General features: G+C 41.1%; 3 protein-coding genes and 1 pseudogene across 14 annotated transcripts; 2 read left to right on the forward strand and 2 right to left on the reverse strand.

Moving 5' to 3' along the window:
- Positions 6,740 to 8,939, forward strand: DDIT4 (DNA-damage-inducible transcript 4). Its single transcript, NM_001243452.1, has 3 exons — positions 6,740 to 6,889; positions 7,016 to 7,278; positions 7,562 to 8,939. Exons 2-3 carry the CDS (start codon positions 7,077 to 7,079, stop codon positions 8,053 to 8,055), a joined length of 696 nt encoding a protein of 231 aa, NP_001230381.1. The 5' UTR covers positions 6,740 to 6,889; positions 7,016 to 7,076; the 3' UTR covers positions 8,056 to 8,939.
- Positions 58,108 to 79,141, reverse strand: DNAJB12 (DnaJ heat shock protein family (Hsp40) member B12). 4 transcript variants are annotated; one of them, XM_005671091.2, is made up of 10 exons: positions 79,126 to 79,141; positions 78,570 to 78,995; positions 69,241 to 69,421; positions 67,666 to 67,811; positions 65,486 to 65,671; positions 65,291 to 65,370; positions 63,544 to 63,653; positions 61,771 to 61,943; positions 61,121 to 61,218; positions 58,108 to 59,963 (listed from the first exon to the last, which is right to left on the reverse strand). In XM_005671091.2, exons 2-10 carry the CDS (start codon positions 78,700 to 78,702, stop codon positions 59,934 to 59,936), a joined length of 1,137 nt encoding a protein of 378 aa, XP_005671148.1. In that variant the 5' UTR covers positions 78,703 to 78,995; positions 79,126 to 79,141; the 3' UTR covers positions 58,108 to 59,933. The 4 variants fall into 4 exon arrangements, with proteins under 4 accessions (XP_005671148.1, XP_005671149.1, XP_001924354.1 ...); XM_005671092.1 differs by having other exon boundaries at positions 61,073 to 61,218; XM_001924319.4 differs by having other exon boundaries at positions 61,067 to 61,218.
- On the reverse strand, positions 92,763 to 334,660 carry MICU1 (mitochondrial calcium uptake 1). Of its 9 annotated transcripts, XM_021071958.1 has the most exons (15): positions 334,509 to 334,660; positions 291,478 to 291,642; positions 279,403 to 279,577; positions 268,243 to 268,405; positions 238,054 to 238,097; positions 227,375 to 227,386; positions 217,728 to 217,733; positions 216,474 to 216,588; positions 184,402 to 184,484; positions 178,009 to 178,206; positions 136,454 to 136,591; positions 122,278 to 122,386; positions 121,070 to 121,147; positions 99,821 to 99,910; positions 92,763 to 93,750 (listed from the first exon to the last, which is right to left on the reverse strand). In XM_021071958.1, exons 2-15 carry the CDS (start codon positions 291,639 to 291,641, stop codon positions 93,590 to 93,592), a joined length of 1,536 nt encoding a protein of 511 aa, XP_020927617.1. In that variant the 5' UTR covers position 291,642; positions 334,509 to 334,660; the 3' UTR covers positions 92,763 to 93,589. The 9 variants fall into 9 exon arrangements, with proteins under 9 accessions (XP_020927617.1, XP_005671124.1, XP_020927618.1 ...); XM_005671067.3 differs by lacking the exon at positions 227,375 to 227,386; XM_021071959.1 differs by lacking the exon at positions 217,728 to 217,733.
- Positions 178,809 to 181,528, forward strand: LOC110256744 (annotated as a pseudogene).

Genomic DNA, 405,273 nt, shown 5'->3' on the forward strand with positions numbered 1-405,273 from the left:
AAAGCAAAAAAAAAAAAAAAAAAAAATGGGATTTTAAGGTTCATTCCACAGAAGAATCCTAACAGTGAGACGGCTGACTTCTCTCTCTGCTGAGCATTCATCCAGCCCCACTCACCCCAGCCCCTTGAGGGACCCAGAGGCTGGCCAGCCCTCCCCGTCTCTCTTCTCTGGGAGATGGGGGTGGTGGGAAGGGAGGGAGCTCATTTTGCTGTCAAGGCAGTTGGCAAGCCTGGATCCAGGCTGTCCCCACTGTCGCAGCTCGGGATCATCCTTCTCATCCCCCACTCCCACTCCACCCCCAGCTCAGTGAACAAAGCCCATCCTGACCCCGCCTCCTCGCTTTGATATACATACAGCAATTGGAAACCCTCAAAGAGCAAGAACGCTGAAAGGGCCAGACGTCTGTTTCCACCTTCTCAGGCGGGCCTCTTCCAGATGGTTCACCACCCTACCGGCCAAGCCTGGGAGTTTTAGAAAAGGAGCTCTAGAGAACTTAAATCATTTTTTCCTCCCTAATGATCCTTGTGAAGGTTTAATAGGCCTTTGAGATTCTCTAGCTCTGGGTTTTCAAAACTGGGCTATGAAAATCCCAAAAGTATATGAAGCCACAGTATAAACACAGTGTATCTTTTTATTTAAAAGGGTTTTTTTTTGGGGGGGGAGGGAGGATTAAGTGATTTAACTATTATTTTAAAGTTTGCTACTAAAATTAACACAGATGAAATATAAAGTAGAATGCAAAACGGCATTATTTGTAAAATAATGAAATAATTTGTAATTAAAATACTGAACTTCAAAGACATGTTATGCTTCCTAAGGGCTGGCCACAGCCCAGAACCCTATTCCTCTTTTGCAGCCAAACGGCCAAATAGCCTGAATTGAATTCAGCTGACTCCTGTCCCCTCGCAGGGCCTAGGCTGGCCTCAGAAAGCCACTGCTCCTAGGCTTTGGGTATAAATGGAGAGGGGTGTTGCCTCACCCTCCCTCCACTTCACTGTTTTCTTTCCTCACAAGAGTTCAGAAGAGAGGGTTCCTGGGAAGCTGGCCAAGAGCTGCCCCCACAGATGGGATTCCTTCCTGAGAGGCAGTCCAATGTGTTAGCGAGAAAAAAGACAGTGCCCTGGAGTCCAGGTCCCTAGGACAACTCTGGCTGCGTGACAAATGAGGGAGGGGAGCAACGGTGGCCTGGTAAGTTGCCAGGACTTTCACCACTGGAGGGGGGTCCTGAGTTCTGGCAGGATCCTAAGGCTACCCTTTGTCATGGTGGTTTATCAAGCCAGCCCTTTGTGGGGTTCCCTCTGCCCTTGCTCTGTCCCCGGAGGAAACGGCTTCTTGTGGAACCTAGGAGCCCAGCAGAACTGGCTGTGAGCTCACCATTACCATGTGTGGGCCTAGTCTCCATAGCTGTGTGCCGTCTCACCAGCCCCTAACCACCCCCCATCCCACAGAGAGGCTGGGGAGCCAATCCAGCATTCCTGCCAGGACCTATCTTTCTTCCTGAGATGTCAATACATAGACGTCCCAAATAAGATGAGCTGGAGAGTCGCCTGGGGAGCTTTTGTACAAAAGGGACCTGTCCAGACCTACCAAGTCCGAATGGGGGTTGGGGAGATGGGAATCTATGGTTTATAAGCTCCACAGAAGAGTCTAATTATCAATCGAGCCTGAAAGCCACTAGCTGTTGGAAAGGTTACGGGACACGCACGCTGGACCTCCATTTGCTCATCTGTAGGATGGTATTACATTCCTTCCTCTGGGCCTGGGTGCAGTTAGATAATACCTTTCAAAATCATCTTTGAAAGACTGCATAATACAATGTATTGTTAGAATTTCCATTTCAAAACATAGCTTCATTTGCAAAAAGCTTCCCTGCTGAATCTTAGATTCTCCTCCTGAAGCCCTCCACTGCTGCTGTCAACAGCTTTTCACAGCCTCTAGTAAACCAGGTGCATTTACAATCTTACTATTTTGACAAAGTTGTTTGTTGTTTTTCAAGTTAAAAAAAAAGCCACAGAAGTCCTGGGAACACTTCTGCTGGCTTCATTGTCCCCACCTCCCACCACCACTCCACCCTCTCCCCAATGCCACTGGTTCCTCCTGCCGCCTCCACTGCCCTCAATGACATGTTTCCAAAGGGCTGTGGAGGCGCCCCAAGCAGAGCTGGGCAGGCATGCTGGCTGGCCTTCAGGGGTTCCCACCTGAATTCTGGGGTTTCCAGAATCACACCCCCACCCCAAGATCTGGTTTAACTCCCCAAACCCGACTGGGGTGACTTGCCAGACTGAGGCCCTGGGAATCAGTGCACAGGATGGAAACCACCAGAACAGGGAGAGGCGGGTGGCCAGGAGTTCATTGACTTTAAATTGCAGGCTGCTGTGGGTCCTACGGGGATAGAGCAGATCCTGGGAAGAGGCGAAGTGTCTGCATGGTCAGGGCTCTGGCCACAGAGACTGGAACATGGGGCCCGGTTACCAACTCCAGAGGCCTGAGTCACTGGGGACGTGACACTAGCCCACTCCTGCTGGGTGTTCAGCCACCTCCCCATTAGGGTTGTCTGGATGCAGATTCCATGCTGCACACTGTGTCTATGTTACAAGTGCTCCCTGGAACATATTTCCCCAGAGGACACATGTAAATGCATAGATTCGGATGGGAATGGCATTGGAATGGTGCCCTCGGAGTTGTGCAAAGGGCATCCTCACACTCATCAACAAGGGAATATAAACTTCAAAAGTATTTTGAGGGAGTTCCCCTGTTGGCCCAGGGGGTTAAGAATCTCATGTTGTCGGGAGTTCCCATTGTGGCGCAGCAGAAACAAATCTGACTAGGAACCATGAGGTTGTGTGTTTGATCCCTGGCCTTGCTCAGTGGCTTAAGGGTCCGGCATTGCTGTGAGCTGTGGTGTAGGTCACAGATGCAGCTTGGACCTGGCATTGCTATGGCTGTGACTGTGGTGTAGTCTGGCAGCTATAGCTCCAATTAGACCCCTAGCCTCAGAACGTCCATATGCAGCGGGTGCAGCCCTAAAAAGCAAAAAAAAAAAAAAAGAATCTCGTGTTGTCACTGCTGTGGCTGTGGATTTGATCCCTGGCCCCAGAAATTCCACATGTCGATGGTGCTGCCAAAAAAAAAAAAAAAAGTATTTCCGAAGAGAGTGACAGTTTGTTGGGTTCAGGATCTCCTCTGGGATGATAAAGATGTTTTGGATTTAGATAGAGGTGGTGGTCGCACAATGTGAATGCACTAAATGCCACCGACCTGTTCACTTAAAAAAAAGGCTAATTTTACTTTATTTTTTAGCCCCACCTGAGATATGTGGATGTTTCCAAGTAGCATCATCAAGATCTTCTGAAGGCCCACCCTAAAAGGGTCTTCAGATCCTGGAAATCCAGATGTAGTTCTGCAATTCTGGGAAAATCCACCTTCTTGCTTTATGCAGTCATCTATTTGCTCATTCATTCATTTATTCATCCAGGAAGTAGTCACTGAGCCTCTACCATGTGCTGGCCACTGAAGTTAAGAAGAGTAGAACTTCACCCTCAAAAAGCTCATAGTCCAGTGAGAAGATTAAAGTAGAAACAGTTTGTTGTTACTATTATCATTTTGGGGTCATTTTAAGGCTGTACCCACAGCATAAGGAGGTTCCCAGGCTAGGGATCAAATCGAAGCTACATCTGCCGGCCCACGCCACAGCCACAATCTCACCAGATCCGAGCTGTGTCTGTGGTGTACCACAGTTTGTGGCAACGCCGGATCCTCGCTCAGCTAAGGAACCCACTGAGCTAGGGCAGGGAGTGAACCCATATCCTCACTGATACAAGTCGGGTTCTTATCCCGCTGAGCCACAGTGGGAATTCCAAAGTGAAAACAGTCATTAACAGAGATATATGTGGGGTGTGAGGATGACCTGAGGAGGGGCACCAAGGATGGTGAGTTGGGCTGGGAGCTTGAAGACTTCCTGGAGGAAGAGATACCAGAGCTGGGTCTCCAAAGGTGCTGGTGGGAACATGTCCAGGCAAGCCTGACCTGCAGCCAGCCTAGGCCTGAGGGGGACAGAAGCACACCAAATGAAGAGTTCATGGGATATTTGAAGGCTCTGAAGAAGCCTAGTTCAGAGGTTAGGAGATGGAGCTGCCTCCTCCCCTTGAGTACCACCTTTCGGAGTCCCCTGTATCCCATCTGCTTCAATGCAGGGACAGGTGTGTGAGACGGTAACGAGTCTTTCCAGGCCCAGCCACTGGAAGGGGTGCTGCCCTTCACCTCACAGGATGAACCAAGCCCCTCACCCTGCTTCTCAGAGGGGCTAACAGTTAAGAAACTACCCTTCTATATCCAAAGTCTCTCCTGGCAGACAGTGGTATGGGGCTTTGCCCCCTCCTTCATAGGGGTGAAGAGTATCAGTGGAAAAGCCATTTAGCCCCCACCTACCAGGCCTCCTAGCAGGTGGTTGTTTACCCTGTAGCCCACTTCCTCTGCTATGGGAAAAACCTCCTAGGGTTAAGACCACCTGTCCTTTTTTCATCACTTTTTGAAAACAGTGAGATAACATTAATGGATTTCTTTTGAAAAGAAACAAAATTATCCAGTTCCCCATTAACAAAGCCCTTCCCAATTATAAAAAGCTATTTAATTAACCAAATGAGGCAATGAATGGGAAAAGGTGCTTAGCACACTGCTTCTGTGATGACTATTTATTAAATGAATGAAGGATTCCTAGTAAACTGACCTTTCCAAAATGGCTCTGGACTTTTTTGCTTATGAAACCTCTATTAGAAAACCTCTATTTTTCTTAGATCGGTGTTCCACACTTACCTGAAATTTTTTTCATGGGGTGGTGGGGAGAGAGAGAGAAGAAAGACACCCTAAGTCTGTCTCCTACTGTCTCAGATGTCCTCAACCCAGTCAGCCTGGAAGGAGTATTTAAAATGGTCCCGATGGATTAATTCCCTGATTTTCAATCCTGAGTGACAGAAAGACACATCCATATAGATCACCCCAACTCTTTTCTTCCCATCTCAGTAAAGGGTGATTTCAAGAGGATATCATGTACTCTCAGCCCTGGAAGCACATCACCTAATTGCCATGATGTGCTGTATTTAAGACTCCCAACAAGTGACTGGAACTTGGAGGATAAAAAGGACGGGCTGGTCTTCAGGCCTTGAAAGCCCAGGTGGCTAAGCGACTATTTTGCAGCAGTCTTTATCTCCTAATCTGAGCCCTCTAATTTATTTTTTTTTAATCCATAAATTCGTCTCCAGAGATGGTTTTCCCATCTGGAAAGTGGGAGTGGGATGCAAGGTTTGAATTCTGGTGCTTTACAGTCTTAAGTCTTGGTTTGCCCAAAAGGCCCACCGGTCAGCCTTTTTTTTTTTTTTTTTTTAATTTTAATGGGGGGGGGGAGTGGCAGTGGCCCGACTACTCCTGTAAGTGTCTTCGGTCACGCGCAAGTCTGCCCCTAGGCGAGGCCTGCCAGTCTGATCTGGTTAGGCTCTGGCCCGCCCCGGGACGGGAGGGAGCATCTGATGTAAGCTGGGTTCTCTCTTCCATCAGAATCCTGTGTCCCAGATTGATGAACCTTTAAATAAATAAAGGTCGAATCCGTCCGAACCTCTTCCCACCGTCAGCAACCTCTGTCACTCTTTGAGCACCGCCGTCGGGCCTGATTTCTTGGGGCCCAGTGTGCATGACGAAATAGGGGATGGCGATTGCACTCCGGGGCTTTTCTGGAGACCTAGCTCCTCGGTCCTGACGCAACTCTCCAGGTCTTTTACACAAAGCGTTTGGTAGAGAGGGGCGCTAGGACCCGGCGGATGCCTGAGGCCTCTAAGCTGCAGCTGGCTGGGGAGGCACTGCTGCACCGCAGTCGGTCGGTAGGGCCGGCGGGTGGGTCAGTGTGTCCGTCTGATGTAGGTCCCAGTTCGCAGCTCCCGGACCAAGCGCCAGGAACTGGGGCCTATCAATATTCCTTCAACCACATTCCCCAAACCCTGTCTTTGAAGGCAGCTGGAGGGTGGGCGCTGACGCGGTTAGGAAACTAGGCTCACATCGGGGGCATGGACACCGCCCCCCCTCATTAATCCATCCTCTGGGTCTGTAGAGTAACGGGCAAGTAGGCAAGTGCGGCCGCCCAGAAAGGGAGCAGAGTGCTCTGAGCTGCTGTTTTGGGGCCCCACCCCCATATCCTGACCCCTGGTAAGGAAGGTTAGTGTGGGGTACTTGCGCGAGAGTGGGCTGGGTTAACGTCTGCTCCCCCGGGCATCCAGCCCTGCTCCTAGTTGTACCCATAGCTCGCAGGCTCCCACAAGCTGAGGGCAACCGTTTTCCTTGCCTGTTGCCCTCTCAAGTTCCCCTGCCTCTTCCCCCGCGCGGCCGCGGCCTAACCCCTCCCCCAGCAATACGACCCTATAATAAACAAGTCTTTCCTTGATCCTCCCCTGCCGCGAGCGCCCTCGGGGACCTTGGCAGCTGCAGCCGCCGCCGCCGCCGCCGCCGCCGCCGCCGCGGATCCCTTCCAGAAAGGGGGCGTGGCCGTGGCTCGGGGGTTCCGCCGAGAGCTTTCTGGGGCTCAACGGAGGCGGGGCCAGGCGGCTGTCACCGGGCAGGAGAGAACGTTGCGAACGTGCGCCCGGAGTCCATTGGCCGAGATGGGCCACACTCCCGGGTCTGGATTGGGCCGTGGCGCGGAAGGGGTGTGGCCTCCCCGCGCTAGTCCTTATAGGTCCCTCGGCGCTGGTGCTAGGGACCGAGGCAGGCCGAGGGGGAGGTGAGGCTGAGGAGAAGGGACAGGTCTGGGCAGAGCTCGGGGGTTGGCACCAGTTCGCGCACCCATTCAAGCGGTCAAGCGGCTGTACGCACTCGTCAGAGCAGTTCTCGCTAACTGCTCTAGCTGGTGAGTGTCCCTTCTGTGTGTGCGCGGATCGATGAGCAGGGAGGCCTCAGCCGCGGGGGTCGTAGCGCTCTGAGTCTGGTCCACCCCTCAGACTGACGCCGGGCCCGTGTCGCTCTTGTCTTACAGCGTCTTCTGCGCTCCAGCACCGGTGAGCTCATCTGCAAACGTCCTGGCGTCCGTCCTCACCATGCCTAACCTTTGGGATCGCTTCTCGTCGTCCTCCTCCTCTTCGTCTTCGTCCTTGTCCCGAACTCCCACCCCAAATCAGCCTCCGCGTTCAGCCTGGGGGTCAGCGGCCCGGGAAGAAGGGCTCGGTCGCTGCGCGAGCCTGGAGAGCTCGGACTGCGAGTCCTTGGACAGCAGCAACAGTGGCTTTGGGCCGGAGGAAGGTAAGCCGCCGCGGGCGAGGGCCGGACGCGACTCGAGGGGCGGGGAAGGTGAGAAAGGACCTCGCTGAAAAGAGTCAAAGCCACCTTGGCTTCGTAGGCCACCAGAATCCAGATCGCAGAGCGGGGACAGGCCAGAGGAGGGGGTTGAAGCATAGGGTATGATGAGTGTGCGGCAGAAACTGAGGCACGGAGGGGCAAGAGGAGTGCTGCTTTCTTAGCGAAACAGCACCTCCTCCTTTTGGAACTGCTCTTACCTTCCTTCCCTATGTGCTTTCCCTTCCAGACTCTGCATACCTGGATGGGGTGTCCCTGCCTGACTTCGAGCTGCTCAGCGACCCTGAGGATGAGCACCTGTGTGCCAGCCTGATGCAGCTGCTGCAGGAGAGCCTGGCCCAGGCGCGGCTGGGCTCGCGGCGCCCCGCGCGCCTGCTGATGCCCGGCCAGCTGGTGAGCCAGGTGGGCAAAGAACTGCTGCGCCTGGCCTATAGTGAGCCGTGCGGCCTGCGGGGGGCGCTGCTGGACGTCTGCGTAGAGCAGGGCAAGAGCTGCCACAGCGTGGGCCAGCTGGCCCTCGACCCCAGCCTTGTGCCCACCTTCCAGCTGACCCTCGTGCTGCGCCTGGACTCACGCCTCTGGCCTAAGATCCAGGGGCTGTTTAGCTCCGCCAACTCTCCCTTCGTCCCCGGCTTCAGCCAGTCCCTGACGCTGAGCACTGGCTTCCGAGTCATCAAGAAGAAGCTGTACAGCTCCGAGCAGCTGCTCATTGAAGAATGTTGAACTTGGGCCTGGGGGCCGACACTGCCCCCATGGCAGAGACAGTTGAACTTTTGGGGTGGACGTTGGCAGGCAGGAGCTGAGGGCCTGTTGCCTGTCGTTAGAAAACTGACAACAGCCACCTGAGGGGAGGAAGGCTGAGCTGGGGGGAACCTACTGTTTCCCTAGAAAGCTCAATGGGGCATGTATGGGTGGCTCCCAGTTGGGGGCACACCCCGCCCCTCTGTACTGTAGCATGAAACAAAGGCTTAGGGGCCAACCAGGCTTCTGGCTGGATGTGTTATGTAGCATGTACCTTATTATTTTTATTGTTACTGACAGTAAGACAGTTAAGTCAACAGTGGTGTGACAGAGCCAGGAGAGCAGCTGGGCTGCACTGGCCTCTGCAAGGGGGGATGTGTGCTCGCTGCAGCCAGCCCTGGTGGGAGGGGGGAGGTCATGGAGGTGGTTTGTGTATCTTATGGTCCGAAGGGGCCAAATGTCTGTTCTTTGTTTTTTGTATCTTTTGTTTGTTTGTTTGTTTGTTTTGATCAGAGCTTCACTACTGACCTGTTCCAGGCAGCTATCTTACAGACGCATGAATGTAAGAGTAGGAAGGGGTGGGTGTTAGGATCACTTGGGGATCTTTGACACTTGAAGAAAAAAATACACCTGGAAGCTGCGTTTGGCCCATCCCCAGATGTGGACTGAAGGGTCACCCTGTAAGGGGATGGGGCTGATTGGGCTGGGGGCTGGAACCCCTCCCCCAGAGGAGTACCATCTGGGTCTTCCATCTAGAACTGTTTACATGAAGATACTCGCTGTTCATGAATACACTTGATGTTCAAGTATTAAGACCTATGCAATATTTTGTACTTTTCTAATAAAAAAGAAAATGTTTGTTAAAAGAGTTGTCTGCTCTCAGTGCCAAGAAATAAAAGGGAGGGTCAAGGGTGCTGGCACAGGTGGGTTTCTTCAGACGCTGATCCACCTGTGTGTTTCTCTGTACCTTTCGGGGGCTGCCTGCCAGCCTGGTAATGGAGATGTGTAGACTGAGTGCCATCTGTGTCAAGAACCCTGGCTCCCTTGGTTCTGCTGGCTGAGGCGGCCCAGGGAAAGAGCCGGAAAGCCCTGGAAGGTGACGAGTGAGTCAGACCTCCCACTGAGCCAGAATCTCAGGGTAGGGGGAGCTCACCTGGCTGCTCTGGGTTAGAAGGCCCAGGTACAAAGGACCGCTGAGTCCAAGGTCCTTCTAGGTACTTGAAAGACTGCAAGAGACTTTTTTTTCTTTGTGAAAAAAGGCACAGTCCTATTTGTTCTACACTCATGAAATGTACAAATTGTATCTCTGGATGTGAAAAGACTAGGGAGCAGGAGCACTAGGTAATGGAGTTTGACAAAGACTCAGTTCAAGCCTCTGACTTGACAAAGAACCCAAGGCTCAGAGAGGGGGCATGACCTGCCTCTGCGAGGAGGTGTGGCCTCTCAAGCTGGAGCAGAACACAAACATGGGCTTAGAGAGCCAGGGGACTGCGGGCCTGTCTCATGAATGTTCTCTGGGACCTGGACTCACTGCGCTCTCTGGGCCCCAATTTCCTTATCAGTGAAATTGGGGTTGGGCCAGATGAAGGCCAAGGCCCTTCCCACGCCTCCCTGCCTGGGTCTGTTGGCTAGTCCTCCCACATCGGCCTCTGGAGAGGTGTTATCGCCCTTGTTTCTCTTCCTGGTCCCAGACGGGCCTTGTTTGTCCAGCTGTAAAACAGTACTTCTTCCCCGTGAGCGTGCAGTCAAATGTCTCCGAGCCCCGGTTAAACGCAGATGCCCCCCTGCCCTGGTGGAGATTCTGACTACCTGCATCGGGGGCAGGGCCCCAGGAATCTGCATTTTCATTTAGGATCCTGAGGCAGGGTCCCAAACTTTGGGATGGTTTAGAAGACACTGTGCTTTGGTGAAACCGAATGACTTGTTCCCCCCAGTGAATGAACCTGGATTAGGACTAGATTGGAAAATAATGGTAACAAGTAAGAAGGTGCCCAGAACAATTCTGAGAGCCCTCACTTCTCCGTGCACCGTCCTAATAGCCACCCTGTGAGGGGTGGTGGGGCAGGGGTTTGTAAGGTTTTATAGATTAGTAAACAGAGGCCCAACCCTTGAATGACCATCTTCTGACCGTGGCTGATGGTGTCTACCCTCGGGCTCTCAGGGTGAGGCTGGGAGTGGAGTAGCCTCAGCCCTTGGGTTGAGTCTGGGGGCACTTTGTGGGGCATTGAGATCAGGGCCAGTGTCCATGGCTGTGCTTCCTTGGCCTCCAAAGAGGAATACAACCATGGCTAGCTCCAGACTGGAGAGTCTCCTTGGTATCTGGAGTTAAGGGCTGGATGGGGCAGTAAGCACTATGCCCTCTCCTAGACCAGTAGGCAGCCAGCCCCCTTGGCTCCTCTTAGATGGTCAGACTAAGGCCAGAGGAAAGCTTGGGATCCCAAGAAAGCTCAGGGAATCTGCCTTTTTCTGAGGCCAGCCTGGCTTTCCTCACCCTCAGAGGGTTTGGAAATCCTCCCAAACAGGACAGAAAGGTAGGGGCTCTTAGGCCTCCTAAGATGTGGCAGTGAGCTTTGTCCCAGGTATTGGGCTCTTGAAGAGAAGATGGAGCAGATTCCTTGGTTGCTAAGACTGAACGCAAATAAAGCTTATGAGACCTACCCATACAATCCAACTCTGGAAAATGCTTTCAGAAATTATTCTATTTGGCCTAAAACATGTGTATCAATTCTCTCCTTTATTTCTGTTCCCCGTTCCAATGGGAGACGCCTGGAGAACCTGCAATCGCTTGCTACTGTCAGATGCCACCGCCTGCCTTTGAAGACCTTTGATATCAGGCCCTGTTCACCCTATCCAGGCTGACAGCCCACCACTCTCCACCACCCCCTGGCCTGCCCCCTCCTCTGGCCCCAGACTCTGCTCATTCCAGTGCCTTCCAGCAGGGCTGTGATCTGTCTTGCCTGAAAACCCTGCCCTTCCTTTAAGGCCCAGAGCAAGTTCCAGCCCTTTTATGAATCCCCTCTGCCTCCTCCACCCACTGCTTCATCCGATCTCATCCTTTACATGTGCTGTTGTTGCTGTTTTCTTTTTATGGCTGCACCTGCAGCGTATGGAAGTTGCAGGGCTAGGGGTTGAATCAGAGCTGCAGCCAGAGCAACACTGGCTCCAAGCCCCATCTTCGACCTACACTGCAGCTTGTGACAACGCCAGATCCTTAACCCACTGAGCGAGGCCAGGAATCAAACTCATATCCTCACAGAGACTACATCAGGTCCTTAACCTGTTGAGCCACAATGGGAATTCCTGTACACACTTGTTTTGTATCCTGCGCCTGGGTTCCCCTCAGGCCTGGCCATGTCCCTGCCTGGTCATCTCCTTCTCCCTTGGCTCAGACAATGCAAGAGTACCCCCGCCCCAGACTCAGACTCTCAGGCTAAGGAGAGAGGTGGGCAGGGTAGAAACACTTCACTGTTTTACTATTCCAGCCAGCGAGTTTACAGGAATAGTAAAGGCTGAGGTCTTAGAAGGAAGGTAGTGTTTTAGTGGATAAGGCCACCATGAAACAGAGTTAGTGAAATCGGGATTCAAATCCTGGCTTAGACATTTCTTAGCTGATGACCTTGAGCAAGTCAATTTCAGTTTCCTCCTCTGTAAAACGGGGTGCTGGTGAGGAAATGATGCATATAAATGCATAACTGGAGTCCATCATTGGCAGAGGTAGCCAGGGGCTGGGCAAGAGATGAGGGCCTGAGCCTCGGCGGAGCAGGCATCCTGGGATAAGAACCACCTTCGACTGCCTTCCCCTCCCATCCTGCTTTCCTCTAATGTTCACCATCTTAACAACATCAATATATAACCCTAATCAATTCTGGTAAAAACATCATTTTGGGGCAACGTGCTCAGATATCTTCACTACTTCTTTTTTCGGTCTTTTTAGGGCCAAATATGGCAGTTCCCAGGCTAGGGGTCAAATTGGAGCTATAGCGACTGACCTACACCACAGCCACAGCAATGCAGCATCTGAGACACATCTGTGACCTACACCACAGCTCATGGCAATGCTGGATCCTTAACCCACTGATGGAGGCCAGTGATCAAATCTGTGTCCTCATGGACACTGGTCAGGTTCGTCACCACTGAGCCATGAAGGGAACTCCAAAAGCTTCACTTCTAAGCTGTATTTTTCTTTCTTTCTTTTTTTTTTTTTTTTTTTTTGTCTTCTTTTTCCCATTTCTTGGGCCGCTCCCTTGGCATATGGAGGTTCCCAGGCTAGGGGTCGAATAGGACCTGCAGCCGCTGGCCTATGCCAGAGCCACAGTAACATGGGATCTGAGCCACTTCTGTGACCTACACCACAGCTCACGGCAACACGTCGGATCCTTAACCCACTGAGCAAGGCCGGGGATCGAACCCTCAACCTCATGGTTCCTAGTCGGATTCGTTAACCACTGCACCACAACAGGAATTCCTGTAAGCTATATTTTTCTAAGTCCAGTGCATATGAAGCACCGCAGCTAAGGTTTCTTTAATTCTGCCTCAGGTTTCAGAAGGAAAGTCAAAGGCCCAGAATGGCTCGGGGAGCAGGAGATGGAGAGTGTATTCTCCTACCTTCCAGGCCTTCCACTCCGTCCGCTGAGCCCTCCTGCTTCCCAAGCTCAGGTGGCCTCAGTCAGCCCCATCCTGCTCTCCCTGCTGGCAGTGGCGGTCAAGTACTTCTGGAAGGCTGAGGAAATAGGAGGCACAGAAACCAGACCCAATTAATAGATTATTACAGGACTCTGTAATTATCCCAAAAGGGGGGCTCTTTATGCAGGAATCACAAATTAGAAAACAGCCCATTAAACTCAGACGCGTCCTTGCAGGGGCCCCGCTGGGGAGTCTATCTCACTCCCAACCATGGGCAGCTGCCTGGAAACATCCATGTCCATGTGGGACCGATGGTCCAAAGACAGATACTGATACTGATTACTGCAGACACTCATTCAACCCACAGAGAGTACAATGGGTCCATGGAGCTGAAAGAGAAAGCCAAAATAAGTGGGAACCCTTAAGAAGCTGATATCAACATCCAAATTCTCTTCCTCTCTTTCACACACACTCCCATATCACACACATACATTGACAAGCAAAATTGTGGAGCATTAAAAAAAGAGAGAAAATGGACACATACTTGTGTTTTCTTATCCCTAACTTCCCAGAAAAAAATTATCTAATGATATAAAAAGGTTAAGATTATATAAAACTAATTAAATTGTATACTTAAAATAGTGAATTTCATTGAATGTAATTTATACCTTAATACTTGATTTTTTTTTTTTTTTTAAGGGCTGCACCTTTGGCATATGGAGGTTCCCAGGCTAGGGGTCAAATTGGAGCTGCAGCTGCCAGCCTATGCCAGAGCCACAGCAACACGACATCTGAGAAACATCTGTGACTTACACCACAGCTCATGGCAATGCTGGATACTTAACCCACTGAGTGAGGCCGGGGATTGAACCCGCGTCCTCATGGATATTAGTCAGATTCATTTCTGCTGAACCACAACAGAATTTTTTTTTTATTAGACATTTTTTTTCTTGGCTGTACCCACAGTATATGGAAGTTTCTGGGCCAGGAATCAACCATGCTGCAGTTGCAACTTGGGCCACAGCTGTGGCAACCCTGGATCCTTAACCTGCTGCACCGTAAGGGAATTTCTGAGCCCTGTTTAAATTGATCTTGTCGAAACAGCAGTGAGTGATGGTGAAATCTTAATTCTCTGCTCAGCAACCGAACCTGGGCAACCTGCATAAAAACCAGGATCCTAGCCACTAGACCAGCTACAGACTCAATATCTGAATTTTTTTTTTTTTTTTTTTTTTTTGCTTTTTAGGGTCACATCCACGGCATGTGGAGGTTCCCAGGCTAGGGGCCAAATCAGAGCTACAGCTGCCGGCCTACACCACAGCCACAGCAACGCCAGATTGAGCCTCGTCTTCGACCTACACCACAGCTCTCGGCAACACAGATCCTTAACCCACTGAGCGAGGCCAGGGATCAAACCTGCAACCTCATGGTTCCTAGGTGGATTCATTTCCCCTGTGCCACAACGGGAACTTGTCCATATCTGAATTTTTTTTTTTTTGTCTTTTGTTGTTGTTGTTGTTGTTGTTGCTATTTCTTGGGCCGCTCCCGCGGCACATGGAGGTTCCCAGGCTAGGGGTCGAATCAGAGCTGTAGCCGCCAGCCTACGCCAGAGCCACAGCAACGTGGGATCCGAGCCGCGTCTGCAACCTACACCACAGCTCACGGCAACGCTGGATCGTTAACCCACTGAGCAAGGGCAGGGACCAAACCCGCAACCTCATGGTTCCTAGTCGGATTCGTTAACCACTGCGCCACGACGGGAATTCCCATATCTGAATTTTTAAAAGAGGTATATATACAGAAAAACCAACTCAAAGTGGATCACAGACCTAAATGGAAGACCTAAACTTCCATAAAATTCCTAGAAGAAAGCATAGGGGTAAATCTTCGTGATCTTGAATTAGGCAATGATTTCTCAGATATGACACCAAAAATATGAGTGTTAAAGGAAAAGATCAACAGGAGTTCCCTGGTGGTTCAGTGGGTTAAGGACCTGGCATTGTCACTACTGTAGCTCTGATTACTGTGTGGTGTGGGTTCGTTCCCTGGCTTGGGAACTTCTACATGCTATGGGCTCAGCCAAAAAAAGAAAAAAGAGAGAGAGGGAGAAGATCAGCAAGTTGGACTTCATAAAATTTAAAAACTTTATGCTTGGAAAGACACAATCAAGGGGGTGGGGGGATGTGCTTGGGTTGTGGGATGGAAATCGTATGAAATTGGATTGTGATGATCATTGTACAACTACAAATGTAATAAGTTCGTTGAGTAAAAAAAAAAAAGACACAAGAAAGTAAAAAGACAACACACAGACTGGGGTTGTATGTTTTGCAAAATTGTATATATGATAAGTGATTTGCATCTAAAATATAAAAAGAAATCTTACAACTCAAAAAAAGAGCAAAAGATGTGAACAGACATTTCTTTGAAGAAGATATACAAATGCCCTAGAGGCATTCATGAAAAGATGTTTAACATAATTGGTTAGTAGGGAAATGTAATTCAGCGCTATAATGGGATACCATTTCATACCACCAAATGGCTACAGTCAAAGAGGCAGACAATAACATGTATTGGCAAGACTATGGAACTCACATGTTGCTAGAGAGATTGTAAAATGGTACAGCAATTTTGGAAAAACAGTCTGGCAGTTTCTCATAGTGTTAAACATATAGTTACTACATGACCTAGCAATTCCTCCTCTAAGTATATAACCAAGAGAAATGAAAAACACATATCCACACTGGGAGTTCCCTGGGAGTCTAGTGGTTAGGATTCTGCACTTGCACTGCTGCTGCCCAGGTTCATTCCCTGGTCTGGAAACAGAGACCCACATAGAGCCTCGGTATGCTGTGGTCAAAACAAAACCATACACCTACCCAAAAACTTATATATGTATTTTCATAGCAGCAATATTTACTATATCAAAGTGGAAAAAAACCAAAATGTCCATCAACAAATGAATGGATAAACAAAATATAGTATAGCCATAAAATGGAATATTATTTATCAGTAAAAAGAAATGAAGTACCCATCCATGCTACTCTATTTGATGGGCCTCGAAACCATTATGCTAAGTGAAAAAGCAAGTCAGTAAAGACTACATATTGTATGATTCCATTTATATTAAATGTACAGAATAAGCAAATCATAAAAATAGAAAATAGATTAGTTTCTAAGCCTGAGGAACTAGAGGGAGATGGAGGTGACTGACTGCTAATGGGTTACACAGTTTCTTTTTGGGGTAATGAGAATATTCTAAATTTGATTGTGGTGATTATTGCAGAACTCTGAATATGCTAAAACCCATCGAATTGTACACTTTTAACAGGTGGAATTTATGGTATATAAATTATATCAATAAACTGTTTTTTTAAGTACACATTTTTCAAAATATATAAAATTGAGTATCTAATAAAAAGGTGCATTTTAGGAGTTCCCGTCATGGCGCAGCAGAAACGAATCCAACTAGGAACAATGATGGCCGCAGCTCAGTGGGTTAAGGATCTGGCATTGCTGTGGCTGTGGAGTAGGCCAGCAGCTGTAGCTTCTAGTGGAACCCTAGCCTGGGAATCTCCATATGCCACGAGTGCAGCCCTACAAAGCCAAAAAAAAAAAAAAAGTGCATTTGACTGCATGCAAATCGTATCTGCTTAGGAGTTCCCATCGTGGCGCAGTGGTTAACGAATCTGACTAGGAACCATGAGGTTGCGGGTTCGGTCCCTGCCCTTGCTCAGTGGGTTAAGGATCCAGCGCTGCCGTGAGCTGTGGTGTAGGTCACAGACGCGGCTCAGATCCCGCGTTGCTGTGGCTCTGGCGTAGGCCAGTGGCTGCAGCTCCGATTCGACCCCTAGCCTGGGAACCTCCATATACCGCAGGAACGGCCCAAAGAAATAGCAAAAAGACCAAAAAAAAAAAAAAAAGAAAAAAGAAAATCATACCTGCTTAAAAATTTTTTCTTTTATTTTCTTTTTAGGGCTGCACCTAAAGCATATGGAGGTCCCTAGACTAGGGGTCGAATGGGAGCTAGCTGTAGCTGCTGGCCTACACCATAGCCACAGCCACGTGAGCGTCTTTATTCATGGCAATGCCGGATCTTTAACCCACTGAGTGAGGCCAGAGATCGAACCTGAGTCCTCATGGATACTAGTTAGATTTTTTTCCACTGAGCCCTGATGGGAATTCCTGTTTTTCTTTTTCTTTTTTTTTTTAAACAAACCCCTGTGTCGAGGGCTGACTTTCAATAGATTGCGGGGAGGGAGATGCTCTGCTACGAAAAAAATTTTACACACACACAAAAGTATGTAATATGAGCTCTAGAAGGTTTAAAACATAGATTATAGCTCTGTAATTATGGTTCCATTTAGTGTAAATATGGTACATTTTTCACTAAGAAAGAAAAGCATTAAGAAGCCACAAGCATTCTGGTTCAAAGTTTATTTATTGTCCGTCTTTGCCAACAGAATGTCAGCCTACATTTTTTGTGTGCCTAGAATAGTCCCTGGCTCACAGAAGATGCTCAATGCATTTGTGTGGAAGAAAAGAAGGATGGAAAGGATCATGAGAGCTCAAACTACCATCTCCTGGAGAGACCCATTGGAGCTACTTTCAAACACTTTTCTTAAATTGTGGTAAAATACACACAACATAAAAGTTACCATCTTAACTATGTTTAAGTATACAGCCTAGGAGTTCCTATCTCGGCGCAGCGGAAATGAATTTGACTAGGAACCATGAGGTTGTGAGTTTGATCCCTGGCCTCTCTCAGTGGGTTAAGGATCTGGTGTTGCCATGAGTTGTGGTGTATATTGAAGATGTGGCTCGGATCTGGCGTTGCTATGGCTGTGGTGTAGGTTGGCAGCTACAGCTCCCATTAGACCCCTAGCCTGGGAACCTCTATATGCCGCAGGTGTGGCTCTAAAAAGACAAAAGACCAAAAAAAAAAAAAAAAAGTACACAGTCTAGTACTGTTAAATGTATTCACATTGTTGTGCAACCCATCTCCAAAACTTTTCATCTTGCAAAATGAAACTTTACACCCACTAAATCACAATGCCCCATTTCCCCTCTCCCAGCCTCTGGCAATCACCATTCCACTCTGTGTCTCTATAAATTTGCCTTCTCGAGACACCTCACATAAGTGGAATCATACAGTATTTGTCTTATTATGCCTGGCTCACTACACTCAGCACAATGTCTTCAAGGTTCAATTAAACTGTAGCAAATGTTGGGGCTCCCATCATGGCATGTGGTTAGCAAATCCGACTAGGAACCATGAGGTTGCAGGTTTGATCCTGGCCTCTCTCAGTGGGTTAAGGATCTGGCATTTCCATGAGCTGTGGTGTGGGTCGCAGACGTGGCTCAGATTCTGCGTTACGGTGGCTATGGCATAGGCTGGCTGCTACGTGTCCGATTAGACCCCTAGCCAGAGACCCTCCATATGCCACAAGGGCGGCCCTAGAAAAGACAAAAGAAAAAAAAGAAAAAAAAATTGTAGCAAATGTCAGAATTTCCTTCCCTTTTAAGGCTGAATAACATTCCATCCTATGGATATACCACATTTTGCTTGTCCTTTCCCCATCAATGGATATTTGGGTTGCTTCCATGTTTTGGCTGTTGTGAATAATGCTGCAATGAACACGGGTATACAAGTATCTCTTTGAGAGCCCATTTTCACTTTTTTGGATATATACCCAGAAGTGGAATTGCTGGATCATATGATAATTCTACTTTTAACTTTTTGAGGAAACACCAGACTGTTTTCCATACCACTTGCCCCATTTAAAATTCCCATCCACAGGAGTTCCCGTCATGGCACAGCAGAAATGAATCTGACTAGGAATGGAAAGGCTGTGGGTTCGATCCCTGGCCTCACTCAGTGGGTCAAGGATCCAGCGTGGCTGTGGCTGTGGCTGTGGCTGTGGCTGGCAGCTGTAGCTCTGATTCGACCCCTAGCCTGAGACCTCCATGTGCCGTGAGTGCAGCCCAAAAAACAAAAAACAAAAAACAAAAAACAAAAAAAAAACATAATAAAATAAAATTCCCATCAACAGTGCAGGAAACTTCCAAACACTTTTATGCCTCTCCACATCTCTGTCCAGGCTCAAATTCCCCCAATAACCAAGCCCCACCGCACCTATGCCTACGAGGTGGTAAGTAGTGAAAGGCCAGAATCTGCAGTATCTTAACGTTCTAGGAATTCGGAGACAGAGTAAGGACAGATTCCCAGAGGATGAAGGATGACAGTTTGGCCTTGAAGATGTGAAGGCAGCTTCTCTCATTCTCTCACCTGGGCCTCCCCCCACCACATTCTCATTCCCTTGGAGTCGTCTGAGGCCCGGGGACACAGTGGTAAAGCTGATTTAGGCTGGCACATCTCAAAGGACAGTGGAGGAGCCCGGGCCCCCAAGAAAGGAGGGCTGAGGATTGAAGAACCTGCCCCAGTGGTCCCCAACCCATTCTGAGCCTCCAGAAATTTTGCCTGTTGGTATCACTGATTGAGCGACTATGTGACACACCTGTGACTTTAGTAACACTAAATGAATTCCTATTCCATTCACCAAAATAGCATCTACGGACATCTAAGCAGCAGCAGGACAAATACGGGCCAGACATGCTATAGACACGGGGCAGTCCTCCCCGGAACGGCCAGCCCCTGGCAATAACTTCAAACCCTCTTTTAAGCACCCCTAAAAGTCAACAGCTGGCAGAATGGGAACAGCACATCTCACCTTGGGGCCAGAGGAAGAGCAGGCCTAGGGCTCATATTTATAGAATGCTTTACATCTTTAACTCACTTAGCATATCACCAGTCCTACGAGGTAGGTATTATTATTATTCCTATTCCCATTTTAGGGGATGAGGAAACCAAGGGACCCAGGGCAATAGAAGCGGTTTATTAACAGGGAGAGGGAAGACATGCCATCTAATGTGATTTTGCCATTGACTTTGTTTAATCTTTGAACTGAGGGGGTGGGACTGCATGACATCAAGAGCGATCCTCTGAGGCAGAGCTCAGCTGCCAGCTGCTGCCTCTGGTGCTGTTCCCCACCCCCGCCTCCATCGCTGCTCCCTGAGTTCAAGCCCGGGCTGTGGTGGGGGTGGGGGCGGCAGGAAGAACAGAGCCTCCTTGCAGGTCACTGGGCAAATGCTTGACTGCTTTCTGGGACAAGTCCAAGTCTGCAAGGAGAACGTTAAGAAATTTCCACGGCCCTTCCCCCAGCCAGGGATTTTCCACTGTGCCTGGGCAGACCTGCCTTTCGGTTTCCCCTGAGTGGGGATCCGGCCATCCATGGTGACAGGGAATGTCTGGGCAGAGTCCTAAGAAGAGTTCAAGACCTCGTTCTGGTCCCTGCCCTTGGTGGGAAGGCACCACTGTCCCGGAAAGATGAAGAGGCGGGGTGGGAACCAGGATGGTGTAGAACAAAGCGTTCGGTCTCAAGAGAATCCCAGAAGAGGCCAGCGGGGACAGGAATCCTCAGGGGAGACTCCCCAGAAGAGGGGACCTGAGCTGGTGGGCCAGAAGAGGGAGGAGGTTTGCATGGGCAGACAGGAGAGAGCAGAACAGATGAGAGGGGCCATAATGTGGACCAGCTTTCCAAAGGTTGCCAGTGCAGCGGTCAGGAGAGAGCTGGGTGCGAAAAGTGGAAAATTTGGTGAAGCAGATCTTTCAATACCAAAGCCAGACAGATGTCGCAGGGGCTTGGCTGTGGCCTTTGCACTAGCTCTTGCCTCTGCCAGAAACACCCTTCCCTAGAGCGTCACCTGGTTGGCTCCAGGTCAGTCAGGTTTAGCTCAAATGCTTCACTGGGAAGCCTTCCCTGGCCGCTCCTGCTACAGCAGCCACTAGCACCGTGTCTGTGGCTCATTTTCTCCCCAGCACCTATCACCATCGGCACCTATCCTGTTACTGTTAGTGGCCGCCTCCCTCCTGGAGGATGAGAGCTCCATGAGAGCACAGGCAATGAGCAGGCTTGTTGAGTTTAATTGAATTGCACTTGGGGTGTTAGGATAAAAAGAAGCCTATTATAACATTGTTAATTTTTTTCCCCTGAGCACTATTATATGCCAGGCACTGTGCTAAGGGCTTTAAAAACATTTTCTCATTTATTTCTCTGAACACCTCTATGAGGGAGGGGCTACTATTATCTCTGTCTTAAAGGTGAGGAGACAGGTCCAGAGAGATTGGTTAAATTGCTCAAGGACGCCCAGAGCCAGAATTTGGGGGTTTTTTTGTTGTTGTTTTCTTGTTTTGTTTTGTTTTTGTTTTTTGGTCTTTTTAGAACCTTGGCCTATGAGATTCCCAGGCTAGGGGTTGAATTGGAGCTGCAGCTGCCAGCTTATGTTACAGCCACAGCAACGCAGGATCCAAGCTGCATCTGCGACCTATACCACCGCTCACTGCAACGCTGGAACCTCAACCCACTGAGTGAGGCCAGGTGTTGAATCCCCGTCCTCATGAATACTAGTCAGATTCATTAACTACTGAGCCACAACGGGAACTCCAGAGCCAGAATCTGAACCTACACATTTATCCTCTAGACCAGCAATGTCTGATAGAAATATATTATGAGCCACATAAGTAATTGGAAATTTTTCTAATAGCTACATTTTAAAAAAGGTAAAAGTAATTTAAATAATAGTTTCACTAGTTGATTTAAATAGTTAATGATATTTAAAAGTTTAAACTGATATATTTAAAATATCATTTCGACACATAAAAATATTTGTGAGATATTTTTACATTTTATTTTACTGAGTCTTCAAGATCTGGCACCTAGTCTACATGCAAAACACTTACTAAATTTTTTTAAATTAATGTTTTAACACTTAGTAAATTTTTACTAGAAAATGATCCATACTTAGATTTCATAACATTTGCTGTTGAAAAAGTCGATTCACATAGTCAAGCTCTTCCAAACATACTTTAAGGCTTTCTGATAACTTCATTGCCCATTTTTAAGCTTAAATGTAAACTGATTAAAATTAAATAATGTTATAACTCAGCTGCACTTGTCACATTTCAAGGGTTCCACAGCCGCACATGGCTGGTGGCCACTGTCCTGGATGGCACAGTTCTGGGCTGTGCAGCCTCACCGCTTGTGAAGGCAGGTTGGGTGGGAGAGGCCCAGGGAAGGCACCAGGGGCAGCTGTGGGAGGGAAAGGGATGGGGCAGCCTGGGCCCAACCAAAAATGAGGTGAGATGACCAGCCACCACTCCCAACCAAGCAGCACAGGTTGGCCCACTTATGAGGGGGGCGCCTCCTATGGGCTCTCTTAGGAAATGATGTCCCTCAGACCTTGGGCTGAGCAAACAGTGGTTCCTCTGAGTCTTATCCCCTCCAGCAGTCACGAAGGGATCCTGGGGCTGGAACCCAGCAGACACAAGCTGGGGCTAGAAATGATCTCCCTCTGCTCTGCCCCAGCTGCGGGCAGCTGGAGGGGTTGGCCGGGGTGGGGCCCTGGCTAAACTCTGGAGTCAAGTACCCCTGGATTCCAGTCCCAGCTCGGCCAATTCTCTGCGGTGTGACCTCTGAACCAATCAAGTTTCCCGTCTGAACTTTGGCTTCCTCATCTAAAACATGAGGACCAGTAATGAAACACTGTAAGATCCTGGTGATGCCTTCAGAGTGCCCAGCTCACGGGAAATGATCAATTAACAATAGCTAGTCTTCCTCGATAAAGTCCTTTTTCTTGTTGAAGAACAGAGCAGACTGGAGAATGTTCCTGATCCCTAGAAAGGAGATGTCCAAAGTGAGCAGAGAGGGAGTGAGTTAATCTGGGTGGATAAGGGTTCCCTCCTCAGGGCTCCCTCACTTCCCCGTGTGACACAGACCCCGTGAACCATCGGGATGGGGAGGGGGAGATGCCACTCCCACTGGCCCTGGGTGCCTAAGCAGGAGCTAAGAATGGCCAAGAGCCACCTTCCAGAAATGGGGAAGGTGAGTCAAACTGAATCAGGAGCAGGTGAGGTCACCCTGGGTCCCTGGAGTTACTCAGAGTGACACTGGTACATGCCTGGCAGGAGTGATGGGTGACCTGGGCTCCAGGAAAGTAGGTGGGGTTGGAAACCACCCAAGACAAGAAAACTGATAGGGGTGGAAACTCTTGGCAGGCAGAGCACAGCCTGAGAGGTGGCAGACAGAGGCCAAAAGTGGGCTTAGTCTGGACTTTTTTCTTTTCTTTCTTTTTTAGGGCCACACTGGCCATATGGAAGTTCTCAGAGCTAGGAGTCAAATCAGAGTTGCAGCTGCCAGCCTATGCCACAGCCACAGCCACGCCAGATCTGAGCCACATCTGCAACCTATCCTACAGCTTGTGGCATCCTTGTGGATACTAGTTGAGTTCTTTTTTTGTCTTTTGAGGCCACGTCCGAGGCATATGGAGGTTCCCAGGCTAGGGGTTGAAGCAGAGCTGTAGCCGCCGGCCTACACCACAGCCACAGCAGTGAGGGATCCAAGCCTCATCTGTGACCACAGCTCACAGCGATGCCAGATCTTTCAACCCACTGAATGAGGCCAGGGATCAAACCTGTGCCACCGCAGTGACAACGTTGGATCCTTAACGGCTAGGCCACCAGTAAATGCCTCTCATCGCATTTCTAACCCTCACTTCATGGCTGTGGGTCAACCTCTCTGAGCCTTGTTTCCACATAAGTGGGAAACATAATCCCTATAAAGAGCCTGGAAGAATCACATCAGAAAGTGGGCAAGGAATTCCCATTGAGGCTCAGTAGGTTAAGAACCCAACATAGCGTCCCTGAGGATGCAGGTTTGATATTTGGCCTCGCTCAGAGGATGAAGGATCCAGCGTTGTTGCAACATATGGCTCAGATCTGGCGTGGCTGTGGCTGCAATTCTGATGAGGCCCCTAGCCTGGAAACTTCCTTATGCTGTGAGTGTGGCCCTAAAAAAAAGAAGAAAAAAAGAAAAAAGTGGACAGGATGATGCACACAGCTGGTTCTACGAAGTTTGTGATGGACCAGACTTCAGACACAGCTTGTGAGCAGGTCAATGTACAGAAGAGTAAATGGAGGCCCAAGAAACCCGTGCTGAAAAAAAAACAAACAAAAAAACAAAAAAAGCCATGCTGAAAAAAAATAAAGCAAGCAAGCCGTGCTGAAAGGCTGTTCAGGGAAAACAGTTGAGCTCTCCCTTCCCCCCACCTTCCCCCTCAGCCCCAGGCCCTGGTTTCTCCTTCCAGGACCTCTGGATAGACCACTCTCATTCCATTTCCAGGAGAGTTTCATCCAGAGGTCCTGAAGGGTGCCCACCTGTCCCAGCCTTGGGAGATGATGTCCAGCCTTGGGAGATGGCCTTCCTTTCCCCACTCAGCTTCCTGTATGGGGTGGGCCTGGCTCCTGGTGGTAGGGAGGGTGCTGGAGACAGCAGACACAGCTGCCTCTGGAGCTGGGGTCACAGAGCCAGGACTGTGTGTGTGTGTGTGTGTGTGTGTGTGTGTGTGTGTGTCTCCAAAATCCAAAAATATTCACTGGATCCTCACTACACCTCAAGAGGGAGGAGGCAGTCCAGCCTAGTGGCGAGATGCTGGGACCCTGGAATCAACCTGGACTCAGAGGACCTGAGATAATACACTTAACCTTTCCTAAACCTCTGTCTCCTACCTGAAAAAGAAGACTCGGAGCATGACACACGTTGGGCGCTCAGCACAGGGCCCGGCAAGATGAAAGAGCAAGTGTGCTTGTTTGTTTTTGAGACTGTCAGCCCTGTGAGGTCACAAGGGATCCTCGTTGGGTCATTGCGTACCCACAGCCCTCATGCTTAATAGGTGCTCAGGTGAATGAACGAAGGAGTGGAAGGGAGGAGGGAAGGAAGAGACGGAGGGAGGAGGAGAGGAAGAAGAGAGGAAGGAGCAGCTCCATTCTGGGCGCTCTGGCTTCCATGCCCACTGCGTTCTGCCTCTCCCCCTGGGAACTGCCTCAAGGAGAGCGAGCTGATCTGAGATGGGAAGGCTGGGTCTAAATCCTGGATTTGCGGCTCACCAGGTGACTGAACTTAGCCCCCTCAACGTTGTCCTCTATAAAATGAGGATGGGGGGGTTTCCCGTCATGGCTCAGTAGTTAACAAATCCAACTAGGAACCATGAGGTTGCAGGTTAGATCCCTGGCCTTGCTCAGTGGGTTAAGGATCTGGCGTTGTCGTGAGCTATGGTGCAGGTCGCAGATGTGGCTTGGATCTCGAGGTGCTGTGGCTGTGGTGTAGGCTGGCAGCTGAAGTTCTAATTCAACCCCTAGCCTGGGAACCTCCAGAGGCCGTGGGCGCAGCCCTAAAAAGACAAAATAAATAAATAAAATGAGGATGAGGGGACCAACGACCACACGGTATTGTAGGGAGGACCAAAGATGTCTAGGAATATGTTGAATACATTTGTAAACCCAAGAGTGTTAGAGGTTATCTTGGTGCAATGATAGTGCAGGCTCTGGAACCAGACTTGCTACATTCAAATCCCTGCTCCACTGCTTGCAAACCTTGGGCAAGATCCTTAACCTCTCTGGGCCTCAGTTTCCTTATCTGTAAAACAAGAATAGTTACAGTACTGACATCATTGAGGTGTGAAGATTTTAATAAGATTGTGGAGAGCGCCTGGCAGGCACCCAGTAAATGGTGGCCTTGACAAGCCTGCCCTTAGGAAGGGTTCTGTGAACTACTTCTCACTAAAGTGTGAAAGAGTAATATGACCTACCATGGCCCCTCTTCCAGGGGGATTTGAATCTTAACAGGAGTTAAGGTAGTGAAATGCCATCTAATGATGGAATTTTATTTACTTATTTATTTTTGTCTTTTTGTCTCTTTAGGGCCGCACCTGCAGCACATGGAGGTTCCCAGGCCAGGGGTCCAATCAGGGCTGTAGCCGCCGGCCTACACCAGAGCCACAGCAACGCGGGATCCGAGCCATGTCTGCAAGCTACACCCAGCTCACAGCAACGCCAGATCGTTAACCCACTGAGCAAGGCCAGGGATCGAACCCGCAATCTCATGGGCCCTAGTCAGATTTGTTAACAACTGCGCCACGACGGGAACTCCCTAATGATGAAATTTTTAAAAGTCAAGTCGGTATACAGGAGGTAAAGCAGGGCCTGCCTAGGGCCTCTGAAATCACAGGTGCTGTCTGCGACACAAATCCTGCTGCGTCCCAGAGAAGGACCACACAGAGGGGAAGGGAGGACACAGTCCCAGTCCCTGAGGAACCTCTCCTCTACTTGGAGAAACAGGAAACAACTAGACCCTAGGACGGTGTCTAACTCAGGCTGTGCTCAGTGGGTACCTCTCGCTGTGGAGTGCCTTCCGAGGCATGGTGGGCAACAGCCCAGGCCCAGCTATCAGAAAAGCTCTAGGAGTTCCTGTTGCGGTTCTGTGATAACGAACCCGAATAGTATGCATGAGGACATGGGTTCGATCCCTGGCCTTGCTCAGTGGGTTAAGGATCTGGCATCGCTGTGGCTCTGATGTAGGCCGGCAGCAGCAGCTCTGATTTGACCCCTAGCCTGGGAACTTCCATGTGCCATGGGTGCGGCCCTAAAAAAAGCCAAAGGAAAAAGGAAAGCTCCAGAGGCCCTCTAGGGAAAAACAAGAGCCAGACCAGAGGTGGGGCTGAGCACCAGATATGATGAGGGCTGATCTGGGACTAGTGAGGACAGGGTGGGTGGGGTGGGCTCTGTCCCAGGATGTGGGCCACATCTGTTTTCTCTACTAGGACCTGAGCACTAGGCTGGCACCCGTAGTAGAGGAGTTCTGGACACGGGTTCTGGATTCAGACTGCCAGGGCTCAATCCAGGCTCTCCTTTTTTCACCTCTGTGACCTTGTGACCCCAGCAAGGAGGACACAGGTAAAGTTAGCTACTGGCACCCTTTCCCCATCTCTTCTGGTCCTTCTTTGCAGGCAGGACCTCCCTCCTTCCTCTTCAGTCCATTGGAACAGGTGAGGCTGCAGGCACAGGGCCAGTGACCAGACTCGCCAGTCAGCACCGAAATCTTCCTGGGCAGTGCCTTTTATCAGTGTTGTCAGATGACACCCCACCCCCTACTCCACAACTGTCTAATGAGTGTAAATCCTGTGACTTGTGTCACAATTACCAAGAAGAGATTCCTTTTCTACTGAACTAGAATGTGGGATGATAGGAATCCAGAGCTGCAGAAGACCCCTCGTGGCAGAGTGGAAAGATTCAGCTTTTATGATATTTTTGAGCCCCCAGATCAAGCCATTCCTGGATTTTCAGTTTCCAGAGCCAGTGTATTCTCTTCTTGGTTATAAGCCAGTTTGAGTCAGGTTTTCTGTCATTTGCATCAGAAAGAATCTGAAATGCACATGGTAAACTTTCTTAACCTCTCTTTTCCTCATCTATAAAAAGGGGATGCCAGTAATAGCATTTTTTTTTTTTTTTTTTTTTTCAGGAGAAAGGAAGAGTTGTTCTGGGATGATTAAAAGGGTTGATCAGGGTCTGACACTTAACATAAAGCCTGACTTATGTTAGGCATTCAAAAAGCATCAACTTTTAGGTGTTCCATAGGTGTTTGTTAATCTGGCCCCAGGAAGTGATTTGCAAAGGCATCTGGGAAAAAGCTTCTTCCTGTAAGTTTGAGGGGTCCCAGGAAAACTGGGGGGAAGAGATGGCGGGGACACTCTGCAGGGAGGATTGCCTTATCCATCCAGGTCACAAGTGGTGCCCAGAAAGGCTCTAGCGGGTGTCATGATTATTTTTCCTAGTCCTCACGATCTAATCAAGCCCATTTTACAGATGAAGAACATTAGGTCCAATCTAACGCTAACTCCAGCGCCCCCTCTGCTGGCTCAGTGCCCACTCAGCCCCTCCCCTGGAGGACAGCAGTGCTGTCCCCTGTGGTGGGGCTGCTTCCTGCCAGATCTCAACCCCAACTAGGCTAAATTAAATCAAGGGCTTCTATTAGTAATCCTAGGCGGGTTTGAAAAGGCAAAAAGGAGTTCTAAACATTCCCTCCTCCCCTGGGGGCGGCTCTATCTGCAACCTGCTGTCTCCTGCACAGAGAGCTTCCCGGAGAAGTGTCGGTTTCCCCTTTCTCATCTCACGTAGTGAAGGCACAGTCACCAGTCAACTGTGGTTTCCCCCAGAAAGAGCCTGACGCAGTTTTGCTTAAGGAAACCACGCAAGCCTCCTTCCGGACCGGCCAGGATGCCTGGGGGTGGGGGTGGGACCGGCACCTCCCACTTCCCTCCAGATAACCGCCAGCCGGGCCAGATCATTTTCTCTGTCTGGGAATTGAGCTCACCTTAGGCTTTCCCCACGTAGCCTCCTGAACCTCAGTCTTCTCATCTGTCAAATGGCACCCACCTGTTTCAGGGGCGCTCTGAGGGCATGACATGGGAAAAACTTCTAGGGTCCTTAACCCAAGATGGGCACAAAGTCATGAGGGTTCAGTCCCTCTCCTCAAGCAGAGAGAAAGGCACGGGCGTGCCTGCAAGGGCAGAGAGAGGATTTGAACTTGGGTCTTTTGTGACTCTAAGCCCAGACCTCTACCTCCAGGAACTTCTGCCTCTTTGCTAGGGAACCCCTCCCCACCCGCTTTCCTAAAACTTTTCCTTCCGCCGCAGCCTCCTCCCCTGCACAGCCTCTGCCTGGCAGCCCTCGGGGACCTCCCAGCCGCAGCCCGATGGAGCCAGACCTCACTGGCCTGAATTGCTGGAAAGAAAAATTGTTTCCTTCCCCGTCCATTCACCCAGCTCGGCGTCTATCCAGCTCTGCCCAAGGAAACATCCAGCAAGGTGCCCCCCGACTCCCACTCCTACCCACCACCGACTCTTGGACACAACTCCACTGTAGCCAGGATGGCCATGAGAAGTGGGACCTTGTGCCCATGGGTCTCCCTGCTGGATGGGAAGCGAGACAAGTTATTCTCTCCACTCCCCTAGCAGGGTCTCACTCAGTTTGCCTCTGGATGGTGCCTTCTGTGGCCGAGGCGGGATGTTGATCTTAGTGGCCAAGGAAGAGGCTCATGGGGGTGCTTTTAGTTGTCATGGCAACGGGGAGCTGTGTCTTGCTTCCCCCATTGCAGGGAGCCCGCTCTTCCAAGGACCAGCCGGGTCCTGCTCTGTGGCCCCAGTACTACCTCAGGATGGAGTTGGGGGGGGGTGTCAAAGTTGAGGGACAATTAGGACCCAAAGCTTTGACAGATGCTACCAGTGTAGATGAACGCCATGTGCACAGCATTGATGAGGGAAGGCTGCCTGGAGGTGGGGTACCATGCAAAGGGTTCTGCTAGAAGGGACCACAGATACCCAATGGAGTGGCTGTAGCACTGCGGGCACAGAGCACGGGGCTGGGCAAGTGCAGGTAGGGATGAGTAGGCTAGGTACTTAGCAGGTTAGGGCTTCCAAGCCCAGGCTCACCCAGGGCACCAAGATGAGCTGAATTGTGGGTGTCAATCCTAGCTAGGCAGGAAGAGAGAAGGGTCACCAAGGCCATTCCCTTGCCTCCAGGCAGCCTGCACTCTGTCTTCAGTATAGTTATGTCCGGTCTTGGGCATTCATTAACCTCATACTCTTCCCAGGAAAGAGGAAGGTAACCAGGTTCATCGTCCCCATTTCATAGATGAGAAAACTGATGCCTGCCTGGTAAACTATCTCACCTCTGGGCCCTGAGGCCTGGCGTGGCACCCAAGCAGGACTCTCCAGGCCTTTAATTCCCTGTCATGGTGGTTGTTCAAGGAAGCCCCAAGCCATAGTTCTGATGCTGTCCACCCTTGCTGATGATGTAGAGATGCTAGGGCCACCTGAACCCCATATTTAACGAAGTAGGTGAGCCAGGACAGGGGACCCTGCTGCCTCTGATGGCTCTGGACAGGGGTGCAGGAAGACGCCCTCCGTGGTCTCTCTAAGAGGGAGTCCAGGATCGAGCCACACTCTTGGTCTCAAGAAGCCCACGGTCTAGAATATACATTTGAGCAGCCACTAAGGAAAATACTATAGAGGTTCCTCAAAAGATGAAAAATAGGGAGTTCCCATTGTGGCTCAGTGGAAACAAACCTGACTAGCATCCATGAGGATGAGGGTTCGATCCCTGGCCTCACTCAGTGGGTTAAGGATCTGGCGCTGCTGTGAGCTGTGGTGTAGGTCACAGACATGACTTGGATCCCGAGTTGCTGTGGCTGTAGTGCAGGATGGCAGCTGTAGCTCCGATTTGACCCCTAGCCTGGGAACCTCCACATGTTGTTGCTAAAAAGCAAAAAACAAAAACAAAAACCCTAAAAATAGAGTTGCCATATCATTGATCGAGCAACCCCATTCCTGGGCATAAGATCCAAGAAAACTCTAATTCAAAAAGATACATGCACCCCAATGTTCATATCAGCGCTATTTACAGTAGCCAAGACATGGAAGCAACCTGAATGTCCATCAACAGAAGACTGGATAAAGAAGATGTGGTACATATATGTATATACAATGGAATACTGCTCAGACATTAAGAAAAAGAATGAAATAGTGTCATTTGCAGCAACATGGATGGACCTAAAGTTTATCATACTAAGTGAAGTAAATCAGAAAGAGAAAGACAAATATCTTATGATATCACTTATATGTGGAATCTAAAAAAATGATACAAGTAAACATGTTTTTTTTTTTGTCATTCCTTGGACTGCTCCCATGGCATATGGAAGTTCCCACTCTAGGGGTCGAATTGGAGCTGTAGCCGCCGGCCTATGCCAGAGCCACAGCAACGCAGGATCCAAGCTGCATCTGCAACCTACACCACAGCTCATGGCAACACTGGATCCTTAACCCACTGAGCAAGGCCAGGGATTGAACCTGCAACCTCATGGTTCCTGGTTGGATTCGTTAACCACTGCGCCATGACGGGAACTCCACAAGTAAACTTATTTACAAAACAAAAACAGAGTCACAATCAAAAGTACACTTACAGTTACCAAAGGGGAAAGGGGCATGGAGGGACAAACTGGGAGTTTGGGATTTGCAGATACAAATTACCATATATAAAACAGATAAACATGAGCCTACTGCATAGCACAGGGAGCTATATTCAATATCATAATGAACCATAATGGAAAAGACTATGAAAAAGAATATGTACGTATATGTAGAACTGAATCCCTTTACTGTACACCAGCACCTAATATAACAGCGTAAATCAACTATACTTTTTTTTTTTTAATGCTTTTTAGGGCCACACCTGCAGCATACGGAAATTCCCAGGCTAGGGGTCAAATCAGAGCTACAGCTGCCGGCCTACACCACAGCCACAGCAACACTAGATCCAAGCCGAGTCTAGTCTGTGACCTACATCACAGCTCATGGCAACACCAGATCCTTAACCCACTGAGCGAGGCCAGGAATTGAACCCACATCCTCATGGATCTTATTGTGTTCATTAACCACTGAGTCATGAAGGGAACTCTGAAATCAACTATACTTTACAAAAAACAAACAAAAGACCCCAAAATCTAATGCAGAGACAGACCAGCAATGACCACACAGTGTGATAAATGCTGCAGGGACAACACGCTCAAAGCACAGAAGCCTCACAAAAGAGGGGGTGCCCGAGGCTGCCCTGGGGAAGCCGGGGAAACCTCACAGAGGAGGCAGCTTTTCAGAGATCACAAGACACGTAGGCCTTTGCCAGGCAGACAAGCAAGGGAAGGGCGTCCCAAGCAGAGGAAACAGCATCTGCAAAGACCTAGAATCTGGGGTGAGCCTGGTGCACTGAGGAAACCACACGTCAGGAGTGGGACCATGGCAGGAATGCCCAGGACAGGACTGTGTGCCCCATAGCTGGGTGCTTTCAGCCCCCTTCTCAACCAGCAAATACCCACATTTGCTTTTCTCCAAATGATAGATTCTTAGACAGCCTCACCGCCCCCCTTAAGATCCCACTTTGAGAAACGCTGGGTTAGAAGGTAACCACTGTCAACTACAGCTACACACCAATAGCATGAATGAAATGCATTGGTGTTGGGTGAAGAGAAAGAAGCCAGGAACCAAAGAGTCACTGTATATGACCCACTTATATCAAGTTCGGAGAAGTCAGGATAGTGGTTACCTCTGGGGAGTGTGGAAGGTCTTACAGAGGGTGTTCAGGGGACAGTAATAATATTGTGTTTCTTGATCTGAGGGTTGGTTTCATAGACGTGGTCTTTTTGTGAAAATTCATCCAGCTCTATACTTAAGCTTTGTGTATTTTTCTGCATGTATCTTCTACTAAAAAAAAAAAAAATTAACTGCCTTCCATAAACATCAGTGCAAATGTAGTCACTAAAATTTTGTGATCACATAATAGGCAAGAATCCAGATGATATACAATATGTTTAAAATGATTTTAAAAGATTATTCCCAGAGTTCCCACATGGCTCAGCAGGTTATGAACCTGACTAGCATCCAAGAGGATGACGGTTTGATCCCTGGCCTCACTCAGTGGGTTAAGGATCTGGCATTGTTGTGGCTGTGGCACAGGCCAGCAGCTGCAGCTCCAATTCGATCCCTAGCCTGGGAACTTCCCTATGCCACAGGTGTGGCCCTGGAAAACAATATATATATGTATACACACACACATTATTCCAAAATGAAAACACAAACTTTTTTTGGCCGCAGTCATGGCATGTGGAAGTTCCTGGGCCAAGGATCAAACCCATGCTTCAGCAGCAACCTGAGCCACTGTAGTGACAAGAGCCTTAACTTGCTGACCCACATGGGAACTCCAAAACATATTTTGAAGTCTCATAGAGCAATTCAGGAGTTCCCTGATGGCTCAGCAGCTTAAGGATCTGGCATTGTCATTGCTGTGACGCAGGTTTGATTCTTGGCTGGGGAAGTTCTGCATGCTGTGGACACAGCAAAAAAAAAAAAAAAACAAACAAACAAAAAAAGAGGAAGCATTACAATGCTCAGTCCTGGGTCTGGGGGATAGAAGAAGGTAAATGAAGGGCTTAGAGCCTCTTCCCAGGGCACAGGGCAGTGGTGTCCTCTTCTGAAAGAATGTCTGGTCCTGGGAGGCTGGGGACAGGACGCCCCAGGCAGAGGGGACTGTTTTTGGCAAAGCCTCTGAGTCTTAGACCTGGCTCCAATCACAGCTGGAATGGCTGAGAAAGGCAGATCTCCTTGCCTTGGCTGTGAACTTGCCCCTGGAGGGCAGGGGCCTCTTTCTTTTTTTATTTCTATTTTTATTTTTGTCTTTTGTCCTTTTTTTTTTTTTTTTTTTTTTTTTTTTTTTTTTTTTTAGGGCTGCACTCACAGCATATGGAGGTTCCCAGGCTAGGTGTCTAATTGGAGCTATAGCCACCGGCCTACACCATAGCCACAGCAACGCCGGATCCTTAACCCACTGAGCAAGGCCAGGGATCGGACCCGCAACTTCATGGTTCCTAGTTGGATTTGTGGAGGGCAGGGGCCTCTTTCAGTCCCTCTATGTCTCCGCTGCCCAAAGAGGAAGCTGGCACACAGAGGGTCTCAGAGGAGCTTTTCCGTAGTGCCTCTTTGCCCAGTCCCACATTGAGAGTGGAGGGGGGGGTCTGTTTGGGAAGCTGTAGGTTCCCAGTCGCTGCCTGAATTCCATGGCACAGGCTCACACGCCAGGAATGGGTGGCGTTGCAGCGGAGATTCAAGGTTGTCCAATTCCTCTTGGAGGGGAGAGCCGGACGCACGGGGGCTCTGAGCCTTGGGGACCATGAATACGGGCAGGAAATCCCATCCCTGCCTGCCCACCCGACTTGCTGGAGTTGGCAGCAGCCCAACTCTGAGGGAGAGAGACTTGCAGAACACAGAGAGGGCTGCATCTGTGGGCAGGACGCGCAACAGCCTCTCAACAGGTGTCTCCTCTCATCCTCTGGGACATCCCTCCTCAGCACTCCCCGGACTCAAGCCACTCTTAAAAACCAGCCTCTTGGAGTTCCCACTGTGGTGCAGTAGATTAAGCATTCGGCCTTGCCACAGACGTGGCTCAGATTCGATCCTTGGCCCGGGAACCTTCACATGCCACTGGTATGGCCAAAAAAGAAAAACAAACAAACAAAAAACCAGCCTCCTTCTCCCTTTGCCATCACCACTCTGCCAGCATTTCTCAAACCACCTTCATGATTTCTGCCCTCACTGGGTGCTCCTTGGAGTATTATTTTCTTAGCAATTTTTCTTTAAAACAACGTTAAGTTCTTGTTTTAACTTGCACTTGTTCTAAGCAATATTTGTGAAATCCTGGATTTGATGTGCCAGTTTTATTTTTTTCTAACACACATAAAATTAAAAAAACCCCAAAAAAAACAAAAACAGCTTTTTGGGCCATGCCCATAGCATGCAGAAGTTCCCAGGCCAGGGACTGAACCTAAGCCACAGCAGCAACCTGAGCCACAGCAGATCCTTAACCTGCTGAGCCACCAGAGAACTCCTAACTCCAAATACTTGTTCTTGTATCACCTACAATTATGTGTATACCACCACAGTGGAAATGGTTTTGTACAATGGTGCAACCAGGATGGGTGGTTGTTCTTTTTTTTTTTTTTTTTTTTTTTTAATGCTACAGCCTGGGCATATGGAAGTTCCTGCACCAAGGACTGAATCCGTGCTGTGGCTGTGACCTGCACTGCAGCTACAGTAACACCAGATCCTTTAACCAACTGCACAGGGCCAGGGATCAAACTCGTGCCTCAACAGCAACCCGAGCTGCTGCAGTTGGATTCTTAACCCCTGCGCCTCAGTGGGAACTCTAGTTGTCCTTTTTTTTTTTTCTTCTTTTTATAGCCACAACAGTGGCATATGGAAATTCCTGGGCTAGGGGTTGAATTGGAGCTGCAGCCTCATGCTTATACCACAGCCACGGCAACACCAGATCCAAGCCACATCTATGACCTATGCCACAGCTTGTGGCAACACCGGATTCTTAACCTACCGAGTGAGGCCAGGGATGGAACCCCCATCCTCACAGAGACAATGTCAGGTCCTTAACCCACTAAGCCACAGTTATTAATAACAATTACAGCCTCGTGTAAGCAGCATGTTGTATGCCTCTTCCACACATTTGCATATTCACAGTCTCCTTCAGTCCTCTCAGCTCCTGTACTACGGACATCACTAGACCCATTTTACAGATGAGGAAACTGAAGCTCGAACAGCAGTTGTGACTTGCTAGGGTCACACAGCTAGTTAGGACTTTGGTCCTGATTCAAGGTTCCTTTGGCTCCTGACCTAGGAGAAGGCAGGAAAGCAAGAGGCATTTTCCTGCGTCCAACCAGGCCCACACGAGCCACAGGATGGCAAACATGACATAGAGCTTTTGGACTAGACACGAGGAAGAACTTCCTGGCTAAAAATATTTAGGCACAAGAATGACTGACTGAGGAAGGATGTGGGATGCCCAGCTTCCCAAGTTCTCAAAACAAGATAAAGGCTCGCCCAGCTGGGATCATGCCAGGGCTACCTGGAGGCAGGAGCATGGACTAAATGACCTCTCCAGGCCTCAACAAGGCGCAAAGACTGGGTGTACCCTGCCATCAAGGTGGCATCCTCGCTGTTTCCCCAGAGCATCTATTAAACAAGGAAAGGCATGTAGAGGCTCTAACTTAAAGGAACTGGCAACACCTTGTGTGGGCCCCACCCCTGGGAGGGAGTGTCGGGAGCAGCAGTTCTGGGTGGCCATGCACTTGCTCCCCACTTCCCTTCCCACTGCTCTGGCAGCTCCCAGGGCTCAGCTTGTCGCCAAGGCTAGGAGCTGCCCTCAGAATCACTGAGGCTGCTTGGCCGCCTAAGCCAAGGAAATCCTTTCCGGGGCATCCTTTTTTGTTTTGTTTTGCTTTTTAGGGCCACACTCACAGCATATGGAAGTTCCTAGGCTAGGGGTCAAATCAGAACTGCAGCTGCCGGCCTACACCACAGCCACAGCAATGCCAGATGCCAGCCACGTCTGCAAACCACACCACAGCTCATTGCAACGCCAGATCCTTAACCCACCAAGCAAGGTGGGGGATCGAACCTGCAACTTCATGGATCCTAGTCGGGTTCGTTAACCACTGAGCCATGACAGGAACTCCTCCGAGGGATCCTTTTTAAAACTCCCTGATCTGAAAAGTTAGGCACAAACTGACCTAGGGTGTTGCCTCTCCAGGGGATGAATTGTATATATATATATATTTTTTTGAAAGTCAAAATGTTTATTTCTCAAAACAAAAAGGGTATTAACTTCCTTTCTTTTTTTATTTTTGTCTTTTTAGAGCCGCACCCTCAACATATGGAGGTTCCCAGGCTAGGGGTCCAATCAGAGCTATAGCAGCTGGCCTACACCACAACCACAGCAATGTGGGATCTGGGCCATGTCTGCAACCTACACCACAGCTCATGGCAACACCAGATCCTTAACCCACTGAGCAAGGCCAGGGATTGAACCCATATCCTCATGGATGCTAGTCGGGTTCGTTAACCACTGGGCCACAACAGGAACACCAGCTTCCTTTCTAATTATACAAATAATATACGCCCAGTTGTTTTAAAAAATCAAATAATATCAAAAGATAAAAAAACGAAAGTAAAATTACCCAAATTTCTACCATCTAGAAGACAGTACTGTTGACATTTTGGAGGACATCCTTCCAAAATACATTTTTTTTCCTGTTATAGTACACATAACATAAAATGTATCACTTCTACGTGCACCTGAATCATAATTTTATATGGTCTCCGGAAGGTAGAGCTAATAGTGCACTTCAGAAACCTCCACAGGACAGTGGGGAAGGTGTTTAGGGTAAGGGCCCTTCTGACTCTGTTTAAATGGAAGGAAGCACAGGGAGCTCCCTTCGTAGCTCAGTGGTTAACAAACCCAACTAGGATCCCTGAGGATGCAGGTTTGATCCCTGGCCCTGCTCAGTGGGTTAAGGATCTGACATTGTGGTGAGCTGTGGTGTAGGTCACAGACCTGGCTCAGATCCCCTGTTGCTATGGCTGTGGTGTAGGCCGGCAGCTGTACCTCTGATTCGACCCCTAGCCTGGGAACCTCCATATGTCGAGGGTAAAGCTCTAAAAAGAAAAAAAAGAAAAAAAAAAAAAAAAGAAGGAAGGGAACACGGAGGCAGCCAGCCACTGTGTGCAGTGGTAAGGTTAGTCCTGTTAAAAAATTAAAGGCAAGGAGTTCCCTGGTGGCTTAGTAGATTAAGGACATGGCATTGTCACTGCTGTGGCACAGGTTTGATCCCTGACCCTGGTGATTTCCACATGCCACAGGTGTGGCCAAAAAAAAAAAAAAATAGTTAAAGCCAAGAATAACTTCATCTGTATGTAGGAAGGAAAGCAGGTCTGTCTCTTCACAGGGCTGCAAGAGGAGAATGCAGGGGCATGGTTTTGCTGAACTTCTGCAAGAGATCAGTCTGAGACAAGGAGAGCAATGTGTCTGTGATTAACCAGCAGGAGCCTCAGCCTAAGGTGTTTCTCTCCTGCCCTGGTCTTTGAGGTGACTGGGTGCTGCGAGCTCTGGGGTACAGGAAGCACACGTTAAACAACCCTGGGGAATAACAAGCCCTTGACGGGAGGGCGGCCAGCAGAACAGGGAAGAGTATCGCCAGCCTCCTCCACCAGCTCGGCCAGGCCAAGACTTCCTTCCTCCAACCCCACAGAGGGCGGGGCGGGGGGGCACCTCTAGCTCCCAAACAAGGATTTCAGAGGGTGGTTTGGAGGCTTTCAATCAAGAAACTACAGACACTGATTTAGCAGATTCTGTGTGTTGGCTTCAGAAGATCCCTGAACTCAAGGAGCTAAAACTAATTTGGCAGGGCCACCACTCCCGCCATGCGCCATCCCCCCCCCAATCCCCCAGCTTCCAGATCAGAAGCACTGGCTCTGGTGACCTCACTTGGCTTTATCACACTTGGCTTTATTCATGCTGTTCCCCTCTGTGTGCCCCAGCGGAGCCACAAGATCCTTGAGGGCAGTTACAAAGTCTTCAAGGGTCTTCACCCACACCTGCCCCCCTCCATTTCTGCCTCATTCAGTGCCCGCACTGAGCAGATGATCAGGCGACATGCACATGGTGTGGCCTGCGTGAAGGGCCCTGGCAATGAGAGCAGCTGAGGGAGGCCGTTTTAAGGTAGTGGGGTGGGGAGTGTGGAAGGCATCCAGGAGGCGGTGAATCTAAGGTCCTGAGGCAACATGGCAGCCCAGGAATGGAGAGGGAGCCTTGGGAGGGGGCATTCTGATGGGAGCAGTGGGCTGGGGGCCCGACCCCGGGGTATCTCTCATGTGACAACTCCCAGGTTGGGGTGCCCTTGCTTGCAGGCTCACACCTATGCCTGCCAAGAGGCGAGGGTGAGATGCAGGGGCTCCTGTTACAGTCGTGACCTGGGATGGTCTCGGGGGTGCCACCTCTTCCAAGAAGCTGACTTTTGAAGACTCTGCCCGGCCACGGACATCACGATGCGTTTGCACTGGCCTCAGCTGTTGATTAAACCTCCGTCCGTGCAACTAGCACTCCAGGAAGAACACTCTCTTCCTCACAGCGTGTCCCTGCTCCTGTTTTTCACGTTTATGGGCATCAGGTGATTTGAAGAGGGATCCACACCCAGAGGAGCGCACCCAGTGAGGTCAGCTGAGAAAACAACTGCCTCCGCTCTGTTTTCCCTCGTTATTCTGGGAGCTGCAGGCTTGGGCCTCCGGTCACCCCTGGGCTTGTCCCCGCCCCCCAGTGCTTCTCTTCTGTCCCCGCTCCAGCCTCAAGCCTGCCCAAACTGTTGTTTATCAACACAGACCAGAACATTCCGCTGCCAGCAGAAACACACATGGCGATGGCACTGCCATCCCACACCCTGTCGTCAACACACTCCCACGCACTGTTTGCCGCTGTCAAAGCTGTGCTCACACACACATTCTGCGCCCCTCCCCCCCCCGCCAACACAGCTGTTCCCCACTGCTTGGAACCCAGCCCTCCACCTTGCACACATTCTCTGTGGGTTTTTCTCACGCGTGCTCACGGCGGAGGCTTACACTTGTGGTTCAGGCCAGCACACACTCTGCCCTGTGATCGGATCTGTCTGTTTCACCACCTGTGACTGTGTGACCTTAGGCAATGGACTTAACCTCTCTGGACATCAGAGGCCTCATCTGTAGAATAGGGATCACAGTTACTGTATGCGGCTTTTCCCGTGGGCTCAGGGGGCGGATGAGAGAGCAGGCATGCAGTAAGAGCTCAGTCAATGGGAGCTCTGATGGTGGGATGACGAATGTTGTGGATCCTTTCTGGAATCTGGCTGTTGGTTTTCCTTTCCCATGCCCAGCAGTTGGCCTCACCTCATGTTCACACCTTCCGGGCTGTGTGACCTGTCGGCTTCTCAGGTCCTCACTGGTGAAATGGCTTTAACAGCTGCCCGGCCAGGCCCAGAGGCCGGCTGTGAGGGGCACAGGGAGAGGTTACCATTGTGCTTGGGAAGCTCTTCAATTGGCCACAGCTGCAGGGCGTTGTAGAAGGAAAGGATTTGAATGGGGCAACAGCCAAACTAAGGCATTTTCAGCTGCTTTCCATCTTCCCTCAGCTCCTCCGTTGATCCTGAAACTGGACTCAGAGTTTCCATTTCAGCTCTGCTGGGGGCTGAAGGCTTTGCAGAGGCCACGTGGCCCCAAAGCTGTACCTGGGGCTTCGGGCCGCCCGCACCCCCACCCTCCCCCATCACCTTCCATCAGGCACAGCTGCTCGTCCCAGCAGGACCTGCCGTGCTGAACCCTCCCTCCGGCTCACGGATCTTATGTTCTCTCACTTCCCCCCAGAGGCTAAGGGTCCCTGGCCCTCTCCTCATGCTCCCTTCCATCCCTCATGCTCCCTTCCACCCTGTCATCTTCTCTAGGACACATTTTTTTTTTTTTTTTTTTTTTGTCTTTTTGCCTTTAGTAAGGGCTGCTTCTGCGGCATATGGAGGTTCCCAGGCCAGGGATCGAATCGGAGCTGTAGCCGCCAAGCCTATGCCACAGTCACAGCAACGCCAGATCAGAGCTGCGTCTTCGACTTACATCACGGCTCACAGCAACGCTGGATCCTTAACCCACTGAGCAAGGCCAGGGATCAAACCGGCAACCTCATGGTTCTTAGATTCGTTAACCACTGAGCCATGATGGGAACTCCCCCACTTTCTTTCTATTTTCTATCTCCAGGACCCTTTTTCTCTTCAAGCATCTTTCCTTCTCCTTGGACCTTTCTATTCTGGGAAACAGAGAGATGCATGCAGAGGGATAGAAGACAAATGTGACTTGAGAATGGAGGCAATTCTGGGATGAGCAGGTGGGGGTGTGTCACAGAGAAGCAGGCTCCCAGGTGAGTGGAGTCTTAAGTCAGGCCCTGAGGGTGAGCTGGACTTGTCCCCACACTGTAGCAGTACCTTTCTGCCCCTTGAAAGAAAAAGGTGGAATTGCTGGAGGGCAGATCCTGGCCTGGTCTATGCTCAGAAACTGTGGTTTCTCCCTTCCCCTCTGGAGGCTTTCAAGCTCAGGACACCACCGAGAGGCCAATGGCAACCTGCTGGCTCAGGGAAACCAAGGTAACCAGGCCGCCTCTACCTTTCGGGGCACCAGGTGAGAGCACACGTGGAAACTCACAAACCACATGTCTGGATAGTCAATATTTATAAATGAAGCTAATAAGTTGTCAAATAAAATGTTTTATTTCCCTGCCTCCAGAATGACCTGGAAAGTCAACTTTTTTTTTTTGCTTTTTAGAGCTGCATCTGCGGCATATGAAGTTTCCCAGGCTAGGGGTCAAATTGGACATATAGCTGCTGGCCTACACCACAGCCACAGCAATGCCAGATCCGAGCCGCATCTGCAACCTACACCACAGCTCACGGCAACACCAGATCCTTAACCCACTGAGCAAGGCCAGGGATCAAACCTGCGTCCTCAGGATGCTAGTCAGATTCATTAACCACTGAGCCATGACAGGAACTCCAGAAAGTCAACTTTGAATTTAGAATTTTGGATTCATCAGAGTCCCTCCCCAGAACACAGGGACGAGAGAGAGGTGGGTTGGTGGGTGACGACACGTGCAATAGGGACTCTCAGGCAGTTGGTCATTTGGCACAAACACAAACTAGGCTTCTTTTAATCTTCTTCTAGGCCGGCATGACCAAAAGACCTAGAAGGCAGTATGCAGAGTGGTTAAGACCTTCATTCAAATCCCAGAGCTGCCCAAATGGAGCACTTACTCTTTTTGAGGCTCAATTTCCCCATCAGTAAAATGGGACTGATGATACCTCCCTGATAAAGTCGTTGTGGTTATTCAAAGAGATAATCCTCATCAAGCCTTTAGCATGGTCCTAGAACATAAAAATTGCTCAAGAAGTCATGAGCTATTATTGCTATTACAATTTCTCCACACATGGGCAATGATAGCATCAGAGCAGGAAGTCACTGTGCTGTGGCTTCACTGCACACGTGATGAAACGGGTCACTCAGCTAAGGAGAAGCAGATATGGAACTAGGTCTCCCAACTTTCCCACAGTCTTGGGTTTTTCCCAGCTAAAAATAAAAAAATGTTAACTGCTGGCCCAATAAAGTGAGTGCCTTTCATGTCACTGAACTGTACACTTTTCAGTTGGTTAATATAGCAAGTTTTATGCTATGTTCGTTTTACCACTATGCCAGTTGGCTAGAGTTGCCAGAGCACATTACTGCAAACTGCATGGCCTAAACAACAGAAATCGGTGGTCTCGCAGTCCTGGAGGATAGAAGTCTTACATAAAAGCGTCAGTAGGGGAGTTCCCGTCATGGCGCAGTGGTTAACGAATCCGACTAGGAACCATGAGGTTGCGGGTTCGATCCCTGGCCTTGCTCAGTGGGTTAACGATCCGGCGTTGCCGTGAGCTGTGGTGTGGGTTGCAGACATGGCTCGGATCCCGCGTTGCTGTGGCTCTGGCGTGGGCCCGTGGCTACAGCTCCCATTCAACCCCTAGCCTGGGAACCTCCATATGCCACGGGAGCGGCCCAAGAAATAGCAACAACAACAAAAGACAAAAGACAAAAAAAAAAAAAAAAAAAAAAAAAAAAAGTGTCAGTAGGGTTGATTCCTTCCGAAGACTGTGAGGAAGAATCTATTCCATGCCCTGCTCCTAATTTCTGGTGGTTTGCTGGCAATCGTTGGCATTTCTTGGCTTGTAGAAGCAGCACTCCAATCTCTGCCTTCATCTGCACGTGGTGTTCCCCTTCTGTGTATGTGGCTCTCTCTGGGTGCCCAATCTTCCCCTTTTTATAAGGACACCAGTCAGATTGGATAGAGCCCATCCTATTTTTTTTTTTTTTAGGCCTTCTTCTGTGGCATATGGAGGTTCCCAGGCTAGGGGTCCAATCAGAGCTGTAGCTGCTAGCCTACACCACAGTCACAGCAAATGCAGGATCCGAACCTGTATCCTCATGGATGCTAGTCAGGTTCATTAACTGCTGAGGCACAGCGGGAACTCCTATTGATCTCATCTTAACTGAAGTCACCTGCAATGACCCTATTCCTGACTAAGGTCACATTCTGGGTATTGAGAATTAGGACTTCAACATGTGAGTTTTGTGGGGGAAACAATTCAGCTCATGACAACTACAATAAAATACTGTGGCCACCTGGTACTTAATATCGGGATATAGGCAGGGAAAAAACATCTTTGGTGACATCTCAGGCTATGTGCATAGTAAGTCTTTAAAATGTGTTTCTTGACTTGTGTTAAATCTGGTGCCAATAAGTTAAAATGGCTGGAGTCTCCCAGTTTCCAAGATGAGTCCTCTCCTGGCCATGAACTAAAGGGATTTTTAACGACCGGTACTGTTTCCAGACAAGCACTTAACAAAACCTTTAAAATAATTGGTTCTCTTTGGTAGGCTCAACTCTACACTCTTGGATACCATCTTGTTTCTTTCTACTCTTTCTATCCTCAGAGAAGAAGTGAAATTCATTTAGAGCAAGCTGAATTCCCTGTTGTCTTATTTTGCAGGTGAATAGCTTAGTGTATTTAAATGTTTCCCTTTAATGTTTTATCAAGAAAGTCTTCAAATGCATAGAAAAATTGCAAGAAAGGCACAATAAACACCTACAATACTCTCTACCTAGATTCAGTGATTTATCCCTTTTGCCCCATTTGCTTTATCTGGATCAAGTTTTTTTGGTGAACTACTTGAAAAGAAGTTGCTGGTGTGATGTTCAGCTCCAAACATCTCAGCAGGAATCTCTTAGGAATAGGCTGTTCTCCTATATAACCGCACTGCACTTCTCACAAATGAGAAAACCAACAATCATTCCATAACGTCATCTCAGATCCAGTCCATTTGCAACACTGATCAAGCTGATTTTTCAAAAATTTTGAATCTAATGAATTCCAAATCTGTGAGGCTTAGGGTCTGGATAGTATGACCTGTGTAATGGAAAATTTTAGAGCTTTTTTTTTTTTTTTTGTCTTTTCTAGGGCTGCAACCCGAAGCATATGGAGGTTCCCAGGCTAGGGGTCTAATTAGAGCTGTAGCTGCCAGCCTACACCACAGCCACAGTAACACCAGATCTGAGCCACATCTGAGACCTACACCTCAGCTCATGGCAATACTGGATCCTTAACTCACTGAGCGAGGCCAGGGATCGAACCTGCAACCTCATGGTTCCTAGTCGGATGCGTTAATCACTGAGCCACGACAGGCGCTCCATGGAGCTTTTAAGAATTTAATCTAACATCTAGAACTCCCCTGGCCACACAGACTGATGTTTTCTTTCCTGGTTTCCTTTCACTAGCAAGCTAGCTCTTTGAAAGCTCAAATGCATGCTTGGGGTAGGGTGCTCCTGGAATTCCTCTCATTCTAGGACAATGGCCTTTTGAGGAGTACCTGTTTGGCCTGAGACCTGCTACCCTTGCCTGGGACCTCAGGAGGGAGCTGGGTGGGGAGGGAGGCTTGACCTTGACCAGGGTGGAGACTCCCAGACTGAGCAACGCCCCCTCCGAAGCTGGCCTGCTGCCAGCCTGGCTTGGCTGCCAGGGCTGCCGTTGTTGCAGGCTCTTTCTGGAGAGTTCCAGATGGCGGCCCAAAGGATCATCCTGGCCTCCAAAAAGGCTGCCATAAATCAACACTGAAGGGAGAAAAAGAGGAAAGTGCAGAGGTTCCTGAGGTTCAGGGGAAACTTTCTCTCCCTTCTCTGCGAATCCAGGGCTCAGGATTAAGCTTTTGGTTTTAAAAACGGCTTCATAACTAGCAATAGCATGAGTTGGTAGAACTGTGCAAATAAAAGGGAGGAGGGCCAGCAAGGATGGAGGGTGTGGGGGAATATCTGGCCTGTGATTCAGGGCTGCCTTCTTCCTCCAGCCCCCAGGCTTGCTGGAGCTTGGCTGCAAGTTCCAGCCAATGTATTTCTGATTGGGACGGGAGCCAGGGGTCAGATAAAGTTCCAACATATTTTGCAGCAGGCCTGACACTTTGCCCAGCGCCCTGGGCCTGTGACAGCTGCCAGGATAGTGTGTTGAGAAAGCTGGGCCAGATGGAGCCGGTTAAAATGGGTTTGAAGGAGCAGGCTGTTGACGAACCAGGCAGCTCAGCAACACCCAGCACAGCCACGCCATTGAACCAACGTGGCTGCCTGGGCCACTGAAGGCTTTGCACGCTATTCCCAGGAAGCCACCAGCAGCCGTCATATTAATCCACTAGCATCTCAGAAACCAAGATTTGTACTTCCATCTCATTATCCTTTGTAAACCAAGTAAACGTGTAACACACCATGCATGTGACCCACAATATCCAGCCTAATCCTCACAATAGCTTGCCGAAGTAGTAGGTACTGTGATGACCCCAGCCACACAGATAATAGCTAACACATATAAACAACAGATACACCAATGAGTATGAGGCCCACTTCTAAACACTTGGCACGATTGCCTAATTGACTAGGGAAACCGAGGCACAGAGGGGTAAAGCCCGTTGTTCAGGGTCACATGACTGGTAGGCGTGGACCTGAAACCTCTGGAAGAAGGTGACTTCGGATGGTGCGTCCACCCCCGCACCACCCCCTGATGCTCCAGATGGGGAACCTGTTCCGAGACAGGCAGGGGAAGAGAGACTGGGTTGAGATGTGGAACAAAGTGAAGGCGAAGGTCTGCAGCTTTTCCGCTTCCTGACAAGCATAATGAGAGGCACCCGTGGGAATCGAAGCTCAGACATCTGACCCTGAGCCCTTTGCCGCTCTTCCTTCCTCTCCCCTGGCCCAGTTGGTCTGAACTGAGTTGTTCCAGGCCTCATGGGAGCTGTTATGGGACAGCCAGGGACAAGCGGGCAGGCCGGCAGAAGGCCTTTTGTTCCCACCAAGTTGCATCTGACCCTTGTCCACTCCCGGGCACCGAAGGGCAGCCAGAAGCTACCCTGTATGCCTCCCTTAGCCAAGGCCAATGGTGCCGAATCTGGAACAGAGCCCGCTGGGCCCAGCCTTGCACCAAGGCCAGGCTTCCGGTCACATTTTGGCTCTGCTGATAGCCCAAGGCCACCTGCAGCCATGGCACCTGGCAGGTAGACATAGGTTCCTGGCATCAGTCCTGCTTTGGTCTCTATCCTCACCCGCTCTGTCCCCCATGCCAGCTGCCCCCACACACTCAGGGCCTCGGGACGGGACCCCGAGGGAGGAGCAGCAGGCCTTGCTTTGGAGCACCTGGCTGCACGCTCAGAGGCAGCTCCTCCAACACAAGGACAGGACCAGACAGGACTTCCAGAGGAGATAAGGTCTAAGCGAAGTTCTCAATTGATAATAAACTGTGACTATATCTGCATCCTGCTTCTCGGGCGTATTTAGGTTGACTATGCTGTCTTGATATTTTCTTATGTTTACAGACATATTTATGCCTTTATCTATATACATGTTCCTGACCCCTGATATTTCTAATTAGCACTTTATGGCTCAGTGCTTCATGAACCGGACTAGGATCCATGAGGATGCGGGTTTGATCCCTGGCCTCGCTCGATGGGTTAAAGATCCGGCGTTGCTGTGAGCTATGGTGTAGGTTGCAGACACGGCTTGGATCCTGCGTGCCTGTGGCTGTGGTGTAGGCTGGTGGCTACAGCTCTGATTCAATCCCTAGCCTGGAAACCTCCATATGCCACGGATACAGCTCTAAAAAAAAGGAGAAAAAAAAAAAAAGAAAAGAAAGGGATTGCCTTCCTATCCTCACTTCTCAAGTCATCTTCCATCTGGGTATATATGGATCTAACAGCTGCAGAGTATCCCACTGGATGGCTGTTGTATCATTTACAATAGCAGTCCTCTGCTGGTGGACACTTAGGCTGTGCTCAATGTTTTTGCTAATCAATCACATCCTTTTTTTTTTTTTGACCCCCTGTGTGCAATGGCCTGATGTGGGAACTCAGTTCCCAGATGACCAGGGATTGAACCTGGGCCACAGCAATGAAAGCACCAAATCCCAACTATTAGACCATAAGGGACCTCCCTTTTCTTCCCTTCCATGAATATTTACTAAACTCTTACTATGTGCCAGGCACTTTGGTTAAGTGATGGGGTGGAGACAAAAAAAAAAAAAAAAAAAAAAAAAGGACATGGTATCTCCCTCACAGCCCTTTCAGTCCAGTGGAGAGCCAGACTTCTAATCCCAAAATGCAAAAGGGCTAAGGAGGGAGGGAAGAAGAAGCTCTGAGAGAATAACAGAGCCCCTGCTTTACTGGATATTTGGGAAAGACCTCTCTGCTGGGATGGTGACATTTCAAGGGAGATCTGTATGAGAGGGAACCAACCATATGCAGAGTGTAGGGAAGAGCATTCTGGGCAGAGGGATCAGCATATGCAAGGGCAGAGATGTATCAACACTGTGTGTAGTATATTTGGGGAAGTGTGAGATTCCTCCTAAGGCTACAGTGTGGGGGTGTAGATGGGGTGAGGCTAAACAGGTTGGTTGGAAGCCATGTGAGGAAGCCTTGAACACCAAACCAAGGAATTTGAACTTGACTCTATAAGTAACAGCAAGCTACTTCTGTCACTGAGTCTAGACACAGAATACTGCAGACCCTGGCCTGGATAGATCCAGCAGAATATTAACAGTCCAGAGGAAATCTCTGCTTCAAATGGAAGTTTCCTTTTCCTGCTTGCTAGGAGTTCAAAGTCTGTCCTGAGCTTTAGGGCCAGGGGGATTACCTTATTACTGAGTTGTCCCAGAAATGGGGCCTAGAGAAATCAAGGGATTTGCCCAAGTGAAACAGCAAACCCATACGAAAGGCCCCCTAAAGCCCCAGATGCTAGCCTTCAGCTCCAGCCCCAAGCAGTGGCCCCTTGACCCTGGCACTCTTCTTGGCAGCCACTCAAAACCAAGAGGAGGGTGAGGAAATGATATTTTTTTGGTCATTTTAGGGCTCCACCTGTGGACATGGAGGTTCCCAGACTAGAGGTCTAATTGGAGATATGGCTGTCAGCCTATGCCACAGCCACACCATCATAGGACCCAAGCCTCCTCTGGGACCTACACCACAGCTCATGGCAACACTGTATCCTTAACCCCCTGAGGGAGGCCAGGGATAGAACCTGTGTCCTCCTGGATGCTAGTCGGATTCCTTTCTGCTGGGCCACGATGGGAACTCCAGGAAATGCATTTTAAAGAGAATCTGTGAAGCACCCATGAGTGTCAGGCACTGTGCCTGGCTTTGGCAGGTAGAGACCAGTAAGGCCAGCCTGGAGGGTGCCCACAGCCCCAGAGGACTGCATGAGTCCCCAGTCATCTTCCCTCTTTTCACTCCAGAAATCCTCCCTGCCCCCCAGAAAAGCTGCTGAAAAATCGTGCGTAGCAAAGCAGCCAGGGGTTTCCTGCCTTGCTGAGCCGGTTTACTCAATTTCCCTCATTTGTCCGCTGAGAACAGACAGAGCAAAGGGCAGCCATCAAAGGTGTCTGGGACGAGGCTCCGACAGCTGCCGGGTGAACGTGCCGCTAGGGACTCAGTCTGGCGCGGTCTGGGCTGGCGGGGGACAAGTCCGGGGACAGTCCCGGAGAGCCCCTCCCGCCGGGCGCGGGAGGTGTGCCGTCTGCGCCACGTGCAGGAGGGCACAAGCGGCTGAGTCCGGATGGAGCAATCGCCGGCCGGCAACGTGCTGCTGGGCCCGTCCGGGCGGGGGTGGGGTGAGGGGAGGGTGCTGGCGGGACCCGCCCGCAGTCCTTACCCACCTCCGGCTTTCCCGCTCTCCCCGGGCCCCTGTGCTGGGCTGGAGGGAGGGCCCTGCGTTGGAGGCTCGCTGCGCGTGCACTGGCTCGGTCCAGGACTGAGCGCACACAGGTGGGCGTGCGCAGGCGCACGGCCCGGACAAGCTTGCTCAAATCCCCCCTGCCTCCCCGGATGCTCTGGCTCTTTAGCCCCAGGCGATTGGCCTTGCGTTGGTCGCTCCACCCCGGCTCAGTGCTGACAGACATACAGGTTTCCTGGTGCCAGTCCTTGGGCACACCTGGGCAGCTCCACGTGGGCGCCACACGCGCCGGGCCCATCTGACCCAATGGATTTGGATGCTCTTCTAAGTCAGTCCCTGGAATTGTTGGGTCATGCCTGTTGGAACAAATGCCAGTGTCCTTGGGGAAGTTGTTTGACCTCTCTGAGCCTGAGATAAGTCATCTGTCCAATGGGGATGATGGTAGTGCATACCAACCTCATTGGGTTGTCGCGGGAATTAAATAAGGCAGTGGCTGGCTATAAAGTGTTAAGCCCCAGTGGTCATTAGGACTCACTCAATAATAGATAACCATGATGTGTTTTTTCGCTGTTGTTTTTTGTTTGTTTGTTTGTTTGTTTTTTTGGCCACACCTGAGGCATGTGGAAATTCCCTGGCCAGGGAGTGAACCCGTGCTACAGCAGTGATAACTCTGTATCCTTAACCTGCTGAGCCACCAGGAAACTCCTTGATGATTTTTATAGAGGGGAAAACTGAGCTATAATCCCCAGCTGGGCTCAGGGAGTCTGACAGGGGCAAGACTGGGCTTCTGGGTTTTGTTTCCTAATCACAGTCATCTTTTCTGCAGTATCACCCCTCATCTCTTCACCCAGGGCCTGCAACATTCATCCATTCATTTAACACAAATCTCTTGATATTTGTGCATACTGTAAAGCATTAAAAACTCTTTAACGGAGTGTGTGACACCCCAGACCCTGTCAGCTACACCTGTGACCTCCCAGCCTGGACTGCTGCCAGCTCTGGCCCCTGACTCATTGGAGTAAGTCACTTCCTGCCTCAGTCTCTCCATCTGTAGTGTTGGGATAAGAGGCCACCTCCCTCCAGTCTCTTGGGACCGGCAGAGGATGACTCAGATAACGGTGGGGAAAGCCCACAGAAGCAGAAAGAGCCTTTTACTGGAGCCAGCGCCTGCTGACTGATGCAAGGTTTGGGTTTTACGTGCAATTCAGCAAGTGGGAACGGGGATGGTTCGTTTAAAGTGTGAGGAGCAGAGGAAGTCCTACCCCTCCCCTCACGGCAGACAGCTGGGGATGTGGGGACAGAGTCTCAGCCTAAGAGTCCAAGGGGCCTGGTGCTAGGTCCAGGCTCTGCTTCCCCCAGCAAATGTGGCTGCCAAAGGTTCATGATGCCTTTGATCCATCTGCCTTTTCTGTCAAGTGAGAGTCGTGGCATTTCCCTCACTGGGCTGTTAGAAGGAGTAAAGACGGTAACCCTGAGAGGGGGCCTAGCACCTTCTGTTTCTACATGGGGACTCAGCATGAGGGAGGGGAGATGGGAAGAAGGCGACCCCCCGCCAAAGGCGTGGCATATTCTAGTCACCCCAGGCTAGTGTCCAAGGACCCTCTCCCTGGAGAGTCAGAGATCAGTGTATTTTCAACCAACTCTAGATAAAACAGACCCCCCTGCTTACACCCCAGGAGGCACAATGACTTTGAACTCAAGAGTGTGTCCAAACCTGGTGTCTACCACATGCTGCCTGGGATGCTGGGCAAGCAGCTTACTGCCTTTTGGCTTCCATTTTCCCACATGTAAAACGGGGAAAGGAAAGCCCGCTTTATGAGCTGTTGTGAGGTGAAGAGAAAATGAGGTAAATATGAGGGCTCATAATCGGGGCCATTGCCATTGTCGTAAAATGCAGTTCGTTTACCGCCCCCACCCCCCGCACATCACCTTTACCTGTCACAAGTGGAGCCAAGCGGAATACTGCCATCTTGAGTCTTTAAGAAATGTGTTACTGCATGAGGGTTAGAAATGTGTCCTGAGGAGTTCCCGTTGTGGCTCAGTGGTTAATGAATCCAGATTAGGGACCATGAGGTTGCGGGTTCGATCCCTGGCCTTGCTCAGTGGGTTAGGGATCCGGCGTTGCTGTGAGCTGTGGTGTAGGTCGCAGACGCGGCTAGGATCCCGAGTTGCTGTGGCTCTGGCGTAGGCCGGCGGCTACAGCTCCGATTCGACCCCTAGCCTGGGAACCTCCATATGCCATGGAGCAGCCCTAGAAAAGGCAAAAAGACAAAACAAAAAAAACCCAAAAAACAAAAAAAGAAAAAAGAAATGTGTCCTGAAATCTGCAGTGTCTGTTTTTGTTTCAGTTGGTTGCCTCATACCATGAGCTTTAACGGAAAGAGCTCTGTTTGCTTGGCGACTTTATGGACATTATTATATTTGATGTGTAATGAAGGCCTTCTATGACATCCATTATACAGATGAGGAAACTGAGGCAGCAAGAGGTCAAATAACTTGTTTCAGGTCACAGGGCTAGAAAGTGGCAAGGCCAGGACTGAAACCTAGGCCTGCCTGACTCCAGACTGTCTCCCTGCACTGGGCCCTCCCTACCTTTTGTGTTTCTGCTCTGGGTGTTGTCCTGCCCTTTCCTGAATGGGCCTCTTAAGGTGTCCCCGGGGCCAAGGACCATCATAATCATCGCTTCCTTGTCTCCCAGGGTGTGGCTCGAGCACACAGTGGGTCCTCAGTCTATGCTGCTGCCCAGGGAAGTTAAGGCCCACTTAGCAGGGAGATGAGTCCCATTAGGAGGGAAGTGACTCACACGGGCCAGCTGAGCGTGCGGGCTGTGTCTGTGTGTCCCTGTGTGTGTCTCTGTGTGTGGGCAGAGGCAGGGAGAGAACGTGGTTCTGTGGAGATGATGTGCAGGGGAGTCCAGGCTGGTGACCCAGCCCCCACGGTCTCTGTCTGTCCCCAGCCGGGGCCAAGCCTTCCGAGTCACAGATCCTCCCACCCCTTCCCAGGCCGTCAGCTGGAGGTCTCACTTTTCTTCAGGCGCCTACCCCACCCCAACACTAACCCTCATGTCTCAGCCTTCATGAAGCCTCCTTCACACCTCAGCACCCTATAGCCTGGGAAGGGGTTGGGGACAGGGGGGGTTTAGAGCCAATGCAGACATCTGGCTGGGGTCACAGCTGCTGTCAGCTCAGATGAGAAACTGGCTCCTCCCTTGCCCGAGGAGCAGCTCTTTGGGTATCTCCAAGGATGGGCGCTGCTATTTTTAGATGCCTTCCCCTCCCTCCTCCTCCCAGCCTCAAACCAAATGAGGGAGGAAATGACTCACCTCAAGCTCAGACAGGTAGAGACCGCCTCAGCGAGCCCTGCCTGGCTCCAGCTCTGGGGTTGCCCCACCTGGGGTCACCCCAGAGTGGCCTGCCCTCCATCCTGAGGATAAAGCTGGGTGGGGATCAAGGCTTTTCATGGGCTCCCTCTGGTATTTATCTCAGGGCCTAGGGCAGGACGGCCTCCAACAGGTCGTGGAGGCTCTGTTCACATCAGCTCACTCCAGACCTTTAACTCTGCTCTGGGGCTGTGGCAGGTCCCAGCCAGTCTGAGGCGGCCAGACAGCTCCCGTGGACTGACCATGGTCTCACCCATTATTAGCCCAGTAGAGACTAGGTGTATAGAGAGAAGAAAGACCCTGTCCAGTGGGGGAAGGGGAAGGCATGAAGACCCTGGGTGTGTGTGTGTGTGTGCGTGTGTGCGCGCGTGCGCGCGTGCTGAGTAGGGTGACCAGTTGTCCCAGCTTGTCCAGATATGAGGAATTTCCTGGGACCTGGGACTTTCAGTGCCAACCAGGAGGATCCTGGGTGAGCCGCGATAGTCGGTTATCCTGGTGCTGAGTTGTAGGCTGTATCTTAGGGAAAGGGCAGGTGTTGGGAGCCTGGTCTAGGCCCACCCAGCCAGGGCGAAAGGCCCAAGGGCCTGGTTGGAGCCCTCTCTGTGGTCAGGGGATGGTGAACAGAACCTCATCTCCACAGGGGCTGAGGGGGTAGAAATTACTCTGGGCTGTGCGAAAGGCCGGGAGCTCTGTACTCGCTGAGAGGCCGGGGAAGCACCTGGCTTGGGGCAGCTCTCCTTGCTAAAGCCAAAGAAGGGAAGGTTGGGCCAGTCAGCACACGGTTGGGTGCAAGGGTGAGCAGAGATGATGCTGCAGGGAGGAGAGGGTGCTGGGGAAAGACACTGGAAAGAGCAGGACATAATGACAAGAGGGAGGCTCGGTTCCAGGCCCACTTACTGCCAGGTACCTCCGTGTTCCCAGCTGTGAAATGGGAAGAGGGGCACCTGTCTGCCTCCCTCAGCCACCTGCAGTGAGGAATGTGAGAGAAGGTCTGGCTGGAAAGCTGGGGCTGGGGTAGTTGGTTAGTTGGAGAGGCCTTGCTGGGGCTGTCAACCCACCAAGCTCTCAGCTGGCCAGGGGAGTGGGCAGGCTTTGCCCTCCTCTCCATCCCAGATCAACACCTGGTCAACATGGCGCCTGACCCTGAGGCCTCACGTCGGGGGGGTCACGTCAGGGGAGCTGTGGCCGAGGCTCAGGCCTTGATGGGATGCCCCACTTTGCCACAGTCCTTGTCCTCCTCATCCTCAGGGTATTGACTCTTTGGCAGTGGTTCTGACACAACTGAGATGGCAGACTTAGGGAAACTGCTTCTCTTTTCTGGGGCTTTCACTTTTCCTCGGTGGTGAAATTGTGCATGTAGATGAAGTCTCTGGTTTTTCAGTATTTATTTTTGTAGTGGAACCTCTTCTCCAATCAGAGATCCAACTGCACTGAAACACAGGCAAGGCTGGAGTACCATGCCCCCTCCCCCCCCGCGCCCCGGGGCCCAAGAGCTCAAGGGGACACAGTTATGAGACCCCTCTTTGCGGTGCCTGCCATCTCTAACACTCTATTATTTGTACCTTGAGGGCAAAGGTGTCCTTGTTTCCCTCCCCAAGCAGCCCAGAATTTGACCCCAAGCCCAGTCCTTGGCACCTGCTACCAAATTCCCTAACCTGGCTCCTGATGACATGAGGTCTGTCTCAGTTCTTGTTACAGAGTTCAGTGGGGCCACAGGCGCCTTGTCCCTTCTCAGGGGAGTTGCAGGACCAAAACCTCTGCCGCAGCTAACCCTGTGGGGCATTTCTGGGCTTGCGAAGTACTTCCACGTACCTCATCTAATGTGCCCCCGACAGCCTGCAGGCCAGGCCTGAGGTTCCCATGTGACAGGGATCTTGGGAGATGGGCTCAAAACCCAGCCCCACCCCCCCACCCCCCCACCTGCAGGTACAGAGCTAGGCACCTAGCCAAAGTCCTTGTCCTTTCCTGGAGCCACAGTCTGGGGCACCTGGCCGAGGCCCAGACTTTCCCTCGCTTCTTCCCAGGGTGCTGGCACCTGCAGGCACCAATAACAGAAAGAGGAGGTAGCGATCTATGAGGAAAGCATAACAGAGGAAAACTCTCTTCCCCATCCTGGGGGTCTAGGGCAGTCATTCTTCCCAGTTAACCAAACAGGCGGGGTTACCATCCCCCACTCCCACCACTTTCCCTGCTTCAGTCAGAGAGGGGTGGGGGCCAGGCAGGGAGGCCAGGACCTCAGAAGGCTGGAGCTGCAGAACAAGTACAGGAAGATGCCAGAGGCCAGGCAGCTGACCCTGGGTTGCCCAAGGGCCCTCAGGAGGCCCCCCACCTGCATTGACATCAGCAGTGCCGTGGACATGTGGTCCTCTCGCTGTCTTCTCTGGCGCTCACAGCAGCAGGCCTGGGGAGGGGCCAGAGCCGAGTCAACAGTTCCTTGAATTGTGTTACAGCCACAGCCTGCCAGCTCCAGAGCTAATAATAAGAACAGATATGGGTCACACAGCTCCATCCCTTGGCCTGAATCCTGCCTCTGGGCTCAAGTCTTGGGGTCCTGGGGTGAGGCTGGGTCTGGGAGGGACCCCAGCCCCCCCGGGTTGGCCTGTTTGAAGGAAGCCCACCCGGGTCAGGCTAGCAGTCCATAGGCTCCAGTTGTTAGAGGCTGACATTAAGGACTCAACCGGTGAGGCCTGTGGAATGATGTGATCATTGTACACAAAATTTTAAATGCTACAAATGAAAAGTGCTTCTTTATGCATAATTTTACAGTTATAACAAAAAAGTTTAAATGATACAGATGAAATATTATACGTGTCCATTATAGCTGAGGCTTGAAACATGATCTCTGGACTTTGTGTTCAGTGCTTCAGGGCTAAGAAGGGACCAGAGGGAGACTGAGGCCCCAAGCAACACCTTTCCTCCCCATGTTGTGTGAGCCTGGGGCTCATAGCTTGAACACCATGGAAACAGCTGCTGTGTGGCACTGTGGGAAGCTGTCTGACACACGGGGTCCAGGATGCCATTCTCAGCATCCAGGGCCCTGGGCTGGTGGCCAGCAGGTAGCAAAGCCTGCCAGCGGTGACCCTGAGACCTGTGGCCAGGGCAGCACTCGGGCAGCCTAGGGACAGAACTGGGTCTGCGTCCAGGAATGGGTGGTGCCACCTGGCACAGGCCTGAGCACTGAGAACACATCCTCTTCTATCCTTCCAGGGTGGGCACTGCTTCTGACAGCAGTCAGAGGTCCCCTGCAGGAGGATGAGCACTGGTGATGATCCTCCTACCAGCCCCCCGTTCAGCCATCCCCCCCTCAGGGAGAAGAGCCGAGCTGGGCCTTTTCAGCAGGACCCTGCTTCCCCCAGGAGGTGGGGAACAGGGAAAAGCCTTCACTTGGTGCTTGTTCCCACAGGAGACTGGTTCCCTCCCCCACTGTCCAGCTGGATGCTGGTCCTCACTGGAGCCCTGTCGGTTCTGAAAGAACTACTCTGGTCCTGCATGTGGGTTTATGGTTACCCGTGAGGTGACCCCGGGCAGAGTTGGTGAGGTGGAGAAAGCTGCAGAGGGACAGCCATGAGTGGCCATCAAAAGGTGTCTGGGTGCTGGGGGCCCCTTTCTTCCTCAGCAGTGTTCATGGAGGCCCTGCTGGGTCCAGGGGGATACACTGAAGAAGGGGACAGGCCCCAGACAGGCCCTTGCCTTTCCAGGGTGTGACGTCTTCTTCCAGGAACTGCACAAGCACTTCCAGTTGCAGCGTGAGGGCAAGGCAGGCAGGCCCAGGCCGTGGGAACACAGGTGGGCTTCCTGGAGGAGGAGGGCAGAGGAGCCGCAGGGAGGCTGCGGGCAGAAGGAGCTGGGAGGCATGTCAGGGATGGGTGGGTGGAGGAGGCTCCAGTGGGCAGCAGGGTCAGGGTGTGAGGGACCTACAGGTCACATGGGGCCAGGAGAAGGACCTCACTCCATCCTTCCAGCTTCCACTTCCCTCATCTGTAAAGAGGCTGCCAGCATCCTCCTGTGCTATGTGGGTGCCTGTCTCCTGGGCCCCTTCACTGGGTCCGTAGGAAAAATGGCAATAACAATCCATCCAGTTAAGGCAGTGGGACTCATGAGCGGAGTCTCTGAGGGCCTGAGCCCGACCTCTTGGCCTTCCTTACCAGCGCCAGCTCCACTGGGACTATACCCTGCCCTCCCCAAGGAAAACCCCAGCCAGAGTCAGAGCTACTCAAGGCAGCCTGCCCTCCCTTGGACTTTGTTTAGACTAAATTAATGAAGGGGTAGGGGGACCCGGTAAATAAGGTGCTGTGGTCAGACTCCCCACTCTTCTCCCAGGCAAAGCCCCAGCTCCTGGGCTCTGGGAGGGCTGCTTGGCCGTGGGGTGGGGGTGGGGGGTCCTAGAGCTGCCCCTTGAACCCTTTGTCCTGTGTGGGCGCTGGACCTTTATTTCCTGCCTAAACAGCTGTGGGGCTTTGGAAGTGATCAGAAGCCTGGGCTCTGATCCTGGTGAAACATCCCTCCATGAGGGTCGGGGCGGACGAGGTAACAGTGTGAACACCACAACCTAGGCCTCCAGCTTTGCCAGCCTCTGCCCCCCACTGCCCTCCCTGCTCCTGCATGGCCACCCATACAGGCTACAGGGCAGAGCCCAGCACGAGGAAGGGTTCAGAGGCTCTTGCCAAATGCCTAACAGAGGGGACAGGGGACTGCCAGGATTCAGGAGACACAGGCTCTCTCACTCATTCATTCTTAGTAAGGTTCTTTCTCCGCCCAAGGCCACTGGTTGTGACTGGCAAGATGACAACTATAGATTGGGGCCCTGGCGTGTGAACTGTTCCCTGAATGCGGTCACTCTGGACTTTCCCAGCTCCAGGACTTTGTCCACACTGTCCCCTGCAGCAGAGTGTCCACCCCACCTGGAGCCCTGTCCCAACTCCCTCCTCCTTCACAGGTGACCGTTTCTTTACCTCCAGCCAGAGCTGCTGGCACCTGCCATGCTCCAGGGTTTGTTTTTCTCACAGTCCTCTGCCCACCGGGGTCTGCTGATCACCGGCTCCTTCACACCCGTAGTTCCTATCGGGCAGGCCGAGTCTCAGTCGTAGTTGTGGTTTCGGTGGGGACTTCACACCCAGTCTGTGCTCAGTCAATCTTCCTTGACTGAGGATGAATAACAATACTTAAAACAGAGCTTTCTATGTACCAGGCTGGTTTTTTAAAGTGTGTATATGTGATCACTTTTACTTCTCACAGTGACCCAATGAGGTAGGTGGTTTTATTACTCACATGAAGATGAGGCCATAGAGGGAGAGGGAGGTTGAGTGACACACACAAGGCTACCCAGTCAGTACATGGATCAACCCAGGCAAGCCAGGCTGTGGGGTCTACACCCACACCCAACGGATCCACTGTGCTGCCTTTCAGAGGTGACACCAGCCCTGGGAATGTGCCCCACAAGCCAGGTGGACACCTTTGTCACCACCAGGAGGCAGGGGGTATGGCTCACAAGGGCAGCCCACACACACCCAGCTCCTCAGATTAAATCCTGTTTTCCTTAGGGCCTTTCCCACCATTCTGAACTCAGGGTTCCTGCCACTCCTCTTGGTACGAGTGGATTTGATCCCCTCAAGGACAGTGAATTCGGGTTCAGCAAATGTTTTCAAAATGATGGTTCTGCTCCACAGACCCCAAAGACATGCACAGTTTTATGGAGAGCCTTGGGCATCACGTTCCCTACCCTAGGGCTTAGTTTCCTACTCTGGCAAATGGGCTGACTCACTCAAATCACATGGTGTGACATTTGGTAAGGATTCTGAGTTCCTCAAGAGCCAACACTGTTGTCAACCGCCTATTTAGCTGAGTCTGTCTGTGTGCCTTCCCTCAAAGGCCAGGAGACTCTGCCCCAGGAGACTCTGCCCGGTGGGGAGGGCTGGGGTGTGTGCTCCTTGTCCTTGGGAGACCTGGCGGCAGCCTGGGACCAAAAGATAAGCTGACTGATCCCAGGAGCTTGGATGGACGAGAGCCTTGTTTGCCACCTGACAGTGGGTGGGGACACTTGTCAAAGGCTCTTTTTTACAGCAAACAGTTGGAAGGAGTCTCTCCCACCCCTCTGGCTCTCAGAGCCACACACGAGGGCAGGGAGTTGGGGTGGGTAAACAGGGGCGGCTGGCAACGCCCCTGCTAACTGCAGCCAACAAGTGGCAGCTCGCAGAGCGGGCCGGGCAGGCTGCGGTGACCCTGGTGGGGGCAGCCAATGAGCTCCCGGGCTGCAGTGGCACCACCGGGCAGCCTGCCTGTCTTTGGCTGGAGCAGCCGCAGGAGGGGCCTCGGGCCACCAGTCAGGGCTGCCGGGCTCTGTCTCTGGGAGGCCCGGGCAGATCTGCTGCTCCATTCACAGAAAGCCTTACCGGGGCTGCCACATTTTTAACTTTTCCAATCTTCTGGGGGAGGAGGGCGGGCTGTGGAGCCAGTGTGGGAAGGATGGCTGGGAAGGTAGTGCAACCACAGATGGAAACTTGGGAGAACTTTTCCCTCGATCTGGATCCAGGGTGGGGGAAGGGAGGTTCTGAATGTTTGCCTCACAGCAGGCCCAAGGGAATGAAGGGAGGGAGCTGGACGAGGGGGAGGCAGAGGCTGTGATCATGGCCCAGGTTGCCCACCCTGGACCGGTATCAGGAACCTCAGGGTCCTGGCCCAATTGAGCCTCTTACCCTTACCTGGAGGGGTACACTTGTGACTGAAGTGGCTGTCACCTGGGGCCGGGCCAGCGGTGGGGAGTCGGGGGGGGGGGACGGGACCCTTAGGCTTGCCACCAAAAACTCCCTGTGGTCTGGGCTGTACCGTGTCAGCAGCAACAGGTGCTTGTGCCCGCCCCCAGCTCATCCCCCTTGCCCAACACAGACCCACCAAGGCCAGCCAATCACGTAATAAACATATATTTATAGATATACAATTTCAGAATTCTAATTCAAGAAATACAGCTTCTCAGGGGATCCATTAGGATCTACGTTCTTATTGCACATGGCTCAGCCCATCTAGGGACATCTACTGAGACCAGGTGGTCGGGGTGGTGGGCGCAGAGCACCGGGGCCACTGTGGGCAGGGCGCTCTCACCCACATCCAGTTCTGAGCATCTCTCTGGACTGGGGTGGCTGCTTCGTCACAGGGCAAGACCTTGTAAAAACCATGTTTGACATTTCTTAACCAAGCTTCCTTTCCCAGCAAGAATCCTATGTTGGGGACTTTTAAAAAAAGAGCTGAGAGAAGCTCTGGGAGGGTGGTTATCCCCTCCTGGCTGGCAGCTTGGGGTAGTAAGGCTTCGGAGGATGGCAGGCTCAGTGACACACTCACCGCCAGAGGAAAATTTGGGGAAAAAAAGGTAATTCCAAAAGGCCCAGTATAAACTGTGGGAATAAATAAAACCTCCCTCCCTTCCCCCTGGCAGCAACTGCTGTTTTGAGAAAAATCCTCATTTGACGGTGAAAGTAAGAAAATGGTTCAGGTGCATCCTTTGTCCAATGTGCAAGAGAAGGCCGGGTGGCGTCATGTCCATGGAGGGTAGAGACAGAGATGTCCATGGTCATGGACTTTTTTCAGGAGTTGGCTGCTGCCCCAGCGTCCTGGGCACCACCTGATTGAATCTTGGAGAAAAAGCCATCTAAAGTCCTTGCTCCACGACTTAGGAAAAATCAGTAGCAACAATGGGGCTGTGCCCTGGGGCACCTATAAGGCCAAACTGATTTAGGAACTAAAGGGGGCTGGTGGTCAGGCAGAACCTGGTCCCCCGCCAACCCTGCTGTTCTCTGTGGCTAGGGGTCAGAGGGCTCCTGGGCACCAGGCAAAGCGCCCACCTGAGCTGGCCAGAGCTTGGCGGGGTGGGGTGTAGGGGGGTGGTCTCATCCCTACAGGCCGTTTGGGGCCTCCACTGTGACTCCATACTAACCTGGCGCCTGGCCTTAGGAGGAATTTCTCCCCCTGCAGCCTGCTCCACACCCTGCCCCCGCCCCCAGCTTAACCATAAACCTGGCAACCTTCCAAGTTTTCCACAGATTTATACTGTCATGATTGCTGCTGCCATCAAAACCAGGCTGGGGTTGAGGGGACTGTTAAAAGCTAGGACCCGACTTTCCTTATGCTGTCAGCTATGGCTAATGTCTAGCCTTTGAAGGACCAGGCTACCTTCCCCAAGCTGTTTTCTAAAACAGGGAAGAAATTAACTGAACAACTTAACCAAATCCCTGCATAGTTTAAAAAGTAGGCTATATATATATATATCTCTTTATATATGCTATTTACATATAAATAGATATATACATATACACGCATCTATAAATTACATTCTATGGAGAGTTCGCTTTCATCTTCCTCTTTCTCCTTGGCCAACACCTCTGATTGCTTCCACTGAGGTGACTGGTGGTGGCTTCAGGGAGGGGGAAGAAAGGCAGCTGGGTGCCCCTTCCCCCAGCCCTTCCCATAGACATTTGCTGCAAGTTTTACATTCTACTTTCGTTGCCATGGTTTCTGTATCCTAGGAGAGAGCCGATGTGGAGCCTGAGCCTTTGCCATCCTTGGGAGGAAGGGAAGCAGCCCCGTGGCAGGTTTTCCTGTCTGTTCTAAGAGCTTTCTGCATTTACTGGGTGAGAGAGAGGGCAGTTGTGTGGCATTCGGCCTCCAATTCCATTTTAATTTTTTTTCTTGTTATGTCTTTCCTTAAACATACAGTCCATCACCTTGGCTCAGTGCACGTCACCAAAAATTCTCCAGGGATTTCATAGTCTGGGGAGGAGAGTGGTAACAGTTAGCTTGGCAGCATGTGCCCCGGAGTCTCTAACTCAGCCCACACTAACAGCCAGCTCCTTGGCCCTGTCCTGCCCATCTCAGCCCCGCCCCCACCGCCCCCTGCAGTCTCTTTTCCTCCCAGAGGCACTAGCCAGAAAGGCCTCAAAGTAGAGTCTGTAGCTGGACCGCCCCTGAGGGAACACAGACAGAGGAGGGGGTGGGCAGGGAACCAACACAAAAAAGAACCTTCACCGGCTCTGCCCACACTCTTCTGGGCTTAGTCCAAGCTGTCCCCTTTGGCAAATGCTGGGAACAGAGCCTGCTACCCACACACAAGCGTAAAGAAGCAGGAAGCCTGCTACCAGCACCTTTCATTTTTTCCCCACCCCTTCTGTGCTGAGGGCTCTCTGCTCAGCTCTGAACTCATGACCTTCTGTTTCCTTCCTCAGACCTCAGGTGAGACACCTGGGTGGGCCGGATGCCTGTGGCTTCCAGGCTTCCAGGTGCAGTGGCATTCAAAAGCACCTCTGATCCCACTAGACAAGGAGCAGCCTGGGGGTGTGCCCCCCCCCCTCGGCCTGCTGCCTGGCTGCCCCCCCTCTGGTTCCATTTCTTCTTGCCTAGAAGGACAGCGAAGAGGAAGGGCTCTTGATCCACTAGTTCCCCCATGGTTCAGGGGACGTGTGGGGCCTACTGCGGACCCAGCAATACTTGGTGGCCTTAATCCCAGGGCTCAGATTGATAGTCTGCTGTACTTGGGAACAGGCCATGGTGACTCGATGGCTGTAGACCAAGGAGGCATGAGTGGCCCTTAGCAGCAGCTTTGGGCTCCCCTTCCTCTCTGGCTCTTGGGCACCCCACAGCTCCAGAGTATGGAGTGCAGTGGGGTGGAAGAGTGCTAGAGGGTTGAGACAGACTATAGTTTCCCAGTGCATGCCAGAGCTGTCCCATCTTTGCACAGTGGAGGTCAAGCTGGGGACAGGGAAACTGTGCCATGATCACCAGGCTCCCTCCCTCCCTCCTCCTTCCACTCTCCTCTGCCTCATGACCAGGGCCGGAGCTGCCAGGAGTTGCAGGGCAGAGGCGGCCCTGGCTCATACTTGGACCTCGGTGGCACGGCTGGCCCAGGACTATCCATGCAGGGAGGCCTGCACCTCTGACAGTCGGTTACAGCTTGGGGTGCCCATCTTCTGTGCTTTGTGGTACATATCTGTGTCGCCAAAGTAGCGGGCCCGATACAGCAAGCCTTCCTCTGCAAAGCAATGGAGCAGGGTTAGGCTCACCCCTAAGGTGCTACAACACCTGCCTGGCCTGTGGGGGGACGGGGAAGGCAGTTCTAGGCCCAGGAGCTGGGGCAGAGCTGGCTTCCCTTTAGGGTAGACCCTGGACAAGGAAATATGGTCCCCCTTGGGAGCGGACTAGAGGCTCCTTTCTATGTAGTATAGTTGAGGCCAGCCAAGGAGAGAAAATGTCATCCTGGTCAGACCTCCCCGCTCCGGGTGCCAAAGATGGATCCAGATGCCCCATCAGTGGGTGGCCAAACGTGCTCCAATCTCCCTCTATACACTCACCCACGGCAAGCAAACAACGGGCTGACTGAAGTGATCTACGGCAAGTTGGAGGCAATCTCCAGGTGGCCCCTGGCTCCCATCCCCAGGGAAACATGGGGGTGGAGTCCAGCTCTTGGCTGGGACATGGCTGGCGCAGGGCAGCGCCAGGTGCTGGGCCCACACATCACTGGGTGAGCAGGGCTTTCTCCTTCCTTGCTCCAAGCTTTGCACCCCAAATACAGACACACACTCACTTTGCTGCTTTTCCTTCCAACAGTTGTTTCGGAGATTGGCAATATAGTCGTCTTCCACATTCCGTTCAACCATTTTGAGGCTGGAGCCTGTGTACTCTTCAGAGAATGTGTCTGCTACGTAGTAGACGACGTTCAGGTGGTCAGTGACCCGCTTGTGGACGTGGCCCACCGACCTGGACAGACATACACCAGGCACGAAGTGGGCTTGGGTCCCCAGGCCCTCAGGTCCTGACTGGGGTCTGCCAGAGGAGGTGCCATAGAGGCCACAGGAGTAGCTGCTTCCTTCCCAAACTAGAGCAGGAACTCCGCACTACCCCAGGGAGGGCCTGGAGAAAAGGCAGGGTATCCCTCCAGTACAAATGGCCCAGCCTACAGCAAGGCCCTGCTCAGGCTCACTGCTTACCACATGCTAACTGTGGCCTTTCTTGGGGGGAGGGGGTGCTGCTGAGGGAAGTCTGGATCCTGGAGTGAGTCCAGGCTTCACCTCTGACGAGCTATGTGACTTGAGATCCCTGTGCCTTCTTTTCCTCACTCATTCCTAGGCCAGTCGCATTGCTGAGGGCCTGCCTGGCTCCCCAAGAGCTCCCAGTCTAGAGTTACGAGGCTTAGGAACACAACGACAGGAGGAATTCCAAAGAATTGTACCCTTCCAGCTCTTGGATTCTTATCTTTCAGCTCCACCTGCAGGCTCTGGGAAAAACTTTAGCATGCAGACAGGAGTCAGTGCTTCAGTGAGCACAGCCCCTGCCTGCCTGCTGCTGCCTCTCAGCTCCCCAGCTGCAGAGAAAAAAGCTGGCATCAGGCCACAGAGCTGCTGCCCTGGCTGATGTGGGTCCAGTGGACCGACTCTGCCCCCTGCTGGTTGAGGGGGATCCTGCCAGGCTCCGAGGCAGAGCCTGGCCACTAGGTGGGGGCAGGGGCGCGGGGAGGGAGCTGATGCCTTAAAAGGTCAGATAACTTGCCCAAGTTCACCACTGGTGGTTAAGACCATATATTCATTCAACGAATGGTGTCAAGCATTTCTGATGAGCCTGGCACTTTATGTGTATACTCATTTAGTTTTCACAAGCAGGTAGATGCTATTTCCATTTTATAGATGAGGAAACCAAGGCTCAGAGAAGTTATGTAATTAGTCCAGGGTTCACAGCTGCTTAATTAGTAGAGGAGCCACTCTTACTCTTACTCTAAAGCCTCTGTTCTTGCCAGGGTCTCAAGGGCCCCCAATCAGATTGCAAGAGCAGAAGCTCTTAAGGCCAGTAGATAAAATGGGGAGAGTGTCACAAAGCCAATGAAATCATGCAAAATTGTGTGTGCCTGCAGTGTTCCAGGGAAAAGATCTGCAGGTTTCACTGTGTTTTCTTAAGAGACTGTGATCCTAAAAAGACCAAGAATCTGGAGTTCCCATTGTGGCTCAGTGGAAATGAGTCTGACTAGTATCCATGAGGACACAGGTTTGATCCCTGGCCTTGCTCAGCGGGTTAAGGATCTGGCGTTGCCATGAGCTGCGGTGTAGGTCACAAATGTAGACTGGATCTGGCGTTGTTGTGGCTGTGGCTCTGATTTCAATTCCTAGCCTGGGAACTTCCATATGCCACGAGTGCAGCCCTAAAAAGCCAAAAAAGTAAAAAAAAAAAAAAAGGAATTCCAACAGAGAAAGTCTATTTTCTTGATTCTGAGCAGCTTTCTATGCTGGATTTCAATGGGATGGATTTCATGGGGCCTGAGACCCCATGTCTACCCACCACCCGTCTCGCCCCAGCTACAGATACTCACGGCCTCAGGCTCAGACTATAGGGTGGACTGGAGACCATAAGCTGGCTGAGAGCTGACACGAGGATCAGGATGAGGATGGGCATCAGCTGGACAAACACCCCCAGCCCACCCTGGAGGGAAAAGCCAATGGTCACCCAAGCTGGACCTGGGAGAAAGTGCAACGCTAGCTGCAATTGCCACCAGCTCCCCCAGCACAACCGAGCTCAGGTGGCAGGAGCCAGCTGCCATGCAGACAGGTCACAGTGCCACTCTCTCCCCCTCCCTCCCACAGGTCCCCCAAATACATAAGCTCCTCTACCTGCCAGCTTCCTGAGATAAAACAAAGCAGCAACTGGGGTTAAAAATGGGTGGGAGGCTGGCATATGTGTTTATTTGTGAGAGAATATTCCCCCAAATGAGCACAAGTGTCTGCCTCCAAAAGAATGGGTGGCAGGGCTGGAGGGAGACTTCCATTACATGTACTTTTTTTGATTTTTGAACCATATGACTATATTATCAATTTAAAGATTGCCAGTTAAGGAGTTCCCGTCGTGGCTCAGTGGTAACTAATCTGACTAGAATCCACAAGGACACAAGTTTGATCCCTGGCCTCACTCAGTGGGTTAAAGATCCTGGCATTGCTATGAGCAGACATGGCTCAGATCTGGTGTTGCTATGGCTGTGGTGTAGGCCGGTGGCTGTAGCACAGATTCAACCCCTAGCTTGGGAACCTCTATATGCCACAGGTGCGGCCCTAAAAAGTCAAAAAAAGTCAAAAAAAAAAAAATTTCCAGTTAAGAAATTATAAATAAAAATTAATAAATTTGTTCATTGTGTGATAATTTGTGACTTATAAACTCTTTTGGGAGATCCCATTGCGCGACAGAAATGAATCTGACTTGGAACCATGAAGTTGCGAGTCTGATCCCTGGCCTTGCTCAGTGGGTTAAGGATCCGGCATTGCCGTGAGCTGTGGTGTAGGTCACAGACATGGCTCGGATCCAGCGTTGCTGTGACTGTGGTGTAGGCCAACAGCTGTAGCTCTGCTTGGACCCCAGCTTGGGAACCTCCACATGCCGTGGGTGCAGACCCCCCAAAAAACAAAAAAAAACCACACAAAACTCTCTTTTATGCTAAATACACACAAAATAAGTTTAAAAAGTGAATAAATAAAAACAGGAGGCCACAATGACAGAGCTAAACGGAACCCCTCAGCCTGCCATAACTTTAAATGCTTTGCCATTGTCCACAGTATTTTAATCTTAACTGTTTTCATTTTGGTCAGCCAGCTATTCTTATGTGTAGCATTCAAAACAGGTTTGAGGCATTGTCTTCTTGTACATTTTTTGTACACATTTTTCAAGGGTGGTGAAAAGAAGCAAGAAGACCCAGCTCTATGTTGTCATCCTTTACAATTCTCTCATTGACTTTCCATTGCTTGGAAAATGTCACTTTGGCCTTAAGAACAAATGGACCTCACAAAGGCATTCACACTGGAACCTGTCTGCAGGGAGAGGAGTTTCTGCATGACATCTGATTACAGAGGCCTCAAACCCCTACTCCCTTTGGGGGTGATGTGGAGTGTGGCTCCCTCTGGGGTTGCTCAGAAGAATGCCAGGGGCACCAAGGGGGCTTCCAAGTGAGAACTGTGAGGGCAGTGCTGCTTCGGAACACTCAGCCAGGGATGTCACTACCCAGCCCAGGCCTCACCCACTTGGGTGGGACCAGGCACCCTCCCTGTCCTCCCCCCAGCACCCTCCTCACTCACGTCACCCTGGTTCTCCCTGCGGTCCTGCCTTTGATGGTATGCGTAGCGCATGCGGCCGTTGCTGTAGACATGGACGTTACCTGGGGGTCAGAGGCGCTGAGTCAGGAGTGGGGTTGCTGGGAAAGGGAGAGGCTGGCATCCAGTCTCCCAACATCACTACCAGGGAGACCTGGCTGTGGGAGTTGGGGGACTTACTAGATGGGAAGCCACCTCCAAAAAACATGTTGAAGAGGTCTTCAGGGGAGATGTCGGCCTCAAAGCCACGATGGAAGTCCCCATGCCCATGGCCCTGTCGGGCTGCCTGGCTCTTGTCATCACCGAACTGGTCATACTGCTTCCTTTTCTCTGGGTTGCTGAGTACTGCATACGCTGTGCCGATGGCTAGAAAGGAGGGAGAAAGGTCAGGTCTGAGGATGCTGGGGCTGCTAGTGGAGGCGCCTGTGGTGGTTGAGGGCTCGCTTCCTTCAGTACTCAAATAACGCTCTCGGGAGAAGTCCTTGGGGCCACTGGTAAACCTGGTCATTGGGCAAGGGTGAGTGAGTGAGAGTGTGTGTGTGTGTGTGTGTGTGTGTGCTGGGGGAGAGGGGGGTCTTGGGGGGAGGGCGAGGGGCGGGCATGCAGGAGTACCCCTAAGTGAATCTGGGTAGCCTGGGCTGGGTAGAGGATTAGTACACAGGCTCCTTACTCTCTACCCTATGACGACTCTCCAATTCTCCCTATGCCACAGGCCCTTTACAGGCATTATCCTCTTTACTCCTAACAGCGCATCTCCATTTTACCAATGAGAAAGCCGAGGCTCGGAGAGCTTAAGTGCAAGTTCACACAGGTCTCATGCTGTAGAGCCAGGAATCAAACCCAGGTGTGTCTTCAAGCCTGCTCACTGACTTTATGAAAAAAACCACCAAAACGCCCCCTTCTCATTCCTCTCTCTTAAGGTGTCCAGTGGGATGGGGCAACCCTTTCTGGAATCTTGAAGTCATAGCAAGACACGGAGGCCAAACAAACACGGCATGTGTGTTGTAAACTGGAGAGCAGGAACTGCTGGGACGCCAAGTCCCCAGGTTCTCGTCAACACTCCACTGCTGGTAGTGTGGCCTGGGAAAGCCCTCTCTTCCCTAGGGTCCAGGTTCCAGCTGCTGTTCCTTGGCCCCAGTCTGCCCTCCACCCCCCATTAGAGCTCCCCAGGTGAGAAGCCTGTGCCCTGAAGGCCCTCTCTGGGGTCTTGCTCCTTCTGCAGTGGCCCACTATCTCAGAGGAGGAGATCAAAGCTGCATCTGCTTCAGAACCTGCAACCCCTGAGAAGAAAGAGAATGGCCCTCCTCCTCCTGTTCCAACAGGGCCCCAAGGCCAAGTGCAGCCTCTTAGCGCCGGTCCGGGCAGGCTGCAGGCAGAGGTCAGGGCTGGGGAAACATTAACCACCAGCTACCTTGCCTCCCCACTGCCATTCTCTTTCTCCCTCTGGGGCTGGTGGACAGGCAGTGGGGGAAGGGGGGGAATACCTGCAGACTGCCCCCCTGGAGACCAGCCCCACGCAGCCTGGAATGGAGCACCTGAGGTGGCCCAGGCAAGGCCCACCAGGATGGGGTCTGCTCTGCTACAGGCTTCCCACCTGGCTATGGTCACATTGCACAGCTCCCAGCTTGGGCTAGGTGGGGCTGGTCACCATGCTATTGCCCAGAGGGAAGTGAGCCTAAGATCCTAAAGGTCCCAGTGAGGACAAGGTGGGCATGAGAGAAGAGGCACCTGGGGGAGATAAGGAACATTACGTGGGCACAGAGTTGCCATGTGTGCCTGATATGTTCAAAGAAAAGATAAACTACTAAAGAGCAGCCTATGGTGTCAGCCAGAACTGAAGCACCCACCCTGGACCCAAGAGACCCTGAGGCCAGAGACTGCCACGTCCCCCACACAGGCCTAGGGTGTGTATGGTGCAAGGGGGAGACAGTGGGTGTAAACAGGCCAGGATGAGTTGGCTACAGCTGCTACTGCTAAGGAGCCCATCAAGCTCTAACCAGAGGCTGCCCAGCACAGGAAAAATCCCAGGACTTGCAAGTGCACAGGGTGAGCTGGGAGGCCTGCTTCTTTCTGCCCCTCAATCACCATGTGACCTTGGAAAAGCCATGAGTCTTATCTCGCCTCAGCTCCCCTCCTGTAACCCCGGAGGAATGAGGAGGAAGGGGAGGCAGGAGTGGTGCCACCTGTACTCTGACAGACTCTGCGAGGCTGGCAGTGGCTACTAGGACCTTCTGCCCAGGAAGCAGCTCCTGAGCTGGTAGGACTTGGGTCCAAAGCCACGTCTTGGCAAAGCCCCTTATTCCTTCCCTCCCAAGGACAGCTAAGAACACCCAAACACCAGGAAACCAGGGCCAGCTTACCTTTGAAAGCTTCGGTGGCGCCAGGCGCATGGTTCTTGTCTGGGTGGAACTTGAGGGCCAGTTTGCGGTAGGCCTTCTTCAGGTCCTCATCAGAAGCCCCTCTGCTCACCCCCAGGATCTCGTAGTAATCTTTACATTGCTTGACCCTGGGGGAGGGAGCAGAGCGTGGCAGGGAGCTCTATGCGGGCCCAGGCTGGGAGGTGAGGCAGGTGAAGAAAGAGCAGCGTGGGCACTCAGCTCTGGGCAGGCCCGGGGACCAGCAGTGGTGACAGCAAGAATACATTAGGGTCTAAGAGGGGGCAGTCGCTGTCTCTGCCAGGACAGGAACCATTTCCCTGTGCTAACAGCACCCTCACTGGAGGCAACCTCAGAAGGATCGCCCATGTCCACCAACCAGGGGCCTCTGCCCAAGGGTAGGTGTGTCCCTAGCTCTGCACTCCTGGATATGTGTGTCTCAAAGGGTAACAGATTCGGCAGCTGTTTGTTCACCCCATCACGGGGCCGTGAAGAGACACTGTTTCTCTTCCACTAATTCTTACTTCTGGGGCCTTGGAGACCCCCTGATTCCTGGCTTTTTCCAGGCTTTACCACCTCTCCACAATCAGTTTCTACTGCCTACAATGCCTGGCCTTGTCTGGTCAGAAAGATGTAGCTGTTGGGTTTTTTTGTTTTGCTTTTTAGAGCCGCACCCACGGCATATGGAAGTTCCCAGTCTAATCGAACTGTAGCTGCCGGCCTACACCACAACCACAGCAACGCTGGATCCAAGCCACGCCTGCGACCTGCACCACAGCTTACAGCAATGCCAGATCCTTAACCCACTGAGCAAGGCTAGGGGATCGAACCCACATCCTCATGGATTCTAGTCAGATTCTTTCCACTGCACCACAATGGGAGCTCCCTGGTCAGAAAAATGTAAATTTGGCATATGCTTTTATGGCAAACTATAGTCATGCTAGGTCACACACCAACTGAACCCCAGGCCTGAAGCTTGCTAATGTCTTCACTAGCAGCCAGGACCGTGTGGGAATGACCTCAGTGGCTAGTTGGTGGAGAGGCCCAGGGAGAAATGGGAACAAGAGGATCTACATCTCAGAAGCCTTGGCTGGACCGTCTCAGCCTGGTAGTGAGTTGCTCTGTGCAGGGCCTGCCCCAGCCTTGGAAGGAGAACCATCTGTCTCCACTCCAGCCTGTACAGGCTCTGGTTTGAAAAGGTCTTTGTTGGGGGCAGGGCCGTGGGTTGAGGGAATATCTGGAGGGGGAGACCAGGCCTCATTTGCGACAAACAGAGCTGTGTAAAGAGGCCCAGGGCCTGCTGGCAGCAGCAGAGGAAGCCAGCAGTGTCAGCGTTTGCAGCCTCTGCTGTGGGCTGTCTTGGCGGGAAGGGACAGTGGAGCCCTGATGCCCACACTATATTCCGGGGCCTGGGGAGCCTGACCACTTGGACCTCCTCCAGCCTCATGACCCTCCCTGGGTGAGGTGGATGAGTGGCTGCAGAATGCCTTCCTAGATCTGAACACGTCCCAGCACCACCAGGCTCCAGCCCCTGCCCACCCGGCCGGCCCAGCCCTCCACCTTTTCACGGCTGCTACTTGTTCTGCAGTGTAGCCTTTGGTGCTCTCTCCTCCTCCGGCTTCACCGTTGGCCGAGGGAGAGCTGGCCCCGCCTGCTTTCCTATGGGTCGCATGGGTTGCTTCTGTGGATTGGGGTTGGTCACCGGCAGATTGTGGTTTCTGGTTGAGAGACTCGATCAGGGCTGTGCAAAACAAGGAAACCATTCAGGGCTCCTGTTCCAGCAAGGCCATGTGCAACAGCTGAGGAACTGCCTGGCCCTGGGAGATCCCAGGACCCCTGCATCCCACCTACTGTTTTTCCTGACAAAGCCATGAGTTCCTTCCCTGAAGGCCTGTGGGGGGGCTGGTGGGACAGTCACCTGCTCTCTTAGCATCCACAGTTCTTAACATGTAGGTAATTTTTTTTTTTCTTTTTTGGCCACACCCATGGTGGCGGCATATGGATGTTCCCCAGGTCAGGGATCAAATCCATCTGAGTGGCCTCAGAGATAATGCTAGATCCTTAACCCACTGTGCCACAGCGGGAACTCCTCATTGGTCATTTAAACTCAGCATAAAAATAAACTATTAACCCTTTAGGCTTTTTAAATTCCAAAGTAGTGTGTTTATCAGCCATCCTCTGTTAAGTGCCAAGATGTGCGAGTGCTCTGTAAGGGGGGGGTCCCACACAGCAGGACCATGAGTCAGTTAGCATTGGTCGGAAGGCCTTTGTTTAGCTGTGGAGAGACGTAGGGTAGGGATTCTGCCCCAGAGGCACTGGGGTGGTGGGAGACTCAGAATAAATGTCTGCTGTGCTCTCTGTTTATTGTTGTTCACCTTTCTCAAAGGGCTGGCCCTGCCAAATGTCCTATTTCAATGTTCAGTCTATACAGGGTCACAGTCATTCAAATCCAAGCCCCTGGTGCCTGTTGACTCAATGGGGAAAGGCCCATTTCTCTGGCAGGATTCCCCTGTGCCCACTTATTACAGGCACAATACCAGTTCCAAGACTCCCAGTCCTGCCAGGGCTCCCGCACCCTGGCAAACCACACATCTGGACCACTATAGGGACCAAAGACACCTCTGTGCCGAGGAAGGACAGCAGTACAGCCTGGATGGTCCCCAGCTTCCTTCAAATGTGCCAGGTGGTTGCTGGGCTCCAGGGCACTGTGCTGGGTGTACGTGTTGGTCTCATCAATAAGGTCTGGAGCTCGGCTCACCGGGAGCAGGGCACTGGGGCTCAAGTGGACCACTGTGTCCAGAGCCACCGCTGCCCTAGTTTGCAGTAAATCTGGCAGCAGGAGCCCCTTCCATCACAGTTGTTCCAAGAATAGAAGAGAAGTTCATTCACAAAGACCGAAGTTTCAAATCTCCGCTTGGCCACTTCCTAACACTTTCATCCTGGATGGTCTGTGAAATTCCTCTGAATCTCGGTTTCCTCACAGTGGGGGATGAGGATGAAATGAGATGTGTTTAAGCCCCTGGCACAGAGGCTGATAGAAAGTAAAAGTCTGAAATGAGGAGCTGCTAATACTGTGACCTGGGCTGATGAACCAGCTGGCCAGGGAGGTGTGGGGACCCAAGGTGGAGGGCTCCAAGTCTTAGGAAGGCAAAATCTCAGCACCTAGCAGGCTCTGGACATAGTTGTAGCCATGAGATTTCAGACTGTCTCCGACCTCAGTTCTGTGCCAGGCACCAAGGAAATGGCAAAGGAAAAACTAACAGATGAAGTGATGCTAATCAAGATGGGACTGAGGGAGGAGCTGCTTGCTGCTTTCCTAGAAAGGGGCTTTAAAGAAGTTCTTATTTGGCATTCTCCCAACCAGGAGATGGAATGGTCTCTCTCTAGTACCTTTCAGGGCAGGTTCTGGAAGCTTTTTGGACAGTTACATGGAATCAGCCCTTTTAATTTCCCTATACTACAGAGAGTCAGAAGGGGAACGGATGTGCTCTGGGTCACATAGAAGGTTTTTCTGTTTGAGCTGGCAATTCAAGATTTCTTTCTTTCTTCCTTTTTTTTTTTTTTTTTTTTTTTTTTTGCTTTTTAGGGCCACACCTGTGGCACATGGAGGTTCCCAGGCCAGGGCCTAATTGGAGCTACAGCTGCACACCACAGCCCCAGCAACACAGGATCTGAGCCTCATCTGTGACCTATACCACAGCTCACAGCAATGCCAGATCTTTAACCCACTGAGCGACACCAGGGATCAAACCAACCCACAACCTCATGGTTCCTAGTCGGATTTGTTTCCACTGTGCCATGACAGGAACTCCCAAGATTTCTTTTTTTAATTTTTTTTTTCTCCACACCTGTGGCATGCAGAAGTTCCCAGGCCAAGGATCAAACCCACACCACAGTACAACCTGAGCCCCTACAGTGACAACACTGGATCCTTAACCTGCTGAGCCACCAGGGAACTCTGGCAATTAGATTTCTGGCTGCTGACAATTAAGTCTCTTTTGTGTCCAGGACACCCTCTCTGCCAGGCCCATGGGATGTGACTGCTTCATTGTGACTCACTGTTACATCCCTCATGGCGCAGTGGCAGATATGAAGGCTGGAGGGTCAGACTGCCCAGGTTCAAGTGTGGCTCTGCCACTTGCTAGCAGCCATATCAGACAACTTACTTTCTCCATATAAAACTGTATCTCCTTCAAGAGAGTTGAAAGAGTAAATGAGTAAATGCCTACAAAGGACTGAGTAAATATTGTCTTCTGTTACTGTTACTTTACCTCCAGGCTCCCGAGGTAACTGCAGTGCTTAAAGTCAGTCCAGGAAAGGGAGGGAGGAGTAGGGAAGAAGCCTGAGAGTGGGGCCAGACAATCTGGTTCCTTTGTTTGCTAGCCATGTGGTCTTGTCGGGTTACCTAATTCCTCAATGAAGACATGATCCCTGCCCTCACACAGTGGTTCTGGGGGTAAATAAGATTCAGCAAATTAAGATAAATGGAAGGCCTGAGCACACAGTGGGGCTCGGAAAGGTTGACTAATTTGAAAGGGTAGTGCCAGTATGGGAATACCTCTCACCTCCTAGATTCTTTTTTGGTTTTTTTTTTCTTTTTTTGGTCTTTTTAGGGCTGCACTCGCAGCATATGGAAGTTCCCAGGCTAGCTGTCAAATCGGAGCTACAGCTGCCGGCCTACGCCACAGCCACAGCAACACAGGATTCAAGCCAAGTCTGCAACCCACAGCACAACTCGCAGCAATGCTGGATCCTTAACCCACTGAGCAGGGCCAGGGACCCTCATGGATACTAACCGGGTTTGTTACCACTGAGCCACAACGGGAACTCCCACAGATTCTGAATGCCAAACTCTCTTGGTTAGCAACCTTCCCTTCTCCTGTGTGCTGCCTTTTCCGACTTAGCCTGGACCTCAGAGCCACCCACTTCACAGAACTTTGGGCAGCCTTTGGCAGGAACCTGAAGTTTGAAACAGCCTGAAATGTCACTCACAGATGCTCCTCAGTCCAAAGCCTGCTGAGTGCTGAGACTTTACTTTTTGAAGCCCTGGAGCTCCTCAGCCCCCCACCTTGGTCCCCTCACCTCCCTGGCCAGCCTGTTCCCATGGATAGCCAGTTCATCAGCCCAGATCATGTATCAACAGCTACTCACTCTGAACTCTGTGTCTCTCTCTTGCCAGATGCTTCCACAGAACCTGAGGCAGCCAAGCTGACCTGTTTTTTATGTTGTTGTTCCTGGGCCAGGGATCGAACCCAAGCCACAGCAGTGACAACACCAAATGCTTAACCACTAGGCCACCAACCCCCTCTTTGTACGCTGGAGAAACCAAAGCCTGCAGATCCTTTCATCACCCCCCTCCCCCGGAAAATTCAGCCCCACCCACCACTGTCACCAGGCTTGAAGGGAAGCCAATGGCTAGGCTGCAGGAGCTAGCTAGGAACCCTCAGAAGGGACTGACTGGCTCCATTAACCCTGCCGTGTGACTTCCCAGCTCAGGGCCCCGCTCCTGCTCCAGCCCTGGTGCCTCCCCAACCTACCTTTTGTAGCAGAGTTTCAGGTCCCCTCACATCCTCTCACTGTGAGGTCCCTCGGCCCTTCAAGGCTTCTCAGCGCCCCCTCTTACCCCTAACTCTCCTGTGTCCTTCTACTTCTCTAAGACCAATCCTCCACCCGTGCTCCATCCTTCCCCCTTCACTCTGCAACTTGTCCTTTTCCCGTGGCCTCCACAGCAACTGACAGAGCTGTTCACCACCTCCCTGACCCACAGCTCCATGGCCACCTGTCTGCTGCCCTCTCCTAGCACTGCTTCTTCCTGCTGCTGCTTCCTCTGTCTCTGCCCACTGGCTACGGGCAGAGGCAGCCTATGGTTATGCCTGTAGCAACCTCTGCTACACGTTTCACACTTTGCCACAGTGACCTTCAGCCAGGTCATAACTCCAGTGAGCTCCATCCAACTGGTGAAGCAGACTTTAGGCTGGAACCTGGAGCGCTGTCCTAAGCTCCATGCTACAGATTCCTTAGAACATTCCCCTATACCGTGCATACTGCCCACCACTTCCTACCCATGTTTTTAAAAATTTTTAAATGATTTTTATTTTTGGAGTTTCCATCCTGGCTTAGCAGTTAACAAACCTGACTAGCATCCAGGAGGCTGTAGGTTCAATCTCTGGCCTTGCTCAGTGGGTTAAGGATCTGGCGTTGCCGTGAGCTGTGGTGTAGGTCACAGATGTGGCTTGGATCCTGCATTGCTGTGGCTGTTTCTGTGGCGTAGGCCAGTGGCTACTGCTCCGATTTGACACCTGGGAATCTCCATATGTCGCAGGTAAGGTCCTGAAAAGACCAAAAAAAAAAAATTTTTTTTTAAAAATTCTTTCCATTATAGCTGGTTTAGTGTTCTGTCAATTTTCTACTGTACAACAAAGTGACCCAGTCACATATACATATATACACTCTTTTTCTCACATTATCCTCTACCATGCTCCATCATAAGTAACCAGATACAGTTCCCAGTGCTATAAAGTAGGATCTCATTGCTTCTCCATTCCAAAGGCAATAGTTTGCATCTATCAACCCCAGACTCCCGGTCCATTCCACCCCCTCCCCCTCCCCCTCGGCAACCACGAGTCTGTGCTCCAAGTCCCCGAGTCTCTTTTCTGTGGAAAGATTTATTTGTGCCGTATATCAGATTCCAGATATAAGTGATTTCATATTTCCACTGATGTTCTTTAGCCTTGGTTTCTTCCTGGTCACACAGGCTTGGATTCTGAATCCCCATTTCTCCTCAGCATCCTTCTCTCACAGAAGGCTTGGTACCTCCCTTCCAAGGACTTTACCCTGATCCATGTTGCCTTATTTCAGGCCTTTATAACTCCTAACCTACTCAATGCAATTGTCTCTCAACTGGTTTCTGCCTTGAGTCTCTCTTCCCACTCATTAACCCTTTATGGTGTTCTTTTAAGAAGTACCCTTGGAGTTCCCATCATGGCACAGCGGAAACGAATCTGACTAGGAACCATGAGGTTGCGGATTCGATCCCTGGCCTCGCTCAGTGGGTTAAGGCTCTGGTGTTGCCATGAGCTGTGGTGTACGTTGCAAATGCAGCTCGGATCCCTCGTTGCTGTGCCTCTGGCGTAGGCTGGTGGCTATAGCTCCGATTGACCCATAGCCTGGAAACATCCATGTGCCTCGGGTGCAGCCCTACAAAAATAAAAGCACCCTTATCTTCCTCCTACTATAAAATATTTCAATAGCTGTTTTTTTGTTGTTGTTTTTTTGTTTTGCTTTTCAGGGCTGCACCCAAGGCATATGGAGGTTCCCAGGCTAGGGGTCGATTTGGAGCTGCAACCCCTGGTCTACGCCACAGCCATAGCAATGCCAGATCCAAACCAAGTTTGCAACTTGCATCACAACTCACAGCAACACCACTGACAAAGGCCAAAGATCAAACCCACAACCTCATGATTACTAGTCAGATTCGTTTCCACTGAGCCAGAATGGGAACTCCTCAATAGTGTTTGTTTTTTCTTTCTTGTTTTTTTTTTTTTAAACTAACTACAGAATAACGTGGAAGTAAATATCCTGGCCTGGCAGGAAAGGATTTCCAAAATCTTTTCCCATTCTATTTTCCAACCAAAATACTCGCTATACTCACCTCCACAGTCTCCAAATATTCCTACACCCGATCCCTTCCCCTACACCTCTTAGAACCTCCAGCCCTCAAGTCTTTGTCCTCGAGGCCTGTTTCAAGTGTCCTACCTTCCTCCAAAGTGTAGTTCAAATGCAGCCTCCTGTCCTATTCCCTGAAGCCTCTCCTCACCGTGATCTACCACTATTATTATTATTTTCTCCTTTGGACACCCCACAGCATGTGGAGTTCCCAGGCCAGGGATAAGGTTTGAGCCACAGTTGTGATCTATGCCACAGTTGTAGCAACCCTGGATCCTTAACCTGCTGTGCTGGGCCGGGGATTGAACCTGTGTCCCAGCACTCCAGAGATGCTGACAATCCATTGAGCCATAGCAGGAACTCAAGCTCTACCATTATTTTAATGTCATGTTACTGTTTATAATTTATCCTCCATGCCTCCTACCCCTAGTACTCAACTCCACCTCACCAGACTGACTTCATGGAGGGCGGGGACTGGATTTTTTTTTATGTCCATCTTCAAGTCCTCAGCATCTAACACTGTGCTTCATTTTTATTTAATCCTAGTTCTTGTTTTATGGTTTGCAATATTATTTTTTCTTAACTCTGTCTTCTTCACTAACTCATAAGCTCCTTAAGGTGAACGATCACGTCTTACCAATCCTGCTACATACAACCACTTAGCACTGAGCGGAGACTTTGCAAACAAAGCAAAACAATTGAGTCTGATACATTAAATGACATCTGGAATGATCTCAAACTTCAAACATCAAGTGTAGACAACTACCTGGTATTTTTTAACCTACGTTTCCTCATCTCAAGCTCAAATTACACCCCCATGTTCTTGCCAGCTCAGAGCAGGGCTATAGACGGCATATGGTAAAGTTCACAGAGAAGCATGAGGCATACGGTCTTTCCAGAATAACACAACTATGACAAACGTGCAGCAGGTCACTCTTCTGCCTGAACAAATTCAAGTGCTTATGCCCCAGGAAGGACACTCATCCAAGCACCTGAATCGGGCCAGGAGGCCTACTGACAGAAAAGCTCCACAGACCATGTCATTACCATCCTTTTTTGGCTGCCTTGTTTCTGAACCCCCAGAGGTATCAGAGTCAGACAGAACTCTGAGAACTGGACCCCCAAACTTAAATGGAGGGCTCCCTGCTTACATTGTGTGATTTCGTAGAAAAGCTCCTCGAGCAGGTTACCTCAGGAGTCCCAGAAAATATACTGAAACTTTCTCTAAGACAAATAGGTCAAAGATCATCCTGCAGAGTCAGGAGAGAGGAAAATTCAGGCATTTCAGGCTGCCTCTCTTCTGCCAGCATTCCCTTTTCTCAATTTCATAATGTAGGCAGAGAAGGTGAGAAGGCTGACTTCTGCTTTTCAGTTTCATTTCATTCCTTTATTAAACATGTATAGAGTCAGGGAACTTTCCAGCTTCTAACTGTGTAAACTTGGGCAAGTCCCTGGCCTCTGAGGTGTTTCCTCACCTCTAAAACAAAGATAATGATCTTTGCTCTGCCTCCCTGATAGGACAGGCTGAAGAGAGAAAATGAATTCAGAAGAGCTCTCTAATCTGAAAAACCCTATGGTTAAGATTGTTATTCACATTATCTGAGCCAATCCTCTAATATTCCGGATGAGGAAACCCAAGCTCAGAAAGATCACATGGTGGCAGTCAGAACAAGAACCCAGGTCTTCTGACTCTGAGTACCTGCTATAGGCCAGTTTACTAAGTGGTAACTGCAGGCCCAAACCCTGTATCTTTAATGGACTCTTTTTTCTCTCCAGCATGTATGAAGAAAAACTCCAATTAAGACTTAGGTTAAAGAAAAACGGGGAGGGGGGGTTTCTGGGTAAAGTGAGAAGATGAGTAGTACAGACAACCTCACTATTCCCTCTCTAGTTTGGAAACCTCAGTCCAGGGCCACTTAACAGCCCAGAAACCTCAGTGGGCACATGACTGGCCACTGATGGACTCTTGGGGACAAGGGTGGGAGAGGGTGGCTGAGGACAGTGCTCCAAATCTTGCAGGTGGGAGAAGAGGCTCTAGGAGGGAGTGAGGGGCCCAGTGTTGAAACCATGTACCAGACCCTAAATCTTTGTGTTCTGAAGTAAAAGCCCTTTCCTTTAGCCTCACCTCAGTCTCCAAAGGCTGATTCAATGCGTAATGATTAGGAAATATTGTTACAGCCAAAAACTAGTTAAAACAGTCCATTACGTGATGTTCTGCTGTGGCCCACTAACGTATTACTAATATTTACTTTCTAGTTAGAGTTATATTGCATCTAGTGTTTTCTTTTGTAATTGAAACACTCCCTAACACCCCTTCCCAGTAAGCAATCTTCATTCCATAGGGAAGGGCAAGGAACGATAACTCTGAGGACAACTAGAAATCATCACCGGACCCACTGACACCAGCCTTGACAACTCTGAAATGACCTATGGATGAAGACTAATATGGACACCTTAATCAATAACCCTGACTTCTGGGCTAAAGCCATAAAATCCCTTGCCATCCCCTCTCAGGTCAGGAGATAGTTCTGAGGCATTAGGCTGCTGTGTCCTCCTTTGCCTGGCAAAGCAATAAAGCTGTTCTTTCTCTTCCTCAAAACTCTGTCTCCTGTCTCCAAGACTTAACTGGTGCAGGTGTACAGAGGCCGCATTTTCAGCCACAGTCACAGGGCAGACTGTGTGGAATGGGAAGAAGGTAGGCTCTCGTTTGGGGAGGGTGATCCCTGGCCCTCCCCGGGTGAGAAAATATGGAGACGCTTTTTCAGGCCGATCGAAGGTCGGAAGTCCTCTTTCCCTCTCTAGAACCTATTCTCTCCGTCAGAGGAGTTGTTTATTTTCCTAAACTATAATATTTCCCAAACCGGCAACTGGCTCCCAGCCACCGAATGGCCCCTTGGGAAAAGTAGTTCAATTTCGCTTCCAGGTAAGTTCCTTTCGTCCCACCTGCCAGCGCCTCTCATTCTTGGGAACTCCAAATCTCAGAGGGGTCCGCAAGCCCCAGGAAAGCTGACGTCGCTGTGGCCCCTCTCATTAGGTGTCCAGCATCCCAGAGAAGTGGGAGAGCCGAACACTACACCTCCCAGCGGCCACCGCGCGTCTCAGTACGCAGGCGTAGCCGCGCCTCGCCACCCCTCCCCCTCCTCCAACTGATCCCGTCGGTCCGTTCCCATATTCCCCCCATCAGTTCTAATGTCCCCTCTGTGTCTCCGGCACCTCACACTCACCGCGAACTCGCGGGGTCGGGTACAGCCGCTGCGCCTTCTCCAGGAAGCGGAGCGCCCTGTCATGCTGGTTGCTCTGGATGGCCTTGAGGGCGATGCTAATACAGCGCTCGGCTTCATCCTTGTTAGATTCCATGGCGGAACCAGAGCGCGGAACCAGGGAGGGGGAGGCCGGGGAGCGAAAGGCTGAGCCAGCTGCTGGCGCGTCTCGGGGCAGGCTGTCGCAGGATGGTGACGTAACCCTCTGCCCCCTCCTTTTCCGAGATTAGTGCGAGATTTTGAGCGAAGGAGGAAGTGCTACCGTATGTCTTCTAAGAGGGGGACGTGTAGCAGAAGCGCTAAGTGTGCACAACCACATTCCTGGAGCCCAAAGGAGTCGTATTCAGAGGTCTTCAAGTATTGTATTTTTGCATGTTCTTGGTAGTAACTCTGTGTATTTGAGATGAAGGTGGCTTATTTATTTATTCATTCAGCGGATATTTATTGAATACCCGCTATTTGCCATGCTAAGTACAAGGCAGCGGTGAAAAAACAAAGCCCTTGCCCTCAGGGAGCTTACCTTCCAGTGTGTGTAGCCGGGTGGGGAGACATCCAATAAAGAGATAGAGTCCAAGCGTGATAAATGCTATGAAGAAAAAAAAAGACAATATAAAGAAATAAAGAGATTGAGAGTGGAAGGTGCAAAATAGCCTGATCAGATAAATCTTCTCCCAGAAGCGGTTATTTTAATAGAAATCTGAATTCAAGAAAGAGAGAATAGGTATTCCAGGTGTTAAGTCACCTGGAAGAAAGGTGGTCCAGGCAGAAGGAAAAGCAAATGCACCACAGCTCACGGCAACGCTGGATCCTTAACCCACTGAGCGAGGCCAGGGATTGATGGAACCCGAATTCTCATGGATAGTAGTTGGGATTATTACCACTGAGCCACAATGGGAACTCCTAAGAATCCATTTTGGCTTAAGCCAATTTGTGATCTAAGCCTGGCTGCAATGCTGGCCCTTGAACAGGTCTCAGTCATTAAAGATCTTAAGGGAGGGAATGAAGAAACTGGGGAGGATTAGTCAAGGAAAAAATGGTGCAGCCTTGGGGTAGGGTCCTGGTTTTGAAACCCTGTATAAGATCTTGAGTCCTTGGAGTTCCCGTTGTGGCTCAGTGGTTAACGAATCCAACTAGGAACCATGAGGTTGCGGGTTTGATCCCTGGCCTTGCTCCGTGGGTTAAGGATCTGGCGTTGCCTTGAGCTGTGATGTGTGTCGCAGACGCAGCTTGGATCCTGCATTGCTGTGGCTGTGGTGTAGGCCAGCAGCTACAGCTCCGATTCGACCCCTAGCCTGGGAACCTCCATATGCCATGGGAGTGGCCCAAGAAATGGCAAAAAGAAAAAAAAAAAAAAAAAATCTTAAGTCCTTGTGTTTTGAAGGAAAAGACTTTTCCTTTAGCCTTGGTCTTAAAAGGCTAACACAAGAGTTAATGATTAAGGGAGTTCCCATCATGGCTCAGTGGTTAAAGAACCCAGCTAGTATCCATGAGGACATGGGTTCAACCCCTGACCCCGTTCAGTGGGTTAAAAATCTGGCGTTGCTGTGAGCTGTGGTCGCAGACATGGCTCGGATCGCACGTTGTTGTGGCTGTGGTGTAGGCCTACAGCACCTATTCGATCCCTAGCCTGGGAACCTCCACATGCTGTGGGTATGGCCCTAAAATGACAAAAGAGAAAAAAAAGAGTCAATGATTAGGAAATATTATTATAGATAAAAACTAGTTAAAATAGTCTTCATGATGTCATGCCCTGCCTTGGCCCACACACTTACTCTTAACTAGCTTTTCACAAAGGATCTAGTCCTTGCTTAATTGCTTTCTTTTACTAACGGTTACTTTTTAGTTAGAGTTATATTGCATTTAGTGTTCTTTTTTGTAATTGGAACACCCCCCACCACCCCTTCCCTGTAAGCAATCTTCATTCCAGAGGGAAGGGCAAGGAACCATCATAACCCCAAAGACAGCAAGAAAGCCACCACCAGACTGACACCCGCCTTGACCACTCTAAAATGATCCATAGAGGGAGAAGACTGGGGAGTTCCTGTCGTGGCGCAGTGGTTAACGAATCCGACTAGGAACCATGAGGTTGCGGGTTCGGTCCCTGCCCTTGCTCAGTGGGTTAAGGATCCGGCGTTGCCGTGAGCTGTGGTGTAGGTTGCAGACAAGGCTCAGATCCCGCGTTGCTGTGGCTCTGGCGCAGGCCGGCGGCTACAGCTCCGATTAGACCCCTAGCCTGGGAACCTCCATATGCTGCGGGAGTGGCCCAAAGAAATAGCAAAAAGACAAAAAAAAAAAAAAAAAAAAAGAGGGAGAAGACTGTAGATACCTTAATCTTTCGGGCTAAACCTATAAGATCCTTTCTATCCCCTCTCAAGGGAGGACACAGTTTTGAGGTGTTAGCCTGCTGTGGCCTCCTTTGCCTGGCAGAACAATAAAGCTGTTCATTCTGCTTCACCCAAAACTCTGTCTCTGAGACTTAATTGATGCTGGTGTACAGAGGCCACCTTTCTGCTAGTTCCTCAAGAAGGAAGGATTTATTACTTGTTAAGGAGAAAACCGGGGACCTTTTCCAAAGCAATGTCTCCCCAAAACACAAAATTGGGGAAGTTTTAAGCTAAGGGTACATGTATATTCATGACAAGGCTTGAGCAGAGAATTCAGCATAAAATTGGGGCAAAGGTCAACTGAATCCAAGCTTTAGTTCACTGAACTCAGGAGAGTCAATACCATCATTCCATCCTCCATCTGGGTGGGGGCCTTAATTCCTAAAGAACTCAAAGATATATTAATTTATATATCCCTTAAGGAACTGTAGCTGAATCCTTAACCCACTGAGTGAGGCCAGGGATCAAACCCTCATGCTCACAGGCACTATGTCAGCTGCTTAACCCACTGAGCCACAGTGGGAATTCCAAACCCATTGTCTTTTAATTAAAATCACACACCTGGTCTTAGGACTTACTGAAATTCTTGTTTTATGTCTCAGCACAGAAGGAGTTCAGCGAGAGTCAAAGTGAGAGGTAAGAAGTAGATTTAAAAAAAAAATTATTATAGTTGATTCACAGTGTTTGGTCAACTTCTGCTGTACAGCAAAGTGACCCAGGTATGGATATATTCTTTTTCTCATCATCTTCTATCATGTTCCATCATAAGTGATTAGATATAGTTTCCCTGTGCTATACAGCAGGAAGTCATTGCTTATCCACTCCAAATACAATAGTTTGCATCTGCTAACCCCAAACTCCCAGTCCATCCCTCTCCCTCCCCCTCCCCTCAGCAACCACAAGTGTGTTCTCTATGTCCATGAGTTTGTTTCTTTTCTACAGATAGATCCATTTGTGCCATATATTAGATTCCACATGTAAGTGATATCATATTGTATTTGTCTTTCTCTTTCTTATAGTATAAGAAGTAGACTTATTGAGAGAGATAGTGTGGGCCATCTCAGAAGGTGAGAGATGCCGAAATATGGGAATTGGTGTTTTTAGGCTGGGTAACTTCATAGGCTAATGAGTGGGAGGATTATTTCAACAATTTTGGGGAAGGGGCAGAACTCCCAGGAATTGGGTCATTGTGCACTCTGGGGCTTTTATGGTCAGCCTCAGAACCGTCATGGCACCTGTGAATGTGTCATTTAGCTAATGTATTACAATGAGCATATAATGAGGCTCAAGGTCCACCAGAAGTAGAACTTCCTGCCATCTTGGACCTAGTTGGTTATAACCACTTTTCACTTATCCGCAATGGCTGTGTCACTCTTTGAGGGTTGCGCTCTGCTCTCTTCCCTCCTGTTTCATTGTGACTCCAAGCTGGCCTGTGGAGAATATCCTGGAGGTGAAGAGTCAGCCCCTCCCTAGTAAGACAGCCCTATGCTTAGAGAAAATTGAGGTCTCCACAAATTGATGGGTCCTTCGTCTCTGTTATAGGATTCACATTGGGATACATTTCGCATAGCCTCTCTGAGGTTTGTTGATCTGGGGCTACTAGATAGTCCCCTCTCCTGCTAAGTGTCGCTTCCATTTCCTGAGTGTCACAAGGCCCCTCTTCTCCAGCTGACCTCAGGTGCTTCACTTTGTAAGGAGGGTGCTCAAGTGTAAAAGAAGGCCTGTAATTTGTTGTGTTACAGAACTGGACTGTGACTGCTCAGCTACTGGCTGGTAAGCCCATCTCTTCTTTCCCACAATGCAAATAAATGACAAAATCTTATTTACTTTTTGGGTCTGTTCTTAGTAGTTTGGTTTAGATGGGCGGGTCTGGAGTGGTAAGGATCAGAAGGGGTGGGTGGGAGAGTGTGTGGTAGTGAAACCAAAATGCCTATGACTCAGCCAAAACCCAGATTGGGAATTGAACCCTTTTTTACAAATTAGGATCGCTTGCCTGGCGTCTGGACTTCCTGAGACTCAGGTTCTTTGTGTTTCAGAAAATAAGGAATTCAGCGAGAAACAAAGTGATAGACAAGAAATAGATGTATGAATATAGGACACTTGCGAGAGATACAAGCAGGCAGGCAAGGAGGCTCTGCCCCAGGATTAGGCGGGCTTCATTTTTACAATCCAAGGAAAGTGGGGAGCGGGAAAAGACCACCTTCTTCCTCACGCTTCAAGTAGACATCAGGTTTATATCATTAGCTCCTCCTTCGTATTGGGTAAGAGTATTTCACCCTCTGAGGTGAAAGTAGGACTGTCACGGTGCTTACTCAAATCAGCAGAAGGGTGGTAAACATATGCTAAAATATGTGTTTTTTTTTCCCTCCCTTTTCTAGGGCCGCTCCCTCGGCATATGGAGGTTCCCAGGTTAGGGGTTGAATCGGAGCTGCAGCCGCCAGCCTACACCACAGCCACAGCCACAGCAATGCAGTATCCGAGCCAAGTCTGCGACCCACACCATAGCTCACGGCAACACTGGATCCTTAACCCACTGAGCAAGGCCAGGGATCAAACCTGCAACCTCATGGTTCCTAGTCAGATTCATTAACCACTGTGCCACAACGGGGACTCCCTAAAATGTGTTGAATCATTCAGGTTTCTGTATAATGAGGGTCTCCTACTTTGGAGTGTCATCTTTCTCTTTAATTTCTGTCCTTAATCCTAAGGATCATTTTGCTGAACCTGAATGGAGGCTTCATTTTATCTTTCACTTAATGACCCGAGGCACATCTCATGCTTTTACTTCTGGTTTTACAGTTAAGCAGGTCTGCTTCATTCCATGATGTTCTGATGGCTTGCTTGAGCAATTATTAATATACAGTGGTCTCCCAGAATTCCCTAGGTTTCTCCTCTATCTATGGTCCCCTACTGGGACTTCTGCAACTACCTGTGTGACTATCCTACTCCATCCCTATAGGTAGGACCTCTTCAAGCCTCATATCATGATCTCCTTCCCTCTCTTCTGCTGCTGAGATCTGTCCCAGAATGGTTCCAATTCAGACAGGCTTTGTTGTTTCAGAAGGGATTATAAACTGAGCCCAAGGCTGGTCTAACCAGCTTCCATGATATCACTTCCGGGCTTTCCCAAAGATCTCAAACTGGGTGTATTTTGTCCTGAGGCAATTTAACTTTCTATGGGTCCTTCTCAGTCCAAATGAATGGAAGAGAGCCATATTCCTGCTCAGTTTATGTTAAACATTATACCGCTTGGTCTATAGGTGTTTAAAAATAGAACTGGTATGCCAGGGGTGACCTGAAGTGATAGTTTCTCCTTGATAGCTCTTGAACTCAAGATGTCATGATGTTGATCTAAGGGAAAAAATTAGAGATTTCTACCCTGATTAGCTGGAATCCTGGGATCTGTGAGAGGATGAGGCCTAAAATGAGAGATAAATCCTTTATTGCCTCTACAGTTATCAGAGAGAAATCCCTGGGAAAATGAATCTCCCAGTGACTCTCAGCATCCCCTCATTTTGCTCCAAGAGCTGAAATAACCCTTGTGTTAGGTGACCACCAGCTTCCAGATTCCTCTCCTTGGGGGAATACCAAGAATTCAGTCTGACCTTAACATGCTTTAATCTTCTGGGGAGTTCCCGTTGTGGCTCAATGGTTAGGAATCCAACTGGGAACCATGGGGTTGTGGGTTCGATCCCTGGCCTTGCTCAGTGGGTTAAGGATCCGGTGTTGTCATGAGCTGTGGTGTAGGTCGCAGATGCGGCTTGGATCCCGCGTTACTGTGGCTCTGGTGTAGGCTGGCAGCTATAGCTCCGATTTGACCCCAGCCTGGGAACCTCCATATGCCATTGGAGTGGCCCAAGAAATGGCAAAAAGACCCAAAAAAAAAAAAAAAAAGCTTTAATCTTCTGTGGTTCCATCTCCATCTCTACTAAGAGACATTTCACCCTGCCCCCATCTCCTTAATTATCTTTTCCACCTGTCCAAATCTAACCAGTTCTTCAGAACTCAGCTTAAACTCTGTCTCCTCTGGAGAGAGATGGAATTAATTTAATAGTCAGATATCTATAGCGAAAACCAGGCAACTATGCAGAGTTTTAGGGATTCAGAGATGGACCACAAGTAAAGAACAGAATCTGACATCAGGGAGCTTGTAGTCTAGTAAGGGAGATATTAAAGGAATTAGAGGACAGTGTGCTAAGTACAGCAGTGGGATTGTGTATAAGCTCAAAGAGGCTCAGAAGAGGGAGCTGTGTGTGTTTTACACACACAATTCTACATGTGTGTGTAGAATTGGAAAGGCTTGCTGGGGGAGAGGTCACCTGAGCCTAGGTTTGAGGCTGAGCAAGGGTCAACTCCTCCAAAAGTGCGCCCTGCTTTGTTGGTTTTTTTTTGTCTTTTTGCCTTTTCTAGGGCTGCACCCACGGCACATGGAGGTTCCCGGGCTAGGGATCTAATCAGAGCTGTAGCCGCCAGCCTACACCACAGCCACAGCAACACGGATCCGAGCTACATCTGCGACCTACATATACCACAGCTTACGGCAACGCCGGATCCTTAACCCACTGACCAAAGCCAGGGATCGAATCCACAATCTCATGGTTCCCAGTCAGATTCGTTAACCACCGAGCCACGACGGGAACTCTCCCTGCTTTGAATTCCCATGGCACTTAAGCTTGGCTCCTCCAGGGGCACCCACCTTCACTGCCCTGCACAGTTGGTGCCCTTTGCCTGTGAGTCTGTGTACATCCTGTCTCCAGCTAAACTGGGATGGAAGTCTTGCCCTCACACTCCCCATGGTCTGAGCACAAGCCTGATACCTTATAGGGACTCAATACATATTTAAGTGAAGAGAAAAAATGAATCCAGAGAGGTTTTTCTCACCTCAAACACTTGATCCAGTGTCTCCCTGAGCTAGCAGGGAGCATAAATTCCTTCCTCAGGCTTCAGGAAGAATCTCCAAGTCAGTGAAATGTCCTCCACTTCCTGTCCTTTGCTCCTTTTCTCTTTGACTTCCTAGTGTCCCCCGCTGCCTCCAAATGTGACCCACCAAGTCCTTCCTTTCAGAACTCCAGGCTCTAAAAATCTCTCTCCAGAGAAACGACCCTTATTGATTAAACTGTGGTATACAATGGAATGCAGCCGTGGGAATGGTTGGGAATGAGGCTTTCCAAGATATTCTTCTTTAATGCTGGATTTTGGAAACATGTGAATGTTCACCTATTTAAAAAGACGGGGGGGCGGTGGAGAGGCAGAGGGGGAGGGAGGGAAAAACCTAAATTTCACATTGAAGATTATAAAAATTCACCTAGGAGTGTGCATGACTGATAGATAACTGAATTTTCAATTTGAGTTCAATAAATTGTTGAACAAACACATGAAGATGTCCCCAGAGCATCTCTGGATCTTCGCTTCAGTCCCTTGCTCTCTCTGTCTCCCTGGAGGAGGAGCCGTTCACACCTAGGGAGGGCCAGAGGCTGGAGAATAAGGGCACAGGGCACCTGACGCCCTTTCTACCAAAACTGAGTTGCAGGGATATCCTGCAAAGTACAGGTTCTCTCTCCACCCCAACCTCCCACCTATAGATGCCACAGCAGGAACTCCCAAATACAGGTTCTTTGATTCAAACTCCTTTCCCTTAGATGGTCTCTACTCCCAGCTTCTCTTGGGAAAGAGATGGAGCTGGTATTAAGACACTGATTCAGACTTCATGTGTTCATGGTTAGATGGTCTCGAAATTGGGAGAACCCAGCTTTTTAGGAGATTCCCTGGATCCCTTCCCTGGGTCCAGACGTACATGTACCCACCACCTAGGTATTTCTCTTGGGAGATGTCTCAGGCACCTCCCCCCAAAATTGCCTCGTTACTCTCCACCCGAACCTGGTTTTCTCAGCCTCCCAAACCCCCTGAAGGGCACTACCACACGCCCAGTTACCCAAACAAATCTGGGTTCCATGCTGAATTATTCACTCTCCTTTACCAGTTTATATGCTCCCCATCCTTACCCCTCAGGCTGATTCTAAACATCTTCCAAATCTCCAAATCTGTTACATCTCCAACTCTGCAGCCATTCCCTTAATCCAGGCTTCCAGCATCTGTTAACTGGATTATTATAGCAGTCTCCAACCTGGATCCCACTCCAACCCATCTGTAGCGTTGCAGGCAAAGTCATCATTCCAAAATGCAAAGCTTATTATGTCAATTTCCTGCTTCAAACCCTTCAGTGGCCCCTAAGTATCATTAAGACAAAAGTCCAGACACGTTATTGGGGTTTATAGGGTTGTATAGAAACTGGTTCTTCCCCCGCCCCATATAAACCCATCTGGGTTTGCTACTTTTTGTTAGTATATTTTTAACTGTTGATTGAATTTACTCTAGTTATAGTCTACTCAGATTTTTTCTCTTGTGTCTAGTAAATAATAATTTCTAGGCAGCTATCCATTTCATATTAATTGGCATAAAGCTGTTCTGTGTATTATTATTTTTATTTTTTTGTCTTTTTGTCTTTTCTAGGGCCGCACCCATGGCATATGGAGGTTTCCAGGCTAGGGGTTGAATCGGAGCTGTAGTCTCCAGCCTACACCACAGCCACAGCCACAGCCACAGCCACATGGGATCCGAGCCGTGTCTGTGACCTACACCACAGTAGTGCCAGATCCTTAACCCACTGAGCGAGGCCAGGGATCAAACTCACAACCTCATGGTTCCTAGTTGGATTTGTTAACCACTGAGCCATGACGGGAACTCCTGTTCTGTGTATTGCTATTTTTTAAACTGTAGTATCTACTTATATGCATTTGAAAATTCCTAATATTATTTTTCTCTTTAATATTTTTGTTTGAGTTATAATCTTCATTCTTTTTCAAGTTTCTTGAATTAGATGCTTAGCTTATTGTCAGCCCAACTTCTGTAAATATGTAAACTGTTAAGATGTTTCTAAGCTTTCTGTTAGCTGTGTCCCACAAGTTTGTTTGTTTGTTTGTCTTTTTAGGGCCAAACATGTGGCATATGGAGGTTCCCAGACTAGGGGTCAAATCGGAGCTGTAGCCACTGGCCTATGCCACAGCCACAGCAATGCCAGATCTGAGCCGTGACCTAAACCACAGCTCAGGGCGATGCTGGATCCTTAACCCACTGAGTGAGGCCAGGGATTGAACCCGAGTCCTCATGGTCACTAGTTGGATTCATTTCTATTGAGCCACAATGGGAACTCCAACAAGTTTTAATAGCTAGTATTTTCATGGTCCTATTCAGTTCTAAGCAGTTTTAAATTTCCATCATGATTTTTTCCGTCACCTAATAGTTAACGAGGTGTGTTTCAAAATGCCCAACTGCATTTCTTATTATCTTTTTGTGAATGACTGCCTTCTTTGTTTTGTTTGTTTCTGGCCACGCCTGCAGCATGTAGAAGTTCCCTGGGCCAGGGATGGGAGCTGGGCCCCAGGGGTGACAACCTGGATCCTTAACTTGCTGAGCCACCAGGGAACTCTGAATGACCACCAACTTAATTAATCCTTGCGTCGCAAAATCGTCCCTAAACTGTACTTAGTAGATACACCCTACAACTTCCATGCCCAGAAACATGAATTATGGTCTTTGAACATTTGCATGGTCCTTACCCTCTGCCAGGACACTCCTCCTTCCCCCTTTGTTAACTCCTACTCAATCCTCAGGTCTCAGTATTTTTTTAATTAAAGAAAAAAATTTCTCTGCAAGCCTGCCTTGAACTTCCAGATCTGGATTAGAAAGCCCTTCTGCTTTTCTAAGTGCTTTCACACGCCCTGCACTTATTAACCTCATTGCTTCTTTTCTCTGTTTTCCTCACTAAAATGCAAGCTCCTTGAAGACCTTGCTCAGGGCTTGGCCTATAGTAGGTGATCAGTAAAGAAATTTAAAATGAATAGAGTGAATCTTACCCTCTCACTTGCTGGTAAAAATTCCCATTCTGGAGCCACAGAGAACACCACATGAGCACAGCTGTTTCTCTCCCCTCAGGTATTGTCATATCCACTGCCTCTCTCTTCGTGGTTATGGTTCATCTCTGATGGTTCATCCTGCCTCACCCCAGGCCACCCAGGTCCCTGGGAACCCTATTTTCAGGATCAGGACTGGGGCTAGGCTGAACTCCAGCAGCTTCCCTTGCCTGCTCCAGGCCAGTCACTCTCTGCACCGAGCCTTCTTGCCAGCAGGTGGTGCTTAAAGTCCGGAAGCTGAACTACTCTGCGCCCACATTCTTTTTCAGCTGCTTGTCTGACACAGGGCTGTGCTTGGGCTTGGGGAGGCTGCTCTGGCCTGGGGACCTGGCTCTTGGCTCCCATGCTGCTGTCCTTTCCTTGTTGTCTAACAATGGTTGTTGCCTGGACTGCCCCTTTGTCTTAGGGTCCAACTCAGTTCCAGGGCATACACTTCAACCAGAACCAAAACCAGGTAGGGCACTAAAAGCTATTAAAACAATGGTTTTCGAATATCATGTACATTCTTTTTTTCGGTCTTTTTGCCATTTCTTGGGCTGCTCCCTCGGCATATGGAGGTTCCCAGGCTAGGGGTCAAATCGGAGCTGGAGTCACCAGCCTATGCCAGAGCCACAGCAACTCGGGATCCGAGCCGCGTCTGCAACCTACACCACAGCTCACGGCAATATGGATCCTTAACCCACTGAGCAAGGGCAGGGATCGAACCTGCAACCTCATGGTTCCTAGTCGGATTCGTTAACCACTGCGCCACGATGGGAACTCCTCATGTACATTCTTAAGCCTTTTTCCTTAGTAACTTTCTCTCCACATTCTCCCTGCTTGTCCCTGCTGAGCCCATCAAGAAAGCCCAGAAGCCTGTCCCTTCTTAGTCTTTTTCTCCCCAAAGCCTTAGGGCTGGAACTGGAAAAGGAGTTATTTTTTGTTTTTTAAAGAAGTAGAGAACAACAGCAAAAGTAGAGAATGGCTATGAGGGTGTGGGAGTGTTAACCAACCTGGGTCCATGGATTCTTTAATCAATACAAATTGATAAGAGGCCAAAGAAGGAATTCAAGATAAAGTTGCCACACGAGGGAGTGAAAATGAGTAACAAGCACCCTTGCTCTACTCTTCAGCTCTTCCTGGAGGGCAGGCTGGTTCTTTAAATGGCATGAGGATGGGGGCAGATTGATGGGTGGGGCTGGAGGAGTGGCTTAGGGCACTGTGCCCACCTTCTCGGTGGTGCTGTGTGCAGGGATCATGTGCAGTACCTTGCTTTTGGTCCTGGCACTGAAGAAGTGGCAGTTGGTTTGTGGCCTTTCATCTTATTGTTCATAATTGCCCTGATTGCAGCATGCATGCAGATGTTTTTAGTCCTTTGTAGTTTCTTTGTATTCTCTTGCTCGGGGAGAACCTTGTCCACCTGAGAGTGCTAGCACTCCTGTAAAGAGTCCCAGGTCCCAACCTATCCCAGGAGGACTTTATTAAGGCACTGTTGGCATCACTTTTACATTGGCCAAGAAATATTTTAAAAGTAGCTTTTGGTGGTGGACTGCTGGTTTAATCATGTCACTGCTTTGAGTCTGAACTTTGTGGGTGACAGTCTCACAAAAATTACATCCAAGGAGTTCCTGTCGTGGCTCAGTGGTTAACGAATCCGACTAGGAACCATGAGGTTGTGGGTTCGATCCCTGGCCTTGCTCAGTGGGTTGAGTATCTGGCGTTGCCATGAGCTGTGGTGTAGGTTGCGGTCGCGGCTCAGATCCCGCGTTGCTGTGGCTCTGGCATAGGCTGGTGACTCCAGCTCCGATTTGACCCCTAGCTTGGGAACCTCCATATGCCGAGGGAGCGGCCCAAGAAATGGCAAAAAGACAAAAAAAAAAAAAAATTACATCCAATTACAGCAGTATTGTTATGGATGGACAGTGATCCTTGGGAGGTAAAGGAGGGGCTACTAATCTTGTCTGGAAGAGGATCAAGGAAGGGAGTTTGATCTGAATCTTGAAGTTGGAGGGGAAGGTTATCCTAAGTATAAAAGAAAATAGGAATAAAAAGAGAAGAACCCCTTGTGGTTCTGTAGGTTGAGAACCATGAGGATGAGGGTCCGATCCCTGGCCTCGCTCAGTGTGTTAAGAATCTGGTGTTTGGAGTTCCCATCATGGCACAGCGGAAACGAATCCGACTAGGAACTATGAGGTTTCGAGTTCCATCCCTGGCCTGGCTCAGTGGGTTAAGGATCTGGCATTGCCATGAGCTGTGGTGTAGGTCACAGATGCAGCTCAGATTCTGTGTTGCCATGGTTGTGGTGCAGGCCAGCGGCTGCAGGTCCAATTTGAGTCCTAGCCTGGGAACCTCCACATGCCATAGGCACAGCCCTAAAAAAAAAAAAAAGAGAGAGAGAGAGAGAGAAGCACATTATCAGCCTTTTGTATTCCCAAATGCTTCAGCTTACCCCGAACTCTGCCTATCAGAATCCTCTCAGCCTCATGTGCTTCCTTGGTCAAGGACTTCTCTGGGGCATCCTGGCCTCTTCTGGGTGACTTAGCTTGTATGTCTCACTTAGCACATTTGCCCTGTTGTGCCAGAGTGTGGCCATCCTGTCTTCCTGAGCACCTGGACCTTCCATGCTTCCTCAGGTACTTCTAGGAGCTACTGGAGTTCAGCTGGAATTCCATGTGCCTGTGACAGGTGCCCTTGACCCTGGCTTTCAAGGTGTTGCAGGTGAGATCCTTACCCTTTCTCACTTTGCTCTGGTTTTCAGTTTCAGTGAACCCAGGCCAGTTGCCTGGTCTCTTCTATAAGTGAATGAATGCCCCACAGAGGTTGTGAATGGGTACTTTTCTTTCAGGCTGGAGAAACAAGGGTTGGGGAAAAGAGTGATCTGGGGGTTATGGGACAAGTTTAAGAAAAAGCTCACACTTTGCTAATGCCTCGGCCCTGGGGCAATGAGCAAGGCGAAGGCCACATTTGGGTACTTGGAATACACACCCCAAGAATGGAAAGAGTGGAAGATAGATGAGGTGCCTGATAGAAAGAGGAGATGACAGATGATCTCTCAAACTCCTTTGAGAGATCACCTAATCTGCTCCCAGAAAGGATGTTAGAAGTGAGGTTGTTAAATTGCCCTGGAGAAAATGCTGGGGTTGGTGCTGTCCTTGTGAAGCCACAGGTGCAGACCCAGGCCTTGCCCTTCACTGGCTAAGACACATTCCCTCCCGACTTCTACGCCTCTCGGGAAGCACTGGATTTTTGGTGTGGTGGTTCTATCACATTGGATGCATGCCCCTATCATGCACCAGGGAGCATCACCTGGAGGTTCTGGAGGTGGTAGGAAATCTGCAGAAGAGCTGAGGGAGAGGTTTCTGGACCTGGAGGAAATGTCCAACCCCATTAAACTCAACCATATCTGTCATTTTATAGTTAAGAAAACAGGGGGTGAGGGGAATTACTTGCTTGTTCAAGGTCGCACTGAGTCAGTGGCAGAGTTGAGTTCATATACAACCCGGGTTGCCACGGTTCTTGACACTTAGGTCCACTGTACCAGATGGTGCTCTTATACCTCATCTTAGTTCCTTATCGTGGGGCGTGAGTAATCAAGGACTATGTACTTTGGTCCAGGATGAAACACTATCCAGACGGTGCTGGAAAGCGCCACCGCCAACCTCCAAATGCCCTCACTTTTTGTTTATGCCTAAAGTGGGCTCTCTGCAGGAAGAACCAGACTCTGGTGGAAAGAAAATAGGTCTTCTGCTAGCAGGATCTCAAACCCAGTGGAGAAGTGACATGAAAAGGGCCCCAGAGGATCCTAAAAAAAGGAGACAAAAGCCTTTGGCGGGGAGGGGTTATTGCAAACTGCTATAATTAAAGTGATATTTTACAAGTGTTTAAGACAAGGGCAGAAAGGCTGTGAGCCAGGCTCCAGCTCCAGAGACACACGCCTGGAGGGAATGTGGCACTTGCAGGGAACAGGAGCTCAACCTCTGCTGCTCTTTACTAAGCTCAGTTGTGGGGGAGTTTCCTTAGGGAGCCTGAGAGGGAAAGCCAGGAGTGGAGAAAGCCATGAAGCAGCTGCTTTACATTCCAAATCTTGCTCCATTCCCACCGTGCACATCGCCTTCCGGGCCAGGCCTCAGAGCTACCCTGGGGACTGACACGAATCCTTCATCTGGCCCAGGCCTCCCAACAGCTCCCGTGCTCAGGTCATCTTTGTTGTCGTTCAGCCGTGATTTCCTTTTGCCTGCCAGAAGTTCTCCCAACTTGTAGCTTAAAAAACACCAGCAAGAGGAGAAGCAAGGAATGTTCTTGTTAACATAAATCCACAGCACAATGACTCCAGCCCTGGGTGTCTCCCAGGCCTGGCAGTTAGTGGAGAGTTCCCTGCATGCCTTATCCGTAGGGTGGGTGCTTGAATGGGTGGAGCTGTTGAACGTGCCGAAGGCCTGCGCTTTCAGGACTTGCTCATGTTTCTGAACACTTACAGGGAGAATCACTGGTTCGGAATGAGAGCCTAGCAGAACACTGGGACCGGGGCAACCCGAGGAATCCTGAGATCATCCCCCGGAGGGAGGAGCACTACTTCCAGAAGGAGCGGCAGGGAAGGCTGTGCCAAGGCTCGGCTTGGGGGTGGAGAGGTGGCCCCCTGGGCAGTGTGGGGTTACTGTTTGGGCAAAGTGAAGTCCCAGGCCGTTTCCTGTGCGCATTTCCACATGGCCTGCATGAGGCGGGTGAAGCCCATGTCTTTGGGCTTCTCCAGGCCTCTCATCAGCCGTTGCTTCATGATGGAGACAAATTCCTTATTGCTCAGCTCTCCATTGCCTAGAAGAAGAGGCGAACACAACAGGGATAAGTGAAGGCCTTGGAACAAAGACAATGAGAAAATGCCACTGCTCACATCATGTAGGTTCCAAAGCCCCGCACTCTCTCACAGCCAAATTTAATTTTCTTGGCTGAAAATGAACTGGTTTGCACCTTTCTTGATGGTTCCAATTGCAGCTCAGTGATAGTTCAGTGTAGTGTGACAAAAGTTGAATGAGAATATATTACATGTCAGGTCCTTGTTCTAGGTGTTGAGAATAAAGAGATAAAAATGACCGTGTCCCTTGAAACACCATCAGGTTGTGGGAGAGACAAATACATCATTTCAATGCAGTGACGTAAATGGCATCATGGGGCAGGCAGAGGATGCTCTGGGGGCAAAGGGGAAGAAAATCTAACTTGGGGTGGGGAGGATGCATGCACAGATCAGTAAAGGCTTCCTAGATGTGACTCCTAAACTGAATCCCAAAGGACGAGCAGGAATTGGCCAAGTGAAGGGGAGTGAGGTGGGGAGGGCATTCCAGTAGTGGAAGCAGCAGAAGCTAAGGCCTAGGCAGGAAGCAGCACAGCTGCTGGAGACGACAAGGAGTCAGGTATTGTGGGGCAACAGCGGTGGGGATGTGGCAAATGAACCAGACGCAGGCAGGTCCCCAAGGATCTTGTATTCTCATTAAAGGGTTTGCACTTGCTTTTCGAGGCAGAAAAGGACTAGAAGAGGGGAGTGAGGTGCAGTTAGATTTCCACTCTGGATACATTTCTCTGGCTGGATGTGTGCTGATGGCCACTCCAGAGTGGTGTGGCCAGAGTATGGGAGCCGGTTAGGAGGCTGCTGCAGTAGTCCAGATGAGGGCTTTTCATGGTGAAAACCGAAATCAAAATCTGGCTTTGGAGTCACCCCACTTTCTTCCTCATGGCTTCTCATTTCACTCTCTTTAGTGGCACACTCTCAGTTCTGGAGGAGAGCTTGGAGAGCATCTGGTCTGACCAAAGGTCACCTCTCAAGCCACAGGGAACAGCAACCACTGCAACAGGAGAGGGCCATTGGCGAGATGCCCAAGAGTAAATGTCTGATGATTAAAGAATGGCAGCCACTGCTGGTGGTGATAAAATAATAGGAAAGCAGGAAACAGACCCCTACTAAAGATCAGTCTGGGAAGAAAGTGGAAAGAAAGAATAAATGGTTTGCTTCTGGAGAGAGTATCTGAAAACCTAAACAGGCTGGTGTTTTCTATCTGAAGAGAGCGGAGCCAGTCTCAGGAGATACTTCACAGCAAGATTAAAACAAACGAACACACAAAAACCACATAAAACTACTCCATGGTACTAGTTAGGGAAGTGGCCATCCTTGGGGGCATAAGTGACAGGGAGGCAGCACCAGGGAACTCTGTGGTCCTGGTAATGTGATGCGTCTGGATAATGCTGGTCACGCAGATGTGCTCAGTTTTAAAATACTTATAAAGCACCACGCCTCCCCCCCCTTTTTTTCTTTTTAGGGCTGCACTTGTGGCATATGGAAGTCCTCAGGCTAGGGGTCGAATGTGAGCCCTACGCCACAGCCACAGCAACACTGGATCCAAGCCACATCTGTGATATACATGGCAGCTAGCAGCAACGCCAGATCCTTAACCCACTGAGGGAGGCCAGGGATCGAACCTGCATCCTCATGGATACTAGTTGGGTTCTTACCTGCTGAGGGAACAACGGGAACTCCATGCTCCATACTTTGTACTTTTCTGTATGTATATTATACTTCAATATAAAAAGTTAAGGAGTTCCCTTTGTGGCACAGTGGAAGTGAATCTGACTACTATCCATGAGGATTCGGGTTCAATCCCTGGCCTCGCTCAGTTGGGTTGGGGATCCAGCATTGCTGTGAGCTGTGGTGTAGGTCACAGATGCAGCTTAGATGAACTTCCATGTGCCATGGGTATAGCCCTAAAAACTGAAACAAACAAACAAACAACAAAAAGTGGCCTGGCTGGGCTGAAAGGTAATTGTAATATGGTTTATTGAGAATGCGATTAAAAGAACAAAAAAGTCTAAACAGGATTCTTAATATTTTGTAGAAAAAGAAGATTAAGATGAAAAAACCTGAGGTTACTTCATTTAAACTACCGTGGGTTTCTGTTTCCCAAGGCCAGGGCTGACCAGTCTGAATGGCTTTTGTCACCTATAAATCAGATATATGACTGAATGTCATCTGTGTGCATCTATGATCTGTGAGTGCAACTCAATTTTGTGACAAGTCTGTTGGAAGATCGGAATTCTCTGTCCTCTGGCATTTTGAACTTGCAGTGGCAGAAATGGCAATGGCTTCTAAATTTAATATCTACTTCCCTTTTCTATAGATTGAAAAAAAAATCCCATTTGACACCCAGAGCAAAAGCGTGAAAAGCAAAAATAAACAAGTGGGACTATATCAAACGATATCAAGTTTCTGCACAGCAAAGGAAACCATCAACAAAATGAAAAGGCAATCTGTGGGAATGGGAGAAAATATCTGCAAATCATGTATCTGATATAGAGTTAATATTCAAACTATATAGAGAACTCTACAACTCAATAGCAAAAAAACCAAACAACCTGATTTAAAAATGGGCAGAGGACCTGAATAGGTGCTTTCCAAAGACAAAGCACCAAACACAAAGAGATGGCCAAAAGACACACGAAAAGATGCTCAACATCACTAACCATTAGGAAAATGCAAGTGAAAACCACAATGAGACATCATCTCACACCTAACAGAATAAAGGTTACAGTCAAAACAACAATAAATAACAAGTGCTGGTGAGGATGTTGAGAAAAGGGAACCCTCGTGCACTGTTGGTGGGAATGTAAATTGGTGCAGCCACTATGAAAACAGTATGGAGGTTTCTCAAAAAACTAAAAATAGAACTATCATATGATCCAAATTGCACTTCTGCGTATTTTATCTGAAAGAAACAAAAACACTAACTTGAAAAGATATATGCACCCCCATGTTCACTGCAGCATTATTTACAAGACATGGAAATAGCATAAATTGTTGGAGATATATGATGGAATATTATTCAGTCATAAAAAAGAAGGAAATTTTGCCATTTGTGACAACATGGATGGACCTTGAGGGCATTATGCTAACTAACAAAAGAAGACAAATATGGTGTGATTTCACTTACATGTGGAATCCCAAACAAAAACAGCCAAGCTCTTAGATATAGAGAACAGACTGGTACCAGAGGTGGGGGTGGGGTGGGTGAAGAGGGTCAAAAGAAATTGGTATAATATAAATAAGTCATGGGGACACAATTTAGAGTATAAAGATTATATCTGAAAATAGTGTATTGCATATTTCAAAGTTGCTATGAGAATAAATCTTAAAAGTACTCATAAGACGGTAACTAGACTTACTGAGGTGATCATTTTGTAATATATACAAATATTGAATGGTCATGTTGTATACTTGAAACTAAATGATATTTTAAAGATAATTCAAGAGGATATTGACAGATCTTCCTTTTAAAAGGCTGGAAAATCAAACATTTCCAAGGACTTCCTGGAAGAAGAGGAGAACTGTGAGGCTGGTTGTCGTTACCTCCATATTCCCTTCACAAACCAGATCGACAATACTGGATTCAAAAATTATAAAAATAAATTTTTTGAAAAAAACTCAAACCACCTAAAAGTGACTGCAGTTAAAACAAAATCTGGGAAAAGTTAGTCTCTCACTCAAGCACTGATGTCCATTAGAACTCATAGCTATGAGGGAAACATCTTTTTTTTTTTTTTTTGGTCTTTTTATCTTTTCTAGGGCCGCTTCCTGGGGCATATGGAGGTTCCCAGGCTGGGGGTCTAATCGGAGCTGTAGACACCGGCCTACGCCACAGACACAGCAACGCGGGATCCAAGCTGCATCTGCGACCTACACCACAGCTCCTGGCAACACCAGATCCTTAACCCACTGAGCAAGGCCAGGGATCGAATCCACAACCTCATGGTTACTAGTCGGATTCGTTAACCACTGCGCCACTACGAGAACTCCTTTTTTTTTTTTTGTCTTTGGGAAACATTTTTGTTTGTGCTATTCAAAATAGGAGCCACTAGGAGTTCCTGTCATGGCTCAGTGGTTAACGAACCTGATTAGCACCTATGAGGACTCGGGTTCAATTCCTGGCCTCACTCATTGGGTTAAGGATCTGGTGTTGCCATGAGCTATGGTGTAGGTCACAGATACAGCTCAGATCCTGAGTTGCTGTGGCAGTGGTGTAGGTTGGTGGTTACAGTTCTGATTTGACCCCTAACCTGGGAACCTCCATATGCCATGGGTGTGGCCCTAAAAAAAAAAAAAATAGGAGCCACTAGCTACATGTGATTACTGAGCACCAGAAATGTCGCTAAAGAGATGGAGGAAGTGAGTTGTAAATTGTATTTAGTTTAGGGAGTTCCCTGGTGGCACAGTGGTTAAGGACCTGACATTGTCACTGCTGTGGCTCAGGTTCAATCCCTGGCCTGGGAACTTCTGCATGCTGTGGGCATGGCCAATAAATAAATAAATAAATAGTACTCAGTTTTAATTAATTTAAATTTAAATAGCCACAAGTAACTAGTGGTATCATAGGGGGCAGGGCAGCTCTAGAGAATAACCACCCTTCCCTGTGGAGGAGGACTCTTTGTCCTCACCCTGAGGCTTCCTTTCACTCTGACCTTGGTTGTGGGTATAGGGGGGAGATTTAAATAACTCAAGTTCAACTTAATAAGTTAATGAACACCTATAATGTGCAAAGTACCATCTGAGGTCCTATTGGGGTGGGGGGTCCAAAGGTGAACAGGACTTGTAAACTATCCTTAAAAAGCTCACAATTAGGTAGGGAAAGAAAGTCTCATACACAGAGATAAGAGTGTCACATGCAGTAACATGGAAAACTGAACCAAATTAAGGAATGAAAAAACCAGAGTGATTCACTGTGCTGGGATCCGAAGGGAAGGTTTCACATGGGTGGGAGTTTTTGATCTGGTTCTCGAATTCTAAGAGCCCAGCTTCCTAAGAGAAGATGAGCAATGAATCCTGGCTGTGAGACAAGCAATGGAAGCAACATGATCTAGAGGGAGGCAGCGCAGCTTTGGTTCAAATCCTGGTTTTGCCATCAACTACTACCTTTGTAATCCTGGGAAAACTACTTAACCTCTCTGAGTTGCAGTTTCCTTATCTGCAGAGCGTGGTTAATGACAATTCCTGCATCGGAGGATTAAATGAGCAGCTTCTCAGTGTACCTGGGTCATCACAAGCAATGAAAACCTGTGAGCTTCCATTGTTCATATTATCATTATTGTAACTGCCAACACAGCTGAGAAATAATCCTAGAGCAGAGCCAGGATCTCTTAAATGGGCTAAACTACAGAGTGCTCACAGACACAAAAGGCCACGGTGTGGAGCTGAGCGCTATGATGGCATGTAAATGACTGAAATGTGCCCTGGGAGGTGGAGAGGTCAGAAGTGACGTTAGGATACTCGAGTGCTCCTATCTACTAAACAGCAAGCTGGGTCTAATATTTTGTTTCTTTTCTTTCTTTTTTTTGTCTTTTCTAGGGTCGCACCCACAGCTTATGGAGGTTCCCAGGCTAGGGGTCTAATCAGAGCTGTAGCTACTGGCCTAGGCCACAGCCACAGCAACGTGGGATCCGAGCCCCATCTGTGACCTACAGCACACCTCACGGCAACGCCAGATCCTTAACCCCCTGAGCGAAGCCAGGGATCGAACCTGCAACTTCGTGGTTCCTAGTCGGATTCGTTAACCCCTGAGTCATGATGGGAACTCCTTGTTTCCATTTTTAAAATCCTTATGGTCAACATGAATTTAGGCCTACAGGCAACCTGGAATTATAGGGAGAAATGGAGAACACTAACGAGGACCAGGGCTTATATTTCTCTGTGTCGTGGTGCTGAGGGCCCAGCTATTGATGTGGAAAGGGGTAAGCAGAAGAGGCGTAGGCTGGTACGCTGGGGCTGTCTGCAAGGCTCCATCAGAAACAGTGTCTGCTTCAAGGGCAGTAGGCTCGGTTTTCCCGCCTGTCTCCAGAGGACCCCACTCACCATCACAGTCAAAGAGTGCAAATACCACATCGCACACGTGGTCTGAGAGTTCCACTTTAGCCACGGTCCTGGCCACCTGCTGCATGGTCACTGAAAGAAGAAAGGTGTTGACTTAGCACAGCAAAGGGAATGGAAGGAGACATCGATTCAGTCCTAATAAAAAGTTTTCAACTATAGTTAAGTCACATGTAAGAAAACAATTCAATTTTTAATCCACAACCTCCCTTTCTTTCCATTTCAGGTTCCCCCACATTTTAGGAGGTATATATAATGAAGTAAGAATGCCTGATATTAAATTCATAGAGAAAGTAGATTGAAGTTACCAGGGGATGGAGAGTTAGTGGTTAGTGGGTACAAATGTTCTGTTTGGGGTAATGGAAACATTTTAGAAATAGTGGTGATGGTTGTACAACACTGTGAATGTAATTAATGCCACTGAATTATATATACTTAAACGGTTTAAATGGCAACTTATATATATTTTACCGTGATACAAATTTTAAAAAGTGAAAATCCACACCATATTTAAGGATGGACTTTTAAGTCTAGAGCATGCAGTGGTGGCTCTTCTAACAAATTTGATCCGTGCCTTGAAAAAAAAAATAACGCCTGATATTACTATAATCTCCTTCTTGGCATTTCTCTCCCACTGGAAAGAACAGAATAACAAAAAGTCAAGGAAATAATGAGGCAGCGAAAGAAAGGACAGGGAGGTGGGGGACCAGGAGGCTTGTCTGAGTGCAGTGAGGCCTCGCTCGCCAGTCACTGATTGACAGCGGGGAACCTGCTTGGCTGAGCAGCTGAGCTGCCACTCCTCCCAACAGGTTTTTCATCGCTATTTTGTCTTTTCCAACTCCGCCCGTTGGGAGAAGCAGTGGCCCCCATCCCACTAGATCAGTATACAGCCTTTTTTTTTTTTTTTCTCCTAAACCTGAGCAGAAAATCTCTTCTCCTGCCATTTTCTCTTTCTCTGACATTTACTGTTAAACACTAGCAATTATGTGAGAATTAGGTTTTCACAAAAAAACAAACCAGGAAGGACGAGGCAATTTCCTCTGCCTTCTCTGCCATTTATCCTCAAGCCTGACCCAACTACATCTATACATTATGTTACGGCTTAGAGGCACACACTCTCTCTCTCTTTTTTTTTTTTGCTTTTTAGGGCCACACTTGAGGCATATGGAAATTCCCAGGCTAGAGGTCAAATCAGAGCTACAGCTGCCAGTCTATACCACAGCTAGAGCAACGTGGAATCAGAGGCCCATCTGCGACCTACACTAACGGCTCATGGCAACACCAGATCCCTGATCCACTGAGCAGGGCCAGGGATCGAACCTTCATCCTCATGAATACTAGTCGGATTCCTTTCCGCTACACCACAATGGGAACTCCCAGACACACTCTTAAGTCAGGTAAACCACAGAGGAAAGAAAAGGATGAATTTCTATTTTTTTTTTTTTTTGGTCTGTTCTAGGGCCACACCTTCGGCATATGGAGGTTCCCAGGCTAGGGGTCCAATTGGAGCTGCAGCTGCCAGCCTAGGCCACAGCCACAGCAACTCGGGATCCTTGACCCACTGAGCAAGGCCAGGGATCAAACCCGAAACCTCATGGTTCCTAGTTGGATCCGTTAACCACTGAGCCATGAAGGGAACTCCGAATTTCTATTTATGAATCAACTAGCAACAAAGTGTTCTCTATAAACCTCAGGTCAGAGTCTTCCAGAAGCAACGTGAACTTAAAGTCAGTGTGCCTTCTTTGCTTATTTCATTCCTATAATTTCAGTTCTTCCTTGTTATTTTTTTCTGCATTTGATCTTTCACTTTCTCTATTGCCTCCATGTATTCACCACCATGTCCCCAAGGTCAGCTGATACAAATGCCAGAGCAATGCAGAGCATGGTGACACAGCAGGCAAACTGTGCTCACTGTCACAAGACTTGAGCTCTAGTTCTGCCTCCACCAACTTGCTGTGTGACCCTGATGGAGGAGGTGCCTGCTCTCTTTAGATTTAATTTTCTCATCTACAAATGAGGAGATGACGCAAGATAACTGCTGAGGTGGCTTAGTAGAGCAAAGAATTGTTTATGCGATTCTTCTAGAATCTGAGGGTGAGGAATGGGGTGGAGGTATGCAGAAACAGCTGAGGTCTTTTGCAGTGAAGGGTAGAGGAAAGATAAAGAGGTCACAAGCTGGGCTGTGTCTTAGTGTTCACAGCCTTGGCTGGAGGGAAACTCGGCTGCTCAGAAAGGTAGGAAGAGCTGGATTCCCCATCCTGTAGCTTCAGGTTACTGTTCATATCAACCTTCCTCCTGGGATGTGAGTTACCGTGAAAGGGGAATCAAGATCCTTTGGAACCAAAAGACTTAAGCAGAATATATTATTGTGTGGATGTGCACAAGATGTGGTTAAGTGCTGACAGGGGAGATGGGGCCTCTACAAAGACTGAGGAAGTTCTAGGTTTTAGAAAAAGCCTCGCAGCGCTAGATACTTGATTCAGCTGGCTCATGAAGAACTGATTCCTGCTAATAACCAAACTGCCCGGGGAAGGAAGAGAAACCAGAAGGCCAATTTACAAGGAAAATAGTAACTGCTACGAGAACTAACATGATGACAGCTGGTCATTATACTTCTCAGTAGGAAAATCTACTAAGGAAACTCAGTTCATCTCAGAAGATTGCTCAGTGAAAAGGGAATCACATCAGAAGATACCGGATGCACTCAAACTGTGATCATCTAATGAATTACCCTCGGGGCCACAGAACAATGTCCTGAGAAGTGGCTCAAAACCTGTTTTGTGTTAGATAAACACAGATGCTTTATGGTAACTATTCTTTTTTCTGCATTTCACAGCAATCTCACACTTTTATTACAACTGATAACTACCCCTCTTTTTCTCTTTCCCAGTGCCATTCTCTCAGGGCACAGAGCTTATTGCCAACACCTCTGGATATTGCAAGTGCCCATCCTTTTCCCCATGAAGATAGACCCTTCCCTCTAACTAAACCATTAACTAAATAGTATCCAAGAGTATCAGGGAGAGCTCTTGGAATTTTTTAGTGAAAAGCTCATTAAAGTGGTATTAAGTAATTGCAGAGTGGGGACTTCTGGAAGCCACTGGCAGGAATGCCTCATTACAAATGCCATCTCTTGACAGAACAGTTACAGATTATGTTCCATCTCACACACAGGGGGGCTCTGACACCATCTGTACTATAGGAGGAAAAACCAGGGCTGCTCAGTTATTGTAACTCAAACCACTGGGGTGTTACCAGCCAACAAAGAGCCTAGCTGGGGTGCCCTTTCACAGTTCAAGATCTTCAGATAGGCCCCCAGGGTGTGAATCAAAGCAGTGGAGGAAATAAACTAAACCAGCTGGTGAGCTGTCCAGCTGGGGACACTTGGGACAAGTAGGATGACAGCAGATTACAAGCCAAGAGCTTGACAGCTGGTCCTGAGAGTTGGCTCACTCAGATTTGCTTCCACGTCTCTGAATCACAAAGTCATAATTAAATCACAGCAAGCAGAACAATCCCCTACCACCCCCGCTCCCGCCCCAGATCTCCACTTCCTCACGCAGACCAGTTGTTGGTACTGGAATTTGGGCCTCCCCTGTTTGACGATGCTGATTGATGGTTGGGATTCTAGTTTCTAATCTGAAAGATTGTCTCTATGGAGTATGAGGTTTCCAAGGCCTATCTATCCCTTTGGTACAAGGCTGGTCCAGCTGCCTGAACAATACATGGACATGAGGCTGGGTGATTTCTACTAGATTGGGATAGAGAAGAATTTGTAGGAACAGGCTCAGTTGGCACTCAAAAACGTGTTAACCATCTGGCTTTTTGAAAAGTCCAGGCAGAATCTGAGTTGTGTCAGGTGCCCAATTTACTCTCTGGCATAGTGCATGCCTAGACAATTCAACCGCATAAAGAAGCCCATACTGAGTTTTGTGTGACTACAATGTCAGAAGCTACATTACATAAAACTTCACAACAGTAGTCAAACAGAAGAAAGGAGAGTTCTAGAGGGATAAGAGCTCAGATATCCACTTGGAATCAGAGAATCTTAGAACTAGAAGAACCCTTGGGGAAAAGTAAGAAGCGGAGAAATTGAATAAATTGCCCAGGGTCACAAAGCTAGCAGGCAGCAGAGTTGGATCTAGAATCTAGGTCTCCTGACTTGCAGTCAGTGCTCTTCTCCCTGTACACACTGGGACCACTTGAATCCTTATAAGGACAATGGATCCTCCCATGAACCTGTCACCCTCCCATGAAGCTCAGATGAAAGAGTAGCTAAATTGAGGATTACTCCCTGCCAGTGGGCAGGGATGAATAACTGAATAGTTGGGGGTTGTGAGAAGCCAACATTAGAGTCTGATCACAGATCTGACTGTCCTATACAGTGGAAGGCATTAGCATTCCCTTGGAGCTTACACTGACAATTTAACAAACAACCTAAAAGGTTTATTACAATGCAACCCAATGATAAGCATATGTAACAAAGGTGGCCCTGGAAGTTTTCCTGCCTCTGATGCAGAGAGAGAGCTATAGACAAATGTGACCCAGTTAGGAGCTGCCTTTCTCTTCCTAATGCAAAGGTGTTTGGAAAGGTGACACGCCAAGTAGCATTGATAGTCTCTAGCTGTGTGGCCATGTGATTATTCCTGTCTTCCTGGACTGCAATGGAGAAAATAAAAAGCTGGCCTGTGACTGCCAAGGTTAAGTGAGGGGAGACATTTCTGCTTCAGCTTTGGAAAGGCTTATGATCCAGATGTCTTAGTTTCTTAAGTCCATCCCTAGATGGCTTCGGAGAAGGTGGGGGCAGGGGGAAGGGTTTTCCTTTAAAGACCACTTGTCCTTTCTTCTACATCTTTTCTCAAGATACTCTGGCTAATACAACACAACACACTTCAAATTGATTGCGGGAATGAATGCGGGTGGGGAGCAAAGGACAACATTTAGAATAACAAGCAGTTTAAGGAGCCAAGAGCAACGAGGTATACCAATAATGACATACATACATACGTACATTTAATTAATTATTAATTTTTTTGCTCTTTAGGGCAGGACTTGTGGCATATGGAAGTTCCTGGGCTAGGGGTTGAATTGGAGCTACAGCTGCTGGCCTACACCACAGCCACAGGAATGCCAGATCCGAGCCGAATCTGTGACCTACGTACGCCATAGCTCACAGCAATGCCAGATCCCCACCCACTGAGCAAGGCCAGAGATCAAACCTGCATCCTCATGGATACTAGTCAGATTCCTGTCCATTGCACCACAATGGGAACTCCTAAATGACCTTTATAACAATTCCTTGTTCTACACGGAGCTTCTGAGCCGCAGGCAGGTTGATCCCCTCTGTGTGATCAGGCTGCCCACCTATCAGAGGTGATGCTAGTGATCCTGGCTCCTAAATACTGGTATATATATGCCACAGAGAAAACCTGTGGTCAGGTTTTCTGAACCTCAGAGCATCATCCCAGATAACTGCTTCAACGGGCTTCCATGCTTTAATCCAGGACATGATTTACAGTAAGGTTTACTGCCATTGTCTAGCATTGTATCTGGCTTCATTAAAAATGCTCATCATATTTTGCCCACAAGCATTTCTACCAGCACTATTAGGTAGTCAGTGATGTCAGGTGACACACCCAGAGGGCAACCACAGTTCAGTGGGGGAAACAATATTTACCATGAAGATTGAGGAATACATAGGAGAATTATCAGATATATTAATAGACACATATGTGTTACAGTAGAATAGTCTGTATTTGGTAGGAGGTACAGTTTGGATCCTAACTCTAAAGGACTAAAGAGACAGACTGCTTGGAATTCCTGCTGTGGTGAAGGATCTGGCATTGTCCCTTCGGTGGTGCAAGTTTGATCCCTGGCCCCCCCCAAGTGTGTTGAGGATTTGGTGTTGCTGCAGCTGTGGTGTAGGTTGCAGCTGCAGCTCATCCATCCCTGGCCTGGGAACTTCCACATGCCATGAGTGTGGCCAAAAAAAAAAAAAAAAAAAAAGACAGACTGCTCCAGATTTGGCATGTATGGTGGTAGTGGTGAGGGGGGTTGGGGTAGAGGAATCAGTTTGAGTAACATACTAAAAGCAGGAAAGGATGCTAATACCTGACCAGAGAGCTAGAACAGAAAGGGCAGGTGGGGATAAGAGCATCAGGATAAATTCTGCAGGAGGCCGTCAAGTCTCCTTGCAGGGAAATCTTTATAACACAGCCAGGTCTAATCTGGAGGCTGATTTACAATATTAACTTGCTTTTTTCCCTTTTCAACTCTTTCCATTTTCATTCTTTTTTATTTTAAAAAGTTATTTTTCATTAGATAATACCTTCCCTGTTTTAAGTTCAAATAGTACAAAAGGGCTAAAGTCTCCCTCTCAAACTTTTGCCCCAGCCCCCTAGTTGTCAAGAGACAACCAACAGCTCCAGTTTCCACATAAATATTTTATGGATATAAAATCAAATATTTATTCTTCACTTCTTCCTACAAAATAATACCATATTAAATATATAGTTTGCGTTACCAATCTAACAACATATCTAAGAAATAATTCAATTCTAGAGTTCCCGTCGTGGCGCAGTGGAAACGAATCTGACTAGGAACCATGAGGTTGTGAGTTTTTTTTTTGGCCACACTCAGTGGGTTAAGGATCTGGTATTGCCATGAGCTGTGGTGTAGGTCACAGACATGGCTTGAATCCCGAATTGCTGTGGCTGTGGCATAGGCTGGCAGTTACAGCTCCCATTCAACCCCTAGCCTGGGAACCTCCACATGCCGTGGGTGCGGCCCTAAAAAAAAAAAAGAAATAATTCAATTCCAATACATAAGCAGTGACTTTTTAACAGCTGCATAGTATTCCACCAACAGGATATATCATTATCTAGATAATCACTTCCTTATATTACTCTAACTTCAGTCTCGAGGAGGAAGGGCCTTTTATCCCATTTACAAAATCACTTCCTTGGGAAGTTCCTTTTATCCCATTTACAAAATCACTTCCTTAGGCTATAGTTGTCAGCTTCAACAGAGTCTGAATCTCTGATGGTTAAAGATGAAAGCAACTGAGATGTTTAAATTCATTTTGCTGAAATTATACAAAAAGTTAAATACTCTTCACCTTTACAAGTGAAGGTGAAACTTGTCAAAACTTTACAGAGGCTTCTAAGGGAAATAACCCTTGAAGCCCCCCCCCCCCCAAAGCATGCTTGTATTAAATATTAATCTCTGTATTTCTCCAGTTGGTATAATTCCTTACTGATCCTTTTCACAGCAGGTTGTAATGTTGGCTGATGTTGTTCTTATTTATTTAAGTGGATGTCTTAGCACCTTCCTCTCTCCCCCAATGGTAGCCATGAATCTCTACAGCAGCTCTCTTCCTCCTTGGGGCACTTACATAATTTTACTAAATCACAACATATTCAAAGCAACATAGTTAAGCCAAAATCAATCTTTAGTATTGCTAAGTGACTTTAAATTTGGGAAAAAAAACCAGGTCTCTGCAGAGGAATTGCCTCATAAAACAAACCTTTCTTTCAGAATTTTACCTCCCTTGAATAATTTTTACAAATTGATGACTTTGTCTTTAACGAATGGAATCCTCGCCAACACTCCTTTTTATACATAAACATTTTTACAAAATGCAATCATGAACAGGCACAGAGGCACAGAGGCCTGCCTCCCACAAACTTTAAAAGAATTTATAAAATAGGATTTTTTTTTTTTTTTTTTTACCATAACCTTTTCCTTATGTCTTTATGACATTCCTACTTCCTGCCTTAATGCTATGGCTCTCTGGGGATACTCTCCCATATACTCGTACTGTCAACTTCTCCCACAGAAGCACTCAGCCTCCTGTAGAGATTCTCTAGGCTTCAAGCAGCAGTGGGTGCCGTGTGCTAAAGAGAACAGTAGCATGGAAGGCAGAGAACCTCAACCTGTGGGCTCCATTTTGTGTCACCCTAGTTGTGACTGGAGCAAGTCATTTTCTTTCATGTGTAAACAAAGAGGTTAAAAACTATAAAGTGAGGGTTTAAGTAAAATGATTTCTAAGCTCCCTCTAGCCCTAAATTTTACGACTACCACATTAACATTTTTTTTAGGTAACATGGCTTAGATCAGTTAAAATAGCCATATCTTCAGAAGTCCTCAATGAATAAATCTAAAGGTGTAATTTTTGGCATTACGGCTGATATGGTGGGTAGAATTCTGAGATGGTCCTCAACATTCCCACACCAGTAGAATCTCACTTTTTTTTTGCCCTTTTTTATGGCTGCACCTGCAGCATATGGAAGTTCCCAGGCTAGGGGTTGAATTGGAGCTGTTGCTGGGGCCAATACACGAATAGGCCTACAGACCCGAGCCACCTCTGTGACCTATGCCGAAGCTTGTGGCAATGCCAGATCCTTAACCCACTGAGAAAGGGCAGGGATCTAACCTGCATTCTCATGGACACTATATCAGGTCTTAACCTGCTAAGCTACAAGGGGAACTTTTTTTTTTTTTTGCCAAGGCTCGATATGGGATCTCAGTTCCCAGGTCTGGTATTGAACCCAGGCAGCAGCATTGAAAGCACTGAGTCCTAACCACTAGACCACCAGGGAACTCCCTAAAATCTCCTCTCCTTGAGGAATGTAGACAGGACCTGTGAATATAATGCAATACCACTCTTTTTAATTTTTTTTTTTTTTAGGGCCACTCCGGCAGCATATGGAGATTCCCAGGCTAGGGGTCTAATTGGAGCTACAGCTGCCGGCCTACACCACAACTTATGGCAATGTCAGATCCTTAACCCACTGGGCGAGGCCAGGGATCGAACCCACAACCTCATGGTTCCTAGTCATATGCGTTTCTGAGCCATGTACCACTGAGCTGCACCATGACAGGAACTCCCTAATTTTTAAATTATAGTTGATATACAATGTTCTATCAATTTCTACTGTACAGCAAAGCGACCCAGCTTTATATATATATATATATATATATATATATATATTATACACACACATATTCTTTTTCTCATATTATCTTCTATCATGTCGTGTCACAAGTGACTGAATATAGTTCCCTGTGCTATACAGCAGGATCTCATTGCTTATCCAGTCTAAATGTAATAGGTTGGATCTAACCCCAAACTCTCAGGCCATCCTACTCCCTTCCCCTCCTCCTTGGCAACCACAATTCTGTTCTCTATGCCCATGAGTTTGTTTCTGTTCTATAGATAGGTTCATTTGCGCCATATTTTAGATTCCACATATAAATGATATCATATGGTATTTGTGTTTTTCTTTCTGACTTACTTCACTTAGTATGAGAATCTCTAGTGATGTGAGACCACTTTTATGATTAGGTTACTTTATACGGAAAACCTAATAGGATAGTCACACTCATGATTAAAGTTATGGAAGAATCCATCTGGGCACACTGGGGAAAGAGATGCTCCTGCTGGCTCTGAAGAAGTGAGCTGCCATATTGTGACAGGGGTACATGGCAAGGAACTGCAGCGGCCTGCTGACGGAGACCCCTGGCTGATGGCTGCAAGAAAAAGGGACCTTGGTCCTTTTACAACTGAAAGGAACTGAATTTTAACAAGGACCTAAATGAGCTTAAAGAGGACTGTGACCTCCAGATGAGAATGCAGTCCTGCTGACACCTTGATTTCTGCCTTGTTAAGACTAGCATAGAACCCAGTTATGCTGTGCCCAGACCCAACTTACAGAAACAAAGATGATAAATAGGTGGAGTTCCCGTCATGGCTCAGTGGTAACAAACCTGACTTGGATCCATGAGGATGCGGGTTCCATCCCTGACCTCGTTCAGTGGGTTAAGGGTCTGGCATTGCTGCAGCTATGGTGTAGGCCAGCAACTACAGCTCCGATTTGACCCCTAGCCTGGGAACTTCCATATGCCATTGGTGCAGCCCTAAAAAAAGAAAAAAAAAAAAAAAAAAAAAAAAAAGATAAATAGGTAGCGTTTTTTTCTTTTCTTTTCTTTTCTTTTTTTTGGTCTTTTTAGGGCCACACTTGTGGCATATGGAGTTTCCCAGGCTAGGGATCTAATCGGATCTATAGCTGCTGGCCTATACCACAGCCACAGCAACTCAGGATCTGAGCTGAGTCTGCAACCTACACCACAGCGCACGGCAATGCCAGATCCTTAACTCACTGAGTGAGGCCAGGGATCAAACCCGAAACCTCATGGTTCCTAGTTGGATTCATTTCCACTGCGCCACGACGGGAACTCCAATAGGTAGTGTTTTAAGCTGTTAAATTTGTAGTAATTTTTTATGAGCAAGAAAAGTAAGTAGGGGAGGCATTTACGGTTCCGACTGTCCTTTTGAAGTTCCTCAAATGATAATTTATATATAGCTACACTCATTCTAGGTACATTTTACAAAACTGTCACTTTTTTGCAACTACTAAACCAAGCTCCCAAAATTAGATCTTATAGGGAGGTACCAGACAAAGTCTAATTAAGTTTTAAATTTCTTAACAAGGAGTTCCCGTTGTGGCTCAGTGGTTAATGAATCTGACTAGGAACCATGAGGTTGCGGGTTCGGTCCCTGCCCTTGCTCAGTGGGTTAACGATCCGGCGTTGCCGTGAGCTGTGGTGTAGGTCGCAGATGCGGCTCGGATCCCGCATTGCTGTGGCTCTGGCGTAGGCTGGCAGCTACAGCTCCAATTAGACCCCTAGCCTGGGAACCTCCATATGCCGTGGGAGCGGCCCAAGAAATGGCAAAAAGACCAAAAAAAAAAAAAAAATTTCTTAACAAGAAAATAAATTAAAACTGCCACCTTCTTTTGCAAATTCAATGGCATTGCTCTGATTTCAAATGTATCTGATAATTATAAGTTCATTTCCACACAGATCTGGATAAAACTTTAGGCTATAATATGTTCTTTAAATATTACTACATTCAGTAAAAAACTGATTTAGTTATGGCACTGGAATTTCAAATCTGGATGAACCTTTAGAGATATTTAATATGACTCAACTTGAGGTCAGAGAAGTTGGAACTTGCCCACATGTCAAGGAAATTAATGACATGGGAAGGTTTTATACTCTCTTATCCTCCCTCTCATCCTAAACTTTTATTAGAGCATTTCACTGTCCTTTTTGGGATCTGACCATGTTTAGAATTAATTCACTCATTTATTCAACATTAACTGAACATCTACTGTATAAAAAGATTGTTCTAGGCTCAGAGTAGCACACAAAAATATGTAAAACATGGTTCTTGCCCTCAAGAGTTTATGGTCTAGTAGAAAATTTCCCCTTGAATGCTAAGGACACTAAAGATATTAACAGGGTTTACATATTCCTAGGAATAGAGAAGTTAAATAATGATAATGCCTTCTCAAGGCGATGATCCCAAGAATTTTTGGATCAGTGATGAAACCTAGGAGAAATGAAAAGCTCCAATCTTCCTCATTAGTAAGTACAAGTAATTTATACGGATCTCAAAAAGTGGCTGAAAAAAGCAGTAGATACTACTTTATAAGAGGACAAAAGTAAGACTCGTCAGGTCCTAGGATGATTAAAAAAAAAAACAAACTTCTTGCTAAGTTGCATATTGAGACAGATTGTTTCCAGTCTTTTAGCTCCTTAATAAGACAAGCAGGCAGAGGAAAGTAGTACCTAGAGGCTGAAAATCAGAGAAGGCAGCTGGATATAATTTCAATCTAGTATATTAATACAGGATTATCTCATTCAATTTTCACAAGAGTCCTGAGGCAAGTATTCTATTATCACTGCTCTGCACATCAGGAAACTGAGACTTTGAGAGCTTCAGTGATTTTTCAAAGTCACAAAGCTAGTAAGTGGAAGGGATTCAAAATCAGGTTTGAGTTTAAAACCAAAACTTATGCTTACAAATGTCTTGCATATAGTGGACTCTCAATAAATTCTAGATGTTGGGACTGTCTCTATAACAAAGCATTGCTATGCCAATGAGCAGAAGTGATGAAAAACAGTTGGGTCATTAGAAGTCGAGAGGTTCACAGCTGTATATCCTATAATTTGACACTTTAGTTGAGAAACTGACACTTTAGTATATACATATGTCTTTTCTGTTCTGTGGTATCCTTTAAAGGGATATCGACTTTCCTTGTTACATGGCCTCATTTAAGTGATTTTAGGCTTTTGTTATTGGTTTCGTCACCAAAGAGTAACATCAGAAAAGTGAAGAAAAAAAAAAAAAAACCCAAAAAACTGGAGTTCCTGTCGTGGCACAGTGGTTAACGAATCCGACTAGGAACCATGAGGTTGCGGGTTCAATCCCTGCCCTTGCTCAGTGGGTCAAGGTTCCGGCGTTGCCGTGAGCTATGGTGTAGGTCGCAGACGCAGCTCAGCTCGGATCCTGCGTTGCTGTGGCTCTGGCGTAGGTTGGCAGCTACAGTTCCAATTCGACCCCTAGCCCGGGAACCTCCATATGCCGCAGGAGCGGCCCAAGAAATGGCAAAAAGACAAAAAAAAAAAAAAAAAAAAAAAAAAAAAAGTGAAGAAGACAGATGTGTCTACTAAGATGTTCCTGTGTAGGGTAAGAAGCTAGATTAGACAACTCCAAGAGTCTGTAGGATATGCATTACATGCCAGAGTGTGTCTGAGCTGTAAAGCCTGGTCCTGAACAGAGGAGACAACTGTAGGGGGAAAATGTTATATTTCATCTTCAAGAGAAGGGCACTACCTCCAAAATGTCATAGTTTACCAAAAGGACTTTATTCTTACCCAAGAATGGTCAACTCCTAGGCAAAGGGAACTGGGAGGAAATAGCCTAGAGCCTGTCTTCCTTTCCTAAGCTACTGAGAAGCATAGCTCAAAATGGGGAACCTGCATTGCCTTCTCCAGGATTACCTTTCAGCAAAGATTTTCAAGTTCCAGCAGCAATTTGGGATATACTGAGAGACAACATGACAGTGTGGAAAAAATACAGACTCTGGGATCAGAGAGCTCTGAGCTTGAATTGTGGCTCTACTTAGCAAGGAAACCAAGAGTAAGTGGCTTCATTTTACATTTCCTCAGCCACAAAGTGGGGGATAGGACCATCTACCTTTCAGAAGAAATACCGGGGGTTGCAGAGGGCACCCTGTAGGAGTTATGTCACAGGTCTTAACTATTTATTTTCTTGGCTTGTCAGCTAGTAAGGTAAACTGTACACACAGGATGACTATAAAGAATGAAGGACAACCATGTTATAAATTATGGTTTTCAATTTAAGTAGGCTTGTACTGGGGCATGAGTATAAAGGCCATGGATTATATTTGTGTGATTATTTGCTGTACTACAGTTCCAGGTACATGGGGGTCACAACTGGACCTATGAGTTTACTAAGTCTCTACCATCCTACGGTGCTTTATGATGGGTCTTTACTGTTCCCCAAAATCTTTTATTCTCTTGGCAGAAATAAAAAGATTCTAAGTCATACGTGCAATAGCTCATTCTAGAGCTCCAACTCTAATTTCTCACTTTTCCATCACCGGATGCCATGGGGAAAGAGTCGTGTTCAATTTTCCATTACCTTCTTCAGCAGATGAGGTAAATCATTCAGACAGCCCTTCAGAGGTTATACATCTAATTTTATGCCCAGTACGCCTATGAATAAGCAATAGAACCAATTCCTCTTAAGTGCTAACAAAAGAGATGACCTATAGTAGAAACACACTATAGTTCATGGAGGAAGGTTCTTTCTCCAAATGGTCAAAATTCACCAAGGACATCACATTCTTGCCTGAGAGTTGCCATTTTCACATGGGTCAGGCAGAATGAAAGAAAGAGCCTTGTCCAAAAAAAAAAAAAAAAAAATCTGGCATTTTTGTTCTGGAGGGATTAGATCATGCTGTAATGTAAATCTGCAGCCACCACCTGCCTGGGTTCTCCAACTGTTTGGAGGAACATTAGCTCTCTAAGATGTTAAAAGACATTTTGGGGCAAGTCAAGTTTAGGAACTAAAGCACTCTCTTGGAGATTAATAATGTACATGAGCATATTAAAAAGCTGGCAGGAGTCGTGCTGCAGGAAGAAATTCTGTAAAACCTAGCATTTTCCAAACTTATTTGAACCATGGACCACTTCTTTTTTGGTTTTGTTGTAAACCCACAGAACCATTAACATATTGCAGTAGATAATGTTCTTCACAATGCTGTTTGGGAAATTCTGTGCTAAATTATGTCTAAAGACAGGTTTGCAAGCTCTAAAATAGCCAAGGAAGAGACAGTGCCAGGGCCTCTAATAGGTGCCAATTTCTGAAGGTCCTAACCTTTTGGGGGAAAAAAAACGAAGACAGCTGAGACTGAGAGCAGCAGGCAGACAAAAGTACTCCTGTCTCTCCCTCCGCCTCTTTCCCCTCCCCTCATATGGGTCAGAGGCTCCACTCTGAATCTTGTCTTATTAGCACTTCTCACACCAACTTGCACAGCTTGTATATTCCTTTTTCTCTCCTAGCTTCTTGAGGGCAGAAACCTGTGCCCTGCAATAGTGCCCATGTTGCGGGCTGAAGAAATGGATGAACCACACCAAATCTGGTTACCTCATCAACCTCATGATGGAAGCAGCTGGCATTTATTAAACATTAACTGCATGACAGGCACGAGGTGAAGTGCTTTATGTAGATTTATTCTCAGAACAATCTTATGAGGTGGTAATATTATCCTGAGTTTAAAAACATAGAAACTTTAGTTCAGTAATTACTGGAATCTCCTCAGCTAGTCAATGATGGAGCCAAGATTCGAATCCAGACTTGTGTTCTTAACCATGACACTTTTCTTCCTCTTGCTTCCTAAGACTCATCTCAGCAGTGAATTTCCATGATTCTGTGGAGGGAGAATTGGTACAGGACTCAAACTGCTGGAAAAATCAGTAGTATGACTATTAGGATCAAAAAGGTTTAAAAGCAACGGGAAGACGGCAAGGAGAGCCTGCAAAAGATAGGTTCATCTGGCAGAGGGAAGGACCCTGGAATGGTAGCTGAGCACATGCTAGTCTTTCCATGGGCACTGCAGTACATCGGTTAACGTTACTTACATCATCACCTCCTTAAGCAAGGAAGAAGGTGAAATATATGTCAAGTCTAAAAGATAGGGATTACACTAAAAAAGCAAAAATAAATAAATACAAATAAAAGATACAGGTTATAGGAGTTTCCATTGTGGCTCAGGGGAAATGAATCTGACTAGCATCCATGAGGACATCCAGGTTTGATCTCTGGCCTTGCTCAGTGGGTTAAGGATCCAGTGTTGCTGTGAGCTGTGGTGTAGGTTGCAGATGTGGCCTGGATCCGGCATTGCTGTGGTGTGGCCTAGGCCGGTGGCTACAGCTCTGATTTGACCCCTAGCCTGGGAACCTCCATATGCTGTGGGTGCATAAAGAGACAATGACAATAACAAAAATAATAAAATCAAATCAAATATTTTTTTAAAAAGATAGGGGTTACAGAATACAATGGATTCATGACATCGGTTTGTTTTTTGGGTCTACCACCAAAGGTGAGGGGTTGGTTATTGGCCTGAGATCCTATGTGTTGTTCACATCTATCAAGGTGTTCAATCTCGCATTCATTTGCTGATCAAATATTTGTAGAGTGTCTACTATATACCATATATTGTCCTAGACAGGGAATATATCCACGAACAAGAGAGATAAGCATTCTAGGAAACACAGACAAATAACAAACATACACATAGGTACATGAGAAAATACCAGATAATGATAAAAATTATGATACAGGCTGATGAAGCTACCGAGGAAGTGATTTATATGAGTTACAGGAGCCAAACACACAGAGATCCTGGGATAAAGCACCTGAGGTGAAGGAACGGCCAGAACAAAGGCTTTCAGGTGGGAATGAACTTGCTATCTCTAACATATGAAAGAGGAATAAGTGGAGTAGAGTGAACTGGTAAGAAAGGGATATTAGATGTACTCAAAGAGTATACAAGGGCCATGCCATATGGAGTCTTGTAATCCAAGTTAAAAGAGACTACCCACCCAGGGAAGGCTGGATGGGAAAAATCGAGTCAAGATTCAGGATATTTTGGAAGCAGAGGCACGGATATACCAAAGAAATAAATACAGGGGTGAAAGAGTATGGAATCAGGGCTAATGCTCACTTTGAGCTCCTGGACAGATGAGGAATAATTCAGTTAATAAGTATTTATTGAGGGCCTACTATCTATGTACAAAATATCATAGTAGTCTCTGCTGTACTTGATTAGCCATATTTGTGAAAGCAGAAGATTTCAGGTTAATGTCTTTTCTTTTAAAATTATGAAAGCTATAGACAACACGGTTATTATTTTTTTTAAATAATTCATATTGAGTAATTAGGGAAGGCCTCTTTGAAGAAATAGTAATTACCCAGGTAAAGAGTATATTTAGGGTTCTAAAAAAATCTGAGCTTTTAAACAGATAATACAAATATTCTCATGGTAAATTAAATTCATATTTTTTGTTTGTATTTTTGCCTTACTTTGTGGACTACATAGGAATGATATTTAGTTCTTAGCTGCTATAGTGGGTTGAATGGTGGGCTCCCCAAAGATATGTCTACATCTTAGCCCCTGGAACTTGAAAAGACAGACACACGGGAAGAAGGAGGGGGAAGGCCATGGGAAGACAGAAGCAGTGATTGGAGTTCTACAGCCACAACCTGAGGAATGACTAAGCTATCAGAGGCTGGATGAGGCAAGCCTCAAGTCTGCAGAAGGAGCATGGCCCTGCCAATATCCTGATTTCAGATTCGTGCCCTTCAGAACTGTGAAGTAAATTTCTGTTGTCTCAGATCACTGTGTTTGTGGTAATTTGTCACGGCAGCCCAGGAAATGAATATACTTGGCTTCTCCCTCTTATTTTGCATGAATCTAGGCCAGTTTCCTCTAAATATCTATCTTTTACACTCAGGGAATCCAAAGTTACACAGATAAAACAAACTAAGAAGTCAAAACAAATGCCAAATATCATATATCTCAAAGCCAAGCATATTTCTGTATATCAGATATGACTATATCTGCCTCTATTAGCAAGGATAATGAGGCATGAACTCTATGGAGAGACTAAACATCCCAGGAAATGACTTGAAGTCATTTGAAAGAAACACTTTATCTTTTTTTTTTTAACTACTAGGTTGCACTTCCCTTTGCTATCATTACCCTGAATCATTCTACTTTGTACATCCTATAATTTAATGCAGATAGTGATTCATCCTATATAACTGTTCTTTAAAGCAATTCTATTGTCTTTAGTTGGACTTTTCAAAAAAAGGTAGGCAAATATAAAAAGGAGCTTATTAATTTTATTTTTACAATAAGTGGTGACTTCAAATCTTCTCTTTGGATTTACAGATGCTATTAAGTTTGTTTTGTTTTGTTTGACCCTGTGGTATTATACACACATACCAAACCTCCAAGATTTAATTAATTTGCTTTCAAAGGATTCCATAAAGGTCAGAAAAGATATTATCATTTTTAATTTTTTCCTTTTTGGCCACACCCAAGGCATGTGGAAGTTCCCGGGCCAGGGATTGAACCTGCTCCAAAGCAGCAACCTGAGCCACAACAGTGACAATATCAGTTCCTTTACCCACTGAGCCACAAGGGAACTCCTGAAGAAGTACTTTAAGTAAATGAAAAAAACAAGCAAGGAGACAAATGCTATTTAAAAAAGTTATGTGGGAGTTCTCGTTGTGGTGCATTGGAAACTAGGAACCATGAGGTTTCGGATTCGATTCCTGGCCTTGCTTAGTGGGTTAAGGATCTGGCGTTGCCATGAGCTGTGGTGTGGGTCACAGACACAGCTTAGATCTGGTGTTGTTGTGGCTCTGGTGTAGGCTGGCAGCTAAAGCTCCGATTGTACCCCTAGCCTGGGAGCCGCCATATGCCTCGGGTTCGGCCCTAAAAAGACAAAAGACAAAAAAAAAATTATGTGTTGGAGTTCACATTGTGGCTCAGTGGAAACAAATCTGACTAGCATCGATGAGAACACAGGTTGGATCCCTGGCCTTGCTCAGTGGGTTAAGGATATGGCGTTGCTGTGAGCTGTGGTGTGGACCAGTGGCTACACCTCTGATTTGATACCTAGTCTATGAATCTCCACATGCCTCAGGTGCAGTCCTAAAAAGACAAAAAATAAAAAATAAAAAAATAATGCTCAGGTGCAGTCCTAAAAAGACAAAAAAAAAAAAAAAAAAAGCTCAATATCACTATTAAGAGAAATGCAAATCAAAACTACTATGAGATACCACCTCATACCAGTCAGAATGGCCATCATTAATAAGTCTACAAATAACAAATGCTGAAGAGGGTGTGGAAAAAAGGGAACCCTTCTACACTCTTGGTGGGACTGTAAATTGGTACAACCACTATGGAAAACAGTATGGAGGTACCTCAGAAAACTAAATATAGAGCTACCATATGACCCAGCAATCCCACTCTTGGGCATATATCTGGACAAAACTTTCCTTGAAAAAGACACACACACCCGGCATATTCACTGCAGCACTATTCGCAATAGCCAAAACATGGAAACAACCTAAATGTCCACTGATGGATGAATGAATTAAGAAGATGTGCTACACACACACACACACACACACACACACACACACACAGGAATACTACTCGGCCATAAAAAGGACAAATTAATGCCACTTGTAGCAACATGGATGGAACTAGAGACTCTCACACTAAGTGAAGTCGGAAAGAGAAAGACAAATACCATATGATATCACTTATATCTGGAATCTATGGATTTGGAGAACAGACTTGTGGTTGCCAAGGGGGAGGGAGAGGGAGTGGTAGGACTGGGAATCTTGGGTTAATAGATGCAAACTATTGCATTTGGGATGGATAAGCAATGAGATCCTGCTAGATAGCACTGGGAATTATATCTAGTCATTTGCGATGGAGCATGATGGATGAAAATTTGAGAAAAAGAAATGTACATATGTATGTGTGACTGGGTCACTTTGCTGTACAGTAGAAAACTGACAGAACACTGTAAACCAACCATCATGGAAAAAAAAATCATTAAAAAAAAAAAGACAATAAATAGGAGTTCCTGCTGTGGTGCAGCAGAAAAGAATCCGACTAGGAACCATGAGGTTGCAGATTCGATCCCTGGCCTCGCTCAGTGGGTTAAGGATTTGGCATTGCTGTGAGCTGTGGTGTAGGTCGCAGACTCGGCTTGGCTCCTGCGTTGCTGTGGTTGTGGCGTAGGTTGGCAGCTGTAGCTCCAATTTCACCCCTAGCATGGGAACCTCTGTGTGTCATGGGTGTGGCCCTAAAAAGCAAAAATAAATAAATAAATAAATAAGTAAAGTTATGTGGATCAAGAAAATGAAATAAAGGGAGTTCCTATTGTGACACAGTGGAAATGAATCTGACTAGTATCCATGAGGATGCAGGTTCGATCCCTGGCTTCGCTCAGTGGGTCTGGGATCCAGCGTTGCTGTGAACTGTGGTATGGGTCACAGATGCAGCCTGGACCCCATGTTGCTGTGGCTGAGGTGTAGGCTGGCAGCTGTAGCTCTGACTGACTCCTAGCCTGGGAACTTCCATATGCCACAGGTGCGGCCCTGAAAAGCAAAAAAAACAAAAACAAAAAAACAAACAAAAAAAAAGACATCTGTGTTTGCAGATGTCATGATCTTATATTAGAATATCTTAAGAAATCCACCAAAAAATATTGAATAAACAAGACTGTGTGTATGAAACCAGAGTCAATGCTTTGGAGAGAGTTATAAATCACACACTGCAGTATCCAATGGTAAAATTAAGACATTTAGTTGGTTTCAGATAACCCAAAAACTAATTCATTGCTAGCAGATCTGTGCTATAATATAAAAAATGACAAAGGAAGTTTTTCACTGATGGGAAGGGAGACCAGATACAATTTAGATATTCAAAAATAAATGAAAAACACTCAAAATGGTAAATATGTTAGTAAATGATAAATGTCGGTAAGTATAAAAATCATTTTTTTGGAGTTCCCATCGTGGCGCAGTGGTTAACGAATCCGACTAGGAACCATGAGGTTGCGGGTTCAGTCCCTGCCCTTGCTTAGTGGGTTAACGGTCCGGCGTTGCCGTGAGCTGTGGTGTAGGTTGCAGACGTGGCTCGGATCCCGCGTTGCTGTGGCTCTGGCGTAGGCTGGCGGCTACAGCTCCGATTCGACCCCTAGCCTGGGAACCTCCATATGCCACGGGAGCGGCCCAAGAAATAGCAAAAAGACAAAAAAACAAACAAAAAAAAATTTCTAAAAAAATAAATAAATAAAAAAAAATCATTTTTTTGTTAATGGCCAAAAAAAAAAAAAAAAAAAAAAACCATAACCGTTGAAACCAAAAATCCTAATATATGATAGGGATGATAACATATACAGATGAAACATAAACAACGATTATAGCATAAAGGATGGGGTGATGGTAAATGGAACTGTATGATTCCAAGGTTCTTACATTTCACTTGAAATGGTACAATACTAACTTTAAACTATGAAAAGTTTAATTTCTAAAGAAGCCACTAAATTATAAAATGCCAAGAGGCATAGCTAAAAGGTCACTAGAGGGAGTTCCTGTTGTGGTGCAGTGGAAAAGAATCTGACTAGTATCCATGAGGATTGCAGGTTTGATCTCTGGCCTCATTCAGTGGGTCAGGGATCTGGCATGGCCGTGAAGGTTGAAGACGTGGCTCAGTTACCACATTGCTGTGGCTGTGGCGTAGGCTGGCAGCTGTAGCTCCGATTTGACCCCTAGCTTGGGAACTTCCATATGCTGTGTGTGCAGCCCTTAAAAAAAAAAAAAAAAAAGTCACTAGAGTTCAATGTCTGGAAGTGATGCACCTTAAAGACAAAGATAGGCTGAACATAAAACAACAGCATGCAAACAGTAACTATCTAAAAAGCTGTAGTAATTGTATCAACACCAGATAAAACAGACTTCAAGTCATAATGATGAAAGGGTCAGTTCATCAGGAAAACAGAGTAATCATAATGATTAAATATTCATGCCCTTAGACTGACATCATTTAAAGGGAAATATATATAAATTCACATACCATACTTGGAGATTTTAACATTCTACTCTAACTGATAGAGCAATTAAGACAAAAAAGTCAGTAAGGACATAGAAAATCTGAACACTATCTATCAACCACCTTGACCTAACTGACATTTCTGTAACACTAAATTCAAAAGTGCACAATGCACATTCTTTTCAAATGTATATGAAACTTTCATTAAAACACTGACCATAGGCATTTCTGCTGTGACGCAACAGGATCGGTGGCATCTTAACGGCACCAGGATGAAGACATGTCCTCAAAAAGACTAAGACAAGTATGTTCATAGTGGCTTAAGTCAAGATAGTTCATAACTGGAAACAGCCAATGTGTCCAACAGAAGAATAGATTAACAAATTGTGGAATATTCATATGATGGATTACAATTCATAAAAAAAGAATAAACTATTGTAAATGCAACAACATGTGTGGATCTCAAAAACACACTGAAAAACTTTAGAAAGAGTGTACGCTACATAATTCCATTTGTATGATATTCAAGAACAAACAAAATTAATCTATGGTGGAAACATACACAGAAGCAAATTTGTCTCTTGATAACTGGTAGCAGAAACTGACTGTGAAAGGGCACAGTAAATAACTACTGAACTTCAGTTAATATTGATGCTGAAGCATTTAGGAGTGAGGTAGACTTATGTCTTTAACTCTGAATGCATCAAAAAATAAAAGAGATTGACAATTAGACGAATATATGTATAGATAACCTATCAGTGAAATACAGCAAAATGTTAACTGAGCTGGACATATGGATGTTCTCTAAATAATTACTTCAACTTTATGTTTGAAGTGTTTCATAATAAAATGTTGGACAAAAACTGTATTTTTAATTCCTCTGCTCTCTTATATTGCCTGTACAAACTGGAACCGACTTTGTATGAAGTAAACCAATAGGGTGCTATTCTCGGAGTCATGATTTTATCTTAAAATTTTTTTAATACAAAAATATAAAAAAAACCCAAACCATTCCTTCTCAACAAAGAATGAATTTGGATAGCGATTTTAGCTTCACATTATATGTCATAACTTTGGCTCTGACCAGAGAACTTCTGAATTTCAAGCACTGTGCCTCAGCATAAATGCCTACTTCCAAAACCAAAAACCAAAAACCAAAAATCAAAAAAAAAAAAAAAAAGCCTATTTCCAAGACTAATCATTTAAATATGGGAATATACCTTGACTATAGCCTTTAACAGAAGAAAATATATTTGCTGAACTTGGCCTCTGAGGGTGAAATACAAGGCTCATACAATGTCAATAAAATAGACAAAAATCAATGTCAAGAAAAACTTACATATTTCTATTAAGGAGGGGTAGTCACATAACAAATTACAGATTCAATGTTCATAGCTTCCAGGAAAAACTTTTGAGTTTCATTACCTTTATCTAGAGATGCCCCAGCCATATGGTAAAAGCTCAATGCAGTGTCTACATCATTAATATTCTTTAGGAAGGTAAAGAAGTTCTCCACTTCCTGAAACGTCAGACCCTGAAAGAAGAAAGACAGTAAAGTAAGGCAGGAACCCCCACAAAAAGCAGCATAAAATGCAGAAAACTAGGCAGTTATTTATGTCTATAAATCAGAAATTTATGCTATGTCTAAAAGAGAGACTGAACAAATTAGTCAAGATATGTCAAGTCTGTATACAAAAGGGGAACAAAATTCTGGAGTTTTACCCTGAGAAAGGCATTCTGGCTAACTGCTTTCCCCTCATATGTAAAATCTGACATGAAGCTGTTTAGTAATGGCTGGATGTCTTTAATAAAAATATTCCTAACCATGCCATCCAATTAGTCACAGTATCTGCTGTGACATTTCCTAAACAAGCTGTAGTCACTTGGTCTGTTACACATCTTAAAAAGCAGGACCTGTCAAGACTTTCATTTTAATAATCTACTTACAGGCCAGCTAAGCTTTTTGAGGCTTAATCTAATTAAAGAACCACAAAGTCAGTGATATACATGGGAAGAATTCCAGAATTTAGCAGAACCCAAGCAACTGGGAAAGCTGTTCATTATCTCAATTTAAAAGCTACTAAGGAAGCAAATTGCCATGTAACTTTAATCTGATGAAATTCTGTGAACAAATTCTCTTCAAATGCTGGTCAAAGATTTGCTGATCTTTAATTCACTTTCCATGGTGGCTGAAGAGAGTAGCTGGATAAATAGGGATTACAGGGAGGAAGATCTCCTATTGGCCCATTTCCCATTTCTCACACATCATGCTGTGATGGAAATGAAGACAATTTCTAAGAAGTGAGTAACACTAGGGAGACACTGAGGTTAATGCCTTCTAATGAAGCATCAGGTCCTTAATGGATTGCAGATGTGGACTGGCTTCTACTTAGTACTGCTCCTCTTCTGATTTCCATTTCTCCAAACTACAGAGCCTAAGAATCCACTCAGTAAAAGGGAAAGAAATCTTAATGCAGACAATCTGTAGTACTTTCCTGGTACTCTCCAAACTGGCCAATGGTACCTTTCTCATTTTACAAATCAAACTAAGAGTTAAAACACTGTGTGATTATGCCCCATGATCTTTTTAGTTTTTCCCCCCAGAATTACAGAACTTAAAAAAACCTTTTGTGGAATATTATGAGCATGTAGAAAGGTGCATCAAACATAAATGCACAGCTTAACAAACTGTTGTAAAGTGAACACCCATAAAAACTCCATTCAGACATGTATAACTGAATCACTCTGTTGAAGAATAGAAATTATAACATTTTAAATCAGCTATACTTCAATTAAAGTTTAAAAAATGGAAAAAAAAACCAAAAACCCTCAAGTCAAGAAACAGATCCCAGAAGCCTCCCTCCCTTTCCCAACATGGCCCCTCCCAGTCATGAACCTCTTCTCCCAATGAAAACTAGTCTGACTTTTAGGGGATTTGTTTCCTTGCTTTTTATAAAAATAGCTTTATCCTCTATTTATGCATCTTTGAACATATATTTAAGGAGTCTAAATATGTCTGCTTTTGGATTTTATAAATGCCATGCAGTATGTATTACCTATGGCTTCTGTCTTTACGATTTTTCCCTGTTTTTGTATATATTTGTGTTCAGTCACTTTAATTGCTATAAGTATTTCACTATGTGAATATCTGTTCTACTTGGGCTAGTTCCAGTTTTTGGCAATTATGAACAGTGGTGCATCTGTATTTAAGCATTCATTAAGACATTTATGAAATACCCACTCTCTATTAAGCTCCACGACTTCTGGCAGTGAACTGGAAGGCCTATATTAAATAATTTTCTCCCAACCTGAGGTCATGAGAATCATGATCTTGACACAGAGCACCCAGAGGTAGCGTTCACTCCTTGTACAAACGCCACAGTATGCTATCTAATGTAAGCACTAAGCTAGAAACATTGTAAGAGCAGAATTCCACTGGATCAGAAGCATGGGTTCTATAATGTCCCCAGCTTGTGGATGGATACCATACCATCCACAATACCATCTTCTCTTCCTCTCTAACAAAAGACATGCAGAGGTGGAAATAACCTAAGCGTCCATCAGTGGATGACTGGATAAATAGAATGTGATATATACATATAATGGAATAGTGTTCAGCCTTTAAAAGGAAAGAAGTTCTGATACACGTTACAATACAAGTGAGCCTTCAAGACATTACACCAAGTGAAATAAGCCAGTCATAAAAGGAAAAATACTGCATGATTTCACTTACACGAGGTACCTAGAGTAGTTACATTCATAGAAAAGTAAAGTGGTGGCTGCCAGGGGCTTGGGGGAACGGGATAATGGGGAATTACTGTTTAATGGATATGGAGTTTCATTTTGGGTGGTGTTGGTTGTACAGCACTGTGAATGTACTTAGTGCCACTGAACATTTAAAAGTGGCCAGGAGTTCCCGTCGTGGCTCAGTGGTTAACGAATCCGACTGGGAACCATGAAGTTGCGGGTTCGATCTCTGGCCTTGCTCAGTGGGTTAAGGATCCGGCGTTGCCGTGAGCTGTGGTGTAGGTTGCAGACTCGGCTCAGACCCCACGTTGCTGTGGCTGTGGTGTAGGCCGGCGGCTACAGCTCCGATTAGACCCCTAGCCTGGGAACCTCCATATGCCATGGGAGCGGTCCAAGAAATGGCAAACAACAAAAAAAAAGTGGTTAAAATGATAAATTTTCTTATGTATATTTTACCACAATTAAAAAAAGACATGCTCGGAGTTCCCGTCGTGGCGCAGTGGTTAACGAATCCGACTGGGAACCATGAGGTTGCGGGTTCGATCTCTGGCCTTGCTCAGTGGGTTAAGGATCCGGCGTTGCCGTGAGCTGTGGTGTAGGTTGCAGACACGGCTCGGATCCAGCATTGCTGTGGCTCTGGTGTAGGCCGGTGGCTGCAGCTCCGATTCAACCCCTAGCCTGGGAACCTCCATACGCCACAGGAGCGGCCCAAGAAATAGCAAAAAGACAAAAAAAAAAAAAAAAAAAAAAAAAGACATGCTAAAGCTTTTCTATTCTGCAGTTAAGATGTGGATTTCTACCAGTGAGGAGCAGATAGGGGTCTGAGTTTATGAAAGGGTTTTAAGGCTAAAAAGTTGACATAAAATTCCTAAAATAGAAAGAGCATGGTGGAAGTGCTTCCCACTCTGATAAACAGCGTCTAATGTGTGTTAGTTATCATGAAACATCAAACAGTATAGCTCAAGACCACAATGCTTACACTGAGAATTATTTGAGAACATAAAGAACAATCTGAACTGAGTGGTTATTCATTTGATGACTTAGAAAAATAGTGGAATACAAATCACATTATGCCATTACTAAATAAAAGTATGTAACATTTTGCCTTTTATTACATAGATATAATAAAAGGTATCTATTTCACACTTACTAACCACTCAGCACTATGCAAGGAGTAGTGGGGAAAATAAAACTGCATTGGCTATGGGCCTTGGTCTTATACAGCTGACAATTTTGATAAGCCTTCTTAAAGAAAAGATGATGCCATTCACAAAATTTTTATTTCTTGGTAACTACCTTGGTAAAAAATTCAGAGGTTTACTAGAATGAAGCTTGAATAAGACCATAACATAAGGTTTGTGGATGGAAAGTGACAGGATAGGCTTTTTGCAAGTTGAGCTGTTCAGGCTACTGTTTACAGCTACAGTTTACAGCTTAAGCACAATCTATTGTCAGGTGACTTGAACTGGAGACATCGTAGTCAAAAGAAAATATCCTTCTCTTAGGTTTGGCATCAAAGGAATTTTTTTTTTTTTTTTTACATAGTATGGGGAAGTAGAAGAAGGAGGAATTATTTTATTCTGTGACCAACTATTCAACAAACCAATCTACCTAACTTTGGAAATAAGAACTTATATAAGACTAGGCTCTAAATGACGAAAAAAGATTAATACTTTGACAATAGAAATACTTTATGTTGTTTAAAATGAATTTGACATTAGAGAAGCTGTTAAACAAGCAAATAGAATTGTCTTTCAAAACTAAAAGCAATTAAAAAAAACTAAAAGCGATTGATAAAAATATTTAGAAGAAGCGAGTTCTCTTGTGACGCAGTGAGTTCTCTTGTGACACAGTGGGTTAAGGAGTGTTGTGATTGCAGCAGCCTGGGTAGCTGCTGGCATGGGTTTGATCTCTGGTCCTGCCCAGGAATTTTTAATATGCCATGGACACAGCCAAAACCAAGTCAAACCAAAACCAAAATCAAAAAACAGTATAAAAAATTTTTAGAAGAAAGAAGAAAATCTTTATGACAACATCTGACAAAATCTTTTTTTTTTTTGGCCTTTTTAGGGCCACATCTGTGGTATATGGAGGTTCCAGGCTAGGGGTCGAATCGGAGCTGTAGCTACTGGCCTACATCACAGCCACATCAATGCGAGATCTGAGGTGCAACTGGCACCTACACCACAGTTCACGGCATCCTTAACCCACTGAGCAGGGCCAGTGATTGAATCTGCATCCTCACGGATACCATTCAGATTCGTTTCTGCTGAGCCACGATGGGAACCCCCAAGACTTGACAAAATCTTCATGACGAGAAATTCTTTACATGACAAATCTTCTCTTTGGAAAAGGCAAAGAGATAGATATGACACCAAAAGCACAATCCATAAAACAAAAAGACCTGATAAATTAGACTTCATCAACATTAAAAACTTTTATGCTTCAAAATACTGAGAAAATAAGACAAATCACAGACCAAGAGAGAATATTTTAAAACCATATATCTGATAAAGGATTTTTTTTTTTTTTTTTTGTCTTTTTGCCTTTTCTAGGGCTGCTCCCATGGCATGTGGAGGTTCCCAGGCTAGTGGTCGAATCGGAGCTGTAGCTGCCAACCTGCACCAGAGCTACAGCAACACAGGATCCAAGCCGCATCTGTGACCTACACCTCAGCTCACGGCAATGCTGGATCCTTAACCCACTGAGCGAGGCCAGGGATCGAAGCCGCAACCTCATGGTTCCTAGTCGGATTCATTAACCACTTGCCACGACGGGAACTCCTGATAAAGGATTTGTATCCAGAATTACATGAAGAACTCTTACAACTCAATAATGAGATAATAACTCAATTAAAAAAAAGAAAGATTTGAATAGACATCTTCAAAACAAGATATATCAATGGCTAATAAGTGCATGAAACAGTGTTCAGGATCATCACTTATTAGGGAAATGCATATTAAAATCACAATGAAATACCACTACAGATCTAAAAGAAGGTCTATAATCAAAAAGATAGGCAATAACAACTTTTGGTGAGGGTGTGGAGAAACTGGAATTCTCATACATTGCTGTGGAAATGTAACATGGTATAGCCACTTTGGCAAACAATTTGACAATTTCTAAAAAAGAATGTTACACCTAATTTTACTAGATGAGCCAGTCATCCACTCCTAGGAATCTCTGTATGAGAAATGAAAGCCTAGGTCCTCATGAAGATTTGAACATAAATGTTCATAGCAGACTTATTTATAATAGTCCCAATCTGGAAGCAATTCAAATGCTCATCAACTGGAGAATGGAGAAACAAAACATAATATACCTATACAATGGAATACCATACACTATTCAGTGATGAAAAGTTAAAAATTAGTATAAGCAGTAACATGGGTAAACCTAAAAAAGATTATGAAAGAAGCCAGTCATAAATGTCTACAATATTACATGAATGCACTTTATATGAAAATTCCAGAAAAAGCAAATCTATAGGGACAAAAGAAAGATTTACAGTCGTGTGGGGCTAGAGCGGAAATGGGGATTGACAACAAACTAGCATGAGGGATCTTTCCAGGGTGATGGAAATCTTCTAAAACTAAATTGCAGTGATGACTGCCTAACTCTGTAAATTTAAGAATCACTGATGGGTGAACTTTACACTTAATTTATACATATTTTTGATAAATAAACTATACCTCAATAAAACTGTTAAAAAGTAAAAAGCAGTTGTAGTAGAATGAGAAGAGAAGTAAGGGAAATTTAGCTTCCTCCAGAGTCAGCTATAAATACCTAGCGCTGACAGGCCATGGGGGGTATACATGTTGTATAACAATGATTTCCCTTGCCTTGTCCTTTAATCGGTCACGGCAAATTCATCTGCAAGGAATCTGTTCAATTGCTCTAGTTTCCTCTGTGGCCCACTAAAAAAATAAAACAATCTCCTTCCTTCTTCCTCATATGCTATGCTGTTCACCAATCTTATCTATCATATGCTCAATTTTCTGCTTAGTTTTTAAAAAACATTTATATTATTTTTATACCAGGTCATACATGGCTATAGTACAAAACGTTATACAATACAAAGCAATTCTTCCTTTACACCTGTCATCCAGTCTCCCTACATGAGATTACTGTCACCAATTTTTTGGTTACCCTTTCAGAGGTGTCACTATGTTTGTCTTGTTCCAAAAAAACATCTTCCCATTTCAAAGTCCAGACATTTCTTCAACTGGTTGGTGCCTGGCAGCAGGGGGAAATTATACCATTTCCACTACTTACATTTCTACAAGAATCTAATTATCCTGAAACATCACTTTCTTATGTTCATTTCTCTTGCGGACAAAAAATCAGTGATTTCCCACTGTCAACTGGAAAAACCCCAAATTTCTTAGCCTAGTTTTCAAGGTCCTCTATAATCTGCTTCCATAATTTACCTTTCTCGCTATCTCACTAAGAACCTGGAAGCTAGAGTCTAGCAACACTGTTTTTCTTGTTTCCCCCAAACCCTCCTGCTTATTCAAATCATGGAGAATAAAGAGTGGCAATAAACAGGCCCATAAGTAGGAAGATTATATAAGCTCTGGAGTGAGACAGTCCAGGGTTTGAATCCTGGTACCATCTCCTAAGATACTCTATGATCTGAGACAAATCATTTTGAATCCTGGTACCACCTCCTAAGATACTCTATGATCTAAGACAAATAACTATGGCTCAGAAAGTATTTTTCATCTAAAAAATGTGGATTTTGTCCAGCAAGCAGGATGTGATAATCAGGGGGAAAATAAATGAAATGCCTAGTACATAAAAAGTATTCAGCAAATGCTAGGTCAAAGTCCCTGGTAAACTGGCAGGCTCATTACCACAAAGCCTGCGGCAATGAATTTATTCAGTTATGCTCTGACATACACTCTCTTCTCTGGTAAGTGTAGGACCTTGAGGGATAGGAAATAGGGAAAAAGTGAGGTATATGAAACTAACTGTGAGGGGAAAACCAAAAATAAAAGGAGAAAAATCCATAAAATCTTAATAGTAATTCACAGTTTAGTATTCCTTTGGGTGAAGGACAGGTTTCAAAGCTAATCAGTAATCAAAGCAAATCAGTAAAGTAGAATTCTAATCTTTTTAGTTTAATGGCCACATTGCAGGTGCTATATTACACAGTGGCTTTGGTGGGCACCCAAAAATTGGAGTTCGAGTTTTTCAAGGGCTCTGCTAGCAATGTTGCTAGAATCTAATATTCTAGTATATATGCTGCTGAAGCGAGCACAAGGTAGAATCTAATATTTTATGAAGACCACAACGTGGTTCAACTTTCAAATATCTGTGAGAATAAGTGAAAAGGAGCACCCACATGAATATCATACATGGAAAACATGCAAGGTTAATAAACAGTTTTATTATAAGTGTTTGATAAATACTAACCCTACTTAAAGGTTAGTAGCAGTATTAACAAGCAAAATAATAAGAGAAGACTATTGGGGATAGGGCTATAAGAGGAAACACATAGCAAAAGCAAATACCTTTTTCTTTTTGTCTTTTTAGAGCCACACCTTGTGGCATACAGAGGTTCCCAGGCTAGGGGTTGAATCAGAGCTATAGCCGCCGGCCTGCACCACAGCCACAGCAACACCAGATCCGAGCTGTGTCTGTGACCTACACCACAGTTCACGGCAACACCGGATCCTTAACCCACTAAGCAAGGCCAGAGATCGAACCAGCGTCCTCATGGATACTAGTCGGGTTCGTTAAATGCTGAGCCACAACGGGAACTCCCAAAAGCAAATACTTTTATAACCTCTGCCTGTCAAAGTCCTACACTGTCTTTCATGCCAAGTTCAAACTGTACTTCCTCCAAGGTACAAGAATTCTCAGTCTCTTCAGCTGGTTCTAATCTTTCTCACTATTGCTCCCAAAAGATCTCATATCTTTAATGGGTACTTACCATACATTCATGAATGCATCTGACAAAAAACATTTTCCTACGAGACACCATATAGAGGATGGCAAAGATGAGTAATACAGTGCTCTCAGGAGCCTCAAAGTTGAGTGAATTGTCTTGTATTATAATTATTTATTATCTTCTCCCTCTACTATGAGGACAGAGACTAGGTTTTGCTCATTCCCATATTACCAATATTTAGAAGAGTGCCTGGCACATGGTGGGTGCTCAATAAACACTGCATATGAAATTATATGGTTCTTTGCATTTTTTTTTTTACTGGACTATTACAGACTATACATCTCTTGAGAATAGGTGGTGGTTTTGTTGATTTTTATCTTTCTCACAGCACCTAGGTTAGTGTCTTGAACATAGCAACATCTGCTATTGAACCGAACTGTAATTTTCAATTCATCTTTAAGTGGACTTGCTAAATTATTAAAGTTTGCAGCTTCTGCACTCTTAACCACAGAGAACCACCACTGCAAACTACACTTATGAAGTCTCAGAAAACTCTGCCTTTCTTTTAATGAAGAGAAGAAGAGAATTCAGGGGATGGAAAGTTAAAAAACAAAAACAAAAACTAAAGCTGAGACAGATTTGGTCTAGAAGAAAAATTCACAGAAAAAAAATAATATTGAGAGGAATGCAGAAAATCTGGTAGAGGACAGGGACTAATCTTTAAAACAAAGTCAAAACAAAACATGTTTCCCATAAAAAAAAGAGAGAAGAAAAATTTGTCTGTGTTATATAAGAAACAGGGTGGTTATTCAGAGCATGAATACAGTAATTTTTCCAGGCATAGCAGGTTCCCCAATTCTTTGAACTATTACTTAGGGACAAAATAGCTAGAGACACTAATGGAGCAGGTCCTTCTACAGCAGTGGCTCACAAGTTAGAATCAGCTTGGGGAGTCTTTTAAGAAATATTGATGCCTGGACTCTCCCACTGAGTTTTTGATTTAACTGGTTGGAAGAGGGCCCCAACAACCACATTTCTGAAAAATTCCCCAAGCGATCCTACTGAGAGACCTGGTCTAAAGTGCTGCTTTAGAGGAAGAGCATGGTTAGGAGAAACAATTTTGTTAGAAGGGCTAAGGTTTGCAATAGGAAGGCTTGGATTTTAGTTCAGTCTCTGGATTGATCATTAATTTCTCTTTTTCTCTGTCTCTATATTCTCCAAGTAGATATGAGATCTAACAAAGCTGTTATATTAAAAAAGAAAAATGAAGTGAAGTACTGCATGGTCATTAAGTAATACACAAATATTTATTTAGTACCACCACTGGGACCTCCAATCTTCTAGGTCTGGTTTGATATTTTGCACTGAACCCCAAATGGAAAATGATTAACATGAGCCCCCCAAAAACGTACATTGTCATGTTAACAAATCCAAAGTGCAATAAAAGAAGCAATCAGAAAGCAGATGGTGATTCCCCTTTAATGGGAAGTGGTCCTTACGACATGAACTGGTAAACTTAGGAGCAAAAGCTCTTCATTAATTCTCACTTTAGTTAATTGCTATGTTCACAAACTATTCCATCAACATGAGAGTACAATCAATCTCAATCTTACTGCTAAAGCAGGCTAGAAATTCTGGACCTGAAGCAATTAAGCAGCCCAGGTTTTCATCATCTGACAGAATTTGTCCTTTCACTTCAGAGCTCTTTTGCAAGGTCTTCAGGTCCTAAATTAACTCCTGCCAGATGTAAAGTACTCTATTCCTTCAAGGGAGCTATCTCCATCTCTCAATTTATTGCTTTTGTTTTATTTTATTTTTTATTTTTAGGGCCATACCTGCTGCATACGGACGTTCCCAGTCTAGGGATCCAATCAGAGCTACAACTGCTGGCCTATGCCGCAGCCACAGCAATGCCGGGTCGGAGCTGCAACTGTGACCTACAGGCAGCTTGTGCCAAACGCTGGATCCCTAACCCACTGAGCAACGCCAGGATCAAACCCAAATCTTCATGGATACTAGCTGGATTCTTAACCCGCTGAGCCACAACAGGAAATTCCCATTTATTGCTTTCAAATATAAATTCATAACAAAACATGAATTAGACAATTATTTTAAGGTCAAGTCAATGCCTGAACCAAAATTTATTTTTATTTTTTCCATTTTAGTTGGTTTACAGTGTTCTGCCAATTTTATACTGTACAGCAAAGTGACCCAGTCTGACTCACACTCACACACACACTCTTTTTTTCACATTATCCTCCATCACGTTCCATCACGGCAGGATCTCATTGCTTATCCACTCCAAATGCAACAGTTTGCATCTATTAACCCCAGACTCCCAGTCCATCTAACTCTCTCCTCCTGGACCAAACTTTAAAAATAAGTCTGGGGAGTTCCTGCTGTGGCTCAGTGGAAATGAATCTGACTAGTATCCATGAGGACACAGGTTCAATCCCTGGCCTCGCTCAGTGGGTTAAGGATTCAGTGTTGTTGTGAGCTGTGGTGTAGGTTGCAAACATGGCTTGGATCTGGTGTTGCTATGGCTGTGGCATGGGCCAGGGGCTGCAGCTCCAATTCCACCCTTATCCTGGGAACCTCCATATGCTTCGGGTTCGGCCCTAAAAAGACTAAATAAATAAATTAATTAAAGTCTGGTCAAAAGAAAGGAGGTGAGAAAAAAAAAAACTTTACAAAAAAAAAAAAAAAAGAAAGGAGGGTTTCTTGCAATACCCCTAGATATTTGTGATCAATTTTCTGAAATCACAATTTCCAACAGATATGAGGTGGGTACCAGGTACTGTAGGAGTTCTCTGGGAGACAAGTATTGTTCCCTGTCACTTTCTGTTAATGAGTGAAAGCCAAAGGAACACCTTAGGACAGGGTAGACTGAACTCCAAGAAGCTGACACTTTCTCTCAGCATCCAGTCTGCTCTTAGTTGCCATCCACAGCCCGCTCAGAAGTCCTTTAAGAAAGCTTTTTAACATCTAAGACAAGGAGGAAAAAGACTAGATGATAAGAAGTGCTTTCCACCAACTTGGATGCTATTCATGCAAGATTTCTTGCACAAAGACCAGTAACTAAGAAAACTTAAGACATGTACTAGCAATCCTATTTCTTATTTTCAGTTACTGAGTCTTTAAAGCTTAGAGGCTGGATCTAGGACAAAGTTCTTAATTCATGAGGCTAGTAACATTAAGTGATTTGTCTAAAGTCCTCTGAAGCAGGACCTGAACTCAAGTCTTCTAGCTCCATGTTTACCACACCACACCACCTTAGCAATCCCTCATGGAACATGTTTAGTGCCAGGTCAGTTTCCTGGTCATGGCCAAATGGTGACTGTTGTCAGGTAGAAAGGGTACTGGGCTGAGAATGAGAAGATATGGGTTCTAGCCCTTGCACTGCTGTAAGTGTGTGTGTGTGTGTGTGTGTGTGTGTGTGTGTGTGTGTGAGAGAGAGAGAGAGAGAGAGAGAGAGAGAGAGAGAGAGAGAGCACGCGCGCGCGCATGCACTATCTTTAAGAGGTCTGGCCTCTTTAATAGTTTCTGCTTCAGTTTGCCTATCTCACCCCCTGGCAAAACCCCAGATGCTGACTCAGTTCTACCATCTGCCTCTTCCTGTACCAAGTACAGCTCTGCAACATATCACAGAGCAGTGCTGACCAGTGACAATACAAATTTGTGGTCTCCAGTCTTACTGCTGCTCAAAAAATGCCCAGTCATCTCTTCTTGAAATCTCTAATAATCCTAGTCTCAGTCTTTTTGCTTCTATGTGTGTTCCTTTCCAAATGACTCTTCAGCAACCAGGATTGTCTCTTTAAACATACATAAACCGTGCCATTTCATTAATGACAACCCTTTAAGAGCATCCCACTGCACTGTGAATAAAATCCCAACTTGTGGGAGTTCTCTGATGGCCTAGCGGGTTGAGGCTCCTGTGTTCTCACCGCTGTGGCTCTGGCTGCTGCTGTGTGGCGTAGGTTCAATCCCTGGCCCAGGAATTCCCACATACTGCCTGTGTGGCAAAAAAGAAAAAAAAAAAAAAATCCCAACTTGTTCCGTACCTACAAGGTCCTGCATATTCTGGCCTCCATCTCCTTCTCAGACCTCATCTCAGGCCAGTCTCTTCTTTGCCAGAATGCTCCAACTCCAAGAGACCCCTTGCAGTTCCTCACACATGGCAGATTTGTCTTTCCCGCTTGTTATAGACTGAATATTTGTGTGTCCCCCACACTTATACATTGGAGCCCTAACCTAACCCTCACGGGGTCTCTAAGAAAATAATTAAGATTAAATGAGGTCATAATGGTGGGGACCTGATTCAATAAGATTGGTGTCCTTATAAGAAGACACCTTAGGGAGTTCCTGTTGTGGCACGGTGGAGACAAATCCAACTAGTGTCCATGATGATGCAGGTTCAATCCCTGGCCTCACTCAGTGGGTTAAGGATCTGGCGTTGCTGTGAGCTATGGTATACGTTGCAGATGTGGCTCAGATTCCATGTTGCTGTGGCTGAGGGGTAAGCGGGCATCTATAGCTTCGATTTGATCCTTAGCTTGGGAACTTCCATATGCCACAGGTACAGCCCTAAATAAAAGCAAAAAAAAAAAAAAAAAAAAAGACAGCTTAGAGAGCACACTATCAGTGTGTCAGTGCACAAACACCAAGGAAAGGGAATGTGAGGCCACAGCAAGAAGGTGGTTGTCTATAGGACAGGAAGAGAGCCCTCATTAGAAACCCGATTTTCTGGCACCTTAATCATGGACTCTTGCCTCCAGAAATGTGAGAAAATAAATTTCTGTTGTTTAAGCCATCCAGTCTGTAGTATTGTGTTATAGCAGCCCAAGTAGAGTAATATACTGCCTCGGAGTTTTAAACACATGTTATTTCCTTCTTTCTGCATAGAATATGCTATTTCTTTCCTTCTTTAAAACAGATGCTGGAGTTCCTGTCGTGGCGCAGTGGTTAACAAATCCGACTAGGAACCATGGGGTTGTGGGTTTGATCCCTGGCCTTGCTCAGTGGGTTAAGGATCCGGTGTTGCCATGAGCTGTGGTATGGGTTGCAGACAAGGCTTGGATCCCATGTTGCTGTGGCTGTGGTGTAGGCCAGCGGCTACAGCTCTGATTCGACCCCTAGCCTGGGAACCTCCATACGCCGTGGGAGCGGCTCAAGAAAAGGCAAAAAGACAAAAAACAAAACAAAAAACAAAAAAACAGTTGCTATTTCTCTCCATTCTTCCTTCCTTTCTTCTTGTTCTAACATGCCCTGCAATTGGAGCACTGTAATAAAGCAGCTCTCCCAATGGTCACCGTTTTATCAAAACCAGTTGGTCCTTATCATCTTATTTTACTGGACCCTCACTGTCCCATGTGACACAGTAGACACCTTAGTTCCTGAACCCTCTACTTTCTTGGCTCTGATTTGGCTACTTTCTCTAGGTATTTCTCTAATCACTTCCTTAAGATATCATTCTGGAGCTGCTTAAGAGTTAGTACTCCACTTGATTTTGTTCTTGGCTCATAGTTCTTTTCTGTATAATACTCTCCTGGGGCCATCTCATCCATTCTCAAGGTTTTAATTCTAATACTGTGTTGACAGTTCCCAAATTTACTTCAGTCCTCTAAAGTAGATCTGAATATCCAACTTCCTTGCTAACCATTTCTACTTGGATAGCCCACAGGCATCTTAAACTCAAGACAGTAATTAAGTGAATGCTTTATCTTCCCTATAAACCAGCCTCTCTAAACTCAGTCTCAACTCACGGTGCCAGTGGTCTGAACAAAAAACCTAGCGTCATTTGGGGCTCTCCCCTCTTCCTCACCCACTGCTCTTTTTTTTTCTACCAGAGATAAATTAGTCATGGTCTTTGGTTCATGACACACTCTTATTATGTTGGTGCCTTTGCAGTAACAATATGCTCCCATGGTTCCTTTTATTCCTCTAAGCAAAGATACTGACCTTTCCCTCTTTGAAGTGCTTCTTGAGCTGCTTCTGCATGGCAGTCAGCTTCTTGGACTGCACCCCACTGTAGGCCAGCAGCATGCCACCAAACTGCCTCTCAGTGATTCTCCCATCCACCGGGTCGTGGCGTTCAAACTGGGAAGGGAACAGAAAGAGCGTTTATGGGATCAAACGGAAAGTATTTTGAAATGGAATGTGGAATGATCAACTGTGTTGGATGGCAGAGAATAGCTGATGGCCAGGACCATATTTTTGAACTATAATTCTCACCAAGATTTAAAAAAAATTAGTCAGAAGATTTGAGTTCTTATTCCAGTTTTGCCACTAAGTTGTCCAGCTTTTCCGGGCCTCAGTTTTCTCATAGATAAAAACAGAGCTGCTATGACATCTCATATACCTTCTAGAGCAGGAGCATCCCGTGGGAATAAAAACAATGTTAAAATTCCAGTAAAATTCATGAGTAATATTATTAGTAATAAGTGCTCTGTGGATCATCCATGTCCCTGCTACTTAGAGAAAACTTAAAAGCTAATTATTATACATTTGATCCATTATATATATATGTAAAAGTCATATCAGTTTCTCAGTCTGTACTTATTATTATTATTATTACTATTTGTCTTTTGTCTTTTGAGGGCTGCATCCGAGGCACATGGAGGTTCCCAGGCTAGGGGTCAAATTGGAGCTGTAGCCGCCAGCCCACACCACAGCCACAGCAACAGCAACGCAGGATCCTTAACCCACTAAGCAAGGCCAGGGATCGAACCCCCAACCTCATGGTTACTAGTCAGGTTCATTAACCACTGAGCCACGACGGGAACGCCCTGTACTTATTATTGTTATACACTCAGACCTCTAAGGATTTCAACAAAGAGTAATGTGTTTTCAAGTTTTCCCAAAAATGGTAATCAAATGCTAGGACATCCATAGAGCTCGGAAAAAAAATGTATGCAGTGTAGGATGCCTCAGTTAGACATGCTTACTTACCACAAGGCTACTGAAAAATCATTAAGTATATTTAAATCTGCAGATGGAAAGGTTAAGTATAAAGAACCTCTAGCTAATCTATGTAATATCAGAAAACTAAGATTTTCATTTAAAAATGGAGAGAAGAAAGTTATCTTAGTGCCAGCTGCAGTGTTAATGATACTTATAAATGCATAAATAATTAAATAGCTAAAGATGGGCCCAGAAACCAATTAGAAAGCAAAATGATTACAAGATGGTACAATTTCCCCGTGGTTTTATTGGAAAATAACTGTTACCAGGAAACTTTCAGATTCCAACACGGCAGGGCATAATCCTCTTCTCCTAAGAGGGCTATTTATAGACAGAAGACATTACTAAGTAAGGTCATGCCAACAAACATTTCCAGAATGTCTACTAGTTGTTGAGCAGTGTGTTAGTCATTGTAGGGCAGAGGAAAGGAGGAAAAGATTCAGTTTCTGTCCTTAAGGACTTCACCATCTAGTAAGGAGATAAGACTTATATATAAGACATAAAATAAAGAAGTATGTAGTTAGAGTGAAATTTTCTCTCAATTTTTATTTCCTTGGTTAACTTGATAAGTTGATATGCACTTTAATTTGTTTCCTCACTGATCAGACTATGTCAGTGAGCAAGACATGAGGATTACATTTTAATAACAGCAATTGTTTACCAATCATGTACTATGAGCTATTATCAGCTCCATTTTACAGATGAGAAAATTGAGGTAACATGAGGTTACACATGGCAGAGCTAGGATTCAAATGGTGCTTTGCCTGGATCCACAGACTATATCTTGGTATCACAGTATTTCCTCTTTCTAAGCAGAAAGTAGTACATAATCACCTTACAGGACACCATTATGCTGTTTTGAATAAACTTATAAAGCAATGAGGCTTAGTCATACTTGAGAGGGAAGTAAAACTATTTCCAAAGAAATCAACATCAATATTATGCAAAAGCCTCTTTTTTAACTCAATCACTCAATATTTCATGTCTGTCACACCATCACTTCTACAACCTGATTAAATTTTTGACAATACCAAAAGTTTTCAGGATTAAATTTAACTTTGATTTATGATTCTATCTATCATCCTGAAACAAAATGGAGGACTGACAAAATTTTTGCAAATGAGCACATTTTCTGTCATGCTTAAATCAGATTTTCAGTGAAATGTGATACCTGGGCCAAAGTTGGTTTTCTTCAAAGCTGTGGCCCTTGCTTTTCCAGGCTAGGCTTCAACAATTCAGGATGCTCATTTACTCTTATCTGGGAGATGTTACAGCTGTGGAGAAACTCCATATATCTGAATTAGACAAGTTAAGCTTTATCCCACAAGATAGATTCAAGGTTGAAATTCTTTTCATAGTGCTGGCAGTGGCAGCGGCGTGCTCAAGGCTGATGAAAGCCTGCATTCATCTGCTCTCCACAGGGGCATAGAATCTCATCTCTGCTATGTTTCAAAGGGAGTAAAGACAATTTCCAGTGGAGACCCCCAAGTAAGAATTCCACTGCTTAAATTAGTATTTTTATTACTAATGTTCTTTGAAAACACAGACTTGTCTTTTTCGCTCATTATTATTATTCTTACTATTTAAACCTGAAAAGGAGTAAAAACTATAAATTTCAATTCCATGCAGAACAGCCCACTTCAAAATTTACTACCTCCTTTGCAATTTGATGTGGAGCAGGCCTGAAAACCTGCTATGCTAAGGCTAGGAAGCTTTGAAGGTAGTTTCACAAGGGCCTGTATTAGGGCTAAATTTTCGAGTGCAAAAGCTTGACAGCATGTAGCACGATATGAACATAATGCCCAAGGTCATGAGAGGGTCTTTGGCCAAAGACATAGGTTATTAAGAACTTATCACAGTGCAGAAAGCTTCTAATTATACATCTGGAAGCAATTCAAATGATTGGCTTGTATTTTATTTACTAAATGTTGCTAAAAGCCTCTTATATTCCACTTCAATGACAACGAAAAAATTCATCCTATTTGATCCTAGGGCACAGGACGTGTGTTTTAGCACATCATCCACCATTTGCACTGCTTCTTTTTTTTTTTTTTGCTTTTTAGGTCTGCACCCATGGCATTATGAAAGTTCCCAGGCTAGGGGTCAAATTGGAGCTACAGCTGCCAGCCTACACCACAGCCCCAGCAACACAGGATCTGAGCTGAGTCTGAGACCTACACCACAGCTCACGGAATGCCAGATTCTTAACCCACTGAGCAAAGCCAGGGATGGAACCCTCAACCTCATGGTTCTAGTCGGATTCGTTTCCGTTGTGCCATGATGGAAACTCCTGCACTGCTTCTTCAGACTATACAAGGCTACAATAATCAAAACAGCATAGTGTTGGCATGAAAACAGACATAAGGATCAATGGAAGAGAATACAGAGCCAGAAATAAACCTGCACACCTATAGTTAATTAATCCACAACAAAGGAGGCAAGAATATAGTGGAGAAAAGGCAGTCTCTTTTGTGGTACATATACACAATGGAATACTACTCAGCCATTAAAAGGAACGAAATAACCGCATTTGGAGCAACATGGATGGACTTAGAAATTATCATGCTAAGTGAAGTCAGTCAGACAATGAGATGCCAACATCAAATGCTATCACTTACATGTGGAATCTAAAATAAGGACACAATGAACTTCTTTGCAGAGCAGATACCAACTCACAGACTTTGAAAAACTTGTGGTTTCCAAATAAGACAGGTTGGGGGGTGGGGGGACGCACTGAGAGTTTGGGATGGAAATGTTATAAAATTTGGTTGCGATGATTGTTGTACAACTATAACTATGATAAAATTTACTGAGTAATTAAAAAAAAAGGCAGTCTCTTCAATAAGTGGTGCTGGGAAAATTGGACAGCTATGTGTAAAACATGTAGATAATGTAAAACAATGAGATTAGAATAGTTTCTAACACCATATATAGAAATACATTCAAAATGGTTTAAACACCTAAGTGCAAGACCTGAAATCATAAAACTCCTAGAAGAAAACACTCTTTGACATAAATCAGAGCAATATTTTCTTGGATCAGTCTCCTACAGCAAAAGAAGTAAAAGCAAAAATAAACAAATGGGATGTAATTAAACTTAAAAGCTTCTGCACAGCAAAGGAAACTACTAACAAAACAAAAAGAAAACCTACAGGATGGGAGAAAATGTTTGCAAATGCTGTAACCAACCAGGGCTTACTTTCCAAAATATACAAATAGCTCATACAGGTCAATATCAAAAAACAACAAATCAAAACAAACAAACCCACACACAAACAACCCAATCAAAGACCTGAGTGGACATATTTCCAAAGACAAAGAGATGGCTAAACCAGCACATGAAAAGATGCTCAACATCACTAATTATTAGAGAAATGCAAATCAAAATCACAATAAGATATCACCTCACACTTGTCAGAATGGCTATCATCAAAGTCTACAAATAAATGGTAGAGAGAGTGTGGAGAAAAGGGAACCCTTGTACAATACTGGTTGAACTGTAAATTGGTATAGCCACTGTGGGAAACAATATAGAGGTTCCTAAAATACTAAACATAGAACTACCATATGACCCAGCAATTCCACTCCTGGGTATATATCTGGAAAAAATGAAAACACGAATTCAAAAAATACATGCACCTCAACATTCACAGCAGCACTATTTACAATAACCAGGACATGGAAACAATCCAAATGCCCATCAGTAGATGACTGGATTAAGAAGATGCCATACAGTACCACACTGTTTTGATGACTGTGGCTTTATAGTATTTCTTGAAGTCTGGGAGAGTTATGCCTCCTGCTTGGTTTTTGTTTCTCAGGATTGCTTTGGCGATTCTGGGTCTTTTGTGGTTCCATATAAATGTTTGGATTGTTTGTTCTAGTTCTGTGAAAAATGTCATGGGTAATTGGATAGGGATTGCATTGAATCTGTAGATTGTATGGCCATTTTTACAATATTGATTTTCCCAATCCAGGAACATGAAGTATCTTTCCTTTTCTTTACATCTTCTTTGATTTCTTTGACTAAAGTTTTATAGTTCTCAGCATATAGGTCCTTTACCTCCTTGGTCAGGTGTATTCCGAGGTATTTGATTTTGTGAGGTGCAATTTTAAAAGGTATCGTATTTTTGTATTCCTTTTCTAATATTTCATTGCTGGTATACAGAAATGCAACTGACTTCTGAATGTTAATCTTATATCCTGCTACTTTGCTGAATTGATTAATCAGTTCAAGGAGTTTTGGGGTTGAGTCCTTAGGGTTTTCTAGGTATAGTATCATGTCATCTGCATACAGTGACAGTTTGATCTCTTCTCTTCCTATATGGATGCCTTTTATTTCTTTTGTTTGTCTAATTGCTGTGGCTAGGACTTCCAAAACTATGTTGAAGAGCAGTGGTGAGAGTGGGCATCCCTGTCTTGTTCCAGATTGGAGTGAGAAGGCTTTCAGTTTTTCCCCATTGAGGATTATATTTGCTGTGGGTTTATCATAAATGGCTTTGATTACATTCAGGAATGTTCCCTCTATACCCACTTTGGCGAGGGTCTTGATCATGAATGGATGTTGGACTTTGTCAAATGCTTTTTCTGCATCTATTGAGATGATCATATGATTTTTGCCTTTTTTTTTTGTTAATGTGGTGTATGATGCTGATTGATTTGCGTATGTTGAACCATCCTTGTGAACCTGGGATGAACCCAACCTGGTCATGGTGTATAATTTTTTTGGTATGTTGTTGGATTCGGTTGGCTAAGATTTTGTTGAGAATTTTTGCATCTATATTCATCAATGATATTGGCCGATAGTTTTCTTTTTTGGTGGTATCTCTGTCTGGTTTTGGAATGAGGGTGATGGTGGCCTCATAGAATGTCTTTGGAAGTATTCCTTCTTCTTCAACCTTTGGAAAGAGTTTAAGGAGGATGGGCACCAATTCCTCTTTATATGTTTGATAAAATTCACCTGTGAAGCCATCTGGTCCTGGACTTTTATTTGTAGGGAGTGATTTTATGACCTCTTCAATTTCATTTCTAGTGATCGGTCTGTTCAGTTGGTCTGTTTCTACTTGACTCAGTTTTGGCAGGCTGTGAGATTCTAGAAAAGTGTCCATTTCTTCCAGATTGTCAAACTTGTTGCCATATAGTTGTTCATAATATTCTCTTATGGTTTTTTGTATTTCTGCTGTATCCGTTGTGATTTCTCCTTTTTCATTTCTAATTTTGGTGATTTGGGTTCTTTCTCTCCTCTTTTTAGTGAGTCTGGCCAGGGGTTTGTCAATTTTGTTCACCTTTTCAAAGAACCAGCTCTTGGTTTTATTAATTTTCTCTATTGTTTTTTGAGTCTCTATTTTATTGATTTCTTCTTTGATCTTTATAATTTCCTTCCTTCTGCTGACTTTAGGACTTTTTTGTTCTTCTTTTTCTAATTCGTTTAGGTGGAGGGTTAAGTTGTCAATTTGGGATCTTTCTTCTTTTTTGAGAAAGGCCTGCATTGCTATAAATTTCCCTCTGAGCACTGCTTTCGCCACATCCCATAGGTTTTGAGAGGTTGTGTCTTCATTATCATTTGTTTCAAGGTAGTTTTTAATTTCCTTCTTGATTTCCTCATTGACCCATTGGTTTTTTTAGTAGCATGTTGTTTAGTCTCCATGGAGTAGGTTTTTTCTCTTTCCTTTTCCCATGGTTGATTTCTAATTTCATGGCATTGTGGTCAGAGAAGATACTTGAGATAATTTCTATGCTCCTAAATTTATTGAGATTCGCTTTGTGTCCCAACATGTGGTCGATTCTTGAGAATGTTCCATGAGCATTTGAGAAGAATGTGTATTCTGCTTTTTTTGGATGTAGTGTCCTGAAGATATCAATTCAGTCTAACTTTTCTATTGTTTCCTTTAGGATCTCTGTTGCTTTATTGGTTTTCTGTCTAGAGGATCTGTCCATTGATGTGAGGGGGGTATTAAGGTCTCCTACTATGATTGTATTCTCATCAATATCTCCCTTTATGTCTGTTAATATTTGTTGTATGTATCTGGGTGCTCCTGTATTTGGGGCATATATGTTGACGATAGTAACATCCTCTCCTTGGATGGATCCCTTAATCATTAAGTAGTGTCCTTCTTTGTCTTTCTTTATGTCTTTTGTTTTAAAGTCTATTTTGTCTGATATGAGCGTTGCGGCTCCTGCTTTTCTGTCATGTCTATTGGCATGAAATATTTTTCCCCACCCTTTCACTTCCAATCTATATGTATCTTTTGTCCTAAGGTGAGTTTCTTGTAGGCAGCATATTGAAGGTTTTTGCCTTTTTATCCACTCAGCCACCCTGTGTCTTTTGATTGGGGCATTCAGTCCATTGACATTTAAGGTGATAATTGATAGATGATTATTTATTGCCATTTGAACCTCGTGTTCCAGTTGATTCTATGGTTCTCCATTCTTCCTTTCTTTTTTTTTTTTTGGTTGGATGGTCTCCTGTTATTATCTGCTTGAGTGTTGTTTTTTTTTTTTTCATTTTTTGCGAATGTAATCTTTGGTTTTGGCTTGCGGTTGCCCTGTTTTTTAAGTATGCTAACCCCTTCCCATAATTGTGTGTTTTAGCCTGATGGTCCTGTAAGTTCAAACACTTCATTACTATATTAAAATTAAGAAGAGAAACATACAAACAAACAAACAAAAAGGGTTATTTACTTCCTAACATCCCTTGCCCACATTTTATGGTTTTGATGACTCTTTTTATTTTTTTCTTTTTAATTTTATTTTGTTTGAAGCATGTTCATGATTAAATCTGTATGCTGGCTTATTTGAGTGACTGCTCTCTGATTGCGGTTTCCTCAGTCCTAGTTCTTCCTCTTCTTCTTCTTTTTTTTTTTTTTCTTTTCTTTTTTCTTCCCTTTCCTTCCTTTCTTTTTGGTTTAGAGAAGCCCTTTCAATATTTCCTTTAACCTGGGTTTTGTGTTGCTGTATTCTTTAAGTTTTTGTTTGTTGGAAAAAATTTTTATTTCCCCTTCTATTTTAAATGATATTCTTGCTGGATAACACAGACCAATGGAACAGAATAGAGAATCCGGAAATAAACCCTGACACCTATGGTCAATTAATCTTTGACAAGGGAGGCAAGAACATCAAATGGGAAAAAGAAAGTCTATTCAGCAAGCATTGCTGGGAAACCTGGACAGCTGCATGCAAAGCAATGAAACTAGAACACACCCTCACACCATGCACAAAAATAAACTCCAAATGGCTGAAAGACTTAAATATACGACAGGACACCATCAAACTCCTAGAAGAAAACATAGCAAAACACTCTCGGACATCAACATCATGAATATTTTCTCAGGTCAGTCTCCCAAAGCAATAGAAATTAGAGCAAAAATAAACCCATGGGACCTCATCAAACTGAAAAGCTTTTGCACAGCAAAGGAAACCCAAAAGAAAACAAAAAGACAACTTACAGAATGGGAGAAAACAGTTTCAAATGATGCCATGGACAAGGGCTTCATCTCTAGAATATATAAACAACTTATACAACCCAACAGCAAAAAAACCAATCAATCAATGGAAAAATGGGCAAAAGACCTGAAGAGACATTTCTCCAAAGAAGATATACAGATGGCCAACAAACACATGAAAAAATGCTCAACATCGCTGATTATAAGAGAAATGCAAATCAAAACTACCATGAGATATCACCTCACACCAGTCAGAATGGCCATCATTAATAAATCCACAAACAACAAGTGCTGGAGGGGCTGTGGAGAAAAGGGAACCCCGCTGCACTGTTGGTGGGAATGTCAACTGGTACAGCCACTATGGAGAACAGTTTGGAGATACCTTAGAAATCTATACATAGAACTTCCATATGACCCCGCAATCCCACTCTTGGGCACCTATCTGGACAAAACTCTACTTAAAAGAGGCACGTGCACCCGCATGTTCATTGCAGCACTATTCACGATAGCCAGGACATGGAAACAACCCACATGTCCATCGACAGATGACTGGATTCGGAAGATGTGGTATATATACACAATGGAATACTACTCAGCCATAAAAAGGAATGATGACATAATGCCATTTGCAGCAACATGGATGGAACTAGAGAATCTCATCCTGAGTGAAATGAGCCATAAAGACAAAGACAAATACCATATGATATCACTTATAACTGGAATCTAATATCCAGCACAAATGAACATCTCCTCAGAAAAGAAAATCATGGACTTGGAGAAGAGACTTGTGGCTGCCTGATGGGAGGAGGAGGGAGTGGGAGGGATCGGGAGCTTGGGCTTATCAGACACAACTTAGAAAAGATTTACAAGGAGATCCTGCTGAATAGCATTGAGAACTTTGTCTAGATACTCATGTTGCAACAGAAGAAAGGGTGGGGGAAAAATGTAATTGTAATGTATACATGTAAGGATAACCTGACCCCCTTGCTGTACAGTGGGAAAATAAAAAAAATTATTAAAAAAATAAATAAATTAAAAAAAAAAGATGCCATACATATACAATGGAATACTACTCAGCCATAGAAAGAATGAAATACAGTCATTTTCAGCAATGTGGATAGACCTAGAGAATTTTATTCTTAGTGAAATAAGTCAGGCAGAGAAAGACAAATACTGTATGCTATCATTTATATGTAGAATCTAAAAATAATACAAATGAATACATATACAAAACAGACACGAAGATACAGAAAACAAACTTGCGGCTAACAAATGGGAAAGGAAAGGGGTGCAAATTAGGGGTATGGGACTAACAGATACCAACCACTATGTATAAAATAGATAAGCAACAAGGATATACTGTATAGCACAGGGAACTATATCCATTATTTTGTAGTCATCTATAATGGGGTATAACCTGCAAAAATAATGAATCCCTGTGCTGTATACCTGAAGCTAACACAATACCGTAAATTGACTCTACTTCAATAAAATTTAAAAAAGAAATTTCATTCTGTGGATTCTGTGGCATAAAACATGTGTGTTCCAGCACATCACCCACCATTTGCACTGCTTCTTTGTTTCTAAGAAGGGAGCCGAACAAGCCTAGCATTTTCTTTTTGTGCCACTGCCCCTTTCTCAAATGGATACAAGCTGTTGGCTCCCTGTTGTTCCCCAGGGGGCTGCAGGGCAGGCAAAGAGAGGGCAGAGAAGTGCCAAAAAACCATCCACAAGATTTTTCCTGGCTTTCTATCCACACTGTGCCTCTCATACCCACCCTTGCCCCTTGTTGAGAGAAAGAACAGCTTTTTGGAAGGACAGATGGTCTCTATATATCTAGAGATGAAATGATTTAAGGAAGATAGGAATCCAGGAAGAGAAGAAAACATGTATTATGAATAAAAGCCAAAATAAGAGTAGAAAAATAGTAAAAGGAAAAAGAAATCAGTATTTGCAAGTGGGTCTTGATTTATTAGAGACTTCTGAGGTTAATATAGGTCAACAAATGTAAACTTCAACCTTATTCTCTTTCACAAAATTATGTTTCAGGAGACTCTGTCTCTTCCTTAGAGTAAATCCTGCCCTTATGCAAGTATTTCAGAATGACAATTTTCTTCACAGGCTTTTTCTAGCTTCTGAATTGTACAATTCAAGTAATGACAATAATCTCAAGTCACTCAGCTGAATATATCTGTGTTTTTCAATCAGATAGTATTTGGCTTTTGAGATCTCATCCATGTCACTGCTGCTACTACCAGGAGTCTCAGAAAAACTGTCTAGCCAACATCAAGAGGTAACATGATTACAGGCAAAGTTCTCTACTGCAAACCACCCAGTGAGCATGACATACATTTCACAGTTTGAATGTGAAGTCTATGTTTCTACAACTGGCAAGAAACATCTGAGGGACCCAAGTCAAACTGTCTGGAGCCTGAATTTTCTTATCTTTAAATATAAGATGTATCTTCACTGTCAAGACTAATGTGAATGTCTTTTGGTTAACAAAAAGAGACCTACAATTTGGAATGAAGGCAACATGGTTCAGTGCCTTTAGGAAGGGCCAAAACAATCCATTAGCATCTGGGACCATGAAGTTACAGATTACCAAACTAAGTTGCTAGACTTTTCTACTTCAAATACAAGGATTCTTTCCATTTAAAAAGGATTTTTAAGAAAGTTCATGCTGGTGAGCAAGTCAAGTGATTAAAAGACACAAGTACCAATCACACAGACCAGAAAAAGATTAACTTTCCAGTCTGAGAGTTAAAATTAGGAAGATAACAAGACTGCTACATGAACTTAATACAGGATTATAAAAATCTGGGCAGAGTTCTCTTGTGGTGCAGCCGGTTAAGGATCTGCCATTGTCACGTTAGCATTAGGTTTGCTGCTGTGGTATGAGTTCCACCCCTGGCCTGGGAAGTTTCACTTGCAGTTGGTGCAGCCAAAAAAAATATCTGGGTATAACTGACTGAGGGTGTTGAAGAAAACTATTCTAGATCTAGAATAAAGGGATTCAAGGTTTTGGTTAGTTTTGGTTTCATCCCATCCAAGAAATAATCTTCACACCACAAAATGGAGCTAATATTTACAACCTCAAAGTGTTGTAAGGAATAAATGGGATAATACATACAAAGAAATTAATACAGAGTTTGGTGCATAGTTAGAATTCTAATAAATGTAACAATTAATCCTTTTATGACCATGGTATCACTCCTCAAGAAAGTACCTCAAATGATTGTTCTGTTCTTAGTAGCTATTAACTAAGTTTAGTTTACTAGATCTCACTCTTCTTTTTGTAATTGCTTTGGCCCAGTCTCTGTTTACAGAATACAACTTTCATACTTAAAGAGCAGAAAAAGTAAATGCAGCACATTTTATTTGTCATGCAACACAACAAGACAACGTCAAGATTAAAATACTCAGAGTTGGCTGAAGCAGAGTATCAACTTAATAAATCCTGTATCCTGGCCATATGTTACCAGACAGAAAATTGGCATAAAGGAGGTTCTCAATAAGTATGTAGGAAGTGAACAGAGACAGGATACCGGAAAATTAATTCATAACATTCTGTCCTATTGTTAATAGGATTTCCTATCTGAGGCAAGGCTTACCTCTCCATTTCTCCCTTAATACTTACTTTCATGACATTGATTTCTTAAGAATACTCTTGAGAATGTCATTAAATATGGCTAATCCATAACATATTTGAGTGCTTACTAAATTTCCAGGTGCTATTCTAGGAACTTACCTTATGTTATCCTCATAATGTTCTATAACAGGTATTATTATTATTTTATCTTATAGACCAGGACACATAAGCAGAGAGAAGTGAAATAACTTGCTCACACAGTTAATCAGGAAGAAAATTTTCTCTGGTCTCTATCAAAAAAGGTGGTTTGTTTTCTCATCTTAAAGGTACCAAGAATCATGTTTCTTTTTTTTATCCTGGTTACTAAAAGCTTAGAGTTATGTTTGTGGTCTACTTCTAATAAAAACAGGAATTTATTACTTAGATTTAACAAAAATTTTTAAACTTTATTATTTTACTTTTTTTTTTTTTTTTTTTTAAGGGCTGAACCTGTGACACATGGAGGTTCCCAGGCTAGGGGTCCGATCCAAGCTATATCACAGCTACAGCAATGCTGGATCCGAGCCGCATCTGCGACCTACACCATAGCTCACGGCAACGCCAGATTCTTAACCCAATGAGCGAGGCCAGGGATCAAACCCACAACCTCGTTCTTCCTAGTCAGACTTGTTACCACTGTGCCACGACAGGAACTCCAATTACTCAGATTTTTTATAATAAACTTACTCTTGGCTTTTTCTTAACCTTCTTTCATTTTTTAACTCTCATTTCTCAGCAACTTTTATTTTACTTTTGTCTCACTGAATATATTCTTAAAAACTTTTTTGAACAAAGCAGGATATAAAAAAGTGGTGTTGGACATCTAGGTTATTTCACTTTTTGCTTATAATAAACATCACCACTGGGATAAACTTTTTCTGATTTTATTTTTCATCATTATTTTTGGGTTGATCTTAGAATTACGAAATAAAAATCTATAGGCTAAAGAAAAAAAAAAAGAGTTCCCACTGTGGATTTAAGAATCTATCATTGTGTCTGTGGGAATGTGGGTTCGATCACTGGCTTTGCTCAGTGGGTTAAGGATTCCGATATTGCTGCAAGCTGTGGCACAGGCGGCAGATGCGGCTCAGATCCCATGTGGCTGTGGATGTGGTGTAGGCTGACAGCTGAAGCTCTGATTTGAGCCCTAGCCCAGGAACTTCCATATGCCATAGGTGCAGCCCTAAAAAGAAAAAAAAAAATCTATAGGCTTTTACAGTTTTTATTATGAAATATTTGATATATACAAAATAATAGCAAGCAAGTCATGAAACATTAAAAAACAAAAAAACAAAAAACACCCATGAACCTACTCCTTAATCTGAGAGAGGAAGCTTTAGCACAAACAGTTGAAACTCATCCCTCTGCCTCATCTAAGAGGTATTCACCACTGGACTTCTTTTTCTATAGTCTTGTTATCATTTTTTAGTTTAAAACATATCTGTGTCCCTAAACAATGCTATTTATTTCTTCTTGCTTTTGAACGTTATAAAATGGTATCATCATCTTCAGCGATTTGCTTTTTTCAACCAACATTATATTTCTAAGATTCACCCATGTTTTTTTATTTTATTTATTTATTTATTTATTTATTTTGTCTTTTTGCCTTTTCTAGGGCTGCTCCCACTGCATATGGAGTTTCCCAGGCTAGGGATCTAATCAGAGTTGTAGCCGCCGGCCTACATCAGAGCCACAGCAACGCCAGATCTGAGCCACATCTGCAACCTACACCCCAGCTCACGGCAACGCTGGATCCTTAACCCACTGGGCAAGGCCAGGGACCGAACCTGTAACCTAATGGTTCCTAGTCGGATTCGTTAACCACTGTGCCACAATGGGAACTCCAAGATTCACCTATGTTGATACACATAAGCACGCTTCTTTCATTTTTACTCTATCATAGATTTCTGTTGTTTGAAAATTTCACTATTTATCAGCTTTCCTATAAATAGACACCTGAATTATTGTCAGCCTTTTGCTGTTATGAACAATGCTGTTGTGAACATTCTTATACCAATGTCCTGGTGAAACAGCAACAAGAGTTTCATGTCTAGGGTATACATACATATAGAAGTGGAACTTATTAAGACAACATCCAATTATCTCCCAGAAGAATGACAGCAATACTTTTATCGGCTATGTATTAGAGCTCTCATTACTTCATATCTCCAACAGCACTTGGGTAATATTACACTTTTTAGTCTTTGTCAACTGAGTGTATAAAAATGGTAGGTATGAACTCTTTAATGCTTTTGATATATATCACCAAGTTAATTTCCAGAAAGATGTATCTATCTATAATCCTAACAGTATATGAGAATATCTTGATATCAAGTATAATAAAAAAAAATCCTTGCTAGAGGAAAAATGGTAACCAACTTTAATTAGTATTTCTTTGATTAGTAGTGAGGCTGATGATTTTTCAAACATGTGTGCAGGTCATTTCTATTTCTTCTGAATTTTTAAATTTTCTTTCCCTACTTATTTATTTACTTATTTTTATTTATTTAACTTTTTTTGTCTTTTCTAGGGCTGCTCCCGTGGCATATGAAGGTTCCCAGGCTCGGGGTCTAATCAGGGCTGTAGCCACCAGCCTACACCACATTCACAGCAATGCAGGATCCAAGATGCGTCTGCAATCTACACCACAGGTCATGGCAACGCCGGATCCTTAACCCACTGAGCGAGGCCAGGGTTCAAACCCAAAACCTCACGGTTCCCAGTCAGATTCGTTAACCATTTAGCCAGGACGGGAACTCCACTCTACTTATTTACAGTGCTGGTATTTGCCTCATTAATTTATATGATTAAATATTTGCCTTTTGTAATACAGCATAATTCTTTTTTACCCAGTTTGCCCATCTTTTAAGTCTGTTTTCTATATAGAAGTATAAATCTTTATTGTAGTGAAACATATGGAACTTTCTCTTTCTGACTTGTTTCACTTTATATCTAGCAACTCATTCCTTTTTAGGTAAGAGGTTAATTAAGTATTGACTTATAGTTTCTTCATTAAAAAAAGGAAACAGAACTTAAAATATTAAAATGCATTCCCCAATATCAATCAGTGAAAGTCATTAAATCCTCGGAATAAAATCTAAGTTTGTTTTTAAAAGTTCTACCAATCTGCTCACTTTTACTCTGAATGTTTGGGAATTTAGACTAAAACGGGGTCATTTTTTTTTTTTAATGGGGTCATTTAAAGCTAACTTAACCAGATCCCCTTTATTAAGAGAATTATCTCAAGTAAATTCCATCAACTTCCTTTTTTTTTGTTTAAAGGTAGATAATCAGCTATGGAGCGATGGAGAAAGCAAGAAAAAAAGTTTGGTTCCAAAGAAAAGAGGGCCTAAAAGGGCTATTCTACTTACACAGCAAAAATTCCTTATGTTGCTAAAGAATAATCCATTCTCTATCATTCACAATAGCAAGTACAATAGCAAATACTTATTAGCACGTGTTATGTGTCCGATCTAAAAGATTTCCATACGCTAACTCATAATTTTAAATGACACAAAATTTGTGTGGTTATTTTTTCCTAAGATATGACCTTGATTAATATGAATGAGTCAAATTCTGCCAAAATTAACAGCTATTTAACATTCTAATCAATCTATGAAGTTAATATTTTCACATGGATTCACTGTATCCTGTTAGTCTCAAGCTATTTTTTTCCGTCTAAGATAACTTTCTGCAAGCAGTAGATCTTATCATATCCGATTTCTGCTTTCAACAACTATTTCATTCTAAATCACAGCAATATGAAAAAACCGTAGTCTTGGCACTATATATTCCTTTGAGGTTTGAGGCCCAACATTATTCAGAGTTCAAGGACATTCTTCTTTTCATGAGATCACAAGAGTTTTGGAAAGAGAAAGACTATCTATTGGAAAAAAATATGAAAGCTCCAATTTCAGGAGATAAGAACCAAGGACTAATCGTGGTAGGAAAGCAAAGTGCTATTTTTTTCTCATCTGAGTGTCAGTTTGTTTTCCTCTGGCTTCCTTATTTCTTTAGCTAGCTCTCTGGGATTTATTGTCTAGGTGAAAATACAACTTATTTCCATTTTGCTTTTGTCCTAGCACTGCTGACAGGATGTCAGCCCTCATAAGAGTTGGAGATTTAGCTTGTTCATTACTTGACATCTAATGACCACTAAAAAAAGCCTTGATGTGCTGATTTTACTTAAAGGCACAGCAAACTGTGGTAGGCAGCAGCCAGTGTGAAAAGCTATTAAAAAATAATAATGATAATTAAGACATACAATTTACTTTGGACTTGGTGTATCCATAGTTGATCCCTTCCTCATCACAGTAAATGACTGAACAAGGAAAAATAAAAGCCTCCACAAAATATTAGCAAATGCAATCCAGTAACATACAAAAAGGGGAAATACTGTGACCAAGTGGAATCATCCCATAAATGGAAGAATAGCTCAACAACTGAAAATCAATTAATGTAAGATGCCCTATCAGAATAAAGGTAAGAAAATTTACAAGAGAAAAAAAAGGGAGGGGGGAGAGAAGCAAAAATTTCTTCTTGTTACCATTTTAATATGAGAATATGGGTAACTTCTGCCACTTCTATAATGGGAGGAAACTCTCTAAATCAGTAGACAGCAATTACTGGCAAATGTTCAGAATATCAAAACTTGCCTAATAGAGGCAAGAAGGATATACATTTTTAGTGGGCCCCAGCATGAGGCAAATTAGCCATCAACTTAAAAAATATGCGGTGCAAATTCTCCCAAGCTGTGTTGATCATGTACCTAATGCTTTTTCATAACAATAAAATATAAACATAAAGCCTATCTACAGCAAGAAGAATTCAATCAATTTTAGACATTCTGTAATTCCAATGGAGACTTTCACCAGCTGTGAAAGGACTTGGAAAAACTCGTGGCTCTAGGGAAAGGGCTTTGCTTTATGCTAAGCATATGGGTTTTTCTTTCTCTTATTTTTCCTGTCTGGGATGTTGTCCCCCTTTTTAATCCATTATCTGCATAAACCTGGTCCTTTCTTGAACTTAACCTCTCTTCACGGCCCTAATGATTATTCCAAAACACACTTGATTTTTCAGAATGTTCTGAGATCTTATGGTAGGTAAGGTCTAGGCTTCATAGAAGAGTATGCTTTGCATTATATTTTCTTTTGTCTTTTGAAAGTGCCTTTATCTCTCTTATAACATTATACACTTTTTGAAGGAAGAGTCCATGCCTTGTATTTTTTACTGTGTCATACCCAGAGCTGGGTCACACAGCATGTGCTCAATAAATAATTTCAGTTGATTGATTAAGTCTCTGCCTCATTTATAAGACGCACCTACCAATTCTTTATTTTAGCGTCTAGTAGGACCATAAGACACATTTTCCAGCTTACACTTTTAAATACCTAAGGGCAGACTGGGCCACTTCTCTAGAATTGGTAATTATTTCCAGGGTAAAAAAGCCCTAACATTGCCCCTAGAGTTTCAAGGACATGATTCATTGTGGGCTCTGCTATGAAGCTCCATTTGGTCCTCTACCTGAGTCTAGTTACATATGAAATTTCTTGATAATATTCAGTTTGCCTCTAACAAACTAAAAGAAACAATAAAAATTGGTAGGTGTATCAATAAGTGCACAGGAGGATAAAGGCAAGATAGGCAATGCCAGACTCTACAGGCCAAAATAATCTGTACTCAGAGTCTGAAACTATGTTGGAATGATAAATTAGGTGAGAATGGCAGGTACATTTTCTCAATCAAGTGAAAACCATAAAAACCTACCAGTAAAGTTTCCCTTCTTCTATCACTTGGTATTAGAAAACTACCATATCATCAATTTTCATAAAATTCAAGCCAGGGTAGATGGTGAAAAATCATTATACCCACACTTCAGTCCATTAGGAAAAAAGAGAATATTTTGATCAAAACACAGAGACCCACTCATCTAAATTAGGAGTCTGAGCTGTAGGATCTATACTCAGCTGCAGATACCTGCAGGAGTCTTTTCATTTAATCTTTACATGTTGAAATTCTAGCTTGGCAGCCTCTGGGAAATACTTTATACGGCTCTATATACTCTCTGTTCTGGCTACCAGAATTAGGATATTCTTCCTGCAAGAATTAGGATATTCTTCCTGTATCCATATCAGAGATCTTGATTACTTGGGGTATATAAATAAATCCAATACATTGCAGTGGCAAGAATACAAGATTTGCTGTCAGGCTTGGGTTTGGTTTTTCTTGGTCACTTACCAACTGTAAACTCCTAAGCAATCTATTTAAACTTTCCAAGCCTTGGTTCTCTCACTTGTAGTATAATAAGAGTACTTTTATTTAGAGGGTTAAGTTAGATAATACGCATGAAACAACCACCCTATTTAATATTTTATAGGATGTATTTACTTAATTATACCTATTTTTTACATTTTAGTATCTCTGAAATCAGTATGCTTCCTACAATTGCTGTTGGCCAGGCAGTAATTATGATATTGTTGTCACTGCCTGTACAAGCATGTCAAGGCTTACAAAATGAGTGTCAGTGGCTTGGAAGAAAATCCCAGGTAACAATGGAATATTCCTTTTAGAAATGCTGCATTGCCAATGCTCTTGATGGCTCAAAGAACAGTTTTGTGTGGAAAAACACAGACATTTATGATTCTGAGTCAAAAAGAAATTCAGAAGAATATGAAGTAGTTTCAGACGATTTATTTTGCTTATAATGTCCTTTTATGAATGCACAGGATGACATATAATGAAAATCTAAGCCTAAAGGAGTATTTTAGTAGGCATTAATTCAATATTTTTAGTGCAAAGAAAGCATTTTTGTCATGATTTACTTGATAGCATTTTTTTCTTTGTTAGTAGTACATAAAATAACGGTATATCTCACCAATGTTTGAGTTTTGGATTCAATGAAATATGGTAGTACATTGCTTAGCACATACTAAGAGTTCAGTAAAGGTTAGCTGCTATTAATAATAATAAATGTTAGCTACAAATAATGATAACAATAAACAACGATAATAATAATTTCGCTTCTGTTAACGTCTGTTTAAAGAAAAACTTTATGTCCTACAAAGACCATACGGAAAAAAAAATGAGAAAGAAAAACTACAACTAAGTAATTCTCTTAACTCTCTCTTTTCTACTCATCACATGAGCATTTTTCATGTTTTTGAGAAGTAAAGGAAAAGAGGTGGGCAAGAGAAGAACTATGCTCAGGGCATGGAAAGTTGAATTACAAATTCTCCTTCCCTATAAAAACTAGCCTTCTGCAAAAATATATGGCTATAGGAGCTATCAGAATAAACTATGAGCCCTGCAGTTACTACATATGGGACACAAACAAATGGTCTGAAGACTAATAATGTACAAAATGCTTCCTACTCTTTTGAATTTCATAATTACCTTTGAAATAGGTATAATGGTGACTGTCTCCATTCATATAAGAGGAATTTGAGATGGGAAGAGTAAATGGGACAAAGCCAAGACCACAACACAGTCTGGTGGGTTTTTAAACTACCCTACATGAATGTATATTACTGGTATGATGACAGGCATGATAAAACTGTGCAACATTGCTTTTTTTTTTTTTTTTGTCTTTTTGCCATTTCTTGGGCCGCTCCCGTGGCATATGGAGGTTCCCGGGCTAGGGGTTCAATCGGAGCTTGTAGCTGCCGGCCTACACCACAGCAACATGGGATCTGAGCCGCGTCTGCGACCTACAGCACAGCTCACGGCAACGCCAGATCCTTAACCCACTGAGCAAGGCCAGGGATCAAACCTGCACACTCATGGTTCCTAGTCGGATTCGTTAACCACTGAGCCACAACAGGAACTCCCATAACATTGCTTTTTACGAGTGGAGGATTTAAAAAGCCCATGACTAGAGGCTGATTTCAGATCATGTAAGTACACATATGCTGAACAAATATAAAAAAAGAAAACCTAGTTAGGCAATTATAAGTTAAACTGCTAATTTAAATCCAGGAGAAGACAGTATCACTAAAAATAGTTATTGCTTGATGTTTTCTGTAAGAACATGTCACAGATGCAAGAAATGAAAAAAATCAGTTGTGGCTCAATTTGAAAAACAGCTGTTTAAGAAACCTATCACGACAACTCTATGCTTCACAAAAGCTAGACAGTTTAGCTGAAAGAGAAGTTTACTACACTACAATAAGAACGTTTAATGAAGGTAAGAGAGGTTTAATACAATCAAACACTTAAGGTTAATATCTGCTTTTACCTATATGAGCTAGCTGAATGTTAAGTTGCATATTCTCAAATTTCTACCTTCTTGGAAAACACTAAAAAACTTAGTTTGAAGACACGATCAAATTAGGAACACATTCCATTCTTTGGTTTCCAGATCTCAAATCTAAATTTATCTCACTTCTTAAAATGTCTGACTCCTTTTCAAATGGTTTCATCTTATTTTAATTCTGACCATTCAGAAAGCTACTGCATAGGCAGTGAGCTCATGCTCATTAGGTACTCTAGAACTGGTTAATATTTTTTAATATACTAAAAATAAGGTTGGAAACCGCCCATTTTTTAGAACAGAAAATGGAGAGCTAGAGAGTGAAATAATATACAGAAATTAGACTTCAGGTTAAACTGACTGACAAGCATAAAGACAAATGCAAGAAAAACTATGAGACTGAGGCTTTGAAATATATAGCTCACTGAAGGTTTTGGGAAGAAATGAGGAGTCCAAACACAGGCAGGTGAAAGGCAAAGTATCTTAATGGGCAAGAATATTTTAGTGGTCATTCTCTTTCATATAAAAAAGAGAAAGAAAATACATGTTTTTCCCCTGACATAGGAAAATCAAAGAAAGTCATTAAATTCTTTTAGGATGACACTGGTAAAAGATACACAGAGAACTTGCCTTCTATTTCTATTGTATTCAAGTTTAGTTGTCCCTGGCTGGGCAATTATGTGTTTCAGAGACCAAAGAGGTTATGTGTTAAATAAATAAATCCCTCAGCACTAAAGGGTTTGTTGTTGTTGTTTTTGTTTTTTCTTCCAAAGACACTGAGCTAATTAAGACTGCTTTTCTTAAAAGTAATTTTTCAGTTTTTTAAAAAGCAAATTGAGACATCGATACTTTTTTTTTTTTTTTTTTTTTTGTCTTTTTGCTTTTTCTAGGGCCGCTCCCGCGGCATATGGACGTTCCCAGGCTAGGGGTCTAATAGGAGCTGTAGCCACCAGCCTACGCCACAGCCACAGCAATGTGGGATCCGAGCCATGTCTGCGACCTACACCACAGCACCACAGCTCACGGCAACTCGGGATCCTTAACCCACTGAGCAAGGCCAGGGACCGAACCCTCAACCTCATGGTTCCTAGTCGGAATCGTTAACCACTGCGCCATGATGGGAACTCCTTTTTTTTTTTTTTAATCTTTTTAGGGCCACACCTGCAGCACATGGAGGTTCCCAGGCTAGGGGTTGAAATGGAGCTGTAGCTGCCGGCCCACCCCAGAGTCACAGCAACGCCAGATCCAAGCCACATCCGCAACCTACAGCACAGCTCATGGCAATGCTGGATCCTTAACCCACTGAGCAAGTCCAAGGATGGAACCTTTGTCCTCATGGATGCTAGTCAGATTCATTTCTGCTGTGCTGTGATGGGAACTCCAGGGACAGATACTTTTCAATCATGTGGTAGCCTTTCACTTTTTTTTTTTTTTTTGCTTTTTAAGGTCACAACTGCAGCATACAGAAGTTCCCAAGCTAGGGGTCAAATCATACCTGAAGCTGCAGGCCCATGCCACAGTCAGACTGATGCAGGATCCAAGCCGTAAATGCAACCTACACCACAGCTCATGGCAGCACCAGATCCTTAACCCACTGGGTGAGGCCAGGGATCGAACCCACATCCTCATGGATACTAGTCAGATTCGTTTTCGTAGAGCCACAATGGGAATTCCACCTTTCAGTTTTTAAAAAGAGCTAATTAGGAACGCTGCATGCTTAAGCACGCGGATTCTTCAACATGGCAGTTGGTTAGAATAATCTAAACTGTGATGCCCTGTAAGGCACCTGAATCTGAAGTTTGTTCATTTTCTTTATAGGTTCAGATACTACTTGAGTCTTATGCTATAAAGTCTGGGTATGTTTTGAGGTCATTATTTTAAATTTTTCTAGTTGTATTAAGGCTTCTTTTTGGTTGCACATAATGGAAACCAACTCAAATTAGCTTCAGCAAAAAAAGAAATTTAGGAACTCCAGGAGACAAACGCAAGCTCACAGAAGGGAAAAGACTGAAAGTTAGCACTATAATGTTGGCAGGGCTCTCATTTCTGTTCAGGGGCTTCATCCCTTGTTTTCTGTTAGCTTTCCTCTTCTGTACTTCATGGGTCTACATAGTGGGCAGAAGATAGTTACCCTGAGGGTCTGGACTTTGCATGTTATAGTTCAACTACCAGAAAAGACCAACTATCCATAGTACTAATTTCAAATTTCCTATGGGGAAACTGATTGTTCCAACCTGGGTTGGGCATCCACTGCTGGTCTAGTTAGCTGAGGTGGGGGAAGGGATGGCAGGGGTAGGAGAAGCAGCAGGAGGCACAAGGTACAAACATGGCTTCCAGGAGCCCACACCTGTGTTTTGGAGGTAGAATGGGACAAATTCTGGAGAAGAGAGAACTGTTGGAAGCTAAGCAAATATCTCAAAAGATACCTAATTAGATAACCCATAAGGATGCCACTGATAAAGATCAAGAGGGTGTGTTCTTGTGTGTGCATGTTTATCAGGCTTTTGGCCGTATCTTATGGACTGCTCGTTATTATTTCCTGAGCATCTGATTTGTGTCAGATAATGTGCCAGCCACTAAGGGAATAATAATGAGTTTAACACTCTCTCAGAAGTTCTCAAGGAGTGTCTGGATATGTGAATTTAAGAAATAATCAGGAGTTCCTGTTGTGGCTCAGTGGTTAACGAATCTGACTAGTATCCATAGGGATGTGGGTTCGATTCCTGGCCTGGTTCAGGGGGCTAAGGATCCCTTTTTGCCGTGAGCTGTGGAGTAGGTCACAGAGGAGGCTCAGATCCCGAGTTGCTATGGCTGTGGCGTAGGCCAGCAGTTACAGCTCCGATTCAACCCCTAGCCTGAGAACTTCCATGTGCCTCGTGTGCGGCCCTAAAAAGACAAAGGACAAATTAAAAAAAAAAAAAGAAAAGAAAAAATCAGATGACTAAACAATTAAGTAATCTGAAGAAAAGTATAGGGTAATTTGGAAATATGTAACATAAAAATGAGGTCTAACTGAGCTCTTAGGGTTAAGAAGGAGGTAACTAGGGGAAGGGGAAGGAGCAAGAGAGTGTTCCAGGCAAATCAGGAGAAGGACAAAGGCCCTCAGGTAGAAGAGTGATTGGTATGAGATGAATTTGGAGGAGGGGGAGGCAGAGGTCAAATTCTACAGAGTCCAGGAGTATAGGTTTAAGGTTTTGTTCTAAGAACAATAAGGAGGGCAAGAGTGGCTACAGCTAAGACTAGTTAAGGCAACTGAAGTAATTCAGCCAAAAGATAACTGTAGTTTAGACTAGAATGGTGTTGCATGTGGACACAAGTGATAAGATGAGATGATGTTACTAATGATTGTGAGAACGGGTGTGATAAAGCTACCTATGCCTCATAACGTGTTTTTCTGCTTCACGCATATTTCTTTGGATGACTCTAGCTACTTGCAAAGCCTATGGTTTGCTTGGCTTTCTCACTGCTAACCCGAAGTCTTCATTTAAAGTCAGGTAACTCCTCATTTCTGCCTGGCAGGTCTTTCCTTGCTGTTGCTAGCACAATGTTTTTATGTATGAAACTATACTGCCTTAAATCTTTAAATTGTTTTTAATATCTTCCTTCTTGGGGTCCTTTTAGACTTGCAACACCCGATACATTCATATGAATGGCCAATACGACGTGATAGGGGCAGTGGCAACTATTAAGGAAGCTGCTCCCGTAATCTCCTGCGGTTCTCCAAAGTAGCAGTGATCACTGACTTTCAAGGGTAATTGCTCTGAAGAGCCAGATATAACACTGAATACAAAGATATTAATACTGGTTGGTCATTCAGTTTCATCCTTTTATTACAATTCAAATACCCACTTCCTCTCCACTGGCTGTTATGCAGCTGGGAGGCAAAAATAAGCCTCAAATTATCTAGTGGGGAGCAAGCTGTCCATTGCTTTGCAGTACTAGAGAAGACTGCCACACAAACATGAGGTCAAAATTATTGCACCATTTTCAGTACAGAGGCAGAGAGGAAGTTAATCAGTATTTCAGATCAGAGCCAACCAATTAAATACATTAAAATGATGCTGCCATGGTAGCATAATGAGGAAAATTGCATATTCTTCTCTCACATATTTACCAGCAAATATTGGCAGAGAGAGGCAGGTATTTCAAATATTTGAAGCAATCTAGTAACTATGGTTTGCCATAAACTAATTATAGCCTAACAGGATTCACTTAACTAAAAATCATGTCATTTTTACTCTGCTCTGAGGACCTGCCCTGTTGAGCCCTCTGGCAGATAGACATGATGATTACTGAAAAACCTGACTGGGAAGGTCTTTTCAGATGACCTCTGTAAAGCTGGTTTAGAAGGGCGTGGAAAGCTATGCGCCATTATGCGACTTAGAAATTAATTATGTTTCACCAGGCTCCTGGCATGGTTGACAAAGTATGTATAAAATCTGATTAGCTTTGGTGAGTTAATAATTGCACGTTCAAATAAATGGACTTCTTAGTACACTCACCAGATCAACAAACTCCACAATTTATTATTTTTCCTTGGCAGAAACTGAATGCAAAGCCACATTAACATCACATTTGAGGTTATATATACTCACAGATGGGGAAAATGAAAGAGATTGTTCCCCCAGCTATCATAACCCTGTCAGAGCAGAAAGATATATATTAAAAGTGGACTAAAAAATGTCATTCAAATCCACAGTTGGGAAAAGAATACACCGCAATATTCTTTAAGATAAGCTGTGGAGATGTTATACTAAGAGAGTTTTAATTAACATTCCCTCATGGAGAAAAACAAAAACAACCCTAGTGGGCTCTTTAAAGGTCAAAATAAGACAAAATCTGTAAACCAACCAGCACAATTTCCTGAACATTAGAAAAATCCCAGCGTTACTTTAGATGAAAATTTAAAAACCAGTCTCAGTCAAAGTCAACCTGATACTCATTTACTTAGGAAATGCTAGAACTTTGCTGAAAAATTTAGTTCAATTTAGCTGACAGGGGAATTCTTGATGGACAGCAGAGTTGGCTTCTATTTCTTTAGTTAACATCACTGAGTAAAGTGAATTTATACCTAAGTGAATTACAGGAAATTACATAAGGGGATAACCAAACACAGCTACCTTCTGCCTAAAAGTTCAAAGTCCAATAGACCAAAGAAACCAAAATTTTCAGACATCCAGAAGGCTACCACTAAGGTGCTTTAATATGTATCATGAGAGCAAAATTTCTTAAATCCTGAGTAAAAAAAAAAAAAAAAAATCTGTTAGTTAAAAAATTTTTTTTTATTGTAGTTGATTTACAATGTTTTGTCAATTTCTGCTGTACAACGAAGTGCAATCTGTTAAACACCCCTATCATTTTGTGTCACAGTGGGAATTTCCCAAGTTGATCATAAAATATTTCAGGAAAAAATCTATAAAGTACTCTCATAATGGATAGTGAATTTTAAAGTGATCTTAGACATTTTCCTTAAATTACAAGCATGGAAACAAAAACATAATATACGGGTTTGGCTGTACATTTGTTTAAAATATCCAATACTTTTGCCACTAAGGGAAGCAATATACCATGGTGCATAGCATACAAGGGATTAAACTCCATCCCTTGGGGAAATAAAATTGAATCCTAGAGATTTAGAGGAGTCTTCCTCATCAATTCAAAAGCTGGGTAGTAGAGCACATTTCTCTGGAGATTAAAGGGATTGGAACAGGAATAGATAGCATTTGCAAATAGCATTTGCAGAGTCTGGATCACACAAATGTGTGGCTGGGTGTCTGGTGAAGCAGACAGAAACTATGACATACAGTGCTTGAATACAACTGAGAAGCAAGTGTCTCCTGGAAAGGAAGGGAATGAGGCTGCAACCCTCTGTTCACCAGAAGCATAGCTAAGGGAACATGTGAGGGAGGAGCAGTGCAGGTGGTACAGAAAGGCAATGAGGTGTCTGCAATAAATCACCCCAGGGCAGAAAGACAAACAGGTGGGATGGCCTCTGCAGTGAATCAATTGCTGGTAAAGGGAGAAATGGTGACAGGTTCATGAGATGACACTATTGGAGCTAGCCTGTCACTAGAACAGTTCTTGACACAGCCCTCCAAAGGCCACTCTTGTACCCTGTGGAAGGTGGCGAGTGGCCACATACAGAGTGTCTATATGCAGGCAGTCCCCAGTGTCCTCCACCTCCTGATACTCACACTCGTGTGCACCTCCCCCCACAATGGACCACGTCATGAGGAGCCTTGTGAAGAGGTCCACAGAGGGAGGAACTGAAATCTTCTTGCTCGTGACCATGAGAACGAGCTTGGAAGAGGACCCTTAGCTTACTCAGGCTTTTAGAGGACTGAAGTTCTGGCAGATATTGTGACTGCAACCTCATGAGGGAGAACCAGAACCACCTGGCTAAGCTGCTCCTGGACGCCTGTCCCTTAGAAACTGTATGATATACTAAATCTTTGTGGATTTTTTTTTTTTTTTTTTGCTTTTTAGGGCCATCCCTGTAGCATATGGAGGTTCCCAGTCTAGGGGTCAAATGGGAGCTGTAGCTGCTGGCCTACACCACAGCTCATGGCAATGCCAGATCCTTAAGCCACTGAGCAAGGCAAGGGGTCAAATCTGCATCCTCATGGATGCTAGTCAGATTTGTTAACCGCTGATCCACGACAGGAATGTTAAATCTTTGTTGTTTTAAACTGCTAAATTTTGAGATAATTTCTTATGCTATAATAGCTAGCTAATACAAAATTGTAATGATCCAGTTTTGAAGGGAATGGATTAGAAACCATCTTCATACTTTGAAGAACCACTAGAATGTAAGCAGAGTCTATACCAGCAGTGGTAGCAACACCAATATTAGTGCCGGTGTTGCAGCCTTCAGACGCATTACCTTGGACAAAAACAACTGTTAAATCAACCCTAATATTGAACTCATTCCATATGTCAGAGAGAGAGAGAGAGAGAGAAATTACCACCACAACAAAAATAACCAAAGGTACCTACACTACAGCAAATGAAATGTTACCAGAATTTCTTGACTTTGCACTTTGCCAATCTTTTAATAGCAAAGAAAATCCATGAAAACTACCTCTACATAGGAAGACAAATAATGTCTATTAATATTCTTAGCAATGATGACAGCAGTAACTTTGCATTAATGGCTGTGTATACAATGGCCATTAAGAAGAAAGGGACAAATGCTATATTCAAGGGAACTACTTTGGTTCCTTAATGTCTGGCATCATGTACCACAAGGTATCCATCTGGAAATCAGAAAAATATTATCAAGCATCTCACTTCATCTTCGAGCACAAAAGATTCAATACATCTCACTTATTTTTCTGGTTGGATACATTGGAGATCACTGATTTGGGATAAAAATTGAATCAACACGACTGTGAAGTTGGCAATTTTGTGGAATCTTACCAAAGGTTAAAGGTGACAAAGCCGCAAAGAACTCAAGATGGGCCATGGGACAGAGATGTCAGGAAGCATACATCGCTGATTCTCCCTTCACTTCCTTTTCTGATAATGCAAGAGGTGCAGGAGACACTAGCGGTCTCTGGGAAGGGGCTCTGGTGAGCAGTCCAACACCAGGCACTAAAACCACAAAAGGCATCCATGGACGAATGAATCAACAAACTCTCTTGGGAGTTCCTGTCGTGGCACAGTGGAAACAAATCCGACTAGGAACCATGAGGTTGTGGGTTTGCTCCCTGGCCTCACTCAGTGGGTTAAGGATCCTGCGTTGCTGTGGCTGTGGCATAAGCCGGCAGCTGTAGCTTTGATTTGACCCCTAGTCTGGGAACCTCCATATGACACGGGTGCAGCCCTAAAAAAAAAACCCACACAACAAACAAACAAACAAAAACCAAACTCTCTTGAAGTGCATGATGGTGCTAGGCATGCTGCTGGGGGCTTCCTTATCTCAGGCAATCCTCTGTACAATTCTGTGAGCTGGATATTACCCTAGTTGTACAAATGATGAAATACAGGTTCCCAAGGTCCAAGAGGAATATTCAAATTCACATGGACCTTCTAAAAATCCAAATGAGATAACTATGTATAGATTATTCTCCCACAAATAGTTATTGTGCACCTCTTCTGTGCATCCCTTCATCATTGTACTTTTCCTTCTGTACTGTAATAACTGTCTAATTATAACTCCTTAAATTCAGAAACCAGGGTCTACTTGCTTTTCTGTATCCAGCATCTAACAATGCCTGGCACATACCTAAACACTCATTAACTTTAATTTTTGTTATCAGTTAAAAAAAATGCCTAAGTGTTAGATTTTTAGCTTTTCTCTTTCCTGCTAGGTAAATAGGAGAGACTGGTAACGAAAAGGGGCATCCCACAAAAGACTTTTTTTGGCATTACTTTATTTGAAGAGGTCTTTTTTAAAAGCTAAAAATGACTGAAGTAGTTTTATATTTCATTAGGCCAAGTAGTTTTAGTAAGAAAAATCATTCATGCTAATGTTGTGGTAGATTGATACAAAATAAATAAGGAGAATGTGGGTGGGGAGGAGAAAAGACATTCTATTATAATAAGAAATGTAAGAGGCTTGACATAAAATTATTTCTGTGCTACTAACTGAATTCAGAGGGTAATAATCTGATGTAATATAGATGACCCTCTAAAGTGGTATTTGCTCAGAGTCTGAATACAACAGGCTGTAATGCATTATTTATTCACAACTTACTGTGGAGCTGGCTCTGGTTTCTAAGACACTGTCTAGACTCCCTAGTTTCCTCTAAGGTATAGGGCAGGCTAGAGGATAAAGTTATTATTATTTTTAAAATCTCCTTTCCCTCTAAGAAAGAAAGAAAGAAAAAAATCTCCCGGAGTTATTTAAGGCCCAATTAGTTAAAAGAAGGGAAAAAATTAAAAGGACAAAAAAGCTTCTTTCCACTCATTAGTACAGTTGTCATTCTAAAAAGTTCTAACTCTTTATTTTTAAAATGTCCATAAATTCTGAAGACCATAATTGTGAAAGACATCTGCCGCTAAAGATGGCTAGAGGAGGGATAAAAATGAAAAGACCTACTCACATTCCCTAGATCTCATTTAGTTCCACCTTCTTCCTTCTAAATCTGATTTAGAGGTCAATTTTTTTTTTTTTTTTTGTCTTTTGTCTTTTGTTGTTGTTGTTGTTGTTGCTATTTCTTGGGCCGCTCCCCACAGCATATGGAGGTTCCCAGGCTAGGGGTTGAATCAGAGCTGTAGCCACCGGCCTACACCAGGGCCACAGCAACGCGGGATCCGAGCCGCATCTGCAACCTACACCACAGCTCACGGCAACTGCCGGACCGTTAACCCACTGAGCAAGGGCAGGGACCGAACCCGCAACCTCATGGTTCCTAGTCGGATTCGTTAACCACTGCGCCACGACGGGAACTCCTAGAGGTCAAATTTGATCTCCTATAGGTCCAGCTAGTTCCAGAAATCTGGCGAAACTTTTTCTCTTCTCTCATCCAGCCCCCTGCAAAACAGCCCCTCTATTTCTTAATGATCTCTCCAGACTCAGACTTGAGGGCACAGGGACTCTTTACCAACATGAGAACACCTACAAGACACATTAATTTAAGCCTGGTTTGGGACAAACTTGATAAGAAAGGTCATTTTCTCTGTCACCCTCTCCTGGCTCCAGTCCCAGTGTTACTCAGTGTTCCCTTGCCTCTTCTCATCTATCCTATAACCAGAACGAAGAGCAAATGAAAATCTTTTCTTCAGACAGAATGAATTTCAGAGTTAAACGGACTCAAATATTGCCACTTCTAGGAGAATTTCTTAAGCAGTTCCTTGCCCTCTTATTTCACAGACTGATTTACTATTTTATTTTATTTTTTTGCTTTTTAGGGCTTCACCTGAGGCATTTGGAAGTTCCTCAGGGTCAGACTGGCGCTACAGCTGCCAGCCTAAGCCACAGCCACAGCAACACAGAATCCGAGCCACATGTGTGACCTACACCACAGCTCATGGAAACACTGGATCCAACCCACTGAGTGAGGACAGGGATCAAATTTTCATCCTCACGGATACTAGCCAGATTCACTTCTACTGAGCCACAATGGCAACTCCTACATGTGCCCTTTTATACTCTAACTGCATCATATAAATATTACTGTACTTGTAACACTGCCTAAGAACTTCTGGTTCATTCAGCTCACTTTCATAAGCTTCTTGGGAGAAGGGACAATGTTGTGTTCATCCTTGAATCTTGAGCATTCAGCAGAGCTCCTGGAAAGCTATCGTAAGTTAGAGGTTAAGGGCAGACTCTAGAGGCAGACTGCCTGGAATCAAATATCAGCTCCTCCTTTATTATGTGAGAGACCTTAGGCAAGTTACTTAACTTCATGTGCCTCAGTTTCCTCATTTATTTATTTTATTTTTTTGTCTTTTTGTCTTTTTTTAGAGCTGCAGCTGTGGCACACAGAGGTTCCCAGGCTAGGGGTCGAATCAGGGCTGTAGCCACGGGCCTTTGCCACAGCTCACGGCAACGCTGGATCCTTAACCCAATGAGTGATGCCAGGGATTGACTGCAACCTCATGGTTCCTAGTTGGATTCATTTCCACTGCACCATGACAGGAACTCCTGAGTTTCCTCATTTATTATATTTGGATAATTATAATACCAACATCAGAGTGTTGTGAAGATTAAATGAAATAATGAACATAGAGCCTGGCTCAGGGAGAACTCTGAAGAGATGCTGGCTAGTATTTTTATTATGTAGTATACACTCAAACTTTTGTTAAATTGCTTAGTACTGCAAGAGGTTAACATCCATAGACTGTTACAGCTAAAAGAGGAGGTACATATTAAGCACTGAACTATAAATTCGCAATCATTTTCTTTCATACTTTTCATTTTACTGTATTGCATTCAACTAATTGTGAGTTAAATATTCTGTTGTGTGAGAGACTAAAACATTACCACTGTGTTTTTAATTCCAAAGAGTTGATCTATGAGCTTTTGATATACTGGTACACAACTCATTCCTAAGTTGAAAAGCATCTGTGTTCCACTAAAAAAGGGTTGATAAGACTATTTGAACAATAGATTGAGGAAAACTTTCCACCAGAGAAAGTTCAAATTTTCATGTTTTATTTATGATCCTCTTTCTTATTGTGCTAGCTTAAAACTAATTTAGAATGTAAATTAAACATATTTGATGATAGGAAAATCTTAGAGACTGCCAAGTATTACAAAAGGTATCACTAACATAATGACTTTGGAATCACAATGCTATAAGCAAATTGAAAACAAGTATTAATCTCTTAAATTTTCTGCACTTTAATGATCAGTCTGAAAGGTCAGATTCAGAAGTACTAAATAACGCCTTTTAAAAACCATTCCTATAACTCTCCCAGACTTCAGACAATACTACAAAGCTAGAGTAATCAAAACAGTATGGTATTGGCATAAAAAACCAAACATATGGATCAACGGAACAGACTAGAGAGCCCAGAAATAAACCTATACACCTATGGTCAATTAATCTTTGACAAAGGAGTCAGGAATATACAATTGGAAAAAGACAGTCTCTCCAGCAAGTGGTGTTGGGAAATTTGGACAGTCACGCATAAAGCAGTGAAGTTAGAATACACCCTCATTCCATATACACATAGAAAATAAACTCAAAATGGCTCAAAGATTTAAACATAGATATGACTCCAAAGAACTCCAAGCAGAGATCATAGGCAAAACATTCTCTGACATAAGTTACACCAATGTTTTCTCAGGTCAGTCTCCCAAGGCAATAGAAATAAAAACAGAAATAAATAAATGGGACCTAATCAAACTTACAAGCTTTTGCACAGCAAAGGAAACCATAAACAAACTGAAAAGACAATCTATAGAATGGGAGAAAGTATGTGCAAACAATGCCAGGGACAAGGGCTTAATTTCCAAAATGTACAAACAGCTCACACAATTCAATAACAAAAACAAACAATACAACTGAAAAATGGGCAAAAGACCTAAATAGACAAGTTTCCAAAGAAGATAAACAGATTAAGGCACAGGCACATGAAAAGATGTTCAACATCGCTAATTATTAGAGAAATGTAATTCAAAACTACAATGAAATACCACCTCACACCAGTCAGAATGACCATCATCAAAAAAATCCACAAATAACAAATGCTGGATAGGGTGTGGAGAAAAGGGAACCCTCCTACACTGTTGGGAGTGTAAATTGGTACCGGATAGAATTACCATATGATCCAGCAATCCTACTCCTGGGCATATATCCAGACAAAAGTCTAATTCAAAAAGATACACGCACCCCTATGTTCATAGCAGCACTATTCACACAAGCCAGGACATGGAAACAACTAAATGTCCATCAGCAGGTGAATGGACAAAGAAGATGTGGTACATGTATAAAATGGAATACTACTAAGCTCTAAAAAGAACAATACAATGCCATTTGTAGCAACATGGAATCAACTAGAGATTATCACACTAATATGGAATCATATCATAACATGGAATTATCATAACATAACCTGACATAACATAACATGGATTATCATAACATGGAATCAACTGGAGATTACTGAAGCAAGCCAGACAAAGAAAGACAAATAGCATCTAATATCACTTAAATGTGGAATCTAAAATATGATGCAAATGAACCTATCTATGAGAAAGAAACAGATTCACAGATATAGAGAACAGACTTGTGGCTGTCAAGGAGGAGGAGGTTAGGGAAGGGATGGACTAGGAGTTTGGGTTTAACAGATACGAGCTATCATATATAGAATGAATAAACAAGATCCTACTATATAGCACAGGAAACTATATTCAATATCTTATGATAAACCATAATGGAAAAGAATGTTTTTTAAAAAAGAATATAGATATATAAACTGAATCATTTTATTGTGGAACAGAAAGTAACACTGTAAATCAACCACGCTTCAATAAAAATTAAAGACAAATAAAAATCATGCCTAGATCATATATTTTAAGCAAAAAAGAATCACTCCTTTCATTCTCCAAAAGATATGAAATAAAAAAGCACTGTTTTGTATAATTTTTACAGAATAATCATCAAGGTTGCATTTACAATGTCAAAGGAGCTTTATATTACCATGGACATTCTACCATGCATGGTATTTCCAGTTGATTTTATAGCCAGAGACACTTGCAAGCCACAAATGGTAACAAACTTGAGCTACAGGGTACAAAGGGAATTGCAAGAAATTAAATCAGAATTTGGCTTTGATTTTTACATATCTTATTACATAATGATAATAATATAATTGATTAAGTAAGAATCATTTTTATTATAAATGACACATTTTCTAAAACATCTCTTGGTGTCCCAGGCGAAGAAAGATTATTTTGCATGGATTGTGTTACTGACCCAATTTGTTTATTTTAATAGGATAAACAGGGGTCTAGATTTAAGAAATAAGTAAGGGGATCAAAATAAAAAACTTGAAAGAAGCAAGAAATAAAACTATTTTGTTTGTTGAAAGTAACAGATTCCCTCTTTTTTTTTTTTTTTTACGTTTGGGAAAATAATGTTTGCTGTGGCCTTTCCTCAACAGTTTTATAAGGATAAAGCAATTCACGTTGGCTAAGTATTTCAAATTTTACAGAAAAAAACAAAACAGTAGAATATTTTTATTATTGTAATCAAATAGTTACAAATTTTCTATAGTGGGGAATGTCTTCTTAATAACAAGGTTAAAGGTTTTTTTTTTTAAAAAAATCTTTAAATATATATACTTGGCTCCTTAAAGTTATAAATAACTATAAGAGACAAGTACTCTTTAATAACCCTTTTAATGATTTTTTTTGGGGAAAATTCAAACTGAAAACATCTAAGAATGACATAAGAAACTAAGATTACTATCACATCCTACTTTGTAGAGGCAAAAGTGGAAGGATACAACTAAAAGAAACCCAATGAACACATCTCATTTGTTTCTTAGATTTAATTAAATCAAAGTCAACTCTCATCTTTAAGTTCACATAGTAAGAGTCAGTGTCCTGGGGGGGAAAAAACCCCAAACATTGAGATAAAAAGAAATCTCTTCTGCTGAGAGTGTTCTAATTCCTGAAAGTGTTTGATTGAAAGCCTTCTGGTCTCCTTTCCCACAGCCTTTGGCCAGGAAAAGAACTGAGCTTTGTGTTTTGCTATGGTCCTCCGTCTTGGGGCAAGAGAGATTTAACTCTATTTCAATACTTTAAAGAGATGAGTACAAAGATGTCAGCTTGATGATGGAAAGGGTAGGTGATTCTGGAATTTTTTAATATTAAGTTCCTTAATATTTAAAATTAAATTACCCCTCATTTTTTTTTTTGCTCTATTCTTAATGGCAGATGAGAATAATTAGCATAGCTCTGTATGTCTCCCTTTTATCCTTCTTTCTGACTGAACAAATCTAGTTAACCTCAATATTTTTTTTTTTTTCATGAAGACTGGGAATATAAGACAGACAATTACCCTCTGAACTACACTCTGCCTTCATGCCTTCTTAAAATATGATAATCTGATTGGTTATGCAGTAAGCATATAAACCCCAAATCTCATAAAAAAGATCATGCTACAGACTGTAATTCTCTTAGATGACACTCTTTCAGTTTCCTTGTTGTATATTCTGGAGTTGGTTTCTTCCTTTTTGTATAAATTAATTTTTGCTTTTCTTTGACATAATTACAGCTCCTTCTCCCCCCAAATCAAAATTAATCATAATCTTTCAAAGAGTTCTCTATTACCTTTTATATTTGACTGACATCTTACTTGCTGCAGTCCTCAAGAAATCAATGAATATATTAACTGAAATTAGACTTGGCACCTGTCTCCAAGGAACTCAGCTCAATAGTTCTTGGTAGCCTTAGATGGAATTTTTAATAACTTAAAATATATCAGGAGTTCTCTTGTAGCACAGCAGGTTTTAAGGATCTGGCACTGTCACTGCAGTGGCTTGGGTTACTGCTATGGCATAGATTGTATTCCTGGCCTGGGAACTTTCACATGCTGCAGTACAGCTAAAAGAGAGAGAGAGAGAGAAAAGATTAATTAAAAAACCTGTGTATTATTATTATTATTTTTATGGTTGCACCTGCTGCTTATGGAAGTTCCCCGGCCAAGACTTGAATCTGAGTCAAAGCTGTCACCTGTGCAATGCTGGGTCCTTTAATCCATTGCACAAAGCTGGGGATTGAATCTGCACCACAGCAGCAACCCAAGGTGCTACAGTCAGATTCTTAACCCACTGTGCCACAGCAGGAACTCCTCTGTGTATTCTTTATTTTTTCTTTGCTTCGCTTTTTAGGGCTACACCTACAGCATATGGAAGTTGCCAGGCTAGGGGCTGAATCAGAGCTACAGCTGCCAGCCACAGCCACAGCCACGGCAGTGCAGGATCTGAGGTGTGTCTGCAACCTACACCACAGCTCACAGCAGCTCCAGATCCCCAGCCCACTGAGCGAGGCCAGGGATTGAACCTGCATCCTCATGGATACTAGTAGGATTCGTTTCTGCTGCACCACAATGGGAACTCCCTTCTCTGTGTATTCTCAAGTCATTTTTTTCAAACCCATATTTTCTGAGTTCCCAAATAAAGATATTAAAGGTAGAATAAAACAAATCTGGGAGTTCCCATCATGGCTGAGCGGTTAGCAAACCCAGCTAGCATCCATGAGGATGCGGGTTCAATCCCTGGCCTTGCCCAAAAGGTTAAGTATCCGGTGTTGCCGTGAGCTGTGGTATAGGCCAGCAGCTATAGCTCCGATTGGATCCCTAGCCTGGGATCCTCCATATGCTGTGGGTTCAGCTCTAAAAAGACAAAAAGAGGGAGTTCCCGTCGTGGCGCAGTGGTTAACGAATCCGACTAGGAACCATGAGGTTGCGGGTTCGGTCCCTGCCCTTGCTCAGTGGGTTAACGATCCAGCGTTGCCGTGAGCTGTGGTGTAGGTTGCAGACGAGGCTTGGATCCCGCGTTGCTGTGGCTCTGGTGTAGGCTGGCGGCTACAGCTCCGATTCGACCCCTAGCCTGGGAACCTCCATATGCCGTGGGAGCGGCCCAAGAAATAGCAAAAAGACAAAAAAAAAAAAAAAATAAAAAAAATAAATAAAATAAAATAAAAATAAAAAGACAAAAAGACCAAAAAAACATAAATAAATAAAAATAAATAAGACAAATCTGACTAGAATTAAGAGTATTAAAACATTTTTAAAAACCTAACAAGCTAATGATTGTTATGAAAAGAAACTAAACAGCTAGTTTTGGCAATATCTTATAAACACACACAAAAAATAGTGTATTTCTGCTCAGTCATAAAGTTCAACCTGAGGAACAAAAGAACTGGGAAAACACGGTGCTAAAGAAAGGAGACTGTAGATATTTAAGAAAAATTTTTTTTCCTGTTTCTAAAATTCAGAATGTTCTGTTTTTCTTTAGAGCTCCAAATAAATCAGGAACAGAAACTTCATCTCAGACCAAAAGTATTAACAATCAGATGAAGAAGAGAAAAGAATTAGTCTGAAAGACTGAGCTGGAATCCTGGTTGTATTGTTTAACACCTCTGTAACTTTTATCTTTTTGAGTTTCAGTTTCTACGTCTGTAATAGGAGTATAATACCACCAAATCCCATAACACTGGTAATATCTGTAAAATACCTGGCTCATAGTAGGCATTCAATAAATGTTCATGGACTTTTCCCCCTTCCCTGACCCCTCTGGCAATCAAAATTGACAGATAGTGTTCTCTTCACTCTTGAAGCTACCGTGGTGAGAAAAATGATAGAAATAACTAAATGAAGCTATAAATCTTGATCTGAAACTTTAAAGTAGATAAGTAAGCAATGAAACAAAACTGCTAAGAGATAAGCAGAAAGAATGATGGAACTATAAAACCCATATGAAAGTTAAGATACTGTTAATCATTTCCATTTTCCTCTTGGGGAGAAATTACGCAAACTTCAAAAAAGAGAAATTAAAAGTGTTTCAAAAAACAAAAACTGCTTAGAGTTCCCATTGTGGCACAGCAGAAATGAATCAGACTAGGAACCACCAGCTTGCGGGTTCAATCCCTGGCCTCACTCAGTGGGTAAAGGATCGCGCCTCGCTGCCGTGAGCCACAAGGATCTGTGGCTGTGGTGTAGGCCAGAAGCTGTAGCTCTGATATGATCCTTAGCCTGGGAACCTCCATATGCTGCGGGTGTGGCCCTAAAAAGCAAACAAACAAAAAAAACTGCTTCCATGTTCCGGATGTTTTATCAGAAAACTATTTCAAAATCAAAGTAAGGCTTTTCAGTCACTCATCTGAGATGACCTATTTAGGTGACTACTATATGCCAACTGCCATACTAAAGGGCAGAGAGTACACAAAAGAAGGTGAAAGAATACCTATTAAAGGCATACTACATGCCAAGTGTTGTTAGGCATGTACCACTGTATTACTTTACTAGGGCTGCTATAACGAAATACTACTATCTGGGTGACAAACAGCAGACATTTATTTTTTCATAGTTCTGGAGGCTGGAAGTCCGAGATCAAGGTATAGGCAGAGTTGGTTTCCTCTGAGGCTTCTCTCCTTGGCTCGTAGTTGGCTGCCCTTTTGCTATCTCTTCACATGCTATCTCTTCACATATCCTTCTATGCAAGTACCCCCCTGGTGTCTCTGTCTCTCTGGGTGTGCAAATTTCCTCTGCTTATAAGGATACCAGTTAAGACTAGATTAGGGCCCACCCTAACGGCATTGTTTTTAATTTAATCACATCTTCAAAGGCCCCATCTCCAAACTGGGGCCTGGGGACTCGGCCTGGGGATTTTGAAATTTGTTCTACAGGGGGACAAAATTCAGCCCATAAGAAACATCATCGTACTTAACATTACTGTGTTTTACAACTTAGGGTCTCAGCTCCTAGAAACAAATAACTCACCAAATGTCACATAGCCAGTAAATGGTAGAAACAGGATTTTAACCAAGGTCTCATTAGCAGTTCACCAAACCCTTTGCTCTTTCTGCTATTCACACCTCCTCAAAGAATCACACGTCTATTTGGGAAGACACAGTACTGACTCAAGAAACTTTAAATTGGAGTTCTTGTCATGGCTCAGTGGTTAACGAATTTGACCAGAAACCATGAGGTTGCAGGTTTGGGCCCTGGCCTTGCTCAGTGGGTTAAGGATCTGGCATTGTCGTGAGCTGTGGCGTAGGTTGCAGATGAGGCTCGCATCTGGTGTTGCTGTGGTTCTGGTGTAGGCTGGTGGATACAGCTCCAATTGGACCCCTAGCCTGGGAACCTTCACATGCTGCGGGTGAGGCCCTAGAAAAGACAAAAGACAAAAACAAAAACAAAAAAAACCCCAACTTTAAATATGGAGGCACTTAGTCACTGAACTTGTGTCATTACATGGAAAGAAAAGACTCAGGATTAATAGACATGGTTATGTAATAAATAGAATATTTATTACATGATAGGCTGAGTTCTTCAACAAAACGGTCCACTGGTTCCCTTACATGAGGAATTGCTGACTGTAAAACAGAAACAGTCTTGGTATGAGTTGGCCCAAAGCCTACAGATGATCCTAAGGCAGTGTCAAATGCAAGAGGGTTTTCTAGAATAAATATCTTAGATATAAGTGTCTTTTAGATCTCTCTTCTTCTGTATGTGGGTGTAGGCTAGTGTAGGTACAAATGTATGAGATCCCTAATCTGCTTTCTAACATTCTATTTCATTGGCTATCTATACAATATATAAATGAGTTTTAAGCTCTATAGCATTTCAGGATAAAAAGACAAAAGTCCCAGGTTCTGTCTCTTGAGACTCTATTGTGTGCTCAGGACTGAGTGTTCAGGCTAGATTGTGGTGAGGCTCGCATCCGTTCCATGCTCTGATGACTATGTATGGTTGTTTAGTTTTTTTTTTTGGCTTTTGTCTTTTTAGGGCCACACCCACAGCATATGGAGGTTCCCAGGCTAGGGGTCCAAAGCCTACAGATGATCCTAAGGCAGTTCCTGTCATGGCTGGTTGCTGCCAGCCTACACAACAGCCACAGCAAAGCTGGATCCAAGCCTCGTCTGCAAACTATGCCACAGCTCACAGCAACACCGGATCCTTAACCCACTGAGTAAGGCCAGGGATTGAACCTGCAACCTCATGGTTCCTAGTTGGATTCGTTTCCACTGTGCCACGATGGGAACTCCAAAAGTACCATTCTAGTTTGTGCTTTATTCTCTAACTACATTTTCTAGATATATACTTCATGTTAAATTGTAATTATACAATTAATAAGTTAAATAATTTACATTCCAAGAATATGCTATAATATTTCCAAAGAAGACCATTCCAGGTATGAATACTAGGGGCATATTTCTAGAATCCTAGTACATACCAAATCTTTCACCAAAACTGTCAGACTCCTGAAAGCAGGACATAAAACTCCCCTGTAAAAAATGTCCTCCCCTGTACCAGCAGGAAGAAAACAAAGAGAGGCAACTGTGGGCATTAATTAATTAAAATATATGGGGGACTAAAGGAAGTTAAGAATTATTTTAATAATTAGTATCTGTTAGTATAGATTACCCTTGACTTTTTTTTTTCTGGTCTTTTTGGGGCCGCACCTGAGGCATATGGAGGTTCCCAGGCTAGGGGTCTAATCGGAGCTGTTGCCACTGGCCTACACCACAGCTCACAGCAACACCGGATCCTTAACCCACTGAGCGAGGCCAGGGATCGAACCCGCAACCTCATGGTTCCCCGTTGGACTTGTTTCCGAAGCGCCATAACGGGAACTCCACTCTCGACTTTGACTTCCCTTTTCTGGTGATAAAAATGCAAACTTCATAAAGCTAAGTTGCTTTCCTTGATCAACTTAGTATATAAACACAGCCTTGCCACTTCTTTGAGTCTTCATTTTCCTATGGGGATTCCCATGTATGTGTAAAAATCTGTCTGCTTTTCTCCTGTTAATCTGTCTTAAGTCAATTTAAGGCTCAGGACCAGGAGGAAATACTAGGAGGGTAGAGGTAAGGTTTTGTGTCCCTGGCACCATATAAATAATAAATACATAGTACTTACCATGTATTATGGGGGCTACATGAGCCTCCCGAAAAGGCTGAATTGTGGAAAATCATCACTTTGTCATTTTGAGGTAAATTCTTTGAATATTAATTATATCATTTCCAAAAACAAACAAACAAACAAACAAAAAACCGGTATGAAAGCATGTTCCAAAGTTAGATCTGATTTTCAGTGTGATCTATACTTCTACTTCTCTCCGAGAGAATGAATATTAAACAATGTTCTTATCAATAATGAGACTTCAGCTGTGATTTTTCAAACTGTCTCAACTGAGTTAAGTGGGTGGAAGAGGTGGGAGGAGTATATTAGAATCTTGGGGGGAAAATGGGAGAGCAGACAGAAGTAATATTCAGAGTTTTAAAACAAAGCAGTGCTTTTCTTCAATACTTTTATGTGTTTTTAATCATAGTATTTAATGTTTTGAAATTTTAAGTAACATTAAAGTAGGGCATATGTTAAGAAGAAAAGAGGCTGAGAAACACTGCATAAGGGAATTTTTTAAAATCTGAAGGAATCAAAGACTTCATTTTTTGGTCTTCAGACAAAAGTGCATATAGAAGGTATTTAACGCGTGTGTTGAACTGAATAGACTGAGTAGCCAACTGACCCCAATTATACTTAATCCAACAAATGCATGCATAGGAAAAGGTAATGTTCTTACAGAGTTGTGGCCAGGAACTGAACACCGTGATGGTCTAAACTAAGTGGAAAAGTAAAGTCTCAAACAGAGGATGACAACTTTGTAACTCTGAGCACTCACATTTTTATTTCTGACATTTTGTGTTTCCAGCTGTTATTACCTTTGTAAACTTTCATAGAAACTGCTCCTTATTATTCCCCTCACCTCCTGGTACTTCCTACATAATAAACATACAGGTTCAAGTTCAGAATGCCTTGGACCCTGAATTTCTTTTTCCTTAAGCTGAATATCCAAAGACCACTAAGAATTTCAATTTAGACGTTTTTGGCTTTTCGTCCAAGAGCCACTTTACTCTGAGACATTTTCACAGAACATGTTATTTCCAACCTGCTGTCAGGCTGGAGATCATTGATAAGGTTCAAACCAATCAGTTCTCGTGGCTGGAGGTAGATTGAAAGAATGCCTCCAGTGCAGGGCCCTGCCAACCTAGCAGCTCCACTTGCATACACAATGGACAGTGCCCTGAAGTCCCAGGAATACCCACCTCTAGCTTCAGAACATCGTGCTGAAGTTTACGCTGAAATTCAAGGAAGTTTTTGATTGTCAGCTTCCCCTTGAGATCAGGTCCAAAAAAGTAGGTTGTGAGGGCTGAACACAAGCCAGACTTGAGGGTGTTACCAGTAGTAGAACGATCTCTGTGACGCATTCCCATGCTGGTTTGGGAGCGAATGATGCTTTGAACCTAATGGAAAAGCAAAACCCGTCCAGAAAAACATTACGAGGTAGATGGAAAATATAGAAAAGTAAGAACAATAACTCAACTGCTTACTATTTGCCTACACCGTGCTATGATTCTCTCTTAATGCTCACAACAACCCTATGAGGTGAGCCCTATGATTACCCTCATTTTACAGGTGAAGAATTTGAGGAACACTGTTGAAGTAACCTGCTCCAGTTCAAGTAGCTAGCAAGTAGCTGAACCTGTATTTAACACAAATGTCTGACACCTTTATAACTGGGATGCTCTTAAAAAAAAAAAAAAAACAACTCTCTTTCAAAAAATAGTATGCATTTGTTTTTGAGGCTCAAAACCTCTCATACAACACTGAAATAACATCAACCTCACAATAATACCTTCCATATCTCGGGAGACATTTAAAAATTTCACATGTCTCACTACTCATTCTCTACTGGTGACAAGATGCAGTATAGCTATAGGCAAATACCTGCATATAAGAGAGCAATAACACATTTATTAGAATGATAACATGAAATACAAAGTTGGTATGAAACAATTCTCTAAGAGAAGATGGGAAATTAGTTTTATCTTTGAGAAGTTTTAAATGAGCTTTTGAGAATGAATAATTTTGGGCACTAGGAACCGTGACCTAACTATATAGAATCGAGCTTTTTAAAGCCAGTCTACAATTGCTTTAGCATTTTTTCACTAGGTCTTGAAGTCTTTTCTACCTCTTTACAAGCCAAAAATATATATACAGTCAGAATGATTAAAATGGAGATATATAAGGATAAATATTAAAGGTATGTTAAATAAACAATGTATATATAGCCCTGTGAATAATGATTTTTAAATCGCCAAATTAGAAAAGCATAATATTTAAAAACTTAAGATTTGTAACAATGGATTTACCTTAGAAAAATGTCTTTTATTTATTTATTACCTACGACCATTAAAAAAAGACTTATATAACACAATTTAAAAGTCTTTGGCTCTAAAAGGTAAAACTAGTATAAAGGAAAGACAGTAGATGGGGAATCAGGACACACAGGGTATAATTCTGCTGCTGTGCAGTGACAGCACAGTTTAAGCAGCTCATGTAAATTCTCTGGAGCTTAGTTTTCTCACTGGAAACATTCATGATGAGAGTACATTATCTCTAAGTCTCCTTTTACCTCTAGGTTAATATCATAAATGTTTTTGACTATGATTTTTTTCTGGGCTCACGTTTTATCCTGTAAGTAAGACTGGTTGCCATTTGTTTTTCATACACATGGAAACTTGAAAGATAAGTATAAAATTATCTAAGTTGAAGTTATTTTAGACTTTAAACTGTAATGCAGGATAATAAATACTGTGTCACTTCTGTTCGAAGGCAAAACATAATTCATTTTATCTGCCTAAGTGTGAGAAGTGAAGAACTTTCTGAGAGCAGTGAATCCAGTAATTGAGCATCAGCATCAGGACCTGTCATGATTGAATGTTATAAATACAGCAGCTTATATCCTTCCTAAGTTGGAAATCGTGAAAGTTAGCTTCAAAAGCATGGTGCTGAAGGTGTGTGTATAAGTGACTGAGAAAAAGGAATGTTTTTAGGGAACATTAATGCTATAGCATTTTTATTAATGATTAATAATAGCACAACCCAAATATCATCCCCCTTATGCACAAACTATTACTAAGTATAAGTGTCTTTATAAAACTTTATTTAAAAAAATGTATCACTAGAGTACTGAGATCAGGGGGCAGTATTGCTTTCTGGAGACAGTGGGAGCTCCTTAGCCATGGCAGCCGGGCTGATCTCCGAGTGGAACCAGGATGCTACTATGTACGTGGGGGGCCTTGATGAGAAGGTTAGCAAGCCACTGCTGTGGGGGCTGTTTCTCCAGGCAGGGCCAGTAGTAAATACCCACATGCCAAAGGACAGAGTCACTGGTCAGCATCAAGGCTATGGTTTTGTGTAATTCTTGAATGAGGAAGATGCTGACTATGCCATTAAGATCATGAACATGATCAAACTCTACAGGAAGCCAATTCAGGTGAACAAGCCATCAGCTCACCACAAAAACATGGATGTGGGAGCCAACATTTTCTTTTTTTTTTTATTTTTTATTTATTTTTTTTATTTTCCCACTGTACAGCAAGGGGGTCAGGTTATCCTTACATGTATACATTACAATTACAGTTTTTCCCCCACCCTTTCTTCTGTTGCAACATGAGTATCTAGACATAGTTCTCAATGTTATTCAGCAGGATCTCCTTGTAAATCTATTCTAAGTTGTGTCTGGAAACCTGGACCCAGAGATTGGTGAGAAATTGCTTTATGATACTTTTAGTGCCTTTGGGATCATCTTACAAATCCCCAAGATAATACGGGACCCTGACACAGGCAACTCCAAAGGTTATGCCTTTATTAATTTTGCTTCATTTGATGCTTCAGAGGTAGCATTTGAGGCCATAAATGGGCAGTACCTCTGTAACCGCCCAATCACTGTGAACTATGCCTTTAAGGACTCCAAGGGTGAGCGCCATGGCTCAGCAGCTGAATGTCTTCTGGCAGCATAGAACCCACTCTCCCAGGCTAACTGTCCTCGTCAGCCCTTTGCAGATGCCCCCTCTCCATCATCTGCTCCCAATCCTGCAGTATCATCACTGGGGTCTGGGCTTCCTCCATCAGGCATGCCTTCTCCTGGCTCTTTCCCACCCCCAGTACCCCCTTTCTACCTGTTCCCTCCATCAACAGGAACCCCAGGGGCTGGACATCCTGCACATGGACACTCACATCCTCACCCATTCCCACCGGGTGGGATAACCCATCTAGGGATGTCTCAGATGCAGCTGGCCCACCATGGCTCTCATGGCTTAGGACACCCCCATGCTGGGCCCCCTGGCTCTGGGGGGCAGCTACCACCTCGACCACCACCTGGAATGCCTCATCCTGGACCCTCTCCAATAGGCATGTCCCCCCAGGGTCTCCGTTTGGATTGCCCATGGGTCACTCCGGTCCTACACCGCCACATGGTATGCACAGATCTCTCCCACTGATGCCCCTTCATGGATACACTGGCCCTCCATGACCTCCACCCTGTGGCTACCAGTGGGGACCCCTCCCTCCGCCCAGACCTATTCCCCGGCCTCCAGTTCCCCCTCAAGGCCCTCTTCGAGGCCCTCTCCCTCAGTGATTTCTCACTGTCTTTCCTCCTGTTAATCCTCCCAATACCTTTTCACTTCCTTGGACCACCAATTAGAGTTACTGTAGCTTGCAGGAGCTAGGGCACTAATCCCTCTCAGGCCTTTTTTTGTAAGTGTAATTTTTTTTACAGGAGGTTTTTTTTTTTTTTTTTTTTTTCCTTTTCTTCCCCCTTCTATGTCTGTCCTAAGTGTTTTGCAAATGCACAGAGAAAATAAAACTTAACTCATTTTTTAAAAAAAAATTATCACTAGATTTTACGAATGAGTGTTAGAGATTTTCTTAGAATTTCTTAGTTGTTAAATATCTTCTTAAAATATTTTTATTTAGATAACTTGTTAAGAATATATAACATGAGAATCAATCAAAACATATCAATTCAACTAGTCATGTGTACGTTTACTATATGCTATATGCTTTGGAGAAAATCAAAAGAAATATAAAACTATGACAAAGAGCTATCTTCAGCTCCCCCATGTTCACTGTAGTATTATTTACAAAAGCCAGGACATGGAGAAAACTTAAGTGTCCACTGGTAGATGAATGGATAAAGAGAACTTGATGGCATTATGCTAAATGAAATAAGTAGGGAGTTCCCGTCGTGGCGCAGTGGTTAACGAATCCGACTAGGAACCATGAGGTTGCGGGTTCGGTCCCTGCCCTTGCTCAGTGGGTTAACGATCCGGCGTTGCCGTGAGCTGTGGTGTAGGTTGCAGACGCGGCTTGGATCCCGCGTTGCTGTGGCTCTGGCGTAGGCCGGTGGCTACAGCTCCGATTCGACCCCTAGGCTGGGAACCTCCATATGCCGCGGGAGCGGCCCAAGAAATAGCAACAACAACAACAAAAGACAAAAAGACAAGAAAAAAAAAAGAAAAAAAAAGAAATAAGTAGACAGAGAAGAAACAAATACTGTATGATCTTATATGTGAAATCCAAAAAAAGTCTGAATTTAGAGTTCCTGCTGTGGCACAATGGGATGGGTGGTATCTCTGGAGTACTGGGACACAGATTCAATCCCAAGTCTGGCACAGCTTTGCTGGAGTTGTGGCGTAGTCTGCAACGGTGGCTTAGATCTGATCCTTGGCCTGGGAATTTCATATGTCATGGGGTGGCCAAATGCCAACACAACAAAACAAAACAAAACAACAAAAAAAGCCGAATTCATAGATAAAGAAAACAGATTGTTGGTTGCCAAAAGCAGGGGGTGAAGAGTAGGCAAAATGAGTGAAGGTGGTTTAAAGGTATAAACTTCCTGTTAAAAGATAGATAAGGCTTGAGGATATAAGCATGGAAACTACAGTTAACAAAACCAATTGCATATTTGAAAGTTGCTAACACAGTAGCCCTTAAAAGTTTTCATCACACACACAAAAAAGTTCTCATCACAAGAAAAAAACTGTAACTATGTTTGGTGATGAATATTAACTAAATTTACTGTGGTAGTCATTTCATAGTATATACATAGGTCAAACATTATGTCATAAAGCTAAAACTAATACAATGTTATATGTTAACTATATCTCAATAAAAATAAAATAGTTCTGTATAAGATAAAATTAAGAATACCAACATAAGTGCTATTTACAATCATTTGAGGCCACCTGGTAACACCAGCAAAGCACAGAATCATGGAAAGGTGACGCTATTAGATGGACACAAGGGTGCAAATTCGAATAAATATCTGTAGGTATTTTGAAATATCTGTCTTTGTGCATTTCTTATTTTGATACTTTCTCTACTTCCTTTTTGCCCCTTTACTCATTTTGAATACAAAAATGTTTTCTTGGAGTTCCCATTGTGGCTCAGCGGAAACATATTCAACTAGTATCCATGAGGATGCAGGTTTGATCCCTGGCCTCACTCAGTGGGTTAAGGATCCAGCATTGCTGTTAGCTACAGTTTAGGTTGCAGACAAGGCTCGGATCCCACGTTGCTGTGGCTGTGGTATAGGCGGGCAGTGGTAGTTCTGATGTGACCCCATAGCCGGGGAACTTCCATATGTCATGGGCACGGCTCTAAAAAAAAAAGTTTTCTCCCACACAGTCAGTTTTTTATGTTTTGAAACCACTTCTGGAATTTCTGTCATGGCGCAGCGGAAATGAATCCGACTAGGAACCATGAGGTTTAGGGTTCGATCCCTGGCCCTGCTCAGTGGATTAAGGATCTGGCATTGCCGTGAGCTGTGGTGTATGTCACATACGCAGCTCGGATCTGGCATTGCTGTGGCTGTGTTGTAGGCTGGCAGCTGAAGCTCCGATTAAACCCCTAGGCTGGGAACCTCCATATGCTGCCAGGTGTGGCCCTAAAAAGCAAAAACAAAAAAAGCTACTTCTAACAATCACAATCATATTTAGAGCGGTATTGTGGCCCTGAAAGGACAGATATTTGATGGAAATGTAATCTCTCCATAGGATTCAGAAGAAACTGTATACATCTATGGCTGGAACCTTTTAGAGTAAAAAGGCCTGATGCCATTTTCCTTCTCTCTAGAAATCCTTTCAGAACATATGTCATTCAACCTTGTATTCTAGAAATGCCTGGCACAAAGGAGCTATTTAATGAATGTTGACTGAATATATGATTGAATAGCCATAACTTAGCATCTAATAAGCATTAGAGTCTAATTCATGTTGAGGAATCAGAGCAACTTGGACCTTAATCATATGCTCAAATAATTCCTTAAATCGAGAGTGAAAACAAACAAAAAAAACCCCACCTAATAAAAGTAAGGACAATTCTGAAAAATCAAACATTAGGTACTTCAAAAACTGGATAGGAGTTCTCTGTGGCACAGCAGATTAAGGATCCGATGTTGTTACTGCAGCAGCTTGGGTTGCTGCTGTGGTGCAGGTTTGACTTCTGGTCTGGGAACTTCCACGTGTCATAGGCAAGGCCCCCCCAAAATTGGATAGCATCGGAATACACTCATGAAGGTCACAGTAACTCCAAGGTACATGAAAATGTGTTAAATATTAATGTATTTAAAGGGAATTTTCAGGAAAACTTGCCTGTTCAAATTCCTCCATGTCTACTTCTCCATCTCCATTCAAGTCAAACATCTTGAAGGCAATCTCAAAATTTCTCTGAGGAGCTACAAGTTAGGGAAGAAGGAAGGGTAGGATGGGGGAAGGAAGCAAAGGAGGGAGGAAAAAGAAAAAATATTTAGAAGGTATTGACCAAAAACAAAAAAAAAATCATTCCTTTAAGAAAAAAAGACAGCTAAACATCAAAACCTAATATCAAGTCACAGAATGCCACCGTATTTATCTTGATCAACCTTTTAGCAATACTCCTTAAAACCAAGAGAATTTGGTCAGCAAAGATAGCACTTGTCTATCTTTGTTTCAATACTCTCTTAAATACTTCAGCTTTGCTTTTTTTGAAACCATCCCCTCTTATTGTATAATATTAATGCTATTGCTCTGTTACTAAAATATAGCATTATTTAAGCATGAAAATCTAGGATGAGCTATACTGCTGCAAAGTAAGAAAGTGAAACTCTAAGTCTTTGTCTTGTCTTTTTTTTTCTTTTTACGGCTGCACCTATGGCATATGGGAGTTCCCTGGCTAGGGGTCAGATTGGAGCTGGAGCTGCAGCTGCAGGCCTACACCACAGTCACAGCAACACAGGATCTGAGCTGCATCTTTGACTTAAGCCACAGCTTGCAACAACACTGGATCCTTAACCCATTGAGTGAGGCCAGGGATCAAACCCACATCCTCACAGATACTATGTTGGGTTCTTATCCTGCTGAGCCACAATGGAAACTCCTGTCTTGCCTTTTAAAAGCCAGCTAGCTTTTTACTTTGTTTGTTCTAGTCTCTCCATTGTTTAAATAAAATCAAGAGTGGATAGTTTTTTCAGCAAGTGGTGCTGGGAAAACTGGACAGTGGCATGTAAATGAATAAAACTAGAACAGACTCTCACAACATGCACAAAAATAAACTCAAAATGGCTTAGATTAAACATAAGACAAGACAACATAAAACTCCTAGAAGAGAACATAGGCAAAACATTCTCTGACATGAACTGTATGAATGTTTTCTTAGGTCAGTCTCCCAAGGCAAGAGAAATAAAAACAAAAATAAACCAATGTGACCTAATCAAACTTAGAAACTTTTCACAGCAAGGAAACCATAAAAACAAACAAACAAACAAGAAAAACCCCAAAAGACAACCTACAGAATGTGAGAAAATAGTTGGAAACGATGCAAATGGCAAAGGTTTCATCTCTAAAACATACAAACAACTTAAACAACTAAATAGCAAAAAAACCCAACAACCCAATTGAAAAATGGACAAAAGACCTGCACAGACATTTCTCCAAAGAAGATATACAGATGGCCAACAGGCACATGAAAAAATGCTCAACATCACTAATTATCAGAGAAATCCAAATCAAAACTACTATGAGGTACCTCCTCACACTGGTCAGAATGGCCATCATTAATAAGTCCACAAATAACAAATGCTGGAGAGGTTGTGGAGAAAAGGGAACCCTCCTACACTGTTAGTGGGAATGTAAATTGGTACAACCACTATGGAAAACAGTAGGGAGGTACCTCAGGAAACTAAATATAGAACTACCATATGACCCAGAAATCCCACAACTAGACATATATCCAGAGAGAACTTTCACTGAAAAAGATACATACACCCCTACATTCACTGCAGCACTACTGACAACAGCCAAGACATGGAAACAACCTAAATGTCCAATGACAGATGAATGGATTAAGATGTGGTATATATACACAATGGAATACTACTCAGCCATAAAAAAGAACAAAATAATGCCATTTGCCTCAACATGGATGGAACTAGACTCTCATACTGAGTGAAGTAAGTCAGAAAGAGAAAGACAAACACCATATGATATCACTTATATCTGGAATCTAATATATGGCACAGATGAACATATCTACAGGAAAGATGCAAACCCATGGACTTGGAGAACAGACTTGTGGTTGCCAAGGGGGAGAAGGAGAGAGTGGGAGGGACTGAGAGTCTGGGGTAGCAGGTGTAAACTATTGCATTTGGAGTGGATAAGCTATGAGATTCTGCTATATATATATATCACAGGAAACTATATCTAGTCACTTGTGATGGAACATGATAGAGGATAATGTGAGAAAGAATGTATACAGACACGCATGACCAGGTCACTTTGCTGTACAGCAGAAATTGAAAGAACATGTAAATAAACTAAAATATAAAAAATAAAAATCTGGAAAAAAAGGAGTTCCCTGGATATCATTCTGTCAACAGGTTACCATCTACACTTGTTTACTCATTATCACTATGGCTCTGTGGTAAGGCAGAAAAGCACACTGTTAGCTATCTAGCCACCATTTTAACCATGTCAGCTCGGTATACCAATTATTGAGCAAAGTATACCTAAATGTTTTTAAAAAATGAAAAATGCAGTTTGAGAAGACAGTATATTTTCTTTTCTTTAAGTGAATGATGTAAGCTCTAGAAGACTTCTTTAATGTTCCCAGATCAATCAAAACACAAATATACTTGTGCACTAGGATAAAGCATAAATTGAACAGCCCTTCTTTCTTACCATGCTAAATGTTCTAGTAAAGAAAACTAAGTTGTTCACTTCTTTTGTGCTTCAAATTTATTAAGCTATTGAGAATAAAGCAAAACAAAATACCCTATATATCTTTTTAAAAAAATTTTAACAGCATTGCTCACCATTTAATTAAATTAATTTATTTGTCTTTTTGTCTTTTTAGGGCCACACCCACGGCATATGGGGGCCCAATCAGAGCTGTAGCCACCAGACTACACCACAGCTCACAGCAATGCCAGATCCTTAACCCATTGAGTGAGGCCAGGGATGGAACCTGCATTCTCATGGATGCTAGTCAGGTTCGCTAACCGCTGAGCCACAATGGGAACTCCCTATCCTATATGTCCTAATACTACTGAATTAAAATTTCAGTTAATATCATTTTTAGTAAAAAAAAATAAAGATTATATGTAGAAAAATGTAAAAAGGGGCTTAGTATATTATGCATTGTTGCAGAGAGTTCATTATCTCCATCCTGCTCATGAATTTGTCGGTAGCAACACTTTCTAGGCTTAACTTCCATCATCAGCTAGCTGGCCAACTAGGCTGGTAAGCTCCTGGTTTTTAGAATCATGTGCTTGTCAGCTTCCAATTGTCTGCCCCATTTGACAATGGCTTCCAACAGGTTTGCTCTTAGGCCACAGGTATGACTGCTAAGAAGCATGCAGCTGAGGGGATTAGATTTTTATATATTTATTGTCACTTCTTAAATTTTTTACTGCTTGTCTGCATGCTATCTTCAAGCACTGAGATGGATAACTTTAAGGTATTAAATTTTAAGTTGATTTTGTACTCTCAATCCTGAAAGTTTTTATTTCCTTATTTTTTTTTTAAGAGAGTAGGAAAGTGTCCAAGTCACTAAAGGACTAGTTCAAAATTACACAGCTAATAGGCAGCAGCATTGGTAAGTGAACCTAGGTCAACAGTGACTCCAAAGCCCATAAACTTTTCATTATGTTCCATAGCCTCCAATATGAAGCCGGTGGTACCTACAACAATAAACATACACTCTTCCTTCTGGTATGTGTTGACTTAGAAACTAAACAACGAAACATGATTCGCTGGTTATGTCAGTCTCTGCAATAGCTGAGAGTTCCAAGTGGTTCCTCTAAAGGACAAACCTGATACAAAAAAAAAAAAAAAAACCCACTGCATTCGCAATGCTCAGTAGTTTAAGCTTGGTTGTACTAATTGGAGACCTATAAGCAACAGATTCACATATAAGTTTGTCACATACTTTTAAAAATCCTGAATATGAATTTCTTTTTCTTTTCTTTTTTTTTGTCTTTTTGCCATTTTTTGGGCCGCTCCCACAGAGGTTCCCAGGCTAGGGGTCTAATTGGAGCTGTAGCCACCGGCCTACGCCAGAGCCACAGCAACGTATGATCCGAGCCGCATCTGCAACCTACACCACAGCTCAAGGCAACTGCTGGATCGTTAACCCACTGAGCAAGGGCAGGGATCGAACCTGCAACCTCATGGTTCCTAGTCGGATTCGTTAACCACTGCACCACGATGGGAACTCCCTGAATTTCTTTAAACAGGAGTGTCTCCTGGTTCTCCCCTATTGCCTCCCACTTGGCCCACTTCACCCACATATATTATTTGCCTAATCCTTGTAGATACTTGAAATTGTAACCACTGCAGACAGTGAGAGGCCACTAAAAGTTTTAAGCAGGGAGTGCTAACTTTAAAACATTTACAAAGAACTTCTCTGGCTACAGTGTGAAGGATGCTTTGGAATACAAGAATCATCTTCAGAGAAGATCATAGAAGCTCTTGCATGTGTTGAAAATGTGACCTGAGGTGATGGCAGGGGTAATGGAGAGGAGGAAACAAATCTGAAATAACTCGAGGAGGCAGAAAATATATAATTTAATGATCAATTAGCTATGCTGAGTTGAGGGTAAAAACTGCTGACACCATGACTGGCTTAGGCTACCAGCTAGCTTGCCCGTCATTAAACAAGAGACCAAAATAACGTAAAAAGGTTGATAAATGAGTGCAGATAGGACCTGCTGAATTTAAGGGGCCCACAGCACATTCAGATGAAAATGTTCAGGAAATAGTTGGAAATATGGGTCTAGAGCTTAGAAGAGAGAGGTTAAAGCTGGTCATCAGCATAAATACGGTGAGCTGCAAAGACCTGAGACAAAGGTGTCGAAGGAGAAATGAAGGTTGAGAAGAGTAAGGAAAGGGTAGAAGGTAGTTAGAAGTCAATATTTAAGGTGAAAGTAAAGAAAGAGGAAGCAGTGACAGAGGAGGTGGCAGCGCAACATCAAGAGAAACACCGTCCAAAAGAATAGAAATAGGGGAAGATTTGGCCAGAGGCAGTCAAGGTGTTGCTCCTCATGAATTAACAAAGCTTTTTTTTTTTTTTCCTTTTTTTCTTTTTAGGGCAGCATCTGCGCCATATGGAAGCTCCCAGCCTAGGGGTTGAATTGGAGCTACAGCTGCCAGCTTACGCCACAGTCACAGCAATGCCAGATCCGAGCCACAACTTCAACCTATGCCAAAGGGGGCAACTCCGGATCCTTAACCCACTGGTGAGGCCAGGGACTGAACCCGAATCCTCATGGATACTAGTTGGATTCTTAACCCACTGAGCCAAAATGCAGCATTCTCATTGTCCATCTCCAAAGACGAGAGAGATCACACAGAGTTCTTAAAATTCTAGCTCTATTTTGATCTTTTATTCCTATTGTCCTGTGAGTTCTGTAAAGGCACACGTCTGAATGAGTTATTCCAGTGAATCATAGTTAATATGTCCTCCTACAACTAAGGTTAAATTCATTTTACCAAACAAAGCACATCCTATACTACTTGCTGTTTCTCTTTTATCGTGGCTTACTCTCAGGGTATTTGCTTTATGTGGAGTGACTCAGAGTGTTTCTTAAAGAATATGTACTGACTCTCAGGCTGAGCTCCTGTGCCCTGGTCACTGATACATATGACAAGTCAGGGTAGCAGCCTTGCACATTCTCATTTAGGCCTGAGCAGTCTACCCAGAAGGTCCTTCCAGGAGTAGTTCCCTCATTCTATTCAATCTTCTTTCATCTTCTCATGTCAAAGCTCTTAACACAAACAAGCAAAGAGCCAGCTCTGAAACATGCTACACAGGAAAAAGCTGTTAGGCAATTTCTTTTTGTACTCCCCTGTCTCTCTTTAAATTTAGGCTTCAGAGGTGATTATTAAATACAGCTGCTCTGGAAAGCTTTAACGTTGTCTTGGGTTTACATTAACTCACAACAACCTATTTTCATAGAAAGATACTGAGAGAGGAATTCTTTCAAATTCCAGGCTACTTACATAGTGTACAGCAAGCTCTGCCCTGGCCCCTCCCTGCGCTAAGAGCTTAATTTACTTTTTGCATAGCAGTTTCTAAAATGATCGTATGTTGAAACTGATTAAAATAATAAGACTCTAGGGAATTCCTGGCGTGGCTCAGTGGTAACGAGCCTGACTCATATCCATGAGGACGCAGGTTCGATTCCTGGCCTTGCTCAGTGGGTTAAGGATCTGGCATTGCCGTGAGCTGTGGTGCAGGTCGAAGACGTGGCTTGGATTGCTCGTGGCTGTGGCTGTGGTGTAGGCTGGTAGCTGTAGCTCTGATTCAACCCCTGGCCTGAGAACTTCCATATGCGGCCCTAAAAAGCAAAAAAAAAAAAAAAAAAAAAAGACTATACATAGTTCATCAGTATGCTTCCTTTACAGAATTCCATGACAGTCTTTTCTACAAGTAAAGGGAGATACATTAGATTTGTTCTACTTAAGAATAAAACACTTTTATATTATTCTTTTATTGTCAACAGCAATAATTCCAGATTTGTTTGAAGCACAGTAGATTTTTCCACATTTCTTAGTAATATGAAAAAAAAGATTTTCTATGTGTAGTGAGTCAAATAATCAGAGTGCAACAACACTAGCTGTGTCTCAAGATTTTCAAGACTGTTTCACTTGCTTTTCTTTAATAGAAAATGCAAAAGACTTGGGCTCTAATTCTGGTTTTTCCAACGACATAATGAGTCATTATGCCTTAAATTCTTTTTTGGTAGGACTGACGGAATGAACAACAACAAAATGAATAGGTTAAATTCTAAATAAGTTTCTTTTTTCTTTTCTTTTTTTTTTTTGTCTTTTGTCTTTTTTGTTGTTGTTGTTGCTATTTCTTGGGCCGCTCCCACGGCATATGGAGGTTCCCAGGCTAGGGGTCGAATCGGAGCTGTAGCCACCGGCCTACGCCAGAGCCACAGCAACGCGGGATCCGAGCCACGTCTGCAACCTACACCACAGCTCACGGCAACGCCGGATCGTTAACCCACTGAGCAAGGGCAGGGATCGAACCCGCAACCTCATGGTTCCTAGTCGGATTCGTTAACCACTGTGCCACGACGGGAACTCCCTAAATAAGTTTCTTATTTTTTGTTGGTTTGATTATCCTACCACAAAATTCCTACCTCTACCATTCCTGTTTTAAAATGATGCATAGGACAAATGAGGTAATTAATATGCAATATCAGATAACTCTGCGTTAGAAAAAACTCTGTAATATGATGAACCTTTGTTAAATGATGAACCTGCCTAATGAATCTGTAAGGACAATACAAAGCTTCTGATTATTTCTGAGAAGGAAACCACCACTTCCCAGGTGTAACTATTATTGTTCACTTTCTTTTTTTGTCTTTTTGCTATTTCTTGGGCCACTCCCTCGGCATATGGAGGTTCCCAGGCTAGGGGTTGAATTGGAGCTGTAGCCACCGGCCTACACCACAGCCACAGCAACGTGGGATACGAGCTACATCTGTGACCTACACCACAGCTCATGGCAACACCAGATCCTTAACCCACTGATCGAGGCCAGGGATAGAACCCGCAACTTCATGTTTCCTAGTTGGATTCGTTAACTACTGAGCCAATAATCGGGAACTCCTATTATTGGTCACATTAATTGAATTTTTTTTCTCATGCAGAGCCCAAATCTAAATGCTTTTAGCTCTTACAAACTGTCCTGGTGTAATTTTCTAGAGAAATAAAATAACTGCCTCCTTACCTATATGAAAACCCTCTGAATACATAAAAACATAGTGTCAACATCCTCACAGCCCTCCTGTGGGGTACTTAAGATGGCCAATGCCTCCCATAAATGCAGTATCCTAAATATAGTTAATTCTGGAATTTCCTTTCTTTCTTTTTTTTTTTTTTTTTTTTTTTGGCCATGCCCTCAGCCTGTGGAACCTCCCAGATCAGGGATCAAACCTGAGCCACAGCAGTGACAATGCCAAATCCTTAGCCACTAGGCCACCAGAGAACTCCTGACCTATCCTTTGTAATAAAAATAGTGCTCCTTCTTTGCAGAATAATATACTAACATTTTTCTTCTATGAGGCCTTAGTGTCTTATTTTCTCATGTCAGGTTTGGGGAAAGGAGGAGGAAAAAACTACAAGATTAGATTTCAAAAAGTGTCCCTCTCTCAATTCTACTGAATTCATCAAGGTATGATGGCTAGGCAGAGTCTGGAAGAATTCTTTCTGCCCTTTTTACAGAGTGGAAAGAATAAATTCCCATGGTATGATGCGCTGTAGCTGTATTATAGCATTTCCTGGGAATGATTTACCTTCCAAAAAGCGTGCTACATAAAGTGAAAATGTCCTAAGAATTTTTTTAAAACATACTTAAGCAATGGCAGATCAATTTTCTTTTCATTGACCTAGTTGCCTTCTGAGTCTGATTTAATTTCTGTTGGTAACTATCTTACAGGTACTCTTGGATAAACTGTTAGCCTTTTCAGCATTTTCTAATATTGGGTTCTATTGTAAGTACCAGGCTGGCATTATAGCTAGTAAAAGGACTGCAAATATTTGAAAAACAGAAGACTTAAAAAATGATTAAAAATAAGCACAAAGTCAAAAATATTTCTTTTTTATAAAGCTCCATAATTTAATTTTTATACACAGTTAACTTTGTCAAAAGGCAGATTTATATGAAGCAAGGCTTAATATCAACAATATTACTGGCTCAAAAATTTAACAATTACATTTTCTGCTTCAACTCAGAAGTCCCACAGTCAGGCCTGCCCTCATGTTTGTCGTGAAGAATTACCTATTGATCTAAAGAGCCACTATTTATCTTGCTACCTGAAGTCAACGGCACTCTGCTCTAAAATAAGCAAATGATGCTCTGGTTTCTCTTCAGATTGTATAAATCTTTTGCCTTAAAATCAAGCAAATGATACTTTTTTCTTTTTCTTCTTCTTTTTTATTTTTTTAACTTTATGGTTGCGCTTATGGCATATAGAAGTTCCTGGGCTAGGGACTGACTCTGAGCTTCAGTTCTGACCTATGCATCTGTGGCAATGCTGGATCCTTTAACCCACTGGGCTGGGCCGGGGACTGAATCTGCACCTCTGCAGCAACCCAAGCTGCTGCAGTCAGATTCTTAACCCACTATACCACTGGAGGAGCTCCTGGCAAATGATATTCTTGGACTGTATGATCTGAAATGGCAAGTGTAAAAAAAAAAAAAAAAAATCCACATCTACTATAATTGGTTATAGAAGACACTGTGTTAATGAGATAAAGTTAAAATCAAGGTTTTGTTGGTTGTGTTAGAATTACAATTTAAAACACTGTAATAACTTTTTGACTTTACCACAAATTTTAGTTAATAACCAGTTGGTGAGTTAATATGCTCAAAAAAAGGGTAAGTTAATAAGACTGTTTCCTGATTATGTTTTCTGTGGCTGTGCAGCTGTGTGCTTCCTTTAAACTGAAATACAGGAGGACCAAACAATATATCAAAACAGTGAGCAATCTATCACTTAAAATATCTAGTTTCTCACATGATGTGCAATTTAAAATACGACATTTTTATTGCTAACTTTTGGACTATAACACCCAGAAAATCTCCTTAATGGGGAAAAAAAAGACAATAAGGCAATCTGAAATAGCCGAAGTTCAAGGTGAAATATAGCAGTCTAATTCTTCTTCTTAGGCTTGCTCATTTAAAATGACAACCCCCACCCCCACCCTGGCCACTGCCTCAGTAAAATAACAAATGCAAAGGATAAAGAAAAAGAGATCCTCAACAATGCAGGAGGGGAAAAAGTTAACATAAAGTATTAAGGTTATATCATAATTCTCCACAACACTTGAACACTGTTGAGCAAGTCTATAGAATAACCTGCTGTAATTTAAAAATCACATATGCAGTCATTTATCTCTATGTAACAGAAGATGCAAGACTGTATAAAAACTATATAATCTACAAACTCTTTCTAATAAAATTCCACAAAGAATAGTAATAAAAGTTTTAAGCAAAGATTGGTAAACTATGATCTGCTGGCTAGCCATATGTTTAGGTGTTGTCCCTGGCTGCTTTTAAGCGACAAGGGCAGAGCTGAGCAGCTGTGACAAAGATCTTACAGACTGCAAGCCTAAAATATTTATCTTGCCCTTTAAGAAAAAGTTTGCCAACTCCTGGTTGAGGAAATTCTTCAGCCAACAACAACAACAGCAAAAAATCAATCAAAACAAAGAAATAAAGACAGGGAAGATGAGATCAATTAAGAAGTGAGCAATAAATTAAGTGAGCAATAAAATCAGAACAGAGTTAAACTTAAATTACAGTTATTAATAAAATAATCATGGCATGTGGCATTTACTAAATGTTTATTATGTATCAGGCACTTAATATGAATTATTTAATCCTCCAAACCACTCTGTGACATTTGTACTACTATACCTATCTCCTGTGAAAATAGAGAAAACTAAGATATAGTTTCCTCCCAGAGTCAAAGATCCAGGATTCAAATCTAGACAGTCTACTAGAGCATGTAACATTCTTAGCTATTATACCAAAATGTTTATAAAATAATGAAGCATAAGATAAGTCCTTGAAAGAGAAAATATATAAATGTAAAACTATTTTTAAAAAACTGACTTGGAATAAAAAAACACCAGATTACTAAAAATGAAAAAACTGATGGAGTTCCCATTGTGGTGCAGTGGGCTAAGACTCCAACTGCTGCGCTCAGGTTGTTGCAGAGGTGTGGGTTCGATCCTTGGCCTGGCACAGTGGGCTAAAGGATGCAGTGTTGCCACAGCTGTAGCACAGGTCTAAGCTGTGGCTTAGATTCATTTCCTGGCCCGGGATCTTCCATATGCAGTGGTGTGGCCATTAAAAAAAAAAAAAAAAAAGTAAAAACTGAGTGGAGACAAGTAAGTGGAAGGAAGCTAAATTTCTTGACTTTCAATAGAAGACATCAAAAGAAATAGAAGTCATCTTCATCCTAGATAAAAAAGCCATGTCTCCCCCAACCCCCCCCACACACGCACGCACACTCTTAAATTAATTCAAAGGTTACCACGAATAGGAGAACATTAAAATTATTTGGGAGAAAATCTAATGAATAAAGCAAAAGCTTAAAAGGAAAAACATGGCAAGAAAGCATAAAAAACAAGATATAAGGTGACAGAAGTAAGAACAAATCACAACAAAGTTAAATTCAACTAAACTCCATTAGAAGACAAATGATCTCAAATGGGATCTATGTTATTCATAAGAAATACACTGAAAACAAAATAACACAGATTAAAAATAAGAGAAAATGCAAGAAAACAAAACAAGAAGAAAGCAGGGGTGGGTAATATTAATACGAGACAGAAATGAACAAGAGTAGAAGTATTAAGAATAAACACAATTGTTTTTCTTTCGTTTCTTTTTTTTTTAGGGCTGAACCCAAGGCATATGAAATTCCCAGGCTAGGGGTCAAATCAGAGCTGCAGCTGCCTGCCTACACTACAGTCACAGCAACGCAGGATCCTTAACTGGCTGAGTGGGGCCAGGGTTTGAACCCACATCCTCATGGATACTAGTCAGATTAGTTTCTGCTGAGCCACAATGGAACTCCTGAAACACCATTTTTATATTAATCATATTAATCTATCATATATTTTCATGTAAGGACATCATCATTTCAAAATAAAAATGTTAGTGTAAAAAACAAATTACAAAAAGTACTGTAACATCTAAGCTTTTAACATATTTTGCAGAAAATTTAATGAAGCCATGGAGGCTTTATATAATACAAACTACACCTTCATTTTAATGGATATATATTGAATATTGGTTTTTGTTAAACAGAGAGCATATGTATAAATCTTTAATGGAAATTTAGAAGGACATCATAAACACACACACACACACACCAAAAACACAAGTACAAGGAAAAACTGTAAATGTATAATTTCTACGACTTGCAAGGTAATAAAACTAGGTCACAAGAATAAAGCCACTTTGATCAGGCTATATGCTGAAAAAGCATTTGACAAAATTTTAACTTTTCCTAATGATCTTTTTCCCCCCGAGAAACAGAAGTAGAGGGACTTAATATGGTAAAGAATACTTATCTGACACCAAGATTCACAATATACTTAGTTGAAAAATGCCAAGTACATTTATTTTAACGTAACAAACAACATGGGGATGCTTATTATTATTGACACTATTTTGAAAGCTCTAGCCAAAGCAAATATACAATAAAGCACATGTTGGAAAAGAAAAAACACTATTATTTGAAGATTACGTAAATATAAATGTCTTCCTAAAAACTCCCAGAAAATGAACCCAAACATTTCAGAACTACTAACAACAGCAACATGCGCAGTTGTAAGATACATATATAACAGATATATTTATATCTGAGAGAGGTGGAGTATTTATTTATTGTCTTTTTTTTTATCTTTTGTTGTTGTTGTTGCTATTTCTTGCGCCGCTCCCGCGGCATATGGAGGTTCCCAGGCTAGGGGTTGAATCGGAGCTGTAGCCACTGGCCTATACCAGAGCCACAGCAACGCAGGATCTGAGCCGCGTCTGCAACCTACACCACAGCTCACGGCAATGCCGGATCGTTAACCCACTGAGCAAGGGCAGGGACCGAACCCGCAACCTCATGGTTCCTAGTTGGATTCGTTAACCACTGCGCCACGACGGGAACTCCAGAGGTGGAGTATTTATAAATACAATAGGGAAGTCCTATTTTTAAGTCCTTTGGGGGTTGGGGAGGAAACTCATGAAAGAAGTGATAGGTTGGAACAACTGGGAAATTGAAGAATGTTATTTCGTTTGATTTTAGCTGCTTTTAGTTACTGACTAAATAGTGTGTGTATGTAGGGAAGGGCAAAATAATGGAAGAGAAGAAAACCTACTTTGAGGGAAATAATACTCATTTACGCACAGAATTAACATGTATTTTTTTCCCTTCCAGCTTTACGGATATAATTGGCATACAGTATTGTGAAAATTGAAGGCATTACAGCATAATGCTTTTATCTTGCTGTCACTTTGAAGGACAAATTCATTAGGTTAAGTATTCTTGGTTGGCAGATTTCTTCTTTTGGCACATCAGCCTGTTCACTCCTGGCCTGAAGGTTTCTTTTGAGAATTCAGTTGATGGCCTTAATGGGGTTTACTTGTATGATAGACTTTTTTCCTCTAGCTGCTTTAAAAATTCTTTGATTTTAGTCAGTTTCATTATAATACGTCTTTCAGAAGATCATTCTGGATTAAAATTTTGGGGTGGCCTATTTGCTTCATGAACTTGGATGTCCTAATTTCTTCCTAGGTTTGGGAAGGTCTCTGTCATTCTTTTTTTCTTTTTCTGCCTGCACCCATGGCATACAGAAATTCCTGTGCCAGGGATCAAACCTGCACCATATAAGTAACCAGAGCCATAGCAGTGACAATGCTGGATCCTTAACCTGCTGAGCCACCGGAGAACTCCTGTTATGTCTTTAAATAAGCTTTTTATACCTTTCCCTTCCCCTTCTGGGACTTTATTGATGGGTATATTATTTCCGTTAATGTTGTCCCATACATCAAGTTTTCTTTTCATTCTTTTTGCTCCTCTAGTGAATATTTTCAAATGATCTGTGTTTGAGCTCAGTGGTTCTTTTTTCAGCTGTCAAAACTCTCTACTAAATTCTCCAATTATGATATTTTTCAGCCAAAAAATTGTTTTGTTCTTTTTTGTTCTTTCGTTGAATTTCTCGTTTTTTTTCTTCCTGATTTTGTTAAACTACCTGTGTGTGTGTCCGTGTGTGTGTGTGTGTGTGTGTGTGTGTGTGTGTGTGTTTACTAGCTCTCTGAACAAGTTTAGAACAATTATTTTGAATTCTTTGCCAGGTGATTCCTATGTCTCCATTTCTTTGTGGTCAGTTACTGGAAGTTTACTGTGTTCCTTTGGAAGAGTCATGTTTGTTTCTCTGATTCTTCATGATCTCCATTGCCTGGTGTAGGTGTCTGCACCTCTGAAGAAGCAGTCATCTTTTTCAGACTCTATGGGCTGACTTTGGTAAAGGAACACCTTCACCTGAGAACAGGGGCACACTGGGGTGTGCTTTGACCTTGGGTCTTAGTGGTGCAGGGCACCAGGTGCAGGGGTGTGTGACATCTCTAGCTCCAGGAAGAATGTGGTGACTCACTGGCTCAGGCTGATGGGGTCTATAGCATCAGCAATTGTGTAGTCCTTGGCGAGTGCTGCAGGGGGTCCACTGAAGCTTCAAGGGCAGTTGGGGTTCTTGAATGGCACCTCTAGGTCCAGGAAGTAGGGACCAGGGCAGACAGTGGTGGTAATTGGAGCCAGTGGTATGCAGCTACAGCGCAGGGGCCAGCTACAGGGTCTTGTGCCGTAAAAGAGGCCAGTTGCAAGCACATATGCAGTGGTAGAGGCCAAAGCAAACAGCAAAAGTCAGGCTCAACTGCGGACACAATTCAAGCTGTGGTATCTCTGGCAGTTAGCATGCACTACTCTGGCTGAAGGATCTTGCCATGGTCCATACATGGCAGTGGAGGCTGATGATATGCAAGGGCATAGCTGGAGGGGTCATCCCTGAGCATGTGCCCGGTAGTGGGGGTCAGCTGTAGGGGTCTAGGCTAGAGTCTTGCATTCATGCAGCCACACAGACCTGGGCTGGCTACTGGTATGGGTTCCAGGCTCCAGAGGGGTGAGGGCAGGCAGAGACCTTGGTGCTGGCGTCAGCAATTGCGAATACCTATGGGATGAAAACTGGTGAAATCTGAAGAAGTCTGTGGTAGCTGTGCTGGCCATTGGTTTCTTCAGTAGGGAAAGGTGCTAGGGTCCTCTACAAAGCACATTACTGGGAATTTTGGTCACCTGCACTGTAGGGCTTATATTGATATCCCTGCTATTCTTCCTTATTCCTAGTGATCTCTATACACAGTTTTGCTGACCTCTGGGAGGAGTGAAAGTGAAGTAAGTCCTTTGTGTGGTGCCTTGAAAGGTTGGGGAAGCTGGCTGTTCACTCCACTCTTCCTTTTCCAGTGAGTGGGACTGTCTGGATGTGGGGTTCCTCTTGGTGCTAAGCAATGCTGGCTTGGAGGATGGGAGGATGCAGGTAAATGGAGCTGTTTTTCCTTCCTTTTGTGTAGATGTTCTCAAATTACCTGTCCTACTGTGTTCATGAAGTTTCTTAAGTCAACTCCAGAGCTCTCCCAGAGCTGCATTTGTTTGTAGACAGCTAACTACTGATCTTCGTTGGAGGATGGAGGCTGGGGTCTCCTGTTCTGTTATCTTTGTGATATCACCAAGTAGAACCCTTACCCTGGGGAATCCACTTCTGGGTGTCCAGCTACCTTTAAATAAGTTTCCAAGATTTTAACATCAGGTCACATCCCTATTTTCAAAGGTTTTATTACACTACAACCATGTCCACTGTGTGAACCACACGATTTAGGGAATCTTCTGGATTTGCTGACACTTCTTGGAAAAATTTCTAGAACTATTATGGGAATGAACAGGTCATTTATAATTTAGTGTGAATTCATTTAATCTGAGGATTCAATTTTTTTAACCTAAGTTTGTTGTACTATGAGAAAGAAAACTTTGTTTTTTGAAAAGAAATGTGAGGAGAGACATTTGTGTCTTAGCAAATGTGGTAGCTTAGCAAAAAGCTAGCTTCGTAGATCTGAATTAGCTCAATGTAGGAAGAGGCTAATGCCACCAGTGGAGTGCGGGCTCTCTCTTTCTAACAAGACCACTTTGTCAATCAGGATGTTCCCATTGTTACACAGCTCCTGGATGTTCCCTGCCTCCCATCCCTTAATTATAGGGAGACTCAGGAGGGCAGCATCTTTTTCTTAGAGCCCTCTCCTTGATGTGCTCCAGCTGTGTCTGAACCAATGCAGCACCCTCTTCTGCTAAATAGCATGAGGATGGGAACTGGGTAATTTTGCTGCTTTTCTGCCTGTGATTTTCCCCTACCAGACCTTTTTTTAGATTACATTTAGGCTGCATAGTACCCATAGTATGTGTGTTGGTGTTCTCTTTGCACAACAAAGGGGAAAATGTAATTTTCTTGAATGGAGAAATTCCTAGAAGGCAGAGAATTTAGTCTACCTTGACATTTCACCAAAGACCAGTATTTTCCTCTCAGTTTATGTATTTTTTTGGCCATGCCCACAGCATGCAGAAATTCTTAGGCCAGGGATTGAACCTGTGCCACAGCAGTGAAAATGTTGGATCCTTAACTGCTAGGCCACCAGAGAACTACCTCTCTCACTTTATCTTGGTATAGATCTAAGGGCTTCCATCTGTGGAAAGAATCCAGGGAAGAAAGAAGCCCTATATGTCCACCTAATATTCCACTGCTAGAAAGCCTGTGTAACCAAGCACAAAACAGAACTCTGAGTTGAGTTAGTCCTATAAAGGGCAATAAAATCAGAATAAACAAGAAGACAGGTGAGTCTGACATCAGTTTTAAGTCAGACCCAGTCCAACTCTGGCAGGTTTCCAGACCCAGTCCAGAAAAAGAAATGTCCAAAGTCTGGACACTCATAAAACAAAAACTGCAGAGCCAAGAATCCAAGAGGGCCTCACTCACCACCTCCAGGAGGCAGCAAGGAAGCAGAGGGCTCAAGGGGCTCAAAAGCTGATATTCTTGTTACTGTGATCTGTAATTTTCTACACATTTTTTCTTTATTTTTTGGCCCCCACAACATGTGAAAGTTCCTGGGCCAGGGATGGAACCTGTGCCATAGCAATGACCCAAGCCACTTCAGTGACAACGCCTTAACTCATTGCGCCCCAAAGGAACTCTCTACATATTCTTTCTTCTACTCAACCTCTAAGCAAGAATAATATTTTCCTGAGATGAAGAATTAGAATGGGAACTTCAGGAACCTGGATTCTCAGTGTCAGGAATGCAGCTGCTCAGTCACTGTCCTAGGAGGAGATTGTGTAAAATATAGCATCATATCTGGAGACAGACGCTTCTTTACGGCATACAGTACCATTCTTAGTCTCCTATCCTCCTCGCCCTTTCTTTCTGAATCTTTCTTCCCCATAAATATCTATAAATATTAGAGCAAATATGAGCACAGGTACTCCGTTTTTGCTCCTAATGCTAGATATGTACTTGGTCAAGTTATGATCGCCTTTTTAGCTGTTTCCTACTCTAACATGAAATCGTTTTATGAAAATAGATAGATTAGTATTACTTTGTAACATAGATAGGAATCACTGTTTATCTGCTGACATAAATCCATTTCTAAAGGACATTATAATTGGTGCTTAGACCAAGCAGACGAGCCCAAAGGGAAAGCACTATTTACAGTCTGCCCAAACCACCAGGATCATCTGCTCTGATTTCAGATAAAATCTTCACTACTTCTGCTGTTTTTCTAAGAATTAAAAATAAATTCCTTAAAGTCTTAGGAGTGAATAGATGACAATGTATGGTTTATACCACTAATTGTCAGTACATGAACTCAAAAGAGATTTCTTTTTAAAACTGTAGGTCACTTAAGTTTTGTTTTGAGGGTCCTGCTAAAAACCTCTACTTTGGCTAGAAATAAAGGTAAATAAATTTTCCTTTATTCTAACAGCCATGTTTCTTTATATAGTATATGACATCTTTGCATAACTTTTATTCTTATTTAGGTAGATCCTATAATCACACACAGATCCTATATTAGGTAGATCCTAATATATATATATCCTAAAATGCATGTGATACACATATCACAGGTAAATCTGTATATACACATATTTCCCGATTGATTCTAATTGAGTTGATTTATAAAATATGTTTTTTCCTGGGTGTAATTAAACATATACATACCTTCTGGTTACAATTTTTTCCCTAATGAACAAAGATTGAAGTAATTGTTTTAAGATTGTAAACTGTAGGTTTCATTTGATTTTCATCAAATTTACGTGTCCACTTTACTGAAGCTCCTCTACTTTCATATCAAACCTTTTGTCACACAGTGAAGGCAAAAAGTCTTCTGGTATTTAAATTTTTCCTTAAAACTCCTTTGACTCAAAACTTTCATCAAAGAAAATTTATTTAATGGAGTTCCCGTCGTGGCGCAGTGGTTAACGAATCCGACTAGGAACCATGAGGTTGCGGGTTCGGTCCCTGCCCTTGCTCAGTGGGTTAACGATCCGGCGTTGCCGTGAGCTGTGGTGTAGGTTGCAGACGCGGCTCAGATCCCGCGTTGCTGTGGCTCTGGCGTAGGCCAGTGGCTGCAGCTCCGATTAGACCCCTGGCCTGGGAACCTCCATATGTCGCGGAAGCGGCCCAAAGAAATAGAAAAAGACAAAAAAAAAAAAAAAAAAAAGAAAGAAAATTTATTTAAAAGCTTATAATCTTTCTGACTGAAAAGGGAAAGGATGAAGAAACCCTGAGCTCTGCCTACGTTCCTTCCTCCTCCACCAAAGAAGTCCAAAAGTGGACTTTGTAGGCCTCTTAATGATTAGTGGACTGGGGTTTGTAAGTAGAGTGCAGGATGTATTTATACCAAAAAAATTTACCACTGTTTACCTGAAATTAAAATTCAATTTGTGTTCTATATTTTTATTTGCTAAATTTGGCAACCCTCCTTACGAACTACTATGTTAGTGAACAGAGCCCTCAGTTCCATAACAAAGAGGATTTTCCCATAGCAGTATTTATAAATATCTTGAACACGTGACTTTGCCAATTTCAGTTCTCCAACTAACAAAATGGGCATAATAATTAAGGCCCTAACTACCTCACTAGCTATTCTAAGAAGGAATTAGGCATTAGTCTAAAAGTTAAAAATGCATGAAGTTATCATTGTTACTGGTTTTTTGGAAAAATTCTATTAAAAAGCACAAAATTACAAACAGCACATTAAGAGTTACTTATAAAATGCTTAGTAGTTAAACATTCAAAACTTACTCTGTTTTCTTCAAGCTTCATTATAGTCTGAATGTAACTGATTTAATATTTTAAAAAGAAAAAAAAAAAAAGAAGAAGACAACGACAGGTAACTCCATCTGAGAACAGCAGTGTTAGGATAAAACTGTGTTCCGCTTTGAATATTTTCACCTCCGGTTGCTGAACAAGTTGAATTACGTACGATTTTGCAATAAGCCCTAACATATGATTTGTTATTCTCTGAAGTCTATGAGACAATTTCTTCTTATTAAAATGAAACAGTTAAACATTACCTTATATTTAGCCTACACTTAAAAAGAAACTATTGAGGAAAACACTGCAGTGACTCCTTCTGTGAAGAGAATAATCACTTTTAATTTATCTGCTTTGTAAGTATAGATTTTTCATCATTGCTCTTCTTAACCCAAGTCACCCAATGCCCTCTTTCTCATAAATTCGTATTCACCCAGCTAAAAGCAACTCTGTGACAGATGAATGATACAGAAAGATTGCTATCAATTACAGAACTGTCTAGGGGCTTCATAGAGTGAATGTCTAATTTAGTCCTAAATAACAGATTAGATATTTAGATACCCAAAGTATCTGGTCCATGGAGAAATTCTAGGTTCATATATACATTTAACCATACTCTAAGCTTCTATGTTTTTTTTGTTTTTGTTTTTGTTTTTTTTTTTTTTTTTGCTGTAAGAATCTAACATCGTTACTTTTTAAATTTCTGTTCACTAAGGTACCAGTAAAATGAACTTTTTCATTTTTCATAGCACCAGTCAACCTAGGCATGACTGAAAGACAGACTTTCAAACACAAGAACTAATTAAGTTTAAGAGGTGTTAAAGACAGGATAAAGTTTCTAAAACTATTGGAGAAGCTTAATAAATTATGCCTATCATCCCAAATATCCCTAACTATTTTCGTTAGTTCGCCATAATTAGAGCGGGTATTCTTTTCTCATGGTATCTAAAAGAAAAAGGAAAAAAATCTAAATGAAACAGAAAACGGAAAAAGGGAAAAAGTGTAGAGAATTCTAGTGCCCAGTGATATCTGTGTTTTCCTTGAAAGGGATGGTCCTGGTGAGAACACATAGGACCTTCTAGGCAGTTGTAAATTGTAAAGTCTTTGGCTTTTACTCAGAAATGAAAATCTGAAAGAGACTGGAAGCCTCTGGGGGATTTTAAGGTGGGGTTCTGGATTACTTCAAAGTAGAGCTGACAAGATTTGCCGACAGATCAGAAATGTAAATATTCCAACTATTTTTTTAACATACACACACATATACATTTTTTCCCTTTCCCCAAACTGAATCATACAATATGTATGTTCTGTCTCATCAATACATTGTGAACAGCTTTCTACACTAATAAATCCCTGCATAACATACATTAAGTATTGTATTGCATTTCATAGCACAGATTGTAATTTGTTCAGCCATCTGTTTGATATTTGAGTTCTTCCTGATTTATTTCTTGACCATCAACATCATTATATATGTGATCATTTTATTAGCCTAAACTTGTACAAATGCAATTGCCGGGCCAAAGGGTAAGTACTTATGAAAGTGTCTGGGAAACACTTTCAAGATTCTAAAAAGGCATGTTAATACTTTAAACTTTCACCAACACTATACAGTCAAATTTAAGTGTGACTCCAATGGTTAATTCTGATGTGCAAATGGCTGTGAGTATACCATGGTTTGGGGTAGTCAATGAGAGGTAATCTACACTAATCTTTATTCCAGTTTCTTGGAGTTTTTTAGACCTTTGAGAGTGATCTCAGTTCAGGAAAGACTTCATTTACCTCAGGTAGTTTTGAGAACTAAGCCCAATTCTAAGCCAGTTTTACTACAGGGAATAATACCGGGGGATAGAGCTACCCAACGTCCAAGGTACAGCCATGATGCCTATACTTTTATAGGTCCTAGACAAATTCAGTATCTTTGATTTACTGGTCTGCTGTCAGCCACAGAGAGCCAGGACCCCATGAATATGGAGTAGGGGGAAAGGAATTGAGTTGCTATTCCTAGCAGCATTAACTGGAAGGATCTGGTTAAAAGACCCATGTTTCTACTTTAACAGATTCTGACCATAAGGAAAAAACACTTAGAAATTTAATGTATATTCTTAGAACAGAGTTAAAATTCATACTGATTTAGCCTTGCTTTTATTTGAAAATTTTAAAACAGCGATGAGCTTACCACCATTACATATAGGCTCTACAATGGCTAGAAAGGGAGCTCTTTATTCTTTATTGTGTCTCAGTTGTGATTTATTTATTTACTTAATGTCAACTGGAAAGGTTTTCTAAATAATACGAAATACTACATGTCGAAAACCCGAGTTTAAAAACTACATTAGGAGTTCCCGTAGTGGCTCAGCGGTTAACGAATCCGACTAGGAACCATGAGGTTGCGGGTTTGATCCCTGCCCATGCTCAGGGGGTTAAGGATCCAGCATTGCCGTGAGCTGTGGTGTAGGTGGCAGACACGGCTTGGATCCCGTGTTGCTGTGGCTGTGGTGCAGGCCAGTGGCTACAGCTCTGATTAGACCCCTAGCCTGGGAACCTCCATATGCAGCGGGAGTGGCCCTAGAAAAGGCAAAAAGATAAAAATAAAAAAATAAATAAATAAAAAATAAAAACTACATTAGATTGTGAAAGGTTTCTGAATTCCTTCAGCAAGGCTTTAGCTGTACAGACACCTATTCCTTCTAACTACTGCTCTTCTTCCATTTACATTTTTTCTAGAAAATACATTTCAGTCCTGATTCTAAAATACTTTATACCTATATAAAATTTATATGATTATATATCTATCTCTATTTCTATATGTCTAAACATAAAATTTCACACCTTAAGACAAGAATTAGCTAATGCTCCTAGTTCATGGGACATAACCTGTCTTCGCACTACATCTTATCCTCAGTTCCTGGATGACCTTCAGAGAGCTGCCAGAAACAGTCTTTCATTTAAATTGCTCTCCCTTAACACTGTTATTTGACAGTTATACCACAGGACATAGTAGTATAGCTATTCAATTCCAGAGATGTCAAAAAGCTTTGATTCTCCAAGAGTTTCTAAAAGGCATGCCAGTGCCTTGCCCTTGTATTAAGGTCACGTTCTTCTTTAGAAATATATTTTCTTCAAATGCATGTTACTATTTTTACACCCAAATTACACATGCATGTGTAACAGATGCCACACCCCATCCTCAGAGATCTAAAAAAAAATATAATCATCTGCTTGACTTTCATTGCATTCTATGGGGTTTCACTCCACTCCATGTGCTCAGTAATAGCCCAAATGACAACTAATGGAGGAAACAACTTAATGCACACATGTTTACAATTAGCTGCTTTAATAAAGAGACTGGATATTTGATACTTAATTTATGCTAATTTTACAGGACCCTGTTTTCATGTGACTGAGTTTGAGTTCATCCAAAGAGCCTTTTTGTTTTTCAGTTTAGTGTACAAATAGAAAAAAATATGCTTTTCTAATTGATTTTCCAGCTTTCATCATGGACAGACAGATAAACAGAGAATACTATTATTTTTTAAGTTTTACTTTATTTTATTTTTGCTTTTTAGGGCCACACCCATGGCACATGGACATTCCCAGGCTAGGGGTCGAATCAGAGCTACAGCTGCTGGCCTAAGCCACAGCCAGAGCAACGGCAGATCTGAGCCGCATCTGTGACCTACACCACAGCTCACAGTAGTGCCGGGTCCTTTAACTCACTGAGCAAGGCCAGGGATCAAAGCCACGACCTCATGGATGTTAGTGGGGCTTGCTGCCACTGAACCACAATGGGAACTTACTTAAAACAGTTTTAAATACTAGGCAGGATGCTAAGGGTACCTGAAGCAATATAAAATTTTAGTATGCATGCTAACATAACTATTCAGAAAAACTCTTAGATATTTACTTAGCCAACAAATATACATGAAGTACTTATTCTGTGCCAGATAGTGGGCTGGATATCTTCTTCAGAAGGGATAGTGATTAGGCAAACCATTCCATGACAACCACTATTTCTTGCCTTGATTTCCTTTTTCGCACCCTCAAATTCTTCAGCACAACACATATGCATTTTCTCAAGCTGTTTCAGGAATAGACAACCAACACATCATGAAGCCTAAGCAAAACCAAACACTATTAAGTTGTGGGTTTTAGGGAAAAGTCAGATAATACAGGATGAACCAAGACATTTGATTCCAGTCCAGCTTCAAGAGGCAAACAGTGTGAAAAAGTGGGGCTCACAGAGCATAGCAAAGATTTTTACACATTATTTACTGAGAGCTAAATTCTTATAGAGCCACCACAACCATTAGCAGAACAAAAATAAGACACGGTAGAGGTTGAGGAAGATGGGACAGAAGTTAGATGAGTTAGAAGAGGGGGAGCTTCTATAATCTGTTCTAGGGGAATGAGGGAAAGATTCTGGCAGAAAGGCAAAGTGAGGTCCATTTGACACTGTAATCAAGGGTATGGAAATGGAAGGGTGGTTGGGTCTCTTTTCTACCTAGAAGAGACCCAGAGAAACCACACACCAAATATCTTTTCATTCAGATATTTCTTGGAATGACTTGTATTAGTAGGATACAATGTTAAGTACTTGGGGCTACAAAGTCATATGGCACAGTTCCTACCTAGAGATAGTATTCAGTGATATCATATGCATGGTCTAAACTTTCATCAATTTAGAAATTCAAATTAATGAATATCTCAGGGGTTGTTATGAGTCACCATAATTCATTCACAATTCAATGTAAAAAATTTTTAAATTCTGGGAGTTCTCTTGTGGTACAGCGGGTTAAGGACCCAGGGTTGTCACTGCAGTGGCTTGGGTCACTGTTGTGGCAGGGGTTTGATCCCTAGCCTGGGAACTTCCATATGCTTCGGGTGCAGCCAAATAAATAAAGAAATAATTTTTTAAACTGGCAAATGTTACTACTGAAACAAATGAAAATACTCAGTGTTGGGCAAATCACAGTACAATGGAATCACATAGGAACTGACTGAGGGGCTTGCTATTATTCTGGAGTACACTGCAGTTATATGTATTATGAGCCCTAAAATTTTTCTTCTTTTTAATTCTGATGTTTGTTTAAAATAAGTAAAATATTAGCTGAGATATGTTAGAAGAAAGATAGTTTTGATTTGAAGAGTGAGGGGAGAAGAAGAAATAATGTTACAGGTTAGGGTACTTTCTAGAAGACAGAGAATTTAGACTATTTTGGAGTTTTACTTTACTTACTCCAGGAATTTTCTGGACATTGATAAATGAAACCTAAGAAAGAGGAAAGCCTTCCCCTATCAGGCCTTCCTTCCCAAGAACCTAAGGAGCAGAGAAGCAAAACCATTGGCAGACTTCTCTTACAGAGCTCCTATCTGAATCTCCTACATCATAGAGAAGAGGCTCCATGGAAGAGTTAGCAGAAAGCTTTACAGGCCACAAAAGCCATTCAAGAGAAGACAAGAATATGAAGACATAAATTTAGTTGCAGCCTCAGCCTACAGAGCATACAGAAAACACTCCTAATTACCTCACTCAGTATTCCTTTTAGAAAACAGCCCCCCTTCTTGACTATTTGTATTGAAAGGGCAGAGCTCTAGAAATCATGTGATGCCAATCAGATTTCCATAAGATTTTATGTCAGTATAAGAATTTTATTAGAATCCTTACAATATTAGAATTTTTAAAACATGAAAATGGATCACTTCAAGTAAAATACAAGTATGAAAAGGCTAATAACTGATTGTCTCATAGGTGTAAAATTATAAAATCTTCCTCAAGATATAGTCAAAATACATGTAGACCTTACTTTTGTCCTAGGCCACAATTTTTTTCTTTAGTCTCTGTTCTTCCCTTGGCCTTGTGAACCCTCAGAACAAATCTCAAGCAACTGTTCCCAAAGGATAAACTTCCTTTTGCAGATGAAATATTTTAATCTTCTAGTATAGTCACAAGCAGATTTGAGAGAGTTAAATATAAACACAACTTACTTCTTGCTCATATAAACTAAAATTCTAGTGTGATTGTTGGTACAAAGATGTAAATGCTTCAACTTTCTCTAACAGTGGTGTCTACTGAAATGAGAGTACTTTCAAACACATCTGGCTCAAAATGAATTTAACATCATAAATATTTGATACATTTAAACGCATTATTTTATTGTTTTGACAGAAGCTGCATTATTATAAAATCAATGAATTAGTCATAAGAACACTATAGCTCACGGCAATGCAGGATCCTTAACCCACTGAGCAAGGCCAGGGATTGAACCTGTATTCTCATGGATACTAGTCAGGTTCATTACCGCTGAGCCACAACAGGAACTCTGCCTGTATTTTTCATCAGATCATTCAACCTGAAAAACTTAATTTCTTCTATAACTTCTATAACATTTCATTATCCAGAATGGCACTGATCAGTACCACTATCTAATGTTACGTACACTTTGTGATAAGCTCTTGACTTCACTATGGCAAGAGAAATCAAATGTTCTAGACTGTCACTTCAACGCTGTTGTAATTTCCCAGAAGGTTTGCATATTTATGAGAAAGATGTATCACAATGAGGATGTTGTTTATTGTCAGTAAATCAAATCTTCCTACAGTAAAACTCCCCTTTATTAAATTTCTCCTCTAATTCCCTGAAATCTAAAGAGTGAATCAAAATCAGAACACACTGACTTATGCCTGATTTTCATTAGGTCTCTTCCTAGGTACTGAGCCACCTTAGTATTTTTTGCTTTTGCTTCTTTTGGTGGCTTTTCAAAGATTAATATTAAATAGTAAGAAGGCTTAATAACCAACTTTGTAATCATTTTATTATTGCCTCCTCAAGATACCTAGACTTGTTTAGTTAGAAAATACATGAAGACATGGAGTTCCCCCTCAGTGGGTTAAGGATGTGGCATTGTCATAAGCTGCAGTGTAGGCCACAGACACAGCTTGGATCTGGTGTGGCTGTGGCTGTGGCATAGACCAGCAGTTGCAGCTCCAATTATACCCCTAGCATGGGAACTTCATATGCCACAGGTGCAGCCCTAAAAAATATATATATATATATATTATAATATATATTTTAAAACACACACATATATAAAATAAAAAAAATAGTTCATAACTGTGAGTAGCTAAGATCCAGATTCTAAGTTATACTGTTATAACCTAGTGAACTAAAGCATTAGCTCTTGAAGGACCCAAATCCATAAATAATATACAGCATTCTAGATAAATCTTGATGACTTTTTTCTAAACTTAGTTATGGAGAAAAATCTCTGACTTCTATTATAAGATTTAAGACCATCAGCTAATACTGTATTTGGTTAGTGCAGAAAAGTAAGCCATTAATAAGCCACGCTTCTGTAATCTCATTCAATTTCTATTAACCTATTTTAAGGATCATAGGCTCTTTGGAAATTATTTAATTATAGTAATAATTAATAGTCTCTTTATCTTTTTTTTTTTTTTTTTCCGGCCAAGCCTGTAGCACATGAAAGTTCCTGGGCCGTGGATCAAACTCATGCCACAGCAGCAACGCAAGCCACTGCAGTGACAATGCTAGATCCTTAACCCACTGCACTACAGGGGAACTCCAACAGTCTCTTTTTCTTGCCTAGAATGAACCTGAATTTATTTTATTAATGAGTAGTTATTGAGTGAATACTTAATGTTCTACTTAATACAGATGTTATGGCTCATGTTGACAATTCCACAAGTTAATCCATTAAATCTGATCAGAGAGATAAGGTATGGAGCAACAGAATTCATGACTTCAAGTAAGAGGAAGATACAAATACGTAAATTCTGAATTATATGAAACCTAGTAATTATTGTAAAGTACATATAAGTAAAAGAAAGTTTTAGAAGGTTAATTTAAAAGCATGTTTCCCTCACTCCACTGGTACTGAATGTGGACTGAGGACATCAACAGCTGCAAGAATTGTTCTCAATTTAGGATATAAATAGCAAAGTCAAGCCTTATGTTTGATAAATTTCCCTATGGAGAATTGAAAAAAAAAATCCTTGCTTTGTAACCTTACCATAATGCTTTATAGACAGTACATATTTGTGGTGAATATCATTACAAATCTGTAGTGAATAGCATTATAAATCTATGATCAATGTCAGGCAGTTACATTCTAGGTGGGAAGATGGACAATAAAGCAGTTAAAGAAGTCAATTATTCATTTCTGGGCATTTATCTGAAGAACACAAAAATACTAATTGCAAAGATATATGCACATCTATGTTCACTGCAGCATTGTTTACAATAGCTGTGACATGGAAACAATTTAAGTGTCAATCTGTGGATGAATGGATACAAAAGATATGGTATTACATAAAAATATAATGGAACATTATTCAGCCATTAAAAAGAAAGAAGTCTTGCCACTTGGGACAACCTGGATGGACCTTAAGGGTATTATGCTAAGTGAAGTAATAAGTCAGATGGAGAAAGACAAATATCACATGATTTTACTCACATGCGGAGTCTTAAAAAAAAAAAAAAAAACAGAACAAAATAAAGATGAACTCACTGAGATCGGATTAGTCGTTATCAGAGGGGGAAGGAAGTTGGGGAGTAGGTGAAATGGGTGAAGGGGGTTAACTATATAGTTATGGATGGTAACTGGATTTGTGATGGCGATCACTTCATAGTATATATACATGTTGAATTACAACGCTGTACACCTGAAACTTATATAATTTTTTTAAGAAAAGAAATCAATTATATTGGATGTTAAATGCCAAGGAGAAAAAATAAAGCAAAAAAGGAATTTAGGAGGAGTGTATGTGTGAAGTGTGTGTACATGACAGGATAAGAGGTATTTAAAATTTTAGGCTGGCCAAAAAAAAAGGCCCCCATTATCCAAAGTACATACAGGAAAGAATGATAAATTTATGCCATTGCTTATTATAAGCACAAGATATTGCTGCCAAATTGGTTGTTATTCTGGGTTTGTGTCCAAAAAATTCTTGTTAGGCTAAAAAATCAAACTTCTAAAAAGTTTAAATAAGAATTAACTCTAATGGGGGAACTTACATTGCAATATATATATATATATATATATATATATTTTGTCTTTTTGTCCTTTTTAGGGCTGCACTCATGGCATATGGAGGTTTCCAGGCTAGGGATCTAATCGGAGCTGTTGCTACTGGCCTATACCAGAGCCACAGCAACGTCAGATCTGAGCGGTGTCTGTGACCTACACCACAGCTTACGGCAACGCTGGATCCTTAACCCACTGAGCGAGGCCAGGGATCAAACCTGCAACCTCATGGTTCCTAGTCAGATTTGTTTCCACTATGACAGGAACTCCTAAAATATACTTTTTTAAAAGATAGGCAGCTTCAGAGTTCCCGTTGTGGCGCAGTGGTTAACTAATCCGACTAGGAACAGTGAGGTTGCGGGTTTGGTCCCTGCTCTTGCTCAGTGGGTTAAGGATCTGGCGTTGCCGTGAGCTGTGGTGTAGGTTGCAGACACGGCTTGGATCCCGCGTTGCTGTGGCTGTGGTGTAGGCTGGTGGCTGCAGCTCCGATTAGACCCCCAGCCTGGGAACCTCCATATGCCATAGGAGCGGCCCAAAGAAATAGCAAAAAGACCAAAAAAAAAGAAAGGCAGCTTCTTAATTTTATTTTTAGGAGAAGCCATCATAAATCAAGAAAATGATTTATTATATACAGTTGTCCAATTTTACTTTAGACAACATAGTGGAGTTTCTAAAGTACTTTGAGGTTCCAAGGACAACCCATTTGGGTAAAAGATTTATAGTCTTCAAAATGATGGCAATTTCTTGAACACCACTCAGTCTATTAATTTTGAAAAAAAAACTCCAGCTAATCAGAAATATGATAGTTTTGCATTACCTGGGTTATGCTGTTGGCACTGCTCTGGCTGGTTTTCCACTGGAAATCTCCAAGAACAGTCTGTGTTGTCCACCAGAGTAACAGATGAATGGATATAGTAATGCACTTCCCCTATGCCCAAGTCACCCCTGGCAAAGCTTTTGGTGTTTAAAAGACTGCATTCCTGGAGTTCCCGTCATGGCTCAGCAGTTAACGAATTCAACTAGGAACCACGGGGTTGTGGGTTCAATCCCTAGCCTTGCTTGGTGGGTTGGGGATCCAGAGTTGCTTTGAGCTGTGGTGTGGGTTGCAGACTCGGCTCGGATCCCACGTTGCTGTGGCTCTGGCGTAGGCCGGCGGCTACAGCTCTGATTCGACCCCTAGCCTGGGAACCTCCATATGCCGTGGGAGCGGCCCAAGAAATGGCAAAAAGACAAAAAAAAAAAAAAAAAAAAAGACTGCATTCCTTCTTGCAGGACGACCTGGGAACCACTGAGTATACCTAGATGTAATGATTCCTTGTTATCTGCAAGGATATCCACTGAGTACCTCATTTCCTATCATTCTAGGAAGTTTCGATGTGGGAAAGAACTGATCTCAATATAACATCCATTGCATATTTTCTTCCACGTCTTATTAAATAAAGGAAAGGATGCCATGTACAACATTCAGACTGCAAGGATGCTTGAACATTATCTACAGAAAGTTTAAAACCAGTCCTTCCACAACCCAGCCTTAGAAAAAGAAGAGGCACTATGGTAAGCTTTGGCTTATCACTGCTGAAAACATGACCACAGCAGAAAGCCCAGAGACAGAAGCCCAGATGCTGGGGTGACCTGGGTTCAAACCTTGAATCATCTACTTACTGTAAGACTTGAGGCAAGTAATTTCATCCTTTGTATGCCCCAATTTCCTCATCTACAAAATGAAGATAATAAACTACAACATTATGGGTTGATAGGAAAATATATGTATAATTGGAGTCCCCAAAGGAGAGGATGAGGAAGCAAAGTACTGGATGAAATAACAGATGAATTTTTTCCAAATTTGATGAAAAAACTCAAATTTGATCCAAAACTCAATCTCAAGACAAGAAACATGAAAAACATTACATCAAAGCACACAATAATAGCAAACCCCAAACTAAAATAAAACTGCCAAAAACTACATCAGTGGTTCTCAAGCAAGGACTACTTCTCCCCATTCCTACTCCCTCGGGGACGTTTAACAATATCTGAAGACATTTTTGGTTGTCACAGCTGGGAAGGAGAGAGTGTGTGTGACTGTCTTCTAATGGGTAGAAGCCAGGAATCCTGCTAAACATCCCATAATACACAGGACAGCCCTCCTAAAAATGAATTATCCTGCTCAAAACATCAATAGTGCTAAGGTTGAGAAACACGAAAGACATACAATAATCAAAAATGCTTAAAACCAGTGATAAAGAGAAAATCTTAAAATCTTATCCTTATATTTTCTCATTCTGGATAAAAACAGAAAGTATATGACACTGTCATATTAAGCATTTTCCACAAATCACTTATCCTGGTTAAGCCAGGAGGTGTAAAGGTGCCCAGACTGGTAGAGCTACTTGGAGGGGTTTCCAGAACTCACAGGTCAATGCGACTTTTTTTTTTTAAGCCTGCTTTTAACTGATAGAATTTAGGGACCTACACTACATGTCAGGTGTTCTGAAAATTCTGCTCTGTGGTTCTCTTGACACTTAGGTAAGGACTAAGCAGTGGATGCAAGTTAAAAATCTCATTTCAGCTCAACAAACATTTACTAGGACTACTTCCATAGTATATACTGTATATCAATGCAGTTTTCCAAGTTGGTCTCTTCATTTAATGCAGTACTTTTCCTGCCACATTATGCCTATTTATTATAAACTCCAGCCCACATCACAAAAAAGTTTTAAAAATCCCCACCAATTCTACTTTCTTTGTTATGACAAGATTAATGGATCTTTTAAAATCAGAGATGAAATAACATGTGACAAAATATCAAGAATAAAAACCCAGACAGAGTGCATACCTACTAAATACGAGGCAATGGATGAGGTACCTCATAGTCATGATCTCATAATCCTTAAATAAATCGTCTGGGTTTGGTATTACCGCCATTTCCATTTTATAGACAAGATAGATGAAGAGGTTTGCTAACCTGCCTCTCTAATCATAGGAAAAAAGCGGTGGGACCAAGATTTGAACTGAGGTCTGTTTTGAAAACCCACGCCCCACCAAAAAAAAAAAAAAAAAACTAATAATATACAACTTCAGATCATAAATGTACTTTCAGTTTACTATTTTGGATCTTTGTAACAAGTCAGTGCACATATACACTGCTAGAGCAGTGCTGGTCCACCATAAATTTATTCAGATATTTTGGAACCCTAAGCCAGCTACATTAAGGCATATTAGTCTATATTTCTCCATTTTCCTCTGTCAGAGGGAAGAAAAGTGAGAGTGGTCACAGCTGTGGTAGGAACTGTGTATGTCATTTTTTGAAAACTGTTTATAGTTTTACCTTTATAAATGCCTAGACTGGGAGAAGGGAAGGAAGAGATGGTTATTTTTGTTCTGTATGTTCCCCTCAGTCATACAAATCAGATCTTTTGGAGGTAGTGGCTTGTTTATTTGTTTGTATTTTGGTGGCCATGCCCATGGCAGGCAGAAGTTCCCAGGCCAGGGATCTAATCCACACCACAGCAGCAACCCAAGTCACTGCAGAAACAACGCCAGATTCCTAACCAGCTGCCCCACAGGAGAATTTCTAGGTAGGTTTTAACAGAATGTACAAAGAGAGCTAGAGACATACACTTGTTTTTCCTGAATGGTTTTAAAAAAGTCACACTAAAGGGAAACAATACTTAAGAACACTCATAGTAACACACTAACCAACAAAATCGTTTAGCTTAAAAAAATCAGAAATTCATAAGAGTTCTAAATGAGTCAAATTTGAATTTTTTGTCTTAAAAGTAACCCTACAAGTTTCAAAAATGAATTTTCAACACAACTGGAACAACTGAGCCAAACTTCTTATTCAGTAGAGGAAATGATAGAGCAATATGTGTTTTATTGAGCAAGTTATATATATATATATGATAGAGAAAATGATAGAGCAATATGTGTTTTATTGAGCAAGTAATATATATAATTTATCTTAAGCTTGAAACAGTTAAAAGTAGATGTAACTTCAAAGTTGCTTTCTTTTTTTTAAAACTTTACTGATAATTTATTTCCCTTCTTTCTCAGGTGATTCTAAATACAAGTTATAGAGAATTCAAAACAAATGAAATTTTATATAACTAATCATTGATTAACTTTGCAAACATGTCTTGTTTCCCCTCCCATTACCTTTAATGCTTTTTATAGTCCTGTATGCTCCCAATAAATGAATAAAAAGTTTATACTTACTAGAAAGGACAGTTGTTAGGAAAATATAGTCTGAAAAGGATATGAGTCCACATTCTCCAAGGGTGTAAAATATACTGCCTTCGTCAGCAAATTTTTCTCGTTCCTGGGCAATTTTCTATTGAATATATAGGTCCGACCAAAAGATAAAAAAAAAAAAAAAAGACATAACAATGAGAATATAGAGATGAATCAGTATTTACCTGACAGTTTTATGCTATTTATCATAAGCATTTTTCTGACGGCCATTCCAAATTCATGGATCCTTTACAGTTTTTAAGATGGTTAAAATAAGACTAAAGATGATTTTGTTTAACACTGGCTTAATGCAAACATCGGAAAATAATTTCAGTGTTATGAACTCCCACCATTTAATGCATAACAGGCCCACTTCAAGGCTGGTTTTCTTTCTTAGTTTCAAAAACAATCCACATTTTTCTATGGAGGTATATAAGGTAAAGAAGAAAATAAAAAACTGAACTAAAATCAATTCTAACTGCCCAAGAAAAATTCTACAAATAGTGATTAGAAATGAAGAGGTAAGCAACTACGGTCAACACCCACACAAATGCTCAGAAAACTAGTTTCTGAAATAGTAATTTTAACATTCACCTCATGACCCCCAAGAAACTTAGGTTTGCAATGTAGAACAGTCTGCAGGGTAAAGAATATCTCTGAAATATAATGTCAAATCAGACATACACACCAAACTTTAGGTGTGATTTAATTACATTTCCTATTACTTTAGTGGAGGCTCTTAAATTTCAACTATTTGAAGAAACTCTCCTAAAACTTAGCTTTCACTCTAAGTATGTATTTATTGTTTTTAATCTATAATGCCTACAGAGTGAGTTAATTTTCAGGCTCAGTAATGGTCTATCTGGAAAGTGGTCTCCTCCTGGGTGTTTAAGGAAAGCTATCCCATTTTCTGATTTCCTGACAAACCATAAACTTAGTGGTGATACTGAAGATACCTTTCAAAAACTGAAAAGGATCCAACAAAGAATTAGACATGAAACTCATTTCCATAAGTTCTGGACCAAAGACAGAAACTTGAGGAATTTTTCTGGGTGCCAAAAAAAGAAATAGGAGGTTTTAAAAACCCAAACTAACAAAGCGCAGTCCAAGTCGTAATGTCATGCAAGCACAAAATAAGAAGCAGCACTGCAAGCATAACCTTGGGAGGAGTATCATGAAAACTAAACCAACAAGCACCACCACACCATCATCCAGGTACACAACTATCCAATAGGTTACCTCGGTCTAGTGAAGATCCCATTATACACCACAAAGGAAAGAAAACTGGTTAACCAATTGAAGACACAAGCAGCAAATGAAATTATCGTGATCTTCTTAGTAAACCCATTCGAAACAGCCTCTTATAGTTAAGTGCTTATAATATGAAAAGTAACCATGGACAGGCAAAAATCAGCCTGAACATGAACAAAGCAGTAAGAGGTTCTGACGGCAGTTTCTACTTAGGAAAGGCCTTCTCTGACTTATTTGAGATGGGCGGAAAGCCTGGTCTGGTATGACAACATTTAGAAATGACTTCTTTGAGCCCAAACCAAAAATGAGCCTATAGTCCAGTGTGTTTAAGGTTAGATCTCATATCACACTTGATCTTCTACCAAGAGATGAAACACAAACTTCAGACAAAAAAAGGTTACTGGGTGAAATCAAGAGCAGCAAAGCTGTTTACTGGTTAAGTTAATATTTTAATTTGTGTCTTTCTTCTTTAAGCATTCCCCTAGTTGCTTAAAGTCTTTGATTAGGTATATTCCCCAGATTTGAAAACGCTGGCAGTTTTTGCCAGCTTAATTAATGTCTTAGAGTTCCCTACTGTGCCATTTTTGGTCTCTTTGTACTTTTTGACCTTGAATGATTTGAAAAGTACAGGTAAATTGTATTGTAAAAGATCCCTCAATTTGCGTTAGACTAATGTTTCTGCATGATTACCTTCAAATTCATGAAACTAGGAATTCATGTTGATATCTCTAATGCCATTCTATGGAACACAATTTAGTCTTGCCCCTTATATACTCGTGACTCCCTTCAAGAGGGAAAAACCTGGCTCCCATTATCCTCAATATATTTACTCATTTGCTCAAGCTTAGTATACAAAAAAGTAGTTTCACAATTGCTAATCATATCTATAAAAAACAAACGTATCATCTAGAATTCAATATTTGTTGCAGTTTTAAGTAAAATGCACTTCTGGTGAAATGCACAAATCCAATATACAATTCAATGAGTTTTATAAATATGTATCTGAGTAACCCACATCACTATCAAAATATAAAATATTTCCATCACCTCTGAGGTTTCCTTTATGCCCCTCTACAGTTAATTCCCATATTTTTATTTTTTTTACCTTTTTAAGGGTTTTTTGTCTTTTTTTTTTTTTTTTTTTTTTTTAGGGCTGCACCCTTGGCATATGGAAGTTCCCAGGCTAGGGGTCAAATTGGAGCTGCAGCTGCTGGCCTACACCACAGTCACTGCAATGCCAGCTCCAAGCTGCATGTTCGACCTACATCCCAGCTCATGGCAACAACGGATCCCTTGACCCATTGAACAAGGCTAGAGATTGAACTCATGTCCTCACGGATAAGAGTTGGGTTTGTCACCACTAGGCCACAATGGGAGCTCCTCTCATCATATTTTTAAAGCATAGATTAGTTTGGTCTATTCTAGAACTATCTATTCTTGGTATTACCAGTATATACTCTTCAGTGCCCAGCTTCTTTAGCTCAATATAATGCTGGGGAAATTCATCCATACTGTATTTATCAGTAGCTCACTCATTTTTATTACATAGTAGTATAATACTCAATAAAATAAAAAATGAAAGTAATTTAATTTGATTTGTTTTGTGTATAATAATATTGCACATAATAATGCACACAAGTAAAATCACAACTTATTCATTCCTTTATTGATTAAACACTAAGTCACTTTCAGTTTTGGGCTATTTTGACTTTCCTCAAAGCTATACCTTTTTTACTTGCAGTATCGGTGAATGAGAGTTCTAGATGCTTCACATCACTGTCAACATTTGTGTTGCAAGTCTCTTTAATTTTAGCTATTTTAGTGGTATCTCATTGTGGTTTTATTGAGCATTTCCCTGATGACCAATGTTTTAAGTCATTTGTTCAACTCTTTTGCCCATTTTTAACTGGGTTGTTTGTCTTTTTATTACTGATCATTATATGTTCTGGATCTGAGACTTTTCAGTGTGGTAGCCAGACTCCTAGTTGACCCCAATGTTTCTTGCCTCCTGATACTCATGTCCTGATGTAGACTTCGTCTCTTCCCACACTGAATCAGAATTGGTCTATTAACTAACAAAATACAGCTAAAGTGATAACGTGTTACTTCTAAAGGTAAGACATAAAAGGCACCTTGCTTTGTTGGAGGGAAGCCAGCTGTCATTTGAACCCTCAAGCAGGCTTGTGGAGAGCCTACAGAGAGAGGATCTGAGGCTTTGGAATGAGTCAGGAGTATCTTAGCAGGCATTTGAGTGATTCATATTGGAAATGAATCTTCCACCCCTGGTCAAGTTAGATGACTAAGCCCTTAGCCCACATCTGACTGCAACTTAATGGAAAAGCCTGAGCCAAAATCATCTAGTCAAATTGCTCCCAAATTTCTTATTGCCCAAAAGCATGAGAAAAAAGAAAGGATAATTACTGTTTTAAGCCACTAAGCTTCAGATTTGCTACTTAGCACTAGATAACAAATATAGTCAAATATGCTCTACGAGTACTTCTGTAACTTATAATTTCCATTTTATTTTGACAATCAGAAGATTTTAACCTTCACGAAATCTAATTTATCAATTTTTTCCCTTTATGGTTACTGCTTTCTATAAGCTATGCAAATAAATAAATTTTTGCCTATCTCCATTCCACAAAGATATTCTCTTATACTTTCTTTTAGAAGCCTTATAGTTATAGATATTATATTTAGGTCTATGGTGCATTTCAAATGAACTTTGTATATCAGGAAGTAAAATGGTAAGGTTTATTCTTTAAAATATGGATATATTGTTGTTTCTAAGCTACTTGTTGCAAATACCTTCCTTTCCCTATTTAATTATTTTGGCATCTTTGTTAAAAATCAATTTACCATGTAAGTGTTCATCTTCTCTTCTATAGTACTTTCTGGCTTAAGTAGCCCAGTTTCTTTTGAAGACCTTTGGATTACTAGCAAAGTAAGACTGTTTTCCAAAATACAAATAAACATGGTTTATTGGATGGTTAAAAAGGCATATAATAGAATGTATATATGTATGTGTGACTGGGTCACTTTGCTGTACAATAGAAAATTGACAGAACACTGTAAAATAACTATAATAGAAAAAAATTTAAAAATCAGGTAAAGAAAAAAAAAAAAAAAGGCACATAGTAATCACCAACACCAAAACTGTCATAAAACCATCGAATTTGGAACTCCTGTCATGGCTCAGTGGTAACAAACACGACTGGTATCCATGAGGACGAAGGTTCGGTCCCTGGCCCTGCTTAGTGGGTTAAGGATCCTGCATTGCTGTGAGCTGAGGTATAGGTTGCAGAGACAGCTGGGATCCCGCATTGCTGTGGCTGTGGTGTAGGCCGGCAGCTGCTGCTCCGATTCAACACCTAGCCTAGGAATTTCCATATGCCACAGGTGCTGCCTTAAAAAGACAAATAAAACAAAACAAAAAAACACCCACCAAATTTGATCCCTCAAATTATTTAAAGCTAGGAAGAGAATCAAATAAATATGTCAAAATTTAGGAAGAAATGGGAATAATTAGAAAACCAATTTTTAGACTATTTTATGTTGCATGGATGTTTCTTAGCTGATCTTTTAAAATGAAAAGACTGATTTTCTACCATAAATGATATTCTCAAGTCAAACAGCCACAACACATGAAGAATCTATGAAAATAGATATACTTGAGTTTAATAATGAATAAACTTTTAAAAGCACCAAAGTGTGGCGAAAATGGAAAATCAAGATTCAAGGAAGGAGAGTGGAAGGAAGGGTTTTGGTTATTTTTTCCTACTTCTAAAGTCTTATCAGTGTTTAAATCTACAAATTGAGACTGTCAAGTAAATTTTTCCTTCACTTAATCTTTTGGATAAAGTTTAATCTTTGGCTAAATTTTAAGTCATTTTTCTAAACAAATACCATTTATTACACTTCTGGGATGACATGAAGGCACAGCGCAAGGAAAACATTATCTTTCTCAGCAGACTGGTGGTAATGTTCATTTCCTTTGTTTCAGAGGTGCTTATTTACATTTTTTGTACTAGTGAACATTTATATTAATATGTATTTTTACTAAGAAAATCACATAAATATTTGTATTTAGTTCAAGTAATAAATTCAATATAAACACTAAACATAATAAACTAAAAAGAAAAAATCTACGTAAAAGTCAAAAGAAATAGAAAATATTCTAATTCTACTGTAAGGCCATAGAATGTGATATTAAGTAATATATTATCAGTTTGGTAAAGAAATTTATAGAAACTTAGTCCATATTAAAGTTCTTGAGGTAAGATTCTAGCAACTACTTCAGTGTATATGCTGAAAATTAAACAGTACTCAGTATTTTTAAAAGAAACTATAATTGCAGATTCCTTACAGAGCATTATAATATTTTACGCATCTTAGAAGCTACATATCAAACACTAATCCAATCACTTGAATCTCTGAAATTAAGGCTGTGAAAGCAGAATGCAAGTAAACTGATCAGAATAGAGTTTCTATTAAATTTACTGACAAATATTAACCCCTTTTGGAGAGCAAGATTTATGCAAAATGTTTCAAAGCAGCTTGCTGAGTTAAAATGAAATTTAACTGTTTTACTATTGATTTACATGACCTAGTCTTAGATCTTACACGTTTTAAAACTTAAAACATAACTATAGACTCAGTATCACTAAAACATTCAAATTATTGACTTCAAGTACAGGCAAATAAATTAACAATCTTGTAAGAGTCCTGGTATTGACCTCAACCGCCCCATATCCTGAATCTTTTTTCGAATGAGCAGAAAGACTTAAAAGTAAACTTACAGCAAATCATACTTTATACATGTGTAACTGGTACACTTCTTGGTTAGTCTAAAACATTAATTGTTTTACCAGGATGGCTTTGTGCTGAAGCATTCACACTCAGGTTCCTGACCAATCATATAAATTTATATAATATCTGGCTAAAGTTGCAGGTGCCATCTGAAGCCCTGGGACTGGGATTTCTAGACATAATTCGAATTTGTTACTATGCACTGTATTCAAATAGCGAATCCTGTTATAATAGGACTGAATAAAATAGGACCAATAATTTTGCCTTCTAGGATTCAACTATAAAGCCAGAGAGAAAAATCCTATGTAGGAACTTAATCTCATTATTTATTCTAATTAAGATCTACTTTTCAAGTTCTATGGTTTGAGGTAAACATTTTTTTCTATCAAACAGAAGTTGAAGGACCATGGTGGCAAGATTGATGCTAACACATCATCCAGAACCTCAAAACATCTCTGGTATATAGAAACTCTGATAAAGATGACCACTTTACTATTTAAATTAAGATGTCATCTTTTATGAGACTGAAATAATTGGATTGTTTTAATATTAACATTTCTCTATATTGCTTAAACATATTTCAAAGCCTATCTAAATCCCTCAAGAAATATTTGAGGTTGAACTTCAAAAACAAATTAATATTAATAATATGCTTCCTCCAAAATATGTAATTTTGGCATATCATCTCCAAATGATAAGTAAGATTTCTACCTAAGATTGGGGTCAGGGCAGGGAGGCAGGGTGTTAGAAAGAGAAAATTCAGCAATTTTCCCATGCAATTAACGCTCACACTTCATAGTTCAGTTGGTACTTAGATAAATGCCAAAAGCATTGTGTAAGATGTCGATCTTAAACAATCACACTATTCTCAAACAAAGAGAAAATGTTGCACAGTTAAAATATGTGTTATCTTTCTTCCCCCATCTCATACCTGAACTTGCAGAAAGGCAGAATTTGGGGATATGTCAGATACAACTTAAATTGAGATGTTTCTAATTTAGAGTAGTTTATGAGTTCTTTTTCTTCTAACTTAGTTTCCAGACTTTTTAAAGACAGTATTACATCTGAGCAATAAACACAAACACCGTGCAACAAACTGTGGAAGGTGAATGCTTAAGATCCTGGAAACTTCACTCTGTCAGAAAGCCATTCTCTTTTCAGTCCCAATTCTAACCACTTCAGCTCTGAGAACAACTCCAAATATCTAAAATGCAAATGTCTTCCTATTTTATTAACAGGATGGCTATAGAGAATATGGATACAAATGAGGATGCTTTAAAAAAAAAAGTGGCAGAAGATTTGATTAAAGCAATGACAAAAATTCAAAAGTCTAATGGAATAGCATTAACTTCAAAGAGATAATATGACTTTATTGAGATGATTTATTTCAGTCCTCAGTATCTGAGGTATTATCAAAACCCTAGATGGGGAAAATCATCAATTCTATTAGTTTCTACTACAGTACGCTGCAAACTTGCTTCAGGGCAAGTCTGGGTAGGAGAATCCATGTTTTGCCATTACTGATTATCTGCTACCTAAATCTAAGAATTTAATTTTGAATGTTGGCCACTCAAATCAATCAGTGCACTGTCCTGAACTCAGCAGTAGTCTTGGTTTCTGTCATATGGGTTAGAAAAGGCTTCTCTATCATTTATAGAAAAACAACCTTAAATTCAAATTTTGAAAAATAAGTCAATACGGTGTTTCACTTTCCCTCACTTGGAAATAATTATTACAAGAAAAAAATTCATTAAAAGAGCAAAAATAAAAGAGTTTCACTCTCAGGATCCCTGTTCACACGCTTAGTTTACACTACTGTAGTAACTATCATCTCCTAGGAAACCCTTTAGATGAAGAATTTTTAAATTATTTGGAAATCAAACATTTTTAGGTAACGAATACTACTGACCACTAAAGACACATCAACAATTTACAAATTATAGCTTGCACGTGCTAAAGTGCTTGCATTATCTCATTAGCCCTCACTGCAATTCTATGAGATAGGTGATACCACTATCTGCACTTGACAGATAAGAAAACTGAAGATTAGAGAAACTGAATAAGAGGTCCAAGGTGACAATACTATAAAGTGGCAGGACAGGTCACGGTATGACTCCAGAATCCATGCCACGAACCATTTTATGTTACATTGTATCAAATGCACAGAAATACACCAGCTATCTAGACTGTTTGCAATTTCTAAAATTGTTATTGGGGACTGAATAGTTTTGGAGCAAAACATAGTTTGTTGTTGTAAAACATTAATCTTGAGGCTAGTTCATTTGTCTTCAAGTTGAAGATGAAAATGATGAAGTGCACATTATGTGTTTATGCCTTGATTTATTTGAATGCATATTTGATTAATTTTCAAAATGAATATCAAGAAAAGGATGCAATGGTTCTCTATAGTCTTCTTAATTAATATATATCAATCTATAATTGAAGAAGCTTTAAATTTAAGTTTAAAACTTTTAAAAAATGCACTATGGCAAAGACATATAAAAACTAAGAACTATTCTCACACATTCTCTTCAACCAAAGGTCACCAATACATGTAAGTTGAGAACCCATTTTTATCAGAATAGGAAAAACAAAATGTTTTGAGTAGCTTTCATAGAACTCTAGTTGTGTAAACTTGAAATACACTACTGTTTGTGCTGAAAAAATAAGAAAAAGATAATTTGGAACCAAGGCCTTTCATATCAAAGTGAATTTCAAATCTTGTTTTATGATGGAAAAGCTAAACATAAAGGTGTTGGAAATGTAATGATTAGTCATGTTCATGCTTTCAAATCAACAATGAAAAATCAACTGCATTCACAGTTGATCCCAAATTCAAACACAACAGAATCTAAAATAAAAATGTATTTAAAGACATCTTCAAAAAAACTTAGTATTTGGGACAACCAAATAAACCATACTCTCCTTGGAAGCATTTAATGATTATCTTATTGTTTCTTTTTTCAACCTGAATAATCAAGGACAAGGGTTAAATCAACAAACTTTAGTAGTGGTGGAACTCAGAGACTGGAAAGAGACATTATGGATACTCCTCACAGCAATATAATAAGTACTGACACCATTCATAAGCTGCATCAAAGAACAGCACTTATGCTACCAGAAAAACAAAATGATTCCAGCCTTTCCACAGGCAACAGGAACTCTGCATGCAAAGGACAAATCCCTGTAAGGAAGCAAGCAAGAAAGCCCCCTTCTATAAAGTAACTGCTCATTGACCTTTGGAAGCTTAAAGAAGTTTCACTAGTGTCACCAAAATGAGTATATTTATGGAATGCAATACAATAACCAATTCCCCCACTACCTAAGAAAAAGAGTTTATTATTTTTAATATAAAAAGCTTATTAACCAGAGATCCTTAAGAATACAGTAAAACTTGATTTTGAATCCTTGATCAACAAGGGATATTCCCTTCAATAGTCAAAATTTAAAGGTGTTCTTTGTCAACGATGGGGGTTGACTACTTAATGCTGTAGATTCCAAGCCCTTCCCAATTCCTACCTCCTTTCTCCTGTCTAGTAAGGACACTGACCTGAGGCAAGTCATTTTAAATCTCCAAGTCTTTAACCACACAATTATCAAAGGAGAAGAACTGTTCTTAGCTGCCTCCTACAAACTGCCCTGCCATAATGAGAGAACTACAAAGTGGCTGTGCTCAACCACGGGTGTTAACATCTCACTTGCTTTGTGCTCCTCAGCACTCTGCCACAGCTATTCTAAAACAAAATCTCTAGGATTAGAAACACTGATAATGGCATTATCAATAAATTGTTTTGGTTTAATAATTTAAGTATTTGTTGTTTTGTTTCAGAATTCAGTTAAAGGCAAAGGCAATATAATATATTGCACCAATAACTGGGTTATTGGGGATTTGGTAAGGAGACTACCAAAAATATATACCATTTTAAGAACAAGGAAGTGGAGTTCTCTTGTGGTGCAGCGAGTTAAGGACCAGTGTTGTCACTGCAGTGGCTTGAGTTGCTACTGTGGCGTGGGTTCAATCCCTGGTCCAGGTGTGGCAAAAAAACCCATAACCAAAACCAAACCAGAACAAAACACCAAAGATGTTCTAATTCAGTTTAGTTTATATTTTTGTTAAGAAGTGCAAGAGTAATTTTTTAAGTGAATACATTTGAATGATTTATAAATATAATTAAAAAGTCTAAGCCTTCGAACATCAATTTAAAGAGTACTTCTTAGGCATGTCCTTTGTCAGCCTACAATCTATATACCCTTTTTCATGGTTTTCTCCATGTATTTGTCTGCTTTTCCCAGTTAAAGTTGATGGTTAGCTCAAAAAAGCAAAATAATGAAGTCTTTCTAAATGGTCCATCTGTTTCCCCTTAAATTATTTTATTGAGCAATGAACAACTAAGCAACTGCTTACCTGTACTTACTATATAACAAATTTCAAAAGGAAAAAAAACCCACTAAATTTTCACTTCAAATTACTGTTGTCTCACCATCCCTGTTGCAAGGCAACCAGGACCATGGCATCTCTACTAAGACTAAACGGCCCAATCGCGTATTCCTCATACAACAACTAAAACAGTTTCTTGACCTTTTGTGTGACACATAATGTTAAAACTTCCTTTTAAATTATGCTAGGTACTATATTCTCAAGGACTTGTGCAGTGTTTGAATTGTTATATTAAAGACAGAGTATGTTAATTTAAAATGACAGGAACTGAATCATTCTGAAGGGAGCAGGGAAAGGACATGAGCATGCACTGAACCTTTGTCCTTAAAGCATTACTATGGGTTTTGAAACATTAATTAACTTAAAGCACATGCTGCTGAATCAGTACCTGCCAGAAATCCTGATCAGAAGATGAGAAAAAGAAAGAAAATTGACATTGTTTGATTATATGAACAACACCTCCCAAATCAAAGACATAGAAATTACAAAATATTATAACATATAAAGAACCAAATGTGATTTGTAATAAAATCACTGAAGACCTGGAAATAGGAAATGAGGAACACACAGAAATGTTTTATATGTTACTGGCTAAGTACAATAAGACAAAACAAAACAAAACAAAATCCTCAATAATGCAATTCCTAACCTCCCCAAAATAAAACATACAATTACATAAAAACTTTATATTACTATAAAAAGAAAAAAGAACAGTTACCTATTTCTTAAAGAAAAGGGAAAGCAAACACTTAATTTTTTCCATGGGTAGTCAAACCTTTCTTTAATTAATTAAGGTTTCTTTCTTTCTCTCTTTTTTTTTTTTCTTTTTGCTTTTTTGGGGGGCCACACCGGTGGCATATGGAAGTTCCCTGGCTAGAGGTCAAATTGGAGCCACAGCAACTTGTAGATCCGAGCCACATCTGTGACCTGCAGCGCTGGATCCTTAACCCACTGAGCCAGGCCAGGGATTGAACCTACATCCTCATGGATACTAGTTGGATTCATTACCACTGAGCCACAACGGCAATCTCCAATTAAGGTTTCTTATTAGGGTGTCTCATTATCATTTCTATTTTTTATTTTATTTTATTTTTTATTTTTTTCTATTTTTTAATTTCATGGCAAATTCATTGCCTTACTACCCATATTTAACAAATAGGCAATCAAACTCAGATGAGTTCAGAGGATTAATAACCACTCTAAGGAAGAGCTCAGAATAACTACTGAGAAACAGGTCTCTCACAAAAAGTATGCTGCACTAAAAGAAGTACTATTCACATTGGTAATAAAAAGCCAGCCATCATGAAGGCTGGCATTTGATGAAGCAGTTTAGGTGAGCAAATTTAGCTGGATGCCACTCCAAAATACTTTCAAATATCAACTTGTTTTAAAGATTTTTTTTTTTTCAACAAACAAACTTCACTGGCTGCGAAATAAAATTTGACCTGAATTTATCATACTTCTCAAACTAAGCCAAATAAGATGATAAGAGTTCCTGACTGAGAAAATATATGCAATCAGCAATTTATAAGCCTAAGACTAGGACTGATGTGACAGAGGCCCAAAGGATTTTACAGCCCTGGGATGAGATGAATCACTGAACAGAGGACAGCTCAGAAATGAGAAATCAAACCAGAGGTCTCTCTTCAGCTCATGGACTAGCTATTTAATGCTGGCCAGGGCTCATTACAGAGACAGCACAAGGAGATTTTATAGCTGATTTAACTGAAAAGGAAAGAACAATGGAGAGAGCAATTAAGAAGAGAGTATGCTTTTCTGTACCATTTTATACAAAGAAGAAACCAGATAACATACATGATAGCAGCTAATGCCTTTCATAAATTGAGTAAAGGGCTCAAAGTCATACAAAATAGTTATAATTTTTGTTTGTTTTTTTAGGGCCGCACCCACGGCATACGGAGGTTCCCAGGGTAGGAATCGAATTGGAGCTATAGCTGCCAGCCATGGCAACGTGGGATCCAAGTCGAGACTGTGTCCTATACCACAGCTCATGGCAACAGCGGATCCTTAACCCACTGATCAAGGCCAGGGACAGAACCCACATCTTCTTGGATACTAGTGGGGTACCTTAATCACTAAGCCATGATGGGAACTCCATAAAATAGCTATAATTTGTAGAGACAGATACTTTGCTTATTATTATTATTATTAGTCTTTTTGCCTTTTCTAGGGCTGCTCCCGCAGCATATGGAGAATTCCCAGGCTAGGGGTCTAATTGGAGCTGTAGCTGCCGGTCTTCGCAAGAGCCACAGCAACACAGGATCTGAGCCGCGTCTGCAACCTACACCACAGCTCACTGCAACGCTGGATCCTTAACCCACTGAGCAAGGCTAAGGATCGAACCCGCAACCTCATGGTTCCTAGTCAGATTCATTAACCACTGAGCCATGAGGGGAACTCCAGATAGATACTTTGCTTATTGTCCTGATTTTACAGTTACTAAAGCTAACTGACACTCAGAAGTTAAGTGGTCTCTTGCCCAAGGTCATCCATCAAATATGTGGCAGAATCCATATCTGAATATAGGACTGTCTATGTCCAAAGTTACACTCTCTCATCCTGTGCTATTACACACTAAGAAGTACAGCAATCCATATCTTGTATTTCTCATATTCGATTCAGCATACTTCCAACATCTACTAATCATTTACATGTATGTAGCTGTCAAATACTGAGATGTACAAATTGGAAATCCCTTGTAAATTATTTCAGACACCAAAACCAGATTTTCTGAGGGCTGTAGTGTGTACATAAGAACTAAAATTGCTAATTTGTAATAAGAGAGAAAAATGAGAAAGTGGTTTTAAAACAATTTAAAGAACTTTGGATGGGAAAGAAGGAAGATAAAATCTGAAACTAAAACAGATAATGACAATGGGTGTTAAAGGATTTTTTGAAATGCTGAATCAGTACCTGATTTCATGTTGGTAATATAATAATATTTAAAACTTAAGCTTGTCTAAAGACTAACCATAATGAGTAGCTCCATTCAAATGATGGTACATTTAACACACAACCAATCAATATGTGAAAGAGTAAATAGTTTAGTTTGTAACAGAAATATTATTTTCTCTATTATCTTGAATACAATGAGCCAGGTTCCAATTTTCCAAATACAGATGACGGTTTTCACTTTAAAAGTGATGGATTCGGGAAGTTCCCGTTGTGGCTCAGTGGTTAACGAATCCGACTAGGAACCATGAGGTTGCGGGTTCAATCCCTGGACTTTGCTCAGTGGGTTAATGATCCGGTGTTGCCCTGAGCTGTGGTGTAAGTTGCAGATCCGGTGTTGCCCTGAGCTGTGATGTAAGTTGCAGATGCAGCTCAGATCCTGCGTTGCTGTGGCTCTGGTGTAGGCCGGCGGCTACAGCTCTGATTAGACCCCTAGCCTGGGAACCTCCATATGCCGCAGGTGCAGCCCTAAAAATGGCAAAAAGACAAAAAAAAAAAAAAAAAGTGATGGATTCAGTTAAAAAAAAAAAGACCATTTTTCAAAATGCCAAGAGGTGTTCATGGCATATGAGCAAACAATGGAGTAAATAACAGTGAAGTTGAAATTCTAATTTCTATATTCAGGTATTAAAATTTGTATATCTCTTGTTACCTTTCTTTAAAATGAAACACTATGTAGTTTCTCAGGTTAATATTGGCTTCTAGCTATACTTTATCAAAGACGAAAAAATCAACTTCAATACTCTTAGCAAAAACAGAGTGAATACCAAAGCTCTTTTTTTTTTGCACAAACAGCATTACATTAGTAAAAGAAATACTTGATAAAAGAAATTTCTATTTACAGATAGATCGTATAGACAAATAGCTTGGATATCTGAAAGGTGGTATAGCATAGTCCTTAAGGCACTCAACTCTGGAGCCAGACTACCAATCTGGAATCTTGGCTCCACCATTTACTAACAGTGTGATCTTAAGTTAAAAAAAAAAGTCAAGTTACTTTATTTTTATGTACTTTAGTTTCTTACTTGTAAAATGATGAAAATAGAAAGCTATCTAAAAGAGTGGTTGTGTGGGTTATTATGTGTAAGAACTTAGGATTTGGCACATAATAAAAACTCAAAAAGCTTCATCTATTCTTCTTTTTCATATTATTAGTGGTAGTAGTAATAATTCCCTCAGGAGACAAATAGAGGCAAGATTTTTCATAAAGAGGTTTTACTTTACTGGAAAAGTAAACCACTGACAACCAATACCTAAATATGCTAAGAGGTTTTTTTAAGGGGGGCTAAATTTTCACCCACCCCCCAAAATATGTAAAAATTATGAAATATTTGTGGAAAACTTCAGGTTTTAAAGAACTGAAGTATGTTATGTATCCTCTTGGAATGTTACCCCTTTCTAGATTTTTATTTATTTATTTATTTTTTGTCTTTTGCTATTTCTTGGGCCGCTCCCGCAGCATATGGAGGTTCCCAGGCTAGGGGTCGAATCGGAGCTGTAGCTGCCAGCCTATGCCAGAGCCACAGCAACTCGGGATCTGAGCCGCATCTGCAACCTACACCACAGCTCACGGCAACGCCGGATCGTTAACCCACTGAGCAAGGGCAGGGATCGAACCCGCAACCTCATGGTTCCTAGTCGGATTCGTTAACCACTGTGCCACGACGGGAACTCCCCTTTCTAGATTTTTAAATTTATTTTTGTACTAAAGTATGGTTGCTATACAATAATAGTATATTAGTTTCAGATGTACAACATATTGATTCAATATTTTTATACATTATACTCATTTAAAGTTATTCCATGGAGCTCCCTGGTGGCTCAGAAGGTTAAGGATCCACTGTTGTTACTCCCGTGGCTCGAGTAGCTGCTGTGGCATGGGTTCAATCCCTGCCCTGGGAACTTCCGCATGCTGACGGTATGGCCGAAAAAATAATAGCGTTATTCCAAAATAACACTACTGTATAGCAGAGTGAACTATATTCAATATTCCAAGATAAACCATAATGTAAAAGAATATTTGTGTGTGTGTGTAGCAGAGTGAACTATATTCAATATTCCAAGATAAACCATAATGTAACAGAATATTCTGTTACATATTTACACACATATATGTAAATATGTAACAGAATCACTTTGCTATACAGCAGAAACTAACAGTGCGAATCAATTATACCTCAATAAAAATAAATTCATAAAGGTATTCCAAAATAATGACTATATTCCCCTGCTGTTACAATTTTTTTAAGGTAAGAATTTCCCTATTATAAAAGAGAACACAAGTAATATACTCTAAAGATGAGATATAGGACAAATGGAAACATGGATCAAAAAAACATGGAGTGAAAACAAAGTTCTGCCTACACATTTATATTTATCAAGAGAAAAACCTGAATGTGTCAATTCACTAAGAATTTAGAATTGACTGGTTTTAAGTCTCTGGAAATGAAAAGAAAGGTGGGAGGGGGGTAGAAATGTGCCTAATTAACAATGCAGAATTCATAAGAACATCAATCCTGCTATGAAAAACTGAGCAAAATTAAAGCAATTTAAATAAATGTGAATATTCACCAAACTGTCCCATGAGAATTCCCGGCTTCCCCCTCCTAATTTACATTTCTTTGATTTTCAGTACAATTCACTTTTAAAAGATAGGAAATCCCTTACATAACTTACTATACATGTCAAAGAGTAATACTACACTTAACCTTACTCAAGACTCATATTTTATCTACGATATGAAGTAAATAATCACAACCTGAATTAAACATTAAGAGGATTACATTACAGGAAAAAATGTGCCCACACTCCCCTTGGTGAACAGAGACTTTCCTCTAAAGAGAATGGCATTTTAAACTTTACCAAAATTTTAAAAAGAACTTTTACCAAAAAGCGATTAAAAGTATTTGGTTATATTAAAACTTTGATTTTTAACTGGCTCCATCTTTTTTTTTTTCTGCTTATCATCTTTTCTATTACAAACACTGTGATCAGTATTTCCTCTTCTAGACTTTGACCATGCTTTTATCTCTTTCACCTTAATGTGGACATTTCATCTTAATTTGATATGAAACGTTTTCCTGTTCCACGTAAACAAATATTCTTGTAGGTACCATAAAGAAGATGGAAATAAAATACACATTAATCCTTTCTTCTAAATTAGGAGAGATTCTAAGGGGACTGTAATTACAAATAATGAGAAAACTAATTTCAAAGGCATGATTTCTGAAATGTTCAGGGAGAGGTCGGGGGCGGGGGGAACTTAATAGGGAGCAAAGAATAAAAAAATCTATTTTCTAAAAAAGAAATACATGATGAAACGTGATTGAAGGACAATTAGTTTCAACGGGCAATTCACTGCTACTTAAAAAAGAGTATGAACTTTACAGTTTTTATAAGAGAAAAGAAGACTACACCATAGCTCTGGAATATTGGTATTTTCTTGCTTAAGAAATAATCTTACCTAGACCAGGCAGTTTTCCATTGTATCTTGAAAACAAAAAACAAACAAACAAACAAAACAAAGGGGATGGTTTAGATGGAGAAAGACGTCTGTCTATTATATGCAAGAGGAACAGAAAATACAAAACATAATTTCTATCTTCGGTATTCTGAGGGGAAAAAGGAGTAAAGAAAACAGGAAAATGAAGGGTATAAACCACTTGAGATAAACCACACCAATAAAAGACAGCAATTAACTGATTAAATGAATGAATACTTGATAATTATGTGAAAGAAAGGCTTTACTTAGAAATGGTGCTTTGTTTTATAGAACAATTACTGTATGATAAAAAAATTAAACTTGGGAAAGAGTAGTTTTCATTAAAGAAATAATCAAAAATTCATCAAATAACTACATTAACAAATCATAAGGGTACTGCATGGACATTCTAGGGAAAGAGTGCATTTAAAAAAAAAAATCTGTGACAGGGAGTTCCCCTGTGGCTCAGTGAGTTAAGGACCCAGTGTTGTCACTGCAAGGGCTAGGGCTGCTGCTGTGGCCTGGGTTCAATCCCTGGTTCTAGGAACTTCCACATGCCACAGGCGCAGCCAAAAAAAGGAAAATCTCCCTCTTCCTCCCCCAAAACTATGCCATATTACATGAAACTAAACATTTTTGTATTAACATCTGTATGTTAGCGCTAACACTTTATTTGTAATGATTTTCAAATATCCTATAATAGAAAATATGAACTTTGTCAAGCTTTGAGGTTTTTAAACTTTTAAACTAGTCTGATCACTTACCTACAAAATATATTCTTAAAACCAAAGGCCACTGACTATAGCTTCTTCATATAAGGTCTGGGTTAGTAGTTCTGAAATGCATAAATGATGCAAGTACTAATAATAATGTATTGCATGACTTTTCTACAAAGGAAAGTGCTAAACATCCTTAAGAGTAAGAGACTAAGGAGTTCCTGTCGTGGCGGAATGGTTAACGAACCTGACTAGGAACCATGAGGTTGCGGGTTCGATCCCCGGCCTTGCTCATTAGGTTAAGGATCCAGCGTTGCTGTGAGCTGTAGTGTACGTCGCAGACGCGGCTCTGATCTGGTGTTGCTGTGGCTCTGGTGTAGGCCGGTGGCTACAGCTCCAATTGAACCCCTAGCCTGGGAACCTCCATATGCAGCGGGTGTGGCCCTAGGAAAGACAAAAAAAGAGAGACTAACATAATAAAAGGTAGTGATGAACTCTGGAAAAAGACCCTCCCCAAAATTCAAAATCTGCCTAATGAAATCCAGTTTCATTTATCAGTTGAAATAGGAATGTTTCATTACTTCTTGGGAATTTCTACTAAAAAAAAAAAAAAAAAGGATAAAAGATGATAGGTATCAAAGTAAAAAACAACCATTCAATTATTTGTCAATAATTATTAATAAGTAACTGTTCAATTATTTGTCAGTTTTTGCCATTCTTTTCTACTTTGTACCAAGAGTTTGTATGAAATTCTAGTACAAAGGAGAAAACACCCCAGGAAAATACTTCTACATCTGTTCTTGTTTTCAATGACAAAAAAAGCCAAAAGTGCAATTCAATTAGAAGGCAATAAAATAAGCTAGTGTTTCTTAATGGTCAAATTAATTAAATGGTGTGATAAACAACTGAGGAATGAGGATGAGAATAAATATTTCTCTAAGCAATTTGTAACTAGTTCATATTCCAAGCTTAAAATAAAAGCAGAAATAAAATTATTCATTTAAAAATCAAGGTTTGAAAGGAAATTCCTCGAGGATGTTAACTTTCTATTAACTTTTTTTTCTTTCTTTTTTTTTTTTTCTTTGTCTTTTGTCTTTTTAGGGCCGCTCCTGTGGCATATGGAAGTTCCCAGGCTAGGGGTCTGATAAGAGCTACAGCTGCCGCCCTATGCGAGAGCCACGGCAACGCCAGTTCCGAGCCACGTCTGCGACCTACACCACAGCTCACAGCAATGCTGGATCCTTAACCCACTGAGCAAAGCCAGGGATTGAACCCGCAACCTCATGGTTCCTAGTCGGATTCATGTCCCCTGCACCATGACGGGAACTCCTCTATTAAATTTCTAACCATCGTGCGGGAAAATTATTCTAATTACCACATAAATTTGTTTTTTCAAGAGGAAATTGTCTTAGGACTTATATACTCTGGAAACCACTACTTAAGAACTAGAATTCTCTGAGAGGAAAAAAAAAGTCATGATGACCCAAAGGAAAATAATATCAACAGTTGAGTAAGTAATGATTGTTATAACTATTGAGAAAAGGACTTCATAATGGCAAAAATCCCTGGAAAAACTACTAAGCTGACTAAATACTGAATGAAATTTGCACTCTTCATGATAAGATTTAAAAATAATAAGAAACTACTTTCTAGATTTCATATGAAATAAAAGACAATTTATAAAGACATAAATTAGAGCTGAACTCAGTTTAAGAATCTTATTTAGGAAGCATGAACTTCACTCCAAAATAAAACCTTAATGAATGTGATAGAAGTTAATACAAGACTTAAATGAAGAACCTGGCAAAGGGATTAAACATGAATATCATATCATGGATGAAAGGGGAATCTGCACTTTTTGCTAGGGGACAAGCTAGCTAGGGTAATTCTACACCTCGATGTAAGCATTTCATTCCCCTATTCTCTTTCAGAACCTGTTCCCCTGGAGGAAGTCAACTTTCATAAGCTTAACTTTCATATAAGTCAAACTTTCGAACACTATACATTGATATCCCTAAATCTTGCCCTTCCCACTCTGATGTCAGAATTTTGTGTTTCAGTGCATAAATATTTGCAATCTGTTAAGACTGCCTTCCAAACATAGAAGCACTGTCATTTTTGTCCCCACAGCAAGGTAGGTACACAAATACTTTAATGTTTGATTGCATTTTACTCTTGCTATTTTATAAAAATGAGTGGAAACTGAAAAAAATGCAAATAACACATATGGTAAGAAATGCAGAGCTCATAAATTTCACACAAGTGAAAAAAAGGTAGAGCTCAAGAGTCATGCCAAAAGTTGCAATATTCAAGTGGACAGGTACCAGTCAAACAGGAAAAGAATTAAAGTGCACCTGTGAAATATGAGTTACCATTAGGAAGCTCTCTAGGAACAGAAGTTTCCCTTTTAATATGTAAAGCTGCTGTTCAACTTGTACATATTCAACTTCTTTACATGTTTTCAGGTTTACATATATATAACAAGAGAGGACTGAATTCTCATGCTACTCTGGATTTCTTCAGTAACCCAAAAAAAGTGATCTGTAAAACTGATTTTGCTATAAGATATTAGTGACTTAATGAGTCATACCTCTAAGGAATATGTGATTGACTAGTTGATTTTTTCCAAATCATCAAACATTTATTGGTTACCTCCTATATGCCAGACATACTCTGGACTCTTGAGTGACACAGACAGATAAGACAGGGGCCTAACCTGCTTGAGACTCTGAAATTAGACCCCGACACTGGTGTCTGCACTATTCCCTACAGGGATAAGGTATTTTATATATATATATATAAAATAGAGACACTAGGGATCAGAGAGAAGACATGGCTGCCCCAGAGCAGAGCCAGGACTCTGAATCTGGGGTTCCTAACATCTAAATGCCCTTTTAGAAATTATGGCTTTAATAGGAGGATATCCACAGATGAAGGCACTGTGCCACCTGAATAGAAAAAGGTTAATTTTTAGGCTGGAAGCCTTAACTGAGATTTCTCAACTCTTAAGGCAGCTACTCATTCTTTCCACTTGTGCAAAAGACATCAGCACTTCTCTCTTCACTGTATCAGTACATATAGTTTTTTTATGTAATGATGCAGGAGCGACACATTCCTGCAAGATCAGTTTTTACTAACACTGACTTCTACCCATCTAGACCCTTGTTTGTAATCCTGCCTTTTCCAGCCACTTCATGATTTTCCTTCTGATTTCCTTCTCTTTAAGCTTTGTAGAGCCATCCCTGGCTCGCTCTTCTTTCTGCTGCACTTTCTTCCTCCTCTTTAAAATTGACCTTTCACTGTTTTTTCTGACCCTGTGAAATATTTTCTTTTTCTTTTTGTAGATTCCAGCCTGAAAGGGAAAAACATGTTTAACTCACTGCTTTAAGATAATAAAAGTGAAACTTTCACTTTCTATACTTAATGATTTATTATATGATTAATTCAAGCAAAAAATAAAGAATTGAAAGTAAACACAAGGCAAATTTATATGCATGTTTGGGTGCACTTTATAACTGTTATAAAACTACTACAAAGGAGTTCTGTAGTTTTCTCGTTTGGATTATTACTACATACTAACAAAGTGGGAGGAGGGTCAAATCAGATAGAAATGCAAATGTAATACTGGGGGGCTTGTTAACCTTTATCATAGCTATGAGTTAAAATTCAGATGTCAACATACACTGAATAGCCCTTAATACATACAGCAGGAACTCATGAGTATTACCTTAAATGGAAAAACATAGAAGAACCTTCTGCTTGATTCTTCTGTAGATCATTTGAAGGCTCTTACAGGCCTCCCAACCTAAGCAACATACTTTTTTTTCATAAGATAAACAGGTACTGAGAAATTTCTCACAAATAATTCTATATGACATGTTATCATAGGTCACTCACCTTTCCATCAAAACGTTTTATTATAAATTGATCCAGACCCAAGTCTGTAAAAGAGGGGGAAAAAAAAAACTTAGCCACTGATTATAACTCAGGTGAAACATGAAGTAACGGTTCTCAGTTGTTTCCAATCACGCAATAAAATTTAGAAGATAGTTTAGCTATGACACTATTCAAATGCCATAGAAATTAAAAATTTCAGACTCAAAGTGTCAGTGCTAAAAGATTTTATTTTATATATGAAAATGAGAAGCTCTGAGAGGATACAGAGGGTAGAACTTCATGTGCAAACCTATTCAAGAACCAGAACCCTGGACTCTTCCCAAGGTGGTACTATTTTCATTACATCAAGATGATATATTACCTCTAAATAAGGTGAGGAAGTTTAATTTGAATGCACAATAATTTTTATATAAAGTTAAAGCAAGAAGAGTATAATATCAGAAGACATTTTACAACACACCTAAACAGATACAAATAGACCATCTTAATATTACCTTTTAAAGGTAGGTTAAAGAATAAATTTAACAATGCTTGAGAATCCCTAGCATTGTGAAATCCTAAGCACTGTAAAAGATAAAAGCAAATACATTAAGTGCTCTTGAGGGCTGGGATTTTTTTGTCATTGTTGACTGCTTTATTGCAGAACTGGAAATAGTGCCTGATCAATAAATACCTTAAAAAAATTGAATGAGTAGGATAGAATTCCTGCCTTGAAGAATCACAATTTAGTTAGAAAGACATATGCATATACTAATTAATTAATACTACAAGGGAGGATAAATAAGTTCAATAAGAAGGTGCTGTGGGAGTTTTTAGAGTGGAAAAATCAGTTCCCAATTATAATTATTTTTCTTGCATAGTCACTCAGTTCTTTTCTTTCAGTTCTCACTGTACTGATGCCAGTTCACACCTTTATCTTACTATCCCCACAGTATCACAATGATTGGATTATCATCACTCCCCAAGGAAGCTTTCTGTATCTTTCCTTCTACACGTCTGTTAACACATTCTCCTTTCTAAAATGTACTTCACCTGCTAGAAGCCTGCCCTGAACAAAATGAACCACTGACAGCAAAAGAAAGAGATATCAGGAAAAGGGAAATTTTAAACAACACAAATCTAATTTGAAACCTCACAGCCACTGAAGAAGATATCACAGTCATAAATGTATACCATGCCTCTATGATAAAAGGATAGAGAACAAGTAAGAGTTGTAAACAATTAAAATTACAATTGCCTATCTCCCCCATTTCTTTTCTCTTTCTTTTTGCTTTTTTATGGCCACACCCATGGCATATGGAAATTCCCAGGCTAGGGGTCAAACTGGAGCCACAGACATGGCCACAGACAGCCACAGCAACGTGGAACCTGAGTCATGTCTGTGACCTACACTACAGCTCAAGGCAACGCTGGATCCCCGACCCACTGAGTGACACAAAGGATCAAATCCACATCCTCGTGGATACTATTTGGATTTGCTTCTGCTTTGCCACAATGGGAACTCCCTCCCCCTATTTCTTAACATATTGTCAAAAGATTAGGAAAGGTTATCTCCCAGGACCACTGCTAAAAAGACAACAGGATGGAAAATAGAAAATATAAGAGGGAATCGTAGGAAAACAGAGACTCAACATAAGGTCTAATGCCATACAAAACCTTTTCTCATTCAGAAATAGGGAGGAAATAATCCAAAAAGTATGAGCAGAAAATTTTTCGGAGGTGAAGACTAACACAAACTAAAATGGCTTATTTAAGCAAAATGAACAAAACCTACTTGTAATTCAGTGCATGCTTATGAAATTTCAGAAGACCAATAAGAAAATCCTCAGTTTCTAGAAAAACCCTTCCTGTTGCTTTACAAAGGAATAAGAATCAGACTAGGATCAGGTATTTCATAAGTAAAACCTGGCACATCAACTAAGAGAAATATATGGTTGCTAATTGGAGCAGCACTGTCTAAGAATCATAATGTAAGAAATAAATGTAAGCCACATGTATAATGAAAACTTTTTTTTTCTTTTTATGACTGCACCTGTGGCATATGGAAGTTCCTGAGCTAGGGGTTCAACTGGAGCTGCAGCTGCAGCTGCAGCTGCAGCTGCAAGCCTATGCCACAGCCACAGAAGCACCAGATCCCAGACACATCTGTGATCTATGAACAGTTTGTGGAAACACTGGATCCTTAACCCATAGAGCGAGACCAGGGATTAAACCTGCATCCTAATGGGTTTTATGTTGGGTTCTTAACATACTGAGCCACAATGGGAACTCCTAAAAATTTTCTAACAGTCACGTTTCAAAAAATAAAAAGAAACAGGTAAAATTAATTTAAAATTTATTTTAATTAGCTTAATATACCCAAATTAGCATTATTTCACCATGTAATCAATATAAAACGAGATATTTTACATTATTTTTATATTAATTTTGTAATATCTGGTATGTACTTAACATTTATGGCACACTTCAATTCAAATAAACCACATTTCAAGTTATTAGGATGACATCTAAAAGAAATCAAATGTTAACTTAAAAACTTTTATTTATTTATTTATTTATTTATTTAGTCTTTTTGCCTTTTCTAGGGCCGCTCTCTTGGCACATGGAGGTTCCCAGGCTAGGGGTTGAATTGGAGCTGTAGCCACCGGCCTACACCAGAGCCACAGCAACACAGGATCCGAGCCGCGTCTGCGACCTACACCACAGCTCACGGCAATGCCGGATCCTCAACCCACTGAGCAAGGCCAGGGATCAACCCCACAACCTCATGGTTCCTAGTCGGATTCATTAACCACTGAGCCATGACAGGAGCTCCTAAAAACTTTTTAAAGTGACTGCTTCTGTGACATTACTGGGAGGGTGAAGAAGTTGGACCAAGTTTGTGTTTTTCACTGAAAGCTTTTTACTACAGTTTGTACAGTATTTTAACATGTGCATTTGCCAAAAAAAAGGAGGGGCATGTAAGGACAGCCTGGCATGTATTGAGAATTTCTGTCATTTATAAGCAAAGAGTAGGCTGAGAGATTCATAATTTCATATTGGAAAAAATGATTATTTCATCTTGTTATATTTAGATTTCTTTACCTGTCAAATGAAGCAAATGGTTGGATTAGATCAGTTCTTAACATAGTTGAGGGTGGAGTATAGGAAATGCAGATGGATGAAATCATGCTATCTTTACTCACTGTTCCTCATGAGACTCTAATAGGCCTAAATTATTGGGGGGAGGGAGAAGAAGAAAACACAACATGTGTAGTTTGAAAATGTAATTGATGACTCCCCTTCCAATTGTCCACTCTCATTCTTCGGGTCCCAGCTTAGGAACATTGGATGTTATGCTCTTTCCGCCTGGGGGCTTTCTATGAATCTCAGACTTTTCAAAGAACTTTCACAGAGTGATCTAAACACAATCTCCCCCTTTTCACTAATGAAAAAGCTGACACTCAGAAGGATTAAATGATTGTTTCTGTTAAGTCTAACAATCTTCTTTGATTGTGGCAGTGGCCTATCTTGAATCCACAACAAAATTAATGTAAATATGCAGAAACACTGTAAGAACAGTCTCAGTTTAAGCTTCAGAGTGAACATTTAAAAGGAGGCTTGGAGTTCTCGTCATGGCACGGTAGTTAACGAATCTGACTAGGAACCATGAGGTTGTGGGTTTGATCCCTGGCCTCGCTCAGTGGGTTAAGGATCCAGCATTGCCGTGAGCTGTGGTGTGGGTCACAGACATGGCTCGGATCCCGCGTTGCTGTGGCCCTGGTGTAGGCCGGTGGCTACAGCTCCGATTAGACCCCTAGCCTGGAATCTCCATGTGCCGCAGGAGCAGCCCTAGAAATGGAAAAAAAAATAAAAATAAAAATAAAAATAAAAGGAGGCTTGTTTTAGAAGACAGCAACTCATTCTGTTAAAAGACAAAAGTGAAAGTGAATCAATATATTATTTTAATATCTATAAATTAGAGCTTAGGTAAATAGAAACTCTATAAATTTTACTAAAGAAGTCACAGCTATCTCTCAAAAATTTAGAGATTCACTTTTTTCAGCTTAATGTTATAATTTATCCTAAAATTTTATTAAAATATTATACTCTCAGCTAATATAAGCCAGCAAAAAAAAAGTACAGCTCAAGTTTATTGGATATGAGAGAGAAGTTTTTTTTGTTTGTTTTTCAGGGTCGAACCCACAACATATGGAGGTTCCCAGGCTAGGGGTCAAATCTGAACTAAAGCTGCTGGCCTATGCCACAACCACAACAACAACAACACAGGATCAGAACCATGTCTGCGACCTACACCACAGCTCAGCAATGCCAGATCCTTAGCCCATTGAGCAGGCCAGGAACTGAACTCACAACCTCATAGTTACTAGTCAGATTCGTTTGCACTGTGCCACAACAGGAACTCTGAGAGATAAGTTTTTTAAAAATCAAACTGCTGAAAACCAAAGGCAAAGAAAAAAAATCTTTGAAGCAATCAGTTTAAAATGCTGAAAGAAAAGAACTTAAACCCAGAATTTTTTATTTAGTGAAAATATTCTTCAACAATGAAGGTAAAATAAAAATGTTTCCAGATGAAGGAAAACAGAGAGAATTCACCAGCAGGACAAGTCTAATAGATGTTCTACTCTTCAAGGGGGAAGAAAATGATATCAGAGAGAAATATGAAACTTAAGGAATAAGAAAGAGCAACAGAAATGGTTAATATCTAGCTATATACAACAGACTCTTTTCTCCTCTTAAGTCCTTTACAGACAGTTGAAATAAAAACTTAAGGCAATGTCTGGCAGAGTATTCAATATATGCAGATGTAATACATGAGACTATACTATAAACTGGGGAGAAACCTCCTTAGTGGTAAGACATAAAGAGTCCACTCGGAGAGGACAAGATGGCGGAGGAGTAGGAGGACATGCTCGCCCTCTCCCACAAACACAACAAAAAAAAGCACATCTACAGAATGAAAGACTCGCATAGAACAGCAACCAATCGCTGGCAGAGGAACCTAAACTCCAATAACGGCAAGAAGTTCGTGACATTACTGGGCAGAACGGGAGAAAAGAGGAGAGTGAGAGAAGGTGAATCCGAGCGGGACAGGCGCTCCTGAAAGGGAACTGCGGAGGAGAAAGGGATCCTGCACCCTGGAAAGTCACCTACACGGGGGAAAGATCAAACGAACCGGAGGAATCTCCAGATGCAGAGAAGAGTGTAGCAGTAAGTTGGAATACGGAAAAGCCTATCAAGAACTGAACGGACCATCTGAACTATGGGCACAGTCACCAAAAATTGAGACGCCTGGGTGGGGGCTGGGCACCGAGACCTCGGCTCCAGAGGTTAGTCCCCGGGAAAGGGACGGGGGACACCTGGATGGGGGTTGGGCACCGAGACCTCGGCTCCAGAGGTTAGTCCGAGAGAACGGGCTGGGGGGGCGGGGCGGAGCAGAAACTGCTTGGGAGGTCTAGAAACCATTTGACGGGGCAGAGACTGTCTGGGAGACTAGAAAACAAAGCTGTTGCAGAGAAAGGGAGTGATACTCTAGGGGCGAGGAAGTGGAAAGCCGCATCAGAGGGAACCTGGGAGAAGAGCCTGGTCTGTGCCCGTGCTGGGGAGGGGAGAGAAGAAGGGGTGGGTCCCCATAGAATACCCCCCACGCCACAGCAAGCTTACAGGCCCGCTAGCTAGCTGAAAGCTGTGCTTCCCAGTGCATCCCCTCCCCCCACCCCCACCACCCCCTACGCTCTCGCCAGACCTGGGGCTGCCTGTCATCCGGGAGGGCAGGCCTCAACAATTGCCTGAAGCCTACCACCGCAGGGGCTGTGCCTGCACAGGCCTGCTTGCCCTTTGGAGGGGCTACACTTCCGCAGAGCAGCACCAAACACCACCAGCCCCCGAGAAAAGGCCTGCAGCCCAGAAAAGCTAGAACAAGCCTAGCCAGGCTGTGAATAGATCTGCCTAATTCTCGGACAGTTTTTCTGAGTCAGGCTGCCCCGGGGAGGAGCCTCTTGGGTTTCCAACAGCCCTGCTACCCGCCCAAGCCCCCAGGGGGTGCCCCACTCCTACAGAATAGCTGTTCAGCACCACCAGCCCCCTGGAGGACCCCCTGCAGCCCAGAAAAGCTGCAACAAGCTTGGCCAGACTGTGAAAAGATCCGCCTACATTCGCAGGCCGTCCTTCTGAGTTGGGCTGCCCTAGGGAAGAGCCTCTTAGGTTCTCAGTGACCCAGATAGCTGCTCCAGCCCCCAGGGGGTGCTGCACTCCTGAGGAACAGCTGCCCAACACCGCCAACTCCCTGCAAGAACCCCAGAGCCTAAAAACACCAGAGCAAGCTCTGCATGACCAAGTGAAATCTGCTGCCATCGTGGTGTGGACCTCCTAGTCCTGTCTGCCCTCAGGAAGTCCTCCTTTGCTTCAAAGAAACACTGTTAGCTTCATCAACACTCCAGAAAAGCCACACTGCCTCAAAAAAGATTGACCAACAACGCCAGCCCTCAGGAGATATTCCACGGCAGTGACAAGGTAAACACTGCCCGATAACAGAAAGTACAACTCCCTCAGGAGAAAGAAAACAACAAGCAAGATGAAGAAGCTGAGAAACCACCCCCAGTCAAACCAACAGGAGAACTCACCTAAAACAGTCAACAATGAAACAGATCTCTGCAGTCTGACAGACCTGGAGTTCAAAAGAGAAATAGTGAAAATACTGAAGGAATTAAGAGAAGGTATGAATAGTAATGCAGATACCCTCAGAAAGGAACTAGAAAATATAAGGAGGAGCCAAGAAAAACTAGAAGATTCATTTGCAGAGATGCAAACTGAACTAAGGGCAGTAAAAACCAGAATGAATAATGCAGAAGAACGAAGCAGTGATATGGAAGATAGAATAATGGAAATCACTCAATCCGGTCAACAGACAGAAAACCGAATCAAAAAACAGGAAAGCAATATAAGAGACCTATGGGATAATATAAAGCGGGCCAATCTACGCATAATAGGAATTCCAGAAGGAGTAGAAAAAGATAAGGGGATGGAAAATATATTTGAAGAAATTATCGCTGGAAACTTCCCAAATCTAAAGGATACTGGGTTCAAGATACATGAAGCACAGAGGGCCCTAAACAAACTGAACCCAAATAGACCCACACCAAGACACATCATAATAAAAATAGCAAAAGTTAGTGATAAAGAGAGGATCCTAAAGACAGCAAGAGAAAAACAGAATGTTATCTACAAGGGAACCCCATAAGAATATCAGCTGATTTCTCTACAGAAACACTACAGGCCAGGAGGGAATGGCAAGAGATATTTAAAGTGCTATAAGGAAAAAATATGCAACCTAGAATACTCTACCCAGCAAGAATATCATTTAAAATAGAAGTGGAAATAAAAATTTTTTCCCAACAAACAAAAACTTAAAGAATACAGCAACACAAAACCCAGGTTAAAGGAAATATTGAAAGGGTTTCTCTAAACCAAAAAGAAAGGAAGGAAAGGGAAGAAAAAAGAAAAGAAAAAAAAAAGAAGAAGAGGAAGAACTAGGACTGAGGAAACCACAATCAGAGAGCAGTCACTCAAATAAGCCAGCATACAGATTTAATCATGAACATGCTTCAAACAAAATAAAATTAAAAAGAAAAAAATAAAAAGAGTCATCAAAACCATAAAATGTGGGCAAGGGATGTTAGGAAGTAAATAACCCTTTTTGTTTGTTTGTTTGTATATTTCTCTTCTTAATTTTAATATAGTAATGAAGTGTTTGAACTTACAGGACCATCAGGCTAAAACACACAATTATGGGAAGGGGTTAGCATACTTAAAAAACAGGGCAACCGCAAGCCAAAACCAAAGATTACATTCGCAAAAAATGAAAAAAAAAAACAAAACAAAACACTCAAGCAGATAATAACAGGAGACCATCCAACCAAAAAAAAAAAAAAAAAAAAAGGAAGAATGGAGAACCATAGAATCAACTGGAACACGAGGTTCAAATGGCAATAAATAATCATCTATCACTTATCACCTTAAATGTCAATGGACTGAATGCCCCAATCAAAAGACACAGAGTGGCTGAGTGGATAAAAAGGCAAAAACCTTCAATATGCTGCCTACAAGAAACTCACCTTAGGACAAAAGATACATATAGATTGGAAGTGAAAGGGTGGGGAAAAATATTTCACGCCAATAGACATGACAGAAAAGCAGGAGTCGCAACGCTCATATCAGACAAAATAGACTTTAAAACAAAAGACATAAAGAAAGACAAAGAAGGACACTACTTAATGATTAAGGGATCCATCCAAGGAGAGGATGTTACTATCGTCAACATATATGCCCCAAATACAGGAGCACCCAGATACATACAACAAATATTAACAGACATAAAGGGAGATATTGATGAGAATACAATCATAGTAGGAGACCTAAATACCCCCCTCACATCAATGGACAGATCCTCTAGACAGAAAACCAATAAAGCAACAGAGATCCTAAAGGAAACAATAGAAAAGTTAGACTGAATTGATATCTTCAGGACACTACATCCAAAAAAAGCAGAATACACATTCTTCTCAAATGCTCATGGAACATTCTCAAGAATCGACCACATGTTGGGACACAAAGCGAATCTCAATAAATTTAGGAGCATAGAAATTATCTCAAGTATCTTCTCTGACCACAATGCCATGAAATTAGAAACCAACCATGGGAAAAGGAAAGAGAAAAAACCTACTACATGGAGACTCAACAACATGCTACTAAAAAAACCAATGGGTCAATGAGGAAATCAAGAAGGAAATTAAAAACTACCTTGAAACAAATGATAATGAAGACACAACCTCTCAAAATCTATGGGATGTGGCGAAAGCAGTGCTCAGAGGGAAATTTATAGCAATACAGGCCTTTCTCAAAAAAGAAGAAAGATCCCAAATTGACAACTTAACCCTCCACCTAAACGAATTAGAAAAAGAAGAACAAAAAAGTCCTAAAGTCAGCAGAAGGAAGGAAATTATAAAGATCAAAGAAGAAATCAATAAAATAGAGACTCAAAAAACAATAGAGAAAATTAATAAAACCAAGAGCTGGTTCTTTGAAAAGGTGAACAAAATTGACAAACCCCTGGCCAGACTCACTAAAAAGAGGAGAGAAAGAACCCAAATAACCAAAATTAGAAATGAAAAAGGAGAAATCACAACGGATACAGCAGAAATACAAAAAACCATAAGAGAATATTATGAACAACTATACGGCAACAAGTTTGACAATCTGGAAGAAATGGACACTTTTCTAGAATCTCACAGCCTGCCAAAACTGAATCAAGTAGAAACAGACCAACTGAACAGACCAATCACTAGAAATGAAATTGAAGAGGTCATAAAATCACTCCCTACAAATAAAAGTCCAGGACCAGATGGCTTCACAGGTGAATTCTATCAAACATATAAAGAGGAATTGGTGCCCATCCTCCTTAAACTCTTTCAAAAGGTTGAAGAAGAAGGAATACTTCCAAAGACATTCTATGAGGCCACCATCACCCTCATTCCAAAACCAGACAGAGATACTACCAAAAAAGAAAACTATCGGCCAATATCATTGATGAATATAGATGCAAAAAGTCTCAACAAAATCTTAGCCAACCGAATCCAACAACATACCAAAAAAATTATACACCATGACCAGGTTGGGTTCATCCCAGGTTCACAAGGATGGCTCAACATACGCAAATCAATCAGCATCATACACCACATTAACAAAAAAAAGTCAAAAATCATATGATCATCTCAATAGACGCAGAAAAAGCATTTGACAAAGTTCAACATCCATTCATGATCAAGACCCTCGCCAAAGTGGGTATAGAGGGAACACTCCTGAATATAATCAAAGCCATTTATGATAAACCCACAGCAAATATAGTACTCAATGGGGAAAAACTGAAAGCCTTCTCACTCCAATCTGGAACAAGACAGGGATGCCCACTCTCACCACTGCTCTTCAACAGAGTTTTGGAAGTCCTAGCCACAGCAATTAGACAAACAAAAGAAATAAAAGGCATCCATATAGGAAGAGAAGAGATCAAACTGTCACTGTATGCAGATGACATGATACTATACCTAGAAAACCCTAGAAAACCCTAAGGACTCAACCCCAAAACTCCTTGAACTGATTAATAAATTCAGCAAAGTAGCAGGATATAAGATAAACATTCAGAAGTCAGTTGCATTTCTGTAAACCAGCAATGAAATATTAGAAAAGGAATACAAAAATACGATACCTTTTAAAATTGCACCTCACAAAATCAAATACCTCGGAATACACCTGACCAAGGAGGTAAAGGACCTATATGCCGAGAACTAGAAAACTTTAATCAAAGAAATCAAAGAAGATGTAAAGAAATGGAAAGATATTCCATGTTCCTGGATTGGGAAAATCAATATTGTAAAAATGGCCATACTACCCAAAGCAATCTACAGATTCAATGCAATCCCTATCCAATTACCCATGACATTTTTCACAGAACTAGAACAAACAATCCCAACATTTATATGGAACAACAAAAGACCCAGAATCGCCAAAGCAATCCTGAGAAACAAAAACCAAGCAGGAGGCATAACTCTCCCAGACTTCAAGAAATACTACAAAGCCACAGTCATCAAAACAGTGTGGTACTGGTATCAAAACAGACAGACAGATCAATGGAGCAGACTAGAGAACCCAGAAATCAACCCTGACACCTATGGTCAATTAATCTTTGACAAGGGAGGCAAGAACATCAAATGGGAAAAAGAAAGTCTATTCAGCAAGCATTGCTGGGAAACCTGGACAGCTGCATGCAAAGCAATGAAACTAGAACACACCCTCACACCATGCACAAAAATAAACTCCAAATGGCTGAAAGACTTAAATATACGACAGGACACCATCAAACTCCTAGAAGAAAACATAGGCAAAACACTCTCGGACATCAACATCATGAATATTTTCTCAGGTCAGTCTCCCAAAGCAATAGAAATTAGAGCAAAAATAAACCCATGGGACCTCATCAAACTGAAAAGCTTTTGCACAGCAAAGGAAACCCAAAAGAAAACAAAAAGACAACTTACAGAATGGGAGAAAACAGTTTCAAATGATGCCATGGACAAGGGCTTCATCTCTAGAATATATAAACAACTTATACAACCCAACAGCAAAAAAACCAATCAATCAATGGAAAAATGGGCAAAAGACCTGAAGAGACATTTCTCCAAAGAAGATATACAGATGGCCAACAAACACATGAAAAAATGCTCAACATCGCTGATTATAAGAGAAATGCAAATCAAAACTACCATGAGATATCACCTCACACCAGTCAGAATGGCCATCATTAATAAATCCACAAACAACAAGTGCTGGAGGGGCTGTGGAGAAAAGGGAACCCTCCTGCACTGTTGGTGGGAATGTAAACTGGTACAGCCACTATGGAGAACAGTTTGGAGATACCTTAGAAGTCTATACATAGAACTTCCATATGACCCTGCAATCCCACTCTTGGGCATCTATCCGGACAAAACTCTACTTAAAAGAGACACGTGCACCCGCATGTTCATTGCAGCACTATTCACAACAGCCAGGACATGGAAACAACCCAAATGTCCATCGACAGATGATTGGATTCGGAAGATGTGGTATGTATACACAATGGAATACTACTCAGGCATAAAAAAGGATGACATCATGCCATTTGCAGCAACATGGATGGAACTAGAGAATCTCATCCTGAGTGAAATGAGCCAGAAAGACAAAGACAAATACCATATGATATCACTTATAACTGGAATCTAATATCCAGCACAAATGAACATCTCCTCAGAAAAGAAAATCATGGACTTGGAGAAGAGACTTGTGGCTGCCTGATGGGAGGGGGAGGGAGTGTGAGGGATCGGGAGCTTGGGCTTATCAGACACAACTTAGAATAGATTTACGAGGAGATCCTGCTGAATAGCATTGAGAACTTTGTCTAGATACTTATGTCGCAACAGAAGAAAGGGTGGGGGAAAAAATGTAATTGTAATGTATACATGTAAGGATAACCTGACCCCCTTGCTGTACAGTGGGAAAATAAAAAAAATAAAATAAAAATAAAAATAAAAGAGTCCACTTGAAGTTGTAAAATATAAATTCTCAGTAAACTGAAAAGTTAACTATGTATATTATAATTCCAACAGCAACCACTAAATTAAAGAGATAGTCAACCTCCCTACTAAAGTCAATTAAAATGAAGTATTTTTAAATCTTCAAATAATCTGAAAAGAAGGCAGGGAAAAGGTAAAAGAGGAACATAAAAAGGGAAAACAAACAATAATAAAGTGGGAGACCTAAATCCAAACACATCAATAATTACATTTGATATAAATCATCTAAACACATTAATTAAAAGGAGAAAATTGTCATTTTGGATAAAAAAAGATCCAACTATATCTTGTCCATTTTACTTTTTTTGTCTTTTTAGGGCCGCACCCGTGGCATATGGAGGTTCCCAGGCTAGGGGTCTAATGGAAGCCGTAGCTGCCTGCCTAGGCAACAACCATAGCAATGCCAGATCCGAACCGGGTCTGTGACCTACACCACAGCTCACTCACGGCAATGCCAGATCCTTAATCCACTGAGAGAGGCCAGGGATCGAACCTGCATCATCCTCATGGATACTAGTCGGATTCATTTCTTCTTTTTTTTTTTTTTTTTTTGGTCTTTTTGGTCTTTTTGCCATTTCTTGGGCCGCTCCCGCAGCATATGGAGGTTCCCAGGCTAGGGGTCCAATAGGAGATGTAGCCACCAGCCTACACCAGAGCCACAGCAATGCTGGATCGGAGCCGCATCTGCAACCTACACCACAGCTCACAGCAACGCCAGATCCTTAACCCACTGAGCAAGGGCAGGGACCGAACCCACAACCTCATGGTTCCTAGTCAAATTCGTTAACCACTGCACCATGATGGGAACTCCCGGATTCATTTCTGCTGCACCACGACAGGAACTCCTTAGTATTTTTTTTTTTTTTAATTTTTAAGCTTTTTATGGCTACTTTTATTAGATACTCAAAGAGCACTTCAACAACCCCCTCAAATATATCTAATGACACTTACAGATGGATATGACTAAAATAAATACTGTTGTCCCTCATTCCCTCATTTACGAATAAGTAAAGAAACCCCAAATGGATGAACACTACGTGACTGAGTGTACTCCTGAATTACAAAAGCTACTCTCTATACCAGCTGAGCTGTCGGAGTGGGTTCCTGGTGAACAAGATAGTACTGTTGAGCTAGTTTTTGAGCCTTGTGCACAAGTACTCTGTAATCTGGGTCCATGCCTCTATACATCAAGCCTACATGCTTAGTGATTGGTTCCACTTTGTGGACATTTCACTCATCACACAGAATGGATTTCTGCTGCTTCTTAGTTGTTAAGACTACACCATTTGCAGCTTTAATTCCCACTGAAGTGAATCCTCCAGCTGCAACAGGCAAAGCATATTCAATCTGGACAAGTTTACCAGATGGGCTGAATGTAACTAGCAAAGAGCTATAACCACACTCCACCATCTTTACCCACACATCTGCACACATGCCCACTGCAAACCATTTCCAAGAAATCCTTATTTTATTTTATTTTTCATTTCATTTTATTTCATTTGCTTTCAGGGCTACACCCACAGTATATATGGAAGTTCCCAGGCTAGGGGTCCAATAGGAGCTGCAGCTGCTGGCCTACACCACAGCCACAGCAATAAAGAATCTGAGCCATGTCCGTGAACTACACCACAGCTCACAGCAATGCCAGATCCCTGACCCACCGAGCAAGGCCAGGGATTGAACCCTCATCCTCATGGATACTAGTCAGATTCATTTCTGCTGTACCACGAGAACTTCCATGAAACCCACTTTAAATACAGTGATACAGGTAGGTTAAAAGTAATATGATGGGAAAAGATATATCATGAAAAGTGAATTAAAAGGACAGGAGTTCTCTTGTGGCACAGCAGGTTAAGGATTGGCATTATCTCTGCAGCAGCTTGGGTCACTGCTGAGGCATGGGTTCAATGCCTAGCCCAGAAACTTCCACATGCTGCAGGTACAGCCAAAATGAAAAGTAAAGAAAAAGAAAGACTTCATAAATATTCAGACCATGTGGACGTGAGAAAAAAAGTATTAGCAAGAGTAAAGAAACAACAACAACAACAGCAATAACAACAACAACAAAAGACCAAAAAAAAAAAAAAAAAAAAAAAAAAAAAGGAGTTCCCGTCGTGGTGCAGTGGTTAACGAATCCGACTAGGAACCATGAGGTTGCGGGTTCGGTCCCTGCCCTTGCTCAGTGGGTTAACGATCCGGCGTTGCCATGAGCTGTGGTGTAGGTTGCAGACGCGGCTCGGATCCTGCGTTGCTGTGGCTCTGGCGTAGGCCGGTGGCTACAGCTCCAATTCAACCCCTAGCCTGGGAACCTCCATATGCCGCGGGAGCGGCCCAAGAAATAACAACAACAACAACAGCAATAACAACAACAACAAAAGACAAAAAAAAAAAAAAAAAAAGAGTAAAGAGAGTCAAAGAGTTCCCTGGTGGCATAGTGGCTAAAGATTCAGAGTTGTCACTGCTATGGCTTGAGTTCCATCCCTGGCTTGGGAACTTCTGCATGCCATGCGTGTGGCCAAAAAAAAAAAGTAAAGAAGGTCAATTAAACACTGATAAGGGGAGTTCCCGTCGTGGCGCAGTGGTTAACGAATCCGACTAGGAACCATGAGGTTGCGGGTTCGGTCCCTGCCCTTGCTCAGTGGGTTAACGATCCGGTGTTGCCGTGAGCTGTGGTGTAGGTTGCAGACGCGGCTCGGATCCCGCGTTGCTGTGGCTCTGGCGTAGGCTGGCAGCTACAGTTCCGGTTAGACCCCTGGCCTGGGAACCTCCATATGCCATGGGAGCGGCCCAAGAAATGGCAAAAAGACAAAAAAATAAAAAAATAAACACTGATAAGAGGGTCAATTCACCAAGAAGACAGAATAATTCTAAACATGTACTCCTGCTTGGTTTGATTCAATAATTTCAAAATACTTGAAGCAAAAACTCAGTTTGATTCAATAATTTCAAAATGCTTGAAGCAAAAACAAAACTCAGTTTGATTCAATAATTTCAAAATGTTTGAAACAAAAACAAATCCACAAATAAAGTCAGAGATCAAACTCCTTCTCTCAATAACTAACAGAGAAAGTAGACAGATAATCAGTAAGGATATGGAAGACAGAAAGATCAGTGATTGCCTGGGACTTGGGGGATAGGAAGGAGTGAAAAGGCAGGATTACAAATGAGTATGAAGTAATATTACGTTCATTATACTGATTGTGCTGGTAGGTTCACCAGTATATACATGTGATTAGTATGTCAAAACTCATCAAACACTTTAAATATGTGCTGTTTATTCTTTGTTAATTATACCTCAATAAAGTGGTTAAAAGAAATAGTACAAACCACCAAGGAGAAACTGATATGCTTGAAAATATTGGCAAATTTTTTACATTAACAATTATCATAAACAAAATAAAAAGATGGGCCACAGACCAGGAAAAGATATTTGCTAAATACACGACAGATTTCAATAGAGAATACATATAATACTTCTACTAATCAAAAAGAAATCAAATAGAAAATGAGTAGAGAAGATAAATAGGCAACTCATAGATATGGCAATGTAAATAGCCAATAAACATTCAGAGATGATAAGCCTTATTACTTGCTAGTGAAATGCAAAATGAAACCACAAAGATATCATTCATTCTCATTAGATTACTAAAAATTTAAGTCTGACAATATCATGTCTTGGCAGGAATGCAGAGGAGGAAACTCATACATTCTTAGAGAAAATGTAAATTATTTTATCTACTTTGGAAATCAATTTGGCAATGTTTAGCAAATTTGAAGAGGACTGTATCCTATGGGCCAGAGAGTCCAACTTCCAGGTATATATGTTGAAAATAACTTTTTGCATATATGTACCAGGAGACATATGGAAAAATGTTCACTGCAGTATGCTTTGTAATAGTAAAAAAACACTGGCATATTAGATTTTTGTTCTCAAATACTCACTTCCTCCTTCTTGACTTCCCTGGAAAATCCCTTAACTTTGGGCTTAGTTGTGATTTGCTTTGGACAATGGGATATTAGCAATTACAACATGCCTAGATCCTTAAAACTGTCTTCTGAGGTTGGCTTGCTTTCTTGCACCTCTGCCAATACCATGAAAAGAATATACCCCAGAGAGGCCTTTGGTCTAAAAAGGATGAGAAATATATGGAATAAACTAACAAATCTGACAAAACCATCAAGCAGATAAGACTCAGCCTAAATTAACCATCTCCCAGCCTATCAATAGAGCAAAGCCAGTTATGATTAGCCAGCTGTGAGCTAGTAAATGCTTGTGTTTTATGTCACTGAAATTTAATATGGTTGGTTGTTACACAGCAATAGCTGACTGATAAAATTGGAAATGTTAATCTACATAAACATAGATAAATTAAATACTGGCATGTTTAAATAAATTTATATAATTTTTGATATACACAACTACATAGCAGTCCAAATAAGAGAACAATGGCTACCTTTATCAACAAACACACACATACAAATATAAACATAATATTAAACATATATATTTTTTCTTTTTGGTTGTGCCCATGGCATGAAGAAGTTCCTAGGGATGGAACCCACACTACAGTACTGACCCCAAGCCACAGAAGTGACAACACCAGATCCTTAACCTGCTGTGCCACAACGGAACTTGAATATTTAACACTGGCCTCTGCAGTCTCTGGAGAGTATTTCAGCAGGCCTCCATATGTATATTAAACCAGAAGCCTACCCCTCAGGCCAAAGGTTCATGGTAAGCAAATGGGCCACTTTCACAAAAAGACTGGAGGTGTGTTTCAGTCTGCTGTCTCTGCACTATATCCTGGTGGTGGTAACCAGTTAACAACTCTTTCTCTGTCACAGTCCTATGGAACCTGTGAACATAAATTCTGCTGCCCACCAGAGGCAGACAATCAAGGGATGTCCTTTGGGCAGCTGCTGCAAAAACCAGGTCACTAGACACATGCACAAGCTCCTTTCAAGGAAATACTAGAGACTGGGAGCAAAGCAGAGGGAGAGTGCAAAGATGGAGCCTGCCATTTCCTGTCTTGGGAGAAGATTTCAGAAGGCCCTTAAATGTGTATAAAACTAGAGGTCTACTCCTCAGGCTAACTCTGTAAGATAAGCAAATAGACCTCTTTCACAGAAAGACTGGGCACTTTTCATTCAGCGGCCTTTGCACTGAGCCATGTGGGTAGCCAAGGATAAGCCCTCTAATAACTGCTCCTCAGTTCACTATGGCCTTGTAGGCTGCGTACGTGCAAGCCCCACTGGCTTTCAATGCTGGTGTTCTGGGGCTCATCTCTTGGGTGTAGGTCTCAAAAGCTGAGGTGTCAGATGTGAAGTTCAAACTCCTTGCTCCTCAGGTAGAAGCTCAGGTCTGTGCGTTCCCTCTTGACCACTGGTTATCGTGGCAGCGGTAATTTATGGTGAGATCATGTCGCAGCCTCTCCTATCCATTTCAGTGTGGGCTTTTTCTCATGTCTTGATGTGTAGGAGTTGCATGTCTCGTTTTTGGGTTTCTTTCAAAGGAAATTATTCTGTATTTAGTTACAGATATGGTGTGTCCGTGGGAGGAGGTGACTTCAGGATCCTCCTACATCACCACATTGAACCAGAACTCACTGCATATAACCGAGTGTAAAAGGATGTGTCTCAAACTAAAAGTGCTCTAGGTAAGACTATCACTAAGGGCATGAAGGGTCCTCCTAGGGAGAATATGGAATCCAGGAACAAGTCAGTCACGGTATGATCTGTGTTTCCCTTTTCACACCCTTTTCATCTTCCATGTATACAAAATCAGACTAAGATGAATAGGGTCAGCCAGTGGAAAGGAAATAGAGATCTTCTGCTCTGACCAACCTCAAGTTTTTCTATATAGTATTTTAAAAACTCTCCATGCTGCTGCTTCTCCAAGTCATTGGCTAGCTATGCAAGACTGGTTACTACAAGCAGCAGGACCCAGAGCTTGAAGCAACTGCCTTATCCACTATACCCAGAGATAGTGAAGATACTAAGACTGCACAAAAAGGGAGAGGAGACATACTCAAGTAATAGACAATAAATTTTTTTCCTTTTACTGTCCTTCCTACTTACCTATGGCTACCCTAAATTTTCTTGGTATTCACTACTATATTCTTAATCATCTTTTTACTGAAATTCATCAGCACTCCACTATTTTAAATACTGCTTAATTTTAGGACTCTGTATGCTTTGTGATTATTTTTGAACTGTTCTAAAACTAAAACTTACAAGTTTAGATCTGTTAGGTATCCTGGGATACAGTATGTGCAAAAGACATGACAAAACAAGGCTAAAATATGAGCTACTGGCTAGAATCCAGCCATCTGATCATAGAAATTCAAATGACAAAAAAACAGCCTCACCCTTTTTTTTATTTCAACTCACATCGGAATAATATATATTTTACTTCTGCTACATCAACATTTGTGGAAATTTGTGTTAATGAGCAAACAAAAATGAAGCCAAATTTTCTATTGAATCTCATTTTAATATAATTTACAATTTCCCCTCATGATTATTATTTTAAAAGAAAAGTAATCATTCATTAATCTGGCTTCTAATGAAAGCCAGAAATGTCCTTGGCATATCAGACATTTAGTAACTATTTTGTCCACATAACATGTCTTTTCATAATTAAATAGCAGAATTACAAAGTCATATGCCAAAATGTGTAAGCAATTAGAATATGTGATGATTTCCAAAGGAAAAAAAATTTCCTTAAATGACCAGATAATCTTTAGTGACCTGCCAAAAATGTTGCTTCATTTTCACTGTCACACTGGAAGCAAAGTACATTTTCATTTAAAGTTACTGATACAAACTAGATTTAATCTGGGTATTAGGAATAATTTGACAGGTACAAAATATTTCACTACCATAAAAACCAGGAATATATCTTGCAATCTTTTTTTCTTCTGTCTTACACACAGCCTTCAATTTCTCCTTCCACATGTCACAAAACAAGGTGCTAAAACTAATTCAAAAGGCTCAAAATCTAAAATTCAGTGCAATTAAAATTCAGTACAATTAATGGAAATATTTACATTCTTTCTGATTATAAAAGACAATATACTTTATAAAGGCAAAAAATTGTCAGTTTTATTAATTACTGCATGCCCTGTACATAGAATAGTGTCTAACTCACAACAGAGCTAATCAATCAATACTTGCTGCATGAATGACTATGAAGTCTATTAGAAAATAAAGGAACATACAAAGAAGAATAAACTAATTCCTTATAATTTCAACATTCAGAGAGTTAACATTTTGGTACATTATCTTTTGGTTGCTTTCTATATATTTTCTACATGGGTGAAAGACAAAGTATAGAAGAACATATTAATTAAAACCATGGAGATACATCAGTAAAATCCAAAATGTGGGAAAATCTATAATATAAATGACTTACATTCTTTCACAAATAAATGTTGTATAGTTGGACTTTCCTACTGGTGCAGGAGGATCAGAAAAAGTTAATCAGGAAAGGAGGGAAAGCCAATTCAAGGGTGAGGTGATTACTGCTGTAGACAGACAGCTAGGGCTTAGCCCATCTGAGAAACTATGCAGTTTTTGTCTTCAGAATTGACCATCTAAGTCAGTGGAGAAGAGTATTTGTGCATCAAGTCCCAACAAAAGGTCCTTTGTAACCCTATTTGTGTTCATGTGCTAAAATGGCTGAGTGGGCTCCCGCAGGGGTCCCATGCTACAGCAGCAGAGATGCTCTATAGCCAGAACAAGAAATCTTTTTTTTTTTTGTCTTTTTGTCTTTTTAGGGCCACACCAGCAGCATATGGAGATTCCCAGGCTAGGGTCGAATCAGAGCTGTAGCCACCGGCCTACACCATAGCCACAGCAACACTGGATCTGAGCAGTATCCGAGGCCCACACTACAGCTCACAGCAATGCCAGATTCTTAACCCACTGAGTGAAGCCAGGGATCAAAACTGCAGCCTCATGGATCCTAGTCGGATTCATTAACCACTGAGCCAGATGGGAACTCCTGAAACAAGAAATCTTAGAGCAGCTGAGGGTTGTTCCTGTCAGGCTATATCTCCATACTAACTGCTATAGCAACAATCTGAGCAAAAGGTAAAAGGTGGGCTGAGAGATATGAAACAAGGCCCAAAATTTGCCTTGCATAAATGGTAAGAAAAAAATGACAAGAAAAAAAGAGAAAAACTCCTAGATAAAGAAAGACTTAACAGATATCTAACCTAGTGTTGACCACCTCTGGAGATTGATTTGAAGAAATCAACTGTAAACAGTATTTTTAGATAGGAAAATTAGAACAATGCCTAGATATTTGCTATTAAAATTATTGTAATATTTAAAAATTTTTGGTATTACTGGTACTTACCTTTTTTCATTTTTAAAAATTTTATTGAAGTAAAGTTGATTTATGAGGTTGTGACAATGTCTTTATTTTAAACTGGGATAATTTATTTATTATAGTTGATTTACAGTGTTTTGTCAATTTCTGCTACACAGCAAGGTTGTGACAATTTCTGCTGTACAACAAAGTGATTCAGTTTGTTGTACATATAGACACATCCATTTTCTTTCAGACTCTTTTCCTACATAGACCATCAAACAATACTTGGTAGAGTTCTCTGAGCTATACAGCAGGTTCCCACTGGCAACTATTTATCTTTCAGAGACACACAGCGGTGGCTTTAAAACTGCTTTAGGGCAAGTACTTCTATGGTATTACTTATATGTGAAATCTAAAGGAGCCAAACTTGTGAAAACAGAAAAAATGGTGGCTACCACAGAAGGACAAGATTGATGGTATGTAAAGCTTCAGACTTGTAATGAGTAGTATTAATAAGCCATAGAGATCTAATGCATAGTATAATGGATATAGTCAATGTAAAACTATAATGATGTAACATGATAAATACTGCTGCATCTGCAATCATTACAATATTTAAGTGTATCAAAGTAACACACTATACACCTTAAACTCACACAAAGTTACATGTTAAATTTATTCAATAAAAAATTAACAACAAATACCATCACTATTTATTGCCAAATACACTCAGTCCACCTTAATACAATGAGAGTTTATTTGGGGAAAAAAAAAAAAAAAAAAACTGCTTTAGGAAGTTCTCTGGTGGCTCAGCAGGTTAAGGATCTGGCATTGTCACTGCTGTGGCTTGGGTTGCTTCTATGGCATGGGTTCAATCCCTGGCCCAGGAACTTGAACATGTTGTGGGCATGGTCAAAAAGAAAAAAAAAAACAAACTTTTAAATTGGCTTCAAAACAACCTGGAGTGAGGAGAAGAAATAAGATTATAGATGAAATAAGACTGGCCATGTTTATAGTTGTTGAATCTAAGTGATAGGTACATATGGGTTGATTATATTACTCTAATTTCCATAAGAAAAAAAATTTAATATACAACAAATTTCCTGCACCTTTGAGGGTTTTATTTGTTGTAGAGATATATGAATGTTAATGAACATGGGCAAAACATTATAACCTCCCTCGTTCAAAGATGTTATAATTGTTTTTGGTTTCCCAAGCTCACGCTGTTATTTCACATGTCTGTATTTTTGACCAGACAATTTACTCCCTCTGAGTGATGCCTTTTCCCTCTCATATATATGAACTATTACTCACTTTTCAAAACCCATCTCAAATGCTACCTCCTTTAGGATGTCTTCCTTATACTCTCTAAAGAAATAGTTTCTTTTTCATATCCTATTACTATACCATATATGCTTGATTCTTGCTAACAGTAATAGAAATAGTTTCTTTTTCATATCCTATTACTATACCATATATGCTTGATTCTTGCTAACAGTAATAGTTACATTCTCTAAAGTTACCACGAACAGTGAACTATGAATATTGACCTCTTGGTCCCAGGGGATATATATAGGGTTAGGCTCATGTGATCCTCTAGTCACATACAACTTTTTTTCAAACCAATCAATACATAACCTTACTTTATGGATTTTGTTCATTTGTTTGTTTTTTAGACAGCTTATTCATGTGGAAGTTCCTGGGTCAGGATCAAACCTGTCCCACAGTAGTGACTATGCCAAATCCTTAACCTGCTGAGCCACCAGAGAACTCCCATATTTATTTGATATATGTATGTCTATATATATATTTGATTCATTCTTTCTCTACATAAATATCCTTGATTCATTAAGATTGAACTCATGGCCAAGAGCACTATAACTCAAGCCTGAAGAAAGCTTATTTCACATACAGATTTTCTCCTCAAGGAACATTACAGCCTTCTTATGCTTAAGAACACTAGACAGTACTTCAATATTACATGGGGTGAGGGGAAGAGGCACAGTGATCATCAAGATAAAGCACAAAAATTCGAAAAACATGGCACTAAACAGACAAAGCAGAGGATACTCATATGAAAGCTGAAGCAAAAAGGCAGAGCATTACTTTGACTTCAGCTGGGAACATGCACAGGAGTGACTCAAGTTTTTTGCTGCACTGCACGTAGCCAGAGATAACTGCAAAAGCATCATAAGTATTGGAATTATCGTCGTGGCTCAGCTAAAACAAATCTAACTAGTGTCCATGAGGATGCAGGTTCAATCCATGGCCTTGCTCAGTGGGTTAAGGATCCAGTGTTGCCTTGAGCTGTGGTGGAGGTTGCAGATGTGGCTTGGATCTGGTGTTGCTGTGACTGTGGGTTAGGCCAGTGGCTACAGCTCCGATTCGACCCCTAGCCTGGGAACCTCCATATGCTGAGGGTATGGCCCTAAAAAGGCCAAAAAAAAAAAAAAAAAAAAGCAAGCATCATAAGTATTGATTATGGGGTTACAAGTAAGTTTTAGTGAGCATGCAAATTTGCAAATACAAAATTTGCAAATAATAACTGACTATTCTTTTTCCTCTTTTTAAATTGAAAAATTCAAATAACATAAAATAACCATTTTAAAGTGTCCAGTTCGGCGGCATTTAGTACACTCATAGTGTTGTGTAACTACTACCTTTATCTATTTCAAAACATGTTCATCACTCAAAAAAAAAAAAAAAAAAAAAAAAAAGCTATCTTGTACCCATTAGGCAGTCAGTCCTTATTCCCCCAGCCCAGCTGATTGCAATAGACAACTGCTTTCTATCTCTATGGATTTACCTGTATCAGATATTCACACAAATGAAATCATATGATGTGATATGTGGCCTTTTGTGACTGGTTTGTCTCATTTAGCATAATGTTTTCTAGATTCATCCTCATTTGAATAATATTCTACTCTATGCATACTTCACAATTTGTTTATCCATTCATCTGTTAAAGGACATTTAAGATGTTTCTACTTTGGAGGTATGGTGAATGGTGCTGCTTTGAACATTCATGTACAAGGACTTGTTTGAGTGTGTTTTACAATACTTTTGTTTTCATACTAGTAGTGAAATTTTTGGGTCATGTGGTAATTTTTTGTTCACCTTACATTTCTGGGAAATGGTCAAATTGCTTTTGCACAATTTTACATTCTCACCAGCAACATATGAGAGTTCCTGGCATGCAGAAGTTCTGAGCGCAGGGATCAAACCCAAGCCACAGCTGCAACCCTAGCCACAGCAGTAACAATGCCGGATTCTTAACCCACTGGGCCACCGCGGAACTCTACTTGTTTGCTTTTAAATTAGAGCCAAGGAGTTCCCGCCATGGCTCAGTGGTTAACGAACCTCACTAGCACCCATAAGGACACAGGTTCGATCCCTGGCCTGCTCAGAGGGTTAAGGATCCGGCATTGCTGTGAGCTGTGGTGTAGGTATACTGTGGTTTTGATTTTCATTTCTCTCATGACTGATGACATTAAGTATCTTTTCATGTACTTATTAGCCATTTCTGTATCTTATTTGGAGAAATGTTTATTCAAGTCATTTGCCCATTTGTTAATGGGGTTGTCTGACTTCTTATTGAGTTGTAAGAGCTCTTTTTCATTTCTGGCAGTTTGTGTGTTACTAAGAATTTGTTGTTTCATTTCATTTAGGTAATCCAATTTGTTGGTATATGACTGTTCATAGTATGCTCTTATCCTTTTTATTTCTGTAAAGTAGGTAGTAATGTCACCATTTTCAGGATTTTAGTTATTTGCTTCTTTTCTCTTATTTTCCTTAGTCTAGCTAAAGGTTTTTCAGTTTTGTTGATCTTTCCAGAGAACCAACTTTCTGTTTCACTGATTCTCCCTATTGTTTTTCCATTCTCCATTTCACTTATCTTTGCATTAGCTTTTAATATTTCCTTATTTCAGCTATCTTTGGTTTTTGTTTGATCTCTTTTCTTTTTAGTTCCATAGGTATAAAGTTAGGAAAGTGATTTGAGATCTTTCTTTTCATTTTTATTTATTTATTTATTTACTTACTTACTTACTTTTTAGGGCCACACCCACAACATATGGAAGTTCCCAGGCAAGGGGTCAAATCAAAAGTACAGCTGTTAGCCTATACCTCAGCCAAGCAACATGGGATCCGAGTCACATCTGCAACCTATACCACAGGTCATGGCAATGCCAGATCCCTGACCCACTGAGTGAAGCCAGGGATTGAACCCGCATCCTCATGGATACTAGTCGGATTCGTTTCCACTGCACCTCAATGGGAACTCCCTTTCTTCTTTTAAAATGTAGGTGTTTACACCTATAAGTTTCCCTCTTGGTACTACTTTTGTAGCATCACATAAGTTTTGGTAAGTTCTGTTTCCTTTTTCATTTATCCCAAAGTAGTTTCTAACTTCTCTTGTGATCCATGGGTTGCTTAAATGTATTGTTTAATTTCCACATATTTATAAATTTTCTAGTTTTCCTTCTGTTACCAACAGATAGTTTCATTCTATTTTTATCAGAAAATATACTCAATATGATTTTAATCTTTTAAAATTTACTAAGATTTGTTTTGCACCCTAACATATGGTCTATCTGGTCTATTCTGGAGAATATTTGATGTGTGCTTCAGAAGAATATGTATTCTGCCGCTTTTGAGTAGAGTGTTCCATGCATTAGACAGGTTTAGCTGGTTTATAGTGTTAAGTCTTCTATTTCTTTAATGACTTTCTGTCTAGATGTTTTATTCATTACTAATATAGGGATTCTAAAGCTTCTCTCTTTTTTTTTTTAGGGCCACAATCTGCAGCATATGGAAGTTCCCAGGCTAGGGGTTGAATTGAAGCTACAACATGGGATCTGAGCTGCACTGGTGACCTACACCACCACAGCTCACAGCAATGCTGGATCCTTACCCACTGAGCGGGGCCAGGGATCAAACCCGCAACCTCATGGTTACTAGTTGGACTCGTTTCCACTGTGCCACAATCGGAACTCCTGAATTCTGAAGTTTCTAACCATTACCATAGAATTATTTTCTACTTCAATTCTGTCAATCTTTCTCTCACATATTTTGGAGTCTGTCATTTGGTGAGTATATATATTTGTGATTGTTACGTCTCGATGAACTCATCTTTTTATCAATATATATTATTCTTCTTTGTCTCTGGTAACAATTTCTTAAAATCTATTTTGTTTGATATAAATATAGTCACCTCAACTCTCTTTTGGTCACTATCTGTACCTTTTCATTTTCAGCCTATTTGTGGATCTAAAGTGAGTTTCCTGTGGACAGTATTAGATCATACTTTTTTCTCCTGTTAATCCCTTTTAACCGATGAGTTTCTTTTATATATAAAGTGATTACTAATTAGAAAGGACCTACTTATGCCATCTTGTTATCTGTTCTCTGTATGTCTTACATACTTTGGCCCTTAGTTCCTCCAATCTTTCCCTCTTTTGTGTTTGATTATTTTTTCTAGTGCACTAATTTTTTTCCTGCACCTGTGATATGTGGGAGTTCCCAGGCTAGGGATTGAACACAAGCCACAGCAGTGATCTGAGCTGCTTCAGTGACAATGATGGATCCTTAACCTGCTGCGCCACAAGAGAACTCCTCTAATGTACTATATATCCTCTCATTTCCTTTTCTGTATATTTTTTAGTTACTGTCTTAGTGGTTAACTTGAAGGTTACAATTAACATCTTAAATACAACCTATTATATTTAGAATGGATAGGCAATGTGGTCCTATTGCACAGCAAAGGGAAATATATACAGTCTCTCGGGATACCATCATGGAAGATAAGAAAGGGAATGTGTATGTACATATGACTGGGTCACTCTGTTTTACAGTAGAAATTGGCACAACACTGTAAATCGATTATACTTTAATCAAAAATTAAAAACCAATTAATCTCAAACTTATAATAATCCTAGTCTGACTCAACATTAACATGTTTATAAATGCTTTAAAATTTGTCTTTTAAATCATATAGTTGGGAGTTCCCGTCGTGGCACAGTGGTTAATGAATCCGACTAGGAAGCATGAGGTTGTAGGTTCGGTCCCTGCCCTTGCTCAGTGGGTTAAGGATCCGGCATTACCGTGAGCTGTGGTGTAGGTTGCAGACGCGGCTCAGATCCCACGTTGCTGTGGCTGGTGTAGGCTGGTGGCTACAGCTCCGATTGGACCCCTAGCCTGGGAACCTCCATATGCCGTGGGAGCGGCCCAGGAAATAGCATGAAGACAAAAAATAAAATAAAATAAAAATAAATCATATAGTTAACAAAAAGGACTGAAAAACCAAAAATAAAATAATACTTTTTAAAAAAAGTTTTACTGAAGTATAGTTAATTTACAAGGCTGTGATAATTTCTGCTGTACAATAAAGTGACTCAGTCATACATATACACATACTCATTCTATCTCAGATTCTTTCCCCAGATAGATTATCACAAAATACTGGGTAGAGTTCTCTGTGCTATACAGCAGGTCCCCAATGGCCAATCATTCCACATACCTCAGTGTGCATATGCCAGTCCCAAACACCAAACCCCTAGTCCATCCCCCAGTCCACTTTGATAACCATAAGTTTTTCAAAGTCTGTGAGTCTGTTTCTATTCTGCAAAAAGTCCATTTGCATCCTTTTTTTTTTTTTAAAGATTCCACATATAGATGATATCATATGATGTTTGTCTTTCACTGTCTTCACTTAGTGTAATAGTTTCTAGGCCCATCCATGTTGCTGCAAATGGCATTATTTCATTATTTTTTATGACTAATATTCCACGGTTTATATATGTACCACATATTCTTTATCCATTCCTCTGTTGATGGACTTTTAATACCAACTTTTACATTTTCCTATGTAGTTACCTTTACTGGTCTTTACCATTTAAAAATTGTCTTTGAATGACTTTGGTTACTATCCAATATACTTTCATTTCAGTTTAAAGAACCCCATTTAGTGTTCTTATAGGAAATGTGTACTAGCAACAAACTTCTTTTGTTTTTGATTACCTTAAAACATCTTAATTTCTCCTTCTGGGACTCCCCTTAAGCATATGTTGGTAGACTTGATATTGTCTCACAAGTATCTTGGGCTCTATTAATTTTTTTTGTCTCTATTAATTTTTATTAATTCTTCTTGCTTTCTTTTCCTGAAATTGCATATAAATTGACCTCTCTTCAAGTTTCTGATTCTTTTATCTGCCTGCTCAAATCTGTGTTGAATTCTTTTGGTAAAGTTTTCACTTTACCTATTGTACTTCTTAGTTACATGATTTCTATTCAAGCCCCTTTTACAATTTCTATTTCTTTATGGACATTCTCTATTTATTAACACACAATTCTCCCTTTTTCCTATAGTTCTTTGTCTATGGTTTCCTATAGCTCTCTGAACATATTTAAGAGAGTTGATTTAAAATCTTCATCTAGTATGTGCAATGCTCAGGTTTCCTCAGGTATAGTTTCTGTCAATTTCTTTCTTTTTTTCTTATCAAAGTTCTCACATTCCTGATTACTACTGGTATGCTATGCAATTTTTTAAATTGAAACTTGGACATTTTTAATACTACAATGTGGTAATTCTAGAAATCAGATTCTCCCTACTTTCCAGGGTTTGACGTTGTAACATGGTGAGGATTAAGGTCATCACTTTTAGTGATTTTTCCAAACTATTTCTTCCAAGATTATATTCCTTATCATTAGTCATAAATGAGGTTTCTGCTCTATGATCTAAGCGGTCATCAAGTGACCTCACAGATTTTCTTAAATGTTGGAGGCAAAAAGAATGAAAAACAAAAGCAAAAACAAAAACATATCCCAGCTCTTCTAGTGTTTGTAGACTAACTGTGAACTAGGATCCTCTTTTCATGTTTAGCTAGATCTCCTACAATCCACCTCAACTTTCACCTTCTTCTTGCACAGAGCACAGCTATCAGCAAAAACACACAAGCCCACACAAGTCTTTTCCAATTATGTTTCTGGCCCTGAGCATCACTCTAGATTCCCCAGGATACACAGCAGAACTTCAAAGCTCTTATTCTCCTGAAATGTCTTTCTCCTCAGCCTCCTTCTCAGGCTTTTCAATCTGTCTGCTACTGGTCTCATCTGCCCTCTCTTGGCCTGATGGCTACAGGTGGTATGGGTCTTTAAATTAAAAAAAAAATTATTATAGTTGATTTACAATGTTCTGTCAATTTCTGCTGTATAGCAAATTGACCAAGTTGTGTGTATATATATCCTCCATCATGTTCCATCACAAGTGATGAGATATAGTTTCCTGTGCTATACAGCAGGATCTTACTGCTTATTCATTCCAAAGGCAATAGTTTGCATCTACTAACCCCAAACTCCCAGTCCATCCCACTGCCTCCCCTTGCCTCTTGGCAACCACAAGTCTGTACTCCAAGTCCATGAGTTCATTTCTTTTCTATAGATAGGTTCATTTGTGCTGTATATTAGATTCCAGATATAAGTGATATCATATGGTATTTGTCTGTCTCTTTCTGACTCATATCACTTAGTATGAGAGTCTCTAGTTCCATCCATGTTGCTGCAAATGGCATTATTTATTCTTTTTTTTATGGATGAGTAGTGTTCCATTGCGTAGATGTACCACATCTTCTTAATCCATTCACCTGCCATTGGACATTTAGGTTGTTTCCATGTCTTGGCTATTGTAAATAGTGCTGCAATGAACATAGAAGGGCATGTATCTTTTTCAATGAAAGCTCCGTCTGGATATATGACCAGGAGTGGGATTGCTGGGTCATATGGTAAAATTTTTTTCAGAATAGGACATGTGGGAAGCTACTTCAGCTTGAGCTGCATGAAACTTTTGTGCTGGTAACTCAGGAAATTACCAGATGAGTCAAAATATACAACCGCAATTTTTTGAAAACAAAGTCTGTATTGCCTGCCAGTGAACTCCCCCATCACTAGTAAGCCACACTAGGAATGCAGGCTGTTATCTCCATGACTGCTGCTAAGCTGGGAAACAAGGCATGGTAGGCAGGCAAGCAAAAGGCCACAACACTTTCTTCCCAAAATTTATGAGCCTCTTTCTTCATTAACCACTACCTGGTTACTGTAATTTTTAAATTGGATTCCAGTGATCCAAAAAAGTTGATTCAATCCATTCTGGACAGTGTAATGACTGCTTCAGTGAAAAAAAATGATTCTTGGAGCTCCCTACTCGGTCATTTTTCCCACCATGTCTCCCATACGCAATTGTAAAGTATCACCTTTAACTTATAATATTAAGCAATTTATTTTCTTTCCTCACATCTCACTGTCTCCTCTAGATGAGACATCATTTCCTCTATCCTTTGTCTAATTTTAATTCAAATTTAGATGTATTTTCTAGATTTTCATTAAACTTCCAGATTGAATTACGTGCCCCTTTTTTCTACTGCCATAGAAGCTGTTCTTTAACAAATCAACACATTTGAAATCACCTGTTACCATCGCTGTCTATTCCACCAAAAAGTAACTTGATGGCAATCAACTGCCTTCATGAACAGTCTCATTACAGGCAATGAATCTCAGCCAGAGAGGTATAATCTCCTCAACCCTTTAGATTATATGCTCCTCTTTAGTACTCCTAAAGCCTAGCATAATGCTACACAGTGAATATAATTACTGCACGGATTAGAAACAAAGTAGCATATAACAAAACAAACATCACAATTTTTCACTTTAGCAACTTACGTTCTGGTTGTTTTTCATTAGGTGTTATGGATCGCACAAAGTCTTGTGGTGTCATAAAAACTTCAGATTCACCATGTTCACTGATTACTTTTAAGGTGGCAAAATACCGGAAGATTTTGTCTGGTGTAGAATATGCGCGAATCCTATTCTCATATTCCATCACCTAAAATTAGAAATTCAGAGAGTGTTTCCATATTGAGTAATTCTCATTTTCTTGCATATGCACTCATTTGGGGGGAAATAAGCGCAAATATCACTTATAATGATATCAATTATATCATTTTTTCCCTATAACTGGATTTTTTAAACTTGAAATTACTTGTGTTTCCAAAACTTGTGATATAGCATTCATACTACAGTTGAGGCAATGATTATATCAGTTTTGTTTAGAACCTTTGAATGATTTTCTAGTTTCTTAAATTACCGAAAGCTAGCAAAATTGAAAAAAAAAAGTCATACAAGAATTCAAAAGGTCTTAGTAAAAGGGTATAATGCCATATATATGGTAGTCTATAATTTTTTAAAATACCAAGTTTTAAAAAAGAGATTGATTTTTTTTTTCTTTGCTTTTTCTAGGGCTGCTTTCCATGGCATATGGAGGTTCCCAGGCTAGGGGTCTAATTGGAGCTGTAGCTGCCAGCCTGTGCCAGAGCCACAGCAACACGGGATCCGAGCCGCATCTGCAACCTACACCACAGTTCACGGCAATGCCAGATCCTTAACCCACTGAGCAAGGCAGGGATCAAACCCGCAACCTCATGGTTCCTAATTGGATTCATTAACCACCGCACCATGACAGGAACTCCAAAAAAGGGATTGATTTTATAGTTTTTATTTCTTTGCAATTTCCTAATCTCTAAAACAAAACGGACATGGGACTTCATAAGTCTGAATAGCTAAGAGTCTTTCAAACACAAAGTACATTAAACATCATAAAAAAATTGCATATCATGGAAACTCAATTACCGACAAGTCTAAAGCAATGACTTACTTTTGACTACAAAATTAAACTTCCAGAGACTATTTAAATGGTGCATATTTAGAAAAGAATAGACTTGGGAAAAATACAAGCAAATCTTGGAATAGGAACAAAATCAAATATGGCAAACATTTAACTAAGAGTGTGATGTTAATAACCCTTTCTCATTTCCTTATGTGGCACCCAAGCCCCATTCTGTATATGAAATGTACAAAATACTGTATCTTCTGCATAATTTTCTTCTACAAACTATATAGTACTTTAGTGAAAAGATATCTCTCATACCTGAATCTTCTATGTTGAGATAACCAACATTAAATAGTATCCTATAAATAAGTGGTTAGAAAATAAGCCAATATGATCCGAAAATTCATCAGTGAATTCAATGTCTATAAAGCAATTCACTACACTGAAAAACAACATTATTAATGTTTTAATTTGCCTTATTAACATAGCTATTACTTTAACTGTCAGTTTTGGCTTGATGGTCACTTTGAGGTTATTGAGAGCAGCTGTTTAACAATGGTTTCAATTACACTACCAGATGTGCTTTCAGCCACTAAGAATGCTAATTTATAACTATACATGACAGAAATCTTTCTAATACCAATTTGCCTTAAAGTCTGAATACTGATTTCAGAAAAGTTTTCAATAGATTTGGCATGTGGCGAAGTCACTAAGAGCCTTTCAACCCCTTGACAGCCTTGAGACTTACCTACAAGTTTAAATCAAGGCATTTTATATTTCACTACAACTATCTGCTAGGTCATACTGGCTACAGAACAAAAAATAATCAGTTTTGGAGCTCCTGTGTGGCTCAGTGGGATAAGTATCTAGTGTTGTTCCTGCAACGGCCCTGGGTTTGATCCCTGTCCTGGAAACTTCCACATTCCAAGGGTGCAGCCAAAAAAATATAATAATCAGTTTTAATGTTTATAAACTATAGCTACTACCAAAGATGGCTTTGTGAATTAAAAAATTAAGTCAAATATAAGATTAAAGGTAGAAAAACAACAACTTAAAAGTCAATGATTCTCAGAATGAAAATCAGATACTTGATTGTTACCAAAAAAAAAAGTTGCTGAATATCATTAATTAGTTTTAGTGTGAAAAAAGGTCAGGGAATGTAAGACTTTTTGCATTCCCACACTAGAAGAGTTTAGTATAAACATACGGTATAGTATATTTTTGCTTTTTTTCTTCACTTGGCAATGTATCTTTAAGACCATTTCATATAATTTGATTTGGAGCTGCCCTCCTTTTAAGTAGTCATGTTAAAGGAACACTAACAAACTATTACATAAAGGTTTTAAAATGTAGCATCTAAGAAAACGAAGGCTTAGAAGCAAAGGTATGTAGAAAACTGTTGGAGAATTTTGCAATGTTTAGCCTGGTGAAAAGATTTACTAAGAAAATTATAATGGTAACATTCAATCATTTACTTAAAAAAACATTCTTGAATTTCATGATTTTAAGACAGCTGCCTTCACTAAAAGAGCCAGGCTAACTGGATCAAAATTCAGGCACTATATTTCCTATATGAAATGCACAAGAGTAGCCAAAGACTAGTTGCAACCAATTACTCTGAGAAATGGCAGTAGGCTTGGTGAATGGGCCAGGTAGCCGGCAATTCCCAGATTCACTGCCTTCAGCCAGCCAGCCAAATCCCCAACCCCACACCCCCGCTCTGTGCCTACTGACACTACCTTAATCCTGTAAGACAGATGCTCACACTATCTGGCCTGAGCATCTAAGACCCCTGCTACTCTCTGCAGCTGGACTCCCAGAGACAGGATTCTGTCCCATTCTGGGTCTGATTGCATGGAGCCTATTTCATTCACCCCCATCTTTCATCAATTTCCCCTAATGGCTTGTGGGGGCACATGTGAAGGAAAGTCAGCATCAGCCTAGAGCCTCTATTTCTGAAGCCTCCTGGAAAGCTCAGAAGATCCCAGAAAGGGCTCAGACCAACCAGGGTGAAAGAGTCCCCAGTCCATCTCCAGTAACTGGGAGAAACAGGTCCATCCCAATTCTATAGTTTACAGTCCTGGCAACTACAACCCCTAGGGAAAAAAAAAAAAAAGAGTCAAAATCAGGCTGAAAACAGCCAATATGTGGCTTCCAAGGTCATTCTACTCATGGTCATTCTAGCCCTCAGGAAAGGGAGAAAGAGCACTGAAGATCCTTGTGGGAGATTTTATGAGCCAGCTTAGAAGTGGCTCACATCACTTTCATTCAGTGGATGACTAGCAAACTAGCAATCTCCATTAAAAGAAATGACGTAGAAAATCAGGGCTCCGGATCACCTTTAGAAATCTGAAACAGTATGATATTAACTGACCTAGGGTAAACCATGAGCAAAATTCTGTAACCAAAACATGTTATGTTAGAAGAGCAATAGAAAGAGCAAGAGTTTTTAAATTACCAGATTAGCGTTACTGTCATGCCTCAATGGAAACGAATCTGACTAGCATCCATGAGGACGCAGGTTTGATCCCTGGCCTCGCTCAGTGGGTTAAGGAGCTGGTACTGCCGTGAGCTGTAGTATAGGTTGCAGGTGTGGCTCGGATCCTGCATTGCTGTGGCTGTGGTAGAGGCTGTCAGCTACAGCTCTGATTCAAACCCTGGCCTGGGAACCTCCATATGCTGCGGGTGCAGCCCTAAAAAGACAAAAGACAAAAAAAAAAATAATAATAAAGTCATACAGATTTATATTTGATTCCTTCCTTTATAAGTAACAGCTATATATTACTTTAGACGTGTTACACAGTTACTTTAAGCATTAAGTGTATATATATATATATATATATATATACACACACACACACAAGAATGTATGTATATACATGTGTGTACATATACACATATGCACAAATACACATGCATTTACACTATGCATATGTATGTATATGTACTATACCTGACTGAATATGCTCAATGTTACTTTTCTTCTCTTTTTCATTTATTGTGATGTCTGTAATAAGTAAACTTACTTGGGTTTTCTAGTCACCTAAATTCCTAAGGATTTTGTTTGGCATATATAGTATTTTATGTCTCTTATTATTTATGTTCTCTTATCAATCAATTTAAAAGTATTTATAACTGTACTGAACCAAATAATTTAGGTTCTTAATTATGAAGATGCTGTTTCAAGTCCAAAATAGTGACTTGGAGGCTCCTGAACTCTCCACCTCCTATAGATGCACTGAATGTACAGCTATAAAAGGAGCCCTTCTCTTTGAAAGAAATCCTGAAACTAGCTGAACCTATTCACTGAGTCAGTAAGAAAGTACCAACATCAAAACAGGTAGGAAAGGCTGAGACACACTCTTGCCATAAACCCCACCTCTAGCCTAGTGTTATACACATGGGAGGAAACTGTCAACCCCTAGCTTTTCTTTGAGGAATGAAGTGTTTGGACACTACATCTAGAACCCCGACTTTTAAGACTCCGCTTGAGGGACGGGTCTCCAAAACAGCTAGCTCTGAAAACTAATGGGACTTGCATCCATTAGCCCCATGAAACTACAGAAAACAAAGAAACAGTTTTTAACAGGCTCACAGTAGCTGTCCCCCCAGGGATTAGTGCAGAGGAAGAAGACAAAATACACCCACCTCCCAGTCTTTCCCTGAAAAAGGTCTGTTTACATACATTAGAAGTTGTTGCCTGAAGGTCAGGCTTCCATTTAGCACACATCTAAGTGATGACGGACATCCTCCATGGAGACCAGGGAGGAATCAGTGGATTCCTCCTCTGACCTCTCCACTGAGTCCACTCCAAATTGCCAGGATCTCCCCAGAAGGAGCTTATACATCTGGCTGCACCTCAGCTTTAGCAGCTATCATCTGAGGTATGAGTCTCCGAATCACCTGGCTTTGCTAATCAACAGGGCTTGCATGCATGAGTCCCATAGGACCATGGCAAACAAAGAAGCAGTTTGTACTGGTTATAGGAGCACAACTCTGTAGCCCAACAGAAAGGACTTAAACTACATATTAGACCAGATGAACTTAAAAGACATTTACAGAACATTCCACTTAATAATAGCAGAATATACATTATTATCAAGTTCACATGGAGTCCTCTGAAGGAGAGATCACATGATAGGCCACAAAACAAGGCTTAATAAATTTAAGAAGATTAAAATCTTATCAAGTATCTTTTCTGACCATAATGGTATGCAATTAAAAATGAACTACAAGAAGAAGACTAGAAGATCAAAAAAATATCTGAAAATTAAACAACATATTCAATGAAGACAGGAAAACAGAAATCAAAAAATATCTTGAGAGGACTAAAAATGGAAATACAAAATATCAAAACATGAAATTCAGCAAAAGCATTCCTAAAAGGGAAATTCATAGCAATAAATATCTACATTAAGAAAAAAGAAATACTACAATATACAATTTAACCTTATATCTCAAAGAACTAGAAAAAGAACTAAGCCAAAAGTTAACACAAAGTAGGAAATGACAAAGACAAGAGCAAAAATTGTAAAATGAGAATACGACAAAAGAAAAGATCAACTAAATTAAGAGGTTTTTTTTAAAGATAAACAAAATGGATAAAGCTTTAGCTAGCTACAGAGAGAGAAAGAGAAGAGAGAGAGAAAATTAACCTCTTATCTGATATATGGATTGCAAGTATCTTCTCCCATTTCATAGGCTGCCTTTTCATCTTCTTAATGATTTCCTTTGCTGTGCACATACTTTTTTAATTTGATGCTGTCACTTGATATTTCCTTTGTTGCTTGTGCTTTGGAGTAACAACCAAAAAAAACATTGGAAGACCAATGAAAAGGAGCTTTCCCACTAAGTTTTCTAGGAGTTTTACAGTTTCAGTGTTATATTAAAATATTTAACCCATTTGAGTGAATTTTTGTGAATGGTTTAAGATAATGGTTCAATTTTTTCTTCCGTATGTGGTTGTCCAGTTTCCAAACACTAAGAGACTCTCCTTTCCTAGAGTATTCTTGGCTCCTTGTCCAGTATTAATAGACCATGCATGTGAGAGATTATTTCTGGGATATCTACTCTGTTCTATTGGTCTATGTATTCTATTTTTATGCCAGTATCATACTGTTTTGATTAATCTAGCTTTGTGGTACAGTTTGATATCAGAATGTTTTATCTTTAAATTTCTATGAAAATGTGATTGGAATTTTGGTAGGTAATGTACTGAATTTATAGATGGCTTTGGGTAATATGGACATTTTAACAAAATTAATTATTTTGATCTATCAACATGAGTTATCTTTCCATTTCTTTGTGTCTTCAATTTCTTCCATCACATTCTTTTTTTTTTTTTTTTTTTTTTTTTTTTGTCTTTTGTCTTTTTTGTTGTTGTTGTTATTATTGTTGCTATTTCTTGGGCTGCTCCCGCGGCATATGGAGGTTCCCAGGCTAGGGGTTGAATCGGAGCCGTAGCCACCGGCCTACGCCAGAGCCACAGCAACGCAGGATCCGAGCCGCGTCTGCAACCTACACCACAGCTCACGGCAACGCCGGATCGTTAACCCACTGAGCAAGGGCAGGGACCGAACCCGCAACCTCATGGTTCCTAGTCGGATTCGTTAACCACTGCGCCACGACGGGAACTCCCCCATCACATTCTTATAGTTTTCATTGTATAGATCTTTCACTTCCTTGGTTAAATTTATTCCTAATTATTTTATTGGTTTTGATGCTACTGTGAATAGAATGGTTACTTTTATTTATTTTTCAGATTGTTTGTTGTTAGTGTACAGAAGAACACAGATTTCTGTATGTTGATTTTATGTCCTGCAACTTAAAAGAATTCATTGATTAGTTCCAACAGTTTTTTAATTGGGTCTTTAGGATTTTCTTTATGTAGGATCATATGATCTGCAAATAAGAATTTTACTTCTACCTTTCCTATCCTTATGCTTTATATTTCATTGTCTTTCCTAATTGCTCTATGTAGGACTTCAAATACTATGCTGAATAGGAATGTTAACAATGGACACCCTTGTTTTGTTCTCATCTTAGAGAAAAAATTTCAAACTTTCTCTGGTGAGTATGATGTTAACTGTGGGTCTGTCATATACGGCCTTTTTATACTGAGGCATGTTCTTTCTATACCAAACAGAAGCTTCTAGCATGAAAGAAGATTGTATTTTGAAAAGAACTCATACAATATAAAAAAAAAAAATCTGATTTTAAACTGTGCAGAGGATCTGAATAGTTTTCCCAAGAAGATACTCAGAGGGTTAACAGGTATATGAAAATGTGTTTAACTTAAGTATTCAACAGGGAAATGCAAATCAAAAACAAATAAGATATCTCCTCACACCTGTTAGAATGGCTATTATTAAGAAGACAAGCAATAAGCCTTAGTGAGGATATGGAGAAAAGGGAACACTGTTTCACTGTTGATGGGAGTGTAAGTTGATCCAGCCACTATGAAAAAAAGTATCAAGTCCCTCAAGAAATTAAAAACAGAACTACATTAGACCCAACAACCCCATTTCTGTATATCTATCCAAATGAAACAAAATCAGCATCTCAAGGAGACATCTGTACTACATGTTCACTGAAGTTTTGCTGACAATAGTCAAGGTATGGAAACAACCTATATGTCCACCATGGAATCTCAAAAGACTCCACATAGTCAAAACTTTCTGAAAAAGAACAACATAGTTGGAGAAGCCTAACTTTCTGATTTCAAAACTTATTATGAAGTCGTCAGAAGAATGCAGTACTATCATAAAAACAGGCATACACACCAAACAAACAGAAAATAAAGCCCAGAAATAAACCCTCCTATATACGGTCAAATGATTTTTGACAAGGGTGCTGTGACCATCAGTGAAGAAATGACAGCATTTTCAACAAATGGTCTTGGGAAAATGGGATATTCACATGCAAAAAAATGAAGTTATCTAACCTGATATTCAAAAATTAACTCAAAATGGAACAAAGACCAAAATGAAAGAACTGACACTATAAAACCCTTAGAAGAAAACACAGGACAAAAGCTTTAAGACATTGCATTTAGCAATAATTTCCTGGATATGACACTAAGGGCACAAGCAACATCAGAAAAAAGAAGTAGATTTCATAAAATTTAAAAAACTTTGTGTACCAAAAGACAATGTCAACGGAGTAAAAAGGAAATCCACATAAAAGAAATAAATACAAATCATATTATCTGATAAGGAATGAACAACAAAGAACTACTAAAGCTCAACTTAAAAAAAGTTTAAACATGGGCAAAAGGATGTGAACAGACATATTCCCAAAGAAGATACACAAATGGCCAAAAATCACTTGAAAAGATGTTCAACATTACTGATCATTAGGGGAATGCAAATGAAAATCTATACCAAGATACCAATACCATCTCACTTCTTATTAGGATGCCTAATATAAAATAAGAGTAATAAGTGTTGGCAAGGATATGCAAAAAGTGGAACCCTTGATGGTAGGAATGTCAAATGGTACAGAACTATGAAAAACACTATGGCAGCTCCATAAGAAAATTAAAAATAGAATTACCATATAATCAAGCAATTTCACTTTTAGCTATATACCCAAAAGAATGAAAAGCAAGGCCTTGGATATCTGTATATTCAGGTTCATAGAATTGTTACTTATAATAGCCAAGAGTGGAAGCAACTCAAATACCCATCAACAGATGAATGGAGGAGCAAAATGAGGTATGTACATACAATGGAGTACTATCCAGCCCTAAAAGAAAGGAAATTCTGATATATGCTACAACATGCTGAGCTTTGAGAATATTACACTAGGTGCAATAAGCCAGTCACAAAAATACAAATACTGTATGATTTCACTTGTATGAGGTTCTTTTAAGTATTCAAAGTCACAGACAGAATGTAGAGTGATGGTTGGCAGGGGCTGGGGGAAAGGGGATGGTAGGGAGTTATGTTTAATGGGTACAAATTTTCAGTTTTATAAAATGAAAACAATTATAAAGATGGACGGTGGTGATGGTTGTACAATATTATGAATGTTTTTATTATCATTGAACTGTAAACTTAAAAATGGTTAAGATGGCAAATTTTACCACTAAAAAAAAAAAAGAAAAAAAAATTGGAAGAAAAGCAAGAGACTCTGAGGAAGCAGGGGAAGAATTAATGACAAAAATATGAAAAAAATAGTTAAAAGATATGAGGATATGTTTCAAGGATCCAACATACATTTAAGAAGAGTTTCAAAAGAAATGACAGTGAGACAGTACTGAAGCAATATCTGAGAATCTTTCAGAATTGAAAATGTGAGGTTTCAGAAGGGACAGTAAATTAAATACAAAAAATGAAAAATAAAACAAAACAAAACAGAGAGAAGCATGCACAAACTAACAATGAGAGTATGCTATGAACTAAGTGATATGTACTTGAGAATTTTTTATTAATTAAAATAAAGCACACAAAACAACTGTTCATGTGTGGTAATAAAAAATAACAACTTCAGGACACTAGTTTACATCTGAGGAAGAAAAGAGAAAAATGGGATTGGGAAGAATACATTGGAATCTACTTTTTATATTCATTTTGTTTGTTTCTTCTTACAAAAAAAAAAAAAAAAAAAAAACTGAAGCAAATGCAGCCAAATGTTAAAGCTTGATAAAAATAACCGTCGGTACAAGTATGTATGTTCATTATAGCCTCTATTTTTCTCACTGGATGTTTGAAATATCACAGAAAAATCAAGAGCGCATAAAAGAACAAAAGGAAGAAGTTCAAATGAAAACTGATGATTCAAAGAGTATGTGAAGACTGTAGCAGTTTGGAATTGCAAGGAAAGAATCTGAATGGGGTGGTAGATAGAAAAAAAATGCATGCTCAAAAGTGAAGTTTATTATCTAATTAACGATAGAAGAATCTTTAACATGTTTAGGTAGAGTATGTAAAAGAATTTAGAGCAAAGAGTAACTGAAAAATGGGATCTAGAAAGAGTACGTGTTTAAACAGGTTCTTGGGACGACAAAATAACATGTGGAATGGTTATCCATTCGCTGAGACTTTAGTGAAAGAAATAAGAATTAAGATATAGATTAAGAAGGTTTTAAAGCTATGGGAGCTAACAAATTCAATACATTACACTGATAGCTTTCATTTTTTTCCTATGAAGTATGAGACAGAGTCATCTGCTCAGCAAAAAGCAGGAACAGAAAATGGAAGATTCAAAAATAAATGTTTATTTGGGTCATTTTAGCCCTACACTGTAAAATGGAAAGTTTGACCATAAATGAAGACGCTGCCACAAGATAAATCTGAACTTTCTTCAAATTCACTCAGGGCAAAAGATTAAATAAATGCATCATTTTGGAAATAATGGCATGCCTGACAACTAACTTGTCATATATCACTGTTGTTCAAATTCACCTTAATCAGAAATAGATTTGAAAAATGAGAAGATACATTTAATAGCTTAATCCAAACAAACAGAAGATCCAAATTTCTAAAAGGAATTCTTCTTGCTTGCAAAGTGCACCCCCCCCCGCCAAACACACACAGTAACTCAAACTGTCTTGCTGCGTTGATTAGCTATATTTTAGAAAGAAAAGGTAATTCCCTGAATTTCAATAGTAACATACAGAATGTCTAATAAGTTCACCGTTTTAACTTTCTATCACTCATCTGAATTCAAAAGCCCAGTATCATAGGAATCATTATTAAAGAGGAACTAAAACTTTTCTCAGGTAGAGTTACATAACAGCAATTGTGTTAAAGATATAAAATGCTGAAGTTAGCTGAAGTTTATGTTGTCCTCAAAACTGGTTGATTTCTTAGACATATTGTACATTTTCAAAGAGATGTTATTCTAACTTTACAATTTGGCATTATAAATCAGTATATACATCACAAAGACTCAGCTTCACATATATGAGAACATTCAGCATCACAAAGATCCAAAAAGCAAAAATTACTTTACGTAGTTGAAATGAAAGAAAATGAAAAGAAAAGATATGCTAATCCTGATTACCAATCCTAGATCTTTTTACTGCCTCAATTAACTTCACATTCAAAGAGTACACTTGCATTAGAACATGATGAAAAATAGCAAAGAGGTGAATAACTTCAAAGTGAATATGAACCATCTGAAATATATGATAAAAGAGACTCAAAAGCATTATTCTAAAATAGAATTAACTACAGCTTTAATATAATTTATAAGATTGTGTTCCATACTTTTCGGTCTCTGAATCCAGAGCGTTTCTTCTTTTTCTCTTCTGGATATGGCTCAAGACAAGTACCTGCAGCCTTTTTTTCATCATTACAATCTTCCCCTTCATCCTTACTCTTCCCTTTGTCACCAAGTTCACTCTTCAGGTTGTTTACAGATGGTGGAGATTCTGCAAGGGCCCTGGATATACAAAAAAAGAAAAAAAAAATCTATTAATCAAGAAAGTCCACCATCAAAACAAGGAAATAAAGATTTTCAGATAGAGCTTAACAGGAGCAATAGCAATGAAGTTTGTGAAAAGTTCTACATGAAAAGGTTCCTCAAAAAAAATTTTTTTAAGTAACATATGATCCAGTAATTGCACTTCTGGTTATATATTCAAAAGAACTGAACACAGGATTATGAAGAGATTTTTGCACCTCATGTTAATAGCAGCATTATTCGCAACAGTTAAAATGTGGAAGCAACCTAAATGTATATTGACGGATAGATGGGTAAAGGAAATGTGGTATATACATATAATAGAAAAAAATATTCAGCCTTAAATATAAAGCATATGACACCAAAAGTACAAGTGACAAAAGCAAATATATACAGGCAGGATTACATGAAACTAAAAGCCTTCAGCAGAGCAAAGGAAATAGTCAACAAAATGAAAAGGCAACCTATACAATGGAAGAAAACATTTGCAAACCATATATTTAATAAAGGGTTAATATTTTAAATATGTAGGCATTCCTCTGTCACACAGTGGGTTAAGAATACAATGTTGCCACCGCAGCAGGTTTGGTCACTGCTATAGCACAGGTTCAATCCCTGGCCAGGGAACTTCCACATGTCTCGGGAGTGGCCAAAAAAATTAATAAATAAAACACATAAAAAGAACTCCTACAACACAAGAGCAACAACGAATAACCTGATTAAAAATGGGCAAAGGAACTAAATAGACAATTCTCCAAAGAAGATCTATAAACAGCCAACATAAGCATGAAAAGGTACTCAACATCAGTAATCATCAGAGAAATGCAAATCAAAACCACAAAAAGATACTACCTCACACCCGGTAGGATAGCTTTCCTCAAAAACAACAACAACAACAAAGCCCATAATATAACAAGTGTAGGTAAGTGTGTGGAGAAAAGGGATCCCCAGTACACTGCAGGTGGAAATGTAAACTGATAAAGCCACTACGGAAAACAGAATGGAGGATACTCCAGCATTACTGTATGATTAAGCAATCCCACTTCTGGGTACACAACACAAGGAACTGAAATCAGAATCTCAAAGAATATATACACTCCCATGTTCTGCAGTATTATTCATGGTATCCAATATGCAAGCAACCTAAATGTCTTACCAATCAACAAATAGAGGGAGTTCCTGTCGTGGCTCAGCAGTAATGAATCTGACTAAAATCCATGAGGATGCAGGTTTGATCCCTGACCTCGCTCTGTGGGTTAAGGATCTGGCATTACTGTGAGCTGTGGTGTATGTCACAGACATGGCTCGGATCCTGCATGGGTGTGGCTGTGGTATAGACTGGCACCTGAAGCTCCGATTCAACCCCCAGCCTGAGAACTTCCATATGCCATACAAAGCCCTTAAAAAAAGCATAAAAAACTCAAAAACAAAAAAACAACAAAGGAAATGTGGTATATATACACACAATGGAATATTTTCAGCTACTAAAAAAAAAGAAGGAAATTCTGCCAATTATAACAATATAGATGAATCTAGAGGACATTATGCTAAAGGAAATGAGCCAGATACAAAAGGATGAATACTACATTTTACCATTAATATAATTAATATAAAACAGTGAAACTCGTAGAGGCAAAGAACGAATGGTGGTTTCCAGGGTTTTGGGGTGGGGAGGTATTAGTCAAAGGGCACAAAATTTCGGTTGTACAAGATAAACAAGTCCTTAGAGATGTGCTATACCATATAGTGCCTACAGTTAATAACACTGTATTGTATATTTGAAAATTTTCTAACAGGATAGATCTTAGGTTTTGTGTTTTATCATATGCAAAAAAACCATAATAAAAATAAAGATGGTGGGAGGAAACTTCTGGAAGTGAGAGGGGTATGGCATAGGTAATAATGATGGTTCACTTATCATAGGTAATAATAACAGGTAATAATGCTGTACACTTAGCTCCAACTTATCAAGTTTTATGGACTAATTACATGTACCTTTTTATATGTCAAAAAAATTTTAAGGAAACTGGGAAATAAACAGAGAAAGAAAGGAAACTGTCACATACTACAACATGGATGAACTTTATGTACATTATGCTAAGCAAAATAAGCCAGTCACAAAAACGCAAATACTATATGATTCTACTTATATGGGATATCTCACATACTCTATTTTATAGAGACAGGAAGTAGAATGTCGGTAACATTGTAACACTGGATGCAGGGAGTGGGGATAGAGGAATTATTGCTTAATGTATAGAGTTTCAGGGTTTTTTGTTTTTGTTTTTTTGCTTTTTAGGGCCGCACCTGCTGCATATGGAAGTTCCCAGGCTAGGAGTCGAAAGAACTATAGCTGTCGGCCTACCACACAGCCATAGCAATGTGGGATCTGAGCTGCATCTGTGATCTACACCACAGCTCACAGCAATGCCAGATCCTTAACTTACTAAGCAAGGTTAGGGATGGAAGCTGAGTCCTCATGGGTACTAGTCCAGTTTGTTACCACGAAGCCACAATGGGAACTCCTCCTATTTCATTCCTGATAATGGCTTATCTCATAAGCCATTGTGCTTATGATATAATAATATAATGATTAAATATTATAGAAATGATAACAAACAATGATGTACAGAAAGAGGACTTCTGCTTCCAGCCACAGTGGAGTAACTGCACAAGACTTGCCTTCCCACAGACAGGAAAATATGGAAAACTGCACAGAACATATGATACAAACGTTGTAATATACTGAACTATAGCGACTCTATTAGAAAAAAGAGGCTTATAATTGTCCTGAAGTTCTGTTTGGAAATATTTACCAGATCACAAGTCAGATCCCCAGTAAAACACAGTGATCATGCTAAGTTTAGACAATAGAGATCAAAATTTATAGAGGGGGAGGTAGCTGGAATTGGTGAGGAGGACCAGAGAGGAGGAAGCTACACAAAGAAAATGTTCCACAGACCTATATAGGGTCTCATTGAGTTAACATTAAGCCGAGTATTCTTAGGATTAAACCTGGCCAAAAAGAACTAACAAATAGCTATAATCCAAATAATTTCCAGAATAAGAATATGTTCAGGTTGTGATAAATTACTGAACACTCAAGGTAGTTAGTATACACTGCAGAAGGGTCATGTCTTATTAATCAGGCTAAATTAACCCTGGAGCAAATACTCTTAAGTCATGATTCTTAAAAACCAGTTCTGAAAGATCAAGCAGGTTTTTCAATAAATTAGTTGCCTGCCAACATGAAAATCAATACTTTTAAAGGAAAATAACAAAATCCAAATATTCAACAACATAACAGTCAATGTAAAATACCCAATAAAATAATTATTAGACAGATATTCTGCAAGATGGCAGAAGAGGAAGTCCCAGCCTTTGTCCTCCATAGAAACACTGATTTAACAATGATACACAGATCAAAGTACCTTTATGAGAGTTCCTAAATCCAGCTAAGTTATATGACATCAGACAACCACAATGCCAAGAACAGACACACTGAAACTGGTAAAAGGAACAATTTCACTTTATCTATGCCAGCCCCTCCCTCTAAGCAGGCCCAGCTAAGCAACGAGAGAAAATGCCCTAGCTAGCAACTTCTCCCACTAGGAGGAAAGGGAAGAATGAAATGGTGTCCAATATTCTGGTTCTTCAGAGGGTTGTCCAAGGGACTGGTTTCTGCTCACCACACTTGAAAGCTGATGGAAGTGGCACAGTTTGCATGTATGATGGCCACTGAGAACAAAGAAGAGCAGGACATGGCTTGCTGCAGCTGTCATGGCTTAGAGCAGTCGTGAAAAGGTACACAACTCAAGACTTCTCCCACAGGAGGAAGGAAAGAAATGGAATGCGTATGTGATGATCTGTTTTTTCAGAGGGCTGCCTGAGGACTGGTGTCTGTCTCACCTGACTTGGGGTGCTGATGAGGAGCTGGCATACTTCAGATGCCTGGTAGCTGATGAGGAGAGGGTAAGGGAGCTCACTTCTGTCCACCAGAGAACCTGCAGTGCCAAAGACTAACACCAGAGGGAGCAATACATTACAAGTTCCTGGAAAAGAAACTGGCAAGCCTCACTAAGATACTGCCCACACAGACACAGAGAAAACTGTATCCTCTCCTAAAAAGCTTCAGTGGTACTCAGAATCCATAGTTGGGCTGATTGCTAAAGGTCTAGCCCTTGTATGAAGTCAGCCAATAAAGACCAGGATACATGGCTGATTCTTCAAAACTGCATATCTTAACACAGTTGTAAGACACATAAACAAACAGAAATGTGGCCCAAACAAAAGAACAAAATAAATTTCCAGAAGCTGACCTAAAGAAATAGTAATATTAATTATCTGAAAAAGAATTCAAAAATACCTATCATAAAGATGCTCAATGCATTTTAAAATGAGTATTAAGAAATGTGAGAAAAGCAATGTATATACATATGTGTGACCGGGTCATCTTGCTATACAGTAGAAAATTGACAGAACACTGTAAACCAGCTATGATTGAAAAAATAAAAATTATTTTTTAAAAAATAAGTACCAAGAGAAATAAAAAGATAAAAAGAAGCAAACAGAATTTCTGGAGCTAAAGAAAACAAATACCAGAGTTCCCACAATGGTATCAGTGGCACCTCTGCAGCACCAGGACACAGGTTCCATCACTGGCCTAACACAGTGGGCTAAAGGATCCAGCATTGCCACAGTTGTGCAGGTCACAATTGTAGCTCAGATCTGACCCCTGGTGTGTCTGGTAACTCCATATGCCATGGAGCAGCCAAAAAGAAAGAAAACAAATACTGACCTGAAAAATTCACTGAGGAAGGGGAGGGTGTTTGTTTAACAGCAGATTTGATCAAACAAAAGAAAGAATCGGTGAACTCAAAAGATAGACCACTTGGTATTATTATCCAGCTAGAAAAACAAAATAAAAAAGAAGGTGAAAAGAGCCTAAGAGAATTATGAGACACAATTAAGAAAACCAATACACACATTGTGGGAGTTCCAGAAGGCAAAGGGAAAGAGAAGAAAGGGTAGAAAGTTTAAAGAAATTGTGGTCAAAAAGTTTCAGAATCTGAGGAAGATAGTGGACATCCAGGCTGAAGAGGGCCAACAAACTCCCAACAGGAAGAACCCAAAAAAGTCCACACTGAAATAAATTATCATTAAACCGTCAAAAGCCAAAGACAAAGGGAGAATTTTAAAAGCAGGAGAAGAAAAGCAACTCGTCATGTACAAGGGACTCCATAAGACTATAAAGAGACTTCTCAGCAGAATCCTTGTAGGACATGAAAAGGTAGTATGATAGACAGCGTAAAAAACTAAATAGAAACTTCAGTTAAGTAGAGTTGGGAGACCACAAGGGGAGTGCTCTTAAATTTTGCAATGAAGCAAATCCAACAACAACAACAAAAAAACAACCCCACTCTCCTAGTTTGAACTCAGGCAAAGAAAAGCCATGGACTCTGTGCTTACTACAGCCCTCCCCAAATTCCCTTTCCTTCTCTTGCCTCAAAGGGAACTTGCACGTGGCATAGCTACAGACCTGGAACTGCAATTCTCTGGAGACCCTAAATAAACCTATCTTTGCTGGTGAAATATCTGGAAGTTTATTTGTCTTAGGTCAACATTTTGATGGCCTGTACAGAGACCAGAGGAAGACTCCTGAAGGCTCCAGGGCTGGCAAACAGACAGAATACATACAACTTGAGCCCATTGTGCTCACTGCTTTCTAACTGACCTGGAGGAGTTTGAAGGTTCATCTTTCTTTCAGATCTGAACTCATGCTCTTTGTGTTTTAAGCGCTCCAGGCTTTATTCAGGATCTATTTTAACGTTCTGTCTTTCTGGTTAAGGCCTTGTTCTGCATGCAAGTACTCATTTGGCCTTTCAATCTGATTTTAAGATCACACTGTTTCAACCAAAGCTGGATGAAAACAACTCTGGGCTGTTCCTTTGGAAACAGGGGCTGCTTCACTGAAATTGTACTGCATTTTCATTCAGCCTTTGGCCTATTCCTTTGGAATAGGTTTTCTTTTGGAAGCTGGCTGAAAAAGCCTTTGGCCTGGTTCCTCTAGGACCAAATCATTTCTCTAGAATTGGCTGCGATTAGCTTGCAAGCTGTTTGAATTGAGGTGTCTGTGCTGAAAACTATTTAAGTTGTCTGGAAATTATTCCTTTACTCTAGAGAAAAACTGAGAAATGGGATCCCAGTTATCTAAATATTTTGAGGGTTCCCCCTCATGCCAATTTTATATTTAAAAACTTCAATCCTTCCTCATGTACATTCTGATTAAATGAAACAGCCTGACCAAAGGCAATTTAGAATATCAAATGCCATTATGGGGACTTTCGGGTCCATCCTGAAAGGTCTCTAAAATTAAACTAGGAGACTTGCCCACTAACTTATTATATGATCAGGCTTGAGAAATTGCTAAGCAATTTTATCAAGCAATTCCTAGGGATTTTCCAAAGCCTGCTGATTGGAACAGAATTCAGGCTTGTACACAAAATTCTGATGAATTTGTTAATAAACTATTATAACTGACTTCAGTTTTGTCTTTAGGGGTGTTTGTTTGTTTTTGCTTTTGTTTTCTTGCTTTTTAGGGCTGCGACTGTGGCATATGGAAATTCCCAGGCTAAGGGCTGAGCTGGAGCTCCAGCTGTTGGCCTACACCACAGTCACAACAATGCAGGATCTGAGCCGTGTCTGTGATCTACACCACAGCTCACGGCAACACCAGATCCTTAACCCACTGAGTGAGGCCAGAAATTGAACTTGAATCTTTCTGGATACTAGTCGGATTTGTTTCCACTGAGCCACAATGGAAACTCTGACTTCAGATTGTTTTGAAAGAAAATTCTGGTCTTCCTTCAGATTTGGGTTTCACCCAGGTAGCTTTTAATTCCATGGTTATTAATGCACTAACCTGGGACTTTTCTCTTCTAGAAAAAAGGACAAAGATGGAATGGAAAACTGTTTCCACTCCATATTTAGTTCATTGGCAAACCAGTTCTCTTGCACTCTAGACAAATTCTCTAAAATAAAGACCACCAAACTTCTTAATCTCCAACTCCAATAAATGAAAGCTCCTAAGTATAACATCAAACCCCTTCCAATTTCTGCTATTACTGCAAAGAGCTAGGAGATTTGAAGAGATTATTACAAATCTAAGTGCTTCGGGCACCTTCAGCCCTCTAATCAGCCTTTCCAAAGTCCTTCCAATTCTTAATTGGGGAAATACAGGGAATTTTCCCAAACCTCCCTTAATTGGCTTGGAGAAACACTTCTCTGGATTGGGGATGAATCTCTTCCAACCTTAACTGACACTGTAGCCACACTCTCAGTGCTCAACCCATAACTATAAAAAGAGCCCCCTGTCTTGGAGTACAAAAACAGTTCAAATAGTGGGGATTTCTAATAACTTCAAGAAGTCCCTGTCTCTGAACCTATTCCCCTTTGTTTAGGCCCTTTGAGAGACATACATACTTTATTTCTTTCTCCCTTTTCTGTTTATTAGGCTGAGACTCCTTGGAGGAGTATCATGCTGAAATTTCTTTCTCTCAAAAGGAGAAATGAGGAGTTCCCATTGTTGCTTAGCAGTGATGAAACCAACTAGTATCCATGAGGATGCGGGTTTGATCCCTGGCCTCACTCAGTGGGTTAATGATTTGGTGTTGCCATGAGCCGTAGTATAGGTCACAGACACAGCTTAGATCTGGCGTTGTTGTGGCTGTGGCATAGGCCGGCAGCTCTGATTTGACCCCTAGCCTGGGAACCTCCATATGCTGCAAGTGTGGCCGTAAAAAAGCAAAAAAAAAAAAAAAAAAAAAAATTAAAAGGAGAACTGTTTCTAAAATTTGACAGTATTCATATCAAAGTAGCCAACCAAATGAATTAAATGACAGTCAAATTCATAGAGACAGAAAGGAGAATGAGGGGAAAGGAACTGAGGAATTACTGTTTAATGGGTACAGAGTTTCAGTTTTGAATGTTGAAAATGATCTGGAGATGAATGATGGTGATGGTTGCAAAATGATGTGAAACGTACTTAATGTCAATGAACTTAAAAGTGGTTAAGCTGATAAACTTGACGCTACGTATATTGTACCACAATACAAAAGAACAGTCGAACAGAATGAGGATACTAAACTGAAAAACAACAACAAAGCTGAAGATAACAGGATGTTATCCTTAAAATGCTGGAAAGGAAAATTATACATTTACATTAGAATTATACATCTAGTGAAAATAATCTTTAAAAATGAAGGCAAAATAGGAGTTTCCGATGTGGCAGAGTGGGGTAAGGGTCCAGCCTTGTCTCTGCAGTGGTGCAGCTTTGATCCCTGGCCTGGCACTATGGGTTAAAGATCTGGAGGTGCCACAGCTGTGGCATAGGTCACAGCTGCAGCTCAGATTCAGTCCCTGGTCCAGGAACTTCCACGTGTTGTGGTGAGATCAAAAAAGAGGAAAAAAAAAAAAAAAGGTGAAGGCAAAATAATGATACTTCCAGACAGAAGCAGATAGAATCCATCTCCAGTAGACAAGCACTCACACAGTAAAGGAGGTGCTTTGGGTTGTAACAGCACTCTAAAATGGCTTCTAAAGATCATATTTAAGGTCTATTCATGTTAGCAAATTTAGGTAGCAGATTATATAACCAAATTGTATACCAAATTGTATAACCCAGGAAATATTCATTTTTGATTGCCAGAAAACATTCCAAGTTACATACTTAGTTATTCACCTATGTATTTCAGAACTATCTATAACAACACACACTAAATATGCTTAATTTTTGTTAAGGAAAGGGATTGGGGATGGAAAGATTTTTATCCTTTACTTCTATATTTGACTTTTTTTAGATCAAACATAACTTGATCTTTTATAATTTAAATTTATAAAGTTTAAAGTTTTAACTTTTAACAATTAAAAAAATTTATAGCACCCTTTTAAAAAAGAACTTTAAATCTTACTTGTTACAAAAAAAATTATTTCTGCTCATTTAATAATTTTTTAAAAAGAGGATGGAAAAAAGATTTACAAGTTAAATGGCAAACCCTATGTCTACATACTCTGACAAGAGAACACAGAATTATTTTAGAGATAATTGATATTGATTTTTTTTTTTTTTTTTTGCCTTTTTTAGGGCCGCTTCCCAAGGCATATGGAGGTTCCCAGGCTAGGGGTCGAATCAGAGCCACAGCTGCCAGCCTACGCCACAGCCACAACAACGCAGGATCTGAGCCGCGTCTGTGACCTACACCACAGCTCATGGCAATGCCGGATCCTTAACCCACTGAGCAAGGCCAGGGATCGAACCTGCAACTTCATCATTCCTACTCAGATTCATTAACCACTGCGCCACGACAGGAACTCCTGCTATTGATCTTGATCTCAGTATAAGGATGAAAATTTCAACCTACTTTTTTTTTGTTTGTTTTAAAATTTAAGAATAACTATAGTGCATGTCATAAAAACTTTTAATATGTCACGGCAAAGGAATATGATTAACAATCTTTGAGCACTAAAATCCTGTCACTAGAGTATTTGAGATTTTGAAACATTAATGAATTTTGAATATGTGACAAATGCACATTATAAAAATCCTAATATTGGTGATATGCTGTCAATATGTAGATTTTCCTGCTTTTGGTTGTTTTAGGATTAAAAAAATCAAAAATGCAATAACAAAAATGTAAATGTGTTCTTTATGTAACACTCCAAACCATTGTCTTAGTCTTTCTCTGGGAGTTAATATTACAAAAAGCAGCAAAACACAAATTAGGAAAAATAAAATAAACTGACCTGTTCATTGACACTTAACCTGAAGAGTATAAACAAATTAATTTGGGCGGGGGGCTACTAACTTCTTAAACAATCAAGCCATCAAACAACTTTCCCACTTCTGAATATGCCTTCATAGGGCCCTGTGATTCCACAGTAGGAAAGTATCCCTGAAGACACCGGCAATAAGCATTTACTATTTATTTAAAAAGACAAAAAGTGCATTTCCTACTCCTCTTCTTTTCTTTCTTACTTCTCTCTCTGCCCCTTAGCCTAGATCACTCTGTCTCTCGTTCATTTCACCTGGAAAATTTTCTAAGCCCACCCACATCTTTCTAAGGGTACTGTACTCTCACGATCATCTCAAACTAGTATTAGTGTCTGTCAGTATTTTCTCCCTACTCTAGTTTATCCCATTGTTTTTGCTATATTAATCTCTCTTAAAATTTGTCTATTGTCAGTCTCTTGCTTTAAAACCTCTTAGCTTCATACTGCCGAGAAGATAAAATCTCAACTCCTTAGCACAGTATGTAAGATCTTTTATATTATGATCACAACTTTTGTGGGAAAAGTCAGTCTTTTATGCTAATACTGTCACTCACCCTCATACCAGTAATAATCATAATAATCCTATGAGATAGGTACTATCATCATTCCCATTTTATAGATGAGAAATCTAGGTGTATACACACGCAATACACCCATAAGCACACATACTCATACATCGCTGGCGGGAATGGAAAACAGTCCATCAGTTCCTCAAACATGTGAGTAACCTTATGATTCACTTCTAGGAATATACGCATGACAAATGAAAACAAATTTTACCCCCAAAATTTGTACACAAATGTTCACAGCAACATTACTTAAAATATCCAAAAAGCAGAGCAACCTAAACAGTCATCAACAGATAAATTTATTCATTTGTCAACATAATTATCAATAGAGAAGTTCCTGTCATGGCGTAGCAGAAACGAATCCAACTAGGAACCATGAGGTGGCGAGCTGGATCCCTGGCCTCGATCAGTGGTTTAAGGATCCAGCATTGCCAGGAGCTGTGGTATAGGTCACAGACGCGGCTTGAATCTGGCATTGCTGTGGCTGTGGCATAGGCTGGCGGCTACAGCTCCAACTGGACCCCTAGCCTGGGAATCTCCTTGTGCTGCAGGTGCAACCCTAAAAAGACAAAAAAAAAAAATAAAATTATCAACAGATGAATGAATGAATAAAATGTGAAACACTATTTTGGCCATTAAAAGGAATGAAGTACTGATTCAAGGTACAACACAGATGAACCTTGAAAACATTATGTTAAGTGGATTAAGCCAGTCACAAAAGCTCATATGGTATATGATTTCATCTATGTGAAATGTCCTGAATAGGCAAACCTGTAGACAGAAAGGTGATCAGTGGTTGCTTAGGGCTGGGGGAATGGGGAAAGTGGGAGGTGACTGCTAATTGGCATGGAGTTTCTTTATGACACAATGAAAATCTGGGGTAATTAGATGATGAAAATTTGGGGGATGGCTGTACAACTTTGTGAACATACTAAAAACCGCTAAATTATACATGTTTAACTATTAAATTGGTAAATTATTTTAAATGTTCAACAGAAGAGGAATTCCTGTCATGGCTCAGGGGTTAGCAAAACCGACTAGGAACTATGAGGTTGTGGTTTCAATCCCTGGCCTCACTTAATGTTAAGGACCGGGCATTGCTGTGAGCTGTGGTGTAGGTCGCAGATGTGGCTCGGATTCTGCATTGCTGCAGCTGTGGCATAGGCCAGCTGGTGTAGCTCTGATTCAACCACTAGCCTGGGCACCTCCCTCCTTATGCCGCAGGTACAGCCCCCCCCCCCAAAAAAAAATGTTCAGCAGAAAGGACAGGCAGAACTTGAAGTAGAATATTTCCTATTTATTGCTTTGACAAGATAGCCCAATTCCCTGAAACATCTTATTTCATAAAAATCATCCATGCTAAATGATTCAGCCAAGAAACTTTGATACAAAGTTAAGCCAGAAATCAATCTCTTTTAGATAACAGAGACCACTAGAAGAATAAAAGTATGTCCAGGAACAAGATGCTCAGATAACACTCACCTCTTCCACAAGAGACCAGTACTTGCAGTTACTGCAGATGCACCAAGAAAAGCCACCACCATTAGCCGCCGCCTCATCTGGGTAGGCTGTGATCCTCCATGGTACCAGCGAGAGCCCACTACTGCCAGTTCTGCCAATGCAGAAAGTGAGTTAAGACGAAACATCCTGTGGATAAAAAGTAGAAATATTATTCCTAGCTGGTGGCAGTGTCAGTGATGATGATGATAATGATAATAGTATTAACACCACCAACAAACACTGTGTGTATTCAATGACACATAGTCTTCTGAATAGTTGGCAATACTGTGTATTATCCAATTTAATCCTCAGAATAATCATATGAGAAAAGTACTACATGTGACAGTCAAGGTACAATTAGAAGAAACCACATGGCAATCTGAGCAAGGAAAGTTTAATATAAAGCATTATTACTTAAAATAGACAACAGTACTAATGGGTAAAGAGACGGCAGGTATAGGGAACAGCCCTACTTAAAGGCCTGTTACAGAGCAACGAGAAAGGAATAAAGGAATAAAGGAGCCACTCCCAACAAGGCTGAGATATAGACAATGTCATGAGGGTGCAGCCATGGATGTCTGAGAAATTTACTGAAGTGCTACACCAAAAGAATTTACTGTAAAGCCATCTACAGATGACTGAAAAGAAATGGACATTTCTTCTTGGTTACATGACTTTTTGTAGTGGGAATTCATTCAAATCACACAAAGTATCTATCTATGCCTCTCCCCTTTGATTTTCTTAAAGCATGGTTAGTTCACTTTTGCTGATTAAATTATCTTGTACTTTGTACATGTCTTCCTATGGCAATCCACATATCTGTTCATACTTAAGTTTGCCTCCTCCCACTCCCCACCCCCAACACACACTTGGCTCTGAGCGTCAAGACCAAAATTATTTTTTTTCTTCTTTGGAAACATACAGTCTAGCACAGAGACTGTAATACTACAGGTGCTTAAAATATTTAACTATTTTACTTTAGCATGAAAAATGTCGAGTTACAAATTATACAGGTACTGGCTCCTAACATTTAAGTATACTTCTCAGTTCAAATATACTTAGAAAAGTATGTCTTTCATTATTTGTGCTCAAGTCAATAGACTACTTAGCTGTCTCCTAACATCACTGAGCTGGTTACTGACTCTTCTCTGGGACTTATACCTATAATCTCTTAAGGAAACCTTTCTTCTAGCTTCCTTTATTCAACTAGGTCCAATTTCAAAGTTGGAGCTAAATCTAGCCCTTACAGATAAAGCAGGAAAGATCTAATTTTATTCTTCTATATCCTATGACTTAAGCTTCAGCAACACAAATGTTTATATCCCTCCTAATCCTAGAAATCATCTCATTTTATTGCACACACTCTAGCAAATTCCAGTATCCAGGAGACTGTCCTTTATGTTTTCGTCCTGTCCATCATTTTTATTTTTGAAACTGAAGTATAGTTGATTCACAATGTTGCATTAATTTATGCTGTACAGAAAGTGATTCAGTTATGCATACATATACTTTTTATTTTATATTATGGTTTGTCATAGGATACTGAATACAGTTCCCTGTGCTATACAGTAGGACCTTGTTGTTTATGTGATTCATTTTAAAATTAACATTTTCCAAACTCAGAAGTACCTTCATACCTAGCACTGCTCTTGTCTACAACAAAGATGAGCACAACTAAAACATACATATCTGTAGAAAACATTATTCATCACTGATAACAGAAAGAAACACTTGGGGAGTTCCCATCGTGGTGCAGTGGTTAACGAATCCGACTAGGAACCATGAGGTTGCAGGTTTGATCCCTGGTCTCACTCAGTGGGTTAAGGATCCGGCGTTGCCGTGAGCTGTGGTATGGGTCGCAGACGTAGCTCGGATCCCGCATTTCTGTGGCTCTGGAGAAGGCCGGCGGCTACAGCTCCGATTAGACCCCTAGCCTGGGAACCTCCACATGCCACGGGAGCAGCCCAAGAAATGGTAAAAAGACAAAAAAAAAAAAAGAAAGAAAGAAACACTTGGAAGTTTTCAACATGAAAGACAAAGAACATAATCAACTCGAAAGCTGGACTAGGCAAGGGATGGGTAAGGCTGGAAGATACGTTCACAACATCTGACCAGATATGAAGAACAAATAGACATATGACCAAATAGGAAAGCCATGATCACTTGAGAAGATCCTTTGAAGGCTGGACTGAGAATTTTGATCACTTATATGACAAATGGGAGCCATGGAGTCCTTAAATAGGAAAAGAACACGGTGAAAAACATTTTTTTAAAAGAATTCCTATCTACCAGCAGTGAATGGAATAAACAGCAAAGAACCTTAAGCAGAGGCTAACAGGAAAGTAATAAGTAAAGTCAGAAGCAACTAATGGCTGAAAATATTGTGACAAACGCCTAGATTAGGATGTGGAAACCAAAAATAAAATAAAAATTTCCAAAGAGAAACAAACTAGCAGATATCAGGGTTAAACACACATCAATATCTAACTTGACAGAAGATATGAAAGACAAAAAAGGGAAAGAAATAAAAATAAAGATAATCATGGAATAGGAATCCAATGACCCAAGATCTAGTCTCAACTCTGCTACTGAACAGCTGTGCACAAAGGAAGCTTCTCTTTCCTTCTCAGGGAAGAGTTTTATCCATTGATAATATGACAGAACTGACTACAGGAGCTTTAGGATTTCTTTCATTTCTTTAATGTTCTCATACCTCTGGTTTAAAAAGGCATGGCAAAATTTAACCTATTTAAATTAGGGGAAGTACTAAGATGATAGTATATATTGAATATATATCATATATTCAAGATTAGCTTTTAGAAGACATATCTGTATGCTATGGCTCCAGAGGATTTTAAACTTTGGAGGTTCTGAGTTACACTAACATTTCATTTATTTCTGATGTTGTAATTCAAATGTTACTGGCTATACCTCATTTCACCACTGGTTTTAATCTCATTTCCCAAAGTACACATCAAAAGATATACCTATTCATCTTTCCTAGTATAATTTTCATAGATACCAAGTAAATAGAGGGGGAAAAATTCTCCCACTGAGAATAGGCTCTATTATAATTTAATTCCCAGTTTTGTAGTGAAGAAATAGTATAACTAGTTGAATGCATTAATTTTTGATGAGAGACCATTTAACAGATTTAAGGAGATCAGCTTTCCAACTGAGTCTGGAAAATTGAATAGGCCAACTGGCAGCAGTTACACAGTAATGAAGATTAACATGCACATTTATGAAATAGATTAAATTAAATCTAAAGCAATGTATTTTTCTTCCCAAACAGCCCCACCTCTTTCCCCCCAAAAAAGGCATGCCTCTAAAAAATAGCTTTGATATGAAATGAAAAAAGATGAAGAGGTATTTCTAATCACAAAATGTCAAGGGAGGCAAGCAGGTAATTTTGCCACCAAAGAAAAGCATTATCTATTCAACAAGAAACAGAACAAGGTTTTTAATTTTTGTGTTTTTTTTTAATAATCTATAACAAGATATCATTGCCGTGCTTATCTATTAGTTTTAAACTGTCATGCTTAATGTATTGCTTTTGGTAAATTTCCAAAAGGGTCACAGAACCAGAAAATCACTTAATTCAATATCCTTATTTTTACAGGTGAGGGAACTAATACCTAGATAAGTTATGTAGTTTGTACATAGCTAATTAGTACAAAAACCTACAATAAATCCTAAAATTCTTGATTCCCAAATAAGTAACCTAAGGGGGAAAATCTTTTTAATAACTATTCCCAGCAAAATAAATATATTAGTCACACTCCAAAAGGAGTCAAGTGTTCAACTACAGAAAGATAAACAATGCCATAATAACAGAATACAATGTAATATAAATACTAAAAATGACAACCATAAAAATTTTTAAATGTTATTCCACAAACCAACAGAAAGCTAGTTTAAAGACAGGTGGGGAGTTCCTGTTGTGGCTCAGCAGTAACGAGCCTGACTAGTATCCATGAGGACGCAGGTTGGATCCCTGGCCTCGACAGTGGGTTAAGGATCTGGCACTGCTGTGAGCTGTGGTGTACAGATGCAGCTTGGATCCTGCGCTGCTGTGGTGTGGTGCAGGCCAACAGCTACAGCTCCAATTCCACCCCTAGTCTGGGAACCTCCACTGCCACAGCTGTGGCCCTAAAAAGATAAATAAATAAATAAATAAATAAATAAATAAATAAATAAATAAAAAGACGGAAAAAGAAGTAAACGTAGCTCTGTAAGCTATGAAGAGATACTTAATATCACTTACAATAAGAGAATGCAAATTAAAACTCTACTGACAAACTGTTTTTCACTCATTATGCTGGCAAAATCCAAAAGATTTAAAACATACTTGTTGGCAAAACTGTAAAAATGGCACTGCTGAGTAATGCGTAAAATGGTACAATCTATGGAGAGTAATGTGACAATATTCATCAAAATCACCCATATAAACCGCATACACTGACCCAGAAATTCCACTTCTGATATAATATCCTACTGATGTACTTGGACACCTTTCAAACTACACACACACTAATACACACACAGTTATTCATTTCATTATGGTTTATAATAAACAGCAAAAGGCTAAAACCTACCCCAATGATCACCAAGAGAGAACTGGTTAAACTACGATAGACGTATCATAGCAATACCATGTAGCAATAAAAAGAAAATTAAAAAACCATGTATAGATTTGAAAAGATTTTCAAGATATACTGTTATCTAAACAGGACAAGGTGTGTGGGCGTGCAGATCTACTATGCTACCATTCATGCAAAAAGAGGGGAGACAAGAATGCATATTTGGGAGTTCCCATTGTGGCTCAGTGGGTTATGAACCTGACTAGTATCCATGAGGATGCAGGTTCGATCCCTGGCCTTGCTCAGTGGGTTAAGGATCCGGCATTGCTGTGTGCTGCAGCATGGGTCACAGACACAGCTTGGATCCTGATTTGCTGTGGCTGTGGTGTAGGCCAGCAACTACAGCTCCAACTCAACCCCTAGCCTGGGAACTTCCATATACCATTGGTTGGGCCATAAAAATACAAAAAAAAAAAAAAAAAAGAGAGAGAGTAAATATATGCGCATTTTTTTAATTTATAAAAAATTTAGATGATATAAGTAAAATTTAATGATTACTCTGGGAGAAGAGCTTATTTAAACTTTTTCATTTAAAGAAAGATAAAGGCAGGGCCAGGATGATGTTTCATTCTCCTCAGCCAACAACTGTCATTTACCAGCCTTATTAGTGGGCTCAGGCCCAATAATGTCTCATACATCAACACACATCATGGCAAATTTCCCTAGTAAGATAAGCCTTACTTAAATGAAATTCATATCCCAATGCTCTGGCCACTGGCACATTCTGATTCAACTTACCAAAGAGAACTGCAGAGCTTATCCTGAACATGGACTAAAATATCTGCTTGTACTTCTAAGCTATGATGCCCCCTTGTACTTCTGACCTCTGGCAACTGCACATTTAAAGAAGACTGCTTGGCTCTACCAATCCTGACAGTGGCCTACATAAACCTCTTTTGTACTATTTCTGACTGTTACCCAACACTATGGTTAAAAGTAACAACTGTTAATACCAAGGTTAAGATAAATTTCTGAGATCTACCTAAATCTGGCCACTAACAAAACTCAGACCTCAGTTAACTAAAACTTCAAGGTTTCCAAGTGTTTAGTTTACATGAACTAAGAGTCTGAGAAAACAAGGACTGAGTATCTTTTTTTGTGTGTGTGTGTCTTTTTAGGGCTGCACCGGTGGCATATGGAGGTTCCCAGGCTAGGGGTCGAATCGGAGCTGTAGCCGCCAGCCTACACCAGAGCCACAGAAACGCCAGATCCGAGCTGAGTCTGTGACCTACACCACAGGTCACGGCAACGCCGGATCCTTAACCCATTGAGCAGGGCCAAGGACCGAACCCGCAACCTCATGGTTCCTAGTCGGGTTCGTTAACCACTGAGCCATGGCAGGAACTCCTGAGTATCCTTTACATCTGTATTTCTAGGATCTAACACAGCATCTGGCACAGCTAGTATACACAGGTGATGGTTCAGTGCACCCCATGAACCTAGAAACACGGTTGCTCTCTGAGAGCTACAGTGTAAAATCAGCACTATCTGGATGACTCACTCTAGTCATCCCAGTAGCAGCTGTATACCACAGAATTGGACTCTGTAGGCCATCAGAGCCTCAGCCATTAGGTATCTTAATTATACATTTAACTCTCCTTTATTCTAATTCCATGCTTACTAAGTAGTTTGTGACTATAATTCAGCTTCCTATGTAGACTGCCTTCAAAGAGAGAGCATGCTGATTAGAATATGGGAGTTTCTAGTTCTGATAAACTAATAAGCAGGCAATCTGCAATCTGATTTATAATTTTAATTTCCCATGATATTAGTCAGTCTAAAGAACCTTCTCTGAACCCGACTAATTTCAAGGCACTGATAAGAGCCACTTTGAAAACTTTCAAGGTTCAAGGCCAAGGTCTTGAACTGTGGTGACATCTTGCCCCTCTGCCCTGTCATTGCATTGAAATTTATACCCCCTAGTGAGAAACTTCCAAAAGCTTTGTATGGCCAGAGTCAGGGAACCTAGGGAATTATACTCACTTTTCCTTCTGCCTAGGTGTAATTGAGTTAGAGGAAGGCAATAGTCTAAAGAAAGTAAAGTGATGGGAATACTATTTTGCTGGATTTTTACAGGAATAAAGGCAAGTTGCATTTTTGCTACAAAATATAAGGAATACATTTTTATTGTCGAAAATATTGTATAGAAACGTAAAAGAAACTATGTACTTTTGGGGGGAGGAGGTCTTTTTAGGGCCTCACCCGTGGCACATGGAAGTTCCCCGGCTAGGGGTCAAACTGGAGCAACAGCTGCTGACCACAGCCACAGCAACGCCAGATCCGAGCTGAGTCTGCGACCTACACCACAGTCACAGGCACACAGGATCCTTAACCTGCTGAGCAAGGCCAGGGATCAAACCTTCATCCTAATGGATACTAGTCAGGTTCCTTAGCCCTGGAGCTACAATAGCAACTCCCAGAAACTATGTATTCTTTTTCATGTATCTGAAATTCCACCAACTCTCCCTAGAAACAACCAAGAAAGAAGTCTGCATGTATCTTTCCTGAAACTGTTCTATATGTTTACATATAAATATTACAAATACTTATGTATATTCACATATTTAGCATTTGCAATGCTTTACATTACCTGTTGTCTTATATAATAGAAATAGCATATACATTCGCAATTTCTTAAAACTTAAAATCAGTCCATCAAGGAATATACAGATCTACCTCTTTCTTTTTAACTACTATAGCATATTTCAGTCTATGACTATTTCACAGTTTATTTGCCAATTAATACCGTAAGGTCGTCTCCATACTTCACCATTACAAATAGAGCTACAGGAACTTTTTTCCCCATGCATTTGTTTTAATTCATTTTTATTCAAGTATATCTGTGGGACACATATCTAAAAATGAAATTGCTAGGTTAAAGGAATGTGATTATTTTTATTTTATTTTATTTTATTTATTTTTTTGTCTTTTGTCTTTTTTGTTGTTGTTGTTGCTATTTCTTGGGCCGCTCCCGCGGCATATGGAGGTTCCCAGGCTAGGGGTTGAATCGGAGCTGTAGCCACCGGCCTACACCAGAGCCACAGCAACGCGGGATCCGAGCCGCGTCTGCAACCTACACCACAGCTCACGGCAATGCCGGATCGTTAACCCACTGAGCAAGGGCAGGGACCGAACCCGCAACCTCATGGTTCCTAGTCGGATTCATTAACCACTGCGCCACGACGGGAACTCCCAGAATGTGATTATTTTTAACTTTGATAGATACTGTCAAATTACTCTTCAATACTGACATTCCAATTTACATACTCACCAGCAGTGTAAGAGGGTACTCCTTTTCCTGTATTTGCTATTCTCAACCTTTTCCATTTATATGATAGATTTAAAAAAATGTAATTTAATTTATATACTCCCTAGAGTAAGTGAGTTTTGATAATATTTGTTTTATTTTTCAAGAGTCCATCATTGGTGTTCTGAGGACTATTAGAATATTAAGCTGGGAGTTCCCACTGTGGCACAGTTGGTTAATAACCTCACTTGCCTCTGCGGAGGTACCGGTTCAATCCCCAGCTCAGCACAGTGAGTTAAGAGAGAATATTTAGCTTTATTTACTTACTTTCATTCTAGTCATATACTAGTTCTGAGGCTTTATCTTTCTTTACTGGCAAAAAGGGACATTCTTTTCACCTAGTTTTTTTATGTAAAATAATATGTTTAGGTTAGATGTAATATTATTTCATTCAGTGTTATTTTTGAGAAGAATGGTTGGTTTTTGTTTTTGGGTTTGTTTGTTTTTTTTTTTTTTTTTTGCTTTTTGCTTTTTAGGGCCATACCTGCGGCATATGGAGGCTTCCAGGCTAGAGGTCGAATCAGAGCTACAGCTGCTGGCCTAACACCACAGCCAGAGCAACAGGGATCTGAGCCTCGTCTGTAACCTACACCACAGCTCATGCAACGCCAGATCCCCACCTCCTCCCCAACTGAGCAAGGCTAGGAATCAAACCTGCATCCTCATGGATACTAGTCAGGTTCATTAACCACTGAGCCATGACAGGAACTCAAGATTTTTTTTTTTTTTTTTAGTAAACAACAACAAAAAAAGTTATAACTTCCTTAATCTGAACCATTTCCATACTTTTCTATTTCAATTCTACTGAACTCCATCAGAGCTGACTGGGGAGATTTTTTCCAACTAATGTTTGGCTTTCTAATGGCTGGTTATACTTTCAAAATACCTGAATATATTATCTACTCATCACATTACTGAACAGAATGATTAATCTAAGCAGTAACAAAGTTCTGAAAAATATCCCTCAAGTGTTTCATCTTCACATAAGCTAAAATTTACAGGTCACACACACTAAAAATTACAGTAAGCCCAATTCAACTGCTGTATAAGGACATAGCTACTTCAATGTTTCACAACACAGATGCACTTTTTCGTAGTCTATTTTATTAAAGCTACAGCCTAGAACAACTTTATTTCACTGACATTTGCAATACTTCTTTGCAAAGGGTGTGTGTTATCCCTGAAATATGTGCCATGTATGAAAACAAGAGTTGCCATGAACATAGGAAAATAAATAACAGGAAAAAAAAATGAGCATTACTGTATGTAAGTATGGACTTATGAGAGCAGATTTAAGTAGTTTTAGTTTAGTCAGTCAAGTTATTACTTGGGCATAAAAACAATTATTATGATTAATATTTTCATAATTTATTTCATATTTATAGCTTACATAATCATAGAACTCACTAAACTAGGCTTATGTATCTTCATGAAAGCTGAAATGTGAAGACGATACCTAATACAATGCACAAAGCCTAATAAAATACTTTGAGCATTAGACACATTCAAATGTTTGTCAATTTAAACAGAAATACAGTATTTTGAATAATGCCAGATACTTATAAAAATAATGACTACATAATAGGTTACTGGCCTAGAAGTGAGGATAGTCAAGTCTCTGGTTGGGTTTTATCACTGTTTCTAAATATCTTAACATGACAAACTATTTCTGTACTATTTCTCTGACCAGCCCTTTTTTAAACTCAAATGAAATCCTACCTTATCCATAAAAGTTCTATAAGATAATTACTACCACTCTTGATTTCTTCCTCTGAATTCCTATGGAATTAACATTCTGTACCACTATTATGGTACTTTGCTTATGAAGTCATTTTAATGTATACCTGTCAACTTGCCAAACAGACTGCAAATCTAAAGATATAAATATATGTTTTAGGCTTCTTAGTATCCTAAGTGTCAGTTAATGAATCTGAAGTTACCACTAAAAATAATAAGTATTACTGTTCAATTACCCTAGTGTGTACAGAGAAAACTTATCTCTTTCTACCTCTACTACTACCCTGCTTTGTGATCAGTAAAAGCCTTACCCTCTCTAATAAGGCAGGGAGAGGCATGGCACAGATGGTTATTTCCTAAGTCCTTTCTGGCTTTAAGAGTTCACTTCAGAAAAATAAAATGTAAAGGTGTTTTGTACTTTATGAAAGAAGAAAGTTATTCTGAGTGGTTATTAATGATATAACATTAGTCTCATTGGCTTAAGAAAATTTTATATAATCCAAAATGTCCAACTGCCATTATTTCACTTAAGTCATTAGCTGTTTATTGAGGGAGGTACTGTGAGGGCACTACAAGAGGCTCAAAGATGAGCAAGATACAGTGCGCCCACAAACACCTTATAATTTGTAGTGGATATAAAACAACTATTCCAATAACCATAATGCACAGCAGGAAAAAAGGTAAAGGCTGTAAGAACACAGTAACACAGATTCAAAGAAAGGAAAAATTACATTAGGTGGGAAAGTGGAAAGGGGTCAACAAAGGATCCAAAGAAGATTTACTTAGGGTAAGAAAAAGCTAAGCATTCTTTACAAAGACTTTGGCTGAATACATTATCTTGGAAGCCTTTGTCATACTGCTTTATTGTTTTATCTGAGGAATGGGGTAAGCTACCAAAAATAGAATCTTTATTGCATAACTATGATACGTCTAAAAATGCAATAATACTAATGTATTAGTATTTAATTATGCCAAATAATTTTTAAAACATCTCCACATATTTCTTTTAGATGAAATGAATCAGACTGAAAGTTCTGCAATGAAGACACTAGGATGACTGCCAAAATACAGTAGAGATTAACGTTCATGTCTAGAAAAGATGCATTTTCATACCTCAAAGTGACATTACTGACAGCATAAATAAGGAAAGTTCACACTTCAGCTAACTCTGTTCTGAGAAGTGAGTATTTTTCAACAGCAGGAAAGAGCTATTTTAAATGATCTGGGGAATGTACAGTTAATTTAAACCACGGAAGTCACTAACAGCAAAAAATAAATAAATAAAAGCTGTAAGCACAAGAATCATCTCACAAAAATGTTACATTTGACACAGAACTTTTACACATATTTTTGCTAAGTGAATGTGCTGTGGAAAAGTAGGTCAATATCCTACAGTATTCAACCTTCTGATACTCTGTGAAACATTTCTTCATCCTTTTAAGAAACTCCAAAGCTTACTTTCTCATATCATGTGGCATGCACACACACACACAGTAAAGCATTTTATTGAAATAGTAAAACCTGAAACTCGGAGTTCCCATTGTGGCACAGTGGGAAAGAATTCGACTAGGAACCATGAAGTTGGGGGTTCGATCCCTGGCCTCGCTCAGTAGGTTCAGGATCTGGCGTTGCCATGAGCTGTGGTGTAGGTTGCAGATGTGGCTCGTATCTGGCCTTGCCGCAGCTGTGGCGTAGGCCAGCAGCTACAGCTCCAATTAGATCCCTAGCCTGGGAACCTCCATATGCTGCAGGTGTGGCCCTAAAAAGACAAAAGACAAAAAAATAAATAAATAGAACCTGAAACTCATGTCTGATGAAGAAAGAATTGAAGAATTGAAGAATTTCCCTTCCTTGAACAACTGCACAGGTGAACAAATCAACCAAAGAAAGTCTATTTAAAACAAAAGCAAACAAACCATCCAGGAACCTACACAAGTGATGATAATCAACATAAATTTTCTAAAACCACTAGGATGTGCTAGTGTGTTGAGATGAGTAAGCTTTCAATATTTAAAATTTCCATACACTCCAACTTAATTTTCAAACCAAGTCTTGGAAATGAGGAAGCTAGAGAGTTTTAATGGTTAATAAATATTTTTAATGTATTGAAGAACCATTACAAAACTACAGGAGAAAAAAAAAATCAGCACTCAATAAGGAAAGTTTAAGCACTGTTCCAAAAGAAATTACTTCCAAGAAAGTATTGACCTGTATACACATACAACAGAATATCATTCAGTCACAAAAAAAGAAAAAGAAAAAGAAACCTTGTCATTTGCGACATGGATGGACCTAGAAGGTATTACACCAAATGAAATAAGTCAGACAGAGAAAGACAAATAGTCTATGATCTCATAGGTGGAATCTAAAAAACAAACAAATGAACAAACAAAACAGATACTGACTTCTGGATACAGAAAGCGAAGGGGTGGTTGCCAGAGGGGACGGGATCGGGGATTGGGGGAGTTGGGCAAAACAAGTCAAAGGGATTAAGAGAAACAAACTTCCAGTTACAAAATAAGTCATGTGTTATAATATATAGCATAAGTAATATAATCAATAACACTGCAATAATGTTTTATGACAGACAGTCACCAGACTTGTGATCATTTCATAATGTATGTGTTTGATCACTGTGTTGTATACCTGAAACTAACATAATACTGTACATTAACCTTAATTTTAAAAAAAGAAGAAAAAAATACAATGTGAGAAAGCACTCATCTGATTTCATTTTCGCCCCAATTGCCTGAACTAATTCAACTAAATACCATAGATTCATTGATCTAGAAATCCATAATTTCTGTTTTGCTATCTTTTAACAAGGATGACAAGGAGGGCAAACGAGCTAACAGAAGTTATTCATTACAAAATTAAACATCCTTCATGAATAAAAAATGTTAAGAATCAAAACATTTTAAGACTAGTGTTAACTGGCTGAAAGTGAATCTGAACAGAGACACCATAATTTCTTTAATGTACATAAAAAATAGAATTAGGAGATGGGGGTGTATGCGATTTATTCTTAAAAAGTTCAACTTCTAGCATTAAAAGAGACCGCAAACCCATCCTAAAATTCATATGAAACTGACACCTCACCAAAGAAGATATACAAATGATAAACAGGCAAATTATCTGGAGCATTTATTATTTGTACTTTTTGATGACTGACATTCTGACTGGTGTGAGCTGATACCTCACTGCAGCTTTGATTTGAAAAGACACATGCACCCCCATGTTCACTGTAGCACTATTTATAATAACCAAGACATGGAAACTAAATGTTCATTGACAGAGGAATAAAGAAGATGTGGTACATATATACAATGGAATATTACTCAGCCATTAATAAAAAGAACAAAATAATGTCATCTGCAGCAACATGGATGAACTGAGAGATTATCATACGAGTAAAGTCAGACAGAGAATGACAAATACAATATTACTTATATGTGGAATCTAATAAAAATGATACAAAAGGACTTATTTATAAAACATAAAAAAGTTGACAGATTTCAAAACCAATCTTAGGGTTACCACAGAGGAAACTGTGGAGGGTAGGGTGGAATTAGGAGGATGGAAATAACATATACACACTAGTGTATAAAAAAGATAATTAACAAGAACTTACTGTATAACACAGAAATTTACTCAATAGTTTGTAAGAAACTGTACAGGAAAAAAGAATACATATACACCTGATTAACCTTGCTATACACCTGAAACTAATACAACATTGTAAGTCAGCTGTAGGCCAATAAAATTAATTGAACAAAAAAAGAGTACAGCCACTTTGGAAGACAGTTTGATGGTTTCATATAAAACCAAACAAGATTCTTACCATTTGGTCCAGCAATTGCACACCTTGGTATTTACCCAAAGGAGTTCAAAATTTATACACTGTCCGTATAACAATGTGTACAGGGATGCTTAAAGCAGCTTTGTCCATAACTGCCAAAACTTGGAAGCAACCAAGATGTCTTTCTGTAGGTGGATGGGTTAATAAAATGTGGAAGACCTAGACAATGGATTACTATTCAACGCTAAAAACAAATAAGTTATCAATTCACGAAAAAATATGGGGAACCTCAAATACATATTACCAAGTGAAAGAATCCAATCTGTAAAGGCTACAGGTTGTTGATCCCAACTATGAGACACTCTGGAAGAAGCAAAACTATGAGACAGTAAAACATTCCAAAGATTAGCAAGGGTTGGGACAAGGGGAAGGATGAATAAGCAAACCACAGAGAATGTTTAGGGCAGTGAAAATACTCTGTATGAAACCATAGTGATGGATACATGTCATTGCGCATTATACATTTGTACAAATCCATGGAATGTACAATAGAGTGAACTATAATGTAAAATATGGATTTGGGGCAAGTATGATGTGTCGGTAGGTTTATCAATTGTAACCAATGTCCCACTCTGGTAGGGGATATTGATAATGGAGGAGGTTATACATGCATAAGGGCAGACAGTATATAAGAAATCTCTGTACCTTCTCCTCAATTTGGCTGTAAACATAAAACAACTCTCAAAAAGAGTAAAATCTTGGAGTTTCCATTGTGGTTCAGTATGTTAAGGACCCGAAATTGTCACTGTGAGGATACAGGTTCAATCCTTGGCCTTGCTCGGTGGGTTAAGGATCCAGCATTGCCTCAGGCTGCAAAGAGGTCACAGACGCAGCTCGGATCCAGTGTTGCCGTGGCCGTGGTGTAGGCCAACAGCTGCAGCTCTGATTTGACCCCTAGCCCAGGAACTTCCATGTGCCGCAGGTGTGAAAGAACAAATAAATAAATAAAAATAATAAAATTAAATTAAAATGGGCAAAGGACTTGAACAGACATTTCTCCAAAGACCTCCAAATTGCCAATACATGTATAAAAAGATGTTCATCATTAGTCATTAGAGAAATTCAAATCAAAGCCACAATGATATACCACTCCTCACCCACTAGGATGGCTACTGTCAAAAGTAAAAATGCACTTCTCACACAGGAAGGGAAACCAAAAAGAAGACAACTTACAGAATGGGAGAAAATAATTTCAAATGATTCAACTGACAAGGGCTTAATCTCTACAATATACAAATAACTTAAACAACTCAACAGCAAAAAAAACAACAATCCAATGGAAAAATGGGCAAGACTTGAATAGACATTTCTCCAGAGAAGATATACAGATGGCCAACAAGCACATGAAAAAATACTCAACATCACCGATTACCAGAGAAACGCAAATCAAAACTACCATGAGATACCACACCAGTCAGAATGGCCATCATTAATAAGTCTACAAATAACAAATGCTGAAGAGGGTGTAGAGAAAAGAGAACCCTCCAGCACTGTGAGTGGGAATGTAAGTTGGTACAGCTACTATGGAAAACAGTATGGAAGTACCTTAGAAAACTATACATAGAACTACCATATGACCCAGCAATCCCACTCTTGAGCATATATCCAGACAAAACTTTCCTTGAAAAAGAAACATGCACCCATATGTTCACTGTAGCACTATTCACAAAAGCCGTGGAAATAACCTAAATGTCCTTTGGCAGGTGATTGGATTAAGATGTGACATATATACACAATGGAATACTACTCAGCCATAAAAAAGAACACAATAATGCCATTTGCAGCAACATGGATGGAACTAGAGACTCTCATACTGAGTGAAGTAAGTCAGAAAGAGAAAGACAAATACCATATGATATCACTTATATCTGGAATATAATATATGGAACAAATGAACCTTTCCACAGAAAAGAAAATCATGGACTTGGAGAACAGACCTGTGATTGCCAAGGCAGAGGGGGAAGGAACAGATGGACTGGAAACTTGGGGTTAACAGATGCAAACTATTGCCTTTAGAATGGATAAGCAATGAGATCCTGTTGTGCATCCCTGGGAACTATATCTAGTCACTTATGATGGAGGATGATAATGTGAGAAAAAATAATCTATACATGTATGTGTAACTGGGTCACCATGCTGCACAACAGAAAACTGATAGAACACTGTAAACCAGCTATAATGAAAAAAAATTTAAAAAATTATATATTTTAAAAAATGCACTTTTCAAACCTTTAAGATTTTCAAGCTGGAATTCAAATATGTTAATGTACTGGCACGATAACAATACATCACAGGAATAACATGTCTATCATATGCGGTCCTAAAACTTAACTGTTAATTTCCAAAACAGCTTAAAATAATTACTTTGAACAAAAAGTTCAAGGCCACAAAAAAACTATTTTTAGTGCCCTATAGCACAAAATATTAGACTTGATAACACAACTACATATATATATATATATATACACACACACATATATATGTGTGTGTGTGTATGTGTGTGTGTGTATAAAACCTTACAGAACTTCAAAAACATTGGGCAGGATAAGAAAAAAAATTGTATCAGGAGGAATACGCTAAAAACCAGTAAGAATATAAAATATTTCTATCATCTGATCAATAACAACATATACAGAACACTGAACAATTGTATATTATACATTTTTTCAAATATACAGAAAAATTATAGAAATTGACAGCATGAAATGAAATGACATATGAGTTTTGCATTTACAAGTTAAGTGGTAAGGGGCATGGGACGTTAACGGTGAAGGATTAGCCAAATGTTAATAAATAATGAAGCTGGGTAACAGGCACATGGGGATTTTGTGTATGTAAGACATTTTTCATAATTCTGTATATGTTTAAAATTTTTCATAACAATAAACATGTAAAACTTGATTGTAGAGTTCTGGCTCCAGTTAAGATGAAGTGAGCACATTCCTTCCTGTCTCTTTCACTGAATGCAACTATAAGCTCTGGATGGAATATCTACCTAAGGTTTCAGAAAAGTAAATGTTAGCAGGCAGAATGAAAAAGGAAACAGATCTCAAGGTAGCGCCAAAATGGCAGCAAGTTTCCCAATTTTTTGCTCTGGTGTCTCTATGCCAGAATTCAAACTTAGCTCCAGACCAGACATGTGCACTGGATGCAGACAAATAGATCTCCAAGAAGAGCCATTTATTTCTGGCTTGATGAGTGGGAAATGGGACTTCTATGAGTAAGAGGGAGTGGGAGAAATTCCCTGGATTTGCATGTGTATGTGTGTCTTTTTTTTGTTTTCTCCCATTCCAGCAACAACCAGCAGCTGGGAAGACATCTAAAATCAGAAGGCAAAATTCTCACTAGAGGAACTAGGCTCCAAGAGTACTGAGGCATCTGTTTTATTTTTCTATCCCCTGGTCACTACACCCAGGAGGCTGAGGTAGCTGAATCATGTGACAGGGTAGGGAAAGGTAAATTCCACTTCTGAATCAAAAGAAGAGGGGTCCTTGGGAGCAAATAAGAGTTGGGGATATTGCAGAGAAGGGGAGCTCAATAAAGTGAAACCATAAGGTTCAGTTTGATCTCCTGAGCTACCTCCTAGATACACACATGTGGGTCTTACCCTAAGCAGCATAGCAAAGGATCTGTGAACTAAAATTTGGGGCAGCCCACCACCAGGATTTAATACTGGCCACTGTGTGGGCCACACAAGGAACAAATATGGATAGTACTGCAAAGGCTATGAAAACCGAGCTGATGTTGGAACTACAACTCGTTAACAGGTGGGTTGCAATTTGCAGCCTGAACTGAACAGGCCAATTGCCTGCTAAAGGAAGGAAGCCAGCCTCTACAGGATTTGAATAAGATCTGCCCTGTCAAAGTATGATATTCTAGGAGAATTCTTTGCCCACAGACCTGCTCTTAAAAAACTATATAAAGTACTTTAGATGGAAAATTAAATGCAATACTGGAGGGAAACTTGAGAGTTCAGGAATGAAGGTAGAGCAACAGAAATTGGCTTTCATCATTTCTGAGAAGTTTGCTATAATTCTTACCCTTGTTCCTTCTTTGTATGTAACACGTCATTTTCTGAGTACTTATTACTTGGTGAATGCTAACCTGGTAGCAATGGCTTCTACTGTACTGAGATAGCCACAATTTTCAGCAGCAACCCTGTGTCACCAGGTCTTGCACATGAGACTTTCTCAGTGGTCCTGTCTCACCTCAGATGCAGACTTCTGAAGATCTCAGCTTCTGATAGTTTCCTGGCTCTCCCACCAGTGGTTGAGCATTTTTCTCTTCCTCTCCAGATTTAATGGATTTTCACCTGTGCTCTGAGGTAACAGGGTTTGTTATCCTTTCCCAGTGTTTAAAGCTTTTGTTATGAAGCTAAAAGGGCATGAAATGAGCTTTTTGCTTCCTCATTGTGGTGGACACTATTCAGCTAGGGCTGAATCCTTGGGAAGGGCTTTCTCATCTCCTGCACTTTCCCCAATCTTATGGGTTGAAATCCATGGGAAGAACTTGTGAGTGGATGTGAACTTCCCTTGTGTCGAAGGTTTCTGGAGATTCCATACTCTAAACACTACCTCAAACTTGGTCTGTTGCAATCTATAAAAATTAAGCTCAATTTTAGGTTAAACTCCCCTAGAGATATGAAAACATGCTCACATAAAAACGTGTAAATGAATGTTCACAGCAGCTCTATTCATGAACAAGGAAGCACATAAAAAGGGGATCAACATCACTAGCCATTAGCAAAATGCAAATTAAAACCACAATATCACTCACACTTATTTGGCTAAAAGAAAAATTACTGAAAAAGCTAAGTGCAGCAAGAATGCAAAACACGTGAAACTTTCTTACATTGCTACTGAGAATGCAAAATGGCACAGCCTACTCTGAAAAACAATGACATTTTCTCACAAAGTTGAACATGTATTTAACATATGACCCAGCAATCCACTCCTGGTTATTTACCCTAGAGGAATGAAAATTTATGTTCCCATAACACCTGCCCATGAATGTTTATAGAGCTCTATTTATAACTGTCAAAAACATCACGACTCAAATGTCTTTCCACAGATGAATGAACAAACTGTGGCATCCCTATATAACAGACACAACTGCAATAAGAAGGAAAGAATTCTTTTTTTTTTTGTTGTCTTTTTGCCTTTTCTAGAGCCGCTTCCACGGCATATGGAGGTTCCCAGGCTAGGGGTTGAATCAGAGCCGTAGCCATCAGCCTATGCCAGAGCCACAGCAATGCAGGATCCGAGCTGCGTCTGCAACCTTCACCACAGCTCACAGCAACACCGGGTCCTTAACCCACTGAGCAAGGCCAGGGATCGAACCCGCAACCTCATGGTTCCTAGTCGGATTTGTTAACCATTGAGCCACAACGGGAACTCCATTAATTCTTGATAAATTCAGCAACTTGAATGAATCTCAAAGACATGATACTGAGCTAAAGGAGTCAGTTTCAAAGATTACATACTATATGATTCCATATAAACATATTCTTGAAAAAAACTAGTGATGAACTGATCAGTAGTTGCCAAGGAATAGAGGTAGAGGAAGGTGTGATGACAAAAGAACAGCATCGGGGGTTGAGAATGTTTCTGTAATATGACTGTGGTTATAGTTAAATGAATCTATATTATTAAAATTCATGTATTAAATTTCATAGAACTGGATACCAAGAGAAAAAAAAGTCAATTTTACTATATGATAGTTTTAAAGCTGCATAGGTCAGCAGTTACAGCTCCGATTAGACCCCTAGCCAGGGAATCTCCATATGCCATGGGTATGGTCCTAAAAAGACAAAAAATAAATAAAAATTAAAAAAATAAAAGCCAGGTTATATACTATATGATTCCATTTATATATTACTGTAGGACAGGCAAAACTGCAGCAAGAGAAAATGGATCAAGGTTGCCAGAGGTTGGGGTGAGGTGAAGAGGCTGACCAAAAAGATTCATAAGGCATTTTCTGCAGGTGAAGCAGAATCAAGATACTGCTCTGGATCTTGATTATTGTGGTAAATACATGACTGAGTTTATCAAAACTTAGAGTATACAAACAAGGGTAAATTTTATTGTAAGTAAACTGTACTTCAATAAATCTCAATACAGCTGCTTTTAAAAAATACTTGTGGGATGCACTATTTGAAAGAAAATACTCAGCTTTAGAAGTTCAAAAAAAAAAAGACGTTCCTGCTGTGCTACAGTGGGTTAAGAATCCAACTGCAGTGACCTGGGTCACTGCAGAGGTGCAGCTCAATTCCCCGCCTCAGCACAGTGGTTAAAGGATCCCACGTTGTCACATTTGCAGCATGGTGACAGCAGTGGTTCAGATTCATCCATGGCCCAGGAACTTCTGCATGCCATGAAACAGTCATTTAAAAAAGCAGGGGGTGGAGAGGCAAACGGTTCCTATTGTGGCGCATCGGAAATGAATCCAACTGGAATCCATGAGGATGTGCGTTCAATCCCTGGCCTTGCTCAGTGGGTCAGGGATCTGGTGTTGCTGTGAGCTGTGGTATAGGCTGCAGATGCAGCTCGGATCCCGGGTTGCTTGTGGCTGTGCTGTAGGCCGGCAACTGCAGCTCCAATTCGACCCCTAGCCTGGAAACCTCCATATGCCAAGGGTGTGGCCCTAAAAAACAAACAAAACAAAACAAAAAAAACACTCAGCTTTATATTCATTTATTAGAAAAGAAAGAACAAAATAAAGCATATATCTCAACAATTAAAATAAAAACAAAATACAAATAGAAGGAAAAAATTAAAACAGAAATACAGTGGAGTTCTCTTGTGGCTCACTGGGTTAGGGATTGGTCACTGCAGCAGCTTGGTCAATTTCTGGCCCAGGAACTTCCGCATACCATGGGTATGGCCAAAAAAGAAAAAATAAATAAATAAATAAATAAATAAAGAGAGAAATACAAGGAACTCAGGAATAAGTCTAGTAAAAGATGTATGAAAACTGATGAATTTCACTGAAGGATTTCTCTAAAGGAGACCTAAATAAATGTAGAGATCTCCTATGATGATAAACTGAAAAACAAAATTTAGTAAAGATGGCAATTCTTCCCCAAACTAAATTACAAAAAATCAATGCAATCCTAAGGGATTTTAGTGGACCTTGACAAAGACCCTGAAATGAATAGAGAAGTACAATGGGCCAAGAATAGCCAAAGCGCACTTGAAAAAAAGCCAAAAATAAAAAATAAGGTAGGAGGACCTGCTTTAACATTAGAACACTTTATAAATCTTAGTAGTTAAGACACTGCGATATTGACACAGGTACAAATATTTATAATAATGGAAAAAAGTTTAAAACCCCAAGACAAATCCATATAAATAAAGATACTATGTATGACAGAGGTGGGATAGCCAATCAGTAAGAAAAGGAAGACTTCTCAATACATGGAGCTGGGATACTGAGTATGCATAAGGAAAGAATTAATATGGATTCACAGAATACATCAATAGCAACTGTAAGTTGATTAAATACTTTAGTATAAAAGGAAAAAAAAGGAAAGCTTTTAGCTAATGATGTAAGAGATTATCTTTATGACGAGATAGTAGGCAAAGACTTTTTAAACAACAGAAAAATACTAGATATAAAAGGCTGATAAAGGAGTTCCCGTCGTGGCGCAGTGGTTAACGAATCCGACTAGGAACCATGAGGTCGCGGGTTCGGTCCCTGCCCTTGCTCAGTGGGTTAACGATCCGGCGTTGCCGTGAGCTGTGGTGTAGGTCGCAGACGTGGCTCGGATCCCGCGTTGCTGTGGCTCTGGCGTAGGCCGGTGGCTACAGCTCCGATTCAACCCCTAGCCTGGGAACCTCCATATGCCGCGGGAGCGGCCCAAGAAATAGCAACAACAGCAACAACAACAACAACAGACAAAAAGACAAAAGACAAAAAAAAAAAAAAAAAAAAAAAAAAGGCTGATAAAGCACATTTTATTAAAAGCAACCATAAAAAAATAACAGCCATCATAAAAGATACTATAAAAAGACAACACCAAAAACACTATAAAGAAAGTAAGAAGTTAAGGCCAGAAAGGGAAAAAATAGTTGCTAGTCATACGACCATCAAAGGACTAACAGCCAGACTATATGTATAGTTCCTAAAAAGGGGAGGGGGGGAATATCAAAAGGAAAAAAATGGGCAAAAGAGAAATCCAAATGGCTACTAAACATATGAAAGATGTTCAACAGTATTCTCAAGGAGTTCCTGCTGTGGCTAATCAGTAACAAACCCGACTAGTATCCATGCAGATGTGGGTTCAATCCCTGGCCTTGCTCAGTGGGTTAGGATCCTGTGTTGCCTCGAGCTGTGATGTAAATCGCAGATGCAACTTGGATCTGGGGTTGCTGTGGCTGGGGAGTAGGCTGGCAGAGGCAGCTCCAATTCAACCCCTAGCCTGGGAACTTCCATATGCCTCAGAAGCGGTCCTAAAAAAAGAAAAGAAAAATCAATATTCTCAAGATAATACAAATTAAATTTGTATTAAATACCACCTCACACCTTACAGACTGGTAAAATTAAAAAGTCCAACAATACCACACATTGGCAAAGATGTGGAGCAATGGCAATGGCAACTCACACTTGATGCTGGAAGTGTAAACTGGCTTGATCACTTTAGAAAAGTTTGACATTTTATCTTGATAAATTGAAGACATGAATACCTATAGCCCTGCAATTTACTGAAAAATTCAAACATATTCTAAGAGATATGAACAGGAACGTTCAGAGCAACACTGTAGTAACCAAAAACTAGCAACAACCCAATGTCCATCAACAATTAAATGGATAATTCACACAATGGAATACTTACGGTAACAAAAACAAATGACACTAAGGATAAATCTTACAAAGAATAAAAGAAGCAAGACACAATAAAACATCGTTGTACTGCATTTTTAGGACATTCAGAAAGTCAATATTAAACCATATTGTTTCCTGCTGTGTAGCACTGGGAACTATATCTAGTCACTTATGATGGAGCGATAATGTGAGAAAAAGAATGTATGTTAAGGATGTGTGACTGAGTCATCTTGCTGTACAGCAGAAAACTGACAGAACACTGTAAACCAGCTATAATGGAAAAAAATAAAAATCATTAAATAGATAAATAAACCAGACTCTTTAGGCATGTAAAAATAAAGAAAAGCCAAGAAAGTAATAATCATAAAAGTAAGAATAGGGATTACTTCCAAAGGAAGGGAGAGAATTGTGATAGGAACATACATGTCAGTGGGAGTGAAATGTCTGAGGGGCTAGTAATGTCCTAATTCCTAACCTGGAAAATGAAGAAATAGGGATTCACTTTACAGTCATTATTGTGTATCTTTATTGTTTATACACTTTCTACTTCAAAATAAAACACATTTTTAAAAAAGACAGGAATTACTAAATTAATTTTGAAAAATTTACATTCCCCAAAAATGCTTCACAAGTAACATGCAGTAAGTCTCATAAATATAATGTTCAGTGGAGAAGCATATCAAAAGGATATATATGGTTAGAGTTCATCTATATGAAGTTCAAAAACAGAACTGTTTAGCAATACACAAAATCATGGTTATCACCTGAAGAGAGAAAATACTTCAGCAAATTATGCTCAGAGACTGAGATTCTCTTTGCCAATAACTTAACTAACATAGGTTCACTGTGGTAATTACATAATAATATGTCACAAGCCAATACCATACAGGATAATGTCTCTTAATAAGCCAATAAAGAAAGAACATACTCCACAGCAATCTATCATTGCTTTGAATTCAAATGATTACACTACTGTTCCAGGCAGAGGAGGTGAAATTTAGGTGAAGGGTACCTTTCTATGAGTTGGTTTTCAGAAAAGCCAGCTTAGCCAAACAAGAGCTGCCAGTGCAAACTGAAGTCCTTTGTTGCTAGAGGTGGATGCTAGCGGTATAAAGGCACCAGTGTTGACGAGCAAGATGATCTCCTTCGCAGCTGCTACATGGTTTTCACCACCAGTAGCCAAGAGTAACCTTGCCAGAGCAGATCTTTGGAGAGATCTTTAATGTCTCCCCCACCCACCCCACGCCATTTTTTTTTTTTTTAGGGCTGCACCCGCGGCATATGGAAGTTTCCAGGTTAGGGGTCCATTTGGAGCTGTCGCTGCTGGTCTACACCACAGCCACAGCAACTCTATCTGAGCCATGTCTGCAACCTACACCACAGCTCACAGCAACACTGTATCATTAACCCACTGAGCAAGGTCAGGGATTGAACCTGTGTTCTCATGGATACTAGATGGGTTCATTACCGCTAAGCCACAATGGGAACTCCTGGAGAGCTCTTTTAGATCAGCAAAGAGTGGCCTTGCCCAGACTGAACACCCTTAGTAAGTCCCCACAAGTTCCTGGTATTTAAAGTTTAAATGTTCATTACATCATAGTCACACTTCCATATGTTCATATCAACAAGCACTGAAGCAGCACAACAACTTTGATGATAACACATCTTTGACACTGCCTCCCCAATGTAACAAATTCACCCTTAGATCAAAACAACTTCACTTAATCCATAAACAAGTGTATATGAAGTCATAACAAACCAACACACAACAGGCTGTGTGATACAGGAGGGGACACACTGGGAGCTTCCAGCAGGAAGTCCTTCTGGAGGGAAAATGTGTTTTTTGGCCTGAGTGACAGTACCTATTGGGTTCACTTTAAAAAATATTCTTTAATATTCTTTAAAGTGTATGTATCAAGGAGTTCCCGTTGTGGCTCAATGGTTAGCGAATCTGACTAGGAACCATGAGGCTTCAGGTTTGATCCCTGACTCTTCAGTGGGTTAAGGATTCGGCGTTCCCCTAAGCTGTGGTGTAGGTTACAGACGCGGCTTGGATCCCGAGTTGCTGCGGCTGTGGCTAGGGCAGCAGCTACAGCTCCGAGTGGACCCCAACCTGGGACCCTCCATATGTGGTGGGTGCAGCCCTAGAAAAGACAAAAAGACCAAAAAAAAAAAAAAAAAAATTAAAAATTTAAAAAATAAAAATAAAGTGTATGTATCTGTTTCATATAGTCTTCATTATACATGCTACCTGCCATACCTGTATGTGACATATACAACATAAATTCTTTTAAAATGATCTCCAACCATTCAAAAAGCTAATATTTAGGTTGAGTTAATCGAACCATACAATAGAACAAGCCTAAATGGTCTATGTAAACCTACAACCATATCCTCATTTGTAATTTGCTAATCACCTTATTCATCCATTACTAAGTCTGTCTGCTTCACCCGTAAAGCTGTAACATGAGAATCAAATAGAAACATGTGAAGACAGAAAAAGCAATAAATATGTAATAAGAATGTCACCTTGCATTTTCCCAGAACTTTACATTTAAAATGTTCCAGTGGGCTCGGAGGAAACAAATCTGACTAGTATCCATTAGGATACAGGTTCGATCCCTGGCCTCGCTCGGTGGGTTAAGGACCCGGGGTTGCCATGAGCTGTGGTATAAGTCACAGATGCCACTCAGATCTGGCGTTGCTGTGGCTGTGGTATAGCTGTTGTTATGGCTGTTGCTGTAGCTCCAATTTGACGCCTAGCCTGGGAATCTCGACATGCTGCAGATGTGGCCCTGAAAAGACAAAAACAAACAACAAAAAGTTCCAATGAATACTCTCTGATTTGTACTATATTCAATTTCCAGATATGGAAAATGAGGTACTTGTATTCAATAGCAAAGAATTGATTAGCAGTACAGACCATTCTGTAAGAATAATATATATTTCTGACAAAGGAAGTCTCTCTCTACATAAACATCAGTTTCAGTGGAATTTTTTTTAATGTTCACAGCAACAGACATCTTTATTGATACTCTTTTATAACAATGTCTATATTTATGTTCTCTCTAGAAACAAACCTAATAGGCTGACAGCAATATTAAATATTTCACAGGATGTTTTCCTGTCTTTCTTACCCCTACCCCAATGTACTATTTACCCAAGTACTTTTTTTTTTTTTAAAGACTTTCAATTATTGGAGTTCCCATTGTGGCTCAGTGGTTAACGAATCTGACTAGGAACCATGAGGTTGTGGGTTCGATCCCTGGCCTTGCTCAGTGGGTTAGGGATCCGGCGTTGCCGTGAGCTGTGGTGTAGGTCACAGATGCGGTTCAGATGCATTGCTGTGGCTCTGATGTAGGCTGGCAGCTACAGCTCCGATCAGACCCCTAGTCTGGGAACCTCCATATGGTACAGGAGCGGCCCTAGAAAAGGCAAAAAGACAAAAAAAAAAAAAAAAAAAAAAAAAAAGACTTTCAATTATTTACTTGAAAATATCTTAAAGTTAGGATGTAATAAAGGAAAATTAGAATATCACAAATTAAAGTTCTACTAAACATGTAGATAACTTTATATTGGGTTTTTTGTTTGTTTGTTTTTGTTTTTGTCTTTTTAGGGCCGAACCCACAGCATATGGAGGTTCCCAGGCTAGGGGTTTACCACAGCCAAAGCAACACAGGGTCTGAGCTGTGTCTGCAACCTATACCACAGCTCATGGCAATGCCAGATCGTTAACCCACTGAGCGAGGCCAAGGATCCAACCAGCAACCTCATGGTTACTAGTCAGGTTCTTTAACCACTAAGCCACGACAGGAACTCCTATATTGCTGTATACTTTGTTTTGTCTTGCCTTGTTTTGCTAAACTGAGGCCCAGAAAGTTAAGCATCTTAATCAAGGTAATCTAGTTAATTAATTCTAAATACCAGAACTTACTACCTTAATCTCATATTGGTCAGACCTGTTTCTGACTTGGCAACTTTGTGCTTCCGTAAAACAGGGACAACACTTACCAGAAAAAAAAAAACTATGAGAAGGATTAAATGAGAAAATGCTGGTAAAAAGCACAGCACCTACCACGTAGTAAACTATAAATAAATGTTTGGAAGGTAATATAAGATAATACTGCTAAAGGTAATAACTCAAAAATGGTATCATATAACATAAATTTCACTAAAGCGTTACATAAACATATAAAAAGTCCATATCTTTCTTTTAATGCAAACAGTTAATTAAAATGCAAAGTAAGACTACTCATAACTTACTTATTATCTACTCTTGTTATCTAATCACAGAAATGAACATTTTTGTCTCTCTACTTCTAACATAAATACCACTTCAAATCCATGGAATCACTTTGCCATTTTTAACAAACCTGGTATTTTGACTCAAAACTGTCTGAGAACTATGTCTAGATACTCATATTGCAACAGAAGAAAGGGTGGGGGAAAAATTGTAACTGCAATGTATACATCTAAGGATAACCTGACCCCTTGCTGTACAGTGGGAAAATAAAAAAAAAAAGAAAAAAAAAACTGTCTGGTCCAACAAGAAAAAAACAAACAACCCAATTCAAAAATGGTCAAAGGATTTGAACTGACATGTCTCCAAGGAAGATACACAAATGGTCAATGAGCACATGAAAAGATATTCAATAGTATTAGTCATTAGACAAATAAAAATCAAAAGCACAATGAGATACACTTCACATCCATGAGGATGGCTATTACCAAAAACAAAAACAAAACAGAAAATAACAAATGTTGGAGAAAATGTGAAGAAACTGGACTCTAATACACAGCTGATAGGTAATGTAAAATAGTACAACTATTATGGAAAACAGAAAAACGCAGAATTATCATGTGATGGACAATTCCAATCACTGAGTATTTATCTAAAAGATTTGAAAGCAGAGACTCAAGCAGATACTTGTATACCAGTGTTTATAGCAGCATTAGTCGCAATAGCCAAAATGTGGAAATAGAGACATGAACAGAAAAATGGATACACAAAATACGTCATGTACATACAATGGATTATTCAATCTTTAAAAGAAATGAAATTCTGATAGGTACCACAACATAGTATCAGATTCTATTTTTAGCTTTGGTCCCTTTAAATCCCCCTGTACCTCTTACTGTAGCTTGCAGTACAGCTGCAAATGCTTCCAGGTCATCATTCACTCTATCTTGCCTATATGTAAGTTACCCACAATAAACTTTATAAATGTACTTTATGGAGTTGCCTGCTTTGTTTTTTGGTCTCAAAGTTCCTTCTCAGTTCAGAGGATATTATTCAATACCTCTGCCCTGCAACAAAGGTCAACAGTAGGCTATTAACTAGGGGGGAGTTGAGTTATATGTTGATTTTCAACTGCTCAGGAAGTTTGGGGGGGGGGGTTCTGCCCAACTCCCACCTTGTTCAAGGGTCTGCAGTAATTACCTACCTACAGAGAGCCAAGAAAACATATACCCAGACCTCACTCTCCTCCCACTCTCTGTCATTAGCCAAACCCTACTAGATAGCAGAGGGAATGAATGGAGCCTGTACTATGCAGTCTATAAAGGTCAGCTTCCTGGAGCACAACAGGGATGGAGAAGAGTAAAGAATGAATATAGCAGGGGCAAGTGAAGACTATCTAGCACAACATATCACACTACTTTACTTCACATTTCTATTTTATCACACAAAAGGAAGAATTATAATAAACATATTTTTCAATACAAAGAAAAAGTTGCTGTTGCCACAAAAAAGGAGGGAAGTCAATGGGTTAAAAAGACAAAGGTTTTTGTTACTACTTAAAAAGAAAAAAAAAAATCCACACATTTTTGACAAGAGGATTCAGTACAGTCTGCCACAATACCCAACACTGAGATAAAATATAAAGAAAGAAAAAGGAACAATGTATAGAATATTGGAACTAAAAGAGACTTAGAAATTATCAGATTTTCGGTTTTTTTCTTTCTTTCTTTCTTTTTTTTTTTTTGTCTTTCTTTAGGGCCACGGTCACAGCATATGGAGGTTCCCAGGCCAGGAGTCGAATTAGAGCTGTAGCTGCCGGCCTACACCGCAGCCACAGTAACACCAGATCCGAGCCACGCCTGCAACCTATACCACAGCTCATGGTAATGCTGGATTCTAACCACTGAGCCAGGGATCAAACATGCATCCTCATGGATGCTAGGTGGGCTCGTCAACTGCTAAGCCACAACAGGAACTCCAAAATTTTCAAACTTTCAATGTGAGAGGAAACAGATCATACTTCAAGCAACTTAATCAAGATCATAAAGCTATTCAGGAGCAAAGCTGGAAACAGAAACTAGATCTCTTAATGCCCTGTCTAATTCTCTTCCTATCATACACTATAGAAATAAAGCTGAAAATGCTTCATACTGTGAAAATTAACTAGTAAACAAGTTAAAAGACAATAACCACGGATGCAGATTCACAGGTTAGAATGTTTCTTATAATAGCAGAACCCTAGGTTTCCCACAATAACAATAAAGATTCTGCTCTTAACCAAAAAACACCACTTCATGAATCTTAACACACTACACATAGTACCTAGAAGTTGAACAGAAACTTTAATCTGAACTTAAATAAAATATGCAGTCAGGAAAGAAATTATCAATGAGTTAAGAGCCACTTTCCTATAGAGCATGAAATTAAAACTTTCTGGGTTAAATGAGTAATGGGAGTCATCCAAAGCTTTGACAGCTGAATTGCCCCTTCAAAACCTGGGGTACAGATGAAGAATGCATAATCCATTGGTCAAAATGAACACAAAAATCACTTCCTAAAACGCACACTATATACATAGAAAGAAAAAATCATGAAGAGTAAAAATGCAGTATCTGGTAGACAAAACACATAGAATTAATTACAAAGAGAAACTAAATTAAAAAAAGAGAGAGGGAGTTCCCGTCGTGGTGCAGTGGTTAACGAATCCGACTAGGAACCATGAGGTTGAGGGTTCGGTCCCTGCCCTTGCTCAGTGGGTTAACGATCCGGCGTTGCTGTAAGCTGTGGTGTAGGTTGCAGACGCGGCTTGGATCCCGCGTTGCTGTGGCTCTGGCGTAGGCTGGTGGCTGCAGCTCCGATTCGACCCCTAGCCTGGGAACCTCCATATGCCGCGGGAGCGGCCCAAGAAATAGCAAAAAAAAAAAAAAAAAAAAAAGAGAGAAACCAAAAATGTTAAGGATTAAATTATTTATAAAAGCAGGAGTTCTTTTGTGGCACAGCAGGTTAAGGATCCAGCGCTATCACTACTGTGGCTCTGATTACAGCTGAGGCGTGGGTTCGATCCCTGGCCCAGGAACTGCCACATGAGGTGGGTGCAGCCAAAAAATAAAAAAGAAAAGTAAAAGCAAATAAAAAATGGCCTCTTTTCCAAAAAAGATACTAACATCAAACCTTTAGGAGTTCCTGTCATGCCTCAGCGGTTAGCAAACCCGACTATCATCCATGAGGACATGGGTTTGATCCCTGGCCTCGCTCAATGGGTTAAGGATCCGATGTTGCTGTGAGCTGTGGTGCAGGCCAGCGGCTACAGCTCCAATTGGACCCCTATCCTGGGGACCTCCATGTGCCACAAGTGTGGCCCTAAAAAGATAAAAAAAAAAAAAAAAAAAAAAAAAAAAAAACTTTATAGCTCAGAAAAACACTCGGAAAATTTCAAAAAATATTATTACGAACACCACATGTACATTACCTAGATGGAACAATTAACATTTCGCCTATTTGTGTTATCTATCAAGATATTTTTACTGCTGAACCACTTCAAAGTAAGTTAGCTATAACACTTTAAATATTTCAATAATTTATGGTTATCAGACATTCAAATTCATAGCAATTTTCTAATATCTTTTAATACTAGTACATATTCAAACTTCCACAAAATTTATAGGCAATTTTTCAAAACAGGATCCACATAGAAATCATGCATTCTCTTTGATTTGTTTCTATAATCTCTCTTAATTTAGAATAGGTCCCTCACACACAACCTTTTTCTCCCCTCACAACTGTGATCTTTTTAATCTTTTTTTATTAGCTATACATAAAATTTAGCCACACCGAGTAGAATGGCTATTTTATTTTATTTTATTTTTTTTTTTTATTTTTTTTTGTCTTTTTGCTATTTCTTTGGGCCGCTCCCGCGGCATATGGAGGTTCCCAGGCTAGGGGTCGAGTCGGAGCTGTGGCCACCAGCCTACGCCAGAGCCACAGCAATGCTGGATCCGAGCCACGTCTGCAACCTACACCACAGCTCACGGCAACGCCAGATCATTAACCCACTGAGCAAGGGCAGGGATCGAACCCGCAACCTCATGGTTCCTAGTCAGATTTGTTAACCACTGCGCCACGACGGGAACTCCAGAATGGCTATTTTATATATACGTACACACACACGTAAATGGAATCCTTGTGCACTGCTAATGGAGATGCAAGATGGTGCAGCCACTACAAAAAACAAAAACAAAAAACCAGCATGGCATTTCTTCAAAAAATTAAACAGAGAATTACTATATGACCTAGTTCCCAATCCACTTTGGAGTACATATCCAAAAGAATTAAAAGCAGGGGTTTGAAGAAGTATTTGTACACCCACGCTCATAGCAACATTATGCACAATAGCCAAAAGGTGGAAGCAACCAAGTGCCAATCACCGTAAATGGATAAACAAAATGTGGTTTATACACACAATGGAATATTACTCAGCCATAAGAAGGAAGGAAATCCTGACATGCTACAACATGTATGCATCTTATTATGCTAAGTGAAATAAATCAGTCATAAAAAGATAAACACTGCATGATTCTATTTATATAAGGCACCTAGAACAGTCAAAATCATAAAGATAGAAAGTAGAATTGTGGTTGCTAGGGGCTAGAAGGAGGCGTTACTGGAGAGTTATTATTTAATGGATACAGCATTTCACTTTTGCAAGAGATGGATGATAGTTCCAGAGATGGATGATAATGATGGTTTCACAAGAATCTGAATGTACTTAATACCACGGAACTGTACACTTAAAAATGGTTACGGTGGTAAATTTTGTATCATGTGTATATTTTAAAAACTGAAAAAAATGGAAGGAAATTCTGATGCATCCTAAAACATGAACCAATCTTAAAGACAACGTTAAGTGAAGCGAGCCAGTCACGAAAAGACAAACATATATGATTCCACTTATATGATGAACAGCAGTGAAATTTCCAGAAATAGAAAGTACTATGGTGATGCCAGAGACTGGGTTGGGAGGGAAGGTAGTGGAGAGTTACTGTTTAATGGGTATAAGTTCTTTGAGAAGAAGAAAAAGTTCCAGAAATGAATGGTGGTGACGGTTATATACAAGGCAGATTCACTTTATGCCTCCTAATTATATTACTTAAAATGTTTTTTAAAATGGTAAATTTTTAAAACAGTGGTAAAATATACATGAAATTTACTATTTTAACCATTTTTAAGCTTACATGAAGTACATTCACCACAGTGCAAAATCAAAGCACAACTTTTTTTTTTTTTTTTTTTTTGCCACATCCCCAGCACATGGAAGTTCCCAGGCCAGGGATCAAACCTGTGCCACAGCGGTGACAACACCAGATCCTTAACCCACTGCAACACAAGGGAACTCCAACCCTAACTTTCAAGAGAACAGGACATCTGTATTTCATTTTCTGGATGTATCTAATTGCTTCCTTGTAGCATGGTTATATATTTCTCTAGCCCCTTTATTTCCTGTAAACTGGAAGTTATAAGTTTGATCAGAGTCAAATTAAGTACTTTTAGCGAGAACTCTTCATAAATAATTTTGTACACCTCATGAGTCCGAGCTTAAGTTTTCTTCTCCCATATCTAATCTGCTATTAATAACATCAAGCATATATTTCATCTCAAACACTGTAGCTTTCATCTCTAGAGGTTCAATTTGAGTCTTTTTTATATCTTCCATGTTTCTATTTAACACATTCATTCTTCCTTCTAGTTTCTTGAACATGTGGAATACAGCTATTTAAAAAACTGTTTTAACATCCCTCTCCGCTAATTCTATTATCTGTGTCATTTCCGTTTCAGTTTTTACTGTTTTTCTTGTAATTATGAGCCATATTTTCCTGTTCCCTTGCATGCCTAGTAATTTCAGATTGGATGCCAGACATTGAATTTTACCTTGTGGGTGCTGGATATTTTTGAATTCCTGAATCTATTCTGGAGCTTAGGTCTAGGACATGAGTAAGTTAGTTGCAAACAGACTGACTGTTTCAGGTCTTGCTTTTAAGTTTGTTTGATAAGGCCAGAGCAATGTTTAGTTTAAGGCTCATTTACCCCACTACTAAGGCAAAACCCTTCTGAGTATAGTAGTCTCCACTGGGGGGTTTGGCTTTCCATGATTTTAGTTACCCACGGTCAACCCTGAACCGAGAATATTAAATGTAAAACTCCAGAAATAAACAATTCATAAGTTTTAAACTGTGTGTTGTTCCAAGTAGGCTGATGAAATCTCACGCTGCCTCATCCTCTGTCCTACCCGCTCCCTGCCATGTGAATCATCACTTTGTCCAGTATATCCATGCTTTACATGCTACTCGCCAGTTAGTATGCACAGGGTTCAGAACTATCCAGTTTCAGGCATCCACTGGGGGGTCTTGGGATGTACCCCCCCCCCCACAGATACAGGAGGACTACTATATTCTACTTGATGACCTGTTAAAATGTATCCCACTCTGACTAGTAGGAAAAAACACTTTCCCTGTCCCTGTCTGTCCTATTCATCTCAGGTGGTTCTTTTTCTAACCTTGGGTGGTTTCCTCACATGTATGCACTGATCAGTTCTCAGCTGAATACTTGCGGTTCTCCCTCCTTCCAGCTCTCACATCTCTAGTATTCTGCCCAGCAAGCTCCTGCTGCCCTGGCCTCTCAGACTCTCTCAATTCAGGAAGACCACAATGCCCTGCCTGGGTTCACCACTGTTCACACTACAGCTGGGAAGCTCTTTCCAGGCAGCAAGCCAGAACAATCATAGAGCTCACCTCATTTGCCTCCCCTCTCTCAGGGATCACTCTCCTTTGCTGCACAATGTCCAAAATCTAGAAAACAACTGTTCCATACATTTTGTCTCCCCTTTTAGCTGCTTTAGGCAGGAGGGTAAATATGGTCCCTATTATTCCTTCTTCACAGGAAATGGAACATAAAACCAATTTTTCCGTCCTTTTTATTCCTCTTTGTCTTTGTGAATTATTTAATTTATTTATTTATTTTTGCTTTTTAGAGCCACAGCCATGGCATATGGAAGTCACAGGCTAAGGGTCAAATCGGAGCTACAGCTTCCAGCCTACGCCACAGCCAGAGCAACACAGGGATCCCAGCCATGTCTGCAACCTACACCACAGCTCATAGCAACACTGGACCCTTAACCCACTGAGCGAGGCCAGGAATGGAACTTCATCCTTATGGATCCCAGTTGGGTTCATTAACTACTGAGCCACGAGGGGAACTCCCTTGTGAATTATTTTAAAGCAACTCTCAGACACAGCATCATTTCACTACTATATATAGTTTAGTATTTCCAAAAAATATGGATACTCTTTCTATACAAATATGTCACCATTCACTTAACAAATTTAACAATAATTCCTTGGTATCACCTAATATCCAGTCCATAGTCCAATTTCCCCAACTTTCTCAAAGGTTTTTTTCTGTTACACAACTGGTTGTTCAAATTCTCTTTTAATGCCAGCATTTAAAGAACACCATTAGGGAGTTCCCATTGTAGCACAATGGAAATGAATCCAACTAGGAACTATGAGGTTGTGGGTTTGATCCCTGGCCTTGCTCAGTGAGTTAAGGATCTGGCATTTCCGTGAGCTGTGATGTAGGTCACAGACGTGGCTCAGATCCGATGTTGCTGTGGCTGTGGTGTAGGGTGGCAGCTGTAGCTCCAATTAGACCCCAGCCTGGGAACCTCCATATGCTGCGGGAGTGGCCTTAGAAAAGTCAAAAAGACAAAAAGAAAGAAAGAAAGAAAGAACACTATGAGGAATATTACGTGAAATGCTTGATATCCATTACCTCATTTAATTCTCACTAACCCTGAACTAAGTATTTATCATCCTATTTTACTGAAAGGACACCAGAGCTCAATGCTTTTAAGAAATTTACCTAAGGTCACAGCCAGTAGATGGGAGGGGAAGGTTTCTCTGATCTCACAGCCATTTCTCTTAACCATTATGCTTCGCTACCATCTCAGGAATTATTAAGATAGAGAGATATATGATACCAATGCTTAAGTTGAAAATCAAATTCTGAAACTACTTAATTTAAATGCTATCACAAGAGATCCCATCATGGCACAGCAGAAACAGATCTGACTAAGAACCAAATCTGAGTGTTTGATCCTGACCTTACTTACTGGGCTAAGGATCCGGCGTTGCTGTGAGCTGTGGTGTAGGTCGCAGACGCAGCTCAGATCTGGCATTGCTGCAGCTGTGCGTAGGTCAGCAGCTGTAGCTACAATGAGACCCCTAGCCTGGGAACCTCCATATGCCACAAGTGCAGCCCTAAAAAGCAAATAAATAAATAAATACTATCACAAATCAAAGACCTGAGAATATTACCAATGCTGTTTTATTTGAAATATGTTACAATAGAATCTACCCGATCATTTTAAAAAATACAATTTCCAAATCTAAAAGTTTTATTTGAACAAGGAAGGAAAATGATTGAAATGAAAATTAATGAACATCTGAAACTAGAGAACTTAGATTTAAGTGTATTTATAATGCTCCATGGCAGTTCTGTCAAATAGAATATGCTGCAATGATAGAAATGTTTCGTATCAGCACTGTTCAATTAACCACTAGTCATTCATGTCTACTGAACACCTAAAAAGTCTCTAGTGAAACTAATAAACTGAATTTTAAATTTTAATTATCATAAATTTAGTTATAACTCATTTGTTTGTCTCCACCACTAGCCTGTGAGCTTTCTGATAGATGGAATATGTTTCATCTCTCTCTTTCCACTGCTTAGGTGCATATTAGAGAGATAAACTATGTTTATATATGGTAGAATGTGTGGACGGAATTTTCTAGATATGTCCAAGTAAATTCTCTAAAAGCATCAGACTGATAAAGGTTACAGAGTATTAACTTACTCTGTTGGATTATATCCTGTTCCTACCCCAAATTTTAAGGCAGATAAAATATCTTATTCATGCATTTTTTTTTCACCAAACATATTCTAAGCTTGTAATAAGACAGGCCCTCTGCTGAGTGTTCAGCATATAATGATGAATTAGCCTTGGTTCTGGCATGAAGAATCACTTGGTCTCATAGAAAGTACATATAAGTACATGTAATTCTCTAAAAAATAAGAAGAGTATTTTTAAAAGAAAAAACAATTATTATTATGAGAACCACCAAAGAAAATAACCACCTGAGGGATGAGGGAAATTTACAAACTGAAGAATAATTCATTAGCCTAGACTGAAGATGAATAGTTAACTCACCAGCTGGAAGACAGCAGGATGGTGAAGAGGCATTCTAAGTACAACAAACAGCCTATGCAAAGGCATAAAGACACAAAAAGGTATGGCTTACAGGGAAAGCAAAAAGTAGCTCACTATGACTAGAACAAGGGAAAGGGAGAAGGAAGAGGAGGCAAAGACAAAAAGATAAATAAAAGCTAGATTCTAATGTCCTTTATGTGCCATGTTATAGAATGCCACTTAATTCTACTAGGATAGTAGACAATCAAAAGTACTGATGTCTGTTTTTTAAAAAGGAAAAAAATTAGCTCACTGGTTTAATTCTAATACACCAATGAACAAACTTTATTTTATTTTTGCTTTTTAGGACTGCATGTGCAGCATATGTAAGTTCCCAGGCTAGGGTTGAACTGGAGCCACAGCTGCTTGCCAACGCCACAGCCACAGCCACACAGGATATGAGCCTCATCAGCTATCTACAGCACAGCTCACAGCAGCAAAAGATCCTTAACCCACTGAGCGAGGCCAGGGATCAAACCAGCATCCTCATGAATACTAGTCAGGTTCGTTACCACTGACCCACTAGAGGAACTCCCCAATGAACAATCTCTAAAAAGCAAAATCTGGAGTTCTCGTTATGGCACGGTGGTTAACGAATCCGACTAGGAACCATGAGGTTGCAGGTTCGATCCGGCGTTGCCACAAGCTGTGGTGTAGGTCGCAGACGTGGCTTGGATCCCGCATTGCTGTGGCTCTGGTATAGGCCAGTGGCTACAGCTCCGATTAGACCCCTAGCTTAGGAACCTCCACATGCCAAGGGAAGCGGCCATAGAAAAGGCAAAAAGACAAAAAAAATAAAAAGCAAAATCAAAATTGTAAGTAGAGCTTATAGGTAGTGACACCAGTAGCTGTGCAACTCTGAACAAGCAAGGTTATTGATGGGCACTTTGAGTTTTAAATGACCAACATTAAATCACTGATTTAAGAGAAATGCAAACTTTATTTGTATACCTAATATGAATGATAAGGATGCATACTATGTATACGTGACATGATGAGGAAGATTATACTAAAATTACATTTTTCCCGTAGTCAGTAAAACCCACCTTAAACTTATTATTAGTTGCCTAGGAATGTTTACAATTTGCAAAAAAAAAAAAAAAAGAAAAAGAAAAAAACACATTACTGTTATTTTAGAGGAAAAAAAGTTAATCCAATTCTAGCATTTATTTTCTCATTAACAAGGCTAAAATACTTCTCCTCCCAATGCAGCAGTGTTTAACTTCCCAATGCCAGATCATTAATTATATCTAATGTCAATCATTTCTCACAGTTGTTCAATTCCACAGCTGCCTTTTTTGGTTTTTCAAATAACATTCTAAACTGCTGTCTCTTCCACTTCCAGGTATCCAACGTGACATGTTCTCAAAGCATTATTTCTTTGCAGGAGTGTTACCCATTTTTACCGTTTCTGCTATTACCTAAAGTCATCATAAATTCTGATCTGAACTTCCAAGGTGTTCAACACCTAGCTCCCTTTGTGTAGTGAAGGAACATGCTATCATCTACTTACTGAGCTTTACTGAGCTCAGAGTTTGTATAAAATTCTCTCAATACATTCCCCAGCCTCACAGTTACCATATTTGAATTAAGCAGCCTTTTATTTTTATGTGTTTTTTAAATTTAAGTATTGTTAATTTATAATGTTGCATTGGTCTCAAGTGTATAGCAAAGTGATTCAGTTACACACATACATATATATATATTCTTTTTCAACTTTTTTTCCATTATAGGTAATTACAAGATATTGAGTATAGTTCCTTGTGCTATATACAGCAGGTCCTGTTGTTTATCTAGTTTATATATAGTGGTGTATATATGTTAACCCCAAACTTCTAATTTATCTGTCCCCTCAGCCCTCAGCTCCCTTTGGTAACCTTAAGTTTGTTTTCTATGTCCATTGAGTCTATTTCTGTTTTGCAAACAAGTTCATTTGTATCATTTTTTTTAGATTCCTCATATAAGTGCTATCATATGATATTTGTCTTTCTCTGCCTAAATTACTTCACTTAATATGGTAATCTCTGGGTCCATCCATGTTGCTGCAAATGGCATTATTTCATTCTTTTTTATGACTAATATTCCATTGTATAAATGATATATGTACCACATTTTCTTTACTCGTTCATCTGTCAATGGACATTTAATTTGCTTCCATGTCTTGGCTATTGTGAACAGTGCTGCTATGAATAAACAGGTGCATGTATCTTTTTAAATTAGGGTTTGTATCTTTTTTGGCTATGTGTCCAAGAGAGATTACAAGATCATATGGTAACTCAATTTTTAGTTTTTAAGGAATCTCCATACTGTTCTTCACAGTGGCTGAACCAATTTACATTCCCACCAACTGTGTAGGAGAGTTTCTTTTTCTCCCACCCTTTGCAACATTTATTATTTGTAGACTTCTTAATGATGGTAATTCTGACAGGTGTAAGGTGAGATATCACTGTGGTTTTGGTTTGCATTTCTCTAATACTTAGCTATACTGAGCATCCTTTCCTGTGCCTATTGGCCATCTCTACGTCTTCTTTGGAGAAATGTCTATTTAAGTCTTCTGCCCATTTTTTGATTGGGTTGTTTATTTTTTGATATTAAGACACATGAGCTTAAGCAATCTTTAAATACCTGGGCAGCCTGCTAATAATTATGTAGTTTAAACAAAGTTTTCTAGTTTATTGCTATATGTGCAACATGGAATTTTAAAGCTTACTAAAATAAAGACAAGGAATAAAGAACAATGTAATTAATTCCTCAGACACCTATATATCTAAAGCTCTCCAGGGCTAAACATCTGAAATTGGGAAAACAAATTCTTGCAGACAGTATTTTGTTACTGTTATTATTAACAATTACATTTAATGAGAACCTACTATATCCCAGGCACTTGGCATATATTAATCCTTACAAGACCCCTATGAAATAGGTATTACCATTTACATTTGCAAATGAAATAAACTTCAGAAAGAATAAGTAACTTGCTCAACATCAAGAAGAGATATAGTTTTAGAATACACATCTGCCTGTTTAATCTAAAGCCTGTGCCACCATTGTCAGCAATTCAAGTTCGAACGTCCACTGAATTAAGCTATTGACATCTTTTAAACAAAAACATTACAGTGGAATAAACAATACTTTGCTTCAATTATATTTTCTCTTAAAATATAATGAATCATCAGAATAATCCATAAAGATACAAAACCAGATACTAATGTTAACTATAGTTTTAAAGTTAACACCCCAGTGACAGCACTTAGTGACAATTATTATTTATTTTTTTACAATGCTCAAAATGAAGTAGTTTCTACACAGATTTTTATTATTTTCTTTTAGGGCCACACCCACGGCATATGGAAGTTCCCAGGCTAGGGGTCGAATTAGAACAGTAGCTACTGGCCCACACCACAGCCACCCCAACAAGGAATCAGAGCCATGTCTGAGACCAACACCACAGCTCATGTTAATGCCTGATCCTTAATCCACTGAGTGAGGTCAAGGATCAAACCCACAACCTCATGGATACTAGTCAGATTCACTTTCACCGTGTCACAATGGGAACTCTTCTATACAGATTTTTAAATGGCATAATTAAAAGAAGCAAGCATGTAATCGCATTTACTAGATATACTTAAATATTTAAAACACTTTTATTTACTGTTTATAAACTGAAGTTTATATAATCAAGTTCACCCACAGTATAAAACAAACTTACTAATAAACAATTTTAACAAACTGGCCAAATACACAACATATTCAAGCTAGAAAATCTGGATATTCCAGAACATGAATACTTAGGTAATAACAACACAAATAAGCACAATCAAAGGGTTTAAATTTCAAGTTATACGAATTAATAAAATAATTGACATTTTAAAAAAATCAACACACATGGGAGTAGCTCCAATTTGACCCCTTGCCTGGGAATTTCCATATGCCATGGGTGTGGCTCTAAAGAGCAAAAAAAAAAAAAAAAAAAATTAACAAACTGTAAAATACAATGAATTAATATTAGTAAAGGAAAGCAATTAATTTTGTTAAATAATGTAAAATTATTTTAGTGAACATTTGCTGTTTTTGCCTGCCCCGCAAACTTTCTCCCTTCCGCAGGAAATGACACCTTAATTTTCCTTTAGAAACTATATGTCACCTACACTTAGTTCATGTGGTTTGTAACTATAACCCCCTCTACCCTACTCCAGGATGGGGACAAGATCCTGTTCTGGGCAAACAGACCACTCCATCTGTCTAGCCACAGAGATGGCCCATTGCCTCTAGGATGGGCAACGACCCAAGTTAGGCCAATGAGATTCTCACACAGTAATTTGCAGAAAGCATAGAGAATGGGAAGTTTTCTCTCTCCCAGAGTTCTGCGGTTGTAGGACGTAAACCTAGTGCTAATAGTACCAACTTTCCCAGGGAGTCCGATGACTCTAGACTGCACTTTTCCACAGAGATTCCCCAAAATGCTACAGGGAACAAATGGTTACCTGTCAGCAGGGGAAAGATAAATTAGGGTTTCAACTTTCAGTGTTATATTTTCTACAATGCTCCTGTTTTTCAAAGATAAGCATATATTACTTTTATACTAGGAAATATAAAATATTTTAAAATACTCCTTCTGTTTTCTTCTCAAATATGCTGATATATTAATATTTAATGTCTTAAAAGCATTAATAGGAGTTCCTGTTGTGGCTCAGCAGGTAAAAAATCCAACTAGTATCAACATGGATGCAGGTGTGATCCCTGGCCTCACTTGATGGGTAAAGGATCTGGCATTGCCATGAGCTATGGTGTGGTAGGTCACAGATGTGGCGTGGATCTGGCGTCTCTGTGGCTGTGGGGCAGGCTGGCATCTGCAGCTCTGATTTGACCCTTAGCCTGGGAACTTGCCCTAAAAAGACAAAAAAAAAAAAAGCATTAATAATTCTCTCAATTTACCAAAGTGAGTAAAACACCTACTTATTAAAGAGAATCATTTTTTTCCCTTGACACAAAATCAACCTATTTTGCATGATGAAAAAGTTGTGAGTAAACTTTTTTTAAAAAAATTGGTTCACTTTTGGAAGTCCCCTTGTTGTAGGGGTTAAGGATTTGGCATTGCCCCGGTTCTGCACAGACTACAACTGTGGCCCATCTTTGACCCCTGGCCCAGGAACTTCCACATGCTGTGGGTGCAAACAAACAAACAAAAAAATGGCTCACTTTTTTTTTTTTTTCTCTTTCTGTCTTTTTTAGAGCCACACCCACAGCATACGGAGGTTCCCAATTAGGGGTCCAATCAGAGCTATAGCCGCTGACCTACAACACAACGCAGGGTTCGAGACCCATCTGCGACCTACACCACAGCTCACGACAATGTCAAGATCCTTAACCCACTGAGCCAGGCTGGGCAGGGATCAAACCCGGGTCCTCCTGGATGCTAGTCGGGTTCGTTAACCACTGAGCCACAATGGGAACTACAAAAATGGTTCACTTTTAAAGGGAATATTAAACTACTTCATATGGAAAAAATTGGTAAATGTTCACCAAGAGCTGCAGCCACTGTAAAAATTGTTAAATAGGGAAAATTAAAGATTTAAAGTGGCCGAATTAGGTGTAATAACTTTATCAATTACTTTAGCCTTATAATTATAAATAATATAAGATCTGACGAGTCAGATTCATTATAATAATTTTACATAGTATTACATTTTGGGAGAAATTACATATCATTGTTAAAATACAGGAAAGTCAGTCCCAAGATGCACCCCCTGGGAATGCAAAAGGTCTACTGAATATTGTAAATGTTCTACTGATTATAAATGGAGACAGCAATACACTCTTTGGCTCTCTTGCTCTTACTAGTTTCTGTCACTCTTTCCTTTTCTCCTCAGGCACAAAATCCACTCCTGAATTTTTACTTTTTGTTAGGCTTGTTTTTGGTCTCATAATTCTCAGCAATGAAACTTAAGAGTAGCTGGAGACCAGAGCTACCGTCTCACAAGCAAGTGGCAGTGGGTTCTAAAAAGTTTTTAGAATAAGGCAATATTTAACATTACCTTACCCAAAGCAGGAAGATAATGGGTTGGTCAACCTGGCCAACACCACTGTCTCCAGATGCTGACATTTTGTGTGTCATATCATTTAATGAAATCTAAACTCTCCTACAGCTATCAACCCCAAACTGTTGCACCCTTTCTACTGCTAGATCACCTGCACATGTAATTCAAAGGAATACTTTAACATAAACAAAGGTATGCCCAAGAAAGCACCCAATAACTGATAGAAACATCTGCTTATGAAACTGAAAGAAAATAGGTATTTCCAGGTACCACAAGGAGAATTTTTCTTTTACTCCAGTCCCTCAGCTATAAAATGGTTTTTCTACTTAGCTTTACAAATAGCTACAATACTTTTCAGGCATCCGAAAGGGAGGGTATAGAAACCATAAACAATAAGATCATAGAGACTGGCAACTTAAACAGTTTTAAACTCTCCTCCCAACATTCAGCTTGAGTCAATAAACCCCGGCTCATTCTCAAAACACCGCATTGTGGGCCAAAATGAGATGGTGGTAAGGGAACCTGAGGGAGAATAAAAACAGGTAAGGCACTGGGAAAGGCAAAAACCGAACAGTCTAAGAAGCCTGAACTTTGTTTTGTTCCTTCAGCTCCCCATCAATTTTTTTTTCATTTTTTTTGGTTTTGTTTCAATGATTAATACTTGGCCCCATCAGACATTTAACAATAAAGTCCCCACCCACTTCCAACCACATCCACAAATCCCAGGGGATGTCTTTGGTCGCCCGAAGAGGGACGTCGAAGCTCAAGTGAACCCTGCAGCTGGGAACTCGGCAGGAGAAGTTCTCCTGGGACAGGAAGAAGGGACCAGGTGAGGTCAAAGAAAGCGGAGGAAAGGAAGCCGGCAGGACTAAGGACTGCTCTCAAGCCCCTAAACTGAGCACATCAGGGAGAGACAGCTATCCCGGTCGACCAGAGAAGTTGCTAATTCCGGAGCAGACAAACGGCCAGTCCCGGAGGTCAGGTCCCTAAAGCTTTTCGCATCATCCTTCCTTTCATCTTCTCTAAACGTGTCTCGCCTCATACCCTTGAGAGTACAGGACTCACCCGTCTACAGCGGAGCTTCAGCTGCTTCTCCGTCAAAGCCGCGCACCTCGGAAAACCATAGAGATGAAGAGAGCAACAAAGTTAAGCCTCCAGCTCCGCCGCCCACCCTCACGTAACCCTTCTAGCCGCTAGGGCTGTCGGGATCGTGGCGAAATGCGTGTGGGCGGGGCATGGAGGATAGGGAGTGGGGAGGGGCCAGGCAACCCGCCCCGCCCCGGCCTTGGGCCCCGCCCCGGCCTCGGGCCCCGCCCCGGCCTCGGGCCCCGCCCCGGCCTCAGTATTTAGGCGGGACAGTGGAAGCTCTCCGGATTTTTCTCTGGCGGTTCACCCTCCACGCGCTAGTGGTATAGATGTCTGTGAAAGAGATTTAGTGTGCCGGCTTCCGCCTCGTTGATGCCCCTTTATGTGTTGACTAAGCAAAACAGGAGACAATGAAAAGAAAACTGGACCACAGTGAGTTGGGAATTGTTCTTTTCGAACTGCGTTTAGGTTTAGGCTTCTGGTGAAATTTGCCTGTTTCCTGACCTTGAAGCTTTTTTAAATTTAGAAACCGACTCACCGCATTGTCTATTATTTAGGTTTTTCAGAAGTTCTCTTTGCAAGCTAATATGATTGGAGAGTTTAGTCACCGAGCTACTAGTAACATTTTTTTTCCTCAGAGGTTGCTGTCAGGAGTGAGAATGGAAAAGTCTCAAGAGAATGACAATATTTTGATTATGATATGATGGAATTTAAAAGTTTCTTCAGGAATTTCCTAGTTCTAGATTCTGGTGGCCTATTGGTTAAAGGGTCCAGGGTGTCACTGGTGTGGCTCCAGTTGCTGGTGTGGTGTGGATTTGATCCCTGACCGAGAAGTTTTGCATTCTGGGGGGTACAGTCAAAAATAAATAAATACTTTCCTTAGCAGAGCTGTAGCAAAGGCTACAACCATGGAAACAAAAGAAGGCAGCCAGAACTATCACTGGGTTAAATTGTGAAGGAAGCAAAACAACTATTTTCTCCATTTCTTCTCAGAGGACTCTCCCTCCCCACTATCCCAAGAAGGACAGATCGTTATGTTCTTGGCACTGCGCTAGCACTTTACAGGCAACCCCATGTTTGTTCCAACCATCCTGTTGATGAAAACGGTTTTTGTGAATTGTAGATGGGGAAGCGGGCTATGACCCCTCCCTAGGTAATGTATCAAATGGTATGGCTGGCACAGACCTGATAGAAAGAACACCAAAGACATCTTCAATCTACTGTCCCTGGATCATCTTGACACAAGAATTGGGAATATTTATTTATTTATTTATTTATTTATTTATTTATTTATTTTGCATTTTAGGGCTGCACCCCCGGCACATGGAGATTCCCAGACTAGGGGTCAAGTCAGAGCTACAGCTGCCAGCCTACGCCACAGCCACAGCAATGCAGTATCCAAGCCGGGTCTGCAACCTACAAAATAGTTTACGGCAATACCAGATCCTTAACCTACTGAGCGAGGCCTGCAACCTCATGGTTCCTAATTAGATTCATTTCCACTGCACCACAATGGGAATAGCAGGAATCTTTATTTTTTTAATTAAAAATTTTTTTCTTTTTATGGCCGCACCTGCAGCACATGGAAGTTCCCAGGCTACAACCATGGAAACGAAGGCAGCCAGAACAAGGGTTGAATCAGAGCTGGAGCGGGAGCCTACGTCACAGCCATGGCAGCACTGGATCCCAGCCATATCTTCAACCCACGCTTCAGCTTGTGGCAGCACCAGAAGCTTAACCCACTGAGCGAGGCCAGGTATTGAACCCCCATCCTCACAGAGACAACATCAGGTCCTTAACCCCCTGAGCCTCAGCAGGAACTCCAGGAATCTTTTCTGATTTGCTTCTCAGCTATTAAAATGTACCTTTTCTGTGTGTCTTTCCATTTAAAGCCTGTTCTCTGTTGAGTGAGAAATCTGATAAAGACATTCTTCCCGGTTTACTAATGGGTATTTGGCAGTATGTCCATTAATGCTAATGGTTGGAATTTCAAGTTGTGGCATAGATTATCTTGGAACACTTTGGGGGCTCATGGAATCTTAACTAGTTAAGTTAATCATGGCTGAGTTAAGTGTTTTTCAGAATAAGAAAAAAAGTTATCAATGCAAAAATGCTGAACAAAGGTCAAATTTTTTTTTTCATTTTTTTCCTCCACAGCATGCAGAAGTTCCTGGGCCAGGGACCAAACACCCACCGTAGCAGTGACCCAACCCAAGCCACAGCAGTGACAATACTGGATCCTTAAGTCCTAGGCCATCAAGGAACTCCAAAGATCAATTTTTAAGAATTGGTGACATTCAATCCTGATTTTAGTCAAAATTTGTCTCTATAAAACTAAATAACCAGGTCACCTAATTTTTTTTCTTTTTTTTTTTTTTTTTTTTCGGTCTTTTTAGGGCCTTACCTGTGGCATATGGAGATTCCCAGGCTAGGGGGTAAAATCAGAGCTATAGCTGCCAGCCTATACCACAGCCACAGCAATGCTGAATATGAGCCATGTCTGTGACCTACACCACAGCTCATGGCAATGCCAGATCCTTAACCCACTGAGCAGGGCCAGGGATCAAACCTGCACCCTCATGGATACTAGCTGGGTTCGTTACCACTGAGCCACAACAGGAACTCCAGTTCAGCTAATTATTAAATAATATGTGAAAACAAATCACTGTCTCAAACTTTTTGGTCACAGGACTCTTTTACACTCTTAAAAGTTATTAAGGACCCCAAACAACTTGTTTATATGTGTTATACCTAGCAATACTTATTATGTTAGAAATTAAAACCGAAGTTTTTAAATGTTTTTAGTCATTAAAATAATAAGCCCATTATATGTTGACATAAATAACATATTTTTGAATAATAACTATATTTTTAAAAATATAGGATGTTCCTGTTGTGGCTCAGCAGGTTACGAACATGACTAGTATCCATGAGGATGTGGGTTTGATCCCTGGCCTTACTCAGTCGGTTAAGGATCTAACATTGCCATGAGCTGTGGTGTAGGTCACATATGTGGCTTAGATCCTGTATTGCTGTGGTGTAGTGTAGGCTAGCAGCTGCAGCTCTGATTAAATCCCTAACCCAGGAACTTCTATATGCCACAGCTTGGACCCTAAAAAGCAAATATATATATATATATAAATGGGAGTTCCCTAATGGCACAGTGGGTTAAGGATCCAGCATTGTCACTGCAGTAGCTCAGGTTTCACCTGTGGTGCAGGTTTGATCCCTGGTCCCAGAACTTCTACATTTTCATGGGCGTGGCTGAAGAAAAAATATATATGTTTATATATATATATACTGTATGGTTTCACATTCTTATAAATTTCTTAATGTCTAGCTTATAGAAAACAGATGATTCTCCTATCTTTCCTTAATAAATTTGTTTCAATATCACTCATTATATTGTCTCTGGAAAATTTCACTCTACACTCAGTGAATGAAAATAATAAAGGCAAGTAACAGCTTATTATTTTCAGGAAAAAAGTTTTGACCTTAGAGATCACTGTAAAGGATTTTAAGGAATCCCTGGAATCCATGGACCATACTTTGAGAACCTCTGTTTTAAACCATACAAATGTTAGCTCCTTAGGCAATCTACAGACTAGACCAGTCTTATAAATGTGAGTATTTTTTCTTCATTTTTCAGGAGCACAGAGTAAGTTAGAGGAATTCAGGGTCATAATGGAATGCAACTACTTTCTGCTTTAGAAATCAGTCAACCTATCCAATATTGTTTTTCAGCCTGCTGTACAAGATGGTTCCTGTCACATGAATATATAATATCACTAAAATAGGTTTGTATCCCCTGTACAAACTAATATTAAGACTCCAATAAAATTTGTAGTTAAAATTCTTACTGTAAGCCAATATTGAATGTCTTCTGTATGCAAGGTTCATAATAGGTACTGGCCTTATAAAAATTTATAACCACAGTGCCTGCCCTTGGGCAGTAAATAAATATATATATATAGAGAGAGAGAGAGAGAGACTTGCACTGTGGTATAAATATATTCTTTGCCATCTTCAGTAGTTCCCAAATCAATTTGATGATCAACTGTCTCAGAATTATCTGGGGGGAGATTTTAAAAATACATATTCCTGGATCAAGAGATAAGCTGTTTAGGAGTTCCCACTGTGGCTCAGAAGTAGCAAACCTGACTAGGATCCATGAGGTTGCAGGTTTGATCCCTGGCCTTGTTTAATGGGTTAAGGATCCGGCGTTTCTTTGAGCGGTGGTGTAGGTCACAGATGCAGCTCAGCTCCCATGTTAGTGTGGCTGTGGCATAGGCTGTCAGCTGCAGCTCCGATTCAACCCCTAGCCTGGGAACTTCCATATGCCACCAGTGTGGCCCTAAAAATAAAAATTAAAAAAAAAAAAAGATATGCTGTTAAAATGGAACAGGGTGGTCCTCAGGAGTTTGGATTTTTAAAAAGTTACCCAGGTACTCTCATATATTGATGGGTTTGGGAATGAATACAAAGTACATGTAACAAAGTAATGGACTTGGTCTCTGCCCCTAGTACCATCACGCATAAAATATCTATTTCATCTTCAGTATTTCAAAAGTATATTCTTGTTCAAAGATTTGTGTTATCAAGAGACAGAGTACGTATTAAATTTCATTCAGTTGTAGAAATTGATATACTTATTTCAAACATTTTATAGTTCATCTGCCTTTATCACATAAAAATAACGTAGGATGTTATCACAGCAGTTTGCAGCGCATCACACTGCTGTAAGAAGCAAGACATCTTTTGCAACAAGCAAAGTGACTACAAAAAGTGTTATTTTATAGAGCTTTGATTTAATTTCTTTAAAATGAGATGTCCCATGTTTTATTACACTTACTAGGATTCTGCAGATTAGCTTATAGTATTTCAAAACCTATGCAGTCGTCCATCACAAATTTCTTTTGAGGATATATTATATTCAAGCAGCTATTGAGAGACTTATGATCCATAGTTGCTGTTGCAATCAGTGTTCTTTGCTAATATTATAGCCAGAATTACATTCAAGAAAAAAATTGAAAAACAAGCTTAATGTTTCCTTCCTTCTTACCTCAAAAGGAAAAAGGAAATAGCTAAATCAGCCAAATATGATGATTAATAAACATTGATATGTATTCCTCTTGATTTTATGATTGAAAATAACTTCAAAATTACAGAATCCCTGCTCAGATGCTGATTTCTAAGTACCTTAACCCATAAGAAGGAATCAGAGCTTTTTGGAGAAATGGCTGATTTCAGGGCTAGGGCAGAAGGTACAAGATGATCTGGAACATATTGTTGTGCCAGAAATAAAAAGTGCTCAGAAAATAAAATGGGACATTCAACAGGAGCCAGCTTGGAGGGTCTCTCAAAGGGCAAATCTGGAATAACTAGAGTTTCAAAATAAGAACCGTAATGAATTATGATCCATTGAATAAGAATCCATTAGGTATTCTAATGAGAGAGATTTGGGAGAAAAGGAAACGCTGTTCTCTAAAGAGAATGCCCGCTGATAAACACAGAGAGAGTGGTATATGGAAAATCACCATTTTGTAACTATCATAGAAAAAATTGGCTTGAGAAATATCATCAATGGATTCTAAATTTAGATGAGAAAATTTGATGAGAAGCAGTGTACTTTCATATCTTCAATGTATCTCTCCACTGATTGCATATTTGCTACAAGGGGAAAAGGATAGCTACGCTGTGGAGAAACTAAACAACACTTTGATCAATGACCATATACCATATGCCTTCTGTTGTGATACCTTGAGAAGAACATAACCTCTCTCAAATCTAATCATAAGGAAACATACCAAACCCATATTGAGGAACATTCTATTAAATAGCTGTCCTAGCAATTCCCTTGTGGTGCAGTAGGTTAAGGATCAGGTGTTGTCACTGCAGGGGTTCAGATCACTGCTGTGGCCAGGGTTTGATCCCTGGCCTGAGAACATCCATGTGCCACAGGGATAGCCAAAAAAAAAAATGTCCTGAAAGACCACCACCACCAACAAAATATGTTGCACACTGGAGTTCCCTGGTAATATATAGGTTAAGGATTCAGCATTGTCACTGCATTATCATTTCTATGGTTTGAGTTAAGGGTCAGGAACTTCCATGTGCTGGGGGTGTGGGGAAAAAGAATGCTGAAGAACTGTTGCATATCAAAAGGGATTAAAGAGACTTGACAAGTAAAACTGATATATTATCTAATCTGGAACTTGGACCTGAGTGAGGGAAATGCTATGAAAGATTTATTGGAATAGTTGACAAAATTGAAATATGGACCATAGATTAGAAAAAAGTAGTTCCCCATATGTGATGATTACATAAAGGAATATATTTTTTGTAGTAAATACACACTGAGATATTAAGAGCTAAAGAGGTATAAAGTATGTACTCTATTCTCAAGTGGTTCAGAAAAAATAAATCAAAACATCCAGAGAGAGAATGCAAATGCAGCAAAATGTAAAAGTTGGTGAACCTGAATAAATGATATTCAGAAGCTCTCTATCCTATTCTTGCATTTTTTTCTATGAGTTTTAACTGTTTTTAAATGAAAAAAGTTAAGAACTCTCCAATTTCTCACTCTTAGACTTCATTCATCATGAACCTTTTATTTAGTTATTCCAAGTGGTAATTATCTTTTATAATTTTAGCTGATTATATACTACCAATAAGAAGGAAAGCAGCTAACTTCACAAAAGGCAAAAAAACAAACAAAAAAAATCCTAATTCCAGTTGCAGAAATGTTTTATATTTGCAACTAATACTTGACTCTAGATGTTTTAAAAAATTAAATAATTGAGATAAGTGTCTAGATGAATCAAGGTCAAACAAGGGAGAAAAAACAAAGTTAATATACTTATTACTGATGGCTTAAATTATTTTAGAAAATTAATTTTTCAACTTCCTATAAGCATCATCAAAAGTTTCTTCTGGGACTTTCTGTTGTGGTTCAGCAGAAACAATCTGACTAGTATCCATGAGGATGCAGGTTCAATCCCTGGCCTCACTCAGTGAGTCAGGGATCTGGCATTGCTGTGAGCTGTGGTGTAAGTCACAGACCCTGCTCAGACCTTGCGTTACTGTGGCTGTGGCTTAGGCTAGCAGCTTCAGCTTCTATTGGACACCTAGCCTGGAAACTTCCATATGCCACCATATGTGGCCCTAAAAAGCAAAAAAAAAAAATTCTTCTAAAATAATTGACAAGTTGGGATTTTTTTCCCCTGTTTTTAGTTTTAGTCTTTCTCAATTTTTAAATGTTACTTTCTAATTACAAACATGTGCATGCTCTTAAATTTGAACCCTTGAGAAAGGGGAGGGACAAAAAATGTTAACCCTCAAAGGTAAACTCTGTGAAGTTTCTGTATCCTTCTAGACTTTTTTCCATTCTTGTATCAATGTGTCTATCTGTATGTGTATATCGTTTTTATAAAAATGGGAACATTCTGCACAATTTGTTCTTTTATTTCTTATTCAGCAGAGGTTTTTTTAATCTTTATCAAAACTATGCATATGTAAATTTTATAAGTGGTATAAAAGTCAAATAATTCAACTAGTAAAATTTGTTTCTAATCATTATGTAACACATTCATGTGGTTTAAAAATCAAAAAGTACAGTGGTATGTGCTGTGAAAAATCTCCCTTCTACCTCTGACCCTGAGATACTCAAATGGGCACCAAATGACATTAGTTTTTTTTATTATTTAATCTGCTGGCCACTCTATAGTTCCTTTATCAGAGGTTTGTATCCTTTCATTCTAGTAAATCTTGATTTGTTTCTTTGCTAATTTACATCTGTACATTTCTTCTATTCCCTCCAGAATTTCTTCAGATGTGGTATCTCTTTTCAAAAACACCCAGCAAATCAGTATCTAGATTGCTATTTATTAGATGTAATTTGTTTAGTGGTACCCAAAGAGAACTGAAAGAAACAACATAATCCAGGATTTAATAACACATGAAATCCCCATCAAGAGACAAAATCACTAGGCTGTCATTTTCTAAGAAAAGGTGCACTAAAGGTGTCTCTAGGGCCAAACGGAGTCATCTCCCCTTTTAAGGATGGATATCCTAAAACCTAAAACAGTACCTAGCACATTGTGGGAAACTGGCAAATATTAACTGAATGAATAAATGTCCTTAGCAGATATTTGCACTTAAGTACATTCATTGCATAACAAAATCAACACCACACACACATACCCCAATGCCGGATCCTTGAGGAAGGCCAGGGATTGAACACACATCCTCATGGATACTAGCTGGGTTCTTACCGGCTGAGGCACAACGGGCACTCCTGTGTTCTAGTCTTAAGCTGTCTATTGATCTCTATAGTTTTCCAAGAAATTGTTTATACTTGCTATAAATAGTTGTGCATTTAACCCAAACAGCTAAACTCTTATGTAGTGTTAGTTTAAATCCTTGGAGAAGAAGACACCAAAATGAAATTCAGTGTGGAAAGGATTTATTGAAGACAAAGGGAAAAGGAAAGGAACATACAGGAAAAGTAAGGCAGGTCTAACACCTGTGACAGGAGAGAGGGAAGGAAAGATTGTGTAGGAAGAGCCTCAGACCATAGAGTAATTCTGAGAAAATCTCACCCAGGTCAAAGGGAAGTCCTTGAGCTGAAGTTGCCAGTTAAAGTAATCCTGCTTTGTGTAGGAATGGACTGGTTCTTACACCCTGCTGTGCTCACTGACTGGGAGTAGCCTCATGGAAACATGGCCTGACCCAAAAGCATTAGAGCCAGAAGTGTGTCAGCTGTCAATCAGCTGGGCTCCCTGCAACAGAATCTCTAAAGGGAGACCTTACTAGGGCACCTCCATGGCTACCACAGTCCACATCATGTGCTGTACAAATCCATTTCTTCCTTTATATTTGGGAAGCAGATTTGCCATGGTTTCTGTGGGCTTCTTTTCCTTAGAAGAAATGTAGAAGATAAGTGGGACAAGCTATAGTCTCCCATAACTTCACTTTGTATTCATCATTTCCTTCCTTCTCTATCCATTCTAATTTTCTCTTGATATCAGCTATTACCTCCAAGGGTCATTAGCTTGAATCAGGTAAGTCTAGCATATTCAATTGAGTATATGCCCCAATTTTAGGAACATACTTTCTGGTAATATGTTCATGAGGTGGACAATGTATAAAGTTTCTTCAAGAAATAGTCAAGGACCCCATCTTATATGTCTGCTTAAAAAATCAGGGAGTTCCCACTGTGGTGCAGTGGGTTAAAAATCTGACTGCAATGATTCTAGTCACAGCAGAAGTGTGGGTTCGATCCCTAGGGTGGTGCAGGTGTAGTGGATTAGAGGATTCTGCATTGCCACAGCTGTTTCTTGGGTCACAGTTGAGATTTGGATTTGATCCCTGGCCCAGGAACTTCCATATGCCACGTACAGCCATAAAAAAAAAAGAGGATCATGTCTTCTTAATTCTTAAACAACTGTGGTGTTGATATTTGTGAACAAAATTAACAAAATAGAAGGAGAATTGTGGGGATTATCTTGTTAATTAGATCCAAAGAAGCAACTGTGTTTTACTGGAGAGTTCCCTTTTTTTGGCCATGCCCACAGCATGAACAAATTCCAGGGCCAAGGATCAAATCTGCACCACAGCTGCAACCCACGGCACAACAGTGACAACGCCGGATCCTTAACCAACTGCACTACCAGTCGAACTCCTGGAAACACTTTTTGACAGATTACTAGGTATTTATTCTTTTTCTATGATGTAATATATTTTACTATTAGAAAATTAAATTAGCTCTACACAGGTAGATTGTATTTGGTAGAAAGGAAACAAAAGACATGCCATACCTTTGAAGAAGGAATATATTCTACTTTATTTTTACTACTAGTTCTCTTTAATAGCCCTGTGTATTTAAATTATTGAATTCCCTCAGGCCACTTTCTTTAATTCTCTGGGTCTCGGTTCCTTAGCTTTAATCTATTATGGTACTTGTCACTACATCATGCAAATTGATTAGGAATGGTACTTATTACTAAGTTTTAAAAAATCTATGAGGACTAATTGTTAATACCCATTAAGTGCCTGGAATTACAGATATACTGTAATTGTTTTCTTCTTAAACAACTTAATAATTAGCCTTTCAATATGGTTTTAGGCAGTCTATGTAAATGGCAGGAATTACTCAGAAGATGATGAAAGCCACAGCTTTTGACTAAAAGTATAAAATATTTTCTTTGTACTTTTGGGCAAATAATTTAAGTTAAAAGTTACTGGAATTTCTCACACCTATATCACATGTGTTTATTAGAATCATTAACATTTAGAGCCATTAAAAGCTGTGCAAGATAAACTGTACAGTATTTCAACAGTAACCAAATAGCTGAAAAGGAATGTTCTTTCAAGGATAATTCTAGCCAATACTTACAGAAGAAATCATAGAATTTTAAAACTCACAAATTTGCAACTTATAATGAAATAATGAACCTAGGCCACGATAACCAATAGAAGCTAAAACCATTACAAGGAAACTTGAATGGAGAACTTTATAATGGATCCATCTACCTGGAAACACTTGAACCTACTCATCAAAATTTACATAATTGAAAGTAAGACAGCCTTGGTTTCCTGGTTGGGATCCCAGAACAGAAAAGGGACACTCAGTTAAAAACTAAGGATATCTGAATGTTACTAAACTGAACTTGGGTCTACTGGCCCACTATGCAGCAAAACCAATCTACTGACAGTAGGTTGTGATGAAGGAAACTATGGCATTTATTTGCAGGGTGTCAAGCAAGGAGAAGAGGCAGCTAAAAGACCTGAACTCCCTAATGGCTTTCACAGGGAAGAGTTTGTAAAGGCAACATTTGCGGTGAAGGTTGCAGCTTGTGGATTTACTTCTAACTGGTTGGTGGAGAGGAAACATGGTGAGGTTTCTGGAATCTTATTTGTCATCCTTCTGGTTCCAGGCAGTGGTTAGCATGTAGTCACCATCTCCACCTGGGTGGAGGTCTTAGTTTCTGCAGAATAACTCAAAGATATACCTCGGATTGTTATTATATCCCTTGAGGAAGAACTAGAACTCTGTTTTATTGCTGAACTATTGTTTAAGCCATCTACCTTAACTGCTGTTCCTTTGTTTCTGCATTCCGTCCTTTCTCTAACTAGTAACTGCTTTAATCCAAACTCAGGGAAGACTGAGAAGACTAAAGGTTTTTCCTACAAAGAAACAGGGACATGGGGGAGGCTTTCCTACCAGGAAGATATTATGAACTTTAGTTAAAAATAAAGTATCAATAGTAGTTCATTAATTGTAAGAAGTGTACCGTACTAATGTAAGATGTTAGTAATGGGAAAACTGCAGGAATGGAGATGGAGTTAATACAGGAAAACTACTATCTGTTCAGTTTTTCTGTAAATCTGAAACTGTTCTAAAAAATAAAGTTTATTGATTTTTTTTAAATAGACAACCAGATATTCCTCCTGATGTAATGAAATAGAAGTACACAGAACCACCTACAAAACATCCCTGCCAAAAAGATTGAACCTGGAATCTAATCAAGCAGATGGGTCAAATTGTTAAGCTTACAGGAAATGTGGTGGGTAGATGTCTGTGTTAAATGATACTGAAACAGAAACACCTCTAACTCAAAGCCAGAATAAATCTAGATTGGGACTTGAACCCATGTTTTTTTAAATTAGAATCACTCACCAGGTGTCTGGATTTACTGAAGCTCAGGTTCTTTGTGTCTTCAGCACCGAAGGAATTCAGCGAAAGACAAAGTGACAGGCAAGAAATAGATTTATTAAGATAGGACACTCGTGAGAGATACAAACAGGCAGGTAAGGAGACTCTGCCCCAAGGTTTAGGTGGGCTACATTTTTATAATCCAAGGAAAGTGGGGAGCGGGAAAAGACCACCTTCTTCCTCATTCTTCAAGTAGACATCAGGCTTATATCACTAGCTTCTCCTCTGTATTGGATAAGAGAGTATTTGACCCTGTGAGGTCAAACTAGGACTGTCAGGGTGCTTATTCAAATCAGCAGAAGGGTGGTAACATATGCTAAAATATGTTGAATCAACTCAGGTTTCTGTATAACAAGCGTCTCCTACTTTGGAATGTCATCTTTCCTTTAAACTCCTGTCCTTGGTCCTAAGGATCATTATCTTGCTGAACTTGAATGCAGACCTCATTTTTTTTTAATTTAATTTAATTTTTTAAATTATTTCCCCAATACAATTTTTTTCTACTGTACGGCATGGTGACCCAGTTACACATACATGTACACATTCTATTTTCTCACATTATCATGCTCCATCATAAGTGACTACAGACCTCAATTTATCTTTTGCTTAATGACCTGAGGCACATCTCGTGCCTTTATTTATGGTTTTATAGTTAAGCAAGCCTGATTTGTTCCATGATGTTCTGGCGGCTTTCTTGAGTGATTATTAACTTACAGTGGTCTCCCATAATTCCCTAGGAGATCAGGTTTCCCTCTCTATCCATGGTCCCCCACTGGGACTTCTACAACTACCTGTGTAACTGATAGGGATAGAATAGGATAGTATTGCAGCATTTTGGGGTGGGGGGAGCATGTACACAGACTGTGTAAGTTCCTGGGCCAGGGAGTGAAACCATGACACAGCAGTGACAGGAGCCTCTGCAGTGACAATGCTAGATTCTTAACCCATTGCACCACAAGAGAACTTTGCAGCATTTTTTATAATAGCAAAAACTGGAAACAACTAATATCCACTAAGAAGAGTGCAATCAGTATGATTTATTCATCCTATAAAAAGCTATATTGAATAAATATAACAATATAGATAAATCTCTAAAATATGTGTCAAAAAATAAATTTCAAGAGGTAATATAGGGGAATTCCCGTCATGGCTCAGTGGTTAATGAATGGGACTAGGAACCATAAGGTTGTGGGTTCGATCCCTGGCCTTGCTCAGTGGGTTAAAGGATCCGGCGTTGCCATGAGCTGTGGTGTAGGTTGCAGATGTGACTTGGATCCTGCGTTGCTGTGGCTCTGGCGTAGGTGGGCAGCTACAGCTCCGATTCGACCCCTAGCCTGGGAACCTCCATATGTCGTGGGAGCGGCCCAAGAAATGGCAAAAAGACCAAAAAAAAAAAAAAAAAAAGTAATATAAGATATAATGCCAGTTATTTAAAGTCTAAAAACAAACAAAAAACTATGTTGTTAGTGGGTCCACGTAAGGCAGAAGTATAAAAACAAATATGAAAAGAATACATACCACCTTGAAGATAGTCATTATCATGAGAAAAAAGAGAAAGAGAGATGAAATAGCAGGGCTTGGAGTTCCCATCATGGCTCAGCAGGAACAAATGCGACTGGTATGCATGAGGACACAGGTTTGATCCCTGACTTTGCTCAGTGGGCTAAGAATATGGCATTGCCGTGAGCTATGGTGTAGATCTGCAGGTCGCAGACTCGCCTCAGATCCTGCATTGCTTGTGGCTTGGTGTAGGCTGGCAGCTGCAGCTCCGATTCTACCCCTAGGCTGAGAACCACGATATGCCACAGGTATGGCCCTAAAAAGAAAAGGAAAAAAAAAAAAGAAAGAAGGAAGAAAAGGCAGGGCTTTACCTTATCTAGCCCTTTTTGTTTATTTAAAAAAAAAAAACTGAAACAAAGTAAAATCTGCACAGTGAATATATGTGTTAGTAATATTATTTTTGTATGTTTTACATATTTCATAATGTAAAAAAAGAGAAATGCCTGAAGTAAAAATGGAAGAACACATACTCAAATACTTTGTCATACATCTGATTGACATCCTTAGCCAGATGACCCTGAAATGTGATCCAGAATCATAAAACGTCTAGAATAATTCTCATGGAATGGTGTTCCCTACTCCCATCTTTTTTTCCCAGGATGCCTTTCAATTCAAATGACTCTGGATTCATAGTGATGGCCCAGTATTAGCATCATTATACGTCATTATACATTCCTCTCTCAATTCAATAGAAAATTACTAAATGCTTACTAGGTCCTAAATACTCTGCTAAGGTTCCAGCCTCTTCAAAACCTAATTTTTTTCTAAGCTAAATAATAGTTACCAGTATCAATTATAGGTGGCGAACTAAACGGGTGTGAATCTCACTCAACAAACTTGGATGCACAAGAAGTAGTATGTTAGCTGTCAAAAATTAAAGTCATAGCCCCATTTGAAAACTGGCAGGGAATTTAGTCTTATTTTCTGTTGGTGCCCTTTTCATATTACCCCAGTGGCCACCTTGATAACTCACCCTATATTGACTGCCTTCCTTTTTCTTAGTTCCCATATCCCTATCCTCCTTAAAAAACTACTTGCATTTGAATCTTCTCAGGTGTGCTTATAGGGGAACCCAAACATAGGCAATTAAGCATTAGGGCATCCTCACCTCAACCCAACCCCTTTGTTCATAAGTGTAAGAATTGTTAAATCATGATGGATTCAACTAACATTTTTCAGCATAGTCAACTTAACTTCCTTCCAAACAGCTGTTTACTCTAAAATAAAAATGACATCACTTCCTTTACTGGTGATTAATTTAATTGTACTGAAATTTTAATGACATGTTTTCAAGAATGCACATAGTATATATACATATCAGAACACACACCAAGAAGATATTACAGTAGTGACTAATGGGTCAAAGGGAGGCTTCACTAGGCTTGAGCTTCCATCCAGATGCTTGCGAAATCCATTACTGAACAGCCAGGATCCTAATCAGAGTATGTCAGAAGGATGTTTGCAAACATTAGATGCTCTGGGCACCTTACACTTAGGGGGTTCTCCTCCCTCTTCAACAAGTGGTTTGGCTCCCTGCCACCACATTTTTTTTTTCTAAATTAGCTTCTCAATTCAAATGACTTTGGATTCATAGGGATGGGCCCAGTATTAGTATCATTATATTTCATTATACATTCCTCTCTCAATTCATTAGAAAATTACGAAATGCTCACTATGTGCAAACTACCCTGTTAGGATTCCAGCCTCTTCAAAACTTAATTTCTTTCTAAGCTAAAACATTTAGTCAGCAATGCTAACTATATAAAGGTTGTCCTCCTGGATGTCCTATTTTCTCCACAAGCACATTAAATATTTCTTTTCCAAGGGACTATTACTTCTTGACCAGGGGCTAGCAAATAACTTATTTTACCCCCTGCTTACCAACATTATGCCCTAGGTAGGAAGAGTCCACTTTAGTTTCTTAATAAGGAGTAATGAACACAACTCCACAGCCCAGATAAGGCTTTATTCTGAGTAGCAATTAAAGTGCAGCCACATCTCTTGGGAAACTGCCTTCCTGTCTCCTGAATTAGTTTAGGGATAGGTAATTGGAGCTCAAAATACTTGCTATAGCTTAGTCTCATTAAAAACAGTATTTTGCTGTGCTTTAATTTTTTAATTATAGAAGTGATGTATGCACATGACAATTTCTTAAACAGTACTGTAAGGTATAAAATAAAAATAAAGGTATTTACATTTCTTTTTGTTTGTTTGTTTTTAGGGCTGCACCCACGGCATATGGAGGTTCCCAAGCTAGGGGTCTAATCGAGCTACAGCTGCCGGCCTACACCACAACCACAGCAACACCAGATCTGAGCCGCATCTGCAAACTGTACCACAGCTCACAGCAACACTAGATCCTTAACCCACTGAGCGAGGCCAGGGATCGAACTGGCAACCTCATCGTTCCTAGTCGGATTCATTTCCACTGAGTCACGATGGGAACTCCGGTGATTCCACTTCTTCATTTATCAACTTTCAACAACATATATTGATTGCCAATTTAAAAAGATACTTGGGAGTTCCCATCCTGGCTCATTGGTTAGTGAATGTGACTAGGAACCATGAGGTTGCAGATTCTATTCCTGGCCTTGCTCAGGGGGTTGGGGATCCGGTGTTGCGGTGAGCTGTGGTGTAGGTCGCAGATGCAGCTCGGATCCTGTGTTGCTGTGACTGTGGCATAGGACAGCAGCTGTAGCTGCGATTGGACCTCTAGCCTGGGAACCTCTATATGCTGCGGGTATGGCCCTAGAAAAGGCAAAAAGACAATAAATAAATAAATAAATAAATAGATGCAAAACTTAGCACTCTTTTTTTTTCCAGGCCCCCCCAAAAAATATGGAGTTCCTAGGCTAGGGATCAGATCCAAGCTGCAGCTGCAGCAACATTGGATCCTTAACCCACTGTGCCTGAACTAGGGATGAAAACTGCGTCCCAGCACTCCACAGTGCCACTGACCCCATTGCACCACAGTGAGAACTCCAAAATTTAGCACTCTTAAATTACTTCTCACTTTATTTTCTCTTCCTTCAGTTTTGTTTGTTTTTCCTAGTAGTTGCCTTTATAATTGTATATAAAGTTATATACATAGTTCTCGGTGTCTCAATTTTAGTTTGATAAATTTTAAATTTCATCAGGCTAGTGTATTCTAGGATTGTTATTAATTTTTAGAACAAGAAATGTAAATTAAGCTAGAGCATTTAAAATACAGCAAATAGTAGTTCCTGCTGTGGTTCAGCAGATTAAGAACCCGACATTGTCTCTGTGAGGCCTGGCTAAGTGGGTTAAGCATCCAGTATTGCTGCAAGTTGTGGTGTAGGTCGAAGATGCAGCTCAGATCTGGTATTGCGGTGGCTGTGGCGTAGGCCCTACCTGCAGCTCTGACTCGACCCATAGACTGGGAACTTTCATATGTTGCAGGTGCAGCTGTAAAAACGGAAAGAGAAGAGAAGAAAAAAGAAAAGACAGCTAACAGTTCTACCGAGAAGAAAACTACTGGCATTCTTTAATTAATGGAGCATTAGTATCAAACTAATAAAAAAATTAGCAATAAGTTTTTAGAATTTCTAGATTTTTAAAAAACTTAATGTTTTACAAGCCTTGTTATAAACTCAGACTATGAAATACAAAATCTCATTTATAAGAAAATGAATAAAAATATTTATCTAAGCCTTTATGGCCTTTTTTCTATGTCTTTAACAATTCACGTTTATTAGAGAAGGAGCTAGAATCATTGTAATCCAGCTAGATTAAGTCCCTCTTTATAAATAAATAGTTCTAATTAAGTTTTCAAAATAAGAACTTAGAGTAATAATATCAACAGCTTTAATTATGAATAGTACACAGCACAGCTTCTCCTGTATCAGGACACATTTGCTAAGCTCTTTGTCATGTGATAACCATAAAAAGTACCAATTTAGATCCTATGAGATAACATCTAATTTAAGATGAAGCAATAGAAATACACATGATAATCTAGGAAGTATCCCCAACCACTTCTTGTTCTTTTATCCACAGGAGGGGAAAAAACTATCGGTAGGAGAGAGTTAGGGGAAGATTAGCCCAAAAGAAAATAGATGTACTCTGTGTTATCAATTACTACACCTTTGCAATAGGTCAAAAAACCGTTCTACGATCAGATAAAAAGAGAAAAGAAAAAGTGGAAAATGATCCTCAGGCAATGTTTATATACCGGTTAAATCAGAAACAATATTCTAGAAAGAAATTACTTTTAACTTGCATGGAGTACTTCATAGTATAAATATTTATTTTGCTCAGAATTGTATTTAAGACAAAGGAGAAAAATACTTATACGTATCTCAAATTTTGCAAGTAGTTACAGTCCTAATACTATATCCTAAAATTTTCAGATCTCCTTTGCTTCTCTATAAATGTATATTTTGCAGTCCAAGCATCAAAATGCCACCAATTGTTAGTTTTCTAAAAATAAAGTTCATTTTTTTTTTATCCTGCAAAGATTTTATATATTAGTATTAACTGGAGACCAAAGTACCCACCTGAATCCTGTCAAGAATTTTGGTAGGCAGTGTGCCAAGGGGAAAGGCACTCTGAGTTGGCATTTGAAGCCGAGTTAGGTTAATATTTCAGCTAGTTTTAAACCTCTCTAAGCTTTACTTTCCTCATGTGATAGTGAGGAAAATATTATCTGCAATCCACCTTCTCTGTGGAACTTTGAGAATCAGATAATGTATCTGAAAATGCATTATTGTTGGTAAAACACTAAGTACTTATTATTACCTCAATAGATATTCATGAAAAATCTATTAGAGGGAGTTCCCATCATGGCTCAGTGGAAATGGATTTGACTAGTATCCATGAGGATGCAAATTCGATCCCTGGCCTCTCTCAGTGGGTTAAGGATCTGGCGTTGCTGTGGCTGTGGCGTAGGCCAGTGGCTGCAGCTCCAATTTAACCCCTATCCTGGGCACTTCCATATGCTGTAGGTGCAGTCCTAAAAAGACAAAAAAAAAAAAAAAAAAAAAAAAGAACCTATCAGAAGAGTAACATATTAAGTAATATGAAAGCAAAGGAAAATAAATGGATCTTGCTCTCAAGATAAAAGAGACCCCTTGCAACACTAACAAACAGCCAGCAGGAGAGAGAAGAGTAGAGGAGAAGGGGCATGCAGAGGAGGTGGAAGACAAAGGAGAAAGAGACATTGACCAAAAATTGGGGGTTTTGGCCACACTACCGCATATGGAATTTCCTGGGCCAGGTATTGAACCCATGCCACAGCAGCAACACTGGATCCTTAACTCACCGTGCCACAGGAAAACTCTGACCAATATATTTTTATCATTTTGCTCAAACCCATATTTGATAGTGCCTTTTTTTTTTTTTTTTTTTTTTTTTGGTGAGGGGAGGCCTGCACCTGCAGCACATGGAAGTTCCCAAGCTATGCTACAGCCACAGCAAGATCCAAGCCGTATCTGAGACTACACCACAGCTCATGGCAACACCAGATCCTTAACCCACTGAGTGGGACGAGGGACTGAACCCACATCCTCATAGATACGGGTTGGGTTTGTTACCACTGAGCCACAGGATGAACTCCTTGATAGTGTCTTTGGTTCTCCATACAGGGGTTCTGGAAAAGTGAAAAGGGTTGTGCCCCAACTGCTTAAGGTTCTTCCCTTTACGTTCATAGTAATCAAAGTTAATATTTTTTAATTGAAGAATGGTTGATTTACCATGTGTTAATTTCAGGTGTACAGCAAAATGATTCAACTTTAAATATAATAATATTGTGTGTGTATATACACTTTTCCAGATTCTTTCCATTATAGGTTATTACAAGATACTGAGTATAGTTCCCTGTACTATACAGCAAGTCCTGTTTATTTTATATATAGTAGAGTGTATATGATAATCCCAAACTCCTAATTTATCTCTCCCTCTCTGCTCCCCAATGCCCTTTGGTAACCAAAAGTTTGTTTTCACTGTTGTTTGATGCTGTGAGTCTATTTCTGTTTCATAAATAGTTTCATTTGTTTTATTTATTTATAACTTTTTTAAATGGCTACATTAGCAGCATATTGAAGTTACTGGGCTAGGGGTTGAATCTGAGCTGCAGTTGCCAGTTTACACCATAGCAACAGGAGTTCCAAGCCACCTCTTGACCTATGCTGCAGCTTGTAGCAATGTGGCATCCTTAACCCACCAAGCAAAACCAGGGATTGAACTTGCCTCCTTAGAGAGACAATGTTGGGTCCTTAACCTGCTGAGCCACAGCAGGGATTCCTGTATCATTTTTTTTGAATTCCACATATAAGTCAGACCATACAATATTTGTCTTTCTCTGTCAGTCTTACTTCACTTAGAATGATAACCTCTAGGGCTGTACATGTTGCTGCAAATGGCGTTATTTCATTCTTTTTTATGACTGAGTAATATTCCTGTGTGTGTGTGTTACATTTTGTTTATCCAATCATCTGCCAATGAAATTTAAGTTGCTTCTTTTTCTTAACTATTATAAATAATGCTGCTGTGAATATTGGGGTGCATGTTATCTTTTCAAATTATGGTTTTCTTTGGCTATATGTCCAGGAATGAATTGGTAGATCATATGGTAACTCTATTTTTAATTATTTTTTATTATTTTTAATTTTTTTTTCTTTTGTCTTTTCTAGGGCCGCTCCTGCAGCATATGGAGGTTTCCAGGCTAGGTGTCCAGTCGGAGCTACAGCTACTGGCCTACGCCACAGCCACAGCAATGCCAGATCCAAGCTGCATCTGAGACCTACACCACAGCTCATGGCAACGCTGGATCCTTAACCTACTGAGCGAGGCCAGGGATTAAACCTGAAACCTCATTGTTCCTAGTTGGATTCATTAACCACTGAGCTACGATGGGAACTCCATATTTTTAGATTTTTAAGGAACCTCCATACAGTTCTCCATAGTGGCTCTACCAATTTACATTCCCACTAATAACGTAGGGAACCCTCATTTCTTTTTTTCCACATTCACCTTAGAATTTATTATTTGTAGACTTTTTGATGATGCACATTCTGACAAGTGTGAAGTGATAACTCATGGTAATTTTTGGTTTAAATTTCTCTAATAATTAGTGATGCTGAGCATTTTTTTCATGTGCCTGTTGGCCATGTGTATGTCTTTGGAGAAATGTCTATTTAAGTCTTCTGCCCATTTTTGATTGAGTTATTTTTTTCTGATATTGAGTTGTATGATTTTGGAAATTAATCCCTCATTGGTTGAATTATTTGAAAATATTTTATCATGTTCTGTAGGTTGCCATTTCTTTTTGTTTATGATTTCCTTTATTGTGTAAAGCTTTTAAGTTTAATTAGGTCCCATTGGTTTATTTTTGTTTTTATTTGCATTACTCTAGGAGACAGATCTAAAAACATATTGTTGCAATTTATGTCAAAGAATGTTCTGCCTATTTTTCTCCTCTAAGAGTTTTACCACTGCCCCATAGCAGAAACTCCTATATTTAGGTCTTTAATCCATTTTGAGTTTACTTTTGTGTATGGTATTAGAGACTGTTCTAATTTCATTCTTTTATAGGTAGCTGTCCAGTTTTCCCAGCACCACTTATTGAAGAAACTCTCATTTCTCCATTATATATTCTTGCCTCCTTTGTCACACATTAATTGACCATAGGTGGGTGGGTTTATTTCTGGGCTTACTATTCTGCTCCATTGATGTATGTGTCTGTTTTTTGTGCCAGTACCATACTGTTTTGATGGCAGTAACTTTGTAATACAATTGGAAGTCAGAGAGCCTGATCGTTTCAGCTCTGTTTTCCCTTCTCAGGATTGCTTTGGCTTTTTGGGGGTCTTTATTTTTCCATACGTATTTAAAGTTTTTTGCTCTAGTTCTGTGAAAAAATACTTTTGGTAGTATGATAGGAATTGCGTTGAATATGTAGATTGCCTTGGATAGTATCATTTTGACGATATTGATTCTTCCAGTCCAAGAACATGGTATATCTTTCTATGTGTTTGTGTCATCTTCAATTCCCTTCATCAGTGTTGTATAGTTTTCAGAGTATAGCTCTTTTACCCTCTTAGGTAGGTTTATTCCCAGATATTTTATTATTTTTGATGTAATGTTCAATGGGATTGTTTCTTTAATTTTGCTTTCAGATCTTTTGTTGTTAGTATATAGAAATACAACATCTTTATGTGTATTAATTTTGTATCCTACAAATTTTACTGAGTTCATTGATGAACTCTAGTAGTTTTCTGGTGGCATCTTTAAATTTTTCTGTGAATAGTTTCATGTCATCTGCAAAAAGTGACAGTTTTACTACTTCTTTTCCAACTTTGATTCCTCTTATTTCTTTTTCTTCTTTGATTGCTATGGGGCTAGGACTTACAAAACTATGTTGAATAAAAGTAATGAGAGAGTATTTTTGTCTTATTCCTAATCTTAGAGGAAATGCTTTCAGCTTTTCACAGCTTTAGCTCTGGTTTTATCATATATGGCCTTTGTTATGTTGAAGTAGTTTCCCTCTAAGGCCACTTTCTAGAGAGTTTTTATCATAAATTGGTGTTGAATCTTATCGAATGCTTTTTCTGCATATTGAGATGATCATATGTTTTTTAAAACTTCATCTTGTTAATGCAAGGTATCATACTGATTGATTTGCAGATATTGAAAAATCCTCACATCCGTGGAATAAATCCCACTTGATCATGCTGCATGATCCTTTAAATATATCATTGGAGTTTTTTGGCTAGTACTTTATTGTAGATTGTTGCATCTATGTTTTGTTTTGTAGTTGTTTTCCTTTTTATAGCCATACTTGTGGCATAGGGAAGTTCCTGGGATAGGAGTCAAATCTGAGCTGCAGCTGGGGCCTACACCACAGCCATATCAACACCAGACCTATGCCACAGCTTGTGGTAATGGGGGATCTTTAACCCACTGAGCTAGGCCTTGGATCGAACTGGCATCCTCACAGAGACAATGTTGGGTACTTCACCTGCTGAGCCACAACAGGAACTCCTATGTCTATGTTTATCAGTGAAATTGGCCTGTATTTTTCTTTTTTTGTGATATCTTTGGTTTTGGTATCAGGGTGATAGTGTCCTCATAGAATGAGTTCAGAAGTGTTACTTCCTCTGCAACTTTTTGGACTAGTTTCAGAAGGATATGAGTTAACTCTTCTCTAAATATTTGGTAGAATTCTCTTGTGGAGCCATCTAGTCTGGACTTTTGTTTGTTGAGAGTTTTAATCACAGATTCAATTTCAGTACTTGTAAGTGCTCTGTTCATATTTTGTTCTTCTTCCTGGTTCAGTCTTAGGATGGGTCCTTTTTAAGAATTTGTCCATTTCTTCTAGGTTTTTTATTTTATTAACATATAGCTGCTCGTAGTAGTCTCTTATGATCCTTTGTACTTCTGTGGTGTCAGTTTTAACTTCTCTTTCATTTCTTGTTTTACCAATTTGGGCCAGCTCCTTTTTTTTTTTTTTTTTTTTTTTCCTGATGAGTCTGGCTAAAGGTTTATTGCTTTTGTTGAACTTTTCAAAGAATCACCTTTTAGTTTCACTGATCATTTGTATTGTTTTCTTAGTCTCTATTATATTTATTTCTTGCTCTGATATTTATAATTTCTTTCCTTCTACTAACTTTGGGTTTTATTTGTTCTTCTTTCTCTAGTTGTTTTAGGTGTAAGTTTAGGTTGTTTATTTGAGATTTTTCTTATTTCCTGAGGTCAGCTTATATCACTATAAACTTCTACCTTAGAACTGCTTCTGCTGCATCCCATAGGTTTTTTTTTTCATTAAAGTACAGTTTATTTTCAATGTTGTGCCAAATTCTGCTTACAGCAAAGTGACCCTATCATACATACGTGTGTATATATATACATATATATATATATTCCCTTTCCTATATTATTTTCCATCATGGTCCATCTCAAGAGACTGAATATAGTTCCCTGTGCTGTACAGTCAGACCTCATTGCTTATCCATTCTAAATGTAATAGTTTGCATCTACTAATCCCAAACTCCTAGTCCATCCCACTCCCTCCCCCCGCCCCATTGGCAGCCACAAGATTCTTCTCCATGTCTGTGAGTTTTTTTTGATTTGTACGTAGGTTCATTTGTGCCATATTTTAGATTCCACATCTAAATGATATCATATGGTATTTGTCTTTCTTTTTTGGCCTACTTCACTTAGTATGAGAATCTCTGGTTGCATCTATGTTGCTGTAAATGGCATTATTGTGTTCTTTTTTATTGCTTAGTAGTATTCCATTGTGTATGTGAATCTTATCTTCTTAAAACATTTATCTGTTAATGGACATTTAGGTTGTTTCCATGTCTTGGCTATTGTGAATAGTGCTGCTATGAATATAGGGGCACATGTATCTTTTTGAATTGTGGTTTTGCCTGGATATATGCCCAGGAGTGGGATTGCTGGATCATTTGGTGGTTCTATATTTAGTTAGAACCTCCATACTGTTTTCCACAGTCGTTGTACCAATTTATATCCACACAGTGTAGGTGGGTTGTCCATACCTGCTCCAGCATTTGTAATTTGTAGGCTTATTAATTATGGCCATTCTGACTGGTGTGAGGTAGTACCTCAATGTAGTTTTGATTTGCATTTCTCTAATAATTAGTGATGTTAAGCATCTTTTCATGTGCCTATGCCTTAATCTGTATGGTTTTATTTTATTTATTTATTTATTTATTTTTAATTTTTTTTTTTTGAGAAATGTCTATTTAGGTCTTCTGCCCATTTCCTTTTTTTTTCTTTTTAGGGCCGAACCCGTGGCGTATAGAGATTCCCAGGCTAGGGGTCGAATCATAGCTACAGCTGCTGGCCAACACCACAGCAAGAGCAACTTCAGATCTGAGTTGCATCTGCAACCTACACCACAGCTCATGGCATCACTAGATCCTTAACCCACTGAGAGAGGCCAGGGATCCAACCTGCAACCTCATGGTTCCTAGTCAGATTCATTTCCACTGTGCCACGATGGAAACTCCTGCCCGTTCCTTGATTTATTTGTTGTTGTTGTTGTTGAGTTGTATCAGCTAATTGTGTATTTTGGAAATTAAGCTCTTGTTTGCTGCATCATTTGCAACTATTCTCTCCCATTCTATAGGTCTTTTCATTTTGTTTATGGTTCCCTTTGCTGTACAAAAGCTTGAAAGTTTGATTAGATCCTATTTGTTTATTTTTGTTTTTATTTTTGTTGCCTTGGGAGACTGACCAAGAAAACATTTGTACGGTTTATGTCAGAGAATGTTTTTCCTATTTCTCTTTTAGGAGTTTTATGGTGCCATGTCTTATGTTTAAGTCTTTACATAATATTAATCTCCCTTTACAAATGAGGGAATCAAAGGTCAACAATTTTAAAGTTATTGGCCCCAACACCTACACCCAGTAAATAACTGACCTGGGTCTTCTGACTCTACGTCTTATGCTTTGAATTTACATTTACTAAAGAAATTGCTTCTAACACCTCTGGGTCTTCCAGAAAAATGTTATTCCTAATCTTACCTTAAAATTGTCAGTTGTTAATATCCAAAACTGGAATCAACCAAATGTTCATCACTGTATGAGTGAACAAGCACAAAAGGCCCTGAATAGCCAAAGCAGTCTGAGAAAGAAGAGCAAAGCTGGAGACATCATGCCTCCTGCTTTCAAACTATATTGCAAAACTATAGTAATCCAAACAGTATGATATTGTCATAATGGACCCAAAAATCAGTGAAACCAAATAGAGGGCACAGAAATAAACACATATATGGTCAATTAATTTATGACAAAGGATCCAAGATTATACAATAGGGAAAAGACTGTCTCTTCAATAAGTGGTAGTAGGAAAACTGTATAGCTATACTCAAAAGGTTATACCACTAGCTTACACCACCAAAAGCAACTTAAAATGGATTAGAGACTTGAATGTAAGACTAAAACCAAAAAAATTCTAGAAGAAAATAAATAATAAACTCTTTGACATTAGCTTAGGTGATGGTTTTAATGGGTCTGATACCAAATGCAAAGGTAACAAAAGTAAAAATAAACAAGTAGGACTATGACAAACCACAAAACTTCCACACAACATAGGAAACCATCAACAAAATGAAAAGTCAACCTACTGAATGGGAGAAAGTATTTGCAAATTGTTAATCTGTTAAGGGGTTAATATCCAAAATATATAAAGAACTCATACAGCTCAATAGCAAAAACAAACAAAAAAACCCCCACAGAACAAAAGAAAAACATTTTAATTTAGAAACAGGAGTTCTTGGAGTTCCTATCATGGCACAGCTGAAATGAATCCGACTAGGAACCATAAGATTGCGGGTTTGATCCCTGGCATCTCTCAGTGGGTTAAGGATCTGATGGTGTTGCTGTGAGCTGTGGTGTAGGTTGCAGATGCAGCTCGGATCTGGCATGGCTGTGGCATTGGCCAGCGGCTATAACTCTGATTAGACCCTTAGGCTGGGAACCTCCATATGCTGCAGGTGTGGCCCTAAAAAGACATAAAATAAAATAAAATAAATAGAAGTTCTTCTTGTAGAACCCAACACAGTATCTGTGAGGGTGTGGGTTCAGGTTTGATCCCTGGCTTTCTCCACTGGGTTGGGGATCTGGCATTGCTGCAAACAGCAGCGTAGATCTCAGATGAAGTTCAATCCAGCATTGCTATGCCATGGCATAGGCCTACAGCTGCAGTTCCAATTCAGCTCCTAGCTTGGGAACTTCCATGTGCTGCAGGTGTGTTCCTAAAATAAATAAATAAAAATAAAAATATCTAGGAAAAATAAAAATATCTAGGAAAAATAAAGATAGGGAGTTTCCATCATGGCTCAGCAGAAACGAATCTGACTAGTATACATGAGGACACAGGTTTGATCCCTGGCCTCATTCAGTGGGTTAAGGATCTGGTGTTGCCATGAACTCTGGTGTATGTCACAAACGTGGCTTGGATCCAGCATTGCTGTGCTTGTGGTGTAAGCCAACGGCTGCAGCTCCGATTCAAACCCTAGCCTGGGAACCTCCATGTGCCACAGGTGCAGCCCTAAAAAGACCAAAAAATTTAAGAAAATCTAGAAGATATACACAGCCTTTTTTCCAAAGAAGACATACAAATGACCAATGGACACATGAAAAGATGCCCAACATAAATAATCATTATGGAAATTCAAATCAAAGCCACAGTGAGATATCACTTGGTACCTGTTAGAATGGCTATTGTCATAAAGACGAATATCGGCGTTCCCACTGTAGGGCAGTGGGTTAAGAACCTGACTGCATTGGCTCAGGTCGTGGAGGTGCAGTTTTGATCCCTTGCCAGGTGCAGTGGGTTAAAATGATCTGACATTGCCACAGCTGCTGCGTGGGTTGCAGCTGCAGCTCAGATTCAGTACCTGGCATGGGAACTTCTATATGCCATAGGTGCAGCCATAAGAAAAAAAAAGATGCTCTAGTGTGGATTCAATCCCTGGCCCAGGAACTTCCATATGCCACCAGTGCGGCCAAAGAAAAGTAAAAGAAAAACAATTCGCACTTTAAATACGAGCAGTTTAGTATATCAATAAATTAATAAATCAATAAAGCTAGGGGGATTAAAGAAAAATTTACCGTTGTTTTAATTTCCTATAGAATGATTGGAGGGGCTATGGAGAAAAGCGAAGTCTTGTGCACTGTTTGTAGTAATGTAAGTTGGTGAAACCACTATGGAAAACAGAATGGAGTTATTTCAAAAAATTTAAATCATTGTCGCTTAGCAAATTGAGGACCCAACATAGTCTTTGTGAGGATGTGGGTTCCATCTCTGGCCTTGTTCAGTGGGTTAAGGATCTAGCATTGCTGCAAGCTGAAGAACAGGTCACAGATGAGGCTCAGATCCAGTGTTGCCATGGCTGTGGCATAGGCCTCAGCTGCAGCTGTGATTCAGCCCCTAGCCTGGGAACTTCCATATGCCACAGGTGTAGCCATAAAAAGATAAAAAATAAATACAACTAAAAATAGAACTATCATACAATCCAGCAATTCTACTTCTGGGTATTCATTCAAAGAAAGCAAAAACACTAATTTGAAAAGATACTTGCAACCACCTGTTCAATGCGGCATTATTTACAGTAGCCAAGATGTGGAAACAACTTTAAGTTCTATTGATGGATAAATGGATAAGGAAAATGTATGCGTACGTGTACGTGTATGTGTGTGTAAAATGGAATATTATCCAGCCATAAAAACGTGAAATCTGGCCAAATGCAACAGCATGGATGACTGTGAAGGGCATTATGCTAAGTGAAGCAAATCAAACAGAGAAAGATCAATACGGTATGATCTCATAGATAGCAAACAGTTGGAAGCTGCCAGAGGCAGTGAGTTTGGGGACAAAATGGGTGAAAGGGGTCAAAAGGAAGGTATAAACTTCCAGTTATAAAATAAGTAAGTCATGGGGATGAAATGTACAGCATGGTGACTATAGTTAATAATTCTGTATTGTGTATTTGAAAGTTGCTAAGAGAGTAAACCTTAAAAGTCCTCATCCCAAGAAAAAAGATTCTATGTGGGGTGATGGATATTAACAAAATTGGGGTGATAATTTCACAATATTTGCAAATATAAAATCATTATGTTGTATACCCAAAACTAATGTTGTTTGTCAAGTATACCCCAATTTAAAAGAATACCTGAGTGGAAAAATTGAGGTATAGTCACACAAGGAAAACTATTTAGCAATAAAAAAGAAAAAACTCTTGTTTTGCACAACAATATCATTGAATCTCAGAATAACTATACAGATTTTTAAAAAGCAGGCAAAAAGAATATATATGGGTTGATCCATTTATACGAAGTTCTAGAAAATGCAAATTAATCTGTAGTGACAGAAAGTAGATTTGTGGGTGCTTGGGGATGTGTGTAGAGAACGAGTGGGATTCCAACGAGGTACAAAGCAACTTTTGGAGTGAATGGAAATGTTATTTTAACTATGGTGGTGAATGTAAGTATCAAAACTGATCAAATTTTACACTTTAGGAGTTCCTGTTTTGGTGCAGCTGGTTAAGTTTACAGCATTGTCTCTGCTGCAGCTTCAGTTGCTGCTCGAGTGTGGATTCAATCCCTGGCCCAGGAACTTCCATATGCCACCAGTGCGGCCAAAGAAAAGTAAAAGAAAAACAATTCACACTTTAAATATGAGCAGTTTAGTATATCAATAAATTAATAAATCAATAAAGCTAGGGGGATTAAATAAAAATTTACCGTTGTTTTAATTTCCTATAGAATGATCTGTGATTTGTTCAAAGAGCAGCCTATTTTTCCCATAATTCAAGAGAGTTCATTCAATTAGGTCAGTTTAATAATTTCTCAATTTTGACAAGTGGTTTTTACAACACTGACACCTTTATTTTTAAATCTGGACACTTTAAAAAGCGGAGAAGAGTGTTTTGACTCTTTCTCAGTAAGTGGCCTACCTGTCTCCAATATCTTTGTTTACAGAATTCCTAAGAAGAATAAACTTTTTTCATTGTACTCAGCATTTTATTAAGATTTGGAGATGCAAGAAATGGAGAATTACTCATAGACTATTAAAGGAGGAGAGTCTATTGTAAAACTACACTTAGACTAAAATTGGAACTGGATTTCAAACTGGAAAGTCATCAGGATCTGAGGCAATTCTAGGAATTAGCTGTCCTTTCAGTCCTTCTTGTAGGCCACATGCTCTCTTTCTTTTTTTTTTTTTAATTGAAGTATAGTTCATTTACAAAGTTACTTGTTAGTTTCAAGTGTACAGCAAAGTGATTCATAGACACACACACACACATATATTCTTTTTCAAATTCTTTTCCATTGAGGTTATTAAAAGATATTGAGTATAGTTCTCTATGCTATGCAGTTGGTCCGTGGTGATTACTGATTTTTATTGTGGTGTGTATATGTTAATCTCTTTTACAACACATGTTTTTTCTCTCTACATATTTGCTCTATTCTCTTCCCTCTACTCATTATTTCAGTCTCTCTTTTTATCTTGTGCCTAAAATATCTTCCATTTACCCCTCTGGATCCACTCTTCATCCTCCACAGTACTCTCTTTGCCGAAAGCCTGTCCTGTACAGATTTTATCAACAGAATGAAGTCAGTGCACTTTTTCTCCTGGCTCCCTCCCTGCAGGGTCATGTTAGGAAGACTGTTGTCTGTCAACCATAGATCACTGCTCCGGTGACTCATTCTATACAACTCTCCCCTTCCAAGAGCTTCCTTCCCTTGTCCCTTCAGGGCTAGGGGAGGAAATAGCTCCCTTGCTACCTAGCTTGTGTTCCTCCACTAGCACTCTGGTTCCCCTACACCCTGCCCACACATTTGTCATTAGTTTCTTTGTAGATAAACTCTTCTCAAATTGTCCTCATTTGCACATATTTCTTGTTGGGACCCTGAGTTACATACTTGTTTATTTATTAGTTTGTTGTTGTTGTTTTTTTTTAATCTCATAGCTTCTGCTTCAATTCACCATGATCCACCATGGCTCCAATTCTACCCTTACCTGACATTCTGTATATTTGCCGATTCCAATATTTGAGTGAGAAAGTCTGAGGCAATTGACTCTACGCGTTTTTTAATGCCAGGCTGCGTGGGAGGATACAGACTAGCCTAAGGACCGGCAGCTCCTAGGACAGGTGCTTATCCTTGGGCCACACACCTGGAGAGGGGAAGTATGAAAGAGAAAAGTAACAAAGAACAGATCCCCTGTCATCAGGAACCGTCAGTGAGATGGTTTCTCTTAGAAGGTATTTTAAGTTTGGCAAGTATAATCATTGGATACTTAAGGAAAAAAATTAAGGATAAATTAAATATTCTGGGCTTTTTTTTCTTTTCTTTTTAGAGCCACCCTGTGGCATATGGAAATTCCCAGGCTAAGGGTCCAATCCAAGCTGCAGCCGCCAACCTACACCACAGCCACAGTAAACTGCAACGCCAGAATTGAGCCACATCTCTGCCCTACACTGCAGCTTGAGGCAATGCTGGACCCTTAACCCACTGAGCAAGGCCAGGGATTGAATCCACTTCCTCATGGAAACTAGTCATGTTCTTAACATGCTGAGCCACAACGGGAATTCCTATTCTGGTTATTCTTAAACATGCTCATATTTGGTAATATGCTAATATCTATTCTCCTATGGCCTTATCACATTGTTTGCTTTTTCTCATCATTTATGATAAACTTGAAGAATCCAATACTTGAGGTTGATTGAAATAAAAACTCTCAAGGAGTTCCTATAGTGCCTCAGCAGAAACGAATCTGACTGGCATCCATGAGGACGCAGGTTCTATCCCTGGCCTGGCTCAGTGGGTTAGAATCTGGCATTGTAGATGTGGCTTGGATCTGGCGTTGCTGTGGCTGTGGTGTAGGCCAGTGGCTACAACTCTGATTTGATGCCTAGCCTAGGAACCTCCATATGCCATGGGTGTGGCCCTAAAAAGACAAAAAAAAATTGTTTTTAAATAGAAATCATGGTCTCAACAAGACAGCACAGGATGCTGAATTATCAGAAATAATACAGGATTTTAAGCCAAATAAGTTTGGATTAAAAACCCTAAAGCTGCTGCTTATTTGCTTTATTACTCTAAACTTCCATTTTCCTATGTGTAAATTAAGTATTCTTATATCTACCTTATAGAGTTGTTATGCAGATTAATGAGAGTGTATCTAAAGCAGAAAACAATACTAGATACTCAGTAAATGGTAGATATTATGATCTCATATGCTTGTTTTAATTAAGTGTTCAAGCAAAATTTAGAAAAAAATTAAAAGAAGAAGGAAAAAAAAAAGCAGTTTATCACTCCTTTCCCTATCTTGTCCTACTTAGCTGCACATACCAAAGATCTTCTAACTTTGTGAGTTCAGTCACATCAGATTTCAGAATCAATCCACATCCTGCCTGATAGTATATTGAAAATATCTTTTCCACCAGCAGATGAGTCAAATCAGTCTTGCTTTGATAAACATATCCTATATACCTAATACATGCTTTTTTCCTCAACTCATTGTTTTGACCAATCTGCAGAATTTTTATTTTGATTGCTGATTGCATTATTTCCTCCCTTAGGGCCAGTATCCTAACTTGAACCCTAGCCTGGCTGTCTGTGGTTCAGAAAAAAAAAAAACAAAAACTTCTTAGTCTCGCACTTGGCAATCCCTTCTCCCTGGAGCTGAGCCAACCTCTGTATCCCTAGCTGATGGCTAGGGACCTACTTCAAACTGTAAAGACCCTCCTAACCCTCCTTGTATCCTTATTTGACCAGAGCCAGTGTGGCAAATAAGTTTCATACTAGGTTAACAGCAATTTACTGATAGTCACTGCCTGGAGCACTGTGTTGAGAAGTGGTTGTTGTGAAGTGGTAGAAGGCTTTTCTGGGTACATAGGAAGGAAAACCATAACTGACAAAGAAAGTCTGCCTTGGGGGCCAGGTTGGGGAATGTGGAAGGAAAAGGGTCGTGGTGTCGCACATTGGCCAGCCTTAGTTCCGATTCCTGCTGCTTGATCCCCATTCTAGAGTAGAGTCCTTATGTGGCAATGCCAGCCATTAAGCCTGAATATTTCCGTGTGCTTTGAACGCTGTGATTTGGACTGTGGTTACTCTCATGGCTGTGTCCATTCTAGTCATCAGGTGACTGTGCTGACAGTCATTGTTCTGAAGGCCAGCCAGCCTGCTCTACATAACCTCTCCCTTTAGCCCTAGGGTGGTAATAATGGCTTCTCGCTGTTAGAAACTCTGGGTTATGACAGGACCAGTTGTGATTCCCCTATACTCCACCTACACCTTTAGAAATGGTCTCTCCTCAAATTTTCCTATTTTGAGTATGCCATCTGTTTCCTGTTGGCACCCCAAGTAACACGAGTGCTTACTATGTACCAGGCACTGAAGATACAGTAGTAAACAAAGAGATTAAAATTCCTACTTCCTACCTTCTGGAGATTACTTTCCAGCCAGTTACAAAATGCCTTATAATTAGACCTGCATAAGTTGTAGTCTTGCCTGTCTGAAATTTATATGCCTGTCTTGCCATTAGGCACAATTAAGAAAGGGTACACATGTGCCAGCAAGTATAGTTTTGAATAGACCCCTATAATTAGGACCTCAGGAAATCCTGAGGGTAGGAATTCTCATACTTCCTCAAATCGCTCATGTGTTGCCTTTTTTTATTCAACAAATATTTATTACGAGCCCAAGTGCTCAATACATTTAAGTTGGCTTGTTACTATGTTCTAGGTATGCTATGAGCTGAGGGGTGGAAGTGGGTAGGGAAAAGGAGCATACAGAGATGAGTAGAACAGGTTGTGTGAGAAATAGACTCATAAACAATCACTGCGCAGTGTTAAAGTCTATAACAGAGGCTTGTGAGAAGTGCTTTGAGTGTATAGAGGAGAGAATGACGGTTCATTTGGAAGGTTGGGAACGTCTTCATGGAGGTGATGTTTGATCTGAGCTTAGGTGGATGAGTAATACTCTGCCAGAAAGAGGGAAAGGGGGAGTTCCTGCCGTGGCATGGTGGGTTAGTGATCTGGCTTGTCTCTGTGGAGGTGCTGGTTGGATCCCTGGCCTGGCATAGTGGGGGTTAAGGATCCAGTGTTGCTGCAGCTATGGTGTAGGTCATAGCTCCAGAACTTCCATGTGCATGGGTGCAGATGAAAAAGAGAGAGAGAGAGAGAAAAGGAAGGGGGAAAGAGGTAGACTTTTGCTGCAACAGTGTATGAGAGTAATGATGAGGACCTAAACTAAAACAGTGACAATGGGAATGGAGAGATGAAGGTGGTGAATTTCCCTGGTATTTAGAAGGTAGAATAAAAAAATTCTGATGACTTAGATGTGGGTAAAAGATGGAACAGGAGACCAAGATGATGCAAAACGATGGGAGACTGGTCCATAGTTTGGCTAAATAGAGGAACAGAAATTGAAATCTGTCTGGTCAGAGTTTTGTTGTGGCTCAGTGGGTTAAGAACCTGACATAGTGTCCTAGAGGATGCAGATTTAATCCCTGACGTAGCTCAGTGGGTTAAGGATCCAACGTTGCTGCAAGCTGGAGGTCACAGATGAAGGTTGGATCTGGTGTTACTGTGGCTGTGGCGTAGACTAGCAGCTGCAGCTCCAATTTGACCCCTAGCCTGGGAACTTCCAGAAAAAGAAATCTGTCTTGCCAAAGGAGAAGCCAACAAAAAGCAAGCTGATTTTATTGTTGAAGTTGAAAAAGTTCAGGAATTGGAGGTATCAGGTGTATCAGAAGTTGAGGAGTGAGCTGGAGACAGGTGAGTAGGTCGATATCTAATGTACAAAGCATGTTAGACCCACCAATCCTCTGGTCTCCCTGGTAGAGTCAGCAAGTATCCTTTCTCCACTCAACCAATATCCTCTTGAACTGAACTAGAAAGGCCTTGAGGTCAAAGATATAAGGCAAAGTAGAGGGTCTGGATGAGACATAAACAAAAAATAGGGGCATTCCCATTATTAGCAGGTTAAGAATCTGACTACCCATGAGGATGGGGGTTCAATCCCAGGCCATGCACAGTGGGTTAAGCATCTGGCGATGTGGCATGTTGAGGCGTAGGTCCCAGATGCAGCTCAGATCTGATGTTGCTTTGGCTGTGGTATAAACTGGCAACTGCAGCTCCGATTTGACTCCTAACCCAGGAACTTCCATATGCCCCAGGGGTGGCCCTAAAAAGAAAAAAAAAAAAAATCTTCAAAAGATTAAGTCAGTCTCCCAAATCCTGAGAGTGTTCCCTCCTGACTCAACTCCTGGAATGTTAGTACCCAGTCAGAGTCCCCAAGCAGGAGCTTCTGCCCAGCATCTCCCCCTGCAGAAATGACCACTAGGCAACAAGCCTCGCTGATACACAGTAAACTTGCAATCAAGTCTTTCAGTTCCTCACTCCTAAAAATGAATGGACACAGAAGAATCACCAGAAAACTGAAGAATTTCTCTTAACAAGAAAGCCAGAGATAGATGCAGAGAAGAGGATCTTGGAGGAAACAGAGAGAGTAGAGGGATGTTAGGAAAACACTTTTAAAATTAGTTTCCTCAGATAAAAGAAGATATTTCATTCATGAAATAGGAGTAGTTTGCTTAAAAAAAAAACAGTGAAGAACAATAAAAAAAATCTCTGGTAAATTAGACATACGATATAGTTAAAGATTTAAAGGAATTTCCTAGAAGGTAACACAAGACATTAGAGATGAAGAATAAGAGAGGAGAGAGAAGAAAATGAAAAAAATCAATCCAGGAGTTGCAGCATATGTCTGTGAGAGAATGGAGAAAATGGAGTGGAAGAAAGGATCAAATAAATAATAAAACAAAATTGTTAAAACTCTTCATCGAGTGTAACAGTAATGACATTTCAGACTGCAAGGGCTCAAAAAAATTTATCTCCTATTCCCTCCTTCTCAGGAGACTACTTGAGGATACCCAAATGCAACACTACACAAAAAGAAGAAAAGAGATCCAGAAAACAGAAATTCAGTGCAGAAGAAAGATATAGAGAATCCCACAGAAAACTGTGAGGATGAATCTCAGGATGACAGTGAACAGGCCTAGAGACAAAACCTCAGCCAAATTGGAGCAGGACAGAGGATTCTAGAAGAAATTGCTCCAGAGGGAAAAACAATATCAACAACAGCCACCAGATAGAGTGAGCATATACATATATATATATATATATATATATATTTTTTTTTTTTTTTTTTTGTCTTTTTGCTATTTCTTGGGCTGCTCTCGCAGCATATGGAGGTTCCCAGGCTAGGGGTCAAATCAGAGCTGTAGCCACTGGCCTAGGCCAGAGCCACAGCAACGCGGGATCCGAGCCCCATCTGCAACCTACACCACAGCTCACGGCAACGCCGGATCGTTAACCCACTGAGCAAGGGCAGGGACCGAACCCCAACCTCATGGTTCCTAGTCAGATTCATTAACCACTGCGCCACAACGGGATCTCCAAGAGTGAGCATATTGAAAGGATGAAAATGTCGCTTTACCATTTTGGGTCTTTCTCCCAGAAACATATTGCTTTGGTTTAATCATAAGAAAAACATCAAACAAATCCCAATTCAGAGATGTTCTACAAAATACTTAAGTGGTACTCCTCAAACTGTTCAGGGCATCAAAAACAGAAAAGTCTGAAAAACTGTCAGATATAGATACAAGAGGAACCCAAAGAAACATGACTGCAAAGCAGAATGTGGTACCCTGAAACAGACAAACAAGTATTGGTAAAAACTAAAGAAATCTGAAAAAATAATGAACTTTAGTTAATTTAACCTATCAACATTAGTTCATAAATTGTAACAGTAATTAATTGATTATAACAATAGTGTACCGTACTAATATAAGATGTTAATAAGAGAAACTAGATAGTTGAGGAGACCCCCCTGTACTATCTTTACAATTTTTGTGTGAATCTAAAACTGTTCTAACTTTATTTTTTAAAGAGCTAACTGAGAGAAGTGAGAAGCAATCATTAACTTCAGGAAAGCCAAGAAATTATATAAGGAAATTCTCTGATAGTATATCTCAGGGCTCAGCAATTAATAATAATGATATAATCCTAATAATGTAAAAACTGATTAACAACTTCATGGAACGACCTTTAAATTGAGTTTAGAAAGAGAAGTAAATGTATGGGTATAGATACAAGATTTCCAAATCCTCATCTTCCATAGAAGAAGTCAGTAAATAATGTCTAAAATAGAAAACTAAAGAAGTAACAGCATAGGAGTTCCTGTCATGGCGCAGCAGAAACAAATCTGACTAGGAACCATGAGGTTTCAGGTTCGATCCCTGGCGTCGCTCAGTAGGATAAGGATCCAGTGTTGCTGTGAGCTGTGGTGTAAGTCGCAGACACAGCTCAAATCTGGGCTTGCTGTGGCTTAGGCCCGCAGCTGTAGCTCTGATTTGACCCCTAGCCTGGGAAACTCCATATGCAGCGGGTGCAGCCCTAAAAAAAAAAAAAAGATTTATCAGATAAATATATTATTTAGAAACATGGATGGAGATAGGTGCCAGTAGAAATAGTTTTGTTGTTGTCATTTTGTTTTTTGCTTTTTAGGGCCACACCGGAGGCATGTGGAGATTCCCAGGCTAAGGGTCGAATTGGAGCTGTAGCCACCAACCTACCACAGCAATGACCTCAGCAACGCCCACAGCAACGCAGGATCCGAGCCGTGTCTGGGACCTACACCACAGCTCATGGCAACACTGGATCCTTAACCCACTGAGCAAGGCTCCAGAGGCCAGGGATTGAACCTGACACCTCATGATTCCTAGTTGGAGTCGTTTCCGCTGGACCACAGCAGGAACTCCCAGAAATAGTTTTTAAAGGCTGACAATGGCTGCCTCTGGGTAGCTAGTTGCAGGAAAAATGTTGGGAGAGGAGGGGCGGTGTTCTACCATTTTTTGTTATAAAAAAGGTCAGCATTGCTGACCTTTACATCTATGTGATATATTACATTAATTTGATATTAATAAAAGTTTTAAAAGAATGGGAAATATTTAGAGTAAAGTGGGGAGAGAACATTTCTGTGATGCTAATAGTGTAATAGTTAACACCTACGGTAGTTAATGAAAGGGAGCAAATGATACACCCCTCAAAAAAAAAACAAACAAAAAAAACGGGGAATATTAAATTGCCTTCTGAGGAATTCCCTGGTGATTCAGCAGGTTAATGATCTGGTGTTGTCACTGCCATGGCTTGGATGTCACTGTTGTGACATGGATTTGATCCTTGCCTGGAACTTCCATATGCTAGGGTGTGGCCAAAAAAAAAAAAAAAAAAAATTGCCTCTGAGAGACCACACAAGTGATACATAGATAGATACATATCTAAAAGATAAAGAACACTTGATGTACTAACTAAATGTACTAATACGGTTAAAGAAGGATTCAAACAGAATGTGGATCAGTCAGCCACAGGAGTCTAGAGAACAGGTTCTCAGAGACAGACAATGGCCAGGCCTGTCTAAAGCCTGGCCAGGTGAAAGGGTGCCATGTAGCAGGTGCTCTATTCTGGAGATGGTGCATAAACATTTGAAATTGTTAACAAACTTCCTTTTCTCTGTTTCCATGCTCACCCAGCAACTTAGTACTTTTGTAACTGAGCAGGACCCTTTGGGGCCTTCCTGTGACAGACCCCTCCCCCATAACGTCTGCTTTAGCTCCTCTCTGAAGTTCCTAGATCACGGTCTCTGATGCATATTTCGTGGTTTTTCAGATGCTGAAAGACATACATATCGTTGTTGTGGAGCAAAATGATCCTAGCCTTTTATTTTTCTAATTCTTTAATAGGTCAGATGCTGAAAAACCACCACCAAATGGAACAAATTAACTACTCCTTGATCATGAACACATAGACCCCAGACCTTCTGGTGCCTCAGGATAGATAATGTTAACCGCTCAGTTACATCAATGTCAACCAATCAGAGGATCGTGCATGAGCTAATCACATACCCTGGGATGCCACCCCTCCTCCTGGCATGGCCCTGCAATAAGCCTTTCTGTGCTCCAAACTGACGTGTAGGTTTGTTTGGCCTCACTGTACAAACTTGCTTTCGTTAACAATTATAATTTGCCTTCTTGTATAGTCCCCAGAGGAAGAGAAAGGATACAAGCCTAAAGACACATGGGTTAGTCCTCTTGGAAAATATTCTTTTTATTGTGAGATAAACAACCCAGCATTCTTTTTATGTGATTTTCTGTGAGCAAGGTCAATATCATTCTGCTCTCTGAGAGTCTTGGCACCATTTTGTAGCTGACATATGAGGCTTCTGGGCCTTCTAAATCGAGGGCCAGGAGTTCCCATCGTGGTGCAGTGGAAACGAATCTGACTTGCAACCATGAGGTTGCGGGTTCGCTCCCTGGCCTTGCTCAGTGGGTTAATGATTCGGCATTGCCATTAGCTGTGGTGTAGGTGGCAGACATGGCTTGAATCTGCCATTGCTGTGGCTGTGGTTTAGGCCGGCAGCTGTAGCTCTGATTTGACGCCTATCCTGAGAACCTCCATATGCCGCAGGTGTGGCCCTAAAAAGATGAAAGACAAAATAAAATAAAATTAAATTAAATTAAAATAAATAAAATAAAATAAAATAAATTGAGGGCCAGAGCCTGGCCTGTGAATTCACTGGGGGGGTGGAGGCAGGGGAACCCATAGGGGTCAATCACCTGGCTTTGCCTTGGCAATACCCTGACCTCTCTATGGACCACCATCTCCTTTGAACCTCCTCATTTATGCATGAAGGGATATTTTAATAATGTTACACAAGACATACATAGCGTTGTTGTGGAGCAAAATGATCCTAGCCTCTTATTTTTCTAATTCTTGTAATAGGTCAGGTAGACGATAAAAGACTATTTCCTATTGGGTGCTCCTGAGTGAACTAATCTGATAGGATATTTTGATCAGTGCCTACAGACACCCACATAGGTTGAGAGTTTGAAAGCCAGAGCTACTGGCACTGATCTTAAGGACAACTCACTGTCCACTACATCTGGGCAGGATAATACCACTAGTCTAGTTGCGATTTCTTCTAAAGCCCACTATTGTAAAGAGAAGTGGTGTTATGACTAGGAGAGGCATCAAGTTTGCTGTTTCCTTCCTGTACTCATTATGGTTCAGGCCTTGCCTTCAGAAGGGTGATACATGAATCAGCAGCATTAGCAAAACTTGGAAGCTTGTTAGAAATGCAGACTCTCAAGCCCCATATCATTCTTACTGAATTAGAATGTGCATTACAACAAGATCTCTAGGCGATTCAAATGTACTGTAAAGTTTGAGAAGCACTGATCTAGGGAATGTTTTTCAAGCTGTGGTTGCAGCCCATTAGTGGGTCATGAAATCAATTTAGTGGTTCTGCCCCCAGCATTTTTTCAATGAAAGAAAACAGAAAATATCAGAGGGCATTGCATGTAGAAGAGTCAGCATTATTTTGTGAAACTCTTACTTTGCTTACAAATATGTTTATATTTACTGAGTCCTGATGTAATGTGTGGGTCCTGGTCAAAAAATTTGAAAGCCTCTGGTTTAGGGCACTGTTTCTCAAAATGTTGTCTGCATGGAAATCCTTAAAGGTATTTAAAAATGTTAGGCCCAGGAGTTCCCATCATGGCTCAGTGGGAACTAGTATACATGAGGATGCGTGTTCAATCCCTGGCTTTGCTCAGTGGGTGAAGGATCCAGAATTGCTGTGAGCTGTGGTGTAGGTCAAAGATGCGGCTCAGATCCTGTGTTTCTGTGGCTGTGGCGTAGCTCCAATTCCATCCGTAGCCTGGGAACCTCCATATGCGGCTAATGCAGCCCTAAAAAACAAAAGAAAAAAAAATGTTAGGTCCACATTGAGGTAGGAGCAGGAATTTGTATTTTAAACACGCACCCCAGGTAATTCCGATTGTGATGCACACTAAATGAGAACCACTAGCTTGGCAGTGATTCTCGGACTTTAGCATGCATTAGAATCAACTGGAAGAGTTCCCACTGTGGCTCACTGGTAATGAGTCCAACTAGTATCCATGAGGACACAGGTTCAATCCCTGGCCTCATTCAGTGGGTTAAGGTTCCTGCGTTGCTGTGGCTGTGGTGTAGGCCAGCAGCTGCAGCTCCAATTGGACCCCTAGCTTTGGAACTATATATGCTGTGGGTTAGCCCCCCCCCAAAAAATAAATAAAACAAAAGGAAAAAAAAGAAACAACACATGTTGCTGGGCCTTACTTCCAGGCTTTCTAATTGAGCAAATCTGGGGTGTGGCCCAAGGATTTCAGTTCTAACAAATTCCCAGGTGATGCTGATGCCACAGTTCCAGAAACATCAAAATACAACTGTGAAAGGCTTAGAACCAGGATATTTGCTTTAAGCTAAATTATTTCTCTAATTTATGAATAAACCCATCAACTCAACAACTCAACAAACAATCCTATTAATTTCTTTATATATCATCCCAGGATCATCATACAGCAAAAGGCCTTTTCTTAATTGTTCCAAGGAGGATCTCTATTGAATACTTACGGCATTTTACTCTTCTAAGAATCACAGATCTATCCACTTTTTGCCAGTTTCTCTTTTCTCTGGAGAGTACCTTTTACAGTCATCAGTTTGGCATGCAGAGAGGAATGTGATTAAAGTTCTGAATTTGTAAACTTTTTCATTCACAGAATTTTTTCGATGAGTGCTGCTCAGTGCCTCAACCTTGAATAGGCAGCTTCCCTCTCACCTAAGTGCTCAACAGAGATGCATATATTCCCACACCACCCCAGACCTCCTGAATCAGAATCTCTGAGGTGAGGACTAGTAAAACTGCTTTAACAAACCCTCCGGACTGTTCTTATACACTATAAAGTGTGAAGAGCACTGTGCTAGTTGTGCTTTTACAGTTGATGAAGGCTTGTGTTAAACTGTAACATCTTTGTCATCATCACGCTGGGGAACCCAGCAGCAATATCAACTTCTGAAGGATGTGACCCTGGATTTTCCAACACCACATTCAACACAGGGTATGTAGCCTGTAACTATTAGTCAAAGTTTCCTATATTTATTGAAAATGTTCATATGCCTACACTTTGAGAGGTTACCAAAGCAAATTACACATCTGTGCATTCATATCTCCTGAAGCTTATTATCAGAAATTCTTTTCCTCCTTTCTTGATACGGTGATTTTTTTTAATTTCCCAAAATATATGTGGAAATTAAGTATCATGGAAATTATTAAACTGAAGGTTATGTGTGGTGGTGGATTTTAAAACAGAAGAAAACTTTCAAAATTCAGAGGTGGAAAAGAAACCTACATTGGAAAAATGTAGGCTGTTCAAGCATATGGAAATGTATATCATGGGCCAAAACCTGCTGTTAGCAACTGGAGATCAACTCTTAATGACATCAGCTGATTCCATTTGAAAAGAATTGATGTTGCCAGAGAATCTTCATTTTTAAAGAATTCCCTGAAAATCAATGACTTCCATATCACATTACTAGTATGATTTTCCCCAGTAGAGGCTGAAGATGCTACTTTAGCACAATTTACCTAATATCCCCATTAAGCCAACAATGTCCAGGACAATCCCGAGGCTGTGTGGTGTATGTGTATATGTGTGTGTGTTTATTTACTATTTTTCAATAAAAGTGATAACTTTTTTTTTTTCTTTTTAGGGCCGAACCCACGGCACATGGAGGTTCCCAGGCTTGGGGTCGAATTAGAGCTATAGTTACTGGCCTGTACCACAGCCACAGCAACGTGGGATCCAAGCCATGTCTGCAACCTACACCACAGCACATGGCAACTTCAGATCCTTAACCCACTGACCAAGGCCAGAGATCAAACCTGTGTCCGTCATGGATACTAGTCGGGATCCTTAACCACTGAGCCACACCAGGAACTCTGAGAATAGTTTTTCTAAAACCTATGTTTCGTTCCTCTTCTTTGTTTTAAAGAGGGCCAATTAATCTTAGTAATATTCTTTTTAGTTAATTAGTTATCATAATATATATTGATGGGTTGTGCTTTCTGTTTCACATTTGTACCCAATTTGTTGCAACCTCCAACTTTGTGTAGTGCATGCTCAGCAGCAGCAAATTGCTTCCTATTTACAACTGCCTTCCAGTGTACTGTATCACCATTAAGAGATTTGTCCATTACTGATGACAGATACATTGCAAAGGCCCAGAGTAGTCCCAAAAAGCACAGAAGTCTTAAAAGTACTGTGAGGCCCGCTGAGCCATATGGCTTAGCTACATAATCTCTGTTTATAAATTAGGACAGTGAGCTGTGTCATGGTTAAGAGCATGGGTTTTGGAGTCAGACAGGTCTAGGTTTCAAGTCAAAGCTTGAGAATTTACAAGCTGAGTTACATTAAGCAAGTTATGTAAATTTTCAGAGCTTCATTGTTCTTAAATGGAAAATGGGAATAATAAATAAGGTTATTATAAAGGATTAAATAAGATAATACATGTTATGCCAGGCACTGTTAAGATAAGTGCTCAGTAACTGTTTGCTTTTCTTACTATTTTTAGTAACAATGTTATTATTTCACAGGCCACAATGAAATGAGGAGAGTACCAAATGGCTGTATACCTCAAAAATGTAAATCTGTAGACATAGAATTATTTTATTCTTTACATGTTGATTATCCTTTTCCCCCTTTGATTGTATTTTCCTTCTTGTTAGCAAACTTATGCTTCCTAATATTTATATAATTATATGGTGGTGCCTACATCAAATATCTGGTTATAGGCAACCTCATGCTATGGATGAGACTTGCTCTCTTGGAACACATTAAGCTTTGAATCTGTTCTTAGCATAAAGATTGTTCTCTTTATACCCTGTGCTATTTTCCTACTGTTGCTGATTTTAATTTAAAATATTTCTCTTGGAGTTCTGCTCTGGCTCAATGGGATCTGTGGCATCATGGGAACACTAGGATGCAGGTTTGATACCCAGCCCTGAAGAGTGAGTTAAGGAACCAGTGTTGCCACAGCTGCAGCCTAGGTCAATATTGTGGCTCGGATCTGATCCCTATGCTGCGGGGTGGCCAAAAATAATTTTTTTTCTTCTGTCTTTGGGTGTTAGATGGGTACACTACTACATCAGAAATGATTATGGTGCTTCTGTGGGTGAGGTGAGTTTGTATTTGTTCTTAACTTTAAATATGTGTCAACAACTTCTTCAGTAGTATAATATCCAACTTCCTGGGGGATCTGGCAGTCCTAGTCTTGGAGTTGGCCACGGAAGTGGGTTTTTGACCAGCCGTTATGCTGCAACTTGGAGCTTAAAAATAGGGGAAATGATATGAACAGTCTGGAGGAAAGTGTTGGCTTACCTTTAAGTATTCAGGGATCCACCTTTATCCACAAAGTAACCTGATTTTGGAATTGGCTAAGAGCCAAAGATCAAGCTACATAGCTGGACTCCAGGTGGGAATTTGTATATCAGCAATAACAGAACTTCACAAAATTTTCCAAAAACATCTGAGGAGTCTTAAATTAGAATAATTCCTAATTAAAGTTGATAGTATCTCTAAATCTTTTCTTACATAGAACTAATGAATTATAGACATTTACATCCTTTCATTCAATATATGAAAGATTGAAAATTACACTGTAGCAGATGGAGAGCTTACTGTATGACTCATTGAAAGCAGGATAGGTCAGGAATGTTTATGTTTGCCTAATACAACTCAAGCTTCAACACAAGATTTTGCAACATAAATCAATCAAGTAAAAGATTGGTGGATTTTTTTTTTTTTTTGCAACTCTTGTAAAAATTGAACTTTACTTGAGAATCTCAGGATGACTAATTTATATGTGCTACCTTATTAATGAAACTACTACTTGAATGAAAGTATGAATTTGATTTCTGTATCCTTAGTACCTAGTACAGTATTTACCGTATTAAATGCTGGTTTGATGAATCATTGAATGAATGAGAAGGAGGGAGGGAGAAATAGAAAAAGAATCAAAGGAATGGATGGGTGAATGGATGTGGGATCGTTTATCCCTCTTTTGAAGGCAAATAAATGATAAGAATTAAAGTGATTCACTGATGAAGGCAGACTGGCAATAAAAGGAACATACCCAAAGTGTTCTATGCTAGAAATACCCACTTTCTCCCCCCTCTGGTGGATGGGTCTTATTCTTTAGGTCATCCTCAACCCTAGCTGCATATTAAAATCACCTATAGTATTTTTTAAAAGATGTCAATGCCTAATCCCCACCTTCCACCTCCACATTATATGTATATACATATGGCTGTGCCTGTGGCATATGGAGGGTCCCTGGGCCAGGGATTGAAGCTGTGCCACAGCAGTGACTCAAGCCACTGCAGTGATGATGGCAGATCCCCAATTTGCTGCACCACAAGGGAACTCCCATCCCAGTATTTTTTTTAAAGATGGTTCTAATGTGTATCCAAAGCTGAGAATAACTGTGTGAGGGAATTATAATTGCTATGCTCTTCGGGTTGCTTTTGTTGTTGTTGTTGTTGTTGTTTTGTTTTGTTTTAAGAGAAGCAAAAAGATACATTTGCCAAAACTTGTTTTTGTTTTCCTTCCAAAGCTTTTTAAATTAGTGTTAGGTGTTTGCTGAACCAAAAATAATGTCTTAGTCTGTTTGGTCTGTTATTATGGAATGCCATAGATTGGGTGGCTTAAACAACAAAACTTGGGAGTTCCCGTCGTGGCGCAGTGGTTAACGAATCCGACTAGGAACCATGAGGTTGCGGGTTCGGTCCCTGCCCTTGCTCAGTGGGTTAACGATCCGGCGTTGCCGTGAGCTGTGGTGTAGGTTGCAGGCGCGGCTCGGATCCCGAGTTGCTGTGGCTCTGGCATGGGCCGGTGGCTACAGCTCCAATTCGACCCCTAGCCTGGGAACCTCCATGTGCCGCGGGAGCGGCCCAAGAAATAGCAAAAAGACAAAAACAAACAAACAAACAAAAAAAAAACAAACAAAACAAAAACAAAAACTTTATTTCATACACTTTTGGAGTCTGCAAAGTCCAAGATCAAGGCACCAGAAGATTAAATGTCTGGTAAGAACCACTTTCTGGTTCATCAATGGCCATCTTTTTCCTGTGTCCCCCACTTGGCAGAAGGGGCAAGGGAGCTCTCTGGGGTGTCTTTTATAAAGACACTTAATCTCATTCATAAGGGCTCTACCCTCATAACCCAATCACTCCACAAAGACCCCACCTTGAAATATCATATTGGGCATTAGGTTTCAATATATGAATGTGAGGGAATAGAAACATTCAGGCTCTAACAGATAAACACTAATGAGACACAAAACAGAACAAGATTATTATTGTTCTGGTCCACAGTAGCTTAATTTACTGACCTGCAAAAGGAAGTTTGCTTACTGCTACCATAGCAAAGTGTAAAAAGGTTTTTCACTTCTAATTAAATATGCACCACAAGATTGGTTTGCCCAGTGTCACTGTTAGGGCAGGTTAGGTAACACAGAAGTTAAAGCTTAAGGATGCAACAGAACACCTTGGGGTGTGTCTAGATAATGCAATATTCCATTAATACCAAGGCACAAAATCCAGTACTCTTCTCATTTGCTTGTAAATCCATGAATCATCTCAGCTTGGTTTCTTTTAAGAATAGGATCTTACTATGGTGTTCACAGACAAGTGAAAAAAAAAAAACTATATGAAAGCTAAATTGCATTTTCTTTTATCTCAGCTACTGCAATTAAATTTCCAGCCAGAGGCCACTTTCAGACTCATGTTTTGAAGTTGCTAATGATATCTGAAAATATAATATCCATGAGGGCAGGGATATGTTGTTTGTTTTTTGTTTACTGCTCATCCCTGTAAGAAATAGACTACTAGGCACAGAGTATACTTGATGAATATTAATTGACTGAATAAGAATTGTGGGTTAGGTATTGGATAGTGATTTCCAATGCACACTGAAAAACTGTGGAACTTCATTATTGTTTTTTTTTATTTTTTTATTATGAGAGTCTAGAATGGATATTATAATGAATATTTGTTATTTTAGCCCTTCAGCATCACTTCCCTCTTCCCTTCTTCAGAAGGTAAAACTCTTTCCCACTGAGAACCAACTCAATGTAGACTTCTCCTCATTAGCCATAGGGGATGAACTGTGACCATGACCCGTCTCATTAGAAAATGACTACATCCGGGAGTTCCCGTCGTGGCGCAGTGGTTGACGAATCCGACTAGGAACCATGAGGTTGCGGGTTCGGTCCCTGCCCTTGCTCAGTGGGTTAACGATCCGGCGTTGCCGTGAGCTGTGGTGTAGGTTGCAGACGCGGCTCGGATCCCGCGTTGCTGTGGCTCTAGGCGTAGGCCGGTGGCTTTGGCTCCGATTAGACCCCTAGCCTGGGAACCTCCATGTGCCGCAGGAGCGGCCCAAAAAATGGCAAAAAGACAAAAAAAAAAAAAAAAAAAGAAAAGAAAGAAAATGACTACATCCCTTATTTGCTCTCACTTACTCCCCTTCACATTTTGGTTCCTAATCCAAGTCAAGACACTCAGTCTGCCCTGTGACTTTCTGCTGAAGCTAATAGGGAAGATTGTCTCTATCAGCCAAAGTTAATTGTGGATACTGTTTTGGAGTCTGGAGCTGATGACACCATCTTCCCTGCTTTGGGGCTAGAACCTGTATGTGGTAGTAAGCCAGTTAGAGGCAAGCAGAACTGAATGATGGAAAGAGTGAGAGAAACTGTTTTCTCTTCATCAAAAACTCATACTCTTTTTTTTTTTTTTTTTTGTCTTTTCAGGGTCACACCCGCGGCATATGGAGGCTCCCAGGCTAGGGGTCAAATTGGGGATGTAGCCACTGGCCTACGCCACAGCCACAGCAACATGGGAACCAAGCCATGTCTGCGACCTACACCACAGCTCATGGCAACACTGGATCCTTAACCCACTGAGCGAGGCCAGGGATGGAACCTGCAACGTCATGGTTCCTAGTCAGATTCATATCTGCTGTTCCACAACAGGAACTCCCCTCATACTATTTTTTATTTATTTATTTTTATTTTTTATTTTTTATACTATTTTTTAAATAGAAATATCTTTGTTTTTTCTGATTATGAAAGTAAAAAAAATGCTCATTGTGAAAAATTTCAGAAAATGCAAAAAATGTAGAGTTCAATATTCATAAACCATCTTTTTGATATTCTAATACAAGTGCTTTTTTTCTTATTAAAAAGTTTCATCAATTTATGTATCATATCAATAGACATATTTACATAATTAAAGGTTATATAATAGTCCACTGTGTAAATTAATTATAATTTACTTAACCACCACTATCTTTGCTGATAGCTCTTAAAAAGATTTAGGCTTGTCTTCTGAAAAAAGCACTAACTCTTACATTGATTGATTCCTCATTACCTTCTCTTATTCTAAATTTTCCTGGTGTAATTCAAACAGTTGCAGGTTATTGGTTGGATGAGTGAGGTAAAAGCAGATTTTTTGAGCTGTATAAAGAACAGAAAGTAGTACTTTTGTAACCATGCAATATTTCATACTGAATTTCAAATTTACTAATTTCTTTGTGTGTGTGTGTGATTCAGAGAAACCATAGGACTTTTTTTTTTTTTCTTTTTTTTTGTCTTTTGTCTTTTGTCTTTTGTTGTTGTTGTTGTTGCTATTTCTTTGGCTGCTCCTGCGGCATATGGAAGTTCCCAGGCCAGGGGTTGAATCGGAGCTGTAGCTGCCAGCCTACGCCAGAGCCACAGCAACGCGGGATCCGAGCCGAGTCTGCAACCTACACCACAGCTCATGGCAATGCCGGATCGTTAACCCACTGAGCAAGGGCAGGGACCGAACCCGCAACCTCATGGTTCCTAGTCGGATTCGTTAACCACTTCGCCACGACGGGAACTCCCATAGGACTTTTTATGCCGTTTTTAAAAATTAAAATGTAGTTTATTTACAATGTTCTGTCAGTTTCTTCTGTACAGCAAAGTGACCCATTCATATATATATTTATGTGTGTGTGTGTGTATATATATATGTATATATATATGTGTGTGTATATATATATACCTTTTCTCATATAATCTTCCATCATGTTCTATTACAAGTGATTGGATGTACTTCCCTGTGCTATACAGCAGGACCTAATTGCTTATCCATTCTAAATGTAATAGTTTGCATCTGCTAACCCCAAACTCCCAGGCCATTCCACTCCCTCCTCCTCCCCCTTGGCAACCACAAGTCTCTTCTCCATGTCTGTGAGTTTTTCTGTTTCTGTTCTATAGATAGGTTCATTTGTACCATATTTTAGGTTCCACATATAAGTGATATCATATGGTATTTGTCTATTTCTGACTTACTTCACTTAGTATGAGAATCTCTAGTTGCATCTATGTTGCTGCAAATGGCATTTCATTTTTTTATGACTGAGTAGTATTCCATCTTAATCCATTCATCTGTTGATGGACATTTAGGTTGTTTCCATGTTTTGGCTATTGTGAATAGTGCTGCTATGAACATAGGGCTTCATGTATGTTTTTGAATTGTGGTTTTGTCTGGATATATGCCCAGAAGTGGGATTGCTGGATCATATAGTAGTTCTATGTTTAGTTTTCTGAGGAACCTCTATACTGTTTTCCATAATGGTTATTAAGCTTACTAATTTCATAGAAGTGAAGAGTAAGTATAACCAAGCAGGACCCAAGAGGTCCTGCCCCCATATGCTCTGCTTTAGCTCCTCTCTGAAGTATCTGAATAATGGTATCTGATGCACATTTCCTGAGTTGACTTACCCACACCAAATTGAAGAAATTAACTATTTGATGACATGAGCACATGGCTCCCAGACCTACTGGAGCCTAAGGATTGATAATGTTAACTCCTGTGACACAACCTTATTACCTCATCATCAACCAATCAGAGAATTGTGCACAGGCTAATCAAAGACACTGGAACTCCTCTCCCTCACCTCACCTTTAAACAGGAGTTTGCCCCCTGGTGCAGTGGGTTAAGACTCTGACTGCAGCAACTCAGGTCACTACAAAGGAGGTAAGAGTAGGGTTCAGTTCAGTTCTTGACCTGGGAACTTCCATATGCTGTGGGTGCAGCCATAAAAACAAATTTAGAAATAAAAAATAGGTTATACAACTAGGAATATAGTAAGATTCATTGAAAGTAAATAAATAAAAAGTTTTTCTTGAAATCCATTGGGGACTTCGGGTGTTTTGAGCACTAGCTGCTTTGGACTCCTTGCTTGGCTCTCTGCAAAAAATGTCACACTTTCCTTCACTATAGCCTGGTGTCAGTAGGTTGGCTTTACTGCATGTGGGCAAGTGAACCCAAGTTTGGTTCAATAACATAGGCATCATATCCCTAGTGTTTAGCGCATTTCTTGGCTAGTCTCCAAATTCATTAAAAAATCGTGTTTGCGTAGTGCCTGTGGCGTAATATTTTGGTGCTGAGTGTACCCCACTCTCTGATGGCTACCAGATCTGTAATTATAAGGGTGTGGTTATTCAATAGCGTGAGTAAACCCAATCCCACAGCAGACACCATTTGTGCTTTATTAAGATAAAAAAGCAACCGGAAATCAAGTAACTACAGAAATCTAGAAAATGTATAAATACTCAGTGTAAAGAAACTTGACAAATCAAAAGCAGAAGATATGTCTGAAAAGCAAGAGTTTACGAGAACATAAAATATCTCTAGGATTTTTAGAAGGACAAAAGGGAACACATATATTAATAAATGTCGAGTGTCATTCTTCTTCAGTGCGGCTGGCATCTTTTGAAATGGGAGCCAATTATAACAGAAACCAATAATAAAAGGAAATAGCTTTGATAGAATCATTTTGAAAAAGAGATGTAGGACACATGATGCTGCTTTTTGTGAGTTCCCACTCATGCCTTATGCTTTCCTTTTACAAAGAACAGATTTGTTGCTGTGGGTAAGTCCAGTTTCCTGGTTATTTTTAGAGAACTAATGCCTTTTTCACATAATTAAGCAACTTAGACATTGTCAGCGATAATTGTGGATAAGACTCTAAAGCATTACCATAGATTCCTAGGAAGATACTTAAAACTGAATGTTTCTATTACCCTTCATATGCGTTATACTAATATATTAAAGAAAAAATGACATAGTGGAGCCCTGCGGAGACTCATCTAAATGCATAAAAGCTTAGTAAGTAGTTCATGTTAGGACAATGGAATTTAATTTTCACTTTGCCTCCAGCTTCATGGACATAAAATTGGTAATTTTAAAATTGTATGTATTTAAGGTATACAACTTGATGTTTTATGTGTGTGTGTGTGTGTGTGTGTGTGCGCGTGCGTGTGTGTATAGTGAAATAATCACCATAATCAAGATAATTAGTATATCCATCACCTCACCTAATTACCTTTTGTGTGTGTGGGGGGGGGGTGACAACACTCAAAATATACACTCTGGAGTTCTGTTATGGCAGGTTAAGGATCTGGTGTTGTCACTGCTGTGGCTTGGGTTACTGCTGTGATGTGTTTCCCTGGCTTGGGAATTTCCACAGGCTGTGGGTGCAGTCAAAAAACAAAGCCAAACAAAACAAAAAAATGACACTCTTAGCAAATTTCAAATATACAATATAACACTATTAGTCATAGTTACATTGTTGTACATTAGATCATGCCTAAAGACTAGAATTTTGTATCCTTCCACCAACAAATCTCTATTTCCCCCTCCTTTCTCCCAGCCCCGGGCAACTACCACTCTACTTTCTGTTTCTTTGAGCTTTACTATTTTAGATTTCACATATAAGGGAGATCATGCAGTATTTGTCTTTCTGAATCTGGCTGATCTCACATAGGATGATGTCCTCAAGGTTCATCTGTGTTGTCACAAATGGCACGATTTCCTTCATTTTAAAGGCTGAATAATAATATATCTCTTCTTGTTTTTTGGTCCCATCTGCAGCATATGGAAGGTCAAACTAGTGCCACTGCAGAGACAACACCGGATCCTTAACCTGCTGAGCCACAGTGTGAACTCCAAAGCTGAATAATATTTCATTGTATATATATGTGTGTGCGTATGTGTGTGTGTGTGTGTGTATACCACATTTTCTGTATCCTTTCATGATTAATGGATATCTACATTGTTTCCATATCTTGGTTTTTGTGAATAATACTGAAATCAACATGGGAGTACAATTTTCACTTTTTCTTTTTTTTTGTCTTTTTGTCTTTTTAGGGCCTCACCGGTGGCATTATGGAGGTTCCCAGGCTAGGGGTCTAATCGGAGCTATAGCTGCCAGCCTATGCCACAGCCACAGCAACGCCAGATTCTTAACCCACTGAGCAAGGCCAGGGATCGAGCCCACAATCTCATAGTTCCTAGTTAGATTCATTTCCTCTGTGTCACGATGGGAACTCCACAATTTTCACTTTTCTAAATACCAAGAAACATCTACCATAATTAGTCTTATAGAGGTTCTCAGCTTCTCTCAATTTCTATATGGTATCTAAGGATTTTATTGTTTTTGAAGAAAAAGTAAAATTGAGAAAAGAAATCTTTTATGAATTTCTAGAAGACTCTAAGTGATACTGAAATAAATTAACATATGTGGAAAATAGCTTGAGTTAGGACAAGTACAAGTAGCTCCATTGTTAATGCTTAGGTTTAGTTTTTAGGAATATTGGGAAAGGTTTATTACAAGATGTATAATATACTCTAAAGCACGTAAATTTATATTTTCAAACTCTTTGTTTTATTTTTTTATTTATTTGCTTCAAAGAGATATATTTCGTCTTCCAAATCATAAAATATCTTCCCAGGGAGAACTTTGCATAGATGTTTTTGTTACTTTTAAGTCTTAAAAAATCTTTTTCCATCAAACTTCTGAAATGTAGAAGTGTTCCAGACAATACTGTAGAATTCAATAACATGAGTTAGCTTTGTGTATTTTTTTCCTTAAGGTTAACCTAGTTAGTAGTCACTAACATTGGTAATATTGGGGAAATAATATTGTTCAGGCAAAGGAAAAACGGCTGTTGTTACTATCAAAGTCTTTGTAAAAGGTATAATGATTCTAAAACTTGATCTGGGAGTATAAGAATACAAATAATAGAAAAAAATTTTAATTATGAAAAAGGACTAAGTCAAGCTAATATAAAAACATATCCAAACTACTATATTAAAACAGAGAACTGTGGGAGTTCCCATTGTGGCTCAGCGGAAAAATCTGACTACCATCCATGAGGATGCAGGTTCCATCCCTGGCCTTGTTCAGTGGGTTAAGGCTCTGGCGTTGCTGTGAGCTGTGGTGTAGGTCACAGATGCTGCTGGGATCCCAAGTTGCTGTGGCTGTGGTGTAGGCTGGCAGATGTATCTTCAATTCAACCCCTAGCCTGGGAACTTCCATATGCTGCAGGTATGGCCCTAAAAAAAGGAAAAAAACAAAACAAAACAAAAACCAGAGAAGTGTAAGTAAAAAAAAATAACCTAGAGCAGAAATAGTCCTATTACATATAGGAACTTGCCATGCGATACAAGGGATTTCATAAATCGCTAGAGGAAGGAAGGACCATTTTGGAATATTTATCAATTTAGAAAAAAAAATTTATATCATCTACTCATATTATATATCAAAATAAATTCCAGATGAATTAAAGAGTAGGTATAAAATGTTAATCAATGGAAAAACTGGAAGAAAATAGAACAGAGTGTGTAATAAACCTCTGGAAAGTAATTATTTTTTATACTCAAGCAGTTTTTTAAAAATCAAAGGAAAATATGAATAGGCTTTTGTATTGCTTTGTTTGTCTTTTGTTTTCTTTTCCTTTTTTTTTTTTTTTACTGCTGCAGATGTGGCATATGGAAGTTCCCTGGCCAAGGGTTGAATCAGAGCTGCAGCTGTAGTCTATGCCACAGCCACCAACACTGGATCCGAGATACATCTGTGACCTATGCCACAGCTTGTGGCAATGCGGAATCCTTAATCCACTGATTGAGGCCAGGGATCAAACCTGCATCCTCACAGAGAAAATGTCAGGTCTTTAACCTGCTGAGCCATAATAGGAACTCCTTAACAGGTTTTTTTTTAAGTAATCAAAATGACTAAGCAACAACAGAATGGGAAAATATCTGCAAATCTACTAAATGTAAAGGGTTATAATCTTTCTTGTATAAAGAGCTCAGACAAATTGATAAAATATACTAGGCCTCAAAGAAATGGAGAACAAATGATGTAATGTTAGTGAACAAACATGTAGAAAAAATATTGTTTTACTAGTAATCGATAAATGCAAACTAAAATAATAATAAAGTATCTGTTTTCACTTAAGAATTTAGAAATTAATTTAAACAATCATATCAAATAAGCAAGGGTGCAATGAAAAGGTCCTTTCATACATCATTAAAGTCTTGATAAACCAATAAGCCATCAAAAGGTTTCTATCTTTGACCCAGGAATTCCACATCCCTATAACCATAATATGTCTGAGGAAGTAAAACTAGTGCTCAAACTAAGTTATTCTGCTAAATTTGAAGTTTTACTGAGCTGTGGAAAGCAATATATAAAAATATTTTAAGTGAAAAAGATTAAATTTTGAGAAAAGAAAAGCCAGTGTAGGAGAGTGCAAAATGGAGAATTAATATATTTAAGGAAAAGGGGGAAAAAAACAGTTCTGGAAACATTTAGAGTAAGTGAAGTGGAAAGATTTGGGGGGAGTTGGGAATCAAAGAGGTAGTTTTTTCGTCTCCTTTGTCATTTTCTTTTCTTTTTCTTTTTTTTTTTTTTTTTTGCTTTTTAGGGCCCCACCCGCAGCATATGGAGGTTCCCAGGCTAGGGGTCCAATTGGAGCTACAGCAATATAGGATCCAAGCCACGTCTGCAACCTACACCACAGCTCATGGCAACGCCAGATCCTTAACCCACTGAGCAAGGCCAGGAATTGAACCTGCCACCTCATGATTCCTAGTCGGGTTTGTTTCTGCTGCAATATGACAGTACTCCTTCTTTGTCATTTTCAAGCTTTTGTTGTTTTAATTGCCATGTTTGTAATTAATATACACATTTTGATTCCTGCTTCTCCTGAACAGTGAATCACTAAATGCCATGCTTTTTCATTGTTGTCCATATATATTCTGTATGTATATCTACATATACAGCTAGTGTATTGTTTTTCTAGCTATCTCACAGGAATAATTAGACAGTGTCTTTAGTATCTTTGATGTTTCTTTTTTATAAGTCCTAACATGTAAGATCCTTGATATAGGAAAGTGTCACAAATATACAGTTACTACTCATGACAGTGACATAGAGTCCCCATTTTTCTTCTCATCCTTTACAATAACAGATATACAAATAATCAGTCCAAAGCTGTTGCTCTCCCCTGTTAACAGTTTGTGATTTGTTCCAGGTTTAATTCTTGATCTTTTTTTTTGGCCATTTCTCGGGCTGCTCCCACGGCATATGGAGGTTCCCAGGCTAGGGGTCGAATTGGAGCTGTAGCTACCGGCCTACACCAGAGCCACAGCAACTCGGGATCTGAGCCACGTCTGCGACCTACACCACAGCTCAGGGCAACACTGGATCCTTAACCCACTGAGCAAGGTCAGGGATCGAACCAGCAACCTCATGGTTCCTTGTCAGATTCGTTAACCACTGAACCACGACGGACACTCCAGGTTTAATTCTATTAAGGCATAGATTGACTATAAATGTTAATCTCTTTTAGCAATTCCTAGTTTGGTCAGTAATTAAGGCCTTTCTTTCCCTATGTGGAACTCCTTGTGTGTCTGTCTTCTACCACAATCTCTGCAGTTTCCAACCTTCCCTCATTCCAACAGGGAAGACCTCCTATATAATCACACTATTATACTCTATGTGCAGTGCTCATACATGTGTGTGTTTATAACATATATGACAGCGTTTTCATTCCCTATCATTGCTTCAGAGCTGGCACCGCTAAATTCCTACTTGTAGATTCAGCCAGCTCTGGGGGTGGGGAAGGAGCGGGGAACCCTCATTTGTAGCATTTGCCAGTTCTTGTATGGAAGTACTCACACCCTAGCCATTTTAAAACTACTGGCATAACATCACTGAACACAGAGTCGGGAAGAGATGCACAGTAGCACAGCATCATCTAGTATTTCTATCATACAGACACAACAAACATAAATAACCTTGAGCAGAGACAATAGTAAAATGTAGTAAAATCATTAGGAAATAATGCGTTCCAGTATTCTTACCTTTGTTTTTAATATAATTTATCAACTGTAAGTGTATATAACTTAAGTTTAAAATATGGCTGTGTTTAACGCCTAGCTTTCAATGATATCCTGAAAATTTAGCAACTGGCTCTTGCTAACTAATACAACTTAGCTCTAACATACCAGTGGTTTTAACCTTGCCCCAGACTCTAGAACCAAGCCCCAGTTTAGTAACTCAAATGAGTCAGTCTTCTATCTAGATGAACTCTGATCTCAAATACGTGGAAACTAGATTCAGATTAGATTACTGGTGTGCACAGAACATTTCCATGTGCTTGCCATTGTGCTAGACTATGAGGATGCAAATAGTCTTCCACCATCTTCCCATGTCAGTAAACAGCGCTCCCTTTTCAAGTTTTTCAGACCAAGAATCTTGGGGTCATCTTTGACTTCTCTCATTCTCTTCCATCTTATTTCAAGTCTATTAGCACATTCTGATGGCTCTACCTTCAGAATATAACCATGTTCCAGTTACTTCTCACCCCTCTCCCAACCAGCCTCTCTGAGCTAACATTCTTTCTTACCTGGACTTGTGTCCTACATAGTCTTGTTTCCATCTTGCCCCCGTATGGTCGTACCCCAAAACAATAGTCAGACAGATCCTTTTGAACTGTTAAGTCTTGTGCTTTTCTCCTGCTCAGTAATCCCCTACAGTTTTTCATCTCATTCGAAGTAAAAGCCAGAGTCCTCATAATGATCTCCAGGGCCCAACATAATAGGTGTCTCTCTCCTTACTTCTCTGACATCACTTCCTATTTTCCCCCTTCCTTGTTCTGCACCACTCTGATGGCCTCCTTATTTTGCCTCAGATGTGCTGGGCAGGATGCTGTGAAGGGTCTTTGCATTTGCTCTATTCTCTGCCTAGAGCACCCATCTTAAGCTGCATGACTCTTGTCTTGTCCAAGACTTTGCTCACATGCCATCCTCTCAGTGAGGGCTTCTCTACTACCTTATTTTAAATTGCAGCCCCACTTTTCATCTTCAGAACTTGCCACTTAAATTTTCTCCATAGACTTATTTCAACCATATATTTTACTTATTTATTTGCCTTTTGTCTATACTCCCTACCCTGTAACTAAAATATAAACTTCACAAGGTCTGTGAACTTTATTCTCTTCATTGCTGATTCCCTGGTGTCTAAAATGATGTCTGGTTATATGTTGGTGCTTAATAGATATTTGTTGAACGAATGAATGCATGAAGATCTGTCCTCAAGGAGTTTGGTAAGTTTATAGGTTTTCTTTCTTTATTTTTTCTAACCAAAGTGACTGGATTTCCTACCTGGACTCCAGTTCCTAGTGATTAATCCTCAGTACTTGATACCAGGCATCTATAGTCTGACCTGCCTGCAAAGATCTTTGTCAGTTACCAGGTCAACTCTAAATCTTGGGTCTTCCTTGGGTGGGATTTTTGGTACTTATGTTCTTCTATTCCTTTACCCCATAGATTTATCTTTCAGTTTTAGACCTTTGAATTAATATGATTTCATGTCTCAGTTTGATAACTTTTTCCTTCATTGTCTGAGTTTTGGATCTGATAGTAAGCTAATGTGACAAGATTATATAACAAAATATATTACCATTACAATCTTTAAAAATTAAAATGGGCATTGTAAGGATATAGCTCTTTTAGCAATTAGATAGGATATTACTTGTTATCTATCAACCCTCCTATTATCTACATGAGATAGGTGAATATCCCTATAATATTCTTAGGTTTGACACACACAAAAAGCTAAGTAGATTAGAAGATGTCAACTATTGTTAGATTTAAGATCCCTCACTACCTACACACTTTTCTCAGGCACTTTACAAAAATCCTGGAATAACTAGGAGCAACTGAGTAATATCCTCATTTGTTAGCTGGTATTTGCTACCTGACAAGAAGGCTACGGACAGCTCTGAATTAATAAGCAGTGTCCCTCAATCTAAGATGATTAGAGGTGATAATATAAATCAGAATTTTTAAATGCCAACAATCACAAATTTTGCGAAATAATTTTGTTTTCTTAAAGCATCTTCTCCAAGGCCTATTTTATTTCTGCCAAGGTTCTGCAAAGAATGGCAGTATAAATAGTAACATTTTCCAAGTAGAATTGCTATGGCTCAAACTCAGGGAGCACTAAGTACCTAAAAATACCAGTAGAAATAATAGAAAGGATTTTTCTCTTTATGCAGCAACAGTCTAGAGAGATCAAAAATCTTTTATAGCATTCATACCCTTTTCATCACTGTATTTTTGTGAGGGAACTGGAGAGAAAGAAAGGCAAATAATTTATCATATTTTTACAGATAAAGAAACTGAGGCATCAAGTTAGGGAATTTCTTGCCTGAGACCACAATGGCACATTAATTTTAGAAAGGGACTGCTGCATCCTCCTAGTTATTAGCTTACAGGGTGTTTTTTCCAGATCACTCTGCACTGCTAATATAATTCAGATTCCAAGTAATAATAGAAGATGGTCAGGGCAAAATAATGGTAATGAGCTAGAGCTAGAAATGAAAATAGAGTCCAACCAAGTCTTCTAGTGCCCTGTCCATCGATCCTGCCATTAAGCTGCAGGACTAAATTACTGGACTTCATCAAAAAGTGGCAGCCTAATGCTATTGGAGAGTAACCAGTGTCAGTTCAGTTAACTTTTCATTATAGATGGACAGAATAATTCATATTTTGACAGGCTCTAAGGAAAAACCATCTCACATTAAAACTCTTCTTGGACATTGTCATTTTTCTTCTGTTATTTAAGGTGTTTACTTGCGTGATGGAAAAAAATCTTGGTTGACAGCAGATCACTAGGATTCAGAAAAAAAAAGACATTACGAGTTAAAAATAATTATCTCTTTGCTTAAAGAAGGTGTGAATCAGCAAGCTGAAGAACTCAGGTTCTCAGTGGGTTGGCTGTGTCAGTCTGAGGGATAATGTCCATTCTAACCTCTGAGAATAGGCCAGGGAAAGAGAGGAAAAAATAGAAGAGAAGGGGCGCTGTCATCTTTTCTTCTACATTTAAGATATCTGTTGCTTAACCTGGTAGTGACTAGTCATAATTCAGAAATCAAGAAGCTTTCCACCAGGCCCCAAATAACCAAAGCAATCTTGAGAAAGAACAACAGAGCTGAAGGAATCACACTTCCTGATTTTAGACCACTACAAAGCTACAGTAATCAAAATGTATGATACTGGCACCAAAACAGACACATAGATCAAGGGAACAGAATAGAGAACCCAGAAATAAATCTATGCACTTATGGTCAATTAATCTGTGACAGAAGAGGCAAGAGTATAGGATGGGGAAAAAAGTCTCTTCAATAAGCAGTGCTGGGAACACTGGACAGCCACATGTAAAAGAATGAAATCAGAACATTCTCTAATAGTATTTATAAAAATAAACTCAAAATAGATTAAAGACTTAAATGTAAACCTGGAAACCATAAAACCATAGAAGAAACCATAGGCAGAACACTCTTAGACCTAAATTGTAGCAACTTTTTTGGATCTGTCTCCTAAGGCAAAAGAAACAAAAGCAAACATAAACAAATGGGACCTACTTAAACTTAAAAGCTTTTGACAGGAAAAATGTATGACAATTTCTAGATAATGGTTTCCAAGGAAACCACTGGCAAAACAAGAGAGACCTACAGAATGGGAGAACATATTTGCAAATGACATGATCTATAAGGGTTTAATATCTAAAATATACAAACAAGTTATACAACTCTGATCAACTATATATATATATATATATATATATATATATATATATATACCCAATCAAAAGAATGACAGAAGAGCTGAATAAACATTTTTCCAAAGACCATATAGCTGGCCAAAAAGCACATGAAAAAATACTCAACATAGCTAATTATCAGGGTTATGAAAATCAAAACTACGAGATATCATCTCACATGTGTCAGACTGGCTGTCATCAATACAACCACAAATTACAAATGTTGGCAGGAATGTGAAGAAAAGGGAATTCTCTGTACACTGATGGTTGGAATGTAAGTTTGTATAACCACTGTGGAAAACAACATATGGAATTCCTAGAAAACTAAAAATAGAACTACCATATGATCTAGAAATTCCATTCCTAGAATTTCTGAAGAAGATGAAAACACTAATTTGAAAATATACATGCACCCTAATATTCATAGCAGCATTATTCACCATAGCCAACCTAAGTGTGGTAGCAACCTAAGTGTCATCAAGAGATGAATGGTAAAGAAAATGTGAAACACACACACACTCACACACACACTAAAATATTAGCCATGAAAAAAAAGAAATTTTGCCATTTACAACAATATGAAGGGTATTATGTCTAGTGAAATAAGTCAGAGAAAATCATACTGTATGTTATCATTTATATATACAATCTAAAAATAAAACAAATAAATCAGTATAACAAAACAGAAACAGACTCACAGATATAGAGAACAAATTAGTGGTTACCAATGGGGAGGGAGAAGGGGAAGGGGAGGTAGGGGAATCAAAGATACAATAAATAAGCTACAGGAGTTCTCATTGTGGGAATTGTAAGGAACCTGACTAGTATCCATGAGGATGCAGGTTCAGTCCCTGGCCTCGCTCAGTGGGTTAAGGATCCAGCATTGCCATGAGCGGTTGTGTGGGTCACAGACGTGGCTCGGATCCCGTGTTGCCGTGGCTGTAGCGTAGGTCGGCAGCTACAGCTCTGATTCGACCCCTAGCCTGAGAACTTTCATATGCTGCAGGTGTGGCCCTAAAAAAAAAGAAAAGACAAAAAAAAAGCTACAAAGATATATTTTACAGCACAAGGAATATTGGCAGTATTTTTTAATATCTTTAAATGGAGTATATGCAGTAAAAATTTTGAGTCGCTATTTTGTACACCTGAAGCTAATATTGTAAATCAACTATACCTCAATTTTAAAACAAGAAACTTTTCATCAAATGAAAAATATTCTGAGATGCAACACAGAGAGATGAGTTCTCACTATGTAAACTGACACATGGTACTCTTCTCACGTATTTTCAAGAGCATGGGTACCATGCCCTGCTGGAAGAGATATAAAGCTCACATAGATTTCCTCAGTGGTGAAACTTTTCATATAAATCAGAACTTCAGAAAAGTAGGGACCAAATGAACAACGATTTTATTATCTTCATAATTCTTTTCATAGTTTTGTATAGCAAATTCTCAGATGAAGAAATGTCTTTGGGGTTGTCTAGTTTCCCTCGATACCTCTCATGTATACAGGACATATACATGCTATTAAACTGCTGTTTGTTTTCTCCTGTTTAAAAAAAAGAAAGAAAAAAGAAACATCTTTAACATAATATTTATGGTTTTACTTGAACTGACATTTTTTAAGGTGCTTCATAGCTTTATGAACATTATTGTTCACTTTTGCAACGACCCAGAGAGGAGAATATTGTTCTATAGATGAGGAAGCAAGTTTTAAGCGTTTTTCCCAAGGTCACAGATTGCATAGCAATTAGAGCTGGGTTTAGAATCTAGGTCTGTCAAATCACTTCTAATACCCTTTCTACAATGTCACAGAAGTCACTGGCAATATTTTAATTTTTATCTTTATGGCAATTTTTGGATAAACGCTAGGCTATTTGATATTTTTTTGAGAAGTAGATTTAAGAATATTTGTTTTGAATCCCTCTTTTTTCTCATATATTTAGCAACGTATAGGCATTAGACAGCAGATTGTGGGTCTTTTGGCTGCAAAAAAATGCGTTTCCTCAAAACTGGAGGGGCACTGTAAGCCTGTTTATTTTGGGTTCACCCAGGGTACTATAAGTCAGACTTGATGGCTGCAGGCAGAGTCCTAAAGTGAGAACTGTGAGTTGACTTGTGGTACACAAAGGATTTCTTATCCTTTTTAAAACAAGATAGAAGGCACTAGTGGATAAACTGAGATACAAACTTTTGATTTTACTGCAGCCTAACATGAAATATTAGAAAGCCTTTTAGTTTTAGAGAAAAAGAAAGCTAGTGTTCTTTTCAATTTACTTACTCCCTAGAAAGGTTATAATAATTGAGCATTTGCTGACCATCGCCAATTCACCAGTTGTTACACTAAACATAGATTTTAACCCAACACCTACCTGGTGGAATATTGTCTCAGCAATTTGGTGATAAAATTATTAAAATCATTAATGATTAATTCCTATGCGACTACATCTAGGGAACTTCAGGGAAAGCTTATGCCTTCTCTAACCAATCATTAAGCCAAATAAATATTTGAATAGTCTCCATTATGCACCAATCTCAGTGTTAGGCATTGTACTGCCTTCACTATGAATTGAATAAAAGTTCAGTATCATTCTAGAGTAATTGAATGAGTGAAGGAAATAGGAAGAAAGATACGGCATTTGCCCAAAAGATGCTATCTAGGACACCAAAACATACCAAAGAAATTAATGTAGCAAAGAAACTATTCTAAAAAAAAGGCCATGTCTTTTTTTTTTAACTTTTATTTTTATCATGATGCTACTCTCTATGGGCTGAGTGAGTACTTTTGAACTAAAAGTCCAAGTTTCAATACAATTTACTCTGAGATCATGTCCTGAACTGTTCCACAGCAGGAGAGGTAGTATAGAGAAATACATTAAATGTGTGGATTCTGGTGTCAGATATCCTAGATTCATATCTTAGCCCCACTACTTCTCAGCCAGGATATCTTTGGCAAGTTACTTCTCAATGCCACAATTTTCTTACCTGAAAAATGGGGGCTAATATAGCATTTTCCTCATACAAATATTGTGAGGATTAAAGATGCTGTAATGTGGGAGTTCCCGTTGTGGTGCAGTGGTTAACAAACCCGACTAGGAACCATGAGGTTGCAGGTTCATCCCGATCCCTGGCCTCGCTCAGAGGGTTAAGGATCTAGCATTGCCGTGAGCTGTGGTGTAGGTTGCAGACGAGGCTCAGATCCAGCGTTGCTGTGGCCCTGGCGCAGGCTGGTGGCTACAGTTCTGATTAGACCCCCCCTAGCCTGGGAACCTCCATATGCCACAGGAGCGGCCCTAGAAAAGGCAAAAAGACAAAAAAAAAAAAAAAAAATACTGTAATGTAATGTTTATATAGAACACAGTCCAACACTTTGCCAATAGTTAGTACTCAGTATTATCATTAATAATATTTCTTTCATTCCGATTAAAAAAATACTTTAAAATCTAGACCTAATTAATCTTTGTATGATCTCGCCAAAAGGTCTACTTCCATACGCTACCTGCCAGATAGCCCACTTACAAATGAGAAATCTATGTATGTACTTACCTGTGATAAATTAGACCACTGAAGCTCAATACCCTGCAGTAAAGTACAGGGTTGGTATAACTGGAAATCTACAACTACACAAACTCTGGGAAAGCAGTTGTCTGTGTAGGGGCGGGTATAGTAAGACAAAGATAAGCATGAGTCAAAAAAAACAGAGATAAGCATGAGTCAGACCTCAGTTGGATTCAGCTCTGCACACAGTACTTAGCCTCTTTGAATGATTTCTTAGTTTCTGTGCGTTTGGAAAATTACTTAAACTCTTTAGACTATTAATTTTTCTCATCTATAACATTGGGAAAAATAATACCTTGAGAATTCAGAGGTTTTTGTGAAGACAGTGAATCCACAGAGTAGAGGCTAAGTAAATGTATTGAGGGCTGCAGCCAGCATTGTGAATGTTAGTTCTCTTTTTCTGAAGGTCTCTTGGGAAAAGAGTAGCAATAAGGGGATGGGGAGTGGGGCTGGGTGGGGGCAGGGAGTGGGGAGGGCAGTCCCTCAGCAACATTATGACAGATGTGATTTACCCAAGTCTGTCACAGATAGTGAGTCAGTGTACAAGGGGGCCAGAGGGGGTAGAAATCTAGTCTGGGCTCCATTCTCCAAGATGTGCAAGGGGCCTTTTTGTATAAAGTTGCTCTATTCTCCACCCAGTTTCTACACCACTTCCTGACTTTCAGTTCCTTCACACCTTTCCGGAGGGCTCAGTGGCTTCCCAAGGTCATGACCCATCACTAGAACCACTAGAACCACTTCGTACTTCTCAGGTCATCCAATACCATTGGATCCTGCTGCGAAAATCCTACTCTTTTCAGTGTCCCCCTCCTCCAGTTCTCTTCTCAGAGATGAATACTGATCACATAAATGAATCCACCTAAGGAAGACCTTCCTCTAGTTATTTATATCATGTCCACTAGTATTTTAATAAAGTGTGTTCTCAGTGTTTCAACCCAAGGGAGCAAACAATGTGAGGGTTTGAGGTATCGGGGTGAAGTGAATGTACAAAAGCAGTTTGAAAGCCGAGAGGACTTTTCGCCACAGCACATAGTAGCTGTCTATTCTGCTAACATATAAAACTGGAGATGGCAGTGAATGTGAACCAGGAAGTAGAAACTGTGTGCATTTAATGAACAACCCTGCCTGCCCCACATCAGCTAGTCCATTTAAAGAATCAACAAAACTTTGGCCCCTGTACCCATACTAGCCTCTGAAAGAAGAGAATGTGGGAGGGGAAGACTTCGTTGGAGAGTGAAAAGAGAACTGCCTTGAGAGTTAGGAAACTTGGGTCCTAGCTCTACCTTCACCGTAGAACGGCTTATGGCCTTGGGAAATGTCAGTTGCATGTTTAGACTTCAGTGACTTCCCTGTAGACGGAGAGGCTGAACTAGGGAAACTTTTCTCCGGACTAACCTTCTCTGAGGCTTTTTTTTCCCATTGCAAACTGATTAGCCTGGCAGGAAAAGCAACACCGAATTGTAGTTTAAAGAGTATTATATTGAACTTCAAATTAAGAGTGCTGGCTTCCAGAGAGGCAGATTGTGTTAATGATTAGGAGTGTAGGGGCTGGAGTCCTTCATTCCTGGATTTGGGTACTGAATTTGGACACCACTTAACCTCAATTTCTTCATCTGTAAAAGAGTGGTAATACCTATGTCATAATGTTAGTGAGAGGATGAAACTAATACATATAAAAGCACTCAGCACAGTGCCTGATATCTAGTAAGTCCTCAATACTTGGTGATGGTATTATTCATCCTAGCTCTGATACTAAATTAATTCTTGACTGGCTGTCATTCACCTCTCTGGGTCTTCTTAAATTTTGAGGGGGAGGGTTCAATCAGAGTATAGGACTAAATTATTTCAAGTTACTTCTATTATTTATTTCCATCTTTCAATCTTTATCTTTTAATGTTTGCAACAGAAAAATTTGTTTTTGGAGTTCCCATTGTGGCTCAGTGGGTTAAGAATCTGACTAGTAATGAGGATGCGGGTTTGCTCCCTGACCATGCTCAGTGGGTTAAGCATGGTGGAAGTGCAGTGTAGGTAACAGATACTGCTCAGATCTGGCATTGTTGTGGCTGAGGTGTAGGCCAGCAGCTGCAGCTCTGATTTAACCCCTACCCTGGGAACTTCCATATGCTGCAGGCCCTAAAAAGACAAAAGGAAAAGGAAAAACAAAGGAAAATTTGTCTTCAAAATTTGGCCAGATTGGAATTTAGTAACTCAATTATCCCTCCCATGTGCACATGATAGCTTCCCAGAAACATCTCTAAATCAGAACTACTCCCTTTGTGAGTGGGAGGATCATTGCTGGCTACCAGGATATAAGAGTTGTACTGTTTTCATCCTAAAACCATTGCTGCTGTACCTCAGCTCCCACATAGGAGACCCCACCTCTTTAGATGTCTGGGTCCCAGAGTGCAGCTGCCACTTGGGCCCTTAAGACATTTGTCTCTGTAGGCAAATAACCACAATCACCCTGAGAAATAATTTGATTAAGTGTGATTATGCTGCACGCCACTGATTACTAGCATCATGTTTCTTTTTGGCAGGGAGCTCAGCTCGGCCTTCAGCCCAATGACTTGATCACAAAAATCTTTAAATCCCATATTTGATGGTCTGCTTCCTGGCTCATTCCTGGTACCAATTCTGTATCAATCAGGAGAGAAAAACCATAACCAGTTACTTGATCAGAGATAATTTAGTAGAAATAATTGTTAACTAGATATAAAGATGTTAACAAGGGTAAACAGAAAATGAATAAATGATTAGGTAGCAACTGCAGGAAGCAGCTACGATTCCTATGACTGAGAAAACAAAGAAAAATGGTTAGAATGATTAAAACTTAGAGAAGAGGCTTTTATGAACAATTCTTTATATTAATAGTCATTTTTTCAAATAAGTGGCATGGTTTCTGTTTCCTGAGTGTGCTATGACTGATTGGTTGTACCAATTTTTACGCCCACGGGCAACATATGAAGATTGAAATTGCATCATGTTCTTACCAAAACTTGATGTTTTTCATCTTTTTTAACTATTCTGGTGGGCTCAAAGAATATTATTGCATTGTGGTTTTCAATTTGCATTTCCCTCATGGGGAATGAAGTCAAGCACCTTTTCATTTGTTCACTGGTTATTGTGATCTCTTTTGTGAATTACCTGTCCAAATCTTTTGGCCTGCCTTTTTATTTTTTTTTTGTCTTTTTAGGACCCCTTCCCAGGTAGGGGTCGAGTCAGAGCCATGGCCTCCAGCCTATGCCACAGTCACAGCAACGCCAGATCCGAGCTGTATCTGCAACACATGCCTCAGCTTAACCCACTGAGCAAGGCCAGGGATCATACCTGCATCCTCATGGATACTAGTTGGGTTCTTAATCCACTGAGTCACAGTGGGAACTCCAAATTAATGTATTTTTCTTATTGATTCATGAGAGTTCTTTATGTATTTTGGACATGAATTCTTGGTTGGATATAGCACCCCAGCTTTCTGTCAATATAATATGCCCAGGCAGCCTTACCAGTTCAGATGTACTTCCTTTGATTAAATGGCCCTATGGACTAAATTACTGTGTTGTTCTTATTGTAGTACCTTTATTATTATTTGGGGGGCGGGGGCGAGGCATATGGAGTTCCCAGGCCAGGGATCAGATTTGAGCCGTAATTGTGACCTAAGCCACAACTGCAGCAACGCTGGATCCTTAACCCACTATGCTAGGCTGGGATCAAACCTGTGTTCCAGCACTCCCAAGATGCTGCTGACAATCCTGCTGTGCCACAGCAGGAACTCCTGTAGTAACTTAATAAGCCCAAGAGTAGCGGAATATAAGTACTATAACTTTCTCTATTGTGAGAAGAGAGGAATATGTATTTTATTCATGCATTTATTCATTCATTCCACAAATTGCTTTGAACACATGTTTATTGAACATTAATTATATGCAAGGAACTGTGCTGACTATGTAAGTTTGCTCTTTGTGAAGTATAACAACTCAGCTTGGGAACTTTATACATAGCGTCATTGTAATAAAATAAGAATATTACATTAGAGTTAGAGCTGTTGCATAGTGTGTTAAGAATCTGACTGCAGTGGCTCGGGTCACTGTGGAAATGTAGGTTTGATCACTGACTTGGCACAGTGGTTTAAAGATCCAGTATTGCAGTTGTGTAGGTCACAGCTGTGGCTCAGATTCAATCCCTGGCTGAGGAACTTCCATATGCCATAGGTGTGGCTGTAAAAGAAAAAAAAAATCTATATGTTAAATTTAATTTAATAAAGTTGACTTATTTCCCAGGATTATTTCCAGGAGAAGGAATCATGTTGGCACACAGTAAGTTATTTGTCTATGTTTATTTATTTTTTCACTTTCCAAAATACAAAATGATAAGAAAGCAGCAAAGTCCTTTTTATTTTATTATATTATTATTTTTTGTCTTTTTAGGGCCATACCCACAGCATATGGAGGTTCCCAGGCTAGGGATCTAATTGGAGCTGTAGTCACCAGCCACAGCCACAGCCATAGCCGCAGCAACTCGGGATCTGAGCCGCGTCTTCGACCTACACCACAGCTCACAGCAACGCTGGATCCTTAACCCACTGAGAAAGGTCAGGGATCGAACCCACAACCTCATGGTTCCTAGTCAGATTCGTTTATGATACACCACAACGAGAACTCCTGCAAAGTCTATTTTAAAAGAATCATCAAATCTTTATAATCGTTCTCAAATCCTAAGTGAGTTCTACATCATGGGAATTAATAAAATGGCACTTCCCAATTAACTTGAGATTCTGAGTTAGGATGCTTTCACATGCTCTCCTGCGTTTGTAATCTAGAGGTATTTGTGAAATTTTCTTCTTTTTACTGATAATCATGTTTTGGATTGATAGGTAATAGGTCTAATTGCTTCTGGGCCTTAAAGTAGTAGCATCTGTAGGTGCTATAAAACTTGCTTAAATTTAAACAAGTCTATTCAACCTGTTATCCCCTCTAATGCTGGATAAGCCAAAGGACCCTGTTTTAGCCTAATATATGCATCCTACCAAAGCAAGGCATAAAGAAAGGAAAGCAATATCTTCTTATGGTGCTCTGAGACTAAATTTTTTTATACTCTAGGCAGTGAAACAGAAACTAAGTAGACTTGAACCCTGCTACACATCAACAGCAAAAAAATTTATTCACATGTCTTCTTAGTAATGTTGTTGGAATGGCTTTTAAAGGATTTCTCAGGAATACTGACTGATATATAAACATTCAGAAACAGTGGGAAGAATTGAACATATGGGAAGAATTGATCCCATTTCAAGGTTAGGATGGATAAACAAGCATTTTAGAAAAAGAAATACATGATGCAGAAAATGTGAACTTTGTAAAATCTCTCCTAGCATATATTGTCTGGCATATAACAGGCATTCAATATATTTTCCATGGTTGACTAATTTAATGAATAAATAAATTATACTCATTCTGGTCTTGTCCCCTACTTATCCCAACTCTCAATTAATAGTAATTATTTTTGGAGTTCCTGTTGTGGCACAGCAGAAACCAATCCAACTAGCACCCATGAGGTTTTGGGTTCGATCCCTGGCCTCGCTCAGTGGGTTAAGGATCCAGCATTGCCGTGAGCTGTGGTGTAGGTCACAGACAAGGCTCGGATCTGGCCTTGCTGTGGCTGTGGCACTGGCTGGCGGCTGCAGCTCTCATTTGACCCCTAGCCTGGAAACCTTCATATGCCACAGGTTCGGCCCTAAAAAAAGACAAAAAAATAGTAATTATTTTCTGAGTCCCTCCTCAAATTTTAGATAATTTGGCTCTCAAGTTTCAGGAGCTGGAATGGCTTTTAAAGTGCTTAATTAAGAGCAATTTGTTAATGATTATTATCTCTTGGAACAATATCCTTCCTCTTTACATCCTTTGAAGTTGTCTTTACACATTCCAAGTCTCATGCTGCTTTTTATTCCTTAGGGCTAGTTTTTATTCAATACAAGAGAACAAAATTCTGTTTCTCTCTCTTCTTAATGTGACCCTTTCTGTCATCCTTTCCTTGATCCTTTCCAAATCAGTAGTGGTTGCCGTAAGTGATGGCTAAGAGACAAGATGCCAAGTGCAATGGCTATATTTAAAGAGCAGCACTTGCACCTGTTGTTAACTGGCAATGACCAATTTCACACCCACAGTTTCCTTCACCCTCTGCCTCCCATCAAGTGCAACCCGTAGCCCAGACTCTATGTATTCACATATAAAATTACTTACAAAGATTATATACATTACGTCGAAATGGAGAATGAATATAACATTTGACACTAAATTAGTTCAGTTTCAGAGGAGCTGAAATTTGGGCAACACCCAGCTTAATGATACATCAGATCTTGAAATAGGCAGACAGAAGTGGCTAGGTATTTGACAAATTTTTGAAGACTATTAATAGACTATCTAGCCCCCAAATTATTGTTATTATTATTATTTTTTTGTCTTTTTAGGTCCACATTCACAGCATATAAAGGTTCCCAGGCTAGGGGTTGAATCAGAAATGTAGCTGCTGGCCTATACCACAGCCACAGCAATGCAAGATCTGAGCCAAGTCTGCAGCCTACACCACATCTCACGGCAACACAGGATCCTTAACCCACTGAGTGAGGCCAGGGATCGAAACTGCGTCCTCACGGATGCTAGTCAGATTCGTTTCCACTGAGCCACGATGGGAACTCCCTGAAAATAACTATTCCAAACCTGCCATATTTGTGACATTATTTTGGCTATCAGCATTGGAGGATCCTCTAAATGTAAATGTTGTGTAGAAGAGGCAGCCCAGGAAGTACTTGCTATCATCTGAAGCCTCAGTTTAAAATAATTTGCCAGACTGACAGCTCTAATCCGGAAGAGCTATGTAGGAGAAAGATAGTGACATAAATAATTCTGATACAAACACATATAGAAGGTGAGAAAAGGGGACTGTGGTCTAGCCAGCCAGATTAACCTAATCAACCAGGTCTGAAAATCGAGGGTGCGGCAGGGCTCACTGTCAGACCCACTCACAAGTACCAAAATACTGTGAAAAAAAGTCAAACAACAAATTCTGAGAGTTTAAATTTACCTGGGGTTTTCCTCTCAGAGGAGGCCAAGTTGATCTTCAAAAGAGTAGAACAGGTGGCTTATAGGTACAGTCAGAGCAAAGCTTTGGAAGTTGGAAACTCTGGGTGTATTTAGGGTATGGGTAGTAAATGCCTGAAGAACAGAGAGAGGGGGGAGCCCGATACCAATTTGGAATTTTGTTATAATTCAGCCTTGTTAGAGAATGTCCTGAAGATTTTGGGGGGCACTTTTGAATGCTCTGGAACGGATGGTGTGGAGTCACATAAAAACGTGTGCTGAATTTCTGTGCACTTAGGTGTGGTTTATTTGAATGTAGGATTAGTATCTTGCCCCTTTGAATCACTTAAGATAGAGACAAAAGACTTCCTGACTCCAAAGGTCTGGTAATAGCAAAGGCTACAGGAGGCCACAGGCCAATCCAACACAAAAAGGATAGCATTAAAGGTAGCTGCCAACCTCTCAGATCCTGAGAAATATGAACAAAGACAGTGCTATTTGAACAAGCCCTGCCCGTCTCAACTCAATGTTTCCCTGGTGTTGTGTGCTTGACAGAAAAAACAAGACAAAACAAAAAAACTTAAAGATTGGATGTTACTGACATAGAAGAATGTTAGATTAGAGTCGCTGAGTTATAAAATGCATACAGAGTCAGTCCTCCTTTGGAAGCCAGGGCATGAAACACTTGTCACACAAAATTTTTAGAAGGGAGTATGTAAATATATTTATGTAAATTACATATCTAAAGTACCTGAGGTTGTGCTCTATATCACAATAAAGGGATGGGAATATTGGGGGAAGAAAAGGAAGAAACAGGAGTTCCTGCTGTGGTGCAGTGGGGTCCTTGGGCCTCTGGAGCATGGAGACGTGGGTTTGATTTCCACCCGGTGCAGCAGGTTAAGGGTCTTGAATTGCCACAGCCATGATGCAGATTCCAACTGTAGCTCAGATCTGATCCCTGGCCCGGGAACTCCATATGCCACAGGGCAGCCAAAAAAGAAAAAATAAGAGAGAGAGAGAGAGAAATAAGGAAGAAAACGGAGTGTGTGTGTGCGTGTGTGTGTGTTAAATGAAGTCAGACCAGATATAGATACAGAGAAGCTATGTAGTTGGGTTTAAGTGTAGTTGAGTCCTTCTGCAGATGGGTGGGTGTAGAAAAATAGGAAAAATGATATCTAAAAAAATAGTGAGGCCAAATAGCCAGAAAACAGATCTAGGCTGTGGCTTATGATACATATGTGAAGGCTAAAACCCCTTTCCTCTTGCTCTCCTGCATGTACTTTTTTTCTGATCTTTAAGAATTGCTGATCTCACTTGAATGATAATTCACCATATCAGTAAAGCATGAAACATAGCCCCCAGATCTCTAAGCTGATCCCCTTTATGGTTTCTCGCTCACGTCAATAAACTTTGTGCATCACC

The sequence above is a fragment of the Sus scrofa genome, chromosome 14 (genome assembly GCF_000003025.6).
Source record: "Sus scrofa isolate TJ Tabasco breed Duroc chromosome 14, Sscrofa11.1, whole genome shotgun sequence".
NCBI classification, from domain to species: domain Eukaryota; kingdom Metazoa; phylum Chordata; class Mammalia; order Artiodactyla; family Suidae; genus Sus; species Sus scrofa.

Coding starts and splice junctions, on each gene's coding strand:
- DDIT4 (NM_001243452.1), top strand. CDS start 7,077: ATGCCTAACCTTTGGGATCGCTTCTCGTCGTCCTCCTCCTCTTCGTCT. Junction 7,279..7,561: donor TGGCTTTGGGCCGGAGGAAG/GTAAGCCGCCGC, acceptor TTTCCCTTCCAG/ACTCTGCATACCTGGATGGG.
- DNAJB12 (XM_005671091.2), bottom strand. CDS start 78,702: ATGGAATCTAACAAGGATGAAGCCGAGCGCTGTATTAGCATCGCCCTC. Junction 65,672..67,665: donor CGCCACCGAAGCTTTCAAAG/GTAAGCTGGCCC, acceptor CCTCCTTTCTAG/CCATCGGCACAGCGTATGCA. Junction 61,219..61,770: donor TTGGAAGGAAAAGCAGCAAA/GTGAGTGTGTGT, acceptor ATTGCTTTGCAG/AGGAAGGCTTGCTGTATCGG.
- MICU1 (XM_021071958.1), bottom strand. CDS start 291,641: ATGTTTCGTCTTAACTCACTTTCTGCATTGGCAGAACTGGCAGTAGTG. Junction 268,406..279,402: donor CTGGATTCAGAGACCGAAAA/GTATGGAACACA, acceptor TTCTAATTTTAG/GTGATGGAATATGAGAATAG. Junction 121,148..122,277: donor TGGGGCATCTCTAGATAAAG/GTAATGAAACTC, acceptor TACTTGTCTTAG/TCTTTTTGAGGACATGTCTT.